The following is a 576716-nucleotide window of genomic DNA, read 5'->3' on the forward strand; positions in this document are numbered from 1 at the left end:
CTGAACTGTCCATTTTTCATGGCCATTGTAATCTACCCCTTGCACCACAGACATCTGTTTCTCCAAGCAGGTTCATGGGACAGCTCCTTCATGGTTCCTGTGGGCCTCTCTTTCTGAGGAAAAATTTAGATGAGGGTAGTTAGTAGGATAAATAATAGCCTCTGAGGCTGCAGTTGGTCTCAGGTCCACAAATGCTATTCCTCCTCTCTCTAATCCACTATTCATTCTAAATTCCCCTTGTCCTCAGCTATCATCTCGTCAGACCTTGGTGGCTGGGTGGTATAACCCAAACCTTCAATCCTCAGGAATGTAAGCCCTTGGCAATCATACCATTCCCTTTTCATACAGTGGCTGCTGCCTGTATCATAGAGCACTGGGATCAGGAGGCAAGGAAATGCCAGGAGATACCCATGTAGATCACCCAGATTCCACATATATTCTGCCTGTCCTAATTGTGTGAACACAACACTACCTTCTCCAGCGGATTAGGGTCAACTCTCACTGTTAGTATGTTGACTTTATGGTTCCTGGGCACAAGAACTCCAAAGTGTCCTAGTGGCATCTACATCTTGTTGTTCAATGTAATACTTGTGTCTCCTGGCAAGAGTGCGTATCCTTTGGAGATCAGGACTTCCAACTTAAATAATTTGTTTACTTAGCTTAAATAAAATCTTATTTAGTTGCAGTAATACATCTCTGCAATGCCTAGAATTGCAAAATAGAAAGTATGAAATTCCTCATTGTGACTGAATCACTGGAAATAACAGTAAGTGGGGCCATTCATGTTTTCCAACTCCCTTTGTTTCTGAACCTACATGTTCTTCTTATTGCAGACTTAGCCCCATATAAAAGTTTTTGATGTAAGCATGTGCTGCATCTTGAGGATGGCACCACATCCAGTCAGAATTGTCACTGAGCTGTTGATTTGGGTGTGCCTTTAGAAGGCAGTTCCAACTTCTTTGAGGCTGGCTGCTTTTGGATGACATGATATGTGATACAAACTATGGAACCGTGGTCATAGGGCCATCTTATTTGCTGTACAATAGGTCCCCCTGCTCAGATGCTATGTCATAAGGGATTCCATGCCGGTGGATTATTTATTCCATAAGCTTGCAGATAGTGGTGCTGGCTGAGGCTCTGTGGGTAGGAAAGGCAAACCCACATCTGAAATAGGTATCTATCTATACCTATGAAGATGAACCACAGGTACTTTTGAGGCAGGTTGGACACTCAGAGGCAACAGTAGCAAGATATCTTGGTAAGTGGAAGTCCATATTGTTGAGCCCACAGGTAGCCTTCGTTTCTGCCACTGTAGCCTCTTAATTCACAGGCCTTTCATGTAAGTTACATGGCAGCCAATGACAAAGGCTGGCTACTGTCAATTGGCAAATTCATTTTGTCTACTTGGCTATTTAGTCCCTCTACTGTGATGGATACTTTCTGGTAGGTATAATTGTGTGATGCAGGAATCTTTATCCTTCATCGTCTGTATGTCCATCCACATGCCTCTACTAAAGATACTGTTCTGCTCTTTCAGACCTTTTCCTTCTAGACCCCTGACTAAAGGCCAGGCCTTTGGACACTACCCAGGAAATTTTATATATTCTTACTTCTTGGGCCACTTCTACTGTATGAAGTGAGTGACCAGATGAAGCTCTGCCTATTGAGAAGATTTTTCCTTCCCAACATCTTTCAAGGCTACCCCTGAATGTGGCTGTGATGCAGCTGCCATTCATTTTTTACTTGAACTACTGCAAGACATCTTTAGGAGGTAGAATCAACAGGATTTGGTAATTGATACCTTCACCTTCCCCACCTAATTCCTTGCTTCTTAATCTTCCCTATTCTCCATCCCCACCTAGACAAATTCCACCAGAGAAGGGATTTTTGCTATTTCTTTCACTGCCATAGTTCCTGTGTCTAGAACAGTACCTGGCACGAACTTGGTCTCAACAAACATTTGATGAGTGAACAATGAATGAATCTCAGTAAACTGCTCCACCAACCATGTAGAGCTCAGATCACAAGATTAGTAAGAATCATCCTTGATTTCTCCCTTTTCCTCATTCCCTTTCCTAATCCTTCAACAAATCTAGCCAATTATATTTTCAAAATATGCCCTGAGTAGTCACTGTTCTCCATTTCTACCACTGTTATCCTTTCTTCCCTGAACTGCAAGCGCTGACTTCTTGGTCTTCCTGCTTCCACTCTCCATTGCTTTCTAAGTATTATTCATTCTTGTAATAGCTGACAAATTGATCTTTTTACAATATAAATCAGATCATGTTATTTCCCTGCTGAAAATCTTCTGATGGCTTCCCATTTGACTTAGGTTGAATTCAAACACCTTACCAAGGTCTATGAGACCTCACAGGACCTCCCTCTCTAATCTCACCTCATACTGCTTGTGTTCAAACTGTGCTGGTATATCAGCATGTGTATCCTTAAAAAATACCAAGCTTATTTCTGCTCTTGTATGGAACACATTTTTATTTATGTGAAAATTATCTTCCTCTTTCTATTTGAGTTTCAGTACAAATATCTCTTCTTGAGAGAGACCTTCTCTAGCCACCCATTCTAAAGTAACCCCTTTTCTTCCTTCCCAATCCTTCTCCATCCACATCCCAGTGGTGTTATTGAACACCTCTTTGCTTTTCCAGAGTAGTGCAATGGGAGAAATGGGAGATTGGGCTTGATAAGCCTGGATCTAAATCACTGTCACTGAGCCTAATTTTTCTCATGAAAATAGATTCAATCTGTAAAATGGAGTCAAACCTGTTTAACAATGGTTTTGAGACTCAAATCCAGTTGCTCAATATACTAAATATAATCTTCACATCTCTTTCACTATTAGAAATTATCTTTTGTAAGGAAAAAATATACATCTTTAGGGCTTTTTTCTTTTCTCTGGTAGTATATAAGCTTCATGGCAGAGAGATTTTGTCAACCTTGTGAACAAGAATGGTATTCCCAGAACTCAGCAAAGTATGTGGCACACACATGTGTACACATATATACGTACACACACAAACACATATACCAACAAAAACAAAAATTTTTGTTCCAACAGTAACTGAAAATATCTATGTTATAGGAAGGACAACAAAGAGGAGAATTTCATCCATGGTTTTAGAAAAGTAAGAGAGCTATCGTTACTGTCAAGAGTGAGTGCAAGGAATGGACCTTTAGAGCCATAATTAGTGGAGGCACTAATGATCATTCTCTGTCTAGTTACTTGAGACTCATGTTTGATCTTTGGTACCAAAGAAGAAAGGATGATGGTTATGTTGGTAATTTCTTTAGAATTGCTTAGCACGAGCAACATATCTTGAATTCTAAGAGACTAAATACGTTATCTTGAACAAAACTGCCTCTAGCTTAGGAATCAGCTAATTTATTTTTTTTTTTCTGTAAAGGGCCAGATGGTAAATATTTTTGGCTATGTGAGCCATATGGTCTCATTTGCAACTTCTCAACTCTGCCCTTATAGTGCAAAAGCAGCCATAGGAAAAAAATACAAAAACGAATGGGTATGGCAGGTTTTGGCTTTCAAGAAGCCAGATTTGCCCAATGGGCTGTGGTTTTTGACTCTTGCTCTAACTCTGCAAGGAAGTACATTCTCTGAAATGTTTAGCCGGCTGATTTTTCTGTGTCAGTGGAATACCCCAAAATTTTTCGGTATAAGATTAGACAGCTGAATTTTGGTACTGTAATAATAACAACTATAACAACACCACCACCACCATAAATAGCTAGTGTTTATGTGCCAGGCATTGTTTCGAGTGCCTCTCTTAATATCAGCCCATTTAATTATCACAAGAGCTATGTCATTTAAGTAATATTGTTGTCCTCATTTTATGGATAAGAAATCTGAAGTGTAGTGAGATTAAAAAGCTGGTCCCGTCACACAGCCAAAGACTGGCAAAGCAGAGACTGAAAACTATCTTCTGACTCCAAAGAGCAGGTTTTTAACCTCATGAATATACCACCTTCCCACAGAGCAAGCACTGAAATCTTATAGCGAGGGGCAGAGCTAACTCTTTGGGACCCTGTTCTGAGTTGGGAGAAGGAATGATTCAAATTTGATTGACCATCTCATTTTATTTCTTTGGAAAAGAAGAAAGATGTGATCTGTTTTGTTATTGCAGTTACTGACAAATAATTTAAGTGGATAAAGTCTGATAACCAAATCCCAACCTAAAAATTAAAATGATTCCTCTCTAGGTATAAATATTCTACTCTTTTCAGGTTTATGGTTTGTCAATCTTTATTTATAATTTTTTAAATATTTTATCACAATACTTTAAGGGAAGGACTCTTTAATTTACAGGTAAAAACACCAGTGGTATATTTTTACGCATATAAAAATATCATAGGTATTTTATATATATAGTATTTATACCATAGGTAAAAGCACAGATAGTATATAATATGTGCTCCTATATGCTCATTTTAAAAATGTAAAATAGTGCAGAAGCTATGTCAGTCCTTTCTCCACATCCCTGACCGCTTGTTAGTAACACTGTGCAACCTCACAGTGAACTAAAATATGTGTTGCCATTTTGATCTAGTCTAACATCAGCAAACAGCATGTAAGAACTTTCTTTATCCTTTCATTGCTTAATTCTACCATGGCCAACCTCTGTTACAGGTAGTCTGGTAGTGAATAACCTACCAGAAGATCTGTTTGCTTTTCCAGAGTGGTGCGATGGGAGAAATGGGAGAGTTGGGCTTGATAAGCCTGGATCTAAATCACTAGCACTGGGCCTAATTTTTCTCACGAAGATAGACTCAATCTGTAAAATGGAGTCAATATATTACCTGTTTAACAATGGTCTTGAGACTCAAATCCAGTTGTTCGATATACTAAATATAATCCTCTGTACAAAGAGTGGATATTATATTTAAAGAGTAGTGTGTTGTTTTTCATATTAATGAATTATCCAGGAGCTTGATTGCTAAGTACAGAAAAATGTATTGGTTTTTTATTTTATCATTTGTATATATTTATATCAATTTATTATTATTACTACTACTATTATTATTATTGTGTTATCCTTGTGACCTATTTTTTTCTTTTTTTGAGATGGAGTCTTGCTTTGTCACCCAGGCTGGAGTGCAACGGCTCAATCTAGGCTCACTGCAGCCTCTACCTCCCGGGTTCAAGCGATTCTCCTGCCTCAGCCTCCCAAGTAACTGGGACTACAGGTGCATGCCACCATACTCGGCTAATTTTTGTATTTTTAGTAGAGATGGGGTTTCACCATATTGGCCAGGCTGGTCTTAAACCCCTGACCTTGTGATCCACCCACCTCGGCCTCCTAAAGTGCTAGGATTGTAGAAGTGAGCCACCGTGTGTGGTGTGACCTATTATTAAATGGAGAAAAGCTTTGTCCAGGCAAAAAGAACCATATCCAGACTTTAGGAATTTCCCCTAAAGTAAGCAGTCTAAGGCATTGAAATATTAACAAAGAAGCTTGTGAAATTCCTTCTGTAGAGATGAAAGGTTAGAAAGCTGCCTTTCCTGGCTAGCTTATGCCCACCCCTTTTTAGCAGTAGGGGTGGATTAGATGACCTCTCAAGGTTCTTTCTAGCTATGGTTTTGTTTTTTGATGTCTACTTAAAGATTATGCTAATATTGCTGATGTGAAATCCTTTGTACACAAGGATGGTTGAAGACACTGGCTCATGATCTGAATCTATGCCTGCCTGGTTAAAACTGTATACTTGAAATTAACAGGGCTCAAATGCTCATGTTTTATACAAACCATTGGGTCTTTTTTTTCTTCTCAAGAAGATTTTTTTCTTAGTTGTCTTCTGTTCTAAAGCAAGAGGGAGAAGGTTGATAAAAATGCATTCAGTTATAGAAGGAATTAGATTATTTTAATAACTAAGCTCAGTTATATTGTGGTTCACAAAAATGAATGAATAATAATGTAGAGTGCAAAGATCCAGGAGGTAATCCCCCAGACGAGACATTGCTGGAGCAGCATATTAACTAGAAAAGAGCCATTGTTAGAGGAGAGCAGAGAGAGAATTCTCCAAATCCATAAACGTCTTGTATTTAATAAGTAACTTGTATAATACTTAAAGAAAATAGGCTCTGGAGCTAGCCTGCCTGGGTTCAGATACTGGCTCTGCCCCTTGTGTATTCTGTGACCTTGGGAATTTATTTAACCTCTCTGTACCTTGTGTTTCTCATCTGTAAGTGGGGATGATAATAGTACCATATTAGTCAGGGTTCTCTAGAGGGACAGACTAATAAAATATATATATATACACACACACATATATATGTAGTATTAAGAGGAGTTTATTAAGTATTTATTAAGTTTATTAAGTATTATTAAGTATTAACTCAATAATCACGAAGTCCCACAATAGGCTGTCTGCAGGCTGAGGAGCAAGGAGAGCCAGTCTGAGTTCCAAAACTGAAGAACTTGGAGTCCAATGTTTGAGAGCAGGAAGCATCCAGGATGGGAGAAAGATGAAGGCTGGGAGGCTAGGCCAGTTTCTCTTTTCACGTTTTTCTTCCTGCTTATATTCTACCTGTGCTGGCAGCTGATTAGATTGTGCCCACCCAGATTAAGGGTGGGTCTGCCTTTCCCAGCCCACTGACTCAAATGTTGATCTCTTTTGGCAGCACCCTCACAGACACACCCAGGATCAATACTTTATATCCTTCAATCCAATCAAGTTGACATTCAGTTACACAAGAACCTATTTCTTAGGGCTGTGGTGAAGATTGAATGAGTGAATACATGTAAAGCGATTAGCACAGTGCCTTGAATATAGTGTGCTTGATAATAGTGATTAATTCAAGATGTTAAGTATTATCGTGTTTTATTGTTTTTGCCTTTTGTTTTTGTTTCTTCACTTTTTATTATGGAAAGTTGCCAACACATCCAAAAACAGAGAAGTGCTGTATAATAACCCCGCCTGTACTCATCAGCAGTTATCTATCTATTCACGGGCAATCATGTTTTACCTAAATGCCTACTCCTATGTGATTATTTTGAAACAGATCTCATACATCATATTGTTTCATTTTCAGATATTTCAATGTGTATCTCTAAAACAGAGGTAGCAAACTGTAGCCCAATGTCTGTTTTATAAGTAAAGTTTTCTTATAATTTAGTGAAGGGTTACAGAATAAGTCACTATGGCATAAACATTATTTTGAGCTGAAAGCATTTGAGAATAAGCTTTTTTTTTTTTTTCCCTGAACTCCCTTGCCTGCCTAAAAAGCCTCTCGAAAGAGCTCAATGTTCATAAATTCCTTTTCCAGGAGTTCTGCAACCAGGGAATATTGACTCTTAATACTAGGGAGAAGCTGGCACCACACCTAACAAACTATCATAAAACTATCCTGTCTTCCATATAAAAGCCCATTTATCTTTCCTAAAAGTAATTTATTTTTCCATGAATACCTCACTCCACTTTTCCCCATTAAGATACTATATAAGCCACAAATTCTAATGGCCACCTCAAGTCACATTTTCCTGTGAACTCCCATTTACATATGTGAGTAAAAGTCTATCTTCTCTCTTGTGAATCTGTCATTTGTCAATTTATTAATAATTCACAGGCCTCCAATCACTAAAACTAAGAGGAAGATTTTCCTCCCTGTCAACAGCTATCCTCATTCATTTACTTACTGTGTATAGCTGTTTCTGTACCATAATGGTGGAGCTGAGTAGTTGCAACAGATACTGTGTGGTCACCAAGCCTAAAATATTTACCATCTGGCCCTTTATAGAAAATGTGTGACAATTTTTACCTAAAAGACAAACAGACTCTCTTTCTCCTTTAAAAACATAACCATAGTCACTTTTACACCTAAAAACATTAATAATAATGCATTGATATAATCAAATACCCATAGTCACTTTTACACCTAAAAACATTAATAACAATGCACTGATATAATCAAATACCCAACTGGTGTTCAAATTTTCTCAAATGCCTTATACATTAAAAAAAAGATTTGTTAAAAATTGGAATCCAGGCTGGAAGCCGTGGCTCATGCCTATAATTCCAACACTTTAGAACACCAAGGTGGAATGATTGCTTGAGGACAGGAGTTCAAGACCAGCCTGGGCAACATAGCACTCTGTCTCTACAAAAACTTAAAAAAAAAAAAAAAAAAAAAAAAGCCAGGTGTGGTGGTGCATGCCTGTAGTCCTAACTACTTGGGAAACTGAGGTGGGAGGATCACTTGATTGCAGGAGTAGGCTGCACTGAGCTATGATCATGCCACTGCCCTCCAGATAGTGACAGAGCAAGACTCTGTCTCTAAAACAACAACACAAACAAACAAACAAACAAAAAACAAAAAATCAAGATCCAAAAGAGGTCAATACATTTGGAAGATGTAGCTCTGAAGTCATTTGAAATAGAAGAGAATCAGTCCTCTCCCCTTGCAATTAAACTGTTAAAGAAACAGGTCATGGCTGGGTGTGGTGGCTCACGCCTGTAATCCCAGCACTTTGGGAGGCCGAGGTGGGCGGATCATGAGGTCAGGAGATCGAGAACATCCTGGCTAACACCGTGAAACCCGGTCTCCACTAAAAAAATACAAAAATTAGCCGGGCGTGGTGGTGGGTGCCTGTAGTCCCAGCTACTCGGGAGGCTGAGGCAGGAAAATGGTGTGAACCCAGGTGGCGGAGATTGCAGTGAGCAGAGATTGCGCCACTGCACTCCAGCCTGGGCAACAGGGTGAGACTCCGTTTCAAAAACAAAAACAAAAACAAAAACAAAAACAGGTCATTTGTCCTCTAGAGTTTTCCATGCTTATATTTTACTAGTTATAAATCAGTGGTGTCCTCCATCCCTTGTATTTCCTATAAATTTGTGGTTAGAATTGGAGACTTTACTTGCTTGAAGTTTACAGGAACACATACCATTCAAGGGTAATGTGTACTTCCATCAGGCAGCACATAATGTCTATCTCTGATGTTAGCAGACAGGCAGAGTTTTGACAAGTTCTGAATAAAAATCAGCAATGGAGGTGGTGCCCCTTTGAACAAGAGAACGATCTGCCTACTAAAATATTGTAGAATTTTTCAAATGTACCTTTATTTATCCTGGCAGCTGTAAATAGGTGGAGATTAGCAGTCCTTCACAGGGCACAAGCCTCTGAATTGTGCCCATTCTAATGACCTTTAAAATACATCTGGAGCCAGGCACGGTGGCTCACGCCTGTAATCCCAGCACTTCGGGAGGCCAAGGTGGGTGGATCACAAGGTCAGGAGTTCGAGAGCAGTCTGGCCAATATGGTGAAACCCTGTCTCTACTAAAAATACAAAAGTTAGCTGGGCATGGTGGCGGGCACCTGTAGTCCCAGCTACTCAGGAGGCTGAGGCATGAGAATTGCTTAAACCGGGAGGCAGACGTTTCAGTGAGCCTAGACTGTGCCACTGCACTCCAGCCTGGGCAACAGGGCGAGACTCCATCTTAAAAAATAAAATAAAATAAAATAAAATTGAATAAAATAAAATATATCCGGAATCCATCCACTTCTTTTACTTCCCATGCTCCTGCTACCCTGGTCTATACCACTGTCATCTCCTGTCTGCATCACTGCTGTTGTCTCTTAACAGGTCTCCATGCTTCTGTACTGGCTTGCCTACAACCTATTCTCAACCCAGCAACCAGAATAACTCTTTTAAAATCCAAGTCATGGATGGGCGCGGTGGCTCATGCCTGTAATCCCAGCACTTTGGGAGGCTGAGGTGGGTGGATCACAAGGTCAGGAGTTCAATCAAGACTAGCCTGGCCAAGATGATGAAACCCCGTCTCTACTAAAAATACAAAAAATTAGCTGGGCATGGTGGCGGGCTCTGTAATCTCAGCTACTCGGGAGGCTGAGGGAGAGAACTGCTTAAACCCGGGAGGCGGAGGTTGCAGTAAGCAGAGATTGCACCACTGCACTACAGCCTGGGCGGCAGAGCAAGACTCCATCTCAATAAATAAATAAATACATAAATAAATCCGTGTCATGTCACATGACTACTCTGCTTAAAACATTCCTATTTTCCCCATATCATTAGAGTAAGTACAAAAGTCCATACCATAGCTCACAAGCCCTAAATAATTTGTGCTCACTCCTGCTCCAGCCTTGTTCATTTCTTTGTAGACCCTTAGATGCACCCATCATAAAGACCCCATTAGGGCCTTTGCACCTGCTATTCCCTTTGCCTTCTGTGGTCTTCCCCCAGACACCCACATGACTTATTCCCTTACCTCCTTCAGGTCTTTGCTCAAATGTCTCCTAAAAAATTCCTAGTCTGGGAGCCAGGCATGGTGGCTCATGCCGGTAATTCCAGCACTTTGGGAGGCTGAGGCAGGCGGATTGCCTGAGCTAAGGAGTTTGCGACCAGCCTGGGCAACACGGTGAAACCCTGTTTCTACTAAAATAGAAAAAATTAGCTGGGTGTGGCGGCATGCGCCTGTAGTCCCAGCTACTTGGGAGGCTGAGACAGGAGGATTGCTTGAACCCAGGAGGCGGAGGTTGCAGTGAGCCGAGATCGCACCATTGCACTCCAGCCTGGGCGACAGAGCGAGACTCTGTCTCAAAACAAAAACAAAAACAATAACAAAATTCCTAGTCTGATCCCTCTAGTAAATATTGCATTTGGCCCCCTGCCTCCACACTACTGATTACTCTTAACCCACTCACTTTTTAACTTTCTAAGGCATTAGTCATCTTCTACCACCATACCTTTTAATTTACTTATTACGTCTATTGTTTATTTTCTGTTTGTTTCTGCCTGAAGGTCAGTTTCCTAATGGCAGGATTCTTTGTTTTGTTCACTAAATTATCCCATGTGCCTAAAACAATGTTTGGCACACAGGAGGTGCCTAAGACATAGTTGTTGAATGAGTGATTGAATTGCTATCACTTATACCTACAAAGAGAAAACAAATGTATTTTATGAGCCAAAGGACCTCTGATCATCCCCTCCCAAATACTGTGTGTCTTTCTTCCTCCTAGGCAATCAGTCTGTGCCAGGTGCTATGTGAAATAGTTTCCAAGTATTATCTCATTTAGTCCTTCAAAGAACCCTAAGAAAATAGGAAATTATTACTCCCATTTCCAGATGATGTAACTCAGGTTTAGGAAAGTTTAGCTTCTGCCCAAGCTCACATAGATGGAAAAATGCAGAGACAGGACTGGAACTCAAATATATCTGACCCCTAAATCCCTGCCTTAAACCACAAATATAATACTTCCCCAGTGGATGGCATTGCTCTAAGCTTCATTACTTATGGCAATTTCTGTATTCACTTATTTGACAAATATTGGTTGAGTGTTGACTACATGCCAGGTCCTTAGGATATATCAGTGAATGAAACAAAGATTTTTGCCCTCACTGAGTTTTTATTACTTCTAACTCCTTTAAGAGATATGATTCAGGGCTAATATAGAAGGGGGCCGGTCAGTCTCCCAGAGTGAATGATTTTAGGGTCATAGGAAGAGCTCACGCTGTAAAAAATTGCTCCCCTTCACCACAACTTGTCGTAGTCTTCTATCCGAAGTACCTGAATTAATAATACCTTTGGTGAGACTTCAAAGTTGCATTAAAGTGCATTTTTTTTCTGTTTAGGTTCATCCCTACCTTAAAGATGAGAAAACCATCTGTAATCACCCAGGATGATTTTGAGACATTCTCAAAGTCAGTTAGTAAATGGCAGAGCTAGGATTTCTGGCTCCAAATTTTGTGTTCATTATACTAGAGCAAACATCAGAAAATAACACGATGAACTAAGTGGGATGGGGGAGTATTCCAGGCAGCCATATCTATAAGAGGAAAATTAGGAAGATAAAGGGAGCCTGGAAACCCCAATTTACCCATTGATTTTCCCAGAGCTGGGTAACAGGAACCTCTTGGTAGGACAAGAGGAACAAGGGAAGGTCAGTACTTTTGCAGGCCAGTAGAACAATTAGAAGAAATAGGAAAGGGGTGAAGTTGATAGACCAGCTGGGTGGACTCTGCTTGGAAGCACCAGGATACTTTACTTCAAACTGATTTTCAGAGGGCACAGCCTCAAAGGGATCAGAGAAGGGTATAGAGAAAGTCACCTTGATCTGGTCCATGTCCCTCTACCTTTCCTTGCATGGGACAGCTGGACCCAGCAGAACTCAAGTTATCATAGGTAACTTTACTGTGATTTAAACCAGAAATGTCTAATGCATGAGGACTCCATTAGTTTACATTCTAGTTTTTGGGGGTGTACGGGAGAAAGTGAGACAGAAAGAGATGAGGCTTTGGGTTAAAAAAGTTTCTTTAATTTCTGACTCTGTCATTTACTACCCAAATTATTTAAGTTCTCTTAATACCATTTTTCTTATCTGTAAGAAAGAGTTAACAATTCTTACCTTGTAAGTATTTATTCATTAATTCATTAAGCATTTATTGGCATCTATTATATACAAAGAACTGTACATAATAGGTATTGTAATAAGAATATATATACATATGAATGTATATATGGCCTGACAATAGTTGTTCAATAAGTAGCAACTATTATTATTATTACCAGTGTGCATAAGTAATCAATAATAAGTATGTTGGAATGGTAGTAGTACAAATATCACATCAGTTAGCCTTCCAGCCATGATTCAAGAGTATTCCTGTGGAACTTTATCTGCCAGGGGGAAAGATTATTTTCCTCTCTAACTGAAAGCACTATGTCTTTCTGCAATGCTTATGTGACTTCAAACAACCTTGGTCAGCTGTATCCCAGAAGAAAATTAAGCTGGTCGCCCTGAATATCATTCCATTTCATGACGGTTGATATGGATTTGCTAATAATTTTCACCTGATAAGGAGGCAGTCAGTAGAAAATTAGAAATTTTAATGAAGATTCTTATTAGCTGTTCCTCACAAATATTGGGACTATAATCAACCCAAGATTCTTGGCAAAGCAATTCTCATTTCAATTCTCACAAGTAATTATTATTTAGTGTTTATATCGTTTTGTATTTTTTAAAATGTTTTCAATTACTTTTTTCATTACTCTTTGGGGAAAAAAAACCCAAACCATAAAACAAAACCCTTTGGGGTGTCTTAGCATGTTAATCTCCATTTCACAGATGGGGGAATATGGGACAGTTCCTAAGCAAATGCCAATATATCCTGTTATGCTAACAAAAATAGTGCAAAGTTCTCTCCTAATGGGTGGCTACAACCAGCACCTACTATTAAACAAGAAACATATACAAGAAACATAAACACACACACACACACACACACAAAGATACCCTTGGATCAATGCTTGTAATGCTCAGTGAGGAGAAAAGGCTCGCTGCATGATTTCTCTCCAGAAGATTTGTATATTCAATGAACTCGTAATGAAGATGGTGATTTCATCCCCTCTCTACTAGATTTCTGCCTTTAGAATCCCCATTTTCCTCCTTGCCTTCTTCTACTCTTCTAATTCAGTTTATCCATCAACTTTTGCTGTCTAACAACCACACAATTTCAGTTGCATGCAACCATAAGTATTTGTTTCTGGCTCATGTACCTGTAGGTTGGCAGGGCTGATTCTGCTCCATGCTGAAAAGATAGTATCTACATGGGGTCTGTTTTTCTATTAAGTGCAGTAGTATAAGCTTTATGCATAAGCACATTTTAAGCCATTTTTGATTGCACATCCCATTGGCCAAAGCAAGGCACATGGCCCCTCTCAAAGTTGAGGGGCAGGCAAGCTTATTCCACCCACCATAAGGCCATAGAAAAGGTTTTGGATGTATTTTTGGTGGCTGCTGAAGGACAATAAAATTCCACAGACACAGGCAACATCTTCCTCTTTTCCTCTTGCCTCATCCTTTCTCTGACTTTCCCTTTAGAGTGTAACAGCATGTGCAAAACAGAGTCACAGTAAGATACAGTCCCAGCAAGACCATGATCCCCAATGTCGAAATGTGCTACCCAGAGAAGCGACCCAGAAATTTCTCATGGGTAGTAGATTTGTAACCGAAATACTTTAATTTTTTTACCTCTGTATTTAAACACTGCAATGTGACTTTAAAGATCTCCTTGTCAAGAGGTAGAGTACATTTCCCTACCTCTTGAGTCTGCACTGACTGGTGATTGACTTGCTTTGGCTAATAGTATGCAGTGGATGTGATGGTATGTCAATTCCGTGCCTAGTCATCAAGGGCTCTTGTGTGCTTTTGTTCTCTCTTTGCTACTACGAGGCGAATAAGCCTGATCTAGTTGGCTGAAAGGTGAGAAGACCATATGCAGCAGAGCTGAGACCTCCTAGCTGTCCTTGCTGGAGCCGTTACTGATCACCCAGTCCATAGCCAACCTACCAGCTAACTGCTTACAGGAGTGTGCTCAGATCAACAACCTGCCTGACTGACCTACAGATATATGAGACATAATACATGTGGGTTTTTTGTTTTCATTTTTTGTCACTTGAACCGCAGGAATTTTTTTTCTTTTTAAATTTCAACTTTTGTTTTAGATACAGGGTTACATGTGCAGGTTTGTTACATGGGCATTTTTTTTTTTTTTTTTTTTTTGAGACAGAGTCTCGCTCTGTCACCCAGGCTAGAGTGCAGTGGCCCGATCTTGGCTCACTGCAAGCTCCGCCTCCCGGGTACAGGCCATTCTCCTGCCTCAGCCTCCCGAGTAGCTGGGACTACAAGCGCCTGCAACCACGCCCGGCCAATTTTTTGTATTTTTAGTAGAGACGGGGTTTCACTGTTAGCCAGGACGGTCTCGATCTCATGACCTCGTGATCTGCCCGCCTCGGCCTCCCAAAGTGCTGGGATTACAGGCGTGAGCCACCGCGCCCAGCCTACATGGGCATATTGTGTGATGCTGAAGTGTGGGGTACTGATCTTGTCACCAAGGTAGTGAGTACAGTACCGAATAGGTAGCTTTTTCTACGCATGTCCCCCTCTTTTCCTTCTCCCTCTAGTAGTCCACAGTGTCTCTTGTTCCTTTGTTTATGTCCATGTGTGTTCAATGTTTAGCTCCCACTTGTAAGTAAGAACGTGTGGGATTGATTTTCTGTTCCTGTGTTAATTCACTCAGGATTGTAGCCTCCAACTGCATCCATGTTGCTGCAGAACACATGATTTCATTCTTTTTTTTAATGGCAATGTAGGATTCCATTGTGTATATGTACCATATTTCCTTCATCCAATCCACCACTGATGGGCACCTAGGTTGATTCCATATCTTTGCCATTGTAAATAGTGCTGCAGTGAACATATGAGTGTATGTGTCTTTTTTTTTTTTTCCAGAGTCTTGCTCTGTTGCCCAGGCTGGAGTGCAATGGTGCAATCTTGGCTCACTGCAACCTCCACCTCCTGGGTTCAAGTGATTCTCTTTCCTCAGCCTCCCAAGTAGCATGAGCCACCACGCCCACCTAATTTTTGGCTTTTTTTTTTTTTTTTTTTTTTTTGAGACAGGGCCTCACTCTGTCACCCAGGCTGGAGTGCAGTAATGTGATCTCGGCTCACTGCAACCTCCGCCTCCCAGGCTCAAGCAGTTCTCCTACTCAGCCTCCTAAGTAGCTGGGATTACAGGTGCTACATCACCACTGCCTAGCTAATTTTTATATTTTTGGTAGAGATGGGGTTTCACCATGTTGGTCAGGCTGGTCTCAAACTCCAGACCTCAAGTGATCTGCCCACCTCAGCCTCTCAAAGTTCTGGGATTACAGGCGTGAGCCATCTAGCCTTGCCCAATTTTTGGCATTTTTACTAGAGATGAGGTTTCACCATGTTGGCCAGGCTGGTCTCAGACTCCTGGCCTCAAGTGATCTGCCTGCCTTGGCCTTCCAAAATGCTGAGATTACAGGCATTTGAGCCACTGCACCCAGCCAAGTGCACAAGCCTTTTTGGTAGAATGATTTATTCTCCTTTGGGTATATACCCAGTAATGGGATTGTTGGCCATATTGCCCAAAGCAATTTATAGATTCAATGCTATTCTTGTCAAACTACCAATGTCATTCTTCACAGAATTAGAAAAAAAAAATTCTAAAATTTGTATGGAATCAAAAAGAACCTGAATAGCCAAACCAGTCCTAAGCAAAAAGAACAAAGCCAGAAGCATCACACAATCCAACTTAAAACTATACTATAAGGCCACAGTAACCAAAACAGCATGGTACTGGTGTAAAAACAGGTACAAAAGTCAATGGAACAGAATACAAAAACTCAGAAATAAAGTGACACACCTACAACCATCTAATCTTTGACAAGGCTGACAAAAACAAGCAATGGGGAAAGGACTTCATAGTCAATAAATGGTGCTGGGATAACTAGCTAGCCATATGTAGAAGAATGAAACCGGACCCTTACCTTTTACTAAATACAAAAATTAATTCAAAATAGATTAAAGATTTAAATGTAAAACTCAAACTATAAAAATCCTGGAAGAAAACCTAGGAGATACCTTTCTTGACATCAGCCTTGGAAAAAAAATTTTGGTTACGTCCCAAAAGCAATTGCAACAAAAAGAAAAATTGACAAGTGGAATCTAATTAAACTAAAAAGCTTCTGCACAGCAAAATAAACTATCAACAGAGTAAACAGACAAGCTACAATATGGGAGAAAACATTCACAAACTATGCATCTGACAAAGGTCTAATATTCAAAATCTATAAAGAACTTAAACAAATCAACGAGCAAAAAATAACCCTTTTAAGGAATGGGCAAAGGGACATGAACAGACACTTGTCAAAAGAAGACATACAAGCAGCCAAAAACATGAAAAAATGCTCGTCATCACTAATCATCAGAGAAATGCAAGTCAAATCTACACTGAGATACTCACACCAGTCAGAAAGGCTATTACTAAAAAGCCAAAAAACAACAGATGCTGGTGAGGCTGCAGAGAAAAAGTAATGCTTATGCACCGTTGGTGGGAATATAAATTAGTTCAGTGACTATGGAAAGCAATTTGTTTTGTTTTTAAGAGAGATAAGGTCTTCCTCTGCCACCCAGGCAGGAGTACAGTGGCACAATCATAGGTCATGGCAGACTTAAACTCCTGGGCTCAAGAGATGCTCCTGTCTCAGCCATCAGAGTAACTAGGATTATAGGTGTGCACCAACCACCTGGCGTGTTGTTTGAAACCACTAAAGTTTAGGTGGTTTGTTAGGAAGATACACTAACAAAAATGATATGGAGAGGAGACAGGGAAATACTGGGTAGAAAAGGGTGGTTCCCTGGCAAAGGCCCCACCCTCAAGCCTGGATAACTGTGGCCCTAAGTGAGAACAGGCATTCCTGTTTTAATGCCCCCAAAGTTGCCTTTTGGCCTGCCATGCCCCCATCCTGTACCCATATAAAACCCTGAACTGCAGGCTCCAGAAGCAGACAAGGAGATGAGGGGATGAATAGATGAACAACAGAATGGTGAGGCAGAGAAGGAGAGAAAAGAAGGAATGTTGGGAGGAATTTGACTGGGGATGGTCAGAGAATTGGCCACTGGATGGCCAAATTCCAGGGAAAGATCATCTTCCCACTCCATCCCCTGTCCAGCTTCCCATCAATCCTGCTAAGAGCCACCTCCACCACTCAATAAAACCTCCGTATTTATCCTTCAAGTCTGTGTGTGACCTGATTCTTCCGGGATGCTGCACAAGAGCTCCTGATACAGAAAGCTGTCATACTGGCCCCCTCCCTTTGCAAAAAGGCAGAGGATCCAATGAGCTGGTTAACCCTTAGGCCATCCGCAGATGGTAAGTCTAAAAGAGTGCACTGTAACACGTGCCCACTTGGGCTTTGGGAGTGGCAGACACCTACCCCTATAAGCTGCTGTGGGGCCAGAGCCCCAGATCACTTGCCCTGGTTCCTGCACCTGCCCATCTTCATGCTCTCCCTTCTGTAAGGAGTTTGAGCTTGTGGTAGCCAAACAGAGAGTCACGTCCCTGTCACATGTCCTGTGAAGGGTTGGGGGCAGGGAACTCTCCCACTTCAAAAACAGCCTGGAACTTCCCACCTTGGGCTGCCTAGAACCATAGTATCATCTTCCCAGATCTTGCATATTCTTGGGGCAGGCTAGAGGTAATGAAAAGATGCCTCCAAGATGCCTCCCCAAACCTGCATCTCCACTTTTCACATCTCCTGACTTTTCTACAGTTAAGCATTTAGAGTGGGTAGGCATTTCTTTAGGAAGATTATGTGATTCTAATTGATTTTGGAGCATGTGATTACGACACAATAGAAAGGAAAGCAAAGCACAGTGTTTTCTGTTCAAGCTGTCAGATGCATTCCAATTTCTGTAACAATGGTAATTAATCTTAGCCGGGTAGAAAATTCATTTTCTTTGAGGAGTCAGTGAACTATAGAGAAATTTGTCAGTAACCATTGTTTGGGATTTTAGTTGCCATGCAGGAGGCACAATAATTTTACACTGACAGCTAATATACCGAGAAACCAACCCAAAATGGAGAAAGTGATTTGGCATTATTGTGTATTTCTGGAAATATGTGATAATGGGGCTGAAATCAAATAAAGCAGTTAAGAAGCCTGATATCAAAGCTTTACTTTTTTCTCCTCTATTTTGTCAGCACTAAAATGCAATATAAGAACAGAAATGTAAAGAGATGAGTGTGGTGTTCAAACTTTTTACAATTATCAAACATATTTAAGAGCAAGACCTTTGGGGTTTGAGGAAAACATTACTTGATGGAAGTGTCAGGAGTATGGCACATATTTCAGTTACTCTATAATTCACCTGTAAATTTTCTGTGGTTTAGTGTTCTGTTATCAGTATTTTTGTCTGCTCATAACTGAACTCAAAAAGATTACTTTCACATTTGTGGGTGTGTGTCACTAGTTTTATGTTTACTAGTTTTATGATGCACTATAGTAGTTGAACTCTGGTACTGGTTTTAATTAGTCTATCAAAGCAACAGGGAATGTATGACAAGTCAAATCTGTATAAAATAAGGATATAACAGAATGTTTTATACTGTTTTTATATATACTGATGAAGCTATTCATCTACTTTGAAAAAGTTTCTCAGTTCTGATGGTAGATTTGCACCATTCCATTCACACTTTGCTTCATGTCCCTGCAAAGGGGCAGAGATATTATTCCCCTTTGTGATATCATGGTCTAGCATATGTAAGCACATTTTGGGGTCATATCAGTCATTTTTGGGTGACAAGGGTATCAGTTTCCAGCAAGCTTCTTTGTGCTGGCAAAGAGAACATGAGGGATCCAGGCTTTCTTTCCCTACTGAGCCTTGCTTGTAAGTTTCCCCAGTACAAAGGCTTTGCCTCCCAATATTTCATGTGATGATTTGTAATTCTTTCTGAGCCCTGGAGCTTAACAGGGAGTTGATCACAAAGGGACTCACCCTGCATGACAATTCATTTTCAAATGACTCATTAAGGGAAGAAAATTAATATTGCTACCAAGAATGTGAGTGCAGCAATTTTTGTCTGTTTTATTTATTGCTCTATCTCGAGCACCTAGAACAGTACCTGACATAGTAGTTGAAGCTCAATAAATGTCTGTTCAAGAAGTGAAAAGAAATTAGTAATGGACAGAGACCAAGAGATTTAGATGACTTCTCATACCAGCAAAAAAAACGCTTAGTAGTTTCCTTTTCTTTAGATTCCCTGGCAGAAGACTACTGCCTTGAGAGAAAGGGTTACTTATCAATTCTGAAGATAAAGTGTGCTTTATGCTTTCCATCATCTTCCATTTATCTAAATCCCTTCCTCTATTCCAACCTGTCTGTTAGGGTTCAGATCAAGTTCAACTCCAAAGCCAACATGAGGTCTTTTATAATTACCCTTCACTAATGATCTTCTTCTTATCCAAATACTCGGGATCCCTTATGATTACTCTCTTATTAGAACACATGTGGCCAGATATGTCTGTGGAGTCATACAAAGCTTGATATGCCTGTCATGCAAATGGGCAGAGATGTTCAGTAAAAATTTCTATATACGTAGTAGAATTCATGAGGGAGAACTGGGCTGGAGATACAAATGTGGAAGTCATTAATATATGGGTAGTTATGAAAGTCACAGAGCATGAGATTACTCAGGGAGAAAGTCTAGAATGAGACGAGTCAAAAGTAAAGTAACACTTTTCAAAGCTGCACGTGCACACAAATCACCTGAGTATCTTGTTAAAATGCAGATTTTGATCCAGAAGGTCTGGGGTGAGGCCCGGGATTCTGAATTTGCATCACGCTCCCAGATAGTGAAGCTGCTTTTGCTTATTTACAGTCCACACTTGGAAAACCAAAGAGGTACATGATTGAAACTTGAGTAACAACACCATTTAAATAACAGGCAAAAGGAAAAAAGCTACAAAGAGATTGTTAAAAAGTGGCAGAGATGGAAGAAGTCAAGAGAGATATTGGTGTCATAGAGTCAATGGTGGGAAGATTTTCAAGACAGAGGATGTGCCCAACTCTGAGATGCTGCTGAGAAGCAGGAAGTTAAAGATAGAACAGGCTCTGTTGGATTTTTCAGGAGAAAGTATCTGATTATTTAGGGCAGTTTTAATGGAGTAAGGAGGATAGATTACTTCAGTGAAAAATGCAGAGAAGGCAAGCAGTAGCAATAAATGGATGTGGATAACTTTCAAGCAAGATAAATTTGAGCATGTTTATATACTGAAGAGAAAGAGGAAGCAGAGAAGAAAAGGTTGAATATACAAGAGGTGGAGTAGTTGATGGAGCAATTTCGAAGAAAATGGGAGGTGACTGGAATGAGACTCAGACAATAAGCAAAAATGATGGGTCAAGAGTATCTACGTTTGAAGGTTGAATTAGGAAACAGAATTTTGGTGAAATGCAATTCTTACTTGAGGTTTCCATTTCTCTGGGAAGAAAGATTAGGGTTGCTCATGGAAAAATGATCTTTTAAAAAAGGTTGTATACAAAGGCAGTGGCTTAAGGAACATGATGAAGATGTAAGTAGCTATTGAGGAAAACAGGAAAGGGAATTGATCAGGGACAGGATTTCTGACTAGTACTGAGTTTCCACTTGAGGTTTAAAGCCTCGAATTTGTGATGGTACCAGTGCTCATGGTTATGTTATTTTCTCTGAGAGAGCTCAATAACCTGAGTGTAAGTGCTGAGTAGGTATTTATATTTGTGTTTTCACAGGGTAGGTAGGCATAATAGTCCACAAGAAGTGTCTGAGATTCTTGGCACACAGGCTTGGGTGCACCCATATTCACCTGTAATAATGGAACTTGCCATTTAAATCCCCAGGATGGAATTTTTACCCTGCTTATTGTACCAGTAAGTGGGGTTTTGGATGTAGGGGATCACTCTGGTTGCTAGCCCAAAAATATATTAGGGAACTGCCATCAAAAATTACAAACTAAGATGTTTTATTTTCCAGATTATTACTGTTCAATATGGTAGCCACTAGCTAGCCACATGTGGCTACTGATAATTTGAGCATTTGAAATTTGGGTAGTCTGAATGGAGATGAGCTATAAGTTAGTATGAAATACATGTAGGCTTTCAAGACTTAGTACTAATACAAGTAAGTTAAGTATCTCACTAATAACTTAAAAATAGTGATTACATGTTGAAATGGTAAGATTTGGGGTATATTTAGATTAAATAAAATACATTGTAAATTTTTTTCACTTTATTTTACTTTCTGAAATGTGGCTACTGGAGAATTTAAAATTACATATAAGGCTTATATGATATTTTGATATTGCTGTTACACATTCTTCTCTTCTTTGGGTCAATTAATTTTTACTCTCAATTACTCTTTACTTCTCTTTGTTATGTTAATCATTGTTTCAATGGCATAGCTAATCCAAATCTTTTCTTTCTACCCCAAGTCAGATTATAGCTGAATTCACCCTCTACTTTTTGTTTGCTACCATTTGGAGGAGCAGTTAAAGCAATTTGGAGCAGCAATCCAAGGAGCATCCTTGCATTAACTAGTGCATATTTGTCAGAAGTCATCTGAATTGGCAACCTGCCAATTATGCAAAAGCTAAAAGCCTGACCCAAACAATGAAACTAGTTTTTTTCCTGTGTGCTGAGCTGATTCACTTAGAATGAAAATGGATTTCTCCTAACATTCATATAGTAAGCCAAAAGAAGGATTCTGACTGGCCCTGCTTAGGTCACATGCACATTCCTGAAGCAATCACTGGGGTCAGTAGTATGTGGCACTTGACTGACTCAGTTTGGGTCGTCTGCCAACCCTGTGGCTAGTGGAAAGTTTGTTAACAAAAAGAACAGAGAAAAGTGTGTATACAGAGCAGATGAAAATAGTGGTCACTGCAGGCTACTCTAACCAGCCTGAAGTCTTCAAGCCTGAGCCTCTTAGTTCAGGGGAAGATTGAGCTCTCTCTCTCTCTCTCAACTCGTTTGGTTTGTATGTCTGAGTTCAAGTAGTTTGGGATCACCCACACAAATATGTGCATCTGAGAGGAACAAATCATCCTGAATCGTAGACTAGACAACCGGAAAATAGACCACTTATGTCTTTCCTGAATCATTTGCTGTACTTAACAGTTTATTCTATAGTATTTGCATGACTTCACTTGATAAAGGCCTATCTGTAAATGCTGAGTAATTATATTGCTACTGTAGGTGACTAAGCCATTACCCACAGTAAGTTAGTTACGGCAGGTTAGTGTACAACCTGTGATAGAAAAAGACCCTTCACAGTTATCCTGTAATTAGTACATATTTGCTATAACTATTCCAGAAAAATGTCTCCTGGCCATCTTTAAGGAGAATAAAATCTCTATTATTCAAAATAATTCTGTAATCATCAAAAACTCAATTCTTGGAGTTGGTCAAATGAGGTTCTGGGAGTTCACTTTGAAAGGAAGATAATCTAGAGATATGTGAAATTTAATAATTGTTCATCAGGAGATTTTGCTTTTCATTTATGGTTTTGCTTTTATGGTATGCTTTTCTTTACTTGTTGATTTTGGGATTTGAGGAAATAATCCATTAACAGTGGTTGAAAACATGAGAATATCTTTTGCTTTGATTTGTAGATAAATTAATTTTCATAGCCATTTACTGTCCTCAATGTTTTTCCCGTTCATTACACCAATGCTGTGAGGAAGGTCTTGATAGAGAATGGAGAATCAGAGATAACAGCTACACATGACAGGATATTTGGTGAATAGTGACTAAACAATAAAGAATTTCACATAAAAAGAAGACTGGGCTAAGCACGGTGGCTCACGCCTGTAATCCCAGCATTTTGGGAGGCTGAGGCAGGTGGATCGTTTGAGCTCAGGAGTTTGGGACCCACTTGAACAGCATAGGGAGACCTCATCTCTACAAAAACTTAAAAATTAGCTGGGTGTAATGGTGCATAGTTTCAGAACAATAGAAACATGATTTCCCCAGCTAAGCTGATCCAATAAAGTTCTGACTAAATCAGAGCCACCTGCTCAACTCACAGCCACTTGATCACAGAACTATGGGGCTAACCCACAGGCAGGTTAAGACTAAACACTTGTTTTTGTATGTCATTGAGGATTTGTGGTTGTTTGCTACACAGCATTAATGTGGAAATAGGCAACTGATACAGTGGAATTTAACCATTGTTTAAATTGGTACTTGTATTAATTTGTAGTTTTTAAAGCCTTGGTATATTTTTTCTGGATATTATTTGAGGTAACAAATGCAGTCATGCTGAAGTGACAATACACATTAAAATTGGATAAAAGAACAAACAAGCAAAAACCTACTTACTAGTTTATTTCTTTTCTTTTCTCCTCTCCCTCCCTTTCTTTCTTCTCTTCTTCCCTTCCCTTCCTTCCCTTCCCTTCCTCCTTCCCTACTTCCCTCTCTCCCTCTCTCCTCCTTGATAGTTTCTAAACCTGATTTCTAACTTTGCTTTTTGCATTTATCTTGGATTTAAATATATATATGAAAATATTTTCAACAGTGAAAAAGAAGACAAGTAATTATCCATTTACAGAAAGAAAATGGAAAAGTTAAATTACTAAAACCAAGGGCAAATTATCAAATTAGTGGACCAAATTTATTTGTAAAGTTAACTTGAAAGATGTTAATTTTCTTGCATTTTTTATCAGCTTCTTCAATCTTTCAAATGCTGTGTGATTTAAGTTTCTGACCACGATGAGCATTATTCTCAATACATTTAGGGTCATGGCTCTGGATTTTATTTTTAATAATTGCTAAAACTCTTATTTGCCAATACCAAGGTTCTTTATTGGTTCTGGCCTCACTTTTCTAGCTCTACAACTATTGGTCCATATTAATATTTCTGCTGAATGTATTCTATGAATAGAAGTTTTTGTCCATTCTCACTTTAGACTTTAAAATGAGATAGTTCCTGTAAGTTAAGCAGGATTGAATTTCACTGCATATTCAATCTAATTATCTTAGAAATCCAGAGATAATCCTCAAACCTCATTTAAATGATTAGTATCCCTGTTTCCTATAACAAGCCTTCCACTCAGAATTGTAATAAAGGAATAAGATGGACATTTTAAGGTTTTGCCTCCTTTCTCCTCGAAGTCATCACTTTTTTACTCTTTGAATTTATCAGTCCTACTTCCTGACTTCTTTACCTTCCCTATCCAATCTGACTCTCATGATCCACCCTTCAGCCATATTTCTCACATCACCAAGTTCCTTCATCTGTTTATCCTTCTACTGCACCTACCATGACAGCCCGGAACCCAGAGTAACCCAGCTCTTCATAGGAGGATCTCATTGAAGGGCACATCTACCAGTCTCTTCAGGCCCTGGCTTTACTCTTATACCCAGCACTATTGACAGATGACTGGTTTTAAAGAGAAAAATAGCAATTATCAGAGCAGATATCCCTCAACATTTTTTGTTTCTAATCTTCATGGCTCTAGACTTTCTTCCCCTCATCCAGCTTCTATAATGCATTGGTTATTTTTCTAAATGTGATCACACTGATTAAAAATACTCAGTGGAACTCTTCTGCCTATAAATTCTAAGCATGGCATCCAAGGCTTTCGCAATCTAGTGGCCGCCTATTGTGTAGCTTTATTTTCTGCCTCTCAGCCAAGAGGTACTGAAAGGTAATTGGAAACTAGAAGTAACTGAAGGGGCAATCAGAGTAGAGCTGGCTGTCAGTAAAGGTCAGGTGAATGTGACAATTTGTAAGATCCCAGGCAGGTGCCATGTTCTAGGGGGCTCCACTCTGGAGGAATAAAGAAACAGTTTGAAAGTGTAGGGAAGTATCTTGGGCTTGGCTTCCCTTAAAGCAGAGCTTGAGATATAAACTTGTGTGAAATCTGTTTATTTGGAAATATAATCCCAGGAAGCAGGGGTGGAGGATGGAGGAATGCAACAGGGAAGGAGGAAAGCCAGTACAAGGAGTCATTATTGGGTTGGCCCAGTGCTGTAAGAGTCTAGTTTTGGATCCAGCAGAACCTTGTGAGGAGTCTTATAAAATAAACTGTTTGCTTAGGAAATGCAAGAAAAGAGACTTTACTCATTGGCTTCTGTGCCCCATAGTCAAGGATGGCCTCACTAATGTTGACCCCTCTGTATACCTGGGCTAAGAATGCATGAATTCCATTTAAATTGGAAAAGAAGAAGCCAAATGGTCTCTCTTCACTGACAATAAAATTCTATCCAGAGAAAACCCCAAAGATTCTGCCAAAAGTCTACAGAACTCATGAACAATGTTAGTAAGGTTTCAGGATACAAGATCAGTGTGTAAAAATCAGTAGCATTTCTATATACCAATAACGTTCAGGCTGAGGGTCAAATCAGGACCATAATCTGATTTACAATAGCCACAAAGAAAATGAAATACCCAGGAATACAGCTAACCAAGGAGGTAAAAGATCTCTACAAAGAGAACTACAAAACTCTTCTGAAATAAATCAGAGACAACACAAATAAATGGGAAAATATCCCATGCTTATGGATTGGAAGTCAATTTTTTTTTTTTTTTTTTTTTTGAGACAGAGTCTTGCCCTGTCACCCAGGCTAGAGTGCAGTGGCGCAATGTCGGCTCACTGCAGCCTCCACTTCCCTGGTTCAAGCAATTCCCCTGCCTCAGCCTCCTGAGTAGGTGGGATTACAGGCACTTGCCACCATGCCTGGCCAATTTTCTTGTATTTTTAGTAGAGATGGGGTTTCATCATGTTGGCCAGACTGGTCTCGAACTCCTGACCTCAGGCAATCCATCTGCCTCGGCCTCCCAAAGTGCTGGGATTACAGTCATGAGCCACTGTGCCCAGGCCTGCAAGTCAATATTGTTAAAATGGCCATAGTGCCCAAAGCAATTTGAAGATTTCTCAAATAACTTAAAACAGCTACCAGATGCAACATTATTCCTATCAAAGTACCAATGTTGTTCCTCACAAAACTAGAAAAAACTATTCTAAAATTCATATGGAACTAAAAAAGAGCCTGAATAGCCAAAGCAATTCTAAGCAAAAAGACCAAAGCTAGAGGCATCACACTACCCAACTTGAAAGTATACTATAAGGCTACAGTAACCAAAACGGCATGGTACTGATACAAAAACAGACACATAGACCAATGGAACAGGATGGAAAAGTCAGAAATAAAGCTGTGCACTTACAACTGTCTGATCTTCAACAAGGCTGACGAAAATAAGCAATGGGGAAAGGACTTACTATTCAATAAATGGTGCTTGGATAATTGGCTAGCCATATGCAGAAGAATGAAACTGGACCCTTCCCTTTCACCATATACAAAAACTAACTCAAGATGAAATAAGAATTTAAATGTAAGACCTCAAGCTACAAAAATCCTAGAAGAAAACCTAGGAAATACCCTTCTTGACATCAGCCTTGGCAAGAATTTTTGGCTAAGTCCCCAAAAGCAATTGCAACAAAAAATAAACACTGACAAATGGGACCCAATTAAACTGAAGAGGTCTACACAGCAAAAGAAAGTATCAACAGAGTGAGCAGGATGAAAGAAAATATTTGCAAACTATGCACCTGACAAAGGTCTAATAACCAGAATCTATAAGGAATTTAAACAAATCAAGCAAAAAACAAGCAACCTCGTTAAAAAATGGGCAAAGGAGATGAACAGACACTTCTCAAAAGAAGACATAGAAGTGGCCAACAAACATTAAAAAAATGCTCATCTTAACTAATCATCAGATAAATGCAAATCAAAACCATGAGATACCATCTCATACCAGTCAGAATGGCTCTGATTAAAAAGTAAAAAAATAGCAGATGCTGGTGAGACTGCACAGAAAAGGGAACACTTTTACACTGTTGGTAGAATGTGAATTAGTTCAGCCACTGTGGAAAGCAGTTTAGAGATTTCTCAAAGGACTTAAAATGGGGCTATCATTTGACCCAGCAATCCCATTACTGGGTATATTTCTGAAGTAATATACATAATTATAGCAAAAAGACACATACACTCATTATGTTTATCACTATACTATTCACAATAGCAAAGACATGGAATCAACCTAGGTGCCCATCAATGGTGAATTGAATAAAGAAGAAGTGGTAGATATACACCATGAAATACTATTCAGCCATAACAGAGAATGAAATCATGTCTTTTGGAGCAATATGGAAGGAGCTGGAGGCCATAATCCTAAGTGAATTAATGCAGGGAAATACTGCATGTTCTCACTTATAAGTGGCAGCTAAACATTGAGCACACATGGACATAAACATGAGAATAACAGACACTGTGTACTACTAGAGGAAGGAGGAAGGAAGGGGGTTGTGGGTTGAAAAACTACCTATGGGGCATGATGCTCACTATCTGGGTGCAATATACCCATGTAACAAACCTGCACATGTGCCCCCTGTATCTAAAAGAAAAGTCTAAATTAAAAAAAAAAGAATGTGTGAATTCCAGGTGATTTGGAAGACACCTTGGGCTAGCTTCAAAGGAATCTCTTGGCAGAAAGCAAGAGGTATGCAGTCTAGCTTAAGGCAAGATACAATCCATTTGCCCTGGCACGAGAAAGATCAAAGACTGTGTAAAACTGCAGCAATGGCTACAGTAAGAGATGGAGCCAAGAACATTTTGAAATGTGTACAAGATGGATCTGATTCAGGAGGCGACATACTAAGCCAGAGTCATTGAGGAAAATACACCCGAGACAATGAGAAGTCAAGCAGGACACAGCTAAGGCCTCTTCTCAAAACCTTGCTATGGCTCCCTGTTTCTCTCACCTTAATAACCAAAGTGTTTCCTTCCCTGACTTTATCTCATTTCCTGCTCTGTACCAACACACACACTGCCACCACACTGTGGCTCCTGCCTTAGGAAATTTGCACAGGCTCTTCCTGGAGCAGGCAGGCTCTGCCTGGAGCAATCCTTATCTTTTTTTTTTTTTTTTTTTTTGGGAAGGAGACTTGCTCTGTCACCTAGGCTGGAGTGCAATGGTGCAGTCTTGGCTCACTGCAACCTCCGCCTCCTGGGTTCAAGACATTCTCCTGCCTTAGCCCCCCGAGTAGCTGAGATTACAGGCATGCACCACCACACCTGGCTAATTTTGTATTTTTAGTAGAGAGGGGGTTTCACCATGTTGGCCAGGCTGGTCTTGAACTCCTGGTCTCAGGTGATCTGCCCACCTTGCCTCCTAAAGTGTTGGGATTACAGGTGTGAACCACTGTGCCTGGCCTGGAGCAATCCTTATTTAATGATGAGTGTTACAGCCCTAGAGGCCTAACTCTTCTTTCCTTAGTGTCTTTGTTCCATGCCATTCTCTCAGAGGCTTACCTGATGACTTCATTAAAAATGCCACCCTGTTAGACGCCTAATGCTCCTCAGCTTTTCTTTCTCCCACAGCACTCCACCACCTTCCAACGGACTATAAAATCTATTTCCTTATTAAGTTTATTATTTATTTTTCTCTCACCCTTTGCAGAAGGCAAGATCCAGAAGAGCTGGCATTTTTGACTAGTTTGTGGTGAATGTATCCCAAGTACCTGCAACAGTGACTGGCTTATAGTGGGTGCTAAAAATTGTTTGATTTTTGAACAAGAAAATGCAACAGCAATGCTATTATGGAAGCACTGAAGTGAACTCTGCTTTTAGGGAAGGGCTCACAGTTATTCCCTTTTGTGCTTTTTAGGGCCCATACTGTCTGCAATCCAGGTAGTAGGAATACCAGCTGCCTGCTTCTAACTGGAGCAGGTTCAGAGATGGGGTAGCATTATAACCATGACATTTTTTATATTGAAATTCAAGACTGAGCAGTGGTGAAGACCAAGTGGTTTGTCATCCTAACATATTTACATATGATGAACCACAGCTGAGAGATTTTGAAATGAAGGCAAAATTTGTTCCAGAAAGGAAACTAACCATGATATGATTAGTATATATTTATTTAATATATAAATATATTATGATATCTTATATTTATATAATATTTTAACTTACTGTATATCATCTAAGCAGTAGAACAATTACTTGTGGTAGGTAGAGATTAAGATTCCCACTTTAGAAAGAAATGTTTATTGATATATTTGCAGTTTTGAAAAACAAACTGAGCTAAATTCAGGTAACATAAAAAAAAAACCATTTAAAGCTTACAATTCAGTGGCATGTAGTATACTCATAAACATTTGCAACTATAGCTTTTGTCTAGTTCCCAAAGATTTTTACCACTTCAAAGGGAAACCCTATACTCATTAAGCAGTCACTCTCCATTACGCTTGTCCCAAAGCCCCTGGAAACCACTAATCTGCTTTATGTCTTTATGGATTTACCTATTCCTGATGTCATATACATGAAATCATATGATAGGCAAATTTTTGTGTGTGGTCTCTCATTCAGCATACTGTTTCCAAGGTTCATCCAGGTTGTAGCATGTATCAGTATTTCATTCCTACTTATGATCGAATAATTTTCTATTGTGTGATCTACCACATTTTCTTTATCCATTCATCATTTGATAGACATTTGGATTGTTTCTACTTTTTGGCTATTATGAGTAGTGCTACTATGACCATTTGCATACAAGTTTTTGTTCGAACGCCTCTTTCAATTCTTTTGAGTATATATCTAGGAGTGGAATGTATACTTATGTTTACTCACTTTATTCTGGAAGCATATTTCCTGTAAGATACAAATATTTATTGAGGTAGTATTACATATATTAGGTAAACTGGATATTAAATAACATTAAGAAAAGTAAAAATATGGATAAGAAAAGAATATTGAGATGAAAAAGTGAAAATTTCAAATGAAAATATGTAAGCCACACATTCCACATGCTTGCTGCAATTAGATTAAGAATTTGATTTGTAGGCACCTGGTAGATGCTGAAGGCTTTTCTAAGTAAGAAACAAAACCCAGAAGTAAAATGCTTCTGTCAGACATGAAACCTAAAAGACAGGTTTGACTGCATAAAAATGAAGAGTTTCTGTACACTAAAAGGAAAAAAAGCCAGAAGATAACTAAGAAACTGGAAGGAACTAGTTGCAATATTGGTAACAAAAGGTCAACACAATATGTAAATGGTACTGATAAATCGCTTAAAAATACAATGGAATATATACAATGGAATATGTTACATCAAAGTGCAAGTAGACTTTTTTTTTTTAAAAAAAGGCTTTTTTTGGGGAGGAATCTAATAGATTGGAAAAAATGTAAAAGGATAGATAACATTTAGTCTTGCTAGGGGTGTAGGGAACAGGTCAATGTAAATCAATGTCATTAAAAGAAAATGTGGTACGTAGACACCATGAAATACTATGCAGCCATAAAAAAGAACGAGATCATGTCTTCTGTGGGAACATGGAGGGAGCTGGGAGCTATTATCCTTAGCAAACTAACACAGGAACAGAAAACCAAATACCACATGTTCTCACTTATAAGTGGGAGCTAAATAATGAGAATTCATGAACACAAAGAAAGAAACAAAAGATACTGGAGTCTACTTGAGGGTGGAGGGTGGGAGGAGGAAGAGGAGCAGAAAATATAAATATTGGGTACTGGGCTTAATATCTGGGTGATGAAATAATCTGTACAACAAACCCTTATGACATGAATTTGTCTATGTAACTCATACTCCCAAATCTAAAATAAAAATTTTTTAAAAACAGCGTATATTGGTAAACCTTTCTTGGGATTGCTATGGTTTGAATGTTTGGCTCCTCCAAAGTTCATGTCAAAACTGAAACCCCAGTGTAACAGTATTAGGAAGCGGGGCCTGTAAGAGGTGACTGGGTCTGAGGGCTCTGTTCTAATGAATGAATTAATACATTCATGGATTAATGGATTAACAGGTTATCACAGGAATGGGTTAGGTATAAGAATGAGCCTGTTATAAAAGTTAGTTTGGCTCTCAGTGTACCCGTCATGCCCTGTGATGCCTTCTGCCATGTTACAACACAGCATGAGGCCCTCACCAGACGCTGATAAGATGTGGCTCCTGATCGTAGACTTCCCAGCCTCCAGAACTGTAAGAAATAAAACTCTTTTCTTTATAAGTTACCTAGCCTTAGGTAGTCTATTATAGTGACAGAAAATGGATGAAGACATAGGGAACACTGATAGCATGGTATTAGTGGAAGAATAGACATATAAGATTGGCATAGATCAATGGAATAGACTAAGGAACCCAGAAATAGACCCACATAGATCTTTGACAAAGGAGCAAAGGCAATTCAATAGGGGAAGAATAACCTTTTCAACAAATGGTACTGGAACCATTGTAAATCTATATGCAAAAAAATGAACCTAAACACAGACCTTACACCTTTGACAAATATTAACCAATTGTAGTGTTAACACTAGGGGGGAAAAATCCTGAAAACACTAGGGATAAAAAAAAAAATCCAAAAACCTAACAGTGATAAATCATAGACTATCTGCAAAAGAAAGAAAAACAGAATGATATCAGACTTCTCATCAGCAACACTTGATGCATAAAACAAATATGAAATACAGTCAGAATCAATGGGAAAGTTCTCTGGACAGAAAGAAAATGATACTAATAGAACTTGTATATATGGCATCGAGCTATGAGAAGTATTGCATTGTTTAGCTTTGAAGTCTACACTTGAACCCAGAGAGAAAACTAGAATTTAACCTAAGTCTGGGGATGGGTGTACAGTAACATTTTAAGAAAGAGAAATGAAACCAGGGCATGCTCTGGGCAAAATGACTCGTGCATTCAGTCCTGGCTAAGCTTAATTAAGTAATGTGAGTTTGGATACCTATAATTTTCTCAGCTGGATATTTATTCTCTTTACACCAATTGTGGCAGAGCAGTTATCAAACATACTCATTGAATCTCTGTGCCATACTTTACTTTCTATAGAGCCTCTGGCAGCTGTCAGAGTTTATTTTACAGAAAGCCCCCCGGTCAGTGTAATAGTTCAGAGCATGACAGCTCCTTCTGCCGTAAGACATGATTTGAATAGAAAGCTTTTGCTCAAAAACAATGTAGTTTAGCCTAGTCAGTTAATCAAAAAGCATAATGCTAGGAGAGGCAATTTCATCATGTGGAAAACTTTTGATGCATTATCTCATCTACTCGCCAAATGCAGTCTTCCAGTGAAAATCACCCCATATACTACCAGATGGAATTTTATGCAAGCACATGTAGAAGTGTGCCAGGATAGTAAAAGGAGAAATTTCAAAGCACAGCTGCCAGCTCTGCCTAACATAGGACTGGAAGAACCAAATTTATAAGCGGGTGCTTGCCAGACAGCAGACCTCTCAGTTAAGCCAATTATGTAAATGGGCCTTGAAGAATGATTTGTACCAGGAGCAGTTTCAGATGAAAGCCCTGCTCTTGTAAAGCCTTATCCTGGGTCTAGACTGTTTTAATATTTTTGCTTTCTCTCCAGTTTTGATTTGATTTGATTTTCCTGACTTGTGGAGAAGCTTTCCCTCATCAAGCAACTGTGGGCATGCAGAGTAAGACCTTTGTTAAATGGATAACTTTCAGGAGGACACAGAATCAGCAGAAACAATAGAATTTTCATTACTGTGGTATATTTTTAAGGTTAAAAAGGTAAGAATTCTCAAGAATTGATTAAATAAATTTTAAAGCAAAGAATCATCATGAACAGTGTTTTGTTTTCTGGTTTACTTGAAGCCAAATCAAATCCCAGGATACGATGATCATGAAACATTCCATTGAGACTGTCAACAAATTCCCTGTTTTTGTGTCTAGAAGTTATCTTGGCACCCCGTCATTGAAATAGACTGATCTTTATGATAGAAGAGAAATACAAATTCTAGAGAAGAGTTGGGACTAAAGAAGAAAAAAAAATGTGTGCTTAACTTCAGGAGCTCCATCTTCAGGAATGAAAGGGGAAAGCGAGCAGAAAGCTGTACAAATTTTCAGACTGTGCTTGCTGCATTGTTCTTCTCAAGTCTCTCAACGGTTCAGAGGAGGCTTCCCGTTTGCCCAGGCAGCTGCCCTTACCACAGTGTCAGTCAAATCAGCTCAGCTGTAGCTCCTGTCCAAAGTTTCATTTGGAGAAAGAGCTGCTTGCCTAAAAAAAATGAGGGAGCATCACTGCCTAGACTGAGAACGACTTTAGGAACCTTAGTTCGGGGGCCACATGGTTGCTCGATTTTGTAAAAAACGTTAGTTTCCAAATATGTGTAATTTTATGATTCCCTTTTCCCTTTTCCCAGGTGTTTAGCAATAAAATTCCACTGAACTACAGTTGTATTTAACAGCTCTTCTCCAGGAATACCAAAGGAAACATAAAAAATAGAATGGGTAGGTACAGCTATCAAACTACTAGAAACAATAACATAATTTATTAAGGTGCCCAATTATAAGTTAATATACAAAATCAGAAGATTTCTTACATGAAGAATAAGAGGTTTTATATAAGCTATACAGAAATTTATGTAGGGAATTTAATGGAAGAAAATCTTCCATTCATATTGGCATCACAAAATAAAATATCCAGAAACAAACTTGACCAAAAATGTAAAGGGCCTTTTGGAAGAAAACTGTAAACTCCACTGTGGGGCCATTAAAGAAGTCTTGAATACATAGTTTAAATCCCTTGGTTTGAGATAATAAAACTCTCAATATTTACCATGCTTTTGTCATTTAAATACAAATTGTGGACATTTTTACCGGGGCAACAGATGAGTTACAACCATCCTTTTATCAGTTGCGCAGAATCTTATCGAATGGGTATATCCTACTTACGTCAGTTCTTAGTAGTGAATATTAGGTTGTTTCTAATTTTTCCATATTAGAAACAATGTTAAAAGAACTTGCTCTTATTTATGTTTCTTATGTCCACACTAGTATTTAATACCTTTCTAGGAGTGGAAATTCCTGGCTCAAACAAACTGCCTTCCAAGAAGATTTACTAATATACATTCCTACTAATGCTGTTTTAGGATGCCTTTTTCTCCATATTCCTATGAACACTGAGTGTTCTCTTTTTAACACTTTTTTTCTCAATCTACTAGACTCCTTCTAAAATATATACTTTTCAAAACGCCTGCTTACCCTTCAATATATTGTCTTTTAAAAGATTATTTGTAGGTACTCTTTATGTGTTACATTGGTGGAAAATTAATTGTGATTTTGCAAAAACTGCAATTACTTTTGCACCAACCTAATATTATATATGTTGACCTTGTGTTACCCATATTGCAGATATTTCCTTCGAGTTTTCTTGTTATCTTTTTTTTTATTATACTTTAAGTTTTAGGGTACATGTGCACAGTATGCAGATTTGTTACATATGTATACATGTGCCATGTTGCTGTGCTGCGCCCATTAGCTTGTTGTTTACATTAGGTATATCTCCTAATGCTATCCTTCCCCACTTCCCCCACCCACAACAGGCCCTGGTGTGTGATGTTCCCCACCCTGTGTCCAAGTGTTCTCATTGTTCTATTCCCACCTATGAGTGAGAACATGCGGTGTTTGGTTTCTTGTCCTTGTGATAGTTTGCTGAGAATGATGGTTTCCAGCTTCATCCATGTCCCTACAAAGGACATGAACTCATCCTCTTTTATGACTGCATAGTATTCCATGGTGTATATGCGCCACATTTGCTTAATCCAGTCTATCATTGTTGGACATTTGGGTTGGTTCCAAGTCTTTGCTATTGTGAATAGTGCCGCAATAAACATACGTGTGCGTGTGTCTTTAGAGCAGCATGATTTATAATCCTTTGGGTATATACCCAGTAATGGGATGGCTGGGTCAAATGGTATTTCTAGTTCTAGATCCTTGAGGAATCGCCACACTGTCTTCCACAATGGTTGAACTAGTTTACAGTCCCACCAACAGTGTAAAAGTGTTCCTATTTCTCCACATCCTCTCCAGCGCCTGTTGTTTCCTGACTTTTTAATGATTGCCATTCTAACTGGTGTGAAATGGTATCTCATTGTGGTTTTGATTTGCATTTCTCTGATGGCCAGTGATGATGAGCATTTTTTCATGTGTCTTTTGGCTGCATAAATGTCTTCTTTTGAGATGTGTCTGTTCATATCCTTTGCCCACTTTTTGATGGGGTTGTTTGTTTTTTTCTTGTAAATTTGTTTGAGCTCTTTGTAGTTTCTGGATATTAGCCCTTTGTCAGATGAGTAGATTGCAAACATTTTCTCCCATTCTGTAGGTTGCCTGTTTGAGACGGAGTCTCGCTCTGGGGCCCAGGCTGGAGTGCAGTGGCGTGATCTTGGCTCACTGCAACCCCCGTCTCCTGGGTTCAAGTGATTCTCCTGCCTCAGCCTCCCGGGTAGCTGGGACTACAGGCGCGTGCCACCACGCCCGGCTAATTTTTTATATTTTTAGTAGAGACAGAGTTTCACTGTGTTAGGCAGGATGGTCTCAATCTCCTGACCTTGTGATCCACCCGCCTCAGCCTCCCAAAGTGCTGGGATTACAGGCATGAGCCACCACACCTGGCCTCTTGTTATCTTTGAACATTTTCTTTTCTTTTGTTATACACATGTTCTTCATTTTTATGTAGTCACAGTTTTTTTTTTTTTTCTTCTTTAGGTTTCATGGCTTGTGTAATATGTTTTACTTCTGGGTTTCATTTCTTAAAAAAGCCTTCCACATCTGCCAGGTGCTGACAAATCAAATCCTCCATCTAACTATAGCCACCATGTGGAACCCGTGGCTATGTTTATGACCCCAGCAGCTTCTGCTCCAGGTAAGCAGATCTTGGCTATGAGTCTCTGGATGTACTTGTCTCTCTAGATTTCAGGGCAGTTATTTGCCCTGCTACCTCAGCCTCTGAAGGGTCCAATTAAAGTCATGGATTTTCAGTTTGTTCAGCTTTTCTTATTGTAAGATGGGAGATAGGACTTCCAATCTTTCTATATAGCAGAGGTGAAACTAGAAGCTTTTTACTGTAAATTATTTTTATTTAGGTGCTGAATGGTTTTATATAAATGCAAACAGGTCATGAGGGGTGGCATATCAGTAATTAATTTTGGATATGTAAAGTTTGAAAAAGCTTTTGGATAAACTAAGGAAAGATATCAAGTAAGTGATTAAAGTGATTTAATATACATGTGTGTGTGTGTGTGTGTCTGTGTGTATATATCTACACGTGGGTGCATGTGTGTGTGACAAAGAGTCAGGGAAGGGGTTTGGGCTGGAGATAAAATTTTCTTTTCTTGTTTTTGATGTATTTTTTTTTTAACCTGGCAAGAATGAGAATTTGAAAAAATTTCTGAGTTCACATAAGTATGGTATTTATTATCTCTGGCAGTTTCCTAACATACTCAGCTAAAGTCCTTAGCACAGCCTGTAAGAGTCTAAATGATTTGGTACATACTATTACCCTGACCTCCACTTCTACCCTTATCCCCTTGTTCACTGAGTTTAAGTCACACTGACCTCTTTGCACTTTCGTCAGTAAACAAGGTTTGCTCCTGCCCTTATAGCTTTTGCCCTTACTTTTTCCTCTGCCTGTAACAGTTTCCCTCTGCCTATAACAATTTTCCCATAACAATCTTTCTTTACTTTCTTCAGGACTCAAAAATCATCTACTCAATGATACCTTACCGAAAATCGATACCTAAAATGCAACCACCTGTCTTGACACCTCATATTCCTCTTCTCCTTAGCATGTGTCACTATGTTGCATTCTCTTTCTGAAATATATTGCTTATCTCCTATTTCTTCCATGAGATTGTAAGCTCCATAGGGAAGGAAACTTTTCCTGTTTGCTTCACCATATACTCAGTTTTAGGTCTATATTATAAAGGTAAAAAGAAATAAGCAAAAGCAATTTTAATAATATACTGTATTTAACCAATTATAATGTCATTATTTCAACATGTAATCACTACAAAATTATTAATGAGATAATTTACATTAATTTTTATGTCTTAAGTCTTCAAAGTCTGTGGTGCATTTACATTACCAGCACATCTTCATTTGGATAAGGCACATTTCAAGTGCTCAATAACACAAGTGGCTTGTATAGTAGAGGCTACTGTATTAGACAGGGCTATGTACCATGTTAGGATTGGGAAACTTTTCTTAGGAGAAGTGGGATATTACTGAAGGATTTTAATTGGAGTTTAGGAGTGACATGATTACTTTTGCACAAACACAAATCACTGTAGCAGTGGAGTGGAGAACGAATTGGAGGGAATGAAGAGTTTATTTTATTTAGAGAAATTAGGAGGTTAAGAGACAGATTTGCTGAAAGACAAACATAGGCACTTGAACTAGGGTGCTGGCAGTAGGGAAAGATAGAAAAGAGAAGTATCAGACATTTAGCCAGTAAATTCCAGGAGGCTTGACAATAATTGGATTCAAAATAGGCAAATCAACTTTATAAGTCAGGTAATAATTTGATCGTAATAATCATTTGTCCCTGAAAAGTCAGAGAACAGGTTTTATTGAAATATTATTTTGAAGAATGTCACCTTTATTTCCAGATATGTGGAAATTGTGGAGTTTTGGGAATATGTTGGCTATGGAGAACTTTAGTTTCTAACGGCCAAATGTAAATGGCTGCAGTTGCCAGCACATGCAGAATAAGAAGTCCCCAGCTCATGTTCCCCAACATAAACAATGGTTTGGCAGCTGTTCATGAACAAAACTGCCTTTGTGGGAGCTTTGGGATCCAGATAAGAGGTCACAAAACCCTGGCAAAGCTCAAGACTGAGGAGAGGTGCTCTGAGAAGGCAGGTACATGCCCCAGTGGCAGGCTCACTGAGCATGATTCCAGCTATAGACCCAAAGCAGCCCCATCCCCCCATGGATGTGGCTCTAGCCCTGCTTGGCTGCAGTGCTGTAACTAGCCCTATCCAGCAAGAGACCTGGGAGGAGCCATACCAATCTATGCCTCTGGTAACAGGCCCACTGGCCACAGACCGGACTGTGGACCCTGAAATGGCCCTGTGACTTGGCTTCAACCCTGCTCTACCACCAGTCTGGAGTCAGTGCTGCATCCAAAGGGATCTTGTGAAACACACATTGTCATACCCCAGGTTATAGATCCACCAACCTTGGTCCCTACTGTGGCTCTTGAAGAGTCCCTGTGACCCAGCTCCTGTCCTGCTCTCAGTCCTGCCCACCCAAAGACCAAGTAATGTCTGTCCATGCCCCTGGTAGCAGGCCTGCTGCCCTCAGTCCCTGCTGTGGACCCTAAGTCAGTCCTGGCTATAGACCCTGAAGCAGCCCTGAGACTCAGTTCCAGCCTCCTTCTGTCATGGTTTCAGAGTAATCTTGCCTGCTTGAAGAATTGGTGGCATACATACCCCTCATGGTAGGCCCACTGACCTTCAGCCTGACTGTAAACCTTGTTGCAGTCCTGTGAGCTGGCTCCAGCACTGCTCTACCACAGTACTGGGGGAAATCCTTCCTGCCTAGAGACCTAAACAAGGCCCTGACAGGAGTCTGTTCTGTTAGGGACCTGGTGGAGCCACACGCTTAGCAGGTATTCTCTGGCTGCAGACCCACTGTCTGCAGACTCAACTGCACAAACAGAAGCAGCCCCATGACCAGGCTCTAGCCTTGTTCAACTGTGGTTCTGGAGGTGGTTCCATCAATCTGGGGATCTGGCAGGAATGATGCTTGCCCACACCCCTGGTAACAGGACTGTCAACTGTGGAACCAGCTACAGACCAGGCCACAGCCATGTGACCTAGCTCTAGCCCCACTTGACTCTGACCCAAGAAGCCATTCTGTCAGTCTGAGAATGAGGCAGGAGAAGGTCTTTACCTGCTGAAAGCAGTCTATAAAAACAGGAAGAGGTATTTGCTCCTCAAGTGAGCAGATACCAATACGAAGCTATATGGATCATGAAGAACCAGGCAAACATGACACTACTGAAGGAAATTAATAAAGCTCTAGTAGCCAAGTACCAAAAAGTATAGATCTATGAATTTCTTGACAACAAATTGAAAATAATTGTCTTACGGAAGCACAGTGAGCTACAAGCTCAATAGACAGCTAAATCAATATCTCAGGAAAACAGTACATGAACAAAATGAGAGGTTTAACAAAGGTGTAGAAATCATACCTCTCATTTTGTTCGTGTACAGGGCCCAGAGGCAGGCCATTTGAAATTATCCAGCCACAGGAGAAAAAAGACAATAAATAAATAAATAAATAAAAAAGAATGAGAAAGGCTACAGAATTGATGAGGCACCTTCAAGCTAGTCTGCATGTTCATTATGTAAGTCTCCAAAGGGAAAGAGAAAGGAGCAAAAAGCTTATCTAAAGAAGAAATGACTGAAAACTCCCCAAATTTGGGGAAGAAAATAAACATCCCCATTTAAGAAATTATGAACTTCATATAGGTCAAAAATAAAAAGGCCTATGCTGAAACACATCATATTATAATTAAATTGTCATAAGTCAAAAATAGAGAATTTTGAGAGCAGCAAGAGCAAAATGACACGGCAGGAACTATGCTTGCCCATACTCCTGGTAACAGGACTGCAGACTGTGGAACCAACTGCAGACCAGGCCATAGCCATGTGACCCACTTCTAGCCCCACTTGACTATGATCCAAGAGGCAGTCCCATCAGTCTGAGAATGAGGCAAGAGAAGGTCTTTACCTGCTGAAAGCAGTCCATAAAAATAAGAAGAGGTTTTATACACATAAATAGAAACTTCTATAGGACTATCAGCAGATTTCTCAGCAAAAACCTCGTAGGCCAGGAGAAAGTGGGATAGACAACATATTGAAAATACTGAAAAAAAAAAACCCTGCTAATCAAGAATACTATACTCAGCAAAACTATCCTTTCAAAATGAAGGAGAAAGTCGTTTACAGACAAAGAAAAACTGAGGGAGTTCATCACCATCAGAACTGCCTTACAAGAAATGCTCAGGGGGTTCTTCAAATTGAAATAAAAACATACTAAAGAGCAATGTGAAAGCATAAATATGACTAGTAAAGGTTAATATATATACAAATACAGAACAATGCAACAATGTAATGGTGGAACATAAATTACTTTTAACATAAACATAAAAGTTACAAGACAAAAATATCAGGAATAACTGTGGCCACAAAAATTTGTTAATGGATACATGCTATATAAAGAGTCAAACTGACTTTAAGAACACCAAAAGTGTGGAGTAAAAATGTAAAGCCTTTTTTTTTTTTTTTTTTTTTGAGACTGAGTCTCGCTCTGTCACCCAGGCTGGAGTGCAGTGGCACGAACTTGGCTCACTGCAAGCTCCGCCTTCCGGGTTCACGCCATTCTCCTGCCTCAACCTTCCTAGCTGGGACTACAGGCGCCTGCCACCATGCCCAGCTAATTTTTTATATTTTTTAGTAGAGACGGGATTTCACTGTGTTAGCCAGGATGGTCTTGATCTCCTGACCTCGTGATCCACCCGCCTCGGCCTCCCAAAAGTGCTGAAATTACAGGCGTGAGCCACCGCGCCCTGCCAAAAATGTAAAGCCTTTGTATGCAATTCAAGTTAAATTACCAACTTAAGATAAAAAGTAATAATTACAAGATACTTTATACAAGTCTCATGGTAGCCACAAAAACCCTGATATGTATCTATATATATATATCTGATGTCTATCTATCTATATCTGATATATATATATACCTGATATCTATCTATCTATATATAGATATATATCAGGGTTTTTGTGGCTACCATGAGACTTGTATAAAGTATCTTGTAATTATTACTTTTTATCTTAAGTTGGTAATTTAACTTGTATTGCATACAAAGGCTTTACATATATGTAAATATATATGATATATATAGATATCTATATGATATCTATATGATATATATATAATACAGAGACAAGAATCAAAGAAATTACTACAGATAGTCATCAAATAACAACAAAAGACAATGAGAGAGGAAGACAGGAACAAAACAATAGCAAAGGTGACAGAAAACAACAAAATGTCCATAGTAAGTCCTCATCTGTCAATAATTATCTTAAAGGTGAATGAATTAAATTCCCCAATCAAAAGACATAAAGTGTCCAAATGGATAAAGAAAAAAGAGCTAGTAATATGCTTTCCATAAGAGACTCACTTCAGCTTAAAGGACAGACACAGGCTGAAAGTTAGGGAACAGAAAAGATAATCCATACAAATGATAATCAAAAGAAAGCAGAAGTGGTTACACTTATATCAGAAAAAATAGACTTTAACTCAAAAACTGTCACAAATAATGTAATCATGTAATGATAAAAGAGCCAATTCAACAGGAAAACATAAATATTGTAAATATACATGCACTTAATATTGGAGCACCTAAATACATAAAGCAAATATTGGCAGATCTGAAGGCAGAAATTGACATCAATACAATAATAGTAGAAGACTTCAATATCCCTCTCTCAGTAAATGGATAGAACACCAGACAGAATTAATAAAGAAATTGCTGACTTGAGTAATACTATAGACCAAATAGACCTGACATACAGAACTTCCTACTTGACAGCATACATATACACATTCTTCTCAAGCACACAAGGAACATTCTCCATGATAGATCGCATGTTAGATTACGAAGTAAGTCTTAACAAATTTAAGAAGATTGAAATCATACCAGGTATTTTTCTGACTACAATGGAATGAAACTACAAATTAATAACAGTAAGAAAATGAAAAATTCACAAATATATGGAAATTAAATAATACACTTGTGAGTAACCATTGAGTCAAAGAGGAAAACAAAAATAAATTTTTTTAAAAATTCAAGAAAAATGAAAACACAATATACCAAAACTTATGAGATGTAGTAAAAGCAGTACCAAGAGGGAAGTTTATAAACATAAAAGTTTATAAGAAATATTTTAAATAAACAAATGAATAAAGAAGGAATAGAAAGTCTGAACAGACCAGTAACAAATAAAGAGATTGAATTAGTAATCAAAAACCCTCCATAAAATAAAAGCCCAGGACCAGGTGGCTTCATGAGTGAATTCTACCAAACATTCAAAGAAGAATTAATGCTAATCTGTTCTAAGCCCTTTCAAATAATAGAAAAAGGAGAAATGGTTCTAAATTCACTCATGAGGTCAGCATTATCCTGATACCAAAGCCAGACAAAGACACCACAAGAAAACTACAAGTCAATATCCCTCATGAATACAGACACGAAAATCTTCAATAAAATACTAGCAAACTGAAAACAACAGCACATTAAAAGGATCATGCATCATGATCAGGTGGGATTTATTCCTAAGATGAAAGGATAGTTCAATATATACGAACCAATTGATGTGGTATACCACTTTAACAAAATAAAGGACAAAAATCTTATGATCATCTCAGTCTATGTAGAAAAAACTTTTGACAAAATTTAACATTCATTCACTATAAAAATCTCTCAATAAAATAGATATAGAAGGGACTTATTTCACCACAATAAAGACCAAATATGAAGAAAACCACAGCTAACATTATACTCAATGTTCAAAATTGAAAGCTTTTCCTCTAAGATCAGAAATAAGACAAGGATGCCCATTCTCTCCACTTCTATTTATCATAGTACTGGAAGTTCTAGCTAGGGTAATTTGACAAGGAAAAGAAATAAAAGTAATACAAATTCTAAAGGAAGTAGTTAAATTGCCTCTGTTTGAAGATGACATGATCTGACATATAGAAAACCATAAAGACTCCACCAAAAAACTGTCAGAACTGATAAACAAATTTAGTAAAGTTGCAGGATGCACAACAGACATACGAAAATCAGTTATGTTTCTATACACAAATAACAAACTATCCAAAAATGTAATCTAGAAAACAATTCCATTTATCATAGCATAAAAAATACTTAGAAATAAAATTAACCAAGGAAGTGAAAGATCTGTATCCTGAATCTATAAAATATTGATGGAAGTAATTGAAGAAGCCACAAATAAATGACAAGATATTCCATGTTCATGGATCAGAAAAATTAATATTGTCAAAATGTCCATACCACCTAAAATGATTTATAGATTCAGTGCAATCCCTATCAAAATTCCAACGCCATTCTTTAACAGAAATAGAAAAAATAGTGCTTAAATTCATATAGGACCACAAAAGACACTGAAGAGCTAAAGCAATCTTGAGAAAGAAGAACAAAGCTGGAGGCATTACACTTTCTGATTTCAAGTAATATTACAAAGATTACAGTAATTAAAGCAGTATGATAGTGCCATAAAACAGACACATAGACCGATGGAAAGCATAGAGGGCCCAGAAATAAACCTACACATGTATAGTCAATTAATCTTCAACAAAGGTGCCAAGAATACACAGTGATGAATGGATATTCTCTCCAATAAATAATGTTAGAATAACTGAATATCCACATGCAAAGGAATGAAATTGGGCCCTTATCTTACACCATGCACAAAAATCTACTCAAAATGGATTACAGACATAAGACCTGAAACTATAAAACTACCAGAAGAAAACATAGAGGAAAAGTTCCTTGACATTGGCCTTGGTAATGATTTTTTTGCCAAAAGTACAGGCAACACATGGACTACATCAAACTAAAAAGCTTCTGTATGGTAAAAGAAACAACCAACAAAATGAAAAGACAACCTATAGAATGGGCAAAAATATTTGCAAATCATATATCCTATAATGGATTATTATCTAAAATATATAAGGGACCTCAATAGCAAAAACACAAATAACCTAATTAAAACATTGGCAAAAAAACTGAATATATATTTTCCCACGGAAGACATATAAATGGCCAACAGGTATATAAAAAGATACTAAGCATCACTATTATCAACAAGTTGAAAGGTAACCAGTGTTGGCAAGGCTGTGGAGAAAAGGGAACCTTTGTACATAGTTGGAGGTACAGCCATTGTGGAAAATGGTATGGATGTACTTCGAAAATTAAAAATAAAACTACCATACAATCCATCAATCCCACTGCTGGGTATATATCCAAAGAAAATAAAATTATTGTCTCAAAGAGATATCTGCACTCCCACATTCATGCAGCATTTATTCAAGATATGGAAACCAATGTAAGTGTCCATTGACAAATGAATGTGTAAAGGAAATGCGACACACACAGGAATATTATTCAGCCTTAAAGAAGAAGAAAATCCTGCCATTTGTGATAACATAAATGAACCCAGGAGACATTATGCTATGGGAAATAGGGCAGGAACAGAAAGATATACACATGTGATCTCACTTATATGTAAAACATAGATATGGAGAGTAGAAGACTGAAGTGTAAGAGAAATGGGAAGATATTAGTCAAAGGGGATAAAATTTCAGTTGTAAGATTAATGAGTTCTGGAGATCTAAAGTACAGCATGGTTAATAATTATGTATCACATACTTAAAATTTGTCTAGAGAGTAGATCTTAAGTGTCCTTGCCATGCACACTCATACACACAAAATGGTTACTATGTGACGTAATGGTATGTTAATTAGATTGATTATGATAATCATTTCACAATGTATACATATATCAAAACATCACAATGTATACCTTAAATATATACAATATTTATTTGTGAATCATACTTCAACAAATCTGGAAAAAATAAAATAAAACAAATCTAAATGGCCACATGATGGTGCCAAAACCTTGGTTAGTTAATATGTCTTTTCTGTGCTGCTTGCACATTCCCTTTTCTACAGAAATGTTTCTACCTTGTCTTAGCTATTTTACTTAAAAAAGGAATCCATTAAGCATAAATGAATTTGTGTGTATGTTTGCACAGTAACCGTCTATTTCTAACAATATTCTCAAGTCAACTGGTAGCCCTTACTTCACTCTCATTATTTTATACTTTTACTTGTAAAATTGGAGTTTTGTAAACCCAGTGTAGCACATTCTCGGAATGGTGCAGAAGGGGGATACAATTCTATATTAATTTATCTAGGAATGAGACCAGTAGGACTTCAATGTAATAGCATTCTCTTTTTGGGAGGCATGGAGAAATTTTTCTATAGCACTTTTGGAAAATATACCAAGCTTCAATAAGAGATATTTATAAAGCAGGTGAACCAGACACCCAGATATGACATTTAACATGACTAGGTAGAGGTAGTTCTGTACCCTATGTATTCTTAATTAATCCTATGTATCCCAGGATCCTTAACTAATCCTGAAGGTATGGATTAATGAAAATCCAAACCACATGGTCAGATTCGCTCATCTTTTTCCCCAGATTATCTTGCCAGTTATTGAATATACACCATGGAGTGGAGAAATTAGTAAATATTAGAGATGTAATTTTTAGCACCTCTTGGAGACTAAAGTAAGGATCATTTACTCACCTAACAAACATTCTCTGAGTGTTTACTATAGGATAAGGACTATGAATTTAAGATTGGCAAATTACTTTTAATGCCATAAACCACCACCTTCTAGAACGGTATATGCCATAAGTACTCAAAGTGACAAGGATCACCAAACATAAAAACTTAAGTGCTATCAGGGTCTAGAATCATAAGTCTCACCCAGTCTTAAGAAGCCTCTACCATGTGTTGGTTCTGCAAGGTGCCAGAAAACAGCAAAATCTGGAAACGTGTGCCATTACATTGTTATTAAGTGCTACGAAATATCAAGATATGACTAGTGCCACTGATATCTAGAACAAGCTCTTCTAGTTTCTACACCAGATGTCAGCAAACTATATCTTGCAGGCATCATATCTTCTTTTTAAAATGAAGGTTTGGCCAGGCATGGTGGATCATGCTTGTAATCCCAGCACTTTGGAAGGCTGAGGGGGGAGGGTCACTTGAGGCCGGAAGTTTGACACTAGCCTGGATGGACAACATGGGGACACCCCATCTCCACAAAAATTAAAAAATTAGCCAGGCATTGTGGTGCATGCCAGTAGTCCCAGCTACTCAGGAGGCTGAGGCAGGAGAATCACTTAAGCCTGGGAGGTTGAGGCTGCAAGCCATGATTGTGCCATTGCACTTCATAAGCCTGGGTGGCAAAGTGAGACTTCACCTAGAAAAAAAAAAGTTTTATTGGAACACAACTAGGACCTTTTCATTTACACATTGTCTATAGCAGAGTTAAGTAATTGCAACAGAGATCTTTTGCCTGCAAAGCCTGAAATCTTTCCTATCTAGCTCTTTTAAAAAAAGTTTGCTGACACATGCTGTAGATTCTCAAATGCCACCCATCTATAAACACAAGTGTCATTAATTCTTAGAACCAGATTTGCTTCACATGGTTTAAATCAAAACTATTACCGTGCAACCGACACCCAGAACACAACTGCTTCAATAAGCAGACAAGCAAAAAACCATCTTGGGAGCAGTGATTAAGCACTGGCAAAAGCTCCTAAGAAAGTTTGTAGACTATATCTTTGTGTTTCATTCAGAATAAGATGATAGAATATAGATTATAGGTTTCTCACATTAAAATTTCCATGTTAATTCTCAATTAAATTCTCATGTTAATTGTTACTGACCATAATTTTGACTTTTCTTAGGAATACTGTTTTTAAACGAGAAGAAACAAAGAGAAGGAAGCAATATTTTTTACATATATGAATTCTTCTTGGATATTAGTTCTCAGTTTCAGGAGTGCTGATTTCATTAACCTTGAAATATTGGAGTTCGTATAAAAGGTTATGAATATAAATGAACTCAGTGTTAAAACCTGTCAACATCTACTTTAAATAGCAATGTAAACGCTGTTAGAAATAAAAGGCTGTTGTGGCAAGCTTTGTAACTAGGTTGATGCGAGTGCTAGAAGGCACAAAGATTATGCCATATAATGCTATTCTGTTACTTGCTTAATTTTAAAAATGTGAAGGGAAAAGTTTTATATCTGGCTTTGTGTAGCAGGTTAGAGCTGGACCATTGGGGTTCTCAGATACAGAAGGAACAGATTGGCTGGTATCTAAGACTTAGAAGTCAGTCTGAAAACAACATGTTCTTGAGAGTAAGCAAGAAATCAAAACAATTTATATGTTAAATGTTCCACAAGATCCTTGGCTACCATCAAAGATAAACAACAAAAGACATGAACTGGAATGCAAATGCTATTCAACCGATTGTGTGACACTGGGCAAGATACTTAGCTAATCTAAATCCTGGTTGTTCATGAATAAACTGAAGCTCATCATCATCATTATCATTACCTTCATTATCACCACTATCATCATCATTATCATCATCATGATATAACCTTCACTAGTATTTGGAAGTTGTTTATTATAGGTCACCCTTAACATAGATCATCTCTTTTAATCCTAACATAAAACACGTATTATTGTCCTTATTTGACAGATAAGGAAATCAAAGCTTAAGGTAGAAGTAACATTCCGAAGGTAACACAGGAGTCAATGACAGAGTTGGGCTGCTCCATGACCCAGTCTTTTAAACCCGTGCTAATGAAAACCCTTTTCTGGTATATCCATATATTACTGGTGGGTTTTTATAAACAAAATATTTTATTTTCTCCCGTGTATTTTTTCTGCATATTCCAAATTTTCTGCAATGATAGCATACATTATTTTCTCTTTTTTCAACTTTTATTGAATGTAAAATAATGTAAAAATTAATATAAATAAAATTAATAAAAAATAAATTAATAATTAATAATGTAAAATTATTTACATTATTTTCTTTTTTCAATTTTTATTTACTTGACATATAATAATTGTACATATATATGGGGTAGATAGTGAGTTCCAATACATACCAGGTATAGCAATAAAATCAGGGTAACTAGCATAATCACTTCAAACATCAAACTTTTTTTTTAATGTTGAGAACATTCAAAATCCTTTCTTTTAGCTATTTGAAAATATACAATAATTTATTGTTAACTCTAGTCAACCTATAGTGCTATAGAATAGTAGATCTTTCTCCTTCTATCAAGCTCATTACTGGTGGCTGGGCTTTCATGTAATTTTTTTGAAAGAAGTTTCTAAAGCATATTAAGAATCTAAAAGTGTTACCATCCTTTTATCAGGTAATCTCACTTCTGGGAATATTGTTAGGAAATACTCACATAAAAGTAAAGTAAAAAAGGACATTTACTGCAGTATTACTAATCATAGTAAACAACTGGAAACTTCTTAAATGTCAAACAAATGAGAAAAGATTAAGTAACTAATGATATATTACATAGTATCTTAAATATTCACCATGAGGCCTATTTAGTAATAAAGTATAATGCATGGATTAATTATATGAAAAACTGGAATATATAATTATATTCACATGATGATGACAATTCTGTAGAATTTTGCATGCATATGAAAAAGGCATGTGGGAATATAAAGAAAATATCAAATATTGTTTCTTGAGGTGGTGATATTTCCAGTGAACTTCTCTTCTCTTATTGTTATTGTAATCTGTACAGGTAATGAAGAAATTTGAAATACAACATATATACCTGCTCTATGTACCTCACAGGATAATTGTGAAGATCAGCCAAAAAGATGAGTAAATGATATAAAGTTGACAAACTGTAAGACAATTGAAATACCATAAAAAACACCAGGCTGGTCTGGCTAGAAGAAGAAATCTTGTGTTCAGACTGAACAAAACCCTAGGATCCCAGGACAAGCAGGTTTGGCTCCTCCTCTCATCCACCCTCATGATCTGGGCCAGAGATTGGCAAACTATGGCCCATGGGCAAAATCCTGTCCATACTCAGTTTTCGTATGATCTATGAGCTAGAAATACTTTTTAGATTTTAAGTGGTTCAAAGAAAAAAAAATCAGAGAATATTATTTCATGACCCATGAAAATGATATGAAATTCAATTTTCAGTGTACATAAATGAAGTTTTTTTTGGAACAGAGTAGCACCCATTTACTTACATATTATCTATGGATGCTTCATGCAATGGCAGCAAAGTTGAGTGGTTGCTATGAGACCATATTGCCCACAAAGCTTAAAATGCTTGCTATTCTTGCCCTCTACTAAAACAATTTTCTGACCCTTAACCTAGGCCAACTTCAGTTCTTCACATCTTGTCTTGGCCTTATGAGAACTTTATTCTAGAGAATTTTTTTCCCAGTTGCACTTACATGGTTAGAAATACTGCCTTTTCCTAGTATTTAGGCTTTAAAACATGTTTTCAAAACATTAGGGGTTGGAGCCATTGAACGGCTCCAACACCAACCAGGTTTACATTGCAATGTTTGCTAACACACAAATACATGTTCTGGTAGGTGCTCAGTGGGAGATACAGGACCTTTTTGGGCATCAAGAGATTTAATCTTTGATCTGTTCAAAGTTTGACCCGTCTGGGCCTCTGTTTCCTTATTTATAATAATGAAGAAAACTGGATGATTTCTGAGGCCCCATTCTACGTTTCTACAATGGCTTGTGTTATTTTAAAGGTTGGTGGTTCTTCACGGTTATTACATGGGCGCTTTTGCTTCTTTGATGATCTCCCTGTCTCTAGGACAATTAACCAATCCTGTTTAAGGTAAGAGATAAAAACTTAAATGCTGCAGGGACTAGACAGGTGAAATAAACGAGGGAACCCACCTGAGTTAATAGAGTCTGTGGTAAGCATTGTGGCATGCTGCAGAGTACAGCAGGTCCTGGAATAACATTGTTTTTCTTCAGTACCATTTCATTATAATGCTGATGAGAAAAAAAAAAATGATCCTAGGCTGGGGCCATTGTCTTCATTTGCACATTCTCCTCATGTCTGTATGGATTTTCTTCAGATACCCTGGTTTCCTCCCACATCCCAAAGATGTTAGGTTCATTGGCATGTCTGAATTGTCCCAGTTTGAGTGAGTGTGGATGTGTGTGGGAGTGTGTCCTGTGATGGAATGGCGTCCTGTCTAAGGTGGGTTTGTTCCCGGACCAAACCAAGGGTCAGGCTGCTATTTCATGAAGCCCAATAATGAGACACAGATTAACTGGGGAGGAAGAGAGTTTTTATTTATGTAACTGGTTACAGGGAGAAGGCCTGGAAATTGTTGCCAGACCAATGCAAAATTACAAAGTTTTCCAGAGCTTATATACCTTCCAAACTATATGTCTATGTGTAAGTGTGCATTCATCTAAAGACATAAATGATAAACTTCTTTTAATCTATAACTAGGGTCTGAGTCCTGAAGACCTTCTTCTGAAGCCAAAGTAAATTTTCTTAATCTAAATGGGTCCAGGTGTGGGGGTGATTACCCTTATCTGGTCTCCCGCTAAATCACAGAGGTTTGGGGAGTTCCTTTAGATCCAATAAACCTGTTTATGGAGGCCTGGGGAGTTTGTTCAGACCCCCAATAAAGCTTGTTTAATCCTAAATGGGTCGTGTTAATTCCTTCATTATTTTGTCATGCTTTAAGGCCCAGGAAAGGCCTAGACAAAACTTTTGGTGGGCTTTTGTTACACTGCAGCCTTTGTGTAAGGACACTGGCTCAATCAGCTTTTAAATGTTTAACCTCCCTACTCAGTCAGTGCTGGGACAGTTGTAATGGAGGCCTGCGTTAGTGAGACCTGGCCTGCCACAGGTTCCCACTTTGTGACCCAGCTGCTAGGATACGCTATGGTCACCCATTACCCTGAACTGGAATAATTGGGTAAATAGTTATCTAATTTGTTTTTATTGCTTTTTCTCATTTGAATGTATACCTCACATTTATTTCAATGTTTAATATTAGAAGTATTTTGGCCTTTATTTAGATGTCTGATGATGTTTTTGTGACCAGAAATATGCCATAGGAACTTAACTCTTGTTTATGTCAATTAGCCTATTATAAAATTGGTTTTCTCATGTAACCACTGAACCAGTTTTAACTGACCCTACTCTATTGATAACAGGATATTAAATTATTTTACAGGCACAGAGTGAAGAAATTACGAGTCATACAGCTGAAGTATGCACAGAAAAGATTTCAACCTCAAATAAAATCTGGAACTGAAGTTTCACTCCCCTCATGGAACAAATGTATCAAGACTTGGTCAGAACTGAAGGCCAGAACACTTTCAAAAGTGAAGGGGTACAAGCTCAGGAATGTTAGGTGTTAAGATCCCTTACCATACTTTACCATATATGGTCTTGTTTAAAGTTCTTCCAATCAAGACCTACCCACCAGCACTTCTGCATACCAGCCTGCTCTCTCTAACCCAGAAAACTCACCCCAGACTCCAGAATGGGGAGATGGAATTGAGCTTTGTCTCCTGCCTCCTCGCCAGCCAAGCCCACAATAAAACCTTTTTTTTTCTTAAAAACTGGTGTCATAGTATTTGCGTCTATGTTAACCAGGAAGCGAGCCCATTGCTCAGTAACAGTTACACATCATGTCATTTAAAGCTTCAGTTTTCAAGAACTTATCGGTGATATTAAGTGATACTTACTGCACTTGGCCCATCTGAAGGGAGCAGCTATAACTCAGCTCCAGCTGACTATTAATTTATTGACTATTAATTTATGTTGCTAGATCTTTCACATTTTCAGAAGATGGATTTTATGTGAAATCTAATATATAAATGCAGGCAACTAATTCAAATTTTAAAAAATACTATGTAGCCCGTCTTCCCCAATTCCAGAATGCAGAATGGGCCTCTGAGTTACCATTTTAAGAACTCTTCCTCTATGTGTACGGTAATTTTTATGTAACTTTCCAATGGGGATGGACAACAAAGTTTCAAGGAACCCTTGGCCATCTGAAAATCCGATCTTCAGAGTATGACACTAAGCTGAGGTGGCAGAATACGTGTTTCCAAATGAACCTAGGTCTTGTGTTCACTTAGAACTTGCAAGATTTAAAAAAGCTTTTGGTATTATGACTCTGATTTTTAGGAATAGTATTTCTAAAACTTTATAAACAAGTAATACCCCCCACATTCACTTAGAAGCTGATCTTTTCTGTTTGGCTTCATGTTGTTAGGTAGAACAGACCATTTAGCTCAACTAGAATGGGAGTAAAGAACCTGGTCTTGCCATGTAAATTACTTCTGAACACACTATCCTTTCCTTTCTTCTTTTTTCTGGGTTAGGGGGATGTGATATATTTGTTTATTCTATGGATATTTATCAAGTGCCTACTAAGCGTAGGAATTGCTCCAGGTGCTGGGGACATAACAGTAAACTAAATAAAATCTTGCTCTCATAAAACTTACATTCTAGAAGGGAAGATAGACAATTAATAAATACATAATGTTAGACAGTGATAAGTGCTAGGAAGGAAAATAAAACCAATGAAATGTAAGGAGATAGAGAGTGATGGGGAGTATTATTTTAGATGGTATAGTCATGGAGGGCATCCTTGAGGAGGTGACATTTCCACAGAGATCCAAATAAGGTGAGTAAGCCATTAGAATATTTCTAGGCAAAGAGAACACCACATACAAACACTCCTGGGCAAATTTCTTGGTGTGCTTCAGGAATGTCAAGGGGGCCAGTGTAGATGGAGCAGCTGTCAGCCAGGAGAAGAGTAATAGGAAATAAGAGTAATAGGAAATAAGATCCAAAGGGTAGCCAACTACCAGATCCTGTAGGGTTTTATAAACATAGTGAAGACTTTTATTTTAAGAATGTAGGAAAGCCATTAGAGGGGTGACATCATCTGATCACCTCTTAAGAAGCTCACTGTGGCTGCTGTAGGCACAGGGGTTTCCAGCAGAGGTACCTGTTAGGAGGCCATTGCAGTGATCCAGATGGATGAATGATGCACTAGGCTGGTAGCAGTGGATATTCTGAGAAGCAGTTGGATTTGGATAATATTTTCAGTGGTAGAGGTGAGAGATGACAGCGTGCTGGCAGCTGTCGCTCGCTCTCGGCGTCTCCTCTGCCTGGGCTCCTACTTTGGCGGCACTTGAGGAGCCCTTCAGCCCACCACTGCACTGTGGGAGCCCCTTTCTGGGCTGGCCAAGGCCAGAGCCGGCTCCCTCAGCCTGCAGGGAGGTGTGGAGGGAGAAGTGCAGGTGGGAACCGGGGCTGCACACGGCGCTTGCGGGCCAGCGCGAGTTCCGGGTGGGCGTGGGCTCCGTGGGCCTGGCACTCGGAGCGGACCCCAGCCCACAAGCCCCGGGCAGTGAGGGGCTTAGCACCTGGGCCAGCAGCTGCTGTGCTCCACTTCTTGCCGGGCCTTAGCTGCCTCCCCACTGGGCAGGGCTCCGGATCTGCAGCCTGCCATGCCTGAGCCTACCCTCCCTGCCGTGGGCTCCTGCGCAGCCCAAGCCTCCCCGACTATCGCCATCCCCTGCTCCATGCTGCCCAGTCCCATCCACCACCCAAGGGCTGAGGAGTGCAGGCGCACAGCAGGCAGCTCCACCTGCGGCCCCGGTGTGGGATCCACTGGGTGAAGCCAGCTGGGCTGCTGAGTCTGGTGGGGACTTGGAGAACCTTTATGTCTAGCTAAGGGATTGTAAATACACCAATCGGTACTCTGTAACTAGCTCAAGGTTTGTAAACACACCAATCAGCACCCTGTGTCTAGCTCAGGGTTTGTGAATGCACCAATCGACACTCTGTATCTAGCTACTCTGGTGCGGACTTGGAGAACTTTTGTGTGGACACTGTGTGTCTAGCTAATCTAGTGGGGACGTGGAGAACTTTTGTATCTAGCTCAGAGATTGTAAAGGCACCAATCAGCACCCTGTCAAAACGGACCAATCAGCGCTCTGTAAAATGGACCAATCAGCTCTCTGTAAAACAGACCAATTGGCTCTCTGTAAAATGGACCAATCAGCAGGATGTGGGTGGGGCCAGATAAGGGAATAAACGCAGGCTGTCTGAGCCAGCAGTGGCAACCTCCTGGGCCTCTTCGGCGCTGTGGGATGTTTGTTCTTTAACTCCTTGCAGTAAATCTTGCTGCTGCTCACTTTTTGGGTCTACACTGCCTTTATGAGCTGTTAATACTCACCTCGAAGGTTTGCAGCTTCACTCCTGAAGCTAGGGAGACCACGAACCCACCGGGAGGAACAAACAACTCCAGATGCGGCGCTCCGCCTTGAGAGCTGTAACACTCACCGCGAAGGTCCGCAGTTTCACTCCTGAGCCAGCGAGACCACGAACCCACCAGAAGGAAGAAACTCCGAACACATCCGAACATCAGAAGGAACAAACTCCAGACACGCCGCCTTTAAGAACTGTAACACTCACCGCGAGGGTTCGCGGCTTCATTCTTTAAGTCAGTGAGACCGAGAACCCACCAATTCCGGACACAGAGGTAACTTCTGTTCATTGTTTAAGATAATTCAAAGGCTGCTTTCTCAGAGATATTTCCTGAACTCTTTCTCCTTGCTGAGTTGAGTTTCTATCTCCTGTGATCACCCAAGCAGCCGTCTTTTACTTCTTTTTGACATACTACATTTTATTAAGTGCTTTATTATGTATCTGCTGTATCTATCTGGCTCCGAATTCTTTTTTAAGGACCAGGACCATGCCTTTTTTCTGTCTAGTGCCTGGCACTGTACTTGCACGTAATTGGTGTTAAATGAATGATTGTTTAATAGACATATAAATCAAAAAAATTAATAGGAAATAAAATTGGGAAGAAGAAAATGGATAGGGAGATAAGCTGAATCTAGTGTCACATCATCGGTGGTTTTAATTTTGGTGGACAGCTTTTCTGAGACTCAAAAAGCCTGGATGTGTTTGGTGGTCAGCCTTATCCTTGTGGTCTTCTTGTATCTCTATCAAACAGATTGAAAAATTCCCTTCAAGTAAATAGGATCTGAAGACAACTTCTGTGTCCGGGAGTCTCAGAAGTTAATATAACAAATTTATGAATGTGTAACTTCTGAAATTTCATAAAATCACTTTTAAATTTTCTCTGCCTTTGAGAGTAGATACTAATTTGAAGTTTATTGATGGTGGAGGGATAATTATAGACATGCCATTTATCTCTCAGCTCCTCTGAAACTGAAGCATTTAAATAATATGTTATATGTTTATACAGCCTCATATCCCATGTGTCAAATTTTCTTTTAATTTGAATATAAAATATAGAAGATAAAAGTGTCAAAATGATCTTACCGGTGAAATCCTTTTTATTGTTGTTCATTTTCATGTGGTAATGCCCTAAAAGGAATAATACGAACATGCTTTTGAAATGCAAAAGGAAGAATAGCATGAGCAGATTTTGAGCCAAGTAGTGAGCTACCAGAGACCAAATTATTCTCCAGGCTTTATTATTAGCTGACTTTGTGGATTTGGCCAGGGAATATGGAGTAAAATAAAAGCAAGCACTATCAATAATTCAATCACAGTCGATAAATTAACAAACAACTGCCAAAGAATGGTATTTGCATCAGGCATACTAAGTACCAAGTGGGGGGATTCCATCAGCTGGAGATTATGTTCCATTGAGCTCACAGAAAACCTAAGAAGAGGCTATTTTTCTCATACAATGAGAAGGCCAGAGATAGGCAATCTAGAGCAGTAATTGTGGCTTCACGTAACCTCTTTCTGGCTCTGTTCTGCCATCCCTTAGAAGTATAGCTTTCATTTTCATGGTTATGAGATGTCTGTTCTACCTCTAGTACTGTGTCTGCATTCCAGATATTTTTCATGTATCTTATAACAAGCATAGTGCCTAGCTCATAAGAGGTACTCAAATATTTATTTAATACATGAATAAATGGTGAGTCAGTGAAAAAAAAATCTGAAGTTGTACAAAAGTGGAAGCTCAGTGTTCCAAATTATTTAATAGCCCGTCATTATCAGATGATCCGAGCAATTTATTTTTGCATTGTTACAGGCTGTGTTCTCCAGAAGTAGAGAGTAGACCCTCAGATGTAGTCTGGTGTTCAAGATGTTTGTTAAAGATCAGTATCTGTAAAAGGAGAAGAGCTAGAAGCAGTATCAACTAGAGGAAAAAGCTAACATGCAGTGCAAGCCCAATGAAGCCTCTGTAGGTAGCTTTAGAATAAGCATTGCCTGTTAGACTGGTCTTACATTGGGTTGAAATGACCGAGTTTCCATATCCCTACTATCTCCTATCCCCTGACACTCTGCTTAGTCACCTGATGCAGGCTGCTCTGGGAAGAATGTGAACTTGAGTGAGGTGGCTCTCTGCAGCTAAGACTATGAAGAAGCTGAGAGTAGGAGGCTGCCTGGTGACTGTACTCCCCACTGCTGGGTGGGAAGTCCTTTCTTGAAGTGATCTGAGTGGCAAACCTCCATATCTGCTATAGTATATTTCACATATCCAATAACCAATGTCACTTGTCATGACACAAAAATAAAATGACAAGATCCATAAAACAAAAGGAAAGAAGAAAGAAGGAGGAGGCATCATGAGAGCAGAAAGCTTAGCTCAAGGAAAGTGTCTTAATCAAGTTGGGCTGTTATAACAAAATAGTATAGACTGGGTGACTTAAACAACATTTATTTCTCGCAGTTCTGGAGGCTGAGAAGTCCAAGATCAAGATGCCCGCACATGTGGTTCTTGGTGAAGGCCCTTTCCCTAACTTGCAGACAGCACCCTTCTTGCTGTATTCTCACATGGTGGAGAGAGGATTCCTTTCTTTTCTTGAGGAATAGCACATATTCACGAGCTTCCTTCATTCTGTCCTTTTTGAATGTTTCCTCTAGTCTCAGCTGGCAGTGTTTCTGCTGATATAATCCCATCTCTTTTCTGGCTTCTGTTGACATCACTGATTAGGTCTGTGGTTCACACCCACACTAATCTCCTTATCAAATGATTGGTCAGACACATGCTTGGTATTTTCTTCTGAACATGCTTTTTCTTTTTTTTTGCAATATAGACAGGCTGGGCATTTTCCAAATCTTTAAGTTCTGGTTCCCTTTTGCTTAACAATTCTGTCTTGATGTCATTTATCACTTTTTGCGTTATACTCTGAGCAGTCAGGAGGAACCAAACCAGTTTTTCAACCCTTTGCTTAGAATTGTCAGCTAAATATCCAATTTCATTACTTGCAGGTTCTACCTTTCACAAAACTCTAGAATAAAAACACAATTCAGAATAATTCTCTGCCACGTTATAACAAATATTGCCTCTTTAAAAATTGTTCAATAACGTGTTCCTCATTTCTGTCTGAAACCTTATCAGAATGACCTTTACCATCAATATGTCTACCAACAGTATGTTGATGATTAGTTACATGTTCTCTGAGAAGATGGAGGGTTTTTTCTTTCACTCTCCTCTTTTCTTTCTGAGCTCTCACTAGAATCCCATTGAGCAGTACCTTAACAGTGATCTCGAATTGTTCTGGTATGCATCTGAAAACCCTTCTAGCCTCTATCCATTATTCAGTTCCAAAACTGCTTCTGTGTTTTTAGATATTTGTTACAGCAGCACCCCACTTCTAGGTACCAATTTCTGTCTTAGCTCTGGGTACTATAAAAATACCATAGACTGGCCCGGTGCGGTGGCTCATGCCTGTAATCCCAGCACTTTGGGAGGCTGAGGTGGGCGGATCACGAGGTCAGGAGATCGAGACCATCCTGGCTAACGCGGTGAAACCCCGTCCCTACTAAAAATACAAAAAATTATCCGGGTGTGGTGGCAGGCGCCTGTAGTCCTAGCTGCTTGGGAGGCTGAGGCAGGAGAATGGCATGAACCTGGGAGGTGGAGCTTGCAGTGAGCTGAGATCGTGCCACTCAACTCCAGCCTGGGCAACAGAGTGAGACTCCGTATCAAAAAAAAAAACTATAGACTGGGTGGCTTAAACAGCCAAATATTTAATATATATATCATTTATATATTATATATATCTAGTGTCTGTCTATATACATATATATACACATATATATACAGCAAGGTGCTGTCAGTTTCCATTCTTGGTAAGCGCCTCTGCCTAGCTTGCAGACAGCCACCTGCATCCTGATCTGTCTGCTTGTAGTTGTAGCCTCACATGGTGGAGATGGGAGGACCTCTTTTTAAAAGGGCACTAATCCCATCATAGGGGTTCCATTCTTGTGATCTCATCTAAAACTAATATTCTCCCAAGGACTTCACCTTCTAGTAGCACCACATTGGGGGTTAGGGCTTCAATGTATAAATTTTGAGGGGACGTAAACCCTTTGTTTCAGTCCATAACAGAAAATGATGGCTATTGATGTTGGAACTCAGCATTGACTTTGCCTATATAAATGCAACATCGTTAATGAACAGTTCTCAATGGACAGAAGTCTCTACTTGGGCAAAGTGGTATAACAGCAGCAAGTACTATTTAAAACTGATTTGACTGGAAGGAAATGGTTTATAAATGGGATTTCTAATGCAAGTTGCTGTTTTGGCTCTGAGTATGGAATCTAAGCATGGCAATCTCACATAGAGCCCCACCTTGTGGTTAGTAGAAGAAGCTGCTCATCTCAGGAAATCAGTGGTTAGCTTTCTGTTCTTTAATAGTGTGGGCTGAAGTAGATGTTTTCTTGATTTTTAAAAGCATATGTTTTTTGAATTTTATCATTATATTAATTATCTTCACGTGGATACATAGCTGATAAGCAGTGCTTGATTTTATGACCCTTCAGCTTTGCCATTTGTTTCCCATATGCCCTCTTAGAATGTCCTTGGTACACAGTCCCCTCACCTGTATGTTATTTCTGGTCACTTTTTTACTCTCAGATGACTCCAACTAATCAATTACTGAGCTGAATTTGGTTCAGGGAGTATTTGCCTTTCAATAATGATAGCCTCTTGATAAAGTAAATGCCTTTAGGACCCTAGGGAATGACTCAAAATAGTGTGTGCTGGACATTTTGGTGTAAGGTGGGAGAAATATTTTGGACGGAAAGAAAAGCAGGAAGAGAGGTGCCAGACTTATTTAAATCTAACTCAATCTATACTATCTTTATAGGAAATTAAAAATATAATACAGTTTAATTATGAGCATAGTCTATTTTTTGTTTCCTTTAATTATTGCAACTAACACATTTTCTCTTTTGCCAATAAAGGAAAACAAAAATATTTCACTCCAAAATATACTTCAGTGACATATTTCAAGAGGGTTATTCAGAGGGCCTACGGTCAGGAATAGCCCTGAAAAGCTGCCTTTTGTGGAAGAAATTTGCATCTGTAGAGAAAAATCCACGTTAGTGAAATAAATACCCAGACTTTCTCTGAGGCCCTCCCCTTTATCCAGATCTAGAAAAGATGTACTCAACCACAAACTACCATCTCTTTTTTTCTGAGAGCTGCTGTCTGTGAGGTTTCATGTACACAGCAAGCCCACCTTTGCCCCATGCGTTTCTTTCTCCCTCCTATAACCGTCTTGTCACACTCCAAGCCCATGTTTTTTCTGTAATCTCAAGATGGTGTAAAGGCGTTAACCACCTGGCCCTTTCTTTGAGTTTTCACATTTTGTATTACTTCCATGCACATGTGTGTGCAATAATAAATTTTGTTTGGCTTTTCTCCTAATAATGGGCTGTTTGTCAGCTGATTTTCAGTGAGCCTTCAGAAGGCAAAGGGGAAGTTTCCCCTTGGCTTCTGCAGTTTTGTTGTACTGCAGGATACAAAAAGCTCTACAGTTTTGTTGTAGAGCAGGATAACCAAAACCTCTCTGCTCCTCTGGATGTCACATCAAGGGAACCCAGGATCTGACACGCCAGCCGTAGGGTAAGAATATCTTCCCAGTCAGATTCCCAGGTGTCTTTCACGAATCCTGTTGAGAGGTCGGTAAAAATCACTATCTCGTTTTCCTTTTTCAAATTAAGATTAATGGGAGAAAAGCATTTACAGTAGTCTTAGATGAAGCAACTCTAGTTTATTTTTTAGTATAAATATTCATGTGTTTGGTCCTTGTGCTCTTAAAAGTAATGGTAAAAGCTGCAATTACTCTTGCACCAACCTAATATCTCAAACTTCTCAAAGTTTAAGAGTGACTCTAGGACACCTTCTTCCATTTGCTATGCCTCTCCTTTTGCCACCTTCAGTCTCCCATCTAGTTTCCTTAAGTGATTGATACGTTCCCCTTCAAGACGATAATTCCTCCATTTGGTAGTCACTGGATGAAAAACTGAAGAAAGAAAATAAGAGAGTTTCAATTACCACATAAACAGATCTGAAAGATATGCTAGTGACTCTGGGACCCCTTGAGGAACAAAGCCAATGTGCCAGTTTTCATGTGCGTCCGTGTGAAGAGATCACCAAACAGGCTTTGTGTGAGCAACGTGGCTGTTTATTTCACCTGCGTGCAGGCGGGCTGAGTCCGAAAAGAGTCAGTGAAGGGAGAATAAGGGTGGGGCCGTTTTATGGGATTTGGGTAGGTAAAGGAAAATTACAAAGGGGGTTTGTTCTCTGGCGGGCAGGAGTGGGGGTCGCAAGGTGCTCAGTGGGGGTGCTTTCTGAGCCAGGATGAGCTAGGAAAAGGACTTTCACAAGGTAGTGTCATCACTTAAGGCAAGGACCGGCCATTTACACTTCTTTTGTGGTGTAATGTCATCAGTTAAGGTGGGGCAGGGCATATTCACTTCTTTTGTGATTCTTCAGTTACTTCAGGCCATCTGGGCTTATACGTGCAAGTCACAGGGGATCCAATGGCTTGGCTTGGGCTCAGAGGCCTGACACCAGTGACCCCTTTTGGGGCCGCCTTTCTTTCTCATGGAGTCCTGAGAGTTATGAGTTGATTTGGCCCTATTCGTTAATGGATGTTGCCCTGAAATCAATGACCCAGTTAAGAAATTGAAACTAATTTTAAAAGCCACCTATTCAACTAAATCCGTCTCCAAAGTACATATTTATGGCATTTCACTGGCTCTTTAAAAGCTCTTTGTGAAAGAAATTTCTATCTGTAAAGAAAACCTCCATTTGCAAGGGCACCTTCCTCTCTGTATCTAAACCATGAGAAACTTTTACAATGAGAAAGGCAAGTTTACGTAACAAACCTTACTTTTATTTAATGTACTTTTCCTGGCTATCTTTCCTTTTCTGTGCATTTACCTAAGCCCCTCTTTGTCTTGGTGGATAATTATGTTTAGATCTATGTTTTGTGTCTTTGAGATATAAATTTTCTACCTTGTTCCACCTAAGAGTCATTCCTTGAGAAGTACAAATTTGGGGTTGCCTACCTGTTTTCTTAGGGGAGTAAAATGAGTAATCAGAAGATTGATCTGAATTGGGGAAAGCAAAACTATCTGGAAGCCAGCAAATGAAGAATCTTAATGAAAGCTATAAGATCTGCTTCTGTCTTTGTGTCTGTCTATATGTCAATGTGTATTATGTGTATGTGATATTGCTATGTGATCTGAGATAATCTTTGGAAAGTAAAGCTAGTTTAAAAACTTGGTAAAATAAAATAGGAAAGTCTTCAGAATTGTCAGTACTAAATATAGTTCAGACGTTTTTGCCTGGATCTACTTTCAGATAGGTATATGCTGTCTCTGCTACATGTTTTAACATCATACGACTGCTGCTTTTATAGTATTTTTTGTACTTGCTTGATTTGCCTGTATGCTAAAGCAATAAAGGCTGGCTTCTGGGCTCACCGGAAGCTTTGCACACATCTTACTGTGAACTTATGTTTCTGATTTTTGGTCTCTGGATTCTGGGGTCTGGGTAGGTGGCCATAAGCAGGCCTGGGGACATATGTGTGCCTGCGGCACCTGGGCTACCAGCTACCATCTTCAGAGCTCTGTCCTCTGTCCTGGGCTCTACCTCTGATATATAAATCTAGGACCCAAATAGGTGCTATCCTTCATAGTCTCTTTGGTGCCACATGGTACACAGGACTCAGGACAACTGGGGAAGTTATGGGGTAGTGTGGTATCTGTGTTATAGTTTCAAAATTTTTAGTAATTTAAAATCTTAAAGTCATGTTGTATTAGTCCATTTTCATGCTGCTGATAAAGAGATACCTGAGACTGGGTAATTTACAGAGAAAACAGGGTTTAATGGACTTACAATTCCATGTGGCTGGAGAGGCCTCACAATCATGGCAGAAGGCAAGGAGGAGCAAGTCATGTCTTACATGGATGGCAACAGGCAAAGAGAGAGCTTGTGCAGGGGAACTCCTCTTCTGAAACCATCAGATCTCATGAGACTTATTCATTATCGAAAGAATAGCACAGGAAAGACCTACCCCAATAATTCTATTACCTGCCATTGGGTCCCTCCCACAACATGTGGGAATTCAAGATGAGATTTGGGTGGGGACACAGCCAAACCATATATGTTTAATTAAGTAATAGATAATTATATGTCTAAGTCATTTCTAAGTAAGTTAAACTATGAAAACATTAATTATTAAATATAAGTTTATTTACTTTGACATCTTATTTTGCTAAGGTATAGAAACACTAAATATAATTAGAGCTGTTAATAAACAAAAAATTGAGAAAGAATATCTTTCTAAAAATTATAAAATGGCTTTCACCTTTAAATACTGATATAAAACAGTCCAAAATTACTCATTTCCTAGGTTTCCCTAGAAATTAGCATTATTGAGTTAAGATTAAAGATATATAATTATATATATGAGAATATACATAATTATATATATGAGAATATATATAATTAAAACTAATGAAATAAGAAATAATTCCATATGCAAAGTGTACGAGAAAAGTAAGGTATGTTTTTGGTGAGGAAAGTTACAGAGGCACGAAGATTGTGTTTATTGAGAATGAAATAATTTTGTCTAGTTTATGGGTTATTTAAAGGTTCTAAAGGACAACATGATATTGATAAAACTAAATAACAGTTTCTGACAGCCCCAGGAACCTCAAGAGATTTTGGGGGTCTTCAGCTAAAGAGGAGTTCACCCATCTCTCTCTTTTTTTTCTTTTCTTTCTTTTTTGAGTCAGGGTCTTGCTCTGTTATTCAAGCTGGAATGCAGTGGCACAATCACAACTCACTGAAGCCTTGGCTTGTGTGCTCAAGTGGTCCTCCCACCTCAACTTTCTGAGTAGCTGGGACTGCAGGTGTGTGTCACCACACCTTGCTATTTTTAAATTTTTCTGTAGAGACAAGGTCTTGCTATGTTGCCTAGACTGAGTTCACTCATTTCATAAAGGTGTTACAGACACAGTATTTGGCTTTGCTTGTAAGCCTCAAGAGATTTTTAAAAGTTAAATCCAAAATTCCTTATTAAAAAATTCCAGCAAAGCCAGCTTAAAAACAGCCTATATAGCAATCACTGTTCTTTCTATACTTTATGCAAATAGGCTAAGTGTAATAAAACTAAACTTATTTTGTACATAAATTGGTCTTACTATGATTTCTCTTTGTTAGAAATGGGGTACTGGAGACAGGAAAACTATGTTTCAGAACGATACCTATAGTTCATCTGTTATTAGGTTCTGGATCTTTTTTTTTTTGAAATTGTATTATTTACCTGCAATATAAACGAAATCCTAAATTTCTAGTTTCCTCAAATATATGACTGTGACTCTGTAGACTAACATTTCCAATTTTTCTTTCTCTCTTCTAACCTAGAATCACTAGAAATTAAAACTGCTTTCCTTAAAGCCCTGCAAATGGAAACTAGACAACTTGATAAAAACTTCAGAAGAAATCACTACAGCTATCTATCTTTTTCTTCTTTTTTTTTTTTTTTTTTTTGAGATGGAGTTTCGCCCTTGTTGCTCAGTCTGGAGTGCAATAGTGCCATCTCGGCTCACCACAACCTCCGCCTCCCAGGTTCAAGTGATTCTCCTGCCTCAGCCTCCCGGATTAGCTGGGATTACAGGCTTGCACCATCACGCCTGGCTAATTTTGTATTTTTAGTAGAGACGGGGTTTCTCCATGTTGGTCAGGCTGGTCTCAAACTCCCAGCCTCGAGCTATCCGCATGCCTCAGCCTCCCAAAGTGCTGGGATTACAGGCATGAGCCACTGCGCCCGGACATATCTGTCTGTCTGTCTGTCTGTCTGTCTATCTATCTATCTATCTATCTATCTATCTATCTATCTATATTTGGCCTTCATGCCTGTTGATGTATGGACTACTCAGAAGGTTCACTAGAACATATGATTTGAACTACAATCTACAAAAATCTGTCCGATTGCCATGCCTGCCCAATCCAACTGAAGGTGTTTTAGAGACTTGAGAAAAACTAGTTTATAGACTACTCTAGACATTAACCTTAGTTTTTCCTTTGTTTCCATAGACATACCTCTTACTAACAGACATCTTACTTACAAACATTTTACTTACAAACATCTGTTTGCCTGTATCATATGTAGAGACTTGGCTTTGAGATCCCATCTGCAATGCCACCTCCTGGAATGGGGCACAACTGTTTAACTGAACCGACTTATAAGAGACTGATTCAAGAAGGTATCAGCTGCTTGGTCTAATGTATGCTTCTTCCCCTTCCCCTTTGCCAGTCTCTTATCTCACAACCTCTGACCCAAACCTCTTCGTAGCTAGCAACCCCATTTTAATATGTGAAACTTTCTAAACACAAAGTTTCAAATGGGGGGACTAAAGAGAACCAAAAATGTTTTGTACCAAAATATACTTCTTGAACATATTTTGAGATGGTTATTCAGAGGGCGTGCAGACAGGAATAGCCCTGAAAAGCTGCCTTTTGTGGAGATTTGCATCTGTAGAGAAAAAATCACATTAGTGAAATAATAAATCCAGGCTTTCTCTGCGGCCCTCTCCCTTACCCCGATCTAGAAAAGATTAACTCAGCCACAGGATACCATTTATTCTTTCTGAGAGTTGCTAGTTGGGAGGTTTTATCTATATAATAAGATTGCCTTTGCCCTATGCTTTTGTTTCTCTCTCCTTCCCATTACCAGTCTTGGCGTGCTCCAGCCCCCTAACCTCATGGCATGAAACCATCAACCAGCTGGCCTTTTCTTTGAGATTTTACATTTTTTATGACTCCCATGCACATGTGTGTGCATTAATAAATTTTGTTTGGCTTTTCTTCTATTAGTCTGCCTTTTGCTAGTTGATTTTCAGTGAACCTGTAGGGGGCAAAGGGGAAGTTTTCCCTTGGTCCCTGTAGCAATCACACTCTTCTTAGCAGACAACTACATGAGCACTCTTAGAGATATCCAAACATGATCATAAAGGCACCAGTAAGAGGGGAAAATAAAGTCATTTTGGCATTGGCATTTGCAAATAAAAATATTATTAAAGACAATAAAATTTTTTTCATGATAGCCTATATATTTTCAACAGTAATCCTTTGTTTTTAATGAGATGACTTTGTTTTGATTTTGTATTTTATCATTTTTATTGTTTTATGTTGTTGTTACTGTTTGTATTATTGCTTTTGAAGATTCTGAATCCTGTATTATTTGGGTAGAATTTATCATCAAAAGCTAATTGCTCTTATTAGAAATGCACTGTTGTGTTTTGCTTTGGGAAGGAATACTTTAATAAGGTTCTGCAAATTTTTGAAGACAGTTTACTTCCAGCCACTCAAAATGTGTTGTCACATTTCTGACCTCCTCTGACAGGATTAAAACCTTTACACAGATAAAATAAATAGAAATATGCCTCTCTTATTGAATAATTTGCATTTTAATTAACAAATAATTGTTTTCTGATTATAAAAATAATGCAACTTAATTTGTTATAGAAACTGAAAAACAGAACAACACACACATACAAAGTAAAAATCCTCTATAATAGTACTACCCAGAAGGAATCACTGTTAATATTTTGGTATACATCTGGTGAGTGTCAAACACAATTATTTAGAACACTAATATTCTCTTAGTACATACTTTTTAGTGGTTGCAAATAATTTAAAAATATAAATGGATCAACTTTCTTTAGCAGTTTCTATTTTTGTACGTTATCTTGTTTTAGTTTATTTTTTCAGACCTCAAGAATACACTTGTTTTAGCTTTTATAAATACTTTCATATAAAAATATGAATGTTTATGGCTTTTAAGCTCTAACTTTTTCTTAGAATACATTCTTAGAAGTGCAAATGTTGGGTCAAAGAGTACATGGATGTTTTTATTCTTTGATACATGTTGAGTAACGATGTTATAGAAAATGTGTTAACATTTTGCAGACTCACTTGCAATATTTAAGAAAGTACATTTTCTAACACCTTCCATAATCCTGGGTATTGTCATTAAAAAGAGAGTGAAAGAGAAACTTGCAGTTAGATAGACAAATAATGAAGTTATTAGTAAGGATGGGCAGAGTTTTCATAAGTTTATTTGGCAAATGCATTTTTCTTTCAGTTCTTTGCCCCTTTTCTGTTGTGTTTAATCTTTTCTTATTTATTTTTTTTTTTTTAGCTATTAAGAATAGTAATTGTTGTACACTGTTGGTGGGAATGCAGATTCCCAATAGTCATTATGAAAAACAGTATGGAGGTTTCTAGAGAAATGAAAAACAGAACTACTATATGACTTAGTCCCTTTTGTAGGCATGTTCCCAAACAAAATGAAATCACCACCTCATAAAGATATCTGTCCTACCATGTTGATTGCAACATTATTGGCAATACCTAAAACATAAAAAAACCTAAGTGTATGTCAATAGACAAATGGATAAAGAAACGATGGTATGTATATATGATGGAATATTATTCAGCTCTAAAAAGAACGAGATCTTGCCATTTGCCACAATGTAATGAACCTGAAGGACATTATGCTAAATGAAATAAGCCAGACTGAGGGACAAATATCACATGATCTCATTCATCTGTGGATCTAAAAAATAAAAATTCAAATATATAGAGACAGAGAACAAAAGAGTGATTACTTCGGATGGGGAAGAAATGGGGAGATATAAGTCAGAGGATACAAAGTAGCAGATATATAGGATGAGCACATCTAGAGATCTAATATGCAACATGACTGTAGTTAATAAAATTGTACTGTATTTGGAATTTATGCTAAAAGAATAGATTTTAGCTGCCCTTGCCATAAAAGCAAACAAACAAAAATAGGTAACTGTGTGCGATGATGAATATGTTAATTTGTTTCATTAATTTGCTTCATTAACATATTCATCATCACACATAGTTATCTATTTTTTTCCTGTGTATCCCATAGCGTCATGTTATATATCTTAAATATATTAATACAATTTATTTTAAAAAAAGTTACTGTCATATATATTACAAATACAGCCTCCAGTTTAACTTTATTTTTGCTTTATTTGCCTGTATGTAGCTTATATATATATATATTTTTTTTTTTTTTTTTGAGACAAGAGTTTCGCTCTGTCACCCAGGCTGGAGTGCAATGGCCCAATCTCGGCTCACTGCAATCTCTGCCTCCCAGGTTCAAGAGATTCTCCTGCTTCGGCCTCCTGAGTAGTTGGGACTACAGGCATGTGCCACCATGCCTGGCTAATTTTTTTGTATTTTCAGTAGAGACGAGGTTTCACCACATCAGTCAGGCTGGTCTCGACTTCCTGACCTCAAGTGATCTGCCTGCCTCAGCCTCCCAAAGTGTTGGGATTAGAGGAGTGAGCCACCATGCCAGGCCTATTTTTTCTTTAACATGATGCATCCATTTTTTCTTATTTCTTCTTTGCCGTTGAGTTTGAATATTTTCATTTTACCTGAGGCCAGAGTTTTCTCTTGGAAATTCTGGGCCCGAGCCAGTAAATAGGGCAGCATTTTTGGCTTGTGAAAGTAGGTGAGTAGACACACTGCATTGACCTTTCATGTTTCATAACCTGGATCCAAAGGGGTTATGTCTCATCTCCACACTTTGACATAGTGTTAAAAAAAAATCAGTGCCTCATGTTTTTTCATTAAGCTATTTTAATAGTCCTTAATGTTTTTGCCAAGAATTTCATGCCAAATCTAAAAAATGTAGGATAATCATGTGTTGGAGAGAACATATACTTTGGAGTCAGATAAACACACCTGAGCTGGAATTTTAGTTATTCTACTTACTAGTTGGTGATCTTGGGTAACTTATGGAAATTTGCAGTCACAGTTTCTTTCTCTGAGAAAGGGGATTGATAATACTTGCCTCATCAGGTAATCATGATGTATTAGCATGCATTTTTCTCCTTCCTTTCTCTTTTCTTTCTTTCCTTCCTCCTCTCTGCCTTCCCTCTTGCCCTGCCTTCTCTCTGTATTTCTGTTGCATTAGTAAATGAGTGACTAATACTTTAGTCTTAGAAGTTATTCAGTAGATGAAAGTTTCTCACTAATCTTTTAGATAATAATAATATCTCAGGTTTCTATCTGAAATTCTTTTCAGAGCATCCAAGATTATATTTCTTTGATTTTTCAGAACTAATGTATTACCTTTCTCTTACACTCATCGAAGTAAGTAAGTTGGCATTTTATTCCTGTCACCTTGGCGTATTCATACTCCAAAGATCTTTGTTTATCTGCAAATGTGAGGCTTTTCGAGCATTCACTCTTCATGTAATTTATAAAAGCGTTAAATACAGAACCCATCAGTATCCTGGAGAGATGCTGCTCAGATATTGTCTTTTGTCCAGGGCAATTATTATTTTTCTGAAACTAAGTAAGCAGAGAGTATTAGAGACTCTTTCTGGGGTATCTTCTCAACTCACAAATGATTTTTAAATTGCCTTCTTGCCCTACAGGGAGGGACCCCCAGCAGCCATATTTGCACTGTGTGATTCCTTCCCTTCTGGCCATTGCCGATTGGACCAGAATAGGTTGATCAGATGGTATCTTCTGGAGTGAAAGAACTGGAACTAAGGATTTTTAACTTTCTTTAGTTTGGCCTTTCAAATGGAGGCAAAGTAAACCTAGGGTTGGGAAGTGGCCATCGTGCCTATTTATGTAGCCTGAGAAACAGCAGGATGGGAATGCTAGGAGGTGAAACATGCTAAAATAAGGGGCTCAGCCTTGTGGAGGCTTCTGAGGCCTTGATTCTTGTCTCTTTTGGAGGCCAGATTACATTTCTGCGTTTGGAGTTCATGAGCTATATCTTCATCATTGTGATACATTCTCATTTTTCTTAATGTAGCCTTAATTAGCTTCCCTCACATACAGTTGAAGTGACCTTTACCTTTTTTCTTTTAGCTCAAATATGTAATATTTGGTAAGTCTTTATCTGTCTCCTATTAGCTCTCCGTATTTTACTTCTAGAAAATACTCCTAAATGGAATTTCTCTTTCTCCCATTTGCCACAAACCACTCTTTCCATTTACAATGATTCTATAAAACAAAACAGAACCATTTGTACACAAGATAGAACATGTCCAATTTGGATTTGACTCCCAAGAACATTAATCTTAATCTTTTGATTAATTAATGTCTAAAATTAATCTTTTGACATTCTATTGGTATATAGTTGAACCAAACTATTTTTATATCTGCTTTTAAAAAAGGGCATAGGAAGGAAGGCAAAATCTTGGAGATTGATTATATTTGGTTCTCCTTGTATGGCTTCCTGTTCATGTTTTCTAAGCCCATTTTGCACACTTGTGCTTTTCATAACCATAGGAACTATACTTAGATTTACATTGTCTGATGCTTGCCAAGTCCAGGTTCAGTTCTTTGAGAATTGTTAGTCCTATTTTGAAGCATCCTATAACTTTGCTGCTCTGATCATAGCTTTTTAAACTAATGGACTCTTGACTCAAACTGGATATATTTGGATTCTTTCTCCGAGGGATTTAATATGATACAATAGGGATGTTTGTTAGTTGGAGTTGGGTGTTAAAGCTGAAAGGTCATATCAAACTGGGGCTCTGTACCTAGGGCAGTTGTGATCCACTAGCATCTTGGAGCTAGGCATGCCTGTATTCATAGAAAGAATATTTTAAAAGACTGTACATAGAGAAGGTGAGATGAGCTATGCTGTACAATAAAGAATTTGGTCTCTGTCTCGGGTTCCTGGCACATATCTTCTAAAGCTCTTGGAATTTCCCAAGTGATAGAGTTGTTGAGTCCTTTGGTTCACACCTGAGTTTATGCTAATTCAATGACTCAAGATCAGTTCTCCAATCACTTTAGATGGGGGCTGGATACCAGAAAGACCAATAACATGATTAAAAGGTGACTCCTTTGAGGCAGTCTGACCTCTGGGGAGGGGAGAAAGACTGGAGATTGAGTTGAATCACATGGCCAATAATTTAATCAATCATGCCTACATAATGAAACCCCAGTTAAAACTCTGGACACCAAGGCTCAGGAGAGGTTCCTGACAAATGAACACATCAATGTGATGGGAGGTTGACCTGTTCTGTCTATGGGAAGAGAACATGCATGCTCTGTGTTGGGGACCCTCCCAGGCCTTGCCCTATGTGTCTCTTCATTTGGCTGGTCCTGATCTGTATCCTTTATAATAATAAAACTTTAATCATAAGTAGAGCACTTTCCTAAGATCTGTGACTTGGTCTAGAAAATTATCAAACCTGAGGCATTTGTGAGAACCCCCAAATCTGTAGTCAGTCAAAGTGCAGGCGGCCTGGGGAACCCTGATGTTCAGCTGGAGTCTCAAGTGAGAGTAGTCTTGTGGAAGACTGAGCCCTTAACTTGTGGGGTCTTTGCTAACTCCAGGTAGTTAGTGCCAGAATGAAAACTGCAGCATACCAGTTGGTGCCGTAGAAACTATAATATAGGTCTAGAGAATCCGAAAGAGAAATTTCAAGTTCTAATGTTCCGACTTCAGTGTAGAAATTAACTTCTACAATAAAACTCTCCAAATAAAGATTTTTTGAGGAAAACATTATTTTCCTACTCTACTGTCTTATAAAGCTTCAATCATGGCAGAGTTTACAGGTCTCTAATTTTTCTCCAATTCATATTTCGACCTTAAAGTCTTAGTGGTTCTTTGTCTAAGCCCAAATTAATCACACTGTTAGAACATGAGGGCAGGAATGGACCCACAAGATCATTTGGCTAATTCCTTATGTTTTCACAAATGAGGAATCTAAGAAATAGAGAAGTGAGACATCTGGCGTAGGATCATATTAATAATTACTGGTAAAATCTGGATTCAAATTATCTTTCTTATTTTCTAATTCAACAAATGTAATTTCACTTTTCAGCAACATCTATTGACTAAAGCTTTATTTTTTTCAGTGTTATAAATGAAAGCAAACTTTGCTGTCATGAATTTTTTATAGAAAAGGATGTGGCTGTGAGTTGACACTGAATCTCGCCAGGGAAGCTCCTTCCCATGTGAGGCTGCCTCACCAGTGTCTGCCTTTGGGGCCTGGTATTTGGGTAATAACTGCTTTTAATAAATGAATTCTTAATATAAATTGAACTCACTTCTTTTCCATGACTTTGCTTTTTTGGTTGACTTTATTTCTTGGTGAATCTTTGCAAACATTCATTTTCTGTGAGTCAAAATATCTATTTTGCTATTTTTTTTCTGCTGTCTATGGATATCCTGAAAGAGGAGAGATTTTATTTTATTTTTTGGTATAAGGCACTGAGGTATACTTTAGACAGTAAAATTCACTCTTTTAGATGTATGGTTCATTGAGTTTTGACACACATATACAGTTTTGTAATGCCACATCAATCAAGTTATAGAAGAGTTCCATTACCCACAAAAGTTCCCTTGTGTCCTTTGTAGTGTATACTACCTTCCTACCCCAATTTTTAGATAAACAAAAATAGACTTTATTCCAAAATTACCAAAGGAATGTCTGAGGACATAATTCAGAAATCAAGAAATATCTAGGATGTTCATTATTATTTCTATTTTTAATTTCTTTCATAACTTTAAAGACATTCAGTTTATAAACTCAAATAGTTGTATCATGCCTAATCTTTAGGTTGTGAAGTTTTCCCTTTTTTTGGTATGCTGTCTCCTCCTCATGGTGATGCATTTCCCTGTGTAATTTGCAATTTTCTATTGTGAGTTCATCTTTTCCCTGTTGTTTCTATTGTGTTGCCAGTGTCTGAGTCACCAGTGATCTGAAAGCACCCCTTGAAAGTGGTATTATTTACTTCTGTCAGTGCTCTAGATGTTTCATCAGTTCCATAGATGTTTCATCAGTTCCAGACCAGTTTTCTTATGCTAGTTTCTTGGCTTAAAATTTCTGCCCCATGAAGGAAGTGTAACTTTGATTCTACATCCACACGTAGGGCAAACATGGGTTTCTAAATTGCTTTAAGAAAACTTTCTATTTTCCCATCCTGAAGGCAAGTTTCCTTGACACTTTGCCTCCATGGGGACAGAATCTCTCTAGTTTCTCTAGTTTCATGAATTGGCTGCTTGGACCTAGTTTCTGGCTCTCTGCAAGAGTCCTGGTTCTAACATCACTCTCTCCACCCTGAGCCTGATTCAGCCAAGATACTAACATTCAAGCTGTCATCCTCTAGATCCTACATTTGGGTCCAATATCACTCTGCACTGTCAGAGCATCAGATAAAGCTAACGCTTTTAAGCCATGTCTAGAACCTTTGTCTTAATAGTTGATAATGGGAAGTTGTCCCATATTGGCTCATTCTAACATGTATTTAGATGTGTCCTTGATAGTTTTTCTTCAGGGAATCTTATTTTCTAAGTAGTTTTTGCCAATTTTTAAAACATTTTACTCCTTCTTTCATATATATTTGATTGCCAATATAAAATAATCTGCTGTTTTTACCTGTTTTTAACTTGTCCCTATGGATTGACATACAATTCTGGCTGGTTAGTTATCAGTTACAGACAGTTTTAATTTCTTCACATTTTCATGTAGATTAAAAGGGGTTAGGCCTAATATTGGGCTCCTTCATTTTATCTTGCATTTTAGAAATTGCAGAATATCTATTTGCCAGAGATTCTCTTTTGATCTTTGCTTTTTTTTGTTGCTTTCCCTCCTGCCTGCCTATGCAGGCAGTGAAATGTATTAATTTTAGATTAATATTACTGCAGTGAAATGTATTCCTCAAAGATTACTGCTGAAGTTAATTTGTGTACAGTCATTACTTAATCTTCAGCATGGTCTATGTGCTCTCTGATTTAGAGCAGTCCACATTCTATTGTTGCATCTTACATGATGCCTGCAAATACTTTTATGCTTTCATTATATTAGAGATTGCAGACTTTTAAAAAATTTACCTCTAGTGTTCCCATAAGATTGTCACACTGTAGAATGGAATTCACTTTTTTGTTTAATTTTAGCTGTCAGTGGAGAACCAGGCAATTGACACATTACTGAAAAGAAAAGAGAATTAGAACAACCTGCCTGGAGTTAAAGTCCCTTAGTTAATGGATAAGTCACCAACACACAGTTTTTTAATAGGCAGAAATTTCAAGTCACACTGCAGACCATTTATATTTCTATCCTGTGTTGTATCCATATTTCATGTAAAATATGAAGCTAAGTTGGCAGAGATTCATGTATCCACACTGAAGGTCCATGTTTGGCAAAAGACTATACTGATGGCATGCATGTTTTAATTGATGCCATGAAATAGCCCTTTAAAATTGGTACTGTTATCCTAGGGCTGCTTTTTCTCTTTATACAAGGTGGGACCATGCTTTCTAAATAAAACTCAGCATTCACTGACTTATAGAATTGTAGTTTTGAGAACCACGCTCAAACATTGTCAAAAAATTCTAGGGCATGTACCTTTTAAAATGATCTGTTGTGTTCTTTTCACTTTCCATTCTCTTTTGGTGCATGCTGCTGCTACTGTTTGCTGTTAAATGGTTGCTGGTTTCACTTCAGATGGGTGCAGGTGTGAGTTAACGAAGGTAAAAGCTAGGTCATTTGAGAAAAATATGACTTTTCTGAAAGCTAAATCATATGACTTTTCTGAAAGCTAAATCATAGAGAAACTGCCAGATATAAAAACAGATAAACTATACATTTAAAAACTCATTTTAATAAAAACATATTATGATAAAAAGATAATTCCAGTCTGTTTGATTCTAGAGTCTATTCTCTTAATTATATTGTTAAGCAACAAAATGGGGAAGGAAGCAAACTTAAGTTGAATTTTCTGAGCCTGAGTTTCATTTTCTATGAAATAAGGATAGTAATATCTCATCGAATTGCTGTGGGGACTAAATTAGATAATGTATGTAAAATGCAAAAGACAATCTATAAATGTTTACTTTTCTCCTGCCATCCATCTAGCTCAAACTTGCACTAGAGGTGATTAGGTATTTAGAGTTCAAATAACTGAGTTGTGATGTCAGCAAAATCAAAATTAAGCAGGCTGAATTTCCAGATGTGTCCAAATGTCAATGAAACCAATATTTAAGCAGAGATCTACTGGACTGCGCTGTAACTCCATATAAGCCTTGAATAATTGAGGATTGACTGTAAACTGAGGATCTATGTTCTGCATTATGACCTTGCATTAACAGAGACTAAACAATTGAAGGTTTGGAGGTAAGTGAAATAGCCTGGTTCCTGTAATATTTCAGGAGGAAATGCAACAATATAACAAGCAACACAAGTACTGGTATTAATTGAGAAAGGTCTCATTTATCTCTCTGGAAAATTTCTCCCTTCAAATGCCACTTATCACTAGAGTGTGGATTCTCTGTATTTTAGTGATCACTCAGTTATCTTCAGTACTTTCTCTCCACCTTGGTCTTATAATACAGACTTCTCTGCATTTTCAATTGTTCCAGGCTCTAGTCACATCTCAGTTATGTGCAATAATAGGCATTGTGGAGTTGCGGCAAATCAAAACTTCCCAGGTAATACCAAGTCTCATTTAACTTCCAGAGCCATCCATCACCAGACATTTTATTGGAGAACCAAAAAGGGTGGAGTAGGGGAGCTGAATGAATTTCTGAGTCTGCTGGAGTTGATAACTGTAAGTGTCATGGCCGCAGTATTACTAGCCATAGATAGAGATAATTTAAAAAATCATCCCTGTAACCCTAGGTACTGATTATCTATTGCTACATAGCAAGCCACCTTGAAACACATGGCTTAAAATAACAATTTATTTTTATATCTCACAGTTGTGTGGCTTAACTGGTCTCAGCTTGGCATCCCTCTTGTAGTTGAAGTCAAATAGAGGCTAGGGCTACATTCGTCTAAAGGTTCAATTGAGTTGGAATGTGGAATGGCTGGCAGTTGATGATGACTATTTCCTAGGAGTTCTGCTGGGGCTACATGCCTGAACACCAACCAATAACCTTTTCATGTGGCTGAGACCTTTCATGTGGCCACAGTCCTCAGAGACAGCATCCCAAGAGTGATCCTTTTAAGAGGCTCAGGTAGAAATTGCAAGGTGTTTTTACAACCTTCTCAGAGGCTGGAGTGTCACTTCTGTCTTATTCTGCTGGTTCAACAAGCCAGTAAAGCCAAGCCGAGAGTAAGGTAATAAGACTCCACTTCTTGATGAGGAAATGTCAAAGTCATATTGCAGAACAGCATATTGGATAGGAGATACTATGGTGATCATCTTTGGAAGGTGCAATCTGCCACATCCAGTTCTTCTGTTCCAGATGCCAACAGAGCTCACCTGTATCCAGAACACTCCTGGGCTCTGGCTGGTTTAAATACGTTCTGCATTTACTGGTCAACTCAGAATAATTTATAATTAGTAAGATGTATAGAAATCAGAAAGTATCAATTTTCATAACATCATGATTCTTTCACAAATCAGACATTCTTGCATTCTTATTCTTGGTGCCAGTGTTTTGCTCCATATGACATTCACAATTCTGTATTCATGTGTACTTTGGCCACTGAAATCCTGTTGTCCTCTTTACCTCTGCATTGACCTTTTTGTGTTTCAGATGCTTGACTTGCTCTTGATCCCTGGTACCCAAGACTTTCATCACCTCTGCTTTCAAAGTTTGGCCTCCAGGCCTTTGAACTACCTCTAATAACTGTTTTTTTTTTTTTTTTTTTTTTGAGAGGAGTCTTGCTCTGTCTCCCAGGCTGGAGTGCAGTGGTGCAATCTCAGCTCACTGCAAACTCTGCTCCCGGGTTCACGTCATTCTCCCACCTCAGCCTCCTGAGTAGCTGGGACTACGGGTGCCCGCCACCACGCCTGGCTAATTTTTTGTATTTTTAGTAGAGACGGAGTTTCACCATTCACAGGATGGTCTCGATCTCCTGACCTCATGATGTGCCTGCCTCGGCCTTTCAAAGTGCTGGGATTACAGGCATGAGCCACCGCGCCCGGCAATAACTGTTAGCTTAGCTTCCGTAGCTGCTGCCTTTACCATTTGACGTACAGATAATTGATGCGAATGCAGAGGAAACCTGAATGTTTGGCTTTCCTATCTTGACCCCACTTCTACCCAGTCCTTTTTAGGTTTTAATTTTATTAACTTGCTCCCATTGGTGTCTCCTTCCCATCAGGATGGAGGTATATTTATGCCTAAAATCTGAATTTTTCCCCTTCATGGTGAAAAACAAAGATTCCCTGCCACATGCCTTTCGTATAAGAGCCCTAAGACTTAGTGTTTTCAGTCTTCAACATCTCCTATATTATTAGGCTATTATTCTCTCTGAAGGCTATTTCTGTACTTTAATTCAGGAGGTATATTTGCTCTAGTCTCAGTCATTTAGTATGTTTTTGCAGGGATTCAGCAAAAGCCTCTTCTATTCATTTAACGTATTGAAGGAAATACTTTTAAAAAGGAAGATGGGGAAAACCCAAGAGTTTGGATAAGTGTTTTAATGGACTGAAAATAACTGATACAAATGGAACATAATTGGATTACATGATAAGAATCCCTAACCTGTATCGATCACTCATGGGTCTCTAATTTTGGCAAGCGATGATAGTTAAAATGCATTGGTAGTTGGTAATAGGAGACTAGATTATTTTTCCTAGGAACTGAAAATCGTATAGGATATATCTTTTCCAATTTTGGAAAATTGGAAACATTTCAAGTTGTGGGTAACAGTTTTCTTGACGTTATTTCAACTCCTTAATTCAATCTGAAAGTTTTTTATTAATCATTTATCATGTCTTAGGCCACTGTAGGTGTTTGTGACTATGTGGGTAAGGGACATTGTTAATAGATCGACAATCCTTGCCCTCAATGATTTTCAGCTCAATAGAAGAGATAACACACTCACCCAAATAGCCAGCATACAATCCCTGTGTGATGTTTGTTATTGAGAAGTGTATTTTTTGTTATGTGCTCTTTGATTTGTGCCTTGAGAAATAGGCTTTAATGTGCCAGGGGGTACTGGGGAGTTAAAAGGGCATTCTAAGTGGAAAATCCAGCTGGGATAAAACTAACAGAGGCAGGTCCTCACAGCTTTTTTAGGGAAATAATGATTAGATGAGTTTTAACATGACATGTGATATATAGTGGGGGAAGTAATGGGCTGTAAGATTACAGAGATAAGTTTGAGCCATTTGGTGATGACTTTGAATGGCTTAAATGAGAGAATCTGTATTATTCAGTAGGCCATAAGGGTACATTTCCCTACTAATTTATAGGGCATCTTTGCAATATACCATATGATACATAGATATATCTGTTTGTGAGTTTTCTATTTCATTGGTACATTTTTTCCATTTGTGCATCAACATCACACTGTTTTAATTACTAAAGATTAGTAATGTCTTTATATGAACTTAGTTTTTCATATATGAGACATTATCTTATTTCTTGAATATGGGATAAAATGTGCCTATAAAATTGTGGGAGGTTAGGGTTTTCTTTTGGTAGACATTGAAAAAAATTAATCAGTTTTTCTAGGTTTATTTGGGAATTCCATTTTTCTTGAGCCAATTTTTGTGTTTTTATGCTTTTCCAGAAAATTATTCATTTTATCTAACTTTAAAAATTATTGGCATATTCTTATTCATATTCTTATCAATTATGGAATTGCTTGATTAGGGAAGTCGCATCTTCAGTTTTACTAGATAGTGACTTTTCAAGTCTTTGTACTAATCTGAGTAGTTATCTTCAAGAATATTATTTCCCCATCATATCTTTGATTCTATTTATATGGCACTATTTTTGCTATTTGTTTGAGCCTATCTGTCTTTGTCTCTGTTTCTCTCTCTCTATCCATATAGACACAGATATCTTAAAATCCCTTTATTTCTGTGCTACATTCTGAGTGAATTCCTTAGACTGCCTTCCAATTTATTAATTATTTTTCTCTTTGGGCTGGACTAGCACTTTATTTTGTCTATCTTTTTAAAAATTTTAATGTTTATAAGTTTAATTTTACTAATATGTATTTATCATTATCTGTTCTTTATTACTGACTGCTTTGGATTTAGACCTCTTATTTATTTTATGAGTGTTATTTCTTTATCTTCTTGAGGGTATTAAACAACTTTTTTGGTGTAAGTCCATAATCTGATTCGTAGACTGTCTTTTTTAACTGTAATTTCATTTATGTGTCTTGGTTTTAAGGGTTTTCTGGCTCATTGTATATTGAAGATTGTCTATTTCTCTGTATAATTTATCCCCGTTTAGCAGTTTTGAGGTTGCCCCCACCTGCCTCCTGCCTGACCACCTGGCCTTTGATCCAGGACCATGTCTCATACTGGTGCTTTCTTGCTCTTGTCCCTCAGTGATGATTGGGCTATTGCAGAATCAGTCACAGAGTCAGGGGATGGCTTGGCTCAGTATCTTGTCGCAAGGTGCTGTGTGTGTCCATCTGCCTCATTAGGCATGAGGTTCGTGTAAGTAGCAGCTACAGGCAATGGTTGGCAGCATATGTTCTTCCTCCTCTTAGGAGCAGAGGAGTCCAACTCCAGCCTCTTCCCAACACAGCCAAATTCCCAGAATCCTCTGCGTACTTATGTATGCAAAGGACCACAGGCCTTGCTGGGTCCTGCTCATTACTGAATATTTTGGTGCCCTTGCTTCTTGGAGTTGCTTATCTCAATTTTAAATGCAGTCATATGTTTTGATCTTCTTTTAAAAATGTTATTTATCATTGTTATATGTTCAAAACACACAAAGTCCTCAAAACATAAACTCAAGCATAACTAATTTTAAAAACTAAAATCTTTCCAAATAATTTAAGGTTAACTCACATTTATTTATTTATTTTTGTAGAGATGTGGTCTCACTGTGTTGCCCAGGGTGACCTTGAACTCCTGGGCTCAAGTGATCCTCCCATCTTGGCCTCCCAAAGTGCTGGGGACATGAGCCACTAACATTTATTTTGAATAGCAGATTTTCATCCTTCCGTTCTTATTTGTCTTTCTGTGGTGATTAAGATGTCTAGTATTATAGCTACTTATTCAGTTTTATCTTTGTGTTTTCTTTTTATGTTGATATTTGTGTTTGCTTCACTTGCCCACATAATGTAATGTTGAATGGCACAAACATGTGACTTAGGCCCAAGAATCATTTCAACACTATAGTTCTAGTCCCAAGGAAATTATTGCTGGTTTTATCAAGAAAAAAATGTGAAGATTTCTTCTGTAAATTTAAGGTAGGACTCAGTTCACTCAGAGCCATTGCTATTTGCATTATGTTTTTGTTTTAGATTTTATAATGGAAAACTTGAATATTCAGTCTACAGCCCACATCACAACATATTAATGAGAATTAGATAAGGAAATGTACACTACAACACTTTGTAAATTTTAAAGCCACATGAGTTAATTATTATCTGTTTTAAGCAAATTATTCTGTTTCAATTTATACATAAAGGCTATTTTAACAGATTTTGTTCTGTAGAACAAAAATTCTGTTTCCAAGTAATAGAAAAGTGTATGAATTATCCTGTTTTGCATTTTAATACTATCATTAAAGCTTAATTGACAATTGCTAATGTTTTATTAAACAACGAAGTAGGCAATCATAAACTCAAGACTGTGGGTACTCATCGTCTCAAAATTAATAGCCCTTAGGATGGAAGGGCTGCATATTTCAACAATTTTTGCAACAATACAATGGAAGTATGCTAGAACCATAAGGGACCTTAAGGTTGAGCATCGATCAACTAAATCAGTTTTGCTTTGATTAGGCCAATCCAACCAGTGGTAATTTTCATCAAAATTTAAATTGCTGAAATGGACCCAAAGGAGTTTTGACCTTGATCTTAATACTATGGTTATTTAGATTCAGTATAACTCAGGTAGAACTTTCCAGAACCTAGTTAGAATACTGCTGTTCTTGGAGTCAGTATACAGGCATGTCTTTGGGTATTAAACCTACCATGTAATGAACTTCTGGGCACTTTCTTAGCTAAAACTTTTTAGAAGGGGCCTGTGATAGAACAACTTAATGAAAATATCTGCTCGTTAGAGCTCTCATTGCAGCAAAATCATGGCTTGTTATTAGATTTACCTTTTTTGTATTGGACTTGAAGACAGATATGATTCCTATAAAATGCTTATGTTTTTATGAACTGTTGCATGATCTCAGCCATATATTAGAGGTTTGTTTATAGTGAGATAGAAAGCAGGCTTCAAATTTCTATGTGTTCTCTTATGGTCATGTTTGTAGACTTTTGTAGAATGATTAAATAATGTCCTTTCCCACTTTTTAGACTTGTGAAATTTTGGATGTCTTTTACTAGTGAAAGGAATTCTACAGTTTTCCATGACTTGTCTTGTTATTTAAATCCTCTGTTCTCATACACTGTAATGCCTGTGATGACATAATGTAATGACTGTGATGACAATTTTGCATGCTACTTCATTGCTCAGAAAGTCTGCTAAATAGTATGTGTTCAGTGCCTCTTAGTTATTATCACTAATTGGGAGTGGAAGGGAAGCAGTGGTCTAGAGAAATCAAACAGCAATTAGTTTTTATTTTTATTGTGGTAAAATATACATAATGCAAAATGTATCACTGTAACCATTTTTATGTGTTCAATTCACTGGCATTAAATACATTCATGATGTTGTGCCATCATAACCACTATTCATTTCTGAAGTTTTTCATCATCCTCAATAGAAACTCTGTGCCCATTAAATAATAACTACCAATTCCCTTTTCCCCTCAGCCACTGCTAACCTGTATTTTACATTCTGCCTCTATGAGTTTGACTATTCTAGATACCACACATAAGTGGAACCACACAATATTTGTTTTTAGTGTGTGTGTCTGCTTGCACTTTGCATAATGTTTTCAAGGTTCACCCAAATTGTAGCATGTATTAGAATTTCATTCCTTTTTAAGGCTGAATATTCTATTTTGTGTGTGTGTGTGTGTGTATATATAACATTTTTATATATATAAAAATATATAAATATATATAAATTATATATACACACACACACCACATTTTGTTTATTCATTCATTTGTTGAAGGACACTTGGGCTGTTTCCAGCTTTTGACTGTTGTGAATAATGCTGCGATGAACATTGTCTTACAAGTATCTGTTTGAGTCTCTACTTTCAATTCTTTTGGATATATATACAGAAGTGACATTATTGGATTACATGGCAGTTCTTTTTTTCTTATTGAAGCTGGCCTACAGAGATAATTCTATATTAACTTTTTGAGGAACCGACAAACTGTTTTCCACAGTGGCTGCACCATTTTACATTCTCACTATCAATGCACAAAGGTTCCACTTTCTCCATATCTTCATCAACACTTGTTATTTTCTGGTGTGTGTGGATTTTTTTGTTTTTGATGGTAGCCATCTTAATGGATAAGTGGTATCTCACTGTGGTTATACTGTCCCTAATGACTAGTGATGTTGGGCATCTTTTCATGTGGCCATTGACCATTTGTATACCTTATTTGGAGAAATATCTATTCAAGTTCTTTGCCTTTTTTCTGAGTTGGACAATTCGTTTTTAATAAATTACCTTGAATTTGGACTGTATGTTGGGATCCTTTTGTCTGTAGAATTATCTTGTTGACCAAATGACATAATACATATAGAAATAATGATGTTGAATTTGATGAATAATGATGTTAAATTTCTTACCTAAAATTTGAAAAAAAAATTGTTATTTGTTATTCAGTTCTGATAGAAAGCCTGGTTGTCAGATATGTTTCTGTTTTATTGATAATGGTTTAGAGACAATCAACTTAGATCAGACAGTATCACTGCTTAGTGCAATTGGTATGTCCACAAATAATTGCATATAATATTAATTTTTGTCACTAGAATTATATCTTAAATATCATAAAGAAAGTTGCCATGAAAAGAATTCTCTATTTAGACATAAAATTACTTACTAATTTATTTGTTGTAGATCTGGAATTTTATACATTAATTTTGTTCTCAATGGAACATGTCTATGATAAAATTTCCTTCTCTGATTCAATAAGAATAACAATAAGTATGCAGAGGCTTTGGACATAGAATCTCTGTTCCAGGCACTAATGAGATCTTCAAAAAAAGTATAAGATTTGATTTTAGGTCTCACAGAATTTAAGAATTTCAGTTTGTGTTAGATCCTATGATCAGAGACTATGAAAGAACTTCAGAAGATAATGACAGTGATGAGATTGGGAGCCTGTGTCTTGAACCTACAGGACATCTGAATCCCCCTTGGGGGTCTTCTTGGTATCTGAGGAATGTGCCTCTTAGACATAATTGGTGAATATGGAAAGCTGGTCTGAGACTAATATAGATTGTGTTTAAATCTAGAGCAAGAGAACACTGTTTGCTCTGCTGGCAGGATACATCAACATCCTTGGCCCGCAGACTGCTTAAATGAAAATTTAAGCCAACATGTAAAATCTAGCATATTTCAGCATACATTTTTTTTGTTTTTCTGTTTTTTTTTGGTTTCTTTTGAAATATCAGAAGATCTGGACACACTAGGCCTTTATTTCTTCACCTTTTAGATCTGTGTTGTTCAACAAGGTAGCCACTAACCCCATGTGGATATTTTATATTTACATTTAAGTTAATGAACCTTAAATGTAACTAAAAATTCAGCTACTTATTCACATTAGAAATAGTCACATGTGGCTATCCTATTGGACCGTGCAGATACAGAACATGACCATTTCTGCAGAAAGTTTTCTTGGATGCACTGCCTTGGATGGTGCATGTACTTCTCATTTGCCTCAGTCGTCACTAATCCCCAGTTTCTTACATCCATCCATTTTCTCATTTATATTACTTGCTGTCCTTGTTATTTGAATACCTGACCCCCAATCTAAAGGAACTGTGTAGGATGGTATAAGCAGATAGAGCCTGAATTACTGTGGCTGAAAAGGCAGCAGATGTTTCTTGTCATTTGTCAAAGCAAGGCCTTCTCAGTTGTTATAACTTTGGACGCCAGGGAGCTTGTATTAGTTTCCTATTGTTATTGTAACAAATTACCACAAATTTGTGGCTTAGCACAAATTCATTATCTTACAGTTCTGGAGGTCAGAAGTCTGAAAGGCATCTCACTAGGCAGAAACCAGAGTGATGGCAGAGGAGAGTTCCTTCTGGAGGTCTAGGAGAGCATCCATATCCTTTCCCTTTCCAGCTTCTAAGGCTGCCCACATTCAGTGCTCCTGACCCTTTTCCATCTTGAAAGCCAGCAATGACAGGTCAAGATATTCTCACACTGCATCACTTTGACACTGACTCTTCTTCTATATTCTTCTTTGACTTGTAAGGACCCTTGTATTTACGTTAGACCCACCCTGATAATCCAGGGAAATCTCCCGATCTCAAGATCCTTAATTTAATCATATCTGCAAAGTCCCATTTGCCATGTGAAATGACACAGTCCCAGATTCTAGGGGTTAGGACATGGGCATCTTTGGGGGCTCATTACTCTGCCTACCACAGAGCTCTTGGCCTTAATTGTTCTATCCAGTCCCACATCTGCTGGATGACTTGAACAAGATTTAAATTGAATGAGAAGTATACCCTATACTACATGCCTAATGCTGTCTCATTAAAACTTTTTTTCACTGCTTTTGTCGGAACTAGATAAATGGCATGTATATCATCAGCATTTTAGAAGGATAACTTATTTTACAGACAGTGCATTACTTAGTATACAGATGCTAAAATATTTTGGGATTATTTTCTGTCTCAGAGAATGGTCATGCAAAACAACACCATTGCTGTAAAATGTGGCGTTAGAGCCATTGCAGCACACGGAATGGCAGAGGCACTTGAGGCAGGCACATTGAAGTCAGAAGATACAAAGTTCAAGGTTGAGGGGTGTCAACCTGTTTGGCTGTGTGAGTTTGCAAGTCATTTGTCTTATATTTATCTCCATGACAGAACTTTTTTTTCAGCATAGATTTATTAATTTTTTTTTTTTTTTTTTGAGACAGAGTCTTACTCTGTCACTCAGGCTGGAAGGCAGTGGCATGATCTCGGCTCACTGCAACCTTTGCCTCCCGGGTTCGAGGGATTCTCCTGCCTCAGCCTCCAGAGTAGCTGGGATTACAGGCCTGCACCACCACACCTGGCTAATTTTTGTATTTTTAGTATTGACAGGGTTTCACCATGTTGGCCAGGCTGCTCTCGAATTCCTGACCTCAGGTGATCCACCCCGCCCTTGGCCTCCCAAGGTGCTGGAATTACAGGCATGAGCCACCAGTTTATTAATACATTTTATTGTGAAAGTTCTCTACATTTATCTTGGGAAATTTCCATTTACTGTATATTTGGCCTATGAATGACTTAGAAGGTTACGAGAGAGAGGAGTCAGAAAGGCTAACTCACTTGACTAATATAAACTGAGGCAAAAATAACCCATTGATAATAGCTGATGTCTTCTTAAATTTCTGCATGCACTTTTCTGAATTTATTGTGAGTTTGACTCAAATGTGTGTCAACTTTTAATAGTATTAATTCCTTCATATGACAGAAAATTTTTTAAAAACTGCTGTTACATTGTTATAAAGGGCAAACAATTGCTTCTAGAAGTGAAATGTTGATCCAGATGGCAGAAGGCAGAAAGAGAAGAGGTTTGGGGGAACGGGTGAGAAGAGAGGTGAGCCAATGCAGCCAAAGATTTTTGTAGAGTTTCTGGAGAGAGGGAAAATACATTTTTGAGCAGTTGCCATGATGGTTAGTTCTATGTGTCAATTTGACTAGCCTACAGCGCCCAGTTATTTAACAAAACATTAATCTACCTGTCTCTGTGAAGGTATTTAGTAGATAAGTTTAACATCTACAACCAGTTGACTTTAAGTAAATATTACTCTTGATGATGTGCGTGGGCCTCATCCAATCAGTGGAAGGCCTTAGGAGCCTCCTCCAGCTGAAGTTTCCTGAAGAAGAAGAAATTCTGCCTTAAGACTGCAGCTTCTACTTCAAAACTGCCTGAGTTTCCAGACTGCTGGCTTGCCCTTGCCAGCCCCTACAATTGCGTGAGCTAATTCCTTAAATCTCTCTCTCCCTCTCTCACTACATTTTGTCTCTTCTATTGGTTCTGTGTTTCTGGAAAACCCTGGATAATACAGCTACCAAGAGGTCTTTAGGGAGAAATGGGAATGGAGTGGTTTTGAGGAAGTTTTTTTTCTGGGATTTGTGAAGGTTTGGACTTCCAAAGTCAGACTTGAGTTTTTCTTTTTAATATGATGGCTTCCATGCTTTAAATTTCAAGGAGAAAGGTCTGGGGTCTTAGTCTCTAAATTTCTGCTCCAGAGAGCCTCAGCTTTCTTCTCAAAATGAAATTGAGAACCAACATCATCTACTCCCACACTCAGGCTGGACGTTGAGAACTGAAACCACTCCTTAATGTCTATACTAACGTCACTTTGATATTCCACTGTTTCTATCAAAAGACTATTTTTCTAGGAATCTCTTTCCAGGCAAATGGCTTGATTATTTATTATGGGAACTGTTGTCATGCTTCTAATAAAGACATTCCCGGAGAGTGGGTAATTTATAAAGGAAAGAGGTTTAATGGACACGCAGTTCCACATGGCTGGGAAGGCTTCACAATCATGACAGAAGGCAAATGAGGAGCAAAGTCATGCCTTACCTGGCGGCAGGCAAGAGAGCTTGTGTAGGGGAACTCCCTTTCATAAACCCATCAGATCTCATGAGATTTATTCACTATCATGAGAACAGCATGGGAAAGACCCGCCCCCATCATTCATTACCTCCCACTGGGTCCCTCTCATGACACATGGGAATTATGGCAGCTACAATGCAAGATGAGATTTGGGTGGTGACACAGCCAAACCATATCAGGAACTTTCCAAAAGTGCCATCAACTCTTCAGTGGAAAGCATCAGTAGATAGTTTGTACCTTAAGATTCTTTTAAATCCCTCATATTTTATAGTTCTCCTTTGCTGTTTTTACCAATCCTGGACTATTTTATTGTGTTCCTTACCTAACCCTAATCAAGTTCCCACACTGAAAGACCTATTTGAAACCAAACTTCCAACTCTCAATACATTCTGACATTGCTTCACTCTGACCAGCCCCCTATCCTGACACTGTCAGAGCTCTATGGGGGGTGATTTTCTCCCTTACCATAGTGAGCAATGAGTTCAGTTTTATCTCATCAACAGGTGTGCTGGTTTTATTGCGGGAGCCAGTATTCCTCAGATGGGATGAGATATTGAACCAGTTAATCCCAGACCTTTTGCCTGTAGCCATGATCACTTTCTCATTCATTCTGTGTTCCTACAGGCTCATAAATTGTAGATTTCTGCCCTTTAATAAGTAGCCTTTGTCCTATACTCTAGCGCCTTTGTTACTACCCTCAGGGCAAAAAGGCTAGTGAGCATATATAGCTCACTCTGTTTAAGAGATGCATATGTTCTCTTCATTTATCTTGCTCTTTGATGGGTATACAAGCCCTGGAAAGGCTTCTTAGCCCCAGTACTAGGTAAGTAAATTGATTTAACTCAGGGGTAGGTAATAGGAAATTTGATTTCATCCTCAGGTCTAAGCAGTAACCTCTAATCCAGTTTTGCCAGCAATAAAGCTGACATTTTGACTCCGCCTAACTCCTGTAGCTTTTTCTTAATTATTTTATAATATATAGAGGGAAGATATGTGCTTGGTAGTATTGTTATTTGTTATAGCACAGATCCAGCCTGTCAATAATACTTGTCCCCCCTGACTTAGCCCACCTTGCACCATCGAATCTGTGACATGAAGCTATGATTGTCAACACAGGTACAGCTGTTAAGCTATTTACAGCTGGAATGGTCAGGAAAAATCTCATGGAAGAGGTGATTTAGTTAATGTTGAAGGAATTTATATTGGCAGGAGTGAGCTGATTGGCAGTTCAGGAGGGCTCTGATGGGAATGATGGTGAGTCACTCTGGGCCCTGGGCCTATGAGCACAGGAATGTTCAGCTAAAGGAATAGTCAAGTCTGAGTGCTGTGAAAAGGTTTTTTTTTTGGCGTAGTGGAAATTAAGGCAGGAAAACTAGCTGGAGGCCAGATTTAGCTGGAGTTAGCATTTTAATAATGGAAGGCATGATTTTGAAGGATAACATTGATTAATCAAATTGGAAATAATTCCTCAATCCTGCAAGTAGGAGGCAATTTAAAAGTAATTATTTCCAGAATCTTTGATCATTTCGTTTGTTTTTTTTGTCTTTAGTTAGTTGCCCATGGAAGGTAGGATGCACACACAGACACACACACACACACCCTCGGTAGACTGTTAGAAGTGCTTGGAGCTTTTCATCTAATGCTCATTGGCTTTCACACCCAGTAAAGCTGACTTGTGGTTGTCTCCAACAGATATTTGAGAAGAGGTAAAAAAATAATACAGTAATTAGACTGTGAAACCAAATACCATTGTATCAAATTCAGTGTTTCATTGTGGTTCTGAGTCATGGTCACACCAACAAAATGAATCAAAAGGATAGGATTATGATATATACCATTAAAGGATTAACATTTGAACATTTCATAAAGTAGGCACAGAGTATTTTCTTAGTATGCCATCAACTTGCTTATTTTCTACAAACCTTGCATAACAAGATATCTATTTTTTAAACATTGAAATAAATTATTGATTTGCCAAATTTGCAGTTTGCTAGGGCAGGGCTGGGTAAATTTGCCTAAGGATGCCAAGTACCTTCTGATAGGAAAAAGACTGAGATTACGGTTAAAAGATAACTTTCAGAAAGAGTTAAAATCGTGACTCTCTTACAGATATAAAAATGAACACTCGTTAGGGCCGGACGCTGTGGCTGACGCCTGTAATCCCAGCACTTTGGGAGTCGAGGTGGGCAGATCATGAGGTCAGGAGATCGAGACCATCCTGGCTAACAGGGTGAAACCCCGTCTCTGCTAAAAAATACAAAAAATTAGCAGGGTGTGGTGGCTGGTGCCTGTAGTCCCAGCTACTTGGGAGGCTGAGGCAGGAGAATGGAGTGAACCCAGGAGGCGGAGCTTGCAGTGAGCCGAGATCATGCCACTGCACTCCAGCCCTGCAACACAGTGAGACTCTCTCTCAAAAAAAAAAAAACAAAAAAAAAAAAACTAACACGTTAAAGATTTTATTTTACTCATATATGATAGAACCTGTCAGATTTTATATCCAATTCAAAGGGAAAGTCAAAAAGCACAAATTTATATGGATTAAGGGAATTGAATGGCAAGTCAAGGTAAAACTGTTTTTTCTACAGAAGGGAGGGAAGCTAATAGAAAATCTACTGTAATAGAATTTGCATTTCTTCTAACTTACAGAGTTATAAAATAGCATAAAGCAATGAAAGGCTAGACTCTGATAACCTGAAAGGATATGCAATATATAGACAATGTTTGGTACTGCACCGAAACACAAACTTTTTCCTGTATACTTGGGAGTAAAAACAGGGCCAGTGGGAAAGATGGTTCTGGATCTAGGAGTCGGTAGGTTCTAGCCCAGCCTGCTGGGGCAGGCTTGTACCCTGTGAGATAGCTGTAATAGGGCTGGATATTTTCCATTTGCTTCTCCAGAGGCGCTTGCTCTCCTCCTCTGCTCTGAGATGCTGACTTTTCTGTATTACATCACTGGGCATCCTTGCCTTCTTTTTTCCAGTTGGCTTCACCAATTGAACTCACCAGCAGGACATGGAAGGGTGAAGTTGGGTACCCCTGTCCCTCTAGCTCCCTCTTTGTGGGCTTGGTGCAGGCTAGTTGTATTCTTCAACCAAAGATCACAGCTCTGGTCAATCAGTGTCCTGTCTCTGGTTTCCTGTATCCTCTTCCTTCCCCTAGACCTTCAGGCCTGGGGTGGTAACCACTCTCCACTGTCATTAGCTCTGGAGCATTGGGCTACTCCTTGGATTTCCCTGCATCATGCCCATACTTTTGACAATAGTCTCTTTAAAAACATTTATTTGTTTTAAGATAACTATCTGTTGGGACTTTGACAAATATGGTAAGTAAATTTAGAGATATGAAATGGGAAGCAGTGGAAGCCCAAGCCAGTTTTGGCAAGGAGTATGTATGGCTCAGTGCAGCACTGACTAGGGTAGGGTGGGAGGGTGCTGGGGAAAGAACCATTGTATTAGTCTGTTCTCACACTGCTATTAAATATAAAGAACAACTCAAGACTGGGTAATTTGTAAAGAAAAGGGGTTTAATTGACTCACAGTTCCGCAGTCTTAACAGGAAGCATGACTGGGAGAGGCCTCAGGAAACTTACACTCATGGCAGAGGGTGAAGGGAAAGCAAACACTTTCTTCACGTGGTAGGAGAGAGAGTGAGCTAAGGGCAGGTGCTACACACTTTTAAACCATCAGATCTAGTGAGAACTCACTATCATGAGAACAGCATGGGGAAAATCCATCCTCATGATTCAATCATTTCCCACCAGGTCCCTCCACCAACATTGGGAATTACAATTCAACGTGATATTTGGGTGGGGACACAGAGCCAAACCATATCAACCATCTTCTCTCATATCTAGATTACTGAGACCTGGCAGAGACCTCAGCTAGTGACAATGGCAGTGATTAGAATACAAGGTGGAGGCTTTCTCTGGGTGTCCTAGATGTCATGTTTCACAGTTTGGCAGGTTTGCCGCTGTTAAAGCAACTTACTTCTGATAGCAGGTGTCCTATCTTCCAGTCTTAAGATGGTACACCTGAGTTCCAACGCCTCCAAAACTGGTTGTGGAACACCTAATTATGTGTTAGTTATGAGTAAGCATCTATTATTTAACATAAAGGGTGTTAGAAATACTTTGTGAGCTCTCCTCTCCCTCTCCGTCTCCCTCTCCGTCTCCCTCTCCGTCTCCCTCTCCGTCTCCCTCTCCGTCTCTCTCTCTTTCCGCGGTCTCCCTCTCCCTCTCTTTCCGCGGTCTCCCTCTCCCTCTCTTTCCGCGGTCTCCCTCTCCCTCTCTTTCCGCGGTCTCCGTCTCCCTCTCTTTCCGCGGTCTCCCTCTCCCTCTCTTTCCACGGTCTCCCTCTGATGCCGAGCCGAGGCTGGACTGTACTGCTGCCATGTCAGCTCACTGCAACCTCCCTGCCTGATTCTCCTGCCTCAGCCTGCCGAGTGCCTGCGATTGCAGGCATGTGCCGCCACGCCTGACTGGTTTTCGTATTTTTTTGGTGGAGACAGGGTTTCGCTGTGTTGGCCAGCTCCTAATCGCGAGTGATCTGCCAGCCTCGGCGTCCCGAGGTGCTGGGATTGCAGACGGAGTCTCGTTCACTCAGTGCTCAATGTTGCCCAGGCTGGAGTGCAGTGGCGTGATCTCGGCTCGCTACAACCTCCACCTCCCAGCCGCCTGCCTTGGCCTCCCAAAGTGCCGAGATTGCAGCCTCTGCCCGGCCGCCACCCTGTCTAGGAAGTGAGGAGCGTCTCTGCCCGGCCGCCCATCGTCTGAGATGTGGGGAGCGCCTCTGCCCCGCCACCCCGTCTGGGATGTGAGGAGTGCCTCTGCCCGGCTGCGACCCCGTCTGGGAGGTGAGGAGCGTCTCTGCCCGGCCGCCCCGTCTGAGAAGTGAGGAGCCTCTCCGCCCGGCAGCCGCCCCGTCTGAGAAGTGAGGAGCCCCTCCGCCCGGCAGCCGCCCCGTCTGAGAAGTGAGGAGCCCCTCCGCCTGGCAGCTGCCCCATCTGGGAAGTGAGGAGCGTCTCCGCTTGGCAGCTGCCCCGTCCGGGAGGTGGGGGAGCAGCCCCCGCCCAGCCAGCTGCCCCGCCCAGGAGGGAGGTGGGGGGCAGCCCCCACCCGGCCAGCCGCCCCGCCTGGGAGGGAGGTGGGGGGCAGCCCCCGCCCGGCCAGCCGCCCCATCCGGGAGGGAGGTGGGGACCAGCCCCCGCCCGGCCAGCCGCCCCGTCTGGGAGGTGGGGGGCGCCTCTGCCCGGCCGCCCCTTCTGGGAAGTGAGGAGCCCCTCTGCCCGGCCGCCACCCCATCTGGGAGGTGTACCCAACAGCTCATTGAGAACGGGCCATGATGACAATGGCGGTTTTGTCAAATAGAAAAGGGGGAAATGTGGGGAAGAGATACAGAAATCAGATTGTTGCTGTGTCTGTGTAGAAAGAAGTAGACATAGGAGACTACATTTTGTTCTGTACTAAGAAAAATTCTTCTGCCTTGGGATGCTGTTGATCTATGACCTTACCCCCAACCCGGTGCTCTCTGAAACGTGCTGTGTCCACTCGGGGTTAAATGGATTAAGGACGGTGCAAGATGTGCTTTGTTAAACAGATGCTTGAAGGCAGCATGCTCCTTAAGAGTCATCACCACTCCCTAATCTCAACTACCCAGGGACACAAACACTGCGGTAGGCCACAGGGTCCTCTGCCTAGGAAAACCAGAGAACTTTGTTCACTTGTTTATCTGCTGACCTTCCCTCCACTATTGTCCTATGACCCTGCCAAATCCCCCTATGCGAGAAACACCCAAGAATGATCAATTAAAAAAAAAATGTTAACTAGAAAATGGCTTAATGGCCTACTAACAATGTGGATAAAAATATTGCTGCCAATTGTAATGGTGCAAATTAAATCTACGTCTAATTTCCACCACTTGTGAAAGATGTAAAAAGTGGCTAAGCAACGAACTCCATAATACACTTAGGATAGAATGCAATAAGACAAATTTTTCTTTGATCAAGATGTTTCTTCAAAAAAGAATTACTCTATCAAAAAATCAAAAAGGAGAGAGAGAAAGAGAGAATTGCCCATACCTGAGCTGAGGTAGAACTCTGAGTTATGTAATTAGCAGCACCTTATGGAAAATATCTATTATTCATAATAAAATGCTGAAGCAATTTTCTAATAAACTCTCACAAGATTCAAACTTCAAAAAAAATACTTTGTGAATTGGTCAAATGGATGTCTTTAAAGATATAAGTTTGGCTAAAATGATTGCACAGGTACCTTGCATGAATAGGTTAAATCTGGTGAGCCTAGTCACTTAATTGCAGAATGGTTCCCTAGACACAACATTTAGCTCATCCTCAATTCCTGTCCTCCCTCACATTGAATATGGAGGATTCAATTTTCTATCTTTAGAAGATTAGCTGATTCTACTGTCATAATATTATTGCATATACTTCAGAATAAAATGTTCATTCAAGATACTTGTTGGAATTTAAATAAGGACAAAAGGGGGACTTCACTGAGCTTATAGTGACAACTATATATTAGGAAAACTAGATCATGTTTGCTAACAAATAACCCCTAGAATCTCTAGTTAAAACAACAGTTTTATTTTTTACTCATGCTAAATGCATGAGTAAACTCTGCATTACCATCTGCAGAGAGAGTCCACTCTGCATTACCATCACTCTAAACCCCTGTCCTAATGAGCAACCACCAGTTAGAACATTGGAAGATAGAAAAGAGGAAACACCCTCTGGAGGGTCTCATTTTGGCACATACAAGGCTACTTTGTGACCAGAAGACAAAGGGTTGAGAGTATTTGGGTAACAGCACTATGACTATCACAAGGTGCTTGACTTTTGTTGTTGTTGTTGTTGTTACTATTTGTAACAAATGTTTATATGCATAGCAGACTGTAACCTGAGACTTACTTTCATTATAGCCTACCACCCAGCAGAGAGGCTGTGGGAGAAAAAAACAGAGTCCCCACCCATCTTTAATAAGTAGAAACTATTGGTATTTACCAACAAAGTGTTGAACAATTGTTGAATGGACAAATTGTTAGGTCAGTTTACATCCAGTGAAATACTAAAAGAAGAGAAGAATTCTAAGCAAGGAAGAAGGGTGATGGCTACTGTATTTCAGCTCATGTTGTCTGCAGCTTAAATGCTTGTCAGTGATGGTGGGGCACTGAAGCACGAGATAAAACTCTGAAGGCAATCTAGTAGATTCCTAAGAATATTTTAAGCCTATCTTCCTTCCCTCCCTCCCTTGCTCCCTCGCTCCCCTGCTCCCCACTGCCTGCCTGCCTGCCTTCCTTCCTGCCTTCTTTTCTTCCTTCTTCCCTGCTTCCCTCCCTCCCTTCCTTCCTTAGCAAGCTGTTTATGCTTAGTAAATATTTCAACATCTTGTTTATTCTATAGGATCCCATGGCACCAAAGACAAACAGTGAAATTCCAACATTCTCTCACTTGGCTATACAAGCAGGTGGGATCTTTTAAACAATCCCCTTGACTGTTAAGGATTCTGAAGGCCTATTTGGAAGTTTCTGTCTTTAGTCCCAAAAGTTATGGAATATTCAGAGAAACATCTAAATGAGAGTTAATTTCCAGCAAACAATATCCTGGCATTTACTGCCAATTCACTCTAGCCTAGAGCTAAGCATCTGACTTGGAGATGAAACTTTTTTGTGTAATACAATATACAAAAAGCGATCATAGTGTTTTTTCTTGTAGCCATTTAAGTGGTATAGGAAATAGGACTGTTACTTATTTTATAGTAATCATCACATTCTGCCCAGCTTTATCCATAATTTAATAGGCTTAAGATTCATCTACTCAAATTATTAAATAATTTAGCAAATTTGTAATTTAGATAAATCACCTTACATTCCCCTAGGTAAACAACTAGTTAAAATACACTACATCTAGAAAGAGCTTTTCTCAGAAATATTTTTACTCTATAATGAGTCTTCTGAATATAAAATAAGCATATTTAAACTTACAAACAGCTGGCCTTACCTCCATCATGACTAAATATAAGGACTTGTTGAATTACAGCAATTAGTAATTAGTAAAAAGAAATAGAGACCTATGTGTTACTTTGGTGTGAATTTAAAAAAAAGTTGCTTGAGAAGTGGAGATGGCATAATCTCTATGCATTGAATGTAAACAATAACCCTTTTTTCTTCCTGAATCTCAGAAGCAAAAGTTGAAAAACTTTAGTCATTAGACTTATCTAAAATGTTAGTGATACACATGCAATATTTTCTGTTGTATTTTCACAAAGAAAAAATTTCCTAAACATACCATTAAAGCAGGTTATATACTTATATTTATGATTAAGTTGATTCCACTAAGAATCCATTCAATTTTCTTTCTTTTCTATCCTTGTCATAAGTAGAAATCCTTGAGATATGAGAATGCAAATGGGGAGGCCATGGGTAGGGAAGGAGAGCGTGATTATGGGTTGAAAGGAGTTGGTCAACCTTGAAGTCCTGTTAGCCTTTTCAATTAGCACACTATCCAGTCAAGCTTCCCAAAGCTAGGGAATCTTGTAAATTTGACCAAGTTTGTTTTTAGCTTCCTTTCTGACACTTTATTTGCTCTTCCAAGGAGCTTAATACTCCTGATTTTTTTATGCTCTGTCATTTGTCCCTCTTTTGGAGTATTTTATTTTTTAAAATGACACACAATAATTGTCCAAATTTATAAGGTACCTAGTGATGTTTTCATACATATAATGTACAATAATCAGGCATCTGCCACCATGCCCAGCTAATTTTTGTATTTGTAGTAGAGACGGGGTTTCACCATGTTTGCCAGGCTAGTCTTGAACTCCTGACCTCAAGTGCTCCGCCCACCTCGGCCTCCCAAAGTGCTGGGATTACAGGCGTGAGCCACTGTGCCTGGCCCACATCTATTCTTTGTTTCATTTTATTACTTTTCAAGATGGCAATGATTCAAATAGATTTTGGATAAAATGTTAGACAACTGATGGGTTACCCTTTACAATGGCACAATGTCTCAAACCAGTGAAAATACCATAGGCTGTAAGCATGCCTCAATAAGTCAGATTCACTGACATCCACTTTTAGAGGCAATAAATGTGAAGCTCTCTAGTATGCTTGGCGTATTGGAGGACATTCCACACTGTTAATTTAAAAAATATTTAAAAGTAAATACATCTGGTAAGATGGATCCTTCCATTTTTGTTTATATAATATAAAGGTGGTTATCTACACATAGAAAAAAGTCGTTTTATTTCCGTCTCTAGAGGTAACATATTTTTAGATAATACTTATAGGTAGGACATTAGAAGGATATTAGACAATATCTTATTTACCAAAGGTTTTTATTAAGAACGCAGGTTCCGAGGCTCCATCTCCAACCTATTGGAGCTAGTTTCTGGGTAGCATGGCCCAGGAATTTTCATTATATCATGATTGTTATGTATTCTAGAGTTCAAAACCCTCTACTGCTCAGTGGCATGAGGCCTTTGAGCCAATCATTACACTTAGTTTGATTAACTGTTACCTTTAATAGTGAATATGAGCCCATAAGAAAACATGGGAAATCTGAATTTCTTTCAGAGGTACCCATCTTTTTTCAAACTCTAATAGTTACAATTTGAATTCTTTTAAAAATACCTTCTGTTTTTCAGAGATATCTATAGATTTCTGCAAGAAGGAAGGTAACAGCTATCAAGAGAAGGACTAGGACAGTGAGGATTTATACCTTTCTGTCTTTCCTCCATTTATTTGTCTCTTAAACACATAATTAACACAAAAACAAGAAAGTAAATAATTCATCATAATAAATACATATAAATATGTAAATACTAAAAAACCATCTTAGTTTAGGTCTAAGTCATGCCATAAACAGAATGTGTACACTAGGGTTATTGTTCAAAATGGGGACTGAACTTGATCTCTGTTTTCAAACTATGATCCCTTGGATGGGTGTCCTCCAATGGCTGCCAAACATAGATAAGCAGAAAACCAAGTGTGCATGCCCCAGGCTTCTACTCTTGCCTTAACTAAAGCAAGCTTCCTTTTATGTTTGCCACATTAGGGGTCCACAAGGAATACATTTGGAACAAGAAAATCAGTGTACTATAAGAAGTCCAGGTGTTAGATTTTAATAGGAACTCAAGTTTAGAAAAGCACGTCTAGGTTTTCTTTAAGAGCTTAAAAAGATTAAAGAGCCTGCCTTGTGCTAACAGCAGGGATACTTTTCATTTCTTTTGTTTTAGGGTTGGTAGTTTCCACTGGAGTGGAGGGTGGAATTTCACTGTGTATAACATAGTTAATAGGGAAAAAGGGTTCCTATTTCAGAAGCTACTCTGATGGGGGCATTTATCCACTCAGAAAAACCAGATTTACTCACTGAGAAACCCACTGAAGTCATCTGCTCTACACGTGTTCTTGGGCAAGTTCGTTATTCATCTTCTGCTGCAGGTTGCTAATTTTTTAAAACAGCTATTAATTAGGGTCGGGCGCTGTGGCTCACACCTGTAATCCCAGCACTTTGGGAGGCCAAGGTGGGCAGATCACAAGGTTGGGAGTTCAAGACCAGCCTGGCCAACACAGTGAAACCCCGTCTCTACTAAAAATACAAAAATTAGCCGGGCATGGCAGTGCGTGCCGGTAGTCTCAGCTACTTGGGAGACTGAGGCAGGGGAATCATTTGAACCTGGGAGGTGGAGGTTGCAGTGAGCCGAGATGGTGCCACTGCGCTGCAGCCTGGTGACAGACTGAGACTCCATCTAAAAAAAAAGTTATTAATTTCTGCTTTCAGCATTTGCACATGGTTTTTGTTATTAGTAATTGATCATAATGACCTGGCAGTCACTTGGTGTGCAAGAGATGGGCACTGGACTGGGACAGAGATGATGATTATGATTGGCTTGTGATAATAATGAAGTACAAAACTATCTTTTAAAAATAAGTTGAGAAACCCCAGCAAATTTTCATGTGACTAAGTTATATCTCAGTCTCTAAAGGCAACCTAGTCTAGACCCAAGTTCCAATCACAGGATTCAGTGTAAATTAGATGTCATCTCCTTAGTCTTGTTTCATATCCTCTCTCAGCTTCTCAACTACCCACTTTCATGGACATACCTTAGATATTGACATCAACTATAGTTAAAATTTTAATTTCAAGCATTCCACACTTACTTCAATTTTTCACCCCCATCAGGGCCTTCAATCTAAGGATGCTAAAATACTTTCACTTTACCTCAGCCCCATTATGTTTTTACTTCCTTTGTCATTTCATTTAGATTCCAGTTTCCATCATGATAACACTCTGCTGTGTGCCTTCTTAACTGTCTTATTCCTCTCTACAGTTGTATGTTTGGCAAAATCCAACCCTGGTAAATCTCCCTGTTCCCTGTACTTGAGCAACTGAGAAAGACATAACCATGATGACCTAGCTCACTCTAAATATATGACCATGAAGCTCTCATAGGCTTGGTAAACTTAGGTCATTTCTCCTTTCAACACTCTCCCGTACTTCCATGTGGCTATTTCACACAATACACAGTGGGGATTAGGTTCAGCTGAATGTAACAGAAATCCACTGATGAATCTTATTACATAAAGTACAAGAAAGTATTTAATGGCTCTTTGAAAGTTCTACAAAGTTGTCAGGGACTCAAGAACCTTCCTTATTTTTTTCTTCTTCCTCTGCCATGCTTATACATGGCTTTTATCCTCAAGGTAACTAATATGGTTGCTGGAAGTGTCAGTCTTCATATCTGAGTTCCAAAGAGCAGAAAGAGGAAGGCACGAGACACACGAGGCACCTCTCAGCTGAGGTACTCCCCTTTAAGGAGTCTTCTTGGTAGTATCATACAACTGCATACTTTTTGCCATAATCACACGTCGTCAACTCATCACACTTAACTGAAAGGGAGGATAGAACATAAAATCTTTCTCTGTGTAACACAGGGCCAAGCTAAAAATAGGGGTTCTTTTACTAAGGAAGAGAGAGAAAATGGATATAGGGCAAATCATTTTTGCTACATGCCTTTTCTTCTCTCCTCAAATTTCAGCATCTCTCCACTGCCTTGCTCTCCACCAAGACCTTGCTTGTTTCTCTGAGAAAATAGAAGCAGTTGGAAGACATTATTCACATACTTCCATCAACAAATTAACTAACTCATCTACTTTCAGCTCCACGTTTCCCTTTAGCTATTGTTCCATTTCTCTGCTCCCTTTGAGAATAAACTTCTCAAAAGCATGTCAATTGCCTCTTCTACTTCATTGTCCCCCATTCTCACTGGAATCTAGTATAACCAGGCTTATGTTTTCTGAAACTATATTATCAAGGTCACCAACGACCTTCATGTTGTCAAATCCAATGGTCCTCATTTTACTTGACATGGTTCTCTCATCTTATATGGTTCTCATTTTAGTTGACATAGTTCATCACCTCCTCCTTGAAACTCTTTCATCTCTTGCCACTCATTATACCCCAGTCTCTTTGTTCTCTGTCCACCTCTCTGGCTACGCAGTTCACATTCTCTTCGCTGAATCCTTTTTATCTTTAATGACCTCTTAACATCTCCACTTGAATGCCTGTTAGGCATCTCAAATTTAACATGTGCCAAACTAAAACTCTTTATCTGAATATCCTCATCTTTCAGTCTTTCCCATTTCAGATGATGACAATTCTATTCTTACTGTTGCTCTGACCGAAAGCTTTGAAGTCATCATTGTCTTTTCTCTGTTTCAGGTTCTACATCTTGTCTGTAAATCCTGTTGGCTCCACCTTCAAAACATAGCCACAGTCTGACCTCTTCTCACTATCTCTGCTGCTAAGGGCCTAGTTCAGGCCTCATCGTTAATCACTGGGAACAGTGTAATTGGACTCTGTGTTCCTGCCCTCTTTCTAGAATTTTCTTTTCAACATATCAGTCAGAGTAACCCTTTAAAAATGTAAATTAAATCCCACCACTTTTCTGGTACAAATTTTCCAGTAAATTCTCATCTTAGAATAAACCCCAAACTTCTTAGCTTGTGACCACAACCTACAAGGTCCTACATGATCCAACCCCTGCTACTCCTCTAACCTAATCTTTTCTTCCTGTCCTTATACTTCATTATGCTCCCATCACACAGACCTACATGCTATTTTTCAAACATACCAAATACATTTTTTACTTCAGGGCCTATGCACTTGCAGAATCAGCTCTCGGGAATGCTTTTCCTGCAGTTACGCATAGGAATGTTACTCACTTTATTCAGCTGTCGGCTCATGCATCATCATCCCAGACAACTTGTCCTTACTACTCTAGGTAAAATAGTACTTTCTTTTGCTTTTCAGCCAATTTATCCTGTTTCGCTTTTTGCATGGTCCTTAGTATTACCTGGCAGACTTATTTATATATTTGTTTATTTCTGGCTTTCCCTATTGGAATGCAAAATTCAGTAGAGTTAGGGATCTTATCTTTTTTTTTTTTTTTTTTGAGACAGAGTCTTACTCTGTCACCAGGCTGGAGTGCAGTGGCACAATCTTGGCTCACTGCAAGCTCCGCCTCCCAGGTTCATGCCATTCTCCCACCTCAGCCCCCCAGTAGCTGGGACCACAGGCGCCGACCACCATGCCCGGCCAACATTTTGTATTTTTAGTAGAGATGGGGTTTCACCGTGTTAGCCAGGATGCTCTCGATCTCCTGACCTTGTGACCGACCCGCCTCGGCTTCCCAAAGTGCTGGGATTACAGGCGTGAGCCACTGCACCCAGCATTTTTTTTTTTTTTTTTTTTAAGTTGGAGTTTCTTCCTTGTTGCCCAGGCTGGAGTGCAATCTTGGCTCACCGCAACCTCCACCTCCCAGGTTCAAGCAATTCTCCTGCCTCAGCCTCCTGAGTAGCTGGGATTACAGGCATGTGCCACCATACCCAGCTAATTTTGTATTTTTAGTAGAGATGGGGTTTCTCCATGTTGGTCAGGCTGGTCTCCAACTCCTGACTTCAGGTGATCCGCCTGCCTCAGCCTCCCAAAGCGCTGGGATTACAGGCATGAGCCACCACATCCAGGCTTTCTTTTCTTTCTTTTCAAAAAAACACAACTCTATATTTCTAACATGTAGAACAGTGCCTGGCATAAAATAGGTGTTAATAAATATCTGTTGAACACTTTACTTAGAGACCAACTTGTACATCCACAGATATGTTAGATACCTCCTGAGTTTCTTGTGAGATAATCTACAGACCAGTTATGTTTGATCACAAATTAGCTCTTTTAGGGTTGCTTCCCAAATCCTGCCCATACCCTTGGGTGGATTTTCTGGCCTCGCCACTGCCAAGATCCAGGGTAGGGATAAAGGAAGAGGAGTGAGAGTCAGACCCTCTGGCTCACAGCCACCTAGTTGAAATCCCTTTGGAATCTCCATGCTTTTCTCAGAATTTTTTCAGAAAAGAAAAGAACATGCATACAAATTGGGAATAGGCTATTAAAGCAGATTTGTCTTTTGACCTCAAGTATTGGATATATTTATTCCTTATTCTTTGAGTACAACAATCTGAACATTCTCATTTTGTGGGACACTACCATGGTGTGAGTCTTGTTGAATGCAGGGTATTACCTCACATAATTGAATCCAAAAAGTCCAATATTCTCTCTACTTGGAATGGAGGCTGGAGAACGGGCACGTGACTGAGGGCTGGGACTTGAGTCCAGTGTTTCTTAGTAACTTTCAATCTGTTAAATGGCACAAAGTTAATGGCACCAGTATTCCACTCTGGCAGCAGACGTGACAGTGCCTGGTGACGAGAAAGCAGCGACATCTAGAGGTGGCAGGTGCAATGTCTTACAGTAGCAGTGGTCTCCTGTGGTCTAACCTCTTCAAGTATTTCGATTCTTTTCCATTTTGCAGGCCTGGTCTTCCACATTTTTGTTGATCTGTGATCTCTTCATGTTTTTCCAGTATATTATCTTTGGATTAATATAACCAGAGTCAGTTTCTATTGCTTGTATTCAAGAACTCTAATTGATATGAAAGGTAAAAAAAAAATACCAAACAAAACAAACTATGGTAAAAACATAACTTTTATATTAACTTTCTATCATATGATAATTAATGTACAAAGTATGAATGGTACTATTTTGTTTTTCTTATATTTTAATAGTTGTGATGGTTAATTTTATGTCAGTTTGGCTAGGCCATGGTACCCAGATTTTGGTCAAATTTGATTCTAGATATTTCTGTGTAGGTATTTTCTAACGATGAGATTAATATTTAAATCAGTCGACTCTGGGCAAAGCAGATTACCTTCCAAAATGTGGGTGGGCAATATCCAATCAGTTGAGGCCTTAAGAAAAAGATTGATCTGCTCTAAAGAAAGAGGAAATTCTGCTAGCAGATTGCCTTTGGACTCAAACTGCAACCCTTCTCTGGGTTGAGGGACTGTTAGCCTACCCTGTAGATTTTGGACTTTCCAGGCCTCCACAACCTTGTGAGCCTATTCCTTAAAATAAATCTCTCTCTCTTTGTGTACACACACACACACACACACACACACACACACACACACACACACACACACACACACCCTATTGATTCTGTTCTCTGGAGAATCCTAATACAGTAGTGAAACAGATTACACTCTGATCGTGTTCTCCTCATACTAACTAGCTCTTGTAATACTTAACTCTTTGAGGCAATTATACACCCCCACCCTCTTGCTGGATTCAGGCAAAGATTCTTTTGGGAGAGGGAGCTCCTGATACATCAGTGAGCAGACCCATTTCCACTTCCCAGAGGGTGTAAAGAAGGTCCAATCAGCGATTGGTCAGGGAATGTCAACTTATATGCAGCTACCAGTGATCTCTTAGACTAGCCCTTTCAAGGCTGCGGGGTGGGAGCTACACTCAGGAACAACAACCTCATAAACCAGAGATGTACCTCTGGAGACGCTGTTGCTGGTGGTAAGAGGTTCAGAGTGGTTCCAGTTGGACAAGATCTTGCCAATTCAAGCAATTCTTCTTCTTTTCTTTTTTTGTGAGACGCAGTCTCGCTGTGTCGCCCAGGCTGGAGTGTAGTGGCGCCATCTTGGCTCACTGCAAGCTCCGCCTCCCGGGTTCATGCCATTCTCCTGCCTCAGCCTCCTGTAGCTGGGACTACAGGCGCCTGCTACCGCGCCCAGCTAATTTTTTGTATTTTTAGTAGAGACGGGGTTTCACTGTGGTCTCAAGCTCCTGACCTCATGATCTGCCCGCCTTGGCCTCCCAAAGTGTTGGGATTACACGCGTGAGCCACCACGCCCGGCCCAATTCAAGCAATTCTAATAGGGTCATTGAATCTTTCTGGCTAGTATTGGAAGTAAACTAGGGAGGAAACAAAAAAGAAATGGGACTTCAGGCAAGAAGAAACGGACTAGCCTACTTCTTTGCTTCAAACCTGCCTGATGCCATAGGAATTGGAAGTTGAAAGGAAGGAATAAGAGAAAAGCTAGTGAGGAATGATGGGGAACTGGGAGAAATGGTGCCTGGTAGATGAGGTGAGAAGAGGAACTAGGTTTTGAGGGCATGTGAGACTACTTTTAGGAACTGTGCATGTAAAGACTAGATGGTGCTTGGGGGTCCTACATCATGCAGATGGGAGCAGCAAGCTAATAATGTACTTTGACTAATTTATTATAATGTAGTTATGTTGATTTGCTGTGAGGATCAAACAAATGAGATGAGGTAGGTGATGGTGCTGGGTAAACCATAAAATAATGCAAATGCAATTTAATAAAGGATATGTGGGTGTGCAGGAGAAAAACTATTCAAATGAAAGTTGGCACATCATTTTTCCATCCTACCAGCCTGCTCCTTTGCCCAGTTTCCCCTGATTTTAGGTGCTAAAAAGTAAAACCAAAGAGAAGGAAAGAAGGAATAGCAAATCTTATCAGCTCTCACCTAGACTATTGCAATAGTCCTTTCCCCCAGTATTTCCTGGAGTAATCCTTCTAAGGCAAATATGCTCCTATCACTTTCCACTAGAAAGTGGAAAGACACTGAGATATGCCACCTAGATCCTCCTTTGAGGAAGAACTTTATGGAGCATGGTCAGCAGACAGCCTCAGCTCTCCACTCCTTTCATATCTGCCTCAGCTAGAGTCTCTCCCCCTTCCCCCAGTCCAGTCCCAACTTCCCTTCTGACCACACAAGTCACATCCTGAGTGGAAGTAGGAGAACAAGGCCTAGAGATTTCTACTTGAAGAACTACAACTCTGAAGAGTCCTTCTTGCTTCAGAACTCCTTACTGGGTTGTAGTTCTGAGGCTTTGCTGGGACTGCATCTTAGCTTAACTTCTCTCTCCACCCACTCTTGCTTCCTCCTTTTGTCTTCTCTTCATAGGTATTGATCCCTCATAAACATCTGGCACCCCAAACTCTGTCTCAGTACTTGGTTTCAGAGAACGCAGCTTGCATACCATCTTTAATCCTTTAAGTGATTGCTTGTTGTCTCCACAGAGCTTCCTAAGTAGGAGGACGTGGTCATCTCCTAAATAGACCTGGCACACAGCAGGGGCTCAGTAAATACTTGTTGCCCTTGGTATGCAAAGCCAGAGGATGAATAGGAGAACAATATTCCTTCCTCAGCCCTTCTTTCTTACAATTCCTGCAGTATTGTTTTCTCAATAGAAATAAAAAACATTAAATAGGAATATCTTGTAGACTAGATTATAAGTTACCATGAGTTTTAAAGTTAAAACTTGTTAATTTCAAATTGTTTTGGCCCAAGCAGGACGTTGCTTTAATCTCCGGCCTCAAACCCTGGAGATTAAACCCTGTTGATACTTCTGTGCTGTTAGAAGGACATTCATTAATAATCTGAGATGTTCTGATCGTCTGCATCCTGACCTACATAGTATAGCATAAAGCATTCTCCACCATCTGCTGTCACCATCTTTGCAGCCAGATCTCCTGCCTTCCTTAATCTACATGCTTTACCCTAGCCATGTGGAACTGTTGTAGATTCCCTTGGAGTGGCCATGTGTTTTGAATATGCCCTAGATCCACCCGCTCATTTTTGTTCTGGTCATTGCATCTTGAATCTTTATTTTTGTTGAGGGTCCAGAACTTTCCTATGCCCTCTCCATGTGGTGTGGGTGAAGATGACTCTTCTTTTGGCTGGAGGAGTGGACTTGTGACCTAGGTCTGCCAGAGTGTCATATTCCCTTGAACATACTAACAGGAGATTGTGTGATTCAATTGGACATAGTAAGGCTCAATTTCGGGGCTTTTGTAAAACTAGTAGGAAAGAAGAAACATTTCTTTCTACTAGGGTTAATGAGAGACTGCCATGCAAGCTTAGAGTTGTTGCCAGCCACCTTGCCACCATGAAGGGGATGTCAGCCTCAGTATTGAGTCTACAGAGAGGAAAATGGAGCTGAGAGATAGAGATGCTAGTTTGTAATCTGTTAAATGCATAGATTTAGACATATGTGAAGGCTGTATAACCCCAGATATTTTTACCTATTTGAGGCTGTACATTTCTATGCGTTTGTGTGTTTGAGTTTGTATATGTATATATGCCTTAAATGACACCTCACCTCTCACTCCTGGACCTGGCGAGCACCTTTGTTTTTTAAGCCTGAGGACACATCACTTCCCTATTGAACATGAATTCCTTGGTCAGAGGCTAAATTATTGCCTCCTTTGGTCTCTCATTGCGTCTAGCCTATAGCTTCACTGGGGCATGTTTTACTTGCCGTGGCTTTCATCTGTTTACGTCTTCTGTTGCATAGTGATTCTCCTCCACTTCAGAGACTATACATTCTTTATTTTCTTATCTCCAGTACATCATAGAGTACCTGGCACATGGTAGGTACTTTTTATATTTGCATAAATGAGTGAAACTAGAAATAAGGGGTGGTCTATTATTTAAGTATAGCTACCCCAAAATACTGGATAAGATGTTTTTTGACTCTACTAATGGGATTATATATGTTTTCACTTGCAAAGAAGCTTTATTTATTGGAAGTATTAGAAATATGATGGTACAAAGTATAATTTCCAACTGAAATAGGTAGTTTCAAGAATAATGTCCTAGGATGACATGTGGAATGTACTATGGTATTCCCATTGCTGTGCTTTCTGTAGGCAGCTTCAGTATTGTTTTTGCAATCATTAGAACTTAACCTTTGTTTTGTACTTTTGTTGTGAAAACCAATTGATTCTCAGCAACAATATTGGAAGCTTCTTTATCCTACCAGGATTTAAGGTAGACTAGAAGGTCCAAATCTGCCTTCTTCAAGTGATGCTTGAAGTTTTCACGCATGTGGTGGGAAAACAACTGCTTCTCATTAGTTTAGTCTAAAATAAAAGCTGTTTAGTCTTTTGAACATTTTAATGAGTTATTTTCTTGATCGCTTGGGTGAAACATTTCTCTGCAGTTAAGCAAATATATTAGAGGCACGTACAAATCTGTCAAACTTGATGTGTTGACTTTGCTCAGAACTTGGTTATTAATAATTTCTTAATAAGCAGCCCTTTAATCCTCCTGGTTTTGTAGACTGAACCTTTCTGATATCAAAGGATGAAGAGAGAGACATAGTAAACCTTTCTGTAAACATTGAGAGGAAGTTGGTAGAAGGCTCTCTGGCCCTGATGTGGTTTGCAAAATACATCAAAGCCAAGCAGTAAGAAATAATTATAATCAAGAAACTGAAAATGGTGACACAGATATATTTGTCTTTTGGTGGGAATGTTACTCCATCACACCATTTAACAGAATTGTTTGGGAATAGTAGTAAACAGATTTTATTATTAAGAAGAACTAGGAAAATTTTGTCTTTTCACTTTATGACAGGAAGGCAGACCTATAGACTGGATATTTTCTCTTTTTTCAAAAATTTTACTGTGCTTTTACTGTTATTTGGAATAAACTCACATTCTATAGGTTAAATCACCTACTCTATTTTTAAGGACTGTGAGTTACATATGCATATTTGCTAGTAGGCAAAGTAAATGAAGTTATGATTGTATTACCAAAGTACAAAATTTGGTAAGTAAGATTTGGCTACAGAGAGGATAAGGGATAAAAATAAATATCATCTTGGAATATTTTTAAATGCACAGTGACATTTCAGGAGAAATGTACTTAGTTGCCTATTTTTTGAAAAAGCAAAGATCAGAGAAGTGAAATGTGGGAGTGATTCTATTAATGTTTCTGGTAGATTTTCCTATATTCTTAAAAATCTCAAGTTTCTTTCAGATTCATACACTAATAATTATATAAAGAGGGCAGAGAAAACAGCAATTATTATGATGACTGGATTAAGTACCCTGGCATGAAACAGAGAAAAACAAGCATATCTGCATATGGGAACATGGCCACATAATGTTTTCAGCAACAGATTTCTATGGAGGATTTTTGGCATGAGTAATAAACATTCATATTGTTGGAATTGCCACATGAGTTATACTGGGGACTATTTTAAGATAAACCGGAACCTGTTAATTATTTCTTGGACTCTATAGTTCTAATTTATGTATTGTAAGATAAGAAGAATGTAAGTTGTTGATGACTTTTCTCTGGAGCATTATTAGTGCAGGTGTTTGTGGTTCTGAAACAATTTGAAAATTAAAAAATTCTGTGTAGCATTTTCAAGTCAGAAGGTGTAGGGTGTATTGATGATTCAAACTAATATATTCTGATTCAATCAATTATAATTGGCAGAAGCAGATTAGAACTCTAAGTAGGATGGGATATTCTTACTGTTTTTGACTTCTTTTATCCTCAGAATGTCATGAGGAAAATGTGATAATAATAATAATGCCAATCTCATAGTATGGCTACTATGAGAATCAGATAAAATTATGTATGTGTAGGGCACTTTGTAAATTACAAGTTACTAAATTGTATCTATACTTATTACCATTTTAAAAACATCGACGTTACTTCTAGCAGACGCTTATGGTGCACCGAGCTTCATCCTGTTAGCCCACCTGATTTTAGTGCAGCTTAGGTGGACAGCTCCATGTGAGTTAACAGCATCCCTCATCAAGCACAGGATGTGACCTCTCTCTGCTGCCTTGGAGGGCTTTTTGTGAAAGCGCAGAAGGCTGATTAGTCATATACAGACACAACCTGGAAGCTTGGGAAAGTGAATACCCTATGAGATAGGCTTGCTCCAAAGGCTGGTGGGAATCAGTGCATAAATGTCTCAGGCTTCCTGTCCTCTGGTGAGACAAATCTGAGGTATGGCCCATGCCATTCCCCAGAGGAGAGGAGCCTCCGTGAGAGTGAGCTCTAGTTGCCCACAGCAATAATCAGCAGATTAACACATGGATTGTACTGTCTTTTCCCTACTCCCTCACTTCTGCTTTCTGGGGCTGCCTCTCTTCAAACCATCTGCACCCAGCCTTTGTCTCAAGCTTTGCTCTCTGGATGTATTACTCTAGCCTAACTCCCTCTAGACATATTAGCATAGTGCTAAAGAAACAAAAAAACATCAAACTACAGCAAAAATGAGATATTTCAGTAAGCACCCTATGGAGAAAATTCCTGGCAATGAGTTTTACTACCATACTGAAGGGATTAGGGAACTGCTGTGATAATAGGTACTGTACTCAGGACTTTCAAAACTTCAGAGCTGTTGTTTTCAGTATATTTCAGACCTTTAATTACAGAAGAAAGTCTTGAATGTGGGGAGTGGGAACTCACATCAGTTCTGTTTGAGTCATTGAATAACACTGTATAAAGTCTGCTGTTATAAAGCACTTTGAAAGGGGCGACCTAAGGAATGAAGAACAAAACATCAAAGGAACAAGAAAGAAGGAAGAATTAAGAATCGTGTGGATAATTGAGTCCCCAAACTTTGCCTGTTTTAGGCTTCCTTCCAATCCAGCATTTATCTTGGGACTGCCGGGTCTTATGTTCCATGAGCGCTGGGAACTCTGTGTATTGTTCCCTCTGTGTCACCTCACACAGCACATGGGACACAGCAGCTGCAAATAAGCAAATTTGGAATAAATGAATAAATTAACTGATTGAATTTCCCTGCTTAGGAGTGTGATGTGAGGGAAAGCCTTAGACCAGAAGGTGGCAGAAGGGGTTCAAGCCTAGGATCTGTCATTAACCTGACACATCAGCTTGCCAACTCAACAGTCCTGCTGGTGCTGGGTATCCCAACACCAAAACAAAGGCCTTTAATTGGTTTCAGAGTTTTAAGAAAACTTAAGCAACCGGACTTTGAGAGCAAGCAGAAATGGGTGTGAATCTAAGACATCCCAAATGGGTGACCTTGTGAAAGTTAGTTTACATTTCTAATCCTAAAGTTTTGAGTTTGTCAAAGGGATACAATGGATGGTTAAGATGCTAACATTTAACATAGATAAAACTTTTGATATATAGTAGTCAATAATGTCTATTATTCCCTGCTATCTTCTTTTATTATTGGATTTCTGTGAGTCTCCGTTTATCTGACAAAGAACCCTAGACTGGAGGAAATAGAAGAAAAAGAGTAGGACTGAGTAATTGATAGCTTGGGAATAAACCCTTCAAATATCAAAGAACTATTTATTTTTGTTGTTATATATCCAAATATTATAGATATATTATCAGGAAAGTTGGCATGCATACTAGTAATTTATTTTCTAGAAAAACTAGTATTTTTAAACTTTCTTAAAACTCAGACGTTTTATTTTTGGTCTTCCAGATTTCTATTGCCTCTTTGTTTTTTCATCTTCTCTTCGTTTTCACGGGTATCCTGCTTCCTTCTGTCAGGGGCTTTCTTCTCCTCCTCTTTTTCCCTGAGGATGTGGAGTCTTGCTGCGAGTTGGTAGTACTGTCTTGAGGACTCTGTTCTTGCACTGACCTTTTCTGCCAGTTCCTGAGCTCTCCAGCCCCTTTCATTAGAAGGAGCCAAGCATTCATTTGTTCACTGAGCATTTTATTTTTGTAGCAACTTACTGAATCTTCCAGTTCAGTGGATGCATTCCAGGCCAGAGGCTGCCTAAAGTATTTTTCAACAAATACTGTCCTCCAAACTCTCCTTCCTGGGTGTGAACTTAAAGATTGTTTGATGGGAATGGGCATGCTTAGCAACAGAATGCAGAGGGGAAAACTGGTGAGTTTGGTGAGCTGGAAGCCTGGCTTTACCTGGCTAATATGCCTCAACTGGTGAAGACCCTTTGGTGTTAGAAATCATTCCTCCCCTCCTTCCAAATTAACCCCCAACGAAGAAACAACATTTTTGCTTAGAAGAGTTACTTGTTTCTGTGTCATACTGCAAAAATAGCTGCCATTCTTCACCTCTTTCTATACCCTTCCCTTTGCAATGCGATCCCTTCTCTTTGCAGCTTCTCCCATAAAAAGGTACATTCTGTTTCTCTAAAACTTGAACCTAGGCTGGACTTATGACTTCCCTTGACAAATAGAATGCAGAGAAGTAACTATGTATGATTTAGAAGCCTGGCCTCAGGAGGCCGTGTGGTTTCTACTCTTTCTTCTGGAATGCTGCCAGCCATCATGTGAACAAGCCTGGGCAGTCTGATGGAGAATGGGATACCATGTGGGCCAGCAAGGAGTCATCCCAGTTTCCCAGGCAAGGCCTCAGACATGTGAAAGAGCTTAGCCAAGATTAGCCAAGCCTGGGCAAATGAGCAGAACCATCTAGATGGCCTAGAGATTCTTGAGTCCTAATACAGGATTGTTTTAAACCATTAAGTTTTGAGATGATTTGTTATGCAGAAAAATTGAACTGAATTTAGGTTTTACAAACCCACTAATATACACTATGTTAAATTGATAATTTAGATTCTAGGACGGCAATGACAAGCATGGATAATAATAAATACCAGAGCAGAGATGGGGCTAGAGGGCAAAGTTCCAGTATGCAAGGATGTTTCTTCAATGTTGCCTTTATCTGATCTCATTGATGGGCAATTCTTTGAGGACTCAGGCTCTTTGGTGGCTTTCATAGTATAAAGCTTTTGTAATGTCATTATAATGTCATCAAGTACTATTCCAGCTCAGGAGGTCTCAAACTCTAGGGCTCCACACTCCTTTTCTAGGAGTTTTGTCTGTCCTGGGGTATTGTGAAAGATGGGCACACAGGACAAATCAGGTGATGACTGAACTAATCTCGGGGCATTGCTGTTGGATGAGCAATGTTTATGAGAAGTTTATTGAAAATGTTCTGTTTATACTTCTATATTACATTAAATTGCATGACTTCAAGGAATTATTTTTCAAAAAATCATTTTTTTTTGTTTCTAAGTAACTAAAGATGTAAGTAAACGATGAAAATTCAGTTTAACTTTTGTTAACTCAGCATTTAATCTTGTGCTCATTGGCTCACACATGACAACAAAAGGTCTTTAATGCTGAGTCTAAAAAGAATTTAAACGAACATGATGTTAGTAATTTCTTTCTGGAAATTCCTTTTTTTCACTTAGCAAATTATTTTCTCTCTACAGAATGCGAATGCTATATCCAAGGCTTCCTCTCATTTAAAAATTTTGAAGGGAGCTTTTTCCTTAATTAGCTAGAAACATCCAGATTTCATTGGCTTTATCCAGAGGCTGTAAGTCCTCATCACTAGTCAAACTCAAAATATTCAGAACAGAATTTGGTAAACTCAAGAAGAAGTAATCTCTAGATATTTGAAGATATTTCTATATTTATATGTTTCTCCAGGAAATTTTAGGACTACATTAATATTTTTTCATCTAAGGTGACCAGCTTTTCCATTTTTTAATAGGATTGTGAAATAGTCCTTACTTAAGAAGATGTTTGAGATTCAGGAGAGATAAAAACTAGATAGAGAAAAACACTGTTGTGAATCATATGCTTTCGAAAAGGAAAATGTTCAAATTATCACAGTGTTACATGCTGTTTGGCTGGTTGGCTGTGCCAAGATGAGATTGGAACTTTGCCCGTCAGATCCCTTGGCTTCACTGAGCAGAGTTTTGTACCAATACTGCAGTAAAATTCTTGCTATTTATTTAAGACACAAATCAACATAGAAGTATATACTCTAAGCCTAGAGAATCGAGAGAAAACTAGTCTTGACACAAAATTAGTAACACTTAAATTTATTTAATTCAAAGTCCATGTTAAAGCTCCTTCCAGAAAGAGGCGTATAGAGACATTGCCCAGTGATTATTATATGTCAAGAGTCTGATGCTCAGATTGGGCAAAACCAAGAGCCTCTTTTTCTCTCTACCTCTTTGCTGAATGTCATCTTAAACTGGCTTATTTTTTCCCAGTATTATACATTATAGCTGTGTATTATACCTATAAAATTAGATGATCAGGTAATGTAAGGCTTGCCTTTTTGAGGCTGTATTTGTATCCGAAGACAGAGAACAGATCATAGAAAGTCTGTTTATCATTGAGTTTATCTCAAGTGGCCACAGAGACATTTTTACGGAAAATGATTATTCTCTATTCCCAAAGTTTATTTTGGATTCTGCTCCCAGTCCCCATTCACTGTTTCCCAGGTCTAATAAGTTTCCTTCTAAATTTGCCTTGAACTGTTTGGGAATCTGTGAAGCCCACGGAGGTATACTCAGAACGCAGTGTGATGTGAGAAAGTGCATTTTTCCAGGAAGAAAAGCCAAATCTCTTAGGAGATTCTCACACAAATACATGCTTCTCCTCTGAAGTTGGAGCACCATCACTTAAATTGGCCATTGTGATTAAAGATGCTCCATTTGCTATGACTTCTTTCCCAGATAAATTGGCATAAATGGCTTAGCTGTCTAACAGCTTATAATCACCACCCATAACACAGTTATCAAAAAAGTTCTAAACAGTATGGTATGACCCAAACTATAGTAGAAGAGTAAATAAAGAGATTCATGTGACCTATGGTGGAAATTTTTGAAAGATGTCACACTGAATCTTTATAAGCCCAGTTAAGAGCTAGAACATTTTAGGCATTCTTGACAGTATTATAAACAAATTCTACACAACTTTTAACTAATAAATGAATTTATCATCTCATTAAAAATAATAGTGATAGATGTGTTTAGAATTAGATCAGTGGCTTAACTATGTCAGAGCTCTAGGTTGGCATCTCCATGATTCTCTTGTTCTACCCTCATGGTTGTAAAATGGCTACCACATCTCCAGGCATAATGTCACATAAATGACTTTAACTAAAGGCAAATGTAGGGTGAGAGCCAAAATAGTGAATATGATCTCTCCTCATGTCACTCTCATCTTTTATCAGGAAAGAGAAAAAATCTTTCTGGAACAACTTTCTTTACAATCTTCCCAGATAACTATTCTTTATTCCTTAAGGACCAAAACTTTGACGCATAGCCATTACTAGAAACAGGAGGTCTTGGAAAGTGAGTGACTAGATTTTTCAGCCTTTGCAACAGGAGGTGAGTGATGGTTAAGTGGGTCAGGAATGGCTACGAGGTAGCAACAATCGTGTCTCTGCTATGATTGCCAAAATTTAAAAAATCAAGAGATTTCATGTGAAAATCTGAATTACACCATCTTTGGAAAAATGAGAAAAATCTGAAAATGCTGGCCGTGCTTGTGTGAAAAAGATAAGCCATCGCTCAGTAGCAGTTGCTTTATTAGGATAGGGAATGAAAATTGATTTTGCCACAGGCCTCATTATTGTCCATTTTCTTCCCAACACTGGGACTCTGTTATTTGCCATTCCTCATTGTGTTTGCCATGTTGTTTTTGCTAGATGAGGGCTCTTTCTTTTGTTCATGATACTTGGTTTTCCACTATAGGTATTTCAGATGAGTTTGTTTAGGTGGTAAGACCAAGAAAACACAACATTCCAGAGTGACTTTTTTGGGTCCCTGTCTGTATGTAAAGTTTTGCTTTTAAAGAAGAAAAACCTAACTTTTAAGCAGATCATCTAGAATCTTAAGCCTTGCAGATCAAGTGAAAGTAATGCATTTGGCTGGAGATGTCAACTTGTCATGTCCAGCAGGGAAAGTTAAGGAGGAGAGAAATGAATTTGCATCTCCCAAGATGATCAGATTCGGAGTAAAAATAATACAGTTGTAGAAACAAAATAAAACCCAATCAAAATTCCTTTAAAATGAAGTTACTGAGTTTGTTCATTTGAGAACAGCAAGGGAAAAATATGAAATATTGAGAACATTTAGGGAAAAATATGAAATACAGTGATTTGAGGGGGACTTTAATGGATTCCCACAGGAAAAATATCATTAAAGAATTTAGAAAACAGCATCATGCAGTTGAGGAGATTTTTCTTTTTGCACCATTCTTAAAATGCCTCCAACTGATTTTCATTTACATTTTGACTCTAGGGACCCAAACATCAAAATTATACCGTTCAATACAGAATGACTCAGCAGCACCAGTGTTTCCTAAGTCTTGAACGTGAAGAACATACTATATTCTTATATTTTTATATAAACTACATTTTTATATAGGTTAAAAATTCACAAGCATTTATTGAATGGATTAGATTACTGTAGTCACAAAGGTCTTTTTATACACTGCTTCTGTCAAATGTGTTTTTACTCACAAGATTTCAATAGTTTCTTAATTTGTACACGTTAAATCTTATCTCACCTGCTCAACTCATAAGGTTTGGCTCCACCCAGCTTCTCCCACACTCTCTTCCATTATTTTCTACTAACTCCATTCACTCCTGAAAGATTCTTTCTTTACTGTTTCAGGTACTCACTGCTTATATTCCCTGTCCCGTGTCACTCTATTTATTTTCTATGTCTGCAAAGCCAGTCGTTCCACACCCAACTCTCATCCAGACTAAAAAAAATTTTCAAGGTTCACTTTCTGACTTGACCTCTCCCAGGATGCTTACCTCATCTTCAACATCATTAATAATCCGTTTTCATTGAGTTGCAACACTTTATACAGCCTTGTAGAGAACATTATTGCTGTATGGATAGAGATGATATGCTCATCAAGGACAAGGTTAGAACATTTTATTTCTTTTCTGGCCTTCATGCTGCCCATCATAGCACTGAGTACAAATTGGGGACTCAGTAAATGCTGATGAATAATACTTCCCTGACATCTTCAAGCAGAGTTCAGTGCTTCCTTTATATCTTGTCCTATGAAGCATTGTTCAGAGCTTCATTAGAGCAGTGGGCTCTATAAATAAATACCTGTTTATAACCTGTCTCCTACACTAGACAGTAAGTCCTTGGTGATCTGCAACTATATTCTCTTCATCCTCAAGTCTCCAGCCTTTCAAGCTGCTGGGCACATAGGCTTTTAATAAGTATTTGTTGACCAAATGTATGCATAATAGTTTTTCAGGTTAGAGTAACTAGCAGCACTGAAGACAATTTGATTAATAAAGTGACATCCCTGGTACTAGAAGCTGAGTATGTAGAAATGCATATGAGACTGGCAGTTCTACTCTAGGGAGAAAGGAGAAGTTTGCTGAAAAAGGAAGAAGTTTGCTGAAAAAGGGAGAATTTGTTAGGATAGATAATATATTTGGAATAATTTCGTTGTAAGAGTTTCTAGGCGTGGTCTTGTAAGGTTGGGAGTATTTTGCAGGTTGGTTTTTTTTTGTAGGGGTAATGAATAAATTAGACACTCATGGCTTGGTTTAAACAATGCTTAGAAATGTAGCCATGATCATGATGGAGAGGTTATTGAATTTTTACCTTCTTATACCCATAAGGCAGAGGGTGGAATTAGGGGGTGTTTGGGAGGAGGTTACATAGAAAAAATACTTGAGACTATAAGGGAAAAAGCTGAGTGATGGATAAAGGGATAAAAAGAATACACTGAGCCTCTTATCTGCTGTGGTGTTCTTAAAGCAGATAAACTGAGAATGGTGGCGCCCCCTAGCTGTCCACGTACATCCACTCTATCCTTAAATAGTGATTGGATTTTGGCAGCGCATATGGACAGGCTAAATTCCTAGTGTGTCCGTGGAACTAAATTCATATGATGTGTGCCACCTTTGGATCCGGACTTTTAGGAATGTGTGTGTGCCTCCTCCACACTCTCTTAATCTTTATGCCAGCTGGATTTAGAGGTTGATGAGGTCTTAAGGGATTCTGGAGCCACAAGATAGAAAGAATCTTGATTCCTGAATCACTACATGGAAGAGCATCACAGTCAAGCAAGAACACCTATGTTGAACTGTTCTGTGAACAAAAAAAACCCTTCAATTTTGTTTGTACCGCTTACATTTTTTTAACCCATTTGTCACCACAATTTAGCCTAACCTAATGAATGCACCAGATGTTTTTGCATTGACACAGCCTTTTCTGTCCTTTATATTTGCACTGCCACAAGATAAAATCCTGTGGTTGCTTTGTTGAGTTGGTTTGGGTAACTAGCAACTGGGGCAGGCTGCTTCCCTGTTACTTGCAGTAAACAAAGAAGAGTGAAGTCTCTAAAGTGACGTGTAGGGGAATGAGTTGAATGAGGCTTTATCAACAAAGATATTGGTACTGTTGTTAGCCTGAGACCTAGTAATATAATCTATGTTTTCAAGAAGTTTATTGTACAGTTGAAAAAGTGTGTCATTGGTGGGGCACCATGGCTCACGCCTATAATGTCAGCATTTTGGGAGGCTGAGGCAGGAGGATCGCTTGAGCTCAGGAGTTCAGGATTAGCTTGGGCAACATGGGGAGACTTCATCTCTAGAAAAATAAAAAAAACTAGCTAGGCATGTTGACCTCTGCCTATGGTCCTAGCTACCCAGGAGGCTGAGACAGGAAAATCACTTGAACCAGGAAGTTGAGGCTGCAGTAAGCTGTGATCGTGCTATTGCACTCCAGCCTGGGTGACAGAGTGAGAACTTGTCTCCTAAAAAAAAGAGTGATGTTTACAAATGCAAAGTATATTAACAGGCCACAAACACATGCCCAATGAATGGGCAATACATGGTCTTGGGGTTGATAAATGTGTCTCCAACACAGGCAGATGCAGTAAAGAATGGAAACAGCATATGTGGAAGGAGGAACCTGGAGAGAGAGAGGCGACTAGAAAATTTTAGCCCTTGGGATTTCACAGAAATTTTCAGGAGGGCTTTGGACTTCCATGGGTTATGGTATGAGGATGTAACATCATATTACCTACATCTCAAGGGAACAGGAGACCTCAGCTGATAAGTGCTTTGAATTAGTACCTTCTTATCCGTCCAATCCATTACTGTCACTCATTTATATTCTTAGCATCTAGCCCAGAGTGAAGCACATAGTAGAAGCACAGTATATTTGTTGAGTAGTCATTGATTGCTTTTACTTTCTAGTTGTGTTTTTAGTATTCCTAAACTATGTTCCACAGAACTGCAGGATCCTAGAATGTGCTTCAAACTGTTCTTTGAAGCACACCAATGACTTCCAAATCCACGGCTGCATCCTCAAACTCTTCTTGGATTGTCAGACTTGTGAATTGAACTGCCTACTAATTATGGTCAAAAGGATATCCCATGGGTCCGTCAAATTCATCACACACAGAAGCTTCAGGCTTATGTGTCCACTTTAGAAACAGTGCAGAAGAAGAGAGATTGTTTTGTTCCCGGTGACCATAAAAACCCTGAAAACAGAAACAGTCCCAAATGTCTAGGGAATTCTGTGCCTAGGGAAATGGGATAGTCTAATTGGCTCCATTGGGTCATGTGAGCCACTCTGGGGGAAGGCAAGGCAAGACTCCTTGATCAAGAGCCTCATTAGAGGCTGATGTGAACTGGGGGAGATGCACTTCCCAGAGGGAAGTAAAATGGGACAGATAAAATAACCAAGGATACTTACGGTAGCAATTTAATAAATATTTGTTAAATTGAGTTGCATGTGGATCTTCACAACCAAAATTTTTTTGAACTTTACAAAGATAACTTTTTGGCCTACCTTTCAGTATGAACTTAATTTTGTTGAGCCAGCTGCTTATCTTTGGTATAGAAGCTGTTATGCTAAGTTTTAGCTCAGGCTATCTTAGGCAGATTTATAACCTCCTGAGATGCTGACATTATAATGAAAATGCTGACAGCCTCCAAGTTTTGCTGACAGGAACGGCACAGCTGTGATAAAACTAGAAGATGAATGGAAATACAGTGCCTCATCCTTGTGGAATTGTCATGGGTTTACCTGGAAGAGAAACAAGTCCTTAATTAGCCCAGGGCTGGAAGAAAGGCTCTCCAACATTAGAGGCCCAAGTTGGTTTGGATTCAATTGTCATGGTATTTTCCCAGGCCATTTTAAAACATGCCTGAAGGAATTGAAGAATAGAATATCATTAAAAAAAAATCATTTCGCTTTGGCTTTGTCATCTAAATGAGGGGTCAGCAAACAAGGACCCATGGGCCAAATGTGACCCACAGCAGGTTATTGTAACTAAAGGTTTCATTAGAACACAGCTATGCCTGTTCATTTAAATATTGCCTATGGCTACTTTTGCATTATGGCAGAGTTAATTGTGACATAGACAGTTCGCCCACATAGCTTAAAAAATTTACTCTCTGGTCCTTTACAGAAAAAGCTGATAGACCTTGAATTTAAATAAATTATTTTCAAGACTTTTCATTGTTTATTTTGTTTCATGATATCATACATGACCTCTTTGCCTTCTACACACATCTTTCTAATTATGCTTAGAATATGTAGCTGTTTTAAAATACAAAGTAAAGTAGATTTGTTTAGAAATTCCATTATAATTCTTGAGAAACTTGGAGACACCTGGGATTTCCAACATTGAAATGATGCCCTAACTTTTCTAGTAAGAGTGTTGGATAAATTTCAGCAAAGGTGAAACAATCCAAAGAATAATTTTTCAGAGTCATTATCTTCCAGGGAACATAGGGTCAGGCACAAAAGTTGGAAGTACTGCAATCAGACAGATTTGAATCATTTAACATTGTTGAGCTGTTAAGAAAAGTAGATTAAGGCTCTTCCTTGAAGTTTTATTTTTCTTTGTTCCACATGGAGGTGAAGTGACAAAGAAATTTTACAAATGTTTGTGGGATTCCTATTTTGTATTGGACATGATGGGGGTATTTTCACCCAATTTGTATGCCATTTAATTGTAACAATAACTATAGGAACTAGGTGTTGCTCTTTTCATCGTTCAGTTGAAAGACAGACACTCAGAGAGATGAAACAATTTTCCTTGAGAAAAAGTTGTAGTGTTAGAATTTAAATCTAAATTGTCTGCTTCTATCCTGTATTCCTAAAAGCGCGGGCTTAATTTGCACTGTGATGTCTGAGCTGTGGGTATGATAAGTTGCTACCACATTGTCTCTTTCTTATCATTAGATGCTCATTTTCTTCTCAATAGAGAGGCAGCATAGTATATGCAGTGGTTCTCAGTCTATCCTAGAATATTTGAAATCAAAACTATTTTCATAATAATATTAGGACATTACTTGACTTTTTGACTGTGATTACCTCATGCATGCACAGTGGAGTTTTTTGGAGGTTACATGAGGTGTGGTGACATCATTCCTCTGATGCCTAATGGTTGTATAATCTTAAGTTTTTCTCTTTTAATGTTAATATTGTAAATATCGATAAACATAACCTACATAAATAAAAAAAATTTTCAAGTTCTGAATAACTTTTAAGAGCATAGAAGGGTTCTCACCAAAGTGTTGGGAAACCATGGTGAAGTGATTAAGATAATGTCCCTTACTCACCTCCCCAAGCCAGACCTCCTGGATTTAAAACTAGTTTCTATCATTCATTGACTTGGGCAAGTTTTTTTTTTTTATCTCAGCAGTCGTTGGTTTCTCATTTCTGACATAAGAACAACACTAATATCTATTTTACAAGATTGCTTAAATACATTCATATTTAATATTTAGAAGTCTTTGTTAAATAAAACAATAATGACTTCAGTTTCAGAAGCTTTGAGACTATGTTCAACTTTTCAAGTGTAGTTCCCTTCCCCCCCTGCCCTTTAAACTGTAAATAAGTTAGCTTTGTATAATTGTTCACAGTTATGGAATAAAAATATCCTAACCATCTTTAAATGAACTTTTAATTGCAGAATGATACATGTAAATTAGTAATCATTACTGTACAGCCTGTTTAACATAAAACGAGTAGAATACTGCCAAACCTCAAAAATCCCATTTGTACCCTCCCAGTCACCATCCCCCACTTATTTCCCAAGGACAAGCCCTATTCTGACTTATAACATTGTCAACTAGTTTTGCCTGTTTTTGAACTTCATATAACTGAAATCTTAGGGCATGCAGGATTTTGTACCTGGCTTCTTCCATTCATTATTCTGTTTGTAAAATTTATCTATTTTGCTATGTGTAGTTTATAGATAGGTCTATATCATTGTCGATAGTATTCCATTGTAGAAATATACATAATACATTTATCTCCCCTACTCTTGAAGGATATTTAGGTTATTTTTTAGATTTTGGCTATTATTAATAGGCTGTTATAAACATTCTTGCTCATGTTTAGACAAACATTTCGTTGGGGCATTCCTTAGGAGTGAAATGGTTGGGTTATAGGGATTACATATGACCATGTCTTAGGGGTTCGTATTGCTGAGTCATTGAGGGTGTGTATGTTCAGCTTTCCAATAGTTTTCCAAGGTGGCTCTATGAATTTACACGCTTACTAGCCCTGTATGACAGTCCAGTTGTCAACACTTGGTATTGTCTATACATTTTCTTTTGCTCATTCTTATTGATGTGTACAGAAATTACATTGGGTTTTGAATTTTCATTTCCCTGCTAATGAAGTTGAGTATTTATTCATTATTTGGATAACTTCCTCTGTGAAGTACCTGTTCAAAATATTTGAACTTTATTTTCCTATTAGGTTATCTATATTTCTTATTGATTTCAAGGAGATATGTATATATCCTACATGCATGTCCTTTGATAGTTTTAGTACATTTTTAAGGTTCTTTAGAGAGTTATTCTAGCATTCTGTCACCTCAACCATTTAAAATTTAAAGTGGCAAAAGAGCTTTATTAGTAGAGCATCTAATTTCACATCCACCATTTTAAGCTTTGCTATTATTACAGAAAAGCAAGTACAAAGTGTTGAGAAGAGAAAACAAATGGGATTTTGCTTCTGTAAGTTAATAGTTACATTTCAGCTGTTCTGTTTACACACCATTAAATGTACACCCCAGAATGTGGTAGAACAAGAAAAACAATAATATAGTTCTTACAATTTGTAATAAGCTGCACTTCACAGCACTTCACAAATAAACAGCAATCATATCTGATCTGGTGGACTCAGAGAGTAAGCAGAGGCTACCCCAGTTTATTATAGACATAAGCCCACCATGCAACAGACTAAGGGAAGGCTTACAGAGAAATGTCCAAACTTTCTTTGGAATACAACCTTATACTCATTGTTATGGAAGGCAGGCACTGTTTATTCTCAAATGCTCTTCCCATTGACTGGGCAGGCACTTACACAGAATAATCAAACAGCTGTTGACTTTGGAATTGAATTTTTTTTTTTCCAAACTTCTCAGTACTAGTTCTAAACCATGGCTGCACGTTAAAATCACCTGTTGAACTTCTAGACAATATTGATGCTTAATTGTGGTACTGAGCATCAGTTTTTTTTTTTAACTTTTATTTTAGGTTTTGGGGTACATGTGCAGGCTTGTTACATGAGTAAATTGCGTGTTGCTGAGGTTTGGCATATGAATAATCACATCACCCAGGTAGTGAACATAGTACGTGATAGGTAGTTTTTCAACTCACAACTCTCTCCCACCCTTCCCCTTCAGTGTCACCAGCATCTGTTGTTATCATCTTTATTTCCTTGTTTACTCAATGTTTAGCTCCTGCTTATAAGTGAGAACATGTGGCCTTTTTTTTCTGTTCCTGTGTTAATTCACTTAGGATAACATCATTCAGCTGCATTCGTGTTGCTGCAAAGGACATTTCTTTTCTTTTTATGGCTGTGTATTATTCCATGGTGTATATGTACCACTTTAGAAAAAAATTCAGTCCATTGTTAATGGGCATCTAGGTTGATTCCATGTTTTTACTATTGTGAATAGTGCTGCAGTGAACATACAAGAGCATGTGTCTTTTTGGTAGAACGATATATTTTCTTTTGGGTATATACCCAGTAATAAGACTGCTGGGCCAAATGGTAGCTCTGCTTTAGGTTCTTTGAGAAACCTCCAAACTGCTTTCCACAGTGGCTGAGATAATTTATGTTTTACCAGCAGTGTGTAAGTGTTTCATTTTCTCCTCCTTGTCAACATCTGTTATTTTTTGATGTTTTAATAACTCTGACTAGTGGGAGATGGTATCTTATTTTGGTTTTGATTTGCATTATTCTAATAATTAGTGATGTTAAGAATTTTTTTTAACACATTTGTTGGCTGCGTGTATGTCGTCTTTTGAGAACTGTCTGTTCGTTACCTTTGCTTATTTTTTTAAAATGGGGTTGCTTATTGAATTATTTAAGATCCTTAAAAATTCTGGATATTAGACGTTTGTTGGATACATAGTTTGTGACTGTTTTCTCCCATTCTGTAGGTTCTCTGTTTACTCTATTGATAGCCACTTTTCCTGTGCAGAGCTCTTTAATTAGGTCCCGCTTGTCAACTTTTGTTTTTGCTTCAGTGGGTTTTGGGGACTTGGTCATACATTCTTTGCCCAGGCTAATGTTGAGAAGGGGTATTTCCTAGATTTTTGTCTAGGATTTTTATAGTCTGTAATCCACCTTGAGGTAATTTTTACATATGGTAAAAGGGAGTGGTCCAGTTTTAATCATATGCTTATGGCCAGCTAGTTATCCTATTACCATTTATTGCATGGGAAGTCATTTCCCCCATTGCTTGTCATTGTCGACTTTGTTGAAGATCGGCTGCTTGTAGGTGTGTGGCTGTATTTATGGTTCTCTATCCTGATCCATTGGTCTGTTTATGTGTCTGTTTTTGTACCAGTACCATGCTGTTTTAGTTATTGTGGCCTTGAAGTTAAGTATAGGTGCAAGTTAGTCAGTGTGATGCCTCTGGGTTTGTTCTTTCTACTTAGGATTGCTTTGGCTATTTGGGCTCTATTTTGGTTCCATATTAATTTTAGAATAGTTTTTTTCTAATTCTGTGAAAAATGACCGTGGTATTTTGATAGGAATAGTATTGAATCTGTAAATGTCTTTGGGCAATATGACTTTTAACAGGATTTATTTCTCTATCCATGAGCATGAAATGTTTTACCATTTGTGTGCTGTCTGATTTCTTTCTGTAGTGTTTTATAATTCTCATTGCAGAGATCTTTCACCTCTTTGGTTAGCTGCATTCTGAGGTATTTTATTCTTTTCATGGCTATTGTAATTGAATTGCATTCTTGATTTGGTTCTCAGCTTGGATGTTATTGGTATATGAGAGTGCTATTGATTTTTTTATCCTGAAACTTTACTGGAGTTATTTATCAGTTATAGTGCCCTTTTGGTGGAGCATATGGCATTTTCCAGGTTGTCATTTTCTAGGTCGTGACTTCTAGAATGATATTATCTGTGAAGAGAGATAGTTTGACTTCCTCTCTTCTTATTTGAATGCCTTTTATTTCTTTCTCTTTCTTGTTTGCTCCTCCTAGAACTTCTAGTACTATGTTGAATAGGAATGGTATGAGCAACCTTATCTTGATCCAGTTCTCAAGACAAATGCTTTCAGCTTTTGTCCATTCAGTATGATGTTGGCTGTAGGTTTGTCATAAATGGCTCATATTATTTTTAGGTATATTTCATAGATGCCTAATTTGTTGAGGGTTTTAAATATGAGATGATGTTGAATTTTACTTAAAGCTATTTTTGCATCTATTGAGATGATAATGTGGTTTTTATTTTTAATTCTGTTTATGTGGTCAGTCACATTTATTGATTTGTAATATGTTGGAATAACCTTGCATCCCAGGAATAAAGCCTACTTGATCTTGGTGTGTTAACTTTTTGATGTGCTGCTGGATTTGCTTTGCTAGTATTTTAAGGAGGATTTTTACATCTATGTTCATCAGGAATATTGGCCTGAAGTTTTCTTTTTTCACTGTCTCTGCCAGGTTTTGGTATCAGAATGAAAGACAGTTAGAGAGAAGGGGAAGTTCACATGCAAAGGGAACCCCATTAGGCTAACAACAGACTTTTCATCAGAAACATTACAAGTTAGAGAGATTGGAACCCTATTTTCAGCATCTTTAAAAAAAGGAAATTTCAACCAAAATTTTACATCCCATCAAAGCTTCATAAGCAAAGGATAAATAAAATCCTTTTTAGATAAGCAAATGTTAAAGGAACTTATTACCATCAGACCTGTCTTACAAGAGGTCCTTAAGGGAGTGTTGAACATGGAAATGAAATGAAGATACCTGTCACCACAAAAATACACTTAAGTACATAGCTCAATGACGCTACAAAGCAAGTATACAATCCAGTCTACACAGCAACCAGCTAACAACATGAGGACAGAATCAAATCCTCACATATCAATACTAACCTTGAATGTAAATGGGCTAAATGCCCCATTTAGAAGGCATAGAGTGGCAAGTTAGATAAAGATGCAAGACCCAACTATTTTCTGTCTTCAAGAGACCCATCTCACATGTAATAAAACTCACAGTCTCAATGTAAAGGGATGGGAAAAGGTCTGTCAGGCAAAAAGAAAACAAAAAGAGCTGGGGTTGGTATTCTTATATCAGACAAAACAGACTTTAAGCCAACCATGATAAAACCAAAAAAAATAAAAAGAAGGGCATTACATGATGATAAAGGGTTCAATTCAGCAAGACTGAACTATTCTAAATATATATGCACCCAGCATTGGCACACCCAGATTCATAAGATGAGTTCTTGGAGATCTACAAAGAGACTTAGATAACCACAAAATAATAGTGGGAGATTCAACACCCCACTGAGAGTGTTAGACAGTTCATTGAGGCAGACAACTAACAAAGATATTCTGCCTTAAACTTGACAGTTGGACAATTAGACCTAATAGACATCTGCAGAATACTTCACCCAACAAAAACAGAATATACATTCTTCTCATTTGCACATGGCACATATTCTAAGATCAACCACATGCTCAGACACAAAACAAGTCTCAAAAAATTAAAAAACAATCAAAATTATACCAACCATACTCAGACAACAGCACAATAAAAATAGATATCAATACCAAGAAGATCTCTGAAATCCATACAATTATATGGAAATTAAACAACCTGTTCCTAAATGATTTTTGGGTAAAGAATGAAATTAAGGCAGAAATCAAAAAGTTCTTTGAAACTAATGAAAACAGACACAACATACCTGAATCTTTGGGATACAGATAGAGCACAGTTAAGAAGAAAGTTTATGGTGCTAAACACCTACATCAAGGAGTTAGAAAGATCTCAAATTAGCAACCTAATGTTGGACCCAGAGGAACTAGAAAAACAAGAACAAATCAACCCCAAAGCTAGCAGAAGAAAATAAATAACCAAAAACATAACTGAATGGAATAAAATTGAGATTCAAAAATCCATACAAAATATCAATGAAACCAAAGGTTTGTTATTTGAAAGAATACTTAAGATTGACAGACTGCTAGCTAGATTAATAAAGAAAAAAAGAGAGATGATCCAAATAAGCACAATCACAAATTTGAGAAAGGTGGTGATACAACCGACCCCACAGAACTAATAAAAAACTCCTTAGATATTATTATGAACACTTCTATGCACACAAACTAGAAAACTTAGAAGAACTGGATAAATTACTGGAAACACACCCTCTCAAGATTGAACCAGGAAGAAATTAAAACCCTGAGCAGACCAGTAAAAAGTTCCAAAATTGAATCAGTAATAAAAAACCTAGCAACTGAAAAATACCCTGGACCAGGTGGATTCACAGCTGAATTCTATTAGATGTCTCAAGAAGAGCTAGTACCATCCTACTGAAATAATTCCCAAAAATCATGGTGGAGGGACTCCACCCTAACTCATTCTACAAAGCTAGTTGTTTTTAACGCTCCCCAGATGATTCTCATTTCAGCCAAGATTGATAACCACTGAGCTACAGTATCCAATGAGGTAGTCAGTGTGTTTTGGGAAAGAAGAATTGAGGAATAGAGTCTACATCCCATTCATCCCACTTCTTGGCTCTTCCAAAGAGTGGATGTGGGATCAGTTTCCACTCTTAGGGTAGCACCCCGCATGTCCACCTTTGAAAGTCAACTAAGTATCTAGCTGCTTCTGGTCCTCTCAAGGTTTTTCTTCTTTTCTCTAGGCCTTTGGTTTTTAAAATCTCTTCTTTTTTCGCTTCTTCTCTCCTTCTGCAGTTCCTTTCCCAAGGCCTACCTTTTCTTTTTCTTTTTCTTTTCTTTTCTTTTTTTTTTTGAAACAGGGTCTCACTCCATCACCCAGGCTGTAGTGCAGAAGCACAATCATAGCCCACTGTAGTCTTGACCTCCCAGGCTCAAGCAATCCTCCCATCTCAGTGTCCTGAGTAGCTGGGACTACAAGCACATGCTACCCTGCCTGGCTAGTTTAAAAAAAAAATTTTATTTTTGTAGGTACCAGCTCTTGTGATGTTGCCAGGGCTGGTCTCAAATTTTTGGGCTCCTGAGTGATTCATCCCCCTCAGCCTCCCAGAGTGCTGGGACTACAGGCATGAATCACCTTATCTAGCCAACCTTTTCTTGTGACTAGCCTTTGCTGAAAGGATTTGGTCAGTATTCTAGATCTAGTTCTGTTGCTAAAACTGTCACAGGGCTTTGGTTACTAGAGGTAAATTCAAGGCAGGTAGGGAAGATCAGGCTCTTAGCATAACTCATTCTTGAGAAGGAGCATGCAAAAGGCCTTTCACACTGCCAAACTAGCTTACTGCCAATCTACCTTCTGTATATTATTATGATGAAAGAAAATCTGGCCTCTTTTTCTCCTAAAATTTTATTATCAAAGACCTCTTTTGTTATCCTAGTTTGGGTGTGTGCCTGCATCTAGGAAAAGATTCATCATGTGCAGTGGCAGGAGACATATTCCTTGACAAGAAAAATCTAAGAAAAAGCAAACCAAAATAATAATGAGATACTACTCTTTATTCTATATTAAATTAGCAAAATATTGTTTTTCCTTCTGTGAGAATATCCTATTTTTGATTGCTATGATACCCTTTTGAGGAAACAATTTGGCAATTTGTATCTTTATCCATGAGAGCAGTTATATAATTTTTTTCGTAATCGATACCTGAGGAAACAATCTAAAAATGCAGAAATGACCTCATTTGACAAAGGGGTTTAATGTGGCTCCATCTATTAATACTGAAAAACTGATAATAGCCTAAGAGTACATAACATTAGGAGAATGACGGAGCAATTATAGAATATTCATCTGAAGGATTATTGTTATTTCTAAAAATGATATTTACAAACTTCTGGTTTAAAACAGTGTCTAGCTAGCAGCGCTTAAATTGTAATTTCTCACTGAAATATCCATAATGACTACTCCTAAAAGCCAAAGCCAACAGACGAACTTATGCTAGAAGTTTTAAATTTCTTCTACCCAGAGAAAATCTGCTTAAGTTTGGCTTCATTCTATAAAGCCTTCCCAGAAAAAAATACAAAGGTACTCTTCACTTTCACTACTGTCTTCTTTGACTCAAGGGTCTTACCAATCAGAGAAAAGGACATATGTTCTTCTACTGCCATGAGTCTTCATGTGTAGTCTCAGACCAGCAGAATCAGCATTACTGGAGAACTTGTTAGAATCAGACACTTTGTGCATGGGACCCAGAATCACCTGCAGATGATTCTGATACACCTATAATTTGAGAACCATTGCTGTCATGCATAGGTGCTGATTTTTGAGGCAGCCAAATCATTCTTTCTGTCCCCTACTTCATTTGCCAACTTTATTTGAAAGGACAGAGACAGCCATTCCTAGAAACTAGTGACAAGAAAGCTCAGGGTATCTGGTAGTAGCCAGTGGCATTCTGGGAGATATGGTCTCCAGGAAGAAAGTGCTAAAAAGAGAAGAAAGGTGAAAGAACTTGTCAGGATATTCTGTAAATGGTAGCTTGTCTCTCTCTTTTTTTTTTTTTGAGACGGAATCTTGCTCTGTTGCCCAGGCTGGAGTGCAGTGGCACAGTCTCAGCTCACTGCAACCTCTGCCTCCTGGGTTCAAGCATTTCTCCGGCCTCAGCCTCCTGAGTAGCTGGGATTACAGGTGTGTGCCACCATGCCCAGCTAATTTTGTATTTTTAGTAGAGATGGGGTTTCACCATGTTGGTTAGGCTGGCCTTGAACTCCTGACCTGATGATCCGCCCACCTAGGCCTCCCAAAGTGCTGGGATTACAGGCGTGAGCCACTGCACCCACCTTGTCTTTATTGATTCAGAGAATCACAGAACCAGGTGTGAAAGGCAACATTACCTCAGTAGAGCAGAGAGTGCTGCTCCAGGTGAGTGGTAGCAAGAAACTTGCAATTTGACCACCATTTCAGTGCCCAGATTGCTGGGCAAAAGGTGAGCAATATTGTCTTGTAGAGGATGAAGGAGGACGAAGGATGGAACCAACAACCAACATGGAGCTAATTGAAAAAAATGCCATGGTATAAGGGAAGAGAACAGACTCATAAAATACCTGTAAAAATTGTCTACTATGGGATTTAGAATAAACATGGAAATTCTCAGTAGTATGCAAAGAGATACAGCCCCTATGGAAGAGTAGCCAAAAATTATAAGGGAGGAAAAAGCTCTGATAAAAAGATAAGAGGATGAAATAAAAAGGGAGATGACTAATATTAATGTGGATTTCAAGTACATTAAAAATTAAATAGAATTAAAGTCCACATTAGAGGGAAAAAGATAACAATTTAGCATTATAAAAAAATCAAATCAACAAAGTCACACTCTTCTGGAATGTAGAAATAAAAGATAAATTGATAAAAATGATGACAAAAGTAATATAAACAGAAGACAGGGAATAAACATTAAACAAATGAATAGTTTGTGTTCATGAGAAAAATGCTGGAACAAATAACCATACATGTAATAGATGAGCTAAAAAGGCTAGTTTAGACATGTTGAAATATTTCATTATGCTCAAATAAAAGAATTAAAAAGAGACTCATATTTAAACTTACAGAGGGAAAATGATCTTGAACTAAACGACAAAGAAAAACAATCTCATATAATATCAAGCCATGGAGGAAAGAATTTACAAGAGTATAAAAATAAGTTGGCCTCAGAACTGGACTTTGCAATATGACTGCTCAAAAGATGAAGCTTGGAGCTCAAAAATGATGTTTTGTAAAAGATGACTATTGTGTAGCTTAAATTAGTTTAACAAGACAAATCTAAATAATTATTGTAAACTTTTTTACATCACTGAATACTTGTGTTAGTTTTTTGACATTTGAGTCCATTTTGTGTTGCTATAGCAGAATACCAGAGGCTGAGTAATTTACAGTGAAAAGAAACTTATTTGGTTCACAGTTCTGGAGGCCGGGAAGTCCAACACTGAGAGGCTACATCTAGTGAGGGCCTTCTTGCTGGGTCACAACATGGCAGAAGGCATCATTTGGCCAGAAAGAGCAGGAAATTAATCACACAACCTCAAGCCCTTTTATAATCAGCATTAATCAACTCATGAGGGTAAAACCCTTATGTCCAAAATAATTATTTATTTATTTATTTTTATTTTTTTGAGACAGAGTCTTGCTCTGTTGCCAGGCTGGAGTGCAGTGGCAGGATCTCAGCTCTGTTGAAGCCTCCCAGGTTCAAGCGATTCTCCTGCCTCAGCCTCCCAATAGCTGGGACTACAGGCACGCACCACTACACCTGGCTAACTTTTGTATTTTTAGTAGAGACAGGGTTTCACCATGTTCATTAGGCTAGTCTTGAACTCATGATCCACCTGCCTCAGCCTCCCAAACTGCTGGGATTACAGGTGTGAGCCACTGTGCCCGGCATGAACCAATCAATTCTTAAAGGTCTTACCTCACAACACTGTTGCACTGGAAGTTAAGTTTCCAACATGTCAACTTTGGGGGACACATTCACACCATAGCAGATGTATAATGCAAAAAACAACAATTTAATAAATTCAATATTTTAAATATTTATTATCAAGTAACATCTTTAATAATAAATAATAATGAAACAATAATCTAAGACTTTATTACTGGATTATCATAATATTAAAAACTGGTTGGGGGGAAAATAGTACCCCTATGCCTTATAAAAGAGGAAATTAAAAACTTTTGTTCTTAATTCTGAGAAGTTGAAGAAGGTCCAGGAATGATTTTGAAAAAAAAAAATTGAGGTAACCATTAACAAAATTAAAAATAGGACATACACCTTTTATGTGCTAGAATACCGAAAAGCAAAGAAAACATAGGAAACATGAATGCCTGAGAAATAAAGCAAAAAAAAGTATTGACAAAATAAACTAAACATATTAGTTACACCAAAAACGAAGTGTATTAAACGCTACGAAATGGTTAAAAACATGAGATTCTGTCCTGTTTCTGTCACTTGCTAACTTCAGTTTCTTAACATCGTTATTTAACTTCATTAAGATTCAGTTGTTTAATTTTCTACATGGTGATAGCAAGACCTACTTCTAAAGGCTGTTCAGAGGACTGAGACATTGTAGAAACAAACAAGTATTACCCAATATCTGGCATACTGAGAAGACAGCACACTCTCCTGGTTGAGAGCCTGTATTGTGAAGTCTGGTAGGTTTCAATCCTGGCTTGGTTACTTAACTAATCATGTGACTTGAGGTGAGTTACTGAGCTCTCCAAGTCTTAGTTTTTTTCATTTGTAAAATGAGCATAAAATAGTACCACACAGTATTGTCATAAAGATTTAAGTGAAATAATACATGTGAACTATTTGAGACAATGCCTTACTACAGACTACTCACTTATATTCATTATAATTATTAGAGTAAACTAGAAGCTTTACATCTGAAGTGTTAAAATGTGTATAAATAAAACTAACATTATTAATAAAAGAGCAATAGTAACATTTAAAAATATCAGACTGGCATGCAACACTAGTCAGTATTTGCATAAATACATTTGGTAGTTTCCTATGATGAAATACAGGCGTACCTTGGAGATATTATGGGTTTGGTTCCAGACCACCACAATAAAGCAAATATCACAGTAAACCTTGTCACGGTTTTCTGTTGCATATAAAAGTTATGTTTGTATTATACTGTAGTTTTTGAAGTGTGCAGTAACATTTTGTCGAAAAAACAACGTACATACCTTAAAAATACTTTACTGCTAAAATGTGCTAACACCTAAACCTTCAGGGAGTAATAATCGTTTTACTGGTGGAGAATCTTACCTCAGTGTTGATGGCTGCTGACTGATCAGCATGGTGGTTGTTGGAAGTTGGGATGGCTGTGGCAATTCCTTAAAATAAGACAGCAATGAATTTTGATGCATCAATTGACTTTTTTTAATGAAAGATTTCTCTGTAGCGTGTGCTGCTGTTTGATAGCATTTTATCCACAGTAGAACTTTCAGTATTACAGTCAATCCTCTCAAACCCTACTGCTGCTGTATCAACTAAGTTTATACAAAGTTCTAAATCTTTTGTTGTCATTTCAACAATGTTTACCGCATTTTCATCAGGAGTAGCTTCCATTTCAAGAAACCGCTTTCTTTGCTCACTCAGAGGAAGCAACTCCTCATCCATTCAAGTTTTGTCCTGAGATTGCAGTCATATCTTCAGGCTTTTAGTTCTTATTTTATTTTATTTTTTGAGACAGAGTCTTGCTCTGTCACCCAGGCTGGAGTGCAGTGGCATGATCTCGGCTCACTGCAAGCTCCACCTCCTGGGTTCACACCATTCTCCTGCCTCAGCCTCCTGAGCAGCTGGGACTACAGGCCCCTGTCACTGTGCCCAGCTAGTTTTTTTGTATTTTTAGTAGAGACGGGGTTTCACCGTGTTAGCCAGGGTGGTCTTGATATCCTGACCTCGTGATCCGGCTGCCTTGGTCTCCCAAAGTGCTGGGATTACAGGCATGAGCCACTGTGCCTGGGCAACTTTAGTTCTTATTTTAGTTCACTTGCTATTTCTATCACATGTGAAGTTCCTATCTCCACTGAAGATTTGAACCACTCAAAGTTAGCCAATATGATTAGAATCAGCTTCTTCCAAACTCCTAGTATTGTTAATATTTTGACCTCCTTCCATGAATCATTAACATTCTTAATGGTGTCTAGTATGGTGAATCCTTTCCAGAAAGTTTTCAATTTACTTCACTCAGATCCATGAGAGGAATCACTATCTATGGCAACTACAGTTTTATGAAATGTATTTCTTAAGTAAGAAGACTTGAAAGTCAAAATGATTCCTTGATCCATGGGCTGTAGAATGTATGTTGTGTTAGCAGGCATGAAAGCCTCAATTTCATTGTACGTATCTGTCAGAGCTTTGAGGTGACCGGGTGCATTGTCAATTAGCAGAAACATTTTGAAAGAAATCTTTTGTTCTGAGCAGTAGGTCTTAACAGTAGGCTTAAAATATTCAGTAAACTGTGCTGTAAACAGATGTGCCATCATCCAGGCTTTGTTATTCCATTTATAGAGCACAGGAAGAATGGATTTAGCATAATTCTTTAGGGTCCTAGAAATATTGTTATGTCTCAAGGAACAGGGATGACTGAGGGGGAGGGAGAGAGATGGAGGAATGGCCAGTGGGTGAAGCAATCAGAACATCACAACATTTATCAACTATGTTTGCTGTCTTATATGTGGGCATGGTTTGTGGCACTCCAAAGCAAGTATAATAGTGATCAAAGATCACTGATCACAAATCACCATGACAGATACGATAACAATGAAAAAGTTTAAAATATTGTGAGAGTTACCAAAGTGTGACACACAGATATGAAGTGAGCACATACTGTTGGAAAAATAGTGTAGATAGCCTTGCTTGATGCAAGGTTGCCACAAACCTTCATGTAGTAGTATTTACGTGTAGTAAAATACACGTCTGTGAAGTGCAACAAAATGAGGTATGCCTATAAAACATAGCCATTACCCAGTGTAAAACAATTCGTATGGAAAAACTGTGTAATATACATCTGGAATGGAATATTTATATCCAAGTATTAACAGGAGTTAACCCTTGGGAAATACACAATTTTGTTCTTTGTTTTTTTGTAAGTTTTGAAACATTCTGTAATAAGCATATATTATTTTTAAATCAATAAAAACATTGTATTTTAAAAGGTATGCTTCTGAAAAATGTTTGATTACACAAGGAAAAATTCTTAATATGATATTAAAAGAAAACAGACACAACATTTTATGTACGAAATTTATATGCCAAGTAAAAATGTGGGAAAATATTAGCAATATTGTTAGCATTGTTGTTTCTGGGTGGTAGGATTATTATTTATTTTTCTTCATACTTTGTATCTATTTTTTTTCCAACTTTTCTGTAGTACTCAAGCATATATGAGTAAAATGGGAAAGAGAAAACTAAAGTCAATAAGAATAAATCCTTTGTAAATAAGCCATTAATTCAGATACTGGCAAGTTGAGTTTAATAGAGCTGAAGGGAAGCTTGGAGAGCAATGTTTTTAATCCCCTTACTTTACTAGCGAGGGAGAGAGGCCAGGAGGTAGTGTGATATGCTGGGAGTCACAGAGGGAGTGAGTGAGTGAAAGAATCAGGCAGAGAACCCTGATCTCCTGTCTGCATAATTTTCTCACTAAATTGTATGCCTTACTGCAAATTTTGTGCAAATGCAGGTAGTTTAATGTAAACACCGAATTCCTTGTAAGGCGTAGGAGTGTTCTAATTTATCCCCAGCAGCAGGGAACGTTTTATTATAACACAGAAATACCTTTGATCAGAGTAACAGTTTGTAGAGAACAACCACAACCAAACATCAATATTTGTTTTTCAAGTGGCCACAAATACCCCATGTAAGTTGGTTTGAAGTTGTCTATATGGTCCCCCTCTCCAAACAGATATACGTTTTCCCCATGTTCTCCTGGGCATTTGGATTCGTGTCAATGGAAGTCAACAAAGTAGGCCCTGACAACTTGTTACATATTCAACAGCAGATCCAACCCAATTCCAGGCAGAGGTATTTTGTTGCCATCATACAACAAGGAGGCTATGTGGATTTTTGAAGCAGTTCCCAAGTGGAAGTCCTCAGAAGTCCAGTGTTAAGCTGAAATTTTCACTATCTAATTCAAATTTTACTATTTGTGGTAATGTAATTAAAGTGAGGATATATGGCAAATTGTTTATAAAGCAAAGTTTATTCACTTTTTTGATGAATGTCATATTTTTAAGGAAAGATAGTGACAGGTGTGTGTGTGTGTCTGTATAATGTCCTTACTTGAAAAAATAAAAAACTTATGTTGATCTCCAAAATGTTTTTGAAACTTTAAAGTCTGGGACCTATTCTTTTAAGTATTAGACATAAGAATTTGGAATTAGAAGAATCAGAGTTCAAATCTGGTGTTGTCATTGACAAAGTACACTGTGTGTACTTTGAGAAATGTATCAATATCTCTGGGTCTTTCTTTTTTTTAGTTGTAAACTAGGGAAGGTAGTTTATATTTAATCTCATAACGATTAAATATTCTTATTCTCATAAAATGTGAATGTTAAATAGTTTCATCCTGATATACTTGCTACAAAATCAGGGCATAATAGAAAGCTGTGATGTGGACATTGATTGTGTGAGATAAATTACAAATACATTACAAATTACAAATCAATAAATGTTGCTTCAATTTCCCTTGTTATTAGCACCATATAGTCATTTAAAAAAATTTCATTAGGGATGTCCTGAGGAAAATGTTTTTATCATATTTAAAATTTTCTCACTATAATCATATATCTTAAAAATTAGGTCTTAAAGCTTTCGCAGTAGGTTTCTAGTAGCAGTTTTCAAATAAATTCTCATATTCTGAGAACTTTAGGTTTACTTTAAAAGGATTGTTATCTAAGTCATCATCATATTCTACTGTTTTATAGCTTGACTTTGTGGCAAGTGTTTCTGGAATGGACAAAGGGAGGTGACTGTCCTGAGAGAAGAACATACTGAAGAAGTTGGTAATGGTGTCCATATGTGTTTGTGGAATGATAGAATATTAGAGACCACTTCACCAAACTCCCACATTTCACAGACATAACTCATGATGCTCTTGCTTCCTTGACTCTGACATTGCATTTGTTATCTTTACCTACTCATTACTCCCTCTTGCCTGTATTACTTTCTTTAATGGTTCAGCCACTGGGGTGTCTTGCTGTCTTGTTTCCATACTATCTTCTTACTCTCTAGACTTTTGAAATAGTTTAAGTCTGCCAAGCTTTCATCCCTAAACAAAGAAACTCTAAAATCTCATTTACTCAAGAAGTCATCCATGAAAGACTGTAGGTCAAGTTAGGGTTTAAAATTTCTTTTTCCCATTATAAAAAAACACACCAAAATCTTCAGCTAGGAGTAAATATTTATTTTACTATAGTTCAGAAATATCCATGTTTCTGAAGGTTACTTTTGATGGTGGGGTTATGATTATTAGTATGATTTATTCTTTATTTTTATTTGTATATCTCCTTGGGAACAATTTACGTTGGAATTATCAATGGGTTTGTTTGATATGTAAATGTAACACACAGATACACTTAACTCCTTTCTATGGTGCTGGGAGGGATTTGTCTCTTTGATGAAGTCTGGATTTGTTCAGCAAGTGTTTACAAGCACTCACTGTATGTAAGATGTGGTAGAAAGAGTTGAATTCAGCAGCTTGCAATATCAACAGATAAATAAGACAATAAGGACAGACATTGTCTTTAAAAGGTCATAGTTCTGGGAAAGATGGCCGAATAGGAATAGCTCCGGTCTGCAGCTCCCAGCAAGACCAATGCAGAAGGCAGGTGATTTCTCCATTTCCAACTGAGGTACCCAGTTCATCTCATTGGGACTGGTTAGACAGTGGGTACAGCTCACGGAGGGTGAGCAGAAGCAGGGTGGGGCATTGCCTCACCTGGGAAGTTCAAGGGGTCCGGGAACTCCCTCTCCTAGCCAAGGGAAGCTGTGAGGGACCTTGGCATGAGGGACAGTGCTATCTGGATCAGATACTTTGCTTTTCCCATGATCTTCACAACCCACAGACCAGGAGATTACCTCAGGTGCCTACACCACCAGGGCCTTGGGTTTTAAGCACAAAAGTGTGCAGACACTGAGCTAGCTGTAGGAGTTTTTTTTTTTTTTTTTTTTTTTTTTTTCATACCCCAGTGGTGCCTGGAACACCACCAGCAAGACAGAACTGTTCACTCCCCTGGAAAGGGGGCTGAAGCCAGGGAGCCAAGTGGTCTTTCTCAGGGGATCTGACCCCCATGGAGCCCAGCAAGCTAAGATCCACTGGCTTGAAATTCTCGCTGCCAGCACAGCAGTCTGAAGTCCACCAGGGATGCTCAAGCTTGGTTGGGGGAGGGGACTCCACCATTACCAAGGCTTGAGTAGGCAGCTTTCCCCTCACAGCATAAACAAAGCTGCCGGGAAGTTTGGACCAGGCAGAGCCCACCGCAGCTAGGCAAAGCCACTGTACCCAGACCGCCTCTCTAGATTCCTCCTTTCTGGGAAGGGCATCTCTGAAAGAAAGGCAGCAGCCCCAGTCAGGGGCTTATAGATAAAACTCCCATCTCCCTGGGACAGAGCTCCCTGGACAGAGCACCCTGGGGGAAGGGGTGGCCGTGGGTACAGCTTCAGCAGACATAAAGTTTCCTGCCTGCTGGCTCTGAAGAGAGCAGCAGATCTCTCAGCACAGCACTCGAGCTCTGCTAAGGGACGGACTGCCTCCTCAAGTGGGTCCCTGAGCCCCATGCCTCCTGAAGGGGAGACACCTCCCAGCAGGGGTCAACAGACGCCTCATACAGGAGAGCTCCAGCTGGCATCTGGTGGGTGCCCCTCTGGGAAGAAGCTTCAAGAGAAAGGAGCAGGCAACAATCTTCACTGTTCTGCAGCCTCCGCTGGTGATACCCAGGCAAACAGGGTCTGGAGTGGACCCCTGGCAAACTCCAGCAGACCTGCAGAAGAGGGGCCTGACTGTTAGAAGAAAAACCAACAAACAGAAAGCAATAGCATCAACATCAACAAAAAGGAAGACCATGCAAAAACTCCATCCGAAGGTCACCAACAGCAAAGACCATAGGTAGATAAATCCAACAAGATGAGGAAAAACCAGCACAAAAAGGCTGAAAATTCCAAAAACCAGAATGCCTCTTCTCCTCCAAAAGATCACAACTCCTCGCCAGGAAAGGGACAAAACTGGACAGAGAATGAGTTTGATGAATTGACAGAAGTAGGCGTCAGAAGGTGAGTAATAACAAACTCCTCCGAGGTAAAGGAGCATGTTCTAACCCAATGCAAGGATGCTAAAAACCCTGATAAAAAGTTAGAGGAATTGCTAACTGGAATAACCAGTTTATAGAAAAACATAAATGGCCTGATGGAGCTGAAAAACATAGCACGAGAACTTTGTGAAGCACACACAAGTATCAGTAGCCAAATCAATCAACTGGAAGAAAGGATATCAGAGATTGAAGATCAACTTAGTGAACTAAAGCATGAAGACAAGATTAGAGAAAAAAGAATGAAAAGGAATGAACAAAGCCTACAAGAAATATGGGACTATGTGAAAAGACCAAATCTATGTTTGGTCTACCTGAAAGTGATGGGGAGAATGGAACGAAGTTGGAAAACACACTTCAGGATATTATCCAGGAGAACTTCTGCAACCTAGCAAGACAGGACAACATTCAAATTAAGGAAATACAGAGAACACCACAAAGATACTCCTCTAGAAGAGCAACCCCAAGACACATAATTGTCAGATTCACCAAGGTTGAAATGAAGGAAAAAATGTTAAGGGCAGCCAGAAAGAAAGGTTGTGTTACCCACAAAAGAAAGCCAATCAGACTGATAGCAGATCTCTCTGCAGAAACCCTACAAGCCAGAAGATAGTGGGGGCCAATATTCAACATTCTTAAAGAAAAGAATTTTCAACCCAGAATTTCATATCCAGCCAAACTAAGCTTCATAAGTGAAGGAGCAATAAAATCCCTTATAGGCGAGCAAATGCCGAGGGATTTTGTCATCACCAGGCCTGCCTTACAAGAGCTCATGAGGGAAGGACTAAATATGGAAAGAAAAAACCAATACCAGCCACTGCAAAAACAAACCAAAATTTAAAGACCATCAACAGTATGAAGAAACTGCATCAACTAATGAGCAAAATGACCAGCTAGTATCATAATGATAGGATCAAATTCACACATAACAATATTAACCTTACATGCAAATGGGCTAAATTCCCCAATTAAAAGACACAGTCTGGCAAATTGGATAAAGAGTCAAGACGCATCGGTGTGCTTTATTCAGGAGACCCATCTCAAATGCAAAGACTCACATAGGCTCAAAATAAAGGGATGGAGGAAGATTTACCAAGCAAATGGAAACCAAAGAAAAGCAGGGGTTGCAATCCTAATCTCTGATAAAACAGACTTTAAACCAACAAAGATAAACAAAGACAGAGAAAGGCATTACATAATGGTAAAGGGATCAATGCAACAAGAAGAGCTAACTATCCTAAATATATATTCACTCAATACAGGAGCACCTGGATTCATAAAGCAAGTTCTTAGAGACCTACACCTACAAAGAGACTGAGACTCCCGCACAGTAATAGTGGGAGACTTTTATACCCTACTGTCAATATTCGACAGATCAATGAGACAGAAAATTAAGGATATTCGGGACTTGACCTCAGGTCTGGATGAAGCAGACCTAATAGACATCTACAGAGCTCTCCACCCCAAATCAACAGAATATACATTCTTCTTACCACCACATCATACTTATTCTGAAATTGACCAAATAATTGGAAGTAAAACACTCCTCAGCAAATGTAAAAGAACAGAAATCATAATAATCTCTCGGACCACAGTGCAATCAAATTAGGACTCGGGATTAAGAAACTCATTCAAAACTGCACAACTACATGGAAACTGAACAACCTGCCCATGAATGACTACAGGGTAAATAACAAAATTAAGGCAGAAATACATAAGTTATTTGCAACCAATGAGAACAAAGACACAATGTACCAGAACCTCTGGGACACAGCTAAAGCAGTGTGTAGAGGGAAATTTATAGCATTAAATGCCCACAAGAGAAAGTGGGAAAGATCGAAAATCAACACCCTAACATCTCAATTAAAAGAACTTGAGAAGCAAGAGCAAACAAATTCAAAAGCTAGCAGAAGACAAGAAATAACTAAGATCAGAGCAGAATGAAAGGAGATAGAGACACGAAAAACCCTTCAAAAAATCAATGAATCCAGGAGCTGGTTTTCTTGAAAAGATTAACAAATAGATAGAGTGCTAGCCAGACTAATAAGAAAAGAGAGAAGAATCAAATAGACACAATAAAAAATGATAAAGGGGAGATCACCACTGATCCCACAGAAATACAAGCTACCATCAGAGAATACTATAAACACCTCTATGCAAATAAACTAGAAAATCTAGAAGAAATGGATAAATTCCTGGACACATACACCCTCCCAAGACGAAACCAGGAAGAAGTTGAATCCCTGAATAGACCAATAACAAGTTCTGAAATTGAGGCGGTAATTAATAGCCTACCAACCAAAAAAAGCCCAGGACCAGATGGATTCACAGCGAAATCCTACCAGAGTTACAAAGAGGAGCTGGTACCATTCCTTCTGAAACTATTCCGAACAATAGAAAAAGAGGGACTCGTCCCTAACTCATTTTATGAGGCCAGCATCATCCTGATACCAAAACCTGGCAGAGACACAACAAAAAAAGAAAATTTCAGGCCAATATTCCTGATGAACATCGATGTGAAAATCCTCAATAAAATACTGGCAAATTGAATCCAGCAGCACAGCAGAAAGCTTATCTAAGCTTCATTCCACCACGATCAAGTCAGCTTCATCCCTGGTATGGTGGTTCAACATATGCAAATCAATAAACGTAATCAATCAGAAAACAGAACCAATGACAAAAACCACATGATTATCTCAATAGATGCAGAAAAGACCTTTGATAAAATTCAACACCCTTCATGCTAAAAACTCTCAGTAAACCTAGGTATTGATGGAACTTATCTTAAAATAATAAGAGCTATTAATGACAGACCCACAGCCAATATCATACTGAATGGGAAAAAGCTGGAAGCATTCCCTTTGAAAACTGGCACAAGACAAGGATGCCCTCTCTCACCACTCCTGTTCAACATAGTATTGGAAGTTCTGGCTAGGGCAATCAGGCAAGAGAAAGAAATAAAGGGTATTCAAATAGGAAGAGAGGAAGTCAAATTGTCTCTGTTTGCAGATGACATGATTGTATATTTACAAAACCCTATCATCTCAGGCCAAACTCTCCTTAAGCTCATAAGCAACTTCAGCAAAGTCTCAGAATACAAAACCAATGTGCAAAAATCTCAAGCATTCCTATACACCAATAATAAACAGAGAGCCAAATCATGAGTGAACTCCTATTCACAGTTGCTACAAAGAGAATCAGATACCTAGGAATCCAACTTACAAGGGATGTGAAGGACCTCTTCAAGGAGAACTAGAAACCACTGCTTAAGGAAGTAAGAGAGGACACAAACAAATGGAAAAACATTCCATGCTCATGGATAGGAAGAATCAATATCGTGAAAATGGCCGTACTGCCCAAAGTAATTTATAAATTCAGTGCTATTCCCATCAAGGTACTTTCTTCACAGAATTAGGAAAAACTACTTTAAATTTCATATGGAACCAAAAAGAGACTATATATCCAAGACAATCCTAAGCAAAAGGAACAAAGCTGGTGGCATCACACTACCTGACTTCAAACTATACTATAAGGCCAGAGTAACCAAAACAGCATGGTACTGGTACCAAAACAGATACAGACCAACGGAACAAAACAGAGGCCTCAAAAATAATACCACACATCTACAACTATCTGATCTTTGACAAACATGACAAAAGCAAGCAATGGGGAAAGGATTCCTTATTTAATAAATGGTGTTGGAAAAACTGGCTAGCCATATGCAGAAAACTGAAACCGGACCCCTTCCTTACCCCTTATACAAAAATTGACTCAAGATGGATTAAAGGTTTTAACTAAGGCCTAAAACCATAAAAACCCTAGAAGAAAACCTAGGCAATACCATTCAGGACATAGGCATGGGCAAGGACTTCATGAATAAAACACCAAAAGCAATGGCAACAAAAGCCAAAATTGACAAATGGGATCTAATTAAACTAAAGAGCTTCTGCACAGTGAAAGAAACTACCATCAGAGTGAACAGGCAACCTACAGAGTGGGAGACAATTTTTGCAATCTATCCATCTGACAAAGGGCTAATATCCAGAATCTACAAAGAACTTAAACAAATTTACAAGGAGAAAAGAACCCCATCAAAAAGTGAGCAAAGGATATGAACAGACACTTCAAAAGAAGACATTTATGTGGTCAACATGTGAAAAACAGCTCATCATTACTGGTCATTAGAGAAATGCAAATAAAAACCACAATGAGATACCGTCTCACTCCAGTTAGAATGACCATAATTAAAAAGTCAGGAAACAACAGATGCTGGAGGGGATGTGAAGAAATAGGAACACTTTAACACTGTTGGTAAGTGTAAATTAGTTCAACCATTGTGGAAGACAGTGTGGCGATTCCTCAGGGATCTAGAACTAGAAATACCATTTGACCCAGCAGTCCCATTACTGGGTATATACCCAAAGGATTATAAATCATTCTACTATAAATGCACATGTATGTTTATTGCAGCACTATTCACAATAGGAAAGACTTGGAACCAACGCAAATGCCCATCAGTGTTAGACTGGATAAAGGAAATGTGGCACATATACAACCATGGAACACTGTGCAGCCATAAAAAAGGATGAGTTCATGTCCTTTGCAGGGACATGGGTGAAGCTGGAATCCATCATTCTTAGCAAACTAACACAGGAACAGAAAACCAAACACTGCATGTTCTCACTCATAAGTGGGAGTTGAACAGTGAGGCACAGGGAGGGAAACATAGTACACTGGGGCCTGTTAGGGGTTGGGGGGCAAGGGGAGGGATAGCATTAGGGGAAATACCTAATGTGGATGACAGGTTGATGGGTGCAGCAAACCACCCTGGCACATGTATACCTATGTAACAAACCTGTACGTTTTGCACATGTATCCCAGAACTTACAGAATTAAGTATTAAAAAAAAGTCACAGTTAAAAGTGAAGGTGGGTTTTTAATTTATTTATTAGGACAAACCCCACATGCTTTGTAATATTAGCCAACTGATTGTTTGAGTGGCAGCCAGCTGATGTAAGAAAGTTGTTCACAGGTAGGGAAGAGCCAATTCTTTAAAAATTTTTATTTTAATTAACAATTACTAAGTGTATATATTTATGTGGTACAATGTGATGTTTGATATATGTTTACAATGTGGAATGATTAAATCAGGGTAATTAACAAATCCATCACTTCATATACTTACCTTTTTTTTAAGTGAAAACATTTAAAATATATTCTGTTAATATGCACTGAGCATAGGTGGAGTCATCTAAGGCTATAGGGTCAGGGAGTGCTGACCAATGGGAGCCAGGTGTTTTTGGGAGACTGTTTGAGGGTAGTTTTGGAAAAAAGGGTACAAGGAAAGGTTGAGGAATTAATCAATTTATTAATCATCTACTATGTGTGAGCCTTTCTGGTGCATATTGGGTATGCGAGATGAATAAAAAAAGTTTCACTCCTTGGACACGTTTAGAGGTAGAAAGGAATGTATAAACAAGTAGTTGAAGAACTATGATAGCTATAATGGATGACTTTATTCATAACACATTCTTAACCAAAGTTTGAGTGCCATGTTCTGGGAAGATTTGCTTGAAGGGTCTTCCCTGACATCTGTTTTTTTCTTAGGGCTTTGGATTCCTCAGATCTGATGCTTTAGGCTTATTTTTTGTTTTGTTGTTTGATTTTGTATAAGCCTGATTAATCATGTTTTTTTTTCATTAACATAAGCCTGAAACTACGTCTGTAGGTACAGTGTGAAACTTAGCAGTTTCTAGGATCCGGTGATATATTTGCTGTGGTGGAGCCAATGGATGAAGCCCAGAGTGCCAGCAGGCATTGCATAAAATTTTATTCTTCACTAGGTGGTCCAGTGCTCGAACACTGTTGGTATCACCAATTCCAGATGCTCAAATTGAATGGGCAGGACTGTATTCTTTGATTTAAGGTGTGTGGACAATTTGTTCAATTCCAGAGGCATTTGGACTTTGGAATTTGTAGGCTGAGAGAGCTACTTATCTGAAATAAAGGTGGCTGGCACAGACAGGCTGAGGGCCCAGCATGGAGGGAAGAGAAGAAGCAGAAAGCCTTCCAAGAAGAAGCTGAACATTGACCTAGTTATTCTGATGGCATGCTCTGTTGCATTTATCCTTCAGGCCAAGCCCAGGCTCCCTGATATAAAATTGAAGAACTCACTGCCAAGCACTTAAAGTCTGGGGATTTTACAAGTGTTTTTCTTTTTTTTCTTTCTTTCTTTATTTTTTTGTTCTGTAAGAATGCACTGCTCAATCAAGCAATATCTGTCCTCAAGCTGAAAATAGCCATAGTAATTAGGATTATTTGTGTTGAATTGATGGGTTCAGAGAGGAGTGGACAAGCAGAGGGTGAGAGGCAAAGCCATCTGGCTTCTGTGTGCCATGCCCTTCAGGATCTGGAGAGCCTTTTGGGACATATGGGAAAGAGCGTGGGTAGAGTGTGGGGGCTGAAGAAATGTAGGCAGGTGCAGTTCTGTCCGTTTATTCTCTTGGGCTCTTTGCCAAAAGCATGCTCCCTTCCCCCTTTAGTGATAAGAACTGCTTTTTCTAACAGTCTATCTCCATATTTCTTTGGGGCCATTTCTTGGGCTTGTAGCCCAAACTATGGTGCAAGATTAATCAATATTGGTGCTATTGGCATTTTGAGGCAGATAATTCTTTATTGGGGAGGAGGTGGGGCTGTCCTGGGTGTTATAGAATCTTAGCATATCTTTGATATCTACGCATTAGACAGGTAACTCCTAGGCACTTCCTTGCCTGATTTATGACAATCTAAAATCTCTCCAGACATTAGCAAATATCTCCTAGAAGGCAAGCTCTTTTAGAAATCAGTGCTATAGAACTATGAAGCAATCCATCCTTCTCAAAGGCTGAATGTGGAACTTCACCTTGCTGAATCTGAAGCAGAGAACCATCCAAATTCTTTCTTCAGACCTTTAATGTCATTCTTACACAGAAATGATCATAATGGTACAATGCTGTAAAGACTATTATCGAGTATTGTTACTAAGGTCTCAATAAGAAATATACACACTGAATCTGAGGGTGACATTCTTAACAGTTTATAAACTCTGAATAACTTTTCATATTCTTAATTTTTATTCATCTGTAGAGTATATGAAAAGGAATCAAGGAAAATAAGACTAGAAAGTCAAGTTGGTGCTGGATTCTGAAGAGTCTTGGCTGTGGGGCTAAGAGTTAAGACTTTATTCTGTAGACAATGGAAGACATATTGAAGAATTCCTTAAATTCTTCTGTTTGCTACCATTACTCTGCACAAACTTTTCACTCTGGCCAAATTGATCTCCCCAAAGATATATGACAAAGCTGTGTTTATGTCTACTCTGTAGAGTATGGTGTGGTGCACTGCCCAAGTCCCCTCTTGGGAATCCCCCCAACTACTGATCGCATTGCCTGCTGATAGCTCCTGGCTGAGTCCCTCTGCAGGAATTGCCCTCAGCTGAAAGGAACTACCTCACCCAAGGTTATGGCTCCTTCCTGAAAACAGCCTACATTCGGTGAGTGGTCATTTTGAGGGAATAAGGGCCTAATCCTTTTGCCTTAATTGGGGCAGCTCTGAAGAGCCACTGCAGCTTTAAAGCTCTCATGAGATCAGCTGGATCCTTGGCAGCAACTGTGTTGATAGTCAACTTTCTCCCACTGTTTAATCTGTTTTTCCTCATCCCTTTGTGGGTGTTGATCCTAAAAGCAATTCCCCATAAACTATATGTGTATAAATTTTTGTCTCAGGATTCCAAAGGATCTTAAAGAAGCCTTCAGGCCTTACCTCTAATGATTCCCAACCTGGAATGCTTTCTTTCTTCCTTTCCATCTGTCCCTGAAAGCCTAAGAAAAGTCTCACCCACCTACTTAATAAAACTGTCCCAGGCCATTCTTGTCATGCCTGGTACAAATGGTAGTTAAGACAATATAATCAAAGGGTATGCTGAATCACTACACGAAACAGGGAGCAGGTGACAGGTTTCGTTTTTGATCTGAGAATGAGTTGGTAGAGTGGGATATGGCTTTATAGTACACATTATGAGTTGTACCCAATATCCATCATGTCTTCTTCTGCAGTAGTAGAACCCTTAATATTTGGTTGGGCACATGGCTAGCCAGAATAAAAACTACATATCATCTCCCTTGAAAATGATGCAGTCATGGGATTAAGTTCTAGCCAATAGTCTGTGAGCTGCGGCAAAATATTCAACTTCCAGTGATGTCTTTAGAAAAGGTGGGTATTCTTTCTTTCCCTTTCTTGTAAGTTTTGATGTTTGGAATATGGATACATGGTGAGACATAGATCATGAACATGAGGGAGAGACTGTCAAGACGATTGAGTAGCAAGTTAGTAGAAGCTTGGAGTAGTGGAGTAGAACTGACATATTATGTCTGAATCATCTGCTTCGTGACCACAATGTGTGAGAGAGAATACACTTCTGCACTGTTTAGATCACTGTTAATTTAGGTCTCTGTGTTAGTCAGCTCAGATGAAGTTATTCTGCAAAAATAGATGACCCTCAAATCTTAGTATTAATAGTTTAAATCCTTTGAATTGCCAAAAGAATCATCAGTCCACAAGGAAGGTATGTGTTTCAATGCTCTCTTCAGATGTAACAAAGAAGTTTAATTGAAAAGGATGGGTTCTTCTAGAGGGTGGAGCAAAGATCCCTGGGGAACAATGGGTAGGTGAGCAACTCACAGGTTAAAGCACAAAAGACAAATAGAGGCACATTATATTGTGCACCCAGGGTCTTGATCACAACATCTTCCCAGCAGGATTTCAGGATTGCAATGGACCAGAGGCTGCTGTGTACCTCCCATCCTTCCTTTTTCTAAATGAAAGAGTTTATTTCTGAATGAGGTGTTTACTGTAGTTATCTTGCTCTCCTATTCAACTGCTACATATTGGATGTGTGGGAGGGCAGATAACTTGTATTTTTAAGTTTCTGAGTCTCCAGATCAAGTTGTGCCACCTCTGGATCTCATGTAGATACTCCATGCATCAGCTAAAGATTCTGGACTTGGAGCTTGATACCTTTTATTGCTCTCCACTCCCTGCTCGTCCCTCTTGTCTTCCCTTTCTCTTTCTGCCCCTCTCTTTTTCTCCCCCTCCCTCCTTATCTTTTCTCCTTCCTCCTTTCCTCATCTCCCTTTCTTTTTCTGTTTTTAAGAGACAGGGTCTTGCTATGTTGTCCAGGCTGGACTCAAACTCCTAATTCCTGGGCTCATCTGATCCTCTTGCCTCAGCTTCCCTGAGTAGCTGGAACTACAGGCCCATGCCACTCTGCCCAGCCTCCCTTCCTTTCTACTTCTTTCTTTCCTTCCTCATCCCCTTCTTTCTTCTGCTTTTCTCTCTCCCTCTCTCATTCCCTTCATTTCTTTGTTTCTGTTATTTATACTTTTTTGTCTGTTTATGTGATTCTCACTGTGATTAATCTAGTTCACATTTAGTGTGTGAATCTTGAACAGAATTTCTCTTTGCTCAGGTATAATATTTGTGAATTCTTCTTTATTCCTCCCCCTACGCCGCTGCACACCTGCTTACATTTTTCCTAAACTGGAGTTTCAGGGTTTGGCATTTTATCTCAACCACTTTTCTATGGCCTGAGATTTTGGAGGCTGGGAGATCGGAATAATCATTTATTGAAGAACTAGGTTCATCCTGATTTATTACACCACTGATTACTTTAGCCTATTTTGAACTTTGTAACTATGAAATCATAATCTATGTTTTCTTTGGTTTCTCAATGTTTCCCCCTCAACATTAAGTTGTAAAATTCACCCATGTCATCGTATGTAGTGATAATTCATTCTCATTGCTTTATTTAGGTACCCTATTTTGGGAATATGCCATATTTTATATTTTCATTTTACTGTTTATAGGCATTTGTGCACTTTCCAGTTTTGGCCTATTTTAAATAGTGCTGCTACAGACACTTTGGTACGTATCTTTTGGTGAGTACATGTATGCATTTCTTTTGGGACTATAACTAGGAGTAAAATTTCTGTGTGATAGAGTATGCAAAGGGTATGCATATTTCCAAACAGTTTTCCCAAAGGGATTTACCAATTTACCTCCCACCAGCAGTAGATGAGAGTTCTGATCATTCCATGTTCTTGGCAACACGTGTTAAAATTTTTCTTTGTCTTTCTCATTTTAGCCATTCTGTTTGTTATATTGTGGTGTCATTGTAGTTTTAATTTGTACTCCTCAATGACAAGTGAATCTGAGTGTCTTTATGTACATATCTATATTAGACTTTTGATATTCTGTTTGTAAACTACCTCTATTAATCTTTCAATCTTTTGCCCATAAAATGCCATATTTCCTTATTTTTTTAAAAATAACAAATTCTAGTTTCCCCTTTCTTTCTATTGTAACTAAAAATACATTTTTTAATTACATTGAGAGCTGAAGGAAAAAGAGAAAGGACAGCTTTTCTATTATAACACCAATTATTGATGCTAATACTAGCTACCAGTTGTTGAGGAATTATCAATGTGCGAGATACCGTCAAGATTCTCTTGACACTACTCTGTCCTTATTATTCTTCTTACTCCTGGGAAACTACATTCATTTTATGATTTGATCATCACAACATATAATATTATGATATGTGTTTTACAGATAAAAACAGGGCCTCAGAGACATTAAAACATTTCCCCAAAGACAGGCAATGAGTGGCAGGATTTAAATCTAAACCCTAAATGAAAGGTAGATAATAATCTATATATCTATATTGTTTAACAAAGTACATGAAGGTTTTTTTTTTCTTTTTTTTTTTCTCTGGTTTCCTTCTGTCACCTAGGCTTGAGGGCAGTGGCGTAATCATAGCTCAGTGTAACCTCCACCTCCTGGGCTCATGTGATCCTCCTGCCTCAGCCTCTTGAGGACCTGGGACTACACGCACTAACCACCATGCTTGACTAATTTTAAAATTTTTGTACATACGGTTCTCTCTCTGTTGCCCAGGCTGGACTGGTCTTGAATGCCTGGCCTCAAGTGATTCTTCCAACTTGGCCTCTGAGTTTTTGGGACTATAGGCATGAGCCACTGTGCTTGGCCCCTAGGCAGGTATTATTAACATCCTATGTCCAATAAAGAAATTGAAGCTTCAAGGAGAATAAGTACCTTCCAAGTTCCCTTTATCAGGTGGCAGGTGGATACTGGACTTTAAGGGTTCTGTCCCCATTGAAGCATCGTCATCATCTTGCACCAAGAACATTAAGGACATGGACACACATGAGGAGTGAGTTTAGGAGTGGAGGTTTAATAGGCAAAAGAAAGAGAAAGGAGGCTGGGCGCGGTGGCTCATGCCTGTAATCCCAGCACTGTGGGAGACTGAAGTGGGCGGATCACGAGGTCAGGAGATCGAGACCATCCTGGCTAACACGGTGAAACCCCGTCTTTACTAAAAATACAAAAAAATTAGCCAGGCGTGGTGGCAGGCGCCTGTAGTCCCAGTATTCCCAGCTACTTGGGAGGCTGAGGCAGGAGAATGGTGTGAACCCAGGAGGTGGAGCTTGCAGTGAGCCGAGATTGTGCCACTGCACTCCAGCCTGGGTGACAGAGTGAGACTCTGTCTCAAAAAAAAAAAAAAAAAAAAAAAAGAAAAGAAAGAGAAGGGAGAACAGCTCTCTTTCTTTCCTTGCAAGAGAGGGGCTCCCGAAAGGGAAAAACCTGACCGTGGTGGGCTGCACCAGATTTTATAGTCAGGCTTGAGGAAGTGGTGTCTGATTTATGCAGGGCCCACAGATTGGTTGAACCAGATGTGACATTTACATAGTGTGCGATGAAGGCTGGTTGCCCCACCCTAATCTTATACAAATTGGGTTTTTGCCTGGCCGGCACCATATTGTCTTCTCACTGTACACATGGCTGGCAAAGAGAAGTGAACAGGGAGCCACCATTTTGAACATGCCTAATCCCAGGTAGCCTTTTCCTGTTGGCGCAGCTGCCAGCATTCACCCGTGCAAGCTTCCAGCTTGCTTGTCTATGTCTGCAACTCATTTTTACAGGTTGCTCTTTGTTTGAAAAGAAAATGATTTTGGGGCTGCTCTTCATTAAAAGGAAAACCTAACCAAAGGCCCCCATACTTTCACTATCTGCCTAAATAATTTCTTGTTAACTCCTATGTCACCACGTGCATGTCTTCTGCTACCGCACTTTGCTGTCTTTCCTTGTGGGCATTCTTTCACAACACCAATTTTAATTTCTTTCTTGCATTGGAGAGAATGACTGACATTAGTAATGATAAAATAGTCCTTTCAGATTTGTTATGAAGAGTTGTGGTATTTAGAGGGGGAAAAGTATTTACGATCTGTGGTAATAAATAAGAAAAAGATGAAAAACAAAGTAATGCAAATAAACCTGAAAAATATGGACTAATTTTGTTGACTACAAGAATAATGAAAAGTGGGTGGTGGGATTTCACTGAAGTTACTTTTATTTCATGTGAGATAAGTGACCCTTTTGTATCACAGATAAAACACTGAGCACAGTGTAATTAGCAAGTATTAACAATACTCTATAGACCCTTTTCAAATTTGACTTAGGAGTCATGGAAGTTTTTTATTTTTTAAATGTTTCTGGTTATTGCTAAAGTTTATGACTTTAAATTTATCTTATCTTAGAGTCCCTCTCTCTTTCTTTCTTTCTTTCCTTCCTTCCTTCCTTCTTTCCTTCTCTTTCTTTCTTTCTGTGGCATCTTTTATCTGAAGTTCTGCCTAGGCCCTCTTTGTGGGCATGAGGTAATTGGTAGGCAAGCAATAATTCTTGCCTTTACTAAATTTCAAGACTGTCTTATGGTACAGTACCTGGGCTTCACACCCCTCAGACACACACCAAGTGGGGGATTAATTTATTCGATATACAATTATGCTGTCCTCCTAGTCTTTCCTCTCTCCTACTCTGCACTTAGCTGTCAGTCTGTTAATATATTGCTGTCCCTCTGCCTGTATCATCTGCAAGATTCTCTTGATACTACTCTGTCCTTTTATTCTTCTTACTTTTGGGAAAATAGAAAAGGGATACGCTTGCTTTCTTCCAGAGTTTAATTGCTTGGCCAATAAAACGTGATGGAAATGACCAGCTTCCAGGTTCATGCCTTAAGAGATTGTCAGCCACAACTCTCAATCTCTTAGAATACTCGCTCTTAAAACCCACTTACCATGCTGTAGTGAAGCTCAAGCAGCCCCCATGGAGAGGCCTGCAGAAAGAGGAACCAAGTCCCCAGGCCAGTAGCTCTCAGCCAACAGTCAATACTAATTTGCCACTCACATGAGTAAGCCAACCTGGAAGTGGATTCTCTGCCCCAGCTGGTGCTGCATGGAGCAGAGACAGGCTGTTCTTGATGGGTCCTGCCCAAATTGTATACTAGTGAGTGAAATTAGCATTAGTTGTTGCTTTAAGCCTTTGAATTTTGTTGTATCTTATTACACAGCAATTGAAAACCAGAACATGGTTCAAATGGTCTTCAAGGCCTAAGCTGAAATTTCAATCCAGCTTTTATTTATGAGCCTTTAATAAAGGACTGTAGGCTACTTGCTCTGCTTTTTAAAAATAGGTACATTGTTTCCCATTGGTTATTGTCTCTTGTGTGTGTAGTTTTCTCAGTTAGGAACTCCAAAGGGAAGAAAGGTAACAGATAGGATAATTAAAACTCTATCCAGAAGCCTTCCACAAATATCATTGACCAAAAACATTTATTGAGAAGATATGCTGCTAGAGATTGGTAATAGGAAAAAGATATTAAATGCTGGATCTCAGGCTTTGCTTTACCTTGGAATCACCCAGGAAGATTTAAAAAACACAGTGCTGGGGTCTGGGTCTCCCACTGCCTTGCGGGTTCCAGAGTTTGTGCTTTAGTTGGAGTGTGGCCTGGATATCGCAATTTTGAAATCTCCCCAGGTGAGTCTCATTTCCAGCCAAGTTTGAGAACCACTAGTATGAAATACCCTTACTGTCCAAGGAGGCTTGTAGTCTGCTTGAGGAGCCCGGATTTCACGTAAAAAGATAAGCAAAGTACCAGGGAACACCCAGTATGTGAGATGGACAATCCTAAATGTGGGCTAGATATTGAAAAACAAACTGTGGTTCCTCTCATTTGGATTTCTCTTTTTACTAAAATTGTAGCCTGTATTCTATTTCCTAATTACAACATTTCATTGATTGTTGTAACATAGGACACATGTTTGTCAAAATTTAATGTTTTCGCAAATAAGATGCATCTCACAAATGTGGATATTTAATATGTTGCTTTTGTTTCCTTAAGAATTTATTTTCTAAGAAATCTATGTGAGCTATAATTAGCAGTATCTTAGAACAGAAGAAACATATGTACTGTCTTTCACTTGTTCCTATTCTGTGTATAATTTTTTGCCATCATATTCTATATTAGATTGTAAGATCATTGAGGACAAGAATCAAGTGTTTCACTGCTTTTAGTACAGTGTAACCCCTAGTACAATGTTAACACTTATTATGGACTCAATAAATAGTTGCAGATGATTGGATACCCCTTTAAACTTATTACTCAACAAATTTAGAGATACATGAGGCTGGGAGATACCTATAAATCACTTGCAAAATTCTAGAGAGAGAATTATAGAGATCCTCACTATACACCATTTAATCCATTTGGGTATTTACCATCTTGAGACCTCTGCATTATTTTCATTTAGGCTTTTGTTACAAGACATTTTGCTTTCTTGTGGTTCCAATGTTTTTCAGGGGGAGAAAAAAGCATCTAGGTTACCCTTTTACACCTAACTACTGTATATGTTCCTAGAGCATATAAATGTTGTCTCTGCACAACAAGTTGGCCTGAAGGATTAGGAGTTTTATAAATCCTCTTTATTTAGCATGCTTTACAGCTGCATGCCACTAAATCAAGTGCTGCTGTTTCCCTAAACACATTTCTTGTGAGTGCTACTTGCACGGAATTATATTAATAAATTTAATCAGCAAAGCTCTCAATATTCCACATTCAGTCAGTGCCTGGTACGTGAAGATGATAAATCCCCTTCTCCATCCTGCATGTCACCCAGTTGCTGTTTTCTGATTATATTCGTTTTACTTAGGATGACTGAAGAAATAGGAAGTTCTTCCACTCAGTTTTTCTTAACTCTGTGACCTGCTTTGTTAACACTTGTGCTGTAGTTGCCCCACATTCATAGGACATTTCTAACTTGCTTGCTGATTTAGGCTTAGAGGGAGCCTTGCCTGTACTCAGAACTAGCAGGCTTATGCCAAGCTCCCTTCTGGCATCATGGACGAGGGGTGGGAGCCTTCTTTTTTCTTGGTGTTTCCATATCCTTTTCCTTCTCCCTCCGTAATCTTTCATCTAGTGGCCAGAAGTAACTTCTAGTTGCACTCCCATCCATTTTCTTTTCCCAGCCATCCTCCACGGTCAAATTACATAAATATGTGGCTTGTAGTTCATTCTGTTCTTTCCCAGTGGTTTATGGCCCAAGACTCGTGTTAGACTTTTCTGTGGATCTTAAAAATACAAGTACTTGGAATCTACCCCTAGAGATTCTAAATCTGCATATTGGCCTCAGGTATCTGTGTTTTTGAAGGAATATCATAAGTGATTCTTACATACAACCCTTTTGAAGGTTGCTGTCTGAGGCATCTGCAAATGTATTCTTGGATTAAGTTTTATGTGCCTTGTGCTTTGTAGGCATAGAACATGACTTATGGACAGATGTTGTTAATTTCTTTACTATATAGTAACATTTTTGTATGTTAGCTCTTTCTCAAGTTTTTACTTTCTAGCACATTAATTTTATTTAGGATGTTTTTAACCTCCCAAGTTGTAGCTGTCTGCTTCTTTATGAACCAAGAGCTGTTGGTTTTCCAGTGACAGTTTAATCAGATCTACATACAATGAGATGCTTAATTCGTGCAAATGTAAAGATTCTAGGATAAAAAGGATCTTCTCATTAAATAGCAGACAAATGGATGAGGCCATTTCCTGGGGTCCTTGCTGACACCCTGTCCCATCTCCCTCATTTCAGTATGTGTATGCTCATGCTCTCTTTTTTTTCTTTTCTTGCATGTTATTGGGAAATCTAGTCTAGCCCAATTGAGAGTGTAGACTTTAAGGGCATTTGAAATGTCATCTCTCACAATGTCTTTATTGACTGTAGCAATGTTGTGCTTCCTGAGATTATTTCCCAATTAAACTACTTTCACTCAAAGCTTTGTCTTTAGCTATATTTTTCAGGAAACCATCTAAGACACGGACCATTTCCCCTTTTTTGGCACTCAGTTAAATAATTTATTCTCTTTGGTTTCCTATATCTTGTTTTCTCAATCAGGTCATAAGGATTTTTAGAGCAGAATCTGCACCTTATGATTCTTTAGAGCCAATCTACACAGTGGTATGTGTGACACAGGGGCAAACTTAGAGAATGGGTACACATCATGATTAAGGTCTTCATTGATGGATTTAAAAATGAAATTAGAATAGGAATAAAATTCTTTGGAGCTTGCTGTAAAAAAGTGGGTTGAAGACTTTGAGGAGAAAGGAATAGTCTGGCAGGTATTTTCTTGTTCAGTAGGTGCAGGGGTTGGTGAGACAGAGGTAGAATAAAGTTGTAGGTACAAAGGAGGAAGTCATCCTTCATTATGTATTTCAGAGCAGCTTATATTTCATAAAGAAAGAGATACATCAAAAAGAAGATGTTGTTATAATTTTGAAGCAGGGGTACATGAGAAATTGCTTTGAGATTTCAAAGGAAAGGAAATGTACATTTATGATAGTCTTTAGCACAGGTCCAAAAATTACTTAGAAAAATTGGTTATTTTCAGCAAGTTATTGTATAAGATACATGAAGGAAATATCAAATAATACAACATTTTCAGCTATGCAACTTCAAGAAAATGTGAAGCTATTCTATTTTGCCTTGTTCTACTGGTAAGAAGAGGAGAAAAAAGGCGATGTTTAGAGTGGATTGACAAGTTATTAAACCTGGTTCCTCCAAAGTATGGTAAGAGTAGGCAACCACTTATCTATTAGTGTTTTGTTTTGTGTCTTATTGATTTACATTATAATCTCTACTATTTCCTTTTTTAGCTTGCATTAGTTTTGTTTGTTCTTCTATTTCTAGTTTCTTAAAGTGGAAGATTAGGCTGTTATATTGAGAGTTTTTATTTTTTTGATAAGCATTTGAAGATATAAATTTCCCACAAAGTACCACATTAACTGCATTTCACAAGTGATTTTTATTTTCATTCAGTTTAAAGTATTTTAAAAATTCCATTGACTCAGGGATGATTTAGAATTGTTTTTGTTTAATTTCCAAACATCTGGGGTTTTCCCAGACTTCTTTCTGTTGTGGACCTCTAGGTTAATTCTATTGTTGTGAGAGAGCATACTTTATATAAGTCTTATCCTTTTAAATTTATTTAAACTTGTTTTATGTGACAGCATATGGTATTTCCTGGAGCATATTCCATGTGTGCTTGTTCGAGTATTTAGCTTTTTTTTTTTTTTTTTTTTTTTGCCCTTGGGTTGGGGTCCTGACAGAAAAAAGTGCATTCCCTAAGTGGGGTAGATGAATAGATAATGGGGATATTTACAAAGATGTGGACAAGGTAAACCAATAAAATGGCACAGCAACCTAGGACTGCAATCATTAAAATGTTAAGAGTCTTATAATTGAAGGGATAAGGAGTGGAAGCAATTGCTGCAACCTGGAGTGAGAGCTGTAATGTAGGAGAGGGATACTTGCTGGAACTGTGGCTTTCGATAGAGAAATGCAGCTAAGTTGCAGCAATATAGCAGGACACGTTCTGGAGGAAAAAATACTTTGACCTCACTCTTCTCCCTTCTTTTGATTTTTTTTTTTTTCGCCAGTATCTTCTGTGGGTCAAACTTCATGGAAATCCAGAGGGCGAGGGGCCCATTAATGTCATAGTGATAGTTGTCCTTGGGCACAGGATAGGATGGAGAAGGGTAAAGAGTAAACTGGAGAGGGTACATAGAAAATATCTAGATGTTGTCCCTGAACATATTCCACTATTCTTTGCATAAAAATGTGTTCCAACACAGAGGCACACAAAGTTCCATCAAGTATATATTATCTGTATTATGTCAATTCAGCTGTACTTCCACCTAAAATCTAAAATATTAGCAATTACCCAAGCTTCATGGCAGGTAGCAGAGGAGGAACATCAACATAGTGGCCACATATCCTGGATCTGGTCATAAGGTCTAATTTGACAATCTCATACCTTCTGTTTTCTGCAACCTTTTCCTTGTTCTCCTAAATTTCTGCCAATGCCTTGGCTAGCCTTTATCCTTTCCTAGAGGTTGGCCAAATTTTATTCCTGAAGAATTGGAGTCTTTGGTGGTTCTGGTTTTATTTAGTTGCTGAAGTTTCAATTGAGAATTAGCATTGGTCAAGGGAATACTAAGAAGCACCCTACGAATCACTTGAGTTGAAGATGTAAGTCGTCTTTGCCTTCATTGGGTAACCACATTCCAATTTCACGCTGGTAATTAGAATCAAACATCTCAGCCTATAGAGCGATCCGCTTTTCTGCCACTTGGTTCAGAGCCATACAGCTTTTTGGCACTGGGGATCTTAATAGAATGACCCCTCAGAATATGGATCAAAAGGACAAAGTACTACTGATAAGTGGTTTTATGGACAGTTTCCATTAATAAAGGGGTTCAGAGAAGAAGGACATAAGAAGATGAGTGCTAAGCTTTTCAGAGATACCTGGTGGGATTCATGACACACTTTTAGAGGGAATTCTTCAGGGGTATCACATGATACTGCATTATGCAAGTGGGACAAAGACTCAGTGGAATTAATTTTATTATTATTACTGCGATCACATTTGCATCAACAGTATGATGAGACCATGGCGATGTCAGGGCTGAACAATTTCAGAATATAGGAAATAGTTTCCTCATATCTTCTAATATATAAATTAAGGAAAAATTAGGTAGGAGTGGCAATGAGTTTATAAATATGCCGTCAGAAGGAAATTAATCATGGATTTAATGCTGTAAAAAATTGGGCATTCAATTTTGTGTGTATTGCCAACTTATGATCCTGAAGACACACTTGGGACCACTATTGCGAAGAAAATTATGACCAATCTCCTTGCCATCATATTTGACTCTCCTTGATCCAAGTCATTATGCCATGCAACTGTAGGTGTAAAATCAAGGAACAATACCCCGATTCTATTTAAGGGCATGACTTTTTAAAATGCGCTAACCTATGCCACTGCTTGAGAGATATTTGAGTGAATTGACATTAATCATTCTCAGCATTTCTTACTTTAATATTGGTGGAATGGATTGTTGGCTGCTTATGAAGAGAGTGACAGCATGCATTAAATTAGCTACAAGGGTATCTTTTCATTTTTAAAGAGAAATTAAAGTTCTGGTCTTGGTTGCTACATAGCCTGAGTTTGATGGGATGACATTTGAGCAGTGGTACAACATTTCAATTAGTAATTGCCCAATCGTCTTCAAGTAGCATGAATGATGCTAGGACAGCTAAATTCTATGAATTTCTCTAGCTTTGTTTTTAACTTGACAGGCAGATTTTTTTCTATAGCTGAATACTCACTGTCTGTTATTTAGCAGGTGGATTGGACTAAGATCACAGTGATCGCCATCCATTTAAATAATAGTTACTTGAATGTAGTTGAGGGAGGCTTGAATAATTTTAACAAAGCCATATGTCTCCCTAAAATAGTTTTCAGTTTTTTAGAACAAAACACAGATTTCTTATTTTCTCTTTGATACCAATATTACTGGTCATGATGCTGATGCCACACTGTCATCCTGTGTACATTTTGAAGAGTTTTAGCACCTGAATGAGGTTGAAAGTAATTGTAGATAAATGTTACTGAAGTGATATGTAATTTCCTTCTTATGAATTATTCATATCAATACCTATTTCTGTAGCGCTGGTGCAGTATAAAATATTACATGCTGTGTATGTAAATGTCTTCATCATATTTTATTTCTATGCACTATTTTAAAGTTATTTGGCAAAAAATACCCTATCCTAAAACAAACTAAAACCTCTTTATTCATACAAAATTTGTCACTCTTAAAAATATTAGTCATTTGAACAACAATATATCTATTTTTTATGCTTCTTTTATAATTCTCCTACCTTGAGTCATTGTTAGATGCATTAAGACCAAATTTATTTTCTTCCCACCTACTTCTTCCTTAATGAATTGTTGAAAGATTATTGCTGCTGTTTCTAACTGAGACATAGCATTTATTATTAAATTCCTTGTGAATATTTAGATATACAAGATAGAGTGGTTTATGGGACTGTTATAACTTCATGTAATTATAAGAAAACCATTAGGACTGCATGCTATTTTCTCTATATTATCTTTAGTACCTTTGTAGAATAATGGGAATAACAGGACTCTTGAGTCAATAAGTCATGAGTTTGAGTCCAGGATCTGCCATTTACTGGCTTTGTATCCTAAGATCCCAGGAGTACCTTTCTATCTTAACCTAATCTCAAATGTCAGTATTCATTGCTTCAATAGGACAAAAGCCGTAATGGCCAATAGCAGAGAAAATAAAATCAGAGAGACCATTGTCAAGAAAGACTGCATTTACTTTCAACGCCTGTGCTGAGTTTTCTAGGCCCCAGGTCCCAGGGATTCTCAAGCCCAGATCCTGGCATGGCCACCTTTTTTCTTGTGACTATTTCCTAAGCAATACAGCATAATAACTATTTACATAGCATTTACATTGTATTAGATATTAAAAGTATATTGGAGGATGTGCTTAGGTTATATCCAAATACTGCACCATTTTATATTAGGGATTTAAACATCCTTGAATTTTGTTATCCATGGGAGGCCCTAGAACCAATCCCCCATGGATACTGAGGGATGACTGTATATGTATCAAATGTCATCATAACATAATAAGAAAGTAATGACAGGTGAACTGTGTACCTGACTTATTTCATAGAAGGCAACAGTAAATAACCATGCTAACAATACATTACTCAGAATAAAGAGCCCATCAGAACTTACGGGCCATCAGTTCAATTCTCACCAACTTTATTCCCATTTCCTCTCTAGATAGGCTTCATCTGAGCCTCCAACACCTTTCCTATCTTTATTTAAAGAGATGATAGAGGGATCATCAATTACTCTTATTATCAGCCCTAAATTCACCTTTCATTTGTGTTTCTTAAATCATAACTACTATGTTATTTCCACATCCAGCTTCTCAACTATATGGTTACTTCTTTTATTCCACTTGCTCCTGCCCTCTGCTTACTGGCACACATGTGCTCTGAGTGAAAGTGCAGAAAAGTAGGTATTCTGCAGTTGTTCCCTTTGCTCAGTTAGTAGTCTCCATTTTTTGTGCAACTTTGGTCACTGTCTATGATGGATATTTATTTGCCCATTTAACTCATGTTCCACCCTTCACTCTGCTCTGCACCACAGAAGGCTGATCTATGTGGAAATAATCGACTCCCTTTATCCTCTGATTTTTAATTGGGTTCAGCCAATAGGAAACATAAACAGATCAGAGAATGGGAGAAGAAAGAGGTTGGGATATTTATTTCCTTGGCTCACTCTCTGCGAGGAGATGGGTTAGCTGTGATAACATTTCTCTACTGAATATCACTGCTCCCATCTGACAGCCTTCTACAAGTGCAGTTCAAGTACAGCTCTCCCTAGAGTCTGGTAACTAGTTATTACCCCTACGAGCTAGAGTCAGTGTATGTTTTCTGAAAAACGAATGAAGCTTGAGCTTCAAGGACTTTCACTAGTAAAGGCTTGATCCAAGGCCCTGGGAGAGGCTCCAGTAATCTGCTCAGCCAGTAGTATGAGAGAGACCATTTTGGTGAGCCTGTTTACTTATACAGGTGAAAGGCCAGTTTCTCACTACTGTAGGAAGGTAACTGTGGGGTGGGGGTGTGGACTTGTTCTCTCTCTGGCACAGGAAAGTCAGTTTAGTTTCTCCAGAGCATGGAGAATCCTAGAGGTCCATAAAGGAGGGGCTGGGACATAGGTTAAAAAGGGATAGGGTGTTGACCTCAGCCACATGGATACTGCCAAGGGAGTAGATAGAGTTTCAGATATCGGGTTTGAGTCCATGGGCTCCATGAAAGGCTAGTCTTGGGAGTATTTGGAAGAAATGATTATCCAAGAGAAAATCAGAGTGAAATTTTTTTACAGCACATAGTATGCTTCCATGTGCACGTAGGGTTGTATGTGCTTCTAGAACTACTACTACATTGTACTTTGGAGAATAGACATGCATTGAAGTGACATTGGTAAAAATGAATGAGTAGAAAAAGGGAGTGAGAAATGAAGTGTGTTTTCTAGGAGTGTGAGTGAAGGGAGTAGCAAATTATTAAAATAGCTTAAAAGTGAGTCTACTGGTAATCTTTAAATTATTATTTTATTATAAATCTTTATTTTTATCAAAAGCATACATGCTCATAAATTAAGAATCTGTTGGTTATACAGTGTTAAGACAACCTTCTTAATGCTCACTACCCCCATTTCCATTTTCCTAGAAGCAACCACTTTCATCTCTTTTAGCTGAGACATAACATTATAGTCAGACATCGCGTAATGACTGGAATACATTCTGAGAAATGCATCATGGTATAAACATTATAGGGTGTGCTTATACAAACTAGATAGCATAGGCTACTACACACCTTGGCTACATGGTAGCCTGTTGCTCCTAGGCTTGAAATCTGTTCAGTGTATTACTGTAGTTTGTACTATGGACACTTGTAACACAATGGTAAGTATTGTGTGTCTAAACATATCAAAACATAGACAAGGTACAGTTAAAATATTGTATTATAATCTTGTGGGACCACAGTCATATATGTGGTATGTCATGGACCAAAAGGTAGTTATATGGTGTATGACTGTCTATAAATTTGTATGTCAATGTGTGTGTGTGTGTGAGAGAGAGAGAGAGAGAGAGAGAGAGATTTACATTCATGGTAATATGTCATTTGCTTTTGTGGCTTCTATTTTGTTTTATTAATTTGGGCAGTATTTATAGCCTTCTTTCAGAAGATGAGGATTTAGTTCTGTTTTTCCCTCCCATTCCACAACACACACACACATTTGAATTTAAATTAATCACTTACAAAAGCCTTTGAAAATAGGCCTATTGATTCTTTAAAATTCAAATATTAAACTATAATAAGCTATGTTTATTAAACATAGGATTTAATCTACCTGGTTGGGGGATATACAGTCCTCTTTGGGGAATATGACTGTGGAGTCATGTGGTTTTTATGGTGTGAGAAATTACTATTGGAAGGGTAGCATGAGGGTTAACAATGTCAAGTTAGAGGCAAGAATTGGAAAGCTAATAGAAGTACCAGGGATAGGGAGAAGTGAGTATTTATTTGTCAAACACCTATAATGTGCCAAACACTGTGCTTAGTAATATTCTAATATATGCTTCTAAGAAGCCTAGGGAAGGACTCCTTCATTAAGAAGAGACGGAGGTTGAACTCAAACCACATTCAGTAAAAAGGAATTCAATGGGAATTCTCAGAGATGGAGTGTGCTTCAACCATGACCAGATTGAAGGGCACAAGCAACAGTGCGAAGGCTCTGGTTCTCTCTCTCTCTCTCTCTCTCTCTCAGCCTTGGCTGCATTGGCTTGGTTTCCTTGCAGGTGGGATCTCTCTCTATTTGCCAAGATGGCTGTTGGCCTACCCATTCCTTCATTCTGTCATTTTAGCAAAACAGTCAGCAAGGAATTCCTCCTTCCAGAGTCGTTATTTTAAATCAGGAAAATCTCTGGTTGGCCCTGTTTGGGTTATCTGCCTACACTCTTAGGGGGTGACCAGCCATCAAGGTAGATAGCTCCTCCATGGGCAGAAGGAATGAAGGAGGGTCAATTTTCCAAATAAAGAAATACTTAAAGAACAAAGAACGTGCACCTGTTGCCAACTTCATGAAGCAAATATAATCATTTCTATTTTCCACATAATGAGATAAAGTTAAATCACTTGTTTTAGATCACATAACTCAATGGAACTGGGTTTAAGATGTTATTCACATTTTTTCCTCTGTATAAAACTGTGTACTGAACAATATTATGGAAGTTCATTTAGTGCTATACTTTTGCTAATTTAATACAATGCTTAGAATACTTTATACCTGACCATGGAAATATTTCTTCAAAAGGGTTTTTGTATCTGAGGTTGTATTATTTAAACAAATTGGGGTATAGTATTTACTTTAGAGAATTATAATTTTGTATAACTACAGCCATCTTTATGGGAAACCATTGATTTTTGAAGACAGAGACAGATGCATCAAGTCATGTAAGAGATGATGCTGGTACCCTGCTCACATCTGCTGAGCACTCAGCATTGTTGACTGCTGATCCCATGGTTTCCAATTTTAAACGCCTACTGCTTGTTGCTGAGAACTTTCTGTGGCTGCCAGAGAAGTGTCAGATGTTAAGAGTTCCTGGAAGTAGTGCTCAACCAATGATAGACAGGAGTTGGTGGATAAATTCCCCAGCTTCCTCATGTCCTGGAGGTGCATGCTCTACATTACCTCTTAGAATCCAATCCCAATGGGATGGATCCACAGTTGCTCACAGCAGTCAAAAATGCACTTTATGACATTTTTCTTTCCTGTCTTATGTACCTACTCCCCTTCTGATGCTTCCTGGGATTACTTCCCAAAATAAACTGCTTGCTCTCACATCCTTGTCACAGGATGTGTTTCTGGGGCAAGTTACCTTAAGATAAGTGACGCTTGTACATTAGACACGTGGCTAATTCTGGCTATTTCAGCCAACTTATACAAATATGTTTATTTTAATATGTTCATTAGTCATAGTGGTGAAAACCTGCAAATAGCTTCTATTACCTGTTTTCAGCTAAGAGTTAAATTTAGTCAAAATTAATAAAAAACATACACATTCTAATAGCAACTATTTTGTCTTAACATGAACTCTGAAGATGAACAGCTGGGTTTCAATCCTTTCTAGTTGTGGTTCTTGGACAAGGTTCTTATCCTCACTATGCCTCAGTTTTCTGTCTGAGGTACAGAGTATCCATCTTAATATTTTCTAAGAGCATTAAGTGAGTTAAAATTTGTGATATGTTCACAAGAGTGACTGGCATAAAATAAGTGCTATGTAAGTGTTGGTTAAACACTTGAATAAAAAATTAGGTCTATCAATGGTAAAAGTTAAGACTATACTTTCCCAAGTAGGCCACAGACTATTTCATTAACAAATTATTTTATTTTAATAATACATTCTCTTCCATATTAATTATACATTTTAAACCAGAGCAAAATTATGTTTTAGCTTCATGAGCTGTTCATCTTTAATGAGTACTGAGTTAATTAGCCAGACCTGTCTTTTTGGGCACTGCATCTGTTCTGCAACATTCAGCTCAGTATTCATTATTTTAAGACAGCAATTCTTTTTTTGAAAAATATTTGGAGAAGGAAGTGAATAATTACTCTGCTACACTACATCACTAAGTTTCAAAATGCAAATAATTGGAAAATATGCATGTGGGCATGGTTATACCTGAGACGTGACTCCATATTTTATTATACATAAGCAATACTTTCCTGCCTATTAAATTGATGCAGTTCATTATTTTTTCCTAAGAACTATTTTTAGTCTGCTTTTAGAATGCCTATTTGTGCCTTCCTTTTGTCCTCTGAATGTCAATCTAATTTCACTCTTGTGGAGCTGTAAATCATCCAAAGGTTTTCTTCTATTCTCAGAGGTGCCAATCCTCAGTATACAAATTAGGTCATCATTGGTTTAAAGAATTATAACTTCTCCAACAATGACCTCTCATCTTCTTTTCAGTTCTATATTTTTAGCTATCTATCAATAGCAGTGGTTCCAAGTAAGGGTCCATGGACTGGCTATATCAGAACTATCTAAGAAACCCATATATATATTAACATACTCTCAAACATGTATCATATAAATATCCACATACCAATATGCACCACTCCTAGAGATTCTGATACAGCAGTTGTGGGCTGAGACTTAGGAGACAGTATTTTTTGTATCTTGCTCAGGCAATTCTGTACCAAGAACAATCAGATTTGGGAACCCCTGGACAGTGGCTCATCCAATTGTCCACTGTCGCTTCAGATGATCCTATAGCATTGCCAAACAAGCTGATTTTCCTCATTCATTACAACTCTTCTGAAACTTTAGGCTTGACGTCTTAGAATCATATTTAATTCCACCTGCTGCTTCATTCCCACTCGCAGACATTAAACAACCCAGTCGTCTCTTCTTTCTACCTTCTCTTCCTTTCCAGCACCTCATGTTATACCTTATATTAATTATTTAGGCATATGTTGTATTTGCTACATTTGATTATGAACACCTGGACACAAGAACCTGTCTTATTCATGTCTAAATGTGCCTCCTGGCATCCAGCATAGTACCTTTCATGGAGTAGGTATTTAACAGATGTTGGATGAATATCACATCACAGTCATTTGCTCTGTATCCAATCTTCCATTACTTCCAACATGGCCCTATTTTCCAATCATAGCCTACCCGTTCTTCCTTAGTCTCCTCTCTCACTTACTGTTTATCTCAGCTGGAACATGTTTTCTTTTTCTTTCCTTAAGAAATATTATATAATTCCTTTCCAGAATTAGTTTTCCAGGCTTCTTATGGAGCAATATATTAAATATTAGACTATGAAGAAGCAGGATGAGACTCTCTACTCATTGATATTTCACAAGGGTATGAGGCTGATCATGGAGTACATGAGTATTTAACAAGAGGCGCATGCCCTATGATATCCTAGTCATGCAGGTCTCCCATTCTAGTTACGTGATAAATTTAGATCTTGAAATGATTGTGGCTTATTTCAATAGTTACTCAACCATTCATTTGACAAATATGTACTGAGTGACTTCTGTTCCAGACACTGGGAATAGCAGTAAACAAAAACAGTGATCCTTGCTCTCATACGGTTTAATTTCTGGTAAGGGGTGATATAAAATAACCAAATACGTAAATATAGATTGTGTCAGATAAGTGCTGTGAAGGAAAATAAAACTGAGTAAGGAGAATAGGAAGTTGAATTCTATTACATTGAATGCCATGGAAGATCTCAACTGAGCAGAGGAATCAGGAGGCTATTACAGTAATCAGGCAGGAAATGGTGCTGGCTTAAATCAAGGGATAAATGTGGAGATCGTGAGAAGACATAAGATTTTGGGTGTATTCTGAGGGTATAGCTAACAGGATTTGATGATGGACACGATATAGGATGCTACAAAAGAGAGGAGTGAAAGATGACTCTAATGCCTGAGCAGCTGGAAGGATAAATTTGCCATTTACTGAGATGGGGAAATTTAGGAGAAATAGCTTGAGACGTGGGTAGGGAGGATTCAGCGGTTTGATTTTGTACACCTTCAAGTTTGTTGACTAGACAGTTAGGTATACCAGGAACCTGGAGTTTACAGGAGGGATTGGGCTAGAGAAAAAATGGAATTTAAAATGTGAAGTGGGATAAGGTCACTTAAATAAACAAATAAAAGGTCCAAGAACTGAGTCTTAGGGTATTTCAACATTAAATAGGGAGCAGCCAGCAAAATATACTGTAAAGGAATGCCCGGTGAGGTAGTAAATAATCAAGAGAAAAGGGTGTCCTGGAGCCAAGGGAAGAAAGCATTTTGAGAAAGAAGTGATTATCTGTATCAAATGCTGCTGATGGGTCAACTCAGGTGATAGTCATTTACCATTGGATTACCAATAGAGTTTACCATTGGATTACCAATGGGGAGGTCATTGGTAACCTGTAGGAGGGCTGTTATAGTTGAGTGGTAGAAGTCTGAATGGAGTGAGATCTGGAGATAATGTTAGGGAAGGCATTAGAGATGGAATCGATCATGCTTTGGAGGAATTTTGCTTTAAAGTGGAAGAGGTAAATGGAGTTGCTGTTGAGGGTAATGGGAAGGAATTTTTTTTTTTGAGCTGTTTTAGTTTGTTTATGTACTGATAGACATGATCCAATAGAGAGAAAAAAATGATGAAGGAGGGAAAATGATTAATTGCTAGTGGGGCATCCTTTAATAGGTGAGAGAGTTGCAGACAAATGCAGAGATGAGGCTTAGAAAAGAGCTACACTGTTCATCTTTGTAACAGAAGGGCTGGCAGAGGGCAAGGGAACAATGGGGCAGATTGGAATGAGTCAGGAGGATGCTGGCAGGAAACTGATAGCATACTCAAATGGGGTAATTGAGGAGAGGTTAATAAAGTAATTACTTACAAGAGTAGGAAATTTGAAGAAACTAGCAAGAGCTGGAGAAGCACCTTATGTGAGCAATAGCAGGGAGCTGTCACCACTCTAGGCCTGGAGAGTCAAGTGAAAGGGCTGTTATTGGACCCCAGCATGAGCTCTAGCTGGAACTATGACTGTAGGAGAGGGCCACAGGAGAGGACCTGGGGACTTCGGGAGAGGCAGTATAGCAATTACCAACTCACAGCTCAGAACAGACGGAGCCAGGGAAACAAAGCCCTGGATCTCACTCTCCTCCCACCCTGAGTTCTCTGACCCTCCCATTGACTCAACTAATCAGTATCCAGAGGGCAAGAAACTGGTGCAGTCCATACAGCACAGCCTCCCAGGGCACAGAACACAGTGGAGAAGGGCAGGGATGGATCTCAAGGGGAAAATCGAGAATGTCCAGCATAACTGTGATGGAAATGTGGGGAGGTTGTCTTCAAATTACTTCTATTTTCTCAGTGAAATAGAAAGTACTATTCTCAACTGAGAGTAAGGATTACGAATGTATTGGAAGTTTAAGGAGAGAGAAACTGTAAAATAGTAATTGATAGAGGAGGAGAGCAAAAGGACTAGGGAAAGAGTATCATTACTGGGCCCATTTGAAAACTTTCTTAGGCTAGTGATTAGGAATGTAAAGTAAGATAAATCAGCCTGAGTTTGAAATCTTCACGAACCATATTCATCTGTCTGGAGGAAAGCACAGTGTTTTAAAAGAGCTACATTTTGGTTGAGTTTGGCAGGAGAGTACAAAAAAATGTGAAAGCACAAGAAGAAAGAGACTGTAATGACAGACCATGCACTATAAATTCATATACAGGGAAGTCTGGATACAGGGGAATTAGTAGATAGGCTGTAAAAAAACTGGGAGGACAAATAATTTTTGGAGTCAAGAGTAGTAAAGGAGTGAGCTGAAAGACAGGAGACAATGATCAGAGACTCAGACTATGGGAAGGGGATAAACTTATTGGCAGTGGCAGGGTCTATATATAGGGTACAACAGAGAGTGAGTTGTTAAAGTTAAGGAGAAGATTACTGGAGGTGAAGTGGTCAGGAAAGTGAATTGAAAGGATCAGACTCATGGACTTTGAAATCGCCCGAAATAATGACAATAATAGAGATGAACAACAATGGTCCAGAAGTTGGAATCCTCAAGGAATGTGGGGATGGTCTGGTAGTCTGTAGATGACTGCTATAAAGAGGAGTAGTGGGAAGCATAGATTGATGCGTGAACTTCTGAGTTGGAGGGGGTAGTTGGGAGCAGGGAGGGATCATGACTTGGAAAGAATACCGAGATGCAAGGAAGACTTCCATTCATCCGTCAGTCTCAGTGGCATGAGGAATGTGAGGAAAGAAACAGACACCACCTGGTGGAACTTCAGGGAAATCAACCTCTCAGGTGAGAGCCAGAGCTCACTGAGAGCAGGAAGACAAAGGAAGAAAAAAAAAAGATACTAAGCACTTACTGTGTGTCAGGAACTCTTCAACGATGTTCTGTATATTCATTTAATCCTTAAAACAATCTCTCCAAGGAAGGTATTATTTTAACTCCATGTGATAGATGGGGAAATTAGAGCATAAAGAGGTTAAGTACCTTGCTTATGATCCTGTGAGAAGTGAGGGGAAGAGCTGGGAATTCAACTCAGATGGTCCATCTTGAATCTCAATGTACGTAATAACCACTGTGTTTTAAAACCCAGCCACAGGCATTTGAAGAAGGGGCTTTCGTTGGTGCTTCACCATGAGTTCCAGAGAGTACAGTGGAAGGATTTGGGACTTGGAGAAAGGTGGATGGGTCAGAATAGGGATTGTACAGAGCCATATGGGATGTGGGATAAACTGAGATTTGGATGTTCATAATTTTGAAAGCATATGAAATTAATGCTGATGGTCTCTAGGAAAGGTAGGTATGGTGAGGCTGTGTTGGGTTAATGGTGCCGAGGACAGGAGAGTCCCTGCCAAGAGCACAAGCTCAATGTCTCCCTCATCGCTTGTGCTGGTGGAGGCTAGAGGCTGGTAAGAGACAGTTTTACTTGGAGTATAAGGAGATTTGGGGCCTCCTCTTCACTCAACCCACTGCCATTTTCTTTCTTTTTTTTTTTTTTTAACAATTGCTGCTGACATCCAGGAAGTTTATTATTAATTAATAATTTAATATTAAAATATGTTAATTTTAAATGTAAATGAACATATTTATATGTGTGAAAACATGTTCATATGTGAAAATATTTAAATAATGAACAATTGAAAAATTATCCCAACTTTTCGTTTGGCACATCGCTTTGAAATATAAATTTTCTCATCAATTTATTAAAGGAATCCTATTACCTTTACAAAATGAGAACTCTTACAAATCTCCTTACATCTATTTATGCTTTATAGTTTATAAAACATCTGTGCACACACTATTTTATTTATGCACTTTACCAAGTACCAGTGTTAAGCTCTGTTTCTGGAATATTTTTGGCATGAAAAGTTCACTTATGTAGAGGGTGGACAAATGAAATACTGAGTTTGATGAAGGGCAGGGAGTGAAAATGTGAGACATGTGGAAATACTCAACATTTTCATTAAACAGTTTTTCTCCTTAGTTTTTAAAAATGAAAACATTTTTATCATATTCTTCAAAGGGTAGAACAGAGAAAAATTAGCATAAAACTCTTGGCAGAAACTTTTCAATGAGCATTTATTACAGGGATGAACTGCATTTTAAGTGGAATGACTTAGACACTCAGCTTTGCACCTGGAAAAGCATATGGTAATAATAAGAGAAAGCATTTGAAGTGTCCAATCTGGTCAAACTGCATTTTCACTCTTATTGATGAATCGGCAAGAGAATAGTTTTATACATCAAAGTTATTTATTAAATTTTGAGCCATTTGTGCAATAGGTATTTGCTGTTAATAGAAACCATCAGCATGTTGGAGATGACTTTCAGAGTGATTTTTCTTTTGTTCAAAAGAACAGCAGGACAAAAAGAAACTAGCTAGAGAAAAAGGTAATGGTTTTTTTCTTGCATAAATAAATCACTTGCTTCTTACCCACTCACAGTGGTTTCTTCCAAGTGAAGAAATTCTACTGATGTGAGATTTCAGACCCCTTTCTGCTTTTTTCTTTCTTTTTAACTCACTAGTGATTTGCTTGAGTGGTAAAATTGGAAGTAATAACTGGCATGCCTAGTTCAGCTCTGTGCTTCTTGCTTAACATGGTCTAGTACCACATGGTCTGGATACATGACCACACTTAATTCTGGGATGCAGATAGCAGGTATTTTTCGCTTTCATGCTAAGTTATATACTGTAAGCCTTAAAAAGAAAAGATAATATTTTGGTTCCTTCTGCCACTTCATTGCTTTATTCCTAAAATTGTTCAAAAGCTGAGACATAATAGTGTTATGGTGATTAAATTATATAATAAACTGGAAGCTTTCTCAGGCCTTCAGAACTGGTTTAGATGCTTCTCTTATGTGCCTGCAAAACTCCTTGTACTCCTCCCTTTCCTGGTGCACTTTATAACTCTTAAAACACTTTATTATTGGTTTAATGCCTCTTTCTTTGCTACAATATAAAGTCTGTGGTAATGACCAAGTCTGTCTTGTTCATCTTGGTATTGCTAGAACCTGACATGGTGTCTGACAAATAGTAGACATCCAATTTGTGGAATAAATAAATTGGTAAATCAATGAGTGAGCCACTGCTTGAGAAAAGGTGAAGTTCCTAATTTAGGTAGTAAATGAGAAAAATAGAAAAAATTTTAAACTCTTCACTCAAAAAATGAAAATAGTAAAGATAGTAGATGCTATCGTTTTATACTTTAGTTTTCAGTATATTTAATTATAACCATTAAAATATATATCTTCTTCAATGAGTCATGGTTGAACAGCTCTAGGAAACTATGGTTTACCTGGAAAAAATCATGCTTTTTATAAGGATCAGCATTTCACTGATGTCTACCCATCATCCTAGTGTCTTATCAGCTCAGCCTCCAGGCAGTGATCATTTCTATCCTCTAGCATTTCATTCATGAAAATACAGATATGAAAGCCTATAGTTTATAAAACGCTTGATGCAACTGATTGCTTGCTAACAATAACATTAGAGCCTATTTTAACAAGGCTTTTAAGGATGAATAGCTACAGCTGTTTTAGAAAAGTTTTAGAAAGGTTTAGCTGTTTCTACGTGAAGAGAACTGGGGGATAATGAAAAAGTAAGTAATAGTGGTTATTATTTTGAAAGACAATAATAGAATCTATTTTTACTTGGATTGAGACTCTGAAATAAACATTGAAATGAACACTGAAATAAACTCTGAAGTGAACATTAGATTGAGACTGCAATAAAGCTTGCAGGATTGTAATCCTCATTCTAGGACCATTTCTACATAAAACTTATAAAGCAAGAGTACAAAAAGGCCCATCTTGATTTGCAGTTAACTATTTCAATAAGTGAAATGCTATGCTGTTCAGGTTATCTATTGTATAATAATAAATTCTCAAAGATCTGAGGTGCAAGCGTTTAGATAGGTGATTCTTGCTTAAGGTCTTTCATGTTGTTGCAGCCAAATGGTGGCTAAGGTAAGAGTCCCAAGTCCGGTGCCTGGGCTGGGATGGCTGAAATAGCTGGTTAGCTGTCTTTTTCTCTCCTTGTGGACTATCCATGTGGCCAGTAGAAGCTTTCTCACTGCATGGCGGTCTCAGGCATCTGGAACACTTTTATATGGCATCTGCCAGAGAGTGTTCCAACAGAAAGGAGGTGGAAACTGCCAGTCTCTAATGGCCTGGACCCAGGCACTAGAACAATGCCACTTCTGCCATATTCTCTTGGTGGAGTAGTCATAGAGCTCTCCCATTTTCAAGGGGAGAGAACATAGGCCTGACCTCTTGATGGAAAGAATGTCACAAAATGTGCGGCTTTCCTTCATTTGCAACACATGCTAATGCCTCCTGATATTTCTTGGCTCTGCGTCCCCATCCAAATGTCATCTGGAATTGTAATCCCTGCATGTTGAAGGAGGGAGCTGGTGGGAGGTGATTGGATCATGGGGGTGGTTTTCTCTATACTGTTCTCGTGATAGTGAGGAGTTCTCACCATATCTGATGGTTTTAAAAGTGGCATTTTTTTTTTTCTTGCACTCTCACTTCCCTCCTGCCACTCTGTGAAGAAGGTGCCTACTTTCCCTTTGCCTTCTCCATGATTGTAAGCTTCCTGAGCCCTCCCAAGCCATGCGGAACTGAGTCAATTACACCTCTTTCCTTTATAAATTACTCAGGTATTTCTTCATAGCAGTGTGAGAATGAACCAGTACACCTCCTCAGCTGAAAGTTGTTCTCACTAGCATCACTGGGTTGTAGTAGAGTAAATGGAAGGTGCTAGCATAAAATTCTTTCTTAAAAAATTTGAACTCAAGATATCAAGGAACACTAAATTTGAAATATTTGCCTATATTATATGTACACTGTTCATTGACTCTTGTAGATCATTTAAAATTGTAACTTCAAAAGGTAAGAAAAAAATCAAAGGTGGAATAGATGAGATCTAATTTTCTTTCTATCAGTTTATGAAATTAATATGTATCTTAAGGCTATTTACAGTTGGCAGAGTGATTGCAGCTAATGTTTTAGATGATTTATTTTCCCCATTAGGTCTTACTATTATGCACAAGCAAACCGTTTTGGTACCCTCAATGTTTTTCTTTTTTTGTCTCTAGAGGAAGTAAACTTACATATAAAATTCATTCCTCTCTCAATTACAGATGTTTAGACAATTAAAGGAGGGATTTGCAAAGCTCAGAGCAAAATTAATTTTGACCTTGGGAGAAAATGTTGAAATGAACTTGTTCTTTTTTTATCTTCCCATTTAAAACTCAAGAAACCAATATTTAGCGTACGTTTTCCCCTATCGGCATAACCTGGATTCCATAGCTGTGCAAAATCTCAACTTTTCTGGGTGACATAATTGTCAGTGATATGATGCCATTGTGTATATTTTATTTAAAACAATATTACTCTATTTTTTATTTTTAATTTTTTTTTCGAGACAGAGTTTTGCTCTGTCACCCAGGCTGGAGTGCAGTGGTGAAATATGGGCTCACTGCAACATCCACCTTCCAGGTTCAAGCATTTCTCCTGCCTTAGCCTCCTGAGTAACTGGGACTACAGGCACATGCCACCACACCAGGCTAATTTTTGTATTTTTTAGTAGAGACAGGGTTTCACCATGTTGCCCAGGCTGGTCTCGACCTCCTGACCTCAAGAATCCACCTGCCTCGCCCTCTCAAAGTGCTGGAATTACAGGCCTGAGCCACAGCACCCGGCCAGAAACATTACTTTCATAATTAAGCTAATATTTGCGGAGCACAAACTATGTGCCAGGTTCAAGGCTAAGTGTTTATCTTTGTATTATCTCAAATATTTCTTTCAACAGCTCTACAAGGTAAGTACTCATATTATGCCCATTTTCCATGTGAGGAAATGGAGGTGCTCAGAGGTTATGTCACTTGCCCAAATTCACGTAACTGGTAGTTGCTGGTCTGGAAAGTCATACCTAAGCATGTCTAATTCTGGAGACTCAGTTCTTAATCATCTTATTGTACACACTCCAAGCACACGTTCAGTGACCCCAAGATCGGTGGATCACACACATTTTTAACTGTGGCTCTTATAGGCTGAGGATGAATTATAATGGTACAATTATTAGACCTACTTTCCAGTTGAAAAAGCCCTTATAATAAAGAGCTGAAGAGAAACAAAAATTGAAAAATGGTTATTTATTTGATCACCTTATAAACTGAAATGTAACTTAGTAATTTTAGCACATTAACCTTGATAATGTATTAAATAGCACACATTCATCGCATAGCACTAGTAAAATATGTACTGTCACAGAAACAAAATGGTGAGCCAACTATATTCTTTCTAAGAGGGACTAGTATTTTGGAAGCCAAAAATGAGAAAATATTCTGAGGAAGAGGGGAGTCTGTGTCAAATGCTTCTGATAGATTAAGTATGGTGAGGACTGAGAATTGACCATTGGATTTAGCAACTTAGGAAAACTCAAGTACTGCATATACTCATGTTTAGTAGGAGATTTGTAATGTTGCACAGTAGATAGCTAGTTTATTAGACTACTGAGTAAGAATCCTCAGTAAATTTTAGTAAAGTACTAATTTTAGTTACAAATGCCAAATTTTGATAATGCTCCATGGCTCAGGTAGAGTCAGGTTAGCACAGAGTTCTGTAGCCAGAATGCCTGCACTGGTTGCATTTGTTACTGATTAGGTGATCTTGGGCAATATATTGTACCTCTGTGTTCTTCTGATTTCTCATCTGTAAATAGGGATGACAAAGTACTTATCCCTGGGTTTGGTGTGAAGAATAAATGAGTTAATGCATGCAAAGTATTTATTAGAGTGCCTAGCAATAATAAGCAATACATGCTGGCTATTATTTCTATTATGAACATATTGCTAAAATATGATAAAAAATAAGTCTGTGGAATTGTGTATCACTCACTTCTAGGAACCAAAGAACTTGAAGTTGTAAATCATTTGGTGGTCTCTCAGGGGAACACTTGTAGCTCACTGATGGGGTGTAGAGCACACTCTGAGGCTCTTTGGTTCAAGTGAATAAATTGGGGGTTTTATAAGAGTTGACTCTTGTTTGGGGTTTGAAATGGAAAGAGAAGGAACTGAAATTGTTTTCTTAAAAATTGACCATTTTTCCTCTTTTTCTGTTTCCACTGGCTTTCCACTGTTATTCTTTGGACTCTTGGGAGAGAATGGTCAAAAGCAGAAACTAGAGAAAGGTAAAAGCCAATGAATAAGAAGGAAAAAGTAGGAAGGAAATGCAGAGAGGGAACATTTTGAAGACATTCACCTCTATTTGAACAAGAAGAATAAAAAATATCACGTTTGATTTGACTCTTTTATTGGCAAAGAGTAAAAGGGAACAGGGTAGTGGTAGTAATTGAATAAAAATATTTTTATCTTTTTTTTTCGTATGTTTGTTGGCCTCATAAATGTCTTCTTTTGAAAAGCGTCTGTTCATATCTTTATAAATTTAGGTGTGGGCATGCCTAGATGTTTGAGGTCAGAGAATTTCGCATTGAGTGGAAATAACATGTAACTCATGCAAACATCTATGACCTCCAATTTTGGGGTATATATTTGTTTTTTCCTCCCAATCTCCATCCAGAGATGGTGTGCCCAATTAAGGCCTGAAGTTGTAATAACATACAGCTTCCAGTATTCATAAAATCAGTCTTTTATCTTTGAAGGCAGAAATGGGGAAACTATTAGCAGAAGATTCATCTTTTCCACGTTTTCTCCTCTCAGCTGACATAATGGCTTATACAGCCAATAAATGTTCAATGGATAAATTAATATGAAAAAATAAATGGCAAGCATATTAGATATGAAATGATTGGGCAGCAACTCATTCATTGCCACGATTTGATTAAGCTAATGTAGCTTGTTAAGATTTTGTATATGTGTAAGGTGGCTATGAATATTCCAGACTACAAAATCATTGTCTGCGGAAAGTGTAGCTTTCTAAATGTTTCCATAACTCAATATGGTATCTTTTTTTTGGAATATCTATTCTGGTGATGGCAGAAAAATAACAATCTTAATAAATTTTGTAAACACTAATGTATAAGATACTCTCCTGCCCCAAATCACATCACCTTTACCTCACTTCTTATTTAAACCTTAGCTGTGTACATAATTCCATAAGGACATTGATTTACTTCCAACTGTCATTAGTGAGATGTCTATGTGCTAAGTCTTTACTTTTTTGCCCAGGGGTCCCTCTAAATTCACAAACATTGGCTGGTACTCACTTGGCCTATATTGCACAGGTAGCTTAGAAGTATAGAAGGAATAACATCTCTGATAATATGATGGTTAGTTTTATATGTCAACTTGACTGGGCTGTGGGTGCCCAGATATTTCATCAAATGTTATTCCAAGTGTTTCTGAGAGGGTACTTTGGGATGAGATTAACATTTAAATTAGTAGGAGGCAAGCAGATTGCCTTTCTAATGTGGGCAGGCCTTATTTAATTAGTTGAAGGTTTAAATAGAACAAAAAGCCTAACCCTCCTCTGAGAATCCAGAAAGAGATAATTCTTCCTGCCTAATGTCCTTTGAACTGGTAGATTGAATTTTTCTGTGTTTGGTTGTTAATTAACACATCAGCTCTTCCTGGGTCTTGAGCATGCTGGCCTTCAGACTGGAACTACTGCATGATTCTTCTCATTCTCAGGCCTCTGGGCTTGGACGGGAGCCACACGATTGGCTCTCCTGTGTTTTCAGCTTGCCAGCTCACCTTGAAGATCTTGGGACTCACCACCCTCCGTAGTCATGTGAGCCAATTCCTTATAGTAAATCTCTATCTCTATATATACACCCTCATCCCATAATATGGGATGGGGAAGGGGAATCAATGGTTAAATGCCTCAGCTTCCCATCCTTGGGACAAACAGAGGTGGACAATTCTCTGACTTTCAGGAAGTCCCAATGGAATTGAGCTTCTGTTACCCACAATGGCTACTTCAACAACACTCCCTTACATTGGCTTTGCCTCCTTCTCTGACTCACTCCCCTAGTCCCTCACTCCTGTTCTCTGGAATCACCTCTTAAGTAATCACCGTCCCATAAATCCTTGTTTCAAGCTCTCCTTTTTTGAAAAACCAAAACTAAGACACATAATAATCTTAGATGTAACCTTGGTCAATTTGGACATTTCCCTTCACCTCTCCTCTCTGCATGCTGTGGACTGAATTGTGGCTCTTGTAATTTCATATGTTGAAGCCGTAACCCTCAATGTGGCTGTATTTGGAGATAGAGCTTATGAAGAGTATACAAAAGACACCAGATTTCTCCCGCTCTCTTTCTCTCTACTTTCCCTCTTCATTTTCCTTTTCCTCTCCCTCTGTCTCTTTCCCTACCATGTGAGGACAGGGTGAGAAGGTGGCCATCTGCAAGCACCCCTCCTAACCATTCAAAAAAAAAAAAAGAGCCTATACCAGACACCAAATCAGCTGGCTCCTTGATTGTGGACTTGTAGCCTCCAGAACTGAGAAAATAAATTTCTGTTGCTTAAGCCACCCAGTCTGTGTGTGTGTGTGTGTGTGTGTGTGTGTGTGTGTTGTTATGGCAGCTCAAGCAGATGAATACACTGAAGAAGCATTTATGATTTTATGGGCTTCCAAGTATGTGTCTCTAGATGGGGAATCTGTAACTTGTCTGGCATCTGGTTTTTTGCTGGCATCCACTGCAATGGTCTCAGCTGCTTTGTTCTCAGCCATCACTACCCTTCCACTTGCACTTCTGCTGAAATATTCACATTTCCAGTGACCTTGGCTGTCAGTTCTTGAACTGTTTACTTCTCCTCATGACGCTGTGCCTTCTCTTATCCACTTTTCTATCCTTTGTGTATTTTTATGTGCTTCCTGAAATCACCTTCTAACATCATTTTTACTCTACTTTTGTTACTGTTCCAAGCTAGTGAGAGGTGGGGAGACTCAAGGTCTTTGTGTTCAAGAACACTTTGAGGGACTTGAACACAGATTCTTTCTTCCCTTGGGCCCTAAGACATGTGGGGGATTAATCATTCCTCTTCATGTTGGACTTGGCCAGTGGGGGACAAGGGAAGGGGCCCCTTCTCAAAGAGCCACACGAGTATCTCATGCCCTTACTTCTCCTCTGCCTCTGCCTTTTACTGCCTTCCCTTAACTCTCAAGCATATTACAGCAGGCATGGTTGATGCCCTGCCCTATATTCACTCATTCTCTTGCCCACCTGAGCTGCATCTGTAGCCAATTTCTGGCACTCTGCCAGTTTTCCACCTACCGTGCCAGCACCTATGTCATTATCTTCCTCTGCTTGAGGACTTTTTTGGTATTATGAAAGAGCTTGCTCAGCTGTGCAGGTACACCTCGAATTACATGGTATTGACATCCCTGTGGGTGCTGTTTGCCAGTGGGTGATGGGATTTGAGGGATAAATGCCCCAGCCTCCTTGTCCCCAATAGAAGGATTCTGAGGTTGCTTCACACTATTGCTCAGAGAATTCCCTATAAGATTTAGCCCCAGTTGCCCACATGGTAACTAGTTATTTAACATGCCATTTATTGGATTTCCTCCTTCCCTGTCTCACTTCCCACTTGTGTTTCTTGGAGTCACTTCATAAACTACCTACACCCAAATCATTGTCTTAGAGAGAACAAAAATCTCTTCCATGTGGGGGAAAATTCTTTTTGATTGTATTCTTTAATGCCTTGCTATGATATCTGACCTATAAACTTAAATGCTAAGTATTTTCTACAAATGGAACCAAAAGGTCAAAGGCTGCAGGTTAAAGGAAGTGAAGAAAATAAAAAATTCCTCTTATCATATTTATAGTAGTCGCCTCTTATCCATGGTTTAACTTTCTAAGATTTTAATTACCTGGGAACAACCATGGTCTGAAAATATTAAATGAAAAATTTCATAAACAATTGATGAGTTTTAAATTGGACATCATTCTGAGTAGCATGATGAAACCTCATGCTGTCCCACTTTGTCCCGCCTTGGACGAGAATTATCCCTTTGTCCAGGGTAAGCATGCTGTATATACTACCTGCCCGCTAGTCACTTAGTAGCTGAGTTCTTTATCAGATTGATGGATCATAAGAAGAAGGGTGAGCACAGGACAATAAAACATCTTGAGACAGAGAGAGAGAATGGAGACATTCACATAACTTTTATTACAGTACATTGCCATAATTATTCTACTTTAGGTTGTCAATCTCTTACTGTGCCTAATTTATAAGTTAAACTTTATCATAGACTTATATGTATAGGAAAAAACAGTATATATAGCGTTCTGTACTATCTGTGGTTTCAGGCATTCACTGGGGGTCTTAGAACATATCCCCTGTGGATAAGGGGGGACTATTGTATCTGTCAACCAGGGCAGTCTTCCAGATAAAGAAAAGCTATTCTTGGTTAAGGGGGTCTGTGTAGTCATGCCCCACCTGGTCCTGCTACTTTGGCATAGCAACCAAACACACTGGGAATTTTTAGCCCATCTGTCATCCTTTGCCATGAGGAGCTATTCTCTGGTTATATCTGCCTTTGCAAATAGGCCAACAGCAGGTATCCCTGAGGTATACAGAGACCTCTCCCTAGGTAGCTGCTACTGAATGCAGATGTGGGCATTTGAGCAGCCAACAAGCTACTGTAAACAGGTGTCAGACTTAACCATTCAAGGAAGATTGATTTTATTGTTGGCTGGGTTTATGACTGGGGAATGTGCTTCACTGACCTGCTTTTGATTAAGTCAGAGACATGCTAAGGATGTTTGCTTGTCAAATGGTTTGAGGTTTCTGATAAACAATGAATGTTAGGTAAAGAAATCAGCACTTTCTGTGAACAGCCTACATCTTTGAGGCATTAACATGTATCAAGGTCATTCACACTACCTTGAATAACTGTTTCAGTGAAAAAAAAAAACAATATCAATTGCGATGAAACGGTGGCATATAACCTAGAGATATAGGTCATTCCTTTAAAAAATAGCTTGCTTTTGAAGATGGCCGAATAGGAACAGCTCCGGTCTACAGCTCCCAGCGTGAGCGACGCAGAAGACGGGTGATTTCTGCATTTCCATCTGAGGTACCGGGTTCATCTCACTAGGGAGTGCCAGACAGTGGGCGCAGGTCAGTGGGTGCGCGCACCATGCGCGAGCCGAAGCAGGGCGAGGCATTGCCTCACTCGGGAAGCGCAAGGGGTCAGGGAGTTCCCTTTCTGAGTCAAAGAAAGGGGTGACGGACGCACCTGGAAAATCGGGTCACTCCCACCCGAATATTGTGCTTTTCAGACCGGCTTAAAAAACGGCGCACCATGAGACTATATCCCACACCTGACTCGGAGGGTCCTACGCCCACGGAGCCTCGCTGATTGCTAGCACAGCAGTCTGAGATCAAACTGCAAGGCGGCAGCGAGGCTGGGGGAGGGGCGCCCGCCATTGCCCAGGCTTGCTTAGGTAAACAAAGCAGCCGGGAAGCTCGAACTGGGTGGAGCCCACCACAGCTCAAGGAGGCTTGCCTGCCTCTGTAGGCTCCACCTCTGGGGTCAGGGCACAGACAAACAAAAAGACAGCAGTAACCTCTGCAGACTTAAATGTCCCTGTCCGACAGCTTTGAAAAGAGCAGTGGTTCTCCCAGCACGCAGCTGGAGATCTGAGAATGGGCAGACTGCCTCCTCAAGTGGGTCCCTGACCCCTGACCCCCGAGCAGCCTAACTGGGAGGCACCCCCCAGCAGCGGCACACTGACACCTCACACGGCAGGGTATTCCAACAGACCTGCAGCTGAGGGTCCTGTCTGTTAGAAGGAAAACTAACAAACAGAAAGGACATCCACACCGAAAACCCATCTGTACATCACCATCATCAAAGACCAAAAGTAGATAAAACCACAAAGATGGGGAAAAAACAGAACAGAAAAACTCGAAACTGTAAAACGCAGAGCACCTCTCCTCCTCCAAAGGAATGCAGTTCCTCACCAGCAACGGAACAAAGCTGGATGGAGAACGATTTTGACGAGCTGAGAGAAGAAGGCTTCAGACGATCAAATTACTCTGAGCTATGGGAGGACATTCAAACCAAAGGCAAAGAAGTTGAAAACTTTGAAAAAAATTTAGACGAATGTATAACTAGAATAACCAATACAGAGAAGTGCTTAAAGGAGCTGATGGAGCTGAAAACCAAGGCTCGAGAACTACGTGAAGAATGCAGAAGCCTCAGGAGCCGATGCGATCAACTGGAAGAAAGGGTATCAGCAATGGAAGATGAAATGAATGAAATGAAGCGAGAAAGGAAGTCTAGAGAAAAAAGAATAAAAAGAAATGAGCAAAGCCTCCAAGAAATATGGGACTATGTGAAAAGACCAAATCTACGTCTGATCGGTGTACCTGAAAGTGATGCGGAGAATGGAACCAAGTTGGAAAACACTCTGCAGGATATTATCCAGGAGAACTTCCCCAATCTAGCAAGGCAGGCCAACATTCAGATTCAGGAAATACAGAGAACGCCACAAAGATACTCCTCGAGAAGAGCAACTCCAAGACACGTAATTGTCAGATACACCGAAGTTGAAATGAAGGAAAAAATGTTAAGGGCAGCCAGAGAGAAAGGTCGGGTTACCCTCAAAGGGAAGCTCATCAGACTAACAGCGGATTTCTCGGCAGAAACCCTACAAGCCAGAAGAGAGTGGGGGCCAATATTCAACATTCTTAAAGAAAAGAATTTTCAACCCAGAATTTCATATCCAGCCAAACTAAGCTTCATAAGTGAAGGAGGAATAAAATACTTTACAGACAAGCAAATGCTGAGAGATTTTGTCACCACCAGGCCTGCCCTAAAAGAACTCCTGAAGGAAGCGCTAAACATGGAAAGGAACAACCGGTACCAGCCGCTGCAAAATCATGCCAAAATGTAAAGACCATCGAGACTAGGAAGAAACTGCATCAACTAATGAGCAAAATCACCAGCTAACATCATAATGACAGGATCAAATTCACACATAACAATATTGACTTTAAATGTAAATGGACTAAATTCTCCAATTAAAAGACACAGACTGGCAAGTTGGATAAAGAGTCAAGACCCATCAGTGTGCTGTATTCAGGAAACCCATCTCACGTGCAGAGACACACATAGGCTCAAAATAAAAGGATGGAGGAAGATCTACCAAGCAAATGGAAAACAAAAAAAGGCAGGGGTTGCAATCCTAGTCTCTGATAAAACAGACTTTAAACCACCAAAGATCAAAAGAGACAAAGAAGGCCATTACATAATGGTAAAGGGATCAATTCAACAAGAGGAGCTAACTATCCTAAATATATATGCACCCAATACAGGAGCACCCAGATTCATAAAGCAAGTCCTGAGTGACCTACAAAGAGACTTAGACTCCCACACATTAATAATGGGAGACTTTAACACCCCACTGTCAACATTAGACAGATCAACGAGACAGAAAGTCAACAAGGATACCCAGGAATTGAACTCAGCTCTGCACCAAGCGGACCTAATAGACATCTACAGAACTCTCCACCCCAAATCAACAGAATATACATGTTTTTCAGCACCACACCACACCTATTCCAAAATTGACCACATAGTTGGAAGTAAAGCTCTCCTCAGCAAATGTAAAAGAACAGAAATTATAACAAACTCTCTCTCAGACCACAGTGCAATCAAGCTAGAACTCAGGATTAAAAATCTCACTCAAAGCCGCTCAACTACATGGAAACTGAACAACCTGCTCCTGAATGACTACTGGGTACATAACGAAATGAAGGCAGAAATAAAGATGTTCTTTGAAACCAACGAGAACAAAGACACAACATACCAGAATCTCTGGGATGCATTCAAAGCAGTGTGTAGAGGGAAATTTATAGCACTAAATGCCCACAAGAGAAAGCAGGAAAGATCCAAAATTGACACCCTAACATCACAATTAAAAGAACTAGAAAAGCAAGAGCAAACACATTCAAAAGCTAGCAGAAGGCAAGAAATAACTAAAATCAGAGCAGAACTGAAGGAAATAGAGACACAAAAAACCCTTCAAAAAATCAATGAATCCAGGAGCTGGTTTTTTGAAAGGATCAACAAAATTGATAGACCGCTAGCAACACTAATAAAGAAAAAAAGAGAGAAGAATCAAATAGACACAATAAAAAATGATAAAGGGGATATCACCACCGATCCCACAGAAATACAAACTACCATCAGAGAATACTACAAACACCTGTATGCAAATAAACTAGAAAATCTAGAAGAAATGGATACATTCCTCGACACATACACTCTCCCAAGACTAAACCAGGAAGAAGTTGAATCTCTGAATAGACCAATAACTGGAGCTGAAATTGTGGCAATAATCAATAGTTTACCAACCAAAAAGAGTCCAGGACCAGATGGATTCACAGCCGAATTCAACCAGAGGTACAAGGAGGAACTGGTACCATTCCTTCTGAAACTATTCCAATCAATAGAAAAAGAGGGAATCCTCCCTAACTCATTTTATGAGGCCAGCATCATTCTGATACCAAAGCCGGGCAGAGACACAACCAAAAAAGAGAATTTTAGACCAATATCCTTGATGAACATTGATGCAAAAATCCTCAGTAAAATACTGGCAAACCGAATCCAGCAGCACATCAAAAAGCTTATCCACCATGATCAAGTGGGCTTCATCCCTGGGATGCAAGGCTGGTTCAATATATGCAAATCAATAAATGTAATCCAGCATATAAACAGAGCCAAAGACAAAAACCACATGATTATCTCAATAGATGCAGAAAAAGCCTTTGACAAAATTTAACAACCCTTCATGCTAAAAACTCTCAATAAATTAGGTATTGATGGGACATATTTCAAAATAATAAGAGCTATCTATGACAAACCACAGCCAATATCATACTGAATGGGCAAAAACTGGAAGCATTCCCTTTGAAAACTGGCACAAGACAGGGATGCCCTCTCTCACCGCTCCTATTCAACATAGTGTTGGAAGTTCTGGCCAGGGCAATCAGGCACCAGAAGGAAATAAAGGGTATTCAATTAGGAAAAGAGGAAGTCAAATTGTCCCTGTTTGCAGACGACATGATTGTTTATCTAGAAAACCCCATTGTCTCAGCCCAAAATCTCCTTAAGCTGATAAGCAACTTCAGCAAAGTCTCAGGATACAAAATCAGTGTACAAAATCACAAGCATTCTTATACACCAACAACAGACAAACAGAGAGCCAAATCATGAGTGAACTCCCATTCACAATTGCTTCAAAGAGAGTAAAATACCTAGGAATCCAACTTACAAGGGATGTGAAGGACCTCTTCAAGGAGAACTACAAACCACTGCTCAAGGAAATAAAAGAGGATACAAACAAATGGAAGAACATTCCATGCTCATGGGTAGGAAGAATCAATATCGTGAAAATAGCCATACTGCCCAAGGTCATTTACAGATTCAATGCCATCCCCATCAAGCTACCAATGACTTTCTTCACAGAATTGGAAAAAACTACTTTAAAGTTCATATGGTACCAAAAAAGAGCCCACATTGCCAAGTCAATCCTAAGCCAAAAGAACAAAGCTGGAGGCATCACACTACCTGACTTCAAACTATACTACAAGGCTACAGTAACCAAAACAGCATGGTACTGGTACCAAAACAGAGATATAGATCAATGGAAGAGAACAGAGCCCTCAGAAATAACACCGCATACCTACAACTATCTGATCTTTGACAAACCTGAGAAAAACAAGCAATGGGGAAAGGATTCCCTATTTAATAAATGGTGCTGGGAAAACTGGCTAGCCATATGTAGAAAGCTGAAACTGGATCCCTTCCTTACACCTTATACAAAAATCAATTCAAGATGGATTAAAGATTTAAACGTTAGACCTAAAACCATAAAAACCCTAGAAGAAAACCTAGGCATTACCATTCAGGACATAGGCATGGGCAAAGACTTCATGTCCAAAACACCAAAAGCAATGGCAACAAAAGACAAAATTGACAAATGGGATCTAATTAAACTAAAGAGCTTCTGCACAGCAAAAGAAACTACCATCAGAGTGAACAGGCAACCTACAGAATGGGAGAAAATTTTTGCAACCTACTCATCTGACAAAGGGCTAATATCCAGAATCTACAATGAACTCAAACAAATTTACAAGAAAAAAGCAAACAACCCCATCAAAAAGTGGACGAAGGATATGAACAGACACTTCTCAAAAGAAGACATTTATGCAGCCAAAAAACACATGAAAAAATGCTCATCATCACTGGCCATCAGAGAAATGCAAATCAAAACCACTATGAGATATCATCTCACACCAGTTAGAATGGCAATCATTAAAAAGTCAGGAAACAACAGGTGCTGGAGAGGATGTGGAGAAATAGGAACACTTTTACACTGTTGGTGGGACTGTAAACTAGTTCAACCATTGTGGAAGTCAGTGTGGTGATTCCTCAGGGATCTAGAACTAGAAATACCATTTGACCCAGCCATCCCATTACTGGCTATATACCCAAAGGACTATAAATCATGCTGCTATAAAGACACATGCACACGTATGTTTATTGCGGCACTATTCACAATAGCAAAGACTTGGAACCAACCCAAATGTCTAACAATGATAGACTGGATTAAGAAAATGTGGCACATATACACCATGGAATACTATGCAGCCATAAAAAATGATGAGTTCATGTCCTTTGTAGGGACATGGATGAAATTGGAAACCATCATTCTCAGTAAACTATCGCAAGAACAAAAAACCAAACACCGCATATTCTCACTCATAGGTGGGAATTAAACAATGAGATCACATGGACACAGGAAGGGGAATATCACACTCTGGGGACTGTTGTGGGGTGGGGGGAGGGGGGAGGGATAGCATTTGGAGATATACCTAATGCTAGATGACGAGTTGGTGGGTGCAGCGCACCAGCATGGCACATGTATACATATGTAACTATCCTGCACAATGTGCACATGTACCCTAAAACTTAAAAGTATAATAAAAAAAAAATAGCTTGCTTTTATCATGTAGAACAGATGAGTAAAGAAGGTTTTGGGCGGTGTTTTTGGTTGGGTTCTCTCAGAAACAAAGCTGAGAAAAGCATTTGAATACACATAGTTTATTTAGGAAGCACAGGCAGGGAGTGGGGAAGTGAGGCCGGGAAAGGAAGGAATCCAATAAGTGGTAAGATATTGAGCACGCTATCACCCTGGGAAATAGGGTATTCTGGGACATGATCTAGACTATGACTTAGAGTCATCTGCTCGCCAGCCCCAACCCTAAGAGGTGGAGATGCTGGGGTATTTATTATCCAACTCTTCTGTGTCATTGACTGAAGCTTGCTTGCTGAGGAATTGTGGAGGACATATGAGATGCCACCCAGGTTCCCCTTTAAGGAAGGACCTGTTGCCTAGCTAGTGGGGTTGCTGTAAGAGGACAACTTTCAAATGTCAGTCCACTCAGTAATTGCCCCAGCTGAAGAGAACCTCCTTGTCAAGATCATGCCCTCACTGGTAGCTCACATTCCATAGATGGATTAAAGTGGGTGTATAATGGCCTGGGCATTTCAGACCAACTGAGACAATTCTTAACTCGAGAGCTCCCCATAGGGTTGGCCAAGACTGTCATGGGGCCTGGAACATAACATGATTTTTCTTGCTGCCCTATCCTGTTTCCTTCCATTCCCTTTCATGGGTGTCAATACTAAGGGAACTCTTTCACAAACACCCCGCACACTGAACTGTATCTCAAAGTCTGCTCCCTGGAGAACCCAATCTGTGTTAATCAGGCATTAATTCCCTGATTTCTGGACTTGTGTTCATGCAGAATTGCAGCATTTTCAGTAGAAGATTTGGATATAGGCCAAGACGGTGAGTGCTGAGGGCAGGGCATGCAGGGTCTGCTACAGTAGTGTTGGGATGGTTGTTATTTCTTTGGATTGATCAAGAGAAGTGAGATCAAATGAGGGCAATGAGAAATAAGGGGTGGAATGAACAGTGGGACAACTGGGAAGGGGGATTGCTGAGGTGTGGTTTGGTATCCAATATGATGGTAGTGGATTCAGAGCCCCAAGACATGAGTGCGAGGGCAGGTGGGCTAGCAGATGGATGTGGGGAGGGTGTGATCTGAAATTAAAATCAAAGATAACCCAGAACAGTTGAAAGCAAGGCAATAAGACCAGTGGGCATTTTGCGAATTAGCTGCTATTATTATTTTTCTCTCTCACTATTAAATCACTTGGCAAATCCTGCTAATTCTGTGTTCCAGTGTGCTGAAACTTGTTTAGTTCTCTCTGTCCCTATGGCTTCCCATCTAATTTGAGCCTCTTTTATTTCATTTTTTCAACTGGATCCTCATAATGGTTTTCAGGTGGGCTTCTTTCTGGTCATGTCCTTCTCACATTTTCTCTCAGCAATGCAACCGAAATGACCATGTTGCTTAAGTGAATGTTTGATGATTACAGTCCTGCTAGCTTATGAGCTTCAGTGGCTCCCTATTGTTTGTGGAATAAGGTCCAGTCTTTTCAATGTGGCTCCCAAGGCCTTACTCAGTCTGGTCCTTTTCTGCCCTTCCACATCTTCTTCCTCCTCTTCAGACATAACTGCATTGGTTTCTGTTCCATCATTTCTCCAGCATCACACCTTTGTACACACTGTTTCTCCTTCAAAATATTTCTTATGTCCATCTCTCATGTTCCATATTCCTGTGTGCAGCCCACAGCAGGGTCCTGCTGCCTCACACCTGGAATAATCATCGAGTTTTAAAATTCAGGAGCATCTGGGAGTTGCTCTGTTCTGACTGTTTCATTTTATTAACAGAGACACCAAGACCCAGAAGAGTAAAATGACATCTCAGGTCACAGCATTAGTGACACAGCTGTGAATGCGACTCTTGTCCTTGACTTCAGGGCATGATTCTTTCCACCTCCTCACCTCCAGGCTGCCCTTACTGATATTGTTCTCTTCCATCTCATCTTTGTTTCACGCTGAGTCCAGTTACCTCTTTTTTTAAGCACCATTTTGATGAGGTTACTCCTCTGCTCAGAAAGTCACTATGGCTCCTCCTGCCTCTAATATCAACTCTAGAATACGACTGGTTTTCAAGAGGCTGCGTAGTCTGCCTCTATCTTCTCCATTCGTTTCCAAGAAGTTACCATCTATGGAAGTCAGACAAATCATTTCTATTATTTTGTTAAATCTAAGATGTCATCAATTATAAAGTGGACTGTTATTCTATCATCTAAGGTAGAGAAAATAATGCCAATTAAGTTCAAATATACCATTGCTTAAAATACTGGCTCCAATTTCAGAGACATAAAATGTGAAAATATGTGAATCTCAGTATTAATGCAATATTTTCTATCTTAAAAACTATTAGTTGGCTCAAATTTCACCTGCTACATAAAACTTGCCATGACTAACTGTGGCCATATTTTCTGAATTCCTGTGGAACCTATTATCAGCCCATTACCCATTTCCCAACTGCCAATTTTCTTCTTTCTCCTTCCTCCATTTCACAAGTGATCATTGAGTGCCTTCTGTGTGCCTGGCACTGGGCATATGATGATGAAGAGCATCACATTCCTGCCCTTATGGTCTTTTTATGAGGAAGTAAGGAAATGTGTAAGTAAGTAATCACAAACCAAAAAAGCTATGAAGGAAATAATACTGACCCTAGACAATAAAGAAAAGGTGGCAGAGAGAAATCTATTCAGGTGAATATCTTACACCTAAACCTCCCCCTGTCTTCACATATCCACCTTTTTTTTAAAACCCAGCACACATCTTTATCTTCCATCAAATATTTAACTCATTTTCTCCCATGTACTTTTCTACTTTACAGCCTCAAAAAATCACTCTCTCCTCTAGCCTTGTGTCTTTTCTTCTGAGAGAGAGAGCATAGCGTGGTGTTGATGGCATAAACTTTTACAGCCAGTCTCCCTGGGTTCAAATCTCAGCTCCGTCATTTATTGGCGATGTGACCTTGGGTGAATTACTTAATTTCTCTATGCCCTAATTTCCCCACCTTTAAAATAAAGATAACACTATCAACACCCTCGTGGCATTGCTGTAGGGATTAAAGGAAGAATCATGGAAAGTATTTAGAATAATGCTGGGCATGTAGAAAGCATTAGAAGGATGAGTGTGTCTAACCCAATCATACTTGATTTTGTCCATGTTCTATCTTCTCTTTTAGCCTCTAAGGTAGGCATGGTTAAGAACAAGGAATTTGGGGTCTGAGTAGGAGGAGATCAGATCCTGGTTGGACAGCTTTTCCAGACACATGAGCTTGGCTACATAGCCTTTTTGCATCTGTTTCTCTGCCATGTAAATAATAGTTGTAGTGCCTACATTTTGGGGTTATTTAGAAGAGTAAATAAAATACGTATGCAAAATGCCTGCTACATGATCAGCTCTCACTGGAGCTTGCTATCATTCTTACCTCAAGACAGGAAGGGCAGAGTCCATCTTGTTATCTGTGTGTCCTCATATACCCTCAGAACTCACTATCCGTGATGTCAGTGATATTAGTGAAATGTTTCACAACAACTTGTATGAAAAAGCCAGTGAGTAAGCAAACGTGTTTCCACTAGAGACCTCATCATGGAGACCAGTATCATATTTGTCCTCTCACTTTGGCTTCTTTCTTTTCTGGGGACACATGATGAAGTGTTTGGGGTTTCTCTGGAGAGGGGCAGTAATCCCCTCTCCTCCTTCCAGGTATAGCACATCCTTCACTGTGCTGAGGCCCCTCACCTTACACAGGTTTACCAGGCCATGCTGTCATCTCTTCCTAGTCTGTTCTTGAAATCAGTGTGGCTTTTGTTAGGGGCCCCAAGCCACTGGCAATTTTTCCCCCACATAAAATGTAATTTGAAATTTCCACTGGAGAACACAGTTACCAAGACCAGCAAAATATCTGCTTTCTAGCATTGATTTTCAAACTGGAACTTCTTCATCTGAAGACTGCATGAAGCCTGTGGGATCCCATATTTCATGATGATAAGACTTGGAATTCTTACTGTCAGTGAAGTCTGTGCCTGCATCTCTAATGATGTACAAACTTGTATCATTTGATTCACAACTTACAACTTTTGATTCACAGGCCCCTTCAGCTCTTTTGTGTCACCATTGTCATGAAACTTTGTGACTCCCCGTTAAAACTGACAGACATTTGGCTTTCTTGGTTTTGTTAAGTACTAATTTATTTAGGGCAATTTTCAAGGTGAATTAACTGAAAGCCATATTCGTGTGGCTCTGGAAAAACATTTTTATTCTCACCTAACCCATAATATATCATTTAGAATAAAGTGCTCCATTAAAGTAGATCTCAGTAACAGACATGTGTCACAAGTTATTCCATCTTGCAGCACTCCTAAGAAATCAGTGTAAAATCAAACTGATGCTAAAATAAAAATGGGTTGGTTTTGAAAGTAAGTAAAATGCAAGTGTGTGTTATACTGTTTCTTATATTACTATGTTATTTTCTTCCTCTAGTCATTCTCTTGAATAACATTGAATAGTGGAAAGAGGAAATATTACACTAAATACTTGACTGCTCCTTTCCCATTTCTGTTCTCCTCCCCTTCCACATGATTTAATCAACCTCCCAAACTTTGTCACTATCTCCTAAATGTCTCTGAAGCTGGTCTGTTTTTCTTCATCTTCACATGTTCTATCTCAGCTCACGCCACCATCTTCCCACCTGGTTATCGTAATAGGAAGCTTGCTAGTATTTTGACTGTTAGGCTAGCTCAGTTTTTTGTACGTTATATTGACTGCATTCATGGCCCCAGTTCTTCACCCCTCCCTGTATACGTATATTTTCCATGAGACTTTGCAATTCTCCTCACTAAAAAGGGGAATCAACCTATTTTTCCTCTTCTTAATCTGGGCTGGTTTTATGACTTGCTTTAGACAACAGAATGTGGCAGAAGTGAGGGAATATTGCTTCCTAGCCTAGGCCTCCAAGGGCCTTGTGGTTTACCTTGTTCTGTTGTACCTCTGCCATCTCCACAGGTGCAAGGCTAGTCTAGCCTGCTGGACAATGAGAGGCCTACGGAACAGGGCGGAGTCACCATATCCCACTGAAACTGGCCTAGGTTAGCCAACAGCCCACTACTCCCAGGCATGTGAAAGCTCAGCGGACTCTGAACAGATGGACAATAAACATTTATTGTGTTTGCCACATAAGTTTTGTATTTGTCATTATAAAGCATTATTGTGACAATAGAGAAACTAATATACTTTCTAAAGTAGAATTTGATCATGTTGCTTAAAAAACTGTGACCGTCCATGCTAACTGCTCACCAAATAGCCATTATGCCTTTTCTTTTTTCTCCTTATAACAGAACTTGATTTTGTTGGGGACAAATTTTATTAGTGTCAGACTCCCTTCCTACTAATGTTTGCTCTGTGACAGATTTCTGGCCAATGACATATAGGCAGAAATCACTGGAGAGGAACTTCTTTTTAAATAAAAACATGAAGCTTCACTAGAAAGATCCAAGAAAGAAAAAAGTGATAAATCCAACTTCATAAAAATTTAAAACTTTTGTGCTTTAAAAGACATCATTAAAAAATGAAAAAACAAGCCGCAGGCTGGGAGGAAATATTTCTGAATTACTATCTGATAAAGGCCTTATATTCAGAATAATAAATAACTTGTACAACTCAGTAATAAGATAAATAACACAATTAAGAAAATCTGAATAGACACTTCACCAATCAAAATTCTCAAATTGCTAATAAGCACATAACAAGATGCCTCACATCATTAGAAATGTACAAATCAAAACCACCAATAAGAGATCACTTTGTAGCCACTAGAATGGCTATCAGTAATGTAGAGATATTGAAACCTTCATACATCATGAGTAGAATGTAAAATGATGCCTCTACTTTGGAAAACTATTTGGCAATTTCTTAAAAAGTTAACCTGTTTATCATAAATTTATAATACGACCAGTTATTCCACTCCTAGGAGACTACTTAAAGGTAACCAAAACATAAATCTACGCAAAGATTTGTACATGAATGTTCATAGCAGAATTATTTATAAATAATCCAATACTGAAAACTCAATACTGGAAAGACCAAAGTCCACTAAGTGGTGAATGGATATTTCCGTGGGGGGAGTGGAATACTATTTGCCAATAAAAAATAATGGACTAGGGATACATGCTAAAACATATATAAAACTTAAAAATATTGTGTGAAGAGAAAGAAGCAAAACAATAACACTATATATTATATATTTTCTTTTATATGAAATATTCAAAAAAGCAAGTCTGTAGAGACAGGAAGTAGATTAGTGTTTGCCTGGGGCTGGCAGTGGGAACTGAGAGTGTTTGGCTCTATGTTCCCAACCAAATTTTGCCTTGGACTGTAATAATCCCCATGTGCCAAGGAAGGGCAGGACCCCTTGGAGGTAACTAAATCATGGGGACGGTTTCCCCCATGCTTGTGAGAGTGAGTGAGTTCTTGTGGTAGCAAGTGAGTTTTTGTGGTAGTGAGTGAGTTCTCATGAAATCTGATGGTTTTGTAAGCATCTGGTATTTGCCCTGCTGGCACTCATTCTCTCTCCTGCCATCCTGTGAAGAAGTGCCTTCTGTCATGATTGTAAGTTTCCTAAGGCCTCTGCAGCCATGTGGAACTGTGAGTCAATTAAACTTCTTTTTATTATTTTATTTATATATTTATTTTTTTAAATAAATTACCCAGTCTCAGGTATTTCTTCACAGAAGCATGAGAATGGACTAATATACATCCAAAGGCTTTCCATTGCCCATGAGCAAAAAGTTAAAGTATAAAATTAAAGTTAAAACTCATTAACCTGACTTATAGAGTCCTTAATGATTTGGCCTTTGCCTATAGCTCCATGAGGTTTAACAAAAAGTTGCTGAACCGTTGGTGGAAACAGGTTTCCTTTTCTTTGATCTCCATCTCTCTCCTGCTGGCCTTCTGCACCATTAAGAAGCCACCCAGTCTTCTTCTCAGGCTTGACTCTTGTATAAGGTGTTGACTGAGAGACAAAAATTATCCTGTAGAGGATTTAGATGCTTAGTCTTCCGTGGCTTCTAATCATCAAGTCTGCACTGCTCACCTGGCTTACTTCTCATTTCCACTCCCAGGCAATTATTTTTCTTGGGGGAGGGGAGAAGGTAAGAGAGAACTTCTGTTAGCCCTTTCTTGTTCCTACTTGCTATTCTCAAGGGCATAAGGAACTTTCACCTGTTCTGTGTGTGGGCCCATGGAAAAGCCAGGTAGGTTTTCCCCTGGCACCTACCTTGCCATGGACATCACCCCCAACCATCCCTGACATACTGATTCTTTGTCACTGTTTTATGAGGGATATTATTAAGGCAGCCCACTTATCATGTTTTAAAAAGGAGTGTGAGGCACAGTTCTCTTAGCTCTGTTATTCCTCAAACTTATCTAGAATATTCCATCACTTCTTCCTTCCATCACCTCTAGGACGTAGGGAGAGAGATTGGGGCATATAGATGCACCAACATCTGAAATTTCTTCTTCTTCTCTCTTGTTGTAATCCTCAGCTCAAATAGTTGGGGACAAGGACTCATTCTGTCTGATTGTATGTCTATTACATTCATTTTGAGCATCTACTTGCACTAACTTTTAAATATTTAAAGACAAAGCATTGGATGTATTGTTATTTGGTGTCATTTGAGAATTTCTTAGTCCTCACTGTTTGAAGGGGATGGTAAGGTCACCCCTAAAGGGAATGAAAAATATGAGACACAGGAGCTAATTCTTCATAAGGTTATCCTATCACACCTGGAGTCTGACTCACACTTTTGCTTTTCTGTGTCCTGCGTTAATGGAACACTTGGAAAGACCCAACCTGGCAACTGGCATTGATAACATCTCTACCATGCATTCTCAAATGGCGTATTCCATTCTTATTTTTCCTCAGTGAGAAATCCAGCTTGGCTTTGCTTTGTCTCTGTTAAAAATTGGACTTCTTTGGATCATTTCCTTCCTGGGAGCTGCATTTTTGTTTACTCCAGAAACCCCGTAAGTCTCTCAGTTTGTTCTTCCCCTTAGTCCCAGCATGCCATGCAGCTGGTACAGCTGGGAAATCTATACCATCCCCCTGCTGAGGGATAATTACAGCAAATAAAGCCTAGACTAGTATTTCAAGGAAATGGTTTTTCTACATCATCATTAAATCTGGTTTAATTTGCCATGTTATTTGAATGGTAAACATTTTTCCCCAATTTTGTGAATTTTAAAATATTCTACTATAAGTACTACAGAAATTTGAAAAACATATAGCTTATGAAGATGCATTTGGCCAGGGTACAAACAACCAGAAAGGCTCTGTTTTACTGTACAAAATGTTTTAGGATGGTTCAGCTGTCTTAGGAAGGGATTTGGCAATTTGAGCAGAGCAATAAGAAATGCTGTCTTATTGGAAGGTCATTTAAAAAAACAAACATAATGGGGTAAAAATTGAAAGGAAAAACAATGACATATAAACCATAATAATTTTTAACAACTTAAAGGCAATCAACCTCAAATAGGAGTCTTTGGTTCCAACAGAATTCAGTCCACCAAAGATTGAATTTTCTTAGACTATGCATAAAATATTCATAGACTAAATTTCTTTTTAACTGACCATTTTCTCCTCCCCATGTCCACACATTTAATAAAAAATATAACTTGTCTGTTAGAATTAAAGTCACTCTGCACTTCATGGCTTCCAGCTAATTATAATCTGAAGGAGCTAATGAGTTCCTCCAAAGTATCAAATTTATGAACCATGGTAATGGGAAAGGGGAAACTAAGTAAAATTTGTTCCCTATTAATTTAATACTAGCCAGACCAACAGAAACTCTAGAAAGAGTAATTTTATCTAAGGAACAAGGGGATTTTCTTTTTAATAGCTTCATTCATCTCTATAACTCATTAAGATAAATGATTAGCTGAAATCCACTTTCTTTCCCATAATACGTTGAGGGTGTTAGCAAGTTACTAATAACGAGATCTGGGAATCCTAGATTTTAGAAACACTGGTCCAATTACTGACATTGCCTGAAAATGCAGCTATATACTTTCCCTTTGATCTAATGTTTGGACTCAGGGTTTTCTTTATCAGACCAGTTTTTCAGCAGGAAGTTTCCCATCCGCCTTTTCTGAACACAGCATATTATCAGTAAATGATGGGCACAGTAATGTCCAAAAAGAAAAAAAAAATCCAAAGTATCAGGAGCACACATCAAGTAGCATCTATTTAGTTCATGATCTGATGGATAGTCTGGCAGCAGCAGATTGAGACTTGGCTTGACCAGGTGGCTCAGATCCAGGCCTCTCATTGTCCTTTGCGAAAAGAAGACGAGTTTGAACACATTCTCCTCATGGCAGTGGCAGAATTGCAAGGAAATTTGATTGAGAATGTTAAATGTTTCACTCTTAACCCTACAAGCTTCCTAAACCTAGGCTTGTGACTGACACTCTGTTACTTCTGCCTTGTTCTGTTAGCCAGAGCAAGTTACCAAGCTAAACCCGATGTTAAGGGACAGGAAAAACTATTTCACTTCTTTAATGTAAAAAACAGCAACATCACATAAGAAAGAGCAAAACATTTTTACAGGAAAAGGTAAAAAAGGAAGCTAATCACACCATCACACACAGTTATTGTGTAATTCATGAACAAAAGAAAAAGGCAGACTTGATGAGTATCAAGTACATAAGATGGAAAACAAGATATTTATTGAATCATTTACTAGTTATCTATCACTTCATAACAAATTTCACAAACATTTGGCAACTCAAAAATATACATTTGTTATCTTACAATTTCTGTAGATCACAAATTTGGCACACTTGACTAGATTCTATCTCTTACAAAGCTGCAGTCATATCAAAGCTTGACTGGGAATAATCCACTTCCAAACTCAATCACATGGCTGTTAGTAGGATTTAATTCCTTGTGGTCTGTTGTTACACTGAGGTTTCAGTTCCTCATGAGTAGTTGGCTTGTTGGATTGTGGTGTCTCGGAGCTCCTTGCCGTGTGGACTGCTCCACAGACATCTTTTTTTTTTTTTTTTTATTATACTTTAAGACATCTTACAACATTGTAGCAAGCAAGCAAGAGGGCAAGAGTGAATACCAGCGAGAGAGAGAAAAGTAAGATGACAGTCACAATCTTCTGTAACCCAGTCACAGTAGCAACATCCTATGCTATATTCTGTTTGTTAGAAGCAAGTCACTAGATCTATCCCATACTCGAGGGGAGACTACACAAAGGTCCTGGATACCAGGAGGGCAAGGATCCTGGGGCACCATTTCAGAAGCTTCCTACTACACTCAGTCACTCTTCAACTTATGGAGACTCTACTGCATGAAAATCCTTGGGCTAGGAATGTGTATGTGCAGAGATGAAGAAACTATGGACCTTGAGCAAATGGCCTAGTGGATTCAGTGACATAATTTAAAAAAATATGTTTAAGCCCTAATAACCCCATGCTTATATTACCATACCATAGTAACACCTTCAAGTTTTTACCATATTTAGAATTCTACACTGATCCAATAACATGCAGGATGAGAAATAAAGCTCTTTACATGAGGCACTTTTTGATCCAGCAACTATATCTAATCCTTGATTTTCTCCACATGTATTTCCTAAAATACTAATTCCATGAGCTGTTAATAGGATTTTATATTGAGTTTGGTAAATACTAGTCAAAAAAGGTCACGCTGGTTTAGTTAGAGACCATAGGCTTTCCTAGAACCTTTAGTATTCTAAAAGGTTAGTATAATCTATGTTTCCCAATCATATTACATATTTAATCATTGAAAGTTTTTGTCATGGAGCATTTCAGGGGATTCGTAATTCTTGTGAATACCCTTTGGGGAAGACTACTTTAAACTCAACTGTGGTTACTTTTTCCCTTCTATCCCCTAATCCACTGTGTCTCTGAAATTATTGTGCAGTTACTGGTTTCCAAGTATCCTCACATTCTAATTTCTCTATCCAGAACATTCTTTTACCTTCTATCATCTGGTTAATTTGGACCAGATCTTTAAAAGTTCAGCTCAGAAAAACACTTCCTCCACAAAGATTACCCTGGTTCCCCCTTTTCTGTGCTTTAACAGTAACCTCTTCAACAGGACTGTGCTTATTACAGGATGTTGCTAATTGTTTGATTTCTTTGTCTTCTCCCCACATTTCCCTGAGTTGTAATCTTGAGGAAAGGCTGACGTATATAGCTCAAGTTTATGGTATTCTAGTGCATATGCAGTGTCAGGAATACATTGGCTACTAAAGAAAATAATTTTTTTCAATACGAGAAAAAATGAATTATACCTGGCTCTTTTTTTTAACTGGGGCAGAGATAGATCATGCTCCTCTTGCATTTCCCAGCCTCCCCAGTAGCTAGGTTGAAGACACATGTCTTGTTCTGGCCAAAAGATAATGAAGGTTGTATGTTGAGGTCATGAAACCACAAAGGTGAAAATTCTGGATCTCAATGGCACTGCATGATGAAGAGCTGTCTTACATAAAATATTTGATGAATGAAATGAAACTTTGTTGTGTTAACTCATTAAAATTTCAGAGTTTAATCTATCTTGACCCAGGTATTATACCAAGGCTAGTGGAAATTTGATATGGGCAGGAGAATGTAGCGCAGAGACATTTTAAAAAGCCATCCAGGAGATCCAGACAGGTGCTACAAGTTGCTCTAGAGTTGCCTGAATTCTTTTCTATTTTATTATCTAAGAAGCTGCTAGATGTACATCTTCTTAGAATAGATGTCTGCAGAAAACATATAGACATGCTAGCAGTAACTGCTAGATTTTAAATTGAGCTGCCTAATTTGACTTATTTTATGCAGAAAAAACGAAATATGTGGAAAAGATGGCAGAAAATTCAAACAAAATATATAATGGTTTAAAAAAAGCGTTTGATAAAGTGAATGAGATTTACTGCCTATATTCAACAAATTCAATGGATAATTGCTCAACTTGACCACTGTTTTGCCTAGACAGCCTAAACTTGAATCTCTAAGAAATTCCTCTTGGATTAATCTGATTGTAGCTTGGCTGCCAGACCCATAATTCTAAGAGACAGGAAGGTTCCATCTTTATTTATGGAGAAGTTGAGAATTTAAGGCTTTAATTCATAAGGAAAGTGACTGTGAGAAATACCAAGGACTTTATTTTTCAGTCTGGATTCTGAGTTGCAAACAGCAGAAACTGACTCTGAGCTGAAAGGAGATTTATTAGAAGGATATGTGTATTCTCACAGAATCAGTGGGAAGGGAGGAGAACCAGGCTCTAAAATTACTGAGAAACTGCGGAAACAATTTGTGAGGATGCCTTGTTACTGTATACTGCTGCAAATCTAAATCTAGAAATAGTGATTATTCCAGTGAGAAAAAAATCAGTGTCCTCGCCTTGATAGAAAGAGGCCAATGCAATCAGTCTGTTACAAGATAGCTATGTGGTTGCCCTCAACCCAGATAAATAGTTGTATATATTAGGACTTCGGGCCGCTTGGTGTTGCTGGCAGTTTGAGCACTCATCAGTGGTAGTGCCTGGTTGACTTTTATGGGGGAGATTCTTCTGTCTCTGTTGCCATAGCCACTAGTTCATGAGTTAACTGGCTGAAGACAGAGATTGACTGACATGCACTAGATACATTGTCTGATTGAGTTTGCTCCATAGTGAAACCTTCTGGTGAGGATTCGTATGGAACATAAATACCCTCCACTCTGGGTCCATTCTGAGAAATCTACATACATACTTCTCCCTCGTGATTTCTTGTACTAGTTCTCCAGTCTTGATCCAGCTACACTATCAGTCACTCCCTATGAATTGGGCTTGCACCATACACTGAACGGTATTTCTAGAAAAAGTGAACAATGATATGTACTGTTATAGTAGATACTGTTTTTTCTATCTACATGCCCTTCCTATGAAAGAACAATATAGCCTACTGTTGAGACCATTGATTAGGCTTCTTTATGTAATATATTTTGGCCAATGGAATGTAACCAGCACAATGCCATGCCATAGATAGTGGCTGCTCTTTTCATTTTAAATACACGACTGAAAAACATGTAGAGCAAAGCCACAGCTAACCCAGAGCCAACCATACAGTGAGCAAAAATCAACCTTTGTTGTAAGCCATTCATGTTTTGAGGTTGTTTGTTAACACAACTTACTAAGTGAAAGGTCAATAATATCTGGTTCAATCTTCCACCCACAGGGTATTGTCTTTCCTGGCCAACCATAAGTAGGATTATAAGATTATTTATAGTCTACTTCTGGTTGGCACCAGCACGGTGTAGAACTGTGGGCTAGACCTGTCTGTACACCAAGCTTACATCTTTCCTTCCATCAGCTCAGTGGTCAGAGGAATCTCCACAGGAGGCCATAGTGAGGGCTGAGGGAGATGTGGCAGAAAGCATGAGTGAGTGAGTATCTAGGGAGTGTAAATCACTTACTCAGGCAAATGACTTATGCTTTTAAGATCTGTCCCAGCTCTCTCTCTGTCTCTCTCTCTCTCTCTCTCTCTCTCTCTCTCCCCCTCTCTTCCTCCCTCCTGTGTCTCTCTCACTATTTCTATCTCTGTCTCTACCTATATACATATATATGTGCCTAAATACCAATCATCTGATATGCATCAATATGTATCAATCATTTGATCATGGTTAGGTTTTAATTTGGTTAGGCTTTGTTGAATATGCCTGAGATTATGGGGGTGCCATTGATTAAATAGCACTTAATGATGGTATATGGAGAAGTTACATGGTTGACTGGTGTCCCACAGTGAGATATTGTGTCTTCATTCAGCCCAATAGCAAACTAAAATATACTTTTCAAAAGGACAATGGCTTGAAAAGGGCATGTTTGTCCTCAAAATCTAGGAGTTGTCATTCAAATCTTACCAAAGTCTCTATGAAGCATCATAACCTGTTGTAGACCCATCAAGCCCCATTAAATCTGCTGGATCACAAGGGTCAAGTGTCAATGTCGAACCAGGTGGACCATCTTTATTTCCCCTTGGCATCATTTAAGTTGATAGTCACTGGAGTCAACAGAAGTGGTTAGAGTAGCATGCTGAAATGTATATTATTTTTAAAATTCAAAGAGGCCCACCAATCACTGTGACTCTTTCTTAGTGGTAGGGGCCTCAAAGTGAAGCTAGTTTCTATCACTTGGTGGGAATATTGCAATATGCCTCGAGCTATAGATCCTAGAAACCTCACTAGAGGGGCAGGCCTCTATTTTTCCATGAAATATATTATTCCCAATATGGCACATACATCTGTCTGTGTAAGAGTCTAGGTCACCTACTACATTTTGTTCTCTAGGCCCCAGCAGAGTGGATCAGAGGGCTACGATGTTTTAAAAACTTTTCTTTCCGTAAATTTTTTGGCAGATGGTTTGCTATTACCTCATGGCTCCGAGGTTTATGCAAATACTCTTTAGGAGGTGTAGTCCTCATTTTTAATTTTCTTTAGGCCATATGTGATTTCTCATAGGCATAACATCAGAAAAAAAGAAAGGGAAGTAAGTATCTAGGGTGGCGGATTGACTAAGAAGCAAGTAAAAAGAGAGACGTTATGTGTGGCTGTGAAGAAATTAGTAGTGCTTCTGCAGAAGCAGTCTTAGGTGTGTTTGTTCATGTATTGGTCTATCAACACACAATGACCAATAGCTTGTTTAATATGTGGTAGTAATCTCAACATTTTTGGGGTCTTAGAACACTTTACAAATCCATTTAAATCTGTAAATTCTCAACCCAGAAACATTATAAACAAAAAACTCTATATAGATATAAACATTTCACCAACGTCCTGAAACTAATTTATACGGGTCCAAAGACCCAAATTAGAATCCATACCCCATGAGTCTGGAGAGGGGTACATATTCAAATAGGAAAGGCTGTGGGTGGCTTTATAGAGTTTGGCTTAGAAGGCTGCTGAAAATTATTCACTGTCTTGATAAATAAGGCTGCTTATTTCTCCCAGTGGTGTTTCTTTTTATCAGTGTCAATATTTTGCTCATGGGTTCTTGTTTCTTTCTCTAGATTTGAGTATTGCAATTCTTCATTATGTGCACACTCTTTGGGAACAAACACCTTAGGTAAACTCTTTAAATGAAGCCAGATGCTTTTTATTTTGAACTTGGCAGATAAAACAATTTTAGTACAATTATGAAAAAATGAAATATTTATTTCCTTTTTGGAAAGCAATTACTGAGAAGTCATTGTGATTTCTGGAAGCTATGCTTCAGAGAATAATATTAATATTGCCCTCAAAAATTTTGAGCAAACTTAGTACTGCTAAAGATTGGGTTGGAATTTATCCTAAAGGGGCTTACGATTTTTTTCTTCTTTTGCCAGTAACCATTTTAAAATCCCTGGGAAATGACAATATTTTAACATTGTATTTATTAGTGGGGATAGACTGGTAATTCAAAGTAATTTAATTTCAATAAATATTTACTAAGAACTTACTATGGGGCTCACAGTTTAAGTAAGGCCATCAGAATCTTAATAAAAGGCAAAATTGATTTTTTTAAGACGTACAAGAAAGTTATGTCACACGAGTAGCAAACTCAAATGTGCCAGGGTTTGAGCAATTAGTGGGGATGGGGGAGGGAGAAGAAAAGACAGAAGACTCATTTGACCTTATCATTAGAAACACCGCTCTTTAAGTGGCACAGAGATAGTTATATTTCAATGTCAAGGAAGAAAATTTTTACCATAGCTTACCACTTAGCTATGCTTTGAACAACAGAGTAATAATAAAGGAAATATTGTGTATTGATTTTCAGCATTTAGAGTTAACCCATAGATTAGATGCAAAATGTAAATGTTTTAGACTGAAATGTAAATATTCTCAAACTTGGAAAAGTATCCTGATTGAGGGAGTGAAAGAGAAAGAGGAAAGAAACGTGGAGGGATGGTAGGATTATTAAGATCTTTATCTTACATATATGGGGAATAAAGATACTCCATCTCTAGTTGGTGGAAAAATAATATACTGTATTAATGATCTAAACTTATAAAGGTAACCAATAGAAAAACTAAAAATAATAAGGTAAGCATCAACATTTTTTAGGTTTAGAGTTGAATAATGAAATAAATCTTCATCTATCATAGCAATAAGGAAATAAATGATATCTAGATTTGATAAATGAGGAATTCATGGTGTATAAACCTGTTATTTAAAATAGAGATAATCCTTTGAAGAACTCAAGACATAAATTGTTGAATGTGGTTCACTCCAAAGAGTGGGGCAGTGAACCCTTGCTTTTTTGTCATTTGCCTTTGGGGTGTATTTAATATTTTAACTTTATGCTAAAAAATTTAAAAAATATTTTTAAAAAGAATCAAGCAGTAATGAGAGAGTAATGGATAAGCCAGGTTTTCTGGCCTGGGAGAAGTTGCTTGCTATGTGACCATTTGCTGTGTGACTCTGATAATGAAGCATGACACCTTTCATGGTCTACACAGAGTGGAGAGTGCTGATCAGATGGATTCTTTTATTGATCTGCATAGAATGTTTGTCCTTTCAGTTTGATCCTGATAGCTTTTTAGTCATAGGATAAGAAATGATGTATAACCAGGTACATATTAAGTCAGATGTTAAACCCACAAAAAAGTCTACTTAAAAATGATGGGAGGAAGTGAGAGCATCAGGAATGGAGTAAGGACTTTAAAAGATCCTCTCCTCCATAAAAGCAGAGATTGCTGCCAAAAATAGTAAAAATCAATTTTATCAAAATGCTGAAAATTAACCAAATGATTACAATAACCCAGGGAGTATTTACTCAAGAAATGTCTGAATCTTTGAAAGTACAGCAAACTTTGTGAAGTTTAATTGCCCCTAGTCCTATACCCTTCTTGCCAGTTCAGTGGTACCCTTAAAGATGAGTAGCCTCATACTTATGGTAAAAACTGTAGCAGCTTCTGAAGCATAGAATGGGATAGGAGCTCCTCCAAACCCAATATTCATCTAACTGCCATTATTTGACCTGCCTGAAAATTCCTTAGAAAATCCACTCACAAGGCTTGTGTTTGTTTAACCTGACTGAAAGTTGGCCCAGTGCAAACAGCTTTTTCCCAATGGGCATTTATCTAAAGCAATCAGTGGCCATTATTAAACATTGCAGCTACCTGAGGTGGTGATAGCAGTTGGGGCAAGCAACAACCTACCCAAAAAATTTAAAAGAAAAACCTAAGGAATGAGATGTATATAGGGCACTTTGAAAGGCTTCAAGATATTTCTAGGAATATAGAAAGACAAACACATATGTAGCACTTTGCACACGTTTAGGACTGTGCACCTGCACAGGAAAGACCTGAGAAAGCTTTAAACTCACCTTCAGCTGACTTTGAGGCTATATGCAAGCAGGAAGTAAAGACTAAGACAGAGTTGTAAACTACTTGCCTGAGTATTAAAGATGTGACCCAGCATGTACAGTGAGATCCTCACAAAGTTTAGGAGACTTATTGGTTCTAGGCATTTAAAGAAATCTTTGTCCAATTATAATATGACCATTAAGCTAACTGGGCAAAAGACTCCAATGGCCACACACAGCAAATAGTACAAATAGAATTAGAATACAGACTAATTGACAGAATTAGCTCAAGAAAGTCCTTAAATAAACACATTACAGCAACAATAAAAACAAAGACAACAAATTCTGAGAGAGAGATCTGATTTTCAGAATTATATTACTTAAATGTCCAGTTTTCAACAAAAAATGATGAGACATACAAAGAAACAATAAAGTATAACTCATACATAGGGGAAAAAAAAATCAGTCAATAGAAATTGTCTTTGAGGAAGCCCAGACATTGTACTTATTAGATAAAGGTTTAAATTAGCTATTTAAATAACATAAGTAGAAAGAAAATTTAAAAAATAAACCATGTCTAGCCAACTAAAAGTATGAGAATGATGTCTCATCAATTAGAGAATATCAATAAAGAGGTAAAAATTATAAATAAGAAACAAATAGAAATTCTGGAGTTGAAAAAATATAACTGAAATAAAAAATTCACCAGAAGGGCTCAACAGCAGATTTGAGCTGGCAAAATAAAGAATAAGTGAACTTCAAGATAAGTTAACTGAGATTATCCAGTCTGTGTAAAAGAAAGAATAAAGAAAAAGAGTCTAGGACTCTGTGGACACCATCAAATGTAACAACATACACATAATGGGAATTCCAGAAGAAGAGGAGAGAAAAAAAGAAAGAATATTTGAAGAAATAATAGTTTTAGGCAAAAAATTAGATAAATAAAAGGCATCCAGATTGGAAAGAAAGAAGTAAAACTCCCTGTTTTTACAGATGACATGTCTTGTATATAAGAGGCAGGATAGGTAGTTGAGGTAGTGACCGTGTCCTTGGGACACAGCAACTGTGGTGACCATGCAGTCAACACAATAAGCCTTGGCATTTGCGTTGTAACTGAGTGGATTTAAGCAAAGCTATCTTCAGTGTGAAATTTCCCCTGTAGAGAACATGTGCATTTTGATTTTACCTGTCCTTAGACTGACCCTTTGTTCATTATAATAGTGAAATACACACCCTTGGATGGAGATTTAAGATGCTGTTGAGACATGTGATGTATAAACAAGTATGTACAGCTACTGTGCATATGCACCCAGAGGACCACCAAGAACATGCTTACTAGAAACATCTCTTCCCACCTCTTTATGAATAATCAAGTAAGACTCCCATAAAGGGAGTCTCCTTAGAGCCAGGCTTTGCTGTCTCACCCTTATGAGCAGCCCACCCTGAACTCTTTCTCTCTCTCTCAGGGTGTAATGTCTATTCTTCACTTAACTTTCAAAATATTATTTTCCCTTTGCAATAAATCACTCTATACTGCATCTATGTTGCTGTGTGTCTCCTGTTTAAATTCTTTTAGACTGAGAAGACAAGAACCATGGTATCACAACAGCCATCAACATATAGGGCATACTAAAATTTGATGAAAACCATAAATTCATATATTTAAGAAGCTTAATAAACTTCAGATAGGATAAATTCAAGGAGATCCACACCTAGGTATATTATAGTCAAAAGCCAAAGACAAAGAGAGAGTCTTAAAAGTAGGAAGAGAAAAATTACTCATCATGTAACAGGGATCCTCAATAAGTTTAACAACTGACTTTTCATCAGAAACGATGAAACCAGAAGGCAGTGGGATTATATATTTAATGTGTTGAAAGCAAAAGGATTTTATGCAAGAATTCTATTTACAGCAAAACAATAATATGTTTTAAAAATAAAGATGATATTAAGACATTCCTAGACAGACACAGAGAATGTGTTGGTAGCAGGCATGCCTTACAAGAAATAATGAAATGAAAGGACACTAGATAGTGACTTGAATCCACATGAAGAAATAAAGAACACTATTAAAGATAACTATGTAGGTAAATTTCAAAGTCAAGATAATGTATTTTTTGTTTGTAATTCTTTTTTTTCCTCCTATCTAATTTAAAAGACAACTTTTAAAAAAAATTATACTTTAAATTCTAGAGTACATTTGCACAATGTGCAGGTTTGTTACATAGGTATACATGTGCCATCTTGGTTTGCTGCACCCATTAACTTGTCATTTACGTTAGGTATTTCTCCCAATGCTATCCCTCCCCCTGTCCCCCACCCCATGACAGGGCCCGGGATGTGATGTTCCCCACCCTGTGTCCAAGTATTCTCATAGTTCAATTCCCACCTATAAGTGAGAACATGTGGTGTTTTGTTTTCTGTCCTTGTGATAGTTTGCTCGGAATGATGGTTTCCAGCTATATCCATGTCCTTGCAAAGGACATGAACTCATCCTTTTTTATGGCTGCATAGTATTCCATGGTGTATATGTGCCACATTTTCTTAATCCAGTCTATCATTGATGGACATATGGGTTGGTTCCAACTCTTTGCTATTGTGAATAGTGCCGAATAAACATATGTGCCCATGTGTCTTTATGGTATCATGATTTATAATCCTTTGGGTATATACCCAGTAGTGGGATGGCTGGGTCAAATGGTATTTCTAGTTCTAGATCCTTGAGGAATCACCACACTGTCTTCCACAATGGTTGAACTAGTTTACACTCCCACCAACAGTGTAAAAGTGTTCCTATTTCTCCACATCCTCTCCAGCATCTGTTGTTTCCTGCCTTTTTAGCGATTGCCATTCTAACTGGTGTGAGATGGTATCTCATTGTGGTTTTGATTTGCATTTCTCTGATGGCCAGTGATGATGGCATTTTTTCGTGTGTCTGTTGGCTGCATAAATGTCTTCTTTTCAGAAGTGTGTGTTCATATCCTTTGCCCACTTTTTGATGGAGTTGTTTTTTTCTTGTAAATTTGTTTAAGTTCTTTGTAGATTCTGTATATTAGCCCTTTGTCCGATGGGTAGGTTGCAAAAATTTTCTCCCATTCTGTAGGTTGCCTGTTCACTCTGATGGTAGTTTCTTTTGCTGTGCAGAAGCTCTTTAATTAGATCCCATTTGTCAATTTTGGCTTTTGTTGCCATTGCTTTTGGTGTTTTAGTCATAAAGTCCTTGCCCATGCCTATGTCCTGAATGGTATTGCCTAGGTTTTCTTCTAGGGTTTTTATGGTTTTAGGTCTAACATTTAAGTCTTTAATCCATCTTGAATTAATTTTTATGAGTTGTAAGGAAGGGATCCAGTTTCAGCTTTCTAAATATGGCTAGCCAGTTTTTCCAACACCATTTATTAAATAGAGAATCCTTTCCCCATTTCTTGTTTTTCTCAGGTTTGTCAAAGATCAGATGGTTGTAGATGTGTGGTGTTATTTCTGAGGTCTCTGTTCTGTTCTATTGGTCTATATATCTGTTTCGGTACCCATACCATGCTGTTTTGGTTACTGTAGCCTTGTAGTATAGTTTGACATCAGGTAGCATGATGCCTCGAGCTTTGTTCTTTTTGCTTAGGATTGTCTTGGCAATGCGGGCTCTTTTTTGGTTCCATATGAACTTTAAAGTATTTTTTTCCAATTGTGTGAAGAAAGTCATTGGTAGCTTGTTGGGGATGGCATTGAATCTGTAAATTACCTTGGGCAGTATGGCCATTTGTACGATATTGATTCTTCCTATCTATGAGCATGGAATGTTTTCCGTTTGTGTCCGCTCTTATTTCATTGAGCAGTGGTTTGTAGTTCTTCTTGAAGAGGTCCTTCACATCCCTTGTAAGTTGGATTCCTAGCCATTTTATTATCTTTGAAGCAATTGTGACTGCGAGTTCACTCATGATTTAGCTCTCTGTCTGTTATTGGTGTATAGGAATGCTTGTGATTTTTGCACATTGATTTTTTTTATTCTGAGACTTTGCTGAAGTTGCTTATCAGCTTACGGAGATTTTGGGCTGAGATGATGGGGTTTTCTAAATATACAATCATGTCATCTGCAAACAGGGACAATTTGACTTCCTCTTTTCCTAATTGAATACCCATTATTTCTTTCTCTTGACTGATTGCCCTGGCCAGAACTTCCAACACTATGTTGAATAGGAGTGGTGAGAGAGGGCTTCCCTGTCTTGTGCCAGTTTTCAAAGGGAATGCTTCCAGTTTTTGCCCATTCAGTATGATATTGGCTGTGGGTTTGTCATAAATAGCTCTTATTATTTTGCGATACGTTCCATCAATACCTAGCTTATTGAGAGTTTTTAGCATGAAGGGCTGTTGAATTTTGACAGAGGCCTTTTCTGCATCTATTGAGATAATCATGTGGTTTTTTGTCTTTGGTTCTGTTTATGTGATTACATTTATTGATTTGTGTATGTTGAACCAGCCTTGCATCCCAGGGATGATGCCGACTTGATCGTGGTGGATAAGCTTTTTGATGTGCTGCTGGATTTGGTTTGCCAGTATTTTATTCAGGATTTTTGCATCGATGTTCATCAGGGATGTTGGTCTAAAATTCTCCTTTTTTTGGTTGTATCTCTGCCAGCCTTTGGTATCAGGATGATGCTGGCTTCATAAAATGAGTTAGGGAAGATTTCCTCTTTCTCTATTGACTGGAATAGTTTCAGAAGGAATGATACCACCTGCTCTTTATACCTCTGGTAGAAATTGGCTGTGAATCTGTCTGGTACTGGACTTTTTTTGATTGGTAGGGTATCAATTATTGCCTCAATTTCAGTGCCTGCTCTTGGTCTATTCAGAGATTCAACTTCTTCCTGATTTAGTCTTGGGAGGGTGTATGTGTCCAGGAATTTATCAATTTCTAGGATTTCTAGTTTATTTGTGTAGAGGTGTTTATAGTATTCTCTGATGGTAGTTTGTATTTGTGGGATCAGTGATGATATTCCCTTTATCATTTTTTATTGCATCTATTTGATTCTTCTCTTTTTTCTTCTTTATTAGTCTGGCTAGCGGTCTATCTATTTTGTTGATTTTTCCAAAAAACCAGCTCCTGGATTCATTGATTTTTTTGAAGGTTTTTTTTTGTGTCTCTATCTCCTTGAGTTCTGCTCTGATCTTAGTTATTTCTTGCCTTTTGCTGGCTTTTGAAGGTGTTTGCTCTTGCTTCTTGAGTTCTTTTAATTGTGATGTTAGTGTGTCGATTTTAGATCTTTCCTGCTTTCTCTTGTGGGCATTTAGTGCTATAAATTTTCCTCTACGAACTGCTTTAAATGTGTCCCAGAGATTCTGGTACATTGTGTCTTTGTTCTCATTGGTTTCAAAGAACATCTTTATTTCTGCCTTTATTTTGTTATGTACCCAGTAGTCATTCAGGAGCAGGTTGTTCAGTTTCCATGTAGCTGTGTAGTTTTGAGTGAGTTTCTTAATCCTGAGTTCTAATTTGATTGCACTGTGGTCTGAGAGACTGTTGTGATTTCTGTTCTTTTGCATTTGCTGAGGAGTGCTTTACTTCCAACTATGTGGTCAGTTTTGGAATAAGTGTGATTTGGTGGTGAGAAGAATGTATATTCTGTTGATTTGGGGTGGAGAGTTCTGTAGATGTCTATTAGGTCTGCTTGGTGCAGAGCTGAGTTCGAGTCCTGGATATCCTTTTTAACCTTCTGTCTCGTTGATCTGTCTAATATTGACAGGGGGGTGTTAAAGTCTCCCATTATTATTGTGTGGGAGTCTAAGTTTCTTTGTAGGTCTCTAAGGATTTGCTTTATGAATCTGGTTGCTCCTGTGTTGAGTGCATATATATTTAGGATAGTTAGCTCTTCTTGTTGAATTGATCCCTTTACCATTATGCAGTGGCCTTCTTTGTCTCTTTGGATCTTTGCTGGTTTAAAATCTTTTTTTTTTTTTTTTTTGAGTTGGAGTCTTGCTCTGTTGTCCAGGCTGGAGTGCAGTGGTGTGATCTCAGCTCACGGCAAGCTCCGCCTCCCGGGTTCACACCATTCTCCTGCCTCAGCCTCCTGAGTAACTGGGACTACAGGCGCCCGCCACCACGCCCAGCTAATTTTTTGTATTTTTAGTAGAGACAGGGTTTCACCGCGTTAGTCAGGATGGTCTCGATCTCCTGATCTTGTGATCCACCCGCCTTGGCCTCCCAAAGTGCTGGGATTACCAGCGTAAGCCACTGCACCCAGCCTTAAAATCTGTTTTATCAGAGACTAGGATTGCAACCCCTGCTTTTTTTCGTTTTCCATTTGCTTGGTAGATCTTCTTCCATCCCTTTATTTTGAGCCTATGTGTGTCTCTGCACATGAGATGGGTCTCCTGAATACAGCACACTGATGGGTCTTGGCTTTTTATCCAATTTGCCAGTCTGTGTCTTTCAATTGGGGCATTTAGTCCATTTACATTTAAGGTTAATATTGTTATGTGTGAATTTGATCCTGTCATTATGATGTTAGCTGGTTATTTTGCCCGTTAGTTGATACAGTTTCTTCCTAGCATTGATGGTCTTTACAATTTGGCATGTTTTTGCAGTGGCTGGTACTGGTTGTTCCTTTCCATGTTTAATGCTTTCTTCAGGAGCTCTTGTAAGGCAGGCCTGGTGGTGACAAAATCTCTCAGCATTTGCTTGTCTGTGAAGGATTTTCTCCTTCTCTTATGAAGCTTAGTTTGGCTGGATATGAAATTCTCGGTTGAAAATTCTTTTCTTATGTAATGTTGAATATTGACCCACACTTTCTTCTGGCTTGGAGAGTTTCTGCTGAGAGATCTGCTGTTAGTCTGAAGGGCTTCCCTTTATGGGTAGCCCAACCTTTCTCTCTGCCTGCCCTTAACATTTTTTCCTTCATTTCAACCTTGGGAATCTGAAAATTATGTGTCTTGAGGTTGCTCTTCTCGAGGAGTATCTTTGTGGTGTTCTCTGTATTTCCTGAATTTCAGTGTTGGCCTGCCTTGCTAGGTTGGGGAAGTTCTCCTGGATAATATCCTGCAGAGTGTTTTCCAACTTGGTTCCATTCTCCCCGTAATTTTCAGGTACACCGATCAAATGTAGATTTGGTCTTTTCACATAGTCCCATATTTCTTAGAGGCTTGGTTTCTTTTTACTCTTTTCTCTCTAACCTTGTGTTTTTGCTTGATTTCATTAATTTGAACTTCAATCACTAATACCCTTTCTTCCGCTTGATCAAATCAGCTATTAAAGCTTGTGCATGCATCACATAGTTCTCGTGCCATGGTTTTCAGCTCCATCAGGTCCTTCAAGGTCTTCTCTACACTGTTTACTCTAGTTAGCCATTCATCTAATGTTTTATCTAGGCTTTTAGCTTCCTTGCAATGGGTTCAAACATCCTCCTTTAGCTCAGAGAAGTTTGTTATTACTGACTTTCTGAAGCCTACTTCGGTCAGGTCATTAGTCGTTCTCCAACCAACTTTGTTCCGTTGCTGGTGAGGAGCTGTGATCCTTTGGAGGAGAAGAAGTGCTCTGGTTTTTAGAATTTTCAGCTTTTCTGCTCTGGACTTCTCCCCATCTTTGTGGTTTTATCTACCTTTGGTCTTTGATGTTGGTGACCTACAGATGGGGTTTTGGTGTGGATGTCCTTGTTGTTGATGTTGATGCTATTCCTTTCTGTTTGTTAGTTTTCCTTCTAACAGTTAGGACCCTCAGCTGCAGGTCTGTTGGAGTTTGCTGGAGGTATCCTATTTCCCTGGGTATCACCAGCAGAGGCTGCAGAACAGCAAATATTGCAGAACAGCAAATATTGTTGCCTGATCCTTCCTCTAGAAGCTTTGTCCCAGAGGGTCACCTACCTGTATGCAGTGTCAGTCAGCCCCTACTGGGAGGTGTCTCCCAGTTAGGCTACATGGGGGTCAGGGACCCACTTGGGAAGGCAGTCTATCCATTCTCTGAGCTCAAACAGCATGCTGGGAGAACCACTGTTCTCTTCAGAGCTGTCAGATGGGCATTTAAGTCTGCAGAAGTTTCTGCTGCCTTTTGTTCAGCTATGTCCTGGCCCCAGAGGTGGAGACTACAGAGGCAGTAGGCTTTGCTGAGCTGCAGTAGGCTCCACCCAATTCGAGCATCTCAGGCTGCTTTGTTTACCTACTCAAGCCTCAGCAATGGCAGATGCCCCTCCCCCTGCTAGGCTGCTGCCTTGAAGGTCGATCTCAGACTGCTGAGCTAGCAGTAAGCAAGGCTCTGTGGGTGTGGGATCCACCAAGCCAGGTGCAGGATAATCTCCTGGTGTGCCATTTGCTAAGACCATTGGAAAAGCGCAGTATTTGGGTGGGGAGTCTCCCATTTTTCCAGGTACTATCTGTCACGGCTTCCCTTGGCTAGGAAAGGGAAATCCCCTGACCCCTTGTGCTCACCCTGCTTCAGCTTGCCCTCCATGGGCTGCACCCACTGTCCAACTAGTCCCAATGAGATGAACCATGTACCTCAGTTGGAAATGCAGAAATCACCCATCCTCTGCATTGATCACACTGGGAGCTGCAGACTGAAACTGTTCCTATTCAGCCGTCTTGGAATGGAATCCCCAAAAGACAACTTCCTAAAAACATTTTAATTTTAATTTTAAAGTTTTGGGGTACATGTGCTGGATGTGCAGGTTTGTTACATAGGTAAATATGTGTCATGGTTTTTTGCTGCACCTATCAACCCATCACCTAGGTATTAAACCCAATATGCATAAGCTGTTCTTCCTAATGCTCTCTCTCCCCCTACCCCATTCCTTAACAGGTCCCAGTGTGTGTTATTCCCCTCCCCGGGGTTCACGTGTTCTCACTGTTCAGCTCCCACTTATAAGGGAGAACATGTGGTATTTGGTTTTCTGTTCCTGTGTTAGTTTGCTGAGGATAATGGCTTCCAGCTTCACCCATGTCCCGACAAAGGACATGATTTCATTCTTTTTTGTGGCTGCATAGTATTCCATGGTGTATATGTACCATGTTTTCTTTATCCAGTCTATCATTGATGGGCATTTGGGCTGATTCCATGTCTTTGCTATTGTGAATAGTGCTTCAATAAACATACATCTGCATGCATCTTTGTAATAAAATGATTTATATTTCTTTGGGTGTATACCCAGTATTGAGAATGCTGGGTCAAATGGTGTTTTTGGTTCTAGATCTTTGAGGAATTGCAACATCATCTTCCACAATGATTGAACGAATTTACATTCCCATCAACTGTGTAAAAGCATTCCCATTTCTCTGCAACCTCACTAGCATCTATTGTTTCTTGACTTTTTAGTAATCACCATTCTGACTGATGTGAGATGGTATCTCGTTGTGGTTTTCATTTGCATTTCTCTAATGATCTGTGATGTTGACCTTTTTTCTTTCGTGTTTGTTGGCCACATGAATGTCTTCTTTTGAGAAGTGTCTGTTCAGGTCCTTTGCTCAGTTTTTAGTGGAGTTTGTTTTTTTTCTTGTACATTTGTTTAAGTTCCTTGTAGATTCTGGATATTAGCCCTTTGCAGGTGGGTAGCTTGCAAAAATTTTTTCCCACTCTGTAGGTTGCGTGTTTGCTCTGATGATAGTTTCTTTTGCTGTGCAGAAGCTCTTTAGTTTAATTAGGTTCCATTTGTCAATTTTTGCTTTTGTTGCAATTGCTTTTGGCAATTTCAACATGAAATCTTTGCCTGTGCCTATGTCTTGAAAAGTGTTGCCTAGATTTTCTTCTAGGTTTTTACAGTTTGGGGTTTTTCATTGAAGTCTTTAATCCTTCTTGAGTTAATCTGTGTACAAGATGTAAGGAAGAGGTCCAGTTTGAATTTTCTGCATATGGCTAGCCAGTTTTCCCAGCACCATTTATTGAATAGGGATTCCTTTCCCCATTGCTTGTTTTTGTCAAGTTTGTAAAAAGTCAGATGGTTGTAGTCTTATTTCTGAGTTTTCTATTCTGTTCCATTGGTCTATGTGTCTATTTTTGTACCAGTACCATGCTGTTTTGGTTATTGTAGCCTTGGAGTATAGTTTGAAGTCTGGTAACGTGATGCCTCCAGCTTTGTTCTCTTTGCTTAGGATTGTCTTGGCTATACAAACTCTTTTTTGGTTCAATATGAATTATAAAATAATTTATTCTAATTCTGTGAAGAATGTAAATAGTAGTTTAATGGGAATAGCATTGAATCTATAAATTACTTTGGGCGGTATGGCCATTTTCATGGTATTGATTATTCCTATCCATGAGCATGGAATGTTTTTCCATTTGTTTGTGTCCTCTCTGCTTTCCTTGAGCAGTGGTTTGTAGTTCTCCTTGAAGAGGTCTTTCACTTACCTTGTTAGCTGTATTCTTAGGTATTTGATTCTCTTTGTAGCAATTGTGAATGGGAGTTCAATCACGATTTGGCTCTATGTTTGCCTGTTGTTGTTGCATAGGACTTCTTGTGACTTTTGCACACTGATTTTGTATCCTGAGACCTAGCAGTAGTTGCTTATCAGCTTAAGAAGCTTTTGGGTGAGACAATGGGGTTTCTAGATGTAGGATCATGCATCATCTGCAGACAAAGACAATTTGACTTCCTCTCTTCCTATTTGAATACTATTTATTTCTTTCTCTTGCCTGATTGCCCTGGCTAGAACTTCCAGTAGTGTGTTAATAGGAGTGGTGAGAGAGGGCATCCTTGTCTTGTGCTGGTTTTCAAGGGGAATGCTTCCAGCTTTTGCTGATTCAATGTGATATTGGCTGTGCGTTGGTAAAAGACAACTTTATAAAACAATAAATCTGTTTTCGTGGTCCTACAATGCATAAAAATGTACTTTATGTATAATGTCACTATGGAATGGGAGTGAATTGTGCTAAAAGGAATAACATTTTTATAAGTTTGTATTAATCTGAATAGATTGCTATAATTTATGATATTAATTGCCATCCCCAGAGAATCACTAAAAATAATTAAAAAATAGTAAAAGAAACCAGGGAATTAAAATGGTACACTAGAAAATACTTAATACAAAAGGAGGCAATAATGGAGAAATAGAGGAACAAAGGACATAAAACATATAAAAAACAAATGGCAAAATGGCAGATATAAATTCTACTTTATTAGTAATTATGTTAAATGTGAATGGATTAAACACTTCAATCAAAAGGCACAATTTGGCAAGATAAATTTTACAAAATCCAACAATGTTTTGTCTACAAAAGACTTAGTGATCAAAACCTTGTTACAAAGCAAAGAGCAGGGCCTGATGGTGGATTCACTGGTGAATTTTACAGAATGTTTATAAACTCTTCCAAAATATAGAAGAGGAGGGAATACTTTTCCACTTGTTCTATGAAGTCAATATTCCCTCATACCAAAATCAAGCAAAGGCATCACAAGAAGAGAAAATTACAGCCAAGCATGGTGGCTCTTGCCTGTAATCCCAGCCCTTTGGGAGGCCGAGGCAAGCAGATTACCTGAGGTTGGGAGTTCGAGACCAGTCTGACCAACATGGAGAAACTTCGTATTTACTAAAAATAGAAAATTAGCTGGGTATGGTGGCACATACCTGTAATCCTAGCTGCTTGGGAGGCTGAGACAGGAGAATCGCTTGAACCTGGGAGGCAGAGGTTGCAATGAGCTAAGATTGCACCATTGCACACCAGCCTGGGCAACAAGAGCGAAACTGCATCTCAAAAAAAAAAAAAAAAGACAATTACAGGTCAATATTATTTATGAACATAGAAGTAAAAATCCTCAACAAAGTACCAGCAAAAGCACAAGCAACGAAATAAAAAATATAAAAAGTTGACTTCATCATAATTGTCTTTGTCTATTTGGGCTGCTATTACCAAATACCATAGACTAGATGGTTTATAAATAACAGATGTGTATTTCTCACAGTGCCGGAGTCTGGGAAGTCCAAGATCATGACACCAGCAGATTCACTGTCTTGTGAGGGCTCATTTCTTATTTCATAGACAGCTGTCTTCTCACTGTGTCCTCACATAATGGGAGGGTTGAGAGAGCTCTCTGGGGTCTCTTCTATAAAGTCACTGTTTTCATTCATGAAGGCTCTATCCTCATGACCTAATCACTTCTCAAAGACCCCATCGTTTAATACCATCACATTTGATTAGGATTTAAACACATGAATTTTAGAGAATACAAACATTCAGTTTGTAGCAATAATTAAAAGCTTTTTTGCTTAAAAGAACAACATCAAGAAAGTGGAATGGCAACCCACAGAATAGGAAAAGAGATGTGCAAATTATTTATCTATGAGAGACTAGCATCCAGAATATATAACTCTTATAACTCAACAATAAAAAGACAAAAAATTAAAATTTGGGCAAAGGATTTATGTATGTATGTACCTAAGAAGATTTACAAATGGCCATTATGCACACAAGGAGATGCTTGACATCATTTACTATTAGGGAAATGAAAATGAAAAACAAAACAAGATGCGGCTTCACACACAACAATAGGTTGGCTATTACAAAAAAGCAGACAATAACAAGTGTTGTTGAGGATGTGACATCACTATAGGTATTGATTGGAATCTATCAATCTAATACCTATAGGTATTGATTGGAATCTATCAATCTAATACCTATAGGTATTTATTGATTGGAATTTCTATTTTTTTGTACTCTTCTTTTGTTCTCTATTCTTTGTACTCATTGTAAAGGGGATTATTCCCTTTTACAATACTTAGGTACTTAGATAATTTAGGTACTTAGATAATTCCAGATGGTGATGGGGACTCCCAGAAGGGAATCTGCACTTCTGATAAAAAGGCAGGTAAGAGTATGAGTGATTATTTGAAGATGTTGTCCTATTTGTACTCCAAGGTGGTAAATTAGTTCATAGAGATTGCAGAGAGTAGAGCTGGAAGATTGAGAGAGGGTAGAATATTAATAAATTTTCTGCCTAGAAATCTTCAGTCTACTAAATGGTACATTGGCACATGGTAATAAATGGCTTAATAATATGATGTTCATATATTTCAGATTTCTCATCATGATGTTTTATTTAAATCAGTTAAGGCAGTTGTGCAGGATCTGGTGAGAGAGTCATTTCTGGTCCAACTCCTATGTTCCTTGGTTGTCATTCTGTTTCCAGATTGTTCCCAGTCGTTCTCTTGTTGCCAGAGAGCCAGATATACCATTTGAGTTCACATGTAGCATGCATAGAAACCACTTTAGCTGGCCAAGGCAAGATGAATCAGATGGCATTAATATTTTGGGAGAGTATTCTTTTCTTTTTTCTACATTTGTCATTTCTTTTGACAAATTGCAGATATTTTAAAATCAGAGGGCTGTCACACAACAAAGGAGCCTCAGCCTCTTTTCCCTTTCTTCCAGCTGAAACACATTGGAGCTCTCAGGGCACCTGCTTTTGTGGTGCCAACTGCAATTACAGCAAACTCATCAAGAGCAGAAGGAAATGCCTGACCTTGAGCAAAGTCCTATGATTGTGTAGTGAAAAACACAGGGTGCAATTTTATCTTTTCTAAAGGCCAGTGATAAGGTCTTTTGTTCTTTTGTTGTTTCTAGAGGCTTTCTGGGAAGGGAATTCATGGCAAATGCTACTGTGGGAATGGTAGGACATTTTAAGGACATAGTGATTTTACATAGACCTATAAGTGGGTGGTGAAGTTTTTGCACAAATCTTTTAAAGTACTTGTAACTACTTTTTAGTCTATTTATTGATGTGGACTTACCCTGGCTCTTTTCCAGGTTTAGAATAGTATCAGAAGGAATGTGGATCTATGGCAAGTTTTCACATAATTAAACATTAGAGAAGCTTGAAACAGATTCATTAAAGTGGATTGATTATCATACTTGATTTTCTAACTAGTTTTCAACCAAGTTTAATGTTGTAACCTTTAGGAAAATACCGTACTGCATGTTTTCCTTTGTGGAAAGCCGCAGTTGCTGCATTCTTCGAGGTCATGTATGAAGGTACGAAGCTACACCAGGGATATGCTCTGTATTAGGAATGGTGCTCTCAGCCTATCATGAAATATGTCAGTTTAAAATAGCTCTACCTAAAAGCTGTTCAAATGACATATACAAAAGGGAAAAGAAAAGTTAAATACCCTGGGGAACTGCGATGCTTAACTCAAAGGAGTGGTAAGGCCTATTTCTCTTACCCTTTCTTCTGTTATCCTGTCAGTCTTCACAACTGTATTTATTTTTAGAATCTTATTCTATAAATTTATGCCTTGTTGCTGCCTTTATTCCCCTTTATGTCATCTGTTAAAAAAGTCAAGCAGTAGATTTTCACTCATAGGAGTAGCCAGCATGTTTATTATGGATATTTTTGTAGTTTGTCCTTCAGATGGCCCCAAATCAATAATTTACGCCAGCAAAATCAAGCTTCAAATCATATTCCTGCAAGCTGAAGGATATCTCAAAGGGTTCCTTAGCTTCTGTTGCCCAAGATGCTTATATGTGTAGCAGTCAGATATCAGCTGTACTATTTCTCTTCCTTCCAATCTAGGAAAGGTTGGTTCAAACCTCAAATATCTTATCCTGTGGCAGTCTCTAAGATCTCTGCAAATTTCCAGAGGATCTTTTGTTTTATAGAAATTCTGGCATGGAAAGTTTTGGTCCCTGTATTTGTGACCCAGTGCACAATCGTTAAGTGCTATCTCAGTTCTTTACCATGTAGACATAGATGTAAATCTTTGTGCTTTTCTTAATTTCCTCAAAAGGTTTCCACCAGGCAACTTATGTGCCTGGTAGATTTAACTGAAGATTTGAGAGTGGCAGTGCCTTGGGGAGACAGAATTGGCATTTATTTTTCAGTAACACAACTTCAAGTTGAACACTGCACATTAACCAGTTTTTCCTCCTCCTCCTTCTTTTCTTTTCCCTCCTTTCTTCTCCGTCCCATCCCCGCAGGAGCAAAATTAGTCTTGTTTTATCTCAAACACAGCAGTTCAGCCACCCCGAACCCTACAAACATTCATGCTGTTAGATTTCACCTCCCTCTCTAGGTGGGTCATTGCAAATAAAGACATTTTCTTCTTTAAAAGATGTTCTTGTATCCACTCTAAAAAGGATACATTATTTTCCACTTCTGATTTTCAGATATCACCCAAACAATCAGATTTCTGTGGGGGTTATTATAAAGGTAAAGCTCTCAACAGTGGCTGTGTAATTTTGGAGATCATCAGGCTCTGGTTGAGAGATTCAAAAAGTCCAAGTATAAAATTAAGCACATCATTATTTCCTAATATGATGTGCAGTATAATTTCATTTAAGGCCAAGTGCCAGTGAATCCATTATGATGCCCTCTTGCTCACTTTTGATTTTTCACAAGAAGAGAAAATTATCTGAAAACCAATCCTGTGGTTGATCAATTTATTGGTTTTTCTCTTCTTCTGGGATATGTATTCTGTCTAAAAAGTGATTTCAGGTATTTGTATTAAGTGGATTATTTGTATTTGTATTAAATGGATTAAAGTCTCACTTTCTGCCATGCCAGATAACATTAAGAATATGGGGAAATATAAACTAACTTATTAATTGGCAGTTTGAAATCATACCAGACCTACTCTCTTTGCCTTGAAGATAAACTGGCAATAGATATTTACATAGATATAGATAGATACATACTCTATTGCAATACATATTTACATATACAGTAAATGTGTGTATATATATGTATATGCATGTAAAATGCATGTGTTTTTATACATACATATTATATATACACAATATAATATATATATAGTAAATGTAAGCACATATGGGGGTGTGTGTGTGTGTGTGTGTGTGTGTATGTGTGTGTGTTGTTTTTTAAAAATTAGGTGCTCGGGCAAAGAGATGTCTACTGAGATAACGCCAGGTGGAAAGGCCCAAGACCTCAGTCCCGTGAGATATTAAAGATGGAACTAGTATTCCTTGTTAACTAGGCTTCTTTAAAGACCCAGAACTCCTCTTGCTCTAGAATAGGTCTAGCTATGCCTACAGCTTCATGACTATCTCCAAATCCTGTCTACCCTTAATTTGTCTCAAGATTCCCAAGTTATAGTGACTGACGTATTATTAATCCTAGATTGATATGGTAATTCACTCATACTCCCTCATACCCTAGGACATTTTGGTACTTCTAATGAAAAGTTTATGAAAGGGAATACTATGTGGAGTTGATCTAAGATTTTTTTTGTCAATGATCCCATCAAATAAAATATTTGTTATCAAGCCACAAAAAGACATGGGGAAACTTAAATGCATATTTAAGTGAGATAAGTCAGTCTATAAAAGCTATTATATACACTGTCTGATTTCAACTAAGTGACATTCAACTCCTTTGGGTGAACACAAAGGAGTATGATTTCTGACTCATATGGTAGGAGTATGTTTAGTTTTGCTAAAGGCTTCCAACTGTCTTCCACAGTGGCTGTATCATTTTGCATTCTCATCAGGAACAAGTGAGAGTTCCTGTTGCTCCACATCCTCACCAGCATTTGGTATTTTCAGTGTTTTTGATGTTTGTGATTCCAGTAAGTGTGCATGCTAAATATTTTCACATACATCACTTAATTTAGTTCTTCAATAATCCTGTGTTGTATATTATTATTCCTATTTCTTTTAAAAATAAGAAAACCAAGATTGAGAAAATTTAGGTGACTTTCTCAACTTTTCAGGGCTGCTAAATTGCAGAGCTGATATTTGAAACATAAGTGTCTTTTTCTACTCTACTGTATTGTTTTATAGAGGTTATCATTTCTTTGTTTGTTTGTTTACACACACCAGCACCTGTTTACTCATTTTTGTTACTCCTGGTAGCAGCCCTGATTTTCTTTTGGTGATCCACTGTCCCTGCTTCCCTACTCTTCTTCCCTCTCTCCACCTAGACCATCCTCAGTACATTGGGTTCCAGCAGAAGTGACTTCCCTTCCAGTTCCAAGGGAAGAAACTGGGCCAGGTTTTATACTGTATTGTCCTGAGAACAATATTTGTTCATGAATGGCTTCATAATTCATGGCAGATTATTTAGAATAAATTTGGCTCAATTCTGGGTGTGTCGTCTAATTCTGAGGAGGTGAGGTTCCTTTCTTCCCACTGGTGTTACATCTGAGATATTGTGAGGTTGGAGTGGTCATAGCCATCTTCTTTCTCACCATGGTTCAGCAGCCAGGAGACAGGGAAAAGCTGAGTCCTAATGACCTGACTTGATTTCTGATATTAGCATATCTGATGCCAAATCTATGACCGGGAATTACTTATATAAGCCAGGAAGTTTATTTGCTTTTGAAACTTAAGCTAGTTTGATTAAGATTTTTATGTCATTTGCAACAGAAGCTATCTATCCTGGTATTTTTTCCTAGTTTAAGATAAATGTTATGTAAATGTACCTTTGTTAGAGAGCTGTATTTTATATAGGTATAGCCCTTCACTATTTCATCATTTTTAGGCTCCTTTTTTTCCTGTTCCTATTATGTGCTTTTAGATTTGGGTATTCTCAAAACTCTTGTTCTTTTAACCATTCTGTGCACTCTTTCTCTAAGCTGACACATCTACTTCCTTGGATCGATTGGTTTCCAAATAGCTATCTTTAAGCCTGTTTTTCTCCTTAATACCAGACCTCCATTTCCACATATATATCCTTTTTGCATACCAAATGTAATATGTTCAAAACCAAATCATATGTATTTCCCTTCAAAATTATTTATTTTACATTCTTTATCTCTATTGTGAAAGTCATTATTTGCTTAGTCAGTCAGTAATCCAGTCTAGAAACTTTCGAGAGTCATTCATGTTATTGCATGTATCAGTAGTATATTTTTAAGAATTGCTCAGTAGTGGCCAGGCACAGTGGCTCACACCTGTAATCCCAGCACTTTGGGGGGCTGAGGCGGGCAGATCACGCGGTCAGGAGATCGAGACCATCCTGGCTAACATGGTGAAACCCCGTCTCTACTAAAAATACAAAAAATTAGCTGGGCGTGGTGGTGGGCGCCTGTAGTCCCAGCTACTGGGGAGGCTGAGGCAGGAGAATGGCGTGAACCTGGGAGGTGGAGTTTGCCGTGAGCCGGGATTGCACCACTGCACTCCAGCCTGGGTGACAGAGCGAGACTCTGTCTAAAAAAAAAAAATAATAATAATAATAATTGCTCAGTAGTATCCTACAGTTTGTTTAGTCATGTTCATATGTTCATGTTTGAGGGCATTTGGATTGTTTCCAGTTTATGACAATTATGAATAGACTGCTATAAACATTGTGTACAATTTCTTTTCTTTCTTTTCTTTTCTTTCTCTCTCTTTTTCTCTCCTTCCTTCCTTGCTTCCTTCCTTTGCTTTCTCATGTGTGTTTTCATTTTTCTTGAGAAAGTACTTAGAAGTGGAATTGATGGGCCATAGAGTATATTGCTTACAAAACTAAAAGAAACTGCCAGACTTTTCTAAAATGTTTTGTTTCATTTTCCACTCTCGCTGACAATGTATGAAATTTTGGTGCTCCACATCATCACCAACAGTTAGTGTTGTTATCTTTTTTATTTTAGCCATTCTGGTAGTGTGATTTTTTATTTGTGTTTCCCTGATGATGACTGATACAGAGTACTTTTTCATGTGCTTTTTGGCCAGCTTATATCTTTTTTGAGACATTTACAAATCTCTTGCCTATCTAAAAGATTAGATTGTTTATATTTTGATTATATTAAGCTTTTGAAGTTTAAAAAAATACCTCTAGATACATACCCTTTGTCAGATATATTTTTCAAAATTTTCTCCTGTGACTTGTCTATTGTTTTTTTAATGGTGTATTTTGAGGCCTGAGTTTTTCATTATAATAAAGTCTAATTTAGCATTTTTAAAAAATCATTATGGCTTTCTGTGTCCTATCTGAGAAACTTTACCTATCAGGCAAATAAGCTTCTATGTAATCTAAAACTTTTATATAGTGTTAATGTTTGCATCTAGATTTATGAGCCATTTTGAGTTAACTTTGAGTATAATGTAAGGTAAGGGTCAAGGTTTATTTTTTCCACGTGGTTATGTAGTGGTACAAACACTATTTATGAAAAGATTTTCCTTCCTTCATCAGATTGATTACGTTCCTTTGCCAAAAATCAAACGACAATATACTTGTGAAGCTTTATCTGGGCTCTTGATTCTGTTCTGTTGATCTATTTGTCTACCCTTATACCAGTTACAAATGGTTTGATTACTGTGGCTTTATAATAAGTGCTGAAATTATGTAGTATAAATATAAGTGTTTTTCCTTTTCAAGATTACTTCAGATGTTACCTAAAGGTCATTGGCAATTCTATACAAATTTTAGCATTGATATGTCAATTTCTACGAAAAAGGTCTACCACCATTATGATTTGGGATTAATAAATGTATAGATTTATTCTGGGGGAACTAACATCTTAACAATATTGACCCTTTCAATCTATGAACATGGTATTTAGGTCTGTCTTCTTTACTTTCTCTCAGCAGTTAATATGGTTTAGCTCTGGCCCCCACCTAGATCTCATCTTGAATTGTTTTTTATTTTTTTAATTCTTTTATTTTTTGTAGAGTTGGGGTTTCACTATATTGCCCAGGCTGGTCTTGAACTCCTGAGCTCGATCAACCTGCCTGCATCAGCCTCTCAAAGTGTTGGGATTACAGGTGTAAGCCACTGTGCCCAGCCCTCATCTTGAATTGTAATTCCCATAAATCCCACATGTCAAGGGTGGGACTTGGTGGGAGATGATTGGATCATGGGGGCAGTTTCCCTCATGCAGTTCTCATGATGGTGAGTGAGTTCTCACGAGATCTCATGGTTTTATAAGTGTTTGACAGTTCCTCCTGCACACACGCTGTGTCTCGCTTGTCACGATGTAAGATGTGCCTGTTTCCCCTTCTGCCACGATTTAAGTTTCCCGAGGCCTCCTCAGCCATGTGGAACTGTGAGTCAATTGAATCGCCTTTCTTTATAAATTACCCAGTCTCAGGTAGTATTCCTTATAGCAGTGTGAAAATGGACTAATATAGCGGTATTTTGTAGTTTCAGTGTAGAGGTCTTTTGTTAAATTTATTCCTAAGTATATTGTGTGATTTGATGGCATTGTAAAAGGTATCTTAAAAATTTTCATTTTCCAATTTTTGATGCATCTGTGTATATAATATTAAGCTTGTATGCTGTGACATTGATAAATTCATGTATTACTTCTGTGAGTTACATTGTAGATTGTTTAGGACTTACTACATAAACATTCTTGTCATCTGCAAATAGAGACAATTTTACCTCACTCTTTCTGAAGTTTTGCTTCTTTTTCTTGACTTTTTGCACTGAAGACCTCATCTTAAAATACAAATCTAATAGCAACACTCTTTTGCTCAAAAACTTTTGAATGCACCACCATTGTCCCCAAGATCAAATATAAAATCCTGCTTCCAGACTTTCTCCTGCTTTAACTTCCCCTGAACAATGTGTTTCCTGTGTCACATTTAGCTACTGTTGATACCAAGATACACTTTTTTCCTTTATGTACTCAAATAAGATGCATTTCGAAACTGAAATGTAATTTAATGTATTTCTCTCTGCAACATCTCCCAGATCCTATTATGCTGATAGTGCATCGTATGTCAAAGATTAGAAGAAAAATAATACTCAGCATTCCTGGGATATGGTGAGCACATTTACATACTTGTGAGTTTTTGCTCAAACCATTTTATCATATGGAATGTCTTTGCTGTTGAAATTCTGCTCATTCTTCAAGGAACAGTTTAAATTCCACACTGTTTTTTCTGAAGGCACTGCTTATTTTGGCAGGTTGAAAATTATTTTCTGTCTCCCTATATTTCTATATAGAATTAATCAAATTTTTACCTTATTATAATACTTATAAATTGTGCTTTGCATATGTTGCATTACATGTCCTAGTCATCTCTCTCTTCCCTGGTTCCTGGCACAGCTGATGATTGTTTCTTGAATACTCCTGTCAATGATTCTCTCATATTCGAATGTTTTATGGGTAGGCAGTCTCAACATTAATAGGAATATATTAGCTTATATAGTCCTGTACTAATAGGAATATATTAACTCATTATGTTAATGAATTGGGTGTGTGAGGCCATTTAATCAAATAATTTGTATTACTAATTATCTCTAGGCCCAGAGGATCCTGTTGCCTGTGACAAACCCTTGGGGATCATCTTTGACTTCTCCTTTTTTCTCAACCCCTTATCCAATTAGTCTTTAGATCTAATTCTTAAATGCCTCCCACAAGTATCCATTTCTTTCCATTTAACAGCACCTTATTCAGACCACTATAATATTGCCCTAGATTACTGTAACAGATACTTCCTGCTTTCAGGTTAGTCCCTCTTCAATCCCTTTATCTATGTTTCCGCGTGGATCTTTCTATAATGCAAATTTGACCATGATACTCTCATGCCTAAAGCCATTTTAGTGTGCCTGGATCCCAAAGGTTATTTTGACAATTACTTTCCAGCTGTGGAGACTCCATAAAAGACTATTTTCAGATTTCTTCCTTCATTTTGGGGACAGGGTGGAGTGTTTCTCTTCTCTGGTGAGAAAGAGATTGCATGATGGAGATAGGCAGCAAGAATAGAGATGGGGGAAGGGAGAGAGGGAGAAGGAAAGAGAATGTCACTGATACTGTAATATTGCTTGTGTCTGTTCTGCATAATCTAGTTTCTAGCAAGGCAATTAGCATGCAGATCAGCTGCACAGGGTCCCACATGCATTAGCAATTGAACACCAGCTTTCCGAACCCTTTTCTGCTTCTTCACAAATCCGTACACCTTCTGGCTGATCTGACAGCCTCAGTTCAGAATCCATTAACTGGAGATTTAGGCCATGAGCAAAAATAATTGTGCATGCTTATGATTAATGAGAAAGCTATTTCAAAATTACAAGGCACCATACTGGCTAACTACTATTAATTATTTTTATCATTATTATACTGAGAAACCATTTCATCAGACCAGAAGCCATTGTTCAAATTGGCTTAGGTAGAAAGTGTCTGTGCATCATTTTGAAAAGCAAGTGTTTTCTGATGTTTTTGATTTATGAAGATAATCATCATAAACATGGCCAATAGTGTGTGCTTATATTAAATACCCCATTGCAGTAAGTTATTTGAATGTCTTAATTTACTTAATCCTCACAGTAATTGTATAAAGTAGGTACGATTACTATCGTACCTATTTTATAGAGGAGAACACTGAGGCACAGGGGTTAGGTCATGCACAGGTGTTAATTGATAGGGCCTGCATTAAAACAGGCAGTCTCATGAGTCCACACTTGAGTTCTTACCCTATACTTACCTATCTTAGGAGAGGAGATTACTTATTAGGACAACTCTTTGTTGTCATAGTCGGGAACACCCTGGACTATGCTGTGTGTTGAGAACTTGTAGGGCAGATGGGTTGACTGATTCAGGGTTGCTAAAAAAGAACCAGAAAGACAATATATCCAATACCCATACCTATCTAGGATAAATTCAGTAGTTAATATGATCTAAGAAGTTTAGTGAAATCTAGTTGAAACTGGAAGTTTTCAAGGGTCTAATTTGAGGGAGGGAGAATTAGAACACAGTTGTGGGCAATTAGATTACCAGCAAATAAAAACTCTCCAATTTGTAAGCCACAGTGAAGGGGAGCATTCTGGAAGTAGAGTCTGAGAAGAACTTGGCTGTGGCACAGAGCACAGTAGTCTGCTGTACTGGCTTTGGGAATCATACGGAACAGAGACTCAAGCCTGGCTTCACCATTTACACTGTGAATTTGGGCAGTTTTCTTAATCTCTTCAAACTTTAGTTTCCTCATCTGTAAAAAGAGGTTAAACCTCCCTACCTGGAGGGGTTATTGAGTGTATTAAATGAGATGAAGTTTATAAGGCAGCCAGCACAGCTCGGAGGCAGAAGTGGGCACTAGGGAAGTCCCTTTTAATGACAGTGAATACAATCTGACAATGAAGATAATAAAATACCTAGTTGAATAGTTTGTGGTTCAAGTCTGGATCCAATCCCAAAGGAGAAACAGCATAAGTACTGTGAATAAGGGGTTTAGTAGAAGGCTGGGCAAGCAAACCTGCCACACCTAGCAGATATAGGCTGAGAAGGTCACATCCTGACCTGCCATGGGTATCCTAGGGCCCCAATTTACATCTCCACCACAGGCAAGATGGCAGGCTTTTTGTAGGTACTGACTACTGCTAGAGAAATAGTGCCTATGGTATTGCCAAACACTGGTTGGGACATATGCTGGATTATGTTGTCAAATCTACATAATCATCATTTCGTTCTAAGGCTGGGCCTGTTTCCCAGAATTCCTTTTCCTCTATAGGTCAGAGTTAGTGTTTACCACTGGGAGGAACTTGCAGAGATTTGGAAAGCAAAAGTGAAAAGAAGCCATCATTTTTGGGAGCTCTTGACTGCTAGACATGGTTGCTTTGCAGAGCTCTTCCTGAGCTCCCTTTTTGGTTTGTGAAGCCGGAGGTGGTGGTTCCTTGGAGTTCCCCATGAGCCCTGCTTTCTTTACCCACTCTGGCACTTAAAGTTGAAATTATAGTGGCAGTTTCCCTGATCCTCCAGCTGAAGCCTGCAGATCTTCACTCTTGTAGTTTTTTCCACTTTTCTGTAAGTCCTGATTCCTATATCAAACCATCTAATACCATGATATTGTAGTAACTCAGTTTTTCTGATTAAAGTGAGAATAACAAAGCCTGTTACTCATTTGCTGCCCATGAGGTGCTTGGCTGTCTAGAGGAGAGGTTGGAAAACTTTTTCTTAAATTATGATGTTAAATAGTTTTTGCAGGATATTGCATCTCTGTTACAACAATTCAGCTACTTAGCTCTGCTGTTGTAGTGTGAAAGCAGCCATAGATAATACATAACAAATGAGCGTAGCTGTGGTCCAATGAAACAATTTATGGAACCTGAGATTTGAATTTTATATATTTTTTATATGTCACAAGAGACTTCCTTTTTTTCCTTACCATCAGAAAATGTAAAATTTATTTTTAGCTCTGAGACTGTACAAGAACAAGTGGTGAGCTGGTTTGGGCCATAGTTTGCCAACCCTTCATCTAGAGCAGGGCTGATGAAATCAGCCAGACCTGAACATAAACCTTTGCATGTCTCTTACTATGTGATGTTGGGCAATTTATTTAATCTCTGAGCCTCACTTCTAAAATAGGGACATTTACAGAGACAGTATAGACAGTATAGTGTAGAGTGTTTGTTTTGTGAGGATTAAATAAGGATATACGTAACATCTTTTGCTGACTATTGGACACATAGCTCATGGTCTATCATTTCTCATTGTTACTGCGGTGCGAGGAGCCACTATTTATTTGGTGCTTGCCATTCACTTACACAATTAAAAGGGAACTGAGGACAGTCTGCAGCCTTTGGGACTTGTACTGGTTTTTGCACAGGAAAGGTAAAATTATATCCAGGGAAAATAACAATGAGAGAACTCTTAAGCCTTTTCAAATTATCTACCACATTTGAATTAAATATGTCAATACAGAATGCTTGTCAGTAATTCAGTCATCAAGCAGATTATTACTAGCAATTCCTCTGGCACAGCAATGAGAGTTAGGAACAGGGGCATAGGGATTGGAAAGACAAAAGAGGCAGAAGAATGGGAAACTTTAACTTCATTATATGATTGCTTTTACATGGAGGGATTACAGGTGATGGTTAATTTCTTAGTGTGTTTATTTCTCTTCAAATAAAATATTAAAATTATGCTGTGGACAAATATCTAAAGATAATTCTATAATAGAGCAAGAAAACATTATATTATAAATTATATAAGCCAAGACTATGGTGTCAGACTGCAAGATTGGCCCACCTATCCTCAACAGTGGCTCGGCCAATTTAGGGGACAAGTGCCTCCAGATAATCGACTCTGTGGTCGATTATCTGTACCTGGATGTAACGAACACGGACCCTGCTCCTTAGGACAGTTTTTTGCAGTTTGTTCCCAACGTCACATTTGGCCACACTATGGTAGAAAGCCTTCAAAAGCAGCTAGGTCAGGACTCTTTTCTTTGACATGCACATGAGAGGGTTTAGGCTGTAAACAGTGGGTAAAGCCAATGGCCAGAGCAGGCGCCAATCAGCACACCACCTTTCATCTTGAGGCTACTGAGAACCCAAGGGCTTTGATTAAAGACATTTGGGAGAATGGGATGAATGTTGGCCTTGCCATTAAACTGGGAACTACAGTTGAGTATTTGGCACTGTGCACTAATAAAATAGATATGGCCTTGGTAATGACAGTGGAACCTGGATTTGAAGAACAGAAATTTATGAAAGATATGATGCCAAAAGTTCACTGGTTGCAGACCCAGCTCCTATCTTTGGATATAGAGGTGATGGTGGAGTAGGTCCTGATATTGTCCATAAGGGTGCAGAGGTAGGAGCTCACATGACTGTGTCTGGCAGTGCCATTATGAGGAGCGAAGACTGTAGATCTGTGTCAACCTGTTAAAAATGTCTGCATGGAAGCTGCTCAGAAATGTTCTCTCTTTTTTTATTTTTATTTTTTTGAGATAAAGTCTCACTCTGTCATCCAGGCTGGAGTGCAGTGGCACGGTCTCAGCTCACTGCAACCTCCGCCTCCTGGGTTCAAGCAATTCTCCTGCCTCCGCCTCCTGAGTAGCTGGGATTACAGGAGCCTGTCACCATGCCTGGCTAATTTTTTGTATTTTTAATAGAGATGGGGTTTTACCATGTTGGCTAGGCAGTCTCGAACTCTGACCTCAAGTGATCTGCCCACCTCGGCCTCCCAAAGTGCTGGGATTACAGGTGTGAGCCACTGCGCCCGGCCCAGACATGTTCTCTTGATTGATGAAAACACAAGGAGCTCAATGTTTCTGCTCATGAAATCTTTTCACTGGATAACAGGAATATTGACTGGCAAACCATATTGTAATTGAGGCAGTGCTGCTTTTCTGACCAATTATTTATTCCAGTGATTAAAATCTATGGTGTAGAATGTTCTGAGATTAGAAATTGGTGTGTATAACTACATTTTTAATGATGCAATTTGAAGATTAGTGTGGTGAAATCCTCAGTTTTTACTGGAATACTTGATTTTTATAAATAGTAATACATGGCTGTATTAAGGTTATAGACAGAAATGTGTCTTAATGACTAATGAGGGCATATTGGCTACTATAAAAACAACTTTTTTCTGTATTTCTAAAAATAATTTTCTGTTTTTTCTCAGCTGTTTTCCAAAAGCAAAGGAAGTCTTTATGTTTTTCTTATTTCATGTTATTTTTGATTTATTCATATGCTTGATAAAATGAGTAAAGTAGAATTTTAAAATATAAGCTTGGGTGGGATGGCATATCATATTTTTGCATCTGAACATTTATTTTTCGCTTTTCATCTTATAGTTGGTTAATAAAAACTATAAAACAATATATGAAGCCCAGGGATTCTAAAATACAGCATAGATCTTATCAGGGTGTTTTCTTTATCAAAATAGGTTATTCATTGATTCCTCCCCATCCCAAGTTTTCTTAGTCTCACCCACCATTCTTAATGTTATTAAATAAGGCTGTTGTGTTAGCTCTGGGTGGAAGGGAGAAGTAAAGCCTCTATTTGGAAGCAATATTGGGTTGAGTCCCACCTGCCCCCTCTAGCTATTTGACCTTTATCAAATTACCTGACTTTTTTTGCAGTTCTCTTAACTCGTTTATATACTGAGTGTAATTATAAAAACTGAGGGGTTGTGTTGAGAATTAAGAGGTAGCACTATATTTGCAAAGCTTCCAGTACTATTTCTAGAATTTAGAGGATGTTCCATTCAAAGTGGCTAGCATTATATAAATTTATGTTTTGTGGGTTATAAAGTATTTTGATATATTCTCATTAAATCTATAAATCACACCTGTAAGTGGTGATAGGGCAGATATTTTGTTCCTCATGTAAAAAATGAGGAAACGAAAGCTCAGCAATAGGATGGCACTGTGGAAAGAATTCAGCAAGGCACAGGATTTCTGGTCTGTACTCTTTTTACAAACAGAGCCCTTGGGAAGTAGGTAAGGCAAAAGAAGCTTCTTTTAGTTAATAATGTCTTATTTCCAGCCTAACTTTACCCTGTGCCTGAACCAGATGGCTGAGAATATTCTGGAACTATGGATCTTGACCCTAAGGGATATGTATTTTATTCCAAGAAAGAACAGGCAGGCTAAAAGATGACAGGGTACAGAGTGAATCCATAAATTAAATTTTTATAACTGTGTTCAAAATTATACAGTGACTACCAATATGTGTCAGCTACTTCAGCGTTGTAAATACTATTGCTATGTAATAAATATGGCAAAACATACCAGGACCAGTATCATTAAACTTCTTGAGGCTACTGTCAGTTTTGAGAAATAAGGTTTGAAAAACAAGAGTGCCAACATTTTAGCATAGAATAGCATTAAAAAACCCTTTCTTGGTTGTTTTCTTTTTTACATTACAAGGTAAAAATTTATTAATGTTTGTTTTTATTTTAGCTTATGAAAGATTTGCATGATGAATAATAGGAGACATATAATCAAATCAAACAATATGAAGCATGTAGAAACAATTTAATTAAAAGCTTATATAGAAGATGATAATATCAGATGTGATAAAGATATGAGTTTATTTGCCTGGAAAACTTGGATTTGTCTTTTGTTTTCTTTTTTTTTTTAAATAAATGTACAGTAAAACTACCAAAAAATAAATTATATAAGCACATCTAAAAAGAAGTGTAAAAAACATTCTAAAGTGTTAAAACTAGTTTGGCTACTGTTTATCCTTCAGCTTTCATCTCAAATGTCATACTTCCCATAAGAGAATTTTCTTGATCTTTCTATCTAAAATAGCCACCCACCTCCATCCCTCAGTTACTGTGTCTTATTACAACTACTTTTGTTCTTCATACACTTATTACTATCTGACATGATTTATTTACCTGCTTATTGTCCATCTTTCTTCCACTAGAACTTAAGTTCCAGGAAGACAGAAGCCCTCTCTGTTTCCATGTGTGTTAGAATGGCATGCTTTTGACAGACAGGTTACCCCACCTTTACTGGGCAGGAAAGAAAGTAAAGCATCAGTGTTCTAGAAGGTCAGACTGCTACAGCAGCTGCTGCTGGGATAGCAGTCTTCTTTGTGCCTGGCTGTATTCATGTTTTTTTCCTTGCTAACTTTTAAGGAAGAGGAAGCATCTGGAAAATTGGCCTGACCACAGAAAATAATAAAGCACTTGTACTTAAGGCAGATGGTATTGTCAAATAACAACATCTGCAGGTGAAAAATCCAGCTGACAACAGGGGTAACTGTCAAAATATTTAAAGACTGTCCATGTCATTTACTGCAAATTAGATCTTCATCCCTGCTGAATGTATGATTCAGTCAGCAGATAATGATTGACTTTTCCCTCTGTGCATAGAGAATTCCTGGACTCCTTTCACCCACTGGAAATTAGAATTGGCTTCAGTGCTAGGCTCATTTTGTGGGCCCCAAACAGGAGTGTTTCCCTGAAAAGCTTTTTTAAGATGATCACACCTTAGGAAAGAAATGCTTTTAATATATTAAGTTTCAGTGAGTATGTTTAGCAATAGACTTGTTGGAAGCCTCCAATCTGCTTTTCTTCCAAAGGGCTATATCTTATTATCTTTAAAATCATCTTCAATTATCCTGTTAATATCCTGGAAATGAGGCAGAATGGTTAGAACCACAAGATATTTCACCCTAGAAGACTTGGCCTTGCTGACTAATGCATTTGTTTGCTCAATTAGAGGAAGGAAAGGAAGGCAGAATAGAAGGCTGCCCAAATTAAACCCTTCATATAGATTAACTCATGGGTATTGGATGACTCCTAATTGCTTTTCAAAAGAAGACCCATGGTTTATTGCATTTGAGTCCTCACACACCGTTGGGTTGTGGATGCTTCTCTGGTGTCTATAAGCTGATTAGTGTTTTTGCTTAGGTAAAAGTGAGCCTACATTTTATCTGCTGTTTCTTCTGAATAGGAAATATATTCTGATATCTCAAAGCTATTCCTGTCTCATGTGGGAGTTGGTCTCATATGGAGAGGAAAATATGTAGGAAGTTGATTCTTTGAGGCTGACTAGGGGAACTAGTTTAGACGCTTTCTTTTTTACCCTATGAACCAGAGCGAGCAAGACCACAAATTCAAAATGGTATTATTGTAGGATCTTTTGAGAAATCCTAATCGTAGAATGCTGCAGCCCCCAAAGTTTAGAAAATTCTGTTTTCCTCTCAGACTGGTTCCAGTTAAGTAAGAGGCACTTTAAGAACAAAAATCTAGGGGCAGACTTGGTCTAAAGCAGCCTCATTTTTTTTTATTATTATATTTTAAGTTCTAGGGTACATGTGCACAACGTGCAGGTTTGTTACATATGTATACATGTGCCATGTTGGTGTGCTGCACCCATTAACTCGTCATTTACATTAGGTATATCTCCTAATGCTATCCCTCCCCGCTCCCCCCACCCCACGACAGGCACCGGTGTGTGATGTTCCCCTTCCTGTGTCCAAGTGTTCTCATTGTTCAATTCCCGCCTGTGAGTGAGAACATGCGGTGTTTGGTTTTTTGTCCTTGCAATAGTTTGCTCAGAATGATGGTTTCCAGCTGCATCCGTGTCCCTACAAAGGACATGAACTCATCCTTTTTTATGGCTGTATAGTATTCCATGGTGTATATATGCCACATTTTCTTAATCCAATCTATCATTGATTGGCATTTGGGTTGGTTCCAAGTCTTTGCTATTGCGGATAGTGCCACAGTAAACATATGTGTGCATGTGTCTTTATAGCAGCATGATTTATAATCCTTTGGGTATATACCCAGTAATAAGATGGCTGGGTCAAATGGTATTTCTAGTTCTAGATCCTTGAGGAATTGCCACACTGTCTTCCACAATAGTTGAACTAGTTTACAGTCCCACCAACAGTGTAAAAGTGTTCCTATTTCTCCACATCCTCTCCAGCACCTGTTGTTTCTTGAAAAAGCAGCCTCACTTTATATGGCTTTATTTTATGGGTCTTACTGTCCCCCAAACTTTTATTCTTACATTAGGAAGTATGACAGAAAAGATTGTGGCATTGATATTATATATAAAGAAAGGGATTTTTTTATATATAATATCCTGAAACCAGATGCCTTTTTAAATTTTAATTTTTTAAAATTTTAATTGATAATAATTGTACATGTTTATGGGATACATGTGATATTTTGATACATGTGTACAATGTGTAATGATCAAGTAGTAGTAACTGGCATATCCATGACCTCAAACATTTATCAATTCTTTATGTTGATAACATTCAAAATTCTTCTAGCCATTTTGAAATATACAATAAATTATTGTTAACTACAGTCACCCTGCTGTGCTATAGAACACTATAAATTTTTCCTTCAATTTAACTGTAAATTTGTACCCATCAAGCCTCTAGTAACTACTATTCCACTTTCTACTTTTATGGGATCAAGGTTTTTAGCTCCCACATATGAGTGAGAACATGTGTTGTTTGTCTTTCTGTGTTTGGCTTATTTCACTTAACACAATGTCCTCCAGGCTCATTCATGTTTCCACAAATGACAGGATTTCATTCTTTCATTCTGTAGGCTTTTTCACTGTTACAAGTAATCTAGGTATAATTTAAAGTATATAGGAGGATGTACACAGGTTATATGGAAATACTACACCATTTTGTATAAAGTACGTGAACATCACATGAATTTTGATATGTGTGGGGGTCCTGGGAACAATCCTCCGTGGATACTGAGGGACAACTGTAGTTGTGTCTTGCTTTTTTAAAAAAATACATTCAGCCACTTTATATCTTTTAATTGGGGATTTTAATCCATTTACATTCAAGATTATTATTGATAGATATAAACTGACTCATGCCATTTTGTTTATTGTTTATTGTTGTTTTGTAGATCTTTTTTTCCTTCTATCTCGCTTTTTTTTGGTTTTTATTTTTTATTTCAGTAGGTTTTTGGGAACAGATGGTGTTAGGTAACATGAGTAAGTTATTTAGTGGTGATTTCTCCGATTTTGGTGCACCCACCACTCAAGCAATGCATACTGTATGCACTGTGTAGTCTTTTATCCCTTAGTGCCCTCCCACTCTTTCCACCAAGTCCCCAAAGTCCAATGTATCATTACTATGCCTTTGTGTCCCCATAGTGAGAACACACAATGTTTGATTTTTCATTCTTGAGTCACTTCGTTTAGAATAATGGTCTCCAATTCAATCCAGTTGCTGTGAATGCCATTATTTTATTCCTTTTTATGACTGAGTAGTATTCCATGGTGTACTTATATATCACACTTTCTTTATCCACTCACTCATTGATGGGCATTTGGGCTGGTTCCATATTTTTGCAATTACAAATTGTGCTGCTACAAACGTGTTTGCAAGTATCTTTTTTCATATAATGACTTCTTCTCTTATGGGTAGATACCCAGGAGTGGGATTGTTGAATCAAATGGGAGATCTACTTTTAGTTCTTAAAGAAATCTCCACACTGTTTTCCATAGTGGTTGTACTAGTTTACATTCCCACCAACAGGGTAAGTTGTTCTCTTTCTCCCACATCAATGCCAACATCTATTATTTTTTGATTATGGCTATTCTTGCAGGAATGAGATGATATTGCATTGTAGTTTTGATTTGCATTTCCCTGATAATTAGTGATGTTGAGCATTTTACCATACACTTATTGGCCATTTGTGTATCTTCTTTTGGGAATTGTCTATTCATGTCCTTAGCCCACTTTTTGATGGGATTGTTTGTTTTTTTCTTGCTGATTTGTTTGCGTTCTTTGTACATTCTGGTCATTAGTCCTTTGTCAGATGTGTGGATTGTGAAGATTTTCTCCCACTCTGTGGGTTGTCTGTTAACTCTGTTGATTATTTCTTTTGCTGTGCAGAAGCCTTTTAGTTTAATTTAGTCCATCTATTTATCTTTGTTTTTGTTGCATTTGCTTTTGGGTTCTTGATCATGAAGTCTTTGCCTGAGCCAATGTCTAGAAGGGTTTTTCTAATGTTATCTTCTAGAATCTTTATGGTTTCGGGTCTTAGATTTAAGCCTTTGATCCATTTGATCCATCTTAAGTTGATTTTTATATAGATGAGAGATGAGGATCCAGTTTCATTCTTCTACATGTGCCTTGCCAGTTATCCCAGCACCATTTGTTGAATAAGGTGTCTTTTCCCCACTTTATGTTATGTTTGCTTTGTCAAAGATCAGTTGGCTATAAGTATTTGGCTTTATTTCTGGGTTCCCCATTCTGTTCCATTGGTCTATGTGCCTATTTTTATACCAGTACCACACTGTTTCGATGACTATGGCCTTATAGTATGGTTTGAAATCAGGTAATGTGAAGCCTCTAGATTTGCTCTTTTAGCTCAGTCTTGCTTTGGCTATGCAGGCTCTTTTTTTGGTTTTATATGAATTTTAGGATTTTTTTTTCTAGTTTTTTGAAGAATGATAGTGGTATTTTGATGGAAATTGCGTTGGTTTGTAGATTGCTTTTGGCAGTATGGTCAATTTTGCAATATTGATTCTACCCATCCATGAGCATAGGATGTGTTTCCATTTGTTTTTGTCTTCTATTATTTCTATCAGCAGTGTTCTGTAGTTTTCCTTGTAGAGGTGTTTTACATCTTTGGTTAGGTATATACTTAATTTTTTTTGCAGCTATTGTGAAAGGGGTTGAGTTCTTGATTTGATTCTCACCTTGGTCATTGTTGGTGTATACTAGAGCTAATGATTTGTGTACATTAATTTTGTATCTTGAAACTTTGCTGAATTCATTTACCAGTTCTAGGAGTTTTATATGAATCTTTAGGGTTTTCTAGGTATGTGATCATATCATAAGCAAACAGCGACAGTTTGACTTCCTCTTTATCAATGTGGATGTCCTTTATTTCTTTCTCTTTGTCTCATCACTCTGGCTAGGACTTGCAGTACTACGTTGAACAGAAGTGGTGAAAGTGTGCATCCTTGTCTTGTTCCAATTCTCAGGGGGAATTCCTTAAACTTTTCCCTGTTCGGTATAATGTTGGCTGTGGGTTTGTCATAGTTGGCTTTCATTACCTTAAGGTATGTCCCTTCTAAGCCGATTTTGCTGAGGGTTTTAAGCATAAAGCGATGCTGGATTTTGTCAAATGCTTTCTTTGTGTCTATTGAGATGATCATGTGATTTTTGTTTTTAATTCTGTCTATATGGTGTATCACATTTATTGACTTACATATGTTAAAGTACTCCTGAATCTCTGGTATGAAACCCACTTGATCATGCTGGATTATCTTTTTGATATGCTGTTGGATTCCGTTTGCTAGTATTTTGTTGAGGATTTTTGCATCTATGTTCATCAGGGATATTGGTCTGTAGTTTTCTGTTTGTGTTATGTCCTTCCCTGGTTTTGGTATTAGGGTGATACTGGCTTCATAAAATGATTTAGGGAGGATTCCCTTCTTCTCTATCTTTTGGAGTAGTGTCAATAGGATTGGCACCAATTCTTCTTTGAATGTCTGATAGAATTCAGCTGTGAATCCATCTGGTCCTGGAATTTTTTTTGTTGGCAAGTTTTTTATTACCATTTCAATCTCGCTGCGTGTTATTTTTCTGTTCAGAGATTCTATGTCTTCCTGGTTTAATCTAGGAGGGTTGTATATTTCCAGGAATTTATTTATCTCCTCTAGGTATTCTAGTTTATGTGTGTAAAGGTGTTCATAGTATCCCTGAATAATCATTTGTATTTCTGTGGTATCAGTTGTAATATCTTCTGTTTTGTTTCTAATTGAGCTTATTTGAATCTTCTCTCTTCTTGGTTATTCTTGCTAATGGTCTATCAACTCTCTTTTCAGAGAACCAGCTTTTTGTTTTATTTATCTTTTGTATTTTTTTGTTTGTTTGTTTCAATTTTGTTTAGTTCTGCTCTGATCTTTGTTATTTCTTTTCTTCACTGGGCTTGGGTTTGGATTGTTCTTGTTTCTCCAGTTCCATGGGGTATGACCTTAGATTGTTCATTTGTGCTCTTTCAGATGTTTTGATGCAGGCATTTAATGCTATGAACTTTTCTCTTAGCACTGCTTTTGCTGTATTCCAGAGGATTTGATAGGTTCTGTCACTATTATCATTCAGTTCAAATAATTTTTAAATTTCCATCTTGCTTTTGTTGTTTACCCAATGACCATTAGGGGCAAGTTATTTAATTTCCATGTATTTGCATGGTTTTGAGGGTTCCTTATGGAATTAATTTCCAATTTTATTCTACTGTGGTCTTAGAAAGTTCTTGATATAATTTTGATTTTCTTAAATTTAGGGAGACTTGTTTTATGGTCTATCTTGGAGAATGCTCCATGTCTTTGGCTCTCAGGGTGGGCAGAGAAAGACCACCAGGTGGGAGCAGGGATAGGTATGTCTGAGCTCAGCCTCTCCTTTGGAGGGGCTTGCTGTGGCTATCGTGGAGGATGGGGGTGTGGTTCCAAGTCCAGTGGAGTTATATTCTCAAGGGGATTATGGCTGCCTCTGCTGAGTCACACAGGTCACCAGGGAAGTGGGGGAAAGCTGGCAGTCACAGGAGTCATCCTGCTCCCATGCAGCCTGCAGTCCTAAAGGCTGGTCTTTCTCCCACCATGCCCTCCCCTCTCAACAGCACTGAGTCTATTTCTAGGCAACCGGTGATGAGGGCTGAGAACTTGTCCCAGACCACCAGCCTCTCCATTGAGAAAGCAAACTGACTCACAGTTTTTCGGCATCTCAGGGAGCCTGCAGTGGTGATCCAGTTCCTTCATGGATTCTCTTGGCTTTCCTGGAATGTTCCTGTGGTAGTTCTTGGAGCAAAAGTTCATGATGTGAGTTTCCACACACTGCTGTGTCCATCCGAGCAGGAACTGCGAGCTAGTCCTGCCTCCTATCTGCCATCTTAATCTTCTTGCTTTCTTTGTGATTTGATGGCTTTCTGTAGTGGAATGCTTTAGTTCTTTTCTTTTTATCTTTTGTGTATCTATCATAGGCTTTTGCTTTGCAACTACCCAGAGGCTTATATAAAGCATTTTACAGCAGGGTAATTTAAGCTATAACAGCTTAATTTTGACCACATACACAAATTCTCTACATTCACCCCCTTTCTTTTCATGTTTCATGTTTTTGATACCACACTTCACATTTTTTATAATATATATCCCTTAGCAAATTATTGTGGCTTTAGTTGTTATTAATAGTTTTGTATTTTGACATTTATAGTAGAGATATAATTGATTTACTCACTGCAGTTTAAGTAGTAGGGTGTTTTGTATTTGACAATGTATTTGACAATGTATTTACTTTTACCAATGAGTTTAATATTTTCATATAATTTTATGTTACTTATGAGCATCCTTTTCCTTCAGCTTGAAGAACTTCCTTTAGCATTTTTTTTTTTTTGGTAACGCATGTCTAGTGGTGATAAACTTTCTCAGCTTTTGTTTGTCTGAGAAAGTCTTTATCATTCCCTAATTTTTGAAATAAAGGATTGCTGAGCATAGTATTCTTCATTGCCAGTCTTTTTCTTTCAGGATTTAAAATACATCATCCCACTCACTTTTGGCTTGCAAGGTTTCTACTGACAAGTCCTCTGATTGTGTGTGTGTGTGTGTGTGTGTGTGTGTGTGTGTGTGTGTGTGTGTGTGTGTAGGTGGGGGGGTATCCCTATATGTGATGGTTTGCTTTTCCCTTGCTTCTTTCAATATTCTTCCTTTGTCTTTAACTTTTGACAATTTGACTATGATTTATTACATATGTCTTTGGATTTAACTTATTTGGTGTTGTATGGGCTTCCTGGATCTAGCTTTCTAATTCCCTCTCCAGAGTTGGGGAGTGTTCTGCCATTCTTTCTTTGAATATATTTTCTGACCCTTTCTTTCTTTTTCTTCTGGCATGCCAATAATGCGTAAGTTATTATGCTTGATGGTTTCCCATAGTCTTTTTCATTCTCTTTTCTTTTTGCTCCTCAGATTGGATGATTTCCAGTGAGCTATCTTCAGGTTCACTATCTTTCCTTCTTCCTGATCTAGTCTGTTGTTGAACCCCTTTATTGAATTTTTTCAGTTCAGTGATAACATTCTTCAGATCTACGGTGTCCATTTGGTGCTTGTTTATACTTTCTCTTTGTTCAAATTCTCAGCTTGTCCTTACATTGCTGTCTTGACCTCTCTTACACTGCTGTCTTGACCTCTGTGGAGCATCTTTATGACCATTGTTTTGAATTTCCTATAGCTGAATTCATAAAACTCCACTTCATTTGTGTTGGCTTCTGGACATTAATCTTGTGTTTTGCTTGGAATTTCTTTTCATTTTCCTTGATTGTCTGTGTTGATTTCCACACATTAGAAAATACACCTACCTCTTTATGTCTTGTTAGACCAGTTCTTGTGTAGGAGAAAGTTTTCACTAATCTGTCTGGCCAGAGATTTTAAGGTGCCTCTCTAATTTTTGTGTTTGTCCAGATCACTATCTTTGTTTTTAGTGGCCCTCTGAATCTTAGGATGTACTACCTATTGCCAGTACCCCAAGACTCATATGATAGAAGCAAGACATTTTAGTTATAGTTGGAAAGGTGAGGGGGGTGTTGAATATGTGTTCTCGTTGTTTCTATCTTCATGGTGGGGCTGGGTATGGGTGTTTATTTCCTACTCTTTCTGTACTAAGCTGGGGGAGGATTTTTGGAAAAAGCCTGAACTCACATTTGGGCTACACCTTCTGATCCTTGAGGAATAACTTCTGGGTGTGGGCCCATTCTACTTTCAGTTATTTGTTTTCTGTCATCTTGTGTCACTCAGATTGGAAAGCCCCCTTAACTACCACAGCTAGGTCATTGAGATGACAGTCCCTTAGGTGGGAGTTATTAAAATTGTAGCACTTGGTGCATAGCCAAAATCCTTTCAAAAATAATAGGTAGGCTTGTACTTATTTTTGGGATGATCTGGGAGGAAGTCTTATGAAGAGCCAAATTCTGGCTTGAATTACCAAAGGGCTATTTTTTGTTTGCGCTGTTAGCTCTTTGATATATGTTCATGGGAGATTAAGCCATCAAGTAGTCCATGAGAGTCTGTGTCATAATCTTTTTCCAGGGAGAAAGTGAGAGCTACACGTTCATGCCCCATTTCTGCATTGCGTCAAGGAACTACAGCCCCTGGAAATGTTTGGATGCCCATTTAAAGTCACCTCTTTGTTCTGGGATCAAGGGAGACCCACCTATGCCTAGTCCCTTCTGTCCTCAGAGCTACTAGGTTTCGGGTGGAGTCTATTGGGATGTAGCTTTACAAATCAGGTTTCTGGATATGTGTCCTAAACTTCTTCTGGTGAGAAATAGGGACTTAGGTTTTTGGGGCCCCTTCTCTGTACAGCTCCAGGGGGATAAAGTCACTGTAGGTGTTCACATACCATTTTAAAATGCTACTTTTTCCTGCATTCTATAGGGATGTGTGTATGTCAGTCCCTTCTGCTCCCAGAGCCAAGAGATTTAGCATGCAGTTCCTAGGTAGGGGCTGCAGTAGTGAGTGAAAATTCTTCCCATGCTTGTGGTGAGTTATTAATTGACTGTCCATTTAACTCTCCAATGCAAGTTAGTTAAAAGTCATTCTGCCAGATTTGCCACTGTAGAAGTGTTTTATAAAACCCTTCTGGGGAGAAAACAGCAGAGGCCTGTGTTTTCTAAGCCCCTTCTCTGCACTGCTCCAGGGGAGTGAGGTCCCTGGAAGTACTTGGGTGCCTGTATAAACCCAATTTTCTTACAGTCTAAGGTACATGCATACATCCAATCCCCTCTGTTCTTGGAGCTAGTGAATTAAGAAGCAACACCTGGGGAAATTCCAGGTTTGAGCCTGATATGTGAAGTCCAGATGCTCCTCTCCACAGGGAGAAACTGGGTGTTAGGGATTCCTTTTCTGATTTTGTGACACAGTGCCCAAGGTGGGGGTCTATACCCGACTGTGCCTTGGCTTTTCCTACCCACTTGATGTATACGTTTTCTCAGTTGCCCAGTGGGTAGGAGTTCATCCACTGGTCTCTACTTTCTCTCATATGGAATTGACCCATAGATAGATGTTCATTTGGAGCATCAGTGGGTGGAGGGAGAGTCAGGAGCTTTCTATCCTGCCATGTTGGTGACCTCATGCCTCAGATTAATTAATTTATTATTTAATTTACCTATCTACCTACCTACATTTTCGACTTGACATGTAGAAAGCTAAAACCCTGAGAAGCTGACAAGTTTGTAAACTTCACAGTCCAAAGAGTCCCGAAGTTAGATTTCTTCTGGCACCACAGTTTACCAGGTCTTCTAACTTCTCATGCGGCATCAACAACATTTTAGTCCACCTTCCTATTTTCTGTGAACACTCCTAGGAATAGAATTTCCCCTTGAAAAATGTGAAGTCAAACTATGCTTTCCACATTAACATTTCTTGCATTAAAAAAACCCCTTAGTTTAATTTCTCAATTTCTGATTTACCCAGTTGTCAAAAATAATATTTTCTTTCCTTTAAATGTAAATAATGGTGGAAGAATGCATTTAAAAAGCCAGATTTCAATGAAGTTGATAAGGTCCACAGCAAAGTAAAGAACTAGAACTGTGAGGGCACTTGAGTAAAGCTGGGAGTTTCTCAAGTGTGCTCCGTTTGTGAATTGGAGACAAGTTAAGTCTACAATTACCAGCTTGGGAGAAGTAGTAAGGAAGCTGGCCAGTGTTCAGAACATGTGGGAAAATGGACCGTGAAGCTTTTACCTACATATGTGGATCTCTAAATCCCCTTTTCTGTGTGGTGCGGGAACTCCTAGCTAAATAACTTAGAGCATGATTGGGCACAGGGATCTTGGACAATAATACACACAAACATGAAACTGCCACATAAGGAAACTCAGCTCAAATCATGTGGAAACTCCTTGGAAAACAATTTCTAATTCCATACTTAAAAGTTAACAGTTATGAGAACAAATCAGAGAAATTACAAAAAGCACACCTCAATAACTATAATTTATATAACATTTAAAAAGACATTCTAAAGAAAGAATTTCTATTATAAAAACCAAAAAAGAAAACTTAGGGAAGAACAAATAGAAAATTTTAGAAATGGAAAATATACACTTTGACATAATCTCTATTAATAGTTACATAGATGTGGTAAATTATTGGAAGGTTACATAGGGATAAAAATGGAATTAGAAGATATATCTTGGAAATCACTCAGAAAGCAGCACAGAGAGTGGAAAAATGTAAAATGTAAAATGTGAAAGAGAAGCTCAGAGAGATAAGAAAGATAAAATGAGACACTTTAATATGATAATTCTGTAAGGATAGGATAGAAAGAATATGAGAAAGGCAATATTTGAAGACATAATGGTGGATAACTTCTCAGAATTAAAAAAAAATGAGTGTTGAGATCAAAGGAGTATAGCAATTCCTAAAGAAGAGAAAAACAAAACAATTTCAAAACCAGACATGTCATAATGAAAATGCAAAACTTCAAAGACAGAAAGAGAATTTTAAAAGCACTCACAAAGACAGATAACCATGAAATCCCAATAATAAGACTGAAAATAAACTACTCATTATCAAAGATAAATTTCATAAGAAAATAAAATGGCTTTCGAAGTATAAAGGAGAATAATGTCTGTCTACAATTCTAGAACAAGTGAAACTATCATTCCATGGAGAAGATAAAATGTTATTTTCAAAGTATGGAGATTGAAAAGATTACTACTTACAGAGTGTTCCTGAACCAAACGAAAACAAAACAAGACAAAACTACTAATGGATGTATTTTATTTTTCTAAGAAGAAAATGGAACCTAGAGGAAGGTACATGATGCAAGAAGCAAGAGTGAACAAGGCAATAGTAAACATGCTGATAATACTACACAAATATTAGGTATAAAAAGAGTAATATTACTCTATGAGAGATGTTTGAAAACAAGGGAGAATCAAATTCCTAGGCAACATCATGGGTGGTAGGGACAGAAGTTCAAATTTAAAGTATTCTAATTTTCTTGTTTTTCTTGGGAAGAGAATAAAGAATTAATTAAGTCTTAAGTAGGTAAGCATATTGAACAATTAAAGGTAGTCACTAAAAAGATAGAAATAAACTCATCACTAGTAGAAGAATGAAAAGGGAATAACATGGTAGGACAGAAACAACATTATTTAGAGTGAGTCAAGTAGATATGCCTGCCCCTAGAGGTAAAGCGGTATGAAGTACACAGAATCATATATGAAGTGAGGTTACCCAAAGTGTTTAACCCAAGTATGATCATGCCTTAGAATTTCCAGCTTACAGGAAATACAGGGACAGAAAACAAGTAAAATGACATAATAGAAAAGCAAACAGAATAAATGGCATTCTACTGGAAAACTGACCTTGGGTCTTGGGGAAAGATGGGCATAGAAAAAAATGAGGGGAGATTAGCTTTAAGAAGTGCAATAAGAAAACATAATATGTGGACTATGTTTAGATCCTCCTTTGAACAAACCAATTATAAAAGGAGTATTAAAAGATAATTGGGAACTTCAAATGTGAACTGGAATCTGATATCAAGGAACCGGTGTTAATTTTATCAGATGTGCAAAAGGCATGGTAGTTACATAAGAAAATGTTACGTATTTTGAGATGTCTTGGAAGTATGCAGGGATATAATAATATGATGTGTGCTTTGGCTATAAAATACTTTAGCAAAAAAGAAAAAGGAATATATAAAGCAAGTGGTTTTGCTAATTGTTAAATTTGGTTGATGGGCACAATGGGATTAGTTATCTCAGGCTCTATACTTTTGTGTATGTGTGAATAGTTTTATCATAAATATTTAAAATAATGTTACAATTCAGAAAGTTTAACAATAAAGAGATGAAAAATTGTATACTAGGAAAATAGTAATAATAAAGCCAGGGTAATAATTTTTGTGTCATGTAAAATATAAATTAATGCAAAACCATAAAAGTAATGGAAACATAGCCTAATCATAATAATCTACTCAATTAGCCATAGCCATCTGTGTGCACTAAACAATATAGCTTTCAAACATATAAATAGCAATTGACAAAATCACAAGAAGAAATTAAAAATTCTGTTATCCAGAGCAAGACCATAATGAATTCATTCGGAAATTTACAAGTCACAGTGACAAAACATTTTGATGGATATTTAAGAATTCAGTGACAGATTTAACAACCTGCTAATAGAGATATATGACTTTTTATCATCTATATATATAGATGGATATATATATAGATTATATATATATTTAAAGACACAGAATATATTTTTAATAATTGTCTACAAAAGAAGTCTTAGTGACACTCTAAGAATATACACTATTAACATCATTCTCCCTGAATACAATGTAATAAGATGAGAAATGAATAATAAAAAGGCAATAGAAACCCAAGACTTAGACACTAAACTGCACTTGTAAATAGTTCTTGTAAATAAAGCATACTTTAAATAATGCACAGATAACTAGAAATAAAAAGGAGGCATAACTACAGATAAAGTGGCTGTGTAAAAAACTGTGAAAAAATTAATCATTTTATAATAAAATTTTGGATAACTTTGAGGCAATTGATTAGTTTTTAGAAAAATAAGTTGCCAAGATTGGCTCATCAGGAAATAAAGCTGAATTAATCAAATGGCAACTAAAGACATGAATTGTTGTCCGATTTCCTTTCTTCTTTCACCCTTGTTTAAAGGTACCAAGCGGGGGTTTTATATTATGAAACGTTCAGAAATAATCTTCTTTTAATACAAATTTTTCCAGAGAAAATGCTTTCCAACCAATTTTAAACTCATGTAAACTTTTACCAAAATTGAACAGACTATATAAAAAGGAAACTGGTTTACAGAGATAAAAATTCCAAATATCAACAAATTAAACCTAGTAATATATGACATATCTTGATCAAATAAGAGTTTATCCTAAGAATGAAAAAAATTGCTAAACTGTAGGAAATCCATTAATGTAGCACACCTCAAATAATATATTAAAGTAAAAAATTCACAAATATTCATGATTGAAAATTCTTAGCAAGGAGAACAAACTTTACTTGAAAAATTATCTACCAAAAACTTCAAACATATGAATACATCACAATTAATGGCAACAATTTAGGAAATTTTTATTAAAATTAGAAATGAAATAAAGATGCCTCTATCATTACTACTTTCATTTTTGTCCTGGTGGTCCTATCCAATGCAATAGAGTAAGAAAAAGAAATTGGAAGTGTAAGATTTGAAAAGGAAGAGAGTAAATAGCCAAATGTACAGCTGATCAAATTTTAGAGGATCTAGCAGGATCTATTGATAACATATTTAAAATTTTAAGACAGTTCAGCAAGTTTTCTGGATTCAGATCAACATTTAATAGTCAACAGTTTTCTGATACTCCAGGAATAACTAATTCAAAAATATAATGAAATTTAAGAACAACCCCATTCATAGTAACAAGGTAACTAGAAATACTTCTAATAACGTTGTGCAAGATCTTGATGGAGAAAATTACAAAATTTATTAAAGGGAATAAACAAGACCTCAATATATGGGAAGACATATTCATACATGAAAAGAGGCAGTGTTTATTTGTAAGTTCAAAGCAATTCCAACAAACATTACAGTACATTTTGTGTGTAAATGTGTGTGTGTGTGTGTGTCTGGAGGTTGACAAGTAGTCCTTGTGGATGAATAAAAGGCCAAGAATAGCCTATATAATTTTATTTTATTTTATTTTATTTTTTCTTGTTTGTTTTATTATTATATTTTTCTTTTTTAAATTATACTTTAAGTTCTAGGGTACATGTGCACAATGTGCAGTTGTGTTACATATGTATACATGTGCCATGTTGGTGTGCTGCACCCATTAACTCGTCATTTACATTGGGTATTTCTCCTAATGCTATCCCTCCCCTCTTCCCCCACCCCACAACAGGCCCCGGTGTGTGATGTTCCCCTTCCTGTGTCCAAGTGTTCTCATTGTTCAATTCCCGCCTATGAGTGAGAACATGCAGTGTTTGGTTTTTTGTCCTTGTGATAGTTTACTGAGAATGATGGTTTCCAGCTTCATCCATGTCCCTAAAAAGGACATGAACTCATCCTTTTTTATGGCTGCATAGTATTCTGTGGTGTATGTGTGCCACATTTTCTTAATCTAGTCTATCATTGATTGGCATTTGGGTTGGTTCCAAGTCTTTGCTAAGAATAGCCTATGTAATTTTAAAGGAAAAAAGGGCAAGAGGTATCTTAATACACCAAATATTTAGGTTTTATAAAAAGATTTGTAGTTAAGACAATATGGTACTAGTGAAATGGTAGTGAAATAGATCATCAACATGGACTAGAGAAGCCAAGAAGCACATCCATGCATATTTGGGAACTTGGTAGTGAGAGTGAAGCCATTGCATATCACTGACAAAAAATAGATGGTACTGTAAATTGTGTGAAGGAAGGTAGATTTCTAATATGAAAAATGCAACTTTTGAAAAAAGAAGGATATTGCTATGAACACAGTGTTGGGAATTGTACTTTAATCAGAACTTAAAAAGGCAAAAATTACAAAGGAAAATATTGATATATTTGACTTCATTAAAATTAAAGAACTACATGACAAAAGATACCACAAACAAATTTTACAATAAACACTAGACTAAGAGAAGAGAAAATATGTATAAAAAGGAAACAATTCTAGAATGTATAAAGAGCTCCAACCATTAGTGAGAAAAATGCAAACAACCAAATAAAAGTTGGTGTACAATATGAATCCCATGGATAGATTTCAAAACTTTTTTGGAGTGAAAAAAGGAAGGTTTGCTTATAAGTGGGAGCTAAATGATGAGAACATATGGACACATAGAAGGGAACAACACACACTGGGGCCTACTGGAGGGTGGAGGGTGGAGGAGGGAGAGGATCAGGAAAAAAAACTAAGGGATACTAGGCTTAATATCTGGGTGATGAAATAGCCTGTACAATAAACACCCATGACACAAGCTTACCTATGTAACAAACCTGCACTTGTACTCCTGAACTTAAAATATAAGTCAAAAAGAAAAAAAAGATTGAAAGTACAGAGCGATACCTTACAATATCAATTACATAAAATTTAATTTAAAAACCGCTGTGTATTGTTTATATGATTTACATACAAATTGAAAGCATAAATACATGGACTTAATGGCTACTCTCCTGCTTCAAAAGAGTGGTTTTTTGGGGGACAGAGGGAAATAAATCTAGATAGAGTCACGAAGCATAATTCAACTGAATTAATCCATTTTAATCTTGAAAAGATAAAATTTATGAAACAAAAAAAAAATCAAAATTGAATTCCGGAATTGCTTCTGAGTTAATAAAATGTTAATATTTGTCCATATTTGAGAAGTAACAACCCAGAGGCACCCTTCAAATCTTTGCTTCTGAAATTAGATCTTGAGCCACATCTCAAAAGTGGCCAGGCTGCATGTAACCTGCGTGTCGTGGATTGCTTATTTCTCACTGGCCGAGATCTTTATCTCTGTGAACTCAGTCTAAGCCTCTGCTTCTTGTTGGGGTGAGCCCTGCCTGTACAGTTCTTATAGGACTAGGGTAGAAGGTGGAAGTGTGTCTTCTTTGTAGCCATGGGTGTGTGAAGCCAGAGAAGCCACTAGTCAGTAGAAGCAAGAGGTATGTAGATACTGGAAGCTCTTCCCAGCCTCAGATGCAAGGGGCCCTTTTTATACACGGGTCAGGAGGATTTTTTCCATTTTGACATCATTCTTTGTCTTACAGCACAAAGTGTCCCAGATCTTTCTCCAAAGGCAAGCCAACTGTGTGACCCTGCCCTTAAAAAATATATTTATTTGTATTTTTTTCCATTATAATGCTCTGTCCTTAAAGTGAGGATTCTATGATTATGGCAACTAGAAATGGAATATACATAAAGCCCTTTAACTCTATCTGGTTATTCTTGTGGTTAAGGTGATGACTGTGTTCTTCCTCTGTTTTGTCTCCCTTCCACAAGGTCTCGTTCACTTAAACAATTTCTCCTAAATTTAGTAGTTAAACTCTTATTTCTTTGGGCCAGATTTATGCCCTTCCCTAGATTCTCTTTCTGATCAAGATTCGCCCTCACAACATCTACTCACCTTTTACAAGTGTTCTCCTAAACTTTTATGTTACAAAAAGGATCCCATTCATGACAGTTCCCTATTTCATTTTCCTTTGTATTGCTTTGCTGCTTTAATACATTACTATCACAAGAATAGTCACATCCTCTATTATTCAAACTTGCCACACTAAACCATGTAAATGCGTAACTTCTAATCCTCTTTTTCCAGGCTAATCTCTTAACCATGCCCTGATGCTGGATTTAGAAATAACATTGTCCCATATGCAGGTAGAGCTGTGACCTAGTTCTTGAGCCCATTGTTTCAAGGGTTGCATGTTACTGTGGTCCTTTTTGATTCATTGCCTCCTGTAATCGACACTCTCCACTATTCTTGCAATAAGCGCCAAGGCTCAGGGTAGTTCTCTATATGCCACATCCTGGATATTTCTTTTACTAAGAACTATTTCCTTTTGTGGGAACACAGATGTGGAGACACATATCCTAGAGATGTCTAGACCAAGAGAATTCCATGTGCGGTTTTCTTTCTTTTTTTTTTTTATTATACTTTAAGTTTTAGGGTACATGTGCACAATGTGCAGGTTTGTTACATATGTATACATGTACCATGTTGGTGTGCTGCACCCATTAACTCTTCATTTAACATTAGGTATATCTCCTAATGCTGTCCCTCCCCACTTCCCCCACCCCACGACAGGCCCCAGTGTGTGATGTTCCCCTTCCTGTGTCCATGCGTTCTCATTGTTCAATTCCCACCTATGAGTGAGAACATGTGGTGTTTGGTTTTTTGTCCTTGAGATAATTTGCTGAGTATGATGGTTTCCAGCTTCATCCATGTCCCTACAAAGGGCATGAATTCATCCTTTTCTATGGCTGCAGAGTATTCTGTGGTGTATATGTGCCACATTTGCTTAATCCAGTCTATCATTGTTGGACATTCGGGTTGGTTCCAAGTCTTGGCTATTGTGAATAGCGCCGCAATAAACGTACGTGTGCATGTGTCTTTATAGCAGCATGATTTATAATCCTTTGGGTATATACCCAGTAATGGGATTGCTGGGTCAAATGGTATCTCTAGTTCAAGATCCCTGAGGAATTGCCACACTGACTTCCTCAATGGTTGAACTAGTTTACAGTCCCAACAACAGTGTAAAAGTGTTCCTATTTCTCCACATCCTCTCCAGCACCTGTTGTTTCCTGACTTTTAATGATCGCCATTCTAACTGGTGTGAGATGGTATCTCATTGTGGTTTTGATTTGCATTTCTCTGATGGCCAGTGATGATGAGCATTTTTTCATGTGTCTTTTGGCTGCGTAAATGTCTTCTTTTGAGAAGTGTCTGTTCATGTCCTTCGCCCACTTTGTGATGGGGTTGTTTGTTTTTTTCTTGTAAATTTTTTTGAGTTCATTGTAGATTCTGGATATTAGCCTTTTGTCAGATGAGTAGATTGCAAACATTTCCTCCCATTCTGTAGGTTGCCTGTTGACTCTGATGGTAGTTTCTTTTGCTGTGCAGAAGCTCTTTAGTTTAATTAGATCCCATTTGTCAATTTTGGCTTTTGTTGCCATTGCTTTTGGTGTTTTAGACATGGAGTCCTTGCCTATGCCTATGTCCTGAATGGTATTGCCTAGGTTTTCTTCTAGGGTTTTTGTGGTTTTAGGTCTAACATTTAAGTCTTTAATCCATCTTGAATTAATTTTTGTATAAGCTGTAAGGAAGGGATCCAGTTTCAGCTTTCTACATATGGCTAGCCAGTTTTCCCAGCACCATTGATTAAATAGGGAATCCTTTCCCCATGTCTTGTTTTTGTCAGGTTTGTCAAAGATCAGATGGTTGTAGATATGCAGTGTTATTTCTGAGGGCTCTGTTCTGTTCCATTGGTCTATATCTGTTTTGGTACCAGTACCATGCTGTTTTGGTTACTGTAGCCTTGTAGTATAGTTTGAAGTCAGGTAGCGTGATGCCTCCAGCTTTGTTCTTTTGGCTTAGGATTGACTTGGCAATGCAAGCTCTTTTTTGGTTCCATATGAATGTTAAAGTATTTTTTTCCAATTCTGTGAAGAAAGTCGTTGGTAGCTTGATGGGGATGGCATTGAATCGATAAATTACCTTGGGCAGTATGGCCATTTTCATGATATTGATTCTTCCTACCCGTGAGCATGGAATGTTCTTCCATTTGTTTGTATCCTCTTTTATTTCCTTGAGCAGTGGTTTGTAGTTCTCCTTGAAGAGGTCCTTCACATCCCTTGTAAGTTGGATTCCTAGGTATTTTATTCTCTTTGAAGCAGTTGTGAGTGGGAGTTCACTCATGATTTGGCTCTCTGTTTGTCTGTTATTGGTGTATAAGAATGCTTGTGATTTTTGCACATTGATTTTGTATCCTGAGACTTTGCTGAAGTTGCTTATCAGCTTCAGGAGATTTTGGGCTGAGACAGTGGGGATTTTTAAATATACAATCATGTCATCTGCAAACAGGGACAATTTGACTTCCTCTTTTCGTAATTGAATACCCTTTATTTCCTTCTCCTGCCTGATTGCCCTGGCCAGAACTTCCAACACTATGTTGAATAGGAGTGGTGAGAGAGGGCATCCCTGTCTTGTGCCAGTTTTCAAAGGGAATGCTTCCAGTTTTTGCCCATTCAGTATGATATTGGCTGTGGGTTTGTCATAGATAGCTCTTATTATTTCGAGATACATCCCATCAATACCTAATTTATTGAGACTTTTTGCATGAAGGGCTGTTGAATTTTATCAAATGTCTTTTCTGCATCTATTGAGATAATCATGTGGTTTTTGTCGTTGGTTCTGTTTATATGCTGTTTATATATGTATATGCTGTTTATATACGTTTACTGATTTGCGTATGTTAAACCAGCCTTGGGTCCCAGGGATGAAGCTGACTTGATCGTGGTGGATAAGCTTTTTGATGTGCTGCTGGATTCGGTTTGCCAGTATTTTATTGAGGATTTTTGCATCAATGTTCATCAGGGATATTGGTCTAAAATTCTCTTTTTTCATTGTCTTTGCCAGGCTTTGGTATCAGGATAATGCTGGCCTCATAAAATGAGTTAGGGAGGATTCCCTCTTTTTCTGTTGATTGGAATAGTTTCAGAAGGAATGGTATCAGCTCCTCCTTGTACCTCTGGTAGAATTTGGCTGTGAATCCATCTGGTCCTGGACTTTTTTTGGTTGGTATGCTGTTAATTATTGCCTCAATTTCAGAGCCTGTTATTGGTCTATTCAGAGATTCAGCTTCTTCCTGGTTTAGTCTTGGGAGGGCTTATGTGTCAAGGAATTTATCTATTTCTTCTAGATTTTCTAGTTTATTTGCGTAGACGTGTTTATAGTATTCTCTGATGGTAGTTTGTATTTCAGTGGGATCGGTGGTGTTATCCCCTTTGTCATTTTTTATTGTGTCTATTTGATTCTTCTCTCTTTTCTTCTTTATTAGTCTTGCCAGCAGTCTATCAATTTTGTTGATCTTTTCAAAAAACCAGCTCCTGGATTCATTGACTTTTTGAAGGATTTTTTTGTGTCTCTATTTCCTTCAGTTCTGCTCTGATCTTCATTATTTCTTGCCTTCTGCTAGCTTTTGAATGTGTTTGCTCTTGCTTCTCTAGTTCTTTTAATGGTGATGTTAGGGTGTCAATTTTAGATCTTTCCTGCTTTCTCCTGTGGGCATTTAGTGCTATAAATTTCCCTTTACACACTGCTTTGAATGTGTCCCAGAGATTCTGGTATGTTGTGTCTTTGTTCTCATTGGTTTCAAAGAACATCTTTATTTCTGCCTTCATTTTGTTATGTACCCAGTGGGAATTCAAGAGCAAGTTGTTCAGTTTCCATATAGTTGAGTGGCTTTGAGTGAGTTTCTTAATCCTGAGTTCTAGTTTGATTGCACTGTGGTCTGAGAGACAGTTTGTTATAATTTCTGTTCTTTTACATTTGCTGAGGAGTGCTTTACTTCCAACTATGTGGTCAATTTTGGAATAGGTGTGGTGTGGTGCTGAAAAGAATGTATATTCTGTTGATTTGGGGTGGAGAGTTCTTTAGATATCTATTAGGTCCGCTTGGTGCAGAGCTGAGTTCATTTCCTGGATATCCTTGTTAACTTTCTGTCTGGTTGATCTGTTAATGTTGATAGTGGGGTGTTAAAGTCTCCCATTATTGTGTCGGAGTCTAAGTCTCTTTGTAGGTCACTCAGGACTTGCTTTATGAATCTGGGTGCTCCTGTAGTGGGTGCATATATATTTAGGATAGTTAGCTCTTCTTGTTGAATTGATCCCTTTACCATTATGTAATGGTCTTGTCTCTTTTGATCTTTGTTGGTTTAAAGTCTGTTTTATCAGAGACTAGGATTGCAACCCCTGCCTTTTTTTGTTTTCCATTTGCTTGGTAGATCTTCCTCCATCCCTTTATTTTGAGCCTATGTGTGTCTCTGCATGTGAGATGGGTTTTCTGAATACAGCACACTGATGGGTCCTGACTCTTTATCCAACTTGCCAGTCTGTGTCTTTTAATTGGAGCATTTAGCCCATTTACATTTAAGGTTAATATTGTTATGTGTGAATTTGATCCTGTCATTATGATGTTAGCTGGTTATTTTGCTCATTAGTTGATGCAGTTTCTTCCTAGCATCAATGGTCTTTACAGTTTGGCATGTTTTTGCAGTGGCTGGTACCGGTTGTTCCTTTTCGTGTTTAGTGTTTCCTTCAGGAGCTCTTTTAGGGCAGGCCTGGTGGTGACAAAATCTCTCAGCATTTGTTTGTCTGTAAAGTATTTTATTTCTCCTTCACTTATGAGGGTTAGTTTGGCTGGATATGAAATTCTTTGTCGAAAATTCTTTTCTTTAAGAATGTTGAATATTGGCCCCCACTCTCTTCTGTCTTGTAGACTTTCTGCTGAGAGATCGCTGTTAGTCTGATGGGCTTCCCTTTGTGGGTAACCCGACCTTTGTCTCTGGCTGCCCTTAGCATTTTTTCTTTCATTTCAGCTTTGTTGAATCTGACAATTATGTGTCTTGGAGTTGCTCTTCTCGAGGAGTATCTTTGTGGTGTTCTCCGTATTTCCTGAATTTGAATATTGGCCTGCCTTGCTAGATTGGGGAAGTTCTCCTGGATAATATCCTGCAGAGTGTTTTCCAACTTGGTTCCATTCTCCGTGTGACTTTCAGGTACATCAATCAGATGTTGATTTGGTCTTTTCACATGGTCCCATATTTCTTGGAGGCTTTGTTCGTTTCTTTTTATTGTTTTTTCTTTAAACTTCTCTTCTCGCTTCATTTCATTCATTTGATCTTCCATCACTGTTACCCTTTCTTCCAGTTGATCGAATCGACTACTGAGGCTTGCGCATTCGTCACGTAGTTCTCATGCCTTGGTTTTCAGCGCCATCAGGTCCTTTAAGGACTTCTCTGCATTGGTTATTCTAGTTAGCCATTCATCTAATTTTTTTCAAGGTTTTTAACTTCTTTGCCATGGGTTCGAACTTCCTCCTTTAGCTCAGAGTAGTTTGATCATCTGAAGCCTTCTTCTCTCAACTTGTCAAAGTCATTCTCCATTCGGCTTTGTTCTGTTGCTGGTGAGGAGCTGCGTTCCTTTGGAGGAGGAGAGGCACTCTGATGTTTAGAGTTTCCAGTTTTTCTGCTCTGTTTTTTCCCCATCTTTGTGGTTTTATCTACCTTTGTTTGGTCTTTGATCATGGTGACATACAGATGGGATTTTGGTGTGGATGTCCTTTCTGTTTGTTAGTTTTCCTTCTAACAGTCAGGACCCTCAGCTGCAGGTCTGTTGGAGTTTGCTGGAGGTCCACTCCAGACCCTGTTTGCCTGAGTATCAGCAGTGGAGGCTGCAGAACAGCGGATATTGGTGAACAGCAAATGTTGCTGCCTGATTGTTCCTCTGGAAGTTTTGTCTCAGAGGAATACCTGGCCATGTGAGGTGTCAGTCTGCCCCTACTGGGGGATGCCTCCCAGTTAGGCTACTTGGGGGTCAGGGACCCACTTGAGGCAGTCTGTCTGTTCTCAGATCTCAAGCTGCATGCTGGGAGAACCACTACTGTCTTCAAAGCTGGCAGACAGGGACATTGAAGTCTGCAGAGGTTTCTGCTGCCTTTTGTTTGGCTATGCCCTGCCCCCAGAGACAGGCCTCCTTGAGCTGCGGTGGGCTCCACCCCGTTCGAGCTTCCCAGCTGCTTTGTTTACCTCCTCAAGCCTCGGCAATGGTGGGCGCCGCTCCCCGAGCCTCGCTGCCGCCTTGCAGTTTGATCTCAGATTGCTGTGCTAGCAATGAGCGAGGCTCCCTGGGCATAGGACCCTCTGAGCTAGGTGCAGCATATAATCTCCTGGTGTGCCATTTGCTAAGACCTTTGGAAACGCACAGTATTAGGGTGGGAGTGACCCAATTTTCCAGGTGCCGTCTGTCACCCCTTTCTTTGACTAGGAAAGGGAATTCCCTGACCCCTTGCACTTCCCGGGTGAGGCGATGCCTTGCCCTGCTTTGGCTCACGCTTAATATGCTGCACCCACTGTCCTGCACCCACTGTCTGACACTCCCCGGTGAGATGAACCTGGTACCTCTGTTGGAAATGCAGAAATCACCCGTCTTCTGCGTCACTCACTCTGGGAGCTGTAGACTGGAGCTGTTCCTATTCGGCCATCTTGGCTGCACCCCCCATGTGTGGTTTTCAAATGTGTCACTCCTGGGGCGATATAAGACCTGATATTCAAAATCACTACTCGAATTCCCAACAGAAAGACTTCTTACCAACGTAAGGCACACTATAACACATTGCTGATCATTGGTCTCATACCCAGATTATATTTTATCCCACAAGATCTCTTGCCACTTCTTTATATTTCTGTGTTTGATCCCAGACAACCTGTCATGTAATCCATATGAACATGACTTTGTAGCTGTGTAAATATCAGTCCCCGATGGCTCTTCCACAACTTTGCAGATCATGTAGCTGAAGTACAAGTTAATCCATGAATCAGGAGCCACCCAGTCTACTGTGGTTCAGTTACAGAAAACACAGCAAGAGCCAAACATGTTACTAGGCTCCTAGATTCTGTTTACACTGGGTGTTACCACCATGGATGGAGGCATCAGATTTTCAATTTAAGAGCTTAGCAAAGTCAAAGGTCTGCCAAAACCATGAACTTACTCACTGCCAAAGAAGTGAATAAGTTCAGATGTTTAAAAAGATTAATTTCACATCCAGCCTTGAATATATTTTTTCTATGATGTATAAGGTGAAATTCTCCTCTGTTCTCCATCCCTAATCCTAGTCCCCCATAAGCTGTTGGGTTTTAACTATGGTTATCACTTTTTGTTGTTTATTTCTAGAACTTTGTCTATACATTTTGATAAACATTAACCATAAATAATACGTAATATCATTCTGTATTTTGCTGATTTTTTTCCTTTAATTCCATAACATGCCTTTGCTGATTTTACCATGTTAGTGTATGTAGATTTTGTTAGTTACAATTAGGTTCAGCTGATAATAGAAACCCACATATTACTGTGGCTAAAGAAGATAAAAGTTTAGTTCTGTCTCCCATTTAAGAAGCTGAGAGATAGTCAACCTGGGACTGCTTTGGTGTTTCATATTACTCACCCAGCCTCTGTCCAGCTTGTTGTTCTGTAGTGTAGGACATCCCTTTTCAAGGTCACCTCATGATCCAAGATGGCTTGTGATTCAAGATTGCCTAAACTCAAGTCATTTGGAAAGAGGACTTTCAAGACCATTTCCCTGAAGTTATAGACAACCTTCATACTTATGTACCAATGTCCAGAACTTAGTGACATTGAATACCTAACTGCATGTGAAAATAGAACATATTATCTTTTAGGGAAGATGGCCACAATCCCCAGCTAAAATCTTGGAGTTCTGCTATTGAGAATGAAGGGAAGGAAAGCAATAGAGAGAAAACTCGCAGTTGTATTTACCTCAATTTTTGACTGCTATGTGGTTAGAGTGTTTTGATTCTTTCCTTGAAGAGAAAGCAGGTAGAGGACAGAGGAGAGGGAGAGAAATTCCTGGTACTTGTTGTAAAATATTGGCCATTTTTGATCACATATTGCATCAAATGTTTTCCATTTTCCTTCCAAACTCATTCTCCACCTTCTCTTACTCCCTGTTCTTTGGTGATGGAGGCTGGCTGGGTGCTCCCTTCCCTACATGGCTTTCTCCTCCATCCTCTTGCCCCTTTTGGCCTACAAGCATTATAGTCTATTCCACTGTAACTAGCTCTGGGCTACTGCACTACTCCTTGTGGTCTCCTTACACTTCACCATACCTGTATAAATAGATAAAAATTATCCTAATTTAATTATGTCAAAATCTTCAGTAATAAATCTACTGAGATCTGAAGTAGTGGTTCTCTAGTATTCCAACAGCAACCCTACTTAGTGCTATGTGAGCTTTCCATCTGGTTCTTACCATTTATTTGGGCAACTTGTTTGCTTCCTAGGGGGTTCATTTTTTTCCCCTCCATAGTATGAAACTGTCTGGATCGGTGGTTCTCAAACATGAATGTACATCACCATCACCTGGAAGGTTTGTGAACATTGATTGCTGAGTTCTACCCCCAAATTTTCTGAATCCATAGGTCTGGGCCAAGAATTTATATTTCTATTTATTTATTTATTTCAATAGTTTTTGGGGAACAGGTGATCTTTGGTTACATGGATAGGTTCTTTAGGGGCGATATCTGAGGTTTTGGTGCACCCATCACCGAGCAGTGTACACTATACCCAATATGTATTCTTTTAACTCTCACTCCCTTTCCCATGCTTTCTCCTGAGTCTCCAAGGTCTGTTCTATCTTCCTATGCCTTTGAATTTTCATAGCTTAGCTCCCACTTATAGTGAGAACATATGATGTTTGGTTTTCCATTCCTGAGTTACTTCAGTTAGAATAATGGCCTCCAACTCCAGCCATGTTGCTGCAAATGCCATTATTTCATTTTTTTTTATGTCTGAGTAGTATTCCATGGTGTATATATACCACATTTTCTTTATCCACGTGTTGGTTGACAGGCATTTAGGTTGGTTCCATATTTTTGTAATTGTGAATTATGCTGCTATACATATGTGTGTCCATGTGTCTTTTTCATATAATGATTGCTTTTCTGTTGGGTAGATACCCAGTAGTAGGATTGCTGGATCAAATAATAGTCCTACTTTTAGTTCTTTTTTTTTTTTTTTTTTTTTTCCTGTTATTGCTTTTTTTTTTTTTTTTACATTTTTTTTTTTTTTATTATACTTTAAGTTTTAGGGTACATGTGCACATTGTGCAGGTTAGTTACATATGTATACATGTGCCATTCTGGTGCACTGCACCCACTAACTTGTCATCTAGCATTAGGTATATCTCCCAATGCTATCCCTCCCCCCTCCCCCAACCCCACAACATTCCCCAGAGTGTGATATTCCCCTTCCTGTGTCCATGTGATCTCATTGTTCAATTCCCACCTATGAGTGAGAATATGCAGTGTTTGGTTTTTTGTTCTTGCGATAGTTTACTGAGAATGATGGTTTCCAATTTCATCCATGTCCCTACAAAGGACATGAACTCATCATTTTTTATGGCTGCATAGTATTCCATGGTGTATATGTGCCACATTTTCTTAATCCAGTCTATCATTGTTGGACATTTGGGTTGGTTCCAAGTCTTTGCTATTGTGAATAATGCTGCAATAAACATACGTGTGCATGTGTCTTTATAGCAGCATGATTTATAGTCCTTTGGGTATATACCCAGTAATGGGATGGCTGGGTCAAATGGTATTTCTAGTTCTAGATCCCTGAGGAATCGCCACACTGACTTCCACAATGGTTGAACTAGTTTACAGTCCCACCAACAGTGTAAAAGTGTTCCTATTTCTCCACATCCTCTCCAGCACCTGTTGTTTCCTGACTTTTTAATGATTGCCATTCTAACTGGTGTGAGATGATATCTCATAGTGGTTTTGATTTGCATTTCTCTGATGGCCAGTGATGATGAGCATTTTTTCATGTGTTTTTTGGCTGCATAAATGTCTTCTTTTGAGAAGTGTCTGTTCATGTCCTTCGCCCACTTTTTGATGGGGTTGTTTGTTTTTTTCTCGTAAATTTGTTTGAGTTCATTGTAGATTCTGGATATTAGCCCTTTGTCAGATGAGTAGGTTGCGAAAATTTTCTCCCATGTTGTAGGTTGCCTGTTCACTCTGATGGTAGTTTCTTTTGCTGTGCAGAAGCTCTTTAGTTTAATTAGATCCCATTTGTCAATTTTGTCTTTTGTTGCCATTGCTTTTGGTGTTTTGGACATGAAGTCCTTGCCCATGCCTATGTCCTGAATGGTAATGCCTAGGTTTTCTTCTAGGGTTTTTATGGTTTTAGGTCTAACGTTTAAATCTTTAATCCATCTTGAATTGATTTTTGTATAAGGTGTAAGGAAGGGATCCAGTTTCAGCTTTCTACATATGGCTAGCCAGTTTTCCCAGCACCATTTATTAAATAGGGAATCCTTTCCCCATTGCTTGTTTTTCTCAGGTTTGTCAAAGATCAGATAGTTGTAGGTATGCGGCATTATTTCTGAGGGCTCTGTTCTGTTCCATTGATCTATATCTCTGTTTTGGTACCAGTACCATGCTGTTTTGGTTACTGTAGCCTTGTAGTATAGTTTGAAGTCAGGTAGTGTGATGCCTCCAGCTTTGTTCTTTTGGCTTAGGATTGACTTGGCGATGTGGGCTCTTTTTTGGTTCCATATGAACTTTAAAGTAGTTTTTTCCAATTCTGTGAAGAAAGTCATTGGTAGCTTGATGGGGATGGCATTGAATCTGTAAATGACCTTGGGCAGTATGGCCATTTTCACGATATTGATTCTTCCTACCCCTGAGCATGGAATGTTCTTCCATTTGTTTGTATCCTCTTTTATTTCCTTGAGCAGTGGTTTGTAGTTCTCCTTGAACAGGTCCTTCACATCCCTTGTAAGTTGGATTCCTAGGTATTTTATTCTCTTTGAAGCAATTGTGAATGGGAGTTCACTCATGATTTGGCTCTCTGTTTGTCTGTTGTTGGTGTATAAGAATGCTTGTGATTTCTGTACATTGATTTTGTATCCTGAGACTTTGCTGAAGTTGCTTATCAGCTTAAGGAGATTTTGGGCTGAGACAATGGGGTTTTCTAGATATACAATCATGTCGTCTGCAAACAGGGACAATTTGACTTCCTCTTTTCCTAATTGATTACCCTTTATTTCCTTCTCCTGCCTGATTGCCCTGGCCAGAACTTCCAACACTATGTTGAATAGGAGCGGTGAGAGAGGGCATCCCTGTCTTGTGCCAGTTTTCAAAGGGAATGCTTCCAGTTTTTGCCCATTCAGTATGATATTGGCTGTGGGTTTGTCATAGATAGCTCTTATTATTTTGAAATACGTCCCATCAATACCTAATTTATTGAGAGTTTTTAGCATGAAGGGTTGTTGAATTTTGTCAAAGGCTTTTTCTGCATCTATTGAGATAATCATGTGGTTTTTGTCTTTGTTTCTGTTTATATGCTGGATTACATTTATTGATTTGCGTATATTGAACCAGCCTTGCATCCCAGGGATGAAGCCCACTTGATCATGGTGGATAAGCTTTTTGATGTGCTGCTGGATTCGGTTTGCCAGTATTTTATTGAGGATTTTTGCATCAATGTTCATCAAGGATATTGGTCTAAAATTCTCTTTTTTGGTTGTGTCTCTGCCCGGCTTTGGTATCAGAATGATGCTGGCCTCATAAAATGAGTTAGGGAGGATTCCCTCTTTTTCTATTGATTGGAATAGTTTCAGAAGGAATGGTACCAGTTCCTCCTTGTACCTCTGGTAGAATTCGGCTGTGAATCCTTCTGGTCCTGGACTCTTTTTGGTTGGTAAACTATTGATTATTGCCACAATTTCAGCTCCTGTTATTGGTCTATTCAGAGATTCAACTTCTTCCTGGTTTAGTCTTGGGAGAGTGTATGTGTCGAGGAATGTATCCATTTCTTCTAGATTTTCTAGTTTATTTGCGTAGAGGTGTTTGTAGTATTCTCTGATAGTTTGTATTTCTGTGGGATCGGTGGTGATATCCCCTTTATCATTTTTTATTGTGTCTATTTGATTCTTCTCTCTTTTTTTCTTTATTAGTCTTGCTAGCGGTCTATCAATTTTGTTGATCCTTTCAAAAAACCAGCTCCTGGATTCATTGATTTTTTGAAGGGTTTTTTGTGTCTCTATTTCCTTCAGTTCTGCTCTGATTTTAGTTATTTCTTGCCTTCTACTAGCTTTTGAATGTGTTTGCTCTTGCTTTTCTAGTTCTTTTAATTGTGATGTTAGGGTGTCAATTTTGGATCTTTCCTGCTTTCTCTTGTGGGCATTTAGTGCTATAAATTTCCCTCTACACACTGCTTTGAATGCATCCCAGAGATTCTGGTATGTTGTGTCTTTGTTCTCGTTGGTTTCAAAGAACATCTTTATTTCTGCCTTCATTTCGTTATGTACCCAGTAGTCATTCAGGAGCAGGTTGTTCAGTTTCCATGTAGTTGAGCGGTTTTGAGTGAGATTTTTAATCCTGAGTTCTAGTTTGATTGCACTGTGGTCTGAGAGATAGTTTGTTATAATATCTGTTCTTTTACATTTGCTGAGGAGAGCTTTACTTCCAACTATGTGGTCAATTTTGGAATAGGTGTGGTGTGGTGCTGAAAAAAATGTATATTCTGTTGATTTGGGGTGGAGAGTTCTGTAGATGTCTATTAGGTCCGCTTGGTGCAGAGCTGAGTTCAATTCCTGGGTATCCTTGTTGACTTTCTGTCTCGTTGATCTGTCTAATGTTGACAGTGGGGTGTTAAAGTCTCCCATTATTAATGTGTGGGAGTCTAAGTCTCTTTGTAGGTCACTCAGGACTTGCTTTATGAATCTGGGTGCTCCTGTATTGGGTGCATATATATTTAGGATAGTTAGCTCCTCTTGTTGAATTGATCCCTTTACCATTATGTAATGGCCTTCTTTGTCTCTTTTGATCTTTGTTGGTTTAAAGTCTGTTTTATCAGAGACTAGGATTGCAACCCCTGCCTTTTTTTGTTTTCCATTTCCTTGGTAGATCTTCCTCCATCCTTTTATTTTGAGCCTATGTGTGTCTCTGCATGTGAGATGGGTTTCCTGAATACAGCACACTGATGGGTCTTGACTCTTTATCCAACTTGCCAGTCTGTCTTTTAATTGGAGAATTTAGTCCATTTACATTTAAAGTTAATATTGTTATGTGTGAATTTGATCCTGTCATTATGATGTTAGCTGGTGATTTTGCTCATTAGTTGATGCAGTTTCTTCCTAGTCTCGATGGTCTTTACATTTTGGCATGATTTTGCAGCGGCTGGTACCGGTTGTTCCTTTCCATGTTTAGCGCTTCCTTCAGGAGTTCTTGTAAGGCAGGCCTGGTGGTGACAAAATCTCTCAGCATTTGCTTGTCTGTAAAGTATTTTATTCCTCCTTCACTTATGAAGCTTAGTTTGGCTGGATATGAAATTCTGGGTTGAAAATTCTTTTCTTTAAGAATGTTGAATATTGGCCCCCACTCTCTTCTGGCTTGTAGGGTTTCTGCTGAGAAATCCGCTGTTAGTCTGATGGGCTTCCCTTTGAGGGTAACCCGACCTTTCTCTCTGGCTGCCCTTAACATTTTTTCCTTCATTTCAACTTTGGTGAATCTGACAATTATGTGTCTTGGAGTTGCTCTTCTCGAGGAGTATCTTTGTGGCGTTCTCTGTATTTCCTGAATCTGAATGTTGGCCTGCCTTGCTAGATTGGGGAAGTTCTCCTGGACAATATCCTGCAGAGTGTTTTCCAACTTGGTTCCATTCTGCGCATCACTTTCAGGTACACCAATCAGACGTAGATTTGGTCTTTTCACATAGTCCCATATTTCTTGGAGGCTTTGCTCATTTCTTTTTATTCTTTTTTCTCTAGACTTCCCTTCTCACTTCATTTCATTCATTTCATCTTCCATTGCTGATACCCTTTCTTCCAGTTGATCGCATCGGCTCCTGAGGCTTCTGCATTCTTCACGTAGTTCTCGAGCCTTGGTTTTCAGCTCCATCAGCTCCTTTAAGCACTTCTCTGTATTGGTTTTTCTAGTTATACATTCTTCTAAATTTTTTTCAAAGTTTTCAACTTCTTTGCCTTTGGTTTGAATGTCCTCCCGTAGCTCAGAGTAATTTGATCGTCTGAAGCCTTCTTCTCTCAGCTCGTCAAAATCATTCTCCATCCAGCTTTGTTCCATTGCTGGTGAGGAACTGCGTTCCTTTGGAGGAGGAGAGGTGCTCTGCTTTTTAGAGTTTCCAGTTTTTCTGTTCTGTTTTTTCCCCATCTTTGTGGTTTTATCTACTTTTGGTCTTTGATGATGGTGATGTACAGATGGGTTTTCGGTGTGGATGTCCTTTCTGTTTGTTAGTTTTCCTTCTAACAGACAGGACCCTCAGCTGCAGGTCTGTTGGAATACCCTGCGGTGTGAGGTGTCAGTGTGCCCCTGCTGGGGGGTGCCTTCCAGTTAGGCTGCTTGGGGGTCAGGGGTCAGGGACCCACTCGAGGAGGCAGTCTGCCTGTTCTCAGATCTCCAGCTGCGTGCTGGGAGAACCACTGCTCTCTTCAAAGCTGTGGGACAGGGACATTTAAGTCTGCAGAGGTTACTGCTGTCTTTTTGTTTGTCTGTGCCCTGCCCCCAGAGGTGGAGCCTACAGAGGCAGGCAAGCCTCCTTGAGCTGTGGTGGGCTCCACCCAGTTGGAGCTTCCCAGCTGCTTTGTTTACCTAAGCAAGCCTGGGCAATGGCGGGCGCTCCTCCCCCAGCCTCGCTGCCGCCTTGCAGTTTGATCTCAGACTGCCGCGCTAGCAATCAGCGAGATTCCGTGGGCGTAGGACCCTCCGAACCAGGTGTGGGATATAGTCTCGTGGTGCGCCGTTTTTTAAGCCGGTCTGAAAAGCGCAATATTCGGGTGGGAGTGACCCGATTTTCCAGGTGCGTCCGTCACCCCTTTCTTTGACTCGGAAAGGGAACTCCCTGACCCCTTGCGCTTCCCAGGTGAGGCAATGCCTCGCCCTGCTTCGGCTCGCGCACGGTGCGCGCACCCACTGGCCTGCGCCCACTGTCTGACACTCCCTAGTGAGATGAACCCGGTACCTCAGATGGAAATGCAGAAATCACCTGTCTTCTGCGTCGCTCACGCTGGGAGCTGTAGACCGGAGCTGTTCCTATTCGGCCATCTTGGCTCCTCCCTCCCTACTTTTAGTTCTTTAAGGAATTTCCATACTGTGGTTGTACCAGTTTACATTCTCACATGCAGTGTAAAAGTGTTCCCTTTCACCACATCCATGCCAACATCTATTTAAAAAAATTTTTAATTATGGTGATTCTTGCAGGAGTAAGGTGGTATCTCACTGTGGTTTTAGTTTGCATTTCTCTGATAATTAGGGATATTGAGCATTTCTTCATATGTTTGTTGGTGGTTTGAATATCTTCTTTTGAGCATTGTGTATTCATGCCCTTTGCCCACTTTTTGATGCATTTTTTTTTTTACTTATTTGTTTGAGCTTCTTGTAGCTTCTGGAAATTAGCCCTGTGTTAGATGCATAGTTATCGAATATTTTCTTTCATATCAGAAAAACTCTTCTACACGTTGGCGTAGGCAAAAAATTCATGACTAAGAACTCAAAAGCAAATTCAACAAAAACAAAAATAAATAAATGGGACCTAATTAAACTAAAAGACTTCTGCACAGCAAAAGAAATAATGAGCAGAGAAAACAGACAACCCACAGAATGGGAGAAAATGTTTATTTTTTGTTTTGTGGGTACATAATCAGTGTATACATTTACGGGTTACTGATGCTGCTGGTCCAAAGACTACACTTTGAGAACCACTGGTCTAGAAGATGATCTCTAAGACTTAATCCACTTCAGTACTCACTGACTTAATTTCAGTATCCTAATGTAGCATGGCTTCATTTAATTTTTCTTATGGATTAAGTGATTCAGCTGATTATCTTTTATAAGAGTCTCTCCAAGAGTAGTAACCACAGATACTGTGCCAGGGCTGTCTAAATAAGATGTCTTTGGTATTGAATTATTAAGCAAAATGGAAACTTGGTCAAAGCATCCACACTTGAAAAAATAAAGTAATTCAATGTCAGGTCTAATTTTACAGTACACATTCAAGGATTTCTCTTGTGTATAGTTCTTCAGTAGATTTCAGTATCTAGATGTGTTAATTTTTTTCTCAATTTTTATTTGGCTTGCCTCTGAATTCTATGTTTGGTCAACGAATCAGAGCGTCAAAGAATATGCTGCCAAACGTTGTTTTGCTAACCCTTAGTAGACCCTCCAGAGACCACATAAGACAGTTGTATCTTTTAATGTGGTGGGGAGAATCAGAAGAGGTTTTAGGAGTAGGACTGAGAAAGGGAAGGAACAATTAAAGTATAATTGCATTGTTTTTCCCGCTCTTTCTACTTGATCATTCAGTGGAACTAAATAGGAAGTAATGTTTTGGGGCTATTGATATATAAGGAGGAAGCTACTAAATGCAGAGCAGACGTGTAGTAACACAATCAAATGGTTTTCTCTCCATTATGCTGATCAGCATTCAGGAAGTTTAACCTAAACTCTATATTTTTATATAAATATTATAAGTGCATACATAAAATATACAAGTATAATGAATGAACACATATAATATACATACATATGTTACATAACTGACAACATACTATTATTTTAGAATTCCTTATTAAAAACAGCAACAAAAAATCAGTTTAAGTCAGGTGACTTAGATTGTTACAGTTCATAGTCATGGTTCATTCTACCCTGTATTATGATTATGTAGAAGCTAGTAATTTTGATGGTTTGTATGGGTCAAATGAATAGTCCCAGGAGGTGGTACGTGCCTCAGAACAGTCTACACAGGGTGGGCAGGTTCTGTTAGGAGCCAAGTGGCTACATGGTGGGGCTAGTAAACGTTGTTTATGGAAGTCATGAGGGGACTTAAGCAAAAAAGTGTCAAAAGCCACAGATAGACCAGGAACCGGAAGCAATGGCCAAGGTAACGTGAGAAAAAGTTCAAAAGTAGCTATTTTAACTGTTGATGAAGGCTTTTTTCTCAGCAGACACTTGTCATCATGGCTAGATTCTGTATGGGTTTGCTTTTGTCCTGGGCCAGTTGTACCTGATAAGTGGTGAACATGTCTTAGCCACTTGATGTAATCTGAGTTTGTAGACCGAGATCTGTACCTGATTTTTCCTTCTCTGCCCAACAACTACTGTTAAGCTTTCCAGCGTATATTAGTTAGTCAATAAATGTTAAAGAGTAAAACATACAAAATACCGTTCAAGGAACCTTCATAGGCTAGTTTTATAAACTGTTACAGTTCTGACAGCCAGAGAAGTGATCTTTTATTTTGTTTCAATTTATTGATGTCAGGACCTACCATGAACATAGAGTTATACTGTGCAATTTTTCAATAGTGATGTGAATTTCAGTCAGCTGTGTGTTTCAATCTACTAGGGCGTTTGTTAGCTATTCAATTCCTGTATGTTACATCCAACAACTGCCAACTTGAGCTCATTCATGTGAATTTTTATTGACATTGAACACAATGCCAGCCTCTTAGATTTCTGTCAGTCCTTAACTGGGCATTTATTCATATCTTACCTCTTGATCTGTGAAAGAAAAAAAAAGATACACAAGTAAGAGGGATGGAAGCAGGCATATAACAGACTGCTTTATGATTTCCAGTTTCCAAAGTCTGCAGTCTTGGAAACCAAAGTCTGCAGTCTTGGAAACCAAGTAGATAAGTCTGTGTTTTATTAAACCAGACTAAATGGTACCTGAGAGGTTTTATAACCAAAAACTCAAAATATCTCTGGGTTTGTGGTGAGATGGACAGTACTTCAGTAGGAGCTGGTTTGGAACGGTGTCTGGGGACATTATGCTAGTGGCACAGGAATGTTTCCTGATATTATATTTTGTTACATCTTGTCTCCTTCTGAGGTAGGAATGTTAACATTCTCACTTTACCAAGAATAATTCTGGATTTGATTGCAAGGAAAGAATAAAACATGAACTTTCTTAGAAAAAAGAGGGGTATCTTGTAGGATTTAATTCATTCATTCAGGAAATATGTAGTCACTGTCTACTGTGTGCCAGGCACTGTTCTAGATCCTAGGGATATATTAGTAAACAAAAACATACAGAAATCCCTGCTGTCATAGAACTAATGATATCCTATGTCATCACCAAAGGTTGAGGTTCTGGGGGACCCAAATCCAGTGTCTTTGCTTTTTCCCACTACTTTCATCATTGTGCTCCCTTATTCTTCCAGATCCCCCACATGCTGGGGAACTTCCCTGCAAATAGCATCTGTGCCTTCCATGTCAGGCCTTTCCCATTCAAGAAAAATCACCCCCTTCCCTCCATTCTTAGTGTGAAGCATCCTCTAATTGGCCTGGCTTGGGTCATATGATGAAGTCACGTGCACATTTCCTGACCTACAACTGTGGGCGGCCAGGTTGTAGCTTTTATATCTGGTTATCCACTCTTCAATGTTAGTTAGAATTGGAGAAGGAAGAGTGCTTTCAAAGAAGGAGGATGTGCTTTCTGAGGGAGTAGTGTTGAGCAGATAAAATAATAGCAATCTGTTATGACACTCTCTTATAATACTACATTCCTTTTGGTATTAAGGTTACTCTTGACGTGACTTATATTCTTGGACATTTTCCTAAGATCCTTGAGGACAGAGATTGTTTCATTCATCTGTGTTTTCCTCAACTCAGGTAGCATAAAACCTTTCTCATAAGCAATGCTTAGTAAATGATTACCAAATGAATAAATGGCCTCGAGTTGTTGAAATTTATCTGCCATCTTGGAATACATCAAGAATTATAATGAAAGTTCATATTTATTAAGCACTTACACAATGTCAGGTGTTGTACTAAGTGCTTTACAACTATTTTGTCATTTAATCTGTGTAACAACTGTATGCTGTATATATATTTTAAAATTGTTATTTTCACATTTTGGTGGAGAAACTAAGGCTTGGCAAGGATATGTTAATTAGTTTAAAGTTACACAAAGTTACACTCTTCTGTGTTGGTACATCTAGACTTGCTGCATTTTTTTTTCATCAGCTACACAGATAGCTTAGGTATTTTATTATGTATTTTTCCATTCCTATTGCTGTGACTTAGATTGTTTTCAATTTGAAACTGGGACTGGGATTTGAACTCAGGAAATGCTGACTTTTAAGAATCTGCTTCTAAAAATAGAAAGCAGTAGTGTTATTTAAAAAATTAGAAAGTTCTAATTTTATTTTTTTATTCTGATAGAATAAAAGAAAATGGCATTTTATGCCATCCTTTATTTCTTACTATTTTAGCACAAGAATTAAAGAGGTTAACACATTTCTCTTGTCTATACTTTAAAAAAAAAACTTTGAGGTGTGCCCAGTGAGGCATATACAAAAATGATCATTGAAGAGTTTTTAAAAAAGCAAATAATTAAAAACAACCAACTATTCATCAATGAAGAATAGCAAAATACATAGTTAAATTTCTAAGGAGTACTATGCAGCTGATGAAAACAAAATGAGGCAGGTCCGTTTGTATAAAGGTGGAAGAAGTCCGTGTCCCATTGATCAACGGAACAACAACAATAACATAATTCCGAAGGGTATGTATAATATGATGCCATTTATAAGACACAAACATCACAAAACATATGTGTTCTAATGTGTATGTACTCAAGACAAAGGAGTGGCGAACTCATTGCAAACTAGTACGAGGTGGGAGGAGCCGGGTTTGGGGCTAAAGGTCAAAGAAAACTTCAGATATTTATATAACATTGGAAATTTTTAGCAGAGAGATTTAGTCAAATATTACTGTTATTTATTTAAAATAATATGGAGGAACGTACAGGCTTTGTCAAAGTTTTGTTAATGAGCATATTTACTGGGAGACATTAGGATCTACATTAGCAAGAATTATTTAGGAATCAGGTTGACACTTTGAAATATATGTCAATCTTACATTCATAGGTCGGAATGGCCAATCAAAGGCAGTGGGAGAAAAGGCCGTTTTCCTCTGCCAAAAAAATTTGCATTTGTCAATCATGAACATATGTTCTTCTCCTTGGAGACTTTGTAACCCAGTGGAACAGATAGTGTCATTAGGAAATTCATAATGTTCATTTGTGGAATTCTCACAAGCCAGTGTCCTAGCTTGAGCCATTTGGACAGATTCATGCTGGAGAAGTTTTTTATTTCATTTTTTTAATGAAAAAGTGAATATGTTATTCTAAGAATATTTTTCCTTTAGTTATCAGTTTAGTTTACTGGTTATACATTGGCTTCTCTCTTTGGCTTGCATCTGTAGTTTTCTATAGTGTGTCTCAGGAATTTTATCCAATTTTATTCATCTGTTCTGATATACATTTCCCGAAGCGTATTTATCTAATTGATTTTTGGTGAGATTCTTGCACTAGGTTTTCCTAGTGTGCCTGTTAGTAATATTGGCAAAGATGCTTCACAATAAATTGAATTTTAAGAAATCCACACATTTATTGATTTAGTTCAACCTTTTCTCATGTCAGCTCAATTGCCCAGCAGTCCTACTTGGCATTTTAAAACCACCTGATGATTCAAAGCCCTTCTGAGGTAAACTGGAACCATTAAAATGAATGTAAAAATTCCTTGGTATTTTCTAAAGCAGTTATCTTAACTGGATTGTACAGTTCTAATCCACAATTAAGACCTCAGCATTAGTTGCAAGTTTTTAGACAAAACCAAACTTGAAATTACAGTTGTTTGAGAAGAAGGAGGATGCTAAGTTGGAAGATGCTTTCCTTGAAGCCTAGGTGGTGCCATCTCCAGCAGTGATTTTTTGCAAGTGTTTCACATTTCCCTTTGCAGTGTTATCCTTCATTTCATGTTGGTTCCACTGTGTGAAATCAAAGCAGGCAAACACCGCAGGATTCTAATAAGTTTCTCAGTTTTGCAAGTGGTGTGACTTTTCTTACTGTGGAACAAGATAGCAAAATGAAACCCTAAACAACAAACTCGTTTCTACCAACAAAATCTGTAAAACTATGCAATGTAAACTTCAGCTCCAAAAGCCTTAATTTAGCCCACTTGAGAAACACATTCTCTGCTTTTTTATTTTGGAGAAGGCAAATATACTTCTCTTTCTTGTTTAAGCCTGTCTTAATCTCTAAGAAGGCCATTGGATTTCAGGTAGAGAAAATATTTTGAAAACATATGATGAAGAGACTTATGTAGGATTGACTGTGTGCATGTTTTTAAAAAGATGGGACTTCTACTATACAAATCATAATCTGAGAAACCAAACACAAATGCCATTCACAGAAGGACTTTTGACCAATTTTTCCTTTTTAGGATTATTATGGCTTATGGGGTTTAAGAAGAAGAATGAACAAAATGAACAAAGAATACATATATTTCATAAGGATATTCGTGTTGAGTTTTCCCTGCAAAGAACAGATTCATATAACTATTATCTTATGTAAAAGGAGTGGATTCAGTGATCACTGAATTAATCAAAGTTCAAAGAAATGCCATTCCATTTAGTGAACGAAAAGAGGTACAAAAATATTTTGATAGAGCCAGATGTGGTGTAGATTCTGGAAATTGATGCAAAGAGTGTATAAAATACATAGATAAGAATATTACAACTTTGAAGAACAATGTATTTTATCACACCAAGCAATCTTGGCCAGTAATTACATCAAAATGTTACAAGATTATTTAAGAAGTAAAGTGATTAAGAAGATTTGCTAAATGTCATCTTCTTTGTGAAGTTTTCTCCGCTCCTATATGGTCACACCATCATCTGGGCAGCTTTGGTATTTTGCATTTATCTCCTTAATGCCTCTCATCATATTAATTGTAATTTTTTCTGTTTTTTTTTTTTATATTTACTAACCGGCTTCTTACACTAGATAGTGTGATACTCTAAGACTGAGATTCTACCGTATTCTGTTTTGCTGAGCATGGTGCTTGGGAGAGTTGAATGCTCAAAAGGTTGGTGAATAAATAAATAAATAAATAAATGGTGCCATGGTTTGTTGCCAAATGCCACATTCAGGGCTCAGAACTCTGTCGTCATAGAAAACATACCTTTACATTGGATTCTGTTTCCTTTATCTGTGAAATGAGAAGAGTTGATTATCTGTAGTTCTGAAAATTTTAAACCACTCAATCCTTTCTTTGAATATGTTAAACAGATAAAATAACTCCTTTAGTTGAACTGGGGATTGAGCTAGAACAAACCAGCTTATGTCAGTGAAATGCTAATGACGTCTGTCAGGACAATTCAAAATCCTTGGATTTCTAAGGACCCTGCAGAACTAATCAATAGTTTTAAACTTGTGTGTAGATCACTGATATAAAAATACTGCCTTTGGAATAATGTTACTGATAAAATCTTATTCTGGGATTTAACTAAATGATAAAGTGAACTCAATGTAAATATAAAAACACTGCATTTGGAATCATGTTAGTGATAAACAAAATTTTATTCTGGAGTTTTAACTCAATACTCAAGTGAACTCAATGTGAATATAAGAGATAGATTGTATTACACAGCTCTGTATAAATAGTGATGGATAGATAACTCCTGGTTCCCCCCATCCTGACAAATAAGATATAAAGGGTGGATTATCACATAGCTAGATGACTATTGTTTGCCCCACACTAAAGAGTAGAAAGCTGACAATCATTTCATTAAAAGATTTCAACAACCAATAAAGATAAATTCAGGCCTAAAGGTTTCCTTTTACCTGGAATTACCCATCAGATTAACCATCAGTTTTTCCATGTTGACTCACAAGGAAGAGTCTTAATGACAAAGGATTCAGTGCCCTTCAGATTTTTTTCTGTTTAGGAAAGTTTAACAAATTCACAAGCAAAAAGCCCCCACCCCTATGGGCTTGGAGAATTCAACTGAGATCACAAGCAAAAGAGTCACTTAAAATTTTTTTTTTTCTACTTTAAGGAGGAATTCATTTCTCTGTTTGTCCCACTGCCTTTATATAAATCTGACTCCTGCCATCCTGATCAATCGTGTTTCACACTGCTCCTCTCCCTTCCTCATTTTCCTCTAGACTCACTGGCTTCCTTATTATTCTTTAAATGCTCCAAATTAGGTATGTTCCAGGGTTTTTGCACTTGCTGTTACCTATGCCTGGATGTTCTTTACTGAAGCCTGGCTTGCTCCCCTTTTTTTTTTTTTTTTTAAATTCCATTCAGATGTTACCTCTTCAGGCCCCCAATCTCTCTGTTTCTTTATATCCCCATTACCTTCTAGTTTCTTTTTCTGATTTATTTTTTTCCCATAGTGCTGTTCACTACCTGATAATTATTACTTATTCACACATGTATTATTTATTTCTCCACTGGAATACAAGCTCCCAAAGTGTAGAGGTTTTGTCCTATTCACCACAGTATTCTCAGAATCTAGAAAAGTATCTTGCACTGTTTTATGAAAAAAGAGAAAGGAAGAGAGGCAGGAAAGGGAAGGGAGCGGTTGGATGAATGGAAGCAAGGAAGGAAAGAAGGAAGGAAGGAAGGAAAGAAGGCAGGCAGGCGGGCGAGCAGGCAGGCGGACTGCAAATCCTCAGCCTGCATAGAATAACAGGTGATCTGATTTGATAAACAGCATCTGGTTGAAATAATGGCAATTTTGGTGATGAAGGGAAAAAGGAAGTATGTTGCACATTAAGAGACTCTTGGATTTTGTGGAAGACTCAGAAAATATGTTTTCCTCTAGTGAATTTTCTTGCTACCTGAGAATCAGCAGCATGAATTTATTTGGCAAAGTATTATAGAGATAATTACCTATTTCTTTTAAATAATAAAAGAAAATTCTTTGAACCTTTTATTTTTCTGTTGCTTGTATCAGGTCAAGTATCTCTGCATAGCGTTTGTTCAATGGTGGCTATTAGAAGGGCCTGGTGGCATGGCACTGTGCCAGTGCTGTGGAGGACGTGAAGACATCCAAGGAGAGTTCATGTCCTCTAGAAGTTTATAGTCTGAACTAGACTTTCTTTTTTCTTTTCTTTTTTTCCTGCCCAGGCAGGAGTGCAGTGGCCCAATCTCGGCTCACTGCAAGCTCCGCCTCCCGGGTTCATGCCATTCTCCTGCCTCAGCTGGGACTATACGCGCCGGGCGCATGGCGCCAGGCTAATTTTTTGTATTTTTAGTAGAGATGGGGTTTCACCGTGTTAGCCAGGATGGTCTCAATATCCTGACCTCGTGATCCGCCCGCCTCAGCCTCCCAAAGTGCTGAGATTACAGGCGTGAGCCACTGCGCCTGGCCTAGACTTTCACTTGCAGCATCTAAGACGGTTCATGGATGATTAAGAGCTAATATGAGTACTGCCTTCTAAAGATACTGGAGAGATTCTCAGGACAAAAGTGATGCACATAGGCCAGAAACGTAAGAAAACCTTGTAAAGCAGATAGGATTTACACCATACCATGAAGGAAAGGTCAGATTCTGCTGACAGAGAAATAGGGTTGATGGATAGTATCATTCAGTGTGCAAAGGTGGAAATGCCTGATGTGTTTGAGGAACCAGGAGGGCAAGCTTCTCTGCCCTTGGCTTCTTCATTAGAGTGGAGGCAATGGCCTCTTGGTCCACTTTGGAAACACCATATGTCATACTGCACCCTGCTATCTGATTTCCTTTTCAACTTTTGTGGTTAAGTTGGATCATTTCTAGTTTGAGACATTATTTCCTCTTGAGCAAAGCTACTCACTGTATACCACACGATCCTCCCTTTTCTAGATGTAGACTGAGCTCTTTCTTGTCTCAGTTTTGTGACGTTGGACTCCATTATCCATGTTTACTTTGGAACTTTACCACCATTGGTGGAAAAATGGAAGATAATTGCTTTCTCAATCCCCATCTGTAAAGAAATTATGTGGGATACTAGCTCAGGCAGTGAGGTCACCCAGTATAGGATGGTGTCTTAATCTATTTGGGCTGCTATAAAAAAATACAATAGGCTGGGTGGCCTATAAACAACAGAAATTTATTTCTCACAGTTTTGGAGTCTGGGAAGTTGAAGATCAAGGCAGCAGAAGAGTTAGTGTCCATGGAAGGTTTGCTGTCTGGTTTATAGATGGTGCATAATGGGGTAGGGCCTCTTTTATAAAGGTACTAATCTCATTCATGAGTGTGAAGCGCTCCATCTCCTCATACTATCACCTTGGGGTGAAGACTTCAACATATAAATTTGGGGGGAACATAAACATTCACATCACTGCAGATGGAATGATAGAATATCTCAAAGTCAAAGCTGTAGGGAGCATCCAAATCAAGGATATCTCAGGAGCTCTTGCCATCTTTCAAATCAGGGCCTCTTAAAGGGCTCTGAAGCCCACTGGATCAAGCTCAGTTATGACATGCCTCTTCTGCCATGGAGAATTTAAGCAATTCCTAGCCAGATGTTGCAATTTCTGGGTGACAGATGCTCCCTGAATGAAAAAATAGTATGCTGTGCCTATTTGTGGTTTCATTCTTTTCAGCGAAGCTGGAAGAAAAATTATTTATCTATTTATTTATTTTTTTGAGACGGAGTCTCACTCTGTTGCCCAGGCTGGAGTGCAGTGGCACAATCTCAGCTCACTGCAAGCTCCGCCTCCCGGGTTCTTGCCATTCTCCTGCCTCAGCCTCCCTAGTAGCTGGGACTATAGGTGCCCGCCACCACGCCCGGCTAATATTTTGTATTTTTAGTAGAGATGGGGTTTCATCGTGTTAGCCAGGATGGTCTCGATCTCCTAATCTTGTGATCCGCCCGCCTCCGTCTCCCAAAGTGCTGGGATTACAGGCGAGAGCCACTACCCCTGGCCTATTTATTTATCTTTAGGGCAAAAGTTACTAGTCCTGCATGTGGTCACCGGGGATATAAGCTAGGTGATTTAGGAGTAGTTTTGGCTTCTGTGAGGGTGTTAGAACATAAAGTGGATTCAATTCAGATTTACAGCTTTGAGCTTCAGAATACTCAGTCATATCTCCTGATTTTTCTCTCCCTTTTCATCCCGGGAAGGTTTCCTGTTTATTATGGTATCTTTGCATCCTCACTCCTCACTTCCTAGCTTCCTGGGGAAAGGTGAGTGATACTCATGGAAACTTAGCTCCTCTGAGCAGTTCCAAATGCCAACAAAGAAGGCAGTGGATAAAATTTTAAGAAATCATGTAGAAAGAAGACCATCTCTGCATCTGCTTATGCCAGGGGCAAATTTGTGGTAAACAAACAAACAAACAAACATCATTTTGCCTATGAATCATAATGTGGCATTGGAACTTGCCCTGGGGCAAAGGGGAAGGCAACAAAGATCTAAGAACAGATGGAACCCTATTTACTTGACACTGTAGAAAGCTATTGTAGAAATTATTGGTTTTGGGGAAAAGGTATTTTAATTAAATGGGTCTTTGAGAGAGGGACAGTGTCATATACTTGGCATTTTATATCAAGGATTTTTTTCTCTTTTTTAAAAATGTTTCCTCCTATATTTTTCATCATATTGTATCATCTCAGTTCACTTCCCACTTCCGCATTCACTTCTCAGCCTCCTTTTTCTTATCACGCAATGCTCCTTAAAGACCAGCCATTGGGATGCATCTATTCTCTTCCCACCTCTCCCCTTGGTTCTTTCATCTTCTATAGACTCAGCTAGCAACAACATGTGGACAAGTTCATGATCCTATGATCCAAAATCCCAAGATTTTATCATTATTCATTAATTCTCAAATCAAAAGTCATGCCTTTCCCTCCGCACTTAAGCTGAGTGTCTATTCTGGCCTGATGGACAACTCTATCAGAATGACCTATAAGCATGACTTTTCTGTTAACCAGTTTCAGGGCTTGTGGCTGGCTAATTCTATTGTATTAATATGTTTTGTTTGATGGACACACTGTTTTTTGTTTGTTTGATTTCGTAAATTGATTTTGAATATGCATTCCCCAGCTTATCAAAATTTCCACAGTGGAATCCCTGGCATTTTGTACCTGCCACTTAGTATATTTCTTTTACCTGCCTCTCCCTGAAGACCCGTGAGCTTGTGACCCCAGCCTTAGAGATGTTTTTGGTTTTTTTCTCCCTGCCCACTTCACTCCTTCCCAATCACCATATCTGCGCAGTTCCAAAGCCCTATTTATATTATCTCCTCAGTGTTCACCAAGTCCATGCCATTCTTTCCAATTCCTTCTGTCACTTTACCTGAACATCTGCAATAGAATCCTAGCTCTGTTCTGCTCACCTATGATTAATCCTTCTGAAAATGACATAAGATGGTGGCAATTCCGAGATCTGACATTCTTAATTGACTTCACATTTTGACCTAATTAAGTCAACTCTTTTTATCCTGGCTCCCTCTCCTGTCCCAGCTACCATTTATCTATTTTAAAATTTATCTCCTACTTAAGCCCAAGCAGATTGTTCACAGTTCCCCCAGTGTAACCTAAAATGTCCTGCCTCTGTATCTCTGCCCTGGTCTTCCCTCTCTGACTCTGTGTATTGACATCCTATCTTCCTTTTAAGGCAGACTCGTGTAGGAGCAAGGCAGTTGAAAGAAAGGAATAAAGCAGGCCATGGGTTGGGTGCAACAGGGAGTGATGGGGACTGTAGCAAACTGGAAAACTTGGGTCTGGTTTAAAGGGATAGCCACTATTCTCATCTAGGTAACTACTACCGGGTTAGAATGTAGACCTAGAATTTTTGGATTTTGCAAGAGAAGCCAGAATTCTAGGTATTTTAATGCAATATTCAGAAGTTTCAATGAATTTATAGAAAATACTTCTAAAATATCACATGTGCTGAACAAAACCCATGCATGGGCCTCATTTAGCCGGTAGGTTTCCATTGGTAGCTCAGAATCCAGCCATATATGAAGCTTTCCTTTCCTGATTCTCCATCATGTGTCTCCTCCCTTCTTCCTTTGGCAGAAGAAAGTCCTTTATATGTCTTGCTGTGTGGCACTTACCTGCTTCGTATATGGGTGATTGCTTTCCTTACCATGTAACCTCCGTGAAAACTGAGATGGATCTTACTCAGTTCTGCCTTAGTCTTCTGGAAATTGAAACAGTGTTTGCATACATTGAGCATGTTTTAGTAGGTACATTTTAAAATGGACTACATAGTAGTAACCTTGTATTATATATGCCTAATAATTAGGAGCCAGCAATGGGGCAGACTAGACATGCTAGGTAATAAAAATGTACATACACTTCCCAATCTTTGCCCCTCCACCAATATTTTGACTTGCTTTTAATGCATCTTTAGCCCTGGGAATGCCCCTTCGCCCTAAGTAGGAATTCTACCACTTAGGGAAATACTTCACACTAATTTTTTCCCAGGTGTGTAATTTTTTCCTAGCTCACTTGGATTCTGGATCTCTCTATAGAGAAACATATATTTGAAATTTTCATTTTTTCAGACTTACAATTATAAAGAGAGGTTTCTCTGCCTTTCATAGTATAGTTTCTGGTGGGAAAGAAAAGGGTTTAAGAACAATGTTAAATAACAGTATTAAAATGTGTTTCTCATTATATGCTTAGGTTTGGGATGATTTTTCCTGTTAGCTTTAACTATTTAATGTGTTATAGAATACTGAAACTCAGAACTGGAGGTGTTTTGAGGCAAACCAAGTATGAATCCATTTTATTCTTTTGCTCTGTTTTTCATAAAATGAAAAATGAGCATATAAGGTCAAACTTGAGTGCTTTGTCTTAACATTAAAATTTAGTAAAATCTCATGTCTTATAAACTGCAGAAAAATAAAAGAGAAGAGTTTTGTGGCAAAGAAAAAAAGCAACAGATGAAGAATGCTATTCTTGCAGGATGAATGATTGAACATAGCCACTGATCCCCATTTTCCATAGCCTGCCAAGACTGAGAAATGAAAATGCCATACAGCCTGCGTGTTTGCTTGGGCTGTGAAATTCCACATGGTTATCCCAAAGCCAAGGGTAACAGCTGAGAGAAACCTGAAAATAATGAAATGTGATTGATTACACTTGGGAAACACAGCAAGCCTTGTTGAAACTAGTATAAAAATAACATAACATACAACGGCCCCAGAAATAATCACAGTGTTGAGCCCAGGTCATGTTGTGTGAAATCACTCAAGTTTTTCTGATTAATTTGATCCGAGGCTGCATTTGCTAGGAAGGCTTGCTCTGTGTGTGTGTGTGTGTGTGTGTGTGTGTGTGCACATGTACTTTGAGTACTTATTAGAGATTCAGCAGTTACTGTGGTTGGCAAGCAGAAAGCTAAAGCTTGTAACTGATTTACAGAGGATTTCTTTCTCTTAATTGGCCAGCTGTGGTTCAAATCTCATTTTTGTGAATGTAGAGGCTTTTGTATAAATGTCAAGCACAATGGGTCTTTTGGTTAAGGTCAAATTTTGTGCCTTTTACATTTTATAGCCCTACCCCCATCTTCCAGAGAGCTTTGCAAAGGTTGAATTTTTAACATCCAGTTCTTTATTCTTTTTTCCACCCCTGAGTTGCCTATTTCTGAGCTAGGCTCCTTTGTTTAAAGAGGATTAGATTTCTTTCAATAAACATTTTTTTTTTCCCAAACATCCTAGTCATGTTCCTTTCATTGTATAAGCAGTGGTTCTTTGCCAGCAATAGACATCACTACTGATTAACTTGAGTGTCTTTGTCTGTTCCTGCTGCTATAACAAAATGCTTCAGACTAGGTAATTTATAAATAATAGAAATTTACTTCTGACAGTTCTGGAGGCTGAAAAGTCCAAAATCAAGGCCCCTGCAGATCTGGTGTCTGTGAGGGCCGTTATCTCTGATGCAAAGACGGCACCTTGTTGCTGTGTCTTTACATGGTGGAAGGAATGGGAGCGACTGAGAGGGAAAGAGACAGAAGGAGGACCTCACTCTCTCAAGCCCTTTCATGAAGGCACTAATCCCGTTTACAAGGGTGGAGCCCCCATGACTTACCACTTTCCCAAAGGACTATTAATACTGCTGAATTGGAGACTGAGCTTCAATATGAATTTTGGAGAGACACAAATATTCCAATCATAGCATTGAGCAAAGAAAGAAATTTACTAAAAGGATACAGAGTGCTCAACAGAATTAAAGGAAAAGCAGAATAGCCATGCGTAAGACAGGAAAGAGAGGTTTTCTAGTGAAAACAAACATCCTTTCTAGGGTACTAGTGACAGGATAAATAAACTCCAACAGTCCTCTGTTGTTAGTTTATACCATTTGAAGTAACCTCACAGTGATGGTAGAGATACGAGGTAAGTGGAAATGTGCTGCGTCTTAAACCCTGAGCTCAGACTGGCACACTGCTGTTTTAACTTACATTTGTTTGCCGAAGCAAGTCACGTGGCCAAGCTCAACACCGTGGAGCTGGGAAATATTTCTTTCTTCTAGCAGAAGGAAGAGCAAATTCACGGCCAAAGGGCACGGACACAGGAAGGGGTAAATAATAGTGGCCAGTCATTCCATGTATCACAAAGTTATTTACTAAAGAGGATAGGGAGTGGTGATATCAAGAGGGAGGATAGAAGCAAGGCAAGCAAACAAGTTCTTCAGTGGAACACCAGTAGCGTTTATAATCTGTCCTGCACATTGGGGGTGCTTGTGAAGTTCCTTGAATAAGATTGTGGGTGTGGAAAGAAGCTCTGGGTGGCTTTGGAAAGCAAAGTTTCTGGTTTGTGCATGTATGTATATGTGGAGAACTGCTTCTCTGGGAAGTGGTCCTGGAGTTACCTTTTCCATCTGTGGGAAAGGGAAGAAAGAGGCTTTCTTCTGACCATCACATCTGATGTTGCAGAAGGCAGAGGTTCAGAATTACATATGCAACCAGCTCTTGTATATGTGCCCATGCTACATGGATGCTCATTTGATGCACCTTTTATCCTTCAAGATTTTTCTTGGCATTCTATTAAACTCTTATTTGAAAAAAAGATGTTGGAATTATAAGGAGGTTTACACCATGGACATTTGCATTTTTTGGATGTTGTGGTTATTTATTACCATGTAACAAATGATCCAAAAACCTAGTGACATAGAACAACCATATATTATGCTTGTGGATTCTGTGGGTCAAGAACTCAGACAGGGAACAGCAGGGATGGTTTGCTTCTGATCCACAATGTCTGGACCTTAAGATTGAAGACTCAAGAAGTGGGTGTGATGGACAGCTGGGATCTAGGATCGTTTGAAATCACTGTTACTCACATTCTTGGTGGTGGTTAATGGTGGCTATTGGCTGTGACATCTACACATTCCCTCTCGATGTAGTCTGAGCATTTTCTCCACATGGTGGCTGGGTTCTGAGAGTGAGCGTTCCAAGATAGAGAGACAAGTGGAAGTTGTATTGCCTGTTCAAACCTACCCTCTGATACAGTGTCACTTTTATAGCATTCTATTCATTGAGGCAGTTACAAAGGCCCACCTCATTTCAAGGGGGAGAGGAATAGATTTACCTTTTTGTGGTAAAGAAAATGGAAGAACATTTCAAATCCAAAACATTGATGAAGGTATTTTTGGAAATATAATCTACCCAAGTCAGCTGTCTGGCCACAACAATGCATAGCCGTTCCACATACTCACTCTTCCGTCAAAAACCCTAAAGCCTCATCTGATAACGGCGGGGTCAGTGTCAGGCTTGGGGCCCAGAATGCTATCATAAACTGCAGGATACTTCCCACAGGCCATGCTTACTTTTGTATCTATACCCAGGGACCTCCCACTGAGGTTCGTGCATTGATTATTCAGCAGGTAGAGATATATAAAGCCTGGTCCAAACCGAGTGTAGGGGTTTGTCAAAGTTCAACACCAAGTGAATCTGAGATCCAGACTCCCTCAGCGGAGAACTGGAGTGAAAATTTGGCACAGAACAGAAAACTAGCTGTGGGCAGGCCACACATATTAGAGGCTGGTTAGGGAGGCTTTAGGTCATATGGTTTTATTGCTGCCTCTGAGACTTAGGGAACTGCTGAGCATGTAAGAAGAATGATAGTAGAGAGGTCTCCCGAGCAGAGCAATTTTCAGATTATTCTTTGGAAAGAATACCATTGATAGTAATCTAAGGAATGTTTGACAATGCTGTGAACCTCAGAGCTTAGGATGTGGTCTTCCTAGCAACAATACCTCAGAGGCCTTATCATCTACCAGGGACATTTAAGGAGGCAGAGTGCCAGCCCTCCTGCTCAAGAGACCCTTCCCTGTGCCCTTTTCAGTCTTTGAGGCTTTTCCTGTTCTCTCTTTTTGCCTTTAGAATAATCTCTTCAATCAGCTTAGACTTTGGAAAACAAAAGCCAAAGCAGGAAGTGTGTTGCACAGTCTCTTCTTTCCAACCTGCTGCTGCACTCCTCTGACTGCTGGACTTCAGAAAGGGAAAGAGGACAATGCAAGGAAAGACACACATTTTATATATATATGTATTTTTTTTTTAAATCAAACAAGTGAAGTTATATTTTGGCACTTATTCCCTCTATCTTGTTTTATAATTAGTTGTATATTTGTACTTCTTACTTGATTGGAAGCCATAATATCATTTTTTGTATTGTATTTTCCCCAACTTCTTAGCTTGAGAATTTTCACACATATGGAGAAGTTGAAGGAATAGAAGAAAAGATGCAACCCACAAACTTATTACTTTTATTCAAATTGTTGTCATGCTGTCACACTCACTTTATGTAGATATAGGTTGCTATTGATGACCTATTTAAATGTGTCCGACATGACATTCTACCCCTAACTACCTCAGCCCACAACTCTCAACTGTAAGGACAAACTGTCTCATAACCATCATGCTATGCTAACATCTAAAAAAATCCAGAGTAATTCCTTATGGACACCTAATACACATTCTGCATTCAGTTTCCCCAGTTGAGAAAAGACTGTATTTTCATTCCTATTTGTATCTTAGTGGAGAATATGGCTTTCTGTTGAACTCAAGAATCCGAGTGCTGCTAAGGACATTAGGAACCATTTTCTCACAGCAAGTAGCCTTCCCTCTTGTACTTGCAGATGTGTTTCTCTAGGCCTTTTTAGCTTTGCTCTTCTTTCCCATCCCCCCAATACTCTGATGCTGTGGAAATGAGATTAAATGGTTTCACTTAGAGATAGGAATTTTAGAAAGATAGGGTTGCATTTTCTTTCTACTGGCACAGCAATCCTGCTCACCTTTCTGAGGGTTCTAGTGAATTTTGCGATCTGGGGATTGGTTATTCAGACAGTGGATTATGCAGAGGTTTTTCCTTCTCTTATTTTCTTGTTTGCTTCTAGGCCATGTTACTGACTGAAATATTTTCGTGAATGAAAAAAAATCAAAGGAAAGAAAACTCAGTGTTCATTCCTTTTTTTTTAAATAGCAGTTTTGGTCAAAGGGTTGGTAATGATTGAATCTCAGGCTAGATTTAGGTTTGTGGATTATGACTGCATTTTCCCTTGCCAGAATTTTTTTGTTCCCATTTGTGAGGATGGTCAAGAGTTACTCTTAATACATAAAGTACATTAAGGAACTTAAAGAGTTTATATCAGTATCAGAAATTGTTATAAAAACTGCCAATCAGGAAATGTTATCACCACTAATGGGAAAGAAATGGAGTCTGATACAATTCAGAGACAGCCTTTCCATTTGATGTGAACAAAGCTAAACCCAATTCTTAAGTTAGATTTATAATTCATTTCTCTGTTGCTATTCAATTTTCATGACTTTGGACAAAGTGCTTTAAGTACTATATCCAAAATATATTAACATTTTAAAAAACATATATTTATATATTGCTAGGTAGCCTAATGAAAGTGAATATTTTTACTTGGATTATTTGTAAAAGCAAAGCTTTCAATCAGACTGCTACATGATTGAATCGTTGACTCTAGTCTTAAACGCTCAGCATACTTAGACATAAGTTCAACAATAAAAAGGACTAAAGTACCTTGAGATTATCCTAGACTCAGACAATCCATTCCAGAAGAAATACAGTCATTGTTGACATTTATTTAATCAGAAAATGAAAATGAATGCTTAAAATGGGAAGGGAAATGACAGTAGAAAGAAAACATATAGTAACAAACAAGTTTTAAAGCATAAAAAAACCAAGATTTATTTTATTAATGTATATATGCACCAAAGAATGTGTGCTTTATCAGATTAATCTGTTTTGTTTTTCTGCAGTGCCCTTTGCAAAACATGAAAAGTGGTATAGTTGGTTGGTAAGATGTCAACTGTGTGTCTTCACCTCTTGAGGGAAAGCCCATGAAGGCAGACATTGTCTGTCTTGTTTATTACTGTATCATCAGCGTCTGGTAGAAGACGGTGTGGCTCATAGCATATGCTCACTAAGCATCTATTGAATAAATGTATGAATTTGATCTTGTCTAGCTAGATCATTTTATAATTTACCAGCTCAATGATTAAAGGAGCCACTGTTAACATTAGTTAAATAATAGTTAAATATTAATAGTTAAATAATAATTAAGTTATATAATAATAAATAATAATTAAAAGTTAAATATAAATAGTTACATAATAATAGTTAAATTATTATTATTAAATAATAGCTCAGGTTTTTTTTCTTTGTTGAAAATTTACTTTTTTCTCTATTTAAATGACAATTTAGCAAGTTTTTATTATGTCCATGGTCCATAGTTATAAAAGAGAAATCAGGTATTTAAAAACTCAGTCTAAGGTTCCCTTTGAATGAAAATTACTCATTGACATTCCTGACCTTCCAGACTTCCAAGGAAAGAGAGTTGATAGCAAGTGCAAGAGAGACAACATTTCTGCCAAACTTCGTGTTTGGAATTACTTTGAGTTGTAACATTGTCTGTTTCTCCCATGTTGTAAGAAAGGTTAAGAGGTTGAGCACCTCATGAACTATGGAACACTGAGAAATTCTCCACTTTTTCCCTAATTGGATCTTCATAATGGATCTTAATTATTATGTCTATAACAGTTGGTACATCAGGAATACCCCTTGTGCTGTGGTCTTGATTTAAAGTACATTACTGAAAATAGTAAAATCACCTTTGTATAACTTAAAAGTCCCCCCTACGAAATGTTTTCATTATTTAAAAAGATCTGTAGGACTTGTGATGTCTCTGAAGGTTAAGGAAATTTGAGTTCAAGGTTACTGAGTGCTATTACCTCTTACCTCTTCTGTGAAAACTCATCATACACTTTTTAATTCACAAGGAAGAGGAAGTCTAGATTGTTTCTCCATGGCTCTGTGCTAGAGACACAAAACAAGGTATATTAAGCTCTGAAATGATAGTCATAAAAATAAAATATGTCATATGAGTTTTGCTTTGAGTTTCTTACAATAATATGGTTGGTCCTTATTAAAGTTCCATTCTCACTAGGAAGATATTCAGCTTTTTCAACAGGGACTGGTGAGTTCTAGGGAATCCCTAATGATTCTTCGTCTTTGCAGCCTCCTTATTCTTTCATCAGTGAGCTATTTTGAACTGCCCATGTTTGAGTTTGACCTTGCAAATGACAGAAATGAACTTAGTAGTTTGCCCAGCCTCTTCATCTCATGGCTGAGGCCTCGTTTTGAACCTAAATGAATATCAAGTTGCTCCAATTCCAATGATGTATGACTTTGTGAATACCATTGGTCACAGGATCAATGGGGTTGACAGAAAAGCTACAGCTCTTCCAATGTTTATTTTTTACATTAAATTCAAGTAATCCTTTCAAGATGAAAAGTCTCCTCTTATGTTTCCAGAGCCAAGTAAGCTCCGACAGAGAAATCTCATGTCTTGATAATGGCATCCTTCTTCTCACCCCCAATTATATAATCCTTCTTCTTTCCCTCTTTCACCAAAACAGCATGCACCTTTTCATCAGCTTATTTCAGTCGGTTCTGAGATTCTGAATTATCAAGAGAGCAAAGGATGCCAGATTATGACACTTACTTTTAAGAGAATCATTCAGATTGCCTCTGAAAGCAGGAGGCCGTTGATGGGCACTGTGGTTTACCTTCTATCTCTGCACAAAGGAAAGTTCCTCTGCGTATGTCTGCCTAGACCCACATTGATCAGATAGGCCACTCACTGTCCAGTCCCATGGGGGACATGCAGGCAATGCCTTGGTTTCATAAAGAAAAGAAAAGCTCAGGTTTTTAATTTTGCTCAGATCCCCAGGCAATGCATGGTTCAGACAGATAAGCTTTGAGGATGACAAAGAGGTGCCTGTTCCCCCAAGGATGGAAAGCAGGGACAATAGGAGTCAGAATATCAGCTTCTCTGACTTTCTTATACATCTTTTTGATTTATTTATACAACAAGAATTTATCAAGCTCCTATTCTGTGTCCAGCATGGCTCTGTTCCTTGTCACTTCAGTTAAAGATGCTGAGCTTCCAGAACTTTTATTAGTTTTCCTAGACCTCCCTCCTACTCCCTCCACAGATATCTAGAAAAGTGCTCTGGATTTGCTGTCAGAAGGAGCTGGGTTTGAATCCTGTTTCTGCCACTTGGGAATATCAAGGATGTAGGTGCTATTTTGTTCAGCCTCCTTCCTAACAGTATATGACTTCCCTTGGGGGGATTATCTTGTCCATTTTGTGGTCAGTCTTGGTGGGAATATAAGTCTAGGCAAGATAGTACTCCAAACTTCTCTCCCAGGATTTGAATCTTGAGTGAGACCTGATAAAAATGCCCAGGCCCATTTATCCCAGCAGATGTTCGAGTAGTTCCTGGTGCTGGGAGTTTTCCTGGTTCTTGTCTTATTTCCTAGTTCTCTGTGAATTCAGGGAGGTATCAGTATCCTGATAATTGATTTTCGTTTGTGTTTAAATTTGCCAGTGTTGGTTTCTGTGGCCTTCAAGCAAAGAAACCCTGGTTGATACACATTAGGTCCAGTTACCTCAATGTCTTTGAGTCTTTGTTTCAGCATTTCTAAAATTAGAGAAATAATGCCTGCCTGATGGAGTGGAATGTGGACCAAATGAGATGGCATAGTAAGGAGCATGGCACAGTGCCCACCCCACAGAAGGTACACAATAAATGGCAGTTAAGTTACCATTGTGATTAACCCTTTCACATTGCTCTGGTTAAAAGCCCTACCTTGGGGTGATCCATTCTGAAACCCTTCAAGCACACTTTCCACTTACAGAGGTGACCTGGCAGCCTAGATTTATCAAGGAAAGACAGTCTAAGAAACAGAAAAAGTAGAAACAGAGTTTGAACACAAAGGTAGTAAGGAAGCCCACAGAGAAGCAAGGTGGGAGGAAACTGGAGGTGTTTTCTGGAAGTGTAAGGTGAGCAAAGAGTGGAAGTGGAGGTTAAGAGGGCACCCTAAACAGACACCTACTTTCCATTCTCACTGTCATAATTAGCGAAGGTTGAATCTTCTGTTATTTCAGATACATTCTCTATGATTCTGCCAGTGAAACCTGGCTGCATTTCATTTCTGCCTGAATTATGTTCAGAGACATGGATATTTTTACTTAGATAAGGAAGCGTTTGTCTTTTACTTTTGTTTATTTTTATCAATGGGAATAACATTTTTCCAGTCTTGCCTAGTATAGAATGGCATAGTGTTTTCAATTGTTTTAATTTTACATGTCCTTGAGGCATTATAAGTGGTGCTAAATAGCTTTTCATCTAGATCCAACTCCTAAAGGGTACAGTGTCAGGGTTCATCACATGCACATTTGTGCTAGGCTGTTTGTGTTCAAATCATAGCTTTCTCTCTAACTTGCTGTGTGACTTTAGGAAAGTAATGCAACCTCTCTTAGCCTCAGTTTTCTTATCTGTAAAAAGGGCTGATAATAATAGTACCTTGTTGAGGAGACTAAGAGATAAAAGCAAATAGCACAGCATGAGACTTATAAGTGCTCGATGAATAGATTTGTTAAGATTACATTTGCTGCCATCATCAGAAATGAACCTTGCCTCACTTAAGAAAAAAGGAGTAAAGGATTGGAAAGGTACTGGGGGAGTCTGCAGAGTTTAAGATAGAGCTGATGTCTCTGGGTTAAGGAGGAAGAAACACAGGGCACAGGGCATAGCAGGGCTGTACCATTAACAGCAAGAATTCCTGGATAATTCCTCCAGGGCCCTGCCATCAAAGTGACACTCCTACAAGTCTGCTGGGCTCACTGCCACTTCTTTCAAATGCACAGAATCCTAAATGTCAGGCAATGGAAAGAGAATTAATGAAGTCCCAGATTCTATCACATGCGGGAGACCACATCGGGCCCAGATGCTGGTAGTTTAGCCTTTTGAAAAAGCATAAGCTTGCATGCCTTCTCCTGCTTATCAAAAATGAAATCGGTGTTAATAAAGGACAAAGCACAGGTTGAGCCTAGTGAGACAGAAGCCCAGCAAAGCCCTGTCTCCTTTTAAATCCTTGCCCAAGGAATAATCCCTATAGAGAAAAGTGATTTTATTATCCCTGAGATTATGGTAGAAAAATTCAGCAAGCTGCAGATCGTCTTTGATCCCAAAGGCCTTGACCAAACAAAAAGTTTTCATATTTTCTCTATAACACTGCTAGGCAGTAGTGGCATTTGTTGAAATATCTTTCTCTTGTTTTATGTTGTTATAAATACAGTATATACCCTGGGTGTTGGGAATTTGGATGATGCGGATGGATTTATAAAAAATATTCTGAATTGTTTTGGAGTTTGTAAATAATAAAGTAGATTCTTTTGGTAGGTAATATGCAACTATAATTTAGAATCTTTTTTTGGAAGACCTTTCGAAGCAAAGTGCACAGAGGCAAAGCTTTATTAAATGTCACACTACTGTCCTATTGAGCTAAACAATATCTTAAAGTATAAAAGGTTCAATGTAGACAGTGATGACGATGAGAGCTAACTCTTATTACACCTTCCTCTGTGCCATGATAAATACATTACACATATTAATTTATTGGCTTCTCCTGACAACCCTGTGAAGTAGTTAGTGTTATTATCTCCATTTTACAGGTAAGGGAACTGAGGCACCAAAAGGTGAGTTAACTACTCCAAGATTACACAGCAAGTACACGGCAGAGATGGATGTAAACTCAGGTCATCCAAGGCCAGAGCCCAGGCTTTCAGCCAGCATACTCCATAACAGTTTATAGCGTAGGAACATCAGGTTCCAGAATGAGGAGTGAGATGGATACAGAAGTGAAATAAACATATTTAATGCACACTATGTGCCAGTATATACCCGAGATATCTTGTCTTGTTTGTTTCTGTCAGCAAACCTTTGAAGGTAGCATTGTAACTGTTTCATAGCATGGTAATCAGAAGCTGCTCAATGTTACAGTTAGTTGGTACGGGAAATAGAGGGGTTAGTGTTCAAACCCAGGCATGCGAGACTCCTCAGCATATGCTCTATTTTTAAAATTTATTTCTAATTATTATGGGTACATAATAGTTGTATATACTTATGGGGTGCACATGATGTTTTGATACAGGCATATGATGTGTAATAATCAAGCCAGGGTAATGGGGTATCCATCACCTCAAGCATTTCTTATTTCTTTGTGTTAGGAGCATTCCAATTTCACTGTTTTAGTTATTTTAAAATACACAATAAATTACTGTTAAATATAGTCACCCTATTGGGCTACTGAATACTAGATCTTATTCATTTTATCTAACCATATTTTTGTTTCCACAAACTATCCCCACTGCCCTGTTACCCTTCCCAGTCTCTGGTAATCATCATTCTATTCTGTCTCCATGAGTTCAATGTTTAAAATTTTTAGCTCTGACATATGAGTGAGAACATATGAAATCTGTCTTTCTGTGCCGGGCTTATTTCACTTAACATAATGTCCTCCGGTTCCATCCATGTTGTTGAAATGAGAAAATTTCATTCTTTTTTATGGCCAGATAATATCCGCTTGTGTATATGTACCACATTTTCCTTATCCATTCATTTTCTGATGAACACTTAGGTTGATTCCATATTTTAGCTATTATGAATAGTGCTGCAATAAGCATGGGAGTGTAGATATCTCTTCAATATACTAATGTTTTTCTTTCGAATATGTACCCAGCAGTGGGATTGCTGGATCACGTAGTACTTCTATTTTAGGTTTTTTGACGAACCTCCACACTATTCTCCATAGAGGCTGTACTAATTTACATTCCCAACATCAGTGTGCAAGGGTTCGCTTTTCTTCACATCTTTGCCAACATTCCTCATTGTCTATCTTGTGGATAAAAGCCATTTTAACTGGGGAGAGATATATTTCATTGTAGTTTTGATTTGCATTTCTCTGATGATTAGTGATGTTGAACACTTAAAAATATTTATATCATACAGTTTTCTGAATAAAAATGATGTCTCTCTTCAATGTTAAATGTTCTCCATATAATGTACTGATGTGTTTGTTATAGATAATACATTGATATAATAAAAAAGAAAACTCCGAGAAGTGGAGTCTCAAAATTGTGGTCTAGAGGAAAGTCATAGGGCAGAGGTTCTGAAATACCAGCTTCTTGTAATGATTTCAACGTGAATTTCCGAGAATCATTAGTCATAGATTGTGTATGGAATTAAGTCTACCCATGGGGATTTTTAGCCATAACATCTGAACAAACAAGCAAGTGCTCTGGCCATTTCAGTGATAAAAGGAATGCGATTTTCTTCTGATAAAATATGTAGTCCAAAAATGAGTAAGAAAAATATGTAAGTGAATATAGTTGTTAATTTTCCTAAATAACCAAAATATGAAGAAATAAAACATGAACACTTTTGAAATTAGAAATTTAACATCTATATCTATGTGCAGATGGTTCAGGAACCGAGAATATAAGGCCTATACACTCAGAAGGTTTGGGCTTGAAACACTACTTCCACTCTCCCAACCGAGAAATGGAATCATAATACCAGTTCATTTTACATGACAAAGATGAATGAGTGAGATATAATATTTATCTACTGCATGAATTTAATGTTGTTACTATTTTGGATAGATTATATATTCCTAAAAATAGTCAAAGAAAGCCTTAAAAATAGTCAAAGCCAAAAATTAGAAACAGATTTTCTTGGGACTTTTATGGCATTTTTCTTGGCATTTTTACGACCATGAACATGATAAAACACAGGGACTACCTCAGAGCAAGAGGCCTAGACTACATCTGGTTGTTATGAAAAGGCCACCTGTGCTCAAAGACCCTTTCTAGACACCAAATAACATTATTAACAGGTGAAATTGGGGTTCGTCTAGCTCTGGGATTTTCTTAAGAATGTTTCCATCACTGTGAGCAAGGCTTGGAAATGCCAGCTCACACCATCAGTGCCTGCAAACATCCTTTTTATCTTATTTGATAATGTTTTACTGTGAATGAAGATCCAATCTCAAATAAAAGAACATTAAGTGTACAAGAAAGATATTTAGTTTCCAAGTATGCCGCCTCCAAGTTGAGTCAACAAACAGACATTGGGAGAAATTTTAGAAAAAGAAAAACTCAGGCAAAGTAGCATAGCTAGCGAAAGGAAGCAGAGACAAGTCAAGTAGGTAATTCCATTAGTTTTTCAATGGCCCCTTATTGAACATCTGTCTTATCATAAGCTAAAAACATAACATGCAGTACCTCATTTACTCTCCACAACAAGTTATGAGGCAAGGAAAACAAGTGTCTTCACATTATACAAGAGGAAACGGAAACTCAGAGAAGGAAAATAACACAGCCAATGTCACACAGCTGGTATGTGATAGAGCCTGGATTTGAATATTGGGCTCCTCAGTTTCAAAGCCGACATCTGGTTCTCCCAGATCAGTGTGTCTCAAACTTCCCAGTGTTAGAAATTCTCTTGGGGAAGCTTTCGTGAATGCAGATTCTAGGACTTCATCTCTAGATATTTTGATTTGTTTCTTCTAAAGAGGGGGTAGGAATCTTCATGCTTCTGATACCCTTCATTGGTGGAATGCACTTTGGGAAATATTACCCTATGTAATGTTGTCATCTAATAAACGGAAGTTTCGTTCTTAGCAACTTTGAGATCACCTTATGGTCAGCCTCAGAATCTTCAGCTAAAAACTAAAATAATAAAACCTACCTTAATCCCCTATGGGAAGATTAAAGAAGACACTGTATGGAATGTTTATGTGTGTGTGGACATGCAGAAACAGCTTTATAAATAATATTTCTCTTTCTCAATAAGGCAGAAGGACTAGAGCAGTTGACATTAAGAGCTTTAAAGAATATCCAGTTTATGAGGTGACTTGCTTGCCTGACCTCAATCAGAGGTAAGGGACAGAAAAGAGATGCAAGAATGGAATGAGTTTGCCTAGGCAAGTAATCATGGGAAAGGAAATACAGTTAATTATTGAAACAAAATGAGTCGAGAAGCTAGTATGCTAATGCAGCCGAGAGCAATCTCATGAATGCCAACTCCACTGCTGGCTATTGTGTGACCATGGTCAAGTTACTTCTCTGAGGACATCACTTCTTTCAGCTATAAAGTTGAAACAATAAAAGCTTCTTCACAGAGTTGTTGTTGAGGATCAAATGAAATAAGAGCATAGAGAGGAGTCAGCATGAAACTAGCAAGTCGTGGTGCATAGGAGATGTAAACACAGTAACTCTGGAGACTAGGATGATGTTATGAGTAGGAGAATTGTTATTATTACCATATTATTGAACCTGAAGGAGAAGAAATGCAAGTCTATCATCCCTTATAGGAACCCTTTGATGCCAGAGTGTATGAGAATTTTTGGACTTTGGAAAAGTATGTATACCACGTACCACATCAGAGACTGGGAGAGCACCCTGTAATCAAACACACTAATCTTTCTGCAGTGAAATGGATGAATATTCACCTTAAGTGGCAAAAGTAGCCTCATGTCAGTTCAGGTCAGGTTTAGCCATCAAATGCTTTACAAAAAGCCTTTGGTTTTTATGGCTTTTTGGATATAAAAATTGCAGATAAGGGATGTGGATCTGTCTAACAGTTCCAGTAACAATATTCTCCTTGGATGCTACTTTCCAAATCTATATAGTGGGCACAACATTAGTAGCCATCATAATATTATATCTAAATTAGTCCAATGCTTTTTTGTAAAATTGGAGTCTTATTGATTATTAATTAATTGGACAGTAGAGGATTAGATTGTAGTATTATTTTTGCTTTTTCTGGCAAATTATAAAAAGTGAAATAAAATCAGAGAAAGTTTAGAAATGAGGGAAAAAATCACCCTCATTATGCCAGCACCCTAAAACACAGCTACCGTAATTTTTGCACATGTATTTATAGTTTTTTTTTTTTTTTTGAGACGGAATTTCGCTCTTGTTGCCCAGGCTGGAGTGCAATGGCGCGATCTTGGTGCGGTAGTTCACACCTGTAATCCCAGCACTTCGGGAGGCCAAGGGAGGCGAATCACCTGAGGTCGGGAGTATTTATAGTTTTAAATACACACTTTTGTTTCAATGTAAATATTTTGGCCATATGATTTTGTATCTTGCTTTTTTTTTTTTAAAAAATTTCAACTTCTTACAATATCTTCATACCGATCATTTAAATCTTTGCTTATTGTTACATACTACAGCATTTATATGACACTTCCCTTATTGGTTAAAAGTTTTTACTGTTACCAAAATGCTCTGATGAACCATATTCGCTCTTTGCCAGGTTTGTTATTTTCTAGGATTTATCTTAGTATGATGATGCAAAATTTTGGTACAAAAGATGTAAAGTCTTGGACCAAAACTAGGGGCGGGGGAAGGAGCAAATGGAGCCAAGAGCTGTATATAATGCTGATGGTCTTTAAGTTCAAAAAATGGAGTCTGGAGATTATCTCAGTTTTAAGTGAGAGAAGAAATTTGTTCAAAGATGGAGGCATGAGGAGAACTTAGCTCAGAGAAATGAGGAGTGAGTACAGGCTACAGAAAGCAACCCACGCAATTGTGTGGGAGAGCATTATCAGCAGCATGGTCTCTGTGGTCTCGTGAAGAGGCAGCCCAGCTTCGTTAACAGAGACAGAGGTAGAATTGGCAAGCCTGGGATATTCCTTTGCTTTAATATAGCCTTTATTTCTGTTAAGTGATTGCTCGAAGTTGGCTTGATTTCTACCCAAACCCTAGTCTAAGTTACCATTTATTCTCACCTGTACTCCTGAAAAACCATCCTAACTGGCTTCTAATACCTGCCCTGGCACTTCTCTCCCACACAGTAGCCAAAGGATCTTTTTGAAGTGAAAATGTACTCATCTATCCCCTGCTTAAAGCCTTTCAATGTCTTCCCAGTGTTCCTAGGATAAGGATAAAATTACTTAATGCAGCTAAGTTCAGACTCTTTTGATTATAAGTAACAAGCAACCTAATTCAAGCTGACTTAAGCAAAAAAAGGAAATGTTATCGGGTAATTCTATCTAATAAGGCTTAGGTAGACACAGGACTATAAAAGATTTAATAAAGATATGCTTCCTCTCTCTACTTATTAACTCTTTTATGTTGATTCTTTTCAAATGAGATCTTTTCCTGTGGCTATAACACAACTACCAGCAACTCTGATTTGTGTGCTGTGGAAATAAACCCTTACCCCAGCAGTCTCAATCCAAGCCCTGCCATTCACTTTGATTGGACTAACTTAGGTCATGTGTTCTTCCCTGAACCAATACTATGGCTATGGGAATAGGATATACTTAGCGGTCAAGGGCTGGATCACATGCTTTACCTAGATTCTGCCTCACAGCAAACCACGTGGACTGAGACTGGGGAAAGCACAGACTCCAGCAACAAATCTGGGGCTTTAAGAAGAGTAAATGTGTTGGGGGGACTACAGATCTTCTCTACTGTATATATGGCTTTACATTGACTATTCCCTGTCTATTCCTCCTGCTTCATCTAGCACAACATTTTGCTTCCTGCAATCCAGCCACACTGGTCTTTGCATCAGATAACTATTTCTGCATAACAAACAGCTCCCATACTAAATGCCTTAAAACCATAACTATTTACTATTTCTCATCAGTCCATGGATCAGCTTGGTGCTTTTGCTGATTGAAAGTGGGCTTGATTATGCTCAGCCTCTCTCTGCATCTGTGATCAGGTCAGCAGAGGGCTGCTAGAACAGCCTTGGCTGGGATGACACAGTTCTTCTCCATGTAGTCTCTCATCCTTCAGTAGGTTAGTTCAGGTTTGTTTTCATAGTGGATTCAGGGGCTCAAGATAGTAAGCAGCAGTGTTCAATGTGTTTTAAGGCATATTTTTAGAACTGGCACTTCCACCACAAGCAACTCACATGGCCAAATTCAGGGTCATTATGGGAGGATACTAACACATTTCAAGACCAATGTAACCTTTTATTTATGGGCATTATTGATGGAGAATTAATGAAGCTCATGCACATGCTAATTTATTTATTGAATAAACATTTATTGAGGACCAATGACATACCAGTATGTATGAATGTAATCATGAATAAATGCAAAGGAGTGGAATCTAGAAAAAGAATGTTTGCTGAGAAAAACTAAGCAAATGAATACACTCGTTGGAAAACTATTAATATGTGTGTTTTTTAAAAGAACAAAGAGAACCCCTCACAGAGATTTCTAAAATATGCTTTTATAGATATAAGCTATTGAGGAGGAGGTTGAATCATAGTGTCAAAATGAAAAATTAAACCTGTTGAAATATGAAGAATATTAGAACTTGCAAAAAGAGAAATACGATTCAATGTAAATGATTCCGTCTGCTGCAGTAAAAATATTTATATGTTTCTCCATTCTACAAGTACTTCCATATTTCTAAAATGATGACCCTTTCATTTTGAATAGGCTCAAGCCTTATGTGGAAGCCAGCTACAGAATTATAAGAAGTTTCAAAATGTATTGAGGGACTGCAGGATGATCACTCTTTGGGTAAAGAGGGGAGGCAATACACTTCAGATGTTCATGGCTCTGTGGTCCTAATACTGGTAGCCTCTGAGCCTGGGGAGACTTAAAGCTAGCTGGGAGAAGGAAACTATTCATCAGTTACCCCTGTGGCAGCAAAGTTGCAATAAGGGTGGCAATTATTCACTCTTCCCTCTATCCATGCCCTTTGTATGTTACTTTACAGTTCCCTCACAATGTGAGCAGCTCAACCCTTAAGGGGTTAAGGAACCTAAACCTCAAGTCCCAAGATTCTAAAATTGGTGTTCTCACTGAATTCAAGTGTTAAATGATACAATTTGAAAGGAAGTGAACTTGATCCTTAAAACCAGAATTCAAGTTCTGACTGTAAAATAACCACATTACTTTGGATAGTTCCCTTAATTTCTCTAACTTTAGCCTTTCCAATTCTAAAATGGATATGATCATGCTTGCGTCAGGCATCTTATGATAATTAATTAGTGTCACACAAGTAAGACATATGTCTAAAGCAAAACATATGTGTTGTGGGTTGAATTGTCTTCCCCCAAAAGATACTGAAGTCCCCTCTACCTGTGATTGTGACCTCCTTGGAAATAGGGTTATTGCAGATGTAATCAAGTTAAGATTAGGCGGGCCCTAATGCAATGACTGGTATGCCTATAAGCAGGAGATTCAGACACACACAGGGAGAAGGCCATGTGATGATGGGGCCAGGGATTGGAGTGATGTAGCTACAAGCCAAGACTTGCTAAGGTATACTGGTGAGCTACAGATGCTAGGAAGAGGTATGGACAGATTCTTCCTTAGAAACTTCAGAGGAAGCGTGGTTCTCCTGACACTGATTTTGGACTCCCAGCTTCCTGCATTTTAGACTTCTGACTATGAGAAAATGAATTTCCATGGTTTCAAGCCACTCAGTTTTTAGTACTTTGTTGTGGCAGCCCTAGGAATCTAATACAATGTGTATATTAGATACTATGCTAAATTACAGATTTTACAAAGAAGAAGTCAGCTTGTTTATGGGTATATGTGGGTCACCTTTGGGGACCCTAGAATATTGAGGGGGTAAAATGGTTTTTAGGGTTCTGATTTCTCGCAGGTAAAGTAACTAAGCTTGTGAAATTTGAATATTAATGTTAATGTGAACTCAATTTTATCCCCAGAAGAGTAAAGCATAGGGGATTTCTAGTTACTTAATAGAACAATAATATGTAAAAATATTTAATAATTACTAATATCTGTCAAATGCCGAGTACTGTTCGCAGCATTTTTATGTATTAACTCATTTAAACCTCTCAGAAACACAGTGAAGTACTGGATTACTCAGGGTTTAAGCAGGTCTGATGAGGAAAACCTACTTCAAGTATTTAAATAGAAGAGAGTTAATGCAAGAAATTATCTAACAGGGATAGAACAGATGGGAAGCCAACAAGCGATGCTGAAGCAGCTTAGATGAGCAGCACCAGGAAGCTGCTGTCACCCCTAGGGTGGCAGGACAAAGGGAAGTAGCATGTTGCAGGTCAGAGCTGGGTGTCACCTGGTTTAGTTTAGAACCCTGGTGGGCCTACCCCAAGAGAGCTGTGGAGAAAGTACAGTTACTGCAGGAGAGCCTGCTCAAGGAGGAGAGGGACCCCTGAACTTTTTCCTTCCCCCCACCCTCCATTCTCCCATTAGTGCCAACCATTGGCTGATCCCAGTGGAAGCCAGTTTGTATGTGACCCTGAGAAATGCAGTTTATACCCTTTTCAGCTTGTATCATAGGGGAGGCACTCCTATGATACAGAGCCGGAAAGGGCGTAAACAGTTCCAGGATCAATTAGGTATGTACTGCTATTACCCCCATTTTTGAGATGAAAAAACTGAGGAATAGATGGGTAAAGTAGCATACCAAAGGTCACTCTGCAGGAGCTGAGATTTAAACCCAGGCACTCTTCCCCCTGCCCACAGTACAACTGTACTGTATTCAGGGAAAGACTGGAGGCAGGGAGCGCAGTGTAGGGATTATTATGATCACCCACGGGGCAGGAATTAGGACCAGGAGTAGATTGGTATCTATGAAATTGAATAAATGAGATTTCTTTGAGAAATATTACAGAGAAATGAATGATTTGTTTAAGAAAATGAGAAAGGAAATGGCTTTTGACCATAGGAAAATATTTGAAAAGGGAGGCGATTTATTTTAACCGCAACAGTATTCCATGTCTAGTCAGAAAATAAGTGAGGCAGTATGATGAGATAAAAAAGTCCAATATTCATTATAACAAATTTTACCACTGCAAAATAATTTGAGATGTTTCTGAAAGCCTGCATTTCTCTTTTGTGAAACTTCCAAAAGTTGTTTCTCTTTTATGGCTTCCTTTTATCATCTGCCGTAAGACATAAGCTAGTTATGCTATTCTCAATAAATAGCAGTATTCTAAGATAATTATTTTCTTGGCAACTTGGAACCAGGAGCATAAGATGACAGTAGTAAAATTAGAACTGTTGCTTCTTGCACAATTTACTTTCTAGTCTAGGAGTCTTAGAATAAAATAAGAAATAGTTAATTAACTGGACTAGGAAAAACTGTTGCATTTTTCTTTTTTTAATGATTTGTTAGCTAAGTTTAATTAAGAAAATCAACAAGTCTGCTAGAAACTGATAATTACTTGAATAATGGGTGATACAAATCTTTTCTAAAAATGTAAGTTGCAAAAGAGGAAAAACCATCTAAAGGAAGCCTACATGTTCTTTCTAATGAATGTGGCATATGGGAGAGATTGAATATACAGATTAAGTAGAGAGTGAGCAGTTATTTCAATGTAACCAAAACAAATGGCAATCTGGGTGATTCAGATAACTCTGAATTCTCTTTTACTTCAATAGCTGCATTTTCACATTGACCTGAATTATCCATATGATTGCTTTCACTGTCTCCTTTTCTCTCCCTGTGCAGATAAACATAGGGTGTGATGACTTCCATCTCATGTAGGTGAGCTAAAGCCAAACTATCCAGTAAATGCTAATTGAGTAGATCTGAGCTTTTCTTTAGCATTAGATATTATTTAATGACTACCTTCCTTCCCTGTGTCAGTAATGGAGTATGAAAAGGATACTAGCCCTCGGTTTCAGGCAATAAAAATTATGCTGGTTTAGGGGTGTCTGCATAGTTTGAAGTATAAACATACCTGTCAGTGTAATTTATTCAGGCACAGTTTGGACAATCATTGGTCCAGGGCCATTGTAAAAAAATGGTTTTAAGTTAAAGATCTAGTTGGATTAATTAATTGAGGTTCCATTCAATTCTGTGATTATATGAACACATAAAATCTCAAACATTTGTCTTTCCATGCATGATTGAGTCTTGGAATAAAAGCAGTCATTTGATGGCTTTAGCGTCTGTGGGGAGTGATCAGTAAAGTGATTCTGAAAAAACAGATGCTTGCGTCCATTTTATCACATTCTATTGTGGCTCCCTTTATGTATATTTGGATGACAATTCTAGCAATGGAGCTCTTTCTCTGACACAAATCATGGAATTCACATAAGAGTGCAGAGTTTTGATTGCTAAGGGAAGTGGATTTTACTGTGACCAGCATTTACAGTCCCAGAACATCTGCAGAGCTGCTCAGGAACATGGTAATGAAGCAGAACATCTGCAGAGCTGCTGAGGAACATGATAATGAAGCAGAACATCCGCAGAGCTCCTCAGGAACATGATAATGCATCAGAACATCTGCAGAGCTGCTCAGGAAGATGATAATGGAGCAGAACATCTGCAGAGCTGCTCAGGAACATGATAATGAGGGAGAACATCTGCAGAACTGCTCATGAACATGATAATGGATCAGAACATCTGCAGAGCTGCTCAGGAAGATGACAATGGAGCAGAACATCTGCACAACCACTCAGGAACATGATAATGGAGCAGAACATCTGCAGAGCCGCTCAGGAACATGATAATGGAGCAGAACATCTGCAGAACCACTCAGGAACATGATAATGGAGCAGAACATCTGCAGAGCTGCTCAGGAACATGATAATGGATCAGAACATCTGCAGAGCTGCTCAGGAACATGATAATGGAGCCCAGTGAATAATGTTCAACATTTTGAAAAAGTTGAAGTGAATTTAAAAATAAGAAACTTTAAATTCCAAATATCCAATTGAAAGTTGTATGTGTCTATGACTAATAAATACTGAGAAATCCAAACTTAAGTGCAGTATCAGTGGATAAAAATTTTAAAATATGGGATTTGCGGGAGAAAATATGTATGTAATATTTAAAGGAGTTTGACTCCCTGATCTTGTCCAACCCCTTGTTTTTCTTGGAGGCAACAACAGAGGTCAGAGTAGAAAGCGGCTTACCTAAGGTCATAGAGATGTGTGGTAGTAGTGCTAGTATCAGACATGAAATCTAGAGATTTCTAGTGAGCAAAGACCAGAACTCACATGTTAACAACTTTCTGAAAGAGAATCTAGGAATCAAATCTAGGAAGCTTTTTCATCCTCAGTGGCATCTGGATTTACCCAGGACGTTTTTATCCATGAAAATATTCTGTTATAAATATTTTCAAAATCATCTCTTCTAAAAGTTACAAAAAACAGGTGCATTTTACACTTGGCAAAACTGTGTGTATATTCCTTTGTTTATGTCTACCTTTTACAGATAAAGCTTTCAGTGAATAAAGCTTTCAGAAGCCACGAAGATGATACAAAACCAATTATCTGTTATTGTGAAACTGTAAAGATGAAAAAGAGAACACGGAAAATAACTCTAAAGCTCCAAATTGAAGAAGTGAAGAAATGAGGTTAAGTATCTACATAATGAGGTTTATTGAAACTCTATAATTAAAGATAAGCAGATAATTTAGATGCACTTAAATATTATCGAGGTATTATATTTCATCTAATTTAAGAAACTATATTCGTTAGGGTCCAGATATGAAAAGATGAACCACGCCAGATATTTCAAATAGAGACAATTTGATACAGGGAACTGGTTATGCAGGACGCTGTTCCTACCTAGATATGGTAAATGGACGCTGAGGCTACCTAGATATGGTAACTGCTGATACCATGATAAAGAATAAAAATACATAGGTTCACTGACCTAGGAGCTTGGTCCTGTGAGTCTGGTGTTTGAACCTCTAAGGGGGTTGCAATGTGGCTGACATGGGCACTGCTGGCTATCTGTCTAGGGGCACACTGTATGGCTGGATCCAGAACTGCCAAAAGAATCCGAAGGCTATAACTGCAGCTGTCCTCTGTTATTTGAGCAAAGCTGATAGGAACTGGAAACAAAAAAAAGTTGTTTCTCCTCTCTTCCCACCTTCCAGTGTCCCTGTTAGAGACAGGATACAGTGAGAAGCTGGCCACCTTCAAGCCAAGGAGAGAGGCCCCAGGAGAAACCAACCCTGCCAGCAACTTGATCTTGAACTTCCAGCCTCCAGAACCATGAGAAAATCAATTTCTGTTGTTTAAGCAATTCAGTCAGTGATATTTTCCTATGGCAGGCCTAGCAAACTAACGCAAGCAGAAAATCATTTTAAGTAGCATTTAAAGTCAGCCCCTAGAGGACCAGCAATTCACACAGCTCCTCAAAGGGCCAACTGTGAACATCTGTGACCAAAATTTACACCTGTGCCAGCAGTCAGAACTACATCATAATTGTAGCCTGTCCACCTATAAGATACAGCTCAATTTCTGAGATTTAAACAGGAAAAAAAAGTCTGCATTTTGAACTTCATGAGATACAGTCATTCCCTCAGTTTTTCACCTTTCAGGTGCCACAATTTCTTGTCAGGTCTATTTCTTAGAGATCTGTTTTCAGTGATCTTTGTTTTTATAAACATTTAATATTTAGTGAGTTCCAAACGTGTGTTTAAGGGAATTTGGGAGCTACTTTCTTTATGTAGTCATTGACTTGGGAATACAAATAAGAGAAAATGGGTAATTTGGTATTGAATTGCAAATTAAAAGCAACCTATGTAGGTAAAACTTTAATACACAAATCGAGAAGCCTCTTACCACAGAATAATTTAGTCTGTGCAGGCAAATGGAATCCTAATGGTGCCAAGTGAGGAGGAGCTGTGGCCGAGGGAGGAAATAAGTGTAAAGGCCCAATTCATGGATTGGTTCAACTTCTGTTTGGGCAGAAAGAAGCCTGGAGTGGGGAATTTTGCTTAGTAGTTTACAGCAGCAGTTTTTGCTGTATTATTTTATGTAGAAGTTCAAGCTTTAGCTTTTAAAATAACTTGCAAATGTAAGATTCTGCCATATCCAGAATGTTTATGGAAAGAAACACTTTAAGTTTCTTTCATTAAACTGCCAACTCTTCATTTTCTTCTTGTCCTTATTTATCACCTCTAAGGCTCCTTTAAAAAATATATACACACACATATATATTTATAGATGTATAAATATATAATAAATACATTTATACATACATACATAAATACATAGCATATACTTGCATATATGTGCGTGGGTATATATATGTGTGTGTGTGCGCATATATATATATATGCAAGTTAACAGAATAATATGGAATCATCACTGAGAACAATAATCCTCAGACAAGGGATTTAAGCTTTTGCCAACTTGAGAACAATTAGTAATTTTCTTCTACACAGTCCCATTGGGGTGAAATGTACCCCTTTACAAGTGCTGTGCCTAAACCATAATTAAGCAATTATCCTCTAGTTTCCAGCAGTGACTTTTTTTTCTTTAATTGTCTTCTGGACTCTGCTTGAATGGGATTATTTTCAAATGCATTTAATTTTCGGTCCTGGTGCCCAAAACTTCGTCACCTTTTGGCTTCTTCATGCCTACAATCTCTTCAGGTGCTGTGTCAATTAGAAACTTCGACTTCCAAGTAAAAGAAAATGAGAGTCAAACTTCCTTCAACAATACAAGGGAATATGGGCTCATGTTATGAAAAAGTTCAGAAATGGGACATATCCCAAGCATGGTTTATTCTGGGTTCTACTTCCTTTTTTTGTAATTGTCTACACTTTGTTTTCCTAGGTTAGCTTTTTGGGCCCTCATGAGCAGAAGATGGCAGCCAGGAGGGTGTAGTTTTCCACAATTACTGAGTAAAATTGCTGAATACTGTGCCAATTCGACTACCCTAAAGCAAATCTTCGTTCTAAGGTAATGAAAGGCCTGGCTGGTTTCTGGAAAATTACCCTTGACAAAGGAGTTGGGATTTTCATAATTGGTTTGCCCAATTAAATCCTGCCCTGGAGCTAGGGTTAGGGGAGTAAAATAGATATTGGAGAGCTGGCCACAACATACTTTCCAAGCTCAAGATTATCGTACTTTCCTCTGTATATTTTTTTCTCACACCCTGCATTGTTTTCCTGATTTTTAAAAGTGATTGACATCTTAAACTTTCTTTCTAATTTTCATTCATTAAATTTCTTGCCGCTTGGGTCTTGGAACAAGGAAAAGCAACCTCGCTAGGATTCCTTCATTCCAATCAGATGTGACCGGCTTATCCTGAACATTGCCATTTTAGTATGGTTATCAGCATCGTGCCTAGTTTTCACTGAAAGTAGGTTTCTTTACTTCTAAGCAAGTGAACACAAGGAGTGAGAAAAGCAAAAGGAAAGCAAAAGCAGTGTTCCTTTTTGTGCTCCCTAAACACAGTGGAGAGCAGAAGGAGGTGTGATGAGCAAGTCTTCGCAGCCTGCAGATCCTCAAGGACCTAGTTCTGCCTTGCCTGGTCAGGGAAGCTTCATCAATTGTGCCAACAAGCTGAAAGTGAAATAGAGAGAATAAAATCTCAGGGTGTTAGGGAAAGAGAGCTAGAGGCTTTGCCTCCTTCGTAGGATATTCGATTAAAGTCAAGTCAAGTAAAAGTGGTTAAGAATGGCCAAGAATGCAGGGGCTACTCTGGGAAAACAAACATAATTCGACAATCCTGTCAAATTATATTACTAAGTACATTATATTCTTAGAATGTGAATACAGCTTTTCTCCTTAAATAATAACTAGCATTACAATCATGTTGTACTCTTCTCCTTGTATCCTAAATTGAGCAGGCTTTAACTAATTGGGGAACATGTTTGGTAACCATACTTTTATGGGTATAACATAAGCTTTCCAGTGGTGCCAAATGGTGATTTGTAAATTGATATTTTAATTTATACATTGCCATATTTTATTGTAAATGCTACCAGCCATCTTGTTCTTTTCAGAGTCCAGACTCAATAAATCCAAAGAGTCCAAAGATTAACCTCTCTTTAATTTAGCGTTTTGTGTTAAATCAGAGTTATGTAACATGCACAGTTTTAAAATAAAATATTATTGCAAATCTAATAATAAAAATGCAAAATCCTTAAATTCTCCCATTCTACTTCTGAATCTAGCCCCTGACAACTCTTTTAGATTTTCTCTGGGTATTTACCTCCATATCTAATTTAATTATACTGTTATATTTTGATTTTCTAGTAAGGGAGAATTTAGTTTTCTTGCCCACTTTTCTTAACCTAGACTAAAGATGCATACCTTTTCTCTCTTCCTCTGTTACTCTCACATCCTCTCTCTTCAGCTCTCCCATCACAATATTGTTAAATCATATTGTGTTAAATCAATATTTTGTTTTCATTAGCATATCTATGTAAATATTACTCCCAGCTAAGCCAAGTTGTATAATATGATTGCATTTCTTTACTTGTGCCCCAGTTATTTTCTCCTGAAGTTTTAGTAACTTCTCCATCCTTTCTGTTGCTTAGCTCAATCTGTAGCTGTCACTAATTAAGCTTCCCCCAGTCTCTGCCTGAGCAGTGAAGCTCTTCTCCACATAGCCCAGCACACCAGCAACCAGCAACTCAGTTTATTTTTTGTTCCAGGGCAGTTCTCTCTGAGTTCTGCCTCCTCCTGCTCTACCAAGGACTGGTTGCTCTTGAGGCTGCTGCACAGCTGTGACCTCAGACTTCCTTTCTCCAGTGCTGGGATTCCTGAGAGAGGAAAATGTTAACATTACCTTACATGGTACAAGTAGATTCTATCAAAAATCTGCCTCTGTCACTGTTTATGGGTATTGGAAAGGCTCAAGACCTAGAAAATGAATATTAAAGGCATGTTTCGTCAGAGGGAGTGAGACATATATAGGGCTCATAAATTGAAACAAACAAAAATCCATGCCATGCTTTTCCATATTACTGTATCTTGCTGAACATATATATTTAGTTTTTTGTTGGATTTTTTCAACTGTATTTCTCCTTTCTTCTCTTTTGCAATTTTTCTTCTGTTTTCTCAGTGCTGTCTGCCCATCTTTCTAACCAAAAATTTTGATTTCTGTGCTCTATTTGATCTGTCTTCTAAGACCTCAAAGTTATCATGCACAGTATTGGGCCTTAGAACACAATATCCCAAAATATGCCACCTTGGTATGCTAAGCATTTTTGAACTGAAGGAGATTGAGATGGCTGCAGAAACAAGAAGGTTTCTCTGACCTTCTCTCTGCCTCCTGTCTCCACCAAAATGGGTCATAGAAACCAGAATTATCTCCCAAAGCAAGCCATAAAACCCAGGAAATGTCACTCTCAACTTCTCCCTTCTCCCATGAAGATCTTCATGTGACAGGTGTCCTGTCTCATTCCTGGGGGGAAGAAATGTCATACAGAGACACAGAAAATAATCTGAACAAACAGCCCTTGCTGAAGTTATCCCCCCATTTTATTACCATCACATCCTACCCTTTTTGTTCAATCATGTTCCTCTACAACTATCCACTTCTTTCATCAGATGTAGCACAAAAATACACAGCTTTCCCTGGATCATGTGGTCTTAATTTCTGAGGGCTCCCATGTGTTTAACCATATACAACTTTGGTTAAATAAATGTTTTATACTTTTCTCTTATTAATGTGTCCTTTGTTATAGGGGTGTCAGCCATGAACCTTGTGATAGACAAGTACAATACATTACTTCTTCTCTTTACAACAGGTTAGCCTCTTTTATACTCCCTCAAGCTTTTCAGCCTTTGATTAAATTAGTAAATCTGAAAATAGTTGAAAAGATTGATTAAACAAATATTCCTATATGCATACAATTAATCTAAATATTTTATACTATATTGAGTCCAAATAGAATGTGTTTAATGAAGCACACTATCAACAGTCCAATCTTAATTTTTTTAAAAATTAGATAATACATACAGTACATCAGTGCATCCTTATAAAGTTGTCACCTATTTTTTTTCTTCAACTTTTATCTTAAGTTCAGAGGTACATGTGCAAGATGTGCTGGTTTGTTACATAGGTAAACCTGTGCCATAGGGTTTTGCTGCACAGATCATCCCATCACCTAGGTATTAAGCCCAGCATCCATTAACTATTGTTCTTGATGTTCTCCCTCCCTACACCCACCACGCAGTTCCCAGTGTGTGTTATTCCCTGACATCTGACCAGGTGTTCTCATCATTTAGCTCCTACTTTATAAGAGAGAACCTGAAGTGTTTGGTTTTCTGTCCCTGTGTGAGTTTGCTGAGGACTATAGCTTCCAACTCCATCCTTTCACTGCAAAGGACATGATCTCATTCCTTTCTATGGCTCAATACTATGCGGTGTATATTACACAGTTTATTTATCCAGTCTATCATTGATAGGCATTGATTCCATGTCTTTGCTATTGTGAATAGTGCTGCAGTGAACATACGTGTGCATGTAGCTTTATAATAGAATGACTTATATTCCTTTGAGTATATACTCAATAATGGGTTTGCTGGGACAAATGGTATTTCTGCCTCTAGGTTTTTGAAGAATCACCACTGTGTCACCTATTAATATTGCATTAGTCTGTTTTCACACTCCTATAAATACCTGAGACTGGGTAATTTATAAAGGAAAGAGGTGTAATTGACTCTCAGTTTCACATGGCCAGGGAGGCCTCAGTAAACTTACAATCATGGCAGAAGGTGAAGGAGAAGCAAGCAACTTCTTCACAGGTAGCAGGAGAGAAAAGGATGAAGGAGGAACTACCAAACACTTATAAAATCATCAGATCTCATGAGAACTTACTATGGTGAGAACAGCATGGGGGGAACCACCCCCATGATCAAATCACCTTTCTCCCTTGACAGGTGGGGATTACAAGTCAAGATGAGGTTTGGGTGGGGAAACAGAGTCAAGTCATATTATTCTGCCCCTGGCCCCTCCCAAATGTCATGTCTTTTCACATTTCAAAACCTATTATGCCTTCCCAACGTTTCCCCAAAGTCTTAACTCATTTCAGTATTAACTCAAAAGTCCACAGTCCAAAGTCTCATCTGAGACAGGTAAGTCTTTTCTGCCTATGATCCTGTAAAATCAAAAGCAAGTTAGTTACTTCCTAGATGCAATGGGGATGCAGGCATTGGGTAAATCCTTTCATTCCAAATGGGAGAAATTGGCCAAAACAAAGGGTTATGGTCTTATGCAAGTCTGAAATCCAGTGGGGCAGTCATTAAATCTAAAAGCTCCATAATTATCTCATTTGACTCCATGTTTCACATCCAGGGCATGGTGATACAAGCAGTGGGCTCCCACAGCCTTGGGCAGCTCCCTCACAAGCTGGCATTGAGTGTCTGTGGCTTTTCCGGGTACACGGTGCAAGCTTTCAGTGGATCTACCATTCTGGAGTTTGGAGGATGGTGGTTCTCTTCTCACAGCTCCACTAGGCAGTGCCCCAGTGGGGACTCTGTGTGGAGGCTCCAACCCCACATTTCCCTTTTCCACTGCCCTAGCAGAGATTCTCCATGAGGGCTCCAGCCTTGTAGCAGACTTCTGCCTGGGCATCCAGGCATTTCTGTATATCCTCTGAAATCTAGGTGGAGGTTTCCAAACCTAAATTCTTGACTTCTGTTCACCTGCAGGCCCAACACCATGTATAAGCTGCAAAGTCTTGGAGCTTGCACCCTCTGAAGCAATGGCCCAGACTGTACCTTGGCCTCTTTTTGCCATGGTTGGGACTCAAGGCACCAAGTCCCAAGGCTGCATACAGAAGCCAGGCCCTGGGCTTGGCCCACAGAACCATTTTTTCCTCCTAGGCCTCTGAGCCTGTGATGGCAGGAGCTGCTGCCAAGATCTCTGACGTGCCCTGGAGACATTTTCCTCATTGTTTTGGCAATTAACATTAGGCTCCTCATTACTTATTCAAATTTCTGCAGCTTGAATTTCTCCCTAGAAAATGGTTTTCTCTTTTTTATTGCATCGTCAGTCTGCAAATTTTTCAAACTTTTATGCTCTGCTTCCTTTTTAAACATAAGTTACAATTTCAGATCATTTCTCTCAAGTTCAAAGTTCCACAGTTCTCTAGGGCAGGGGCAAAATGCCACCAGTCTCTTTGCTAAAGTATAGCAAGAATGATCTTTGCTCCAGTTCCCAAGAAATTCCTTATCTCTAGCTGAGACCACCTCAGCCTTGACTTCATTGTTCACATCATTATCAGCATTTTGGTCAAAGCCATTCAACAAGTCTCTAGAAAGTTCCAAACTTGCCCATATCTTCCTGTCTTCTTCTGAGAGCTCCAAACTGTTCCACCCTCTGCCTGTTACCCAGTTCCAAAGTTGCTTTCACATTTTCAAGTATCTTTATAGCAGTACCTCGCTCCGTGGTATCAATTTCCTGTATTAGTCCATTTTCACACTGTTGTAAAGAAATACCCGAGACTGGGTAATTTATAAAGGAAAGAGGTTTAATTGACTCATAGTTTTACGTGACTGGGGAGGCCTCAGGAAACTTACAGTCATGGCAGAAGGTGAAGGGGAAGCAAGCACCTTCTTCTCAGGTGGCAGGAGAGAGAATAATGAGGGAGGAACTTCCAAACACTTATAAAACCATCAGATCTCATGAGAACTCACTCACTATCATGAGAATAGCATGGGGGAAACTGCTTCCATGATCCAATCACCTCCCTTCCTTGACACATGTGGATTACAATTCAAAATGAGATTTGGGTGGGGACACAGAGCCAAACCATATCAAACATCAAGATTTATTAATCAACAGATTTTATTTTCACGACATCACTGGATGCTTACCTGTCCATTGACTTGAAGTGCTCATATGAAATTCATTCCTAACCGAACCTCCATAGGTATACTTGAAGCTTACCTGAGCATATAAGTATGGAGAAAGAGATGACTTGATAGACGTCTGCATTTGTGGAGCATTTACTATGTGTTAGATACTATTCTAACTGCTCTACTTACATTAACTTGTTAAATAAAATTTATGAGAGTTCAGTGATTAGGACTGAGCTCCTGCACTGGGCCCCAACAGACCAATCCAAAATGGAATAATTCATGCTAAGATTTCATGGCATCAAACCAAATCCTAAGCTGTTTACTTTTAAGGTCTTACCTTCCAAGAAATCATAAGAGAGATGATGGACAAATCCTCAAACAGAACAGTTTTCCAAAGAACAGGAGATCCACAGAAGCCAGTGGCAAGTGGCCCGTCAACCCAAGCTGTCATAATAAAAGACAGCTTTAACCCACACAAAGAAAGTAACTTTGAAATGACCAGTCCACTCTTTATTTCTTGCTTCTTCTCTCTTCAGCCTTTTTTTTGCCTATAAAGCTGACCCCATCTGCTCAGCTCAGCAGAGCATCCTTCTGTTTCCTAGATAGGATTTTGCCCAGTTCATAAATTGCTAATAAAAGCCAATTTGATTGTAAAAACTCGATTTATTAAAATTTTGTTCTATAACAAACTTAATGAGTTCTCATTACAATCTCATGAGGTACAATCTCATGTTATGACCTCCGTTTTAAAGACAGGAGAACTGAGGTTTATGTGACTTATCCAAAGCAACACAGCTAGCAAAATGGTAAAGCCACTTGGTTTCAAATCCCCTGATTAACAAGCCCTGACTCACATCTGGGGCTCTCAGTATATAGCAACACAGAGCATGTGTTAGAGCATGACAGGAATCTGAAAGCTATTAAATGGGGGCATTTGTGGAGTGTTGATTTTCAAGCACCACATTATACTTGATCTTAACCAAAAGGCAAAGAAGCAATTCAAGCACCAAATTATTATTAACTTACATGTGAACACTCTCTTAACGTATCTTTTGATTAACATATGCACACATTTCTGTTGGGTGTACTGACAGTTAAATTGTTAGGAATACAGTAACAAAATGTTTAACTTTGGTAAATACTGGCAAAGATTTTCCAAAAGTACCAATTTATACTTTTTCCATCAGCAGTGTTTGGAATTTCAGGTGCTCCCCATCTTTGTGAACGATTGATATTGTTGGTCTTCCTAATTTCAGCTTTTTTTTGATAGATGTCAGTGGTGTTCCATTAGGGTTTCAACTTGATTCCCCTAATGCCTAAGGAAGTTGACCATCTTTTAATATGTTTGCCAGTTGTTTGGATACTTTGTTTTGTGAAGTGTGTGTATATTCTAATCTTTTGTTCATTTTTCTATCTGATTTTCTTGATGGTCATATTTAAATATGATCACTTAGATTATAATTTGAGGCCACAGTTTTAAGAGAATGGAATAATCCCACTACTGTAATGGCCAGATATTTTACCTGTAGATGGTTCTTGCAACTTATTCAGTGTAACTGAATGGTTCCACAAAACTGCTTATGGGAAAAATGCTTCTCTGCCTTCCTCCAGAAATTAAAAGCGGTCGTAAGCAATATATATTTTTGGCAACTGGTATTTAACACTTGACATGTTATTGAGGCATTTTATTCTATCCCAATGGCCATATGCTCGCAGGTGACAACTCTGAGAATGCTCACTTCTTGGACAAAAGCTGACCTGTCACTGCTTGACATATGGTGAGTGGTAGGTAGACTCTTGCTTCCCTCTTAGGCATCTTCCCCCTCACCGCTTTCCTGGCAGGGTCAGCATGTTTTTGGGCATATGCCTATCTAACTCTTAGAGCAGTGACACCTCCCTTCCCAACAGAGCAAGAAGCTGAGTCTGTATCAGTGGCTGCACTAGAATTTCTTTAACGGCACAAATTAGGAAATGACTTTGTGTAAAGCAGAGGTTTGCATAGTGTTTCCTCATTAAAAGGCAGTAGTAAAAACACCATGGACATTGGTCGTAAATACACATGGGTTGGTCAGCTTCTATGAAGCTATTTTCCTATCTGTAAAATAGAAATAATTACACAGGATCCACTTTCCAAGGTTGTTGTGAGAGATAATGCCTGAAATGTGCCTAAAGTAGAGAAGTAGTCCATTTGTGAACCAAGGACATAAATGCCCTTGTTTGTGGTTGTGGTACATTACAAACTACCACACAATTTAGTGGCTAAAATAAGTGATCTATTTCTCAGATTTGATACTGGACTCAAAACAGTTCTTCTGATTCACATGGAGCAGACAGAGGTCACTCATGTGACTGCATTCAGCTGGAAGCTTGACTGATACTGGAGCTCCAGGAGCACCTGTCATTCTCCAGGGCCCTGCTTCAAGTGGGGACCAAACCCCCCACATAGTAAATCAAAGCCTTTTTTTTTTTGTTTTAACAGCATGGCATTAGAATTTGGTTTTAGCTTATAATTATCACAGGAGCATTTATTTCACATTCTATGGGCCAAAGCAGCTCTATTAGTTTTCTACTACTAGGTGACACATGAGTACAAAATCAGTTGCTTAAAACAACGCCTATTTATTATCTCAAAGTTCTACAGGTCAGAAGTCCAGACAAGCTCTGCTGATTTTTTTTGTTTGTTTCATTTAAGGCTTCAAAAGGCTGAAGTCAAGATATGGCTTAGCCTCAGCTAGTGTTTATCTGGAGGCTTGAAGGAAGAATCCAAGTTTATTTGGGTTGTTGGCAGAATCTAGTTCCCTCTTTTCTTGTTGGCTGCCAGCTAGGGGCCACTCATTGTTTCTATCGGTCACCTATACATATTCTGTCTCATTTTATTCTTTCCATTTTCAAACCAGAAATAGCATATAAAGTCCTTCTTGTGCTCCAAGTCTTTCTGCATTCTTTGGCTGCAAGCCAAAGAAAACTGCAGTTAAAAACCCTTGTGAGTAGATGAGGCCCACCCAGATAATTTCTTCTTTTTTGTTATTGTTACTTCTAAATAATTTAAAAATAAATTTCAGACCGGGCACAGTGGCTCATGCCTGTGATGAAAGGCTGAGGTGGGTTGATCACTTGAGGGCAGGAGTTTGAAACCAGCGTGGCCAACTTGGTGAAAACCATTCTCTACTAAAAATACAAAAATTAGTGGGCATGGTGGCACACACCTGTAGTCCCAGCTACTTGGGAGGCTAAGGCAGGAGAATCACTTGAACCTAGGATGCAGAAGGTGGAGTGAGCCGAGATTGCATCACTGCAATCCAGCCTGGGTGACAGAGCGAGACTCTGTCTCAAAAAAAAAAAAAAAAAAAGTAACTGACAAATAAAAATAACATATATTAAGGGGGTATAATGTGATGTTTATATATATATATATATATAGAGAGAGAGAGAGAGAGAGAGAGAGAGGAATGATTAAACCAATCTAATTACCATATCAATCACTTCAGATACTTATCATTTTTTGTAGTGGGAATGTTTAAAATCTACCCTCTTAGAAAATAATAAAAAGTACTCAAATTGGAAAAAAAGAAGTCAAATTATCCCTGTGTGCTGATGATATGATGTTATATCTAAAAAAACCTTAAAAACTCCACCAAAATTCTCTTGGATTTTATAAATTAATTCGGTAAAGTTTCAGGATATAAAATTAATGTACAAAAATTAGTGGAATTTCTAAAACCAATAATGATCTAGGCAAGGACCAAATTAAGAAGGCAATCCCATTTGTAATAGCTACCAATAAAAACCTAGTAATACATTTAACCAAGTAGGTGAAAGACCTCAATAACAACTACAAAACAATGATAAAATAAGTTGTCGATGAAACTAACAAATGAAAAAACATCATATGCTCATGGATTAGAGGAAACAATACCATTAAAATGACTATAACACCCAAAGCAATCTATGGATTCAATGCTATCCCTATCAAATTAGCAACATCAATTTTTTACAGAATTAGGAAAAATAATTCTAAAATTCGTGTGGAACCAAAAAAGAGCCCAAATAGCAAGAGCAACTAAGCTAAAACAACAAAGCTGGAGACATCACATTATCTGACTTCTACTACAAGCCTCTAGTAACCAAAACAGCATGGACCTGGTATAAAAATAGACATATAAATCAGTGGAACAATACAGACAATTCAGGAATAAAGCCGCATACCTACAACAAACTGATCTTCCACAAAGTCAGTGAAAATATGCACTGGGGAAAGGACACCCTATTTACTAAATGGTGCAAGAAAAAATTGGATTGTTATATGCAGAACAATGAAACTGGACCCATTCCTCTCACCGTGTACATAAATTAACTCAAAATAGATTAAAGACCTAAATGTAAGACCTGAAACTATAAAATCATAGATGAAAACCTAGTAAAAAACTCTTCTGGACATTGGCCTATGCAAAGAGTTTATGACCAACTCCTCAAAAGCAAACACAACAAAACCAAAGTAGACAAATGGGACTTGATTAAATTAAAAAGCTGTAAAGCAAGAGAAACAATCAACAGAATAAACAGACAACCTTCAGAATAGGAAAAAATATTTGCAAACTATGCATCCAACAAAGGGCTAACACCCAGAATCTATAAGGAATTCAAACAGCTCAACAAGAAAAAAACAAGTTACCTCATTAAAAAGTGGGCAAAGGACATGAACAGATATTTTTCCAAAGAAGACATACAAGTGGTCAACAAACATGAAAAAATGCTCGACATGACTAATCATCAGAGAAATGCAAACTAAAACCTCAATGAGAAATCATCCTACACCAGTCAGAATGACTATTATTGAAAAGTAAAAAATCTCTGTAATCCCAGCACTTTGGGAGGCCGAGGTGGGTGGATTACGAGGTCAGGAGATCAAGACCAACCTCGCGAACACTGTGAAATCCCATCTCTACTAAAAATACAGAAAAATTAGCTGGGTGTGGTGGCGGGCGCCTGTAGTCCCAGCTACTTGGGAGGCTGAGGCAGGAGAATGGCATGAACCCAGGGGGAGGAGCTTGCAGTGAGCGGAGATCACGCCACTGCACTCCAGCCTGGGCAACAGAGCAAGACTGGATCTCAAAAAAAAAAAGTCAAAAATCAATAGAGGTTGTCAAGGATGCAGAGAAAAGGGAACACATACACTGTTGGTGGAAATGTAAATTAGTAGAGTCTCAATGGAAAATAGTATGAAGGTTTCTCAAAGAACTAAATATAGAACTACTGTTCAATCCAGTAATGTCACTACTGGGTGTATACCCAAAGGGAAAGAAATCATTATATCAAAAAGATATCTGCACTCCTATGTTTATCACAGCACTATTCGTAATAGCAAAGATATGGAACCAACGTAAGTGTCCATCAATACAGAACTGGATAAAAAAAATGTGGTGCATATATACCATGGAATACTACTTTGCCATAGAAAGAATGAAATCATGTGTTTTGCAGCAACAAGAATGGAACTGAAGACCATCGTTTTAACTGAAATAACTCAGAAAGTCAAATACCACACATTCTCACTTATGAGTGGGAGCCAAACAATGGATACATATGAACATACAGAGTGGAATAACAGATATAGTAGACTACAATAGGTGGGAGGCTGGCAGGCAGATGAGGATTGAAAAATAATCTGTTGGGTACAGTGTTCACTATTTGGGTGATGGGTACACCAAAAGCCCAGACTTGACCATGATGCAATAAATGCATGTAAAAAATCTGCACTTATAACCCTGAGTATATTTTTAAAAAGTATTAAAATGGCTGGGCACGGTGGCTCACGCCTGTAATCCCAGCACTTTGGGAGGCTGAGGTGGGCGGATCACGAGGTCAGAAGATCGAGACCATCCTGGCTAACACGTGAAACCCTGTCTCTACTAAAAATACAAAAAAAATTAGCCGGGTGTGGTGGCGGGCGCCTGTAGTCCCAGTACTTGGGAAGCTGAGGCAGGAGAATGGCATGAACCCGGGAGGAGGAGCTTGCAGTGAGCCGAGATTGCGCCAATGTACTCCAACCTGGGTGACAGAACGAGACTGTGTCTCAAAAAAAAAAAAAAAAAGCATTAAAATATAAAATATACCCTCAGCAATTTAAATATGTACATTATGTTATTATTAATTATAGTCACCATATCGTGTGATAGTTCTCAAAAATTTATTCCTCCTAACTGAAACTTTGTAATTTTTGACCAAAACCTCCCCAATCCCCCTCTTTCCCTGCCCTGAGTTCTTGGTAATCATCATTCTACTCTCTCCTTTCACAAGTTTGACTTTTTTAGATTCCATATGTAAGTGAGATTATGCAGTATTAGTCTTCCTGCATCTGGCTTATTTTACTTAGCATAATGTCCTTGAGATTCATCTATATTGCTGCAAATTACAGGATTTTTTTCTTTTTAAGGCTGAATAGTATTCTGTTTTATACATATACCACATTTTTGTTATCCATTCATCTGTTGATGGACACTTATGTTGATTTCATATCTGAACTATTGTGAATACTGCTGCAATAAACATGGGAGTTCAGATATCTCTTTGGCACGTGAAAGGCATGTCTCACATGGCAGCAAAGAGAAGAGGGCTTGTGCTGGGAAACTCCCCCTTATTTAATCATCAGATCTCATGAGACTTACTCACTATCATGAGAACAGCACAAGAAAGACCTGCCCCCAATATTCAGTTACCTCCCACCAGGTCCCTCCCACAACACGTGAGAATTCAAGATGAGATTTGGGTGGGGACAGAGCCAAACCATATCATTCTGCCTCCAGCCCCTCCCAAACCTCATGTCCTCACATTTCAAAACCAATCATGCTCTCTCAACAGTCCTCCAGAGTCTTAAGTCATTTCAGCATTAACTCAAAAGCCCATAGTCCAAAGTCTCATCTGAGACCAGGCAAGTCCCTTCCACCTATGAGCCAGTAAAATCAAAAGCAAGTTAGTTACTTCCTAGATATAATGGGGGTACAGGCATTGGATAAATACAGCCATTCCAAATGGGAGACACTGGCCAAAACAAAGGGGCTACAGGTCCCATGCAAGTCCAAAATTCAATGGGGCAGTAAGATCTTAAAGCTCCAAAATGTTCTCATTTGACTCCCTGTCTCACACCCAGGTCACGCTGATGCAAGAGGTGGGTTCCCATGGTCTTGAGCAGCTCTGTCTCTGTGGATTTGCAGGGTATAGCTCCCCTCCTGGCTGCTTTCATGGGCTGGTATTGAGTGTCTGTGCCTTTTCCAGGTACATGGTTAAAGTTGTCAGTGGATCTACCATTCTGGAGTCTGGAAGACGGTGGCCCTCTCCTCACAGCTACACTAGCTGGTGCCCCAATAGGGACTCTGTGTGGGGGCTTTGACTCCACATTTCCCTTCTGTACTGCCCTAGCAGAGGTTCTCCATGAGGGACCCACCCCTGCAGCAAACTTTTGCTTGGGCAAAAGGTGTTTCCATACTTCTTCTGAAATCTAGGCAGAGGTTCTCAAATCTCAATTCTTGACTTCTGTGCACCTACAGGCTCAACACCACATGGAAGTTGCCAAGGCTTGGAGCTTCCACCTTCTGAAGCAACAGCTCAAGCTGTACCTTGGCCCCTTTTAGGCATGGCTGGAGTGGCTGGCCACAGGTCACCAAGTCCCTGGACTGCACACAGCACGGGGACCCTGGGCCTGGCCCACAAAACCTTTTTCTCCTGGGCCTCCAGGCCTGTGATGGGAGGGGCTGCCATTAAGATCTTTGACATGTCCTGGAGACATTTTCCCCATTGTCTTGGGGATTAACATTCAGCTCCTCATTACTCATGCAAATTTCTGCAGCCGGTTTCAATTTCTCATCAGAAAATGGGATTTTCTTTTCTATCACATTGTCAGGCTGCAATTTTTCTGAACTTTATGTTCTGCTTCCCTGATAAAACTGAGTGCCTTTAACACACCCAAGTCACATCTTGAATGCTTCGTTGCTTAGAAATTTCTTCCACCAGATACCCTAAATCATCTCTCTAAGGTTCAAAGTTCCACAGATCTCTAGGGCAGGGGCAAAATGGCACCAGCCTCTTTGCTAAAACATAACAAGAGTCACCTTTGCTCCAGTTCCCAGTAAGTTCCTTATCTCCATCTGAGACCACCTCAGCCTGGACTTTATTGTCAACATCGCTATCAGACTTTTAGTCAAAGCCATTCAGTAAGTCTCTGGGAAGTTCCAAAGTTTACCACATTTTCCTGTCTTCTTCTGAGCCTTCCAAACTATTCCAACCTCTGCCTGTTACCCAGTTCCAAAGTCACTACCACATTTTTGGGTATCTTTTCAGCAATACCCCACTCCAGGTACCAAGTTACTGTATTAGTCTGTTTTCATGCTGCTGATAAAGACATACCTGAGACTGGGAAGAAAAAAAGGTTTACTGAACCTACAGTTCCATGTGACTGGGGACACTTCACAATCATGGTGGAAGGTGAAAGGCACGTCTTACATGCTGGCCGACAAGAGAAGAGAGCTTGTTCAAGGAAACTCCCCCTTATATAAACATCAGATCTCATGAGACTTATTTACTATCATGAGAACAGCACAGGAAAGACCTGCCCCCATGATTCAATTACCTCCCACTGGGTCCCTCCCACAACAGGTGGGAATTCAATATGAGATTTGGGTGGGGACACAATGAAACCATATTAAAGCCCATTTTTGTTCTCAGGACTAGCTTATGATCTAGTTGGGAAGAAAAAAAGTGCACATAATATGGTCCATAAGCAATGCCAGTTGGTAGTATTATTTAGTGAGAGAAATAGTAGAGAAAATATTTAAATATTCAGAAGTGGAAATGAGTGTAGTATTTTAAATCTTTAGTGGAGGAAGTGCAATTGATTTGGGTCTCAAAGGGTGAATAGAATTTGGATACATGCAATGGAGAGTGAAGGTAACCTTAGAAATAAGAACTGCACCAAAGCAACAAGAAATAAATCAATAAATGTTTAGGAAATTAAAAGAAAAAAGTTCACTTGAGTAGAGGGATGTCTGAATATAGTTGGAAATGTAGGTGGGCATCAAATTGTGGAGGATCTAGAATTCTAGCCTTAAAAATTAAATTTTTATCTTACAGCTAATAGGAAAGTAACAGATGGTTACCCGTATCCCTTAGACCATTTTAGTATGCTCAGTCAACTTCCAGCTGCCAGTATGTGTACTCTTTGCCTTAGGACTTTTATGGAACCTTGCAAATCTGCTCTGCCTACGCATGACAGTCAAAAGGCACTGTGGACTTAACTCTATCCTCCAGGAAGAAGTTCTCAAGCAATGACTGATGGAAAAGTAGTGTATCAGTAACTTCACTCAGTGTATTAGTTTCCTCGGACTTTCTTAACAACGTTTGACAAGTTTGGAGCCCTAAAACAACAGAAATGTATTGTTTCATTTCTGGAGGATAAAAGTCTAAAATCAAAGCATCAGCAGGGCCATGCAGGGCTCTGAGACTCTGGGTGGAATTCTTCCTTGCCTCTTTCTGGCTCTTGGTCGTGGTTGCCAATCCTTGTTGTTCCTTGGCTTGTAGTTGCGTAATGCCAGTTTCTGCCTCCATCTTCACATGGCGTTCTTCCTTTGTGTCTTCACATTGTCTTCTTGTAATGTCACCACTCATACTAGATTAAAGGTGTATCCTGCTCCAGTATGACCACATCTTATCCAATTATGCCTTCGATGATCCTATTTCCAAATCAGGCCGCATGCTGAGGTACTGGGGTTAGGACTCATATTTTTTGGGGAGACACAATTCAACCCATAACATTTAGGGTAATAAAGTTCTGCAGTATGAGTTTGACACCATTTCCCAGAGTTTCTGCATAGGGTTAAGCTCCAGTTGCCCACTGTGGTAGGTGAATCTATAACACACTCCTGTGGCTGCCTTTTCTTCACCATATCACTTTTCTGCTCCCCACCTGGGGTTCCCTGCATCTCTTGGTCCTTATCTCAGGTCCGTTTCTGGGAGAAACCAAACAAAAATAATGAGTCACTAAAAATATTCGATGATGGGCTGACACATTCAAAACTTTCCTTTTCGACTTTAGTTGGCACTAAAACAATGTTTGCGGTTGGTGAGTGGCACAAAGAGTGTACTGGAGTTGAATAGAGGCAAAGCGATGTGACTTTTTTTTTTTCTATTCTACACTGGATATAAAAAAGACTGGAGGTTGGAACACAGGAGGATGTCTTGCTTTCTATAAATCCTGCTTGTACCTGCTTCTCAAGGTCTGATTATAACCAGAAAGTTGCACCCCATCAAACACTCTTAATAAATAGTTTTAAGCCCTTAATTAATTGTATTACCTGAGATTTATACTGTTTATAAAAAAGGTCTTGGTAGAGGTGAGGTTCAGCTTTGTAAATTTACAGATTTTGCCTTTATGTGAATTAACTTCAGGGTTTCTTACACTCCTGGTTCACCTGAGGATTTCTAAACATGCAATTTCTGAAAAATTCTCCCTATTTCAATTTCTCCACCAATTTAGTTTAGCTCTTATTTAATATACTGCAAGAAGTTGTTATTTCAAAGCAAGAAAGCAGAAAACAAATGTTTATACCCTAAAAAACCAACAATAACAACAATAACCTTTATAATATCAAAGATGGTTGTGGTGTGTAAGTCAAAGGGTGGGAAGGGTATGATTGCTAAGGGGGCAAAGTGAGATTATTTTCAAAACTCAGTTTCCATCTCCTGTACCTTCCAGAGACTTCTCCAGTAGTAACCCTGAAAGCAATAATCATATATCCCTTTTACATATGAACAATCATTTGTGACAAACTTGAAACTAAAATCTAGATGAGTGAAGTAATGTGTAATCAACCCTTTGATCTCAGTGCAATGGTCCTTTCTGATTCATTTAGCAGCTGAATCACTGGGAACATGCTTACCCTGTTTTCTTAGCCAGCTCTCTGGCCAGGAGTAGAATCCTTTGCCTGGAATGTCATGTCTGTTTGGAGCACCATATCTGAGATCATGCCCCCCACATTTATCCTGCTGTGGCAGCATTAGCATTAGAGCTAAGATGAAGGGGCCCACAAGGTTCAGTTTCTGATTAGATGTGCTGTTTTTCTGCTTGGCTTATAGCACATGTGTTTATTATTTCATGATTGTATTCTGTGTTGTGTTCTAGCCATGGTTCATTTATGTGTGTGTCCTTAACTCTTAGCATAGAAACTTACCCATAGGAAATGCTTAATATATGCTTGTTAAACAAACGGATTGCTTAGAAATCTTCTAAGATGAGGTATATGATAGAAGATAAAACCTTGAGCTTAGAGTTGAATATACACATGGAAGATGAGATTGGCCACCCATGAAAGCAAGCCACATAATCAGATGCTAAGAATTCTAAGTATGCATTAAGGAACTAGGAAAATACCCTCTAAAGAATTGTAGCTTTGTCTAGGTCCCTTTTACTGGTGATGTGTTTTTTAGCTAACTCTATTTACTCTGCACGGGCAAATGGTATTTTCTTAACAAGTGAGCTGGGGAGTAACAAAGTAAGAAAAAGGAAATGGGGTGAAGAGGTCTTGGCAAGTATATTTTGTCCTGTAGTGAGTGATGCTCTGCTTCAAATAGAACTCAATTACTCAATTCCCAGAGGAGATTGTCCTTACTTAGAAAAGCATCTGTTTTGCCCCGATATATGTAGTATAGCACTATAGTATGTATTACAGCATAGTTTTATGCTACGTATATGTGCAAATACACGCATGCATTTACTCGCTATTAATATTGCATTACACAGTTACACAGCTAACACCATATTGGGCATGTAATGGTTAATTCATCATGTCCCTGGCATGTTTTACTTATGGATGCTTTGTGGTGTTACTCAGGGAGGAACACTATGTTGCCCAAAGTAAGGAGCCAATATGGGCATCAGAGAGCGTTCTGTTGGAAGAGGCTATAGGATTAGAGAGACACCAGTCATCCCTGAGCTAACAAATAAAGCAGGCAACCAGCATTTTGTTGTGGGTGTTGGAGAGGCAAAGCATCTGTAAAGATTACTTTGAAAGAGAGTGTTATGTAGTGGCAGATGCATAAACTAAGGACTATTTCAAATAGTAAGCAAAGACCTTGAAACAATACAATAGCCACCATTGGTAAAGTGTCAACTCTGTGCCAAATATTTCATGTTACCTTATCAGTAAACTTCAACACAATGCTATCTGATAGGTGTGCCCATATTTTAGAGATGAGAAAATGGATGTGAAATGGACTACAGGTCACAACTTTTAAGAGGCATAACAAAGATTCAAAACTAGGTTTGTGTGATTCCACAAATCTGAAATCTTTGCAGTACACTGCCATGCAATGCTTTAGCACAGAATAGAATGAGACAATAGGATATGTTGATAAGTATCAATATGATATGTTGAAGAGAGTCAGCAAACTTGTAAAATGGAAGAGGAACCTGTTAGCAGTGGTGAATCCCTGTGGGCCTGCAGCAACCTCACTTCTTGTCTCCTTGGAAGAAAGAATTCGAACAGGGGCATAAGGCAGAGTGAGAGACCAAGGCAAGTTGTAGAGGAGGAGTGAAAGTTGATTAAAATGTTTTAGAGCAGAAATGAAAGGAAGTAAAGTACACTTGGAAGAGGGCCAAGTGGGCAACTTGGAGATTCAAGTTCGTGGTTCGATCTTTGACTTGGGTTTGTTTTACATTGGCATGCTTCCTGGGGGTGGCATCCCTTCTCCCCTGATTCTTCCCTTGGGATGGCCTGTCATATACTTGGTAGCCTGCCAGCACTTGGGATGCTGCGTGCACAGTGTGTTTACTGAGTTGTACACATGCTCACTTGAGGCATTTTCCCCTTACCAGTTGAGTGTTCATATACCAGTTAAACTTCACCATTTTGCCCATTAGTGCACATGCTTGAGCCCACTTGCCCAACTCCTGAGGTCTTATTGGGAAGCTGCTGATCGCCAGTTTCATGTACTTCTTTTTATTGGGAAAACTGTCTTTCCCTGGCTCTGGCTGTGTCCAATTATTATTTTAGAGAGACAACTGAACAACTGCCAGACCATCACCTGATAGTTGCCTGACATTCCTGGTGGAGGGAAGGGGAACCCTCTCCTGCCCTCCTCATGTCTGATTAACTGCCTACTGTGAAAAACCCAGACCAGGAAATTATCACAATAGAAGTTCCCAGTTGCTGTCAGGTCTCCAGTAAGGAGCAACCTGAATTGGTATTAGAATCCATTGAATATCCTTATATTATACTTGCGAATGAATAACTCTATTTTTGTCATTTAGGAATGCATGCATTTGAAGAATCTCTTTCCCATCTTATTACAGATATTGCTTTACACAGAGAATCTAAGATTTGGCTCTCCAGAGCAGTCAAAACCCTTTGATGAGTGATCCCTAATTTAGACTGCTTTCATTATAAGGCTTGGTGGCTCTGTAGACTGCAGTTGCCTCAAACAAAGTTGCTATTCTCAAGAAACTTCCCCTCTATGAAAAATAGCCTTAATCTTATAAGAATTGAGCAGACTCATCTTGTTTCTAGAAGAATGCCTGCATTTTGTCATGCCATGAGATTAAAAGGCTGCAAGTTTATAATAGACATGTGGCTGGTCCTCTTATAGCTCCTATAATGATGTGTCATTTGAGACTGATGTGACAAGATAGTCTGTAGAGAAACACTCAGTAAGATTTTAAAAGGGATTAGCACTTAACCAAATGAAAATAATACCTGTGGTCCCATCGGGGAGACTATAATTTATAAATGTTGTTGGGGTGGTCACACTGTTTCTGAATATAAACTGCTTACTAGCTAAATCAAGAAGAAATCTCTTACTCTTACTACCAGAGGAAGATACTACAAGTCTCCCTTCCCTGTCCTCAACCTGGCCTTGGCAGTTAGCAGATCCTATGCTGTGACCCATAGATCAGTGTCTGTGAGCAGCAGGAAATATAAAGTGTCAGTAATCAAGCTGGGGGGAGCTGTTCAAAGCTTGAATTTACCCCAGAGGATCTTCAGAAAGGGCAGAATGAAAGCCAAGGTATGCAAATGGAGCCAGGCAGGGGGAAAGATTAAATATTGCTATTTGAATGCATAAACCTCTTCATGTTTAATAAGTACTCAGATGTGGGAAAGAAAGTTTCAGAGAAAATAGTTATAAATGGTAGTCCATCCGAGCAGCTTGTACCCTGAGACCAGAACTGGGCTTATGTATTTATACTAGCACAGGAGCCCATGCTTTGGTTTCCAGTTCGGTATCCCAGAATTTTCAGGCATGGGTTGGTAACTTACACTGTTTTGTCTGCTGAGTGTCTGCCACCACCCCAATCAATATTATCATCTTGAATTATTTCTGAAAACCATTCTTCCCCCAATATTAATCCAGGTACTTTGGGTGGAATTGCCCCATTTCTTGGTCCTTGTTCTAGGTGTGAACACACGACTCAGACCTGATCACTCACTTGGCTCCACAACTGGTCGATTCCCTAACTGATGAATCAGAGATGGACATATGAACAAAATTAGTCCAAAAAGACTCAGCTGTGAGAATTTTTTTTCCAAGAACTATTGAGAAAGGGAAGCTCTCTTCCTATTAGGGCTGGTTTTTGAGCTGGCAGCAGGTAGACATAGAGTGTGGTGGGCACTTTGCTATCATAAGGAAGGAGCTATCATTCAGGAAAGCAGAGTCCAGCAATGAAGAGAAGGTGAGTCCTGCTGACATTGTTTGAGTTCCTAGGTTGGGCCATACCTGAAGATCACATATCTCTGGAATTTTTAGGTACAAGTCTAATGGATTATCTTTTGTTGCTTACTCAAGGCCACTTTGAGTTAGGGCCCTTTCTACTGGAAGAATACTGATTTGTATATTTCTCAAGTCTTTTCTAGAGTTTGTCCCTAAACCTCAGCCGTCCTCTCTGGGATTCTGCTATCAGACCTCTTTGATTCTGAGAATTGCCTTAAACATTCTACTCTGTACCTTTAGACCAGTGTTTCTCAACAGAGGGTAATTTTGCCTCCTGAGGGACATATGGAAATACCTGGAGACATTTTTGGTTATCATTAATGGGAGTAGGTAGATATAGGCCAGGGATGCTGCTAAATATTCTATGATGCATAAGACAGTCACCTACAACAAATAATTATCCAGCCAAAATGTCAGTGGTGCTGCTGCTGAGAAACTGTGCTTTAGATTTTATAATCGGCCTGCTTCCCAGGCCTAATACTGTCTACCATTCATTAATTCTTCATTCATTCAAAATCATACATTAGGATCCTCTGGTCTAAGCATTGTACTAATGTCTGATGATGCAGCAATGGTCAAGGCACAGTCCTTGCTGTCAGGAACTTGGAGATGTATTTGACTCAACTAGTCTTATCCTCTTATTGCTTGCCTCAATTAGCCTCTCTGAACCTCACATCCACCCTGGGGTTCTGTGTTGTCTCAGGATGTTGGACATCCTGATCATGAACATGGTCCATTCTGTACCTCAAATTGGGTCATGACAAGTTACATTCATCATGCTAAGTAGCTACTTTTAGCACAGCAATGTGTCGTCATTTGTAATGGCAGTGGAGAATTTTGCATGGGTTAAAGGAACTTAAGCTTTTTCAGCCTTTCTTTTTTTTTTTTTTTTTTTTTTTTCCTCCTGGTGGGTGGATGGGGGGCTTCATGGAAATCTTTCTCTGGAGAAACAGCAGACAATAATTACATCTTTTTGGCTCCATGATGTCGTGAATAACAGATGCTGGTTGAAAGGAGACCATTTATAAGAGTAGAGGAAGTGAATGCATATTTGGTGTTCTGTCTAGAGTATTTGTAGTACATAATTTTGAAAAACTGTTTGCTAATGTCTGGTGAGTAACCTTTCAAAGTGTCCCTTCAGCATTATTATGCTAGTACTGTATTTCAGATCTCAGGAATTTGATCTAAAGAATGGCATTTGTGTGTGAATAAGCAGCAGGGGAAGAATTACAGGAATACATACATTTTTTTCTTTTTTTTTCTCAGTGAATTAAATGGACAAAACAGATGGCTGTGGAACGGTTTGTGATTGCTATTTTGAAAACCTGGTCGTATATTTTTAGCCTGCAAAACCTCTGCTTTGACACATTTCCTCATGGGGACACACTGCAGCTGCTGAGAGAAGGGAAGTCCCAGCACTGCTTTCTCACCATGGAACAGCAGGAGAGGAAAGCCTTTTGAATTCTAGCCATGATAACCCTAAAGTTTACATGGCCACAGACTCCAGCTTTGCCAAGTGATTTTTTTTTTTTAACATAAAACAAAGGGGACCCAAGGGTCAGGCTGGCTGCTAAAATGATACAGGCAGGGGAGGTTAAGATGATGAAGGAGTGAAGGCTGCAATTTAATAAATGTAAGTCAGAGCATCGCTCCTTCAGAGCAGTGTGTTTATAATTTGTAACTGGAGGTGGCCAAAGGCATAACCTCACTGGATTTCTCAATCTATCGTCGTTAAATAGCTGTACATTCGGTGAAACCAGAGACATTGTTCAGTCTTCCATGATTTCTGCAGAGTCGGAGGATGGTAGGGAAAGGGGTCTTCACATGCCTTTTAGCCAGATCATCTGTCAGGCATAGAATTGAGATGTGCCTTATTTTTTTGATCATGTGTGAATTCCAAGTGCTCTCAGATTAAAAATATATTTCTCTTTATTTTGTGCTAGTGTACAAAGACTATTAACATGGAGTTTGATTTTTTTCTTTTTGAACTAGGAACACTAATGAAGATGTCTGAATTATGGAGGGCACAAATAATGACTAAAATATATTTCATACTTACTACGTACCAAACACTTTGTTGTGCATGCTACATCCATTATCTAATTTAATCTTTATGAAAGAGATGCAATTATTTTTATTTTAATTTGGAAAGGAGAACTTTATTTCTGAGAAGGATTGTAACCTGCAGACTGGGAAACAGAGAGCCTCTGGCTGAGACCAAAAGCAAGCACTTCAAAGGAGGAAGAGTGGAACAGGAGTTTTACGCTAAATGGACTGGCTAAATGTTTATATTTAACAGGTTACAGGAAGATGCATATTTAACAGATTACAGGAAGATCTATGACTGTTCATGAAATGGGGCCTCACGCAGGCATAAGCAAACATGCATGTTACGTATGTCCCATATCCACTTTGGGGTGGAAACTTAACATTAAAATGTAGTAAAATTAGGTTTTGTATCTCAAAAGGTGAAACTTAGGACACAAAGTGTTTAGTGTGCAGCTTCCATAAACTGAGCAGAACTAATCTGTAGTTGGTGGTCATTTATCAGGAAGGGATACTTTGTGAAACCTGTCAGCTGCTATATAAAGACTGCAAAAATGAAGGGGAGGCTGGCTGTGGCCTCAGGTGGTTTGTTGAAGTCAGCTGAGGACTGAGTCTTCCATTCTTTGTTTTCCAGGGCTGGTTTCTGTTTAACTCTCAGGAAAAAAAAAAAAAAAAAAAAAACATTCTGGCAATGGTTAGTGAGGAAGGGAATTACTGAGGTGTGACCAACTCCCATCCTGTTATCGCCTAGACATGTACTTTTTAAACGTTTTCTGAAGTCTCCTTGGCCAAGAGGAGTTCATTCAGTCAGTGGGGGTGGGAGCAGTTAGGATTTTGTTTTTATTTCACCTGCCTATGCTGAGGAACCCTGCCTCAGGCAATGGAGAGTCATCGGAGGATTTTAAAGAGTGAAATGGTATTCACTCTCTTAAATAGCTATCTAGTGTTTTCTTTAAAATTTTTTTATTTTTCTAGAGTTAGATTTTCAGGTGCAGATTTCTTACATGCATATATTGCATTCCTGTGAAGTCTGGGCTTTTAGAGAACCCATTACCCAAATAGAGAACGTTGTACCCAATAGGTGATTTTTTCATCCCAAACCCTCCTCCCGCCCTCCTACTTTGTACAATCTCCAATGTCTATTATTCCACTTTGTGTGTTGATGTATGCTCATGGTTTAGCTTCCACTTATAAGTGAGAACATGTGGTATAGAACATTTTGTTTCGAGTTATTTCAGTTAGGATAATGGCCTCTAGTTTTGCATCCATATTCCTGCAAAAGACATGATTTTATTCTTTTTTATGGCCAAGTATTATTCCATGGTATATATACACCATATTTTCTTTATCCAGTCATCTATTAATGGATACTTAGGTTAATTCTCTATCTCTGCTATTGTGAATAATTCTGTAATAAATATGTGAGTGTAGATATCTTTTTGGTATAATGATTTCTTTCCCTTTGGGTATATACCCAGTATTGAGATTGCTGGATTGAATGGTAGTTCTGTATTTTGTTCTTTGAGAAATCTTCATACTATTTTCCACTAAGGTTGTACTACTTGACCTTCCCACCAACAGTGTATAAGTGTTCCTTTTTCTCTGCATCCTCTCCAACATCTGTTGATTGTTGACTTTTTAATAGTTGCCATTCTGACTGGTGTAAAATGGTATCTCATTGAGGGTTGATGTTCATTTCTCCGATGATTAGTACTGCTGAGCTTTTTAAAATTGTTGGTTGACTCCTTGTATGTCTTCTTTTGAGAAACTTCTGTTTATTTGCCCACTTTTTAATGTGGTTATTGGTTTTATCTTGTGGAGATGTTTGAGTTCTTTTTAGACTCTAGGTATTAGCTCTTCATTGGAGGCATAGTTTACACATATGTTTTTCCTCATTGTATAGGTTGTTTCCTCTGTTGTTGTTCCTCTGCAGTGCAGAAGCTTTTTAGTTTAATTAAGTCCCATTTGTCTATTTTTGGTTTTGTTTTGTTTGCTTTTGAGGACTTGGTTATACATTCATTGCCTAGGCCAGTGTCTAGAGGAGATTTTACTAGGTTTTCTTTTAGGATTTTTATAATTTCAGGTCTTACATTTAGGTCTTTAATCCACCTTGAGCTAATTATTGTACATGGTGAGAGGTATGGGTTCTGTTTCATTCTTCTGCATATAATGATCCAATTTTCCTAGCACCGTTAATTGAATAGGATGTCCTTTCACCAGTGTATATTTTTGTCAACTTTGTGGAAGATCAGTTTGTTGTAGTTATGTGGCTTTGTTTCTGGATTCTATATTCTGTGCCATTGATCTCTGTGTCTATTTTTATACCAGTATCATGCTGTTTTGGTTACTATAGGCTTATAATAGAATTTGAAGTCAGGTAGTGTGATGCCTCCAGCTTTGTTGTTTTTGCTTAAAATTGCTTTGGCTATTTGGGCTCTTTTTTGGTTTCATATGAATTTAGGATTGCTTTTTCTAAATCTCTTAAAAATGACATTGGTAATTTGGTAGGTATTGCATTGAATCCATAGATCATGTTAGGCAGTATGGTTATTTTAATGATATAGATTCCTCCAATTCATGAGCATTGGATATTTTTCCATTTGTTTATCTCAAGAGATGCCATTATTATTTTCGCCTTATTAGTACAAATGCAGTGTCTTTTGTCAAATTCACCAATGCCCCTCTCCTGCTCCTGGAATAGTGCCTATAACATAGGGGTGTTACCCGACCAATCAGATAGTAAAAAGAGCTCACTAAAATGCTAATTAGGCAAAAACAGAAGGTAAAGAAATAGCCAATCATCTGTTGCCTGAGAGCACAGCGGGAGGGACAATGATCAGGATATAAACCCACGCATTCACGCCAGCAATGGCTACCCTCTTTGGGTCCCCTCTCTTTGTATGGGAGCTCTGTTTTCACTCTATTTCACTGTATTAAATCTTGCAACTGAAAAAAAAACCCACAAAAATATAGGGTGTTAAATAAAGATTTGTTGAATAATTTGTAAAACCAATAATGATGTAGGAAAAGATGAACTAAGTTTTCTCCCCACTTCTTGTGATGATAAAATACCTTGTTGTAGACATGTTTTAACTGAGAACAACTAATTGGATGAAATATTGAAAACATAATCTGTTGGAAGTTAAAAAAAAACAGATAAAGACCAAGTCAGTTCTAAGTGAAGTCATAAAGAGATAAAATTCTGAATTAAAGAGAAGGATAGGGACAGGAGCTCAAGATAGATGTCTTCTTTCCCCCTTAACACAGACACCTTTCAAAGCAGTAGCAGAGAGCCTGGGAAGCTAGGAACAGCTTTCAGAGATTTTATAGGGCTGAAACACAAATATGGGAGCTCACTGCTCACCAAGATGAAGAGGTCCTGCAAACATCTTGCGGATATTGAGGTTCTGCAGACCCAAGTCAAATTCCCATTCCACTGCTTTCTAGCTGGGCATGTTAGTCCATATTCATTTTTGTTGCTAACAAACATTAATATGAATATAATATTAATGTTATTATATTATTGCTAATAATAAATGTTAATAAAATAATGTTAATAAAATGTTATATTGTATTATAATATATTGAAATAAATAATTGTTATTAATATTTATAATTGTGTATTTGTTAATATTAACAATTAATATATAATTAATGCTACCATTAATATTAATTGTATAATAACTAATATTAATTAATATTAATAATACAATAACTAATATTAATTAATATTAATATTTGTTAACCAAAATAACACAATATTAGTATTAACAAATATTATTTGGTTATTAACAATAAACTTACATTGAAGCATCATCAGCATACATTTTGAATTAACACAAAGTGATTACACACATGTATCCACCACCAAGATCAAGAAACAAAATTCCAGAAACCTTTTCAGGCCCACTTTTCCCAAAGTAATCATTATTCTGACTTCTTATAAACACATTTGTTTGCTTTTTAGCTTTATATAAACATCTGGCCCTTTAAATCTACTTCATATCTGAGGGATTCACCTAAATTGTGATATGTGGCCATATTTTGTTCATTTTCTGTTGCTGTTTATAATACTACTTTATGGCCCAACATAAGGGTAAGTTTGGTAAATTTTTCACATGCACTTGAAAAGAATGGATATCCTGCAAGTGTTGGGTGCAGAATTCTGTGTATGTCAGTTAGATAAAGTTTGTTGATCCTGTTGCTCATCGCCTGTCTATCTTTCTAATTTTGTGGTATTTTTCTGTCATTACTGATAATTGTATGCTAAAATCTCCCATTATGAGTTGGAAGGAAACTTCGAAACCATGTAGTTTACTTTTTAAATTTTACAGATTATAAACTGAGAAGAAAGCAGATGGACTGAATGTTGATTAAATAAATAGCATGCGTCAGGCAATGACTGAGGTTCTTTACACACATTGTATAATTAAATCCTCACAAGGATGCTATGAGGTAGGTAAATTTCTCAAAATTTTACAGGGGAGAAAACTGAGACACAATGAAGTTAAGTGACTCGCTCAGATCTCTCTGGATGCTAAGCTGTACCATGTTATATACCCTAGGGTTCACTACCTTGCCTATGTGTTGGATTGATTGGTAGTCATTCACAGGCATTTATTCAGGGTCCTTTTGTGCTGTGCAATGTGTCAGGAGCTAGGGCATGAATAGAGAAAAGCCATGGCAAACTCACAGGTAAATCAACGTGGATGAACAGTTACAAATTAAACCCAAGGGAAAGTTTCTCATGTTCTACCCATGAGTTTGTATTTTACCTGGAAGGCACCTGGGCAACCTTAAATCATTTTTACCAAGGGACAGAGACTGAGCATTAATTCCAGCAAAAGCCGCTGGCAGCATGAACTGTGGTCATGGCAGTAAGAATTGAGATCAGGGTATAGACTCGAGGAATGTAGAAAGCAGACATGGGAGTGGATAGAACAGTGCTTTTTTTCACTTGTACAGCCCACAAGTCACCAGTGTTGACATGCCCTCTAGAAGAGCATTTCTTAGCACTGGAAAATCAGTTCAGAGAGTAAAGCAACTTCTAGTGGAACATTTGTAGAATTTCAGTAATTCGAATTTCTTAGGGCCATTCTTGTCCGAGGTGAGAAGAAGGGCTTTTCTGAGGTTGAACAGAGACTCAAGAAACCTAGCAAGTGTATCTGAGAGTAAATTTGGACACAAATAATGATGTTGTGAGGGTGGATACTTCTCATCCCTGATTACACCCTTTTCCACCAAAATTCCAAATAGTTTGAGAAGCTTGCTTGATGCTCCAAATGTAGCTGCTGATTCCTGTCTAGTAAGTGCATGACCACCCATGGTTTTTTTTCCCTCTTCTTGATCAGCATGTGGTCAAATCAAGGGTAGAGAGATACGCAGATGTTCCTGTGTTATTAGGAACAGAGCATTTCTCAATAGAGCTAATAGATCAGAAAGTTGCCTGTGAGTTCCCCTTTATCTTACCTGCAATAGGACTGGGCTTCAAACCTCTCCTGGCTTCAGTGATAATTTCCTTTGGGAATCTCCTTTGTCTACCTAGCAACCTGCACACATTCAGCTCATACCCGGCAATACTTACCTGGTCTCATTCTGTAATCCGGTTTTCCAGTTGGTCTTTAATGGCCTTTTCTTGTTTTAAATTTTATTTTCTTTTAACTCCTCCAAATAGGGATCTTTCTAAAATATTTTATGATAGATAGATAGATAGATAGATAGATAGATAGATAGATAGATAGATAGATAGATATAGATGGGTAGCTCTGTCTCCTGGCTTTGCAGTTATGTCTTGAGAATGACAGTGAATCTCCAACTTCTGGACTGATGCCCTGTTGAATCCTAACAGGGCCATTCTTATATCCCATTCTGAGTAGTGCCTGGGTTTTTTATAGCTGTGGCTGTATCCGTTTTCTAGATAATTGTTCTTACTCAAACACTGAAACCTATCTTAGTAAATTTGAGGGTCAGTGGTAGCAAAGAGTAGCAGGTCACCTTTTAGAAGAAAGGATACATTTCTGAAGGCATTACTTGCCTAGGTTTGCAGTAAATTATATCTCCTTGGTTAATAATCCTCCTATAATTTCTCTTTCATATTTTCAGAATGGTCTCTAATTTCTGCTTCAATTTTGGAATATTTGGTATTCAGAGTCCCAAAATTGCAAGTCTGTCAGTAAGATGTGTATCAAGAACTTTAAAAATCCATAAGCAAACTTTACTTGCCCTCCTTACTCTATCTAACCCCCAAATGTAGTAAAAGAAGTAATCTACTTACAATGACTGACAGAATTGTTCCCTCAGTGAGGAGATATTTTACCTTTAAAAGTCTGATTTAGCTAATCCAAAAAATCCACTGCAATTGGATTAACTTCTCCCTGTGTCTAGTCCTGCTTCCTTCCTTTCCCTTCCACAGATGGTGATCCCCAAAGCATTCCATAATTAACATCCTGCATGCCAATCTTTGTTTTAGAGATTGTTTTCCAAAGAACCCAACCAGATGCAATCAGCTAGAACCCCCTTTTGTATTTGCAGATTGCTTTTATGAGCAGTCTAGGGTGAGATATAAGGATGGGCCAGGACAGTTTAAAGCTTAAATAACAAAGGAAAACCTTAAGGTATAGAGGTCTTTCATGTCTTCATATGACCTACAATGCTGAACATGTACAAAAGGATTGTCTACACAGGCAAACTCGAGTGTGAGAAGCCCTAGGGACATGGAAACCAAGATCCTAACCTTTCCTAGATGAGAACACAAGTAAGTCACAATAAATAAGAACTGAATCTCAGAGAGATAGCCAGCTGGTTCTTCATGCTAAGGTGATGAATAGAAATTGGTCCAGAGAGTGAACTGAGGTCTATACTGAGGAATCCATTAGAAGAAGGGAAGCACAAATGAACAAATCAGTGGTATAGGGGCTACTTCTGAATGCTGGAGTCTACTGGGGCAAGAACTGATATTTAAATGAGTCAAAACAGGAGACATTCCACGTGTTCCTTGAAACCTGGGGATGGGTGATAGATAGTGACAAAAAAGAATGAGTTCCTTGGCACCTTGGATTTCTATAGGCTGAAGAATTTCTTCTGAAGCTTGCTGCTGAAGATCAGACAGATACAGCTGACATCCTGACATCCCTAGGAAGATCACTGTCTGGCTAAAACAGAGGCAGTATGATCATTGCCTCTTCTTTTCTTGCCTACAATGCATGACTCTCTAAACTTAAAGACATATAGGTGGAACCTGCCATGTTATTTTGACCCATAACTCTTTATAGTATTTATAACAGTGTTTTATGAAATGGAGTTTCCTGGGATGAACATGGTATATATATACATATATTTTTTTTTCAGAGCCGAATAAAGAGCCCTGGACATTGAACTTGGTGCATTAGACTTGCAAATCACCATTGGGAATTATGTGTTCAGGTCCTGCTCTTGTGTCCATAACACCTTTTCCCCCTTTAAATTCAGCTTGTTTATTTCCATAGAGATGTACGAATGTATTCATAATTAATTTAGAATAGACCAAATGTCTAAAAGCGATAACATTGGGGACTAGGATGATAATTTGAAACAGCGGTACTCAACCTCTTCAGTGCATAACAGATATCAAATATTAGGATGTTTTGCTTTGTTCAAATTCAAAATGACACTAGCTGAAACAGATATGATTGTAACACAATCACATCTACAACAGTACAGCAATGTCTTGCAGCATCTATAAAAACATTCACACTTCATTTTGTCCTCCTTCAGCGTCAGGCTATTGTTAAATAGTATTACTTGCTGCCCTGATGTTAGACTTTTCTAATATACTTAAAACACAATGTCCTCATGTTCCGGGAGACTCACAGTCTTTCCGTTTGGTAGTCTCCATGCCTCTGCCCCTTGCCTCAACATTATAGCAATCATGCGTATGCCCAGAAAAAATAAAAATAAGATTTCACTTGTTGATCAAAACAGCGCTGGTGAAATGTGCTAGTTAAAAACTCTTACTGAAGTATTACATGCAGCATTCTCATTGACTCTATTTAATTCTGTGGGGGAAAACTACAATTGACTATAAATTCTTATTCTGAACTGCTTATCATACATTCTCCTGTTGTCCTGATTAATATTATCTTGTTCATTTTCGCAGATGAAAGAAAGGGAATGAAAAAAGAAAATGAGTTCCTGAGCTATTTTTAAAAACAGATATCATTTTGCATTTTATAGGTTATAACCTATGTATAATGCTAGCATATCATTTAATGCTAACATATCATTTAAAAACCCCACACACAAGGCAGTATACACATGACCAGCTATTTGTTTTTTGTTTTGTTTTGTTTTCAAATAAATATTATATCCTGTTATGAGGTCCATTTTAATCATGCAGCACTACCTTATTTTCTTAAAATAAAACAACCACATACTATTGCTTTCTAGTGAAGTATTGCGATTTATTTAATCAGACCCCAAATGGTAAAAGCCTGGTTGTTTCTACATTCTTGCCACTGCAAACAACACTGCAAAGAATGTTTGCGTATTAATTTGCTGACTACATGCTACCTATAAATGTAATAAGTGATTTTCTTTAAACCCTGTAAAATTATCCTGGCTCTTTAACACAATATCATAGTAAGTGAGGAGAAACTGGAACGGTCAGTGTATTAGTCTGTTTTCATGCTGCTGATAAAGACATACCCAAGACTGGGCAATTTACAAAAGGAAGAGATTTAATTGGACTTGGAGTTCCATGTGGCTGGGGAAGCCTCACAATCATGGTGGAAGGCAAGGAGGAGCAGGTCACATCTTACGTGGATGGTGCCAGGCAAAGAGAGAGTGAGAGCCAAGCAAAAGGGGTTTCTCCCCATAAAACTATCAGGCCTTGTGAGACCCATTCACTACCACAAGAACAGTATGGGGGAAACCACCTCCTTGATTCAACTATCTCCCACCAGGTCCCTCCCACAACAATGGGAATTGTGGGAGATACAACTCAAGATGAGATCTGGGTGGGGACATAGCCAAACCATATCAGTAAGCATTAACCCCTCATTCCCATCCGTATTGTTGTAACCTGTACCTCTCATATTTATTTTCCATCTATACCTCACTACTTGCAATTTTCCTTAACATGCCATGCTGTTTCACAGCTCCCTGTTTGCTTCCAGGAGTGCTTTTCTGCATTGAAAACCTAACAAATTTCTACTCATCTTTTAAAATCTATTCACACATTGTTACTCCTGCAGAAACGTATTCCCTCCACTACCAGAGTTAATTATCCCCTTTCTTGCAGTGCCCTCTACCTTGTACACACTCCCTCACTGCCCAAATAGCCCTTGATTATAATTATGTATATACATGTTTGCCTTTCTTATTGGACTCTGAGATCCTGACAGATTGGGACTATAACTTACTTGTCTTTTTATCTTTAATGCTAAGTAGACTCATTCTTTTTAGTTATTATCTATCTCTGTTCTTGACACAGTACATCTTTGTCTAATGTTTGTTAAATGACAAGTGAAAACATTCTAAGTGAACTTGGCTGAATTTAAAGAAGAAAAGCATTTGGGGTCTGTAGTCAATGGTTAGTCATAGATTTGAGGAGATGATGGGGAGTTCTTGTGTTAGAAAGGCCCCTTGGCATGGTGATGGTCTCAGCCTTTTTTCCTGCTTACTCTCTGTGAGTTTTTGGCATTTTCTTTTCTCTGATATTCTTTAGCTTGTTGGCATTGTGACTTTGAATGTTTTGTTAGGCAATTTCCAAATTTACAAGTTTCAAGGAAGCATAATAAAGTTGATAGAAGGGACAGCACTGACACCAAAGTAAAAAATCTTGGGTAAGAAAGAATGAGTGACCAAAAAACGCTTAATAGACCTAAAATATTTATTGGTAATGACGTTTCAAAAGGAATATATGTCTATATGAGCATATTCAGGGGAATTCCTTATTCTAAGTATGTTGCATTGCCATTAACTCTATTCCAGCTAGGATAAATGATTCCTGCACTTAAAGTGTACATCAAAGACTCATTTTAGCTTTTAGTATAATTACCCTCTATACTTTCAGTATTCTCAAACAATATTCTGAATGACTAATTTTTTAAAACTATAGATTACAGGAAAATAAACCCTCAATTTTTTAAAAAAACGTATCTACTTTAAAATGTTTTGCTTGATTTTCTAATAGTTTCTACCATGCAAAGAATCAACTTCAAATTAAATGGCTTGTCTGGTAATTAAATGGAAATTTCTCTCAATATAAATACTCTAAAACCAAACTTGTAGTTATTGCTGTAGTGAGAAGCAAGAGCTTTTGAACCCATATATTAGATAAAATATATTAGTGTCTCAATATCTTAGATTAAAACTGGAACTCTCTACTCATTAAACAATAAATCTCCCTTTTACCTTCCCCCAACCTCTGGTAACCATTATTCTACTAACATCAGCTCTGTGATTTTGATTACTCTAAGTATCTTATAAGTGGAATAATACAGTGTTTGTCTTTCTGTGACTGGCTTATTTCACTGAATATAATGTTCTCAAGGTTCACTTGTGGTATAACTGTATGTGAGAATTTCTTTCTTAAGGCTGAATGATATTCAATTGTATGTATATACCACATTTCACTTATCCCTTCATCTGTTGATGGGCACTTGCATTGCTTCCACATTTTAGCTATTGTGGATAATGCTGCTATGAACATTGGGGTAAAAATATCTCTTGGAGGTTTGTTTTCAATTCTTTTGGGTATATACCCAGAAGTGACATTGCTGGATCATATTGTAGTTTTTTGAAAAACAGTCATATTCTCTTCCACAGCTGCTATACCATTTGACATTTCCACCAACATTGCTGCAATTAGTTCACATCCTCACTAACACTTGTTATTTTGTTTTTTTTAATTGTAGCCATCCTAATGGGTGTGAGGTGGTATCTCCTTGTAGTTTTCATTTGCATTTCCCTAGTGATTAGTGAAGCTGAACATCTTTTCATGTGATTTATAACCATTTGCATGTGTTCTTTGGAGAAATGTCTATTCAAGTCCTTTACCATTTTTAAATTGGGTTATCTGTTTTTGTGTTGTTAAATGTTAGGAATTCTCTATATATTCTAGATATTAATCATTTGCCAGATATATAATTTGCAAATATTGTCTCCATTTTTGTGGGTTTCCTTTTTCATTCTGTTGATTTTGTCTTTTGATGCACAAAAGTTCTAATTTTATGAAATTCAGTTTGTCTATTTTTCCTTGTGTTACCTGTGCCTTTGTTGTTATATCCAAGAAATCACTGACAAATGTAATGATATGAAGCTTTTGCCCTATGTTTTCTTCTAGGACTTTTATAGTTTTAGGTCTTTGATCAAATCTAAGTTAATTTTGGTATATGATGTTAGGCAATAAGATGTTATTCTTCTGCATGTGGATATCCAATTTCTCAGCACCATTTGTTGTAAAGGCTGTCCTTTCTCCATTGAATGGTCTTGGCAATCTTGACAAAAATCATTAGAGACTGTTTAACAAGACGGCCAACTAGATGCAACTGGGAAGTGCTGACTCCACTGAAAGAGACAAATATTTTGACTAAACCAACATAATTTGAACAGATCTTTGGAGAGAAAATACTGAGACTGGATGCAGAAGTGACATAGAAGCTGAGATTGAAGAGAGAGAAAGCTGGGAACCCTGGGCATGGTGCTCGAATGCTAGAGTTGGTTCCCACCTCCAAATGGCTCTTGGGGAAGGGGTGAGTGAAGGGACTGTGGGACCGCCCACTGTTGCTGTGTACCTCTAGGGATCCTAGCTGCAGGGGACCCCACATCACACTTGGACAGTTGAGTTGGCAGGGGGATCTTCCCAGATAGGAGATGGAAGTGGGCCTTCAGCCAGTAGGGAGCCAGGGGCCTCCGTACACAGGACAGCTCTGTTGGCCATATCCCAGGGCTCCCCATCTTCCTCCAAGAGACTCTGGCCCCATTTAACTGTGGCCAGGAGAAAGTGGAGCTGACTTCCCTGTAGGCCTGCCTGCCTGCCAGTCCTTCCCAGGCCCCCTGCCTGGCCACCAACCAGGAGACTATACATAATACAGCCTCGATGACCAACCTGGGTACTTTGCCCCATCTGAGTGCATTCCCAGCAGCCCGGGAGCACTTCAAATCCCCCAGCACACCCGGAACCCAACCCAGAGGGTGGGGATGATGGAGCCACAAGCCAGTCCTGGCAGCCCAGGGCTGCCATGCACCACTTGGGATTGCTAAGCCTGGGGTCCACTCGAGTTGGGGAGGAGCTTACCCTCTCAGAGCACTGAGAGGGAAGAGACGTAGGTTTGTGGGAAAGTGTGGGACCAGGGTGTTTCTCCCTCCACAGGGCCAGTTTGGAAAGGATGTGATCTATCTCCCTGCTGTGGCTTCTGCCTGAAGGACTCCAGCAGCCTGGAACACCTAACAAAAGAAACACGGGCACAGTGCAGTGATCAGAGAGAGAGGCTCTCCCAAGGCCCAGGAATGGACCTGGTAAGGAAGTAACCTTCCTCTCCACCCCTCTACCCGGCGCCTCTCCCCACCCCCCAATTGCAGAGCACAGCTGCAAACTTGAGGAAATGCAAATGAGCTGCGTGGCTCAAAGCTTATCTACTGCTCGTTACTCTTAAGCACCATCTGCTGGGTCACAGCCCAAACTACAACACAAGAGATATTTTGCTAATATATCCCCCTGTGAAACCAAGGGCAAGAATTTGGCCACAAAGACCCTGTACAGAGCTTTTGACCTCTGAAAACATACAGAAATGAAGCCAACAACTTACGTCACAATTAAAGGAACAACAACTCTCTAAGATGAGAAAGAATCAGTGCAAGAACTCTGGAAATTCAAAAAGCCAGTCCCCTTATCACTAAACAAGTCCATTAGCTCCATAGCAATTGTTCTTAACCAGTCTGAAATGACTGAAATGACAGATATGGAATTGAGAACCTGGATGGCAAGGAAGCTCACTGAGGTTCAGGAGAGACTTGAAACCCAATCCAAGGAATCCAAAGAATCCAGTAAAACAACCTAAGAGCTGAAAGACAAAATAACCATTTTAAGAAATAACGAATCTGAAATTCTAGAGCTGAAAAGTAGAAAAATAATTGCATGAAAACAAGAATTCCGTAATACAATCAAAGTATTAACAGCAGAGTAGATCAAGCTGAAGAAAGAATCTCAGGGCTCAAAGACCAGTTCTTCAACTCAGTCAGACGAAAAATGAAGAAGAAGAAAAAGAACATATAATTAAGAATAAACAACATCTCTGAGAAATAAGAGATTATATAAAGAGATCAAATTTTCAAAGAGAGAAGGAGAAAGAATAAGCAACTTGGAAAATATATTTGAAGATATAGTCCGCAAAAATTTCCCTAATCTCACTAGAGAGGTTGATATGTGATATGGTTGGGGTCTGTGTCCCTGCTCAAATCTCATGTCAAATTATAATCCCCAGTGTTGGAGGTGGGGCCTGGTGAATGGATCATGAGGGCAGATTTCCCCTTTGATGCTGTTCTCGTGATAGTGAGTGAGTTATCATGAGATCTGGTTGTTTAAAGTGTGTAGCACCTCTCCTCTCTCTCTTCTTCCTGCTCCAGCCATGTAAGACAAGCCTGCTTCCCGTTCACCTTCTGCCATGACTGTGAATTTCCTGAGGCCTCCCCAGCCATGCTTCCTGTACAGCCTGCAGAACTGTGAGTCAATTAACCTCATCTCTTTATAAATTACCCAGTCTCAGGTATTTCTTTATAGTAGTATGAGAATGGACTAATACAACATGTGTATTCAAGAAACATAGAGAACCCTGGCCAGATACTATACAAGATGATCATCTCAAGGCATATAGTCATCAGCTTCACCAAGGTCAATGCAAAGGAAACAATCTTAAAGGCAGCTAAAGATAAGGGTCAGGTCACATACAGAGGTAACCCCATCAAGTTAGTAGTGGACTTCTCAGCAGAAACCTGAAGAGATTGGGGACCTATTTTCAGCATCTTGAAAGAAAATAAATGCCAACCAAAAGTTTATTTTTATTTTTAAAATAATTTATTTATTTATGAGATAGGGTCTCACTCTCTTACCCAGGCTGGAGTGAAGTGGCATGAGCTCAGCTCACTGCAGCTTCAATATCCCAGGCTCAGGTAGTCCTCCCACCTCAGCCTCCCGAGAAGCTGGGAGCATAAGTGTGTGCCACCACACCCAGCTATTTTTGTATTTATTTATTTATTTTTGTAGAGATGGGGTTTTGCCATGTTGCTTAGGCTGGCCTCAAACTCCTGGGCTCAAGCAATCCATCCACCTCTGCCTCCCAAAGTGCTGTGGTTATAGGTATGAGCCACTGCATCTGGCCCAACCAAGAATTTCATACTCCACCAAACTAAACTTTGTAAGTGAAGAAGAAATAAAATCCTTGCAGACAAGCAAATGATGAGGAAATTCATTTCAACTAAACCAGCCTTATAAGAGGTCCTCAAGAGTGTGCTAAACATCAAATCTAAAGGAAAACACCTGCTACCACAAATACACACTTAAGCACATAGCCCACAGACACTATCAGGCAACTGCACAATCAAGTCTACATAACAACTAGCTAACAACACAATGACAGGATCAAGATCTCACATATCAATACTAACCCTGAATATAAATGGGCTAGATGCCCTACTTAAAATACACAGAATGGCAATCTAGATAAAAAAAACGTGACCTATCTGTCTGCTGTCTTCAGGGATCCATCTCACCTGTAATGACACCCACAGGCTCAAAGTAGAGGGATGGAGAAAGATCTACCATGCAAATAAAAACAACAAATAAAAGACAAAACAGTGTTTAAACCACTAACAAGAAGGACAAGAAGGGGTATTATGTAATGAAAAAGGGTTGGATCCAAGAAGAAGACTGAAGTATCCTAAATATATAACCAACATTAGAGCACCCAGATTCATAAAACAAGTTATTCTTCAACTAAAAAAAATAATTACCTTGCCACACAATTATATAGGGAGATTTCAGTAGCCCCACTGACAGCATTAGACAGATCACTGAAGCAGAAATCTGACAAAGAAAGACTGGAATTAAACACAACCCTTGACCAATTGGACCTAATAGAAATCTACAGAATACTCCACCCAACAACCAAAGAATATACATTCTTGTCATCTGCATGTGAAACATATTCTAAGATCAACCACGTACTCAGTAATAAAACAAATCTCAATAAATTCAAAAACATCTAAATTATCCTAAATACAGTCTTGGACAACACTGCAATAAAAACAGAAATTAATATCAAGAATATATCTCAAAACTACATAAATACATGGAAATTAAATAACTTGTTCCTGAATATCTCTTGGGTGAACACCAAAATTAAGGCAGAAATTTAAAAAATTCCTTGAAATTAATAAAAATAGGAGCACAACTTACCAAAATATCTGGGATGCAGCTAATGTAGTGTTAAGAGTAAAGTTTATAGCACTAAACATCTTCATCAACAAGTTAGAAAGCTCTTAAATTAACAGTCTAGCTTTGCACCTAAAGGAACTAGAAAAAAAAAATAACCGCAAAGCTAGCAGAAGAAAGAAATAACTAAAATTAGAGAAGAGCTTAACCAAATTACGATGCAAAATTTCATACAAAAGATCAATGAAACTAACAGTTCGTTTTTTGAAAGAATAAGCAAAATTGATAGAGTGCTAGCCAAACAAATAAAAAAGAGACATTCAAATAAGCACAATAAAAAATGACAAAGGTGACATTATAGCTCATTCCACAGAAAAAAAAAGGTCCTCAGAGACTACTATGCACACACATTAGAAAATGTACAGGAAATAGATAAATTCCTGGAAATACACAATCTTCCAAGATTGAATCAGGATGAGATTGAAACCCTGAATAGACCAATATCAAATTCTGAAATGGAATCAGTAGTAAAAAACCTACCAACCAAAAAAATTCTGGACCAGATGGATTCACAATCAAATTCCAACAGATGTACAAGAAAGAATTGTACCAGTTCCACTGAAACTGTTCCAAAAATTGAGGAGGAGGGGCTCCTCCCTATCTCATTCTATAGAGCCAACATCAGCTTGATACCAAAATCTGGCAGTGACAGGAGGAGAAAAGAAAACTTCAGGCCAATATCCTTGATGAACATAGATGCAAAAATCCTCAACAAAATACTAGCAAACCAAATCCAGCAGCACATCAAAAAGTAAATACACCACAATCATGGAGGCTTTATTTCTGGGATGCAAGATTGGTTCAACATATGCAAGTCAGTAAATGTGATTCATCACATAAACTGAATTAAAAACAAAATCACACGATCATCTCAATAAACACATTTTGATAAAGTCCAGCAATCCCTCATGATAGAAGTCCTCAACAGACTAGGCACTGAAGGAACATATCTCAAACTAGTAAGAGCCATCTATAAAAAACCCACAGCCAGCATCATACTGAATGGACAAAAGCAGGAAGCACTCCCCTTGAGAACTGGAACAAGACAAAAATGTCCACTGCCACCACTCCTATTCAAAATAGTACTGGAAGTGTTAGCCAGAGCAATCACGCAAGGGAAAGAAATAAAAGGTATCCAAATAGGAAAAGAAGAAGTCAAGCTATCTGTCTTTGTTGATGATATAATACTATACCTAGAAAACTGTGGAGTCTGCCAAAAGGCTTTTAGAACTGATAAATAACTTTAGTAAAGTTTCCGAATACAAAATCAATGTACAGAAATCACTAGCATTTCTGTACACCAATAAAGTCCAGCCTGAGAGTCAAATAAAGAATGCAATTCTATTTATAGTAGTCACAAATAAAATAAAATACCTAGAAATACAGCTAACCAAGGAGGCGAAAGATCTCTATAAGGAGAGCTACAAAACACTGCAGAAATAACTCAGAGATGACACAAATAAATGGCAAAACTTTCCATGCTTATGGATGGGTTGGAAGAATTAAAATGTCCATATTTCCTAAAGCAATCTGCAGAGTCAATGCTATTCCTATCAAACTACCAATGCTATTTTTCACAGAAGTAGAAAAAATATTTTAAAATTCTCATGGAATGAAAAAGAGCTGGAGTACCCAAAGCAATTCTAAGCAAAGAAGACAAAGCTGAAGGGTATCACACTACCAGGCTTCAAACTATAATAAAAAGCTAGAGTAACCAAGCCAGCATGGTACTGGCACAAAAACAGACACATAAACCAGTGGTGCATAATAGAAAACTCGGAAAGAAACCATCTGATTGTCAACAATGCCAACAAAAACAAGCAATGAGGAAAGGACTCCCTATTTAATAAATGGTGCTGGGATAACTGGCTAGCCACATGCAGAAGATTGTAACTGGACCCCTTGCATTCACCTTATACAAAAATTAAGTCAAAGTTGATCAAAGATTTAAGTTTAAGACCTCAAAATATAAAAGCCCTAGAAGACAAGCTAGGAAATTCCCCTCTTGACATTGACATTGGCAAAAACAAAAAATTTGGTCAAGTTTCCAAAAATAATTGAAGAGAAACAAAAATTGACAAGATTAACCTAAAATGGACAAAAAAATGACCTAAAATTGACCCAGTTAAACTAAAGAGCTTCTGCACTGCACAGTAAAAGAAACAGAGTAAACAGACGACCTACAGAATGGGAAAAAACATTGGCAAACTATGTATCCAACAAAGGTCCAATATCCAGAATCTATTAAGAACTTAACAAGCAAAATCCAAAACACCCCATTAAAAATGGGCAGATGACATGAACAGACATTTCTCAAAAAAAGACATATAAGTGGCCAAAAAAAAAAAATGAAAAATGCCCAGCAGCACTCATCAGAGAAAATGGAAATCAAAACCAGAGTGAAAAACCATCTCACACTAGTCAGAATGGCTATTAGTAAAATGTCAAAAATCAACAAAAGTAGTTGAGGGTTCAGAGAAAAGGGAATGCTTATACACTGTTGATGGGAATGTAAATTAGTACAACCTCAATGGAAAACAGTATGAAGATTTCTGAAAGAACTGAAAATAGAACTATTATTCAATTCAGCAATCCCATCTTGAATATGTACCCAAAAAGAAAGAAATCATTATATGAAAAAGATACCTGCATTCATATGTTTATTGCAGCACTATACACAATAGCAAATATATAGAATTAATGTAAGAGTCTATAAATAGAGAATTGGATAAAGAAAATGTGGTAAATATACACCATGAAATACTACTTGGCCATAAATAATAATGAAATCATGTATTTTGGAGCAATGTGGATGCAATTGAGGCTGTAATCCTAAGCAAATTGTGCAGGAACAGAAAACCAAATACTGCATGTGTCACTTATAAGTGGGAGCTACACATTGAGCACATATGGACATAAACGTGGGAACAAAAGGCACTGTGGACTACTAGAAGGGGGAGGGTGGGAGGTGGACATGGCTTGAAAAACTACCTATTGTGTACTATCTGGGTGATGGGATCATTCATACCCCAAACCTCAGCATCACGCAATATACCCATGTAACAAACCTGCACATGTACGCTTATATCTAAATAAAAGTTGGGAAAAAAATCTTTTGACCACCTATGAGAAGGGTTTATTTCTGGGCTGCTTTATTCCATTGAACTGTATGTCTGTCTTTATGCCAGTACCAAATTGTCATGATTACTTTAGTTTTGTAATAGATTTTTTTTATTATACTTTAAGTTCCAGGGTACATGTGCACAGTGTGCAGGTTTGATACATGTATACATAGGTATACATGTGCCATGTTGGTTTGCTGCACCCATCAACATGTCATTTACAATAGGTATTTCTCCTAATGCTATTCCTCCCTCAGACCGCTACCCCTTGACAGGCTCCAGTGTGTGATGTTCCCTGCCCTGTGTCCAAGTGTTCTCATTGTTCAGTTCCCACCTATGAGTGAGAACATGTGGTGTTTGGTTTTCTGGCCTTGTGATAGTTTGCTGAGAATGATGGTTTCCAGCTTCATCTACGTCCCTGCAAAGGACATGAATTCATCTTTTTAAGGGCTGCATAGTATTCCATGGTGTATATGTGCCACATTTGCTTAATCCAGTCTATTATTGATGGACATTTGGGTTGGTTCCAAGTCTTTGCTATTGTGAATAGTGCCGCAATAAACATACGTGTGCATGTGTCTTTATAGTAGCATGACTTATAATCCTTTGGGTATATACCCAGTAATGGGATTGCTGGGTTAAATGGTATTTCTAGTTCTAGATCCTTGAGGAATTGCCACACTGTCTTCTACAATGGTTGAACTAATTTACACTCCAATGAACAGTGTAAAAGTGTTCCAATTTCACCACATCCTCTCCAGCATCTGTTGTTGCCTGACTTTTTAATGATTGCCATTCTAACTGGCATGAGATGGTATCTCATTGTGGTTTTGATTTGCGTTTCTCTGATGACCAGTGATGATGAGTATCTTTTTCGTGTGTATGTAGGCTGCATAAATGTCTTCTTTTGAGATGTGTCTGTTCATATCCTTTGCCCACTTTGTGATGGGGTTGTTTGTTTTTTCCTTGTAAATTTGTTTGAGTTCTTTGTAGACTCTGGATATTAGCCCTTTGTCGATGGGTAGGTTGCAAAAATTTTCTCCCATTCTGTAGGTTGCCTGTTCACTCTGATGGTAGTTTCTTTTGCTGTGCAGAAGCTCTTTAGTTTAATTAGATCCCATTTGTCTATTTTGGCTTTTGTTCCCTTTGCTTTTGGTGTTTTAGTCATGAAGTCCTCGCCCATGCCTATGACCTGAGTGGTGTTGCCAAGGTTTTCCTCTAGGGTTTTTATGGTTTTAGGTCTAACATTTAAGTCTTTAATCCATCTTGAATTAATTTTTGTATAAGGTGTAAGGGATCCAGTTTCAGCTTTCTACATATGGCTAGCCAGTTTTCCCAGCACCATTTATTAAATAGGGAATCCTTTCCCCATTTCTTGTTTTTCTTAGGTTTGTCAAAGTTCAGATGGTTGTAGATGTGTCGTGTTATTTCTGAGGCCTCTGTTCCATTGGTCTATATCTCTGTTTTGGTACCAGTACCATGCTGTTTTGGTTACTGTAGCCTTGTAGTATAGTTTGAAGTCAGGTAGTGTGATGCCTCCAGCTTTGTTCTTTTTGCTTAGGATTGTCTTGGCAATGTGGGCTCTTTTTTTGGTTCTATATAAACTTTAAAGTAGTTTTTTTCCAATTATGTGAAGAAAGTCATTGGTAGCTTAATGGGGATGGCATTGAATCTACAAATTACCTTGGGCAGTATAGCCATTTTCATGATATTGATTCTTTCTATACATGAGTATGGAATGTTTTTCCATTTGTTTGTGTCCTCTTTTATTTCGTTGAGCGGTGGTTTGTAGTTCTCCTTGAAGAGGTCCTTCACATTCCTTGTAAGTTGGATTCCTAGGTATTTTATTCTCTTTGTAGCGATTGTGAATGGGAGTTCGCTCATGATTTGGTTCTCTGTCTGTTATTGGTGTATAGGAATGCTTGTGATTTTTGCACATTGATTTTGTATCCTGAGACTTTGCTGAAGTTGCTTATCAGCTTAAGGAGATTTTGGGCTGAGACAGTGGGGTTTTCTAAATATACAATCGTGTCATCTGCAAACAGGGATAATTTGATTTCCTCTTTTCCTAATTGAATACGCTTTATTTCTTTCTCTTGCTTGATTGCCCTGGCCAGAACTTCCAACACTATGTTGATAGGAGTGGTGAGGGAGGGCATCTCTGTCTTGTGCCAGTTTTCAAAGGGAATGCTTTGAGTTTTTGCTCATTCAGTATGATATTGGCTGTGGGTTTGTCATAAATAGCTCTTATTATTTTGAGATATGTTCCATGAATACCTAGTTTATTGAGAGTTTTTAGCATGAAGGGCTGTTGAATTTTGTCAAAGGCCTTTTCTGCATCTATTGAGATAATTATGTGGTTTTTGTCTTTGGTTCTGTTTATGTGATGGATTATGTTTATTGAGTTCGTATGTTGAACCAACCTTGCATCCCAGGGATGAAGCCAACTTGATTGTGGTGGATAAGCTTTTTGATGTGCTGCTGGATTCGGTTTGCCAGTATTTTATTGAGGATTTTTGCATGGATATTCATCAGGGATATTGATCTAAAATTCTCTTTTTTTGTTGTGTCTCTGCCAGGCTTTGGTATCAGGATGATGCCGGCCTCATAAAATGAGTTAGGGAGGATTCCCTCTTTTTCTATTGATTGGAATAGTTTCAGAAGGAATGGTACCAGCTCCTCTTCATACCTCTGGTAGAATTCAGCTGTGAATCTGTCTGGTCCTGACTTTTCTTGGTTGTTAGGCTATTAATTATTGTGTCAATTTCAGAGTCTGTTATTGGTCTATTCAGAGATTCAACTTCTTCCTGGTTTAGACTTGGGAGGGTGTATGTGTCCAGGAATTTATCCATTTATTCTAGATTTTATTGTTTATTTGTGTAGCGGTGTTTATAGTATTTTTTGATGGTACTTTGTATTTCTGTGGGATTGGTGGTGATATCCCCTGTATCATTTTTTATTGTATTTATTTGATTCTTCTCTCTTTTCTTCTTTATTAGTCTTGCTAGCGGTCTATCAATTTTGTTAATCATTTCAAAAAACCAGTTACTGGATTCATTGATTTTTTTGAGGGGTTTTTAATACTCTATCTCCTTCAGTTCTGCTCTGATCTTAGTTATTTCTTGTCTTCTGCTACCTTTTGAATGTGTTTGCTCTTGCTTCTCTAGTTCTTTCAATTGTGATATTAGGTTGTCAATTTTAGATCTTTCCTGCTTTGTCTTGTGGGCATTTAGTGCTATAAATTTCCCTCCACACACTGCTTTAAATGTGTCCCAGAGATTCTGGTACATTGTGTCTTTGTTCTCATTGGTTCCAAAGAACGTCTTTATTTCTGCCTTCATTTCGTTATGTACCCAGTAGTCATTCAGGAGCAGGTTGTTCAATTTCCATGTTGTTGTGTAGTCTTGAGTGAGTTTCTTAACCCTGATTTATAATTTGTTTTTTTTTTTGGTATAAAAAATTTCTTCTGAATTTTATTTATTTTTTTAATTTTTTAAACTTTAACTTTTAGGTTATATGAGTACAACATGCAGGTTTGTTACATATGTATACATGCACCATGTTGGTGTGCTTCACCCATTAACTCATCATTTACATTAGGTATATCTCCTAATGCTATCCCTCCCGCTCCCCTCACCCCATGACAGGCCCTGGTGTGTGATGTTCCCCTTCCTGTGTCCAAGTGTTCTCATTGTTCAGTGCCCACCTATGAGTGAGAACATGCGGTGTTTGTTTTTTTGTCCTTGTGATAGTTTGCTGAGAATGATGGTTTCCATCTTCATCCATGTCCTTACAGAGGACGTGAACTCATCCTTTTTTATGGCTGCATAGTATTCCACGGTGTATATGTGCCACATTTTCTTAATCCAGTCTATCATTGATGGACATTTGTGTTGGTTGCACGTCTTCACTATTGTGAATAGTGCCGCAATAAACATATATGTGCATGTGTCTTTATGGCAGCATGATTTATAATCCTTTGGGTATTATACCCAGTAATAGGATTGTTGGGTCAAATGGTATTTCTAGTTCTAGATCCTTGAGTAATCGCCACACTATCTTCCACAGTGGTTGAACTAGTTTACAGTCCCAACAACAGTGTAAAAGTGTTCCTATTTCTCCACATCCTCTCCAGTACCTGTTGTTTCCTGACTTTTTAATGCTCACCATTCTAACTGGTGTGAGATGGTATTTCATTTTGGTTTTGAGTTGCATTTCTCTGATGGCCAGTGATGATGAGCATTTTTTCATGTGTCTGCTGGCTGCATAAATGTCTTCTTTTGAGGTGTCTGTTCATATCCTTCACCCACTTTGTGATGGGGTTGTTTCATTTTTTCTTGTAAATTTGAGTTCTTTGTAGGTTCTGGATTATTAGCCCTTTGTCAGATGAGTAGATTGCAAAAATTTTCTCTCATTCTGTAGGTTGCCTGTTCACTCTGATGGTAGTTTCTTTTGCTGTGCAGAAGCTCTTTAGTTTAATTAGATCCCATTTGTCAATTTTGGCTTTTGTTGCCATTGCTTTTGGTGTTTTAGACATGAAGTCCTCGCCCATGCCTATGTCCTGAATGGTATTGCCTAGGTTTTCTTCTAGGGTTTTTATGGTTTTAGGTCTAACCTTTAAGTCTTTAATCCATCTTGAATTAATTTTTGTATAAGGTGTAAGGAAGGGATCCAGTTTTAGCTTTCTACATATGGCTATCCAGTTTTCCCAGCACCATTGATTAAATAGGGAATCCTTTCCCCATTTCTTGTTTTTGTCAGGTTTGTCGAAGATCAGATGGTTGTAGATGTGTGATATTATTTCTGAGGGCTCTGTTCTGTTGCGTTGGTCTATATCTCTGTTTTGGTACCAGTACCATGCTGTTTTGGTTACTATAGACTTCTTGTATAGTTTGAAGTCAGGTAGCGTGATGCCTCCAGCTTTGTTCTTTTGGCTTAGGATTGTCTTGGCAATGTGGGCCCTTTTTTGGTTCCATATGAACTTTAAAGTAGTTTTTTCCAATTCTGTGAAGAAAGTCATTGGTAGCTTGATGGGGATGGCATTGAATCTATAAATTACCTTGGGCAGTATGGCCATTTTCACGATATCGATTCTTCCTATCCATGAGCATGGAATGTTCTTCCATTTGTTTGTGTCCTCTTTTATTTCGTTGAGCAGTGGTTTGTAGTTCTCCTTGAAGAGGTCCTTCACATCCCTTGTAAGTCGGATTCCTAGGTATTTTATTCTCTTTGAAGCAGTCGTGCATGGGAGTTCACTCATGATTTGGCTCTCTGTTTGTCTGTTATTGGTGTATAGGAAGGCTTGTGATTTTTGCACATTGATTTTGTATACCGAGATCTTGCTGAATTTGCTTATCAGCTTAAGGGGATTTTGGGCTGAGACGATGGGGTTTTTAAAATATACAATCATGTCATCTGCAAACAGGGACAATTTGATTTCCTCTTTTTCTAATTGAATACCGTTTATTTCTTTCTCGTGCCTGATTGCCCTGGCCAGAACTTCCAACACTATGTTGAATAGGAGTGGTGAGAGAGGGCATCCCTGTCTTGTGCCAGTTTTCAAAGGGAATGCTTCCAGTTTTGGCCCATTTAGTGTGATATTGGCTGTGGGTTTGTCATAAATAGCTCTTATTATTTTGAAATAAGTCCCATCAATACCTAGTTGATTGAGAGTTTTTAGCATGAAGGGCTGTTGAATTTTGTCAAAGGCCTATTCTGCATCTATTGAGATAATTATGTGGTTTTTGTCTTTGGTTCTGTTTATGTGATGGATTATGTTTATTGATTTCCGTATGTTGAACCAGCCTTGCATCCCAGGGATGAAGCCCACTTGATCATGGTGGATAAGCTTTTTGATGTGCTGCTGGATTCGGTTTGCCAGTATTTTATCGAGGATTTTTGGATCAATGTTCATCAAGGATATTGGTCTAAAATTCTCTTTTTCTGTTGTGTCTCTGTCAGGCTTTGATATCAGGATCATGCTGGCTTCATAAAATGAGTTAGGGAGGATTCCCTCTTTTTCTATTGATTGGAATAGTGTCAGAAGGAATGGTACCAGCTCCTCCTTGTACCTCTGGTAGAATTCGGCTGTGAATCCGTCTGGTCCTGGTTGGTAGGTTATTAATGATTGCCTCAATTTCAGAGCCTGTTATTGGTCTATTCAGGGATTCAGCTTCTTCTTGGCTTAGTCTTCAGAGAGTGTACGTGTCCAGGAATTTATCCATTTCTTCTAGTTTTTCTAGTTTATTTGCGTAGAGGTGTTTCTAGTATTCTCTGATGGTAGTTTATATTTCTGTGGGATCAGTGGTGATATCCCCTTTATCATTTTTTATTGTGTCTGTTTGGTTCTTCTCACTTTTCTTCTTTATTAGTCTTGCTAGTGGTCTATCAATTTTGTTGATCCTTTCAAAAACCAGCTCCTGGATTCATTCGTTTTTTGAAGGGTTTTTGTGTTTCTGTCTCCTTCAGTTCTGCTCTGGTATTAGTTATTTCTTGCCTTCTGCTAGCTTTTGAATGTGTTTGCTCTTGCTTCTCTAGTTCTTTTAATTGTGATGTTAGGGTGTCAATTTTAGCTCGTTCCTGCTTTCTCTTGTGGGCATTTAGTGCTATAAATTTCCCTCTACACCCTGCTTTGAATGTGTCCCAGAGATTCTGGTATGTTGTGTCTTTGTTCTGATTGGTTTCAAAGCACATCTTTATTTCTGCCTTCATTTCGTTATTTACCCAGTAGTCATTCAGGAGCAGGTTGCTCAGTTTCCATGTAGTTGAGCGGTTTTGAGTGAGTTTCTTAATCCTGAGTTCTAGTTTGATTGCACTGTGGTGTGAGAGCCAGTTTGTTGTGATTTCTTTTACATTTGCTGAGGAGGGCTTTACTTCCAATTACGTGGTCAATTTTAGAATAAGTGCGATGTGGTGCTGAGAAGAATGTACATTCTGTTGATTTAGGGTGGAGAGTTCTGTAGATGTCTATTACGTTTGCTTGGTGCAGAGCTGAGTTCAAGTCCTGGATATCCTTGTTAACCTTCTGTCTCATTGATCTGTCTAATATCAACAGTGGGGTGTTACCACCTCCCATTCTTATTGTGTGGGAGTGTAAGTCTCTTTGTAGGTCTCTAAGGACTTGCTTTATGAATCTGGGTGCTCCTGTAATGGGTGCATATATATTTAGGATCGTTAGCTCTTCTTGTTGAGTTGATCCCTTTACCATTATGTAATGGCCTTCTTTGTCTCTTTTGATCTTTGTTGGTTTTATCAGAGTCTAGGATTGCAACCCCTGCTTTTTTTTGCTTTCCATTAGCTTGGTAGATCTTCCTCCATCCCTTTATTTTGAGTGTGTGTGTGTCTCTGCATGTGAGATGGGTCTCCTGAATACAGCACACTGATAGGTCTTGACTCTTCATGCAATTTTCAGTCTGTGTCTTTTAATTGGGGCATTTAGCCCATTTAAATTTAAGGTTATTATTTTTATGTGTGTATTTGATACTGTCATTATGATGTTAGCTGGTTATTTTGCCTGTTAATTGGTGCAGTTTCTTCCTAGCATCAGTAGTCTTTACAATTTGGTATGTTTTTTCAGTGGCTGGTTGTTTCTTTCCATACTTAGTGCTTCCTTCAGGAGCTCTTGTAAGGCAGGCCTGGTGATGAAAAAAATCTCTCAGCATTTGCTTGTCTGTAAAGGATTTTATTTCTCCTTCACTTATGAAGCTTAGTTTGGCTGGATTTGAAATTCTGGGTTGAAAATTCTTTTCTTTAAGTATGTTGAATATTGGCCCCCACTCTCTTCTGGCTTGTAGGGTTTCTGCTGAGAGATCCACTTTTAGTCTGATGGGCTTGCCTTTGTGGGTAACCTGACCTGTCTCTCTGGCTGCCCTTAACATTTTTTCCTTCATTTCAACCTTGGTGAATCTGACAATTGTGTGTGCTGGGGTTTCTCTTCTCGAGGAATATCTTTATGGTGTTCTCTGTATTTCCTGAATTTGAATGTTGGCCTGCCTTGCTCGTTGGGGAAGTTCTCCTGGATAATATCCTGAAGAGTGTTTTCCAACTTAGTTTCATTCTGTCTATCACTTTCAGGTACACCAATCAAGTGTAGATTTGGTCTTTTCACATAGTCCCATATTTCTTGGAGGCTTTGTTTGTTTCTTTTTACTCTTCTTTTCTCTAACCTTGTGTTCTTGCTTTATTTCATTCATGTGATCTTCAATCACTGATACCCTTTCTTCCACTTGATCGAATCAGCTATTGAAGTTTGTGCATGCACCACAAAGTTCTCATGTCATGGTTTTCAGCTCCATCAGGTCATTTTAGGTCTTCTCTACACTATTTATTCTAGTTAGCCATTCGTCTAACCTTTTTTCAAGGTTTTTAGCTTCCTTGTGATGGATTTGAACATGCTCCTTTAGCTTGGAGGAGTTTGTTATTACTGACATTCTGAAGCCTACTTCTGTCAACTCGTCAAAGTCATTCTCCGTCCAGCTTTGTTCTGTTGCTCGCAAGGAGTTGCAATCCTTTGGAGGAGAAGAGGTGCTCTGGTTTTTAGAATTTTCAGCTTTTCTGCTCTGGTTTCTCCCCGTCTTTGTGGTTTTATCTACCTTTGGTCTTTGATGTTGGTGACCTACAGATGGAGCTTTGGTATAGATATCCTTTCTGTTGATGTTGATGCTATTCCTTTCTGTTTGATAGTTTTCCTTCTGACAGTCAGGTCCCTCAGCTGCAGCTCTGTTGGGGTTTGCTGGAGGTCCACTCCAGACCCTGTTTGTCTGGGTATCACCACTGGAGGCTGCAGAACAGCAAATATTGCTGCCTGAACCTTCCTCTGGAAACTTCATCCCAGAGGGGCACCTGCCTATGTGAGGTGTCTGTCGGCCCCTACTGGGAGGTGTCTCCCAGTTAGGCTACACGGGGGTCAGGGAGCCACTTGGAGAGGCAGTCTGTCCATTCTCCGAGCTCAGACACTGTGGTGGGAGAACCACTGCTCTCTTCAGAGCTGTCAGACAGGGACATTTAAGTGTGCAGAAGTTGTCTACTGCCTTTTGTTCAGCTATGCCCTGCTCACAGAAGTGGAGTCTATAGAGGCAGTAGGCCTTGCTGAGCTGTGGTGGGTTCTGCCCAGTTCGAGCTTCCCGGCTGCTTTGTTTACTGACTCAAGCCTCAGCAATGGCAGACGCCCTCCCCTCGCCAGGCTGCTGCCTCACAGTTCGATCTCAGACTGCTGCGCTAGCAGTGAGCAAGGCTCCATGGGCATGGGACCCACTGAGCCAGGCACAGGAGAGAATCTTCTTGTCTGCCGGTTGCTAAGACCTTGGGAACAGCTCAGTATTTGGGTGACAGTGTCCCATTTTTCCAGGTACAGTCTGTCATGGCTTCCCTTGGCTAGGAAAGGCACTTCCTGGGTGAGGTGACACCCCGCTCTGCTTCGTCTCACCCTCCATGGGCTGCACCCACTGTCCAACCAGTCCCAATGAGATGAACTAGGTACCTCAGTTGGAAATGCAGAAATCACCCATCTTCTGCATCAATCACGCTGGGAGCTGCAAACCAGAGCTGTTCCTATTCGGATATCTTGGAATGGACCTTACTTTGTAATAGATTTATAGTAAATTCTGAAATCAAGAAATGTGAGGACTTCAGCTTAGTAGTTTGTTATTTTTTAAAATTAACTTTACTTTTTAGATCAGTTTTAGTTCCACAACAAAATTGAGGGGAAGATACAAGACATTTCCCATGTACCCCTTGCCCCACACATGTGTAGTCTCCCCCATTATTAACATCCCTCTTCTTTTACAAGATCATTTTTGATATTTGGGGTTGCTTGAGATGCCATGTGAATTTTAGGATGAGTTTTTCTATCTTTGGAAAAATGTCACTGGGATTTTGATAGCCATTGCATTGATTCTGTAGATCACTGTGGTTATTATGACATTTTAACAATGTTAATTCTTCCAATTCATGAACATGATATGTATTTCCATTCATCTATGTCTTTTAAAATTTCTTTCAGCAATGTTTTGTTGTTTTCATTGTACAAGTCTTTTACCTTCTTTGTATTGTAGTTTTTATTCCTTAGTATTTTTTGATGCTATTGTAAATAAAAATTTTTGTAATTTTTTTCTGATTGTTTGTTGTTAAGAGTACAGAAATGCAACTGATTTTATTTGTATTGGCTTTATATCCTGCTACTTTATGGAAGTCATTTATTAGTTCTAACAGGTTGTGTGTATGCAGGTAATATTTAGGGTTTTCTATGTATAAGATCATATCCTTTGCAAATAGAGACAGTTTTGGAGCTGTATATTTTTACATCTGCATCAGATTTCATTCATTGGTTATATCATAATCTATCTTAGTCTTTTATTGATGAACTTTTAGATTGTTTGCAATATTTTGCCTATAGTAAAAATAATTTAAATTTATCACTTAGTGTCAGTGGGAGTAGGAAAGTAATTACCGAATCAAGAAACATGCAATCTTAATTTTCAATAGATAAAGCAAAACTGCTTCTCATTGAGAAAATGCCAACATATATTCCTCCCAGACATTAATAAGGATGCCCATATTATTATCAATTAGGTGTGTTACAAACTTTTTAATCTTAGCAAACCTGAGTTGTAAAAACTGTATCTCATTATACTTTTAATTTGAATTTCTATTTTTATTAGATATCAAGCATTTTCATCCAAACAGAGTCATTCATATTTTCCTTTCATATAATTATTAACCATTAAAAAATCCCAGCTTTACTGGGGTATAATTTAGATACCATAAAATTCACCCATTATAAGTATACAATTCAGTGATTTTTTAAAAGTAAAATTTACATTTGTGTGACAATCACCACAATCTAGTTTTAGAACATTTACAGAACCCCAAAATGTTATCTCCTTCCCATTTGAAGATAATCCCCTATCTCACACCCAGCTCTAGGAAACCACTGGCCTGCTTTCTCTGTATATAAATTTACTGTTTCTGGATATTTTGTATATGTAGAATCATAGAATATGTAGTGTTTTGAATAAGGTCTCTTTTAATTAGTATGACATTTTTAAGGTTCAAAATGCCATAGTATGTATCAAGACTTCATTTCTTTTTATTGTTCGATAGTGCCCCGTTGTATGCATATATCACATTTTGTTTATTTATTTGCCATTTAATGCACATTTGGATGCTTTGCAATTTTGGGCTATCATGGATGATACTGCTATAAACATTCACTTACAAATCTTTGTGTGGACATGTATTTTTATTTCTTTTGGGTGGATTCCAAGAAATAAAATTGCTGGGTCAAATGTTAAGTGTATATTTAATTTCATGAGAAACTATATTTTGCAAAATGGCTGTATTATTTAGCTTCCCACCAGCAATAAATGAAGGCTCTGGGTCCTTCACATCTTTTCCTACACTTTGAAACACTTTTCTTTTTGATTATAGTCATTCTAGTGAGTACATAATGGTATCTTATTGTAGTTTTAATTTGTATTTTCCTAATGACTAATGATGCTAAACATGTTTTTATATGCATAGTGATCGTTTGTGTGTGTGTGTGTGTGTGTGTGTGTGTGTGAGGTCTATTCAAATCTTGTTTCTAGGAATTGTCCATTTCATCTCATTTGTCTTTTTTTTTGGCATAGTTGTTTATAAATTCCCTTATAATGTTTTAATTTCTGTAGCATTGGTTGTAATATTTCCACTTTCATTCCTGAATTTGATAAATTGTGTTTTCATGTTTTCCTTTGGTTAGTCCAGTTAAATATTTGCCAATTTTGTTGATATTTTGAAAGAAACAACTTTTAGTTTTATTGCCTTATTTTCCTGTTGTTTTTGTTTTGTAGTTCATTGATTTGTGCTCTAACCTTTATTTCTATCCTCTGTTTGCTTTTGGGTTAGTTTGCTCTTCTTTTACTATGCTCTTAAGGTAGAAGCATAGGTTATTGATTTGAGACCTTTCTTCTTTTCCAATATATGCCTTTAAAGCTGTAAATGTCTTTCTAAACACTGCTTAGCTGTACATCATAAATTTTGATATATTGTGGGGTTTTTCTGTTTGTTTTCATTCATGCAAATCCTTTCCTAATTCATCCTGTGGTTTCTTCTATGACTTGAATTTGGCAACTTGTGCCTCCTTTGTCTTTGTCTGTCTCACTCTCTTTTTATTGGTTAGTCTGGTTAAAGATTTGCCAATTTTGTTGATCTTTTCAAAAACTTTTAGTTTTATTTTTAGAATTTAGAAGTGTATTGTTTAATTTCCAAGTAGTTAAGGATTTCCCATATTCCTTTTAGTTGTTTATTTCTAAATTCCATTTTGGTTGAAAATACACTTTGTATGAATTCAATCTTTTTAAGTGTGTTGAGATTTGTTTTATGGCTTACCATATGATCTCATCCTGAAAAATATTCCACGTGCACTTAAAAAGAGCATGCATTCTGCATTCAATGAGTGGACCATTCTACCTAAATTAGTTTGAGTTGGTTGATAGTATTGTTCAAGTCTTCTATATCTTTAGTGATTTTTTTAATATACTGGTTCTATCAATTATTGAATCTTTGGTATTGAGTTCTCCAGTTTTCACTGTTGAATTTTCTATTTGTTTATTTCTCTATTCCTTTATTGCTTCTTTTCTGTTAAGACAATACTTTTAGTATGCTACTTTAATTTCTTTTTTGATTTTTAAAACTAGTTTTTGAGTTATTCTCTCAATGGTCAATCTAGGAAATTATAAAATGCATTTTAATTGATCACAATTTCCTCTAGAATAATACTAGCTTAATATTTGTAAAATACAGAAATTTTGCTTCAATATAGCTCTATTCTCTCCCACTCCTTTGTGCTATTATTGTTACATATTTTTATATATGTTATCAACTTAATAATAGATTGTTGTAATTATTGCTTTATACAGTCTCATGTCTTTTAAATAAATTAAGGGAAGAAATGTAAAAAAAATGCTTTTAGTGTTTTATATTAACCTGCATAATTGCCATTTCAGTGTTCTTTATTTTTTCTTATGGATTTGAGTTACCTTCTTGTGGCATTACCTTTCAGGCTGAAGGTCTTCCTTATTCTTTTTCCTCTCTTCCCAAGAACTCTAAGCAGGTGGGTTTAGAGTTCAAGAACCTCTCACCAAAGAGAAAAAGACTTGGCCAAGAAGAAAGGCTGGCTCTTAGCCTGGGAATCAAGATCTATCTCTGTGTTTAGGGAGAGCTTGATTATGATCAGGTGGGAGAAAGTTGAATTTAAGTGCAAAGTAGGAAGCTGACCAACAGTCTATATCCTAGGTTTAGGAATGCTGAGTTCAGTGTGAATCTTGTCACATGCAAAACAGGAATATTCTTGCTTGCATAACTTGTTTCAAGAAAATGAAGAATTCTTTGTGATTGATGATGATTCTGCCTCCTTAGGTGAATACAAACCAATAGCCAATGGTTCACTGGCCTGATTTGTACTGTAGGTCAGCATCTCAAACCAAAGACTAAATTTCCCAAGGATGTTGCCAAAGTATTCAATTCAGACAAAGAGTTTCAAAAACTGTGTATTTGAAAAAGCATACATCCCTACAAATTAAGTTTGTGTGAAGATTTGAACTAAATTATGTATTAGCCAGGAGAAGACAACAAATTCAACAAAAAAAAAATGAAAACAACATTTACTAGTGTGCTGCTTCATTTTTGCATTGTTTACAATAAATAAAGCTAAGAATAAAAAGAGGAGAGGACAATTGTCTTGATGAGACATGGAATCGATATTCCTATAGAACTTTACTCTTAAAAAGAAGCATTCTATCCCGGATTAAGTTGTGCCTCCATTAATACGTGACATTACCCCTGAAAGCTTTGTTTGGTACTCACATTATTTGAGTACTGGCTCTATTATTAGTCATTTTTGAATATCATCATTACTGTTACCAAGGCATACAAAAGATTTGTTTTTAAGTTTCAGGAGTTCTATTTTAAATCTTTTGCTCTACATTTTTCTTGGCGACACTCTTTTATTTCTTTTAAATTTATGTTCTATTTTATTTTCTGAGAAATGTCATGAAGTATTTTATTTTTTCCTAACTTTTCCTTGATGTTGGAAAGCTGTGAAGATTTGTGAAGCTGAAACAAATTCCTTCTTAATCATTTTAGACATTTCTGTAATAACACATGTACACGGTTTCTCAGCTCTTTTGATTCATTGTACATTAGAAACATTCCTTTAAGGTTAGTAGCTATAATTTCATTTTGTGGTAGAAGAAAAGAACTGCAGAGGAGTTTGACAGCTATTTTAAGACAATGGGAAAAAGTTTGTATGTGTTTTTGGATGATATGAGCTTAATGAAACTTTTTATGCTTCCTGCTCTTGCATGAGGAGGCAGGTCTACCAAAAATGGTAGATCACAGATTGACAACTTTTACTACTTGTCACAGAGACTTCAGGAGCCACAGGGTTGGATGGATAGTTGCTGAGGGCAGACTGTCTTCTGGAGATTCTCTGTTAAATTTTGCACTAAGAGTTCCTCAGAGCCAAAATAGTACTCAGAGTATCAGTGAGTATGTAAACTGATTCTTTTCTTCCCATTTCAACTTCATATTCTGCTTTATTGTAGACATCATTACAGAAGTTAATGGCCTGCAGAATAGCTAATTATATTAGTACACCACTTGAAATAGGATTCATAGAATTCTGACCCCATGGTCCGCCTCCCAAATTTACATCATTACACAAAAGATAAGCTTATCAGGGGAGTGAAAGCAGTAAGCATATGATAAATTACTTCATAGACATAATAAATATCAATTTGTAGCCTGTTCCTTTTTTTTTTTTTTTTTTTTGGCTAAGGCTGATATATCTAGCATAGTGTTGATCAGCTCCCAATCTGGGAAAATGCCAGACTGTCGATCACTTTTACAGAAAATGAAGCCATATATTTATTCAACAAGTATTTATTGATCTTCTGTTATGTGTATCAAGCACCATGTTAGATGCTGGGTCTACAATAATAAGATAAACAGACGAGACTCATTTTCCCATAGGACTGTCAGAGTTATGAGAAAGATAGACAATAAAATAACTATACAAATAGATATTTATACTATGTAGACATATAAAGTTATATAAGGGCATAAAGCCAGAGCTAATGTTTTGCAGGATAGGGGAAGGATTTGTGGCGGAAGCAAGTGCTTCAGGTAGAGGGAGGAGTGTGTGCACAGTCTTCACAATGGAAGGGAACAATTACTTGTCTGAGGAACCTAAAATGGCAATACAGGAAACACAAGGAGAAGAAATGAAAGATACAAGACTAGAAAGATAGGCAGGATCAAGGTCATAAAGGGTACCAAAGGTTATAAAGAAGATTGATTTTTAGGACTTCTTACCGTAACCTGTGGGAAAATAGTTTCAGTTTAAAATTACCAGTTAGGTAGGCAGATTCTTAGCTTAAAGGTTTTTTAATAATTGAGACACTCTATCTTGAAGGAATAATAAAATTAATGATATGTGTGTTGTTGCATGTGACTAAAGAAATACCGCTAATATCCACAGAAGAATATTTTCCTTTTAATGTAGTGCTATATTACCCATTTCTGGATGTAAAGCTAATTATTTGTCAAATTAAAGTCTATTATTATCAGCAATATTATTATCTCTTGGAAATAATTGATAGCCTTGGTTTGCAAGCTCTGGTGTAACACAGGAGAATACAGTTTATCAGATTCAAAAAAGCCTGTAATAAAGGTAATTTGGTAGATTTAAACATTAGCGTGAGAAATATAAATGGAAACAGAGCAAAAAAAAAGAATTTGTCTTTTGTTGTTTCCTGCTGTGTCATTAGCTAGTCTTCATATTAAAAACATTCTGTCCTAATAGGAGTGGCTTGATAATGTATTGGTCTCCATTAAAGAATAAAAATTATATAAATGAATCATTTCTTTGTAGATGAGGCAAAAGGTATAGCAACTTCTACTGAAGTCCTTGTGTCTATCAGTTGCTTAGACAAGGTAGTTAAGTTAAGGAATATGTGTGTGTGTATGTATATATATAAATAAATAAAATGATTCAGTTGAAATAGCAATGAAACTTAAATATGACTCATAATATTGCATCGCTACATAACAATTTACCCTTATAGTCTTTAATGTTTATTTTGTCTTTAATGTTCATGCAAAATTTATCTCTCTTCTCTTTCATTAGGAAAGTTTAGAAGAAATCCCCTTCCACCCCTGCCCCCGGTGCCAAACTTGGAAGAATGACTTCATGGATGGAAGTAAGTAAAATGTGGAATCTTGCACTCTTTTAAGGAAGCTGTTACTGGTTGCAAGACTCCTTGATTAATCTGGAAAGGAGAATGAACTGAGTGTTACAGACTTCCCTTGTGGTGGACTGCATTCCACTGAATTTGTTTCTGGCACTGTAGAGACATTTGTGCATTTTTGGAGTGGTGTTTCCATGTTTCTATTTTGTGGGTAACATATACCCCTCAAGGAACACTTGGGGTACTTGTTGATGATGATCGGTGACAATAAGCCCATACTACATCTGGCTGAGCTAACTTGAGATCAGGTTTCACTCTTGCATTCACCCACTTCCCCACCTTGCCCTTCTAATCCTAACACAATTTTCTTAGTATTTAGTAATGGAGAAACCTCAATTTCTGTTTTCAAATTCTCTGTTCTATGCTCATGTGTTTAAGGCACCTCACAAAATACACAGAACACCCACTTCATAATTTAAAAACAATTATTGAGCACTGATATGGTTTGGCTCTGTATCTCAACCAAAATCTCATTTCGAATTGTAATCCCCACATATTGAGGGAGGTACCTGGTAGGAGGTGATTGGATCATGGGGGCAGTTTCTCCCATGCTGTTCTCATGGTAGTGAGGGAGTTCTTTCGATAGCTGAGGGTTTTAACAGTATTTGGCAGCTCCTCCTTTGTTTGCTGTCTCTGGCCTGCCATCATGTAAGACATGCCTTTGCTTCTCCTTCACCTTCTGCCATAATTGTCAGTTCCCTGAGGCCTCCCCAGCCATTTGGAACTGTGAGTCAATTAAACCTCTTTTCTTTATAAATTATCCAGTCTTGGGTATTTTTTTTTATAGCAGTATGAAAATGGACTAATACAAGCACGTGTTATTTGCCATCCATTATGATAAGATTTTACAAGCATTTTCTTTTTTTTCCTCTTTTTTTTTTTTTGAAACAGAGTCTCACTCTGTCACCCAGGCTGGAGTGCAGTGGTGCAATCTTGGCTGACTTCAACCTCCGCCTCGTGAATTCAAGTGATTCTCCTGCCTCAGGCTCCCGAGCAGCTGGAACTATAGGCACGCACCACCACGCCCAGCTAATTTTTGTATTTTTAGTAGAGATGTGGTTTCACCATATTGGCCAGGCTGGTCTTGAACTCCTAACCTCATGATCCACCTGCCTTAGCCTCCCAAAGTGCTGGGATTACAGGCATGAGCCACCATGCCTGGCCTATAAGCATTTTCATTCGATGCTCTCAATGAGCCCAAAAGACAATAATGTGATCCCTATTTTACAGATAAAAATACGAAGGCAAGAAGGATGAAATAATCTTTCATTGCTAAGAAGTAAGATAATACAGATTTGAACCCAGGGAGGCCAAGTGCAGAGCCAAGCTCCTAGCCATTTGACAATACTGCTATATTGAGCAATTTCTCTTCACTATATCAAAAATTAATATTTGCTGAGAATTTTAGCCTCTACTTGTGAAAAAAAGTCATAACGCATAAAATCTCAAGATATCATATCCAGACCTCTTCTAGTATAACAAGGGAAAAGGAAAGGCTGATATGATAAAGGTAAGCTCCAGTTTCATAACTCATAGAAAAGAGTAGGAAAAGAGGTTCATTTTACCCATGTCACTCCATTCTCCAGGCTGGCAGAGCTAAGCACCAAGAAAAATCCCCTTGGCTTTGAGTTCCCCTGTGGGGGAAAAGGCGAGCGGGAGGAATCCCAGTAGCCTTTGCCGTTAATAATCCTGGCAGTCCTTGCTGCTGGCTGTGGACCCATGGCCTTAACCATCCAGGACCCCTGCAGTCTTTGCTGATTAGATCCCAGCTGTTGAAGCCACCTAAACTGCATCTTGCTGCACCTTCCTGGAGCTGGAGCTTTCCCAGTCCAAGGAGATTTAACAGAGTCAAATGTTAATCTCCTTTGGCAACATCCTCACAGACACACCCAGGAACAATACTTCACATCTTTCAATCCAATCAAGTTGACATGCAATATTAACCGTCACTTTACCCAAAGTGATATACAGATTCAGTGTAATCCCTATGAAAATCACAGTGGCTTTCTTTTCAGAAATGGAAAAATAATTCTACAATTTGCATGACACTACCAAAGACCCCAAATAGCCAAAGCAGTTTTGAGCAAGAAGAATGATGGTGGAGGCATATATTTCCTGATTTTGAAATATATTACAAAGCTACAGTAATGAAAACAGTATGGTAGTGGCAAAAACAAACCAAAAACAGATGTATAGACTAATGAAATAGAACATGGTATATATACATACACACATACACACACACATACATACAATGGAAGATTATTCAGCCTTAAAAATAAGGAAATCTTGCAACTTTTGACAAAATGGATGAATCTGGAGGACAGTGTACTAAGTAAAATAAGCCAAGCACAGAAAGACAAATATTGCATGATCTTACATATATTCAGAATAGGAAATAGTCAAACTCATAGAAGCAGAGGGTAGAGTGGTAGTTATTAAGGCCTGGAAGGAAGGGAAAATGAGGTGATGTTGGTCAAAGGGTATGAAGTTCCAGTTTCACAAGGTGAACAGTTTGACACTTGAAATTTGCAAAGAAGGTGGATATTAAGTGTTTTACACACACACACAGACACACACACAGAAAATGTTAATTTTGTGAGATATTGGATATGTTAATTAGCTTGAATGTGGTAATCATTTCACAATATATACATATATCAAAGCATCAAGTTGTACACTTAAATATATGCAATTTTTATTTGTCAAATATACCTTAATAAAGATATTAAAAAAGAAAACAACATCAATCATTTTGGAAGAAATTTGGGCACTGATACGGTTTGGCTGTGTCCCCATCCAAATCTCATCTTGAATTCCTGCATGTTGTGGGAGGGACCCAGTGGGAGGTAACTGAATCATGGGGGCAAGTCTTTCTTGTGCTGTTCTCGTGATAGTGAATACATCTCACCAGATGTGATGGTTTTATAAAGAGGAGTTCTCCTGCACAAGTTCTCTCTCTTTGCCTGCTACCATCCATGTAAGATGTGACTGCTCCTCCTTGCCTTCCACCCTGATTGTGAGGCCTCCCCACCCATGTGGAACTGTAAGTCCATTAAACCTCTTTTCTTTTGTAAATTGCCCAGGCTTGGGTATGTCTTTATCAGTGGTGTGAAAACGGACTAATACAGGCACAGAAACTTTTCCTGATAGGATGAGGCTATGGTCTGAATTTTTATTCCCCACTCCCTACATTCATATGTTGGACTTCTAATGCCCAAGATAATGGCATTGGGAGGTGTGGCATTTGGGAGATGATTAGGTCATGATGGCAGAGCACTCATGAGCAGGATTAGGGCCCTTATAAAAGAGGCCTGAGAGAGACTCCTTGCTTCTCCTGCCATGTGAAGTTAGAGTGAGAAGAGGAGCCCTCACCAGACACCAAATCTATTAGTCCCTTAATCTTGGACTTTCCAGCCTCTGGAACTGTAAGAAATAAATTTCTACTGTTTATAAACCACCAAATCTACCAAAATACCCATCTACAGTATTTTCTTAGAGCAGCTTGAATGGACTAAGACAAGTGAGTTACTGGGGGCTAATTGCACTCGTGAGGGAAAAAGAATGATGGTCACTGTGGATGTGCCTACTTGCCTGCTCTGAATATTTCTCCTGTTATTTCCCTAAAGCACTCATCTGTGATTTCAAATATCATTAAGATTTCCATGGTAAATTAGCTTCCAATTATTCTTGGTCTGTCTGAGGCCACAGCGTGTCTGCTCAAATAGGACTACCAGCACCCTTTGATGGGAAGAGATACAAACAACCCATTGAAGGGAGTCGGGTAATCTTTGTCTTAGGAAAAAAAACCACAAAGATGGGAGAGATGGTATATGTTTACTTGACACATGCCCCAGAAGATCCTGCTATGTGATGTTCTTGATTCTATTGATTATTTCTGTGCTGGAAACCCCTGGTGGTGAAGTCATATTTTGATCTGATTGCTGTTTAGACCCCACACTGTTTTGTAAGCAAAGGCTATAAGATATCTAAGGCCACTGTCCTTGTCAGTTTTCTCTGGTTTCTTCAAAGTAACTGAGTGCAGCTTCATGCCTCCAGCAAAAATAATTATCATTGGATTTAAGCTTGTTTCATGGGTAACAGCAAGAAAGCATCACAACATTCTCCCAAGACAGCTATATTGATCTGCATCATTTCACTCAGGTTTCCCACTATGTTGCAATACATTTAGAGAGCCAAGCTGCAGGAAACCTACTTCCACCACTGTGCCTTGTTTCATCTATTGAAATAAAAGAAAAACCAGTCTAGAGTCACTCCATGTTGAGCTGGCCTGGATTTTGTATTTCATCACAATTGTATGTGTTCCAGAGAATGAATGAATATAAATACATCACTGGCAATAGGGCACATTGTTACAAGCAAGAAAAGTGAAGGAGAGAAGGAAGAAAGGGAAGCAGGAAGAAAAGAAGCACTATGCCAATATACAACATAAATACATGAGCATGATGCTATCCTTATAAAAGATTGATAAATCTACCCTAACAATTTTACTTAGGCCAATGCGTTTTAAGCCCTAGATTTCAAATTTTCCTCAAAAATCTATACTATAATTTGGTAATTGCATTCAGTATTGAAAGTGAATTTTTTAACCACATTCTGGAAAACAAACATTATGTATACTTTTGTATACACCTACAGATTTAGAATTTGTGAATTAAACAGAGGTTGGTCTGAAGTTTTGCTCTCTGTCATGGGAAAAACATTATTTCTCATTCTGTACATATGCTCTTAAATGTTGCTTTCCCCATGATTACTGACAGTTTTCTGAGGAAATGGCTGTGTCTGTGGGGGCTGATCTATAGTGAATAAGCTATCTGTAAGTATTCTCAGTGATGGGGTACTGAAAAAGATGTGGGAAAAACAAGGTGGAATCAAAAAATTGATGGGAAGAGTTATGAACCAGCTACTAGGAGGCAGTGGACGTAGAAAGCAATGGAGACTGTCTATAGGACCCTCTTTTGCAGTATTACTGGTTCTAGAGAGGAGAGAAATACTTACACGTGTTGATCATTTACCAGAGTTAGACTGCTTTATGTAAGTCTTCTCATTTAATGTTATCATCTGATCATGAGAGGTAGCAATTTTTAAATTTTATTTCATAGGACAGGCAATAAATCCTGTGAGATTATGTAATGTTCCAAGAGTTGCACAATTAGAAAGGAAAAGAGGATTTGAACTCTGGTTTGTTCAACTTCAACTTTACTCTTGTGGCAGAAAGTATTTTCTAAAGATGAATCCAACATTATCTACCATTCCTCAAGCTCTTCTCCAGAGTGATTTTGCCAGTCCCAATCAGAGATGGTATCTAAATTCCCTTCCCCTCACCCCTGTTAAAATGGCTTATATTCAAAAGACAGGCAATAACAAATGCTGGCGAGGATGTGGAGGAAAGGGAACCCTTGTGCACTGTTGACAGGGATGTAAGTTAGTACAGCCACTATGGAGAACAGTTTGGAGGTACCTTAGAAAACCACAAATTGAGCTACCTTATGATCCAGCACTCCCACTGCTGGATATATACCCAAAAGAAAGGAAATCAGTATATTGAAGAGATATCCACACTCCTATGTTTGTTGCAGCACTGTTTACAATAGCTAAGATTTGGAAGCAATTTAAGTGCCCATCAACAGATGAATGGATAAAGAAAATATGGCACATATACACAATGGAGTACTATTCAGCCCTAAACGGAGTGAGATCCAGTCGTTTGCAATAAAGTGGATGGAAGGAGATCATCATGTTGAGTGAAATAAGCCAGGCACAGAAGGACAAATGTCACATGTTCTAACTTATTACTGGGATCTAAAAATCAAATCACTTGAACTCATGGACACACAGAGTAGAAGGATGGTGACCAGAGGCTGGGAAGGGTAGTGGGGTGTTGGAGGGGAGGTGGGGATAATTAATGGGTACAAAAAAAATAGAAAAAATGAATAAGACCAAGTATTTCATAGCCACAACACAGGGTGACTATAGTCAATAATAACTTGACTGTACATTTTAAAATAACTTAAAGAGTGTAATTGGATTGTTTGTAACTCAAAGTTCAAAGCATAAATGCTTAAGGGGATGGATACACCATTCTCCATGATGTGCTTATTTCACATTGCATGCCTGTATCAAAACATCTCATATACCCATAAATATAGACACCTACTATATACCCACAAATTTAACAATATATATGTATATTTGTGACAGAGTCTCACTGTGTTTCCCAGGTTGGGGTGCAATGGTACGATCTCAGCTCCCTGCAAACTCCACCTCCCGGGTTCAAGCGATTCTCCTGCCTCAGCCTCCCAAGTAGCTGGGATTACAGGCATGTGCCACCATGCCTGGCTAATTAAAAAAATATTTAAAAAAATACATTATCTCCCCTTGAATCTAGGCTGGTCTATGACTCAACTTGTAACCAACAGAATATAGTTACACTCTGTGACACTAACATCTACATCAGAAAAGGTCCAATGTCCAAAGAAGCTTCTACTCAGTTCTCTTGGGACACTTGCTCTGGGGAAAGCAATTGCCATGGTAGAAGTCTGACTACACTGAGGCTCTCATGTTGGAAAGGCAATATTAGTGACTCCTGTGAATAGTTCTAGCTGAGCCCAGCCTTCCAGCCACCTCTGCCAATGTACCAGATGTAAGTGTAAAGCCACCTTGGATTTTCCAGGCCAGCATATCTGCCTCCTGGGTACCACGAAGTACCCCAGTCAATACTACACGAAGCAGAATAGTTTAACCAAGATCTGCTCACATTCTTGATTCATAGTCATGAGGTTTAACAAATTTGGAGTAGTTTGTTATGTAGAAGTAGTAACTGGAATAGCTTATAACCATATGGTTGGGCTGGGAGCAGTGGCTCACACCTATAATCCCAGCAGTTTGGGAGTCCAACATGAAAGGATTGCTTGAGGCCAGGAGTTCCAGACAAGCCTGGGCAACATAGTGAGACTCCATCTCTACAAAAAATAAAAAAATTAACTGGGTGTGGTGGCATGTGCCTGTAGTTCTAGCTACTCAGGATGCTGAAGTGGGAGGACTGCTTGAGCCCAGGAGTTGAAGGTTACAGTGGGCTATGATTGTGCCACTGCACTTCAGCCTGGGTAACAGAGTGAGACCCTGTGTCTAAAACCAACCAACCAAACAAACAACAAAAGATATGTTGCTCTTTTTCCCAAAGCCAGGCAAAAGTAGAACCAGAAAAAAGACCTGCATCTTAGTAGCTGGGAGAACTTTGACAGCCTCATCTAAGACTAGCTAGAAACAGATTGAAACTGAGAAAAAGAGTTTTCACAAGAATAGGTAAAGAAGGACTGGGCTGAGGACAGGGTAATGGGAAAATCTAGAGTAAAAAGTAAACGTAAGTGTTACATCCTTGAAATAGCTCCCAATCTTGTCTGCGTTTCCTTCTTCCTTTCAATAAGGCTTTTCAGTTCTAAACTTATACTATTATCTAAAATCAGCTTAGTTATCTTACCCTTTACCTTAAAATACTCTGCTCTACTCACTGATGTCTACAAAATAGAGTCCAAATTTAACTTGTTTAGTCCAGTATAAAGGCAAAGAAGGGTGAGAGGTCCAGAGTCAGAAGACTTGGAGGTGGTTAAATTTCTAAGCAGAAAACCTTGTTCTCTGTCATTGTTCTTGTGTCCTATTTCTGGATATGCAGCATCTAATATGAACAAAATAATGTAAAGAATATTTTCTGGGTTAACATAATTTTTCTATGAGATGCATCCTTACAGACCGATAACTCAAGCTGATGCTTTATAAATTTTCTGGAAATTCTCAGTAAGTTTTACTATGGTCGCCCTTTCCACATAAAATTTAAGGCCTAAGATCCCAGTTATTTATGGCATTTGCTCCATTAAAAAAGACACCAGGGAGGTGTCTGTACATTAAAATTGCTAGCCTAGCAAGTGGCCTAGATGGTTCAAGGTTATATTTCCCTTCTAGGTTTATGGAGAAGTAAATTATCCAAAGCACATGGAAGAACCCTCAAGCCTGCAAATACTATGACATAAGTGTAAGTGTAAGAAATGTTCCCAAGAAAATTATTCTTATGGATTATGATTAATAGAGATCTATAAGGCAGTTGTGAGATTTGTCAGGGGACTCCTCATTTTTCACCACAACAGAAAACTCTGTTTGTGCCTCATGGTATTTAATATTTGAAGACGCTGTTGTGGGAAAGGTGGTGGCTACCTCAGTGCTGTTCATTACTTGGTGACTAAGCTTAGTGGCAATACTGTGAGGTGAAGCATCGTCAGTGGTAATGAAGTTGTGGGTGTAGCAGATGCTGGGGTGGGGGTGCTCAGTGGGAAAGAAGTTGTTGGTGTAGCAGAAGCTGGGGTAGGAGTGCTCAGTCTTGGAGATGGTTTGAAATGGATGCTCAGGGTTAACGCTGCAGATCTTCTCAAGAAACTCTATCAGAAAATGTTACCCATGAAAACGTGTCTTGACCTTTGGCCTGCTGTTCACCTCCCTCCCCAGCTTCTGTCGTCTACAATTTGGAATTAGCTTTTAGTCTCTGATTTATTATTCTCAACCATACTTGTACTTGGCATCTTCTTTTAATTAACTTATAGGTGACTTTAGCCCACGTTCTGCTTTTTCTCTCACCATATGCCAGGTTCTGAGAGGCCAGCATATCACAGCCTTTGAGAACTTTGTCATTGAATTAGCCCCTACTTGGGTTTGACTGACCTCAGCCTTGGCTTTTGTTAATTTTATTATCTTGGGAAAACTATATATCCTCTCTCAGCATCTTTTTGTATTACTTGAAAAGTGGTTTTAATAAATGTACTTGCTCAAAGGGTTGTTATGGAAGTTAAAAAAAGTGCTAAAAACAGCCTTTACTTTTGTTGTTGTTAATTCTCTTATGTATATAATATTGGCCCATTTCCTGTTTTTAATTTTGCTCTTCTAACCCTGCCTTATCAACTTGAAGGATTCATAGCCTGTTTTCCTGCTATTTGCTCAAGATGGAACAGGTGTAATAATAATGCACGAGTGCAGAAATACTATTCAATATTTGCTAGACTCTTGTAAGGATCTATAGAACAACACTTTTGTAGAAGAAAGGGATGATAGAAATGAAAACCTCTGGGAGAACTCAAGTATTTAAAAAAATATTTGAAGTAGTTTCATCATACACAGAAGATGGGTGGTGTGAACTGCTCTTCTATGTACTTTGGGATGGCAAAGATCCTATTTGTCATGCTAATATTAGTATCTTTAGAACTTCATGCCCTTTGCATAGAATATGCTCAATAAATATTTGCTGAATGAAAGAACAGATTGTACATATGCTGGAAGCATTGTCCCAATATCAGCAGTGTTTTCTGAGAAAATGGCTCTGCAGCCTCCAATTTATTTGTCCTTTTTTTCCTTCTGATATGGTTTGGCTGTGTCCCCACCCAAAAATCTCATCTTGAATTGTAATCCCCATAATCCTCATAATCCCCATGTGTCAAGGGAGAGACCAGGTGGGGGTAATTGAATCATGGGGGTGGTTTCCTCCATGCTGTTCTCATGATAGTGAGTTCTCAGGAGATCTGATGGTCTTATGTGTTCGGTAGTTCCTCCTGCATTCATTCTCCTTCCTGCTGCCATGTGAAAAAGGTGCCTTGCTTCCCCTTTGCCTTCCACCATGATTGTACGTTTCCTGAGGCCTTTCCAGCCATGCAGAACGGTGAGTCAATTAAACCTCTTTTCTTTATAAATTACCCAGTCCCAGCAGTTCTTTATAGCAGTGTAAGAATGGATGAATACTCCTTCCTTCCTTCCTTCCTCCCTTCCTTCCTCCTTTTCGCTCCTATTTAGTCTCATATTTTCTTCTTTCTGCAACAGCTTAATATAGTGTGAGATGTTTGAATTCTTATATTAAGTACTCTGTTGTTCTCACAGAGATTTCATCAAACATAGCATCCCAGTTTTCACATTAGTGCAGAAAATTACAACAAATTTTGATACATTTTTATATATTTGTTAGCTGCTATTATCATTATCATCATCATTGTGACTATACCAGTGTTAAAACCAGGGACTTGAGATTACGTTCTAGCTCTTTTGTTACTTATGTTTGGTCCATCAATCAGCAGCATCACCTGGGACCTTATTAGAAATGCAGAATCTCAGAACTTACTCAAGACTTCATAATTTAACAAGGCCCTCCAAGTGATTTATATGCTCACTAAAGTGTGAAAAGCCCTGGTCTAGATCAAGCAACAGGTAGAAGGGAAGGTAATCAATGCAGGGTGGAGGTAAAATAGTTTTAGTCTGTGTGCTGATGCCACAAGGCCCAAAGAGTTTTCCTAGACAAGGCTTTATTGGAGTTTATGTCCCAGCATAAGGGAGGCAGAATGAGAGAGAGAGAGAGAGAGAAAGAAAGAAATTCTCTGGTGACCCCTCAGAGGGAATTGAAAAGGAAGTTTTAAAGGGTTATGGCAGAAAAGAAGTGATGTTTAGGTAGGTAGAGGTGGGGAAATTGTGGCACCTGTGCGCTTTAATAATATGCTTCTTCATGCATCACATGTTCCATTAGCACATTAAATTTACACCCCTCGATCATCCGATCATCATGGTGGACAGGAGGCAGAACTAGATTGTAGCTCCAACTCAGACAGAGCAGCGTGTAAAGGCTCGGATCATGAATTTTAGCTCCAGGATGACTGCAATAGCAAACCAGGAATCCCGAGAGGACCCACAGACTCTGTGAAGGAAGCAGACTGCTCCTGCAGGACCCAAGAGACACCCCAGACTCTGCTCCCAAACACACAGCCCCACTGGGAAACTGAAAGTCTAGTTTGCGGGAGGAATTTCTGACCTTACCTGGATCTGAGTTGATTTAGAGAGCCGAGCAAAATATAGGGGTAGAGGAAGCAGTGGGAAAGGTCCTGGAAGCTTGCTGGGTCCCCAAGCAGGCTGTTCTTGCCTGGCATCACAGGGATCTGGGTGGGGCAGCCAGTGGTGTGAGGAAAATGCCACAGGGAGAAGGAAGTCTCCAGCTGAATTTAGTAACAATTTGAACCAGGTGAGAAGCCTCCTGGCAAGAACTCCAGGGAGGGTGTGAATCTGGTGTGCAGACTCCACAGGCGGGGGAAAAACCAAAGCCCCTTTCTTTTGCAGTTGGGAGGGGGTAGCCTGGGGCAAGTTCTCAAGTCCTGCCTGCCCACTGCCTGGAAACAGACTCGGTGCTTTTAGGGGAGACATGGTGGGAGGGAGACTGGCCCTTTGGATTGCATGGGAGCTGGGTGAGGCCTGTGACTGCTGGTTTTCCCCCACTTCCTTGACAACCTGCATGACTCAGTAGAGGCAGCCATTATCCTTCTAGGTACACCAATTCATTGTCCTGGGAACCTCATCCCCATCCCCCACAGCAGCCATGGCAAGATCCACCCAAGGAGAGTCTGAGCTCAGACACACCTAGCCCTGCCCCCGCCTGATAGGCCTTCCCTACCCACCAACATAGCTGAAGACAAAAGGCATATACTTTTGGGAGTTCTAGGGCCCTGCCCACCACCAGTTTATCTCCATACTACCACAACTGATTCTTTCCATAAAGCACCACCTCTTGGCAGGAGGCCAGCCAGCACAAAAATAGAACATTAAACGACCAAAGCTAAGAACCCTCAGAGAGTCCATTTCCACCTGCCTGCCACCTCCACTTAAAGTAAAGGGGTGGAAAAAGGCATTTCATGCAAATGAACACCAAAAGCGAGCAGGAGTAACAATTCTTATATTAGACAAAACAAACTTTAAACCAACAGCAGCAGTTGAAAGAGACAAAGAAGGACATTATATAATGGTAAAAGGCCTTGGTCCAACAGAAAAATATCACAATCCTAAACATATATGCACCTATTACTGGAACTCCCAAATTTATAAAACAGTTACTGATAGACCTAAGAAATGAGATAGACAGCGACACAATAATGGGGGGCACTTCAATACTCCACTGACTGAACTACGCAGGTCATCAAGACAGAAAGTCAACAAAGAAAAAATGGATTTTAACTATACCTTGGAACAAATGGACTTAACAGATATATACAGAACATTTCATACAACAAAGAATGCACATTCTTTTCAACAGTGCATGGAACTTTCTCAAAGATAGAGCATGTAATAGGCCATAAAATGAGCCTCACAAAATTTGAGAAAATTGAAATTATATCGAACACTCTCTCAGACCACAGTGGAATAAAATTGGAAATCAACTCCGAAAGGAACCTTCAAAACCATGCAAATACATGGAAATTAAATAACCTGCTCCTGAATGATCATTGGGTCAAAAACGAAATCAAGATGGAAATTAAAAAATTCTTTGAACTGAATGACAATAATGACACAACCTATCAAAGCCTCTGGGATACAGCAAAGGCAGCTAAGAGGAAAGTTCATAGTTGTAAACACCTACATCAAAAAGACTGCAAGAGCACAAGATTACATTCTAAGGTTAACACCTCAAGGAGCTAGAGAAAAAAGAACAAACCAAATCCAAACCCAGCAGAAGAACGGAAATAACATGATCAAAGCAGAACTAAAGGAAATTGAAACAAAATACAATACAAAAGATAAATGAAACAAAGGCTACATAAAATTGATAGATCATTAGCAAGATTAACCAAGAAAAGGGAAAATTCAAACAACCTCATTAAGAAATGAAACAGGAGATATTACAACTGACATCAAAGAAATACAAAAGATCATTCAAAGCTACTATGAACCACTTTACCTGCATAAACTAGAAAACCTAGAAGAGGCTGATAAATTCCTGGAAATACACAACCCTCCTAGCTTAATCAGGAAGAATTAGATATCCTGAACAGACCAATAACAAGAAGTGAGATTAAAATAGTAATTAAAAAATTACCAACCAAAACAAAAAAATCCAGGACCAAACGGATTCACAGCAGAATTATACCAAAAATTCAAAGATGAACTGGTGCCAAACTTATTGACACGATTCCGCAAGATGGAGAAAGAGGGAACCCTTCTAAATCATTCTATGAAGCCAGTATGATCCTAATAACAAAATCAGAAAAGGACATAACAAAAAAAGAAATCTACAGCCCAATATCCCTGATGAACATAGCTGCTAAAATCCTTAACAAAATACTAGCTAACCAAATCCAACAACATATCAAAAAGATAATTCATGATTATCAAGTGGGTTTCATTCCATGGATGCAAGGATAGTTTTATAATAAATGTGATACACCACATAAACAGAATTAAAAACAAAAATCACATGATCATCTCAATAGATGCAGAAAAAGCATTCAACAAAATCCAGCATCCTTCTATGATTAAAACTCTCAGCAGAATCGGCATACAAGGGACATACCTCAATGTAATAAAAGCCATGTATGCCAAACCCACAGCTAACATGATACTGAATGGGGAAAAGTTGAAAGCATTCCCTGTGAGAACTGGAATAAGACAAGGATGCCCACTCACACCACTTCTCTTCAACACAGTACTGGAAGTCCTAGCCAGATCAATCAGATGATAGAAGGAAATAAAGGGGATCCAAATCAGTAAAGAGGAAGTCAAACTGTCACTGTTTTCTGATGATATTATAATTTACCTAAAAAATCATAAAGACTCCTCCAGAAAGCTTCTAGAACTGATAAAAGAATTCAGCAAAGTTTCCAGTTACAGGATTAGGATTAATATATACAAATAAGTAGCTCTTCTATGCATCAATAGGGACCAAGCAGAGAATCAAATCAAGAACTCAACCCCTTTTACAATAGCTGCAAAAAAATAATAAAATACTTAGGAATTACCTACCCAAGGAGGCAAAAGACATCTACAAGGAAAACTACAAAACACTGCTGAAAGAAGTCATAGATGACACAAACAGATGGAAACACATCCCATGCTCATGGATGGGTAGAATCAATGTTGTAAAAATGACCATACTACCAAAAGTAATCTACAAATTCAATGCAATTCTCATAAAAATACCATCATCATTCTTTACAGAATTAGATAAAAACAATTCTAAATTTCATATGGAACCAAAAAAGAGCCTGCATAGCCAAAGTAAGTTTAAGCAAAAAGAACACATCTGGAGGCATCACACTACCTGATTTCAAACTATACTGTAAGGCAGTGGTCACCAAAACAGCATGGTACTGGTATCAAAGTAGGCATATAGACCCATGGAACAGAATAGAGAACCCAGAAAGAAACCCAAATACAGCTAACTGATCTTCGACAAAGCAATCAAAAACATAAAGTGGGGAAAGAACACCCTTTTCAACAAATGGTACCGGGATAATTGGCTAGCCACATGTAGGAGAATGAAACTGGATCCTCATCTCTCAATTTATACAAAAATAAACTCAAGATGAATTAAACCTAAGACCTGAAACTTTAAAATTTCTGGAACATAACATTGGAAAAACCCTTCTAGACATTGGCTTAGGCAAGGATTTCATGACCAAGAACCCCAAAGCAAATGCAAAAAAAAACCAATTATAAATAGCTGAGACTTAATAAACTAAAAAGGTTTTGCATGGCAAAAGGAACAGTCTACAGAGTAAACAGACAACCCACAGAGTGGGAGAAAATCTTCACAATCTATACATCTGACAAAGGACTAATATCCAGAATCTACAACAAACTCAAGCAAATCAGTAAGAAAAATCAAATAGTGCCATCAAAAAGTGTGCTAAGGACATGAATGGACAATTCTCAAAAGAAGATATGTGAAAGGCCAACAAACAAATGAAAAAATGCTCAACATCCCTAATGATCAGGGAAATAAAAATCAAAACCACAATGTGATACCACCTGCATTCTTACTCCTGCAAGAATGGCCATCCATAATCAAAAAATAAAAAAAACAGTAGATGTTGGCATGATGTGGTGATCGGGGAATTCCTTCTACACTGCTGGTGGGAATGTATACTAGTATAGCCACTATGGGAAACAGTGTGGAGATTCGGTAAAGAACTAAAAGTAGATCTACCACTTGATCCAGCAATCCCACTATTAGGGGATTGCTTCTTTCCCAGAGGAAAAGAAGTCATTATACGAAAAAGATACTTGCACAAGCATGTTTATAGCAGCACAATTCACAATTGCAAAATTGTGGAACCAACCCAAATGCCCATAAATCAACGAGTGGATAAAGAAACTGTGATTGATACATACATACATGTATATATATATACACACCATGAAATACTACTCAGCCATAACAAGAAATGAATTAATGGCATTTGCAGCCACCTCGATGAGATTGGAGACTGTTATTCTAAGCGAAGTAACTCAGGAATGAAAAACTAAACATCGTATGTTCTCATTGATATGTTGGAGCTAAGCTATGAGGACGCAAAGGCATAAGAATGATACAATGGACTTAGGGAACGTGGGCGGAAGCGTGGGAGGGGACAAGGGATAAAAGACTACAACCAGGCTGCAGTGTATACTGCTTGTGTGATGGGTGCACCAAAATCTCACAAATCACCGCTAAAGAACTTACTCATGTAACCAAACACCACCTGTATCCCAATAAACTATGGAAAAAAATTCCAAAAAATAAATACGTAAATTTCCATCCCTGGGTGTGACTTTTAATATTACAATGAAGCTAGGGTTAAGGATCAGTTACTCTCCTGGTCTTGTGCACATGCAGGAGATAGGGTAACTCCTTTGAGTAAGATTTATGGTGGGAGCTGCTTATTTTAGCTTCCTCAAGGTCCTGCAACCAGTGGGTATGGTGCTTTGAGCAAGAGGGTACATGGTCTGGAGGGATTGGTTGGGGTCCCTGCCGGCCACACCCAAACCCCAGCTTGCAGTAGAAGTTCTTGGTGGGACGTGGGAGGTGGGGGTGTGGAGACTGGGTCCCATCCCTAATCTGTCTCACTGGCATTGATTCATTTTCAAGGGCTGGCAGGAGCTGGCTGAAGGGATAGTTTGCCTTGGTTTTCCTGCAGGGAGAGGAATACCACAGATAATGTCAGATCTTAGAATAATTACTTGGCTGTCTGTTCAAATCTCTTGCTTGTGCTTGCTTAAGAAGAAAATAAAAGGTTCTCATAATTGGAATCCTAGAGAAGGGGCCAGACATCAAACTCTGTAGTACTCCCACTATCACCAGTTTTAAGACATGATTTGATCTCGTGCCAAAACGAAGGTCATAGACTATTGATTACCAACCATTCTTGAGAATAAATTTACTTTGTTAATTCTCTCCACCTTTTTTATTCTGAACTTTGCTAGGGAATTCATCACTGAAAAAGATGTCACTACTGTAGAAAGATCATCTTTACCACTGCAAAACATATTCCTGCCAGAAACAAAAAATGCAGCACTTAATTAAAGAATAAAGAAAGTCACCAAAATATTAGCATTGAACTGTAGCCTCTCACTGTCCTTTTTATATAAGGATCGCACCAGAGGAAAATTAACAACAAGAGACAATCTGAATCTTTCTTTTTCCCTTGTCCTCTGATTGAGGAATGACATTGTTCAGCAAATTAAACAGGTAAACAAGATTTTAAGGAGAATGTTTAAATTCCTTAATAGAACAAATTGTTTTTTAACACCCTTAAGCAGCTGTTAGAATCATCAATTTACATACAAGTAATGAATATGCTAATTGCAAATCTTTCTTCTCTAGTCATTAAAATAAGTCTCTTTTGGGACTTCTAAAAGCTTGTTGTTTTTCTGGTTGTAGTTACAATATATACCTGAATGCATTCATTTAAAAATCCTTACAACGTATGTATTTTTGCTAATTGAAGTAGGTCTTCCCTCTCCATGCAGTTGAGTTTGTGAGATTCTACTACATGTAAACATGTACAAACTTGCAAATAAATTTTAAACTTTATTATTCTGCAAATAATTTAACCAGTCTATGAATTTCTCACTAATCTTTCCACCTTTATCTGGTTTAACCTAGTTATGATGTATTCTGTGGAAGTGAATATTAGGAGCCCAGAGAATTACAATATTATTGCTTTGGGTCATAATTTCAATTGTTGCTGATATTCCTATACTTTCAGGGTATAACTTATTTTAAGTGTAACCAATTGCTTTTGGATCCTGAGCTTGTGGGACGTTATTAATCTGCATGAATAATTTGCATTAATGTGAATGGGAATATAATTATTCTTGAATTGTTCATTACTTATAGATGTTAGTCTGAGTACAATTGCTTCCTTGAAAACATCAAACATAGTATTTATTTTATTTTGTACATGTGACAGTTTGTATACTTAAGTATAACAATTAACATTAACCCAGGAAAACTTGAGGGAGCAATGGCATAGATGTTAACAGGTACCTGTGGTAAGATGGTTATCTCAATTAGGTACTGAGTTTAACTGGTAAACCCAAAGTGGTTAAAGAAATAATAAGAAGTCATCTTGTATTACAGGATCCTATTATTGCCCATTTTCAATCCCTGGTTTAGAACTTTGAGTAGTTTATATTTTAAGAAACTTAACCTGGATTGACTATTAAAATTCAACTAAGAATACTACCAGGTAAGCACAGTGACAAGACTCAGCTGTGACTGAAACATGGATATTGAATAATTTGGAAGAAACTGATTTTTGGAAAGAACTCAAAGCAATAATAAGATGTTACCCATTTATGTGTAAAATATAATCATGTATTTATAATTCCAAAATGAATTTTTATATGATTAATAAATAATAGACTGATTTTAAAAGATGTAAGAATACAAAACAGAAGAAATCCTAAAATTTATTTTTTACTTTATATATATTAAAATTTTTCTCCAAAATGGACTCAAAATTTACTCAAGCACCTTGCAATTCTGTTAATGAGCTCTCCTGCCACTTTTGTGGTCAGGATTAGAGAAGTTTCTACTGAGTTTCAATTTTCCCCTAACCAGTTAAGTATCTTTTATAGAGAGTGGGCTAACCATAACTTTCTTTGACTCCTCATCAACTTGTAATCTGGAGATTGATATTTTTTAACTAACATTCTTTGTCATTTTCTTTACAGCTCTAAGTTCCCATTTCTCTAGGATTTTCTACCATCCCTCTTTATTTAGAAAATAAACTGGCTTTCAGAGTTGTCTTAAGTATCAAGCAACTAGAGCTATTTTAGTAACAAGTCATGCTCTCTTAATTCATCCTTAAAAGCCCCTTCCCTCCTTGCTTCCCTTACTTTCCTTTGTAAACCTTTACATATGTATTTCACAATTACATACATGTTTATTGAATTGAAAATGAGAAAGTAACATTTTATAACCTGAAAACGTGTTGCATAATATTCATCTGTAAATAAACCTTGAAATTAAGCTTAAAGATGGATTTATCCTCTAGATACCAATAGAAAGTATGTTGAGTAAAATACTGGGTAATATCTTCACTTACAAATGTGTGAAAGATGCTCAAATGTTGCTCAAACAACTGAATGTTCTAGTGACCTTATAAGAACATAGATAATACCATTAAATGTCACCTCAGTAAAAATGTTTTAGGCGCTGTTGATGTTCTAATTTAACATAAGAATGAGACTTTAAAAATCTATAGCAACCCAGAAGAATAAAGTACATGTCTTAAACAAGCATTTAGCAGGTTGTATTTAGATAATAATTTTTCTAATAACTGTCTATAGAGCCAAAATCAGAGTATTTAATAAATTTTTGAACTTCTTCCAAATTATTAACAGAGAAGAATGATGTTGCTAATAACATAGAATCAGAATATACCTATATGCATGGATACATATATATGCAATGTGGATATAAATATACATAAACCCTGATATGGTATTTAAATGTGTACTCTTATCAGAATTAATATCTCCTTATCAGAATTAATGTGATAGACAATGTACTTTCTTGCAACTAAAAATGAGGGCAAAATAAGGAGAGGAAATATTAAATTCTCCTGGCAAGCTGAGATTAATAATGGGGCCTTAAGAAGAACAGAAAGATATGTTCAAGAAAGCAGCATGAAGTCTAACTAACCTAGAATCTGATTGCTGATGGCATATCTTTTGTAATCTTCTGTCCCCCATCTCCACCTTCAAAATAGACCCCTACAACTATTTTAGTCTCAGTGTTGTTCAAGTCAGCCAGAACACTCTATGATGCCTTTTGACATGACAGATTTTTTTCCTATTCCTTCTCTTCGGGTGTCATAAATATGGCAAGCTAGTATGAATCTTAAGGTGAAAACAGAATATCCATACAAAGTGAGCATTTTTTACCCTAGGGGATTATTGATTTGTGCAGTGACTTTTGTCATTGGCAAATTTCAATTTTCAATGGTGTGCAGTTTTGTAGGTATAAGCCAAACCCCTAGGCCTTTGTTTAATTAATACATACTTTATTGGGAAGCTTGTCTTTCTCCATATAACTTTGCTGTAAACAAAATGAGATTTTGAAAAAATGAATATACAAAAATGATGGGCTAATGTCAAGGTCAAACTACCTTTTGGTTAGCCTTACAGATTAGTTTTTATTAAAGTTGGAAACCAAATTTTTTTTATGCATGGTCATACAGCATTCTAAAGCAAGATTTCTCAATCTTGTTACTGCAGATGGTCCCCGACTTAGAATGGTACAGCTGTTTTTTTTTTTTTTTTTTTTTGAGAAGGGGTAGGGCTCACTGCAACCTCTGCCTCCTGGGTCCAAGTGATTCTCTTGCCTCAGCCTCCTGAGTAGTTGATATTACAGGCACGTGCCACCACGTCTGGCTAATTTTTGTATTTTTAGTAGAGATGGGGTTTCTCCATGTTGGCCAGGCTGGTCTCAAACTCCTGGCCTCAAGTGATCTGCCCACCTTGGTCTCCCACGCCTACCGCACCGGGCCACTACGGTACATCTTACCATGATATTTTGACTTTACAGTGGCACTAGAAACTGTATTTGAGTACCCACAGAGCCATTCTTTTTTAAACTTTCAGTGCAATAGTCAATAAATTAAATGAGTTATTCAACACTTTATTATAAGATAGTCTTTTTGTTATGTGATTTTTCCCAACTGTAGGGTAATGTGTTTTGAGCATGTTTATGGGAGGCTAGGATAAGCTACAGTGTTCATTAGGTTAGATGTATTAAATGCATTTTCAACTTACAATATTTTAAATTTAAGATGGGGTTATCAGGATGTAACCCCATTGTGAATCGAGGAGCATCAATATTGACATTTTGGGTTGTTGTTTTTTTTTTTTAACTGTGGGGAACTGTCTATGCATCATAGGGTATTTATTTATTTATTTATTTATTTATTTTTGAGCAATAAAGCTTTTTGATCACCTGGGTGCAGGTGGGCTGAGTCCGAAAAGAGAGTCAGCGAAGGGGAGATAGGGGTGGGGCCGTTTTATAAGATTTGGGTAAGTAAAGGAAAATTACAGTCAAAGGGGGGTTGTTCTCTGGCGGGCAGGAGTGGGGGGGTCACAAGGTGCTCAGTGGGGGAGCTTTTTGAGCCAGGATGAGCCAGGAGAAGGAATTTCACAAGGTCATGTCATCAGTTAAGGCAAGGACCAGCCATTTTCACTTCTTTTGTGTGGAATGTCATTAGTTAAGGCAGGAACAGGCCATTTTCACTTCTTTTGTGATTCTTCAGTTACTTCAGGCCATCTGGGTGTATATGTGCAGGTCACAGGGGATACAATGGGTTAGCTTGGGCTCAGAGGCCTGACATTCCTGCCTTCTTATATTAATAAGAAAAATAACATAAAATAGTATTGAAGTGTTGGGGCAGTGAAAAAAAAATGTTTTTTTCGGGGGGGTGGCATGGAGAGTTAGTGGGTGATGTTTCACCCATTAACAGCTCGATGTTTCACCCATAAGCAGCTCGATGGCTGCTTCGAGCGGGATTAGGGGCGGCATGGGAACCTAGAGTGAGAGAGGTCAAGTTGAAGGAGGATTTTGTGGTAAGGGGTGATATCGTGGGGTTGTTATAAGGAGCATTGTCGTATAGAATGATTGGTGATGGTCTGGATACAGTTTTGGATGAATTGAGAAACTAAATGGAAGATACAAGGTCTGAATAAAAGAAGGAAAAAAATAGGTATTAAAGGACTAAGAATTGGGAGGACCCAGGACATCCAATTAGAGAGTGCCCAAGGGGGTTCAGTGTAATTGCTTGCTTGGTTGGCAAGTTTTTGGGCTCTATCCTTGAGTTTTTTTATGTTGTCATACACCAGGCCAGATTGATTTAGGTAAAAACAACACTCTTCATTTAAAAATATACAGAGTCCTCCTTTCTCAGCAGTGAGTAAATCAAGGCCTCGGCGGTTTTGGAGGACAACTGCAGCTAGAGTCAACTTGGGCCTGGAGGACTGATAAAGTTTGTGATATGTCTGTGATGCTAGCAGAGAAGTCATTAGAGAGGCTACGGAAAGTCGTGACAGAGGTTGCCTGCTATTCCAGTAGGGAGAGCAATAGTGGAGGCACAAAGTCCTAAACCGACAAGCAAGGGAATTAGTGGAATAACTCTTTTTTGTCGTGTCGGTGTCATGAGGGGAACAGGGAGCTCTTCGGTCTCATTTGCAAATTGAATTTAGGTGGTAAGGAAAACTAGTGTGCTTGTGCCTGTCCAATTAGCAGGTAGACACATATAGGTAGAGGATCCACAGAGGAAGAAGAGACCTTGTGCGGGGCAAAACTGGAGATGCAAAGTAAAAAGATGAGAAGGAGTACCGAAAGGAGTGTCTTGTACCGAGACTCCTAGGGATCCAGCTAGGGTGGCAGCTGTCAGAGGTTGTAATGGGGACTGATGAGGTAACTGCATAGAAGGGGAGGTTTGATTTTCATGGTGTATGAGAAAACGTTAAGTATCTATGAGCAACCTTTCACTGTTATTTTCGGGGCTGGGTATAAGTAAACAAGAAGAGGGCCTGGGAGGAGACTCTTGACGAGCAAGGGGAAGGTAGCCAAGGATGGAGTGAAATACAGGGTAAGTGTCTTCCTAAGCAATAATTACTGCTATTATTTTTAAGTTTGTCAGTATTGATAGAGGGCTTATCTGTAATATGGAGCTGGAAGGCTCCAGTTGTTTCAGTGATGTGTGTAGTTGGGCTTTGGAGATGAAGAGTAAAGGAACATCAAGAAGGTGAAAGGTTACCCAGGGGAATTCCAGTGGGTCTTTGCTGAGAGATACATAAAGGAGCGGCCACAGGAATAGTAGTTTGTGTTGTGAGAGGTCCAAATATGGGGGAAGTAGAGTTGATATAAGGAGAAAGGTTTTTTAAGTAAGTGCGGAGGAGGGCGGCAGCTTGCTGGTGTGAAATGTCTGGGGAGGTTTTGCTGGACCTGTCTAGAAAGTAAATGAGTTCTTCAGGAGGGTAAAGGTGAGGGCTGTTAAAGGAAGTTTGGAGGTGTAGGGAGACAGGAGATGTTGCCCAGTCTGTCTGTAAGGCGGGGACAGCAGTGTAGGAAGAAGGACAGCTGGAAGAAAGGGAAATGCAAAGCCAGCAGTTGTTCGCTAAGGAGGGATTAGAAGCAGCTAGGAGAGAATGGGTAAGGTTGATAGTGTGGTGGAGATAGCTGGGGAGAGGTAGAGGGTGGCATAAGAATGGGAATGAGAATAAGAGTGAGTATAAAAGTAAATAATAGAACTTCATCAGGGTGAAAGTACTGGGGGGTCCCCTGCCAGCAAAGATCATCTATCCACTCTAAGAGGGAGTCAAGAGTGGCGGTTTGGGGATAGCACCAAGAGATATCAGCTATGATGGCTTGGAGAAACAGTGTAAACCAGCAGTGTAAATAAGAGTAGGGCATTTATAAGTAGTTGAGAACGAAGAATAGGAGTATGACTAGACAGAAGATAGTAGGGATGACTAGTTTTGGGGGCTCAGTCCAAGTAGTGGGGGTGACTTTGTAAAGACCTGTTGCAAAAAGTAGGGTAAAGATGAACAGACCTAATAGAATGAAGGGATGTATTAGGCTCATAAGGGTTATTGCTGTTCTTCAGAAATACGAGTTGAGTTTAAGGGAAGTAGGGGAGAGTACTTGTGACTTCCAGGAGAAAGAGGAGGGATTAGGCTGGCTGTCCAACTGACATAGCTTTATTCTGAAACGGTGAACCCAATGGGGAGGGTCCTGCAGGCAGACAGCAGTTGGAGTACTATAGATGACTAAGTAGGTCTGGTCCATCAAGGTTGTAGAGTTTGAGGGGTCAGATTCTTAACAAGAACTGATCGTCCAGCTAGGATGTCTTCATATGGCTGAGAATCTGGAGTAGGCAAGAGAATATTAGCAAGAGAAGATTAGACTAGATAGGAATGGCGAATTTCCTGTCTAGTCTGCTGGAGGACTGGAAGATATTCACCTAGGGGGCTGGTGTCTGGGACGAGGTTGGGGCTGAGTAAGAAAGCGCATCCATGTACAAGTTCAAATGGACTGTACCCTGTAGCATCTCGAGGACAGGCTCTAATTCTGAGAAAGGCAAGAGGTAAAAGTACTGTCCAGTCCTTTTTAAGTTGGTGGCTGAGCTTGGTGAGGTGTGTCTTTAAAAGACCATGAGTCCATTCTGCCTTTCCTGAAGATTGAAGACGGTAAGGGATATGAAGTTTCCACTGAATACCAAGAGCCTGAGAAACTGCTTGGGTGATTTGACTAGTAAAGGCTGGTCTGTTATCAGACTGTATAGAGGTGGGAAGGCCAAACTAAGGAATTATATCTGACAGAAGGGAAGAAATGACTGTGGTGGCCTTCTCAGACCCTGCGGGAAAGGCCTCTACCCATCCAGTGAAAGTGTCTACCCAGACCAAGAGGTATTTTAGTTTTCTGACCTGAGGCATGTGAATAAAGTCAATTTGCCAGTCCTGGGCAGGGACAAATCCCCGAGCTTGATGTGTAGGAAAGGGAGGGGGCCTGAACAATCCCTGAGGGGTAGTAGAATAGCAGATGGAACACTGAGAAGTGATTTCCTTGAGGATAGATTTCCACGATGGAAAGGAGATGAGAGGTTCTAAGAGACGGTCTAGCAGCTTGTAACCTACATGGAAGAGGTTATGAAATCATGACAGAATAGAATGGGCCTGTGAGGCTGGAAGGAGATATTTTCCTTGGTCTAAGAACCATTTGCCTTGTGTGGGAAGAGATTGATAGGTGGAAGTTTCAGCAGGGGAATAGGTGGGAGTGACGGATGTGAAGGAGAAAGAAGTTGGAACGCTAGCTGCTTGTCTAGCCACCTTATCAGCATAAGCGTTGCCTAGAGCAATGGGATCTGACACCTTTTGATGGCCTTTGCAGTGAATGACTCAAGTTTCCTTTGGAAGTAAAGCGGTCTTGAGCAGAGTTTTTATTAAAGAGGCATTAATGCTGGAGGACCCTTGCGTAGTGCGGAAACTTCTTTCAGCCCATATAACAGCATGGTGGTGCAGAATATGGAGGGCATATTTAGAGTCAGTATAAGTATTGACACATAGTCCTTTTGCAAGAGTGAGGGCCTGAGTTGAGGCAACTAATTTGGCTTGCTGAGAGGTAGTGGAGGTGGGCAGAGCAGTAGCCTCAATGATAGGTGTGGAAGATACTATAGCATAGCCTGCCTTTGCTGGTGAGTGGTGATTAGGCCTGGTGGAATTGCCATCAATAAACCAAGTGTGTTCAGGGTGAGGAACATGAAAGAATATGGGGAAATGGAGTGAACATCAGGTGGATCAGAGAGATACAGTCATGGGGGTCAGGTGTGGTATCAGGAATAATGTGGGAGGGAGGGCGGATTGGAGTCCGGGCGAGGAACAATGGTAACTGTGGGAAACTTAGCAAAGAGTGAGTACAGCTGAAGGAGCCAGGGAGCAGAAAGTATATGTGTCAGGTGTGAGAAAGAAAATAGATTTTGGAAGTTATGAGAACTGTAGAGAGTGAGTTGAGCATAGTTTGTGATTTTGAGGGCCTCTAAAAGTATTAGGGCGGTGGCAGCCACCGCACGCAGACATGAGGGCTAGGCTAAAACAGTAAGGTCAAGTTGTTTGGATAAAAAGGCTACAGGGCACAGTCCTGGTTCTTGTGTAAGAATTCCGACTGCATAGCCCTGAAGTTCAGCTGTGTGTAATGAAAAGGGTTGCGATGAGTCAGGGAGACCTAGTGTGGGGGCAGTCTCTAAAGCTGTCTTCAAGGAATGGAAAGAGGAGTGGGGAAAGGAGTTAAGATCTGTGGGATCAGCTAGGTTTCCTTTTGTGAGTTTATCTAATGGTTTTCTTAGGATGGCAAAACCAGGTACCTAAAGTCAAAAGTATCCAACCATGCCTATGAAGGAAAAGAGTTGTTTTGTAGAAGGTGTTGGGGTTTGAGAGATCAGTTGGACATGATTAGCAGGGAGAGCACTTGTGTTTTTATGAGAATTATGCCGAGATAGGTAACAGATGAGGAAGAAATTTGGGCTTTACTGACAGTGGGGGCTGTCTGTGAAGGCTTGCGGCAGTACAGCCCAGGTAATTTGCTGAGCCTGATGGGTGGCAGGGTCAGTCCAAGTGAAAGCAAAGAGAGGCTGGGATAAAGGGTACAAAGGAATAGTAAAGAAAGCATGTTTGAGATCCAGAACAGAATAATGGGTTGTGGAGGTATTGAGGATAGGAGAGTATATGGGTTTGGCACCATGGGGTGGATAGGCAAAACACTTTGGTTGATAAGGGGCAGATTCTGAACTAACCTGTAAGCCTTGTCTGGTTTTTGAACAGGTAAAATGGGGGAATTGTAAGGGGAGTTTATAGGCCTTAAAAGGCCATGCTGTAGCAGGCCAGTGATAACAGGCTTTAATCTTTTTAAAGCATGCCATGGGATGGGATATTGGCATTGAGTGGGGTAAGGGTGATTAGCTTTTAATGGGATGGTAAGGGGTGCATGATGGGTCACTAAGGAGGAAGTAGAGGTGTCCTATACTTGTGGTTTAAGGTGGGGAGATACAAGGGGAGGATGTGAAGGAGGGTTTGAACTGGAGAAAAGGGTGGCAATGAGGTGTGGCTGTAGCCTAGGAATAGTCAGGGAAGCAGATAATTTAATTAAAATGTTTCGGCCTAATAAGGGAACTGGGCAGGTGGGGATAACTAAAAAGGAGTGCTTAAAAGAGTATTGTCTAAGTTGGCACCAGAGTTGGGGAGTTTTAAGAGGTTTAGTAGCCTGGCCGTCAATACCCACAACAGTTATGGAGGCAAGGGAAACAGGCCCTTGAAAAGAAGGTAATGTGGAGTGGGTAGCCTCTGTATTGATTAAGAAGAGGACGGACTTACCTTCCATTGTGAGAGTTACCCAGGGTGTCTGTGACGGTCCTGTAGGCTTCCGAGGCGATCGGGCAGTGTCAGTCTTCAGCTGCTAAACCAAGAAGATCTGGGAAGGAGTCAGTCAGAGAGCCTTGGGCCAGAGTTCCATGGGCTCTGGAAGTGGCTGCCAGGTGAGTTGAACAGTCCAATTTTCAGTGGGGTCCTGTACAGATGGGACATGGCTTAGGAGGAATCCTGGGCTACGGGCATTCCTTAGCCCAGTGGCCAGATTTCTGGCACTTGTAGCAAGCTCCTGGGGGAGGAGGTTCTGGAGGAACCCCTGGCAGCTGCGGTTCAGGTGTTTGGAGTTCTTGTGTGCTGGAGATGTGGCTGGAGTTTGTCTCACAGTGGAGGCAAGGAATTGCAACTCAGAAATACATTGCTACTTGGCTGCCTCTACTTTATTATTGTACACTTTGAAGGCGAGGTTAATTATGTTGTAGGGTTTGAGGGCCAGAATTTAATTTTTGGAGTTTTATTTAATGTCGGGAGTGGATTGGGTAATAAAATGTATATTGAGAATAAAATGGCCTTTTGACCTTTTAGGGTCTAGGGCTGTAAAGCATCTCTGGGTTGCTGCCAAATGAGCCATGAACTGGGCTGGGTTTTTATATTTGAAGAAAAACAGCCTAAACGCCATCTGATTTGGGATAAAGAAAAAGGAGCATTAACCTTGACTATGCCTTTAGCTCCAGCCACCTTTTTAAGAGTAAATTGCTGGGCAGGTGGGGGAGGGCTAGTTGCGGAACTAAACTGTAAGCTGGACTGGGTGTGAGGAGGAGAGGTGATAAAAGGATTACAGGGTTTGGGAGTAGAGGCTGAGGAAGAATTGGGACCTAGCTAGGCCTGGTGAGGGGCAGCCTGGGGAGGAGGGGAGAGGTCAGATGGGTCTGTAGAAAAGGAAGATTAGAAAGACTCATTGATGCTTGGGGTTGGGACTGAGAGGACAGGCAGGAGGGAAAGAAGGAGGATTTGGGATGAGTCGCATTGGGAACAGAGACTAGGGAGGGAACAATGTATAAAAGAATGCCTGGACGTCAGGCGTCTCAGACCGTTTGCCCATTTTACAACAAGAATTATCTAGATCTTGTAGGATGGAAAAATCGAAAGTGCCATTTTCTGGCTATTTGGAACCACTGTCGAGTTTGTATTGGGGTCAAGTGGCATTGTAGAAGAAAATAAGGCATTTAGGTTTTAGGTCAGTTGTGAGTTGAAGAGGTTTTAAGTTCTTGAGAACACAGGCTAAGGGAGAAGAGGGAGGAATGGAGGGTGGAAGGTTGCCCATAGTGAAGGAGGCAAGCCCAGAGAAAAGAGAGAGTAGAGACATGGAGAGAAGGGGTGGGGGGTGCTTGCCCCCCAGGAAAGTGGAGAAGGGGTAGAGACATGGAGAGAGGGGGTCGGTGGGGTTCTTGCTCCCCCAAAAAGCGGTACTTGGTGCTAAGGGTGAAGGACCAAGGCAGGCATCCTTGCGTGGTCTGACACCTCTGAAACATGGTTGAATAATCAGGCAGGTGTCCCCGCGCGATTAAACACCAAGGGAAGACTGTCTTCCCGAGTCTGTGACCTGCGCCAGAATTTTGGGTTCACGGATAAAACGCGTCTCCTTTGTCTACCAGAAAAGGAAAGGAACTGAAATTGAGAGAAGGGAGAGATTGAAATGTGGCACCAAGATTGAAAGGAGAAAGAAGTTGAGGGATAGTGAGAGAGGTTGGGGAAGAGAGTAAAGAGAGGCTGCTTACACAATTTAAAATTGGTGAGATGTTCCTTGGGCTGGTTGGTCTGAGGACCTGAGGTTGTAGGTGGATCTTTCTCACAGAGCAAAGAGCAGGAGGACAGGGGATTGATTTCCCAAGGGAGGTCCTCCGATCCGAGTCATGGCATCAAGTTTCACTCGTGTCCATGTGAAGAGAACACCAAACAGCCTTTGTGTGAGCAATAAAGCTTTTTAATCACCTGGGTGCAGGTGGGCTCAGTCTGAAAAGAGAGTCAGCTGCATCATAGGGTATTTAGCAGCATTTATGACCTTTACTTACTAGATGCCAGTAGCACCCTGGCTCCCAGCTATGACACCCAAAAATATTTCTAGAGATTGCCAAATATCCCCTGAGGGGAAAACTCACCCCCAAAGTTGAGAACCACAGTTATAAAATATTCTGTGACTGCTTACAAGTTACAAAGAAAATATTGAATTCTTACAGCTAGAAGTCTTATTATCTGAACTAGGATACTTCCCTGGGCAAGATTTTAAAAACTGAATTTCAGTTTCCTGATTGTAAACAACCAAGTAATCTTTAGCTGTTCTGACTCAATACCCTGCCCTCGTCTTTTCTGATGCTAAAGAGCAGTTGGGTAACATAACAGTTGTTTCAGGCAACTGTCATGTGTCTCTCACCAGCAAGGCCACACATTTTTTCCAGTCATCATTACCTCCTGACATCCTTCTGTCTCCAGAAGCTCAAATCTGGCTCTCTCTCTTTTTACTTCTATTTGTAAATATGCTGTTTCTTGCAGTCAGAGATCATGGATCAGCAATAGCTCAAAATATTGGTCAAGATGCTGCTGCTTCATAGATAAAACCCTAAATCTTAGTGGCTTATTATTTAATACAAGTTTTTCACATATATCATAGTCTATTCCCATGTATATTTATGGTTGAGCACTTCATGTGATCCATGGGACCCAGGTTCCTTCCATTTTGTGATTCTACTCATCTCTAGGTCCTTGGAGTGCTGACTTACAAAATATTGAATGGGCAGAGACGATGAGGAAGATTCACTCACATCTTAAACATCTCAGCCCCCAAATAGCATATAAAACCCATTCTCATTTCATTTTCCAGAACTCAGTCATTAACCACATCTAACTGCAAGTCAGGTTGGAAAATGGAGTCAAGTGGTGTAGTCATCTGAAAAAAGGAATTAGTTTTGCTAACAATCTTGGCCACACTCAACTTCTTCCAATTCATCTAGTCACATAGCTTTCTTCTGGCTCTACTTAGCTCTTGGCTATTCCTGGAAACCAAAGTGGGCTCCATCAAAGGTTTTTTCCTCAATAACCTGGGTTTCTTTGCTCCAAGGAGTATCTTCTGTACTTGCTCATCAATTTTTGCTGGTTTAAGCCTGAGTCATCTTCAGGGTCTCCTTTATCTTCACTGTTCCAAGCTTCAGAATAACGTAATGGCTGATGAAAGTGGTGACTCTCAGTTCATTTCATGCTCCCCAGTGGTAGCTTGGCTCCTATGCTTCCTGATAGTGTATCCATTTCGGTTTGTCGTTGGGAATCCTTTTAATTCTCTGGCATTATTTTTATAATGTTTGTTTCCATTGTTTTTTTTATATTCCTTAAGCCAGAATCCTCTTTCCCTTATGACTCTTGACAGATGGCTTCTTATCCTACTTTACTTTTAAGCTGAAGATTATTAAAAGGAAAATTTTTATCCACTCCTTTCTTTACTTCAGTGTTGAGCTGTAATTTTTTTCATCTTTTCTTCATTCTTTTCCTAGCCAGATGAGAGGTACTGCTCTTCTATGAAATCACACCTTATAAAACTGACCCTATCACTGGATACTTGCTGGGACAGCTTCCCTCAGTTGTCGCCAGCCTCTCAGTGCTTCCAACAGTTCTTTAATTTATGTTTGTGGATTAGATACATGGATATGTAAGTGGCAAGTTGCTAAAGTATAATATCTACTCTGCTTCTTTTTTAAAAAATACTACTGACATTTGCTGAAATTTCTGAAATTGTGGACCTCTTCTTCCAGCTTTGTAAAAATTACACTCTTTAAGACTTCTGGACCTCATAAAAGACTGCTGACTTTTCAAACTTTGTGACTTTTCCTTAGTTCAAATACACTCCCTAGAACATTGGCTCTGTTATCTACCTCTTGTTTCTTGAAATTCTTATATATCTTAGCAACTTTCCCATCATCCTATCCTCATCTTCATCTCCTCTTTATGGCCACTTATCTCTTTGTAAGATTATGATTATGGAGACACCACTATTTGCTGGATATTCTGGCAGGTTCTGAGGATCAAAGATAAAGATGCTTTTCCTCATGCATTCAGCGTCTTTCTCTTCTTTTCTCTAAATATTTAGTCTTTGGTTCTCTCTCTCTCTCTCTGTCTCTTTCTGCTTTACAAACCTCTCCCTTGAAGAAGAGTAATTTTTATAGCATTGTCTCTTAGATCTATGCAAATGTCTCTCATATTTGGAATTGAGCTTCTACGAAGGCCAGTGCCATTTTTCTCCTGCTGTTTACTGCCCATCTCCATGGAAAACAAGTGAGTCTATAGTAAATTATGGCACCTGCCTTTTTTTCTAACTTCTACCCATCTTATTCTCCAGCGTTAGACCTTTTTGCCTCAATTATTATTTTATAAAAAGAACTTTAATTACAACTTTTCATGTAGAAATATCAGAAAATGTTAGAAAAAAGTAATATTCACTTCTAATTGCATCAGCTAGATAGAGCTAATGTTAATGATTTGTTGTGCAGAGTGTATATTATATATATTCATTTAGGGATCATCTTCTATGTAGTCTTTGTAAACCTTTTTCACTTCATATGTCGCGAGCATTTTTCCTTCTCTATGGGTACATTTAGATCATTTTTAATGGCTGCATAATTTTCCATAATTTAATTAACCATTGTCTAAAGAATGCTGCAATTTGCAGACTGGTAGGCAATTCCTTGCTCACATCTTTATTTTTCCATAGGACACATTCCCAGAAGTGAAAGTGCAGATTCAAAGAACCTGTAGGTATTTAATGAGTCTGGTCAATCAGCGTTGCTCAGGGGGAGACTCTTTGCCTTCACGCATCAATTGAGTAAATATCCAAGGGGTTCTTGTTATGTTCCATGCCCTATACTCCTGTTTTTCCAACTTCTCTTCTCTCCAATTTATTTTTCATTTTACCAGGTTAATCTTGCTTAAACCTTGTCTGCATCTGTCATTTCCCTTCATGGAAATCTCCTCAGTACAATCATACCTAATGACTAAAGCCTGACTTTCTGGCCTGCCAGTCAAGCCCTACTCCCTTTTACACAAGTGCACACACACACACATGCACACACACGTGCACACAAGTCCCAGCCTTCCTTTCCAATTAGGGATTCTGCTACCTTCCCATATGAACCTTCCACATCTCTGCAGGCTGATGTCCTGTCCTTCTGGTACTCCTTATTCATCCCTGATTCACCCACCACTCTTTCAAAGAACCAGAAAGGTGGCCGGGTGTGGTGTAATCTCAGCACTTTGGGAGGCCGAGGTGGGCGGATCACAAGGTCAGGAGATCAAGATCATCCTGGCTAACACGGTGAAACCCTGTCTCTACTAAAAATACAAAAAATTAGCCGGGCGTGGTGGCGGACGCCTGTAGTCCCAGCTACTCAGTAGGCCAAGGCAGGAGAATGGCATGAACCCAGGAGGCGGAGCTTGCAGTGAGCTGAGATCGCGCCACTGCACTCCAGCCTGGGTGACAGAGCGAGACTCTGTCTCAAAAAAAAAAAAAAAAAAAAAACCAGAAAGGCATTCCAAGGGTCCTCCTCCTCTAGAAGTGCACTCTGTTCAGTGGTGGTATTTCTTCTCAAGCCCTGATTTGTCATGTGTTAGTGTTATCCTGAAAGGTGCAAGTATAATAAGCTCCTTCTGGGTACAACTGAAATTATATTTATTTCTCACTCCCCTGAACAGAATACTATGTGCTTACTCTATTTTTATAGCTCATAAATGTATTTAACATTTATTGAGCATCTACTGTGTGCTGGTTACTATACTTAGTTCTGTGGATACAATAATAACTAAGTTAGCTGAGGTCTTCATCCATATCACATAGGAATCTAAGAGTTTGCAAAGTTTTTACTTTCCAGACCTACCCATTTGAACATACATACCCTAAATACCCATATATTCCCCATAGGCTTAATTATGGGTTGCTGTCATTCTACTCCTTTCTCAAGACTACTTCCTGATAAACTTCTTTTACAAACAAGTAAAAACCTAGAAGTCCGATGAAGTCCATTATTTATAAAATTCTATTCTGCATTATCTGGCCTATCCAGTGTAATAAATGAAAGTATTCAAATAATTTCAGGGATAATGGAGCCCAGATTCAAAGACAACTTCTCAAAGACAATTCTGTGGCTGTCCATGGTATGACTTCTTGCATTTTGAAGAAAAATACACACCATATACTTTTACATTGGAATTTTCTAGTGTAAAGTATTGTTAAATGAAAGTAGGCCAGGCATGGTGGCTCACGCCTGTAATCCCAGCACTTTGGGAGGCTGAGTCGGGCAGATCACCTGAGGTCGGGAGGCTGAGGCAGGACAATCACTTGAACCTGGGAGGTGGAGGTTGCTGTGAGCCGAGATTGCACCATTGCATACCAGCCTGGGGAACAAGAGCAAAACTCGGGCTCAAAAAAAAAAAAAAAAAAAAAGTAAACACAGATCGTGCAAAAACACATAAAAGTAAAAGTAAATGGAACTAGATCACCACTATGAAGGATTATACACTGAACAATAAAGCAATGCAAATGTGATCGTCTTTATTTCTAATCCCCCAAATATTGAAATGAATTTAGTTTGGATGGATGTCTCAGCTCTGAAAAATCCTTTAATTGAGAAAACAGGAAATCCCCAGGTTGTGATGGGTTCTATTAGATTCTCTTTTGCACTGTGAAATATACAATTTTGTGATTACCTTAAATTTAGACTTTAAGGAAATATCTTACTGAAGGTGTATATATTAAGTTCTCTCAGGATCAACATTTTCCATAGGGATCATGAGAACATGAGCAGGAAATGTTGGGTGATTAGGGAAATTTTATACTTTGATTTGTAACAAATAATTCACAGGGAAAGAAAGGTAGAATCTTACAAGTAAAGGGATTAGGCAAAAGTCCAACTAGGGATTTAAGTGATCAATATGTTTCCTTTGGCTAATCTAATAGTAAACTTAGGTCCAAGAAATTAGGAAAAAAGTCAACAGAACTATGCTGTTAATAAAAGATGAAAGAAAAGAAGCAATAATGATGATTTATTCACAAGTTTTCAGAGACTTACTGAAAAATTTTCGTAGGCATAATGTAATGATTCTTCATTCTGTTTATTCAACCTTTCTACTCAAGATAATCTAAAGAAAAGTATGAGAATCAAAATGATTAATGAATGTATTTCAGTTTCAATACACCTGAAATTTTGAATGATAATTTGAACTGGGAAAGACATTTTTAATGGTAGAATTGTTACTTCTTTTGGATTTAATTTACTGGGAAGTTAATGGGAAGTTAGAAAATTTGGTGTTTTAGAGACTATTTCTGAAAGCACAGAGACTACATTTAGTAATAGATATAATAAAGAATATAAATATCTTCATACATATATATATATATATATAGTTACAAAAAATAGATGTGTCTAGATTAGCTAGACATAAGGAAAACTTTTGGCTGATATACTGTGCTGCGTCTCCATGTCTATTCTTTTTTTACATCACAAAGTCTAAAAGCCTGAAGTTTTATTTTATTGTTTTTACACCCCTTAAGCATAAATTTCACTATCTTAACAGTTCACTTGTTTCCAAGACAGATAACCTAGTGTCCCTGATATAGCCCATATGTGTCTTGGTAGTGAATGGCTGTTCATAAACTGTGAGTGCAAAGATGGCTTAGTGCATATGTTTATGTAGTCAATTTCTTTTTTAAGCTGAGGCACACCATTTTTCTAAGAACTCTCTTGTTACTGTGCTCATTAATCAGTTTTTGTTTGCAATAACAGTGTTCACATGATAACAAAGGTTGTATAAATATTATTTCAGGACTCAAAATCCTTACCAATGTACAGATTGCAAGGGACTAGAAGAGGGAAGAACATCCTATTGATGAAATTTCTGGGTCACAACCCTGGCCCTTGTGGATTACTGCAGTTGAAGGTGTTCAAGAAGAGGGTGTATCACCACCTGGAAACTAGAATATGTTTAAAGGATGTTTTAGATTGTGAATGCTGGAACTACATTAGCAGTTTATTTTATCCTGATTTTTTTCTTTGAGTCCCAAATTCAGAGAATAAACTCCTCAAGTCATAGCATATGGTCACCACTATTATCCATTCAAGAGCCTTCTTTTTTCTAATTTTTATTCATTTGGCCTTCCCTTTCTTTCCCAATCCTCACTTCTATTTTATTCCCTCAAATAGAAATGAACTCAACATATTTATGTCCTTAAATGTGCATGTATTCCTATAAAATGTGTAGACTTTATGAGTATATGTGTTTTAAATGTTCATAAGTGGTATTATTTCTCAATCTCTTTTTTTCCTTCTCTTAGCTTTTTATTTTGAAATACTTTTAAATTCATGGAAAAGGGGCAAGAATACTAAAAAGAATTCCAGGATACCCTTCACTCAGATTCATTCATTAATATCATTTGACCACATTTGCTCTATCATTATTTCTCTATAAATACACATTTGTATTTTTTTCTGAACCGTTTGAGAGTAAGTTGCTGACATGGTTTGGCTGTGTCCTCACCCAATTCTCTTGAAGTGTAACTCCCACAATTCCCACCCATCATGGGAGGAACCCAGTGGGAGATGGTTGAATTATGGGGGCGGGTCTTTTCCGTGCTGTTCTTGTGATAGTGAATGAGTCTCATGAGATCTGATGGCTTTAAAAACAAGAGTTTGCCTGCACAAGCTCTCTCTTTGCCTGCTGCCATCCATGTAAAACATGACTTGCTCCTCCTTGCCTTCTGCTGTGATTGTGGGGCTTCCCCAGTCACGTGGAACTATAAGTCCAATTAAACCTCTTTCTTTTGTAAATTTCTCAGTCTTGGGTATGTCTGTATAAACAGCATGAAAATGGACTAATATGGTTGCATACAGGATACCCCTTTACCCTAAACGCATCAGTGTGAATTTTCTAAGAACAAAAACATTCTTTAACATAATATAGTACAATTATTCAAATCAGGAAATTTACACTGATATAATACTATGATCTAATCTACAGTCCATATTCAGGTTCTGCCGCTTGCCCGATAATGTCCTTCATGACAATTTTTTTCCTTGGTCCAGGCTCTAATCTAGGATCCTACATTGCATTTAGTTGTCACGTCTTTTTAGTTTCCTTTAATATGAGTACAGTTCCTTAAACGTATTTTGCCTTTCATTATATTGACATTTTTAAGCGTGCAGGTCAGTTGTTTTGTAGACTGTTCCTAAATTTGGGCATGTCTGGTGTTCATGCATTTTTGGGCAGGAATGCCACAGAAGTGATGTTGTGTTCTTAGTGCATCAAATCAGGAAGCCCATGAGCTAGCATCATTCATAATGGTTGCCCAGTATTCTACTAGTTCATTCAAACCAATTTCCTATTATATCATGTTTAGCTGGTTCTCAATTTTGCTTTTTGTTTTTTGTAGAGATAGGGTCTTGCTCTGTCACTCAGCCTGGAGTGCAGTGGCACATGCATAGCTCAATATAACCTCAAACTCCAGGGCTCAAGCCATCCTCCTACCTTGGACTCCCAAAGCACTGGGATTACAGGTGTGTGCCACCACACCTGGCCTTCAATTTTTAAACATAATGATAAACTATGATGAGGTAAATATTCTTGAACTTACATGTTTGCATGGCTGTCTAATTATTTCCTTAGGCTAAATTCTAGATGTAAAACCACTGAGTGAAAGGGTGAAAACATAGACTTGTTTTAAAGCTCTTGGTCCCTAGTGTTGCCAAGCCATTCTCCAGAAAGCAGTGCAGGTCTTTCTACTCCAGTTAGTAGCATCTGCCTATGTCTTGCTCTTTCCAACCCTCCCTATCAGAATCCTTGCCACTTTGATAAATGAAATGGTATTGCATTATTGCTTTATTGCTTTATTTATTTGTTTATTATTTCCATAGGTTATTGGGGAGCAGGTGGTGTTTGGTTACATGAGTAAGTTCTTCACTGTAATTTGTGAGATTTTGGTGCACCCATCACTCAAGCAGTATACACTGAGCCCTATTTGTAGTCCTTTATCTCTCACCCTCTTCTGATCCTTTCACCCTGAGTCCCCAAAGTCCATTTTGTCATTCTTACGCCTTTGCATCCTCATAGCTTAGTTCCAGTTATGAATGAAAACATATGATGTTTGGTTTTCCATTCCTAAGTCACTTCACTTAGAATAATAGTCTCCAATCTCATCCAGATTGCTGTAAATGCCATTAATTCATTCTTTTTTAGGACTGAGTAGTATTTCATTGAATATATATATACCATAGTTTCTTTATCCACTCGTTGGTTGATGGGCATTTGGATTGGTTCCACATTTTTGCAATTATGAATTGTGCTGCTATAAACATGCATGTGCAAGTATCTTTTTCCTATAATGACTTCTTTTCCTCCAGGTAAATACCCAGTAGTGGGATTGCTGGATCAAATGGTAGTTCTACTTTTAGTTCTTTAAGGAACCTCCACACTGTTTTCCACAGTTGCTGTACTAGTTTACATTCCCACCAGCAACGTAGAAGTGTTCCTGGTTCACCACATACATGCAAACATCTACTCTTTTTTGATTTTTTGATTACGGCCATTTTTGTAGGAGTATGGTGGTATTGCATTGTGGTTTTGATTTGCATTTCCCTGATAATTAGTGATGTTGAGCATTTTTTCATATGTTGGTTGTCCATTTGTATATCTTCTTTTGAGAATTGTCTATTCATGTCCTTAGCCCACTTTCTGATGGGATTGTTTTTTGCTTGGTGATTTGTTTGAGTTTGTTGTAATTCTGGATATTAGTGCTTTGTCAGATATATAGATTGTGAAGATTTCCTCCCACTCTGTGGCTTGTGTGTTTTCTCTACTGACTCTTCCTTTTGTTGTGCAAAAGCTCTTTAGTTTAATGAATTTCCAGCTACTTATGTTTGTTTTTATTGCATTTGTTTTTCGGTTCTTGGTCATGAAATCCTTGCCTAAGCCAATGTCTAGAAGGGTTTTTCCAATGTTATCTTCTGAATTTTTACAGTTTTAGATCTTAGATTTAAATCCTTAATCCATCTTGAGTTGATTTTTGTATAAGGTGAGAGATGAGAATCCAGTTTTATTCTCCTACATGTGGCTAGCCAATTATCCCAGCACCATTTGTTGAAAAGGGTATCCTTTCCCCACTTTATGTTTTTGATTGCTTTGTCAAAGATCAGTTAGCTGTAAGTACTGGGGTTTATTTCTGGGTTCTCTATTCTGTTCCATGGGTCTATGTGCCTATTTTGATACCAGTACCATGCTGTTTTGGTTACTATGGCCTTACAGTATAGTTTGAAATCAGGTAATATGATGCCCCCAGATGTGTTCTTTTTGCTTAGTCTTGCTTTGACTATGTGGAATCTTTTTTGGTTACATATGAATTTTAGATTTTTTTTTTAATTCCGTGAAGAATGATGGTGATATTTTTATGGAAATTGCATTAAATTTGTAGACAGCTTTTGGCAGTATGGTAATTTTTACAATATTGATCCCACCCATCCATGAGCATGGGATGTGTTTTTATTTGTTTCTGTCATCTATGATTTCTTTCAGCAGTGTTTTGTAGTTTTCCTTGTAGAGGACTTTCACTTCCTTGGTTAGGTATATTCCTAAGTATTTTATTTTATTTTTTTGCAGCTAGTGTAAAAGGGGTTGAGTTCTTGACTCAGCTTTGTTGCTGTTCATGTATAGAAAAGGTACTTATTTGTATACGTTAATTTTGTATCCAGAAACTTTGCTGAATTTTTTTTTTTATCAGTCCTAGGAACTTTCTGAAGAAGTCTTTAGAGTTTTCTAGGTAAACAGTTATATCATCATCAGTGAGAGTTTGACTTCCTCTTTACTGATTTGGATGCCCTTTATTTCTTTCACTTGTTTGATTGCTCTGGCTAAGACTTTCAGTACTATGTTGAAGAGGAGTGGTGTGAGTGGGCATCCTTGTCTTGTTCCAGTTCTCATAGGGAATGCTTTCAACTTTTCCCCATTCAGTATTATGTTAGCTGTGGGTTTGTCATAGATGTCTTTTATTATATCTATGTATGTAATATGGGGTATGTCCCTTGTATGCCAATTTTGTTGAGAGTTTTAATCATAAAGGATGCTAGATTTTGTTGAATGCATTTTCTGCATCTATTGAGATGATCATGTGAGTTTTGTTTTTATTCTGTTTTATGTAGTTTATCACATTTATTGATGGGCATATGTTAAACCATCCCTGCGTCCCTGGATGAAACCCACCTGATCATCATGAATTATCTTTTTGATATGTTGTTGGACTTGGTTAGCTAGTATTTTATTGAGGATTTTAGCATCTGTGTTCATCAGGGATATTGGTCTATAGTTTTCTTTTTTGGTTATGTCCTTTTCTGGTTTTGGCATTAGGATGATACTGGCTTCACAGAATGATTAAGAAAGGGTTCCCTGTTTCCCTATCTTATGGAATAGTGTCAATAGGATTGATACCAGTTCTTCTTTGAATGTCTGGTAGAATTCTGCTGTGAATCTGTCTGGTCCTGGACTTTTTTGTCGGTAATTTAAAAAATTACCATTTCAATCTCACTGCTGGTTATTGGCCTGTTCAAGGTATCTAAATCTTCATGATTTAAGCTAGGAGAGTTGTATATTTCCAGGAATTTATCCATCTCTTCTGGGTTTTCTAGTTTATGTGCATAAAGGTGTTGATAGTAGCCTTGAATGATCTTTTGTATTTCTGGGGCATCAGTTGTAATATCTCCTATTTTGTTTCTTATTAAGCTTATTTGTATTTTCTCCCTTCTTTTCTTGGTTAATCTTGCTAATGGTCTATCAATTTTATTTATCTTTCCAAAAAGCCAGGTTTTTGTTTCATTTATCTTTTGTATTTTTGTTTGTTTTAATTTCCTTTAGTTCTTCTCTGATCTTGGTTATTTCCTTTCTTCTGCTGGGTTTCGGTTTGGTTTGTTCTTGTTTTTCTAGTTCCTCGAGGTATGATCTTAGAATGGAAGCTTGTGCTCTTTCAGACTTTTTGATGTAGGTGTTTAGAACTATGAACTTTCCCCTTAGCACCACCTTTGCTGTATCCCAGAGGTTTTGATAGGTTGTGTCACAATTGTCATTCAGTTGGAAGAATTTTTTAATTTCCATCTTGATTTTGTTTTTGACCCAATAATCATTCAGGAGCAGGTTATTTAATTTCCATGTATTTGTATGGTTTAAAAGTTCCTTTTGGAGTTGATTTCCAGTTTTTTTCCACTGTGTTCTAAGAGAGTGCTTGATATAGTTTTAATTTTTTAAAAATTTATTGAGGCTCGTTTTGTGGCCTATCATATGGTCTATCTTTGAGAAAGTTCCATGCACTGTTGAACAGAATGTATATTCTGTAATTGTTGGGTGGAATATTCTGTATATACCTGTTAAGTCCACTTGTTCCAAGGTATAGTTAAAATCCATCGTTTCTTTGTTGACTTTCTGTCTGGATGATTCTTCTAGTGCTGTGAGTGGAGTATTGAAGTCTCCCACTATTATTGTGTTGCAGTCTATCTCATTTCTTAGGTCTATTAGTAACTTTTTTATAAATTTGGGAGCCCCAGTGTTAGCTGCATATATATTTAGAATTGTGATATTTTCCTGGTGGACAAGGCCTTTTATCATTATATAATGTCCTTTGTCTCTTTTAATTGCTGTTACTCTAAAGTTTGTTTTGTCTGGTATAAGAATAGGTATTTCTGCTCACTTGTGGTGTGAATTTGCATTAAATGCCTTTTTCCATTCCTTTACCTTAAGTTTATGTGAGTTTTTATGTGTTAGGTGAGTCTCTTGAAGGCCACAGATAGTTGGTTGGAGAATTCTTATGCATTCTGCCATTCTTTATCTTTTAAGTGGAGCATTTAGGCCATTTAATTTAATGTCAGTATTGAGATGTAAGGTATCATGCTATTTGTTGCCTGTATACCTTGGTTTTTTGTTGTTTTTGTTTTTTAAATTGTATTTTTGCTTTATAGGTCCTGTGAGATGTATGCTTTTTTTGATGTTTTTCCAGGATTTGTTTCAAGACTTAGAGCTCCTTTTAGCAATTCTTGTAGTAGTGTGTTGGTAGTAGTGAATTCTCTCAGCATTTGTTTGTCTGAAAAAAACCATATCTTTCCTTCCTGTATGAATCTTAGTTTCTCTGGGTACACAATTCTTGATTGATAATTGTTTTTTTTTATAAGGCTGAAGATAGGGCCCCAATCCCTTCTAGCTTACAGGGTCTTTGCTGAGAAATCTGCTGTTAATCTGATAGGTTTTCCTTTATGGGTTACCTGGTGCTTCTGTCTCACAGCTCTTAAGATTCTTTCCTTTATCTTAACTTTAGATAACCTATGACTATGTGCCTAGGCAATGATCTTTTTGTGAAGCATTTCCCAGCTGTTCTTTGTGCTTCTTGTGTTTGGATGTCTAGGTCTTTAGCAAGACGAGGGTAGTTTTCCTAATTTTTTCCCCCAAATATGGTTTCCAAACTTTCAGATTTCTCTTTTTCCTCCAGAATGTCTATTATTCTTAAGTTTGTTCATTTAACATAATCCAAGAGGCTTTGTTCATATTTTCTTCTTATGTTTTCTTTGTCTTTGTTGGACTGGGTTAATTCAAAGACCTTGCCTTTGAGCTCTGAATTTCTTTCGTCTACTTGTTCGATTCTATTGTTGAAACTTTCTAGAGCATTTTGCATTTCTGTAAGTGTGTCCAATGTTTCCAAGTTTTGATTGTTTTCTATTTATGCTATCTATTTTATTGAATATTTCTCCCTACACTTCTTATATCATTTTTTGGATCTCCTTGCATTGCACTTCGCCCTTCTCTGGTGCCTCCCTGATTAGCTTAATAACTTACCTCCTGAATTCTTTTTCAGGTAAATCAGGGATTCTTCTTGTTTTGGATCTATTGCTGGAGATCTAGTGTGATTTTTTTTTTTGAGTGTTAAAGAACCCTGTTCTGTCACACTACCAGAGTTGGTTTTCTAGTTCCTTCTCATTTGGGTAGGCTCTGTCAGAGGGAGGGTCTAGGGCTGATGGCTGTTGTTCGGATTCTTTTGTCCCACGGGGTGTTCCCTTAATGTAGTACTCTCCCCCTTTTCCTATGGATGTGGCTTCCTGAGAGCTGAGCTGCAGTGATTGTTACCTCTCTTCTGGATGTAGCCAACCAGCAAGTCTACCAGGCTCGGGGCTGGTCCTGGGGGTTGCTGCACAGAGTCCTGTGATGTGAATCTTCTGGGGGTCTCTTAACTATGGATACCAGCACAGTATTTGAGGTGTCTCCCTTTTCTGCAGGAACAATTCACTTTCTTCGGAGGGTCTGCGGGTCCTCTCGGGTCTCCTGATTTATTCCTGCAATCTTTCTGGAGCAAAAATTCATGATGTGAGCCTCTACACACTACTCTGTCCACCCAAGTCAGAGCTGCAATCTAGTCCTGCCTCTTATCTGCCATGATCCTCCTTACTCCCTCAATCTCATTTAGCTTTCTGTTTTACACATTTGAAATTATTTATTTATGACTAAGCACATTATATCTAGCTTATAATTAGTGATTTTAAAACTTTCATTTTTTGGCTATAGAATGTTTCATAAAATAAAATTTTATAGACTATCAGACATGACAGACAGATGAAAGCAGGGCTGCTTTGGCGCAAGTGTGTTTGTATGGGTCTGGAGTTGCCCTCAATCTGCTTGGTCTTCCTCTTCTTCCCTAAAATGGTCCCTGAAGCACTTCTTCTGAATTGAGGGCTACTTGGAACACAATATAAAAATCTCTTAGACTAGGTGCTTTCTAAATCCACTCCCTTTCTCCCAACTGCTTTTCCAAGATCTATCTTTCTGTAAGACGTAATAGGAACTTTAGTTTATCTGAGCTTTCTGTCTTGCCAATTAACCTTTGCGATCAACGTCTTGTTTTGGTGTCTTCGAGGGATTCACTCAGCCTTCCATACACATTTTAAGGGTGTGAGTGGGCAAGGCTCTCCAAAGGGAGACACTGTAGTATGTAGAGAAACATTTTACACAACAAGCTAATAGAATGCTTTGGAGAGGAGACGATAACCTAGAGGTAACTGGGTTGCCTCTATTTACATATGTGAAGAGCTCCTTCCTTCCTTCTCTGAATAAATCTGGATATGGAAAGTTAGTACCTTGTGAGATAACACATGGAGTGGAGCCTTAACACATTTTCTTTTTTTTTTTTTTTTGAGACGGAGTCTTGCTCTGTCGCCCAGGCTGGAGTGCAGTGACACGATATTGGCTCACTGCAAGCTAAGCCTCCAGGGCTCACGCCATTCTCCTGCCTCAGCCTCCAGAGTAGCTGGGACTACAGGCACTGGCCACCACGCCTGGCTAATTTTTTTGGTATTTTTAATGGAGATGGGGTTTCTCCATGTTGGTCAGGCTGGTCTCCATCTCCTGACCTCTTCATCCGCCCGCCTTGGCCTCCCAAAATGCTGGGATTACAGACATGAGCCGCTGCACCCGGCCTACATTTTTCTTAAAACTTATTGGCCTCCCAAAATGCTGGGATTACAGACATGAGCCGCTGCACCCGGCCTACATTTTTCTTAAAACTTAAGCAGCAAACATGCACACACACACACACACACACACACACACACACACACTCACTCTCTCTCTCTGTCTCTGTTTCTCCCTCTGCCTCTCTTTAATATTTAAGTGAAAGTCTTTGTAAAATGTATTCCACGTTTTTCTGCTTTCTTACACACAGTATGGTGAAGAGAATATGAACAAACTTTTCTCCATGCTTTGAGACCTCTGGAACTGTTTGCTTCATCTCTAAATTGTCCCAAGCTGTTAGGAATTAGTATGTCTTCCTTCACGTATTCTTTGTTTCTTATATTTCTTGTTAATGTCAATTTGTCTATCAATATTGGCCAGTCTTTTCTACTTTCCCTAGGTGGCCATTTCTAATCCTTTATGAATTAAGAAACCAGATAAGCAAGCTTTTAAAGATCGGATCCAAACTGCACAGTTCTGCCTGAAGACCTCAGTGACCCCCTGAATAAACTGCCCAATATTTGATGTTTTGATTTTGTGGCAGGTCTTTTGGATGTTCAGAGTTTTTTTATTTCCTTACGGTTAGTCTCTGTTTTCGGCAGTTGCAATTGCCATGTGAGTGCCCATAGGATTGAGTCAGCTTTTCCTACGTTTGATCTTGAAGGAAATAAACAGGGACATTGCAACTTTCATCCTTTTCTTTCCTTTGATTGGTATTAATTTGACTTGAAAAAACAGATTTTTTTTTTTTGTTAGTGTCACTAAATTATTTTTGGTTTACTGAAACAGTCAAGCAGATTCCTGGATAGGTCCTAAATTCACTGATGAGAAACTTCTTAGCTAATCAATGGTTTTAAAGTATTATTTCTCTCATGATACCTAAATAATACCAACAATAAAAAAATATGTCTCTACTCACTGGCCCAAAGACCCTCAGGTCAAAGTTGGGTGTATTTTGTTGCTTCACTATTCAAAACAGTCTTTATTTGTTTCATTATTAATAACAAAATAAATATTTTTAGAGGGTAAATAAAGTCTTTTGTGATGACTTTATAATGCTGACAGTGACTAACTATTATTAATATCTTTAAAATGATGATGTTAGTGAAACCCAACAGTTGGTTATCTTACTGGAAGGTCTTGTAATAGCAAGAATTTTCCTATATTCAGTTCCATTTTGGAGAACACAATGCAATGCGCAGTATGTCTCAGTGCAAGAGAACGTATAATAATTCCTGTGCTTTAATGGGATTGCACCATATTCTTTTAAATAATAACACTGCCCTTTCTTAAAGAAAAGATGCTAGTATTAGTGTTCTTAAGCCCCAGCTAAAACATGTTGATGCTAACGTGAAAAATGTCGGCACAGACCGTGTCATTCATTCTTTTTACTTTCTAACCTGAGTCAATGACCATAGGATCCACAAGGAATCCCCACACCTTCATGAATTTCTCTGTTTTGCCATTCTTTTTTTCTCTCTCTGTTTTTCCTCATTTCTAAACTGCTTGTTGCTCTACTCTTCTTTGAAGCACTTACAGATCACACTCTGGGGTGAACAATTGGAATGAAAAGGTGAGAGACCATTTTTCTCCAGTAATTTTCCATAATTTGCATTAGAAATAATGGGGCAGTGAAGCCCTATGCAGTTGTTAAGGAAGAACAAATGAGACAAACACTTGTACCTGTGACAGGAGTCTACAGTATATGGGTAAGTGAAAAATAATGGTTGCAAAACATTATTATTATCTCATGCTTGTACAACACCAACACATAGAAATAGCAATGCATAGGAATGCATTAGATCCTTTCATCCAACAACACATAGAAATAATAATGCAAAAAGGCATAGGAATATGTCTAGAAGGAAAATCACCCTAGTTATCAAAAGAGCTATTACTGAGAAAGGGGAGACTAAGAGGGAAGGATTTGAAAAATACACTGCATGATTATTATATAGAAATATCTGCATTATATGTATACATAATATATAGAAAAATTTACATTGCATGATTATATTAAACAACCACACATGACATGTATTATAAAATAATGCCATTTTGGGGGGTTATTTTATAGAAAAACAAACTAGAGAAGCAGGGTGATGCATTTCTCTGGGGACATAAAGGTGTCACAGAAAGGAGAGATTTTCCTGGCCAGGATCACTGGTAGATGTACACTCTGTCCATGCTGGCAACACGATATTCTATGGGCTTAGCACCAAGACTGAATAGCTACAAGCAGTTAAGTGAGAGCATTGAAGGATAGCCTTTCTGTCACCCTCCAAATCACTGAAAATAATTGGACTGACCCTGTGATTAGCCCAGAAGAAAATCTCATGGAGGTGCATTGATCCAATTCTTTGTAGTCATTTTCTGACAGTGGTTGGGTTTGCTTGCATTTAATTGGATTGTAGAGATGAAAAGAGTGGAGTTATGTATTTAGAACCATGATCATCTTGAGATGAGCTTTCTTGCAGCATGTGTGGAGCTGGGGTCAGCCTCAGACTGACCACTGGAAAATGATCCAGAGTCATTTTTCAAGCATTGCTTTTGAACAACATGGCTTGCAAATTTGGAATTCCAGATAACCAGACATTACAATTTCCATGAGCCATTTTCACGGTTTTGAGGATAAACAAGAAGCTCTCTAACTCACTTATTTGACGGACAAAACTGTCTTTCCCTGTCTGTGTGTTGGGCACAAGAGAAACAGCAAAAGCTCCTAATTGCAAATAGAAATTACAAAGGTTTTTTGGCTTTGGCACCAAAGTAAAAAGTTCAGCTAGAAAAATGCTTCATAATCTTTCTCAGTGTAAAAAGATGGGTTGTAGGAACATAGGAATCTTTATGTACTAATGGTAGAAAAGTAGAAGATATAGCCACCTTGGAGGACAATTGGGAAGCATTTATTAAATATAAAAATTAGTATACCCTATTGTTTCAGTTATCTACTGCTACATAAAAAATTCTCAAACTTTAGTGCTTTAAAGAATTTGCTAGTGTCTCTTGTAGTTCTGTGGCTTGACTGAGCTCAGCTGAGTGGTTCCCATTGGGTCTTTCATGTGGCTGCAACCAGATAGTACCTAGTGCTGGAGTTACAAAAACACTTGACCTGGAAAGTAAACATCTAAGATGACTTTTTCACTCATAACATGTCTGAGCTTCAGTTAGGATAGCTGAAATGAATGGGGACTGACTGGCTTTTCTCCCAACTCCCATCATCTTTTACATGGCTAGCTTGGGCTTTCTAGAAGGACAGGAGTCTCAGGATAGTCATACTTCTTACATAGTGATTGGCTTTCTAGAACAAGTATTTCAAAGGCCCAGGTGGAAACCGTAAAGCTTCTTATAACCTGGCCTCAGAAGTTCAAGAAAATCATTTCTATCACATTCTGTTGGTCATGTAAGTCACTAAGGCCAGGCTCATTTTCAGGGAGATGGGAAGTAGACTGTGCCTGTTGATGTGAGGAGCAACATGAGTTTATATGGAGATAGGAATTTATTATAATAACAACAACAAAAACACCCCTAGACCATGGGTAGCCATCTTCAGAGACTATTTACAACACTTATGAATTAGCAACTCCATGTCTTTCTAATTGTAACTGTGCTCAAAAAAACATGTAGAAAGTTATTCATTGTAGCATTGTTTATATTCCCCAGATAGAATTGATTTAAATGCCCATCAATAGGTGGATAAGTAAATAATCTGGTAAATTTATGCTAATATTAAAAGGAGTGTAATAAATGCTGTTTGAATTAATATCACTATATCTGCAATACCTGTTATTGAATGAAAAAAGAAATTGTAGAATTATATGTACAGTACAGCACTGTTTATACAGTACCACATAATTTTCATGAAATATATCTTTCTATATACATATATTCAAAAATCTGGAAAAAAGGTCTGGAAGGAGGTTTGCCACAAACTGGGATGTTTGATGAGAGGAGAAGGACTAGAGTTGTTCATAGTTGGATTTAGCCTTATATATCAGATCTCAATTTTTTTTTTTTTTTTTTGCTTTTTGAGACAAAGTCTCGCTCTTGTCTCCCAGGCTGGAGTGCAATGGCGCGATCGTGGCTCACTGCAACCTCCACCTCCCGGGTCCAAGCGATTCTCCTACCTCAGCCTCCCGAGTAGCTGGGATTACAGGTGCCTGCCACCACGCCCGGATAATTTTTGTATTTTTAGTAGAGATGGGGTTTCCCCATGTTAGTCAGGCTGGTCTCAAACTCCAGACATCAGGTGATCCACCCGCCTTGGCCTCCCAAAGTGCTGGGATTACAGGTGTGAGTTACCGCGCCCGGCCCAGATCTCAAATTTTTGAAGAGAAATTCTTTGCTTTTACTTGACTAAGAAAAAAATTAAAAATTTGCAAAATATATTTAAACAGTTTAATTACTTCAGTTACGGCCAAAGGCTGATGTTAGGCAAAACTGAATTAGTAAGTTTCTTTGTCTAGATGTTTCTAAATAAATTTAGGTCGATAAATATACTCAGGTAGAAATGGATACTGCCATCTTCACACATGTAGAACTGGTTTATCTACCAAGTTTTGTGTGTTGTTTTGTAAATGGCCGGATCAGTATCCAACTAAGAATAGGTTAAATTAGAGTGTTTTAAATTTTTTTCTATAGCTTAGAGTTAGAAGCACAGTTTTCAACTAGTCCAATAAAAAAAAAGTCCTGCAACTCCTGACAGCCACAGAGAAAGAGAAATTGACGTCTCATTTCCATTTTCCTGCACCTTCTCTACCTCCAGTTGTGCCCTTCCCGTAGCTCTCACTCAAATCTAAATTTCTGTTAGCATTCTAGAGCCCTAATAATTGGCCTGAAATAGGGAGAGACCTGATATTCAAACAAATGTAGGTAAGGATAAAAGGTTTTTGATTCTGCTTTCTCTTTTTTTCTCTCTCCCCGTTACACCTTGCCAGTACAATAGAATATACTCTTCAGAAAGTTAACCATCTCTGACACAATACCTCTCTTCTCACAATAAACCCATTCTGCGCATTGGGTGTGCCTCTCCACATCTATTATCTACTTCATACCACCTCTTCTCTGTCTCACAGGCTGATCTATATGGACTTCATCAATAGGGCTTCCCTGTCCTCTGGATACTGACCAATGAGTAGGCCCAGTCCAAGGTCAGAAACAAGGAAAACAGTAAGACCAAGTTTTTAAATCCTTTCATGAAAACTGCCCTTAGGCTGGCTGTGTTCCTTAACTGGAGGTCACTCCAAGGGCAGATTTCTTTATAGTACTTGACTCTTCCCCATTTCCTTCTTCCTTCTGCCCTGAGGGTGGCAATCACTTAGCTGCTACTGTTCCCAGTTACTATATTGTCCGTTGGCATTACCCTACCCTTATACGGTTGTCATAGCATCTTATAAACCCTACACAAATGACCCCATTTTATGTTGTTGAGTATGTTGGGATCTGAGTGATCCATGGGATATGTATGTGGCAGGGAATACCATTCCTGTTTGATTCAAAAGCTTTCAGGAGGAGAATATCTATCCCATCCAATCTTTTATTTTTTGTTACACATTATAATAAAGATGTTCAACATGTACAACAATAACATAGATATTTCATCCACGTTGGAGGTCTTTGATGTACCATGGTGGATGTTGTAGGGAAGATGAGCAAGCCTAGTATAACATAATATCTGCTTAAAAGCCTGGGAGTGCTTGGAGAAGTCTGAAGACTTCAACAATCTATTTGCAGTGTTATAGAACAAGAGATGTGAGTAAATCTGAAAAAACAAATGAAAATTTGAAGACATTTCTTCAGAGGGCAGCCCTCAACCTATACCAGCTAGGTAGATAGAGGGAGAAAAGCTCAATTGAGAAGAGCTTGAAGAAGATTTTGTTGACTGAGTTTACTTTGATTCAACTTCTTTGAGAGATGCTTGCCACAGGGCACCTGTTTCAGGTTTTTAGCGGGTCAAAAAGATCAATGAAATATTGAAAAATTTTATAAGCTAAATTTATCTTCATTTGCACTACGTTACCCTGGTCTTACTACTAAGGAATGGGTAGGGACTGTGGATACCTGATACCTTCCTTTTAGATTTTCTAGATAGGCAAGGGAGTCTTGTCTTGCTGAATTCCTATTTTGTAAATAACACCAAGGAAGGTATGGGATAATTTTAGGCAAGCCTACTTCCTGTGGTAGTAAAGATTAGTCAGAGAGCATTAGTACTGGCTAAAACCATTAATAATAATAGTAAATAGCTGGAATTTATTGAACATTTTATTATTTAGGATTTTTTTCCTTTCAAGTAACAGAAGAACATTCAACTTTCTCACATACTATAATATCTACAGGGAGGAAGTTTCAGAGTTGATGAATACAGCACCTCAAAGACATCAGGTCCCTTGAGTTGGCTTCTCTGTAACTCTCTTGGCTTTCCTTTCATGGTAGCAAGATGGAGGCCACAGCTTATAAAACAACGTCCATGGAAGCCAAAATGGGGTCAATCTTCTTCCTCCTGAGTCTCTCTTTTATCAAAGAAGTTGATCCAAGAAACCATCAGCAGAATTCCCTTGTTTCATTAACTGGGATCAAGTCTTATGTTCACTTCTTAATCAGTAATTATGAGTTCCCCGTCTGGGAGTGGAGGGTGGGTTGGCCTTTTCTGAACACATTGCTGCCCATAGCACCTAGCACTTACTAGCAAGAGAAATGGTCTGTGGTTAGGTAATCAGCATTGTCTGACACAAGCTCCTTCTATGGGCCAGGCATGCTGATGAGCATTTTTTGTAGTCTCTTTTTATTTGATCTTTCTCACAACACAATAAGGTTTATATTATTAAACACATATAAGGAAACTGAGGTATAGGGAGACTATATAACACTTCCAGGATCATATAATTAGTAATAATGGAGAGGAGAACCATTAATTCATCAGATATCTGCTTAGTACTTGGTAGGTGCAATGAGAATATGACTGCAGGTAAGGGACAATCCCTGTCCTCAAGGTGCTCATAGTATATTGGAGCAGTTTTGATGAACAAATAAATAATGGTGCCATAGGTGGTAAGGGCAGCTCATGTAAGCATGTACCAAGTTTATCAATGGTACAAAAGAGAGGGTAATTAACTGCATGAGTGTGTCTGGAGGGGTTTCCTTGTAAATGTTTCCCAAGAAGCTTAACCCTAACAGGGTAGATCAACTAAAGTCCACAGAGAAGAATGGACCAAGGAACAGCACTGGAAAAGTATTGCTCACTGTGAGAAAGAACATTTATTTTCTATATGCCAAGCTTTCCACTGTTAATTGGAAATTGTGTCTCTCGGGATTAGAGCGGATATAAGATGCAATGATCCTAAACCAATTTAGGAATGTGCTTTTGCACCTTTGATGAAATGACGGCTTTCCAATTGCATTAAAAGTAACTTTTCTGATGTTCACATCTAACAAGAAATTCAAAGAAAGGGAAAATAGCATTCCTAGATAGACTCTTTATTCAATTCCAATTTGTTTTCTGAAAATGGAATAATTAGTTTTAAATGTAAAATGGTACAAAATTTTATCATTTCTTCTATGGAGTAGATTTCCTTGAAGAGGAATTTTCTGACATTTTTCCCAGTTGATTCTACAGGGATTTGGTAGAAGTATGGTTAGGGAGTAGGAGGAAAGGTAAGGAAGAAATGAGAATTAATTAAGGAAAAGCCAGGAAGATATTTAAGCTAAGATAATTTCAAGAGCATTAAATAAACCTTCAGCATGACTTAAAAGACCATTATATTTCTTGCATGTGAAGTAATACCTCTCAGTGATGAAAATCGTTTAGTAAAATACTGCAAATTACTACAAGGAACAATAGCATTTCCCTTCTCACCTTTATGTTCTGCAGAATGTTCTGTTTGATAACCTTTGCCTTTTCTATACTTGAGGTAATGACTTCTAAATAACTGCCGTATCACTCTGTCCCCCTTGCCAGCCCTTCCTACCATTTTCTTGTCCCAACCCATCCTGTGGATGGGCCAAAAGCATCAAGTGTATATTGGTTGGCAGCCCGGACTTGGAGAGTTTGCTCTTTAAGCACAAACAGCTTAAATAATCCAAAAAGCATACTTAAGAGAATGGGGCGTGTGGTGGTTGGGTGGAGAGGGGGTCAGGGATTGGAACTCTGGCAAGCATTTCATATTATAATAAAATATAATCCAGTTGTAAATTTATTGAAAATTTAGCTTTTTCTTCATTTGCATGGGTTTAAAATTTTTCTGATATGACATATTTGGAGCTAGCTAATGAGAATGAACCCCACCATTTTTCTTGAACACTGTTTTTATTGAGATGCCCACCACTGAAGGAGGCCTGAAGCCATCACCAAATGCTTACACAACTGATTTTCTATACCAGATCATCCCTAACACCGAAATAGATCCAGAAGTTGCCATACCTTAAATCTAACTGGAAATAGCTAGTCATGAAGAAGGGCATAGAGATAACAGAAGGAGCAGCGAAGAATGTATGAGCTGTAGTTTCAGTACATGCCAATCTCATCAAGATATAAATCATTTCAGAGAACATTCATAATTCAACAGCAATGTAATTGGGGATTCTAAGAAAATAAAAACAATTTCCTTTATTGGAAATAACAATGACATGTAATTAGTTTTTATCAATGCACTACAAAATCCTTCACTTTTGGAAATACGTTAACCATGTGCTGGTTTATCTTGTCTATTATGCAGTTTGAAAAAATGTGACAGATCCTACTGCAAAAATGAAGTCAATAAACATGATTTTCAAGGATAAGTATTATAATATTTCCTTAATAAACATGGGAATTGGCATGAGTGATAATTTTAGAGTGAATGTTTCCGTGTCAGAGGAGCTCTGGCACAATTGGCCTGGGCCAGATACATTTTTCTAAATAGGAGTGGAAATGGTTGCAGCACCCTGTCACATACACCTGAAGAGTTTAATCCACCTTACATTAACTACAGTTTGGAGTTAATGATGTGATAATGGTTGATATTCACTGGAAATTTTGTTCTGTAATCTGTGTCCTAATTCATTCTGCCTATGTCCACTATAATCCATTAGCGAGCAGGCAGTTTTTGAGACATAATAGCATTCTCACCTACATTTAGGCACCACAGGAGACCAGATATTTAAAAATGTATTCACTATCCTCATAGAGCTCTGATCCTATTGTGCAAAAAATACCTGAAGTAGGAAACATTTAGAGATCACAATAGTAGATAAAAAAGTACTGAATGCAGGCTGCATAGAACTTCTAAAATTCAGAGAAATGAGAAATTCATGTCGGTGGAAGCAGCTAGAGATGGCTACTTGAAGAAGGCAGTATTGAATTATACTTTTAAAGGTGATGAGAAATTGGAGTAGAGAAAAAGTGGGATTTTGATGAGGGAAAGAGATGGTAAGGATCAGAATTGGGTTATGAAAATACAGGTCTTGCTGGAGACTGAGCTGAGGATCTAAATTTGAGGACCAAAGTCTCTGAGTGTCCACAGATATTCCAGGGTGTTCATGTTTTATGGATTCAATCACCCTAGGCTTCTGCTGGTGTTCCACCTTTTTGGAGTTATGGCCATTAGTGCTATATCTTCTGTGCTCTTTTCTTTTTTCAGAAAACTCTAAACAATAGTTTTATTTATTTTAATAATATTTATTTTTAAATTACACTTTAAGTTCTAGGATACATGTGCAGAACGTGCAGGTTTGTTACATAGGTATACATGTGCCATGGTGGTTTTTTGCACCCATCAACCCGTCATCTACATTAGGTATTCCTCCTAATGCTATCCCTCCCCTTGCCCCCCACCCCCTGAAAGGCCCCGGTGTGTGATGTTCCCTTCCCTGTACCCATGTGTTCTCATTGTTCAACTCCTACTTATAAGTGAGAACATGTGGTGTTTGGTTTTCTGTTCCTGTGTTAGTTTGCTGAGAATGATGGTTTCCAGCTTCATCCATGTCCTTACAAAGGACATGAACTCATTCTTTTTTATAGCTGCATAGTACACAAAGAGAATAAAATACCTAGGAATACAACTTACAAGGGATGTGAAGGACCTCTTCAAGGAAAACTACAAACCACTGCTCAAGGAAATAAGAAAGGACACAAACAGATGGAAAAACATGCCATGCTCATGGAGAGGAAAAATCAATATTGTGAGAATGGCCATACTGCCCAAAGTAATTGATAGATTCAATGCTATTTCCATCAAGCTACCATTGACTTTCTTCACAGAATTAGAAAAAACTACTTTAATTTTCATATGGAACCAAAAAAGAGCCCGTATAGCCAAAACAATCCTAAGCAAGAAGAACAAAACTTGGAGGCATCACACTATCTGACCTCAAACTATACTACAAGGCTACAGTAAACAAAACAGCATGGTACTGGTACCAAAACAGATATATAGACCAATGGAACAGAATAGAGGCCTCAGAAATAACACCACACATCTACAATCATCTGATCCTTGACAAACCTGACAAAAACAAGCAATGGGGAAAGGATTCCCTATTTAATAAATGGTGCTGGGGAAACTGGCTACCATATGCAGAAAGCAGAAACTGGACCCCTTCCTTACACCTTATACAAAAATGAACTCAAGATGGATTAAAGATTTAAACATAAACCTAAAACCATACAAACCCTAGAAGAAAACCTAGGCGATTTCCTGCTGTTTTCAAAAAGCAGTTCCTCCACTGTGATCTAGGTTCTGTTCCTCTCATATTCTGAAGACGTCACTTCCATAGCTATACTCCCGTATCTGTTTTATAACCAGTGTTTCTTGCTGTATTGAATCCCTCCTGTAGACATGTAAACATGTTCTTTCATCTCCAAACAATAGCAACAACAAAACCACCTCTACACCATGGGTCCTCTTCTAACCACCACCCCATTTTTGTGCTCCCTTTCACCAAAAAGAAGATCGAAGGTGTTAATGTTGCCATTGTTTTTTTTTTCCTCCTGCCTCCTTAACTGATTTTGATTGACCTTCTTTTTCTACCAGTGCTCTGAAGCTGTTCTTGGGAAGGTCATGGATGACCTCTATATTAACAAATCAGTGGTCATTTGCTGTCCTCATCCTTCTCAACCTTTCTGTGAATTTGGACACAGTTTTCTCTGCCTGCCTTCTTGAAACACTTTATTCTCTTGGTTTATGTGATTCCATATACTAGGTTATTTTTCTACTTCACCGACCTCTCTGTTTCCTTCTTTGTCTCCTCAAACTCTTTTCTTTTGGACTGTCCCACAGCAGTTTTAGTTTTCCTGCTATTTGTCTGTATTCTTCGGTGGCCTCATCTAATCTCATGACTTTAAATTTATACAGACACACACACCACACACATGCACAGAATTATATAGACGTTTTATATTATGCAATCAATATATCTAGCCTAACTTCTGAGTTCCAGATTCACACGCCCCTAAAATTTAGCATGACTAAGAACCCTTGACAGAGTTTCTATTCTCTCATCCCTCTGGTCCCCTGTCTTAGTGTAGAGTACCACCATATATCTATGTGCTAAAGTCAAAGGCCTGGGAATCATTCCTTATTACTCACTTTTTCTTACACCCAGCCAATCCTAAGCAGCTTCTTTTAGCTCTACCTTCAAAGCATATCTGAATTCATTCACTTCTCTTCATTTCCACAGCTACCACAGTAGTACAAGCCACCAGTAACTCTCGCCTCAACCACAGCATTCTCACTGGTTTCCCGAGTACTGTTCTTGTCTCTCCACAGTCAATTCTCTATGCAGAAGTGATTTTTTAAGTGTAAAATCATGTCACTTTCCAGCTTGAAATGCTCCAAACGAGTTGCCAATTGTACTTAGAATAAAGGCTGAGCTCCTGACCATGTCCTGCTGTCCCTAGACCGCTTTCCAACTCCCCGGGGCTCTTGCCTTCCTTGACATGTTCCAGACACAGAAATCTTTTTTCTCTACCTCAAACAGTCCAAGCTCCTGGCCTCTGAACTGGCTGCTGAATATTCCAGACACATGGCTGGCTCCCTTTTATGTAGACATCAGCTCATAAGATACCACCTTGCAGAGACCTTCCCAGATGACTGATTTTTAATTAACTCTCTTGTTTCAATTTCTCCGTAAACTAGGTATTGCTTCTAATACAACTTAAACATTTTTTCTTCAGATGATAGGTTAAACAAGTAAAAGGAAGATTGAGAATGGCATGTAGAGAAATGAGAAAATAAATCTACCACTAGCTTTGGTTTAATTAATTTGTACTATTTTTAAGTAAAAATTATAAGAAATTTTGAGAGTCACATTGGTGACCTCTCAGCTTGGAAGAAATATTTCAGAAAAAACAAAAAAAGATCGTACCTGGATGTCCCATTCTTTGATTTTCATCAACAAAAATAGAGACTATGTCCTTAATCTGCTTTACTAGTTAGAAATAAAACATTCAGGTATCTTAGTGCCTTTTTCAAAGGGTCAGAAAGTGTTTCCACCAATGTACTGCATTCTCCACAATTATGAAGTGAGCCTGTTGTAACATTGTGAATTCCCAAATGCTGCATATTAGGTAAAATGTAAAAAACAAATGGATGCAATATCACAAAATGTTTAACCTCATTTATTTTGATAAGGAGATTGATAGTTCTTACGGTAATATTTCAGGGTCCATTTGGCAAGCCTATAAAGAAGGCTCAACAGCATAATATGTCTGTGGCAAGGTCTCTAGATACATTTTTGCTTGATGGTCGAGTACTCTCATGATTTGTAGACTGGGACAAATTCTTTATATGCAGCAAAATTCAGTTTACGAGTTTCTTGATGTGTATGCTTGTGTATCTGACAGCATTACATGGAGTATGACCTGGACTGATGCAGCTATTCATACAGAAATTGTAATTTGACAGATGCTGTCTCTCCAGCTTCTGAATCAGCAGGGAGAACTGTTTTTGTTTTTCCACCTGTTGAAGCTTACGGTGGAGGAGAAAAAGCAGAGGAGACATCAAGCAAACAAACTGTTTATGGTACTGAGACCACTTTCTGATATACTGAAAACACACTAGTCATAGTTGCAAAGCTGCTAAGAAAATTTCTAGCAAATGAGTGAAAGTGAAAATTTAAAGGCCTTAAAACTTGGATACAAACTTTGCTTTTTTTACAGCATGGTTTTGGGTCTTCTTTCTTTTCTTTCTAAAGGAATAAAAACAGAATGGACATTTTTCTTCCATCCAAATTAGCTAGAAACTTGAGAATATAAAGCCAGCCCTCTCAAAACCATCTTCCTCATTCCCTTTTGGAATATGTTTTCTAATCTCACTTGGATTTTTCAATTTTACTGAATCATGAGAAATTATAGGTGTGTCTTTACAACAAAGCTCAGAAGATTATCTCAATGTCCATCAGTGTGAGTGATCTGAAATTCAAAGTTCTGTATAATTCTTTTAGCTGTTTTCTCTTTTGTTCAGCAAATATCCAAATTTAAGTATCAAGGGCAGAGGAAACACATCTCCAAAATGTTATGGAAGAGACTTTACTTAGTTTATCATCTACTTGCCATAATGTAACATGTTTCTTGTACCACATGAATCCCAGGACTCAGCTAATAGTGTTTTGCTGTGGTAGTTTTAAAAAAAAATCAATCATCATGATACCATTTTGGTTAATTCTTTTTCAATTTGAGATAATAAAAGATAATCTCTGCTATTAAATCAGTTAATGTCAGGAACAATCCTTGAAGACTGATGATTTGGTTATTGCTGGAGCCTAGACCAGGAGCCAGCTGCTATCTGTCTTTTGAAAACAATAAAAAACAATCCCTGGCCTTAAACATAATGAACCTAGACAGCCTTAGCAGAGATGAATGCTGCTGCTGCAGCCTTCAGAAGAGAGGAGAGAAAATATGTAGGGTAAATAAGGCTTAGTCTAACTATTTTTAGTCTTTAATGAAACCTACTTTTATTTCACCACTTGGGAAAAGATTATGTTAACCATTTTTACAAACATGTGGCAAAACATGGCTGTATATTAACAAAAGTATGTTCACCCAAATATTATTAGATAATATAGAACATTCCAGTGTACCATCAATTAAATGTTATTCCTTACCCAGGATTAGCTCAAAAGGGTGAAAGATTAGCAACAATGTAAATTTCTACCAATAAACAAATGGTTAAGCAAATTATGGAACATCCACTCAGCAGGTTTTATAGTCATTACATTCTGTTCACAAGAATATAGATGTAAAGTATTGTCAGTATGGTATGAGCACACCACCTTTGTAACACCTGGAATTAAAATGCCCTCACAAAAAATACAAGAATCATGCACAGAAAAAACAAACTTGGAGAAAACATGTTCATTCATTCAACAAATGCTTATGTAGTGCTCGTGCATTGGTTTGGGTAGAGTAGGCAGTGGTAAGAACCCTAAAGTGTGTAGTGACTTAAACATCACAGCTCAATGCAGGTGTTTCTCTCTTTCTTATTTTTTTTTAGAGACAGTGTCTCTCTCTGTCACCCAGGCTGGAGTGTAGTGGCATAATCATACAGCCTCAAACTCTTGGGCTCAAGTGATCTTCCCACTTTAGTCTCCCCAGTAGCTGGACCTACAAGTGAGCCACCATCCCTGTTGATATAGTTGGGATTTATGTCTCTGCTCAAATGTCGTGTTGAAATGTGATTCCCCAATGTTGGAGGTGGGGTCTGAAGGGAGGTGATTGGATCTTGGAGGCAGGGTTTTCATGAATGATTTAGCACCATCCCGTTGGAGCTGTCCTTGCAATAGTGAGTAAGTTCTCATGAGATCCGGTCATGTAAATGTGTGTGGCACCCCACCCCATCTTGTTCCTGCTCTGGCCATGGATGAGCCTGCTCCCCCTTTGCTTCACTCCATGACTGTAAGTTTCCCGAGGCCTCCCCAGAAGCTGAGCAGATGCCAGCCTCATGCTTCCTGTACAGCCTGCAGAACCAGACTTAGTGAGTGGTGTCTGTGTAACTTCAAAGCCCATGTGTTATTTTGCTAGATTATTTATAATTTTAATTTACCCAGAATCCATCCCAATTTATCTTAATATTCCAATTCCTTTGGGAGTTTATCTGGCTTACATTATTTTGGAATGAGGCTGCTCATTTCCTAGCATGGAAATGAATGGAACCAGATTTTTCTATTCCTTTCTGCTCTCTGCACACCTCAATGGTACACATGTGATATAAGCATGGCCAACTGCATATTGAATCTTGAACAAAAGACCCAAGAATGAGGAGGGGGTCATTTAATTGATATTATAAGTAGCAGCACTCTTATGACCCTTTATAATGTCCTAGGTTTCTGGTAGTTTTCAAACCTGATCTTCGAAACTCCAACCAGTCCTTTAATTCCTCAGATATCTGTCTAATACATTTCCTTTTGGCTAAGTGATCTAGAGTTAGATTCTGTTGCTTATAATTTATAATACTATATTATGTAGCAGAATGCCATTGGCTATAAGTAACAGACACTTATATTTAAACTGGCTTAGACATAAAGACAACATATTATCTCCCAGAAAAGAAAGTAGGGAAAGCTTCAGAAGTTTTTTCAGTCCTGGTAGGATGACCCAATACATTATTAATAAGATACTAATTATAAAATGCTTTTTCTTGGCTTTCTTACTTTCTTGTCTTAAAAACTCATGGGAATGGAAAATAATTGTTGGAGTCAATTTGATAATTAAAAGTCATTTGTAATGTGAAACACATATCATTTCCATAAGAAGTTGACCTACATTGCCTTCTCTAATAATAGTAAGCCCTATAAAACCTGAACACATTTGCACAGTCTTATAAGAGAAAATTACAGTAGGTTTACAGTTGGAGATGTTTAAAGGAAATTTTATATTATTGCTTTTTCTAAAGCATTGAACTATGAATATTCAGGGCAAGAGCATATTCAAAATGTAGAAAAGAAAAAGAAATAGTTTTAAAGATTCAGTAAAATACGGACTCTAACTTTTTAATTAACCAAATATGTCTAAATGTCCCTCATTTCCCAGATTCTCCCAGCAAGGGGTGCAAGATGACTGGTGATCTTTTTCTCCCTTAAGTCACTAAATGTGGCTGATTGCATTCCCTCCTAAAGAGCCATTCAGCAGGGGAGGTGCTTTTTTATTTTCTCTTTTGGATTAAGGGCCTCAGGGAAAGAAATACTTTAAAATTGTGTAAGTGACTGCTTTTTCTTTTCTTTTTTTTTAAAGGAGAAATATAAATCAGTCTTCATTTTCCAAACTAAGAGCCAGAAGTGTAAATACAAAAAGTAAAAAATGCAATGTCCTCATTTAAAAGTTTGATTGGTTACAGAAAGAAGCTATAGAGAGAACACGGAAGGGAAAGTGACACCAAGAGGAAAGGACAGCAGAGAAAGGTACAAGAGGGTACCTTCTTCTGATCTCTTTTTCCCCAAAGAAGCATATACTAAGAATGCCTAAGAAGGTGGGCTGAAGAGTAGATGTTTACAAACTAAGAAGCACAACCATGGTGATCCAGGTTCATAGAAAAGAGATATTCTTTGGAATAACTATCATCTTGAACATTTTCAGGTTGCTACTGATACTTACTTGAAAAACTGGGTTGTATTTTTGCAACCCTGCATATACATGTGTACACTTATACTGAATTTCATGATATCCTCTGAAGATATTTATGTGATGTCGAGATATTTATGTGATATTCCCAAAATATTACCCTTCTTCATAAGTTACTTGATCAATAAGGAGAAGCAAACAATGCCTATGGTTCATGATTCACAAGTTGACAGGAGTTATTTATAAACATTGGAGGCTAAACTAGGTCCCAAAGTTCTGCCAAACAAATTAAATTTTCCTTTTTGAAGATCAGAATTGCTGATTGAAACAACAAAGGAATCAGTTATAACAATTTAGGACCATGTGGCAGATAAATAGAATGTAACCTAATATTTGGATTAAATAATCACATTTTATTTGCAAGATAGAGCAATTTTAGCTCCTTCATAAGTAAAATCTGTTAAAGTTGTAACATGGTACCAAAAGATATTTGGTGTCCCAGGAAACTCATGCTGCTTTAAAAAATATTTCTGCCAAAGTAACAAAAGCAAGTAATTTACCTAACAATAATTGAAAATGATAGACTTCTCCCCTGTTGGTCTCTTTCCTTTTTTAAATTTATTAATTATGCTAACAAAGATAAATTTTGGACATGTGGCAGAGGATGAAAGCTTTTTTTTTTTTTTTTTTAAAGCATAAAGTGCACTGTTTCTCAAGCAACAGAATTCCTATTTTATGCTAAATACATAGCTCTCTTAGCACCAGAAAATGTCCATCTGCTACCACTGGGTTTGCTCTGCACAAAGTAGGCTTTGCACAAAACAGCATTATATTATTAATTTAGACATGTTGTGGGTGTGAGTGCTTGTAAGCAATTCGTCTACTGTAATCCACCGAAAGGAATGACCAGGACACTTTGGGCCTCAACGATCACACGGCAAATTGTAATGAAAGATGTTTTAATGGACACTTTTAGTTGGCACTGACATTTTATCCAAGCAACTATCAGCAGTCGTTTTCCACCATATTTAGCTGTGCTCCCACTTTTATTCCACGCTGACCTCTCCCATCTACCTAACTCCAATAAAAATAAGAGAGTTTAGAAATCTTAACTTCATGATGACATCCCCCAAATTAACAAAATAATTTTAAGAATTTTACGATATATTGTTTGAAAGGCACATGTGATTATTATTTATTATCAACTCAATGAATATGATATAAAATGATTTGTGGTGTCACTGTTTCCTCAAATGCATCAGAGTCTTATAAAGAGAGGCTTAAGGAATTAGACTTATTTAGAAAGAAGAGTGCCAAAGAGATGACTCAGTAAGCTCTCACTTACTAGGGGTCATTGGGAGAGTAAGATTAGCCCGGCAATTGAATGCTTATCTACCTGGTGTTATTGCAGAAGAAATTTGAAAATGATAATCCTTCAAATGTCTCCCTATTGACAAGGAATTTCTTCAGCTGTTCATCTTTTTGGATTTTAAAGTTTTTTTTTTTAATTGTTCAGAAGTTTTGTATCATAGCAGATACTCTATCTGATCATCTTACCACCAAAAATATTTTCCATTTATAAAAGTTAGGTTGCTTCAAAGTACTATCTGATAATTTATTTTGTTTATACCTTGATTCTGTAATTTGTGGTTATTATTACCATTATATATTTGAGAAGACTGAGACTCAGAGTGGTTGGGAATTTATTATAGTTCAGAGCTTGATACAAGAACCCAGGTCTTCTGGCTCTCGATCTCGGCATCTTTCTCTACACAATTCCTGGTCAAATCCTCCATGAAGAAAACTTGGGTTAGACACATGGATTAATGAGAGCAAGAAGCAAAAAGGAAAGGCAGGGGAACTTAAAGGACAGCAAGAACAGAGGCAGGAAACAGAAAATAAACACTACCGCCCATATGACCCTTCAGCTGTCCTTTTGCTAAAACTTGCAGTAGCTATTGTTCATTCAGGAAAAATTTTGATTTTCTTTTGTCTTTAGTTCATAGTTCTCAAAAATTATGAATTGAAATTGCAGCTCTTCCATTCCCTAGTATGTGACCTTGTACAAGTCACATAATCTCTTCAATCCTCAATTTCCTCCACAATAAATAAGGATAATAGTAAAAACCAGGCCACAGAGTCAATTCAGTGAGATAAGGTTCATAAGACAATCAATAGCAATAGTGCCTGGAACATGGAAACCACTCAACAAATGTTAACTATCATTAATATGTAATAGATTTATATGTAATATGTAATATAACTGAACATTAACTTGTTCAGTTGCCTCGTATCCGAATTCTTTTCATATATTTGAGAACTCACCAATATGCTGTTTGTTAGTGCTTTCCACCAAATATTTTTTTTTTTTCTCCTAAGCACATCATAGGATTATAGTTCTCTACCCTTCCCCTTCCTCATAAACTTAGATGTGGCCGTGTAGCTTGCTTTGACCATTAAGGTATAAGCAGAAAATACATGTGTCAGTTCCAGTGAGAAGCTTTAAATGCCAGTACATGTTTCCCCACTTTTCTTCCTTTGCCATAATAACCCATGGCATTCCACACAGAGGCTATTCTCTCACTTTATGACCTGGAGTGAGAAGGAGAGAATGACATGAAGCAAATCCCCCAGCTAACCAGCTAACTTGTTACAGATATGTAGTATGACTGGGAAAACAAAACAAAATAAAAAACAAGCAAAAACGTTCTGTGTTAAGCCCTAAATTTGGGGGGCTCTTTATTATTACAGCATAACTTTCCCTATCTTGACTGTTATCCCTACCCTATGTGTCTTGGTGGGAGGCAAATCCTCTTTTATGTCATGGAAATACAAAAGACAAGCTAGTTGCTTTTACAACCTTCCTTGTAGGCACTAGATCTAAAGCTGACCAAGCAGTAGGTTCATCTAGGTGGATAAATTGGAAGCCAGAAATGCAAAGAAGTAGGAACAATGAATAACTCATTTTCTTTTATTATGATGGCAACAGCAATGGAGGATGTATATATTTCTGGGAAGACCAGGAGCAGGGGTTACAACAGTGACATCTGGGGTCTGGGACTATTATTGAATGCTTTTGCTAACAGTTGGGCCTAATTTTCAAGACATCTATAGAAGAGTCCCCATTGGATAACACTAGCCCTGATCAAGTTGTTGTCTAGTCTCCTTTGTCCTGCCTATTTTTCAACCTTCTGAGCAACTCAACTCTGCAAGCAGCTGATATAATTTCAATTCATTCATTTTGATTGAATCAGCCAGAATGTGATGCTTGCAAATAAGATTCCTGAATAACAATATATAAGTTAATTTTGAAATTTTCTTTGTTAATGTGCAGAGTTATTTTAGTATATTCCTGGCAGCATGAATTATTTGCTCTAAATGCCACTGCCTATTCATGCCAACAGTACACTTATTCACTTATTTTAGAGATGTCCATACTGTATTTCAGCAGTTTCTTTTCAATGTATTACTCTGTGGTTCTTTAAAAGATCCTTACTGGGTCAAGGTACAAAGCTCTCTTTAGGGTTTAAATTATATTTTAAAAATCAAATAGTTGAAACCATTTGTTTTTATTCTTTCCCTCTAAAAAATGTAAGTGAATTGTTTTCCTGGGTTAGTCTATTGAAGTAAGCAGTGCATTACCAAAAGAGACCAACTCTGACTGCTTTAATATCATATCGTTTTCTTTATTTTGAAGTTGGTTCAACCTAGCTATGAAGATGACCTAGAACACTTCTGAAATTTCTTTCTAACTCCATGATTCCTAAGACCATGATTTAGAGTCAACATTTCCACTGAAGTAGATTCATTTAGTTGGGTGGGTAAGGTGATTACTCTTCTAAAGGGTTATTATTCTGGATATGACTTGATGACTAAATTGGACTGAAACAGGTATAGTGGGAGAATGTAAAGTGGTAGATTCATTACAAATGCCAAGCAGGAATGTAATTTTACGTATTCTGGGTTTACTTTTGTAATTTGTTAGGAAAAAATAGGAAGAGGAACTTTACTCCTAGTGGCCACTCCGACACTGTAATTCTCTTGCTGAAGTTCGAACTCAAGAATAACTCTGATTTGCCTCTCTGCCACCCCTACAATCTGCAACTGTAAAAAAGAAATTAAAAGCAATGAAAAAGATTGGAAATGCCAGCAGCCAGAGAGTGCTAGATGATCTGAAGTATAGAGGGAATAAACAATTATTTCCTCTGTTCTGAACTATTTGTTTCTGGAAAGGTGGAGAAGAAAATGGTGGGGGAAAAGGAAGCTTCTTCGGAGACCTTTGGTCCTTTCTATTGAAGGCTTCAGCAAGAAGAAGAAAAAGTTGTAAATTTATGAGACTTGGGGCAAAAATGTAAGATGAGGTTCTATACTGAAGTATGGGATAAGGTGACTGTTGTACCTTAAAACAAGAGGTTTTGATTTTCAGAATAATCAGTCAAATGTGTCTCTTACTATTCTAACTATTGGGCAGTGAAGGAAAAGAAACAAAAGCAAAAACGAAAAAGCTCACTAACAAATATGTGGCACATACATGCAGAAACTTAAGGTAAAGAGGAGCCTTAATTGTAGGAGAACACAAATTTTAGGCAAGAACTGCTAAGACCTGATTACTTATCTGTCTTTACGTGGAGTTTGTTCACAGATCTAAAGGGGCTGGGTTGCAAAACAACAGATTTTCCTAAGATTCAAGTGATGTGATAAAAGTCAGACTCTTTGTCAGCTGGGGAAAGAATCTTCTCTGAATTCCAGATAGACTAAGGCCTAGAGACGTCAAGTGACTTTTCCAATGTCATAGCTTGTTCAGAACAGAACCTGGACTGGCAGTCAGGCTCTGATGATGAATACGGAGACACAGGAGGCCCTGGCTTTGTTTCTGCCCGCTTCAGCCCCTACTGGGTACAAGGAATGCTCTTCAAAGGACTGTTGGGATTCAATGTCAAAAGCTACTCCTCTGCTTGAAGGAACAACAGCCTATAAGGGTTGCTTTAACAAATGAGTAAACCCTTTAGAAACTTCCTAAAAGTCAGTTTCATTTGAACTAACAATTAAGCACCTGGCTCTGGATTCAGCTACTCCTGGTTTCAGTTTACTTCTGCCACTTATCACCAGGTCATTTTGGGACTGTTAATTAATGTCCCTAAACCTCAATTTTCTTACTGTAAAATGGAGATCATTGTGATACCTACTTTTTATGGTTCTTGTGAGGATTTATTCATGCAACTGAAAAATAAGAAGTATGAGATGAGAGTTTAATAAATAGAGGAGAGCCAGGTATGGAAAAATACAGACTACAATACATATTAAGATAAATGAGCAAGTTTTTTTATATTTGTTAAACTCTATTTTGTCTTAATATTTATTACACTCTATTTCTTTTCCTCCCTCCATTACTGAAATGCATTGCTCTCACATATGCTTACCCTGGTTTGCCTGGTTTATAGGCATCAGTTGCATACCCAGTTGAAAGGTAGAGACTTTGAAATATTTTTTAATCCACAAAAGTTTTATCCTGGAAAAGTTGGTAGGAAAAATGTACCCAGAAATTAGCAAGGAGTGATTAAAACCACAGGAGCTCAGTACAGCTATGTGGGGAAAGATTCAGGCTGTGGCAAGAGATTTACAAAAAATTTTAGAGCTGGAATTGGCATTGGTGGCCATCTAGTTGACTTGTTTATTTTTTAAAAGGGGAAAGACAAGTCCAGAGAGGTTGCTCATGTACCTGAGGTCTCATGGCACTTCTTCTAGGAGAGCATCACTCTTGATTCTCCACTTTTCTATTTATCTTCTTTATTTAAGTTTTATTTTACCTCCTGTTTAATATTTCCCATGCTTGATTGGTAGGGGCATAATGCTTCTCCATAATTTGGTTCCTACTGTTTGAATCTGGTGTGCTTCGTGCAGGACCCTACCAGGGAGATTATAGTGCAGGTGTTCTTGTTGAATGAATTTCTTGCTGATGGCTCCTGCCTCACTTTTGTCTCTGAAGTTGACAAAGATTCTGCACCAGAGTGGAGTCTGGCCCACACCCACAACTATGTGTCTCCTCCTGTTATTTCCTTCATTACCCTGATTCTGTCTCTTGACAATTTCTGAGAGGTGGGTTAACAAACAAGAAGCCTCTCTTCCAAAGAGGAAATGTTTTATTCTGGGGAGACTTTTCCAGATAGTGTAACAAAGTGTTTACAGTAGGGGCAAACCCCAGCCAACCACTATGCCCCTGAAAGCCAAGACTGAGACCATCATGTCTCTTAGCCATGCAAAAGATAGTGATATGTCAATAGCCAGGGACCTTGACCTTTCTCTTTAAGTCCTTAAAGTCACAGAAATAAAGCCCATGAACCAAGACAAATCAACAAGATCTTCTCAAATCTCAACCGTTTATCTCCATTGCTCTTAGTATTTACGGAAAGGTAATAGCTACTCATTTGGTGGCAGTAGTTTCTGTAAGCTTTAAACTTTAGACTAGTGACTCAAACTTGAGGGTTTATCAGAATTCCCAGAGGGTTGCTAAAACACAAATTGCTGGGCCAGTCTCTAAGAGGTCTGGAGTAGGGCCGAAGGATTTGCATTTCTAACAAGCTTCTAAGTGATGCTGATGCTGTTGGACCAGGGACTACGTTTAGGATGCACCACTAGAAGAGAAACAGGCCTTTCCTGACTTTCACCCTAATTTTCTGCCTCGCCATACTTCCTTTTTATCTTTAGCTGCTCAGACCCTTTTTTCCAGTGCCAATAGGCTTGCAAATCCTTTTTGCACACTCAAACACTGATGGTCATTACAGCTCAAAGTCACACTTCTCTCCACACATTCATTCTGTAATGGGACATTTTGACTAATCAACCTCAGACATTGCAGGAATAGACTACATCTCCAAGTGATACACTGGTATCACTTTGCACATGCTGATGTGCCTGGGGAGTTTGACTTGTGCAACTGAGAGAGGTGGGTGGAGGTGAAATTTATTGTAGCTAAGCTTCTCAGAAGGGAAGGGGTATGGCATGAAGAATGGCATTTTCTCTCTTCATCTTGTTCCTTGGACTGGGTTTGAGCCCCCGTGTTTACATGGATGAGGGAAAAAAAGTTTAAGGAACTGGTTAATAAAACTCTTTGCAGAATTTTGAGCATGAACAGACTTGTTTTGAGGCCAGGCAAAGGAGGTGAGGCCTTTGTAGTCTGATGCCTCTTGGTCACTGGTTAAGGGATCCCAAAGGAGGCATGTGAATTTTCAGGTGGGTCAGGCTCTTTTTTTTTCAGTAGTCTGAGGGCAGTCATATAGAAACACGCTGGCTGTTGGTATCTAACCCACTCCAAAGGGAGGAGGGATCTGCACAAACATAACAAAAAAGATATTCTAGGGGATCAGGGTGGAGCCCTGAAATTACCCAACACAACAGAGAGACCATAAGTATATGAAGCCAGTTGGGAAGGGCGGGTGCGTGAGAATCCGTGAAAACATATTTACTGACTTTGATGATGACTTATCCTAATTGTTCTTCGAAACTGTGTTCATGAATCTCTGAGATGTTGGAGGCTCTCTGGTTCAAAACTGTCCTCCGAAGAAGTCTTTTATTGGCTCCTCAGTGGCGTGAGATGCCTGGCTTGAGACCTGGTGAGGACAGCCAACACAAGGTTCCTCAGGCTGAGGTTAGCAACTGAGCCTTTAAATCGTCTTTCTATGTTGCCTGATTCTTTCAGGCAGGGAGCCCAAAACTAGTGTGTTTACTGGGACACTGCCAGTTTCTCTTCATGCTTACTTTCTTTGATTCTGAGTAGCCAGGTGCCCCCTAAAGCAGTTGGCTGGGAATTTAGACGCATCTACAGTAATAAATTTTGCAGCATCATTTGCATGTTTAACCTTCCTCTGCTTCTCTTATTCTCAAAAAGATGCAGGCAAAGCCATTTCTGCAGATACTTCCATGCTGCTGAAGAAGGCTGGGGTTCTGATGAAATAAAAATGAGGACTGTTTTGTTAGGACTATTTGAGTCTTATGTCCCCCAACTCCACATCTCTTTTAAGAAGGGCATATTGAGAGGCTGTGCTATTTCATCAGTGAATATGTCCTGGATTTTTATTTCACCCATGACTCAAGGACCATATTATAATTTATCTTCCACATTCACACAGAATTGCTAAAGTTGTGTTTTTCCATTCCATGGAAACAATACTGGTAGTGAAATCAGAAGACATGGCCTTCAGTTGTGGCTTCTCACAAACTAGGTGACCTCCCCTGTGACATGGCTAAGATTTGTTTTGCTTACTCAGTATGGCCATTGTGAAGTCCAAAAGTACATAAATCAGTTTATAGGGCTATTAAGAGTAATAAAAAATAAAGACTTTCTAGAATAGAAAATACCATATAATTACTAACTATACTGGACCATTGCGATCAATATCAGTACACACATCCAAAGGGGTTGCCCTCCACCTTCTAGTTGGCTTTCAACCTGGGCTGAAATCCAGCCTATTTATTTTACAGGCTATTTAATCCTGAAAAAGGAATTGCAGCTCTCTGAATACTACTTTTCACATATTTGCCTTTTTGCAAAGGATTATAGCTAACACATATAAATGCCTGGAAGAGTTCCTGTCACCGTATCAATGATATTTTATTATCATTTCACTTTTTGACCTTTGGCAATTATAAAGACACTCTGAGATGTTGTAGAGCAAACTCTTGTGTGGCATTGAGTGTTATTACCAAGACATAAGATTATTATGGAACCTCTGCCTTTGGCTCAAATACTGACTCCATAAGGAGGTGCTAAGTGTCCCTAAGGAAAAAATATCTCAGAGGCAAACTGTCACTGATTCTCAAATGTTGACACCTCTTTCCATTTTTCTGTTCACAGGGACCCAATTTTAGGCTCCATAACTTCTTTTTGTGCCCACCTATGCTTGCCTGACTTTGAGCCCCCTGCATAACTACCTCCTCTGACCTTAGTTCATTGAATAATGCAACTTTTGCAGCAATGGCTGCAATGGACAGGACACAATGCCATCTCTCCTGTGTAACCTTCTTTGTCAGCCAGTATGCATTGGGCTTTTTCCTCCAAAACTCACTTTGTAACTATTGTCTATTATTCAAGCAATCATTGTATGTAACTCAAGTAGCACCTTTTAGTTCCTTTCTCTAATTATCTAGACCCCAAGGTAAACATACCTGCATGCCTTGAGCTTTCTTTCTTTCGTGTACTGACCTCTTCAGATACATTCTGAGTGTTTTCTGGGTGTGAACTATGCATTTTCTACCACTTAGCACTAATACAGAATTTACAGCCCACTGGGGTTTGGCGTATGGTAAGTTTTGATGTGAACTCACTGTCTGATGGAAAGTCAAAAGTGATTTCTATAGTGAGGATCTGTTTATTTCATGCTATTGGCTGTTGCTAAGATTTAGAGGGTTTTCTCAGGACGTATATCAATTGCTTTGCTCTATTGAATACTTTCTAGGGGTTCTTACAAATGTTTGACCAATGCCAGTACCCTGGAAGAGCAAAGGGCGCCAGATGGGTATTCATATATTAAAGTTACTTGTTTTGAAAAATGCCAGACACAAAAGAGTACACACAAAATTATTTACTTGTATAAGGTTCAAAAATAGACAAAATTATGCCCTTACCTCTACCCTAGGGTGTGCAGTAATTGGAAGAATGTAGGAAGAGGTTTCTGGGATAATGCAAATGTACTATTTTGTGTCTTGATATGAAAGGATGGTTAGATAAGTATGTTTAACTTTTCAAAAAGTTTCCCAGCTAAGTACTTACAATTTGTGCAGTTTTGTATCTGTATGCTATTCGTTCATAAAAGAAAAAAATCTTGTGTTCTCTTATTAATTTTGTTTAACAAGAGAAAAAGCAACATCAGTTTGGGCTGAGAATAAAAATAATATTATTGTGACTTACCTTAGATGCCTTCTGTCCTGTATATACCTTGGAAATGAGAAAACCTGCTCATGTGGGGTTGTCTCTAGGACTTAGAAACAACGTTTATAGAGAAGTGAAAGTCAACCATCTATTTGAGGTGGAAAACTTAGAACTTGGCTTGTGTAAACAACACAGAATGCCTAATAAGAAGTGGCCGATGACTCTTGTTTATTGTCTGCTGGGATCAGACAGCTCTCAATTCCTGGTATAAGTCTGAAGAGAATGGCTGTCTTACAAGGCTTGGAGATAGACAGACATTTATGGAGAATGTTATTAAGGTGTTTGCATGTCCTTTTAGGTATTCAAATCTCATGGTTTATTAGGGGATTCAAAATATCTGCCTGTAGGCTTTTTGTGAGAAAAGAAATCTTATACATAAACTAAGGCTCTCTAGGTCAACAGCATCATATTCTTACTGAGCACAAATTTCCTTGCTACACAAATTTATATGTTTCTTTTCTTTTGCAGAAGGATTGACAAACAAGCTCCAGTGACACTGTTTTATATTGCCTATCTACCTAGAAACCATACCTGCCAAAGAACACAACTGCATTCACTGAGTGTCACGAACTTAACTCATATCACAGGAAGAGAGACTAAAGTCTGTCAACACATCTGGACAGGGTTTTCTCACAATTATTTTCTCTGCTGGCCCAGTAGACTTTGTAGCAGGCTGTTGTGTGTTCTTCAAACCCTTTGAATCCCCCTAAAAATAATTTACTAGCCCTCAAATTGTCACATTTTATGCATCTCTCTTTCCCCAATGAATAATGATATATAACATCTGTACACCATTTGGTTTTTGGGAAATCATTCTCCTCTAATTCCTCGATGCTATGCTAAAATACAATTTCGTATGTCTTTTCTGCCATTAATGTACCTTTTGTCAGTTGATGTTTCAGTAGATTTTTAGAGGGTAAAAGCTGAGTTTTATCTTCACCCCTTCAGTTTTGGCACGATGAGCAAGGATAACTCAAAACCACTCTGCTCTTCTGGAAGCCACAGTCAAGGGAACCCAGGACCTGACAAGCTGGCAGAAGGACAAGAAATTCTTGCCAGCCAGACTCCTGGTCTATCTCTGTGGAATCCAGTAGAGCTGATGGTAAGAATCACTGTGTCTGTTTTTCCTTTTGCAAATTTAAGATTAATAGGAGAAAAGCATTTATACAGACTAGCCTTAGGTTTAGTGACTCTGATATATTTTTTGTTACGAATATTCATAGAGTCTGATCTTTTCCCTCCCAGAAATAGTATTTTTTTTTTTGGTCTCTATCTTTCTATGTTGTTTGTCCCTCTTGTTTTGTTGTATGTCCTTAAGAGCTTGACTTGTGATCAAGTAGGAATACTTCTTAGTCTCCACCATCCTGGGAGTGTGATTTTTTGGGTCGTGTCCAGTGGCCAGTCTGAAAATATTAGAAACCCAAGAAACCTAAGGTATTAAACACCCCACCTTGTTCCAAATGTGCCAAGCTCTCAAGGAAGTTTGCCTTAATAACAATTCCCATTTATAGGGGCTTTTGTTGTTTTATATTTTTTATTTATTAATTTTTTTCCAACTTTTATTTCAGGTTCAAGGGGTACATGTGCAGGTTTGTTACAGAGGTGAATTGCATGTCATAGGAGGTTTGGTTTACAGATAATTTTGACACCCAGATAATGAGCATAATACTCGATACGTAGTTTTTCAATCTTCATCCTCCTCACACCCTCCACCCTCAAATAGGCCCCAGTATCTATTCCCTTCTTTGTGTCCATGTGAACTCAATTTATAGCTGTCATTTATAAATGAGAACATGCGGTATTAATTTGCTGAGGATGATGGCCGGAAGCTCTATCCACGTTGCTGCAAAGGCCATGATCTCATTCTTTATATCTGCATAGCATTCTACGGGGTTAAAGTATCACATTTTCTTTATTCAGTTCACTTTGATGGGCATCTAGGTGTATTCTATGTCTGCTATTGTGAAAAGTGCTGTATTGAATATACTCATGTATGTGTCTTTGTGGTAGAAGGATTTATATTCCTTTAGGTATATACCCAATAATAGGATTGCTGGGTGGAATGGTAGTTCTATTTTAAATTTTTGAGAAATCACCAGACTACTTTTCACAGTGGCTGAAATAATTTACATTCCCAGCCATGTGTGAGTGTTCCCTTTTCTTCACAAGCTTGCCAACATCTATTATTTTTTGACTTTTTAATAATAGCCATTCTGACTGGTGTGAGGTTGTACCTCATTGTGGTCTTGATTTGCATTTCCCTAATGATTAGTGATGCTGAACACTTTTTCATATGCTTCTTGGCCATATGTATGTCCTCTTTTGAGAAACGTCTGTTCATGTCTTTAAGCCCATTTTTAAATGAGGTGTGTTTTCTGTTGTTGTTTGTTAGTTGATTTGCTTAAGTTCCTCATAGACTCCTGATATTAAGCCTGTGTTGGAGAAAATATTTGCAAATATTTTCTCCCATTCTATAGGTTGTCTGTTTCCTGTGCAGAAGTGCTTTGGTTTAATTAGTTCCCACTAATCAATTTTTTCTTTGTTTCAATTGCTTTTAGAGACTGTTATGAAGTTTTTGCTTGGGCTGATGTCCAGGAGGGTGTTTCCTAGGTTTCCTTTCAGGGTTGTTATAGTTTTAGGTTTTATATTTAAGTTTTTAATCCATCTTGAGTTGATTTTGTATATGGTGTAAGGAAGGGGTCCAGTTTCAACCTTCTGCATATGGCTAGCCAGTTATTCCAGCACCATTTGTTGAACAGGGAATCCCATCCCATTGCTTATTATTGTTGGCTTTGTCAAAGATCAGATAGTTGTAGGTGTGTGGCTTTATTTTTGGGTTTTCTAACTGGTTCCATTAGTCTGTGTGTCTGTTTTTGTAGCAGTACAATGCTGTTTTGCTTACTGTAGCCTTGTAGTATAGTTTGAAGTTGAGTAATGTGATGCCTCCTGCTTTGTTTTTTTTGCTTACAATTGCTTTGACTCTTTAGGCTCTGTTTCAATTCTACATGAATTTTAGAATTTTATTTTCTCATTTTGTGAAATTTTTTTTTTGTAGTTTGATAGGAATTGCATTGAATCTGTAAATTGCTTTGGGCAATATGGCCAGTTTAACAATATTGATTCTTCCTATCCATGATAATGGAATGTTGTTCCATTTGTTTGTGTTATCTCTTATTTATTTCAACAAGGTTTTATAATTATTATTGTAGAGATCTTTTATCTCCCTGGTTAACTGTATTCTTAGGTATTTTATTCTTTTTGTGGCTATTGTGAATGGGATTTAATTATTGATTTGGCTCTCAGCTTGAATGTTATTAGTATATAGAGATGCTACTGGGTTTTATATATTGACCTTGTATCCTGAAACTTTATTGAAGTTGTTTATCAGAACTAGGAGCCTTTAGGCAGCAATTTTAGGTTTTTCTAGGTATAGTGTCATATCATCTGTAAAGAGAGATTGTCTAATTTCTCCCTTTCTAATTTGATGCCTTTTTTTTTTTTTTTTGAGACAGAGTCTCACTCTTTCACCCAGGCTGGACTGCAGTGGCACTATCCCGGCTCACTGCAAGCTCCGCCTCCTGGGTTCACGCCATTCTCCTGCCTCAGCCTCCCGAGTAGCTGGGATTACAGGTGCCCACCACCACACCCAGCTAATTTTTTGTATTTTTAGTAGAGACGGGGTTTCACCATGTTAGCCATCATGGTCTCGATCTCCTGACCTCATGATCCGCCCACCTCGGCCTCCCAAAGTGCTGGGATTACAGGCGTGAGCCACCACGCCCGGCCAATTTGATGCCTTTTATTTTATTCTCTTGCCTGATTGCTTTGGCTATGACTTCCAGCACTATGTTAAATAAGAGTGGTGAGAGTGAGCATCCTTGTCTCGTTCCAGTTCTCAGGGAGAATGCTTCTAGCATTTTCCCATTCAGTATGATGTTCCCTGTGGGTTTGATATAGATGGCTCTTACTATTTTAAAGTTGTGAAATAATACCTTAAAATAGCTCTGATGCCTAGTTTGTTCAGAGTTTTTAACATGAAGCGTAGTTAAATTTTATCAAAAGCCTTTTCTGCATGCATTGAGATAATTGTGGGGGTTTTTGTTTTTAGTTCTGTTATGTGATGAGTCACATTTATTGATTTGTGTATGTTGAACCAACCTTGCATCGCAGGAATAAGGCCTACTTGATTATGGTGGATTAACTTTTTGTTATTGATATAGTTTGGCTGTGTCCCCACCCTAATCTAATGTTGCCTTCCCATGTATTGTTGGGGGGACCTGGTGGGAGGTAATCAAATCATGGAGCAAGTCTTTCTCATGCTGTTCTCATAATAGTGAATAAGTCTCATGAGATCTGATAGTTTTTAAAAAAGGCAGTTTCCCTGCACAAGCTCTCTCTCTTTGCCTGCTGCCATCCATGTAAGTTGTGACTTGCTCCTCCTTGCCTTCCACCATGATTGTGAGGCCTCCCAGCCATGTGGAACTGTAAGTCCATTAAACCTCTTTCTTCTGTAAATTGCCCAGTCTTGGGTATGTCTTCATCAGCAGTGTGGAAATGGACTAATACAGTTGTGCTGCTGGATTTGCTTTGCTAGTATTTTGTTGAAGATTTTTGCATCTGTATTCATCAGGGATATTGGCTGGAAGTTTCCTTTTTTGTGTCTCTGCCATATTTTGGTATCAGAGTAATGCTAACCTCATAGAATGGGTTAGGGAGAAGTCCTGCCTCCTCAATTTTTAGGATAAATTTCAGTAGGATTGGTACCAGCTCTTTTTGTATGTCTGGGAAAATTGGGCTGTGAATCCTTCTGGTCCAAGGCGTTTTTCTGACAGTAGGTTTTTACTAATGGTTCAATTTTGAAACTTGTTGTTCATCTATTCAGGATTTCAATTTCTTCATGGTTTACTCTTTGGAGGTTATATATTTCCAGGAATTTCTTAATTTCTTCTAGGTTTTCTAGTTTATGTCCACAGAGGTGTTTATAATAGTCTCTATGAGTTTTTTTATTTTTATGGGGTGGGTGGTAATGTCCTGTTTGTCATTTCTGATTGTATTTATTTGGATATTCTCCCTTTTTTATTTCTTAGTCTAGCTAGCAGTTGATCAATCTTATTTATTTCTTCAAAACACCAACTTTTGGTTTCATCGATCTTTTGTGTGTTTTTTCATTTCCATTTTGTTTAGTTCTACTCTGACATGGGTTATTTCTTTTATTCTACTAGCTTTGGAGTTGGTTTGCTATTGTTTTTCAAGTTCCTCTAGGTGTGACGTTTGTGATGCTGGGTTGTTAATTTGAGATCCTTCTAACTTTTTGATGTGGGCATTTAGAACTATAAACTTTCCTCTTAACATTGCTTTAGCTTATGTTAGTCCCAGAGATTCTGGTATGTTTTATCTTTGTTTTCATTACTTTCAAATAATTTCTTGATTTCTGCCTTAATTTCAATGTTTACCCAAAAGTCATTCAGGAGCAGACTGTTTAACTTCCATTTAGTTGTATGGTTTTGAGAGATCTTCTTGGTATTGATTTCTGTTTTTATTCTGTTGTGGTCTGATAATGTGGTTGGTATGATTTTGTTTCTTTTGAATTTGTTTAGAATTGCTTTATGGCCTAGAGTGTGGTCAATTTTAGAATATGTGCCATGTGCAGATGAAAAGAATGCTTGTTCTATTTTTGTTGGGTGAAGTGTTCCATAGATATCTGTTAGGTCCATTTGGTCAAGTGTTAAGTTTGGGTCCTGAATATTTTTGTTAGTATTCTGCCTCAATGATCTGTCCCATATTGTCAGTGGGGTGTTAAATTCTCCCGCTGTTGCTGTGTGGTTATCCAATTTGAGTGCTCTAGTATTGGGTGCATATATATTTCAGAAAATTAATTCTTTTTGTTGAATTAAACCGGTTACCATTTTGTAATGCCCTTCTTTGTCCTTTTTTTTGATCATTGCTGGTTTAAAGTTGGTTTTGTTTGAAATAAGAATAGCAACCCCTGATCTTTTCTGTTTTCTGTTTGCTTAATAGATCTTTCTTCATCCCTTTACTTTGAGCCTATGGGTGCCCATACATGTGAGGTGGGTCTCTTGAAAATAGCATGCAGTTGTGTTGCTTCTTTATCCACTTGCCACTCTGTGCCTTTTAAGTGGGGGCATTTAGCCCATTTATGTTCAAGGTTAATACTGATACGTGTGGATTAGATCCTGTCATCATGATGTTAGCTAGTTGTTATGTAGACTTGATTGTGTAGTTGCTTTATAGTGTTGATGATCTATGTATTTCAGTATGTTTTTGTGGTGGTTGGTAAGGTTTTTCGTTTCCATGTCTAGCATTCCCTTAAGGGCCTCTTGGAAGGCCTGGTGGTAACAAATTCCCTTAGCATTTGCTTCTCTGGAAAGGATTTTATTTCTCCTTTGCTTATGAAGCTTAGTTTGGCTGGATATGAAATTCTTAGCTGAAATTTCTTTTCTTTCAGGATGTTGAATATAGCCCGCCAATCTATTCTGGCTTGTAGGGTTTCTGCTAAAATGTCCATTCTTAGACTGATGGTGTTCCCTTTGTAGGTGACCTGCCCCTTCTCTCTAGCTGCCTTTAGTTTATTTTTTTTTCTTTCACATTCACCTCAGAGAATTTGATAACTACATGTCTTAGGGATGGTCATTTTATATTGTGTCTCTCAGAGGTTCTCTAAATTTTCTGTATTTGCATGTCAAGCTATCTATCAATGTTGGGGAAATTTTCGTGGATGATATCCTCGAATATGTTGTCCTAGTTGCTTGTGCTCTCTCCTCTTTTAGGGATACCATGAGTGGTAGATTTAATCTCTTTACATAATCCCACATTTCTCTGAGGTTTTATTTATTTTTTAAAATTCTTTTTTATTTACTTTTATCTGACTGAGTTAATTTGAATAACTGGTCTTTGGGCTCTGAGATTCTTTCCTCAGTTTGGTCTGTTCTGCTGTTAATACTTCCTCTTGTGTTATTACATTCTTGTAGTGAAGTTTCATCTCCATTAGCTCAGTTTTGTTCTTTCTTAAAATGGTGATTTTGTCTTTCGTCTCTTGAATCATTTTACTGGATGCCTTAGATTCTTTGGAATAGGTTTCAAGTTTCTCTTGAATCTTGATGGTCTTCATTACTATCCAGATTCTGAATTCTATATCTGTCATTTCAGCCATTTCCTTCTGGAATCATTGCTCGGGAGCTAGTGTGGTTGTTTGGAGGTAAGGAGGCACTCTTTCAGAGTTTCCGGTGTTATTGCAATGGTTCTTTCTCATCTGTATGGGCTGATGTTTCTTTAGCTGTGGTATAATTTGGATATAGCCAGTTTGCTTCATTTCTAGATGTTTTCAGAGGGCTGATGCTTTGTGCAGGGTCTTTGTTTGTGGCTGAATTCTTCTCCTTGGTTTCATAGCGGGGTATATCAGCAAAATATTTTTGATTTTGCAGTTTGGGTTGCAATCCTATAGATGGTGGTTAAGTGTAATGGCCAGTAGGTAAGCTTTTGCTCAGCAACGTGGCTCCTTTGTATTTCCTGGTGTTTGCAGCTATGCTCCCTCTCAGTGCACTGAGAGTGTGGGTTTCTCTCCCACTTGAGTCCTGGCCTCGGATCTCAGCTTGACACTCCCATGCTGCACACTGCAGCCCTGGGGCAGGCTTAGGCTTTTTGTTTCCTCCCCCACTTGGGGGCAACGGGGGTGAGGACCTTGGCAGTGGCCATGGCAGAAGGCCTTTCACTTGTCTCTTGGGGCTCCACCCCAGAGAACAGAGCTGCTGTCAATCAAAATAATCAGCACGGGATGGGACAGCTGCATTGCTTGCCCAAGAAAGGGGGCCTTGCCTGGTAATGAACAGGGGGAATGGGGCACTTGCAGAGAAGACAGCCTGGCCTCTTCTCCATAGGGCAGCAGCAGCATACTGGAGGTGCAAGTAAAACATTCAGGCTCTATTTCTTCCCCATCCTAGTGGCAGCAAGGGCAGGTATTGCTACAGTGGTAGTGGCAGGGAGACTGACAGTTGCCTCTGGAAATTCCACCCCAGAGAGACACAGAATCACTATGAATAATGGGAAGGTTCAGCCAGGGATGGAGTGACTGTGCTATGGGCCCAAGCCATGGCCCCTGCCTAGTGAAGAGCAGGAGATTGGGGGCTCACAGGGAAGATTCCTTGGGGATCCACATGGGCCTGAATGGTATCTCTGCCCAGAATCCAGGCATGTCTCCATGTCAGTCTAGAGGCCCCAGTGGGAGGGTGTTAGGTGGGTGGGTGAACCTCCTGTGTCTAGGGTTTTGATAATCTGTGGCAGAAGTGGGCCATGAGGGCTCTCACTCACTTGCCATTTCCTGTAATAGGGAGCCTCCCTTGGCTCCATACCAGTTCCTGCTGGGTGACTGTCCTGCCTCACTCATCTCTGCGCTCTGTGGGTTCCATTTCTTCCTTGATGAATCCCCTGTTGTTTTAACTCTTGCTGCCTCGTTAGTCCTGAGAAAGTTCAATCCTAGGAGGACCTACCTGGTGGCATGGATAAATGAGTCTGTGACTGGCAGCCCCTCACAAATTTGTGTGATACTGAAGGCGCTGTACACACAAACACCAGTCTCACCCATCTGTAACAAGTCTTTTGCTACCTTAGTCTATTTCTGGGAATGAATTTTTTGGGCAATCCTAAGGGTTACACCGTCTTTGCCTACTTTAAAAATACCACTTACATTTATGGTATTCTAAACCGGGAAAGTTATCTCTGGGACTATCCATGAAAAAGGCTTATTGGTTTTACTTGCTTATGGAATAAATAAAGTAGCTATATTTAAAAGAAAACTTTTTAGAGTACTCTCATTTGAAACAGGTATCTTATTGGTACCTATGAAAAGATACAAAGGAAACATAACCTTAGAAACTCCTTCTACAAGATTTTTTTTTTAAGGCAGAAATCAGATGTAAAATGAAGTCCTTTGTATGCACAAACTGCCTGCTTTGGATCTTCTGTGGGATTTGAAAAAAAAGAGCTCAAGCCTGTAGTCTAGTGGCTAGGATTCCATCCTCTCAGTGTCATGGCCAGGTTCAATTCCCAGTCAGGGAGCCAGTCCCTTGGAGGTACTGGATGTAAATCCTTTAAATTCAGGAGGAAAAATAAACATTTATAAAAATTAGGTTGGGGCTCTCACGGAGGCAGCTAGCATGAGGCTGAGGAGCCCTGAGCCTCACATGGTGCCCTGCACTGCCAAGACAAGTGAACGATACAGTAAGGATGGCTAAAGGTGACCTCAAAAACCCAAAAGGCAAAATGTCTGCTAATGTCTTCTTTGTGAAGACACGCAGAGAAGAACATAAGAAGTTGAAACCAGATGGCCCTGTCAGTTTTTTAAGAATTTTCAAAAGTTATCTGAGAGGTGAAAGACAGTTTGGAAAAGAGAAGATAAATTTGATAAAATCTCAAAGGTGGGTAAAGTATGCTGATTGGGAAATGAAAGATTATGATCCAGCTAAGGGACACAAGAAGAAAAAGTTCCCTAAGGCTTGCTAAAGCCCACCATCTGAATTCTTCCTGTTCTGTTCAGAATTCTACCCCAAGATCAAATCCCCAAAACCTGGCGTCTCTGTTGAAGATGTGACCAAAAACTGCTGGGTGAAATGTGGGATGTTTAAGTGACAGTGAAAAGCAGTCTTGCATCACTAAGGCGGTGAAGCTGAAGGAGAAGTATGAGAAGGGTGTTGCCGACTTTAAGTCTAAAGGAAAGTTTGATGGCTCAAAAGGCCCCACTAACTGTTACCTGGAAAAAGGTAGAAGAAGACAAAGAAGACAAGGAGGAAGAAGAGGAGATGTTGGCGGAGGAAGATGAATAATAACTGTTGATCTGACTCTGCGTGAATACCTTAGAGCAGGGGAGCACCAAATGGACGTATCTCTTATTTAAGAAGTGTCTATTGCCCTCATTGGGTTTAATTACAAAATTTGATCATGATCGTATTGTAGTCTCTCAAAGTGGTCTAGAAATTGTCAGTGGTTTACATGAAGTAGCCGTGGGTGCCTGGAACACCCAGAAACAGTATCAAAGTTGTATATATCTCTAAACATTTTTAAAATGAAAAGGCATTCTTGTGTTCTCACTCTTTGTACTGTGCTGTTGGTGTGACAAGGCATTTAAAGATGTTTCTGGAATTTCTTTTTTAATTTTCAAGGTGGTGTTAACTATATGGTTATTGACTAGAAATCCTACTTATTAACTGTATGCATCTACATTTTGTAAAAGGAACAAAACAACTGAGACAAACTCTGGATGACCCTTGCTTGGCGTTGAGGCTGTGGAGCATGATGCCTTTTGAAGGGACCATAGCTCAGGGCATGCATGATGAGGCTGGGCCTGTTTCCACTGCAATGAACATCCATTTAGCTTTAGGTTGTTTTGTTTTTATATATTATGACATCACATTCTGCTGCCATTTTTAGCTGTAGAAAAAGGGAGATCAGCTGGCACGAGAAATCGTTGAATTTTTTTTTTTTTTTTTACATTAAGTGTGGTAGTTTTAAAACAAACTGTAGAGTCCTTCATTGTTAGCAAAGCAAACAGCCACTGTATCAGTGAAAGTTTAAGAACTGACCAGGTGCAGTGGCTTATGCCTATAATTCTAGCACATTGGGAAGCCAAGGCAAGTGGATTACTGGAGCTCAGGAGTTCGAGATCAACCTGTGCAACATGGCAAAACCCCATCTCTACAAAAAAATATGAACAATTAGCCAGGCATGGTGATGTGTGCCTGAAGTCCCAGCTATTGGAAGACTGAGGTGAGAGGATTGCTTAAGTTCTGGAGGTCAAGGCTGCAGTGAGCCGTGATCACATCACTGTACTCCAGCCCGGGCAACAGAACAAGACTCTGCCAAAAAAAAAAAAAAAAAGAGTAAAGAAAAGAAAGTTTGAGAACCTTGTATACTTAAACATGTTTTACTTTTTGGTTTAGAGTACTGAAATGTTTTTGAAGTTAAATAAACAGTATCATATTTTTTAAAGTTAGCTTGAATTGTCTGTTTTAAATTTATATTTATGTGACTATTACTTTTTTTCGGGTACCCATTTATTATTGATCTATTTTGCTCCCCTGGATAGCTATTGTTTTTCTGTTGTCTAAGTTGCTTTTTTCTTTAACTTTCTTTGGGAGTTACTCTGGATCTTGTGAGGACTGCTTCTTGACATTTCTTTGGACACCCTTCGTACATCCTTGGTTAAGTCATAAAGATACTGGTTTTGTTTCTGAGTCACTAGGTAACTTTGGATGAAGAGAAAGGTGAAAAAAAAGTTCAAAGGCCATAAATATTGGCTGTTTGTCCTGGCTAAAGTTGGATAATGAGAGATTTAAAAGATTTAAAGGAAAACCCTCCGTGGTCAATAGCTTAATTAAAAGCTGATATTCAGGCCGTATTTTTTTTAAAGTTTCTCTGTTCTCTTTTGGATTCTATTTCTCCCTTGGGATTTTTTTCTTCAGTTGACTGAAACCTCATTTTAATTACAAGTTTGGTCCTTCCTTTCTTGTTGGCATGTTTTTTTTTCTGAGAAAAATGTAACATTTCATTGGCCTTTTTTAGAAGCTTAAAATCTCCACAAATTGGCTGCTCAAAGACTTGTTCTTTCGTTTGCTTTTATTTCTCCTTCCTTCTGCCATCTTTGATGCCACATGAAGGGGTCTAGAGGGGACCTCTAATGACTCTGAGACCCCCTTGAGAAACACACACACACACACACACACGAAGTCACCACCTACCCCCTTACTTTGGAGTGCTCTGTATTTTTGTGAACCCCAAGAGTCACGGGCGGGTGGGCAGTTTCCTTTTAGGTCTCAAGCTCTGATCTCTTACATTGAGCTCCCTAATCTCTTTGGCTTTTGTATACATACGTATATACATGTGTGTGTTGAATGTTGTGTCTATATATATGAATATGTCTAAACAGGTTTTTTAATATTGTTTACATGGTACCAAATTGACTTATAAATAAGTACTCATAAATTCAATAAATAACCCTAAATTATTTTTTAAGTTCACGTGACTCTAGTAATCTTTGGTAAATAAAAATAATGTTTGTTTTAATGTATGTACTTAAAATTACCAGAAATATGGAAAACAATTTTGTGTGCAGTGTGTACAAGAAAAACAAGATGTATTTTTGGTGAGAAAAGTTATAAAAAGCTATGAAGACCTGTGGTTTTGTGGAGAAAAAAGGTGGCTTTGTGGAGAAAAAAGTTAACTTTGTCGAGTTTAAAGGATATTTAAAGATTGTTTCAACATGAAGGGATAAAGTAAGAATGATGTAGATAAAACCAATTGGATATAGAAAGTTGGAGGAAGAAAGATAATAAAAAGGTGGAAAGAGGATATAAAAGGTTTATGGAAATCTTACCTTATGTGATCAAAGCTGAGTGATATTGGATGGATTTATTTATCAAGTTTTATTAAAATTGGCTTTAATATTAAAAGGATACTAATAAAATACTAAAATCTGGTTTTCTCTTTTATGAGATTTTCTGGTAGAATAAATAAAAGATAGTAAAACGTTGTTCCTCTTTTGAGTAAATTGCAGAGAGAGAGGGGAAGAGAAAAGAAAGAGAAAGAGACATAGATTCTGTGTGTCCCATGTTATTAATCATATAATCAAAAGAGCTTTAATAGGCCTTTTGATTATTTGAAAAGCTGTCTCATTGTCAAAGAGTAAAAGATTTTGCTTTTAATTTTTTTTAATTATCATTTTGGCTAAACAAATGACTATTACCCTACCGTGACCTGTGATTCTATTTTTGAAGTGTTTTAAAACTTGGACTTATTTAACAGTTTCCCAAAATCAAATTTCAAATTCTAAATTAAGTATTTTTTATTATACTTTAAGTTCTGGGATACATGTGCAGAATGTGCAGGTTTGCTGCACCCATCAACCCATCATCTAAGTTTTAAGCCCTGCATGCATTAGGTATTTGTTGTAATGCCATCCCTCAGCTTGTCCCCCACCCCTCGACAGGCCCCAGTGTGTGATGTTCCCCTTCCTGTGTCCATGTGTTTTCATTGTTCAACTCACACTTATGAGTGAGAACATGCGGTGTTTGGTTTTCTGTTCCTGTGATAGTTTGCTAAAAATGATGGTTTCCAGCTTCATCTATGTCCCTGCAAAGGACATGAACTCATTCTTTTTTATAGCTGCAGAGTGTTTCATGGTATATATATGTGTATATATATATATATATGCCACATTTTCTTTATCCAGTCTATCATTGATGGGCATTTGGGTTTGTTCCAAGTCTTTGCTATTGTAAATAGTGCTGCAGTAAACATATGTGTGCATGTGTTTTTATAGCAGAATGATTTATAATCCTTTGGGTATATACCCAGTAATGGGATTGCTGGGTCAAATGGTATTTCTGGCTCTAGATCCTTGAGGAATCACCACACTGTCTTCTACAATGGTTGAACTAATTTACACTCCCACCAACAGTGTAGAAGTGTTCCCATTTCTCCACATCCTCTCCAGCATCTGTTGTTTCCTGACTTTTTAATGATCGTCATTTTAACTGGAGTGAGATGGTATCTCATTGTGGTTTTTGATTTGCATTTGTCTAATGACCAGTGATGATGAGCTTTCTTTTAATGTTTGTTGGCTGCATAAATGTCTTCTTTTGAGAAGTGTCTGTTCATATCCTTCGCCCACTTTTGGATGGGGTTGTTTGATTTTTCTTGTAAATTTGTTGAAGTTCCTTGTAGAGTCTGGATATTAGCCCTTTGTTAGATGGATAGATTGTGAAAATTTTCTCCCATCCTATAGGTTGCCTGTTCACTCTGATGATAGTTCATTTTGCTGTGCAGAAGCTCTTTAGTTTAATTAGATCCCATTTGTCAATTTTGGTTTTTGTTGCCATTGCTTTTAGTGTTTTAGTCATGAAGTCTTTGCCCATGACTATGTCCTGCATGGTATTGCCTAGGTTTTCTTCTAGGGTTTTTGTGGTTTTAGATCTTACATTTAAGTCTTTAATCCATCTTGAATTAATTTTTGTATAAGGTGTAAGGAAGTGGTCCACTTTCTGTTTTCTGCATGTAGCTAGCCAGTTTTCCCAGCACCATTTATTAAATAGGGAATCATTTCCCCATTTCTTGTTTTTGTCAGGTTTGTCAAAGATCAAATGGTTGTAGATGTCTGGTGTTATTTCTGAGGCTTCTGTTCTGTTTCATTGGTCTACATATCTGTTTTGGTACCAGTACTATGCTGTTTTGGTTACTATAGCCTTATAGTATAGTTTGAAGTCATGTAGTGTGATGCCTCCAGCTTTGTTCTTCTTGCTTATGATTGTCTTGGCTATACAGGCTCTTTTTTGGTTCCATATGAAAATTAAAGTAGTTTTTTTTTTTTAAATTCTGTGAAGAAACTCAGTGGTAGCTTGATGGGAATAGCATTGAATCTATAAATTACTTTTGGCAGTATGGCCATTTTCGTGATATTGATTCTTCCTATCCCTGAGCATGGAATGTTTTTCAATTTATTTGTGTCCTCTCTTATTTCCTTGAGCAGTGGTTTGTAGTCTTCCTTGAAGAGGTTCTTCATGTCCCTTGTAAGTTGGATTCCTAGGTATTTTATTATCTTCTTAGCAATTGTGAATGGGAGTTCACTCATGATTTGGTTCTCTGTTTGTCTGTTATTGGTGTATAGGAATGCTTGTGATATTTGCACACTGAATTTGTATCCTGAGACTTTGCTGAAGTTGCTTATCAGCTTAAGGAGTTTTTGGGCTGAGATGATGGGGTTTTCTAAATATACAATCATGTCATCTGCAAACAGAGACAATTTGACTTCCTCTCTTCCTATTTGAATATGCTTTTTTTTTTCTTTCTCTTGCCTGATTGCCCTCACCAGAACTTCCAATACTTTGTTGAATAGGAGTGGTGAGAGAGGGTATTTTTGTTTTGGGCTGGTTTTCAAAGGGAATGCCTCCAGCTTTTGCCCATTCAGTATGATATTGGCTGTGGGTTTGTCATAAATAGCTCTTATTATTTTGAGATGTGTTCCATCAATACCTAGTTTATTGAGAGTTTTTAGCGTGAAGGGCTGTTGAATGTTATCGAAGGCCTTTTCTGCACCCATTGAGACAGTCATGGTTTCTGTCATTGGTTCTGTTTATGTGATGGATTACATTTGACCTCAAACTAATTTGGGGATGCTCCAAAGGTACCTTGAAGCATCTGAAAGTGAGATAACTAACATATTTATTTTATATGTTAAATTATATGGGAAGGATCCCCTAATAAAAAATTATGTTCAACCTTTTTAAGTTATTAATATGTGTTCCAAAATTACATGTGATTCCCAAAAATCTGATATGTCTTGGTATATGCTATCAGTCATTATTGTGATTATTATGTTGAATTGCTATGGGTCACAAAAAATGAATGACCAAATTTTCATGTCAGTTCTGTCTTTAACCATTGCCATTTTAAGTCTGGTTGTCCACAGTTATTTGCCTTCTTCTGATGCTTTTTTTTTTTCCCTGAAAACAGTTTGCAAATCCTAAAGTATGTCTTCAAAGAGGTTCATAAAAATGGTGAGAAAAAGCTTTGACAAATACACATTCTGGCAATTTTGTGATTGTATCATTGGACTGGGTAAAAATTTCCAGAACTCTAATGAAAAAAAAAACTGGACTCATAAAATTGTAATCCAACATCAAGCAGAACAAAAATTAATTAGAATTAATTACATTGAGTTGAAATGATTTTTATGACTTTTTTGCTTAAAAATTTGTTGCTTCTTTTTATGTTTTGTCTTCCAAAGTTATGGAAATTTCTTTTTCTATGAAGCTTTACAGCTATTTGGTAAAGTGTTCTTCTGTGAGAAAAATTAAAACATTTCTTTTTCTCTCTACCTGATCTCTCCAAAATTTGGAAACTGTTCGTAGATATTTTTATTTTATGGCAATATAGTTGTCAGCATACTGTCAGCATACGTTCAATAAGAATTCTTTTTAAGTAAGAGGACGCTATTGGAAATATTGTTATATTACCAAGGCTTTTACTGGGATGTCCTTTCTTCAGTATCATCAGACAACTTTAAGGAACTGGGATTTCAGATTGACTTTATAGAGCCAGAACCCACTCTACCTTGGAAAGACTGGCCTGGTATCTTGTTAACACAGCTCCCTTACAGGGTTCTAGCCTTGTGGTAAGTAAAAAATATCGCTATCTGGTGGGCCTAGGAACCTCAAGATATTTTTAAGACCTCAAGAAAAGAGGAATTCACCTGGGCACAGTCTGATGATGAATCCTTGGCTTGGCCCCAAAGCCTTGAGAGGCTTTTCAGAAAAGTCTAATCTGAGGTTCCTTATGAAAAAGTTTCAGCAAAGCCAACTTAAAAAGAGCCTATGTGGTCAATTGTCATTCTTACCAAACTTATGTAATCATTAGGTCAAAGACTAAACTTATTTTACAAACTAGTCTTACTATGATATATCTTTGGTAGAAAGGGGGGACTGGAGAGAGAAAAATTATATTTAAGAAAAAAGAAACTATAGTGTACTTGTTATTAGATTACATCCCTGTCCATTTTTTAGTTTTTTTAAAATTCTGGACTGAATTTTAAAGTTGTAGTTCCCCCCAATATCTGGCTGCAACTGTCTTGACTAATGTTTTAAATTTTTCTCCCACCTTTTTGACTTGAAATTACTAAAATTAAAACTGCCTTTTTCCTAAAGCCCTGAAAGATGAAGCTAGTCAACTCGACTTTAAAGAAAAATTACTGCAATAGTTTATATCTGGACAAACTTTACACATATACTACAACCCAGGAAAATCTATCGGATTGCCACTGGTCTTCTCAGATGACCGCCCTCTGTTCTAGATGAACCTACTTTATAGACTGCTCCAGACATTAATGTGTTTTTTTTTTTCCGATATCATAAACATGTCTCTTATTAAAGATCTGTTTGCCTGAATATAGAGGCCTAACTTTAAGATCCCATTTGCAACTCGGTTTTCTAAAATGAGACACAACTGTGTAATTGGACTGGCGTATTCCCAGAATGAGATTACTTTAATAGGATCCTTTGTCATTTAGCTACTAACTCAGTTTTTCTCTTCACATCCACCAACTCAGTTTTCAGTAGGCAAAATTTCTAGGGAAGTTTCAGGTGGGAATTTTGGGGCTCAGAAACCAATATGCACTTTGACATGCTGAACTAAAGAAGTGGCCTCAAGGTCACTCTGAGCTTCCTCCCCTGACCTTCAGATATGGGAATATTGTGACTCAGAAACCAATAACTCCCAATACACACTTTGACATACTGGACTAAAGGAGCAGCATCAAAGTCATTCTGACCTTCCTACCCCTACCCAACACCTGTCTCTCAAGGGTCTCTCTCTCCCAAAGCACAGGCTGAAGGTTTTTTCTTTTTCTTTTTTTTTTTTTTCTGAAGTTCCTATATCTGCCTAGAAACTGGACCTGACAAAGGACACAATTGCATTATCTGGGTTTTCATTAACTTAACTCAAATTGCAGAAAGAGAGACAAAAATCTGTCAACACATCTAGACAGACTTTTGTCACAAACAATTGTTTGCTCTGTAGACCCAATAGACTTAGTAACAGGCTGTTGTGTGTTGTCTAAGCTCATTGAATCCCCTTAAAAATCATTTACTATCCCTCAAATTGCTACATTTTTCTCATCTCCCTTGCCCTAATGAAGAAGATTATATAAATATCTGTATCCAATTGGGTTATCGAATAATTATTCTCCTACAATTTCCCATACTATGCATGTTAAAATAAATTTGATATGTCTTTTCGCTTGTTAATCTGCCTTTTATCAGTATATTTTTCAGTGAACTTTCAGAGAGTGAAGGATAAGTTTTCCCTTTGCCCCTGCACTGTTCTTGGAGACAGGAATACTGAATTCCATGATAAAATAGATTTTGTGGCCATGTGACCAGGCCCCAGTATCAAGGTTTTCTCAGTTTCCCCCTGGAACACCTGGGATGGTGTTTCTCAACCATACATCAGAATCACCTGTGTTGATTATTAAAATGTGAATTCCTAGGCCCCAGCTCACACATCATAAAGTCCTGGAGAGCAGGTCCCAGAATGCTGCATTTTAAATAAGCTTTCATGGTGATTCTCATGCACACTATAGCTTGAAAATTGTTGGCCCTGTGGCTACTGGCAAGTATAAAACATATTTTGTGGGTGACCCAGGAAACTTCCTGAGAACACCTGGGGAAGAATTTGTGTTGAATACTTTTAGGAAGTTGGGTTCACAGTGCCATAAAGAGGAAGGCAGATCCTCTGAACTTAGGTGGGAAAGATGTGCAAACATTACAGAGCTTATCTTCTACACAGCTAGACTAGCATTCTGTATGTAGACAGCCTGCTGACCTTACATGTCTAGTGTTTACGCTTCTAGGACCTTGTGCTCCTCTATCCTTCTGTGTTGGCAGGAATTCTGACTTTTGCATTCCCTTTGGATTACAAAATTGTCCTTTTCTGCGTGTTCCTTTTTGCCACTGCAGGCAATTTCTAAAAGGACATTCTTGCCTTTCTTTTTGTGGATGGGTTTCTTTCTCCCCAAAAGACATTTGAAAGAATACTACCTTCTATGTGTTGCTCAGTAGACTTTATTACAAGGACACACCACTAAAAAGTACATCTAGCAGTGTGCTAGTCAAAGGAGGGCAGGCAGTGGGGACCGGGAAAAAAACTTTGTTAGAAAGGTAGCTAGAAATAACCCATGAGAGAAAAAAAAAATAATACCTCTGATGTAAATCAGTATTTCTTGGGAAATGCTTGCAAGGAGCAGCCCAAGGCACACTGGTTGGTTTCTTCCATTCCAATGTGGGTATTGGAATTAGAAGCATTGAGAATGTCTAAGCATTGTCTCATGATTTCACTATTTTTATCTTAATCTCACAATCTGCGAAGGTCTGGGATTGTGTTCAAGTTTGTCTTTGGTGGATTAAAAATGGCAGATTTGCAAATGAAATCAGGAACATGTCAGATTCAAGAGACAATATCTTAGAATTATAGATGTGAGAGTCTGGATCCCCCAGAGGAAGTTGTGATGTATGACCCCACTACATGGAGATACTAATAACAAAGTTAAGTATGAACCAGCTACAGGATACCAAGCGGCACATGGCAAGGAAGATTGCATTTTAATCCAAAAATTTTGACACATGATTATGAAAATTTCCAAAAACTTGGATCTCAATTAGTGACAATGTCAGAAGACGTTTTCAGTTGAATATGTGCTACTGGTATCCAGTAGGCAGAGGCCAGGGATGCGGCTAAACAGCCTACATGTTCAGGGTAGTTCCCTAACCCCCAACAAAGAATTATTCAACCTCACATGTCAAATGATCAAAGTTAAATTTGAAAGCAGGGCACAGTATTGTCAAGATTAGGGAAATTATCAGAATTATGATGAAACTGAAAACTGTTTCAGCTATTTTTGGAACAATGGGTACCAAAGGCACACTGGAGGAAGTATCAAGCTTTCATCCTGAAGACAATATTTGGATGTTAACATGATGAAAAGAAAGTAGAATGCACAATTCCTATTTTTGTTTCCATTGTCTATAAAGTGAAAGCATTTTCCCATGGAAAAAAAGAAACTAAAAACAAAATAAGGTGATGTTGTGGCCCATGAAGAGTCAGTAAAAGAAAATCCAGTAGATTTAAAATAATTTAAGTACATGGGAATAAAAGTGATCATGGCTAACAGAAATTAGATGCATGATTTTTGAGACTTAGTCATTGTCATTAATCTCCAAGGACTTATAAAAGAGTTGTAAAAAATGGCAACAATCAAATGATTTTCTAATTCTCACAAAGCTAGCTTCTGATTGATATTAATTGATAAGCTTGACACAATCTTACAAAATTTTGAAAAAGATTATTAAATTGTTTATATACTCTTAAAAAAGTGAGGATTCATTGCCACTTGTTTGTATTCATTTAGAAGAAGACATCTGAAGTCAACTTTAGTATCTTTATAGGTACCTTGATGAGGTTGGTGGATCTAATTAGAGTTAGATCGAATAAAGAATTCTTGTTGGAGTTCACCAGTTAGAATTCTTCTCAAGGTCCGCAAAGCATTCTATAGTTTTAGATTCACAGCTGATTGTATGGATCTATGTCCACATGGGTAGAGGTCTCTGGTGGTGTTCCACAGGCCTCAACTTTTGGTCTTAGAACTCTTGGTCTTTTTTAAGCCAATGGCTGAATAAAATGACTGAAGCAAGGAAGAATAATGAATATGTTAATTACAATAAAATTTCTATATATCCTCTCCACAAATTAAAATGATAGATCAAGATCTTCCAAAGGAAATTTAAGAGTGGGAAAAATATGATGCTAAATTTTTCTCAAAAAGTTAAACATGGGACTAAAAATAAGGAAGACAGTTTTGCAGCAGCTTCTGAAGAATGTCCGGGGTTTTGATGCACCACAGCCTGAACAATATTAGATAGTTGTCAAAAGAGATAAACTAAGTAATAAAACATTAGATTGCTCATGAGAAGATTATAAAATGATTTTTTATGCTGACTAGGCCACACAGAAAATTCTGTTGTCTTCTGGCATGATCTTTTAAAGAAGAATACTATAATTGAACATTTATTAAGGTGAAGATGATGATGAGTTGGTTGAGAGACCATGTCCTGGGAAAAATATTTGAAGGAGCTTAAGAAAGAAAGAAAAAAGATGTAAAGCAGACCCGATGATTAGCCTCCTCCACATTTTAGAAAAGTTATTACATAAGATGGATTGTTCCATACTAAGAACTAATATGGGGGTGTAGAAATTTTAAGATTTTTGCACTTCATAGAAAATCACTGTGTAACAACTGAAATGACATGACAGATGATCCTGGCTGCTTGAGAGTGTTGAAGTACCCCAAAGAGGTTGAAGCAAGGAAATTGAAGAAAGAATTCCTTTATTTGAGGGAAGGTGGATTAAATCAGAAGATCCTACACTTGGTTGCTTACTTGAATCACTAGGGAGTTATTTTTTAAAAATACTAATGTCAGAAATCCAACCCAGAGATTCTAATTCAGTAGATGTGAAGCAAGGCCCAAAAGTCTAGATTTTAAAACAGAAAGTTCCTCAGATGACTCAGATGTGCAGTCCAATTTAAGAACCACCAAGGCCTTAAAGCTCTCTCCAGCATTCAACTTCAAGCTGCTGGGGGACAACAAAGAGCCATGGAGGATCTTCTTGACAGCACCCCGAGCTGGCTCTGTGGTTCTCCATGCACCACGGAGTTCTCCATGCACTACGAACTTGCACTTATTCTTTATCTCATTACATTTTGCACAGTGCCTGTCAAAGTCAGGAGCCTCTGTGAGTTGTTTACATGGGTTATTTAAAGTAATCCTCATAACAAACAAGCCTTGCTTGTATAATCATTTTGTGTTTGTGGAAACTGAGGTTCAGAGATATTAGAAAATGACTTAGTAGTAGAATTGGGATTCAGGTCCAGATTGTCTGATGGCAAAGTTGGTTCTCTCCATTGATGAGTTCTCCTTCCTTCCACTATGCTATTCTGAAAACAAAAATGTGTTAATGCTTCAGAAACATAAAGGAACATACCCTGGAAAAGGTAGGAAAATGACAAATGTGACAGATACTTCTTGCTTTTCCCTCCTTACCACCTCCTTCCTCAGACTCTTCAGTTCTACGGGTCCTTCATTCTCCCTTCTTCCGACACATTAGTGAAGCATATGTTACTTTTACTCTTAAAATAGAATCCCTGTATTTCTTAAGCTGCCAAAACATTTCTGGATCTTTGATTTTTTTTTTCCCAAATGAACACTAACAATATTTTTATGGTCTACTGAGGATTTTATTTATACAGAATTTATCTGAATGGGTTGGAAAGAAAGAAGCTGTTTCAAGAAAAAGCTCAGTAGGAGTGACCACCATGCCTTTGTCCTCACAAGCATCCTGTCTCAGGCACAATCCATAGACTGGCTGTGACAAGAATGCAGGTAGGAAGACATAGAAAAAACCCCCAGCCAACTACCACCATAATGTGAATATTATTTCTAAAACTTACGCTATAAATTAAGCACAGTGTGCTAGGCTACAAATCCTATCTCTGAGCTTTAGACTATACATGATCTTCATCATCAAGCATTTGCTCAGAGAATCATGTGGTTTTTTTTGCAATAATAACACCGTATGTATGTATATGTGTATGTATGTATCCCTCTCTCTCTCTCTGAACTTGACTTGTCTCATTAAACATGCGAGTTGGGATTCTAATTTTCCCAAGCACAACTGCTAGAGAAGTAAATATTTTAGAAGTATTTATAATCAACATGCTTTTAAATAAGTTTTATAAACACGGAGGGAAAACAGCTCAATATTTTTCAGCTCTCAGCCATTCCATTACAGTCTCCACGGAACAGGTTTCATACAGCTGATGACCTTTAAACACAAATCACACAAGTTCAAATAGCTCTTTTATTACTAGCACAAATTTAATATATTTTTTAAAAGGACCTCTTTTAAAAAATAGTAAATTTAAATATAATGTGCAGGCAGGCTGCTCAGTTGTGTCTGGCCTTTTTTGTAAATATGATGTATGGAGTTCCAATGTAAGCACTGTGCCCCAGGTGAAAAGTTCTGCCTTGTGGAATGGCAGGTCTTCAGACAGAGGTAGATAGATGGGTTTTACTGAGCTGTTTCAAAAGAAAGATGAAAGGTGAGGGCCAACTGTCAAGCTGGTGCAGCCTTGCCAGAGCTTTTTAATAAACCATTATTAGGCTGTAGGAGTCTTTTCAGGCTTTCAATCCTGTTCACACTTAACTGATTGCACTCCTTCTTCACAGCTGCTTCTCACATAACATCTTCAGGCACTTACTGCAGCCAGAGTGAGGTTTGAATTTCAGCCTAGCATTGGATTTCCATTAAATTAAACAAGGAGAAAAAGGCAGAAGAGGAGAGGTATATTTGATGGCGATTGGGCATACTGTCTGGTTTTCATGTTCTTTGAGAAATCGTGTTTCACTTAACAAACATCTGTGGAGCTCTGAGTTGGGGAGGAGCATGGTGCATCCAGAGGCTTGGGAGACCCATCTTAGGGCTGCTGCAAAACAGGGGGCAGGCAGGACTCATTCCTTCTCTGGGCATAGGTTTCTTTATCTGGATATTCAGGTGCTGAATAGATAAGTTTTCTGACTGCTTTGGGCTCCATGATTCCAGAGCAGGAATTAGTAGATTTTCTCTATAAAAGGCAAGCTGGTAAATATTTTAGGGTTTGTGGGCCAAGAGGCAAAATCAAAGATCTTGTACAGGTATTTATATAACAAGAGAGGAAAGAAATATCCATACATTTTTTTGAAATAATTCAGTATATTAATAATAGTTGAGTCCATTGTTTTTTGTAATGCAGATATTCTATCAAGGAGAAGGACTTTATGTTATTGCTGTTGTTGGGAGGTAGATAACATCTTGCTTAACTGGAACTCAAAGATAGTGTTTCCCATCATCAGATTGATTGCAAATGTTTATCTGTACAAACTATTTTTAGCTGTCAGGCTATTAAAACACCAGGGGTGAGACCAATGTGGCCCATGGGATGTAGTATGCCAACCACTGCCTAATGGTGCAGGCTCTTTAAGAGGGTAACACAAGAACTGAGTTAGAAGTAGAGAGCTAAAAAAGGAAAGGTGTCTCAGACAGACAGGAAAGCATGAACAAAAGCATGAAAACAGTTCATGATAAATAGCAAAGTTATAGGGCAGTGGAAACTCAGAAGAAGGTGAGGGGATTGGTTCTAGGTGAACAGTTCTTCAGGCAAATGTCACACAAGCAGAATGCATTCTTAATTCATAGGTGACCAATTAAAAATTATTTTTACCTAATCTGATTCAAATTTTCCACCTTTGTCACATTCTCTCTATGATCATTTCTATGATTATTTTATTATTAGTCATTATTCTTGACAATTCAATTTTTTAGTTGATTTCTGTAGCTTATAAAATTCTACATAACCTGCTATCAAAATTTAGTCATGAGTTGTAATAGATGATATAAGCAAGCAACTTTGGGGGCTCAAGGCATTGCTGAGTTCTGATTGGATGAAGTAACTTGTCTTATGATTTGTTTAAATGTCAGTCAGTCAGCCAAGGATGTACATTTGGAAGATTTGGATATTGCCTCTGCAGTACAGTCATGTTATATGCTTGGATATTGCCTCTACAGTACAGTCATGTTATATGCTTTATAGATTTTACATATTATATAATAGTTTTACATTTTTGTAAGTAAATATGTACAATGTCATGAATTATGTTGCTGATACAAAAATTAAATCTTCTTTCCGAAATACCCAGAAAATGAATACCCATTTTGTTGTATAATTTGTGCAAACTTTGCCTGTGGGACCGAAGCCAGAATGTTCTATGTTCCTTTTTTGGCTAAGCAAATGTTGGGTGGTCCAGAGAGGCATCTATCCCATAGCTCTTTGTAATGTCTATCATAGCCTGGGTTCTTGGAAAGTAGAGTCTGAGGAAAGGGTGAAAAGCTGAGGCTTTATTTGGGAGATGTAGTCTAGAGCAGGAGAGTGAGGAAAAGAGAAAGTCAAGAAAGATGTGAAGTGCCATGAAATGCTGCATTGCTGTGCTCACCATTGCTTTATAATCAACATTGGGAGACATTCTGGTTTGCTTGGCTAATGTATTTACTGAATCTAAAGGATGTCTCCAGCCTGGTTGGAGAAACTCCAGCTCAGAGAAGTCCATGAGAGCAATAAAGGAGGTGAAATTTATTTGCCCAGCCCTCTCCCCAGCTTCATTTTCTCATTGGTCCAAATACATCTCATGGAACATAACTCTCCCCCACTTTCTGCTTTACATCATGTGGCCTTTTTAGTGGCAACCTGGGATGCCACACCTTCTTACTTGCAGCGTGGTATTTCATACAACTCCAGAAGAGGTGAGAGAATGAGAAACTCCAGGCATATGGCTGCTTGAGCCAGAGGCATGGCAATAGCCCAGGGTGAAGCTTAACATTCCCAGAGCAACAGGGCAGCCAATGGAGTATATGGCTTCTACAAGACCTTTTAGTCAGATGTCAGGTTAGCCTTAGAGGACCACTGCTTCTAGAGAGAGGTCAATAAGCTCAAGGTGGGATTCAACTGAACCTAAAATGTTAGGTGAAATTCAGATTTCTAGAGAAGTAGAGTGTGCCCTTCCTTATGAAGCAGTTAATAATAACTAGATACAGAGATAAAAACCTGAGGACAAATGCTGGGGACTATGAGTAAGCTGTTCTTGCTGTAGTGATCTTAGACTTGTTTCTTTGTGTTGTCTGTTGGTTGCCTACCCACCTTTCCTCCCACCCTCATCTTTCTCTAATGAAACAACTACAGTTTCACACAGTGTCTTGCCTTTTCCATGTGCACACATGCTTCAGGGAAAGCTATCCTCACCTCAGACTTGGAGGTTGAATCTTGATTACTCAAAACCAATCTAGAAGATCCCATGTCATTTGCTGTGACTGGCTGAGAGATGGGCATGTGACTCAATTATGTTCAATGAACAGAAATCTGCTAAAGGGTTCTGGGTGAGTTCCTTTGATCATTAGAAAGAGATTTGGATATATATGTTGTCAAGTCTGGATATGGTATCTAGATTAGCTATAGCCATCCTTAGGCACTGAGGGAAGCCAGAGTTGGGGGAAAAGTAAGGCAGCAGAGATGACAACAGAGAGTGAAGTGAAGAACTTTCATCTTCAATCAGATTTTGTCCATTATGTCAACGAATATCTCCTTTTCCCTATACAATGCTTGTTGACATTCCTCAGATCAATGAAAAGTCCTTTATACTACCATGACAGGAGTTTTGACTTTTTCTGACCATACGTGAGTATATTGTAGACAAGACGTTAACTTTTTCTGGTTTTGACTACACTCAATAACCAGTAAATAACTTTCCCATCATGACATTCTATGTTTCTGTGGGGTTTTAATTGAACTGTAATAAAGGCACGTGTTCAACTTTCCATATTTACATATCAGAAATTTTGCCATAGATGAAGATTAATAGTCAATGTATGGATAGTACCTCTTGGAGTATTTCTGTTCGTATGATCAGCCTCATTTTTAAAAGCAGAGAGCTTTTTTGAGTGCTAATATCCTAGAGTTAGCAATTAGTTATCTTCTCCCATCCAAATTTAATTTTAAGACTTGTACCAGGATATGTTTACATGGCCTGAATAATTTACATGAAACACACTCAGCTAGTGTTAGATTGAGCAGTATCAATGTTTGAGATGCCCATGTATTTATCAGCCTTGCTGGAATTACTCCATCCATATTGGATGTGACTTCATGGTAAAACTCCATAAACTGATTCCTCGGCCTGAACTTTGTCTAGCTCATCTTTTTTAAGATAGCCTCTGAGAATACTCTATTGTCATTCTCTCTTACAGTCTCTACTCCAGTGGAAGAACCCTAATTGGCTAGCTTACCCACTCATCTCACCACGTGGACTAGTTTACATAGGCCAGAATGGTGTGGCTAGTCACATGGAGAGCATGGTATATGTCAGAAGATGTTTGTTGTGAATGATAATAAGCCGCCCAGCAACATACATTTAAACAACACCTCTGTGTCTTCTCCTACTTCTTCTTCTTTACCTTTGTCTTCCTCTTCTTTGTCGTTGTTGTCATCATCGTTGTTGTCATCTTCCTCTTCTTTTTTTTTTTTGACAAGATCTCACTCTGTCGCTGAGGCTGGAGTGCTGTGACATGATCTCAGCTCACTGAAGCCTTGACCTTCTGGGCTCAAGTGATCCTCCTACCTCAGCCTCCCCAGTAGCTGGAACATGCATGCCACCATGACTGGCTAATTTTTGTATTTTTTATAGAGACAAAATTTTGCCATGTTGCTCAAGCTGGTCTTGAACTCCTGAGCTCAAGCAATCCACCTGCCTCAGCCTGCCAAGTGCTGGGATTACAGGCATGAACCACCATGCCTGGCTTATTTTCTTCTTTTTACAAAAGAGTAGGACATTGTCATTGCAGGTCTTTTAGGAAAACAAAATCTAACCATTTTAAATATTTGGTTATGTAACTGTTAAACTTTTTTCTTTTTTCTTTCCTTGTTTCCTTCCTTCCTTCCTTCCTTCCTTCCTTCCTTTCTTCCTTCCTTCCTTCCTTCCTTCCTTTTTCTTTCTTTCTTTCTTTTTCTTTCTTTGCATATACACAACATATACGTAAAGAGTCTTATGTAAGAATGAGGAAATTGGGTTAAAATACTTATGCTATCTGGTATCCTTTTATTTTTTCTTTTCACATGTGGATTTCTTTCCACATATGTTTGCTTTCAAAGGTTGCTTGGTGCTTTATCATCTGTAAGCATCATAATTTATTTAATCTATTTCTTATTTTCCTGTTGATGGAGATTAATATTATTTTCTACTTTTCTGTACAGCAAACAATATTGAAATGAAAATACTGATACACATATTTCACATTGTCCCATGACCATCTGCCTGGCAACTCTAAGAGAATCAATTTAAAAACTGTTAGAAAAAATAAAAATGCTGAGCAAGGTGGTCAGTTACAAAATGAGTATATCAAAATCAATAGCTTTCCTAATATACCAATAGGAGTTGGTTAGAAATTTTAATGAAAAAGGAGATCTCACTCACAATAGTAACAAAAGAACAAAATACCTAGGAATAATTAATAAAAAGTGTCTAAGACCTATGTGAGTAGAATTATAACATTTTATAAGGAAAATATATGGGGAAATAGAAATAATTGTTCATGTATTGGAAGAATCGGTAAGAATGCAAATGCTTCTTAAATTAATCTATTCTATCAACCCAGTCCCCATGGAAGTTTCAATTGGATATTTATGAAAAAGAGAGCAAGAGGGGACTGAAAAAACATACCTGCCTCTATTCCCACTTCAAATTCCTAGAAATAATACAAGCATAGATTTTAAAACTAAAATCTGTAACAATGCTGAAAAACCAGAACAGATCCTGTAGATGGATGGACGTATGTTATAAGAAATCCCTGAAGTAATTAGTTCAGATTGGATTGGAATAGCAAACCGACTGTCTTAAAACATGAACAGCGTAGTTTTTCTACACAAAATAGGAGCGGTGTCAGGAGAGGTTCAAAATCAGGAGTTGCCAACAGAGGAGAAAGAGGCTCTGGAACAATTCTCAGAATGACTGTGTGAGGTTCTACAGAAGGAGAAGCTGTGAGAACCAGCAATATTTGCTCCTCTCAATTGTGCGAAGCGACAGACAGCAGAAATATTTCCCCCTGCAGAGACAATGAATGAGACTTGGGCCTCAGAGAAAGGACAGTGCCCCAGGTTGTTGATATCATATGCCAGGGAGGGTCCTAATACTAATAAGATAGGCCTGTCTTACGAAGCAGCATGTTCTCTCCCTATAATGAATAGTGACAAATACAGTTGTCCCTTACTATCCACTGGGGGATTGGTTCTAGGATTCCTATGGATACCAAAATCCATATATGTTCAACTCTCATATGTAAAATAGCATATTTGCATATAACCTACATATATCCTCCAGTACAAGTTGAATAGTTTCTAGATTACTTACAAATAATAAAATGTAAATGCTATGTAAATAGTTATTATACTGTATTATTTTTTATTTGTATTATTTATCTAGAATATTTTCCATCTGTAATGGTTCAGTCTGCAGATGTGGAACCCATAGATATGAAGGGTCAACTGTATAATATTCTCAGATAGGCTAATAGAGAATCTCAAAATAAAAGATACACACTACCAAGAGTCATTAAGTTGTTGGAAAAACTAGCATTATGAAAAAAGCCATCAGAATCAACAAATAGAAAAATGACCAGCAAAAGTCAGAATTAATAAAGCAAACAGAAAAAGAATGCAAATATGTTTTAGAATCTTCTCATAAGACTCAATTTAACTGCACCTTATTCATTTTAGTATGTGCATAGTGTTCTAGGATGTGTCGTATAGTGTTTAACCCTTACCTTGTTGAAGGACATTTAAGCACTTTCCAATTTTGCATTATTTTATGCAATGTGCAAAGATGACCCATGTACAAGCCTCTTTGAACATGTATGTGAATATAACTGATATCTTCAGAGGAATGTGATAAGATACTGCAACCATTAAAAAAGTAAACTAGCCAAATATATTTCTTAAAGAGAAGGTATATCAACTATTCTATGATAAAATATATTTTGGATGGCGTTCTTTAAACTTTGATGATTTATTACATACTAATCCCACCAAACAGTGGCCTAATCAAGTAACTTTAGGAGATATTTGCAAATATATTTTTTTCCTTGGAGGAATAAACATTATTCAAAGTTAGATATTGTTTGTTAAAATCTTATTTTGATAAAGGCAAGTGTCTTATTACACATGCCTCAAAAATGTTAAAGCTATGAGTATTACAGCTATATTCCATGAAGTATTCAACATGGAACAGAATTTGGGGTCTCATTCACCGAGCCACCCAGGACATAGAATTTATTCAAAACCATTTTCTGAGGAAAAGCTTGACTGGCTCTGCCTATGGGTTAATGGGAAAAGGAAATCCTGTAAGTTACACAATTCTCCCTGAGCAGTTGAATTGCTTCCTTTCTTCAGAACATTGTGAATTGTGTAGCTGACCTGGTTTTCTTTTTCCCATTGGCTACCTGCCACATTTTGGGTCATAAGTTCACACTATGATGTGCATTGTAAACTTCATTCCTGTTCTCTATGTCCTTAATGTGATTTTCTTTTTAGTTCTTCTTTTGCTTCACTTTTAATTTTTGCTATTTCTTGTATTTTAATGTCTCCTTATAAACTGTTTTAAATTATTTCTGAAATAAAGTGTTATAAAGATACATAGATGAGTGGTAGCTAAATAAAAAATAATATACATACAACATGCAGGCCAGAAGTTATACTTCCTAATGAGTATAACACCTTAAAAATATTTTATCTTAAGAGACCATAAACGTATTGTAATTGATGTTGTCACTAACAAAAACATCTTTGAAACTTCTTTTTTAGGTTTTCCTCCTCAGCTTTTGGCACAGTGTGTAAATGTCTGTAAGATTTATGGGTCATGATTATAAGACTTTGTGGGTCACTGTGGTTTTTAGAAAAAAATCCCCAAGTGTTTCATGGTAAAGCCTGCTAACCTAAATGGCTCAGTGAGCTGGGTAATCAATCAAGTTGACTTTTCTTTTCCAAATATACAGTATACGTACATAAAGTGATATGACATTTTTAAAAATGTTCTTAAAAAACTGGCATTGAAAGTGTTTCCCAAGGTACAGCTCAGAGGAGTTTGCATGACTGTTGGCATTGTTAGGCGAAGGGCGTGCCCTTTGAGGAAGTCCATTAATTTGGATGTATTTGTTCTGATGTGTTTTTTTCAAAAGCATCTCACCACCCCCACCCTACCCCCACAACCAAGAGAAAAAGAGAAGGTTCGGTGAAGTATTAGTCATGGTAATTAACACATCACAAGAAAAGTACATACGGACTCCCACTCATTTTTAGGAAATAGAGAAAATTGCTTGGGATCCTAGGCACTTCCCATCATTCTGTAATTCACCTACAATAGAGCATAGATGTGCTTTTTGTGTATTCTGAGAGTATAGGGCTTTGTACCTATATTTTTATAGGTATGAAGTGGTATACCACTATTTTATAATAGTGGTATTATGTAGTTATTTCTGGTTGGAAAACCTGAAACTATTTTGCCCCTGGTGAATGACGATTTTTGAAAATCTGCTCATGATCTAGTCTTTTAACTGCAGCCCAGCATGTCTCTTTCACTGAATGTTTTATGTTTAATACAACTGCTACAGCACCATGACATCATAGAATGTTATTACTTGAAAAGGCCTTAGAGATTATCCAGGCTGTTGGACTACAGGTAGATATAGAACTATGTGGCACAAGGGTTCAATGCTTTGAATTGAATTCATATGCCAGTGTTGAAGTTGCTTTAAGAACCACAAAACAAGCTAAAAATAATTAATACTGAGAAAGATTACTTAAGATAAGAGGATTCCAACTTCATCATAGGCAAGTTTAGGGGGCCAGTGGAAGAAGAGATACAGATTGCCAGGACCCAAGACAATGGCAAAAGTAACAAGATAATCTGTGCAATGTGGCTTGTGTCCCCACCCAAATCTCATCTCGAATTGTAATCCCCATATATCCAGGGAGGAACTTGGTGAGAGGTGATTGACTCATGGGGGTGGTCTCCCCCATGTTGTTCTCATAATAGTGAGTGAGTTCTCATGAGTTCTGATGGTTTAAAAGTGTTTGGCAGTGCGCCACCTGAATGTCTCTCTCTCTCCTGTCACCATGTAAGACGTGACTTGATTCCCCTTTGCCTTCCATCATGATTGTAAGTTTCTGGAGGCCTCCTCAGTCATGTGGAACTGTGAGTCAATTAAACCTCTTTTGTTTATACGTTACCCAGTTATAGTAAGTGCTTTATAGCAGCATGAAAACAGACTAATATGTGGCCCAAGATGATTTCTATGTCTAGGTTGAAGGATAAGAAGATAGATAATTAAACAGTGAAATTCAGATATGATCATGCAGCAGTTCTTGTGAAGAATATGGTCAAACATTAAAGCAGGGAATAATGAGTCTTTTCTATGCAGACAGATTGCTGAGTTGCATGTAGAGTTTCTCCTGACCAGGTTGATTTGGAGTTGCCAAAAGAAGTGCTCAGCACTTATTTAAATTAGATTAAGTAGGATTAAGAGTTGTCCTGTGGCACCAACCAACATCACAGCCTCTTGACACTGGACTGTAGGATATATCAGAAAGAAAGAAGTGGTCTAGTTGGCAGGATCATCTAACTCACTAATTTTACAGTTGAGAAAACCAAGAATAAAGAGATGACTAATAAAAATGAATCAAATTGTTGGGGCAAAGCTAAAACCATTAGCTGGGTCCTCTTCTACTCCTATTTCTTCCTATTTTTTTTCTTAATTTTTTTTTCTTAAATTTTATTTTATTATTATTATACTTTAAGTTTTAGGGTACATGTGCACAATGTGCAGGTTAGTTACATATTTATACATGTGCCATGCTGGTGTGCTGCACCCATTAACTCGTCATTTAGCATTAGGTATATCCCCAAAAGCTATCCCTCCCCCCTCCCCCAACCCCACAACAGTCCCCTGAGTGTGATGTTCCCCTTCCTGTATCCATGGGTTCTCATTGTTCAGTTCCCACCTATGAGCGAGAATATGCGGTGTTTGGTTTTTTGTCCTTGCGATAGTTTACTGAGAATGATGATTTCCAATTTCATCCATGTCTCTACAAAGGACATGAACTCATCATTTTTTATGGCTGCATAGTATTCCATGGTGTATATATGCCACATTTTCTTAATCCAGTCTATCATTGTTGGACATTTCGGTTGGTTCCAAGTCTTGGCTATTGTGAATAGTGCCGCAATAAACATACATGTGCATGTGTCTTTATAGCAGCATGATTTATAGTCCTTTGGGTCTATACCCAGTAATGGGATGGCTGGGTCAAATGGTATTTCTAGTTCTAGACCCCTGAGGAATCGCCACACTGACTTCCACAATGGTTGAACTAGTTTACAGTCCCACCAACAGTGTAAAAAGTGTTCCTATTTCTCCACATCCTCTCTAGCACCTGTTGTTTCCTGACTTTTTAATGATTGCCATTCTAACTGGTGTGAGATGGTATCCCATTGTGGTTTTGATTTGCATTTCTCTGATGGCCAGTGATGGTGAGCATTTTTTCATGTGTTTTTTGGCTGCATAAATGTCTTCTTTTGAGAAGTGTCTGTTCATGTCCTTCACCCACTTTTTGATGGGGTTGTTTGCTTTTTTCTTGTAGATTTGTTTGAGTTCATTGTAGATTCTGGATATTAGCCCTTTGTCAGATGGGCAGGTTGCGAAAATTTTCTCCCATTTTGTAGGTTGCCTGTTCACTCTGATGGTAGTTTCTTTTGCTGTGCAGAAGCTCTTTAGTTTAATTAGATCCCATTTGTCAATTTTGGCTTTTGTTGCCATTGCTTTTGGTGTTTTAGACATGAAGTCCTTGCCCATGCCTATGTCCTGAATGGTAATGCCTAGGTTTTCTTCTAGGGCTTTTATGGTTTGGGGTCTAACATGTAAGTCTTTAATCCATCTTGAATTAATTTTTGTATAATGTGTAAGGAAGGGATCCCTTTTCAGCTTTCTACATGTGGCTAGCCAGTTTTCCCAGCACCATTTATTAAATAGGGAATCCTTTCACCATTGCTTGATTTTCTCAAGTTTGTCAAAGATCAGATAGTTGTAGATATGTGGCGTTATTTCTGAGGGCTCTGTTCTGTTCCACTGATCTATATCTCTGTTTTGGTACCAGTACCATGCTGTTTTGGTTACTGTAGCCTTGTAGTATAGTTTGAAGTCAGGTAGTGTGATGCCTCCAGCTTTGTTCTTTTGGCTTAGGATTGACTTGGCGATGTGGGCTCTTTTTTGGTTCCATATGAACTTTAAAGTAGTTTTTTCCAATTGTGTGAAGAAAGTCATTGGTAGCTTGATGGGGATGGCATTGAATCTATAAATTACCTTGGGCAGTATGGCCATTTTCACAATATTGATTCTTCCTACCCATGAGCATGGAATGTTCTTCCATTTGTTTATATCTTCTTTTATTTCATTGAGCAGTGGTTCGTAGTTCTCCTTGAAGAGGTCCTTCATGTCCCTTGTAAGTTGGATTCCTAGGTATTTTATTCTCTTTGAAGCAATTGTGAATGGGAGTTCACTCATGATTTGGCTCTCTGTTTGTCTGTTGTTGGTGTATAAGAGTGCTTGTGATTTTTGTACATTGATTTTGTATCCTGAGACTTTGCTGAAGTTGCTTATCAGCTTAAGGAGATTTTGGGCTGCGACAATGGGGTTTTCTAGATATACAATCATGTCGTCTGCAAACAGACAATTTGACTTCTTCTTTTCCTAATTGAATACCCTTTATTTCCTTCTCCTGCCTAATTGCCCTGGCCAGAACTTCCAACACTATGTTGAATAGGAGTGGTGAGAGAGGGCATCCCTGTCTTGTGCCAGTTTTCAAAGGGAATGCTTCCAGTTTTTGCCCATTCAGTATGATATTGGCTGTGGGTTTGTCATAGACAGCTCTTATTATTTTGAGATACGTCCCATCAATACCTAATTTATTGAGAGTTTTTAGCATGAAGGGTTGTTAAATTTTGTCAAAGGCCTTTTCTGCATCTATTGAGATAATCATGTGGTTTTTGTCTTTGGTTCTGTTTATATGCTGGATTACATTTATTGATTTGCATATATTGAACCAGCCTTGCATCCCAGGAATGAAGCCCACTTGATCATGGTGGATAAGCTTTGCGATGTGCTGCTGGATTCGGTTTGCCAGTATTTTATTGAGGACTTTTGCATCAATGTTCATCAAGGATATTGGTCTAAAATTCTCTTTTTTGGTTGTGTCTCTGCCAGGCTTTGGTATCAGGATGATGCTGGCCTCATAAAATGAGTTAGGGAGGATTCCCTCTTTTTCTATTGATTGGAGTAGTTTCTACCAGTTCCTCCTTGTACCTCTGGTAGAATTCAGCTGTGAATCCATCTGGTCCTGGACTCTTTTTGGCTGGTAAGCTATTGATTATTGCCGCAATTTCAGATCCTGTTATTGGTCTATTCAGAGATTCAACTTCTTCCTGGTTTAGTCTTGGGAGGGTGTATGTGTCGAGGAATTTATCTATTTCTTCTAGGTTTTCTAGTTTATTTGCGTAGAGGTGTTTGTAGTATTCTCTGATGGTAGTTTGTATTTCTGTGGGATCGGTGGTGATATCCCCTTTATCATTTTTTATTGCATCTATTTGATTCTTCTCTCTTCTTTATTAGTCTTGCTAGCGGTCTATCAATTTTGTTGATCCTTTCAAAAAACCAGCTCCTGGATTCATTAATTTTTTGAAAGGTTTTTTATGTCTCTATTTCCTTCAGTTCTGCTCTGATTTTAGTTATTTCTTGCCTTCTGCTAGCTTTTGAATGTGTTTGCTCTTGCTTTTCTAGTTCTTTTAATTGTGATGTTAGGGTGTCAATTTTGGATCTTTCCTGCTTTCTCTTGTGGGCATTTAGTGCTGTAAATTTCCCTCTACACACTGCTTAGAATGTGTCCCAAAAATTCTGGTATGTTGTGTCTTTGTTCTCGTTGGTTTCAAAGAACATCTTTATTTCTGCCCTCATTTTGTTATGTACTCAGTAGTCATTCAAGAGCAAGTTGTTCAGTTTCCATGTAGTTGAGCAGTTTTAATTGAGTTTCTTAATCCTGAGTTCTAGTTTGATTGCACTGTGGTCTGAGAGACAGTTTGTTATAATTTCTAATCTTTTACATTTGCTGAGGAGAGCTTTACTTCCAACCATGTGGTCAATTTTGGAATAGGTGTGGTGTGGTGCTGAAAAAAATGTATATTCTGTTGATTTGGGGTGGAGAGTTCTGTAGATGTCCATTAGGTCTGCTTGGTGCAGAGCGGAGTTCAATTCTTGGGTATCCTTGTTAACTTTCTGTCTCATTGATCTGTCTAATGTTGACAGTGGGGTGTTAAAGTCTACCAGTATTATAGTGTGGGAGTCTAAGTCTCTTTATAGGTCACTCAGGACTTGCTTTATGAATCTGTGTGCTCCTGTATTGGGTGCATATGTATTTAGGATAGTTAGCTCTTCTTGTTGAATTGATCCCTTTACCATTATATAATGGCCTTCTTTGTCTCTTTTGATCTTTGTTGGTTTAAAGTCTGTTTTATCAGAGACTAGGATTGCAACCCCTGCCTTTTTTTGTTTTCCATTTGCTTGGTAGATCTTCCTCCATCCTTTTATTTTGAGCCTATGTGTGTCTCTGCATGTGAGGTGGGTTTTCTGAATACAGCATACTGATGGGTCTTGACTCTTTATCCAATTTGCCAGTCTGTGTCTTTTAATTGGGGCATTTAGTCCATTTACATTTAAAGTTAATATTGTTATGTGTGAATTTGATCCTGTCATTATGATGTTAGCTGGTTATTTTGCTCGTTAGGTGATGCAGTTTATTCCTAGCCTCGATGGTCTTTACAATTTGGCATGATTTTGCAGTGGCTGGTACCGGTTGTTCCTTTCCATGTTTAGTGCTTCCTTCAGGAGCTCTTTTAGGGCAGGCCTGGTGGTGACAAAATCTCTCAGCATTTGCTTGTCTGTAAAGTATTTTATTTCTCCTTCACTTATGAAGCTTAGTTTGGCTGGATATGAAATTCTGGGTTGAAAATTCTTTTCTTTAAGAATGTTGAATATTGGCCCCCACTCTCTTCTGGATTGTAGAGTTTCTGCTGAGAGATCCACTGTTAGTCTGATGGGCTTCCCTTTGTGGGAACCCGACCTTTCTCTCTGTCTGCCATTAACATTTTTTCCTTCATTTCAACTTTGGTGAATCTGACAATAATATGTCTTGGAGTTGCTCTTCTTGAGGAGTATCTTTGTGGTGTTCTCTGTATTTCCTGAATCTGAATGTTGGCCTGCCTTGCTAGATTGTGGAAGTTCTCCTGGATAATATTCTGCAGAGTGTTTTCCAACTTGGTTCCATTCTCCCCTTCACTTTCAGGTACACCAATCAGACATAGATTTGGTGTTTTCACATAGTCCCATATTTCTTGGAGGCTTTGCTCATTTCTTTTTTTTCTTTTTTCTCTAAACTTCCCTTCTCGCTTCATTTCATTCATTTCATCTTCCATCGCTGATACCCTTTCTTCCAGTTGATCTCATCGGCTCCTGAGGCTTCTGCATTCTTCACGTAGTTCTTGAGCCTTGGCTTTCAGCTCCATCAGCTCCTTTAAGCACTTCTCTGTATTTGTTATTCTAGTTATACACTTGTCTAAATTTTTTTCAAAGTTTTCAACTTCTTTGCCTTTGGTTTGAATTTCCTCCTGTAGCTCGGAGTAGTTTGATCATCTGAAGCCTTCTTCTCTCAACTCGTCAAAATCTTTCTCCATCCAGCTTTGTTCTGTTGCTGGTGAGGAGCTTCATTCTTTTGGAGTAGGAGAGGTGCTCTGCTTTTTAGAGTTTCCAGTTATTCTGCTCTGTTTTTTCCCCATCTTTGTGGTTTTATCTACTTTTGGTCTTTGATGATGGTGATGTACAGATGGGTTTTTGGTGTGGATGTCCTTTCTGTTTGTTAGTTTTCCTTCTAACAGACAGGACCCTCAGCTGCAGGTCTGTTGGAGTTTGCTAGAGGTCCACTCCAGACCCTGTTTGCCTGGGTATCAGTAGCGGAGATTGCAGGACAGCGGATTATTGTGAATCGCAAGTGCTGCTGTCTGATCGTTCCTGTTTTGTCTCAGAGGAGTACCTGGCCGTGTGAGGTGTCAGTCTGCCCCTACTGGGGGGTGCCTCCCAGTTAGGCTTTTCGGGGGTCAGGAGTCAGGGACCCACTTGAGGAGGAAGTCTGCCTGTTCTCAGATCTCCAGCTGCGTGCTGGGAGAACCACTGCTCTCTTCAAAGTTGTCAAACAGGGACATTTAAGTCTGCAGAGGTTACTGCTGTCTTTTTGTTTGTCTGTGCCCTGCCCCCAGAGGTGGAGCCTACAGAGGCAGGCAGGCAGGCCTCCTTGAGGTGTGGTGGGCTCCACCCAGTTCGAGCTTCCCAGCTGCTTTGTTTACCTAAGCAAGCCTGGGCAATGGCGGGCACCCCTCCCCCAGCCTCACTGCAGCCTTGCAGTTTGATCTCAGACTGCTGTGCTAGCAATCATCGAGACTCCGTGGGCGTAGGACCCTCCGAGCCATGTGCGGGGTATAATCTCCTGGTGCGCCATTTTTTAAGCTGGTTGGAAAAGCGCAGTATTAGGGTGGGAGTGACCCGATTTTCCAGGTGCCATCTGTCACCCCTTTCTTTGACGAGGAAGACCCCTTGTGCTTCCCGAGTGAGGCAATGCCTCACCCTGCTTCGGCTCACACATGGTGCGCTGCACCCACTGTCCTGCGCCCATTGTCTGGCACTCCCTAGTGAGATGAACCCGGTACCTCAGATGGAAATGCAGAAATCACCCATCTTCTGCATCACTCACGCTGGGAGCTGTAGACCGGAGCTGTTCCTATTCGGCCATCTTGGCTCCACCCCTATGTTATCCTCCTATTTCTTCTTAAGGATTTCTATTCAGAGCAAGAAAATCCTCTTTGGTAACTATCCTGAGGTTCAAAACTTCCTGGACTTATTAATGTTGTTGAGTTCTCCTAGAATCTACTTTGTTGTGATTTCTTTATAACTCTGCAACATTTAAGATCTGCAACTACTTTTGCTAATTCTCTGGAAAAGAATTTTGCCTGCTATGATGCTGCTCCCCTGAGGGGTATATTTCTCAGCAATTATCCTGCCCATCCTTTGCCCTCCTGCTTCATAAATGTCAGTTAAAATGGGCCATAATTTAATAGAAATGAAAGCTGATTAACCCTTACCTATCCTTTTCAGTGTTTGGTTTTTGAGTTGTCTCTCCTTATTAGTAATTTACTTTAAAAGGTGTCTCAGTGATGTTTTCTTTATTCCTAGAAGGACATGTGTGTGTAAGGGTGAGGAGTGGCATATAGGTGGGAGGAGATAACTGGAGAAAACGGAAAAGAAGAACCATATAGACTTCTATTGTCTCTTTCCTGGCTCTTCAGTTTTGGGTCCCAAAAAGCTATGGATAGCATTTATTTGTATATAAGAGCATTTATTTTAATATTAAACAGACATGATTTGAAATCCCAGCTAGATGACCATGGGTAAGTCACTTAACCTCTGTAAGATATTTTTCTTCTTTTATAAGATAGAGGTAACAATAATGCGTATTTGATAGGACCATTGTGAGTATTGAATAAGATAAATGAAAAATGCATAAATTAGTGCCTAGCACTTAATAGGTACTCAATAAGTGTTAGCTATTATTATAATCTTCTACCTTGAACAAGTAAACTTGCTGCATGTTTAAAAAGTGTGCTTGGAATATTGAGTTTGGTGAAAAAAGAATGTATTATATCTTCCACTGGAGCAATTTGAATATAGAAAATCATAGTGAATGCAATAGACGATGTGGGCATTTGGCCATGAATGATTCATAAGACTTCATTTGGGTCAGGTGAAGATGCTCATTTGATTTGCTTTCCTGCTATAATCTGCATGGAATTGACACAAATTGGAGTAGAGCCCAGTCTCAATGACTTTCTTAGGGACCACGTCAATGCTGTACTTTTCTCCTCTTAATAAATTTTATTTCCGCTTCCCACAACCCCATTCTAGCATGTGGCCTGAACTGGAGTTGCCATCTTTTTAAATGACTCCATTTTCTGGGCATGAGAATTGTTGAAGAGTGGGTACTTACACTGAACCAGACTAGTCATAGTTCTCTCTAAAGCAGTTATTCTCAATGCAAGAATATTTTGCTACCCCACAGTGAAAGACATTTGGCATTATAAACAATTTGTAATTGTTATGATGGGGATGATTGGGGGGGCTGTTAGCAACTACTGGGTAAGGGTAAACAATGCTACTAAACATATACAATGTCTAGGACAGACCTCACAACAAAGAATTAGCCAGTCTGAAATGTCAATAATGGTGCTGCTGAGAGACTTTGCCCTAAATATTTTTTCATTAGCAGCTGTTAGATGGGGGTTTTATATCCCAAGACTGTAATATTAGAGAGTGATGTTTCTGGGACCATGTCCTTTACCATGTCCAGAAATCAATGTAGAGAGAAGAAAGAGAGAGGCTTAACTTTGTTTAAGTCCATGATTCTAGTCATTCTTAAAGCCAGTTCCAATTTCTTCTTTGTTTAAGGAGGTTAATAAAATGTCTTATTTTGTTTAAACTAGTTTAAGTTGAGTGTTTGTTACTTGGAACCTAATAGCTCTAATGCACTGGATATGTGTACTGAGTGCAACTCTGCATCTAATTTAATTAAGTGAGGATAATGTAGTAAAATTTGAGCTACTTCTTCTGTAGGGGTTGTTTCAGCATTGCCATCTATTAGCTCTCACCCTTGGGCCATTCAGTCTCTCAAGCTTTAATTTCCTAATTGAAAGTGAGTATATTAATACCATGTGTACAGATATCAAGATATTTTATCTAAAGTGCTGAGCACAATGTATGGGATATGGTAGGTATCTATCAAATGTAAACTCTCTTCCTTTGCATTGTTTAAATATTTAAGAATAATTTGTTTTAAGAGAAATACTTTGGAGCCTTCCTTGGTTGCTTGTTTTTGGATCTATTGGAATTTGGGATTTTTGATACAAATCTTGAGATTTATGGGGAAGACCGACTTGAATTATTGGCAACTGATATAAAAGGGATTAAAAATGTTGAAAACGTAAAACATTTAAAATTATAAAAATATAAAAATCTACAAAGCTCATATCCAGTTGCGGCCAAATGAATATGCATCTTTTCCTCTGAAGATTATAGTAAGAGACAATTGACCAACTACCCAGGACAGTGCCTCCTAACGTTGAATATGTTGATAGTAATTTCCACTTTGCATGTCATTCATAGTTTTTCAAACTATGAATTTTCGAACTATGAAGTATTTCAAAAGAAACTTGATTTCTTTTCTGTTTGTTTGTTTTTGAATGTGTTTAGCTAACAATTCCTATGCAGTTCATATTTAACTAAATTACTAATCTTTCTTTTTAATGGCACAGCATCTCTGCCCTAGTGCTTTGTGGTCAGTTATGAGTAGTCCTCTGAGAAAGCAAGATCAGATAAGGCCAAATGGCTTCATAGAAGCGACTTTTGAAGCTTTGCAGCTAGAAAGATAAAAGCCTGGCAAGAGAGTAAGCAGGAGTAATATGCTTTGGTGTGGATCTAATGACCTAACTGAGTTTCCTGGAATATCTGAGGTCATAAATATGTGGAATTCCCGTAATTATTCTTTTATGATAAATTTAAATGTTTGATACAACCGGGTTAGCTGAGTATGTTTATCTTAAGCCATGAAGCAATATGCTTCAAAGTTTGGTGTTTCCAGTGGGAAAAAATTTTTTATTCATTTGGAATGTGAAGTTACATTCTTTCCAAACAGCTCCTGTTTTGTAGGTATTTTTTTTCCTGAAAATCTGTTCCCTTTGAAAATTTAAAAATTATAGCTCAGGGGCCTAAAATGTAAATTTGTAACAAGAAGTAGCTTGATATAGTACAGTAATTTTAGGATTTTTTTCTTTTTAATGTCACCAAGGACTTGTGTTTTGAAATTTCTTTCTAAACTGCATGCATTAAACAATAAATAATTAGTTCCATCTGAGTTATTACTGGCTTTCCATTTAAGCATGAATTCAAATTTAAATGAATGATCCAAGTTTACCATCGTATTATGATTATGCATAAATCATTACTTCAGTTATGATGCTACTACATAGTGAAGTTAGATAAGTATACAGGCAGTAAGCACCATTCATTCCTATGGGTAACGTTAGTTTAGCTGTCTCTGCATTTTGGTCTAAATGAGCAGATTCTACTTAGAAAGGGGGGTGTCTTCTTTACATAATGACTCTTGTGTCAGAGTCAGATCCACCAATCATATTCCAGAAAATTCTACACTGAGGTTGCTTGAATCTTTTTCAGAAACTTTGTGGAGCTTCTGGGCAGCATGAGAGCATCAGTGTGACCATACTGAATGTACATAACTCCAGGTAAAAGGAAAGAAAATTGATTTTTAAATTTGTCTTCCATACCTGTGTTATTAGATTTCCCTTTAGATCTCTAGAATTACTGAAAATGACTTGTAAGCTCATACTTTTCCTCATTCACTAACCTGGGAGTCTAGGCTGAATATCACTGGTTTATCAGAAAGAACAAAAAAGAAACCTTTGAAGACTGTCCTTCTCATGCCAGCCCAGATATTAAGAAGCCGGATGGTCTATGAAACCATTTCCTACCTGTGAGCAACTTTAGTGTCACCAGATGTAAACATAAGGACTTTGAACTGGATGACACCACTGGGTCACACCCAGTACTAAAAAAGTTTGTTTTCCCATGAGGTTGCTTTCTAGGGCTATAAATCCATCCTGAAAGCTTTTATGTGTTATCATATTCTAAGAAGAACTTTTTTGTAGGTATTTTGCTAGCTCCAGATATCCTCATTTATTTCATTACATTGTGGAACATCACACAGAAAAATGACAAGTCCCAAATTCTTAAGAATTGAGTGTAGGAGGAGAAATTTCCTCTCTTACAAATAGTATATCCTGAGCTAATCCACTTTCATTTATAATGCTGTTCTTAATCTCTTTGGAAATGGCAAGCCATATAGCCTGGTGAGGATCTGTTGAAGTATTTCTAAACATTCTTCTGCTTTTTATATGTAGGAGACCACGGTTTATGCTATTTTTATTTTTTCTCAAAATATAGACCATCTGCCTCAGAATAAATCAGAGAAGTTAAAAAATGCAGATTCCTCATAGTTTGACTGAATCAGATGTTTGGGAATCTTTATTTTTAATGACTTATACTAAGACACACCAAATAAAGTGTGCAATAATCTTTGTTTGTTGAAACTGTTTTTGGTGCGTTCTAATAAAACCATAATTTTCCATTCAAATGGATTATACATATTGGTGAAGCTCCTTGGAAAACCATGAAAAATGAGAGAGTAAAGGTAAATTACCAGTTTTCCAACAAACATCTGTCTTCCCCTAATGTTAAAAAAAATCAACTTAACAATAAAATAGCTTGAAAAATGACTTTAGCTACTATTTATGCACCTTTGCCACTTGCTAAGCATCATGCTAGTTATTTGACATATGTTATCTCCATTTAGTTTTCTCCACAACACAGAGACAGGGATTATTAATTTCTTCATTTTGCAGGTGAGGGAGTCTAAGGCTCATGTAGCTTAATCAAAGTGATTTGCAAAAATTGTCACAGCTAGTGAAGTAGTGAGGCTAGGATTCATTTTTATAGTAGTAGTCAGACTTGAATCCAGGTTCTATTTTACTGTGTAATTTGTGCTTTATTCTACATGTTTATGGTGGAACAAGTAATAAACGATCATTGTTTTCTTCTACATAGACTCCTGGTATAGTTTCCATTGATCATGTGATGACAGGTACCAACTTCAGAGGATCCTGCTGTGGTGGCGATCAGCCTCAGGGCAGCCACCTGCAGCTGCTGCTGCTCCGTCTGTTGCTCCTGCAGCTTCCATGTTGTGTGATGTGGCTCCAATATTTCATATGGCCTTAACATAAATCCCTGCCTCCCTGATTTCTTTAACCCTTTTCAGTTTCCCCTGCTAGAGTTGTTTGGGATCTGGTCATTCGTTCTTTAAATTGTCCTCATAACAAACCCCTTGCCTTCTGAGAAAAGGAGGAGAGGATGGCATTTTGACAGTGTGGGCAAAACAAGAACAATTTTATTTCTGGCCCAAAGTAAATTCAGTGGTCCTAACAAAAATCTGAAAATTTATTTTCAATATGACTTTCAAGGTTGGAGAAAGATATTTTGCTTATCTGTCCTTGATAAAATCTTCTATTTATATACAACCAGTTTGTGCTCAAATCTACACCTTCAAATTAGAATCCGGATGGAGTTTCATTGGCATCAGTAATATCTGGGCTAATTTGCCTGGGTGAGAGAGCTGTGATTTAATATTTAATGAGAAGTTTATGGTATTAATTCTTATCTCAAGCTAGATAAATGAACTGGATTCAGATGAGACAATCACTTTGCACTCATTACGCAGGGCATTGCAAAACTGCAATGCCTTGATGCTTTTTCCCTTCATAACCTCATTTGTGTTTTGTTGACCTGACTTGAGGAACTATATTTTCTCTTCAATGTTCTTCAGTCTGTTTACATTTGCAGTAGATTAAATTATTGGCAATTTTTTCCCCTTTGCCAGTAACTTTGCTATTTCTTCCACTTGACTTTGGACTTGACCACGTGACTTGGCTTGGCCAATGGGAAGTCAGCATATGTAATACAAGAAATAATGCTTGTGTATGTGTGATCATTTTCGCACCCCTGCCATCTCCATGGGAAGAACTTCATCTGATGAGCCCATGATCTAAGGAAGATTAGAGAGAAGTAGAGCAGCCCAGCAGATCTGCATCCTGCAGTAGAGCCATTGTAGCAAACCCACGGAGTTTAAAGAATATAATAATTTTAAGACACTACATTTTAGGGTGGTTTACTACATAGCAATAGCTGACTGAGGCAACATTTTTCGAATCTATTTTTATGGTGCAGTCAGGAAATCATTAGATAAAGAACCCAGAGTTTTGAATTTTCATCACTATTCTATCACTACCACTATGCAAGTTACTCACCTTGAATTTCAGTGTATCCTTATTGCTAAAACAGTTGCACTGAGCCAGAGGAAGAAAGCATAGCCTCATTCAGTTCAGAATATCTCTGATGTGGAAATATCACAAAGTTGGTATTGGAATAAAACTTCTAAAACAAAGAACTGGCACACCTAACTCAATGATTGTGCAAGCCTTCTGATATGAAATTTGTATTTTCTTTCAGTAGGAAATACACAGGTGTTTGGAACATTTATTGATATAAAAGCAGGGGCTTAGTGTGTATCTACCATTTTATTTCTCATCATATGTCACTGGAAATCATCAGAGCCATGGATGATTTTTCCATTCATGCCTTATTCCTTTGATTGTTTATGGCTTATTGGCTATTAGAAAAACCTGAATACAAGTGATTATTGATTACACAGTTATTATAGATAGAAAAGCCCCCATCACTGTCCTTTTTACCTCAATTCAACCAGTTTCTCATTTCTGTTATCAAAATCTGAATGCTAAATTGCTTTCAGCTCAAACCAATTAGCTAATTAGATTTGTGGTTCTTTAATGGAAAATTTCAGTGGTGGAGCAGTCTTTGGGCATAAACTGAGGTCCTGAATCTGTTTCTCTGCAATTATCTTTGCTTTACCTTCCCTGTGTATTGTGTCAATCCCCAGGGTAGCTTCCTCATGGCCACATGATGGCCACCAGCAAAAACTCCGGGCATGTGCCTCTATGTCTATAGCATTTTGAAGAACAGAGCTTCTCAAGATTATTTGAATAAAAGTCGTTATCCTCCCTCTCTGGATGAACCCTTTTAACTCAATCACTCTAGCAAGAGATATAAATTTTCTTAATTGGCTTAAATCAATTGGGATATATTCTGGAGTTTGGGTCCTGTCAATCCTACTCAAAATCACATTGCTGCTATACAATGGGGAAAGTGTGGGATGAACACTGGGGAGGTAATGACAGTGTCCTCTGCAAAGCAAAGTACGTACATTTAATCTATTTCAACGTGTGAAATAGCTAAGCATATGTGTTGTAAACATTCATGGAAATGGTGAACTGAGCTAACCCTTCAGATAAGAACATTTGGAATCCAAGTGCTGCAAGAATTCAATTTTGCTGAATTTCCTAGAACTTCCTAAGGTTAAGCCTTGTCACTGATATGACACACTGGACTTGAAAATCCATTAGGTTATGCAAAACATTGCTAACTTGTTCAACAAAATGCAGGAAAAAGACTGTTCTCATCTTCCTTTGGCAGATTCTCAAAATAAATATACTATAGTATTCTGAGGACTTGAGTAACAATTTGTTGGAAAAACAGTCATAATTTCCAAAGAGATTCATTTATGTAACAATACTTATTTTTCATTTACTCTTTACCAGACTGACTCCTAAGCACTTTGAAAATAGAAACTCACCAATTTTGTTTTCTGTAGCTGCTTTAGGGTGGGTATAAATTATTAAGCTGCTAAATTTAAGAAGACTTGATCTTAAAGCATCCCTTGCCCACAGAATAAATATGGGGTCCTGAAATTTTAGAAATGAAAAATTTGAATCTTGGAATTTTTATAATTGCTTTTACTACGGGGACCAAGTTTTTTGCTATATTTGAGCCCACTTGACTCTATAGAAGTATATTCCCTATTATAATTTCACTGAGAAGGATATCATCCGTGTATGACCAATGAATTGGAACAGAGGTGTGCCTGGGGAATTATTTTAAGTTTTATAAGAATTGTTTTGTCTACTAAATTTTAAATACTGTATATCCCCCATAAATATATACTCTTCCTTGTGTGCTTTATATATAATATATTCTTTAAAATTTATCAGATTATTTTGAATTGATCTTATGCCTTTTAGTTCTAACTTTAATATTTTCAATCTAAAATATTAAATGAATTAAACTCCCTAATTTGTTATCCATTATCTTTACACAGCCCTATTTTATTTCTGTATTTATTTAGTAAGTATCTACAAAACTGACACAGAACCCCAAAACTGATTCATTAACTTAAATCTACTATGTGCTCCTTCTTCACAATATCTCCCTGTTTTACCCCCAGAGGCAATCACTATCTTGTTTTTGTGTTGCTCATTTCCATTATTTTATATACATATATATAAAAGCTATATATATATATCTGTGTTAAGATGACTTGTGTTTTTCTTTGATTCTTTCATCTTATCAGGAAAGAACAATACTTTCTTCTTTGAGATGTATCTCTCTGTCTATCTATTTTTTGTATAAGATATACAACATGATGTTATGGTGTACACAGACACAGTGTAATGGTTACAACAATCAAGCAAATTAACATAACCATCACCCTGGCATACTTTTTTTTTTTTTTTGTAGTAAGAGCACCTAAAAGTCTACTCTCGGCAAGTTTTCAGTATATAATAATGTAATAATAATGAAATATAACAATAGAATAATAACCATATAATATTGTTATATACTGCACTCCAGCCTAGGCAATAGAGTGAGACCCTGTCTCAATAAATACATAAGACTTCATGTGATATTCTAGGACTAAACATTTGGCCCTGGATTTTAAAATGTTAAAATCTACTAACTTGGGTAAAATTGAACTATGCAAAAGCTTAAGATAAATTTGTTTCTGTAAAAGCTAATCCAAAAGGCAGATGTATATTGCCAAAATAAAAATGTGCCTAACTCATAGACTGTCTTGGGATGCTAGCCTGGCCAGGTTTTATAACAACAATCAGCATCGCCATTTTTATTATCATAGCAGCTAACTTCTATGAGCATTAACTAAAGTGCAAGAACTATGTTAAGATGACTTACTTGCATTTTTCTTTGATTCTTCCGTCTTATCAGAAAAGGATAATACTTTCTTTTATGAGGTGATTATCTGTGTATGTATTTATGTATTTTTGTACATATTTAAGATAGGCAACATGATGTTACACACAGACATAATGAAATGGTTATATAAGTCAAGCAAATTAACATGTCCATCATCTGGTGTAGTTACCTTTTTGTTTGTGTAGTAAGAGCACCTAAAATCTGCTCTCTTCACAAATTTTCAGTATATTTACAATATTATTAACTATAGTCCTCATGCTGTGCATTAGGTCTCTAGAGTCATTCCTCCTACATAACTGTGAGTTTGTACCTTCTGACCTACATCTCCCCATTTCCTCCCCCTGCCCACTCCTGCTACCCACTGTTCTACTCCCTGTTTCTACATATTCAACTTTTAAAGATTCCACATATAAATGACACCATGCAGTAGTTATTATTTTTTTCTGTGCCTGGCTTATTTCACACAGTGTAATGCCCTTCAGGTTTATCTGTGTTTTTGCAAATGACAGGACCTCTTTTTATAATTGCTGAATAATATTCTGTTGTGTATATATAATATGTATGTACCACGATTTCTTTATTCATTCATTGCTGATCGACTCTTAGGTTGTTGGACTATCTTGGCTATTGTGAACAATGCTGCAATGAACATACAGTGTAGGTATCTCTGTGAGGTGCTGAATTCATTTCCTTTAGGTATACACCAAGCGGAGGGATTTCTAGATTATGTGCTAGTTCTGCTTTTAATTTATTGAGGAACCTCCATACTATTTTTGTTGTACTACTTTGCATTGCCCCCAACAGTGTACAAGTATTTCCTTTTCTCCACATCCTTGTTGATACTTTTATTTTTTGACTTGAATAATAGCTATCCTAACAGGTGTGAGGTGATGTCTCATAGTTTTGATTTGCATTTCCCAGATTTACATGGTTTACAAATGTTTTCTACCACTCTGTAGGCTGCCTTTTCATTTTGTTGATTGTTTCCTTTATTGTGAAGCAGATTTTCAGTTTAATGTAGTCTCACTCGTTTATTGTTGCTTTTATTGCCGGATCTTTTGGTGTGATAGCCAAAGAAATCATTGCCAAAGCCAACATCAAGGGCTTTCTCCCTTTGTTTTCTTCCAGAAGTCTTGTGTTTTCAGATCTTACATCTTTAATCCATTTTGAGTGGGTATTTTTGTGTATGGTATAAGATAAGGTCCAGCTTCCTTCTATTGTATGTGGATATCTAGTTTTCCAGCACTATTTATTGAAGAGCTATCCTTTCTTTCCACATTGTGTCTTTTTTGTAGCCTTGACAAGAATTAGTTGCGTATATAAGCTTGGGTTTATTTCTGGCTCTGTATTCCGTTTCTTTGGTTTATGTGTCTTTTTTATGCCAGTAACATATTGTTTTTATTACTATAGCTTCATAATATCATTTGAAATCTGGAATTGTGATGCCTCCAACTTTTTCTTTCTTGAGACTGCTTTGTCTATTCAAGGTCTTTTGTGAGTCCATATGAATTCTAGTATTGCTGTTTCTATTTCTGTGAAAACATAATTAAAATTTTATAGAGACTGTTTTGCATATGTATGTTGTTTTGGAGAGTATAAACATTTAAAAATATTAATTATTCAATCCATTAATTGTAGATATATTTTCTTCATTTGTGTCTTCTTCAATTCCTTTTATCAATGTTTTATAGTTTTCAGATCTTTCACTTTCTTGGTTGAGTTTATTTCTGAGTATTTAATTTTTTGATGCTACTGTAAATGCTACTGTAAATATTTTTTCTTGATTTCTTTTTGTATAGATCATTATTGGTGTAAAGAACTTACTTTTGTATTCTACTACTTTACTGAATTCATTTATTAGTTCTAACAGGCTTCTTTGTTAGAGTCTTTAGGGTTTTCTATATATAGAATTATGTCATCTGCAAATAAGGATAATTTTACTTCTTCCAGGGTAGGATTATATCTATTCCTGCTTTATAGATAGAAAATGTATGACATACAAGTTGAATAACTTTACCAAAGCCGTACAATTAGTAAATGGATGATCCAGGACTGAAATGTAGGCAGGCTGACCCAAGATCTGGTTCTTAGAGGACAGACGAACATGCAACAGACCGCAGAACCCACTTCGAGGCGCCTCTTGGTTTCCAACCACAAGTAAGGACACCTTGCTAGGGAAACTGTCCAAGTAAAGGCTCATCCATCATTTGTCTTGGGAGAGGCAGCTAAGCAGAAAATGCACTAGAATGGGAGTCAGAAGTACTGGATTCTGGCCCCAGGTTGCTAAGCAACCTTAGGACTTTGGGTAAGTAACTTAGCACTTATCCTTTAAATAGGGATGAAAATACTTGTCCTGCCTCTTTTTAGTGGATAGTTATTAGGATCAATTGATATCATGTATGTGGAAGTATATTATGAAATATAAAACTCTCTACAAATAGTAAGTAGAGCTTGGGGCATAAATTATGTATGTTGAAAGAATTGAGTATTTTAGGATAAGAGAAGATGTTTTGTTACCTTTCCCATATACCTTTTTCCATCCATTCTAGCTTTCATTCCCTCACCTTGTGATTTTTTTGTCTTTATTCCTACTGACCCATAAATTAAGAGATTTTTAAATTTTTGTGTGGGTGAGGAGAGTTCTGAGAATATTAACAAGACAGGGAGAAACTCAGGCCCTTGCTGAGATAAGTCATTCAGATCAGAATTCGGCTGAAAGTGTATGCAAAGTGGTTCTCAAATCAGTATCTTCAGTGATTTTTACCAAAAAGTAAAGACACCTGAAACTGAGTGCTTTTTAAGACCCTCAGATACTTATTGAGGTTTCCAGCTGTCTTTAGATCATGTTGTGTGGTGGTTAGAATTTCAAGTACTTTTCCGGAGCCTCCTACCTTGAAAGCTATGTATGGACAGCCTCCTCCTGGCATCACATCAGTGTAATTTGTATATTCTGATCCGCTGGTGCCTGGGGAGTGAATGATGAAATATTCATGCTGGTGACCATTCATTTTCCCTCCACTAAAAGCCTCTGCTATCATCCTCTTGAAAGAGAGTTATGGAATTTACCTGCTGCTAAGTGCCTGTGCTCTTATGAAAACACCCAAATCAAGTTCACAAAATTAGGTTTCCAATTTGAATCAGCTTGGAGTGGATCCTAGATAAAACTATTAGAGTCTTTCCTGTGACGTCCCTTCATTGTTTTCAAACCCCCACCTGAAAACTCATTTGGCTTTCTGTTCCCAGAGCTTCACTGTAGTTGGAGAAGTGTCCTTGTCTCATAGATTAATATGTTTGTCAACTCAAGTGTGATGTAGATATTTTTATATCTTACTTTCTAACATCATAAGTCTCATTTTGGACATATAACACTTTAGGACCTCTGGATCTTCCTGGAGGTAGCTCTCATTTAGACTTACAAGACCAAGGTCACAAAAGTCAAGAGTTACTGGGCATGGTGACTCATGCCTATAATATCAGCAATTTGGGAGGCTGAAGCAGGAGGATCACTTGAGCCTTGGGAGTTTGAGACTATCCTGGGCAACACAGTGAGATTCCCTGTCTCTATAAAAAAATTAGTCAGGCATGGTAATGTGCACCTGTGGTCCCAGCTACTTGGGAGGCCTTGGTGGGAGGATGGCTTGAGCCTGGGTGTTCAAGGCTGCAATGAGCCATGATTGTGCCACAGCACTCCAGCCTGGGTGACAGAATGAGACCCTGTCTCAAAAGAAAAAAAAAGTCGAGTCCATTTTAAGTAAATAAATTTGTCACTCAAATTGGAAACAACCTGTAAACACTTTATACTGTAAATCTTTAATGCTATAAACACTTTTGCAGTGTCAAAAGAAACTGGCTAACCCATGTTCTGCTATTTGCAGGTCCACTCCAGCCAAAGGCCATTGCTCTTGAAATTTCACCTATCGCCTCAGACAAGCAAGCAAGGAATGAATAGCTAGGACTGTGTTGTGTGTTTCCTGTGAGGCCACATCTTAGTTTAGGTTCTTGAGATTAGGATCTAGATGCAGGTAATTTATTTGGGAGATGATCCCAGGAAACAGGGTTGAGGCAGGGGTACAATGAGAGGTGAAGAGGATAAGCCAACAACAGCAACAACAATAAATAAAGGATGTGTTACTGACATGGCTACCACTGTGGGAACTGGGTTTAATTCCACAGTAGACCCTCTAAGAAACCCTGCTTTCAAAAGACAAGATGCTGGGTCAAGTATCTACTGTAACCTGTCCCCCATTGTTTAATGGCTGCCCGCCAGAGTATAAAGTGCCCTACCCTTCTGGCTGCTCCTGCATATGGGCTAACACAGTTTTTGAGCTATGGAGGAAGCCCTGAGACAAAAAAGCAGAAAGAAGCTGTGCAACATAGTTGATGTGGCTCTCAATCATGTGCATAGAATCCTCTGTTACAGCTGCTTAGAAATAAGAGGTGGGTTGAATGGATATGATAGTGGCCCCAAAAGCATCTGCCACAGTTAGTTCCAAAGGTTCTTCAGATAAGGGATGTTAAGGTTGCTCAAAGAGGAAAGTACACGGTGGTAGGAGAGAAAATAAGTAGTAAAAGAAGAAGCAGATGCTTTCCAAGAAGGTAGAAAAAGGAGGACCAGTAGCAGAATGGCTTTTGTGGGAGAGGCAAGGCTCAGGAATGGCCCTGTGTAATATCTTACATACCTACCTGGTTATTCACTACTTCCCACCATACACATCTCCTTTCTCATCTCTGTTCCTTTGCCATGCTGTTCTCTTATCTTAGCAATTCCTCATGCCAGCCATTTTGTTACACAAATTCAACTTGACCTTTGAAGCACAATGCAGCTAGCTCCTCCCTTGATGGCTCTTCAAACAGCACACTATGTAATCAGAATAAACCGCTCCCCCCCACCCACTTCCACATTCTCACACACTATATCCATTCTGTGTTTTCATTCATTTGTTTATTCATCCATTCAACAACTCTTTATTAAGTACTTCCTACTGGCAAACAAATATTCATGTATTTGGATGAACTATATCTTATACCAAACCTTGTAAACCAAGGACCATGTTTCAGCTGTCTATGGCAGTGGTCATACGGTTCCTAGACCAGCAACATCATTCCCTGGAAACTTATTAAAAATGTCATTTCTGGGTCCCATCCCAGATCTGCTGAATTAGAAACTCTGGGAATGGAGCCCAGCAGTCTGCATTTTAACACGCTTTCCAGGTGATTCTAAGGCGTACAGTATTTTGAGAATCAGAGTGTCCCTAGTATCTGGCCATATTGAGTAACCAATACATTTTTGTTGAAGTTGTTTATGTAACACACTGTCAGGGATGCCCTAATCTAAACTCTTTGGCTCTTGAGAGTGATAAACTCTATTAAAGTGCAAAGGCTCAAATAAATAGGACCCTTCTATGTACCAAAAGAATGATACATTCACTCGTGAGGCAGTTGGTAGCTTGGGGTCTTCTCAGCTCATAGTCTACGGAAGCATAGAAACAAGGACAGCACTGCTGAACATAACGTGCTTAAGCTGCCCCCACCTCCCTTCCTAAATGTTCCTCAGACCATGCATCTGTCATGCCTGTGAGTGACAAGGTCTACATGGGTCAGTACTTCTGTTGAGTTCTTTGCGACCTGCCAATCAATAGGAGGGAAAGTCCAGTTCTTACAGGAAAATGAGTGTGTCCTCTGGAAGAAGAGAACTCTTAGGGTGATTCTTAAATCTCAAACCTAAGTTATTCCCTAGTTGGGTGTCAAGCCCTTTAGGCAACTGCATCAAAACTGGTGGTTGATGATGCAAAAACTTGCCAAAGTGTTCTAGTGAAGCCCAGTCTGTATATAGGTTCCTTAAAAATAAGGTCTAGGCCTGCCGGGTTGCTTTAGTCTGTATCTCCTTCTGCAGCTTCTGGCTTCACTTCTCAGGGACTGAGAAACCACATATCCTTTCACACCCTCACACTATGTCTAAACCACTTTTAAAAGAATAGCATAGATGCTTTAAAAATAAAAAAGTACTGGAGAACTTCCAAGGAACCTTTGTAGCTTTATGGAACAAAGGTCAAGGAAGAAAACAAGCTTTTTCCAGTGTCACAGCCAGGGGAGGTGCTTTACAATAGCAATGTCTGCCTTGGGGCTCAGCATCTGTGGTTACACTGCAGATATAATAATGTATTTTGAAAAATATACATAAGCACTGGCAGGAGGAATCCCCTGTAGATAAGAAGATTGCTTTCAGTCACGATTCTTGGCATCTGCCCTCAGAATGGAATCATAACAATCTGTAATCATTTGCAGAGGCCATTTCCATCCTCTGCCTTCCAAAAGGGTTTTTCATCAAGTGGTAGAAGCAGTTTCCCAGTAGATGCAGAAGGTTAAATCTTGCCTTCTCAAAGAAATGGCTGGTAAGGGCAGGGGAGGAAATAGATAATATCTTTAAATGGCAAAGCTTGTTTTACCCTGCCATCCCACATATTAAACAGTTAAGCATCCTCCTCAAGTACTAATCTCTGGACTGCCCATTTTTTCAGTTTGTATTCTATGTCTCAGATTTGTGGTTTTCGTAACTAGATACGTTAATCTTTATCAGTACATGTACTCAAATTAAGTACTCTTTTAAGTGAGTTCAATAAGAATAAGTTGAGTCCTGCTAAGTCAATGGTTTTCAAATTATACTGTGCAAAAGAAAGTTTAACTTCTGTGTGCAGAAAAAAACAAGTGAGACTTCATTAAAACTGCAAATGACCTGGCTTCACTTCAACCCACTGAAACTGAATTTTGACTGTGGCCGGTGGTGGGATTGGGAAAGAGAAACCTGAAGGCCTGATAACCTCAAGTTTAATCCAGGTGATTTCAATGCAATTTTTGTACCACACTGTGAGAAATGTGGGACTAAATAATGATCATTTTAATAGTGATCTTCTGTGTCCAAGAGGAAGATCCTACTTAGCATGAAATATTTGAACACTGTAGCAGGAAAGTTGGAGCATGTAGTGAAGTTGTCTGTTTGTGATTTTATTCAGACAGGATGGCGTACTCCTCAGGAGACTGGCTTTTGTGCTAGTCTTAGTCTGACATTTACTAATGTGTATCCTTGGACAAGTTGCTTAATCTTTTTGAGACTCAATTTCTATATCTACAAAAATGATGAGATAATGCAGGTAAAGTGGCTGGCATACTCCCTACATGGGAGCTATTGTTACTGAGTAAGCATATACAGAGATGAGTGAGAGATTGTTTAGAGCCATACAGGAGAAAAGTCACCTCTTACGGCCCATGATACGAAGGCTCAGGGTTAAGGAAAAAAAAATCGAAGTGAGCTGCAAAGCAGTAGGGAATTGCGCTTAGTTCTTATAGTCAAACCCTAACAGAGATGAAGTTAAGACTTCATTCATTCATGTATTCAACCCATCAAAACCTGACAGGAGTAAACTGGGGGCCTTCTTTAGATTATGCTTTGAATTTTAAATCCAGCCATACATGGAGGTTTAAACAAATAGAACCAGCTTGGTCACCATGGTCAATCATTTGAACAATTTTCTTGCTACCACTTTAAAGTTTCTTTTCCTCTGTTGAGTTTCTTCAAAGCTGAGTTTTAGGTCTTGTCCTCTTCCTATCCTATATACTTCTCCTAGGTAATACTATTATCAATGCTTATTTTATTACTTACCAAGAATCTAACTTCTAAATAACTATCTCCAGCATAGACTTCTCCTCTGAAGTCCAGACTCACATATCCTATTGGTCTACTCATTTAAAAAAAATCTGAGTAACCCTAAGCCCCAAACTAAACTCATGGTCACCACTCTACAAACTTGATCACCTTTCCAGAATTCCTTGGCTAAGTTGGGATTTAACTGGGCATGTCAGAAAACTAGTAGTTCTCCTTGATATCTGCCTCTCCCTCCCTAACCTTCTTTACCCAGCACAACCAGTCTTCCCTCATGGATTGCAGATTTTTTAATATTTATTTATTTATTTTTCTCTGAGATGGAGTTTCACTTTTGTTGCCCGAGCTGGAGTGCAATGGCACAATCTTGGCTCACTGCAACCTCCGCCTCTCAGTTCAAGCGATTCTCCGGCCTCAGCCTCTCGAGTAGCTGGGATTACAGGCGTGTGCCACCACGCCCAGCTAATTTTCTGTATTTTTGGTAGAAATGGGGTTTCATTGGGTCAGCCAGGCTGGTCTCAAGCTCCTGACCTCAGGTGATCCACCCGCCTCAGCCTCCCAAAGTGCTGGGATTACCGCGCCGGCTGGATTGCATACTTTTTACCTCCAGAGAATAGCCATATATTCATTGCTACTATCCTAGAAAACAGCTACAATCATCTTTTGCCTAGATTTTAGCAATAGTCTATATAGCCTAATTGCCTCCTTCAACTTTGGGCCTTCTCTTCAAAGCTTTCCCACTATTCTGAAAATAAGGACCCAAATCTTTAACATGGCCTACAAAACTGCATGCTTTCTAGCACGTAACTTGTATGGTCAGTCACTTCTCTCTACTTTTTAACCCCTTGCTTAATTAACTACTATGCATCCTATGGATGTCAGCACAAGTTGCTTTTTCAGGACAGTGCTTTCTAATTCCCTTCTGGTATGTTCAGGTTCCTTTATTATATACGCTAATAGGATAGTACTCCATTTTTTTTGTTTTGTCTAATTTATGTGTTCATTAATGTGATTACTTGATTAACATCAGTAGAACCCATTAAACAGTAATCTTCGTGAGAGTGAAAACCATGTTTTTTTGTTATTGTTCACCATTATTTCTTTAGTGCTAAGCACATAATAGGTCCACAATAAACATTTATTGAATGAATGTATGAAAGTTTGCCTGTAAGGCCATCTGTGTGTTAGGGCAGAGACCCTACTTAAGTTTCCCTCTGGTCTCCTTGATGCTGATAATTCTATGGTTATTCTGTGGCTAAGAATACAGTGAGCAGACATGATCTCCTGGGTTCACTGTCCTTTCTTTGTTGCATGGGCATTTAGGGCCTTTTATTAAGAAAATTGCTTGACAAAGTGAAAAGCCACTATTTGGAGAGGGAGGAAGAAAGAAGGATAAAAATAGTCACTCTTTGAGAAAAATATCCAGTGTCCAGTCCTTAACACTTTGGAAGAGCTTTCAGAGAAAAGCATGCTTTAATACAATCATCAGTGACCCAAACTGAATGTGAGTTTTCTTATTCTATAAGATGAAATAGACAAGTACTTGCACTTTTCATATCTCTTTGCTTTTGTTTTAAAAGAAACCAGCATTCTAGCTAAGGTAGATTTTTACATCTTTTTAATCCATGGCAGGAGAAATAAAAATTGATTCATATTTACTGAATACCTACTATTTTTTTAAGACACTGTGCTATGTTCTTTTGATTAAAAATGGACACTGGTTATGCATTAGAGTGATTTTTTTTGCAGGTCCAAAGATATTTTTGCATCTTCTGGTCCTCAACGGGGTAAATGGACTAGAGGGAAATAACCACTGGAGGAAAGCATGACATGACATTTAAAAAATTTAGCAATTTGGCCTGCGAGTGAATTAATTATACTGCCCAGTTGGTCCTCTGCTTCAATAGTGACTTAGCTTCCAGGGTTCAAGAGTTTGTTTTAATTTGGATATATCTACTGCCAGATCAGCTTTGATTTTGACATCACGGTTTGGTGAATTTGAAGGTGGTTTCTAACAGAAAAGGTATGAGCAACCAAGAGCTGGTCAGAGGCCAGATCCAGTGATATAGTTTGGGTTTCCACCATTGCAAGTACAGTTGGTGTTTAGTGACCTTTATTAGTTGCTGCCCAAATACATCTCTGTCAGCTATCCTCTGTCACCTGCTGTTATGACGTGTGGGGTCTCAGAAACAGCACTAAGAAAGAAGTTTCTATCAGAGCTTCCCAAAGCATAGGTACCTGTTAATCAGTTCCATTTTCAGGGGAGCTTTCAATGAAACCATTACTGTGGCATGAAAATTCAAAGGTGTCTGGGAGAATCTCGTATTGTTTGGGAGGTAGTAGATGGATGAAATGAAATACATAAGCTGCACTGTAACCCTTAGGTCTAATTTGTTTTTAATCTGACCTTGAAGTTTCTTTATATCAAGTCATAAATAACTCCCAGGGCGTTTTGCACCAATGTTCACAGCTTATGCTTTTAGCCAGTGTTATTAGTATGAATTGTACTTTCTTCCACAGACTCAGAAAACATCCCCAAGGCTCCAAGATACCCCAAATTTTATTAAATTCATTTTTCTGCTTTTTGAAGGAAAATACTGCCATCTTAAAAGAATAGGGATTCCGGTATTTAAAAATGTATGTGCTGAGCAATGTGCTAGGTATTTTACATATGTTGTCTGATTTACAGGTATTTATATAGAATGTGGTTGTGCAAATAAAACACATTCTGTAAAATTGTACTTTAAAAATAGCAGTATAATAGAACAATAGACTTTGGGAAGACCGCTCAAAACCTATTCAACTTTGTAATGCAAACACTTATCTTAATTAAAAAAATACTAGCTTAGTTAAAATAGCATAGAATTCATCTGTAAAAAAAGGTAAAGGTGGCTTGATGGACTGAGGCATAAAGAGGGGCGCAGCTGCTGAGTTAAGGGAAAATTGCTCGATAACAATTTCAGAGCAGAACACACGGCAAAACTGAGCCAAGAAGCAGAATGTGGGGGGAAATTAGCATAACATACACTACTCTGTTCCTCTGAGGCTTACTGTACTTAGCTATGTTGGTGTACTTTGCATTCAGTTGTAGTTTCTTAGTGGTGCAAAACATCATAGGCTGGAAAAAAAGTCTATAAACCAACATGACCTCTGCATTATACTGGCATAATTCCCTGTATAACAATCACACATAAACCAATTCACACTATAAAAATAAGCATTGTAGAAGAGCAGAGGATAATTTTTATAATCTTTTTGGAGGTTGGCATACACACACACACACACACACAGACACAGACACACACACATTTTGTATAACTGAGGGAACCAAGGCCCAGAGGGCTTGAAGAACGTCCCCAAGATCATCCAGTTATATAGTAAAGCTAGGTCTGGGTTTAGAGCCAGGTTTATGCTTTTCTTCCTCTAAGGCATTTCAGGCATTTTAAATGTTAAAATTCTATGATGCCTTTGGGGAAGAGGATAGAAAATCAACATATAATAAAGGTCCAGTATGTACATTCACACACCAATCTCTTCAGGTTTTTTGAGGTGGATTATTATTCTCTATAAACAAAAAGCCTGTGTTTCTACCCAAATCACACTCATACTGAATAGTTGATTTGAAGTATTTCGGTTTGTAGAGCCTATCCTCTGCCCACTGTACCATTTGGTCCTTCATGGCAGTACAAGGAAAGAGAGAGGAGGGGTGCTTGTTCAATTGTAATTCCAGGACAATGTCACTAAACGTTAAGATCTTTCCTCCTATGTCACCATCATGCTATCAGAAGGGAGAGAATTAGTTATTAAGATGTAAAAAAAGGAAAGCTCACTATAATGTCAAAGGTTAACATTAACAGCCAATTCTACACCCTATTCCTTCAAAATGACCACAAAGATAGCAAATCATCATGAACAACATCCTGTGTCTAGAATCAAAAGATTTGTTCTAGACCTATGATTTGCAAGCTGTATAGTCTTGTGAAACTAAAAAATGACACTGAAATGATAAGAATGAAAGCTTTTTGTAAACTGTGTGGCCTGACTCAAATCTAAAATATGTATTTTCATGATTCCTCACAGTCTTGTCTTGGTCTCATTAGATATGATAATACTGATCGGTCTCTTACAGCATCAGTACTAAAGTGTAAATTATTTGAGCTGTGGGGATTTTTAAATATTATCATAGAAATTTAAAATTAGAAGGGACAATAGCAATTACAGAATTCGGAGGCTTAATTTTGTAGATGCTGAAACTGAAACCCAGCAAAGTGAAGGGTCTTTCCAAAGGTCACCCAGATGCTTAACAATTCCTTGATGAAAGTTTATTCCCTGATATAAATTATCTTTAATTTCTTGCTGAGAGAGGATTTCATTCTTAGGCTTGTCAAAGTTATTCTCTATCAAACAAACTAATGAAAATCAAACTGAACATAACAGACATGTCTCTATTCTTGGACCTCACCTTGTGAAATTGGAAATCTATCCATAAAATAGGTCTAGATCCAGCTTAATTGCCTCTGTTTTTAGCTTCACATTGTCTCTAGAGACTTGAGTCTTGTTACAGCATCTCATGAATCTGAAATCAGACAGGTTGAATAATTTGCTTTCTACAAAATGATTGGTTTCTAGTTTCCAGTAGAAATAGGTTCATTGTTTTGTTTGAGAACATTTGGAAGTCAAATATTTGAAACCCTGTGTTATGCAATATTATACCTTTGTATAAAAATAAGATATGGGAAATTACCTAAATACCAAAAAGGATGAAAAGTAGGTCCTTGATTTCAAGGAAGTTTATTTCAGAAACCATGTATCTGTATTTCTTGTTGAAGCTAAGATAAAGATGGGGAACCTTGTTTTGAACCCCAATTACTAACTTTTAGCCTCAGCTCATTTTTCCTATCACTTATAAAAATCAAGGTGACATCAGCTTTTCCTTAAACACTGAACTGTGTCACTGGAAGTGCCTCTTTCTCTAGATTAATTAGGAAAACTCTTTAGGGAAACAAAAAATAATCCTGCACAAATTAGTTCAAAATACTAAAACTGAAAATGAAATGACTAGTATAATACTATAGGACCCTTGAGTACCAATGAACATTTTCCTCAGGTTTTGGTTATACTAAGTGATTTTTTTTTAATCAATCACACACAAAATGAAACAATTCAGATTAAGGAATAAAAAAGAAGCTTCTTGGAGGTTTATAACTTAAGTGTGAATATCCCTAGAAAACTTATCAGAGACAAACTCTGAGAGGCAAAGTAATAGCTCTTTGAAAAGGATTGGAACTAATTTTTTTTTTAAGAAAAAATGCTGAAAAAAAATCACTAGATATATTTTGCCCTCCTCAATGGGCAAGCGTTTTAAAATTTTTCGAAAACTACTCTTTCTTATGCCCCTGGAAGGATAGATTGTTTCCTCCAAAATCTAACAGAAGAGTGATGCGATTATCTGGAAATTTCAGGAAAAACAGCAATTCCCTTCCCCCCGCCAAAAGTCTACCAAGATAAACAGAAACAAACAAAAATTAAAATTTGGCAAAAATGGAATCCATGGATATGTAGATTTTTATTGGTATTTTGTCTATTGTTATAGAAGACAAATACTTTTCTTACTTAAAGAATCTTGGGAAATTTAACTGACTTCCTAATGCTTGAACAGTATCACATGAATGAGTGGTACAATGCCTCAAGCTCCTAAAAAGCGGACTTTTGCTAAAGTTTAATAGCTCCCATATCATGATATAGTCCCCCGTCTCTTCCTGATTCCACAACTCCACACCCCATACCCCATATACCACAATCGTTGATAATGAAAGCTGTAGGAGAGGATTTGATTTCATTTTGTTTTATTTTGGGATATTTTTCTGATTGTAGTTTTTAATTTTATTTATTTTTTGGAGTGCCATGGTATGATCTTGGCTCATGGCAACCTCTGCCTCCTGGGTACAAGCGATTCTCCTGCCTCAGCCTCCCGAGTGGCTAGGACTATCCCAGGCACGCACCACAATGCCCTCGGCTAATTTTTGTATTTTTAGTAGAGACAGGGTTTTACCATGTTGGCCAGGCTGGTCTCAAACTCCTGACGTCAAGTGACCTGCCCACCTTGGCCTCCCAAAATGTTGGGATTACAGGCGTGAGCCACCGCACCCAGTCTTATAGTTTTTAACTTTAATATTCTGAGGTCATAATTTCTTAGCAATCCAGACTCCCAAGTGTTCCTAAATGTAATGCTTTAAAGATGCCAAATTAACTCAATTTTATATAACACATAATGAAACTACACATTCCAGGGAGAGGACTATAAGAAAGTGTGGAGATGAAAAATGGGACTGATATATTCCAAAACAGTTAGTCAAGGCAATGAAAATTCATTAAATAAATCCCAGGTCATTTAGCTAGGCAGGTTTCTGATTGGGATCTAGAGAATGAACTAGAAGAGTGGAATAAAAACCTTTGCTTCTTAAACAGCTATCAACTGCATTACTATATAGATATTTCTTCTAGACTAACATGTTCTAGATCTCTCTCCCTTTCTCTCTGTCTCTCTCTCTCTCTCTCTCTGTCTCTCATAAGGGATCAGAGGGATGGGGTTGACATGATATTTTCTCAAAGAACACTTTTTGTCTAGCACCCATGTTACCTGATTTCTACTGCTTTGTCTCAGAGGCCTGTCCACAGGAGGCTGTGACTGATGGGTAGAGTATGCAATCAAAAAGAAAGTCAAAGGTTCAGTTATACTATTTCCATAATGATTCTCAGCCTGATTCATACTCAGCACTGACCCTAAATATAAAAGAATGCAAATTGAAGTGATTAAGAAACACTTAGAAGCTGATTTGCTGGTCACTAACATGCAGTAAAACGGATCAAGTAACATTTAGCCAAGAATACTAATTACAAAGCACAGGAAAGATGAGAAAAGTCAGAGAAGCCACATCTATTCAATGAATGGGGTAATTATTCCAGCATCTTCCATGATTGTTTTTTTCTTAAAATCATCAAATAAGGTCTCAACTAGAGAATGGAAAATTAAACTTGTAGCACATGTTAGCATGGCTTTTAGCAAATATAAACACATATACAGCCAGATTCTCATTCTGATCTGAAGGTCATGCAAGTCTGTGATTTACCTACTTGAGTTTTTAATGCACAGACTAATCTGGAGCCCTGCATTCCTTTCTCCATGTAGTCAATATTTACTGGAGCCTATTGTTAACCCAACATGAGGCTAAGCATGTAGGGAAAAAAATCGAATGAGTTAAGACTTTGCCTTCAAAAAGTTTACTGGTAATAATAGCACTAGAAAAATAGCTACAATTTCAATTTATCACTTGCCTCTTTTGTTCCCAGCACTGTGCCTGAAGCTTTGCACACAAAGCCTTATTTAATTTTACTGCAACTCTGTGATGTACCTATTATTATCCCTATTTATATATAAAAAACTGAGTCTCAGCAGAATTAAGTGACTTGTTCAAGACGAGGTTTTGTGCCCCAGATTTCCAGGGCCCCAAATCCTGTGCTTCTTTTCTACTATTCCAAACTTCTTTCCTTAACTTTTACTCTAACAGGAAAGATGAGGTGAGACATATGATTTCATGTAAGCAGGTTTTGCAAGCCAGTGATTACAGATGTCGTTCCATTAACAATATTATCTAAATCTCCATAGTTCTGAGTTTCGTGTGTCACCAGCGACACTACTTTTATTTGCTGACAAGTCAGCCCTTCTTGTTGCTGACTAGTTGAGGCGACTGTGTGTTGCCCCATGCCCTTATGGTTCCACAGCTGGGAAGCTGAAATCCTTTCCAAGTCATATCAGCCATTGATCTTCTGTAGGTGCTGGAGAGATCAGAATCTGTCTTGCCTGACATTGATGAAATTGTAATACTGGACCTCTGGTTAATGAAATGCATGCTCAGGTACATAGGGAGGAGTTTACTGATGTCTACAACTTCCTCTGAAATACATTAAAAAATTAGATATATTAATGGATGGATAGATGAATAGATATGTGATAAAGAAAATAAAGTACAATGTTATTTGCAGACTCTAGGCCATGGGTATATAGATGTTCAATATAAAATTCCTTCAACTTTTCTTGATATTTATACCTTTTAAAAATAAAATATGGAGGAAAATTACAGTAGTTTCACTGCGCTTCAAAACTAGAGAAACTCAATAGTCAGGTTTGCATAATTTAAAAAAATTTCAATTTATGGCATATTTGGTTTGGGATAGAAGGGAATCTCACAGTAAGATGTTTTTCCCCCAAAGTATTATAGGAGTGAAAGAATTTTTTCCATCTCTCTTCCAAAGTTTTCATAATTTGAGTCTATAAAACAAACTGAAAATGAACAGATTAACAGGAAAAAAGGTATACAAATATATTTATGTGTACATGAAGATGAAAGTCATACAGAAAGGGTGAGATCAAAGAAGAGCCAGATGACTGAAGTTTTATACTATCAAGTTCCAGAAAGAGTAAGGGTTTGGGACTTCTGGGGGTGGAGGGAGGAGGTGGCATAACAGGTTGTGAGAGAGTAAAGGGAGAAAAGCATGGCAAGCAAAATCTATCTCGTGAATGCTGATAGAAATCTCGCAGGTAATCTCAGAGCTTCCCTCAAAAAGAAAAGGTGGTGGCCTGTGGTGAAGTGTTTCCGTCAGACATTTAAAGTGTTGGACTTTTAGTTTCTTTCCCTGTGAGTTAATCATTCCTAGACACGAATAAGAAGGACTGAGAAAAACTTTGTTTGCATCTCCTGTCTCTTCTCTAATGTAGGTTTACATCTTCTACAGATGCAAATCTCCCCACATAAAACAGATTTCCATGGTTGTTCTTGTATTTGCAGCCCCTCTGAACAGACATTTCAAAATAAGCAAAGTAAGTATATTTTGGGGTGAAATATTCTGGTTTCCTTCAGTATATTAATAGTGTTCCACAGTAAGCAGGTCTATACAAATCTACCCCAAAAAGCAAAGGAGCTGAGAGACTGAAGGAAGAGATGGACAAATCCAGTTTCTTAGAAAGAGAAGCGATGTCTCAGATACGCACGAGAAACTGAATTCCTGTACCCGCACTCCAGAAAGTATCCTTTATATAGCAAACTTTTAGATTGAAGACATGTAAAGCTGGTCAGGTCTTTCTTGAAAAACTCATGACCACTGAGGAGGTTAGATAAGCATCTTTATGATGGGGTATCTATGCTAAGGGAATTATTTAAAGACCTTGCTGTGAACACTAAATTATGCAGGGGTTAAACATTGGTCCTCCTGGCAGTTTTGCTTCCAGATGGCATCACTCTTACCATGCAACACGCTGTTTTCCCAGATATGGTGAATCAACTTCTTTAATTTCCAGATGCAGCCTTTCTCACCTAGGGCACATACTGCCTCAGTGGTTGAGTTGAGGTCAGGTGTCTACATGTGCCACTCTACCGTAGTCCACAGTGTTCTTGAACTCTGTTCCTGGTCCTTTCTTACTCTGTCAGCTATTTTAGGGAAAATGTTATAAAGCCTCACTGTTTTTTGGTTTCTATAATATACCTTCTATTATAGCCACCCTAGTCTATAAGATATTTGAATATATCTGAATTCCATGAACTGGGAGGGGTTGACGTCCAAGTGTTCTTGGTAGCAGGGTCCTCAGACACCTTGTAAATCAGTGGTGGTGAATGATTAATCAGAAAGGAGATATTACTACTGGGCGTTTGTTAGGAGAATCTGAGTGGCAGTCTTCCCCAGATAAAATAACCTGTTAAGATCAACAGAAAAATGCACAAATAACTTAAAGGGCAATTCACAATAAATAATATTCAAATGGCGAATACATATAGAAAAGGTGCCCAATTTCATCACTCACTGGAGACATAAAAATTAAAACCATAATGTGAAGCTACAATGTACCCACAATAATATTTAAAATTGAAAAACTAATACGAAATGTTGGCAAGAATGTGGAACAAGTGAAACTCTCATAAACTGCTGGTAGGAGTGTAAATTGGTACAAATAATTTGGAAAACTATTTGGCAATGTCCACTAAAGCAGAACAAATTTGGGGGCTTAGAAAACAATATCCCCCAAATGAAGACCTCAGAAGTGGCCTCAGAAGCAAGTTTCTCTCTGCCCTTCTGCCTTTCTGTCTCTGGTCCCTCAGTCTCCCCCACGGCTAGTCATAGAAACTAGAATCCCTCTCCCCCAAGGTGAGTAATAGTAACCAAAACCCCTTTTGCCCAAAGGCAGCCATAAAACCTAAAAATATTACTCTTAACTTTTTCTCCACCTTCCAGTGTAAAAACTGACCAAAATTTATCTGACTTACCCTGTTTAATTTTAGGTCATAAGATCCCCATTCCAGAGAGGGTCCTGCCCTATAACCAGAAGGAAGTAATGCTGCAAAGAGAGGCCAAGAAGAATCCAGACAGACAAGCCTTGCTAAGATTCTGCACTCCATCTATTAGCCTAAGCTCTTACCCTTTTGGTCCAATCGTATTGCTACACAGCTGTCTATGCTTTGTTGAACCTAAGCATAAAAATGGACTGCTTTCCTGTATCTTTGTGTGTTCATCCTGAAGGCTCCCATGTCATATAAAACTATGATCTAATATGTTTGTGTGCCTTTTCTCCTATTAATCTGCCTTTGTCAGTTGATTTTCAGCAAACCTTCAGAGGGCAGAGGGGAAGTTTTCCAGCACCCCTACAAAATACAAATTCTATTAATAATAATTACATTTTTAGCTGTATATCAATAGAAATGCCCCCATATATTCACCAAACGGAATAAATCATTACACTTTTAGGTATATTTCAACAGAAATGTACCCGTATGTTCACAAAAGACATAATAGGAATGTTCATGGCAGCATTATTCATAATAGCCCCAAACAGAATGAATCTCAAAGAATCTCAAATGTCCATCAATAGTAGAATGGATAAATTAATAGTGCTATATTCATATAATTGAATGACATACAATAATGAAAATGAGAGAACTATTGCTACATGCAAAAAGATGGGTGGATCTCACAAAATGTAACATTGAGCAAAAGAAGTGAGACACAAAAGAGCACGCATGGTTTGCTTCCACTAAGTGCAAAACAACGAGAAAACTCATCTATGGTGTTACAAGTAAGGGAAGTAGTATCATTCCAATGAAGAGGTGGAAGTAGGAGGTGAATAGTAACTATGAGAGAGTTTCCAGTGTTTGTTTCTTGAACTAGTATTAATTGCATGGAAGTGCTCACTTGGTAAAAAATTAACCAGTCCACTTCAGTTCTATACATTTCTAAATATGTGTTATATTTCAATAAGCTTTTGAACATTTTATAAGACTTAGGCCAGTAGTTTTAGGAAAAAGAAAATGTGATAAGAATCCAATTGAGGGTACATGCAAGCATCAGAAGAGGTTGCAGGATTTAGCTGGCAGGGAAGAGGACATGGAAGAACTCTAAAAGGGCTTTCCCTGCCCCTGGATTTCCCTCAGGGTTGCAATGTGATGCAAACATTTACTTCTCAACCCTTTCCAGCCAGGACTGGCAATGTTCCCAATGTTAACAATGTAAACTTTTGAACACTAACATTTTCATTCATTCATCAAGTATTTATTGGGTGCCAACCATGTACCAGACTCTGTTTTGGGTACTGAGGATATAGCATTGAATAAAGTCCTCTGTTCTGTTACAGCATGTATTCTAATAGAGGAATCAGGCAATAAACAAGATAAATAAGTTTTTATATATAAGGATTTGCAGTGATAAGTGCTGTCAACTGAAAGGTTAAATAACAGATGCTATAACTTAAACAAACTTAAAGTGGGTTTTATTCTTAGCCAAGCTTTAGGACTAATAGTCTGAAAACACAGACTTGGCACAAACCAAGAATGTGTCCCTGAGTGGGCTACACAAGACACACTATTTGTGTATTTCTCCTACTTAGAAATGGGATAAGGGGGTAGTGAAGCAGAGGTGATAGTCTTGAAATTCTGATTGGTGCTCATAACACTACAGAAAATAAAGTGCTATCTCCCTTTTGGTTGAAATCTTCCAAAGGAAGACTTGGAGACCAAATAATATAATTTGAGGGATTCAAAGAGGACAGATCACTTTTGTTTAGCATTATATGGTACAAGGGATTAAATTAGAATTCTGAAATGCTCTTGTTTGATTCTTCAGCCCTATACAAAGTGCCATCATCTGATTTGTCAGTGAGAATGCAAAAGCTCCTGTATTTCCTCTGGGGAAGTGAAAGGCTCTTGTCTTATGCTAATATATCTTAATTTCACAGAGAAACAAGATGGTCATTGCAATTAAGATTTTTTCCTTAGGAGCTGTTGAGATGTGATGGTATGTTGTTGTATAGTCAGCAGTATTCATGAGTGGACTTGAGGAGTTGGGCAGAAGAATATTAAATTTGATGTCTGATACAGTTTGAATGTGTGTCCCTGCCTAAATCTCATATTGAAATATAATCCTCAATGTTGGAAGTGGGGCCTGGTGGAGATGATTGGATTATGGGGGTGGACTTGCCATTAATGGTTTAGCACCATCCTCCGTGGTACTGTCCTAATGACAGTGAGTGAGTCCTTGTGAGATCTGGTTGTATAGAAGTGTGTAGCACCTCCCCCCTTGTTCTCTTGCTCTTGCTTTCACCATGTGATTTGCAAGCCTCTGCTTTGTCTTCCCCCATGATTGTAAGCTTCCAGAGCACTCTCCAGAAGCAGTTGCCAGTATCATGTTTCCTATACAGCCTGCAGAACCATGAAGCAATTAAACCTCTTTTCTTTATAAGTTACCCAGTTTCAGGTATTTCTTTATAGGAATGCAAGAAAAACCTAACAGAAAATTGGTACTGACGAGTGGGGCATTGCTATAAAGATACCTGAAAATATGGACGCAGCTTTGGAACTGAGTAACAGGCAGAGGTTGGAAGAGTTTGGAGGGCACAGAAGACAGGAAGACAAAGGAAAATTTGGAATATCTTAGAGACTTAAATGATTGTGACCAAAATGCTAATAGAAATATAGACAGTGAAGGCCAGCTGATGAGATCTCAGATGGAAATGAAGAGCTTATCAGGAATTGGAGCAAAGGTCACACATGTTAGGCCTTAGCAAAGAGCTTGGCTGCATTGTGTTCATGCCCTACGGATCTGTGGAAATTTGAACTTGAGAGTGATGATTCTGGTATCTGGTGAAGAAATTTCCAAGCAGCATAGTGTTGTACAATTTAGCTACACAATAACTGGTCAGCAGCACCTGGTAAGATCCTTGCTGTGAGGTTCAAGAGAGTCTATTAGATGATGTCTTTTCCAATAGACGTCGTCCCTTGGCTGGAGATCGTGGTACTTAAGATCCTCATCTGCTGGAAGAGCCCTGTAAAAAGTCTTTTATCAATTTAGGTTTTTGGAAGAGAAGTTCAGTTAATCCTTGACAGTAACAAAGTTTGGTCCATATAATCCTCCATAATCAACAAGTTTGGTTAATATAATCTTAAATCCAATCTCATAGGTCAACTGGTAATTATCTTATGTGGGGATAATTGATGTTTTCCAAAAGAAGTTGCTCTTAGTTTAAGCAAAATTAATGGAAAAGCCTAGGGCCAAGCAATATGAAAATCTTCTCTTAATTTTTTCAACTGAGATTTTATTATTCTGTTTGTTCATTCCACTAATCCAGAGGACTGGGGATGGTATGCCCAATGAAAATGTTGGAAAATGGACCAGATTTTACAAATTGAATGGACTATCACTCTTGCGAGTTTGTCTATTTCTACATAATTCAGAAGGAATTCTCCAGGAGAGAATTATCCTTTCCAATATTTTTCTATTGCTTGTGCTGTGGCTTTTCTGCAAGCAAATGCTTCAACCCAATTAGAAGGCAAGCAAATCGTAACCTGTACATATTTATAGCCTTGGGTTGGAGATAATTGGATAAAATCCATTTGCCAAATAATAAAAGGTCCAGTGGGCAAAGAAAATTACCCTTGAGATCATAAAGAGGCTTCCCTGGGTTATATTTAGGACAAATTGGATATTTTTCATAAAACTTACGAGCTACTGTGGGTTAAGGGTTTCCAGTATTATTGTTTTTCCCAAGCAATCATTTTATCAAGTCCCCAGTGAGTGAGCTCATGTTTGTACTATAACATAGATAATTGAAATCCCATAGGTTAAAATAGATCTGTCATTGAGTCCATACCATAAGTTACAAGCAGGTGAGGGGCACCTCCCACACGCTTGGTTAGCCATATCTGTTTTTCCTCTTTGAGGCCTTTTATCTGTTTGTTGTTGCTGTTGTTGTTGAGACAGAGTCTCACTCTGTCACCCAGGCTGGAGTGTAAGGCCTTTTCTTAAGCCTCTTGGTGCTCCTTCTTGATAGAGCTTATTTTAAACATAGCTACCTCTATAGTTTATCCAATAATTGGTGTGAAAGCGGCCCTTTTTGGCTGCTGCATCAGCAAAGTATTTTCCTTTATTCTCTGGAGAGTCAAATTAGGAATGTTCAGGAATCTTAACAATAGCCTTTTTACTTTTTTGGTAATTGGATGGCTTCCAGCACGTCAGAAACCAGAGAGCCATGTTTGATGGGTTGTCTAGAGGAGGTTAAATATCCTTGTTGTTTCCATAACTTCCAAAGTCATAAACTACACCAAAAGAATAATGGCTGTGAGTATAAATATTAGCTGTTTGATTTTTACCAATTGACCTACTCTGGTGAGTGCTATTAACTAAGTTAACTGTGATGATTTTACTTAGGGTAAGGGATTGCCCTCTGTGATATTCACCAGGGACACAATGGCATAACCTGCCTGGTATTCCCCAGATTCACCCCTTAGATATGGTCCAGTGAATCAGATAACGTCAGCATTTTCCAGTGGTGTCTCCTATCCTGCCTTGGCATCAAAAGCTCATCTGTTAGTTAAATATAGTCATGAGGTATTTAATCAGATGCTTCAGGAAGTTATGTTGCAGGATTATGAGTATTATAGCAAGAGATGGTAATATATGAAGCAGAGAACAAAAGCACTTCATAAGAAGCCAATCTGTTAGCAGAAAAGTGTTGTGTATGATGTGAATTCAAAAAATGTCTACAGAATGAGGTACGTATATACTCAGGGGAGCCTTCATTACAATTTCCTGCGTGGCTATAACAAACAAGACAATGGCTGATACAGCTTTCATGGAAGTGGTCAGCCCTCATGCTACAGAGTAATTGATGACTATAATAACAGTTAGGTCTGTATTGTTCTCTGTGTTTTGGGGTTAGAACACCCAGAATGCTGCCAGGGCTCTCAGGAACAAAAAGAGAAAATGGCAGTTAATAATTTGGATGGCCTACAGCAGGGTGTCTCATAAGATTTTCTTTTATTTTGTAAATAATTTGTCCTTTCATTGTCCGGTATAATAGATCAGGTCAATCTTCCTTTAACAATGCATATAAAGGCTGTGTCATGAGAGAAAAATTGGAGATTCAGCTACAGCAGTAGTCAGCACAACCTAAAAACTGCCTTAGCTGTCTTAGTTTTTGGAGTGAGGTATGCAGGAATTCCAGTTTTAGTCACTTAGTCTGGATTTATATGTAGTCCATCCTTAGAAATTAAAAGTCTCAAATACTTTACTTCTGTTAAGCAAAATTTGAGTTTCTCTTTGGATACCTTATGACCTCCTTTTTTGCTAATTGTCCCAGCAATTACAGGAAATCATTTTAACAATCTTGCAGGTTGGTAGAGCACAACGAGGAATCATCTACATACTGAAACAAAGTGAAATTTCTTTCAAAATTTAATTTAGTCAGTTCAGCCCTTAATATTTGCAAAAAATGAGTTGGATTTTTGGTGTAACCTCGAGGCATAATGATTTAGGTATATTGGTGCCGTCCCAGGTAAAGGCAAACAAATATTGACTGTCAGAGTCTACTGGTATACTGAAAAAGGCACTACATAAATTAATTACCATGACATGTTCACTGCTTACAGGTATATCGGATAAAAGATTTTAATGGATTGGAATTACTTGGTAATTGAGGATTCATGATATTGTTAATGGCTCTCAAATCTGTACACATCTCTGTCTTTTTCCATTAGGTTTTCATACCAGGAAGGTGGAAGTATTGTAAGAACTAGTGCAAGAGATAGTCAGTCCTTTATCAATGAAATCTTTGATCATTCATTTTATTCCTAATGATACAAGGGATAGTCCACCCTTTATTTATTTTTTATTTTTTTGAGACGGAGTTTTGCTCTTGTTGCCCAGGCTGGAGTGCAATGGCGTGATCTCGGCTCACAGCAACCTCCGCCTCCTGGGTTCAAGCCATTCTCCTGCCTCAGCTTCCGGAGTAGCTGGGATTATGGGCATGCGCCACCATGCCTGGCTAATATTGTATTTTTAGTAGAGACAGGGTTTCTCCATGTTGGTCAGGCTGGTCTTGAACTCCAAACCTCAGGTGATCCACCTGCCTCGGCCTCCCAAAGTGCTGGGATTACAGGCGTGAGCCACTGCGCCTGGCCAGTCCACCCTTTATTAATGAAATTGTTGATCATTAATTTTATTCCTATTGTAGCTTCCTGTTTTAATTAATATTGTTTTATATTAAGAAGTGGTTTATTTGTATCCACCTGTATCCATGTTGGGGTGGTTGTTAAATTTTTCCTTATATCAGTAGAAAATTAGGACCATAAATAGTCAGGGATTTGGCTTAAAGAGGCATCAAGTACTTGTTCTGCCTTAATACTTGATGGTTAAATTTGAATGATCATATGATACACATTTTCTGGTCAATCCTGTTTCAGTCCTTTCCAAAAAATTTCACCTCTTTTAGAGAAGGAACTATAAACACTATAAAAACTTCTGGAAAGTCTCTTTCTATAAAATGTATTGACGTGGAAGGCACCAAAATGAAAGAATAATGTCCATGTAAATTTCCTTACTGGAAAGGCAAAAGTTCTGATTTGTATATAGTCATTGGTTAATTAGATTAGATACTCCTACCATTTGAATTGTTTGATTACTACAAGGAAGAGCATTCTTTAAAAAGCAAGGTTCACAATATTCAGTATGTACCACATCCCAATTTGTTTGGTGTAATTTAACTATTTCAGCCAATTGTTCATCCAATCCATTGAGGAAATTTGAATTTAGTAAGGAATTGTTCTGATGATCCCTAGACTTTCCTCATTCATTCCTGCATATTGTTTAAATACCTTTCCATATCTTTTGAAATAGTCCAACACCATTTCATTTGGCTTTTTCCTGCACTGTTGGACCTTACGCCAGTCACTGACTGTGTAAATCTGAGGAATTACTTGTGCTAAATGATTTCCTAATTCTCAAGTGATCTCTATGTCTTTGGCTGTTTGCCTATGAAAGTCTGTTAGTGGATCTTTCCAGTCAACCTTTGATATCCATTCCTTTGCTTTTCTTTCAGGTACCAACATGTGAACCAACTGACACATATCTGAAATCATTATGCCTCAAGGTTACACCAAAAATCCAACTCATTTTTTGCAAATATTAACGGCTGAACTGACTAAACTACATTTTTTTTTTTAATTGATCATTCTTGGGTGTTTCTTGCAGAGGGGGATTTGGCAGGGTCACAGGACAATAGTGGAGGGAAGGTCAGCAGATAAACAAGTGAACAAAGGTCTCTGGTTTTCCTAGGCAGAGGACCCTGCGGCCTTCCGCAGTGTTTGTGTCCCCGGGTACTTGAGATTAGGGAGTGGTGATGACTCTTAACGAGCCTGCTGCCTTCAAGCATCTGTTTAGCAAAGCACATCTTGCACTGCCCTTAATCCATTTAACCCTGAGTGGACACAGCACATGTTTCAGAGAGCACAGGGTTGGGGGTAAGGTCATAGATCAACAGGATCCCAAGGCAGAAGAATTTTTCTTAGTACAGAACAAAATGAAAAGTCTCCCATGTCTGCCTCTTTCTACACAGACACAGCAACCATCCGATTTCTCAATCTTTTCCCCACCTTTGCCCCTTTTCTGTTCCACAAAACCGCCATTGTCGTCATGGCCCGTTCTCAATGAGCTGTTGGGTACACCTCCCAGATGGGGTGGGGCTCCTCACTTCCCAGTAGGGGCGGCCGGGCAGAGGTGCCCCTCACCTCCTGGACGGGGCGGCTGGCCGGGCGTGGGGCTGACCCCTCCACCTCCCTCCCGGGTGGGGTGGCTGGCCCAGCAGGGGGCTGACCGCCCCCAACTCCCTCCCGGACGGGGCGGCTGGCCGGGCGGGGGGCTGACCTCCCCCACCTCCCTCCCGGACGGGGCGGCTGGCCGGGCGGGGGGCTGACCCCCCCACCTCCCTCCCAGACGGGGTGGCTGCTGGGCGGAGATGCTCCTCACTTCCCAGACGGGGTGGCTGCCGGGCGGAGGGGCTCCTCACTTCTCAGATGGGGCGGCTGCTGGGCGGAGGGGCTCCTCACTTCTCAGATGGGGCGGCCGGGCAGAGACGCTCCTCACCTCCCAGATGGGGTCGCGGCCGGGCAGAGGCGCTCCTCACATCCCAGACGGGGTGGCGGGGCAGAGGCGCTACCCACATCTCAGACGATGGGCCGCCGGGCAGAGACGCTCCTCACTTCCTAGATGGGATGGCGGCCAGGCAGAGATGCTCCTCACTTTCCAGACTGGGCAGCCAGGCAGAGGGACTCCTCACATCCCAGACGATGGGCGGCCAGGCAGAGACGCTCCTCACTTCCTAGACAGGATGGCAGCCGGGCAGAGACGCTCCTCACTTTCCAGACTGGGCAGCCGGGCAGAGGGGCTCCTCACATCCCAGACGATGGGCGGCCAGGCAGAGACGCTCCTCACTTCCCAGATGGGGTGGCGGCTGGGCGGAGGCTGCAATCTCGGCACTTTGGGAGGCCAAGGCAGGTGGCTGGGAGGTGGAGGTTGTAGCGAGCCGAGATCACGCCACTGCACCCCAGCCTGGGCACCATTGAGCACTGAGTGAACGAGACTCCGTCTGCAATCCCGGCACCTCGGGAGGCCGAGGCTGGCGGATCACTCGCCGTTAGGAGCTGGAGACCAGCCTGGCCAACACAGCGAAACCCCGTCTCCACCAAAAAAATACGAAAAACAGTCAGGCGTGGCGGCAGGCGCCTGCAATCGCAGGCACTCGGCAGGCTGAGGCAGGAGAATCAGGCAGGGAGGTTGCAGTGAGCCGAGATGGCAGCAGTACAGTCCAGCTTTGGCTCGGCATCAGAGGGAGACCATGGAAAGAGAGGGAGAGGGAGACCGTGGGGAGAGGAGATGGGAGAGGGAGAGGGAGAGGGAGAGGTAGAGGTAGAGGCCTAAACTAAATTTTGAAAGAAATTTCACTTTGTTTCAGTATGTAGATGATTCCTCGTTGTGCTCTACCAACCTGCAAGATTGTTAAAATGATTTCCTGTAATTGCTGGGACAATTAGCAAAAAAGGAGGTCTTAGGAAATATCTGAGGAATTACTTGTGCTAAACGATTTCCTAATTCTCAAGTGTTCTCTATGTCTTTGGCTGTTTGCCTATGAAAGTCTGTTAGTGGATCTTTCCAGTCAACCTTTGATATCCATTCCTTTGCTTTTCTTTCAGGTACCAACATGTGAACCAACTGACACATATCTGAATAGCCAGGTTCATAAATTCTTACAGTTAGACTAAACCTGAGTAGGATCTGGAGTTGTTTTAGTCAGAGGTCTAAGTTCTCTGATAGTCTAGGGAGTATACACTACTGCAGGTTATTTCATTGGATTAGACTTTTCTCCAAAGGGTTCTGTTAAAACTTCTGTAGCTGATGGGGAAGGGAATAAAGGAGCACCAGAGCAAGGCAGTTCTGGGAGCAAAGGATAAGAGGGTTTTGGAGAATCAGTAGCAGAAGGAGTGGTAGGAGGAGGAGATGAGACAGTGGAGACTTCTGACAATTTCTCCAGTTGAGAAATGATTGTGGATATTGTGGTTTACCTCCTGTATGAAAGCAATTTTATCATTCTCCTTTTTAAAGCATTCTAAATGCCATTTGAAATAACTATCGTATTCTTTCTACTTAATTCTTGAGTTGGCGCTTTTCAGTTGTGCATGTAAATAAACCAATTTTGGGATCTTGAATCATCCCCATTTTGGCAAAATTAAATGAATTTCATTTTCAGTATTGTTGGTACAATTAATGAAAAATTTACAAGATATGGTACCATGACTTTTAGTAAGAAATTCACCTGTTGTCTTGGGAGGTGAGGTCCTCCTTCAATTTTAAATGTCTTATTTCCTGTGGTTCTCATTCTTCCTTCCTTCCTTTGCACAAAACTAAGTACGTGTTTATGGTTGAAGCTATGCTGCCTGTGATCATCAGTCCTAAGGCTCTCATCCCCAAGTTGATCAGCCCTCTTGCATGTCTTGGGAAGGCTCACCTGCCAATGAAGACAGTGAAGGTGCTCCAAATGCTAGGCGACCAACCCTTTATGAGCATCACTTGGAGACATGTCAGCATGTTAATGTCCTTCTGCTTATGATGGAACCCTATAGGACTGCCACAGGTCAGCAGGGGTCCCCTCCAGCACCTCCACAAGATTCTTAGCCATCTACAAACACCCGAGATTCAGGCTATCAGGATCAATGTCCTTTATCTTTGGATCAATTTTATCTCAATTGCTCTCCTATGGAGGTGAAGTGTTGATGTAGACAAAAGGGGTTTGGAAAGTGAAACATTTAGTGATCAAAGAAACCACCACTCTAACCATAGCCATGCTTGGTCAACCTTCCTTTTTCTTTCCTTTCTTCCTAGCAATTTAGAACAAAGCAGTAACAACCCTAAGAAGAATTTAGCAAACCCAGGATATAACTGCTCCTTTTAGTGACCCTAAAAACAGCTCAGAATAAAGTAAATCTTGACCTCTACTGAAAAAAGCAAGGTCTGAATCCCAGGCAACTCACCATATACACCTAGTGGCTTCCTGGAGAGAGTTGGTTAGAACACATTGGGTTTGTTCTGGTACCGAGCTCCAAGCCCAAGAGAACAAGTCCTCGGTGTCCATGGATCTTGCTGGACTCCCACTGACTACTCCATCTGTTGACCAAAAGGCTGTATAACAGGCACTAACTTAAATTTAAAGTGAGTTTTATTCAGAGCCAAGCTTAAGGACTAGTAGCCTGGAACACAGACTCCATGCAAACTGAGAATGTATCCCTGAGTAGGCCACACAAGACACAGCAGTTACATGTACTGTTACATAGAAATGGGAGAAGCAGATAGTGAAGCAAAGGTGACATTTTTACAACCTTGATTGGTGCTCAGTGACATTGTACATAAGAGAAAGGAGAAATATGCTAACATATATAGGGTAAAAGGTTAACGAGCATTTTGATGTCTTTCTGTCTGGTGAAAGATGATTGATTCTATTCTGCTTTTGTGCTTCATTTGATAGTCAAGATTGTAACCAGTACATGTCAGTGAACTATTTGACGGACTCCAGCCTTGCAGGCAGGAATTCCTTTTTAGCTGATAGGCCTACTTTCATTACCCATATGTCCAACCTGCAGCCATGTTGGGCCTCTTCTAAAATTTTTCCTTCAGATTTTCCTTTTTCTGACAGTGTCAAGGAGAAAAAAATAATGATCATAGGAGTGGAGTAAGAATCATCAGCAGAAGTGGTAGTTTGTAAAGTCAGATTACTCAGGGAAGTTCTCCAGAGAAGGTGACACTTTAACTCTTGAAGGGAGTGAGGGCCAGCCATGAAAGCATTGCAGGGAGAGTGTTGTAAGCAGAGGGAGTGGTGAGTGCACAGGCAGGTGTGGGGCTTTGTGTGTGGGCAAAACCCCAGAGGACCATGTGACTGGCACAGGGCAAGCAAGTGCATGCAGCTGGAGATGATGTCAGCAAGTTTACAAGGTTAAAGCCAGGAAAGCCTTTGACTTTGTCTCTGAGTTGAGTTTGGAGCAGAGGAATGATATGGCCTGGTGTGTGTTATAAGAGCTTCCCTTTGTTACTTCAGCTCAGATCCATGTTCTTGGCTCTCTTGTAAACATAACACCAGGCAAAACATAATTTTTTCCCAGGCAAGGTATAATAAGCTTGCTGCTCAAGTAATTGCAAGCGAGCTGTGTAAGGGAAAGAGATCCCAGTGCTAGTTCCCGGATGGGCTCGGCCCTTGTCATTTTAAGGAAGTTGAGGTGGAATAAGACATGAAGTAACAAGTCTGACATGCATTGCATGAAGGAAATGGCAGATGAGCTTGCTTTGGGTGGAGATTTTAATATTATAATGCGATTATAATGAAGAAAAAATTACTGAAAGGTCAGCTCTGAAGTTCTTCTTGTCCTCAGGCATCTGGATCTGATCAGTTTCTTATCAGGAATACCAGTCTTGCTTCGGTGACTTTGGAAGGCATCACTCAAAGAAGTAAATGGTTAGGTTCCTTCTTTTACAGTTAGGAATTCAGCCTGGTCAGCTAAGTTAGGAGAGGACTGTCTTCCTGCTACATAACTTGTGTCACCATGTGAAGGGAGGAAAAAAGGTAGGGGAGGAAATATACCCAGACATGTAATGTCCATCAGGACTTTGGTTACTGTGTCACTTGTCTGCCAGGATGGAGTCTCTTCCCTATGCTGCGTCAACTCTAATCTCTATTGAGGGGCTACTAAAGAGGAATGGGACAGAATCCAGGAGACCTGCTTGACGTAGGCAAGACAATGGTGGTTTGTACCAGGTAGTTGCAATTAAGGTGGTGAAAAGCATTCAGATACTGAATATGTTTGAAAGGTTGACTGGAAAGGGTTTTTGAACTGATGAATTAGATATGTTGATGAAAAGAGTCCAAACTCCATAAAATATTTGAAGATATTTATACTGAGCCAAATATGAGTTACCATGGCCCATGACAAAGCCCTTAGGAGGTCCTGAGAACATGTGCTCAAAGTGGTTGGAGTGCAGCCTGGTTTTATACATTTTAGGGAGATATGCAACTTCAGATGCATTTAAGAAATACATCGGTTTGGTTCAGAAAGAAGGGACAACTTTAAGTGGGGATGGGAGTGGGGTTCCAGCTTATAGGTAGTTTTAAAAACTTTCTGGGTCAGGCATGATGGCTCAAGCCTGTAATCCCAGGACTTTGGGAGGCTAAGGCAGGTGGATCACCTGAGGTCAGGAGTTTGAGCCTAGCTTGACCAACATGGCTGTATTAGTCCATTTTCATCCTGCTGATAAAGACATACCTGAGACTGGGAAGAAAAAAGGTTTAATGGACTTACAGTTCCACATGGCTTGGGATGCCTCACAATCATGGTGGAAGATGAAAGGCACATCTCACATGGCGGCAGATGAGAAGAGAGAGCTTGTGCAGGGAAACTCCCCCTTACATAGTCATCAGATCTCACGAGACTTATTCACTATCACAAGAACAGCACAAGAAAGACCTGCCCTCATGATTCAATTACCTTCCACCAGGTCCCTCCCACAACATGTGGGAATTCAGGATAATCTTTGGGTGGGGACACAGCCAAAGAATATCATTCCACCTCTGGTCCTTCCCAAATCTCATGTTCTCACATTTCAAAACCAATCATGCCTTCTCAACAGTCCCCCAAAGTCTTAACTCATTTCAGCACTAACTCAAAAGTCCATAGTCCAAAGTCTCATCCAAGACTAGGTAAGTCTCTTCTGTTTATGAGCCTATAAAATCAAAAGCAAGTTAGTTACTTCCTAGATACAATGGGGGTACAGGCATTGGGTAAATACACCCATTCCAAATGGGAGAAATTGGCCAAAACAAAAAGGCTGCAGGACCCATGCAAGTTCAAAATCCAGCGGGGCAGTCAAATCTTATAGCTCCAAAATATTTTCCTTTGACTCCATGTCTCATGTCCAGGTCATGCTGATGCAAGAGGTGGGCTTCCACAGCTTTGGGCAGCTATGCCCCTGTGGCTTTGCAGAGTATGGCTCCCTCCTGACTGCTTTCATGGGCTGGCATTGAGTGTCTGTGGCTTTTCCGGGCACACAGTGCAAGCTGTTAATGGATCTATCATTCTGGGGTCTGGAGGACAGTGACCCTTTTCTTACAGTCTCACTAGGTGATGCCCCAGTAGGAACTTTGTGTGGGGGCTCTGACCCCACATTTCCCTTCTGCACTGCCCTAGCAGAGGTTCTCCATGAGAGTCCTGCCCATGCAGCAAACTCCTGCCTGGACATCCATGCATTTCCATACATCTGAAATCTAGGAAGAGGTTCCCAAAACTCAATTATTGACTTCTGTACACTCACAGGCTCAACACCACATGGAAGCTGCCAAGGCTTGGGGCTTGCACCCTCTGAAGCCACAGCTTGAGCTGCACCTTGACTCCTTTTAGTGATGGCTGGAGCAGCTGGGATGCAGGAAACCAAGTCCCTAGACTGTACACAGCACAGGGACCCTGGGCCTGACCCATAAAACCATTTTTTCCTCCTAGGCCTCCAGGCCTTTGATGAGAGGGGCTGCCATGAAGACCTTTGACACGCCCTGGAGACATTTTCCCCATCTTCTTGTGTATTAACATTCAGCTCCTCTTTACTTATGCAAATTTCTACAGCCAGTTCAAATTTCTCCTCAGAAAATGGAATTTTCTTTTCTTTCACATTGTCAGGCTGCAAATGTTCTGAACTTTTATATTCTGCTTCCCTTGTAAAACTGAATGCCTTTAACACACCCAAGTCACTTCTTAAATGCTTTGCTGCTTAGAAATTTCTTATGCCAGATACCCTAAGTCATCTCTCTCAAGTTCGGAGTTCCACAATTCTCTAGGGCAGGGGCAAAATGCTGCCAGTCTCTTTGCTAAAACATAATGAGTCACCTTTGCTCTAGTTCCCAAGAAGTTCCTCATCTCCATCTGAGACCACCTCAGCCTGGACCTTGATCATATCACGATCAGCATTTTTGTCAAAGTCATTCAACAAGTCTCTAGGAAGTTCCAAACTTTCCCATATTTTCCTGTATTCTTCTGAGCCCTCCGAACTGTTCCATCCTCTGCCTGTTACCCAGTTCCAAAGTCGCTTCCACATTTCCAGGTATCTTTTCAGCAACACCCCACTCCTGGTACCAATTTACTGTATTAGTTCATTTTCATGCTGCTGATAAAGACATACCTGAGACTGGGAAGAAAAAAGGTTTAATGGACTTACCGTTCCATGTGGCTGGGGATGTTACAATCATGACAGAAGGTGAAAGGCATGTCTCACATGGTGGCAGACTAGAGGATAGAGCTTATCCGGGGAAACTCCCCCTTATATAATCATCAGATCTTATGAAACTTATTCACTACCACAATAACAGCACAGGAAAGACCTGCCCCCATGATTCAATTACCTCCCACAAGGTCCCTCCCACAACACTTGAGAATTCAAGATGAGATTTGGGTGGGGACACAGCCAAATCATATCATTGGAAATACCCTGTCTCTCCTAAAAATACAAAAATTATCTGGACATAATGGCACACACCTGTAGTCCCAGCTACTTAGGGGGCTGAAGCAGGAGATTCTCTTGAACCTGGGAGGCAGAGGTTGCAGTAAGCTGAGACCACACCACTGCACTCCAGCCGGGGTGACAGAGTGAGACTCTATCTTAAAATAGTAATAATAATAATTTGCTGGTTGACAGTTGGTTGAGTTTACCTAAAGTACTGGGATCAATAGAAAGGAAATGTCTGGGTCAAGATAAAGGATTGTGGAGACCAAAGTTCTTATTTGCAGAGGAAGCCTTTACATAATAGGCTTCCTGAGAGAATATATTGTAAAATGTTTCTTATCAGACTTACAGTCTGTGTTACGTTTATGCCACAGAGGTAAAATGAGGCATGTGCAACCCCCATTTCCCATCATGTCATGGCTGGAAACAGTTTCTCAGGTTAAATTTTAATAGATCCCTGGCTGACAAGGAAGTCCATTCAGATGGTTGGGGGTCCTTAGAATTTTGATTTTGGTTTATAGATAAGCAGTAAGATAGAAAGAGAATAGTTTAGGATTAATCTGTTGGGGTTCAGAAAATGATTCCCCAAAGTATGCCACTTGGGCTGAGTACTTTTGAAAACTGTAAGGCCTCAGAAATAAGCCTCAGAATCAAGGTCCCTCTAACCTTGTCTTGTTCCTCCTCACCCGCATGCACAAGGAGGGACTCTTTCTAAAATTTTCTTATATGAGCAAGAAAGCTTATTACCAAAAGAAACACAATTTCCTTCCATTCACTCCCTGTTACTTCATTATCTATTGCAGAAAAGAGGATTGAATTCTTCAATCACACCTGGATGGACTTTTCCACAAGATAATGCCTGCATGTCAGGCTCATTCAAATTCCAAAGAGAGTCATTTGTAAGTTAATTTTTGTCTCCCTGGTCCATTCATTCTCCCTAATAATCAGTTACTGCCCCTCAAAAGAATTGTCTATATTCCCCTCTCCTCCCTCCCTATGAAAAAGGTATATAAGCTTCTGTACTCCACTGGGGCTTAGGGAAATCACTCTGTCATTCTCCCTCACACACACCAAAAAAATTGTATGCCATTTCTTTTGTTAATCTCCTTTTGTCAGTTGATTTTTCAGCAAACTTTCAGAGGATATAGGAGAAGTTTTTCTTTGGCCCCTACAGATTCAAGTGTTTTAGCCTGAACCAACAGCTAGAAGGATAGAATTGGTATTAACTGAGATGTAGAAGACTGTAAGAGGAATACATTTTTGGTTTTTTTTTGGAGCTTACAAAAGTGTAAACAAAAAATAACATTCTAAGCCCCCAACAGATCAAATGGACCCTTCTCTGGGGCAAGAACATTTTAAAGTAAACTGAAAAACTAGTTCAGGCCATGGTGGGAGGTGGGGGGTTGGACATCGCTCATATATCCTCCTCCCTTTGGAATTCGGGCACAACTGACCAACGTTAATATTAAAACAGAGATCTTAATACTGACCAAATAGACTCTTTGTAGCAATGTGATACACAAAATGGCAGGTAGTATTCCCTGAATGAAATTGAAGTATTTTATCCTGAAATATATTTCTTTGATGTATTTTAAAATGGCCCTGCGAAGTTGTCATTTTTCGGGAAAATCTACTTTCTGAAGAGAATATGCCTCCCTTTCCAGGTATTTTCCTGATCAAGGAGAGACTAAGAATCCGGCACCAATTTAATGTCTGATAACTAACGTCTACCATCTATTCTTTCTGAAGCCTGCTACCTGGAGGCTTCATCTGCAAAAATAAGAACCTTGGTCTTCATAACCCTTTATCTTAACCCAGACATCCCTTTCTATTAATTCCAAATCTTTAGACAATAAGCTAACTCCTTCAACCAATTGCCAATCAGAAAATCTCTGAATTCACCCAGGACTTGGAAGCCCTGGCTGCAAGTTGTCCTGCCTTTCTGGATTCAGCCAGTCTATACCTTTCATGTATTGCATGATGTCTGCTTGTAACTTACATCCACTTAAAATGTATGTAATCAAGTTGTAATCCAACCCTCTTGGACACATATCCTCAGGATTTTCTGAGGCTGTGTTATGGGCATGTTCTTAACCTTGACAACATAAATTTCTAAATTGATTGAGGCTGTCTCAGATAATTGTGGTTTACAGGAGGGAAGAGTAAAGGGAAATAAAGAGCCCAATTCTATACATTTTGGATTTGAGATGTTTGTTAGACATCCAAATGTACATGTATGTCAAGTAGGTAATTGGATATATACTTCTGAAGCTAAGAGAATGCACCTGAGCTGGAGAAAACAGGGAAGGAGATCAAACAGGAGTAGAAATAGAAATAGGAGGGGATTTAGGAGGTAGTGGTATCCTGCAAGTCATGTTACAAAAGAGTTTCATGTGTAGTGGTGAAGGGAAAGCTTCCCTTTTGCCTTGGGAAGGTTTGCTGAAAAATCAACTGACAAAAGGCAGATTAATAGGAGAAATGTCATACAAATGTATTAATGTGCACAGAAGAGAATTACAAAATAATTGCTCTACCCCTTCCATAGGGTTTAGAAGGTTATATACCATTTTGAGTGACAGAAAGAAGCAGGGCTTGAATCCTCACAAAACAGATTATGGGAGAGGGAGAAGAGGGGACCTGGCTTGCAAAGGTGGTCTCGCTAAGTAGATGAAATCTCAAAGGTAGTAGGTCTCAGAGAGAATAGATGGTGAATGTTTCTTTCAAACCTTTGAATGTGTCAGAGTCTCAGTTAATCTTTCCTAGATAGGACAAGGGAAGGCCCTCAGAGAAAGCCTGACTGAGGCTGGTTGTGGTGGCTCACACCTATAATCCCAGCACTTTGGGAGGCTGAAGCTGAGAGGATCACTTGAGGCCAGGACTTTGAAGCCACCCTGGGCAACATAGTGAGACCCTGTCTCCACAAAAAAAAAAAAAAAAAAAAAAAAAATTAACTGGGCATGGTGGCACATGCCTGTAGTCTCAGCTACTTGGGAGGCTGAGGTGGGAGGATTGTTTAAGCCCAGGAGGTGGGGGCTGCACTGAGCCATGATTGTGCCATTGCACTCCAACCTGAGTAACAAGATAAAGACTCTGAAAAAGAAGAAGAGAAAGAAAAGAAAGGCTGGCTGCATCAATGCATTTATTATCTACAGATGCAAATCTCCCCCACAAAAAGACAGTTTGCAGGATGAATTCTCCTGGCAGGCCATCTGAACAGCGATCTCAAAATATATCAAAGAAGTATATTTTGTGGTGAAATATTTTTATTTCCTTCACATGGAGGAGAAAGTGATCACCTATCCCTAAGACTTAAACTGATCATTGGAATTAGCAATGTGGAAGGCCTCTGGCAACATTGACAGGCTGAGTTTTGGTGGAATATAGAGGGTTAAAGGAAACCAAAAATATTTCACCCCAAAATATACAAGTTTGACATATTTCAAGAGGGATATTCAAAGGGCGTGCAGACAGGAATAGCCCTAAAAAGCTGTCTTTCGTGGAGAAGATTTGCATCTGTAAAGAAAATCTGCATTGGTGAAATTATCAGCCAAGCTTTCTTTGAGCCTCCTTTCCCTTGTCCCGATCTAAGAAAAATTTACTCAACCAGGAGCTACCGTCTACTTTTTTCTGAATACTGCTACCTGTGAGGTTTCATCTACGTAACAAGACCACTTTTGCCCCATGCCTTTCATTTTCCCTGGATAACCTGTCTTGTCTTGCCACACTCCAAGGCCCTGTTATTTCTGTAACCCCAAGATGATATAAAAGTGTCAAGCATCTGGCCCTTCCTTTGGGTTTTCATATTTTGCATGACTTCTGCACACACGTGTGTGTGTTAATAAATTTTGTATGCATTTTCTCCTATGAATCTATCTTTTGTCAGTTGATTTTCAATAGCCTTCAGAGGATGAAGGTAAGTTTTCTCTTGGTCTCTATAGGGTAAAGGTATTTTTGGAGAGGGTTCAAGAAAGAACAGGAGGAGAAAAAATAGAGGCAACTCTTTTAAGGAGTTTCACTCTAAAGGAAAGGAGAGAAATGGGGGATTGCTGGAGGAGTAAGAGGAAAGACAGATTACTATGTATTTTTTTATGATGTGACGAGAATAATGATCAAATAGAGAAGGAAAAACTGATGATGAAGGGAAGAAGGTAGAATTGCTTGGAGCCGTTATCTTGAGTAGATGAGTGGGACTGGAATGTAAGGTTCAGGGAGCCTTAGCTAGGAGAATAGAAGGTACAATCCAATTACAGGAGAAAAGGTAGATCATGTGGATCCAGATATAGGTAGAAGTGTCTATACATAGTAATGGGAGCTATGAGTAGAAACATACTTAACAAGGTATTTTGGTGTGGTAACTTATGCCAATGTTATGTTTTCTGGGAAATGTTAAAATTTCTGAGAAAAGTTAGTCTTGCACGTTATTCAAAGTGTTTTAATAGTCTTTTTGGAAAGGAAATAACCAATAACTGAATATAAGACACTCAGCAAATGTCAAGGGTTTTATAGTGAAACATTTTTCAAAATTTTTTATTTCTATGTGTAAAGATTTTAAAGCATCTTTCCATTTAGAAAACCCAGACAATATCTCACAATATGATAATTCTGTAGTCAGTATTCTTTGCTTTGAGCATAAAGGTCAGTTGCATGGAAAAATGTTTTCCATAGACGCTTTAGTGAAAAATACAAACTAACACATTAGGCTTACATAAATATTTTCCCCTCACATTTATTTATTTATTTTTGCTAACAAAACTCAGACAACACACACACAACCAAAGTTCCCCTTTACCATCATCTGCTGGTCCAGTTTCTTTTCCAGAGATAACAACGGCAAAGCTCTTTTGTTTTGAAGAAGACATATTCTTCTGGTCATTTGCCCATGTCTTTGCACAATACATGTTTATGGTGTACATAATTGTACCTATAAAAATATAGAGTTTTTGTATTTTTTTAAGTTGGCACCATATATTATATATTGTTCTTCAACTTTGATCACTTGACTGGAAAATCCTGTCTTGGAAGTCTTCCTATGTGAATTTATAGAGAACTATGCCAGTCTTTTCAACAGACTCTTAGAATTCCAGAGTAAGGAAATGTCATATTTTGTTTTAATTATACATATTTTGGATGTCACATAAGTTGCACCCATAGTTTCCTGTTGCAAACAATCCTTGTCATAATCCCATTAAATAAACCTTACATAACACTTATTGGGCACTTGTTCAAGGGTTTCTGTGAATATATACATAGATATTTTTACAGATGGGGTCTTGATATATTGCCCAGGCTGGTTTTGAACTCCTAGCCTCAAGCAATCCTTCTACCACATCCTCTTAAAGTGGGAGATAATTGAATCATGGGAGTGTGTTTTTCCCATACTGTTCTCATGGTAGTGAATAAGTCTCACAAGATCTGATGATTTTATAAATGGGAGTTCCCCTGAACAAGCTCTCTTGCCTACAGCCATGTAAGATGTGACTTTGTTCCTCCTTCACTTCTGCCATGATTGTGAGGCCTCCCCAGCCATGTGGAACTGTGAGTCAATTAAACGTCTTTCTTGTATAAATTACCCAATCTTGGGTATGTCTTCATTAGCAGCCTGAGAACAGACTAATACAACATGCTTTCATTTCTCTTGAGTAAATACCTGGGAATGGAACTACTAGGCCATATGGTAAGCATACTCTACCAAAACTGATTAATCACATTAATAGGTTGCCATACATATTTTAGTCTGAGTTCTGCAGTGTTGCATGGGACTGTATATTGTCTTATGTTTTCTAATTGCTTACTTAAGTCCTGCCACCTAAGTCATAAATTTTAGGATGATAAGAGCCACAAATTATTATTTATTTCTTTTTACCATTTTGTTGCTGGAAATATAAAACACAGGGCTCCAGACATCTAATAAATACTTGTTAGGCTATTATTATGTTTTTATTAATAATACTACATTTAACACAACGACCCTAAATTTCAGTCCTCTTTGAGATTAATTTGTAAAGTTGAGATTCACACTGAGTGCACTTCAGGTGGACATAAATTGCAACAGACTCCTTCTTTTCCTTCTGGGTGAATATGTGACTTAGTAGAGCCACCTGGATCATCCTGAGACTCTTGTTGGAACATTAGGAAACAAGTTTCATGTTCCACTGGAGTTGTAAAGTGAAAGGAAAGCAAGCTAGGGTTGCTATTGGTATCTTTGCTACTTGAAGAGACTCTACCCAAAAATAAACTCATCACAGAGGAAAGAGACAAATTTGTAATGACATATTGAGGCACTGATCAAAACATGCCATCAAAAGCCAGCAATACCTCTCTCCAAACTTTCCATAGCTCATGTGTTTGAAATGAGTTTTATAAGTTGTTTTTGCAATAGTCCTATCTCATAAATTATAATACCTTAGTAACATCAGTTCCAAATTAGCCATCTACCATTTTAACAGTGAGACATAGCCAATAGATATTTTAGTATCTATCTATCTATCATCTCTCTGAAAGATACTACAGTTATACCGTTGTATACCTAAAACTACTTCTAAAACTGAATTTGACTTGGCTAGTCAATATTTAAAAGTATCAGAAAGTAGGTTTTTAATAAATTAAAACCTGATATTAAAATTTACAGAAAAAGAGTGTTCAAGCATTATTGCTGTAGTGACACATAATTACAGTGATCTTACATGACAGCACCATTACTGCTGAACAATGTTATGATTCTAGCATGATTGTTGGCTTGTATTTGCCAAATAATTGCTTCAATTATCTGCTTCATATTGGCCATAAAGTCTTAACCAGGACATTTATTTTTGCTTCCTGCCTGAATCACTACTTGGTGATTCCATAGTCACAACCTTACCTTCATGTTGAAGTGTTGGTAAGATTTAGATAACAAATTTTCATCATTATTGTGGCTGAATCATCACTCCGTCTATGCTAAGTAATTCTATTGAAACAGTGTAACTGTATTGTTGGGCAGAGAGAGGCTTTCTCATGTAGGGCAGTTATAATTACCTGTTGCCATAGTGACAATGGATGGACAGAGGAGATCTTTCTCAGGTGCTTATTGCTTTCCGGGAAAATTTCCATCAGATTTGATCATTGTCAATGCTGGGGATTTTCCCCAGGTTAAAGGAAAAAAACCTGTCATATTATCAGTTAAAATGCTGTGACTGGGGGAGAGCTTAGTCCACATTAGTTGCTATAGTAATCTTAGTAGCACATTTGAAATCTGAGTAAAGGCAGCAAAATTAGAGTTAGATCATCCAACAGGAGATGACATTTAAACTCCTAACTCTACAGCATTTTGGAAAAGGAGAGATGGCAATTTCAGGGCCTCCAAATGCCCTTATTTGATTTATTCATATTTGAAAAGTATTTGTGTAACATCTACTTATACATTTACCTCATTTGTCTTAACCCTGTGAGAATTTTTCACATGTGCAACAACATGCATGAATCTCTGAACTATTATATTGAGAAAATGGAGCCAAAGCCAAAGGGCATGAGTAGAATGATTTCATTTATATGAATTTTAACTATAGGCAAAAATAATTTATGGTGATGAAAGTCACACATTTATACTTTTCTACATTGTTTCTCAACTTATAGGAAAAAGAACTATAAGAGGCTTAAAACCCTACAGTCAACTTTCAGCTCTGCTATTCACTAGCTGGGAGACCTGAGGTAAATTTCAGTTCTTTCATTTCTAAAATGAAGGCCCTTTCCATCTTTAAGTTTTGTAAGTATTATCTGAAAAACTCCTCTCCCTATCCTTACCAGGAGGTAGGATTGACGGGAAGCAGGCCAAGGAACTTTGTGGGTGATGGACATATTCCATATGTTAATTGGTGTGCTACTTAACACAGATGTACATACTTGCTAAAACACATTATGCTGTACATTTACAATCTGTAAAGTTTACTGACAGTAAATGTGCAAGAAATGTAAAAAGAATAACTTTGAGATACTCTTATGACCCACATTTTATTCATGAGACAACTGGGACTCAGAAAATTGGAGTGATGATTTGCCCATGTTCATCATGAGAGCTGGGAAACCTATCTTATCTCATGAAAGTTGCAATTTTATCTTTTCAAAAGTATCAAGATTTTCACCATAACATTGATTAAGAGCCTAATGCCTCTGTGCTGAGTACATTAGTATATTAAAAGAGCTAACAAAATTGAAAAAAAAAAGTTTCCCGTATTCTGCTCTGTTTATTGCACATTTACATTTTACAGAGGTAACTAGAAATGAGTAACTGTTTTTTTTTTTTTTTTCCCTGAAAAGCAAAGACAGAGGGTATCCAGCAGAGGAGGTCATGATTAGGCCATTTAATCAACAGTGTTTTGAGACATCTACTGTGTAGAGAATTCCAATAGATGTTTTTCTTTAGTGAGGTGAAAAATCTGACATAACAGCTTTCACAGTCTGTGAAATAGAAACTAGAGAAGCACTCCCTAAATAAATCACCTGGTATGTTGTTAGAAACATAGATTCTGATTCAGTGGGTCTGAAGTGAGGCTTGTTCATTTGCAATTTTAACAAATTCCCAGGCAATGTTGCTATTGCTGGTCCTTAGACCACACTCTGAGTAGCAAAGATGAGGTCATTACAGCTGAAGTGAAATCTGAAATTTACCTAAGTTCTCAAATGCAAATGGCAAGCTAAAACCAGAAATCATGATTATAAGACACTATAGCTTTTTCCCTTCATATAAATTAAAAAACAAAATGAGAGGGCATATAAATATAAATATGTGGGATCAGGGAGAAAATTTGTTGTGGCCATATATTTAAATTGGTTGTTTAGAATGATCTAAATACAAAAAGATTTGTTCCATTTTTTTTTTCCTCCTTTGCTTGCTTATTTATTGTGTAGGGCTAATTCAACATTTGTGATTGTTGCAGTACCTCCTGGCTAAACTATATTGGAAACTGATTTCATAGGGTTATGTTGTTACAATTCAAACAGTATTTATTTTCAATTATTCTTCCTGGAATTCCCTTAGCAGTTGTATTTCAGGGTAGTTCAGCCTCCCACACAATATATATTACCATACATGTTTTACGAATGTTAAATGTGAGGCACACCATGCTTTTCAGTTTGCTGCTGCTTTAATAGCATTCTTTTTTTAAATTATTATTATACTTTAAGTTTCAGGGTACATGTGCACAATGTGCAAGGTTAGTTACGTATGTATACATATGCCATACTGGTGTGCTGCACCCATTAACTTGTCATTTAGCATTAGATATATCTCCTAATGCTATCCCTCCCCCCTGCCCCCACCCCACAACAGTCCCAAGAGTGTGATGTTCCCCTTCCCATGTCCATGTGTTCTCATTGTTCAATTCCCATCTATGAGTGAGAACATGCGGTGTTTGGTTTTTTGTCCTTGTGATAGTTTACTGAGAATGATGATTTCCAATTTCATCCAAGTCCCTACAAAGGACATGAACTCATCATTTTTTATGGCTGCATAGTATTCCATGGTGTATATGTGCCACATTTTCTTAATCCAGTCTATCATTGTTGGACATTTGGGTTGGTTCCAAGTCTTTGCTATTGTGAATAGTGCCGCAGTAAACATACATGTGCATGTGTCTTTATAGCAGCATGATTTATAGTCCTTTGGGTATATACCCAGTAATGGGATGGCTGGGTCTAATGGTATTTCTAGTTCTAGACCCCTGAGGAATCGCCACACTGACTTCCACAATGGTTGAACTAGTTTACAGTCCCACCAACAGTGTAAAAGTGTTCCTATTTCTCCACATCCTCTCCAGCACCTGTTGTTTCCTGACTTTTTAATGATTGCCATTCTAACTGGTATGAGATGGTATCTCATTGTGGTTTTGATTTGCATTTCTCTGATGGCCAGTGATGACGAGCATTTTTTCATGTGTCTTTTGGCTGCATAAATGTCTTCTTTTGAGAAGTGTCTGTTCATGTCCTTCGTCCACTTTTTGATGGGGTTGTTTTTTTCTTGTAAATTTGTTTGAGTTCATTGTAGATTGTGGATATTAGCCCTTTGTCATATGAGTAGGTTGCGAAAATTTTCTCCCATTTTGTAGGTTGCCTGTTTCACTCTGATGGTAGTTTCTTTTGCTGTGCAGAAGCTCTTTAGTTTAATTAGATCCCATTTGTCAATTTTGGCTTTTGTTGCCATTGCTTTTGGTGTTTTAGACATGAAGTCCTTGCCCATGCCTATGTCCTGAATGGTAATGCCTAGGTTTTCTTCTAGGGTTTTTATGGTTTTGCGTCTAATGTTTAAGTCTTTAATCCATCTTGAATTAATTTTTGTATAATGTGTAAGGAAGGGATCCAGTTTCAGCTTTCTACATATGGCTAGCCAGTTTTCCCAGCACCATTTATTAAATAGGGAATCTTTTCGCCATTGCTTGTTTTTCTCAGGTTTGTCAAAGATCAGATAGTTGTAGATATGCAGCGTTATTTCTGAGGGCTCTGTTCTGTTCCATTGATCTATATCTCTGTTTTGGTACCAGGACCATGCTGTTTTGGTTACTGTAGCCTTGTAGTATAGTTTGAAGTCAGGTAGCATGATGCCTCCAGCTTTGTTCTTTTGACTTAAGATTGTCTTGGTGATGTGGACTCTTTTTTGGTTCCATATGAACTTTAAAGTAGTTTTTTCCAATTGTGTGAAGAAAGTCATTGGTAGCTTGATGGGGATGGCATTGAATCTATAAATTACCTTGGGCAGTATGGCCATTTTCACAATATTGATTCTTCCTACCCATGAGCATGGAATATTCTTCCATTTGTTTGTATCCTCTTTTATTTCCTTGAGCAGTGGTTTGTAGTTCTCCTTGAAGAGGTCCTTCACGTCCCTTGTAAGTTGAATTCCTAGGTATTTTATTCTCTTTGAAGCAATTGTGAATGGGAGTTCACTCATGATTTGGCTCTCTGTTTGTCTGTTATTGGTGTATAAGAATGCTTGTGATTTTTGTACATTGATTTTGTATCCTGAGACTTTGCTGAAGTTGCTTATCAGCTTAAGGAGATTTTGGGCTGAGACAGTGGGGTTTTCTAGATATACAATCATGTCGTCTGCAAACAGAGACAATTTGGCTTCCTCTTTTCCTACTTGAATACCCTTTATTTCCTTCTCCTGCCTAACTGCCCTGGCCAGAACTTCCAACACTATGTTGAATAGGAGTGGTGAGAGAGGGCATCCCTGTCTTGTGCCAGTTTTCAAAGGGAATGCTTCCAGTTTTTGCCCATTCAGTATGATATTGGCTGTGGGTTTGTCATAGATAGCTCTTATTATTTTGAGATACGTCCCATCAATAACTAATTTATTGAGAGTTTTTAGCATGAAGGGTTATTGAATTTTGTCAAAGGCCTTTTCTGCATCTATTGAGATAATCATGTGGTTTTTGTCGTTGGTCCTGTTTATATGCTGTATTACGTTTATTTATTTGCGTATGTGGAACCAGCCTTGCATCCCAGGAATGAAGCCCACTTTATCATGGTGGATAAGCTTTTTGATGTGCTGCTGGATTCGGTTTGCCAGTATTTAATTGAGGATTTTTGCATCAATGTTCATCAAGGATATTGGTCTAAAATTCTCTTTTTTGTTTGTGTCTCTGCCCGGCTTTGGTATCAGGATGATGCTGGCCCCATAAAATGAGTTAGGGAGGATTCCCTCTTTTTCTATTGATTGGAATAGTTTCAGAAGGAATGGTACCAGTTCCTCCTTGTACCTCTGGTAGAATTCGGCTGTGAATCCATCCGGTCCTGGACTCTTTTTGGTTGGTAAGCTATTGATGATTGCCTCAATTTCAGAGCCTGTTATTGGTCTATTCAGAGATTCAACTTCTTCCTGGTTTAGTCTTGGGAGGGTGTATGTGTCGAGGAATTTATCCATTTCTTCTAGATTTTCTAGTTTATTTGCATACAGGTGTTTGTAGTATTCTCTGATGGTAGGTTGTATTTCTGTGGGATCAGTGGTGATATCCCCTTTATCATTTTTTATTGCATCTATTTGATTCTTCTCTCTTTTTTTCTTTATTAGTCTTGCTAGCGGTCTATCAATTTTGTTGATCCTTTCAAAAAACCAGCTCCTGGATTCATTAATTTTTTGAAGGGTTTTTTGTGTCTCTATTTCCTTCAGTTCTGCTCTGATTTTAGTTATTTCTTGCCTTCTGCTAGCTTTTGAATGTGTTTGCTCTTGCTTTTCTAGTTCTTTTAATTGTGATATTAGGGTGTTGATTTTGGATCTTTCCCGCTTTCTCTTGTGTGCATTTAGTGCTATAAATTTCTCTCTACACACTGCTTTGAATGTGTCCCAGAGATTCTGGTATGTTGTGTCTTTGTTCTCGTTGGTTTCAAAGAACATCTTTATTTCTGCCTTCATTTCGTTATGTACCCATTTTTATTTCTGTGTTGCTATGTACAAAACTTTCGGTTAATGTCTTCCTAACTTCCAGTAGAAGTTGTTAATCTAATCAAGGATGCATTTGTAATCTTGGAAATGTTACCATAAAGTGACCCACAAAAGTGTTGAATGACCACAACATACACACACACACATGCACAGACAAGAAAGTTAGTTTTTGGTGTTGTGGAACCCATCCTTAAAGATGGCCCCCAATAATCCTTGCCTTCTGGTAGTCATGCTGTTGTGTAGTCTTCCACATTAAATTAGTCTGACCTATGAAATCAATGGAATGATGAAGAAATCATGGTGTGTAATTTCCAAAGACAGGTCATGTAAGACAGTCTGGCTTTTGCCTTGTTTCCTCTTAGATTGATTGCTGTCAGGGAAGCCAGCCACCATATTGTTAGGATGCTCAATCAATCCAGGTAGAGGCTTGGCAGATCTTGGAAAGAACTGAGGCGTCCTGCCAAGAGTCCTGTAAATATTATATCCATCTATAAAACTGTCCCACCTGGATTGTATTTCTCTTTGAAAGTGCTGAAGCTTAAAATTTAAATACATAACAGTATTGGGGAATTAAAAAATTCCCTGGAAGTAGATCCTTCAGCTCCACGCTTTTGAAGCAATCAGTAGTTAATATAGTGTTTGAAAAAAGAAAGAAACTATATTTGGCAGATGTCAGACTTTTGACTTAGAAAGGTAGACTCTGTTGAAAGTCCAAAAAGTTACCTGACTGTGATCACATTCTCTTTGATCTAACCCTAAGAGTTCTTCTGATTTCATGATTACCAGGATCCTATCCCAAAGAAATAAATGTTCTAATGGAGAAATCAAGAAGAAAATGCAACTTAATAAATTGGAACACTTGCAATTTACCTAATGAATAAAACCAATAACCTGTAAGATTTATTATTGGGTTACTTTTGTCTGCTCAGTCACATCTTAGCAAGGTCTTAGATTGAAATACTTGGGAGGAAACAGGCAGGGAGGAATATAAATGAATTATATTGAATAATTGATAAGACTTCATAATAAATTGATCTGGTATATAAAGGGGAAGGAAGAATGGGAAACACCTTCAAGAATTTTTGTCTAAAAGATTTAAGAATAATGACACACACTATTGAACAAAATAGATTACTTGGGAAGATAAGCCAGAAGTTTAGAAATGGGAAAGAGGACAGAGGGCTCTATTTTGCGATGTATTGAGGTTTGCTTAACAAAAAATCCTGCAAGAAAAAAAAATGCCTTCTTTTTCTTGATTTTTACTGTCCCCTTGTACTACATAGTGGTGATTTTTTTTTTAATTCTCAAACCCCGTCTCTGCAAAATAGACAGAGTTAGCAAATTTATTTTTTTAAGTATTTATTTTACTGATAAAAAAAACTTAGCAAATAAGAGGTTTAGCAATATGTTGACGCCGTAGAGTCAGGGGTTGTCTGAAATCCAGGTTTCCCCAACACCAAGTTATGGTTCTTTTCAGCTGGGGTATGCTGTGGGCATTGCATAGCTTTCTTCTTCATGTTAGCTGTTGGTCCCATCCCCTGACGTCTGGAATTTATCATTGTTTTGAAATGGGAAAATGTTTGACTAGATATTTTGGATAAGGTTCTAACAGAGTATCTGTCCCTTTGTGGGACCTGGTAGGGTTTAGCTTTTACCTTCGAACTTCAATGCTGTACGTTCACAAGGACTTGTCAGGCTCTGGGGAACACTATCAATATAGCCAAACTAATAGGAGATTGATTTGTGAAACTAGTGCCAAAGTGTTAATTGACATGTGTGTATATATAATTTAGATAACTAGAACATTCATGTGTCTTTTACTATGTACCACCTTTGGAAGTGAGCTTAGCAACTAAAAAGTTACTTGGTGAGCATAAAATTGGGAGAGACTCTAACTCTATAGAACAAATCATATCTGTTGTGATGCAGTTTGCAGAATATTTCCGCTCTGCTGCAGAAAATCCTTTCTCAGCACTTAAAACGTTTATGCTTTTAATATTCATTGTTTTCCTTGCACAGGGATATTCCAAGCAGTTATATAGCAATATTTAAGAACTCTACTATGTACCAGTGACTGTACAAGGCGTTGAGGATACAGTAGTAAATAACTGCCAAGTTTTAATCCTCAAGTAACTTATATTTTAGTGGACAATTGAAATCTTGTTAGTTTTCAGGTCTCCTTTTTTTAGTCATCAGAATCTTTTGTCCTCACATCCCTTTCCTTAATGGTTTCCAGAATTATAGTTTGCCTTTAATTACCTGCATTTTAAAGATATCTTCTTGATGAAATTTTAGAAAGAGATTAATGTAAGAGATGACATATTTACAAACAATGCTTTTGATCCAGATTACTTTGGTCATGACTAGATTGGCTTTTATTTCCCTATTTTATAGTAATAGCTTTTTATTTTTATTTTTCCATGTGTAGACTGTTGTTCAGTTTTAACAAAAAGAAGGCCTAAATGGAAAAAAAAATACAGCTAAACAAATAGTTGAATTACACTTACTCTATAGCATTAGATGTAAACAAACCTATAGTAGATACATAACAAATTGGATGAATTTTAATTTGACAATAAGCTTCAAGCAATTTACTTTAAAGATATTTGAGGCCAATAGGCTAATTATATGTTGCCTGAGGTGGGGAATATTTCCTTCAGCTGACTTATTGATTTGTTGCCTTTTAACAAGAAATTATGCTGATCTAATTACAAAGAAGGGTTAAAAAAGCTAATAATTTCAAATCTGAGGTTCTCCATAATGGAACAGAATGATTAATGGTCTAACAGAAACAACCGCCCACGAACCTTTTGCCAGACACTTGAAATACCATGTCACTAATGGAGGAGCTTGAAATACTCTGAGTTATTTTTCTTTCTATATGAAAACAATGTTAAAATCTGCTAAATGGTAGAGTAATTGGACCCATGGTGTAAGCAATTACTTATGACCGGGTCTCTAAATGTTGTTTGCTTATAGTCTTTAGTATTACTCAGTTTTTAAAACAAAAATTCTGCTATGCTAAATATATTCATCAATGAATACTATAAAACCTTCTCCAAATACTATATTTTTTAAGTTAGTATGAGAATAATGAAGGAGAACATAATCAATGAATGACATCAGGAAACCTGGGAAGTCAAGGAAGGTCACCAGGTATTCACATAAATTTCCCTCCCCACTCTCTCCAACAGGAATTATAAAAGAAATGTGTGGCCTATAGTTAGGACCATATACATAGGTATTAAGATTTTCATACAAAACAGTTGAAATGAGGAAAATCAAATAGCATGGGTACTATTTTGACACATAAAATTAGAGCAAGTTGGTGAAGGATGTTAGTGTGACCATTCTTTAGAATATTTTCCATCCTAATTCCAGCCCCAAATGTGGACTCACACTTCTTTGTCCTGGAGCAGAAAGAGCTGTGATTTTTGGTTGAGCTGGGGAGTTCTTGGACAGTGTTGAAGCACAGGGTTAAGATGGCTTTCCAGCTGCACCAGAGATTCCATTAATAGTACTGAGGTTGGGGTGGCACTATCAGTTCTTGGTGACTGTGGGAGTGGCTGGTAGCAGTGAACCAGGAACTTAGGAAGGCTGTAGAGAGCAGCCTGACTATCCACTAAGAATTGAGAGTAAAACTGAGTAAAACTTGAGACCTAAATATTTTGTTTTGAGGAAGAGAATTCTATTTTACCTGTTTCAAATGAGAAGAAAATAAAAATAACTTATGATTTCACCAACCCTTCCCTAGAAATAATGACAATTAACTCCAAGGTGTACAGAATTTTAAAAATGTTTCTTTCTTGCTAAATGGCTTATTTGCCCTTTTCCTTTAATCCACCCTGTTCCATTTTTAAAACTAAAACTATATCATGAAATTCTTTCTAAATCATTACTTATTCTTTCACAATATAATTTTAAATGGCTGCTTTTTTTTTTTTTTTTTTTTTTTTTATTTGACAGAGTCTTGCTCTGTCACCCAGACTGGAGTGCAATGGTGGGATCTCGGCTTAGTGTAACCTTCACCTCCCAGGTTCAAGCAATTCTCCTGCCTCTGCCGCCCAAGTAGCTTGGATTACAGGCGCCCGCCACAACGCCCAGCTAATTTTTGTATTTTTGTAGAGACGGGGTTTCACCGTGTTGGCCAGGCTGGTCTTGAATTCCTGACCTCAAATAATCTGCCCGCCTCAGCCTCCCAAAGTGCTGGGATTACAGGCCTGAGCCACTGTGCCCGGCCTACTTTTTTTAATTTTAATTTTAGGTTCAGGGGTACATGTGAAATTTTGTTATATAGGTAAGCTCATGTCATGGGGGTTTGTTGTACAGATTATTTTATCACTTAGGTATTAAGCCTAGTTCCCAATAGTTATTTTTCCTGCTCCTTTCCCTCCTCCCACCCTCCGCCCTCTGGTAGATCCCAGTTTCTGTTGTTCCCTCCTTTCTGTTCATGAATTCTTATCATTTAGCTCCCACTTATAAGTGAGAATATGCAGTATTTGGTTTTCTGTTTCTTAGTTTCTTAAGGATAATGGCCTCCAGCTCCATCTAAGTTCCCACAAGAGACATAATCTTATTCTTTTTATGGCTGCATAGTATTCCATGGTGTACATGTACCACATTTTCTTTATCCAATCTCATTGATGGACATTTTGGTTGATTCCATGTCTCTGCTATAGTAAATAATGCTGCAGTGAGCATTCACACGCATGGATCTTTATGGTAAAATGATTTATATTCCTCTGGGTATATACTCAGTAATGGAATTACTGGGTCAAATGGTGGTACTGCTTTTAACTCTTTGAGGTATCATCATACTGTTTTCCACAATGGTTGAACTAATTTATACTCCCACCAACAGCATGTAAGCATTCCTTTTTCATTGCAACTTTGCCAGTATCTGTTTTTGTTTTGTTTTGTTTTGTTTTTTTTACTTTTTAGTAATAGTCATTCTGACTGGTGTGAGATGATATCTCATTGTGGTTTTGGTTTGTGTTTCTCTGATGATCATTCATATTGAACTTTTCTTTCATATGCTTGTTGGCCACATGTATGTCTTCTTTTGAAAATGTCTGTTCATATCATTTGCCCACTTTTTAATGGGGTTATTTTTCTCTTGTAAATATGTTTAAGTTCTTTATAGATGCTGAAATTTGACCTTTGTCAGATAGTTTGCAAATATTTTCTCTCATTCAGTAGGTTGTCTGTTTACTCTGTTGATAGCTTCTTTTGCTGTACTGAAGCTCTTAAGTTTAATTAGATTCCATTTGTCAAGTTTTGCTTTTGTTTTGATTGCTTTTGGTGTCTTTTTGAAATCTTTGCCCATTCCTATGCCCAGGATGGTATTGCCTAGGTTGTCTTCCAGGATTTGTATAGTGTTGGGTTTTACACTTAAGTTTTTAATCCATCTTGAGTTGATTTTTGCATATGGTATAAGGAAGGAGTCCAGTTTCAATCTCCTGCCTATGGCTAGCTAGTTATTCTAGCACCATTTATTGAATAGTGAGTCTTTTCCCCATTGCTTATTTTTGTCAGCTTTGTCAAAGATCAGATGGTCATAGGTGTGGGACCTTATTTCTGGGCTATCAATGCTGTTCCATTGGTCCACGTGCCTGTTTTTGTACCAGTACCATGCGTTTTTTTCTTTTAATTATTACTTTAGCTCTGTAGTATAGTTTGAAGTTGGGTAACATGATACTTTCAACTTTGTTCGTTTTACTTAGGATTGCCTTGGCTGTTCAGGCTCCTTTTTAGCTCCATGCAAATTTTGAAATATTTTTTTCTAGTTCTATGAAGAATGTCTTTGGTAGTTTGATGGGAATAGCACTAAGTCTATAAATTGCTTGGGCAGTATGTCCATTTAAATGATACTGAGTTTTTCTATCCATGACCATGGGATATTTTTTCCATTTGTGTCTTCTCTGATTTCTTTGAGCAGTGTTTTATAATTCTCATTATACAGATTGTTCACCCCCTTGGTGAGCTGTATTTCTAGGCATTATATTTTTTTGTGGCAATTGTGAATGAGATTGCGTTTCTGAATTGGCTTTTGGCTCAACTGTTGTTGGTATGTAGGAATGCTAGTGAATTTCGTATGTGGATTTTATATCCTGAAACTTTGCTATAGTTGTTTATCAGCTGGAGGAGCTTTTGGGATGAGACTATGGGGTTTTATAAGTGTAGAACTTCTCTAAAGTTCCCAGGTCTCCATGTGTGCTTGAGCGGCTGCTCTGCTGAGATTCCACATAGCTCTCTGTGTCAGACTGAAGGCTCTGGTGGAGTGGGTTCATGAGGTGATCTCCTGACCTGAGGGTTACAAAGATCCACGGGAGAAAAGTGGGTTCCCAGGGTAGCACATTCACTCACTATTTCCTTGCTTGGGGGAGCTTCCCCTGGCTCCGTGTTGCTCCCTGGTGGGCTTTCGTCCTGCCTTGCTATTCTCCATTTTCCAGGGGTCAAGTTGTTTCTTTGATTAGTCCCAGTGTGTGTTCCTTGATGTTTCAGTTGAAGATGCCATACTTACTAGCCCCTTCTTTTTCTCTCTGTGAGAGCGGCACACACTAACTGCTTCTAGTGAGCCATCTTGGCCAACTTCCAGTTAACATTTAGTTACTAGATTTTTCTATCATTAAGGTCATTATCAAAAATATTTCCATTACAACCCAGATCCCTTTTTGCTTTATTTTCCTATAGATATGCTCCACGTACCCCCAGCTCCTGGATTTAGCCACTTTTATGTTATTTTTCCCACTGTCTGTTGTGCAGGCCAGGAGTGACTGTGAGGTTTTCTTTGCTTTTCTCTTAGTCCCCTCTTCCAGGTCTACCTTCTTGGATACTGGCCTCAGTGCCCAACCAGAGGGCTAAAACTAGGGGAAGTTTCTTTCTTTATAGAGACTAGAGGGGTTGGGGGTAAGTGGATAGGAATGCCTTATTTCTTATTTGTTTCTTGCTCTTCCAAGAGTGGTCCATGGACCAGCACTGATAGCATTTCCTGGGAGCTGGTTAGAAATACAGAGTTTCAGGACCTATCCCTGACTGTTGAATCAGAATTTGCATTTAGGATATGCTAGTGATTCACATTCACATGAAAGCTTGAGAAGTACTGCTTTAGTTCATTACCGTTAATTGTCCTTTGATTACTCCTATAGGAGGTACTCCTCAACTTGTCTTCTCAATGGGATTACCAGGGGAGCATCCAAAAACACTGATGTTGTGCCACATCTCTAAGAAATTATGATTTAATTGAGCTGGGTTGTGACTTGGGCAGCAGAATCATTAAGTGATTTCCTAAGTGATGTGAATGTGCAACCAATTTTAGGAGCCACTGCCATGTACCTTCCATACTAGTTCTGTCCTGTTTGAAAAGTTTTCCTAGGTCTGTATCCTATACTATTTTGAGTTAGTTTTCTTGCCTACCAATTTCATTCTGTATGCCTCCTATTTTGAGGAAATTTCCATAAAATGCTATTTCGTTAATGATATATTTTTTAATTCCCCAATATTGTTATGTATTTAAATTTTAAGCTTCAGCACTTTCAAAGAGAAATACAATCCAGGTAGGATAGTTTTATAGATTGATATAATATTTACTTTCCTTCATTTTTCTTTTTAATGTTCTTTATTCTTCTTGGCATGGCCAAATTGCTTAAAATCTAACCTGGCTACATCATTTATCAACCCTTGTTCTCACCATTGGTTTGTCTTTTTTTTTGAGACAGAGTTTCACTCTGTTGCCCAGGCTGGAGTGCAGTGAAGTGATCTTGGCTCATAGCAAGCTCCGCCTCCCAGGTTCACACCATTCTCCTGCCTCAGCCTCCCGAGTAGTTGGGACTACAGGCGCCACCACCATGCCCGGCTAATTTTTTGTATTTTTAGTAGAGGTGGGGTGGTCTGTCTTTTTGACAGTGTTGTGTCTATTGGTGTTCCTGAGGACTACAGTTATATCAGGGTTTCTTAGCAGTGACATTATTGACATTTTGAGCTGAATAATTCTTTTACATTGGTGGCTATCTTGTGTGTAATCAGATGTTTAGCATTATCGCTGGCCTTTACCCACTAAATGTCAGTAGCACTCCCCACCTTGCCTTTTACTGTACAGGTTGTGACAAAAATGGTTCCATGTATTGCCAAAAATACCATAGGGGACAAAATTCTGTCTAGGTTGAGAACCACTGAGCTATAGGGTTGTCAAGCATTGTCAATGGCTAATAAATACTGCAGCAAATATATTTTTAAAATATTATTTCACAAGTGAGACATTGTTTACTATCTTTATGATAGGTGTGTATTTTTTAATTGATTTTATTCTATACACTGGTTTATAGATTGTCCTGAGTTTGTGGAATTTTGTTCTTTATTACTAAGACTTTTAATATGAAGGAGTTTACAAATCTAGCTAGCTAGCTAGATCATAGACCAGGGGTCCCAATATTAGAATAAGAAAAAAATTATCAAATGAGTAATCTACTAATGGTCATTGTTTGGAGTGAATTGTGGCTAAAATTACCTTAACTTGAAAACAAGAACACATTTACTCAACATGCTGATCCTTCAGTTCTATTCCCAAGGTTAAGTATATAAGGATTCTACCTTTATTAATGTCCTTTTAAGATGGAGTATATATTAAAATGGTTTTTTGAATATATACTTGGAAGTGGAATTACTGGGTCAGATGGTAGTTCTACTTTTAGTATTTTGAGGAATCTCAATACCTTTTTTTTATAATGGCTGTACTACTAATTTACACTGACAATGTATGAGTTCCCTTTTTTCCAGCAGACTCTCCAACACTGATCTTTCATCTTTTTGATACAAGTCATTCTTACAGGTATGAGGTGGTATCTCACTGTGGTTTAAATTGGTATTTTCCTAATCATTAATAATGTTGAGAACTTTCTAATGTTTCTATTGGCCATTTGTATATCTTAAATTGAAGTGGGGGAATCCTATAATTTCTGACACCATGAATGAATTTGGAGGATATTATGTTAAGTGAAATAAGCCAGGTACAGAAAGGCAAATACTGCATGTTCTTTTAGATATTAAAGCTAATAAAGTTGAACTCGTAGAAGCAGAGATTAATGATAGTTACCAGAGACTGAGAGGCAGCAGGGTGGGGAGCAAAGAAATTGGAAGTTATTGATCAATGGGTACAAAGTTTCACATGGGAGTAATAGGTTTCACAATCTATTGCACAGCAGGGTGACTAGTCAATAATAATGTATTATATATTTCAAAATAACTGAGAGAATATATTTCAAATGTCTCACCATTAAAAAATGATAGGTAAATGAGGTGATGGATAGGTTAATCAGGTTGATTTAATCATATCTCATTGTGTACATATATCAAGACATCACCCTATACCTCATAAATGTATACAGTTATGATGTGTCAATAAAAACAATATAATACATTTAAAGATAAAAATATATATTTTTGTAAAATGAAACAGACCAAGGGCCTGTCACAGATTGCAGGAAACAACAACGAAATACAATGTGTGATCCTGGGTTGGATCCTGGACTAGAAAAGGACAGTTGTGAAAAAACTAGTGAAATTCAAATAAAGTCAGCAGATTAGTTAATAGTATTGCATCAATGATAATTTCATGGTTTTGATCATTGTATTATAGTTATTTAGGATATAAACATTAAGAAAGGTGAGTGAAGAGTATGTGGGAACTCACTATATTTTTCAACTTTTCTTTAAGTCTAAAATTATTTCAAAATTAAAAGGAAAACAAAGCAAAACCAAAAGTACATCTACATTTTTAACATACATTTGTATTTGTATTTCTTTTATTTTATACCAGGAAACATAGTTAACAGTTTGTTAAATCCTCATAATTCTGGTGAACAAAGACCCTACTGTCACGTGTGTCCATGTAGAAGACCACCTAAACAGGCTTTGTGTAAGCAACAAGGCTGTCTATTCACTTGGGTGCAAGTGGGCTGAGTCTGAAAAGAGAGTCAGCAAAGGGAGATAGGAGAGGGGGCAGCTTTATAGGACTTGGATAGGCAGTGGAAAGTTACAGTTGAAGGTGGTTATCTGTTGTCAGCAGGGGAGAGGGTCACAAGGTGCATGGTGAGGAGATCATGAGATCCATTGTCCAGGATGTCATAAGGTCTATTGATCAGTTAGGGTAGGGCAGGAACAAGTCATAATGGGGGAATGTCGTAAGATTGGTTAATCAGTTAAGGCAGAAACTGGCTGTTTTACTTCTTTTGTGGTTTTTCGGCTGCTCCAGACTCCTTGGCCCCTGCAGGCCATCTGGATGTATATATGCAGGTCACAGGGGTTACAATGGCTTAGTTCTGGTTCAGAGGCCTGATACCTGCATGAACACATTACGAAAGAAGATGGTAGAAGTATAAAGTCAGAAGCACACATGCTAAGCTTCCTATTTCTTTCTTTACTGATGGAATTAGCTGGAGATAAGATAGATCTTCAGTCTGCCAGTCAGAGGGCATATACAGTAGTAGTCACAGAAGTGAAAATTCAGTTTCCAAAGGGAGATTTCATCTTCCATACACAATTGTATTTCCTTTAAGCTACATTTGGCATGATTCATTTATATTTTTGAGCTGAGATTTTAGTTAAAACATGGCTAAATCCAGCCATAATGCTAATAGTCTTCCATTCACTGAAATAAGGTTGCAAATAGGTGGGGAGAGGTTGAAATGAAGGTTTTCACAATTGGAAATTAAATCTTGTCCTCCAGATGAAGGGGGCTTTTGTGCAGTGTAGACTGGAAGAAGTGTTTTCTATTAGCTTCACATTTCTAAAGCCAACATTTGAGCAACAGCTTTTCTTTCCCTCTTGAACATTTTGGAAATAAGGAGCCTTTATTTCCATGACAGTTGCCAGGCTCATTTCCCCAGTACTGCCTGATCATGTGCCTTTCATCGAGTTTCTCTGGGCTGTGTTGGCCTTTAGCAGAATGCTGCTGAATTATCAGGATGTAGCTCAGTGATTTGTCCTCAACTCCATGGAGAGACAGGAAACTTTCCTTGGCTAAATACAAACAGAAAATTAAAAAGGGGAAGTTATTTTATTTCAGGGAACATTTTTTGTTGCTATGGATTTGACAAGACATGGATCCTTCATTTAATTTCATTTTTGTTTGTCCCATTCAGCATTTCTCTTCCATTTATGAACAGTTTTGGAAACTCTAGCAGCAAATGGGCTTGTCCCCAACACTTGGCTTGATATTCTGCATATGACAAATGTGTCTTTTCCTATGGAATGCATTCTCTCAACAACCTGACAACTTCAGTTCGTCCACCTTTGCTTTGACCTGAAATAGCTAAACAATTGAGTCCATATAGTTGGATTCTGAATTCTCCAGAAAATGCCTCATTCAGCCCATTCACTTCCTTTTTTCTTTTGCAGGTTATGTAACTGAGTACCTCCACTTTTCTAACAGGTGGTTTAGTTATTTTTTTCCCCTCCCTTCTTTTCTCATTTCCCTGGTTCCACACTTCCTACTTAGCCCTTTAGAAATGCAAATATAACCTTTACCTCCTCCTCACCAGACATCCCCTACTGGGCAAGTTCATCTACGTGCTTCAAGAGAGATCTCTTAACAGTAGATTTGCAGACCAAAGCATGCCCTGATGGAATTTTCACCTCCAGGGGTTCGCCTCAGGAGTGCATATTGAAAGCATGCCCACTTGGCCACTTTTACAACATACTTCTGCCCAGGATGGCACCAACTCAACTGCCTGTTTGATAAGGCAAGAGCTAGCAGCTGCCCTTGTTCATTTCCTCCTCTACCTTATAAAAGTACCCACTTTCTGCTCCGAAAGTGAAGCAGTGTGGCAGGACATCTGTGCATCTTCCCAAAGCTAGCTTTGGAATAAATTCACTTGCTTTGTGTCAGACCTCTCTCTTATTAATTGGACTCTGCATGTGGCAAGCAACTAACCCACATTTCAGTTACGGTTACACTATACAATGCTTCCTACAGTGGTATTGTTACGGTAGGTAGTTAGACATGAGTGGGGCAAGAGAGTCACCCACCACCCCACACAGGAATTTCAGATGACCATCAGGTGATGGTCAGGCAGTTGTTAAGCTCTCTCTCTAAAATAATAATTGGTCACAGCTAGTGCCGGGGAAAGGTAGTCTCCCAATAGATAGAAACACCTGAAACTGGTGATCAGCAGCTTCCTGATAAGATCTCAGGTCCTGCATAAGTGGGCTCAAGTATGCACATGAAGAGGCAAAATGTCAGAGTTTAACTGGTATATGATCTAGGAACACTTGACTGGTAAGGGGAAAATGCCTCAAGTGAGCATGTGCACAACTCCACTGAACACAGTGTGCATGCTCCCCTCCCAGTTGCTAGCAGGCCACTGTGCATGAGGACAGCCTACCCCAAAAGAAGAATCAGGGTGTAGGATATAATAAATTCCTGTTCAAAGGTTTTAGCCTGTAAATTGTTAAGTACAATGATTTCTGAGATCCTCTCCAAAGAACCAATGTATCAGTATATTCAGCTTCCCTGTTCTTTGTTCTTCATTTTAAAGTTTAACTTCCTCATTCTCTTCATCTCCTTGCCCTGGTTTCAGTAAACAACCCCCTTCTAGCCTCTATCACCTGCTTTGTCCTGAGTCACCCCTGGCCACCTGCTCTGACCTGAATCATCCTGAGTCACCTGTTCTGTAACTGTCCTTCCCACCAAACTACTCACCCTGCCACTCTGACTCACACCCTTGCTCTCTTTAAAATAGCCAATCAGAATTAGCTTAGACTGTGCGGTCCAACCCTAGCCAATAGGTGAATGATACAGCAGTAGGGGCTACCTGCGTCAGGAATAAAAACCCCTTCCCCTCCCTTGTTCAGGTGTGCTCTCAGCATTGCTCCATCCACGAGTCACACCCTTCTATAGAAGTAAAATCGCCTTGCTGAGAAAATTAAATTTATGTTTGAGTGCTATTCCTTTTGTGGCACTGAGAATTTATTTTTAACAAGGGGAGAAGGAACACAAGACCCCAGAAGTATGCCAACATATAAAACCCCAAGTCAAAGGTCAAACCAGACACTTAAGTCCTCAAATCACCTGCCCGGCCCACTTCCAAGCATACTTTCCTTCCTTTCGTTTCTGTTCTAAAGCTTTCTAATAAGCTCACTCCTGCTCTAAAACTTGCCTTGGTCTCTTACTCTGCCTTATGCCTCTCAGTCAAATTCTTTCTATTGAAGAGGAGAGATTTGAGGTTGCTGCAGACCCATAACAATTCACTGCTGCTAAAATAATTTGCTTCATGACTCAGAGACATTCACTAGTGCTAATAGTATGGGCTTTTAGCATAAACATTTTGGGATAAATTAATGCCTATTAGCTGTCTTTAAATATAGGAAAAATTAATCATCATAGCCATCACATAATAATAAATTTGGCATCTCACATTTGTCGGATGCTTTATTCTGGAACAAGTGCTCTGCTACATATTACCACATTTTTAATCTCACAGCAGCCCTAATATAAGGTCATTTGAGTGCCAGCCTCTGTCTAACCACCTTTTCAACTCTGACTGTGGAAACCACAACAAGTAATAGTAATGTGGATCTTCACTTTAGGTATTCTACACAGGGAAGAGAATGAACTTTGTGCTGACATCACCTGCCAGCTTCCCAGAAGCCCTCCGTAAATGTCTATCTGTCTCACCAAATTTTTGCCCCACAGCAGGTACTGATACCCAAGTCTCTGGACTTATATATCCCACTCCTCTCCCGCAGTCCCACAGTCTCTCAGGACTATGCCATTTCTAGTTTTTAATTCTCCCTTCCTTAGTGCCATTTTTATCTACCTTCACCTGCATACCAGTTCCTGGGAGTACAGTTTGCCTCAAGGTAAGCATCCTTCCCTCAACCCAGAATTCTGGTGTAAAAAATTCTGTACTTTGTTTCACATGTATGAGTAAATGGAGGCAAAATAACTTAAGTAATTGCCTAAGATCACCCAGCTAGTAAACTGCAAATCTGAATTTGAACTAGAATCTGACTAATTACTCTATTCTGTACTTCAAACCCATTTTCCTTGTAGTCCTATCATTTGTATATTACCTTGTTTATGTCAAGGCTTAATGTCAGGTTTTATGTTTCCCATCATCACTCTTTGGGCAGAGTGATTACTTGGAGTCAGAGCTGAGATGTCCAAGTGTGCTCAAAGGAGTTTTAAATGGGTTAGAAAAACATAACTGGGTTGTTTATTTAAAAAGGAAACAAAACAACCCTTAGGTTATAAAGTTGGAGGCAGCGTAATTAAACAGGCATCCCAAGATGCAGTCTTTTAAAAGACTTCCTAGACTGGAAGTTCTCTTCTTCATTCACCCACACCACCATTACTACTCTGACAGATCTTCCCTTAGGGAAATCAATACAGTCACTCAACATCTTAACATGTACAGCTGTCACTGGCCCCCCAGGCCATAGCTTTTGTTTTGCCTTTACCCAGTGAATGATAGTGAATGAATGAAATTTTATAGTTTTTTCTTTTTAATACAGTGAACCTCTACTTGACAGACTCCTACGTTTTCCTATATAGGCCTCTGTCTGGTCTGATGGGGTTTTGTGTTCTTTTTCCCTTAGCTTGTTCTTTTCAGAAAAAGCTAGGGTTTCATATCTCACCCCACTAGTTAGTGGTTCTGCAGCCTGACTTCAGGTTGATACCACCCTGGGAACTTCTATAAAATACTGATGCCCTGATCAATTAAATCAGAATCTTGGGGGTGGGGAGGAGTCTATTATGCAACTTCTGGCTTATGTGACCATTATATTTAACTAAATTCCTAAGTTCCCATTGAGATATGATTACGGGACAGGTAGTTCAGGAGACTACAGAAGAGGTTGTACTTTACAATTTCAGCATGGAATTTAGCAACAGTTTGTGATATTCTTGCTTATAATGGAGAGTACATTAATCAGATCTGACATAATGATATTGAGTGACAAACCACTCCCAAACTCAGCAGCTTACATCAAGAAACATTTATTTCTTGCTCATGGGTCTATAGGCGACAGGTTTGGCTGGTTTAAGCTGAACTCTGCTGTGTGTTTTTCATCAGGCTTCAGATAAGTTATACTTTACTCCAGGTGGAAATGTGGTTCAAGTCTCTTTCACATGTGTCTCGTCTTCTTTGGACCATCCATTGAGTGCCCAAGGCATCTACTTTTCATGTGAGATCACTGTCATGCAAAATCCAAACTCAATTGTGCTCAAAGATCTCTCCTTGTTTCATGTCCATTAATGTGTCTTTAGACAAAGTAATTCATGACCCAGCCCAACATTAATGGGATGGAGACATATACTTTGGCCACAGTAAGAGAAGAAAGAAGATAAATATTTTCTCAACAAAGTCCACAATCTCATAATGATATGGGTAAGAGACAGAGAAATACTGGGTAGGAGAGGGTTGTTCCCTGGCAAAGACCCCACCCTCAATCCTGGATACATGTGATCCTAAGTGGGAATAGGCATTCCTGTTTTTGTGCCAAAAAAGTTGCCTTCTGGTACAACATGCCCCCCTATTCTGTGCCCATATAAACCCCAGACTCCAGGCTCCAGAAGGAGATGAGAAGATGAACAGAAGAACAGAAGAATGGCAGAATGGCATGGCAGAGAGAAGAAAAGGAGCATCTGAATGCCAAGAGGAGTTTGACTGAGTGTGGCCAGAGAGGAGTTCAGCTGCTGGACGATCAAACTCCAGGGGAAGATCATCTTCCCACTTCCTCCCTGTGCTAGTCCCCCATCCATCCCACTGAGAGCCACCTCTACCACCCAAAAAACACCCCACATTTACCACCCTTAAGTCTGTGTGTGAGTTGATTCTTCTGGGTTGCTGGATAAGAGCTCCACATACAGAAAGCTGTCACACTGGCCTTCTGCCATTGTGAAAAGGCAGAGGGTTCACTGAGCTGGTTAACACGTAAGCCGTCTGCAGATGGCAAAGCTAAAAGAGCGCACTGTAACACATGCCACACCCACTTGGACTTTGGGAGTTGCAGGCACACACCTCTAGTTGCTACCATGGGGCCAGAGCCCCAGAGCACTCACCCTGGCTCCTGTGCCTGCCTGTCTGCGTGCTCCCCCAACTCTAAAATGTTTGAGTGTACGGCAGCCGAACGCATAGGCCCACACCCCTGTCGCATGTTCTGCAAGTGGTTCAGGGAAGTCTCACGTTACAATAAGGAGAAATATAAACTTGTTGACAATCTTAGAACATAACTGACTAAAGAAGGACTGAATTTTCAACTATTCTGTAAATCTAAAATTATTCCAAAATCAAGTTTATTAAAAAAGAAACAAAAAGTAAGCTACCATGTGATGAAGGAGACAGCTCTAGTCACTGGAAATGTTGAAACAGAGTATAGAAAATCTCTTGGTGGGTAGTATGTACAAAGGACTGAAGCATGAGTCAATTATCCAGTGTATTTGTTAGATTTATATTGACATGTCACAGAGAGGAGGGGACAGAAAGAATTGTGTATGACAGATTCAATATTAAAAATTGTCATGATAGGTTGCAACCAACCAGGTAAAATATCAAAAGGATAAACATAATGCCACACATTTGGGTTAACAATCTCAATTGCTTTATATATATTAAATAAAAATATATAGTACGTAATTAATGAGTGTATGGTCTATATTTTATTAAATCATTGTTTAAATATAGCATTCGTTAGAATTTCTAAATATCCTTGAGCATCCCGTGGCAGAATTAGTATGCAAGGTATCTTTTGGCCTAAGTCTTTAGTTGGTCATAGAGAACTGCTGGCTGGGGTTAAGACTACTAACAGTAAAAGAAGCAGCAGCTAATATTTGTGGAGTGTTTACTAAGAGTCAGTTGTAGCTAAGTGCTTTACATAGATTAGTTCATCCTCAAAAATCCCAGTGAGGTAGAACTAATGCCTTTTCCGTTTTACAGGGACAAAACTGAGGCTTAGTGAGTTAAAGTAACTTGCCTGAGGTCCCACAATTCATGATTGGTATTGCTGAAAGTTCAACTCAGGGTATCTGATCTTATAACATGTTGGACGTAACCATTACAGTATATTGCCTGTGCATTTGAACTGGCATGACATTTAAGTACTAGTACTTTCCCCAGGAGCCTGTTCTGTGTATTAAGGGACTGCCCCTCGACAAGTTGCTATTATGACACATTTTTAGGGTTATCTTGAAATGCTGCTATGTCTATTTTAGATAGATCTTCTCTCTGGGACTGCTCCATAAGTTTCTTACAAGCAAAATATGCTCTAAAAGCTGCCATACATCAGAACTCCTCCCACAAATCTAAGTGACCACCCTCGCCACCACGAGACTCTATTTGAGACACAATCTCATTGTTGCAACTGCCTCCCCCTTTGCTATCGATTATTTCCAACTTGCTGGAGGGAGCTAATGGCCAAATTAAAGGCTGGTATTTCCCAATCAGTCATCATTAGAGCTGCATTTATTATAGAAAAAGTGACTTTCAGAGCCAGAATGACAACTTTAACAATGAAAAGAAAATATAAGAGCTCATTTTGTAATATGAACATAGCTCTCTTCAGTGAACAGCTAGATTTAGCCTAAAAATGCACTTGCAAATATCCTTTTTGTCTCATGCACAGTTTTTTCATATACAAGCACATCCAAGAAAATGTAAGTTCCAGCACTGCGCTTAAAAGGGGTGTGGAGCCCCGCAGATTTCCGTGTGTGTGTGTGTGTGTGTGTGTGTGTGTGTATGTTTGTTTGTTTTTTGAACTCAAGGAAGAACTTTAAGTCACCAGTGTGATTCACCAAACTTGAATGTGAAAAAGGAACAGGGGAAAATGAAAGAACTAACTTGATAGTAAACCTGAAAACAATTACAATTCATACTTTCACTGAAAGTGAATGGACAGAGGGACAATAAGGTTACAGAAAAAGCCAGAAAATAGGATAATTTGTCAAAATGGGCGTAAGAATCAGCACACAAGACTTGGAAGAGAATTTGTTCTGAAAAGCAAGATGTCCCTAAGCAAGTATTGTCCTATTGAAGGGTCCTGAAATAAGGAAAAGAGAACAGAACACATTTTTTTTTTTATTATACTTTAAGTTCTAGGGTACATGTGCACAACGTGCAGGTTTGTTACATATGTATACGTGTGCCATGTTGGTGTGCTGCACCCATTAACTCATCATTTACATTAGGTATATCTCCTAATGCTATCCCTCCCCCCTCCCCCCATCCCACAACAGGCCCTGGTGTGTGATGTTCCCCACCCTGTGTCCATGTGTTCTCATTGTTCAGTTCCCACCTATGAGTGAGAACATGTGGTGTTTGGTTTTCTGTCCTTGCAATAGTTTGCTCAGAATGATGGTTTCCAGCTTCATCCATATCCCTACAAAGGACATGAACTCATCCTTTTTTATGGCTGCATAGTATTCCATGTTGTATATGTGCCACATTTTCTTAACCAATCTATCATTGATGGACATTTGTGTTGGTTTCAAGTCTTTGCTATTGTGAATAGTGGCACAATAAACATACATGTGCATGTGTCTTTATAGCAGCATGATTTATAATCCTTTGGGTATATAAAGCAATGGCAACAAAAGCCAAAATTGACAAATGGGATCTAATTAAACTAAAGAGCTTCTGCATAGCAAAAGAAACTACCATCTGAGTGAACATGCATCCTATAGAATGGGAGAAAATTTTTACAATCTACCCATCTGATAAAGGGCTAATACCCAGAATCTACAAAGAACTTAAACAAATTTGCAAGAAAAAATCAAACAACCCCATCAAAAAGTGGGCGAAGGATATGAACAGACACTTCTCAAAAGAAGACATTTATGCAGCCAACAGACACATGAATAAAATGCTCATCATCACTGGCCATCAGAGAAATGCAAATCAAAACCACAATGAGATACCATCTCACACCAGTTAGAATGGCGATCATTAAAAAGTCAGGAAACAACAGGTGCTGGAGAGGATATGGAGAAACAGGAATACTTTTACACTGTTGGTGGGACTGTAAAAATGTTCAACTATTGTGGAAGACAGTGTGGCAATTCCTCAAGTATCTAGAACTAGAAATACCATTTAACACAACACATTTTTATAGAATCAAATGAACATACTCACTGGGAGTCATGAAGTAATGTGCTATATTCTCAGAAGTTATTTTTTTAATAAGAAAACTATCAGCAATTACTCAATTTTCAAGAGTTATCTTTCAGGCCTAATGAGAAACAGGCTATTCTAAGATTGTTTGATTAATATATTTTCTGAAATAAGATAGATAAAATGCCTTAAAGAAAGAGAAAGAAAACCCATGGTTTCCTGGAAGGTGATCTTTTAGGTCTTGTTGAATTTACCTTCTACTTCCTGTCCCCCTTGCCAACTTGTTGGGTCTGTCAACTGGAGAATGACAAGGTTCATAAATTTGGAAAGGAGAGATTTATTTCTCATAAAGGTTTGGAGCCTGTAGGGTGGCCATTCTGAAAGGCTGGGAAACATAGCCTCCAGCAAGAAGCCAAAAACAGAGACTGGAGGGGCAATGAGAGCAGGAATTTATGCTGAGTGAGGTAGCTGAATATGCATTTTCAATAAGCTATAGGAAGAGCCATGAATATTTATGAAAGGAGAAAGTGTGCATATGCAATTAAGCTTCCTGCCCCTTCATGGATCCAATATTAAAAATAAATAGCAGTGTCAGCATGATCCAAGGGTGGAGTTTTCAGCCTTCTGATTTCAAAATGTGAAGCAGAGGACAAGAAAATGTGTACTGTGCATCCTCTGTAGAATGGCCAGAACCATTCTATGGTTGACCGTCTCTTTTATTTTATTTTTATTGTTATACTTTAAGTTCTGGGGTACATGTACAGGATGTGTAGGTTTGGTATATAGGTATGCACGTGCCATGGTGGTTGGCTGCATCCATCAGCCAATCATCTGCATTAGGTATTCCTCCTAATGCTATACCTCCCCTTGCCCCTCACTCCCTGAACAGGCCCCATGTGATCTTCCCCTCCCTGTGTCCATGTATTCTCATTGTTCAACTCCCACTTATGAGTGAGAATATGCAGTGTTTGCTTTTCTGTTCTTGTGTTAGTTTGCTGAGAATGATGGTTTCCAGCTTCATCCATGTCCCTGAAAAGGACATGAACTCATCCTTTTTTATGGCTGCATAGTATTTCATGGTGTATATGTGCCACATGTTCCTTATCCAGCCTATCATGGATGGGCATTTGAGTTGGTTCCAAGTCTTTGGTATTGTGAACAGTGCTGCAATAAACATATGTGTGTATGTGTCTTTATAGTAGCATGATTTTTAATCCTTTGGGTATATACCCATTAGTGGGATTGCTGGGTCAAATTATATTTCAGGTTCTAGATCCTTGAGGAATAACCACGCTGTCTTCCACAGTGGTTGAACTAATTTGCACTCCTACCAACAGCGTAAAAGCGTTCCTATTTCTCTATATCCTCTCCAGCATTTGTTGTTTCCTGACTTTTTAATGATCGCCATTCTAACTGGTGTGAGATGATATCTCATTGTGGTTTTGATTTGCATTTCTCTAATGACCAGTGATGATAAGCTTTTTTTCATATGTTTGTTGGCTACATAAATGTCTTCTTTTGAGAAGTGTCTGTTCATATCCTTTGCCCACTTTTTGATGGGGTTGTTTTTTTCCTGTAGATTTGTTTAAGTTCTTTGTAGATTCTGGATATTAGCCCTTTGTCAGATGGATAGATTGTGAAAATTTTCTCCCATTCTGTAGGTTGCATGTTCACTCTGATGATAGTTTCTTTTGCTGTGCAGAAGCTCTTTAGTTTAATTAGATCCCATTTGTCAATTTTGGTTTTTGCTGCCATTGCTTTTCGTGTTTTAGACATGAAGTCCTTGCCCATGCCTATGTCCTGAATGGTATTGCCTAGGCTTTCTGCTGGGGTTTTTATGGTTTTAGATCTGAATGTTTAAGTCTTTAATCCATCTTGAGTTCATTTTTGTATAAGGTGTAAGGAAGGGATGCAGTTTCAGCTTTCTGCTTATGCCTAGCCAGTTTTCCCAACACTATTTATTAAATAGAGAATCATTTTCCTATTGCTTATTTTTGACAGGTTTGTCAAAGTTCAAATGGTTATAGATGTGTGGTGTTATTTCTGAGGCCTGTGTTCTGTTCCATTGGTCCATATTTCTGTTTTGGTACCAGTACCATGCTGTTTTGGTTACTGTAGCCTTGTAGTATACTTTGAAGTCAGGTCACATGATGCCTCCAGCTTTGTTTTATTTTTTATTTTTTTGCTTAGGATTGCCTTGGTTATGCGGGATCTTTCTTGGTTCCATATGAAATTTAAAATAGTTTTTTGAATTCCGTGAAGTAAGTCAATGGTAGCTTGATGGGGATAGCATTGAATCTATAAATTACTTTGGGCAGTATGGCCATGTTCATGATATTGATTCTTCCTATCCATGAGCATGGAATGCTTTTCCATTTGTTTGTGTCCTCTCTTATTTCCTGGAGGACTGGTGTGTCGTTCCCATTGAAGACGTCCTTCACATCCCTTGTAAGCTGGATTCCTAGGTATTTTATTCTCTTTGTAGCAATTGTGAATGGGAGTTCACTCATGATTTGGCTCTCTGTTTGTCTGTTATTTGTGTAGAGGAATGCTTGTGATTTTTGTGCATTGATTTTGTATCCTGAGACTTTGCTGAAGCTGCTTATCGGCTTAAGGAGATTTGGGCTGAGACGATGGGGTTTTCTAAATATACAATCATGTCATCTGCAAACAAAGACAATTTGATTTCCTCTTTTTCTATTTGAATATCCTTTATTCCTTTCTCTTGTCTAATTGCCCTGGCCAGAACTTCCAATAGTATGTTGAATAGGAGTGGTGAGAGAGGGCCTCCTTGTCTTGTGTCAGTTTTCAAAGGGAATGCTTCCAGTTTTTGCCCATTCAGTATGATATTGGCTGTGGGTTTGTCATAAATAGCTCTTATTATTTTGAGATATGTTCTATCAATACCTAATTTATTTAGAGCTTTTAGCATGAAGGGTTATTGAATTTTGTCAAAGGCCTTTTCTGCATTGATTTAGATAATCATGTGGTTTTTGTCACTGGTTCTATTTATGTGATGAATTATGTTTATTGATTTGCATATGTTGAACCAGCCTTACATCCCAGGGATGAAGCTGACTTGTTCGTGGTGGTTAAGCTTTTTGATGTGCTGCTGGATTAAGTTTGCCAGTATTTTATTGAAGATTTTTGCACTGATGTTCATCAGGGATATTGGCCTTAAATTTTCTTTTTTTGTTGTGTCTCTGCCAGGTTTTGTTACCAGGATGATGCTGGCCTCATAAAAAGGGTTATGGAGGATTCCCCCTTTTTCTATTGTTTGGAATAGTTTCACAAGGAATGGTACCAGTTCCTCTTTTGACCTCTGGTAGAATTCGGCTGTGAATCCATCTGGTCCTGGACTTTTTTGGTTGGTAGGCTATTAATTACTGCCTCAATTTCAGAACTTGTTATTGGTCTATTCAGGGATTTGACTTCTTCCTGGCTTAGTCTTGTGAGGGTACATGTGTCCAGGAATTTATCCCTTCCTTCTAGATTTTCTAGTTTATTTGCCTAGAGATATTTATAGTATTCTCTGATGGTAGTTTGTATTTCTGTGGGATGAGTGTTGATATCCCTTTTATCATTTTTTATTGTGTGTATTTGATTCTCCTCTCTTTTCTTCTTTATTAGTCTTGCTAGTGCTCTATATATTTTGTTGATATTTTTGAAAAACCAGTTCCTGGATTTATTGATTTTCTGATGGGATTTTTGTTCTTTATCTCCTTCAGTTCTGCTCTGATCTTAGTTATTTCTTGTTTTCTGCTAGCTTTTGAATTTGTTTGCTCTTGCTTCTCTAGATCTTTTAATTGTGATATTGGGTGTCAATTTTAGATCTTTCCTGCTTTCTCTTGTGGGCATTTAGTGCTATAAATTTCCCTCTAAACACAGCTTTAAATGTGTCCCAGAGATTCTGGTACACTGTCTTTGTTCTCATTGGTTTCAAAGAACATCTTTATTTCTGCCTTCACTTCTTTATTTACCCAGTAGTCAATCAGGAGCAGGTTGTTCAGTTCCCATGTATCTGTGTGGTTTTGAGTGAGTTTCTTAATCCTGAGTTCTAATTTGATTGCACTGTGGTCTGAGAGACTGTTTGTTATGGTTTCTATTCTTTTGCATTTTCTGGGGAGTATTTTTACTTCCAATTATTTGGTCAATTTTAGAATAAGTGCGATGTGGTGCTGAGAAGAATGTATATTCTGCTGATTTGGGGTGGAGAGTTCTGTAGATGTCTATTGGGTCTGCTCGGTCCAGAGCTGAGTTCAAGTCTCAAATATCCTTGTTAATTTTCTGTCTTGTTGATCTGTCTAATATTGATGGTGGTGTGTTAAAATCTCCCACTATTACTGTGTGGGAGTCTAAGTCTCTCTGTAGGTCTCTAAGAACTTGCTTTATGAATCTAGGTGCTCCTGTATTGGGTGCATATATATTTAGGATAGTTAGCTTTTCTTGTTGCATTGATCCCTTTACCATTATGTAGTGCCCTTCTTTTTCGCTTTTGATCTTTGTTGGTTTAATTTCTCTTTTATCAGAGACTAGGATTACAATGCCTGCTTTACTTTGCTTTCCATTTGCTTGATAAATATTTGTCCATCCCTTTATTTTGAGCCTATGTGTGTCTTTGCATGTGAGATGTGTCTCCTGAACACAGCACACCAACGGGTCTTGACTCTTTATCCAATTTGCCAGTCTGTGTCTTTTAATTGGGGCGTTTAGCCAGTTTACATTTAATGTTAGTATTATTATGTGTAAATCTGATCCTGTCATTATGATGCTAGCTGGTTATTTTGCCCATTAGTTGATGCAGTTTCTTTATGGTGTTGATGGTCTTTACAATTTGGTATGTTTTTGAAGTGGCTGATAACAGTTCCTTTCTTTTTTTTTTATTATTATACTTTAAGTTTTAGGGTACATGTGCACATTGTGCAGGTTAGTTACATATGTATACATGTGCCATGCTGGTGCACTGCACCCACTAACTCGTCATCTAGCATTAGGTATATCTCCCAATGCTATCCCTCCCCCCCTCCCCCCACCCCACAACAGTCCCCAGAGTGTGATGTTCCCCTTCCTGTGTCCATGTGATCTCATTGTTCAATTCCCACCTATGAGTGAGAATATGTGGTGTTTGGTTTTTTGTTCTTGCGATAGTTTACTGAGACTGATGATTTCCAGTTTCATCCATGTCCCTACAAAGGACATGAACTCATCATTTCTTATGGCTGCATAGTATTCCATGGTGTATATGTGCCACATTTTCTTAATCCAGTCTATCATTGTTGGACATTTGGGTTGGTTCCAAGTCTTTGCTATTGTGAATAATGCCACAATAAACATACATGTGCATGTGTCTTTATAGCAGCATGATTTATAGTCCTTTGGGTATATACCCAGTAATGGGATGTTAGACCTAAAACCATAAAAACCCTAGAAGAAAACCTAGGCATTACTATTCAGGACATAGGCATGGGCAAGGACTTCACGTCTAAAACACCAAAAGCAATGGCAACAAAAGCCAAAATTGACAAATGGGATCTAATTAAACTAAAGAGCTTCTGCACAGCAAAAGAAACTACCATCAGAGTGAACAGGCAACCTACAAAATGGGAGAGAATTTTCGCAACCTACTCATCTGACAAAGGGCTAATATCCAGAATCTACAATGAACTCAAATAAATTTACAAGAAAAAAACAACCTCATCAAAAAGTGGGAGAAGGACATGAACAGACACTTTTCAAAAGAAGACATTTATGCAGCCAAAAAACACATGAAAAAATGCTCATCATCACTGGCCATCAGAGAAATGCAAATCAAAACCACAATGAGATACCATCTCACACCAGTTAGAATGGCAATCATTAAAAAGTCAGGAAACAACAGGTGCTGGAGAGGATGTGGAGAAATAGGAACACTTTTACACTGTTGGTGGGACTGTAAACTAGTTCAACCCTTGTGGAAGTCGGTGTGGCGATTCCTCACGGATCTAGAACTAGAAATACCATTTAACAGTTCCTTTCTATGTTTGGTGCTTCCTTCAGGAGCTCTTGTAAGGCAGGCCTGGTGGTGAAAAAATCTTTCGCATTTGCTTGTCTGTAAAGGATTTTACTTCTTTGCTTATGAAGCTTACTTTGTGTGGATATGAAATTCTGGGTTTAAAATTCTTTTCTTTAAAAGTGTTGAATATTGGCCACCGCTCTCTTCTGGCTTGTAGGGTTTCTGCAGAGAGATCCACTGTTAGTCTGATGGGCTTCCCTTTGTGGGTAACCTGACCTTTCTCTCTGGCTGCCCTTAACATTTTTTCCTTCATTTCCACCTTGGTGAATCTGACGATTATGTGTCTTCTGGTTGCTCTTCTAGAGGAGTATCTTCGTGGTGTTCTCTGTGTTTTCTGAGTTTGTATGTTGGCCTGTCTTGCTAGGCTGGGGAAGTTCTGGAAAATATCCTGAAGAGTGTTTTCCAACTCGGGTGTATTCTCCCCATGACTTTCAGGTACACCAATCAAACGTAAATTTGTTTTTTTTCATATACTCCCATATTTCTTGGAGGTTTTGTTTGTTCTTTTTCATTCTTTTCTTTTTTTCTCTAATCTTATCTTCTTGCTTTATTTCATTACATTGACCTTCAATCTCTGATATCCTTTCTTGCATTTGATTGATTTGGCTATTGATACTTGTGTATGCTTCTGAAGTTCTCATGCTATGTTTTTCAGCTCCATCAGGTCATTTATATTCTTCTTTAAACTGGTTATTCTAGTTAGCAATGAGTCTAACCTTTTTTCAAGGTTCTTAGCTTCCTTACATTGAGTTAGAACATGTTCCTTTAGCTCAGAGGAGTTTGTTATTACCCACCTTCTGAAGCCTACTTCTGTCAATTCTTGAAAATCATTCTCTGTCCAGTTTTGTTCCCTTGCCGGTGAGGAGTTGTGATCCTTTGGAGGAGAAGAGGTGTTCTGGCTTTTGGAATTTTCAGCCTTTTTGCGCTGGTTTCTCCCCATCTTCATGGACTCTTCTACCTTTGGTCTTGGATGTTTGTGACCTTCGTATTGGGTCTCTGAGTGGATGTCCTTTTTGTTGATGTTGATGCTATTCCTTTTTGTTTGTTAGTTTTTCTTCTAACAGTCAGGCCACTCTGCTGCAGGTCTGCTGGAGTCTGTTGGAGCTCCACTCCAGAACCTGTTTGCCTGTGTATCACTAGTGGAGGCTGCAAAACAGCAAAGATTGCTGCCTGTTTCTTCCTCCGGAAGCTTCATCCCAGAGGGGCACCCACCAGATGCCAGCTAATACTCTCCTGTATGAAGTGTCTGTTGACCCCTGCTGGGAGGTATCTCCCAGTCAGGAGACACGGGGGTCAGGGACCCACTTGAGGAGGCTGCCTGACCCTTAGCAGAGCTTGAATGCTGTGCTGGGAGATCTGCTCCTCTCTTCAGAGCCATCAGGCAAGGACTTTTAAGTCTGCTGAAGCTGTGCCCATAGCCGTTCCTTACCTCAGGTGCTCTGTCCCAGGGAGATGGGAGTTTTATCTATAAGTCCCTGACTGGGGCTGCTGCCTTTTTTTCAGAAATGCCCTGCTCAGAGAGGAAGAATCTAGAGAGGCAGTCTGGCCACAGCAGCCTTGCTGAGCTGCGGTGGGCTCTGCCCAGTTTGAACTTCCCAGTGGCTTTGTTTACACTGTGAGGGTAAAACCGCCTACTCAAGCCTCAGCAACGGTGGACACCCCTCCCCCCACCAAGCTTGAGCGAGCATCCCAAGTCGACCTCAGACTGCTGTGCTGGCGCGAGAATTTCAAGCCAGTACATCTTAGCTTGCTGGTCTCCGTGGGGATGGGACCCACTAAGCCAGACCACTTGGCTCCCTGGCTTCAGCCCCCTTTCCAGGGGAGTGAACAGTTCTATCTCACTGGCATTCCAGGTGCCACCGGGATATGAAGAGAAAAACTCCTGCAGCTGGTTGGGTGTCTGTCCAAACGGTGCCCAGTTTTGTGATGAAACCCAGAGCCCTGGTGGCGTAGGCACTGGAGGGAATCTCCTGGTCTGCAGGTTGTGAAGACTGTGGGAAAAGCCCAGTATCTGGGCTGGAGTGCTCCGTTCATCATGGCATAGTCCCCTACAGTTTCCCTTTGTTAGGGAAGGGAAATCCCCTGACCCCTTACGCTTCTCAGGTGAGGTGACCCCTCACCCTGTTTTGGCTCACACTCCGTGGGCTGCACCCACTGTCCAACCAGTTCCAATGAGATGAACCAGATACCTCAGCTGGAAATCTGGAAATCACCCACCTTCTGTGTTGATCTCAGTGGAAGCTGCCGGCCAGACCTGTTCCTATTTGGCCATCTTGCCAGCCAACTCCCTGGTTGGTGGTCTCTTATCAGGAAGAAATGCTGGTTGGTAGAGAGGGGCAGCAGTCATGTGGTTGGTTGGTATTAGTGGCACAAGGGTTGAGTTCTGTTTATCCCTTAGAGAAGAAAACGTAAGGGCAGTTAGAGAGCAAGGGGGTGTCATGAGGGGTGTCTGATCTCCCATCCCAGCATGGCCAATAACTCAGTTTTCAAAGTTACTCTGGGGTCCCCTTGGCCAAGAGGAGTTCTTTTCAGTGTGTTAGGGGCTTAGGATTTCATTTTTATTTCTCAGGCTTCACATCATTTGTTTTTGAATCAATTTCTTATTTAATTTAATTTGCCTTTCATACCTTTCATTCTCAAAGTTCTTTGGGATCTAGGATCTTAGAATGGTCTCCAAGTTGGAGCTATCTGATGACTTTCTCCTCACTCTCAAGAATGTATTTAGAATTCATCCCAATAGCCTTGCTGGAGATGAGCTCAGCAAGTGTAGCAATTTGCCCCTCTGTTGTCCTGCAAATATGGTTATCATTGAGTATGAAGTACACCTCAAATACAGGATTGGCTTCTGAGTTAATCAGAGAAGTTCTAGAAGTAGCAGAAGGGGGAACCTCCAGAAGCAAATGCAGACTCTGAGAGTGAGAATACTGTAAATTAGTTGCCTTATGACCTGGGCCTTCCTGCCAGTTATAAATAGTGGATTCTCCAGTTCTTTTAACCCCTGAAGCATCATCTACTGATAGAGAGAAATTCTGCCTGTACTTAAACCATCAATTAGAGTGGGGGCTAAATGTGATATGAGTAAAATAGCTTGCATCTTATGGGAGGCAGATAATACTTACAGATTGCGTATTTTAAAAAAATATATAACTGCTTCTTTTTATCACATTTGGACACTTCATATTGCCAGGCCATTTTATAAAAACCACCTATAAATAGATAAAAAGGCAGATAGCTAACTGGATACATAGGTAAATGGATAAATGGGTAAAGCCAAATTCCATAGGCAGTAGTTTTTAAAGATAAATAGGATAAGTTGGTACTCTTAACTCAGAACAAGGGAAATTTGGCTTTAGAAAAATGGTAAGTTTTGTTTTTGTCCAAGATGGAGGATGAGAAGCTTTTAGCATGCCTCAGCAACTTGAAAAGAACAAAATAATGTATAAAGACTAACTCTGAGAACTTTAGTTCAAGAAGGAAAATGGGAATTCACTGGAATAGTGAAGGACTATTCAGACCCTGGGAAGGAGAAGGTGAGTGAGCAGCCCCTGTGACCAGATTTAGCTGATAATTTTGAGTGAAGCCCATGAAAGGAACAGGCAGTTTCCTTCTATGACTCACCTTTTCGCTATGGATGTGTGCAACCCAGGTCAAGGAAAAGCACCCTGTTTCTCCCAAGCCCTGGAGCTAACTTGGGGAGAAGCTGAGAGATGGAGAGAAGGAAAGACACCAGGAAAACCTGCAGATATTTTCTCAGACCTGGGGCTGAGGGAAGGCTGCCATTTTTAATCTGGGCTCATACAAAGTCAGACACTGATGACCGGGTAGTAGTGGCCACAACAGGCATTTTAGTCTCAGGCTAGAGATTGTAGTATTTGCTGTGGAGCAAGGGAAGGGACCCCACAACCAGAATTGAGCTTTGAGTGCCCCAGTAACAGGCGAAGGAATTAGGCTTTATCCTGCTACAGGGCTGGAAGTTCTCTCCTGCTCTAGAACTGTTATGAGAGAAAGCTGCTTCAGCCAAGGTTTCCCCCGGGCACTGAAACTTGCAACCACGAACAGTTTTGTGACCTGGAACCAGTCTGCCTGTGTCATTGATGGGCACCATAGCCTACTCCCTCGGTCACTTGGGGGACAGTGCCCCATCAGCTATAAAGAGCAGAAGGAAGGTGAATCCCAGACCCCTGGAGATCTAACTCTCAGCATAGTCTGCCCCTAGGGAAGAGGGAAATGCAGCCTACCAAAGCTCTGTCTGGGTCAAAGGAAACGTGAACATGGGACCAGCTGCTGAAGGTGGCACCACCAAACCCTGATGGGAATGGATGTGGAGAAGGGGTCATCTATTGCTCCCGATCCCTTCTCGAGGCACTGTTGTAGAGTTGGCAGTAGCTCTTTCCATCAGCCCTGGAGGGGGGCATGGGCTGAAAGAGACCACTTCTTGGCTTCTGCAGTGGTTTCACTCCCACTAAAGGTGAACTGTGTGCTGGCGGAGGGTGTTTTTCATGCTTCTCCATTGCCTCCATGCCCACCCCTACCTTCCAGCTCTTGCTCTTAGGTGCCATTTACTGGAATGCAGCCTGAATTACACCACCAAATAAAAATGTATTGCCACAAGCAACGTCTGAAAAAGCCGCTGCAGAAACTTATCTACAACCAAAGAACCTGTACAGAGCCCCGGCAACCTGAGAGCACACAGAAACAAAAATAACAGACCATACACAATATACACCACAATAATACTCCAAGGGAAAAAAAATGAAAAAGTCAAGAAGCTCCATCCAATAGTAAATTTAAAAAAAAGCATCAGATTCCTCAGATGAGAAGGAACCCACATAAGAACTTTGGAAATACAAAAAAGCAGCATGTTTCATCCCCTCCAAAGGATCTCACTGTCTCTCAAGAAATGGATACTAATGAGAATAAAATATTGGAAATGATAGATACAGACTTCTGAATATGGATGGCAAAGAAAATGAGATCCAAGAGAAACTGAAAATGCAACACAAAGAAGTCAGAAAAGCAATCCAAGATTTGGAAAATGACATAGCTATATTTAAAAAGAAACTACCAGAACTCCTGGAATTGAAAAATTCACTACAGGAATTTGAAATACGATTGGAAGCCTTAATAACAGATTATATCAAACAGAAAAAGGAATTTCAGAGCACAAAAATCAATCCTTTAAATCAGCCCACTCAGACAAATTAAAGAAAAGTGAATTAAATAGAAAAAAGCCTTCAAGCTATATAGGATTATGTAAATTGGTCAAATCTATGACTTACTGACATTCCTAAGAGAAAAGAGAAAGTAAGCAACTTAGAAAATATATTTGATAATATAATTCAGAAAAATTTCCCCAAGCTTGCTAGACAGATGAATATACAGATACCAGAAATCCAGAGGAGTCCTGCAAGATATTATACAAGATGACCATCCTCAAGGCACATGGTCATCATACTATCCAATATCAATGTGAAAGAAAAAAATCTTAAAAGAAGCTAGAAAAAAAGGCTCATATTATCTATAAAGGGAAATCCATCAACCTAATTGTGGACTTCTCAGCAGAAACATGACAAGCCAGAAGAGATTTGGGGCCATTTTTAGCATTCCTAAAGAAAAGAATGCCAGCTAAGAATTCTATGTCCTGCCAAACTAAGCTTCATAAGTGAAGGAGAAAGAAAATCTTTCTCAGGCAAGCAGTCATTAAAGGAATTTTTCACCATCCCACCAGCCCTACAAGAGATGCTTAAGGAAGTTCTAAACATGGAAATTAAAGAATACTTGCTTCCACAAAAGCATATATATAAGTACGTAGCCCACAGATCCTATAAAAAGCAAGTACACAACAGCCCTCTACAGAATACTACATCCAAAAATCACAGAATATACATTCTTCTCATCTGCACATGGAACATACTTTAAGAATTACCATATGCTTGGTCATAAACCAAGGCTCAGTAAATTCAAAAACTTCAGAATCATACCAAGCATCTTCCCAGACCACAGTAGAATAAAAATGGAAATCAATAACAAGAAGAACTCGCCAAACCACACAAACACATGGAAATTAAACAACTTGCTCCTGTGTGTTTTTGAGTAAGCAATGAAATTAAGGCAGAAATCAAAACATTCTTTGAAACATATAAAACTAGAGACATAACTTAACCAAACCTCTGGGATATATGGCAAAAGCGGTGTTAAGAGGAACGTTTACAGTACTAAACACCTACATCAAAAAAACAGAAAGATCTCAAATTAACAACCTAACTTCAATCTAAAAGAACTGTGAAAACAAGAACAAACTAAACCCATGGCTAGAAGAAGAAAAGAAATAACTAAAATTGAAGCAGAACTAAATGAAATTGAGACTCAAAAAACCATGCAAAGAATCAATGAAATGAAAAGTTGGAAGTCAGACAATAACAAATGCTGGTGAGAATGTGGAGAAAAGGGAACCCTCACACACTGTTGGTGGGAATGTAAATTAGTAAAACTGCTATGGAGAACAACATGGAGGTTCCTCAGAGAACTAAAAATAGAGCTACCGTACACTCCAACAATCACAATGCTGGGTATATACCCAAAGGAAAGGAAAATAGTGTATTAAAGAGACATCTGCACTCTCATGTTTGTTGCAGCACTGTTCACAATAGCCAAGATTTGGAAGCAACCTAAGTGTCCATCAGCAGATGAATGGGTCAAGCAATGTGGCACTTATATTTAATGGAGTACTATTCAGACATAAAAAAAAATAAAATCATTGACAACAACAAGGATGAAACTGGAGGTCATTATGGTAAGTGAAATAAGCCAAGCACAAAAATACAAATATTGCTTGTTTTCACTTATTTGTAGTATCTAAAAATCAAAACAATTGAACTCATGGAGATAGATAATAGAAGGATGGTTACCAGAGGCTGGAAAGGATAGTGGGGATGGGGGAAAAACATGGGGAGGTAGAGCTGGTTAATGGATACCAAAATATAGTTAGAAAGAATGAATAAGACCTACTATTTAATAGCACAACAGGGTGACTTTAATATGTAATAATTTAATTGTACATTTAAAAATAAGTAAAAGTATATAATTGGATTAATTGTAATGCAAAGAAAGGATAGATGCTTGAGGGTATGAATGCCCAGTTTTCCATGATGTGATTATTACATATTGCATGCCTGTAGCAAAATATCTCATGTACCCTATAAATATATACACTTACTGTGTACCCACAAAATTGAAAAATAAAAAAATTGAAAAAATGATAAGATTTGAAAGGATAAATAAGATTGACAGACCACTAGCTAGATTTACAAAGAAAAGACAAAATCCACATAAGTACAATCAGAAATGACAAAGGTTACATTACAAAGATGCCACAGAAATACAAAAGATCCTCAGAAATTACTGTGAACATCTCCATGCATACACACTAGAAAATTGAGAAGAAATGGATAAATTCCTAAAAACACAACCTCCCAAAATTGAACCAGGAAGAAACAGGAATCCTGAACAGACCAATAACTAGTATTGAAATTGAATCAGTAGAGAAAACCTACCAATCAATAAAAGCCCTGAAAGAGATAGATTTATATCTGAATTCTACCAGACATACAAATAAGAGCTGGTACCAATATTACTTAAACTATTCCAAAAAATCAAGGAGAAGCGACTCCTCCCTAACTCATTCTATGAAATTATTGTCATCCTGATAGCAAAATGTTGTAAAGAAACAACAACAATAAAAAAACGACAGGCCAATATCCCTGATGAACATAAACATAAAATCCTCAACAAAATACTAGCAAACAAAATGCAGCAGCATATCAAGAAGTGAATTCACCATGATCAAATGGGCTTTATTCCTGGGATGCAAGGTTGTTTCAACATATGCAAATCAATAAGTATTATGCATTACCTAAACAGAACCTTAAACAAAAACCACATGGTGATCTCAATAGACACAGAAAAAGCATTTGATAAAATCCAACATCCTTTCATGATAAAAACACTGAACACACTAGGCATCAAAGGAATGCACCACAGTAACTAAAGCCGTCCATGGCAAACTCACAGCCAACATTATACTGAATGGACAAAAGCTGGAAGCATTTCACCTAAGAACTGAAACAAGACAAGGTTGTCCAGTCTCTCATTTCTATTCAACAAAGTACTAAAAGTTCTAGCCAGAGCAATTAGGCAAGAGAAAGAAATAAAAGGCATCCAAATAGGAAAAGAGGAAGTCAAATTATATGTCTTCACTAACAATATGATTTTAAACCAAGACTCTGCCAAAAGATTCTGTCACAAGACTCCTAGACATGATAAAGTACTTCAGTAAAGTATCAAGATACAATATCAATGTACATAAATTGGTAGCATTTGTATACACCAGTAACATGAAAAGCAAAAACATGAAAGGCATTTCATTCCCATGGGTGGGAAGAGTCAATATCATTAAAATTGTCATACAGCCCAAAGCAATATGCAGCTTCAATGCTATTCTTATCAAACTACCAATGTCATTTTTCACAGGATTAGAAAAAAACCATTCTGAAATTTATATTGAACCAAAAAATACCCTGAATAGCAAAGCAATCCTAAGCAAAAGGAACAAAGCTGGAGGCATCCCATTACCAGACAGTAAATGTACTACAAGGCTACAGTAACCAAAACAGCATGGTACTGGTACAAAAATAGATACATAGATTGATGGAACAGAATAGAGAACCCAGAAATAAAGCCACTTACATACAACCAACTGATATTTAACAAAGTTGACAAAAATAAGCAATGGGGTAAGGATACCCTATTCAATAATGGTGGTGGAAGAACTGTCTAAACATATGCAGAAGAATGAAACTGGACCCCTACCTCTCACCATATACAAAAATTAACTCAAAATGGATTAAAGACTTAAATGTAAGACCTCAAACTATAAAAATCCTAGACAAAAACATAGGAAATACTCTTCTAGACATTGACCCAGGCAAAGAATTTATGACCAAGTCCTCAAAAGCAAATCAAAAAGAGCCCAAAACTGACAATTTAGACCTAATTAAATGAAATATCTTCTGCACAACAAAAGATATCATCAACAGGTTAAACAGGCCACTTATAGAATGGGAGAAAATATTTTCAAGTTATGCATCTGATAAAAAACTAATATCTAGAATCCGTAAGGAACTTAAATCAACAAAGAAAACCCCATTAAAAAGTGGATAAAAGACATAAGCAGATAATTCTCAAAAGAAGACATACAAGTGGCCAAAAAACTTATGAAAAAATGCTTAATATCAGTAATCATGATAGAGATACAAACCAAAACCACAATGAGATACCATCTTACACCAGTCAGAATGGCTATTACTAAAAAGCCAAAAAAATTACAGATGTTAATGAGACTGTGGAGAAAAGAGAATGCTTATACATTCTTGGTGGGAATGCAAATTAGTTCATCTCCTGTGGAAAGCAGTTTGGAGATTCTTCAAAGAACTAAAAGTAGAATTACCATTCGACCCAGCAGTCCCATTACTGGGTATATACCCAAAGGAAAATAAATTGTTCTACCAAATAGACTCCTGCACTAATATGTTTGTCAGAGCACTATTCACAATAGCAAAGACATGGAATCAACACAGATGCCCATCAATAGTGGACTGGATAAAGAAAGTGTGGTACATATATACCATGTGATACTACGCAACCATGAAAAAGAAAGAAATCATGTCCTTTTTAGCAACGTGGGTGCAGATGCAGACCATTATCGTAAGCAAATTAACATATAAATAGAAAATCAAATACCATATGTTCTCACTTATAACGTTGAAGCTAAACATTGGGTACACATGGACACAAAGATGAGAACAATAGACACTGGAGATACTGAGAGAGGAGGGAGAGAGGAGGGCAAGTGTTGAAAAACTACTTATTGGTTACTGTGTTCACTGTTTGGGTAACGGGATCATTAGAAGCCTAAATCTCAACATTATACAATATAACCATGTAACAAACTTGCACATGCACTCCCTAAATCCAAAATCTTTTAAAAATGAAAAGTGAGTAGTAGGATGAAAATAGAAGAGCATATCAGAATGAACTAAAATTAGGAATTTGTGATATACAATGTTACACATTAAAACTGAAGCCTGGTGAATAATAAAATGTCCCTGATGCTTAAGGCCAAAATAAAGAAAAGCCAAAATAACACCAAAAATCTCTCTATTTAGAAAAAGCAGTAAGAAGAAATCCTGGGGAATGTGCTGGCAATTATCAATCTGGGAATAAACCTAAATAAATAAATAAGTATAGAGTAGCTTCTGGACGTAGAGCCTATATCTTACAGTTGCTTACCTTTTTTAACCTCTTGGCCTATAGTGGTGGCTTGCTAAACATTCATTCTTTAAACAAAATATAGAGATGGCAAAGATGATGTATACCAATAAGGATGTCAACTGGATGGTCTAACTATTAATTATAGTCAAAGATATTACCAGAAAAAGGAAAATCAGGTTTTTATAGGAAACTGGCTGGATACAATAAGAAACTAAAATACGGTTGAATAAAATCATTCAGTCGTGCATGAGAGAAAGAAAAGAGATTTTGAGTAGGTCTGGGTGAAAACAGGTAAAAGAATTATAAGTGAGCAAGAAAATTGTTCCCCCCAAAATATACTTTTGTCTACTGAGGTGATTACTGTCCTGAAGGCAAATATGGCATTGGCCAATTGGTAAGAAAGCCTCTTTCAACACAGGCATGGATAAAATGAGTGCATTTGTAAATATCTCATGAAGAATAGCTGCGTGAGTGAAATACAGGGAGAGAAGATGGCTGCCCCACCAAGTAACTCAAGGCAAATAATATTTATGAAAATTACAGTAGCATAGTCTGAAAGTGAAAAAGACTATTTCAGTGAAATAGAGGATTCATCATCACTAGGGATATTGGTAGTTATTGAGAGAATTCAGGCATCTGGTGTGGACTGGGTTACTTAGCCTTTGGTTTCCCTCTTGACTCTGAAAGTCTATGGTTTTCTATTCATCAGTGAGAACTCATTGTTCAGGAGCTCCTAGGTTCCCACCACTCATTTTCAGCAGCAGTGTATAGGCCCCTTCCTCAACTAGTACAGTAGACACTGCAGCCAATTTAACAACTGTATCACCCCCAGTGATTAAAATAGCCTCAATTTGTAGCATTTGCTGATTTCTGTGATATAAATACTGCCATCATGGCCAGTTTCAAGATACCAGTATGATGTCACTGAACCTACAGTAAGGAAGAGATGCTCACAATTGCCTTGCACAGACCTGTACAAGCTGGCTCCAGCATTTCTCTGAGTACCTTGCTCCAGAATCCATTATATTTTTTAGAAAATTGTGGCCAGTTTCTAAGTTGTTGGTGGCTTCCAGGTGGCTCAGGCAGGCAGACCATGGGGGATGAGAAGAACTCAATGAACTTGTTCTGTCAAACAAACGGTTCATATGCTCCACGCATTTCCACCACTTCTACAAACATCAGTTCAAAATGGTGGAGTTATTGATATGGTTTGTTTGTGTCCTTACCCAGATCTCATCTTGAATTGTAGCTCCCATAATCCCCACATGTTGTGGGAGGGACCCAGTGGGAGGTAATTGAATCATGGGGGCAGGTGTTCTGTGCTGTTCTCATGATACTGAATAAGTCTCATGAGATCTGATGGTTTTATAAAGGGTAGTTCCCCTGCACATGCTCTCTTGCCTGCTGCCATGTAAGGTGTGCCTTTGCTCCTCCTTTGCCTTCTGCCATGCTTGTGAGGCCTCCCCAGCAATGTTGAACTGTTGAGTCCATTAAACCTCTTTTTCTCTATAAATTACCCATGCTCTAGTATTTCTTCATAGCAGTATGACAATGGACTACTACATTACCTCTTCTCATTTCCACACTCACTTTTTAGACTTATCTTTGGTGAATTTCCCCTTGATGTGCATTTTAAAAGATGTAAGTGAAAATGTGTATGATATCCTTGGTGCAGGTTCTCTCCACTCCTCTTTGAAATTGATCTCTGCTTTCCCTAGTTCTCTGGACTTCCTTAGAAAAATTTTAATGTAACTTGTTGAGTTTATTGCCACTGTCCCCTTTGTCTTCTTTGTGCCTTCCATGTGGTCTCCTGTGCTGCTCCGTCTCTCTCCTGCACAGTTACAGGAATTAATTCTTACTGAATGCTTATCATGAGCCAAACACTCCTCTGAATAGTTTATTTCTATTAACTCCTCAAATCCTCCTAACCATTGAATGAGGGTGTATTACTGTAATTTACAGATTAATACACATGATTTACAGATGAGAAAACTGGGGCATTGAGAAGATAAATACCTTGCTCTAGGTCACACAGCCCCTTAGTGTTACAGCTGGGATTTGAACCCAAATAGGCTGGCTCCAGAGTTTTGACTGTCAGTGGGAAATAGTGGGAAGTTTTCTCAACAATGCTTTGAGTTCTCCGGAGAACAGTGTGTAGGAATCTGACAAATAGTAAAACTACTTCCCTGATAGCTAAGGCAGAAAAAGTGAGTTGCTAGAAGAATGGACCAGATTTAGGGACAACTTTGCCTCTGCTTTGAGGAAGATTGTAGGTCGAACGTCTAATATGATTAGAATCTCATGGAAATGAAATGATTTTCTTCTGATCACTTACTTCATTTTATCACCTAAACCCTCACCTGGGTATGGGATGCAGCCTGCCTGATTCACTTCTTGTATTTAATAGGCTAATGGAGGCTCAGAATTTTAATGGTTAGATATCTTTCCAAATTTAAATGCATGTGTAAATGATCAATTTGTCTTATTATTTAATAATAAAACATAAATTATTATTAGGAATGTCACTAATCATTGTGGCAGTTGAAAATATCTAGATTTGAAAACTCAACCAATATCAGTTTTTTATGGGAAACGATTGCTAAGTTCACTGGACAGTTTAGACCAGATCACAGACTCAGGAATTAATCCATCACTGATGGCTTCTTACTGAAAACCCATCTACTTATACAGTAATAGAACAATGAGTAAAATCTCATTTATATACAACTTAGCTCCCTAGCAATGGGACTTATTTGGAGATTTTCAAATAATAGAGAGATAAAACCATTGTTTTCAGTTAAAATTAGGATCAACTGAATATAAAAGAAAACAACATGATCATGACTTAAACATACAAGATTTCATGTTTATTTCACATAACTAAGTCTGGAGGTGGAGGTATGCAGTTTCATATTGATACAGGAGGTCCATAATTACCAGTATCCTGGCCTCCATCTAATTTTCTGCCCCATCATCCTTAGCACATGGTCATCTCAAGGTTCAATCCATTGAACATTTAGATGTCCTGTTGGTCCTGTTGCCATCATATCCAAATACCAGGATGAACTAAGTAGCTGGAGAAGAGCAAAAAGGCACACTCTGGCCACCCATCCCCTTTCTGAGAACTCTTCCACAAAGACTCCTCCAACACCTACACTTCCATCTCATTGGCCAGAATGTAGTCACCTGACCTCATCTAAATAAAAAGAAGACTGGTATTTTAGCTGGGCACCGTATTCCCTTAAAAAAGATTAAGGTTCTTTGCTTTGGAAAGAGCAGAGAATGGGTAGTGGGTAGGGAACAGGCAACTCTATGACATCAGAAATTTCTGAGCTGCCATAATTAACATGACATGACTGGTGGACTTTCCTGATGAAAGAAACTCTGAGGATATCCTCCAGAAATGATTTACTCCTTCTTTCATTGAGCTCCATCCACTTTGGCATGTACATATTATTAAGGTACTAATTTTCCACTTGCTAGGGTGAAACTAATGCAGGTTCTTTTTCTTCTAAATGAGAGATAACAGACTCACAAAATGCAATAAAAAATAAAAGCAAACTTTTGTGCTACCACCCAACTTTCCCAAGGCCCAGTGAAGAAGAAAGGGGAGGAACCTCTAGACCAAAGGAGCGCACAGAAGTTAAGCCACACAAAAAAAGTGAATCTTATTTCCATGAACTGCAGGTTCTCCAGGTAACTGGATCTTGCTTCAGGCCATCAGAGAGTGAACACTAATTGTCCTGTGAGTATACATCAGGGCAAGGGCAGGGGAAGCTTCGTAGCCTTATGGTCAAGCTGTCCTGGAGGGAAAGACCACAGAGCTCTCACTTGATGGGACTAGCTGGTATAATCTTAGATCTTATCCAGCATTACCTAATAAGCAACCTCCCAAACTTCTTTGTTTTATTTTTTGCTTTCATATTATTTTTAATTGACACATAATTATACATATTTAAGGGACACAGTGTAATACTTTGATATATATTTATGATGTATAATGATCAAATCAAAGCAATCAGCATATCTATCGCCTCAAACATTTATCATTTATTTGCATTGAGAACATTCAAAATCTGCTCTTCTATTTGAAAATACATAATAAATTGTTAATTATAGTCACCTTAGAGTGCTACAGAACACTAGATTTATTCCTGCTAGTGAGCTGTACTTTGTGTCCATTAACCAACCTTTTTCTGGCTGATAGACACAAAAGTACCCCCATTACACTCCCCTATTACTAGAAACCACTGTTCTACTCTGTACTTCCACGAGATCAACAATTTTAGCTTCCACATATGAATGAGAACATGTGACATTTATATTTCTGTGCCTGGTTTATTTCACTTAATATATTTCCCTAAATTTATCCATGTTTCTGCAAATTACAAGATTTCATTCTTTATTATGTCTGAATAATATTTCATTGTGCACACGTAACACATTTCTTTCTCCATTTATTTATTGATGGACACTGTGATGGGTACTATGAAATGTCAACTAGATTGGCTTGAAGGGTGCAAAGTATTGTTCCTGGGTGTGCCTGTGAGGGTGTTGCCAAAGGAGATTAACATTTGAGTTAATGGAGTGGGAGAGACAGACCCACCCTCAATCTAGGTAGACCTCATCTAATCAGCTGCCAGCGCGGCTAGAATAAAGCAGGTAGAAGAAAGTGAAATGAACAGACCTGCTGAGACAGTCGGCCTTCATCTTTCTCCCATGCTGGATGTTCCCTGCCCTCGAACATCAGACACCAAGTTCTTCAGCTTTTGAACTCTTTGACTTACACCAGTGATTTGCCAGGGGCTCTTGGGCCTTTGGCCCCAGACTGAAGGCTGCACTGTTGGTTTTCCTGGTTTTGACGTTTTGGGACTCAGAATGGTTTCCTTGCTCCTCAGCTTGCAGACAGCCTATTGTGGGACTTCACTCTGATCATGTGACCCTGGGATTGTGAGGCTCGGCAATATCCCAGGCTCTGTGAGGCCAAGTACAGTGGCAGCAAGTACCCCAGAATGGTAAAGCACAGGTGTTATTTGAGCCCTAAGGGACAGGGAACAGCACAGCAATGACTTCACTCCTCAGGGAGAGGGGAGTCTCAGCATCTCAGACTCTAGGGGAGTAGTCCAACTCCAAGGAAGCAGTGTAATAGAGTAGTTTGGCTTGTAGGGCAAGGTGTCTCAGCTCAGCCTCTGCCCTGTTTATGTAGCATGTGGGGTATTATTTCAGGTCAGCCCTGAGATGTGTAGCTGCTCAGCTCAGCCAGGGCACCAATTCCTCAGGGGATGATATGCCACTCCACTTCAGACCTGGAGATTATGACCTATTCTGGGTGGGCCAAGCCCCATTTCCCTGAATACAGGGCACCACTTCAGCTTAGGTACTGTGGTGCATGACCACTCTGGTAGTCAAGGAACCATTTCTTGGGATGCAGGGCACTGCTTCAACTTGGGCACAGGGAAAGTGTGACTCTTCTGAGTGGCCAAAGTACTGTTTTCCCAGGAGACAGGGTATTGCTTTAACTTAGGCCTGAGGAGAGACAAGAAAGGGTAGGTTGAGTGGCTCCACTTCCACTTGGTCCCACAAGAAAGGATGTAACAACTGTCCAAAGCTTGGCTTAGAGAGGTTGGGCCATCAGGTAGGGGTGCTTTGGCAATGGCTTAACTTCAGGATTGAAGAGGTTCCATGGCTACTCAACCCTGAAGCAAGACACACTCCAGCCATAGTTCCATATCCAAGATGACATAGTGCAGTAGCTGCTTGGGCCAAAGAAGGCAGAGTACAGTGTTGGCTTCTCTGGGGGAGCACAGCTATGAGGACTTTAGGCAACTCTCTCAGCTGAGGTTATGACCTCTGAGGATTATAGGGGACCCCAATGGTAAGGTCTGTAGGTGTTCAAGATATTGACGGGGTTTGTTGGGATCCTCTTCCTTACCTCCTTGCCATAGGGAAAAGTTATTCCTGGTCCTTAGTTGATACCAGTTGGGGCATAGAGTGGTGGAGGCCCAGTGTTTCCTTTCATTCTTTTTATTTATTTATTTATTTATTATTTTTTTATTAAAGTTTTAGGGTACATGTGCACATTGTGCAAGGTTAGTTACATATGTATACATGTGCCATGCTGGTGACCTGCACCCACCAACTCGTCATCTAGCATTAGGTATATCTCCCAATGCTGTCCCTCCCCCCTCCCCCCACCCCACCACAGTCCCCAGAGTGTGATATTCCCCTTCCTGTGTCCATGTGATTTCATTGTTCACTTCCCACCTATGAATGAGAATATGCGGTGTTTGGTTTTTTGTTCTTGCGATAGTTTACTGAGAATGATGACTTCCAATTTCATCCATGTCCCTACAAAGGACATGAACTCATCATTTTTTATGGCTGCATAGTATTCCATGGTGTATATGTGCCACATTTTCTTAATCCAGTCTATCATTGTTGGACATTTGGGTTGGTTCCAAGTCTTTGCTATTGTGAATAATGCCACAATAAACATACGTGTGCATGTGTCTTTATAGCAGCATGATTTATAGTCCTTTGGGTATATACCCAGTGATGGGATGGCTGGGTCAAATGGTACTTCCAGTTCTAGATCCCTGAGGAATCGCCACACTGACTTCCACAATGGTTGAACTAGTTTACAGTCCCACCAACAGTGTAAAAGTGTTCCTATTTCTCCACATCCTCTCCAGCACCTGTTGTTTCCTGACTTTTTAATGATTGCCATTCTAACTGGTATGAGATGGTATCTCATTGTGGTTTTGATTTGCATTTCTCTGATGGCCAGTGATGATGAGCATTTTTTCATGTGTTTTTTGGCTGCATAAATGTCTCCTTTTGAGAAGTGTCTGCTCATGTCGTTCGCCCACTTTTTGATGGGGTTGTTTGTTTTTTTCTTGTAAATTTGTTTGAGTTCATTGTAGATTCTGGATATTAGCCCTTTGTCAGATGAGTAGGTTGCGAAAATTTTCTCCCATTTTGTAGGTTGCCTGTTCACTCTGATGGTAGTTTCTTTTGCTGTGCAGAAGCTCTTTAGTTTAATTAGATCCCATTTGTCAATTTTGGCTTTTGTTGCCATTGCTTTTGGTGTTTTAGACATGAAGTCCTTGCCCATGCCTATGTCCTGAATGGTAAAGCCTAGGTTTTCTTCTAGGGTTTTTATGGTTTTAGACCGTTTAAGTCTTTAATCCATCTTGAATTGATTTTTGTATAAGGTGTAAGGAAGGGATCCCTTTTCAGCTTTCTACATATGGCTAGCCAGTTTTCCCAGCACCATTTATTAAACAGGGAATCCTTTCCCCATTGCTTGCTTTTCTCAGGTTTGTCAAAGATCAGATAGTTGTAGATATGCGGTGTTATTTCTGAGGGCTCTGTTCTGTTCCATTGATCTATATCTCTGTTTTGGTACCAGTACCATGCTGTTTTGGTTACTGTAGCCTTGTAGTATAGTTTGAAGTCAGGTAGTGTGATGCCTCCAGCTTTGTTCTTTTGGCTTAGGATTGACTTGGCGATGTGGGCCCTTTTTTGGTTCCATATGAACTTTAAAGTAGTTTTTTCCAATTCTGTGAAGAAAGGCATCAGTAGCTTGATGGGGATGGCATTGAATCTGTAAATTCCCTTGGGCAGTATGGCCATTTTCATGATATTGATTCTTCCTACCCATGAGCATGGAATGTTCTTCCATTTATTTGTGTCCTCTTTTATTTCCTTGAGCAGTGGTTTGTAGTTCTCCTTGAAGAGGTCCTTCATGTCCCTTGTAAGTTGGATTCCTAGGTATTTTATTCTCTTTGAAGCAATTGTGAATGGGAGTTCACTCATGATTTGGCTCTCTGTTTGTCTGTTGTTTGTGTATAAGAATGCTTGTGATTTTTGTACATTGATTTTGTATCCTGAGACTTTGCTGAAGTTGCTTATCAGCTTAAGGAGATTTTCAGCTGAGATAATGGGATTTTCTAGATATACAATCATGTCGTCTGCAAACAGGGACAATTTAACTTCCTCTTTTCCTAATTGAATACCCTTTATTTCCTTCTCCTGCCTAATTGCCCTGGCCAGAACTTCCAACACTATGTTGAATAGGAGTGGTGAGAGAGGGCATCCCTGTCTTGTGCCAGTTTTCAAAGGGAATGCTTCCAGTGTTTGCCCATTCAGTATGATATTGGCTGTGGGTTTGTCATAGATCGCTCTTATTATTTTGAAATACGTCCCATCAATACTTAATTTATTGAGAGTTTTTAGCATGAAGGGTTGTTGAATTTTGTCAAAGGCCTTTTCTGCATCTATTGAGATAATCAGATGGTTTTTGTCTTTGGCTCTGTTTATATGCTGGATTCCATTTATTGATTTGCGTATATTGAACCAGCCTTGCATCCCAGGGATGAAGCCCACTTGATCATGGTGGATAAGCTTTTTGATGTGCCGCTGGATTTGTTTTTCCCGTATTATATTGAGGATTTTTGCATCAATGTTCATCAAGGATATTGGTCTAAAATTCTCTTTTTTTGTTGTGTCTGCCTGGCTTTGGTATCAGAATGATGCTGGCCTCATAAAACGAGTTAGGGAGGATTCCCTCTTTTTCTATTGATTGGAATAGTTTCAGAAGCAATGGTACCAGTTCCTCCTTGTACCTCTGGTAGAATTCGGCTGTGAATCCATCTGGTCCTGGACTCTTTTTGGTTGGTAAGCTATTGATTATTGCCACAATTTCAGCTCCTGTTATTGGTCTATTCAGAGATTCAACTTCTTCCTGGTTTAGTCTTGGGAGAGTGTATGTGTCGAGGAATTTATCCATTTCTTCTAGATTTTCTAGTTTATTTGCGTAGAGGTGTTTGTAGTATTCTCTGATGGTAGTTTGTATTTCTGTGGGATCAGTGGTGATATCCCCTTTATCATTTTTTATTGCGTCTATTTGATTCTTCTCTGTTTTTTTCTTTATTAGTCTTGCTAGCGATCTATCAATTTTGTTGATCCTTTCAAAAAACCAGCTCCTGGATTCATTAATTTTTTGAAGGGTTTTTTGTGTCTCTATTTCCTTCAGTTCTGCTCTGATTTTAGTTATTTCTTGCCTTCTGCTAACTTTTGAATGTGTTTGCTCTTGCTTTTCTAGTTCTTTTAATTGTGATGTTAGGGTGTCAATTTTGGATCTTTCCTGCTTTCTCTTGTGGGCATTTAGTGCTATAAATTTCTCTCTACACACTGCTTTGAATGTGTCCCAGAGATTCTGGTATGTTGTGTCTTTGTTCTCGTTGGTTTCAAAGAACATCTTTATTTCTGCCTTCATTTCGTTATGTACCCAGTAGTCATTCAGGAGCAGTTTGTTCAGTTTCCATGTAGTTGAGCGGTTTTGAGTGAGATTCTTAATCCTGGGTTCTAGTTTGATTGAACTGTGGTCTGAGAGATAGTTTTTTATAATTTATGTTCTTTTACATTTGCTGAGGAGAGCTTTACTTCCAAGTATGTGGTCAATTTTGGAATAGGTGTGGTGTGGTGCTGAAAAAAATGTATATTCTGTTGATTTGGGGTGGAGAGTTCTGTAGATGTCTATTAGGTCTGCTTGGTGCAGAGGTGAGTTCAATTCCTGGGTATCCTTGTTGACTTTCTGTCTCGTTGATCTGTCTAATGTTGACAGTAGGGTGCTAAAGTCTCCCATTATTAATGTGTGGGAGTCTAAGTCTCTTTGTAGGTCACTCAGGACTTGCTTTATGAATCTTGGTGCTCCTGTATTGGGTGCATATAATTTAGGATAGTTAGCTCTTCTTGTTGAATTGATCCCTTTACCATTATGTAATGGCCTTCTTTGTCTCTTTTGATCTTTGTTGGTTTAAAGTCTGTTTTATCAGAGACTAGGATTGCAACCCCTGCCTTTTTTTGTTTTCCATTTGCTTGGTAGGTCTTCCTCCATCCTTTTGTTTTGAGCCTATGTGTTTCTCTGCACGTGAGATGGGTTTCCTGAATACAGCACACTGATGGGTCTTGACTCTTTATCCAATTTGCCAGTCTGTGTCTTTTAATTGGAGCATTTAGTCCATTTACATTTGAAGTTAATATTGTTATGTGTGAATTTGATCCTGTCATTATGATGTTAGCTGGTTATTTTGCTCGTTAGTTGATGCAGTTTCTTCCTAGTGTGGATGGTCTTACATTTTGGCATGATTTTGCAGCGGCTGGTACCGGTTGTTCCTTTCCATGTTTAGTGCTTCCTTCAGGAGCTCTTTTAGGGCAGGCCTGGTGGTGACAAAATCTCTCAGCATTTGCTTGTCTGTAAAGTATTTTATTTCTCCTTCGCTTATGAGGCTTAATTTGGCTGGATATGAAATTCTGGGTTGAAAATTCTTTTCTTTAAGAATGTTGAATATTGGCCCCCACTCTCTTCTGGCTTGTAGGGTTTCTGCTGAGAGATCCGCTGTTAGTCTGATGGGCTTCCCTTTGAGGGTAACCCGACCTTTCTCTCTGGCTGCCCTTAACATTTTTTCCTTCATTTCAACTTTGGAGAATCTGACAATTATGTGTCTTGGAGTTTCTCTTCTCGAGGAGTATCTTTGTGGTGTTCTCTGTATTTCCTGAATCTGAATGTTGGCCTGCCTTGCTAGATTGTGGAAGTTCTCCTGGATCATATCCTGCAGAGTGTTTTCCAACTTGGTTCCATTCTCCCCATTGCTTTCAGGTACCCCAATCAGACGTAGATTTGGTCTTTTCACATAGTCCCATATTTCTTGGAGGCTTTGCTCATTTCTTTTTTTTCTTTTTTCTCTAAACTTCCCTTCTCACTTCATTTCATTCATTTCATCTTCCATCGCTGATACCCTTTCTTCCAGTTGATCGCATCAGCTCCTGAGGCTTCTGCATTCTTCACGTAGTTCTCGAGCCTTGGTTTTCAGCTCCTTCAGCTCCTTTAAGCACTTCTCTGTATTGGTTATTCTAGTTATACATTCTTCTAAATTTTTTTCAAAGTTTTCAACTTCTTTGCCTTTGGTTTGAATGTCCTCCCATAGCTCAGAGTAATTTGATTGTCTGAAGCCTTCTTCTCTCAGCTCGTGAAAGTCATTCTCCATCCAGCTTTTTTCCGTTGCTGGTGAGGAACTGCGTTCCTTTGGAGGAGGAGAGGCACTCTGCTTTTTAGAGTTTCCAGTTTTTCTGTTCTGTTTTTTCCCCATCTTTGTGGTTTTATCTACTTTTGGTCTTTGATGATGGTGATGTACAGATGGGTTTTTGGTGTGGATGTCCTTTCTGTTTGTTAGTTTTCCTTCTAACAGACAGCACCCTCAGCTGCAGGTCTGTTGGAATACCCTGCCGTGTGAGCTGTCAGTGTGCCCCTTCCGGGGGGTGCCTCCCACTTAGGCTGCTCGGGGGTCAGGGGTCAGGGACCCACTTGAGGAGGCAGTCTGCCCGTTCTCAGATCTCCAGCTGCATGCTGGGAGAACCACTGCTCTCTTCAAAGCTGTCAGACAGGGACATTTAAGTCTGCAGAGGTTACTGCTGTCTTTTTGTTTGTGCCCTGTCCCCAGAGGTGGAGCCTACAGAGGCAGGCAGGCCTCCTTGAGCTGTGGTGGGCTCCACCCAGTTGGAGCTTCCCAGCTGCTTTGTTTACCTAAGCAAGCCTGGGCAGTGGCGGGCACCCCTCCCCCAGCCTCGCTGCCGCCTTGCAGTTTGATCTTAGACTGCTGTGCTAGCAATCATGGAGACTCCGTGGGCGTAGGACCCTCCGAGCCACGTGCGGGATATAATCTCCTGGTGCGCCGTTTTTCAAGCCCGTCGGAAAAGCGCAGTATTAGGGTGGGAGTGACCCGATTTTCCAGGTGACGTCCGTCACCCGTTTCTTTGACTGGGAAAGGGAACTCCCTGACCCCTTGCGCTTCCCAAGTGAGGCCGTGTCTCGCCCTGCTTCGGCTCGTGCAAGGTGGGCGCACTCACTGACCTGCTCCCACTGTCTGGCACTTCCTAGTGACATGAACCTGGTACCTCAGATGGAAATACTAAAATCACCGTCTTCTGCGTGGCTCACGCTGGGAGCTGTAGACCGGAGCTGTTCCTATTCGGCCATCTTGGCTCCTCCCCAGCACAGTTCTTATTACCAATAACAAACAAAAAACAACAACAACAACAGCAACAAAAAAGTTTCCTTTCATTCTTGATGTGGCTGTTCCAAGCTTCTGGGCTCACCGGAGTTTCTGTTATTCCTTTGATGCACTGTGGTGCTCTCCTTCAGTTATGTTCATTAAAATGTAGCTGTTTTTTCTTTATTCTATTATTGTGAAGGGGATGAGTGCTGTAGGTTTCTAATAGCCCACCTTTTTGACATCACCCTCACCTCCCAAATTTCTTAAAAACTGTTTCTAAAAAAGTGTAATATCCTTATATTTTAACTACACACTTGTGCATACATTAAAATTGCACCATTATATTAAGTTGAACCAGCCAGTGTTTCCCATTTAAGGCCTAGATTCTTTAATAAACTTGAGGCATACCATGATCACCAAAATCAATGGTTCGCCAACATGAGCATTTATTTAGACAGGGCAGGGGCACCTAAAGGTATTTTCCTTGACACTTGTACCATTAGATATAGTTGGCTTGTTGTAAAATTTTGTTGCAGTAGATTAGAGGAGAAAATAAAAAATGAGATTGTTAGACTTAAGCACATCCAGAAAGCAAATGTGAATACTGATAGCCTGATGTCAAAGAATGAGTGGAAAATACATATAAAATGGCCAATGCCTATATGTTTGAAAAAATCATAATATGCTTTTGGAAAAATTGGGCAGATTAAATGAAAATAAGTTTCAAGTTGGATCATGTAGCATTGGGACAAACTGTCAGTAGACTGAATCATCATAACACAGATGTTCAGCAAAAATCATTTTTATTGGTAAACCATAAGATTAAATTATATTCAAAACACATGACTAAATAAAACAGAGAAGTATTTTAAGTATAAGAAAAATTTCATCCAAAATTGTCAAAATATATTTTAAATTATTGTTTAAAGGGGGTGATAAATTCAACCATTACTCATTCACTAAGAGCTTTAGTCTGATAAAACTACTGCAACACAGCAGTTACTTTTAAGGAGCTTTAAAACATTTACAATGCTGTTAAGTCACATTATGCAGTTCGCAAACTTTCAATGGATATGCTGTTAGGTAACATCGTACTTATTTGGTTGATAGAAACTATTGACCAAATTGTTTAAATAATTTCATTAAAATCGCGGCACACCAACCACGATGGTAGAACTAGAAATCACATCTGTTGAATGACACTTGGGTACATCCTGAATTTTCTGACTAATTTACTTCGAAATATATATATATATCTATCTCTATCAACTTTAGAGAAAAAAAAAAAACTGTTTTTTTTTTCTCTAAAATTTGTGAAACGTAAGTCATTATATCTCCCTATGTCTGTTCTTCACTGCCCAAGCTAGGAATCTGGCAGTTTTCCCAAACTCACCTCTTAGACCCATATGTCAGTCACCTACTGCTACTACCTAATACTGTAAGTATGCCACCTGGACAGCTTCTGAACCTATCCCCCAGAATCTTTCTCCAATATTTTATCTTCTCTTGCCTTGTCTGTGACTCTAACCTTAACTCCTCTTCAGGCTTTTTTCTCTCTTCACTCCATTTCATTAGATATCTATCTGTATCATTTTATCTTTAACATTATTTTCTCTAGATTCAAATCTAATTACTTTTACTCCCTCACTTGAAAACTTCCAGGGCTCCTTATTGCCTACAAGAAAAAGCCCCGATCTCTTAGTATGAACTGAAAACTTTTCACCACATTGCACCCTGCCTGCATGTCTGACTATCCTCTGCTATTTTTTCATATGAATGCCCTGCACCCTGTACTCTTATGCTCCTTCCTGACTTTGTACTTGCTGTTCTGTCTGCCTGCCCATGCATCCCTTTTCTACTTCATATGCTCCTATTATTCTTTTTACTCTGCTTAAATTTGACCCTGCTCAAGCATATATTTGTTTGTATAGATTTACTCAAACCTTCCAGGGAAAATTAGTTGTTCTGAATTCTTTGCCTTAAAGTGTTTATCTACCTATTTTCTATTACATATTATAACATATCCTACCTTTTACCCTCTATTTATGCATTTTCCCCCAGACTTAGACCTTTATTCAGCTCAGTATCTTCAGCACACTAGCACAGAAACTTGTACATGGTAGATTTTTAGTAAACATCTTATGAGTGGATTTATCATTTTTCAGTACTTTTGAATAGTGAAAGAAAATGCTTTCTCTCAGTGTTTGTTCCTGTCTTATAGGGGACTTGATTCTCTTTTGAATCATGTGTTATAATTAAGAGTAAATGGCATCCATGTTTCTTCATTCTCAACTTCCTATTATCATCAAGCTGATGAAAGTGAGCTGATACCATTGCTCTATTATTAGCTATGTTCCATAATTGGTCAGGAATTTCACGTTTTATTAACACAAGTTCCTGTACCTTTCCCACTAGCATGAATTATTGAGTGTTCAGTTTGCATGACTCATATGGCTAGGAAAATTATATTTGGCATGCCTAGAAAAGTCAGACTATGATCTTGAAGTAAGTTAGAATAGAATTAGAATGAGTGAGGTGTATTAAAATATGTAAAATATCATAGTTCATTTTCCTAAAAGGAATCTAGAGACCCCCACATCTCATCAAGTTGTTCTAAATACGACACCTAAAAGTGTTACTACTAGGTTTTTAAGTAGCAGGGCAAAATTAGGAACTGCAAATATTTGGCAGCAAATAATTTCTTTTTAAACATTCATCATAAATGAGCTAATTAGATTTACTCCAGGAAATTTCTGACATGGTTAAAGGCATATGAAAAAGACCAAAGAGAAATAGGGCACATTTGCTGGATCTGGAGTAATACAAATAAAATACAAGTGTGTTAGATTAAGAAATTTCCATGGTATTGCTTTTTAAATTTTTAAATGGACTTTTAAATGTCCAGCACATATATAGTTTACATCTAGGAACTTTGGATGTCCCCTTTTAATCTCTCATAGTATCAGTAAATTGCATTTTTATATAATTCCTGCTGATATCTTGTAATGTTTATTCCTAGAATGATTAGATGGTTGGTTGGATGGATGGAAAGAGAGATGGATTTTAGATCTTTGATGCTGTTATAAATGGGATCTTTTCTTTTTTATTTTCAAATTGCTTGTAAAGGTGTAGTATATTCACAATTTTATTCACAGTGTATTCACATGTACATAATATAGATTGAAAAAATATTATAATTAATTTGATCTTCCTCAATAGCCCAGACTTATTTATTTGTCAAGGAAAATAAAAACGTCTAATTATTTACATTTAAAAATTTAATCTATTCTATTAATTAAATAGCACTTTTAGTTTTTATTTTATATGTTTTTTAAACAAAAGATATTTTGAGATAATCATCAATTCACATATATTTCATATGCAAGAAATAATAACAAGAACTCTGTATACTCTTTTCCATTTTCCACAATGGTAACATCTTATAAAGCTGTAGTATAATATCCCAACCAAGATGTTGTCATTGATACAGTAAGATACAAAATATGTCTATCACTGGAAGTATCACTCATGTTGCTCTTCTATAGCCACATCCACTTCCCTCCCAGCTCCGCCCCCTCCTTAGCCATTGGCAACCACAAATCTGTTCTCCATTTGTATAGTTTTGTCATGTCAAGGATGTCATATAAATGGAACCATATAGTATGTGACATTTGGGGACTGACATTCTTTACTTAGCATTATTCTTTTTAAAAAATTTTTAATTTTTGTGGGTACATAGTAGGTTGGTGTATATGTATTTATGGGGTACATGAGCTGTTTTAATACAAGCATGCCATGTGATATAAGTACATCGTGATAAATGGGGTATCCATCGCCTCAAGCATTTATCTATTGAGTTGCAAACAATTCCATTACACTCTTAAATAGTCCTTTTAAATGATATTCCTAATTTCCAGATTTCTCTATCCTGTCCTCTTCCTTTTTTAATCTTTTATTCTTATCTGAGATTTCATTATAAAAACATATGCTCATTGTAAACACTTCCAATAATACAGAAATAAACAATGAGAATCTGGAACTCCGGCAATGTCAGCTTGCCTTATGTATTGCCACAGAAACATTTTTAAAGGACATTTGTATTCTTGTTGGGATGCCTGGGTCAGTTTCTGCAGGTCACTTCAGCAGTCCTACAGGCTGAACCCCAACTGTCCCCGTTGTGACTGGGCAGATGTCATTGTCCGCTTCCTGGGCATTCACAAACCATGCTCCTGGACGAGGACGTCCTCAGTACGATGTGAACAAATGGGAGTATTGACCAAGAACATCTCCATCATTGAGGGAAGGCTGCCCCCCATCATCACCCCCCACCAGCCAGGCCCTGCAACCCTGGCCCTTTCCACAAGGAGGGGCTTTCACACTTGCTGTTCCTGATATTTCCAGACTTTCTTCAGAAAGCGTGCTGTTCTTTGCCCATTTTATTTTGTGTTGGAGGCTGCTACAAGGAGGGAGACAGGGAGCACATGCTGTAGGTGAGCACATGTTGGAGGGGCCCAGGGTGCACGTAGGACAGGCTCTGCTGGGTTAGACGAGGTACAGCCTTAGACCTTGGCTGCCCCCGCTTTCCATCACCAGGGAAGAGCAACCCTGAGAAGCTATTGAGTACAACCCTGACTCATGCATGCCCTGGCACTCACGGCCAGGCCCCTTCGCCACTGTGTTTTAATTTTTCAGTGGGTGAAATGATTGTCTTTGTTTCCTCCTCTTTTCAGCTTTAGGGTCCTTATTAATAGGGATTCAAACCAGAAAGTTATAAACACAACTCCTTCATTGCCGTCGAATCCTTTCATGGTTTTCTTTTTTACATACAAAGCTTATAACCTTTATTTTTTCCAACTAGAAAACCAGTTTTTCCAACACTTTTTCCTGAATAAATTATTCTTTTATCATACGCTGAAAGCCGTACACATAACAATCTCACTTCTGGCTTTTGACTCTGATTCACTGACCCTTAATTACTCTCTAAACAGACCTTTTGGTGATTTTAAGTGGAGGAGGTGGCGTTAAAGCTTCTTCAATTGTAAATTCTCCAGAATCTTCAGGTGGGTCAAGGTTAGAGGTGCCGCCATGGATTGGTAGACGGCACTATGCCAGTCACGGGCTGTGGCCGCCCGGATGTGAACAGGAGCAGAGTCCTCTGGATAGGCACCAGTGCGATCCGCACATACGGCTGGTGTGGGACGGCATGGAGTCGGACGCCCTTCCTAGAAAGTCATCATCGGTCCCTGGCGGAGCACATGGGCTCCAGGAACCCATGGACAAGGCTGGTCCCAGCATGTGCACGCAGCTTCCAGGGTCCACGAGGTGGTAGGTCAGAGGCTGGCTGCGGCACAAAGCCCATGCAGAGGCCAGGGCGTCTTGTTCCACTTGGCAGAGACCCCAGGAGGAGCCAAGGGGGCATCATCAGAGCCTGGGGCTCAGGAAGGGTGGCCTAGAGCAGCTGCAGGCCATTGGCCAGGACAGAAGATTGTCAGTGGAAAGCACGAGGCACATGGCGAGGCCCCAGAAAGCATGTACAACTCGGAGTCCTGCATTTGTCATTTGTGTTTCATTTGGCGATTCTGAAACCAGGTTTTGTTTTTGTTTTTGTTTTGAGATGGAGTCTTGCTCTGTTGCCCAGGCTAGAGTGCAATGGCGCGATCCCGGCTCATGGCAACCTCTGCCTCCTGGGTTCAAGTGATTCTCCTGCCTCAGACTCCCGAGTAGCTGGGATTACAAGCATGCGCCATGACGCCCGGCTAAGCTTTGTATTTTTTAGTAGAGACCGGGTTTCACCATGTTGGTTGGGCTGGTCTCAAAACTCCTGACCTCAGGTGATCCACCCGCCTGGGTCTCCCAAAGCGCTGAGATTACAGGCGTGAGCCACTGCGCCCAGCCGAAACCAGGTTTTGATCTGCACCTCTGAGAGCTGCATCTTCTTGGCCAGCTTCTTTCGCTCCAGGTGGCCCAGGTACTGGTGCTGCTGGAAGACGCCCTCCAAGGTGCAGACCTGCGCTGTGAGGAAGGCTGTGCAGATGCGCGGGGCCAGCCAGGGGTTTGGCTCCTTGCTCAACCCAGCCACAGGCGTCTCTGGCACAGAAATATATGAGGACTTAACCTACTTAATGCTGACGGTGTGAGGAAGCTCCCTTGTGCTGGACGCCTGGCCTGTGCTATGGACGCTCCCCAGGAGACTTCAGCAGGCCTGGAGGTGTGGATCGGCACTGAGCAGCTGCCTGAGAGAGCCAGCCCACTGAGCCAAAGCTGGAGGGCTGGTGTCAGCCATGGGGCAGGACAGAGGAGAGAGGCATGATGGTCATGTGGGGCTGGAAGGACACAGGATCTGCTCTGTCTTCTTTCTAAAATGACGTGAACCTAGTGCGTTGAGGGAAATAAAGCTTATGTAACCCTGTGAAAAGAATAGTGGAGATCCTCAAATGTGTTTTCCTAGGGCTTCATGGTTCTCAAAGGCAATGTCTCTGTTACTTGCTGATTACTGTTCATCCTGCAGCCATTCCCTACTGAAGCTGGCAGTTGGAACTTAGGATCTGTCTCTCTCAGATTGGTGAAGGAAATTGGTAACTCCCAGCTAGTGACCAGATCACACTTTGGCTTCTGCTGACTCCTAAATCTGTGACATATTCACCCCCAGCTTCTTTAAAGTCATCTCATCCCTCACTTTGATTAGTGTCATAGCAAGGATGATGGCTTTCAACTTGGCCACCTTCCAATTCTCCTCAAGAGGCTGAAGGAAGTTCTGGATCTGATTGATGCAACCCCCAAATCAGAAAAACATCAGGGCTTTTGCCTGCTAAGTTTAGTTGATGGTTATAATAATGAGAGACCACTATTGAAATAGGTTTCCTCATTTCATTAGAGCTCATAGAATTCTGGGGTTGATGATAGAGACAAATCGTCTACAAAATGCCTAGAAAGGACTAGTCCCATCATAGTAGCAAAGCTACACTAAAAATCAGAGTGAATTGGCCCTCAGACAATTTTGAAAGTAAGTTAGAGATCATGGAATTCCTAAGACCAAAATAGAAGGTCAGTCCGTTAAAATCTTTCTTGGTCTGAATAACTGGAAAAACACATCTGAAAAAGAATGACTTGCATTACCATCCTCAGAGCTGCTTAATAAAATAACAGTTGGGTCTCTTTGAAGAAGGACCATGTTATAACATCTGAACTTGGTAATAGGACTTTTCAGTCATCTGCAAGGACACCTGAGATCCTTTACTAATGTGACTGTGCATTCAGGCAAGGGACATATTTAGACTTTGCGTGCAATACTATACATTATTTTATTTTTAAAAATGCTTAAAATTTTTGATTATTTATTTTCAATTAACAAGCAAAAATTATACATATTTATAGTGTAAACACAATGTTTTGGTATTTATATACATTGTGTAATGGCTAAATCAAGCTATTTAACTTATGAATTACCTCATATACTTTTTTTTTTTTTTTTTGAGCGAGAGCCTCGCTCTTGTTGCCCAGGCTGGAGTACAATGGCTTGATCTCAGCTCACTGCAACCTCTGCCTCCCGGATTCAAGAGATTCTCTTGCCTCAGCCTCCTGAGTAGCTGGGATTACAGGCATGCACCACCACACCCAGCTGATTTTGTAATTTTAGTAGAGACGGGGTTGTAGCGAGAACACTTTAAATCTACTCTTTTGGTAATTTTCAAATATACAATATATTGTTGTTGACTGTAGTCACATGATATACAATAGATATCTTTTGATTCCTCCTCAATTGTTCCTTCTGTATAACTGAAATTTTGTGTCTTTTGACCAACATCTCCTGAATCTCTCTAATACTCAGCCTCTGGTCACCACCATTTTTTCTGACTTGAGCATTCATTTGGAATTAATGAGAGTTCTTTGGGATTCCCAATACTTCTGAAGTCCACTGGTCATTGGGAGGCTCATGAGGATCAGTTGATAAATGGAGCTTTGTTCCAAGTCTATCTCATGGTAGGCTTAGCAGGGCCATTATTCAATATTAGATATTTCACAAATTTCCGAATGCATACTTGGCAGGATCCCCATAATGGCTTTTTGACTTAGCAAGAAAAGGCTTTTATAGTACAAAGGATCAAATGGAACTCCCTGGAGTGTTCCTTCCCCATAAGAATTATACCCCAAAGGGATACTGCATCTATGGGAGAGTCATAAAAATTAATGCAGTTAATAAAGATTTGGAAGATAAAATGTCATACTCCCTATCACATTGTCATTTAAAGTCCTTGATTAGCCTCTGCTGAGAGCAGATGGATTTTGGAGTAGAAGACTACTGAGGACTTAATAGTGACTTTAATAATAGGGATTGTTCCAAGTGCACTTTTTTTTCCTGAAATACATACCCTGGCACCTGTATTTTAGTCTGAATGTTCTACTGAGTTGTGTTTCAATTAATGAATTGTTTCTTCTGCTGTGTCAAGCCTGCTGTAAAAAATCTTTTGCGTTTTCTATTTTTGTTGTATTTTTAATTTCTAGGCTTATTTAATTTTTTTGTTTTTGTTTTCTTTGAGACAGGGTCTTGCTCAGTGACCCAGATCAGAGTGCAGTGGCACAATAATGGCTCATCACTTCATTTTTTTGTTGTTTGTTTTTTGAGACAGAGCCTCCCTCTGTCACCCAGGCTAGAGTGCAGTGGCACAATCTTGGCTCAGAATCTTGGTCACTGCAACCTCCATCTCCCGGGTTCAAGTGATTCTCCTGCCTCAGCCTCCTGAGTAGCTGGGACTACACCACACCTGGCTAATTTTTTGTATTTTTAGTAGAGACGGGGGTTTCACCATGTTGTCCAGGCTGGTCTCGAACTCTCAACCTCAAGTGATCCACCTGCCTCCATCTCCCTAAGTGCTAGGATTACAGGCATGAGCCACCACGTCCAGCCAATTAAAAAAATAAAATTTCATTTGGCTCATAAAGAACTCCAGAATGTATTAATCACAGTTATTTCCAAGTATGTACCTAATTACTTATAACTAGGTAACCTGTGGTTATAGTCTATTGTTTATTTTTTTTCTCTGGGTCTTATTTCATGTTATACCTTATTTATTTAACTCGCTACTTTGTGTATGAAAAATTGTGGATGCTCTGGATGATGTTGAGGCAGATCAACTTAATCCAATCAAGGACAGAGCTGGCTCAGCCTAGGTTTTTGTAAGGCTTGGTCTATTTCTGATGTCCTTTTATTTTTAGAATATATCTCTCCAGGGTTTTCGACTGAGAGCCTAGGGACAATGCTACTTGGGAAACAAGTCTGGAATTTCAATTTTTAGCTCATTAGCACCATGAAACTGCCAGAAACATCTCTCTGCATTTCTTAGGCTTTGTGCGTGGAATTTTAACCTCCCTGATTGAATAGCTTGATAATTCAGTAAATGTTTTTGGGGGAAACCAAAAAATGTCACTATTCTGTATTATCTTTCTCTGGGATCTTGGCTCCTCCATTCCTGACTGCCTTTGTCAGTCCTGAATTCTATTTTTTTTTTTTCCCAATTCCTGAGAGATTGGTGAAGCCTTGCTGATTTTTCTGTCTCTTTTGAGTATTCATTTGCTTGTATCCCCAGGCTTTCCATTCCTGTTCCATGAGTCAGCAGGTGCTCCAAAGAGAACAGCAACATACATAGCATCAGCTCACCTCTTAGGGCTTCTTTCTTTCTGGTGTTTTGGTTTTCCAAGGCCTAAATGCCTTTGAAGCTCTACAATTGCTTCACGAAGATGTACTTTGAATTGTAGCATGAGTTCTCTAATTCTTGATGAGATCATTGTTTCTACATGCTCCTTTATCAAAGGTAGATGCAGTAATCCTGATTTAGTCTGCAATGGGGCATCACTCTTTTTAGAAACCCTAGGTGATTTTCAAGTGAAGTCCAAATTGAAATACAGTTTTTTTTCTATTTCACAAAACATTCTTTTTGTATTTTGCTGTTTTTTTCTTATCATATCATCTGGGGTCAATTTACATTTTCACAAACTTTCAAATTAATGTATGTACATAGAGTTCAATAAAACTATCCCTTACATTTAAATTTTTTTCTTTTATCTGCAGTTTTTTTCCCATTCTTTCATTTTTAATATTTATATTTGTACCTTTCTTTATGGCTTGATAGCCTTATGTTGGTTTATTTTGTTTTCTAAATATCAACTCTTTGATTATCTCTATTTGATATCAGCTCATTTATTTTGTCTATTTTTTTCTAATTCATTATTTTTTGGTTTTTAATATTGTTAAATTGATTCTTCTGTCATAGTTTTATCTACTTGTTTTCTATAATTCTTTTACTTGGATGTTAATTAATTTTATTATTTTTTATTAATTAATATACATACTTAAGGCTATGAATTTTTCTCTGAATACACATGCAGCCACATCTCATAGGTACTGATATGTACTAGTTTCATTAGCATTATTTTCTCTAAATTTTGAACCTGCAGCTATTTGGCCCATAGTAATATGTCCAGTGGGTTTAAATTTTGAATAACATTGAATTTTTATGAAGAAGGTCTTATTTTAATGGAGTTTTCAAACTGTTTAGAAAGGGACAGTTTCCATAGTAATGTGAAACAGAAATTAGTCCAAGTTTTGAGTAGAAAAGGGATCTACTCACTGTTTAAATATATTCTGGGTTTTTATTTTAGGTATCCTTCAAAAACTTAGTGCAGTCCACCACTTAAAAATTACTCGTTTAGTTTTGGTTTTATTTTCTCTTCTGAAATAGGAGGGCCAAGAACTAGCCATGGCTACCTAGCAGTTGGGTCCCTCATAGTCAAGTGAAGGGGGCCTCAATGTCTGCTGGAAGTCTCATAACTTTTTGTCTTTAAAGAACTAGTAAAAATATGATTTGGGGTTGAAAGTCAGGTTTACTTCTCATTATTGTTTAGTCCTCATCCTTCAGTGACTTATAGATTCTTTGATGATGAATGTTAATTAAAATATATTAGCAAAAAGGAACACAGATTTTTTTAAAGGAACGAATAGAGATTACAGAGGGATTTATGAGTGCCCAAGACTTTGCTTTATTTCTCATTAAGTGATTTGTTACCATATTTCTTCAATTTATTTTTTCCTACCAAACCTTTCCTTGTATTTTTAATTGTTAGTATTTACTCAAAATGATTTTGATTGATAACGTACTAAATGACATTACATAACATTTACAGTTGGCCCTTCTTATCCACAGGTTTTGCATCCTTGAATTCAACCAACCACAGATTAGAGATATTAAAATATAAATAAATGTTTAAAATAATAATACAACTCCAAAAATAATACAAGTAAAAATACATATAGCAACTATTTACATAGCATTTATATTGCATTAGGTATTATAAATAACCTAG

General features: G+C 38.5%; 4 long non-coding RNA genes and 1 pseudogene across 8 annotated transcripts; 4 read left to right on the forward strand and 1 right to left on the reverse strand.

Moving 5' to 3' along the window:
• The first annotated feature begins 297 nt into the window (after positions 1-297).
• LOC129532654 (uncharacterized) lies at positions 298-51483 on the forward strand. Of its 3 annotated transcripts, XR_010132778.1 has the most exons (5): positions 298-1258; positions 35916-36072; positions 48683-48892; positions 49500-49759; positions 51126-51483. It is a non-coding gene; the product is annotated as an uncharacterized lncRNA (long non-coding RNA). The 3 variants fall into 3 exon arrangements; XR_008678484.2 differs by lacking the exon at positions 35916-36072 and having other exon boundaries at positions 304-1258; XR_010132779.1 differs by lacking the exons at positions 35916-36072; positions 49500-49759 and having other exon boundaries at positions 676-1258.
• Positions 51484-54019: 2536 nt separating this feature from the next.
• Positions 54020-359128, forward strand: LOC129532655 (uncharacterized). The gene is made up of 3 exons (XR_008678487.2): positions 54020-54458; positions 355883-355955; positions 356895-359128. It is a non-coding gene; the product is annotated as an uncharacterized lncRNA (long non-coding RNA).
• On the reverse strand, positions 59929-73224 carry LOC109026211 (uncharacterized). Its single transcript, XR_008678486.2, has 3 exons — positions 73129-73224; positions 71343-71463; positions 59929-60219 (listed from the first exon to the last, which is right to left on the reverse strand). It is a non-coding gene; the product is annotated as an uncharacterized lncRNA (long non-coding RNA).
• On the forward strand, positions 225144-226040 carry LOC101131189 (ribulose-phosphate 3-epimerase-like; annotated as a pseudogene).
• A 115543-nt stretch (positions 359129-474671) lies between the features above and the next one.
• LOC109026258 (uncharacterized) lies at positions 474672-490576 on the forward strand. Of its 3 annotated transcripts, XR_010132683.1 has the most exons (4): positions 474672-474791; positions 476227-476373; positions 488785-488886; positions 490340-490576. It is a non-coding gene; the product is annotated as an uncharacterized lncRNA (long non-coding RNA). The 3 variants fall into 3 exon arrangements; XR_008678489.1 differs by lacking the exon at positions 476227-476373; XR_010132684.1 differs by lacking the exons at positions 474672-474791; positions 476227-476373 and adding an exon at positions 481393-481512.
• Positions 490577-576716: the final 86140 nt, after the last annotated feature.

Source organism: Gorilla gorilla, chromosome 2 (assembly GCF_029281585.2).
Source record: "Gorilla gorilla gorilla isolate KB3781 chromosome 2, NHGRI_mGorGor1-v2.1_pri, whole genome shotgun sequence".
Classification (NCBI taxonomy): Eukaryota; Metazoa; Chordata; class Mammalia; order Primates; family Hominidae; genus Gorilla; species Gorilla gorilla.